At 47.6% G+C, this 576,716-nt stretch overlaps 2 protein-coding genes across 4 annotated transcripts; one reads left to right on the top strand and one right to left on the bottom strand.

Moving 5' to 3' along the window:
• The first annotated feature begins 5,551 nt into the window (after nt 1–5,551).
• LOC147668285 (E3 ubiquitin-protein ligase TRIM39-like) lies at nt 5,552–204,201 on the top strand. Its single transcript, XM_086948634.1, has 6 exons — nt 5,552–5,965; nt 40,955–41,050; nt 87,017–87,247; nt 111,641–111,663; nt 143,687–143,739; nt 203,214–204,201. Exons 1-6 carry the CDS (start codon nt 5,552–5,554, stop codon nt 203,726–203,728), a joined length of 1,332 nt encoding a protein of 443 aa, XP_086804760.1. The 3' UTR covers nt 203,729–204,201.
• An 89,028-nt stretch (nt 204,202–293,229) lies between these two features.
• On the bottom strand, nt 293,230–570,041 carry LOC147668284 (verrucotoxin subunit beta-like). Of its 3 annotated transcripts, none has more exons than XM_086948639.1 (5): nt 569,905–570,041; nt 450,916–451,038; nt 443,701–444,919; nt 442,895–443,652; nt 293,230–293,924 (listed from the first exon to the last, which is right to left on the bottom strand). In XM_086948639.1, exons 2-5 carry the CDS (start codon nt 451,016–451,018, stop codon nt 293,452–293,454), a joined length of 2,553 nt encoding a protein of 850 aa, XP_086804765.1. In that variant the 5' UTR covers nt 451,019–451,038; nt 569,905–570,041; the 3' UTR covers nt 293,230–293,451. The 3 variants fall into 3 exon arrangements, with proteins under 3 accessions (XP_086804765.1, XP_086804764.1, XP_086804763.1); XM_086948638.1 differs by adding an exon at nt 453,424–453,566 and having other exon boundaries at nt 442,895–444,919; nt 569,905–569,956; XM_086948637.1 differs by having other exon boundaries at nt 442,895–444,919.
• Between the last annotated feature and the right edge of the window lie 6,675 nt (nt 570,042–576,716).

Here is a 576,716-nt window from a genome sequence, read left to right as displayed (position 1 = left end):
TTGGCTATCTGCCAAGCAGCCACAAAAGCTGTGGGAGAAGGGGAATTCTACAATACTTCTGCCTAGGTGCAAAGGCCTGCTGGTCTCCATGCTAGGTGAGGGGACATCACCCAGGACACCAAATTCACCTCCCCTGGAGCACCATTGTCTGCCTGTTTGCCAAGACCAGTGTGTTGTGTGAAGGTGAGGAGAGCGGTGGAAGGAGCGAGATCCAGTGGGGAGCCTTGCACGTGCACTCCCTGTGTAAGGTGTGAGGCTGTGCAATATCTGTGTGCAATATCGCCTGTGTGCAATATCGCCTGTGTGCAATGTGTGCAATATCCTGTGCAATATCGCCTGTGTGCAATATCGCCTGTGCAACTACAGAATGCCAAGAGAGGGGTGCCTTGTTCTGAGCCGTATCGGAAGGATCACTGACAGAATATCGAGGAGCAAAATATCGACTTGCCAAAATATCGAGGAAAAAATATAGAATGCCAGAATATCGAATTCCTATCTACAAACAGGTAAATACAAAAATATTGAATCCAAAATATCGTTGTAAATAATATAGTTAGTGAAAATATCGAATTTTTTAAATGTCTTAAAAGTAATGTAAAATTAATGAAATAATAAATATAATTAACTCAAACATACTTAAAAATACTTAAATAACCTTAAAATTATTAAATAATTCATGTAAGTGAAAAAAGAAACAGGCATTTGTATTTTTATATATATATATATATATATATATATATATATATATATATATATATATATATATATATATATATATATATATATATATATAAACTTAATATTAATAAAAAGTATTCAATATTTCTAGCGTAGGATAGCGGGAGGGTAACCTTTACTATTACCACTCCAGTGAGTGCAACAGTAGGGAAAGAGTTGGATAGCGTAGGGATAAACATTACTATTCCCACTCCAGTGAGTGCAATAGTAGGGAAAGCGTTGGATAGCGTAGGGGTCAAAATTACTATTCCCACTCCAGTGATTGCAACAGTAGGAAAAGTGTTGGATAGTGTAGGGGTAAAAATTAGTATTCCCACTCCAGTGAGTGCAACAGTAGGGAAAGTAATGATTTAATATTTAAATAAAAATAAATCAATTATCAATACCAATAAAAACGTAATTCAAACTAATTACCAATTACAAAATATTTAATAATTATTTAATTATAAATACCAATAAATATTATTTATTTAAAAGTAATTACCTAATAATAATTAACAACCAATTAATTTTCAATGCCAAAAATGAATACATAATTATAAAATACCAATTAATAATTAATTAACAGTAAATTAATTATCCATACACAAAAATAATTTCAATAATTACTTAATTACAATTAAATTACTTCCCATCCTATTCCCCTATAAATCCACAACCCGCTACGAATGATAAACTAATACAATATATATTATATTGTATATACATTATATTAATATTATTAATATAATTATCAACTAATCAATTATTAACACATAATTACCAATTAATACAAAATAATTACCAATTAATAACATTAATTACTAATTAATAATACATTAACAATAAATTAATTATCAATACCAATAAATAAAAATAAATAATTACAAAATAACAATTAAATTACTTCCCACCCTATTCCCCTATAAACCCACAATCCGCTACAGAACTAAAACACAAAATTAAATAAAAAATAATTCATAATTCCAATAACATAAAATTCATTACTTAAAAAAAATTTAAACATACATTACTAAAATAATACTTTTAACACATATACTAACACTCAAAACACTATAAAAAAAATCGATATTTTTAACAACTATATTATGACTGTCGATATTATAAACTTCGATATTATGGAAATCGATATTTCTTACGTGAATTTCAATATTCTGCACCACTATATTTTGGCAATTCGATATTCTGTCCATTCTATATAAAAAACTTGATATTCTGTCAGTTGTGACTGTTCACCATATCGGAAGCACTGAGCACCAAGCCACTCGGCTGCGGAGACATCGTATTCCAGTAGGTGTCACAGGTGGACTGATTGAACTGATTTTGGGCCAGGAGTGGCGGACTTGTGACTACCGAAATCAGCGACTCCTCCAGGAGGGGCCGACGTAGTGAAGGTGATCGCATAAGAAGAGTCTGCGCCTGGATCATGAGTAACGTGGGGCTGCCAGTGTCACTTTGGCCATGGGTTCAGGCCTAAGCAATACTGCTGTGATCAGTGGGTCTAGCCCACATGCTTAGATCTAACCTGATGAATTCCCCGAGGATCATCAAGACACCGCAGAGGACATCATACACTCATTGGAGCTACGGCTGAGAGCCAGAGGACCACAACAGCTGCCCCTCCCCCCTCCGCTAGGGGTATATACAGCTTAGCTTTGTGTGTGCAGAGCAGGAGCATCTCCGTTCACCGGAAAGAACTGGCAGCGCTGCTTGATAGTGAGAGGCTGGGCCGCTGGGTGCTGCTGCTACACCGCGAGCAGCACGTTTTCACCCTACACGATCCGGACTCATGAGAGCCAGAGGAGAGGGCACTCGCTGCACCAATGAACACTGCCATACTGTCAGAACAGGTAAGACTGGAAACTGGGCCTTTGTGGCCCCGGAGTACTTGCTGCTAACGGTGTAACGGCACCATGGAGGCTTTTGAATAATTCCTCAAGAGTCAAAAAGGAAAACTGTTGAGTACAGCCTAATAGTTTGCATTACCTGGATACAGCCACAAGTAAATGGGGAATAACCCCAAACACATTACAAGAAGGTGGTGGAATAGGGATCTGCCTGATAACTACTATGCCCCAATTAGAAGGAAGATTGCGTTATTGCTTCTGAATGTCATATACCTTTGTATGTGTAGTGTTAGACATAAAATGCTTCTTTTTTCTATAAAAGCGAGTATTGGACTGGAGATCGATTTATTGCTCGTACTGTTTGCACTTTGAGTTATGAGTCATGTTCACTGACCTGTAGATACAGGAGAGCCTTGACTGCTCAACCACATCTACCATTGGGAGTTAAGTGCAGAAGGGGTACTTGGCCCAGTTGCTCAGGACTCATAGTAGGTCGGACACCAGGACATCAGAAGTAGAAGGCATCAACCACCACGGTTGAGCCCAGTAGCCCCTACATGCCCCTTGGCCCTCTGAAAGGGGTGTGACAAATGGTAAGAAAAAAGGAAAGACAGAATGAGAGAAGGAAAGAAGAAAAGAAACAGAGATAGAAAGAAAGAAAGAAACAGAGATAGAAAGAAAGAAAGAAAGAAAGAAAGAAAGAAAGAAAGAAAGAAAGAAAGAAAAAGAAAGAAAGAAAGAAAGAAAGAAGGACATAAAGATGGAAAGAAAGAGAATGAAAGAAAGAAAGAGAGAATGAAAAGAGAGAAGGAAAGAAGGAAATATTAAAAAAACAGAAGGAAGCATTGAAAGAAGAGATGAAAGAAAGCAAGGGTGAAAAGGCAAGCGTAAGAAAGAAACATGGATAGTGAAAGAAAGAACGAAAGAGAAAGAAAGAACGAGAGACAAATGAAAAAAGGACAGAAAAAAGGAAAGGTAGGTGAAAGAAATGAAAAAGTTAAAGAAAGAGCAAGAGAAAGAAATAAACAGGGAGAAGGAAAGATAGAAGGAAAGAAGATGAAAGAAAGGAGAACGAAAGTAAGAAAGAAAAACAGAAAGAAAGGACAAAAGAGAAAAATAAATAAAGCAACAAGAGAATACATTTTAATACAGAACAGTTTCAAACTGCCTCAATCTTGTGAAATTGCAGCCGCCAGAAAAGCAAAACATTCCAAAAGGAATTGACAACAGCATTGGCAAGAGATGGGATCTGATAAAGATGGAATGTGCCCTGTGTTCACATCAGAACCCTTTAAACACAAAGGCAAGACTAAAATAATTGTAAAGTACAAACAAAAACACTGCCACCGAAGGAAATTAGCTTATGTGTGGATGTGCTCCTTGTGAGTGAGTGAAATGCAGTCACTCAAAGTGAAGTTAAACAGTGGTTTTAGTGGGCTGACCCTCTGCCCCACGCTATAGGCTGTAGTGGGTGGAGGCAAAATATGAGTGACACAACAACAGACCAATGGATGGTAAGTGGTGGCTGAAAACCCCTATATGTAAGTATATTATACATATTTTAGTACAATCAAAATGTCTTGGCTGACGCCAGACCTAAAATAACAATACAATAGAAACCTCACATCAGGATATTTTTAATGAATGACTGAAATGTATGGATAAAAACCCTGCATGCATATTTTTACATAATTAAATCATGCATATATGTGTCAGTAATGTACACACAGGGATTGGCCCATCTTAGTGCAGCCTGTTTGGGCAAAGTTTAGAATGGCATAAGGACAGCGGGATATGTATGTACTCTCTAGGATATCGCACACACACCTGTGGTTACTGCATATTATGGTAAATAATGACAGATTCTCTCGGGAACCCTGTTACAGAGAGTGAATTGTTCTAATCACACACAGGAGTGGTGCAAGCTGCAGACATGTTGTGGAGACATTTCATTCTCATGCCTTACACTGACCCTGAAGGACTTTCCATCCTTACACTATTCACAGAACCCTGGGGAAGGCCCTCTCTCTTCTTTCAGCATCAGCCCGAAACGTCCTAAGCGATAATAAACCACAATCACAGGAGAGACCAGGAAGAAGGAAATGAGTAAACAATACACTTACAGCACCAAGACGTCTGCTAAATAAACACATACAAACAATTAAAGGTGCACACCTAAAATTCGCAGATGTGTATATCTTTCATATCATTATCTTTACATTGGATTTGGAAATAGTTAATAGTCATTACTAACTATGCAAGACGAGGAGATTCAAAGTGTATAACTGTTTTATTCACTTTTCCAGTAGGTCTACCTCGTGAAAGCAAACTCAGCTTTTTATTGTAATCACTGGTAGGTTCTGACCTCTGACGTTCAATGAACAGCTCCTGTTTGAGCACAAAAGTAACTAATATGAGCAGTGTAAATACTGAATACACGTGAAATTCTATGGTGTTCACAGTAAAATAATCTGTAGTTATAACCAGTACAATATTTACACGAAATAGAAAGCTTGTTTTTGCACAAATGCCAGTGACCCCGATTATGACTTATTACATGTCACTACAGTTCTAAAACAATTACTATAACAAACAGACGCAGAATTGCCACGTTAAAATTAACTCAGAGGATTTTAAACAAATCCATGTTTAGGTGACCGCTCCTGGCACTTACAGAATCTGAGAACAAAACCAAAATGCTGGTATTTTAGCAGAGAAAGGAGGGAAACCTCGAGGCAGAGCAGAGGCAGCAGAGGAGTCAGTTCTCGGCTGTGACTGTAACCCGAACCCGGAAGTCCCAGGGCAGCCAGAGAGGGGCAGACGCACAGACACACCCACTGCACCCAGAGAGGGGCAGACGCACAGACACTCCCGCTGCACATAGAGCGGGGCAGACGCACAGACACGCCCACTTCACAAAGAGAGGGAAACTGAAACCTAACCCTTACTTCCTGTATTTCTGCATCATGGCAGCAGCAGCTCAGCTCGGGAACCTCCAGGAAGAGGCCACGTGTTCCATCTGTTTGGAATATTATACTGATCCGGTGATGATCGATTGTGGACACAACTTCTGCCGCTCCTGCATCACCCAGAGCTGGGAGGGGAGAGATGGAAACTACCCCTGTCCACAGTGCAGGGAGATATCTACTGGGAAAAACCTCAGACCCAACAGACTAGTGGGAAACGTGGTAGAAATTGCAAAACAGCTTCATCTGCCCCCCGTGAAGCCTCCAGAGGAGAATCTGTGTGAGAAACATGAAGAGAAACTGAGGCTGTTCTGTGCAGAGGATCAGAGGATGATATGCTGGGTCTGCCGGGAGTCCAAGGAGCATAAAACTCACTCAGCAAGTCCTGTAGAGGAGGCTGCAGAGGAGCACAAGGTACTTGCTGTGTGTGTGAGTGTTCGGGTATCACAAGTCACCCTTTTGAGGTACGTCTACGCATGCGCTGCATAGGAAGGGACCTTTCATCACTAACACTAGTTATGATTCCCCTCACCCACTCCCACATTATCCCCTCTCTCTATTTCCACCCCCTCCTCCTCCTCCCCCAATCATGTTGATCTTTCTCAATCACTACCTACCACCCTCGCTCTCAATACTATAACATATGACCCCCCTGTCTCCCAGTCCCCTAATACTCTTGTCCCCCTTCCTTCTGCCTCCACAAATGACTCCCCCACCCCCCTCATGATTCCTCTATATTGTCTAATTCTCCTGCTATCCTCACACCTAATCTCGGTCCCCCTCATACCCTGATTTCTCTACGCTCTGCTGAGCTCTCCTCTCCTTTTGTTCCCTTATTCAGCAATCTCCCCTCATCCTCCTCACTATACAACCCCTTAATGACGCCCACAGCCTCCCCCACCTACCCCTTGTTATCCCCCTTCCTAATAAAACACTCTCTTCTACTCACTGCACTCCCTCTGACCTCTTCTGACTCAACCGATACGCCAACTTTTACTGCCTTTACACAACTTTCATCGAACTGCCCACCCACAAATGATGCTTTTCCTATTTCTACCTCCTATACACCCTCTCTCCAAAAAAGATCCTCCCCACACTATAATTCCCCCCCCAGGATTCCCCCCGTCCTACCCACATTTGCAACCCCCTCGGTAATGCTTACTCAACCAACTTCCTATTAACTACTGATCCACCACACTCATCAATTCACAAGCAATCACTCCTTAATATTGAACTTCTCCTTTCATCTCTCGTCTTAGAACTCTCTTCACTCAGAAACGAGATATCACTCATTTCTAAAGCCCACCCCTTAACTCACGCCCACACACTGATCCCCCCACAATACACCTTTCCATCCCACTTCAACACTCATATCAATCCACCCTCAAACTGCCCAACTAGTCCTATCACCAACTTCAACACTCCTCTTCTCCTTAGTAATCACACGTCCAGTTCCTTACCCGCTCAACCTTCCTTAAGCTTCCCACCCTACACCAACACTACTTTCCCGCACCTACCTGATACTTACCCGATAACCTCAGCAGTTAACTCTCTCACAAAATTACATACCTCTCCCTCTCCATCCTCGTCCTCTATCCCCCTTACTCGTCAATCTACAATCCCAGTTCTCATAGTAACGAGCAGACTCCCCCTTCATCCACCTTCACTTAGGCCACCCCAACAACTTAGACCCATCCCCCCCGTCCGCCCACCCAACTACCAGACCCTACTCCCCTCTGCTGCATGTTGATCAACTGCCGATCCTCCTCCTGCCACGCAACTGAGATTGCGGAAACCATTCTCAGCGAAAACATAGACATCGCATTCCTAACTGAAACCTGGCTCAACGCCCACTCCACCCCTATCCTCGACTTGCTTATTCCCCCAGGTTATTCCATCATCAAGAAAGAAAGAGTCGAGCAAACAGGAGGAGGCCTTGCCCTAATCTTTAAAGCTGAACTTAACATCTCACTTATACAGCTGCAAGACCCCTCATCCTTTGAATACCTCTGCACCGATCTCATTATTCCTAACTCCCCCTCCATTCGGTTGCACACTATCTACCACCCCCCTGGGAATAGTATCTCTTTTACTGAAGAGATGTCTGATCATTATTATTCAATCAACGCTCTCCCACTCCAAGAATCTCTTCCTTGGTGACTTCAACATCCACTGGAACAAAAAGGATGAACCTGCTGTCATCTTATTTAAGGATGCCATGGCCATCACCAACATGACCCAACTCTGCAATTCCCCTACTCATACCAAAGGTGCCACCCTTGATGCTATAATGACTAGCAAGGATCTGGCCTCTCTCTCTAATATACTTCCTGTCGACTGGTCCGACCACCACCTTATCCTCTTCACCTTGAATAGCTCCATTACTAACCCTGCCCCCATCAACACTTTACCTTTGAAACTAACACGCAACCTTCACCGTATCCCACCTGGCGAATTGGAATCCTCTATTAAAACATGCCTACTTCTCCCCCCTCTCTCTGACAGCACCAATGACTTAACCAAGAATTATAATAATTCTATTCTTAAAGCCCTCAATCAAATTGCTCCAATTAAACTCAAGCAACAAAAAAACAACCCTCCCAAGGCTTAGTTCAATTCTGAACTCAATAATGGAAGACAGGCCCTCAGACAATTTGAACGTGTTTGGAGGAATCATCCCTCCCCCGATAATCTGTCTCTCCTTAGAACTGCTAGAGCCCATTACAAAAAACACATCTTCAACGAAAAAGCCTCCTTTCTCCGGTCACAACTTGACCAGGCAAGAAACCGCCCTAGAGAACTCTTTAATATCGTTAAAAAACAAACGTCTTCTGGCCCTCCTAAAATATTAGCCTCTATGGAAAGATGCGAAGAAATTGCCAGCTTCTTCACGAACAAAATCAACAAGATAGAACTATCATTCTCCACCTCCCCTTACTCCAACCTCCCCTCAGCCAACACACACTCACCAACTTTCCTAACTCTCTCTCCCCCTCCTCCTCCCTTCCCACACTTCACGACCCCCCTCAATCCATCCCCGTTCTCCCACACCCTGACTCTTCTCCCAAGGTCCACCCTGCTAAAAACAACGCTTCATGGAGTGAATTCAGTCCAGTTTCTGTATCCTCGATTATCAACATCATTTCTAAACTTAAACCTTCCTCCCATACCAAAGACCCTCTCCCTGCCCATCTGGTTCAAGAACTCTAACACATCATTGCCCCTATTTGGACCAATATTATCAACTCCTCTTTTTCCTCTGGCGTTGTCCCTGCCTCCCTTCAGCTTGGCCAAATCTCCCCCATTCTTAAAAACACCTCGGCTGACCCTAATGACCTTAACAACCTACGCCCTATCTCCAACCTTCCTTTCCTCTCTAAGGCCCTTGAAAAGTGTGTCCTGTCCCAATTAGAAAACCATATCCTCTCCTTTAATCTCCTGGACGTTTTCCAATCAGGTTTTAGAAAGGGATCCAGCACCGAAACTGCTATGTTAAACATCACAGATGATGTCCATCGCTCCCTAGATAGAGGTGAATCGTCTCTACTAACCCTACTTGACCTCTCGGCTGCTTTTGATACTGTCCACCATCCCACCCTTCTCAACACTCTCAAAAATCGATTCGGCTTTGAAGGCACTGTATTCAATTGGTTCTCCTCGTTCCTTCAAAACAGATCACAGCAAATCAAGCTCAACCACTACCTCTCTAATCCACAACCTGTCTCACTAGGTGTCCCTCAAGGATCCATCCTCTCCCCAACCCTATTTATTCTTTTCATGGAACCACTCACTCTCATTCTCAAACAAGCCAAAATCAGTTACCACCTTTATGCTGACGACACCCAACTATAGTACAAGATCAAATCTCACAATGACATTCTTCACCTGAATGACACCTTGACTAGAGTTAAAGCATGGTTCCATCTGAATCATCTAAAACTGAATCCGAAAAAAACTGAAATCATCCTTTTCACTCCCAAAAACAATTCCCTTCCCATTCAACTCTGAATCAACGATATCAAAGCACTTAACTGCTCCCTCTCCACCTCTAATTCTGTTAAATCCCTAGGCATCAGCATCGACCAGAATCTTAAACTCATCCCCCACATTAAAAATGCAGCCAAAAGTGCTCTTTACACCCTTCACCACCTCCAAAAAATCAAACGTTTTATTCCAGCTGATGATTTTAAAACCGTTATCCAATCGCTTGTCCTTTCCAGGATTGACTATGGCAACGCCACACTTGCCGGCACACCTAAAGTCGATCTTGCACCGATTAAATTTGTTCTCAATCTAGCCGCTAGACTTATCTCTGATTGTGAAAGATTTGACCACATCTCCCCCGTCCTCAAAAATCTCAATTGGCTCCCAATAGAAGGAAGATCCACCTACAAGATTGCCTGTATCACTCATAAAGCTCTTCACCAAAACACTCCCTCTTACCAGGTCCCTGAGGATCACTAACTCCCTTGTCCTAATCCCTCCTAGACTCAAATGTAAAAAGACCCAATCCCGGGCATTTTCTGGTAACGCTCCTACGATTTGGAACTCTCTCCCCAAAGATCTTCGCTGCAACCCCTCTTAGCCTCTCTTCAAAAAGGAACTCAAAGTACTTCTTCTCAACAAATTTTGGTGTACCTAATGCCTTTGATCCTGAACTTGCTCACTCTTTACTCTTCCCCTACCCACTCCATCCCCACACCATCTTCCCCTTTCATTCTCCTTCCCCTCCACTGCACCCCCTTCTTTCTCCGATCTTTAAAACTTCATCTTCCCCCTTAATTTTATATTTGTTTCTTTGCTCTCATTCCTCTTCTAAATGTATTGCTACATCTCTTGTAAACTCTCTGCACATTGTTAATTGTTTGTTATTTTCTATTATTATGTTTTACCTTCAATGTAAAGCGATCTGATACTCTTGGGTCCAGCAGCGCTATATAAAACCTTTGAAATAAAATAAAATAAAAATAAATAAATCAGCAATTTGCCTAAAAGCGTGCACGTTTTGCATTGCTTTCTATTGCAACGCGTGCACGTTTGGCGCCATCTGTTTGTAATTATCTTGAAAACAGATGGTGCCCATGCTCGCTCCCGCAAGGGAAACGTTGTCTGTGTCTGGTCCACCCCGTCTTCTCCGTACACACCCTGATCCTCGTTTTTATTATTGTTGTGAAATCTTTTTGAAAGGCACTGATGCGAACTCCTCAGAGCAAAGCCGAAAAGTCTCTGGTGCTCCCCACAATGCAATAGAACTCGCATTAGGAAAGTTTGAGCTATTGTCTTGGGCTCAAAATTCCACGGACTCGTTAATTCTCGCTCCGGTGCCTTCTCGACTCATGGGTTCACACTCTGCGACTCTGGGCAATAGCTTGCTTAATCTCCACAACAGCCCCTCGTGGTGGGATGCCTGGCTTTCACCTTGTGGATACCCTGCCAGGGTTATCTCACAGGGGAATACCAGGACGGGTTCCCTAAGCAAGCGCGGAGATGCCCCAGGGTAAGTCGTGCGCTATATAAGTTTCATTCATTTCATATTGGTATTGTAAATTACACATTTTTTATTTATGTGTTGGTTTTAAAAATAGCGAAATTAATAGCTTTGTCATTTACAATGCCAATACTTTTTTTTAACTTTCGCAAATGTGACACCTATAGCATTTGTAATGCAATATGTGTTGTATTTACGTGACTTAGATGTATTGATATTGCAAATAACAATTGCTTTTAATTATTTTTAAATAATTAATACTTAAATAAAAGTTATTGTAATTTATAATGGCAATAGCTTAAACTTTTGTAAATACATTTTTGGGAAGATTATGTTCAGTGTATTTTATTGTGACGAAAATCCAAGAACAGAAGTGAAATATTAACATCTTTTTGTGACATTTGTAAGAAAGCTTGAAACATTGAGAGAACATATTTGAACCAGTTGTTGTTGAATCGTTGCAGAGATTGATGCTGTGGTGGCGCTGAGTGATGTGGTGGCGACGAGTGATGCTGTGGCGTTCAGTGATGCTGTTGTAGCGCATAGTGATGTTGTGGTGCCTCTGAGTGATGCTGTGGTGCCTCTGAGTGATGCTGTGGTGCCTCTGAGTGATGCTGTGGTGGTGCTAAGTGATGCTGTTTTATGCGATAGATAGATACATAGAGTGAGGGCGATAGATAGAGTGAGGGCGCTAGATAGATAGAGTGAGGGCGATAGATAGAGTGAGGGCGATAGATAGAGTGAGGGCGATAGATAGAGTGAGGGCGATAGATAGAATGAGGGCGATAGATAGATAGAGTGAGGGCGATAGATAGAGTGAGGGCGATAGATAGATAGATAGAGTGAGGGCGATAGAGTGAGGGTGATAGATAGATAGAGTGAGGGCGATAGATAGAGTGAGGGCGATAGATAGATAGAGTGAGGGCGATAGATAGAGTGAGGGCGATAGATAGATAGAGTGAGGGCGATAGATAGAGTGAGGGCGATAGATAGAGTGAGGGCGATAGATAGAGTGAGGGCGATAGATAGAGTGAGGGCGATAGGTAGAGTGAGGGCGATAGATAGATAGAGTGAGGGCGATAGATAGATAGAGTGAGGGCGATAGATAGATAGAGTGAGGGCAATAGATAGAGTGAGGGCGATAGATAGATAGAGTGAGGGCGATAGATAGAGTGAGGGCGATAGATAGAGTGAGGGCGATAGATAGATAATGTGTGGGTGATAGAGTGAGGGCGATAGATAAATAGAGTGAGGGCAATAGATAGAGTGAGGGTGATAGATAGAGTGAGGGTGATAGATAGAGTGAGGGTGATAGAGTGAGGGTGATAGATAGAGTGAGGGCAATAGATAGAGTGAGGGTGATAGGGTGATAGAGTGAGTGAGGGCGATAGATAGATAGAGTGAGGGCGATAGATAGATAGATAGATAGAGTGAGGGCAACAGATAGAGTGAGGGCAATAGATAGAGTGAGGGCAATAGATAGAGTGAGGGTGATAGGGTGATAGAGTGAGTGAGGGCGATAGATAGAGTGAGGGCGATAGATAGAGTGAGGGCGATAGATAGAGTGAGGGCAATAGATAGATAGATAGAGTGAGGGCGATAGAGTGAGTGAGGGCAATAGATAGAGTGAGTGAGGGCAATAGATAGAGTGAGTGAGGGCAATAGATAGAGTGAGGGTGATAGAGTGAGGGTAATAGAGTGAGGGTGATAGAGTGAGGGTGATAGAGTGAGGGTGATAGAGTGAGGGTGATAGAGTGAGGGCGATAGAGTGAGGGCGATAGAGTGAGGGCGATAGAGTGAGGGCGATAGAGTGAGGGCGATAGAGTGAGGGCGATAGAGTGAGGGCGATAGAGTGAGGGCGATAGATAGATAGAGTGAGGGCGATAGATAGAGTGAGGGCGATAGATAGAGTGAGGGCGATAGATAGAGTGAGGGTGATAGAGTGAGGGCGATAGATAGATAGAGTGAGGGCGATAGATAGATAGAGTGAGGGCGATAGATAGATAGAGTGAGGGCGATAGATAGAGTGAGGGCGATAGATAGAGTGAGGGCGATAGATAGAGTGAGGGCGATAGATAGAGTGAGGGCGATAGATAGAGTGAGGGCGATAGATAGAGTGAGGGCGATAGATAGAATGAGGGCGATAGATAGAGTGAGGGCGATAGATAGATAAGAGTGAGGGAGATAGATAGATAAGAGTGAGGGCGATAGATAGATAATGTGTGGGTGATAGATAGATAATGTGTGGGTGATAGATAAATAGAGTGAGGGCACTAGATAGAGTGAGGGCCATAGATAGAGTGAGGGTGATAGAGTGAGTGAGGGCGATAGATAGATAGAGTGAGGGCGATAGATAGATAGATAGAGTGAGGGCAATAGATAGATAGATAGAGTGAGGGCAATAGATAGATAGAGTGAGGGCAATAGATAGAGTGAGGGCAATAGATAGAGTGAGGGCAATAGATAGAGTGAGGGCAATAGATAGAGTGAGGGTGATAGAGTGAGTGAGGGCGATAGATAGAGTGAGGGCGATAGATAGATAATGTGTGGGTGATAGATAGAGTGAGGGCGATAGATAGATAGAGTGAGGGCGATAGATAGATAGATAGAGTGAGGGCAATAGATAGATAGATAGAGTGAGGGCGATAGATAGATAAGAGTGAGGGAGATAGATAGAGTGAGGGCGATAGATAGATAGATAGAGTGAGGGCGATAGAGTGAGGGTGATAGATAGATAGAGTGAGGGAGATAGATAGAGTGAGGGCGATAGATAGATAGAGTGAGGGCGATAGATAGATAAGAGTGAGGGAGATAGATAGAGTGAGGGCGATAGATAGATAGAGTGAGGGCGATAGAGTGAAGGCGATAGAGTGAGTAAGGGCGATAGATAGATAGAGTGAGGGCAATAGATAGGTAGATAGAGTGAGGGCATCAGATAGAGTGAGGGCATCAGATAGAGTGAGGGCGATAGATAGAGTGAGGGCGATAGATAGAGTGAGGGCGATAGATAGAGTGAGGGCGATAGATAGAGTGAGGGCGATAGATAGATAGATACAGAGTGATGGCGATAGATAGATAGATACAGAGTGATGGCGATAGATAGATAGATACAGAGTGAGGGCGATAGATAGATAGATAGATAGAGTGAGGGCGATAGATAGAGTGAGGGCGATAGATAGAGTGAGGGCGATAGATAGAGTGAGGGCGATAGATAGAGTGAGGGCGATAGATAGATAGATACAGAGTGATGGCGATAGATAGATAGATACAGAGTGATGGCGATAGATAGATAGATACAGAGTGAGGGCGATAGATAGATAGATAGATAGAGTGAGGGCGATAGATAGAGTGAGGGCGATAGATAGAGTGAGGGCGATAGATAGAGTGAGGGCGATAGATAGAGTGAGGGCGACAGATAGAGTGAGGGCGATAGAGTGAGTGAGGGCGATAGATAGATAGAGGGAGGGCGATAGATAGATAGAGTGAGGGCGATAGATAGATAGATAGAGTGAGGGCAACAGATAGATAGAGTGAGGGCAATAGATAGAGTGAGGGCTATAGATAGAGTGAGGGTGATAGGGTGATAGATAGAGTGAGGGCGATAGAGTGAGGGCAATAGATAGAGTGAGGGCGATAGATAGAGTGAGGGCGATAGATAGAGTGAGGGCGATAGATAGAGTGAGGGCGATAGATAGAGTGAGGGCGATAGATAGATAGATACAGAGTGATGGCGATAGATAGATAGATACAGAGTGATGGCGATAGATAGATAGATACAGAGTGAGGGCGATAGATAGATAGATAGATAGAGTGAGGGCGATAGATAGAGTGAGGGCGATAGATAGAGTGAGGGCGATAGATAGAGTGAGGGCGATAGATAGAGTGAGGGCGACAGATAGAGTGAGGGCGATAGAGTGAGTGAGGGCGATAGATAGATAGAGGGAAGGCGATAGATAGATAGAGTGAGGGCGATAGATAGATAGATAGAGTGAGGGCAACAGATAGATAGAGTGAGGGCAATAGATAGAGTGAGGGCTATAGATAGAGTGAGGGTGATAGGGTGATAGATAGAGTGAGGGCGATAGAGTGAGGGCGATAGATAGAGTGAGGGCGATAGATAGAGTGAGGGCGATAGATAGAGTGAGGGCGATAGAGTGAGTGAGGGCGATAGATAGATAGATACAGAGTGATGGCGATAGATAGATAGATACAGAGTGAGGGCGATAGATAGATAGATAGATAGAGTGAGGGCGATAGATAGAGTGAGGGCGATAGATAGAGTGAGGGCGATAGATAGAGTGAGGGCGATAGATAGAGTGAGGGCGATAGATAGATAGATACAGAGTGATGGCGATAGATAGATAGATACAGAGTGATGGCGATAGATAGATAGATACCGAGTGAGGGCGATAGATAGATAGATAGAGTGAGGGCGATAGATAGAGTGAGGGCGACAGATAGAGTGAGGGCGATAGATAGAGTGAGGGCGACAGATAGAGTGAGGGCGATAGAGTGAGTGAGGGCGATAGATAGATAGAGGGAGGGCGATAGATAGATAGAGTGAGGGCGATAGATAGATAGAGTGAGGGCAACAGATAGATAGAGTGAGGGCAATAGATAGAGTGAGGGCTATAGATAGAGTGAGGGTGATAGGGTGATAGATAGAGTGAGGGCGATAGAGTGAGGGCGATAGATAGAGTGAGGGCGATAGATAGAGTGAGGGCGATAGATAGAGTGAGGGCGACAGATAGAGTGAGGGCGATAGAGTGAGTGAGGGCGATAGATAGATAGAGGGAGGGCGATAGATAGATAGAGTGAGGGCGATAGATAGATAGATAGAGTGAGGGCAACAGATAGATAGAGTGAGGGCAATAGATAGAGTGAGGGCTATAGATAGAGTGAGGGTGATAGGGTGATAGATAGAGTGAGGGCGATAGAGTGAGGGCGATAGATAGAGTGAGGGCGATAGATAGAGTGAGGGCGATAGATAGAGTGAGGGCGATAGATAGATAGATAGATAGAGTGAGGGCGATAGATAGAGTGAGGGCGATAGATAGAGTGAGGGCGATAGATAGAGTGAGGGCGATAGATAGAGTGAGGGCGATAGATAGAGTGAGGGCGATAGATAAAGTGAGGGCGATAGATAGATAGAGTGAGGGCGATAGATAGATAGAGTGAGGGTGATAGAGTGAGGGTGATAGAGTGAGGGTGATAGAGTGAGGGCGATAGATAGATAAGAGTGAGGGCGATAGATAAGAGTGAGGGCGATAGATAGATAAGAGTGAGGGCGATAGATAGATAATGTGTGGGCGATAGATAGATAATGTGTGGGTGATAGATAGATAATGTGTGGGTGATAGATAGATAATGTGTGGGTGATAGATAGATAATGTGTGGGTGATAGATAGATAGAGTGAGGGCGATAGATAAATAGAGTGAGGGCCATAGATAGAGTGAGGGCCATAGATAGAGTGAGGGTGATAGATGGAGTGAGGGTGATAGAGTGAGTGAGGGCGATAGATAGATAGAGTGAGGGCGATAGATAGATAGATAGAGTGAGGGCAATAGATAGAGTGAGGGCAATAGATAGAGTGAGGGCAATAGATAGAGTGAGGGTGATAGAGTGAGTGAGGGCGATAGATAGAGTGAGGGCGATAGATAGATAGAGTGAGGGCAATAGATAGAGTGAGGGCAATAGATAGAGTGAGGGCAATAGATAGAGTGAGGATAGAGTGAGGGCAATAGATAGAGTGAGGGCAATAGATAGAGTGAGTGAGGGCGATAGATAGATAGAGTGAGGGCAATAGATAAAGTGAGGGCGATAGAGTGAAGGCGATAGAGTGAGTGAGGGCGATAGATAGATAGAGTGAGGGCGATAGATAGATAGAGTGAGGGCATCAGATAGAGTGAGGGCATCAGATAGAGTGAGGGCATCAGATAGAGTGAGGGCATCAGATAGAGTGAGGGCGATAGATAGAGTGAGGGCGATAGATAGATAGAGTGAGGGTGATAGAGTGAGGGTGATAGAGTGAGGGTGATAGAGTGAGGGTGATAGAGTGAGGGTGATAGAGTGAGGGCGATAGATAGATAAGAGTGAGGCCGATAGATAGATAAGAGTGAGGGCGATAGATAGATAAGAGTGAGGGCGATAGATAGATAATGTGTGGGTGATAGATAGATAATTTGTGGGTGATAGATAGATAATGTGTGGGTGATAGATAGATAGAGTGAGGGCGATTGATAAATAGAGTGAGGGCCATAGATAGAGTGAGGGCCATAGATAGAGTGAGGGTGATAGATGGAGTGAGGGTGATAGAGTGAGTGAGGGCGATAGATAGATAGATAGATAGAGTGAGGGCGATAGATAGATAGATAGAGTGAGGGCAATAGATAGAGTGAGGGCAATAGATAGAGTGAGGGCAATAGATAGAGTGAGGGCAATAGATAGAGTGAGGGTGATAGAGTGAGTGAGGGCGATAGAGTGAGGGCGATAGATAGATAGAGTGAGGGCAATAGATAGAGTGAGGGCAATAGATAGATAGAGTGAGGGCAATAGATAGAGTGAGGGTGATAGAGTGAGTGAGGGCGATAGATAGATAGAGTGAGGGCAATAGATAAAGTGAGGGCGATAGAGTGAAGGCGATAGAGTGAGTGAGGGCGATAGATAGATAGAGTGAGGGCGATAGATAGATAGAGTGAGGGCATCAGATAGAGTGAGGGCATCAGATAGAGTGAGGGCGATAGATGGAGTGAGGGCGATAGATGGAGTGAGGGCGATAGATGGAGTGAGGGCGATAGATGGAGTGAGGGCGATAGATAGATAGAGTGAGGGCGATAGAGTGAGTGAGGGCAATAGATAGAGTGAGTGAGGGCAATAGATAGAGTGAGGGTGATAGAGTGAGGGTAATAGAGTGAGGGTGATAGAGTGAGGGTGATAGAGTGAGGGTGATAGAGTGAGGGTGATAGAGTGAGGGTGATAGAGTGAGGGTGATAGAGTGAGGGCGATAGAGTGAGGGCGATAGAGTGAGGGCGATAGAGTGAGGGCGATAGAGTGAGGGCGATAGAGTGAGGGCGATAGAGTGAGGGCGATAGAGTGAGGGCGATAGAGTGAGGGCGATAGAGTGAGGGCGATAGATAGATAGAGTGAGGGCGATAGATAGAGTGAGGGCGATAGATAGAGTGAGGGCGATAGATAGAGTGAGGGCGATAGATAGAGTGAGGGTGATAGAGTGAGGGCGATAGATAGATAGAGTGAGGGCGATAGATAGATAGAGTGAGGGCGATAGATAGATAGAGTGAGGGCGATAGATAGATAGAGTGAGGGCGATAGATAGATAGAGTGAGGGCGATAGATAGAGTGAGGGCGATAGATAGAGTGAGGGCGATAGATAGAGTGAGGGCGATAGATAGAATGAGGGCGATAGATAGAGTGAGGGCGATAGATAGATAAGAGTGAGGGAGATAGATAGATAAGAGTGAGGGCGATAGATAGATAATGTGTGGGTGATAGATAGATAATGTGTGGGTGATAGATAAATAGAGTGAGGGCACTAGATAGAGTGAGGGCCATAGATAGAGTGAGGGTGATAGAGTGAGTGAGGGCGATAGATAGATAGAGTGAGGGCGATAGATAGATAGATAGAGTGAGGGCAATAGATAGATAGATAGAGTGAGGGCAATAGATAGATAGAGTGAGGGCAATAGATAGAGTGAGGGCAATAGATAGAGTGAGGGCAATAGATAGAGTGAGGGTGATAGAGTGAGTGAGGGCGATAGATAGAGTGAGGGCGATAGATAGATAATGTTTGGGTGATAGATAGAGTGAGGGCGATAGATAGATAGATAGATAGAGTGAGGGCAATAGATAGATAGATAGAGTGAGGGCGATAGATAGATAAGAGTGAGGGAGATAGATAGAGTGAGGGCAATAGATAGATAGAGTGAGGGCGATAGATAGAGTGAGGGCGATAGATAAATAGATAGAGTGAGGGCGATAGAGTGAAGGTGATAGATAGATAGAGTGAGGGAGATAGATAGAGTGAGGGCGATAGATAGATAGAGTGAGGGCGATAGATAGATAAGAGTGAGGGAGATAGATAGAGTGAGGGCGATAGATAGATAGAGTGAGGGCGATAGAGTGAAGGCGATAGAGTGAGTAAGGGCGATAGATAGATAGAGTGAGGGCAATAGATAGGTAGATAGAGTGAGGGCATCAGATAGAGTGAGGGCATCAGATAGAGTGAGGGCGATAGATAGAGTGAGGGCGATAGATAGAGTGAGGGCGATAGATAGAGTGAGGGCGATAGATAGAGTGAGGGCGATAGATAGAGTGAGGGCGATAGATAGATAGATACAGAGTGATGGCGATAGATAGATAGATAGAGACAGAGTGATGGCGATAGATAGATAGATACAGAGTGAGGGCGATAGATAGATAGATAGATAGAGTGAGGGCGATAGATAGAGTGAGGGCGATAGATAGAGTGAGGGCGATAGATAGAGTGAGGGCGATAGATAGAGTGAGGGCGACAGATAGAGTGAGGGCGATAGAGTGATTGAGGGCAATAGATAGAGGGAGGGCGATAGATAGATAGAGTGAGGGCGATAGATAGATAGATAGAGTGAGGGCAACAGATAGATAGAGTGAGGGCAATAGATAGAGTGAGGGCTATAGATAGAGTGAGGGTGATAGGGTGATAGATAGAGTGAGGGCGATAGAGTGAGGGCGATAGATAGAGTGAGGGCGATAGATAGAGTGAGGGCGATAGATAGAGTGAGGGCGATAGATAGAGTGAGGGCGATAGATAGAGTGAGGGCGATAGATAAAGTGAGGGCGATAGATAGATAGAGTGAGGGCGATAGATAGATAGAGTGAGGGTGATAGAGTGAGGGTGATAGAGTGAGGGTGATAGAGTGAGGGTGATAGAGTGAGGGTGATAGAGTGAGGGCGATAGATAGATAAGAGTGAGGGCGATAGATAAGAGTGAGGGCGATAGATAGATAAGAGTGAGGGCGATAGATAGATAATGTGTGGGCGATAGATAGATAATGTGTGGGTGATAGATAGATAATGTGTGGGTGATAGATAATGTGTGGGTGATAGATAGATAATGTGTGGGTGATAGATAGATAGAGTGAGGGCGATAGATAAATAGAGTGAGGGCCATAGATAGAGTGAGGGCCATAGATAGAGTGAGGGTGATAGATGGAGTGAGGGTGATAGAGTGAGTGAGGGCGATAGATAGATAGAGTGAGGGCGATAGATAGATAGATAGAGTGAGGGCAATAGATAGAGTGAGGGCAATAGATAGAGTGAGGGCAATAGATAGAGTGAGGGTGATAGAGTGAGTGAGGGCGATAGATAGAGTGAGGGCGATAGATAGATAGAGTGAGGGCAATAGATAGAGTGAGGGCAATAGATAGAGTGAGGGCAATAGATAGAGTGAGGATAGAGTGAGGGCAATAGATAGAGTGAGGGTGATAGAGTGAGTGAGGGCGATAGATAGATAGAGTGAGGGCAATAGATAAAGTGAGGGCGATAGAGTGAAGGCGATAGAGTGAGTGAGGGCGATAGATAGATAGAGTGAGGGCGATAGATAGATAGAGTGAGGGCATCAGATAGAGTGAGGGCATCAGATAGAGTGAGGGCATCAGATAGAGTGAGGGCATCAGATAGAGTGAGGGTGATAGATAGAGTGAGGGCGATAGATAGATAGAGTGAGGGTGATAGAGTGAGGGTGATAGAGTGAGGGTGATAGAGTGAGGGTGATAGAGTGAGGGCGATAGATAGATAAGAGTGAGGCCGATAGATAGATAAGAGTGAGGGCGATAGATAGATAAGAGTGAGGGCGATAGATAGATAATGTGTGGGTGATAGATAGATAATGTGTGGGTGATAGATAGATAATGTGTGGGTGATAGATAGATAGAGTGAGGGCGATTGATAAATAGAGTGAGGGCCATAGATAGAGTGAGGGCCATAGATAGAGTGAGGGTGATAGATGGAGTGAGGGTGATAGAGTGAGTGAGGGCGATAGATAGATAGATAGAGTGAGGGCGATAGATAGATAGATAGAGTGAGGGCAATAGATAGAGTGAGGGCAATAGATAGAGTGAGGGCAATAGATAGAGTGAGGGCAATAGATGGAGTGAGGGTGATAGAGTGAGTGAGGGCGATAGAGTGAGGGCGATAGATAGATAGAGTGAGGGCAATAGATAGAGTGAGGGCAATAGATAGATAGAGTGAGGGCAATAGATAGAGTGAGGGTGATAGAGTGAGTGAGGGCGATAGATAGATAGAGTGAGGGCAATAGATAAAGTGAGGGCGATAGAGTGAAGGCGATAGAGTGAGTGAGGGCGATAGATAGATAGAGTGAGGGCGATAGATAGATAGAGTGAGGGCATCAGATAGAGTGAGGGCATCAGATAGAGTGAGGGCGATAGATGGAGTGAGGGCGATAGATGGAGTGAGGGCGATAGATGGAGTGAGGGCGATAGATGGAGTGAGGGCGATAGATAGATAGAGTGAGGGCGATAGAGTGAGTGAGGGCAATAGATAGAGTGAGTGAGGGCAATAGATAGAGTGAGGGTGATAGAGTGAGGGTAATAGAGTGAGGGTGATAGAGTGAGGGTGATAGAGTGAGGGTAATAGAGTGAGGGTGATAGAGTGAGGGCGATAGAGTGAGGGCGATAGAGTGAGGGCGATAGAGTGAGGGCGATAGAGTGAGGGCGATAGAGTGAGGGCGATAGAGTGAGGGCGATAGAGTGAGGGCGATAGATAGATAGAGTGAGGGCGATAGATAGAGTGAGGGCGATAGATAGAGTGAGGGCGATAGATAGAGTGAGGGCGATAGATAGAGTGAGGGTGATAGAGTGAGGGCGATAGATAGATAGAGTGAGGGCGATAGATAGATAGAGTGAGGGCGATAGATAGATAGAGTGAGGGCGATAGATAGATAGAGTGAGGGCGATAGATAGATAGAGTGAGGGCGATAGATAGATAGAGTGAGGGCGATAGATAGAGTGAGGGCGATAGATAGAGTGAGGGCGATAGATAGAGTGAGGGCGATAGATAGAGTGAGGGCGATAGATAGAATGAGGGCGATAGATAGAGTGAGGGCGATAGATAGATAAGAGTGAGGGAGATAGATAGATAAGAGTGAGGGCGATAGATAGATAATGTGTGGGTGATAGATAGATAATGTGTGGGTGATAGATAAATAGAGTGAGGGCACTAGATAGAGTGAGGGCCATAGATAGAGTGAGGGTGATAGAGTGAGTGAGGGCGATAGATAGATAGAGTGAGGGCGATAGATAGATAGATAGAGTGAGGGCAATAGATAGATAGATAGAGTGAGGGCAATAGATAGATAGAGTGAGGGCAATAGATAGAGTGAGGGCAATAGATAGAGTGAGGGCAATAGATAGAGTGAGGGCAATAGATAGAGTGAGGGTGATAGAGTGAGTGAGGGCGATAGATAGAGTGAGGGCGATAGATAGATAATGTGTGGGTGATAGATAGAGTGAGGGCGATAGATAGATAGATAGATAGAGTGAGGGCAATAGATAGATAGATAGAGTGAGGGCGATAGATAGATAAGAGTGAGGGAGATAGATAGAGTGAGGGCAATAGATAGATAGAGTGAGGGCGATAGATAGAGTGAGGGCGATAGATAGATAGATAGAGTGAGGGCGATAGAGTGAAGGTGATAGATAGATAGAGTGAGGGAGATAGATAGAGTGAGGGCGATAGATAGATAGAGTGAGGGCGATAGATAGATAAGAGTGAGGGAGATAGATAGAGTGAGGGCGATAGATAGATAGAGTGAGGGCGATAGAGTGAAGGCGATAGAGTGAGTAAGGGCGATAGATAGATAGAGTGAGGGCAATAGATAGGTAGATAGAGTGAGGGCATCAGATAGAGTGAGGGCATCAGATAGAGTGAGGGCGATAGATAGAGTGAGGGCGATAGATAGAGTGAGGGCGATAGGTAGAGTGAGGGCGATAGATAGAGTGAGGGCGATAGATAGAGTGAGGGCGATAGATAGATAGATACAGAGTGATGGCGATAGATAGATAGATAGAGACAGAGTGATGGCGATAGATAGATAGATACAGAGTGAGGGCGATAGATAGATAGATAGAGTGAGGGCGATAGATAGAGTGAGGGCGATAGATAGAGTGAGGGCGATAGATAGAGTGAGGGCGATAGATAGAGTGAGGGCGACAGATAGAGTGAGGGCGATAGAGTGAGTGGGGGCGATAGATAGAGGGAGGGCGATAGATAGATAGAGTGAGGGCGATAGATAGATAGATAGAGTGAGGGCAACAGATAGATAGAGTGAGGGCAATAGATAGAGTGAGGGCTATAGATAGAGTGAGGGTGATAGGGTGATAGATAGAGTGAGGGCGATAGAGTGAGGGCGATAGATAGAGTGAGGGCGATAGATAGAGTGAGGGCGATAGATAGAGTGAGGGCGATAGATAGAGTGAGGGCGATAGATAGAGTGAGGGCGATAGATAAAGTGAGGGCGATAGATAGATAGAGTGAGGGCGATAGATAGATAGAGTGAGGGTGATAGAGTGAGGGTGATAGAGTGAGGGTGATAGAGTGAGGGTGATAGAGTGAGGGTGATAGAGTGAGGGCGATAGATAGATAAGAGTGAGGGCGATAGATAAGAGTGAGGGCGATAGATAGATAAGAGTGAGGGCGATAGATAGATAATGTGTGGGCGATAGATAGATAATGTGTGGGTGATAGATAGATAATGTGTGGGTGATAGATAATGTGTGGGTGATAGATAGATAATGTGTGGGTGATAGATAGATAGAGTGAGGGCGATAGATAAATAGAGTGAGGGCCATAGATAGAGTGAGGGCCATAGATAGAGTGAGGGTGATAGATGGAGTGAGGGTGATAGAGTGAGTGAGGGCGATAGATAGATAGAGTGAGGGCGATAGATAGATAGATAGAGTGAGGGCAATAGATAGAGTGAGGGCAATAGATAGAGTGAGGGCAATAGATAGAGTGAGGGTGATAGAGTGAGTGAGGGCGATAGATAGAGTGAGGGCGATAGATAGATAGAGTGAGGGCAATAGATAGAGTGAGGGCAATAGATAGAGTGAGGGCAATAGATAGAGTGAGGATAGAGTGAGGGCAATAGATAGAGTGAGGGTGATAGAGTGAGTGAGGGCGATAGATAGATAGAGTGAGGGCAATAGATAAAGTGAGGGCGATAGAGTGAAGGCGATAGAGTGAGTGAGGGCGATAGATAGATAGAGTGAGGGCGATAGATAGATAGAGTGAGGGCATCAGATAGAGTGAGGGCATCAGATAGAGTGAGGGCATCAGATAGAGTGAGGGCATCAGATAGAGTGAGGGTGATAGATAGAGTGAGGGCGATAGATAGATAGAGTGAGGGTGATAGAGTGAGGGTGATAGAGTGAGGGTGATAGAGTGAGGGTGATAGAGTGAGGGCGATAGATAAGAGTGAGGCCGATAGATAGATAAGAGTGAGGGCGATAGATAGATAAGAGTGAGGGCGATAGATAGATAATGTGTGGGTGATAGATAGATAATGTGTGGGTGATAGATAGATAATGTGTGGGTGATAGATAGATAGAGTGAGGGCGATTGATAAATAGAGTGAGGGCCATAGATAGAGTGAGGGCCATAGATAGAGTGAGGGTGATAGATGGAGTGAGGGTGATAGAGTGAGTGAGGGCGATAGATAGATAGATAGAGTGAGGGCGATAGATAGATAGATAGAGTGAGGGCAATAGATAGAGTGAGGGCAATAGATAGAGTGAGGGCAATAGATAGAGTGAGGGCAATAGATAGAGTGAGGGTGATAGAGTGAGTGAGGGCGATAGAGTGAGGGCGATAGATAGATAGAGTGAGGGCAATAGATAGAGTGAGGGCAATAGATAGATAGAGTGAGGGCAATAGATAGAGTGAGGGTGATAGAGTGAGTGAGGGCGATAGATAGATAGAGTGAGGGCAATAGATAAAGTGAGGGCGATAGAGTGAAGGCGATAGAGTGAGTGAGGGCGATAGATAGATAGAGTGAGGGCGATAGATAGATACAGTGAGGGCATCAGATAGAGTGAGGGCATCAGATAGAGTGAGGGCGATAGATGGAGTGAGGGCGATAGATGGAGTGAGGGCGATAGATGGAGTGAGGGCGATAGATGGAGTGAGGGCGATAGATGGAGTGAGGGCGATAGATAGATAGAGTGAGGGCGATAGATAGATAGAGTTAGGGCGATAGATGGAGTGAGGGCGATAGATGGAGTGAGGGCGATAGATGGAGTGAGGGCGATAGATAGATAGAGTGAGGGCGATAGATAGATAGAGTGAGGGCGATAGATGGAGTGAGGGCGATAGATGAAGTGAGGGCGATAGATGGAGTGAGGGCGATAGATGGAGTGAGGGCGATAGATGGAGTGAGGGCGATAGATGGAGTGAGGGCGATAGATAGATAAGAGTGAGGGCGATAGATAGATAAGAGTGAGGGCGATAGATAGATAATGTGTGGGTGATAGATAGATAATTTGTGGGTGATAGATAGATAATGTGTGGGTGATAGATAGATAGAGTGAGGGCGATTGATAAATAGAGTGAGGGCCATAGATAGAGTGAGGGCCATAGATAGAGTGAGGGTGATAGATGGAGTGAGGGTGATAGAGTGAGTGAGGGCGATAGATAGATAGATAGAGTGAGGGCGATAGATAGATAGATAGAGTGAGGGCAATAGATAGAGTGAGGGCAATAGATAGAGTGAGGGCAATAGATAGAGTGAGGGCAATAGATAGAGTGAGGGTGATAGAGTGAGTGAGGGCGATAGAGTGAGGGCAATAGATAGATAGAGTGAGGGCAATAGATAGAGTGAGGGCAATAGATAGATAGAGTGAGGGCAATAGATAGAGTGAGGGTGATAGAGTGAGTGAGGGCGATAGATAGATAGAGTGAGGGCAATAGATAAAGTGAGGGCGATAGAGTGAAGGCGATAGAGTGAGTGAGGGCGATAGATAGATAGAGTGAGGGCGATAGATAGATAGAGTGAGGGCATCAGATAGAGTGAGGGCATCAGATAGAGTGAGGGCGATAGATGGAGTGAGGGCGATAGATGGAGTGAGGGCGATAGATGGAGTGAGGGCGATAGATGGAGTGAGGGCGATAGATAGATAGAGTGAGGGCGATAGAGTGAGTGAGGGCAATAGATAGAGTGAGTGAGGGCAATAGATAGAGTGAGGGTGATAGAGTGAGGGTAATAGAGTGAGGGTGATAGAGTGAGGGTGATAGAGTGAGGGTGATAGAGTGAGGGTGATAGAGTGAGGGTGATAGAGTGAGGGCGATAGAGTGAGGGCGATAGAGTGAGGGCGATAGAGTGAGGGCGATAGAGTGAGGGCGATAGAGTGAGGGCGATAGAGTGAGGGCGATAGAGTGAGGGCGATAGAGTGAGGGCGATAGATAGATAGAGTGAGGGCGATAGATAGAGTGAGGGCGATAGATAGAGTGAGGGCGATAGATAGAGTGAGGGCGATAGATAGAGTGAGGGTGATAGAGTGAGGGCGATAGATAGATAGAGTGAGGGCGATAGATAGATAGAGTGAGGGCGATAGATAGATAGAGTGAGGGCGATAGATAGATAGAGTGAGGGCGATAGATAGATAGAGTGAGGGCGATAGATAGATAGAGTGAGGGCGATAGATAGAGTGAGGGCGATAGATAGAGTGAGGGCGATAGATAGAGTGAGGGCGATAGATAGAATGAGGGCGATAGATAGAGTGAGGGCGATAGATAGATAAGAGTGAGGGAGATAGATAGATAAGAGTGAGGGCGATAGATAGATAATGTGTGGGTGATAGATAGATAATGTGTGGGTGATAGATAAATAGAGTGAGGGCACTAGATAGAGTGAGGGCCATAGATAGAGTGAGGGTGATAGAGTGAGTGAGGGCGATAGATAGATAGAGTGAGGGCGATAGATAGATAGATAGAGTGAGGGCAATAGATAGATAGATAGAGTGAGGGCAATAGATAGATAGAGTGAGGGCAATAGATAGAGTGAGGGCAATAGATAGAGTGAGGGCAATAGATAGAGTGAGGGCAATAGATAGAGTGAGGGTGATAGAGTGAGTGAGGGCGATAGATAGAGTGAGGGCGATAGATAGATAATGTGTGGGTGATAGATAGAGTGAGGGCGATAGATAGATAGATAGATAGAGTGAGGGCAATAGATAGATAGATAGAGTGAGGGCGATAGATAGATAAGAGTGAGGGAGATAGATAGAGTGAGGGCAATAGATAGATAGAGTGAGGGCGATAGATAGAGTGAGGGCGATAGATAGATAGATAGAGTGAGGGCGATAGAGTGAAGGTGATAGATAGATAGAGTGAGGGAGATAGATAGAGTGAGGGCGATAGATAGATAGAGTGAGGGCGATAGATAGATAAGAGTGAGGGAGATAGATAGAGTGAGGGCGATAGATAGATAGAGTGAGGGCGATAGAGTGAAGGCGATAGAGTGAGTAAGGGCGATAGATAGATAGAGTGAGGGCAATAGATAGGTAGATAGAGTGAGGGCATCAGATAGAGTGAGGGCATCAGATAGAGTGAGGGCGATAGATAGAGTGAGGGCGATAGATAGAGTGAGGGCGATAGATAGAGTGAGGGCGATAGATAGAGTGAGGGCGATAGATAGAGTGAGGGCGATAGATAGATAGATACAGAGTGATGGCGATAGATAGATAGATAGAGACAGAGTGATGGCGATAGATAGATAGATACAGAGTGAGGGCGATAGATAGATAGATAGATAGAGTGAGGGCGATAGATAGAGTGAGGGCGATAGATAGAGTGAGGGCGATAGATAGAGTGAGGGCGATAGATAGAGTGAGGGCGACAGATAGAGTGAGGGCGATAGAGTGAGTGAGGGCAATAGATAGATAGAGTGAGGGCGATAGATAGATAGAGTGAGGGCGATAGATAGATAGATAGATAGAGTGAGGGCAACAGATAGATAGAGTGAGGGCAATAGATAGAGTGAGGGCTATAGATAGAGTGAGGGTGATAGGGTGATAGATAGAGTGAGGGCGATAGAGTGAGGGCGATAGATAGAGTGAGGGCGATAGATAGAGTGAGGGCGATAGATAGAGTGAGGGCGATAGATAGAGTGAGGGCGATAGATAAAGTGAGGGCGATAGATAGATAGAGTGAGGGCGATAGATAGATAGAGTGAGGGTGATAGAGTGAGGGTGATAGAGTGAGGGTGATAGAGTGAGGGTGATAGAGTGAGGGCGATAGATAGATAAGAGTGAGGGCGATAGATAAGAGTGAGGGCGATAGATAGATAAGAGTGAGGGCGATAGATAGATAATGTGTGGGCGATAGATAGATAATGTGTGGGTGATAGATAGATAATGTGTGGGTGATAGATAATGTGTGGGTGATAGATAGATAATGTGTGGGTGATAGATAGATAGAGTGAGGGCGATAGATAAATAGAGTGAGGGCCATAGATAGAGTGAGGGCCATAGATAGAGTGAGGGTGATAGATGGAGTGAGGGTGATAGAGTGAGTGAGGCGATAGATAGATAGAGTGAGGGCGATAGATAGATAGATAGAGTGAGGGCAATAGATAGAGTGAGGGCAATAGATAGAGTGAGGGCAATAGATAGAGTGAGGGTGATAGAGTGAGTGAGGGCGATAGATAGAGTGAGGGCGATAGATAGATAGAGTGAGGGCAATAGATAGAGTGAGGGCAATAGATAGAGTGAGGGCAATAGATAGAGTGAGGATAGAGTGAGGGCAATAGATAGAGTGAGGGTGATAGAGTGAGTGAGGGCGATAGATAGATAGAGTGAGGGCAATAGATAAAGTGAGGGCGATAGAGTGAAGGCGATAGAGTGAGTGAGGGCGATAGATAGATAGAGTGAGGGCGATAGATAGATAGAGTGAGGGCATCAGATAGAGTGAGGGCATCAGATAGAGTGAGGGCATCAGATAGAGTGAGGGCATCAGATAGAGTGAGGGTGATAGATAGAGTGAGGGCGATAGATAGATAGAGTGAGGGTGATAGAGTGAGGGTGATAGAGTGAGGGTGATAGAGTGAGGGCGATAGATAGATAAGAGTGAGGCCGATAGATAGATAAGAGTGAGGGCGATAGATAGATAAGAGTGAGGGCGATAGATAGATAATGTGTGGGTGATAGATAGATAATGTGTGGGTGATAGATAGATAGAGTGAGGGCGATTGATAAATAGAGTGAGGGCCATAGATAGAGTGAGGGCCATAGATAGAGTGAGGGTGATAGATGGAGTGAGGGTGATAGAGTGAGTGAGGGCGATAGATAGATAGATAGAGTGAGGGCGATAGATAGATAGATAGAGTGAGGGCAATAGATAGAGTGAGGGCAATAGATAGAGTGAGGGCAATAGATAGAGTGAGGGCAATAGATAGAGTGAGGGTGATAGAGTGAGTGAGGGCGATAGAGTGAGGGCGATAGATAGATAGAGTGAGGGCAATAGATAGAGTGAGGGCAATAGATAGATAGAGTGAGGGCAATAGATAGAGTGAGGGTGATAGAGTGAGTGAGGGCGATAGATAGATAGAGTGAGGGCAATAGATAAAGTGAGGGCGATAGAGTGAAGGCGATAGAGTGAGTGAGGGCGATAGATAGATAGAGTGAGGGCGATAGATAGATACAGTGAGGGCATCAGATAGAGTGAGGGCATCAGATAGAGTGAGGGCGATAGATGGAGTGAGGGCGATAGATGGAGTGAGGGCGATAGATGGAGTGAGGGCGATAGATGGAGTGAGGGCGATAGATGGAGTGAGGGCGATAGATAGATAGAGTGAGGGCGATAGATAGATAGAGTTAGGGCGATAGATGGAGTGAGGGCGATAGATGGAGTGAGGGCGATAGATGGAGTGAGGGCGATAGATAGATAGAGTGAGGGCGATAGATAGATAGAGTGAGGGCGATAGATGGAGTGAGGGCGATAGATGAAGTGAGGGCGATAGATGGAGTGAGGGCGATAGATGGAGTGAGGGCGATAGATGGAGTGAGGGCGATAGATGGAGTGAGGGCGATAGATAGATAGAGTGAGGGCGATAGATAGATAGAGTGAGGGCGATAGATGGAGTGAGGGCGATAGATGGAGTGAGGGCGATAGATAGATAGAGTGAGGGCGATAGATAGATAGAGTGAGGGCGATAGATAGAGTGAGGGCGATAGATAGATAGAGTGAGGGCAATAGATAGATAGATAGATAGATAGAGTGGGGGTGATAGATAGATAGATAGATAGATAGATAGATAGATAGAGTGAGTGAGGGCGATAGATAGAGTGAGGGCGATAGATAGAGTGAGGACGATAGATTGAGGGCGATAGATAGATAGATTGAGGGTGATAGATAGAGTGAGGGCGATAGATAGATAGATAGATAGATAGATAGAGTGAGGGCGATAGATAGAGTGAGGGCGATAGATAGAGTGAGGGCGATAGATAGATAGAGTGAGGGCGATAGATAGATAGAGTGAGGGCGATAGATAGATAGAGTGAGGGCGATAGATAGATAAAGTGACGGAGATAGATAGATAGAGTGACGGAGATAGATAGATAGATAGATACAGAGTGAGGGCGATAGATAGATAGATAGATAGATAGATAGATAGATAGATAGATAGATAGATAGATAGATAGTGAGGGCGATAGATAGACAGAGTGAGGGCAATAGATAGATAGATAGATAGATAGAGTTTTAGCGATAGAGTGATGGCGATAGAGTGATGGCGATAGAGTGAGGGCGATAGAGTGAGGGCGATAGATAGAGAGATAGAGGGAGATAGATACAGAGTGAGGGCGATAGAGTGAGGGCGATATATAAAGTGAGGGCAATAGATAGATAGAGTGAGGGCGATAGATAGAGTGAGGGTGATAGGTAGATAGAGTGAGGGCGATAGATAGATAGATAGATAGATAGATAGATAGATAGAGTGAGGGCAATGGATAGAGTGAGGGCGATAGAAAGATAGAGTGAGGGCGAAAGAGTGAGGGCGATAGATAGATTGAGGGCGATAGATAGAGTGAGGGCGATAGATAGATAGAGTGAGGGCGATAGATAGATATAGATAGATAGATAGATAGATAGAGTGAGGGCAATAGGGGTAGGGAGTGGAAGAGGGAGAGGGGTTGGGTTATAGAGTTAGTAAGAGAGGGAGAAGGGGCAGGGAACCAGGGCTTGAGGGGGGAGAAGATAAAGAAGCAGAGAGTGTAAAGGGATGGGGTGTGAGATCTTGATAGGGCAAGAGGGTGGGGACAGGGGTGCAGTGGGGCTTTGAAGGGGGCAAGGGTACACATTGGGCTAGAAAGGAAAAGGGCTTTGTAGAGTTAACGAATTGGACTGGACTCGAGAAGAGGCTGGAGAGGAGGGGACCCTCAGGGTGGGGGAGACGGAAGGTCAAGAGAGTGAAAATGCAGGGCTGGGATCCTCCTGAGGACGCAATTAAGAGGCAATGGGGTCAGGAGGGAGGTTCGCAGGAGGTTGGGAATTAAGGAAGCCGTCAGGGTTGATGTGCATAGTTGGGGCGAGGATTTTTGGGGCGGACAGTTGGGAAGATGGGGAGTGGGCTGGGTGGGCCCAGGGAATGTGATGTACTGGTGGCAATTTTACAGGGCAGCTGAGGTCATAAATATCTCACTTGACTTTTTATTGGCGACGTGTAATTTAAAGTAAAGTGAAGTCACGGCTTAGCCAGTGCGGTAATGCTATTCTACACAAGGGAAAGCAGTGTTTGTCAACACGAGGGAAACAAGTATTTGCAATGGGGGCGGGGGTGGACATACGACGGCGAGGAGGCACCGACAACAGAAGGGAGGGCGGGGGGAGATTAGGCACAACGGTTTGAAGGGGATCTGTAGAACACTCAACAAACAGTTGCTGGCCTCTGTAAAGCCTCGAGCACAGGACACAGTCATTAAGCCTTTAGGGCTTTAGTGAAATCGACTGACGGCATGGGGCCTCTAAACGGTTTCTAGGGTGGGGTGGCACATTCCTGCTGCATGATTCACTCTCCCACAACACCACTGGCTTTTTAGCAGCACTTATTCTGTCACAATTCTTTGACAGTCAAAGTGCACTTTATGGTTTATATCAATGACTTTGTGTCTCAGATAATACAGTGCTTAGAAGGTTGGGCGATCCTGTATGAGGAGCTTTAGGGAAAGAAATGTTTTTTCCCCCAGGTTGTAAATAAGTAAATAAATAGCAGTGCTCACTCACACCTGGTATTTATGGTACTTGAAATGATGTATTCCATCAAATATTAAAGACTAAAGAAATGTGCAGCAAGATTATTTGAACACATAACTTTTGACAGGCAGAGAGCTCTGGACAATTTGTGCACCAGAAAAGCAAGCGAAAACCTGAGACATAGGAGTATTTCAGGTGTTTCAGTTCACTATGTAGTACTGCAGTTGTGACACACCGTCACAATTGACAAAGACAAGTAAAATTATTTGGGCTGTACCTTCAGTCTGGGTGTCAGTCGGGTTTGCTTGCTCGCTGAGTAAAACTCACCCCAAGCATTTACGCCCCACATTGTGGAAAAGTCAACAGCACCATGCACTGCCTTTAAACGTTTTAGTAGGTTTTGTCTTCAAGGAGCTGGAGAGGAGAGAAGGATTACTTTTTATTTGGCCTCCAGGAGGCTGTGCATAAAAAGAAGCCTGCTGATGAAGGGGCATTTCTCAAATATATGACCAGTGGAATAAACAGAAGACTCTGCAGTAGGTGCATTAACACCCTTAGTTATTTCCCCAGTATTCTTTCATTCTACACAGATCAATGTAGAGCAGTGCTTTGCAGGGCCCGGTTGGGGGTGGGGGGCTGGGGAGGGGGGGTTGGGCGGGGCTGTGGCGGATGGGCAGGGTGTGGAGCCTGACATAGGAAGGGCTGGAAAGGAGAGAACCCAGATGGGGGTTAGAACTGTTTGGGGAACAGAAGATATGTTGTGGCGGGGAAAGGCAGGAGTAAAGAGGGGCTATGGGGGTTAATAACGGTGAAGGGAATTCAAAGCCGGTAGGGAACGGGGAGAACGTGGGGGAGAAGCAGAGGGTCCAAATAGGAGTAGAGCCAAGGGGATGAAGAGAACAGGGGGGCTACACGGAGTAGGGAATGGGAGAGGGGTTGGATTATAGAGTTAGTAAGAGAGGGAGAAGGGGCAGGGAACCAGGGCTCGTGGCAGCAAAGAGGGGGCGAAGGTAAAGAGGCAGAGAGTGTACAGGGATGGGGTGTGAGATCTTAATAGGGCAAGAGGGTGGGGACAGGGGTGCAGTGGGGCTTGGAAGGGGGCAAGGGTACACATAGGGCTAGAAAGGAAAAGGGCTTTGTAGAGGGACCCTCGGGGTGGGGGAGACGGGAGGTCGAGAGAGTGGAAAGGCAGGGCTGGGATCCCCCAGAGGATGCAATTAAGAGGCAATGGGGTGAGGAGGGAGGTTCGCAGGATGTTGGGAATTAAGGAAGCCGCCAGGGTTAATGTGCATGGTTGGGGAGAGGATGGCAATTTTACAGGGCAGCTGAGGTCATAAATATCTCACTTGCACCAGACATCTTCTTTTTATTGGCGATGTGTAATTTAAAGTAAAGAGAAGCCACGGCTTAGCCAGTATGGTAATGCTATTCTATACAAGGGAAAGCAGTGTTTGTCAGCATGAGGGAAACACGTATTTGCAATGGGGGGGGGGTGGACATGCGAGGGCGAGGAGGCACGGACAACAGGAAGGAGGGCGGGGGAGATAAGGCACGACAACGGAGGGAGGGAATGGGTAAAGAAGGAGCCAAAGCTTGTCGCGCCAAGGGGTGGGGGGACGAGGATGATGGGCACGGGTGGCATTGTTAAATGTGTGCGCCCGTGTTCTGAATGTAAAAGCGGGCTCAGTGTTAAAGATTAAGTGCATCATGCGGTCTGGGGGTATAAATATTTTACGCGTGCTGCTACTACTGAGCATTGGAAGCGGTGAAACATAAGGGGTGGCCCGCTTGTATTAATAAAGAAATAACCCAGAGTCAAATGGCATGTCCGATCTGGGGTCGCTTGGAGGGTACAGAACGGGCTTCGAGGCAGGAGTGTGGGTCCTGAGAATTCAAGGCCAATTAGTTACATCTGCAGGAGAGCTCCATGGAGCTAATTTTACTCTAAGCAGTCAGCCAGCTGGGTTGGCTCATACCCAGGCCTGCACCTCATGTGCACGTTTGTATTAGCATTTGTGTATTTTCTCGGCTTAAGAGGGTTCACCTTGCATTGCCAGTCACGCAGTCTCTAAAGCTGGAGCAATGGCGTTCAAACGCCATAAGGCGCAGTAATCACCCACATGCACTGTATGTAGTAATGCAAAGTCCCCAATGAACATATTTCTAAAACATGCATTCTTCCATCACGACTGTGGAATGGACGGGCTGTGTCGTGGTGTTCGCTCACTCCGTAACTCCAAATTTGCCCGGTCATTCAATAGCCTTATCGGGCAGGCACTTACTGAAAACATGTCAATGGCCTAACAAGGCGCTTTGATGAGGGGAGAGGGGGTTGCATCGGCATGAGGGATGAGTGCCTAAGGCACGACATTGAATATTACAGTCTGGGCTGTGGTTGGGAGGTGTAGGGCGTCTGAAATAATCCTAAAGCCTCATATGGAATGGAGTGATTTGAGATTAAAGAAAAAGCCACGAGTTCCAACGTGCCCCGGTTCCGGAAAAGGATGGCATAACGAGGCGCTTTGATGAGGGGAGAGGGGGTTGCATCAGCATGGGGGAGGAGTGCCTAAGGCATGACATTGAATATTACAGTCTGGGTTGTGGTTGGGAGGTGTAGGGCGTCTGAAATAATCCTAAAACCTCATATGGAATGGAGTGATTTGAGATTAAAGAAAAAGCCACGAGTTCCAACGTGCCCCGGTTCCAGAAAAGGATAAGACCTTGAGGCTAAAAAGAAATTTAAAAGTGAGCAACAGATGTGAATGCGGGAGGGGGGTGGGGGGCGGGCCGCGGCGTCATGGCTCTGAAGAAAAGCAGATGGTCCTGTTTATGACCTGCTGAGCCTGTGAAGTGGCTCGCTCGGCATTGCTGTGGGGGAAGGGGGTGGGGGGTGCGTGAGAGACAAATGTTGGTGTGCGAGGCTTCCTTTCAAGCCGGGTGGGGGGGGGGGGGGCGGGAGAGCAGGGGAGCGAGCGAGTGGGAGGGAACCAGCATGGGGTGTGAGTGAGGCCAAGCGCGCGCCTGGCGGTGCGTCACGGTTCAGTAGACGGTACAAAAGGGGGTGGTGATGGACGGAGCATCTGAATCAATCAAACACTCACACCCAGTCAAAAGATCTCGGTTTAATCCATCACCGTTCTTTAGCCCACTCTGTCACCCCAGTTCAGACATGGCTATATGCAAATCAGTCTGACCCTGTGCCTCATGGGAACAGTCCAGCCCGAACTGCCAAGCCATGTCTTCCCTGGACCGGAAACAAGCTTCCGAGGACCGGTTTCTGGCATTCCAGCCGTCTTCAGCCCGGCTTGCTTGAATCCAGTGGCAAAGTGAGCAAGGGACTCACGTCTGAGCATACCCTGCCACACTTATGGCGGCCAAAAGCGGTACAAAAGGGGGTGGTGATGGACGGAGCATCTGAATCAATCAACCACTCACACCCAGTCATAAGATCTGGGTTTAATCCATCACCGTTCTTTAGCCCACTCTGCCACCCCAGTTCAGACATGGCTATATGCAAATCAGTCTGACCCTGTGCCTCATGGGAACAGTCCAGCCCGAACTGCCAAGCCATGTCTTCCCTGGACCGGAAACAAGCTTCAGAGGACCGGTTTCTGGCATTCCAGCCGTCTTCAGCCCGGCTTGCTTGAATCCAGTGGCAAAGTGAGCAAGGGACTCACGTCTGAGCATACCCTGCCACACTTATGGCGGCCAAAAGCGGTACAAAAGGGGGTGGTGATGGACGGAGCATCTGAATCAATCAAACACTCACACCCAGTCAAAAGATCTGGGTTTAGTAGACAACATGCATTGGGAGGAATCCGGCTTGGAATCCTCTTGGTCAGAGAGTTTGTTTCAACTACATTACTCTCGTCTATTTATCCCTGCGGGATAGAATAGTCGAGACCTAAAAATTGCATATCTGGTGCATGAAAGCCTCTTGTTCCTTTGAATGCTAGTAACAATGTGGTAAAGTACTTTTATTTCCACTCCGTTCCATGTAAAATTGCAGCTAATGCAATGCGGAAGATAAGGGCGCAGAGTGTACGGAACAATGCACTAGAAGAGGACATTGAAGCCGCTTGAAGTACTGTGAAATTATTACTGGGGCTGGTGGGCACAGGCCTCGCCATGGCTGTCTTTATTCTTTAGAAACGGAAATAGAAGCGACTGGATTAGTGCTCAGTACACAACACTATCTATTGATGGTCACGTAAACACGCCCGCCCCTTGTGCCCCCTCCGGGATCCTCCTCTCCTTTCGCATTCTGCCAACACCCTCCTACCACCACCACCAAGTCCGCCACCACCACATCCACCACCACCATGTCCACCACCACCACATCCACCACCACAACCACGTCCACCACCACCGCGTCCAACACCACGTCTACCACCACCACGTCCACCAACACCACGTCCACCACCATCACCACGTCCACCACCACCACATCCACCACGTCCACCACCAACATGTCCACGACCACCAAGTCCACCACCATGTCCAACACCACATCCACCACCAGCACGTCCACCACCACCACGTCCACCACCATGTCCACCACCAAGTCTACCACCACCACGACGTCCACCACCACCACGACGTCCACCACCACCACGACCACCACCACCACGTCCACTACAACCACGTCCACTACCACCACGTCCACTACCACCACGTCCACCACCACGTCCACCACCACGTCCACCACCATGTCCACCACCACAATGTCCACCACCACCACGTCAACCACCACCACGTCCACCACCACCAACACCACGTCCACCACCACATCCTCCACCACCACCACCACGTTCACCACCACCATTTATCTGGTGTGTTGAAGAAATAGGGTCATGTAAAATGAACCAAGACTACAACTCCCAGAATGCACTGATATGTTAAATGAAAAGGCAAGAAATGGAAATGTTGTGTCCCAGCACACGGAAATGTTGTTTCCCCGTGGCATGGAGCCATCTGGTCTCCCTACCTGTGTATGCCATTGAGGAGGCTGCAGAAAAGAACAGGGTATGTCTATGGGTGTTCAGCAAATCACAAGGCACACCGGAGAGTTCATAGAGGAAGCTGCTAAAAAGCTCTAGGTATGTGTGAGGATGTTTATGAATCATAGTGCACCACGTTGGCCCCAACGAGAAGTCTGTGAAGGGAGTGTATGTGGGTGTTTTGATTCACAAGTGACAGTTCCACAGAGGAAGAAGCTGCAGAGGAGCACTTGGTGTGTGTGTGGGTGTTCAAGATTCGCAAGTCAATGCACATGTTAACTCTTTAAGAGGATACAATGTATATTTTTGGCTGTGGCACACAACGATCACGTGTTGATGGGATGCAGCAGATGAGAGGCAGTAAAGCAGGGTGTAGCACACAGGCTCACATGGGCACAGACACAGCAGAGGTGCATTGTGAAGCGCACAGGGTCACAAGGGCTTTGGTGCAGATGACTCCCCAGCAGTGCAGGATTCATCAGTCACCAAGGGAAGTGCAGGATGTAGCACAAAGGCTCACATACTTCTTGACACAGCAGGAGATGTGCAGCACTGCAGGGTGTAGCACAGGAGCTCAGGTGGTCATCGGACGTGGCAGAAGGTGCAGAAGAAGAGCTGCAGCAATGCATTGTGAAGCGCACAAGGCCACAAGGACATTGGTACAGATGACTCCCCAGCAGTGCAGGGTTCACCAGACACACAGAGGAGTGCAGGGTCCAGGCACGGGAGACTTACATCGTCACTGGGCACAGAGTGAAGATCTCCTGTAGCTTTGCATGAACGTCGCTGGCTGTGGGGACCCGTCACAGGATGAATGACCGTCAGGCTGGGCTGCGATCACAGGCTCCTGGTCTTGGGAACCTCAGAGTCTCTGACCTCCTCACTTTAAGATGCTCAACACTGGACTGGGCTCTGGGTGATCTGGACAACCCCCCCCCACCTCCCCCCACAAAAGGCAGCCCACCTCCTGGGTCCTTCCTCAGCAGCAACAGACTTTCTTCCTCAGTCCTGGGGTCTAGCGCCTCCTGTAGAAGGGAGACGGCCATCATTCCCGTCTCTGGTCTTCAGCGTTCTCTTCAGTAGAGGTCCTTCCTCGGTCCTGGGGTCCAGCGCCTTCTGTAGAAGGGAGACGGCCATCATTCCCGTCTCTGGTCTTCAGCGTTCTCTTCAGTAGAGGTCCTTCCTCGGTCCTGGGGTCTAGCGCCTCCTGTAGAAGGGAGGCGGCCATCATTCCCATCTCTGGTCTTCAGTGTTCTCTTCAGTGCTGTGCAGAGCTCCATACAGTTAAAAGGGGACAGTGTAGATCCTGTCCTAGGACAGTTAGCTCCAATCCAACTGTCCAGCCAGATTCATAATAACCCCCAGATCTTTGGAGGGAACCAGTGAACTTGAGAGTGAACCACACACAATCCCTCCTTCCATCAGGATAGATATTCAAGGCAAGACAAATGTTGTACTTGGCCTTAAAAACATTATAACAGAGGGTGGGGCGGGGGTATGTGAGGAGCAGGGAATGGTGGGGAGGGGGACTTTTGGCACAGACTACAGCTAGTACCTGATTCACCCTACAACAGAAAGCCTTTCACACACACCAAGGCCCCCATCACCACACATGGGTACCTCACCTCACATGTCCACAAGCACTGCATCCTATAGACCTGGGCCTGAAGGTACCTGAGCCTGACAGCACTGTGAGGCCCTGCTCATGGTAATACAGCGCTATACAGATCTGTGTCACAATATGCATGCTGCACGTACATACAGACAGCTCCCATTTATGATTTGTGATGCTAGAACAGGGGTACAGGGTAAGACACTTGACTGCACTCAATCTAATAAATCTTGGTCTGGTTATATCTGTGGGTGCCAAGAACCTGAGGCCATATACCCCTAGGCCTCCAGAGTCAATGCCAAAGGCACTGTGTACAATTCGACAAAAATGGTTCAGCACACCATACAATGTATAATGACAGTATTAATGAGGTTAATAATATCAATAAGCCATGGTGTATTCTTTTCTTGTTTTATTCCAAATCTTCACATACAAGTAGCCAACGCGTTTCGTCGTCTCGGAAAGGTAGTCCTCGAACTACCTTTCCGAGACGGCGACCGAGGAGACCGAAGGAAACAGAGACACGTTTTTCAGCGAAGGTGAATATTGACATCACCTTTCATGGATGTGTATTTTGACATCCTTTCTTTTTGCTGGAATATATCTATCACAGAAACTTGACCAGTCCATCACAGAACACAAGGATATTTGCCATCCAAGTTCCTGGAGACTGGTGCCAACACAGTAGCTGGAGATTGTTTCTTACTGTTAAAGTCCAGAACACAAAACAGTATCTTATCATTATTCGCCCTGAAGAAGTCCTTCGGACGAAACGCGTTGGCTACTTGTATGTGAAGATTTGGAATAAAACAAGAAAAGAATACACCATGGCTTATTGATATTATTAACCTCATTAATACTGTCATTATACATTGTATGGTGTGCTGAACCATTTTTGTCGAGCTCCCATTTATGACATACTACACGGAGTCAGAAGGTAGTGTCAGTCACTCTCCTATCTGACTTTGAGGCAACATCTACCCCACTACTCTACTCAGCTGCCACAAACCTTTAGTAGTGTCATGAACTGGTCATGGGAGGGGGATCCATTCGGATTAAAAGCAGGACCACTATGGGTGGACCTCAGCCTCATACTCTGCTGCAGAGGAAGGAACACGCCAAATTTAAAGCACTCGTCAGGGGGCTCGTGGTGCGGGGCTCCTGCACGAGAAGATTTCCTGGGCCAGGATAGAAAAACAGAAGCAGTTTGTCACATGGACACTGCGTCAAAACCTTTGATCCTACAGTTCACGCTCTCAATCTGACTGCTGCCATACTCCATTCTTGGGGTCTGTGCCTGCTCTCCTGGCTGCGTACTCTGCATCAGCGTGCTGCCTGCTCTCTCACTAATCCTGCCTGTCTCCAGCTCTAGCCCTGTATGAGGTTGGTGTCTGATCCCTGCTGCAGACCCTGTAAAGGGCTGGTGTCTTCTGTCTCGTTCTGGTAGGTTTCTTGTCACAGACCCCTTCATGAGTGTGTTGCCTGTTTTTCTGTTGCAGACCCCGTAAGGCTGGTGTCTGATTCCTGCTTCAGTCCTTGTAAAGGGCTGTAACTGCTCTATTGCAGACTCTGCAGACAACTGCCTGACTCCTGTCATTGACCCCAAGCGCGACCATAAAGACAGTACTCGTAAAAGCCCTTTGTGAATTCCCAAGGTCGTAGACGTTTGGTCTAAGTATAGACCAAACGTCTAAGTTTTCCTTTGTGAATCGAGCCCAGTGTCTTCATCTAGTAGCAGTTAGTGCCAGTGTTGAAGCTAGTTTGTGTGGAACAGGATTTCAGGTCCTTCTAGGCAAGAACAGAACTGAAGAAGTGACACTGTTGTCTATATTCTTGTCTGTGGTACTTGGGGCTGCTGCTCACAATCCTGATATGTGCGACTAGTACTTACAATCTGGATATGTTTGGGTGGTGCTCACATTATTAATGTATGACTGCTACATTCATTGTGCGCACATGGGGCAGGTACTGTTGTGACTCTTTTTTGTAAGTAAGATCGCACTCCACAGAGCAACACTTACTTCTTGCACTCTTATCCCTGCAGGTAAAACTTCAAGAGTGGCTGCATTTTCTGAAGAAAGAGGAGGAATATTTTCTGGAGTCTAAAGTCAAGAAAGAGGAACAATATAAAACCATGAGGGTGAGTGGCTCCAGTGAGTGTTGTCTCTGTGCCCATGTCTTTGTGTGGACACACAGAGTCTGATTCGTCACCCTTCAGACTGGATCATGGTCCCCACCAGATAAATATACTGACTTGAGTCACTGTGCTTGGACATCATGGCTGATTAGGCCAAAGGCTCGTCCTAAAATAAATAAAAACAAGAATTTATTTTCTGACCTTAAAATAGTACTTATATAAACTTACATGGTGTGTGAAGTGTATGTGAGCGCAGTTGTGGCATCTGGCTGTGAGTATGTACTAGTGTGTGTATGTGTGTGCGCATTTGCGTATGCATGCATGTTGATGCTTAGGTGTACGTGTCTAAGTATGTGTTCATGTATGATGTTATTCATGGGAGTGCACGCATGTCTGCGCATCTCTATCTTTGTGTGTTTTGTGGGCATGGATGAGTGTTTCTGTGTGTCTTCGTATGAATGTATATATTTTGAGCCATGGAGTATTCAGAGGCAGGGACTCATATGTGTACATGTGTGTTTGAGGGATGTGTATGCTTTTGTTTGGATATACTGGCTGTGGGTTTGTGCTTGCCTGTCTCGAAATGTGTATATTGCAAAGTCTGGTGGTATTTGTGAGTGTGCAAATGCATGTGTGCTTCTGTGAGCTTTTGTTCATAGGTCTGGAGTTATACATCAGTGAAATTACATAGGCATCTCTGTGTATATATGGGTGCGCCTATGTGAGAGCTGAGTGACGCGCTCATTGCTGTAAAACACTGTGCACCATATCATAGCTCTGCGCACAAGGCTCAGGGTTCATGCACTGCTAGACTACGATCAAGGCTAATGAGCATGTTGGTTGAGGTTGTTTGCCTCTAGTGTCCTGGGGTCTGTCTTACTATGGCTCGAAACTGAGCCAAGGACATCCCTTTCTGCACTTCATTCTCAGGTTAGTCATATCGAGCAGTCAAAGGTTTCTCACGGAAGTGGAGGGCGGGCGGGGCAAGCGCTCGGAACTCAACAGTCAACCAACAGACACAATAATGTTATGTCTAGCCCTGCTCTTATTTTTAGTAAGAAATAAAGTCCTTTAAGCTCCCAATAAAACAAAATCTACACAGTTCAATAAAGGTACATTGGCAGGGTTGCAATGTACAATCCCCAGAAATGCGCAGCACCCCCTCTGGTGCCCTTTACCCTCTGTAGGAGTTCAAATGTCTATGGCCCCTGATATGTCAAGAAGTCAAGCCCCTTTTCAAGAAACCTTCTTCCGGCCCCAGCAAACTCAGGCACTACCGTCCGATCTCTCTGCTCCCCTTTCCCACCAAAGTCCTCGAACAGGGCATCAACTGCCAACTCATAGAAAGAGTTCAACAATCTTCTGGACCCCTTCCAATCCAGATTCCGCACCAACCACAGCACAGAAATCACCCTGATCGCTGCCACTAACGACATCAGATCCCTTCTCGACCGGGGAGAAAGGGAAAGAGGTCTAAGGAATTTTTCCGGGGCAGGAAGGAATGAGCCAACCCCTGACCCCAAACAGAACAGATGTATAAAGAGAGGACTTCAAAATGACATCAATGCTGAGGCAGGAACAAGTGAAAGAGGACTAACGAATTTTTCAGGGGAAGGAAGGAGCCAACCCCAAACAGATGATGAAAAGGGAAAGAGGACAAAGGCAAGAGTAGAGAGAAAGAAAGGGTGCAGCTTACAGAAGAACATCTAAATCGGCGGACACCTTGAAATGGAGCTAGTTGTTCAATCTGTATGATGAGAGCACATTCTAATGAATATACATGAAACCACAGGGATGTAAAATCTATAACAGGAATATATCAAGGATTGCTACAATTCACCACCATTTCTAAGCTAATCCTATTTGTCTCAACACATGATATCATTATAAAATACTAATGTCATAATATTGGATATAATTATGATTACCATTAGCCAGTAATTAAGTTTAAGAGAATTACTACACCAACTGAAGAAGGAATTCACGCAGTCAAATAGAGAGGAGTCACCTCAAGACCAACGAAAAGGAGCAAACATGGACGAAAACTACTTGGAGTCAGTTGGACCGAATGCCCAGACCATAAAATATCCAACTAAGTTATCCAAAAATGCAGCAAAAAATTCAAACATAACTTCTTGAGAAATAACCCAGACACACTGATCTCCGACCCTTACGTTAGCATAGATAAAGGCACTATAGTGAATGACCTGATATTCTTCACAAATAAAACGGCTAAATGGCGCAATACCTTCACAAAACTGCTTAACATAAAAGCTATAAAAAATATCCCACATGGGACAAAAATGATGATCTCACCGTCAAGAAGATGCAAAGCGGAACTATGCATTACTATGTACAAAACTGGAATAGTGCTGATACAAGCAGCCAACAGCGAGCTAGATAAGTTCGACAATGTATTTCCGACCTTAAAGGAATCATTAGAGGTCGCAAGATGTCACCTACACCGGACCCCATCAGAAGGCAATCCTGTCAATAACAATACTATTAACAGAGGCGACAATCGAAATGGAGGACATCATGCTCAAGCTACAAGACTAGAAGAACAAATTGAAATTGAAATAGGAATGACAACATCTGAGAATGGGACAGAAAGGACAGAGAGGCCTACAAGTCATGTGAACAAATCCAAAGAGAAGAGTCCACGCCGCTCCCAAATGAAGACACTCCATTAGAGGGATCAAGATATCAACTACACCGGACCCCACCAAAAGACAATCCTGACATTAACAACACTATTACCAGAATCGCTAAACGAAATGGAGGACATCGAGACCAAGCTACAAGAACAGGAGACAAAACTAAAATTGGAGTGACAACTTCTGAGAAGAAGACAAAAAGGTCAAAGCGGTCTTCAAGACATGCGATTAACGAACAGAACCAAATCCAAAGGGAGGAATCGACCGCTCCCAAATGAAGAGACACCGCACTCAGCGCGGTCTTTTCCCGTGAGTGAGCCAATCAATCATAACCGGGAAACAAATAGAGTAGAAGGTATCAACCATTCCTTACCCCTCTCTAGTACAACTCATGAGACACCTAGAATATCACCCACAAATGCATTCTTAACAGCACAAAATATAGACAACTCATCCCTCATCGCAATCAGAATCGGCACTGACATCCATACCGAGGATAAAAAGAAAAGGATTTCGGCTAAAAGAATTGCTCAGAAACAAAGAATAGCAAAATGCAGATCGTGAACAGAAATGCTACTCATCCCTAAGAGATCACTCCAAAATCAGAAAGATATCAAAGAGCTTCAGAAACTAATTGGCAACATAGCACAAGACACACTTAGTACTCGGCAAGCGATGGAAAAAATACTGGAAACGACGGTAAGCACCCACTCCAAGGTCACACATATCCAAAATCTGGTACACTCCTCACAAAGAAAGAGCAACGAGACAGCCATGCCACTATCAAATAGACACAACCGACCAATTAGGACGAATTCCTGGTCGAAGGAGGAGACCCTTGCCCTACTCCGATCATATGAACCTTCGAACCGCAAGAAAGGGGAGATAATCAAAACAGTACCGATCGATCACAATAGAACATCCAGACAGAATGAAAGAAAACCCAACCTCAATAACTCACAACAAGTTCAGCTAACAGCCGAATCGAAAAATCTGAACCCCAGTAACTCAGGGAAACCTATGATATGCCTTCTACTCAACTGTCGCTCTGCAACCAAACACGCATCAGACATAGCTGACCTCATCATCAACAAGGAAATTGATTTGGCAATCCTTACAGAAACGTGGCTATCGGAGTCATCATCTCCAACCATGGATCTCCTAGTACCTCCTCAGTACAACATTGTAAGACTAGATAGAATAAAGAAGATAGGAGGAGGTTTAGCCTGCATTCACCGATCGGATATTGAGATCAAGCAAATGCAATCCGACCCACTAGAATCTTGTGAATACCTAGGTCTTAATATAAGATCAGCAGGCAATCAGAGATGCAACCTGCATGCGCTTTACCACCCACCAGGAGAGAACGCCAAGTTCACTGATCAGTTAATGGAGATCATAATGGCCAACTCTAACACCGACACCAATAACATTTTCCTAGGCGATTTCAACTTACACTGGGATGACTGCAATGACAAATTAGTCAACACGTTCAAAGATTTCCTCTCGGAGCTGAACCTCACTCAAGCATGCACGCAACCGACACACTCTAAAGGAGCAACGTTAGACTGGATAATCTCAAGAAACAAAGCCACATCTATCCTCTCAATTGACCCGTGTGACTGGTCCGATCATCATGCCATATCATTTTCTGATACCCACACTGAAAAGGAGCAAGACCTCGCAACCCGTCAAGCTCAAAAAATGGATTCGAGACACAAAAGAGGAGAATATTGAGCTACTAATAGATTGCTGTGAGAGAGACCTAAAGCTCCCTAGCAACCTGCAGAATGTAAATGATCTGACAGATCACTACACAACATCAGTTTCGAAAATTGTCAACAACACCATGCCATTAAAAATGAAAAGCTTCTCAGAGAAGATAAAAAATCCATGGTTTAATGGGTCACTGAACGAAGAAAGGCGTAAACTGAGAAAAGCTGAAAGAAAATGGTGAGAACGCCCATCATCCCCCGAGCTGAAATCCCTCAGAAAAATTAGAAACCAATGTAACAAAAAGATCATAAATTCCAAAAAGGAATTTATAAGATCTGAACTTGATAATGCTAAAAACAGACCAAGGAAATTATTCGAAATCTTAAAGCACAATCAAATAAACTAGCAAAAACTGCCCAAGAGAACACAAAAACTCTACTAAGCTGCGAAGAATTCTCGACATTTTTCACGGAGAAGGCCATCTCGTTTGAGAAAGAGCTTAAAAGTGCTACGGATAGCCTACCTACCCAACCAGTATCTACGATCGACACCAGCTTGAAAACAAATTGTAATAAGATCAAAAACAAGGCACATTGGGATACCTTCAAATTATATGACCATTACACCGTCGCTTAGACGCTCTCGGATATCAAACCTAATAACCACTATCACGACCCTCTACCCGCGAAATGCGTAAAAGAAATCAGCCATATTGTGGTTCCAATCTAGACTAAAATTATAAATACATCGCTATCACAAGGGATCCTCCCAGACTGCCTAAAAACAGGAAAAGTCGTCCCCATAATCCAAAAACCTACAGCGGATGCAACAGATCCGAATAATTTTCGCCCAGTGACCAACATACCTTTACTTGCCAAACTAATTGAGAAATGCGTGCAAGGTCAACTGAGCCAACACATCACCAACTTCTCCCTACTAGATGATTACCAATCAGGATTCAGAGCAGGACATAGCACGGAAACAGCGATCCTCCATATTATTGACGACGCACTACAGGCCCTAGATCAAAATCGAGCATGCCTACTGATTCTCCTGGACCTATCTTCCGCATTTGACACTGTAAACCACGAAGCATTACTGTCCAGGCTGCAGGACAGGATGGGAATGTCTGGTAATGTGCTGAAATGGTTCGAATCATTCCTGCGAAACAGAACACAGAGATTCCTGGTCAACCATTCACTCTCACCATCATGCCCTAACTCAATCGGAGTCCCTCAAGGATCGACATTATCCCCAGACCTGTTTAACTTGTATGTCGAACCCCTTACAGAAATTCTCCGTAACTCACAGATATCTTATCACATGTACGCGGATGACACGCAAATATACATAAAGATCACGTCCCTGGAAGACATTGAACTAATGAAAGAGACGTTAAAAATGACATTGCAATGGTTAACAACCAATCATCTGAAGCTGAATGCTCACAAAACTGAGTTCCTATTAATTGCACCTACAAGGAGCCAAACGGAAATGAAGGAATGGACCAAGCTGGTGACAGCGTTAAACTGCACCCCAACCCTAGTCAACTCAGCGAAATCGCTAGGAATCACATTAGATGAGAACCTCGACATGCAAGCCCACATTGAATCAATGGCTAAAAGTGCCCATTTCCACTTGAACTACATAAGAAAACTGAAACCATTCATCTCAGAGGCGGATCTTAAACTGGCAGTCCAATCCTTAGTTATCTCAAGGATTGAGTATGGATGCACCACTTTAGCCGGTCTACCAAAAAGGTCTATAGCACCACTAAAAGCATGTCTCAACGCAGCGACAAGACTTATCACTGGATCGAGGAAATTCGACCATATCTCTCCTCACCTGAAAGCATTAAACTCGCTCCCCTTTGAAGCCAGAATTCAACTAAAAATAGCGTGTATCACCCATAAAGCGCTCCATTACAACACACCAAGATACCTAGCCGGGAAAATTGAACTATCAGGAGGAAACAGACCGGCCAGGAGTGCCAAGGAGCTGCTGTTGCGGCCAGCCTTTTTCCGGAAAAAGAAAACTTACGACCGAGCGTTCTCGGGAGCAGCCCCCAGAATCTGGAATTCACTCCCTCCAAACATTAGAAAGATTCAAAATACAGCAACATTTAAGAAGGAAATGAAAAGCATCTTGATGAGTAAATACCTTACTTAGGGCCCGATGTAGGTAAATCCCATTTACCGATTTAGAAATACCGAATCTTACCGATTCGGTATTTCAAAATCGGTAAATGGGATGTAGGTCCCAACATCTGGATTCGTTACCGAATCCTTAACAATTCTTTAATTACCGATTCGGTAAAATTACCGAAAATGTGCCCCTACATCTCGGTAGCCCATTACCGATCGGAAACGGCCGAAAATCGGTATTTTCGGCCGATTCGGATCGGTAAAGGGCTACCTACATCGGGCCCATAGTGAAGACTCTGAGCACAGGTAGGATCTTGTTGCCCTGATACAGAGCATTTACGTCGCTAGAAGGGAAAGATGCCGACTTGAGCAATGATTAATACTGTACGATGACTCGGGACAGGAGTCACTCCCTGGACCTAGTTGTACCCTTACTGCTACCTCATGCTAATATGAATACTTATATTTATATACTCACCGCCCGAATGCCTTATAATTACCTACCTCATATTTGTTTGCTTTTAAATCGTCTTCTATATTTGCTATCCTTTAACCTATCTCATAATGTAAACGATCATGTTATGTATATATATATATATATTCTCCTCCTAAAGCCATATAAGTATCTACCTCATACCTGATACCCACGGGTCATGTTCGTGCTATACAAAACACTATAATAAATAAATAAAATAAATAAACAACAGCCCTGATCCTTCTCAACCTCTCAGCAGCATTCAACACCGTATCCCACCACAACCTTATGAAGAGGCTTTATCACATCAGAACCCAAGGAGATTGTCGAGCCTGCCGTGATCCGTATATCGGATGCGGCAGGGACAGAGCGCTTCAGGAATAAAGCTGGCCTCACGCAGCAGGAAGCTGCTTTGCATTCTAGTGTTCACGCCTGTAGCCTTGCAGCCGTCGGTTGACTTACCTTCCCCTTCCGGGTCACTACATGCAGTGATTGGCGTCTTCAGCTGCGTTTTAGTCCCCTTTCTCCCTTGCTTCATGGTATCCTGAGTGGCTGCTCCTGCTCAGCTCCTGAACTTCCCTTCAGAGACAAGAAAGGAATACCAGGACATTCAAAGGATCGCATTATTCGGGCTCTTTGGTAGTAATGTGCTCTGCGTTTAATTGATGATAATTTCTACATGAAACTACACTTATCTGATCACAGCACTTACCCTCAGAAGTCTGCCGTTCTGTATTGTATTGTGGTATACTTATAGAGCGCAGCCTGTCACCACCAAGGGCATCTTGGCGCTTTGAACCCTGATCCAACAACAGCTTCAGCAGCTAGCCTATCCTCGGGAAAAGGTAGGTTTTCAACGCCTTTCTAAAGGCTGGAAGAGCCTCAAGGCTCCTGAGGGATAGTGGCAGGGAGTTCCAGAGTTTGGCCGCCGCTACTCTGAACGATCGGCCACCCATCCTCACTCTCTGGAAGCGCGGGACTACTAACAGCTTGGATGACGAGGAGCGTAAGGCTCGAGATGAGAGATACCAAGCAAACATTCTCCGCAACGGGATTGGTCCCAAGCCATGAATAGCTCTGAACACTATGCATGCTGCTTTGTATCGGACACGAAGGTGAATCGGCAGCCAATGGAGTTCCTGTAGTGCTGCTGTAGACGAACTGTAGTAGGGGCGGGAAAGAGCGAGTTTGGCAGCCAGATTCTGTACCCTTTGAAGCTTGCCCAGTAGTGTTACAGGGGCATCCAAAAGTAGTGCGTTGCAGTAGTCGAGTCGACTTAGGATGGTACTCCGCACTACTTCGGATCTGGCTTGCTCAGGAAGGAGAGGTAGGACCTTACGCAGCATCCGGATAAGCATCATGCACGTTGACGTGGTCTTATTTACGTGCAGATCCAGCTGTAAATTAGGCCCAAAAGTGACCCCCAGATTACGCGCCGAGTGTGTGGCTGACACCGTCTCAGAAAAAGACGGGGCCAGAAGTCATCTGGGAGGTCCCTGGGGACTCGGTCGCCGGAACAATGCAGCACCTCAGTTTTAGTACCGTTGAACTGTAACGAGTTCAAGCGGAGCCAGTCTGCTGTGGCCTGCATGCACCGGTGGAAAGTCTCCAGTGGGACCGCATCCTGTCCCTCCAGAGAAAAGACCAGCTGGGTATCATCTGCATAGTTAAATGCAGAGATCCCAAATGATTTAATAAGCTGGACTAGAGGGCGGAGGTAAATATTAAAGAGTATAGGGCTGATGGCTGAGCCCTGAGGTACTCCTTGTCCTACTCTCCGCTCCTCTGAGCTGAAGGGAGGGAGCGACACACGTTGTTGACGATTATCCAGGTAGGAAATTAACCAGTCCCTAGCCTTGTCTTTAACTCCACACTCTTCCAGCCTCGCTATCAAGGTTGGATGGCTGACCGTGTCGAACGCAGCCGACATGTCGAGCAGCACCAAAAAGGCTGCCCGACCACTGTCGACTCGCGCCCGCAGATTGTCTAGCACGGTCACTAACGCGGATTCCGTCCCATGAGCTGGGCGGAAGCCAAATTGCGTCTCATCCAGCCAAGTGTTTCCTTCCAAGAAGCCGGATAGAGTGCGGGTAACCCACTTTTCCATGATTTTAACTGGAAAAGGAAGCAGGGAAATTGGCCGGTAATTGGAGAGACAGGCAGGGTCAAGCGTAGGTTTTTTTAGAAGCGGGGATACCACTGCCTTCTTCCAACAACCCGGTACAATCCCTGTTTCAAGTGACTGACAGCAGATGGAGTGTAAAGGCTGGAAAAGTTCCTCCTGAAACAGCCTCCAGAGTTTTGGCGGAAGAGGGTCAAGAGGCGAGCCAGATGAGATCGTAAGGGCTAGGCTGCTAAACTCCTCCAGGGAGGGCAGAGGAAAACTACTCAGTTGGGGTCGACTGGCCTCAGTCGCCGGAGCTCCCAAACTGAGAGCCTGGTCCAAGGAGGGCAGGGGAAAGCTACTCAGCCGGGGTCGACTGGCCTCAGACGCCGGAGCTCCCAGACTGAGGGCCCGGACCAAGGAAGACGGGGAGAGCTACTCAGCTGGGGTCGACTGGCCTCACTTGCCGGAGCTCCCAGGCTGAGGACCTGGTCCGCAGGGGGCACAGAGGAACTACTCAGCTGGGGTCGACTGGCCTCAGTCGCCGGAGCTCCCAGACTGAGGGCCCGGACCAAGGAGGGCGGGGGAGAGCTACTCAGCTGGGGTCTGGCACATGGTGGTGATGATTCTAAGGACAAAAAGTAAGTAACATAATAATACTTGTTTCTAAAACTCTAAAAAGTGAAGTACACGTAAACTTACTAAGGTTCTATATAGTTTTGTATTTTATTTTTGACCTTTTGTGACTAGAAGAGATATACAATTGGAAATTGTACATAGAATTTCGTTTTACCTTTGATTCCTTTTTTCTACTTTTCTAGTCAATAGTTGTAGCCTTCTATTGTCCCCCGAACAGAAAGCTATGAGGTAAACTTAACTCTCACACATGTATATAGAGTTTATGGTGTTCTAGATTCCTGTTGCCACATAAACCTTTACTCTATTCTTATTTCCATAGATTGTATGATCCTTTATTACATGCAGTCATTTGCCTACTTAACAGAAGAGGAAATTCACTCAGGTATTCTTACACTAGTAATAAGCAATATAGGCACAAAACTGTATAGAACCTATCGTTATAGCAGATTCACTGATTCCCAATTTTCTTTTCTATTTTACTCAGAAGGCATTTCGAATATATATGTATCACAAAAACATCTCTGCACTCACTCCGTAGGACCTGTGTTCTTTCTCTTCCCATTCCTTCTTTCCCCATGTGCTTTTCCCTCCGCTCTGGAAGACTGTCTGTTATGCACCCAGCACTCCTTTCCTTGGTCAAGAGGACACTCACAGGAGACAGCAATGATTCTGGCATCAAGCATGAGTGTCCAAAACAGAGGCACAATGAAGTGTGAGATCTTTGCACCTGGCTGCCATCAGTGTTCCTGAATCAGTAATGAGGGACACACAAAAGGGCTGGTCCTGCTTAAATAATTCCTTTCCTAACAACAGAAACTGCTGTCCCACCCGTCACTATTGCCATCTACTAAATGGCAGAGTGCAGAAGAACTAATCAGCAGTGCTTCGCCAACAAGCACTAACACTTCAGTTCCAAGGGTAGCCCTGGGTCCATACTCACTCACTTTAATGTCTGAATCTCCAATCTCAATCTACGGGAAAGCAGCAATGTTGGAAAACGAGACAGTATCTGTAAGGCCTGCACACATAACACAACTGCATTTGTCCTTCACTGGGAACCAAACACCCAATTGTAGCGCCTGACTCTCAGAGGGTAGCGTTGCAGAGCAGTCTGAAGGCTTAGTTAAGGGAGGTGATGTGGGCTAGTAATCGCCATTTACAGGTATGCAGAAATAACATTCAATAATTGATTGTCCACTCTGTACTTTACTTTTTTTAAAGTAAGAGTACATTTATTAAACACACACACTACTCAATACTATGAACCAATTTAAAAATATACATATGCTGTTGGAATTACTTTGTGACATTGCATAACATCTCCACCCCGCCCGCAGAGGGGGTGGGGTCTTGTACCACCACCCCCATATATGCACCTCATCTTGCCCCGAATGCAGTTAGTTAAACATAACCTGGAGCGAGGGCCCTGCGCACTGGCACCATCCCAGTGGCGACCCACCCTATCAATCAATCAATCAATCATTTGTAAAGCCCACTACATACCCGCAAGTGTCTCAAGTCCCTGGGGAGAAGGTGGGGGGGGGGGGCGCTACTGATCGAACAGCCATTACCTCAACAAGCATTTAAACTAGGCACCTTTGCCCTGGTGACACATAACCCTAACTGAGCATCTCCTACTGACCAAGATGTATATACCTCTACATCTTAGGGTCTAACAGTCTGGATTGTTCTTAACCTAAGCGCAGCAGCAAGAATACATGTTTAAGCATCACTTTAGAATGACAGTACTCATCACATTTGTTGGTCATTAGAATGCATTGCAATTACAGCCCCTAAAGGCATCACAGATGAATTCACAGGATTAGGCATATACAGCCAGATACCCTAGCAGGAATGTCGAGCAACATAACTCCATTTGGCTTATGACATTACCTTACACAGGTACTCCACATTACACATGTGAATTCCAGTTCTTCAAAAAGAAATATCATTAGTAAATGCAGTTCTGGTGCAATTACACTTCTTCACTTCCAGGGGATGCCATTCTCCAGACATCCCCAACTCAGCTCTTCATCCCTTGGCGCACTTCTCAATACACCTCTAGCTGTAGACCAAAAGTTCCAGACCAGGAGGTGTTAAAATGCTGGCTGAACCCTTGAAGGGTTATTCTTTTCAAGTCCCCATGAGACTTAGGGGGGGCTTCTGTTTTCGTGCTGGGGGAGACTGAGTTGCTCCTGCAGCTCCCCCTGCACCTTTGCACACACCTTGTGGTGATCCCGTCCTTCTGGGACCACCACACGCAGAGAAACAGTGGTTTTCCCTTGCAGGCCGGTCCGGGCATGGGGCTCGGGGAGCCCACCCCCAGCCGCTCTTGCATATTTTCAGGGGCCCGGTTCCACCCTCTGCTCCCCGCCCGGCCAGCACCCTTGCGTGCTGCCACGGGAGCCGGCACCCCTCTACTGGTCTGCTCGCTCCTGTGGGCAGACACGGAGGTTCCTGCCAGGCGGACCTCAGGGGAGTACAACGGCACCCCCCCCTGCCTCCTTCCAGCTTCAGGGGAGTGCAGTAGCACTCCTCCTCATCTCGTCGAGTCCGGGGATGGGGTTCCGGGCCCCTGGGCTATTTTTCACGGGGAACGCGATGGCACTCCCCTGCTTCGGCGGGGCCTGGAGTTTGGATCCCCTGCCCCACCGTCTTCTTCACGAAGGGGGCGCAACGGTTTTCCCCCCTCCTTCCACTGCACACGAGGCCCGGAGTTGGGATCCCGGGGAGCGCGACGGCACTCCCCAGCTGCCGCGGGCAGCCCCGGGGCCCGGAGTTGGGGTCCCGGGCCCCTGCCACTTTTCTCAGGGGTGGGCTTGACGGCACTCCCCTCCTCCAGTTCTTCTCGGGGGCCAGTGTGGGCTCCTGGCACCCCTCTGTACCAGCTTCATGGGGAGCGCGACGGGCTGTGCTCTGCATGTTTCACTAGTATACAGGTAGACGGCTGTGCTCCTGTTCTGCGTCACTATTCTACAGGTAGAGGGTTGACTTCCTGTATGTGTCACTAGTACAAATATAGGGGGTGGTGCTCTTGTGCTGTGTCACTAGAATAGAGGTGGAGGGTTGATCTCCTGCGTTGTCACTAGTATACCTGTAGAGGGTTGTGCTCTACTAAAGAGTAACTGGTTTGAAGGTAGAGGGTTGTATGCCTTTTGTGTGGCTTAATAATCCTGCTAGTAGAACGCGTGTGCAGAATTCTAGGCTCTACTCTTTGAGCCTAGTTTCCAGTGCTCCGCACCAGCACTTCATTTTCAGCAGCAGCACTTATAAGAGTCTGCACATGGTAGCTCTGTCAGTCCAATTTTGAGATAAAGACAACAGTTGTTTATTAATTCAATGCACAATAATAAATGACTAATACCTACCACCCAGACATTTTACAGCTTTGCTGGCCTGCAATTGTCACACTTTTAAGAGTGTAATGATCAGTAGTGTGTTGGTGCTGTCACTAGCATCACTTGCAGACACAAGGTGTGGTGCAAGCTGCAGTGGCCTCCTGACGAGTGCCCTGACAAACTAAGGACTGCATAGGGGGGCTGTGTCACCAATATACATGTAGAGGGTTACAATCCTGTCCTTTGCCACTCGTATACAGGTGAAAGGTTGTGTTCTTGTGCTGTGCCATTAGTCTACAGGTGGATGACTGTGCTCCTGGTATGTGTCACTAGTATACAGCTAGAGGGTTGTGTTGCTTTGCTGTGTCACTAGTATGCAGGTAGAGAGTTCTGCTCCTGCGCTGTGTCTCTAGTATACACGTAGAGGGTTGTGCTATTGTGCTTCATCACTAGCATACAGGTAGAGGGTTGTGCACTTGTGCTGTGTCACTAGTATACAAGTAGAGGGTAGTGCTATTGTGCTTCATTGCTAGTATACAGGTAGAGGGTTGTGGCAGAACACAGGAGCACAACCCTCTACTTGTATACCAGTGGCACAGCACAGGAGCACATCCCTCTATCTATAACAATGTGGCACAGTGCAGGAACACCGCTTTTTTATATATTTGAAAGGTTTTATAAAGCACAAACATGAACCGAAAGGGTATCCGGCGCTGTACATAAAGTATGTGTTGGACCCGGCCCTTTTGGCAGGTTCACCCCAAGACTTTTTGCTTTTTCCTAGCCTGTTTCTGTGACCTGGTGTTGGTGGTTTTAGGCCTCTGCACACTTTTTCACTGTGGTACAGTGTAAAGTGCGTGAGCTCTCTGTGTATGTGTGGTGAGTGACCTGCCCTCCCATAGGAATGAATGGGGAATATGTATGCCCATGGTAGTTCCTGATGTGTGGGGAGTGCAGGGTCGAGTGCAAACTCGTGAGATTGAATGCTGCGCAATGGTATATGCGGCATGATTGTGTCTAGTGTAGAAGTGCGACTTCTAGAAGTTGGCATATTTGTGTAATTTGTGTCTGGCGTGTGATTGGCTGAGGCTGGCTGGTGAGCCTGGCTCCAAGAGTCTGGGAGGGTCTGCCCCGGTGGTGAATGGAGTGTTTAGCATGCTGATGTGAGGGGAAGAGTGAGCCTGGGCCTGCTTGTGGATTGACCGTCTGGTTTGAGGGTCCTGAATGAGGCTGGGTTTTCCCCACACAATGCTGGCTCCACCCACTGGGGTGCGTCTGATGTCCCTAGCCTGGTCAGTGAAAGGAATTCCCTATAACCAGTTCTAGCTGGTTCTCACACTGCCTGCACCCTTTTAGACAAAGGATTTTTGGGTATAAAAAGGGTGCTGTGACACTCTAAAAATGTTCTTTTTTCTGACTTGAATCCTGCCAGGGGCATGCTGCTGCTTGGGCTCAGGGGAAGGCTTGCCTCCCTGAGCCCTGCCCAGCCCCTGGATATCTGATTGACTTAGAGGCTGATGGATCTTCCTTACTGGGAGTTGTGTTGCTCCATCTTTATCCTGCCAGGCCTGCTGGGACCCCTTTGCTATGGGAGTCCTTGCCTTGGGGGCTTGATGGACGCTGCCCCCCCCTTAGCGCCTGGGAGCGCTTTAATGTCCATAGCGCTTAGGAGCGCTGTTTCCTTGCTCATAGCGCTTAGGGGCGCTTCATTCTGCCATAGCGCTGGAGAGAGCTGTATTTTATTGCTAGCGCCTGAGAAGCGTTTTATTTATCTTTACCGCCGGTGCCCACCCGGCATTTCCCGGTGAAATTGTCCCCGTTGCCGCCCGGCCGCAACCAGGAAGTCAGGCAGGCCGGGGGCGGGACTGAGGGGCACCCCGTGTAATCATTCCCCGGGCCGGGCTCTGATTGGCTGCCGGCCCGGGACAGGAAAGAGGAAGCGTGGCCTGCTGCGGGGCTCCCGTGTGCTGAGGGAGCCCGGGAGAAGAAGAGGAGACCGCGCTAGGATTGCCTGACCGGACCGGGATTCCCCGATGACGTTTCCCTGGGCCGCGCCGTGATTGGCTGCCGGCCCGAGGAGAGAAAGAAGAGGCAGTGCGGCGTCGTCCTTGCGAGGCTCCTGGGAGGGGAGAGGAGCCCCGCGCTACTGAAAGGACGTCCTGCCGACAGAGACCGGAGAAGGAGACCACGGATCCGGTGTGTGGGGTCCGGGGCTGTGTAAAGGAGAGGGGGGCGTCGGGGCACATTGCCGGTGCCCGCCCCTCCCCTCCAGTGAAAGGGCCTTTGTGGTTGAGGCCGTAGGGCCTCACTTTGAATTTGGGCTCCATTGGCAGCATTCCTCCAGAGCCGGAGAGGCTCCGACGGACCGCATGCGCTCTCGATTTAGCCAGGAGGACCCCGGGGGCATATCTGTGCTTTCGAGCTCCTACGTTGCAGGGCACCATTACCCTTTCAAAGCCCCGTGGGGGCCGGGCGTATTTCTGGAGCGTCCCCGGAAGGTAGCGGGCTGCTTCCCCTTTAAACCCCGCAGCATCAGGGGCATTTTGTTTACTTCGAGTCCTGAGAGGCTCTAGGTTCCCCAATATTACTTCGAGTCCCCAGGAGGGGGACTCCAACGGTGGGGGCCATTTTGTGTTTGGTGCCATGAGAAGCTCTGGGGGCATTCTTTGTTGTAGAGCCCCGAGAGGCTCCCTGCCCACCTTGTTGCTTTGCGAGCCCAGAGAGGGCTCTTAGGGGGCAAAGTTAGTGTCAGAGCCTGTGTGGCTCCAACGTTCTGCGCAGTGTAGTGTCAGAACCTGTGTGGCTCCAACGATTGGGCGCAGTTCTGTTCTAGGGTCAGTGAGGACCCTGTCACAGTTTTGATTCCCAGCTGCCCAGCAATTAGTGGGCAGCTGCACCGTTTAGGTCTTGTGATATTCCCAGGTGCCCAGCAAGTAGTGGGCACCTGCAACGTTTAGGTTTGCGCCAGTGGCGCACCCCTGACTGGCGCTGCAAGGCAGCACGCCCTGACATTCTGGACACAGGGCTCTTTAGTCCCATTATTAGATGGGGGCTGGTATGTGATTTTATTTAGGCGCAATGTGATTATCTATGTGATGGTAATTGCCTAATGTGAGTTTTGCGCAATGTGCTGATTCTGACAGGCGCCCATGTGGCCCTGTCCTAGTGTAAATAATCTCTTGTGAATATTGCCCGTGCCAGTTGGCACAATGTACATGTGTGATTTCTATCGGAAGTGTTTTGACAATACAGAAGTTATTTTTATATAACCTTGTGTGGAGTTCCTTTTGTGGTGTGCCTAGGATGTTGTTGCTGGTGTGTGCTTGCGCAAATGCTTTACACATTGCCTCCGGGATAGGCCTGTCTGCTCGTGCCAAGCTACCAAGGGGGTGAGCAGGGGTTATCTTGGCGTTTGACTCCCTTGCCCTGACTAGAATGGTGGTTTCTGCCTGGCTTTGGCGTCAGCCTTAGCCAACCAGAAATAGCCAGTTCTAACAGTATGTAAGATGAACAAGTAAAGGTAGTACATTAATACATGTGGGTAGTCAGGGTAGCAGAAAAACGAGACAGAACAAATCTGGCAAAATTAATTAACAGAACTTTACAAAAGCATCATTGAGCGTTAGAAAAAGCAACTGTAACTCAGTGACTTCAGGACTATCTTTACAGTAACTGGTCAGGAGCGACCATTTGACTTATTTTTTTAATGTGGCAATCGAGGAGTCGGTTATAAGTTCTTTTCCTGTTAAATTTTTGAGGTTCAGCGGTAGGTTGTGAGAGCTTCTAAAGTTTCGATTCAAGCGGATAATTCAAGATTTTTTGCCAGGTAAACTGGAGTGTTGTAATGAAGTGATTTGTGTGTTAAGCAGGCTATGTTGAGATGAATCCTTGCTTCGAAGGAAAGCCAGTTGAGTTTAAGTATGTCTGGTGTGCAGAGGCAGCTACCCCATTGGTGTGTGGGAGCGTCGCCCCACTGATTTCTCGCAGTGTGAGAAGGCCCCTAACATAAATGGTAAAAATGACCACTTTATGTTTCTGCTTCTCGCACTGCGAGAAAGCAGAAGTGCCTTGTTGCGGTTGGGTGGTCCTGCTCGAGGACAGGGGGGGAGTGGCTTGCCCACTTTTGTGGGTACTGACTCTTTGGTCGGCCCTGGATGTAAGTGTGCCATGCAGATGCAGTGTTGATAACTGGATAGTTTCCATTACTATTCTGATAGGGAATGTGTTGGCACTAACATAAGCATTTGTCTTCTCGCTGGATGTGGGTAGCAATATTTGCCTGAGAGCACAGCATGTATTAATTCTCATTGCAGTTTGTTGGATTACAGACACCCCCATTTCAAAATGCCAGGAGCACGCGCACTCAAGACTGTGATATCATCGCACAAAACCAGTTAAAACTATTCAACTTGTGCGAGGTGTCATTTTATTGCTACACCTGCGCCTTCAACCTCAGACTTCTTTTTCTTTTTCGTTCTTCAATTTACTGTGCCCTGCTGAATGTTTTGCACGGTAGCTGGAAAGAGAGGGTCAAACCTGGGCAACTTCTCTGTTACCAAATTGTAGATTTTCTCAATATTTTATGTCAGCGCGTCCTGGTGATATTGGCTTCAAGGGAGTATACTGCTTTATTATATTCTGATTAACACAGCATATCGATTAAAGGAAGCTGACATTATTTCCAAGGTCATTTACATGCATGTACTCCAACAACGCCTGCTGATCAATTTCCCATTTAATGGTTCAAAGAAAAGCGTGTTGATGTGTCCAATTAAAATCGTAATAATTAAAGCTTGTGCGCTTTCTTAGAATGTGTGTAATCGATTTTTGAAGACGTTTTCAGTTACAGGGTCTTTTCTTGTGGAACATATGCTTGACTACATTATGTCGACGAGGCAAGCACTTTACTCAGACTATGGCAATCAATGAAGGCATTTATTTTAACAAATGAAATGCAGAATTAATATAGAAAAAAATATTATCATCTGTCATGGAACACCTGTACAACACTTGCTGTAACTCGAATAATTTTGCATTCTTCTGTTGCGTTTTGTAATAAGAAACTGCTCCTGAAGAACAGTTTTTAAAAAGTACCTGAGGCTCAGTGAATGATGGCTCTTGCAGCAGCAGAATGATCTCTCCGTGTGAGCAGTGTCCGGGTCTCCCATTTCTTACACAGTCCGCATTGCTTTGACACCCAGGAATAAGTATTTAGCGTGTTATTGCTTCCTTTGGGGACATGTATTATATTTTAACTCAGTATTCACGCGCTGCCTGATACATGTGTGAAATTAGTTGCAATTAGTAACAATACCAACATGTTCAGTTATGTTAGTCACAAGGTGGAGTTTTTCTGATTAATTTATAAGACACTCATCTGTAGAAGATGGAACATTTCTGGTAGGCCTTTGTCACTGAGCACTTGAAATGTTGTTCTTATGGAGGCAGTAAAACCATGGAATACAGGATGCCTGGTCTGACGGCGTCATTGTTCAGGTCAGGCAGGCACTTTTTTCAGTCACTCATTGGTATTAACATAAGCGAGGTGAAAGTGTACATTTGTAAATTAGTCGAGAGGGGTTTCTGTGACCTCAAATTTGCTTGAAAATGCACCAATGGTCCACTCTTTTTTCAAAATTTTCTGGGGGGAGAACTCCCCGAACCCCCCTGCAGGGTGTTCAGGCTTGCACTCTTGCTACGCTCACTCGCCACGGTGAAGTATGACAATTATTTTACGTCCTCACCACTTTCAAATGTCACCAGCCGCCACTGCTGGTGTGATATGCTCACGTTTTCTTGAGCCTATGATGAAGCTGGCAGCAGAGTTCAAAGTAGCCTTTAACTCGGTGACCGCGGCGCGAATTCCGCAGCGGTGCGGGCGAAATAATGAGTGACCGGGGTTCAGGCGGCCCCCGGCCATCCTTCGCACATGCCCACTGTGATGTCGGTTGGCCGGGGGCCGTCCGACGCATGCAAGGGTTTAAAGGGGCCAGTCTAGATTTGGGAAGTCCAGATAGGGTCGCAAACCTGTAGTCCAATCGGGAGATAACTAGGGTTTGGACTGCAAGCTTCATGTTGTCAGGAAGTATGAAGGGTTTGATTTTCCTTAACGTGTAGAGTTGCTGATTAGCTCCTCTAGTTGTTGCGCTGATGTAGTCTTGTATATTCAGGTGTTTGTCCAGAGTTATGCCTAATGATCTTGTGGAGTCCACAGCATGTGGAGGGTAACTGAGGGCCGTTAGTTGTTTGAGCCAGTCCTGGATGGGTGTAGCATGATTGTGTGGGGAAATCAGGAGGAATTTGGTTTTCATAGTGTTTAACATAAGGTGATTAATCAATCAATCAGGATTTTGTAGAGAGCACTACTCACCCATTAGAGTCTCAAGGTGCTTGAGGGTTAACCAGGGTTGAGTTTTTCACAAGAGCTGAGTTAATAGTTTTCTTGTCATCGGGTATTGAAATTTTCATGTACAGTTGAGTATCATCTGTGTACACGTGGTAGTGTATGTTCGAGAGGTTCAGAATTTAGGTGAGAGTTTCCACAAACAGGTTGAAGAGCATGGGTGATAGTGCCGATCCTTGAGGTACTCCAGTTGAGACCAGGGTACTGTTGGAAAGGGAGTGATGGACTTTGATTCTCTGAGTACTATTATGCAGAAACGATGCAAACCAATGTAAGGCTGGACCTGATAACTCCATCCGTTCTTCAAGAAGATCGATCAAGTTGTCATGTTTGACCATGTCGAACACCGTGGAAAGATCAAGGAGTATAAGAAGGCAACTTTCATTTTGGTCCAGTAGTCTCAATGCGTCATCCACAATGTGTGTCAGAGCAGTTTCCCTACTGTGTCCAGATCTGAAGCCTGATTGATATTGGTCAAGGAGTTGGATTTGTTCGATGTGATTACATAGTTGTGTGTGTACGCATATCTCAAGACGTTTGGCTAAAGTCGTGATGTTGTAGATTGGTCTGAATTTGTTTGTTTCCATCAAATCTGCATTTTGGCTTTTTGGGATAAGGGTGACTTGACCCATTTTGAGGCAATCGGTAATCAAACTTTGCAGGAGAGATTCCTGCGGTGTCACTAGTAAGCAGGTAGATCGGTGTTCTCCTTTGGTGTGCCACTAATATACAGGTAGAGGGTTGTTCTTTTTGTTGTCACTAGTATACAGGTAGAAGAATGTGCTTCTGTGCTATGTCACTAGTATAATGGTACAGGGTTGTGTCCTGCATGTGTCACTAATATACAGGTAGAGGGTTGCGCTCCTGTTCCGTGTCACTAATCTATACTACTATAATAAAGCAGAAACTTTCAGGCTTTGAGGCGGGTAAACTCGGGAACCACTGCGCAATCTACACACCCGATACACCGTTGAAATCGGCAGGGTGTGTAGATGGTTATAGGCTACATAAATGTAAAAAAATAAACGTTATTTAAAATGTTAGATTAAAAAAAAAGTAGTCCCTCAAAAGTAGCGCCGGCTGCGATGTGCGTGGTCACGTTAGGAGCACGGGAAGGAGCGGCGGACATGGCGCGGGGGAGGAGCGGTGACATCAGGAGCAGAGGACCGGCGGCGGAGGAGGAGCGGCGGACATGGCGCAGGGGAGGAGCGGTGGTGCGAGCGGACAGGCGGGAGCAGCGCCGGCGGAGGTAAGGGCACTCATGTAGGGGCAGGCGGGGGACGGGGCGGACAGGCGGGAGCAGCGCCGGCGGAGGTAAGGGCACTCATGTAGGGGCAGGCGGGGGACTGGGCAGGCGGGGGACGGGCCGGGCCAAAAAGTCAAAAGTTTGGCTGATGTCTTTAAATATTGACTTTGCCAGCGTATGTTATAACCAGGTTCTCGACGTTGATCATTCCCGGTTTAGCAGCACATGTGTCTGTTATTATGCCAACAAAGCATCAGTGTACTGTACTGGATGGTTTCTCCTGAGTGAGCCCTGTGTTGGTTGTTAGGATGGGATGGTCATTGCATGCAACTGCAGCGATGAGCCACTAAGACAACAGGAGACCAACCTTGGGGGCTGTCGTGCAACGGATCAACAAGGATGATGTGGTTAATGACTTTCATGCATTCCTGTCTTATCCCTATTGTGGAATAAAGGAGTTCAAAAATTAGGGAATTTCTGGGGCGTGGCTTGGCGGGCGAAGATGGCGGTCGCAGCCTTGTAGAGCTCCCGCCGGCCCGGACTTAATCCGATCATTTATCCTGGCCCCCGAGCCCGCTGTTGATACCCAGAGGTTGGCATCGATCTGGCGAAGTCGCCTGTCTGCTTTGGTGTGTCGATCCTGCATTTCTCCCCTTCCTGTGATCAAAGGGAGGCGACGGCGACGTGCGGCCTGGTGACCGGCCGGAGACCGGGGCCCTCGAGTTTCGAGACGCCTGGTGGCAGTTGCGGTCTGGCGGGTGCGGGTGGCATCCGCTACACCGCCTTTGGCTCAACTCTACAGCTGCGGCCGCCTGCAGATCAGGACAGTGCCACCTGCTCCTGCTCCTTGGGAGGACGGCTCTTCCCCTGTGTGACCGAAAAGAGGCGACGACACCGCGAGGCCTCGTGACCGGCTGGAGACCGGGGTCCTTGAGTTTTGAGGCGACCGGTGGCGGTCTGGCGGACGGTGGTGGCATCCGCTACACCGCTCTTGGCCCGGCTTCCGGGCTACGGCCGCCCACGAATCATGGAGCCGCAGCTTATTTCTGAGCCTTGAACGGCCGCTCGTGACGACGAGTGTGGATGGGGCCTACTCCACTTGGGTGAGGCCGGGACCTCGATTTTCGCGACACCGGATCTGTGCCGACCGGCCCGCTTTTCATTTGGGACTTCATTGCTGCCGTTCCATTCAGGACTTGTGACAGTGCCCAAGGGTCCCTAAGCCTGGTCGGGGGTGGTGTTCGCCCTGCCCAGCGTGTGCCATGACCAGGGATAGGGGAGGTGGCCCGCCTAAACATGGCCCTATCGACAAATTCACTGGACCGAGTGGCGGCTCTGGGGCGGCCGGTGGCGGCGGTGGCCCTGGGCCGGACAATGCAGCTATACTGGCGGCCATCACCCAGTCCCGGGACATGCTTGATGCCAAAATTGGGGCGGTCGGGGCGGATGTCACGCTGCTACCCCAAGACCTCCGCAACGCGGTGGAGCGGATCACCGGGGCTGAGTCCTGCATCACAGTGGCCGAGGCGGACATTGGCGCCCTGAAGAAACAATTGGCGGAGGTGGAGGGAGTCCAAAAGACACTGGCGGCCCGCGTGGAGGATGCCGAAGGGCGCGCGCGGAGGAACAACCTCCGCTTTGTCGGCTTTCCGGAGCGATGCGAGAAGGACGACATGGAGCGGTTCTTGACCCAGTGGCTGGAGAGCTGGCTCCCCGAAGGGGCACTGTCAGCGTGCTTCGTGATTGAGAGGGCTCACAGGGCTCTGACCCAGCGGCCGCCGGAGGGTGAGCGCCCGCGGCCAGTCATCGCTCGGCTGCTAAATTACCATGACCGGGATGTTATCTTGCGGGAGGCGAGGAACAAGGGCTCGCTCGCCTTCGAAAATCATACCATCATGATTTTCCCGGACTACACGAAGATGGTGCAGCAGCAGAGACAATCCTTCGTGGCTGCTAAGGCCAAGCTGAGGGGCCTCAAGCTCCAATACTCTCTCCTGTATCCAGCCCGCCTGCGGGTGGTGTATCAGTCCCGGACCCATTTCTTTGATTCACCTGAGGAGGTGTTCCGCTGGACCGATGAGGCGGTGCGACTCAGGCCGCACCCCCAGCAGGGACTGGACCCGGGCAGGTCCCAGGGGTCGTCGCCGGAGCGGACGGATCGCCCGAACAGGAAGGGTCGTCATCGGAGGTCTCGCTCTAAGAAGAGGTCGGCCTCCGCCAGTGCATCGCAGTCGGGTGGTGCCAGGGACTTGGAGCATTCTGATGCCGGCAGCTGAACATTGCTGGGACTGGACTTTTTTGCTGGACACTGAGTTGCCCTACATTGGCTGGTGAGACTGTTCTTTTGTGTCTTTCGTATACCAGTCGGTTCCCATGTGAGGACTCCTGTTGGTTTTCATGGGGACGCAGTGGGGCTCGGGGGGTACCTTTTGTGGGCCTCAGACCCCCACGGATGTGAGTGTGGTTGGGGGGATGGTGAGTGTGTCATGGTTGGGTTGTTGGGATCCATTGGTATGGCGGGCCCTGGGTTCTCTGTTTTGGACCCGGGTCCCTCCATGCCGCGACAGATACTTCAAAGTTCTCTGAGGTATTGGGGTGGTGGGTGTGGGGCGTGGGGGGAGGTTCTTTTGTTGCTAATGTTGTGGGGGATCTGGATTGGGGGGGGGTTGCTGAGTGTTTGGGTTGGGGGGGTGGGACCACACGTGTCTAAGGTCTTGGTTTTTGTTGCATTGTGGGTTGTGCCAGGGTGGGACGGTGGGCCGGATTTTGGACTTTGTGACGATAATGGCTGATACTGTGACTATGCCTCCTCAAAAGACCCTGCGGGTTGTGACATGGAATGTGCGGGGTATCCTGGATAAAATCAAGCGTGGGGCTGTGGTGCGATGGGGAAGAGGGAGATGGTGGACGTGCTCCTGCTCCAGGAGACTCACATGCTGGGCTCTAAGGCCCTTAGCCTCCAGAGGTTTGGATATCAACAGGTTTATCATGCGGGCTTCACAAGGGGGTCGCGGGGGGGTGGCCATCTTGGTACACCGTAGGGTGGCTTATGTACATGAGAAACAATGGATTGATCCTCAGGGCCGGTATGTCTTTATCAAGGGCCTGCTGGGTTCCGAGCCAGTGGTTTTTGGTAGTGTGTACGCCCCTCCCCCCCTGCAGTGGGCTTTGTCTGAGCGGCTGTTCGCGCTGTGGGACGAGATTCCGGAGGTACTGACCATGGTGGGGGGCGACTGGAACGAGGTTATGGATGTGGGCCTGGATCGCCTGAGACGAGTACCCGTTGTGTTTGACCCCCCCCCCGCGGCTGCTCCCACCAGGTTGCGTGCGACTGTGAGTGGTCTGGGCTGGGCTGATGTATGGCGGCACTTTCACCCTGCAGTGCGTGCATTCACGTATGTGTCGGCGGTGCATGGGTCCTTCTCGAGAATAGATTATCTGTTTGTGCCGGGTGCCTGGCTGAGTCGTGTCCGGGATGCCGCGATACTCCCCAGAGGCCTCTCGGATCACTCCCCTGTCCTGGCTACTGTGACCCTCCCTTCGAAACGACAACCTTTTCGCTGGCGTATGTCCTCCTGGCAGCAGCAACGGCCTGAGTATGTGAGCCATTTACGCGAGGCGATTGACCACTTCTGGCGCGAGAATTTGGTGGGGGAGGTGGACGCGCTGGTTGTATGGGAAGCGATGAAGTCTACACTCCGGGGCGTTGATATAGCTTGGTGTGTGGCAGCTCGGCGAAAGCATCGGGAGGCCATTGTGGCCGCCGCGGCTCGTGTTGAGGAACTGGAGCAGCGTGGTCGGCTCCGTGGTGATGAGGGGGTCGTGAGACAGCTCCTGCAGGCCCAACAGACGTATGCCTCAGTCCTGTACGAGGAGGCCCGACAGGCGTGGCTCGCCACGCGCAGCAGGGTATACCAGTGGGGCGACAAGTCCTGCACCATGCTCCATAGGCTATGCCAGGCGACTTTCCAGCCCCTATTGTTGCCGGGCCTTACTGCGGATGACGGCTCGGTCATGACCGATCCAGATTTGCTGGCGGCTAGCTTCGCCCGTTATTACGAGGCGCAATACGCTCCTCGTGATCCTTTGATGGCGGACGAGATCGCGTCATACCTGGATGACCTGCTCCCGCAGGCAGTCCCTGACGAGACCAGAACCGCCTTGGAAGCCCCGCTTACGTCCGAAGAACTCGGGGAGGCCCTTGGGCAATTAAATACTGGCAAGGCGCCCGGCCCGAGCGGCTATCCTAGTGAATTTTATAAAAAGTTTCACGTCCAGCTGGGACCCCACTTTCGCAGCGCCCTGGAGGCGGCACGGGCTCAGGGTGAGTTGCCACCGGACTGGCGTCATGCCGAAATAGTGGTATTCTTGAAGCCGGGCAGGGCGCCGGACCGGCACGACTCTTACAGGCCGATTTCCCTTCTCAACATCGAGGCCAAGATCTTGGCGAAAGCCTTGGCGAACCGCCTTTTGCCTCACATTGCTGACCTGGTCCACCCCGACCAGGCCGAATTCATGCCGCACAGGGCCACCCGGCATAATATCCGACGGGCGCAGGCGGCGGTAGACGCCATGGGGGCTAGAGATGAACAGGCGGCACTCCTTCTGGCTGACATGGACCGGGCCTTTGATTCGGTGAGTTGGACATATCTGTGCACCTTGCTAACCCGCCTTAACCTGGGGCCTATCTTCCTATCATATATTCGTCTCCTCTACACTAATGTTACGGCCTCGGTCCGCGTGGCCGGCGCTGTCTCTGGGCGCTTCCGCATCGGTCGCGGTACTCCGCAGGGTTGCCCGCTGTCCCCCTACCTATTTGCCCTAGCCATGGAACCCCTGGCGTCGCGGATACGGACAGATGCCCAGCTGCGTGGCTTTGTCTGGGACGATGACCTGACGGATAGGATTGCACTGTATGCAGATGATGTCCTTCTATTCCTTACTGATCTGCGGCGCTCGGGTCCCCGGGTTCTAGAGATCATGCGGGTGTTTGGCGAGGCCTCAGGTCTCCATCTCAATCTAAACAAATCGACCCTGTGGATTTTGGGTGGCGGAGAGGTCGCCGACCCATGGGCCGCCGAGTTGCGTGTGGCGGCAGATGGCCTGAAATATCTGGGCGTTTTTCTTTCGGACTCGCGGGCCGTGGCCTGGACACGTGGTGTCTTGCCGGTGTGGGAACGGGTCCAGACTGATGTTAAAACCTGGTCCAGAATGCCGCTCACCATTTTTGGGAGGTCGGCCATCTTCAAGATGGTGGCGCTGCCGAGGCTTTTATACCAGCTCCAAAACTTCCCACACCCCATTGGAGTGGAGTGGTTCCGTCAGGTCAATTCTGTGCTGGGCCGCTTCCTGTGGGATGGTGGTGCAGCCAGGGTGGCCTTGAAGACGTGCTTTTTATCCACGTACTGTGGTGGCTTGGCCACCTCGGACCTCCTCTCCTATTACCAAGCGTCCCACCTACTTGTCCTTAATGAATGGTGGTATGGGGACAGGGGTGATCCGGCCTATGCCCTGGAGCGACTGCTCATGGGTGATCGCACGCTTCACACCATTCTTTATTCGGCTCGAATACGCCGTGGTTTGCCATCGGTCACTAAAGTAGTATTTGCGGTATGGCGACAATCCCTGCGCCGCATGGGTTGGTGGGGCAAATTAACAGCTGAAACGCCGCTATGGCACAATAGCCTGCTTCCGGAACTGGCGGCCCTGGCCGGGTTTGAGGGCTGGGAGGCCATTGGAGTTACACAACTGGGCCAGGTCATGTCCGGCACCACTCTCAAGTCCTTCGAGGAACTCCGCGCGGAGTTCCAGATGCCTCAGTCCCAATTCTTCCGCTACCTCCAGCTGCGGCATGCCCTCGCCTCGAGCATTACCGGCCTCGACTCCCTGCCGGAGTTCAGCCCGATTGAGGCAAAAGTGTTTATGGGAGACTTGGGAGACAGGAAGGTCTCTAAGATTTATCAGACGCTTGTTATCCACTGCTCCTCCACTCTCCGCTCCCTTCGGGAGGCGTGGGAGGTGGACGTGGGCGCCTTGGACGAGGACGATTGGAGGGAGGCGCTGGAGTCCCCGCGCGGCACCGCCATTGCGGTCCGGCTCCGCCTGATTCAATTCAAGTATTTGCACCGTGCTTATTATACGCGTGAACGTCTGTGGAAGGCTGGCTTGATTGCGTCCCCGGAATGCCTGCGTTGTGGGGCGGTGCCTGGCTCCCTAATGCATACGGTGTGGTCGTGTGGTCGCCTGACTGGATTCTGGAGGGGCGTGTGGAGTTGCCTGGCTGAGGTCCTGGGTTGGGATCTTCCTCGTACCCCCCGGCTGGGCCTGTTGCATATTATGGAAGGGGTTGGGGGCAACATATATAAGCGTCACCTGTTGCTCCTGGGGCTGGTGGTGGCCAAACAAGACCTGGCTCGGGCATGGAAGTCTGTGAGGGCCCCCCCCCTGTCTGCATGGAAGGCTGGGTTAGATTATTTCATGAGCCTGGAGAAGCCGATCTTTGAGGCGCGGGGCTGTCCGCGCAAACATTTCAAGATCTGGAAGCGGTGGGCCGACTACCGCGGCCTGTCCTTGGACCCCCCGGCGGAGCAGGAGGAGGACATTTGAACACAGTGACACTTCTGGCCTGTAGCGGCAAAGCCCTGGCGGCACTATACCTGCTTATTCTTTGTATATTTCCTTTTCTGTTGCCTTTTTGTACACGTGTGGTGGGGGGGTTGGGGGGGAGTGTTGGTACGGGGGGGAGGAGTAGTTGGGGGTTAGAGTAGGCTGCTGGGGCATTTCTAAACTGAGCTTATTTTGTATTTACTTCAACTCTTCTTGCATATGTCATGGATGCATTGATATTGTTGTGGTGATCTTGGTGTGTGGAGATACCACATTCTTGATACTCCTATGCTCAATAAACTTGGTTTTGAAAAAAAAAAAATTAGGGAATTTCAATAAAACGAAAAACTCTAAACAGTGGTTCCCTGTGGATGTATAATAAATCCGTCTATAAATCAGCTACAACAACACTACATCAAGAGGGCATATAGCAGCGCACTCTCCTTTTGCCCGTATAGACATTTTATTTTGCTACATGTGAGCAGTCTAAATTACCACAGTAGAGTTAGAGCCGAGGTCCAGATAGAAAGCAACCGAAAATATAAAAAAAACAAGGCTATTTATTTTAAAAGCCGAAATAAACAAAAGTAAGAGACTACGGAGCAGCTGTTTCCAATGAGCCCCGTCAGGACTTGTGCCCTTAGTTATAAAGTGTGCGCAACTTCTGCTCCTTTCTCCAGAGAAAGGCATAACTCGGCTCACAGAAATACACTTCTTTCCATATTTACACAATACATAATCACGCCTATGGCCTGTGCCCTCCTTGTGCGTCATTTCCCTCCACTCAGTTATAGTAAAAAATAAGCAGTCTTTACACCACCTGATGATGAGGCACAGAACATGAATGCATTCACATGTTATGCCGGGTGCATGGTTCAAAATTTGGAAAGGGTATTTTTTTTTAATGTTTCACATAAGAGGCTAACTTATCGAGCGCATGGTTATCCCTATGGCGGGTCTCACTCGGCCTTATTGGCTGATAAGGGATATTTATTGTTAACAAACTCAATGGTACTTATTTTATTGACCGTGGAAGGATGAAAGACCAAGTGCATCCCCCAGAATTCCAAAATGCGTCCATCCGATTAAACAAAGATTACTGCAGATGATGCATTCGTTTGTTGAGAGATCAGACCGCGCTTATTCCTTACGCCCCAGAGTCCTCCAACAGAGCCCCACAACATGACGCATCAATCATTTCTCAGGTGGCCGCATCATCTATACTACTATAATAAAGCAGAAACTTTCAGGCTTTGAGGCGGGTAAACTCGGGAACCACTGCGCCAATCTACACACCCGATATACCGCTGAAATCGGCAGGGTGTGTAGATGGTTATAGGCTACATAAATTTAAAAAAATAAACGTTATTTAAAATGTTAGATTAAAAAAAAAAGTAGTCCCTCAAAAGTAGCGCCGGCCGCGACATGCGTGGTCATGTTAGGAGCACGTGGAATAGCGGCGTCCGAGGAGTGGCGGACATGGCGCGGGGGAGGAGCGGTGACGTCAGGAGCAGAGGACCGGTGGCGGAGGAGGAGCGGCGGACATGGCGCAGGGGAGGAGTGCTGGTGCGAGCGGACAGGCGGGAGCAGCGCTGGCGGAGTTAAGGGCACTCATGTAGGGGCAGGCGGGGGACGGGACGGGCCGGGCGGGAGACGGGACGGGGCGGGCGGGCTCGCGGCGGTCGGGGAAGCCTGAGAACAAGTAAGAGGAGGCAAGCGGTGCACTACAAATGTCAGACAAACGGTGCATTACAGGAGGAAAAAGTGACGTGTAGCCAGACGGGTTTTAGATGCTGTAAACGTTTGAGCCACCTCTGCTTCCGTAGGATTATCCCATGCTCTTCTCAATGGGACTCTGTGCTCCGCCGTTAACAAAGTGCCCAACGAAGGCCTACACACGGTCAGGAGAAAAAATGTACCCCCTCGAAAGAGGCCACCTTCTGTCAGCAGTGAATATGTTATTGTTTTGATGCGTTTGCTTCACTATAGGAGATTATATTTATATAGGAATATTTCCTTCACGAATACCTGCGTTCCTTGGATGGAGTGGAGGGAAGGGGGTGGATGACGTGTGCACGAGGAAAAAGTGGCGTGTGCAGGTTACAAAAGTGGGGCGGGCGGGGGCCCTGAAGCAAAGTAAATTACAGGAGGAAAAAGTGACGTCTGCAGGTTACAAAAGCGGGGCGGGAGGGGGCCCTGAAGCCTAATTGCTCCCGGGCAACGTCGGGACTGGCTGCTAGTATACTAATAAGGAGTTGTACTCTTGGGCTGTGTCACTAGTATCAAGTAGAAGGTTCATCTCCAGCGCTATCACTAGTATACAACTAGATAGTTCTTCTCCTGCACTTTCACTAGTATAAAAGTAAAGGGTTCTTCTCCTGTGCTGTCACTAGTATACAAGTAGAGGAGTCTTCTGTGCTGTAATTAGTATACAAGTAGAGGGTTTTTCTCCTCCGCTGTCACTAGTACACAAGTAGAGGGTCTTCCCCTGCGCTGTCACTAGTAAACAAGTAGAGGGTTCTTCTCCTGTGCTGTCACTAGTATACAAGTAGAGGGTTCTTCTCCTGCACTGTCACTAGTATACAAGTAGAGGGTTCTTCTCCTGCACTGTCACTAGTATACAAGTAGAGGGTTCTTCTCCTGCACTGTCACTAGTATACAAGTAGAGGGTTCTTCTCCTGCACTGTCACTAGTATACAAGTAGAGCGTACTTCTCCTGTGCTGTCACTAGTAAACAAGTAGAGGAGTCTTCTGTGCTGTAATTAGTATACAAGTAGAGGGTTTTTCTCCTCCGCTGTCACTAGTACACAAGTAGAGGGTCTTCCCCTGCGCTGTCACTAGTAAACAAGTAGAGGGTTCTTCTCCTGCGCTGTCACGAGTAAACAAGTAGAGGGTTCTTCTCCTGCACTGTCACTAGTATACAAGTAGAGGGTTCTTCTCCTGCACTGTCACTAGTATACAAGTAGAGCGTACTTCTCCTGTGCTGTCACTAGTAAACAAGTAGAGGAGTCTTCTGTGCTGTAATTAGTATACAAGTAGAGGGTTTTTCTCCTCCGCTGTCACTAGTACACAAGTAGAGGGTCTTCCCCTGCGCTGTCACTAGTAAACAAGTAGAGGGTTCTTCTCCTGTGCTGTCACGAGTAAACAAGTAGAGGGTTCTTCTCCTGCACTGTCACTAGTATACAAGTAGAGGGTTCTTCTCCTGTGCTGTCACTAGTGAACAAATAGGGGTTCTTCTGTGCTGTAACTAGTATACAAGTGGAGGGTTCATATCCTGCGCTGTCACTAGTACACAAGTAGAGAGTTCTTCTGTGCTGTAATTAGTATACAAGTAGAGGGTTCTTCTCCTGCGCTGTCACTAGTACACAAGTAGAGAGTTCTTCTGTGCTGTAATTAGTATACAAGTAGAGGGTTCTTCTCCTGCGCTGTCACTAGTACACAAGTAGAGGGTTCTTCTCCTGTGCTGTCACTAGTAAACAAGTAGAGAGTTCTTCTCCTGTGCTGTCACTAGTAAACAAGTAGAGAGTTCTTCTCCTGTGCTGTCACTAGTATACAAGTAGAGGGTTCTTCTCCTGCGCTGTCACTAGTACACAAGTAGAGGGTTCTTCTCCTGTGCTGTCACTAGTAAACAAGTAGAGAGTTCTTCTCTTGTGCTGTCACTAGTATACAAGTAGAGAGTTCTTCTCTTGTGCTGTCACTAGTATACAAGTAGAGAGTTCTTCTCTTGTGCTGTCACTAGTATACAAGTAGAGAGTTCTTCTCTTGTGCTATCACTAGTATACAAGTAGAGGGTTCTTGTCCTGTGCTGTCACTAGTATACAAGTAGAGAGTTCTTCTCTTGTGCTGTCACTAGTATACAAGTAGAGAGTTCTTCTCTTGTGCTGTGTCACTAGTATGCAAGTGGAGGGTTGTGCTCCTTTGCTGTGTCACTATCACATAGGTAGCGCGTTGTATTCCTGTGCTGTGTCAATAGTGCACAAGTTGGTTGTTGTGCTGCTGTGCTGTGTCAATACTGTGCAGGTAGAGGGTTGTACTCCTGCGGTGTGCCACTAGCATACAGACAATGACAGCACAGTAGTGCAACAATCTAACTGTATACTAGTGACACCGCTCAGGAGCACAACTGTCTACCTTAATACAAGTGAAAGATCACTGGAGCACAATCCTCCTGGTATACTAGTGGCACAACACAGGAGCAGCACAAGAGCACAACCCTATACCTGTATACTAGTGACACGGAACAGGAGCACAAACCTCCACGAGCACAAACATCTACCTGCATACTAGTCAATCATACAGGAGCTCAATCCTCAACCTATATATTTGTGACACAGCATAGGAGCACACTCCTCTACCTATATAGTAGTGATACAGTAGAGGAGCACAACCCCTACCCATATACTAGTGACATAACACAAGAGTACAACCCTCTAACTGTATACTGGTGGCAACACAGAAGAACAACCATCTGCTCACTGCTAGTGACAGCACAGAAGCATAATCTGCTACCTGTATACTAGTGACACACACAGGAGCACAACCTGCTACCTGTACACTAGTGACACAGCATAGGAGCACAACCCTCTACCTGTATACTAGTGACACACACAGGAGCACAACCTGCTACCTGTACACTAGTGACACAGCATAGGAGCACAACCCTCTACCTGTTTAGTATTGACACATCTCAGGATCACAACCCTCTACCTCTATACGAGTGACCCAGCACAGGAGCAGAACTCTCTTCCAGGAGTGAGGACTCTACAGAATTTCTGAGTCCAGACCTTCTTGGTGATGGCAGAGAGATACACCTCTATCCACTGCTGAAACCCTCCGATTCCTGCTGGGGTGAGACATACCTCACCTCATAACACACACACACTTCTGCTCTAGGCCACAATGTGGCATACCTCACCTGATAACGCACAGGTTCCAAAGCTACTGTGTGACATACCTCACATGATAACACACATGATCCTACGATAAACTGCAGTGTGACATACCTCACCTGATAACACACTGGCTCTTGCTCTAAGCCACAGTGCGACATACCTCACCTGATAACACACAGGCTCCTGCTCTAAGCCACAGTGTCACATACCTCACCCGATAACACACAGGCTCCTGCTCTAAGCCACAGTGCGACATACCTCATCTGATAACAGACAGGCTCCTGCTCTAAGCCACAGTGCGACATACCTCACTTGATAACACACAGGCTCCTGCTCTAAGCCACAGTGCGACATACCTCACTTGATAACACACAGGCTCCTGCTCTAAGCCACATTGTGAGACAAACAAACCAAATTGCCGGGCAGTATGAATTGGTAGAAACAAATACGCACCTAGTACAATGAATTGCTAGGCTGACAAACCATTTGTGTTTAGTCACTTGTATTTTTATGAAAAAAGATTTTGACCAAATGCCTTGGCATCAAAGGATTCACACCGCATTTACAGAGGTTCACAAGTACATTGAAAAAACCATATACATTACATTGAATCAAAACATACACATATAACAATTGTGATGACAATGAATATAGACAACTGTGTAATGCCTCAAAAAATTTCGTTTGTTGAGGCACCAATCCTGGATGAAAATAAACAAGTGGACAGACAAGATGACAAACTAGCCTACTTGTTTTCACCACCGCTAGATACACATTGATTGATTTATCAAATGGTGCAAAAAATAGGAAGACACAAAACTATGCAACAATGTAGAATTTTGTGTGAGTTATATTCCTATTATGCCCTGATAGTTCAGTATCTGGGTGGAGCAGGACGCCGACGCGTTTCGAACCCGTTCAGTAGATTAAGGGTTCTCCTCAGGACAAGGATTGGGGAGGTCGTTGTCGCTGTGAATTAAGTTAAAAACATGGTGTCAATGAAAAGCTGACTAATACCTCACTTCAACTCAAACACTGTGAGGGAGTAAGCAAATACCTTATGCTGGAAATATCAGGATACTACCTGTGAATAAGACGATATAAACCCTAGTTAGTCTCTGTTGTTTGTCAGACACTCTGAGCCACCGTATACAAAAAGGAACTTAGCTTTAGGCACGTACCTTGATGTTTAAAGCACTAGAAGGTGTAAGGGGTGCTGATGCGCCTAAAATCAATTGCTGTGCCTGGGGAAAGTAAACAACACGTTGTATTACAATCCCAACTAGAATGCCCTGGTTTGCGTCTTCACACATAACTGTTAGTAACAAAAATTGCAGCAGAGTCCTACCTTCGTTTGCAGGATTTTGATTCTATGCACGAACACGAGCGGCAGCCGCCGCGGTAGTTCGGCAACTGAAAAACCAAAGGGAATGCGGTAATTAGCGAGGAGCTGGAATCGCGCTCACTCGATCTGTCCAAGTTTGTTTAGAAAGGACTTACGTTTTGGACGAGTAAATCGGAGCTATGCATCAGGCACCCAGGCGGCAAGAAACTGGCAACGCGAGTGCAGGGGGGGCGTGTCCGAGTGTATTTAACGCGCGATGCGTGTAACACGGCCTGATGGGACATGTAGTTCACTCCATGGGTGCTATTATTATTGCACGAGTGCCCGCTAAATAGATTGGTAGAACGCACTCCACAAGGGAAATATTATGAAACCGATGTTAGATCAAGGCAGGCGTGGGGGTTCGTGTTGGGATGTGTGATCTCCTTGTGACAGTCTAACGCATGTTTAATCAAGTGGACAGAGGGGGGCTCAGAGACAGAGGGGACACACTTGGAGACCCTTGCGAAAGGTATGCGGGTGGCATATGTACTACGTGGTTGTACAGACACATGAGCAGCAAGCAGCAAAGACAAGCAATCGCTGCAGGCAGGCTATCTACAGATTACTGAGTTCATTAAGGTCATTGAGTCCCACCATGGCAGTGTTGAACCTCAAGATGAGGTAGGCCTCTTTTTGAGCAAGGCGTGCATCTGGGTCCCCGCCTGCTCCTGGAGTGTTCTTAATGTTCGCCAGAATCGTCCATTTCAGATCATTAGATGAATGTTCTTTTCGTAAAAAGTGGGATACCAAGGGTGCTGTCAAAACTTTGTTATTTATCCTTGATCGATGCTGGATAATGCGTTGACGCGCTTCTTGGGTTGTTTTGCCAATGTAGACCTTTCCACAGGGGCATGTGATGGCGTATACTGCATACTTGGTCTTGCAGTTTGTAAAGTTGTTATGACGCCAGTATTTTTGGCCATCCGTGAACAGGGTTCCTTCTGTTGTCAAGTTACACACTGAGCATGTCCCACATTTGCGATGGCCCATTACCGGGCCCATGTTGAAGAGGGTTCCTTGTGTTTCTTTTTTCGTGGCACCCCTTGTAGATGAGATCTGTTGTCCGATGCTTCTGTTTTTTTTAAGTGCGAATAGAGGTTTGCCAATATCCGGTAGGATTTCTTCAATCAGATGCCAATTATTTCGGATTATTTTCTGTACTGGGTTAGTGTGGTGCCCAAAGGTGGAAACACAGACCATTCTCTCGACATTGGATTTCTCTCGTTTTTGCAAAAGATGTTCCCGAGGTGTCCATCTTGCCCTCTTCATAGATTGTTTCAAAAGTTTGGCCGGATAGCCTCGTGCTTTCAGCTTATTGGTCAGAGTTTCTCCGTGAATGGTGAAATCTTCCGTTCTCGAGCAGTTCCTTCTCACTGAATTTTATGTCTGGACTGCGATTATTCAGCCACTGATGGAACTCTTCAAGGGATTCTGATGTGCCATTCCAGATGCACCACACATCATCTATGTACCTGAGCCACTGCCCAATGTGAGCTCCGTACGGGTTGTTATTATAAACAAATCTCTCCTCATATTGGGCCATATAGAGTATAGCCATTTCCGGGGCGAAGGGACACCCCATTGCCGATCCCTTTATCTGTAGAAACATTTCATCCTCGAATACGAAGAAGTTCTTTTTAAGGGCAAGAGATGCCAGAATAATCGCAGTCCAGACATAAAATTCAGTCTGGCATACGACTGCAGATCCATGCCGTTCCTTGATGTGGAGATCAAATCTACACCAGAAGGCCTGAAGTCCACACTCTTCCAGAAAAAAACGGATAGGAATAATGCGCTACACTACGCAAGTTTCCACCCTAAAAGCTTGAAGAACAATCTTCCATATGGCCAGTATCTACGGGTGAGAAGGAACTGCTCGAGAACGGAAGATTTCACCATTCACTGAGAAACTCTGACCAATAAGCTGAAAGCACGAGGCTATCCGGCCAAACTTTTGAAACAATCTATGAAGAGGGCAAGATGGACACCTCGGGAACATCTTTTGCAAAAACGAGAGAAATCCAATGTCGAGAGAATGGTCTCTGTGTTTCCACCTTTGGGCCCCACACTAACCCAGTACAGAAAATAATCCGAAATAATTGGCATCTGATTGAAGAAATCCTACCGGATATTGGCAAACCTCTATTCGCACTTAAAAAAAACAGAAGCATCGGACAACAGATCTCATCTACAAGGGGTGCCACGAAAAAAGAAACACAAGGAACCCTCTTCAACATGGGCCCGGTAATGGGCCATCGCAAATGTGGGACATGCTCAGTGTGTAACTTGACAACAGAAGGAACCCTGTTCACGGATGGCCAAAAATACTAGCGTCATAACAACTTTACAAACTGCAAGACCAAGTATGCAGTATACGCCATCACATGCCCCTGTGGAAAGGTCTACATTGGCAAAACAACCCAAGAAGCGCGTCAACGCATTATCCAGCATCGATCAAGGATAAATAACAAAGTTTTGACAGCACCCTTGGTATCCCACTTTTTACGAAAAGAACATTCATCTAATGATCTGAAATGGACGATTCTGGCGAACATTAAGAACACTCCAGGAGCAGGCGGGGACCCAGATGCACGCCTTGCTCAAAAAGAGGCCTACCTCATCTTGAGGTTCAACACTGCCATGGTGGGACTCAATGACCTTAATGAACTCAGTAATCTGTAGATAGCCTGCCTGCAGCGATTGCTTGTCTTTGCTGCTTGCTGCTCATGTGTCTGTACAACCACGTAGTACATATGCCACCCGCATACCTTTCGCAAGGGTCTCCAAGTGTGTCCCCTCTGTCTCTGAGCCCCCCTCTGTCCACTTGATTAAACATGCGTTAGACTGTCACAAGGAGATCACACATCCCAACACGAACCCCCACGCCTGCCTTGATCTAACATCGGTTTCATAATATTTCCCTTGTGGAGTGCGTTCTACCAATCTATTTAGCGGGCACTCGTGCAATAATAATAGCACCCATGGAGTGAACTACATGTCCCATCAGGCCGTGTTACACGCATCGCTCGTTAAATACACTCGGACACGCCCCCCCTGCACTCGCGTTGCCAGTTTCTTGCCGCCTGGGTGCCTGATGCATAGCTCCGATTTACTCGTCCAAAACGTAAGTCCTTTCTAAACAAACTTGGACAGATCGAGTGAGCGCGATTCCAGCTCCTCGCTAATTACCGCATTCCCTTTGGTTTTTCAGTTGCCGAACTACCGCGGCGGCTGCCGCTCGTGTTCGTGCATAGAATCAAAATCCTGCAAACGAAGGTAGGACTCTGCTGCAATTTTTGTTACTAACAGTTATGTGTGAAGACGCAAACCAGGGCATTCTAGTTGGGATTGTAATACAACGTGTTGTTTACTTTCCCCAGGCACAGCAATTGATTTTAGGCGCATCAGCACCCCTTACACCTTCTAGTGCTTTAAACATCAAGGTACGTGCCTAAAGCTAAGTTCCTTTTTGTATACGGTGGCTCAGAGTGTCTGACAAACAACAGAGACTAACTAGGGTTTATATCGTCTTATTCACAGGTAGTATCCTGATATTTCCAGCATAAGGTATTTGCTTACTCCCTCACAGTGTTTGAGTTGAAGTGAGGTATTAGTCAGCTTTTCATTGACACCATGTTTTTAACTTAATTCACAGTGACAACGACCTCCCCAATCCTTGTCCTGAGGAGAACCCTTAATCTACTGAACGGGTTCGAAACGCGTCGGCGTCCTGCTCCACCCAGATACTGAACTATCAGGGCATAATAGGAATATAACTCACACAAAATTCTACATTGTTGCATAGTTTTGTGTCTTCCTATTTTTTGCACCATTTGATAAATCAATCAATGTGTATCTAGCGGTGGTGAAAACAAGTAGGCTAGTTTGTCATCTTGTCTGTCCACTTGTTTATTTTCATCCAGGATTGGTGCTTCAACAAACGAAATTTTTTGAGGCATTACACAGTTGTCTATATTCATTGTCATCACAATTGTTATATGTGTATGTTTTGATTCAATGTATTGTATATGGTTTTTTCAATGTACTTGTGAACCTCTGTAAATGCGGTGTGAATCCTTTGATGCCAAGGCATTTGGTCAAAATCTTTTTTCATAAAAATACAAGTGACTAAACACAAATGGTTTGTCAGCCTAGCAATTCATTGTACTAGGTGCGTATTTGTTTCTACCAATTCATACCAATTTGGTTTGTTTGTCTCATAAGAGTGGTCCAGCCGGTCAGAGACAGGACCCAGCCTTTCCCCTTTTTTTCTAAGCCACATTGTGACATACCTCACCTGATAACACACAGGCTCCCGCTCTAGCTCACAGTGTGACATATCTCACCTGATAACACACAGGCTCCTGTTCTAAGCCACAGTATGACATACCTCACCTGATAACACACAGGCTCCTGCTCTAAGCCAGTGTTACATACCTCACCTGATAACACACAGGCTCCCGCTCTAGCTCACAGTGTGACATACCTCACGGAGTATGCTCATCTTGAGCTTTCACAGGGAGTACCCCCTGAAGAAGGGCTAGACCCAAAATGCATCGGGGATCTTGTTGAAATTCCTGTGAATTGAACAATGGATGATTTCATACGTTAAGACACTTATTTGCAATGAAGAATGTAACTATGCAAGTGAATGGATATTTCACAATCGGAATATGCTGTTAAATAAACTTAAGTGAAATACGAACAATAGAGAGTTGACTGTATAAAGCGATTTTTTTCCGCATAGGAGAGCTTACATGAGTTTGCCCTTCCAGTGGTGAAGGACTTCCTACATCGTATCAAATCTGCACACCTCAAGATCAGGAGGTGATACTCTATAGCACCCACACACTGTGGAAATGTGGTTTCAATTATTAACTTTTGTTGAAAAAGGAGTGCGACCGTTCTCTCATTTGTACCTCACCTGATAACACACAGGCTCCTGCTGTAAGCCACAGTGTGGCATACCCCACCTGATAACACACAGACTCCTGCTCTAAGCCACAGTGTGACATACCTCACCTGATAACACACAGGCTCCTGCTCTAAGCCACAGTGTAACATACCTCACCTGATAACACACAGGCTCATGCTCTAAGCCACAGTGTGACATACCCCACCTGATAACACACAGACTCCTGCTCTAAGCCACAGTGTGACATACCTCACCTGATAACACACAGGCTCCTGCTCTAAGCCACAGTGTGACATACCTCACCTGATAACACACAGGCATCTGCTCTGAGCCACAGTGTGACATACCTCACCTGATAACACACAGGCATCTGCTCTGAGCCACAGTGTGACACACCTCACCTGATAACACACAGGCTCCTGCTCTAAGCCACAGTGGGACATACCTCACCTGATAACACACAGGCGACTGATCTAAGCCACAGTGGGACATACCTCACCAGATAACACACAGGCGACTGATCTAAGCCACAGTGTGACATACCTCACCTGATAACACACAGGCGACTGATCTAAGCCACAGTGGGACATACCTCACCTGATAACACACAGGCTCCTGCTCCAATCCACAGTGTGACATACCTCACCTGATAACACACAGGCTCCTGCTCTAAGCCACAGTGTGACATACCTCACCTGATAACACACAGGCGACTGATCTAAGCCACAGTGTGACATACCTCACCTGATAACACACAGGCGACTGATCTAAGCCACAGTGGGACTAAGCATGGGCGGAAAATCCGTTTCGCTCGCGGATTTTGTGGATTTTCGGTAAATTCACAATCCGCGAGATTCCCGAATCTCCCGCAAATTCCGCAAATCCGCGAGCAGCGGATTTTGCTTGCACTGTTCGCGTGAGTTCGCGGCTTCCCAGTACAACTTCGCGCCCCGCGAATAAGTGCAAAATTGCAGAAATACGATCTTAGCAAAACTGAAACTACTTACCAGGTTCAAAAGTTCAGGCTCATCATTAGTAGCCATTTCCTGTAGTGCTTCCTGAGGGGCCCCTCCAGAGTTCAGTTGCCCGTTGCAACTATTATGTGACCCTGCTCTGAACCTCAGAATAGTTACACATATGCCACAAAGGTCCTGAATTACAGCTAAGGGAGACAAGCAGGAGCCAGGCTGGAAGTTCAAATCCATTAATCAGCCCCTAATTCATTATTGTCAGTTGGGGCAGGGCAGGTGTTGTAACTAATTTTGCAACAATGAAAGCACTTAGCAAGTGCAAAAGATCACTAATCAGGAAGCACTAAGGAAGCAGTTGCCAGCTAAAAAAATATTCTGTGACACATTAATCAGCCCCAAATTAATTCAGGTCACTTGAGGCAGGGAAGGTGTGCTTGCGTTGCCACAATAATGTACACTGACTGGACAACCAGAGGGTGCTGTGATGAAACAGAGGGTGGCATGGGTGGGCCAGAGGGTGGCATGAGTAGTCAGAGAGTGGCAGTGGTGACAGAGAGTGGCAGTGATGAAGAAGAGTGTCCCAAACAGGCTGGACACGTAGAAACAACAAGTTCGCGAAACTTGCGACCCGACAGGTACGTTCGCAATTTGCGAAATTGTACAAAACCCTCGCGAATTGGCAGAAACCCGCGCAAACACAAAAAAAAAAAAATTCGCGAGAATTCGCGGATTTTGCGGATTGCGAGTTCGCAAATCCGCAAAATTCGCGAACGCGAGATTCGCAAAATTCGCCCATGCTTAAGTGGGACATACCTCACCTGATAACACACAGGCTCCTGCTCCAATCCACAGTGTGACATACCTCACCTGATAACACACAGGCGGCTGATCTAAGCCACAGTGTGACATACCTCACCTGATAACACACTGGCTCTTGCTCTAAGCCACAGTGCGACATACCTCACCTGATAACACACAGGCTCCTGCTCTAAGTCACAGTGTCACATACCTCACCCGATAACACACAAGCTCCTGCTCTAAGCCACAGTGCGACATACCTCACCTGATAACACACAGGCTCCCGCTCTAGCTCACAGTGTGACATATCTCACCTGATAACACACAGGCTCCTGTTCTAAGCCACAGTATGACATACCTCACCTGATAACACACAGGCTCCTGCTCTAAGCCAGTGTTACATACCTCACCTGATAACACACAGGCTCCCGCTCTAGCTCACAGTGTGACATACCTCACGGAGTATGCTCATCTTGAGCTTTCACAGGGAGTACCCCCTGAAGAAGGGCTAGACCCAAAATGCATCGGGGATCTTGTTGAAATTCCTGTGAATTGAACAATGGATGATTTCATACGTTAAGACACCTATTTGCAATGAAGAATGTAACTATGCAAGTGAATGGATATTTCACAATCGGAATATGCTGTTGAATAAACTTAAGTAAAATACGAACAATAGAGAATTGACTGTATAAAGCGATTTTTTTCCGCATAGGAGTGCTTACATGAGTTTGCCCTTCCAGTGGTGAAGGACTTCCTACATCGTATCAAATCTGCACACCTCAAGATCAGGAGGTGATACTCTATAGCACCCACACACTGTGGAAATGTGGTTTCAATTATTAACTTTTGTTGAAAAAGGAGTGCGACCGTTCTCTCATTTGTACCTCACCTGATAACACACAGGCTCCTGCTCTAAGCCACAGTGCGACATACCCCACCTGATAACACACAGACTCCTGCTCTAAGCCACAGTGTGACATACCTCACCTGATAACACACAGGCTCCTGCTCTAAGCCACAGTGTAACATACCTCACCTGATAACACACAGGCTCATGCTCTAAGCCACAGTGTGACATACCCCACCTGATAACACACAGACTCCTGCTCTAAGCCACAGTGTGACATACCTCACCTGATAACACACAGGCTCCTGCTCTAAGCCACAGTGTAACATACCTCACCTGATAACACACAGGCTCATGCTCTAAGCCACAGTGTGACATACCCCACCTGATAACACACAGACTCCTGCTCTAAGCCACAGTGTGACATACCTCACCTGATAACACACAGGCTCCTGCTCTAAGCCACAGTGTGACATACCTCACCTGATAACACACAGGCATCTGCTCTGAGCCACAGTGTGACATACCTCACCTGATAACACACAGGCATCTGCTCTGAGCCACAGTGTGACACACCTCACCTGATAACACACAGGCTCCTGCTCTAAGCCACAGTGGGACATACCTCACCTGATAACACACAGGCGACTGATCTAAGCCACAGTGGGACATACCTCACCAGATAACACACAGGCGACTGATCTAAGCCACAGTGTGACATACCTCACCTGATAACACACAGGCGACTGATCTAAGCCACAGTGGGACATACCTCACCTGATAACACACAGGCTCCTGCTCCAATCCACAGTGTGACATACCTCACCTGATAACACACAGGCTCCTGCTCTAAGCCACAGTGTGACATACCTCACCTGATAACACACAGGCGACTGATCTAAGCCACAGTGTGACATACCTCACCTGATAACACACAGGCGACTGATCTAAGCCACAGTGGGACATACCTCACCTGATAACACACAGGCTCCTGCTCCAATCCACAGTGTGACATACCTCACCTGATAACACACAGGCTCCTGCTCTAAGCCACAGTGTGACATACCTCACCTGATAACACACAGGCGACTGATCTAAACCACAGTGTGACATACTTCACCTGATAACACACAGGCGACTGATCTAAGCCACAGGGGGACATAACTCACCTGATAACACACAGGCGACTGATCTAAGCCACAGTGTGACATACCTCACCTGATAACACACAGGCGGCTGATCTAAGCCACAGTGTGACATACCTCACCTGATAACACACTGGCTCTTGCTCTAAGCCACAGTGCGACATACCTCACCTGATAACACACAGGCTCCTGCTCTAAGTCACAGTGTCACATACCTCACCCGATAACACACAAGCTCCTGCTCTAAGCCACAGTGCGACATACCTCACCTGATAACACACAGGCTCCCGCTCTAGCTCACAGTGTGACATATCTCACCTGATAACACACAGGCTCCTGTTCTAAGCCACAGTATGACATACCTCACCTGATAACACACAGGCTCCTGCTCTAAGCCAGTGTTACATACCTCACCTGATAACACACAGGCTCCCGCTCTAGCTCACAGTGTGACATACCTCACGGAGTATGCTCATCTTGAGCTTTCACAGGGAGTACCCCCTGAAGAAGGGCTAGACCCAAAATGCATCGGGGATCTTGTTGAAATTCCTGTGAATTGAACAATGGATGATTTCATACGTTAAGACACCTATTTGCAATGAAGAATGTAACTATGCAAGTGAATGGATATTTCACAATCGGAATATGCTGTTGAATAAACTTAAGTAAAATACGAACAATAGAGAATTGACTGTATAAAGCAATTTTTTTCCGCATAGGAGTGCTTACATGAGTTTGCCCTTCCAGTGGTGAAGGGCTTCCTACATCGTATCAAATCTGCACACCTCAAGATCAGGAGGTGATACTCTATAGCACCCACACACTGTGGAAATGTGGTTTCAATTATTAACTTTTGTTGAAAAAGGAGTGCGACCGTTCTCTCATTTGTACCTCACCTGATAACACACAGGCTCCTGCTCTAAGCCACAGTGTGACATACCCCACCTGATAACACACAGACTCCTGCTCTAAGCCACAGTGTGACATACCTCACCTGATAACACACAGGCTCCTGCTCTAAGCCACAGTGTAACATACCTCACCTGATAACACACAGGCTCATGCTCTAAGCCACAGTGTGACATACCCCACCTGATAACACACAGACTCCTGCTCTAAGCCACAGTGTGACATACCTCACCTGATAACACACAGGCTCCTGCTCTAAGCCACAGTGTAACATACCTCACCTGATAACACACAGGCTCATGCTCTAAGCCACAGTGTGACATACCCCACCTGATAACACACAGACTCCTGCTCTAAGCCACAGTGTGACATACCTCACCTGATAACACACAGGCTCCTGCTCTAAGCCACAGTGTGACATACCTCACCTGATAACACACAGGCATCTGCTCTGAGCCACAGTGTGACATACCTCACCTGATAACACACAGGCATCTGCTCTGAGCCACAGTGTGACACACCTCACCTGATAACACACAGGCTCCTGCTCTAAGCCACAGTGGGACATACCTCACCTGATAACACACAGGCGACTGATCTAAGCCACAGTGGGACATACCTCACCAGATAACACACAGGCGACTGATCTAAGCCACAGTGTGACATACCTCACCTGATAACACACAGGCGACTGATCTAAGCCACAGTGGGACATACCTCACCTGATAACACACAGGCTCCTGCTCCAATCCACAGTGTGACATACCTCACCTGATAACACACAGGCTCCTGCTCTAAGCCACAGTGTGACATACCTCACCTGATAACACACAGGCGACTGATCTAAGCCACAGTGTGACATACCTCACCTGATAACACACAGGCGACTGATCTAAGCCACAGTGGGACATACCTCACCTGATAACACACAGGCTCCTGCTCCAATCCACAGTGTGACATACCTCACCTGATAACACACAGGCTCCTGCTCTAAGCCACAGTGTGACATACCTCACCTGATAACACACAGGCGACTGATCTAAACCACAGTGTGACATACTTCACCTGATAACACACAGGCGACTGATCTAAGCCACAGGGGGACATAACTCACCTGATAACACACAGGCGACTGATCTAAGCCACAGTGTGACATACCTCACCTGATAACACACAGACGACTGATCTAAGCCACAGTGGGACATACCTCACCTGATAACACACAGGCTCCTGCTCTCAGCCACAGTGTGAAATAACTCACCTGATAACACACAGGCTCCTGCTCCAATCCACAGTGTGACATACCTCACCTGATAACACACAGGCTCCTGCTCTAAGCCACAGTGTGACATACCTCACCTGATAACACACAGGCGACTGATCTAAACCACAGTGTGACATACTTCACCTGATAACACACAGGCGACTGATCTAAGCCACAGGGGGACATACCTCACCTGATAACACACAGGCGACTGATCTAAGCCACAGTGTGACATACCTCACCTGATAACACACAGACGACTGATCTAAGCCACAGTGGGACATACCTCACCTGATAACACACAGGCTCCTGCTCTCAGCCACAGTGTGAAATAACTCACCTGATAACACACAGCTTCATATCTTAGGATAGGACAAGATATATAATGAACCTCTTCACCCAACTTTTATTGGAATTTGAATTTGTGAATTACCTGCAGAAACCAGTACAATTACAACAATTTATCTGGTAATTCTCCATTCAATAATAGAATACACATAATTTCTTAAACATGAAATTAACACATCATTGATTCCCCCTCACTCTGAATGAGGGCCGTAGTATGATATGCGTTCTGCGGCTCTTTCTGAGGGAACATATTCAGTGTTCTGGCAGGACGGGCAGCCGGCACTTCTCATATATCCTCTCTTCCACCCCAAGTGCTTCAACCTCCTGCACCCCCCCCATTTATATTCTCCTATGTCCGTGATATTAACTCACAATTGATTTCAGCCTGTCTCTTAGGGCCCGATTCACAGAACGAACTTAAGACTCAATCCTAAGCTTACTACTGTTTTGGTATTCACAGATTGCACTTACTACTTTTGGTATTCACAGAATGAACTTACTACTTTTGGCATTCACAGAATGCACTTACTACTTTTGGTATTCACAGAATGAACTTACTCATTTCGGTATTCACAGAAGTTAGGACTACTAACTTTACTACTACTAAATTGAGAAAAATCCTAATTTTAAGACTTTCGGTATTCACAGAAGGCATTTAGGAGTCCTAAAGTTAGGAGTCCTAACTTCTGTGAATACCGAAATGAGTAAGGTCATTCTGTGAATACCAAAAGTAGTAAGTTTAGGATTGAGTCTTAAGTTCATTCTGTAAATACCAAATCAGTAGTAAGTTTAGGATTGAGTCTTAAGTTCATTCTGTGAATCGGGCCCTTAGTCTTTGACTGTCTCTGCCTGCGGTGGGGTCTCTTCCTTGAACTCTCTCCATGGATCGAGCTTCTCTGTAGCTTCAAAAATTCTGACCTCTCTACAGTCTGTGAGGTGTCAGAGGAAAGGGAGACGGCATGAGTGTGAGTAGGACAGAAGACTGTAAAAGGGAAGGTAGTAAGAGATTGCAGTTCAGAAATTGGGAAAAGCACACTAGTGTTATGATTTTTTTTAAAGAAGCTATCAATCCATCCACCCTCCCCCTGAACTCCCTTTCTAGGGATAGCTTGTAGGAAGCTTTTTAATATCTAAACAGCTTTTATTTTTTTGTTTATGACAGGACAAGTTAAAAACTGAGAAGAAGAAAATGGAATCTGAGTTTCAAAAACTGCAGCAGCTCCTGAAAGAAAATGAGCAAACACTGAACAGAAGACTGGAGGAGATGGAGAAGAAAATCACCATGGTGGAAAATGCAAATATCACCAGACTGTCCAATCAAATCACCTCTCTCAATGCGCTGATAACAGAGATAGAAAAGAAGTGTGAGCAGCCAGCGTGGGAACTCCTGAAGGTGAGATATCAATCAACTTGGATTTGTAGAGCACAGCTAATCACCTTGAGGGTATCCAGGTGCTGGGTTCTTGCTACGATCAATCTTGAGTCCTTTTCTGAATTCAGGGAGAGAGGATGATGCTTGAAGGTGCAGGGAGAGGTTGTTCCAGGACTTTGCAGTGAGGTAGGAGAAGGAGCATCCTCCACTGTTGCTTCGGTGGATGCAGAGAGTGAGCGAGGGCGAGGGAGGTGAAGGGCAGGTGTCTGAAGGGTTGGTGGAAGTTCAGGTGGTGGTTGATGTATGCTAAACCTTGGTCATGGATTGCCTTGTAGGCGTAGGCCAACATCTTGAATTGGCATCTTTTCTGGATGGAGTACCAGTGGAGGTTCCTGAGGTGGGGGTGATGTGATCTGGCAGCTGAGTTTTGTATTGTCTGGAGTCTCTTCAGGAGGTGGGAGGTGAGTCCTGCCTAGAGCGTTTTGCCGTAGTGCAGCTAGCTGGTGACTAGGGCTTGAGTGATGGCTTTCCTGGTGTTGACTTGGAACCATCTGAAGATCTTTCAGAGCATGTGAAGGGTGCGGAATCAGACAGAGTAGATTGCTTTGATCTGGCGTTTCATGGTGAGTTAGCTGTCTAGTATGATCCTGAGGTTGCAGATATGGTCTGTCGTTGTGTTTCTGAGTTCAGAGGGCCATCAGGTGTGGTTCCATGCGAAGGAGTTGTTGCCAAAAATTTGTACTTCTGTCTTGTCCGTATTGAGGTTCATGCAGCTGCTCTTCATCCAGTCGGCGATGCTCGCCATGCATTGTTGGAAGTTGGTCCTGTGAGTGAGAGGATGAGCTGGGTGTTGTTTGCAAAGGATATGATGTTGAGGCCATGGGTTCTGACGATGTCGGCCAATATATGTGTTGAACAGTGTGGGACTGATTGATCTGCCTTGAGGGACGCTGCAGATGATGCTCTTGGGTACCGAAGTGAAGGGTGGTTTGTGGATCCTTTGGGTTCGTACGGTGCAGAAGTTTGTGATCCATCTGAGTGTTTCAATGTGGGTATGGCATGATACTGTGTTAAACGCTGCTTAGAGGTCGAGTAGAATCAGGGCTCCTGTCTCCCCTAAGTCGAGGATGGACCTGACATTATCAGTGGCGGCGATCAGTGCAGTCTCGGTGCTGTGGTTGGGGTGGAATCTGGTTTGAGAGGTGGCCAGTGGATTGTTGCTCTCCTGGTGTTCGGTGAGTTGGGTATTGATCCTCTTCGTGAGGATTTTGGCTATGTTGGGGAGCAGAGCGATGGGGCAGTAGATTTTGAGTTCTCTGGTGTCGGCGGAGGGTTTCTTGAGGATGGGTCTGACCCCTGCATGTTTCCATTGATGAGGAGAGGTAGCTGTGGTGATGAATGCCTTGAGAATGGAGGTGAGTTTGCAGCAGATTTCCTTGCTCTCGAGGTTGAAGAGGTAGTGGGGACAAGGGTCCCTGGGTGCTCCAGAGTAGATGAAATTCATGATGGCTGTGGTGCTCTGTGTGGTGAGCAGTTTCCATACGGTGAGCGGATGGTTGTGTGTGGTGTCAGTTGTCCTGAGGAGGCTGTATAGGTCGGTGAGTTAGGGTTCGAAGTTGCTGTAGATGGTGGATATCTTGTGTGGAATTAGTCAGCCAGGGTGTTGTGGAGTTCCTTGGAAGGGGTGATGGTGTTCTTGGTGGCTGAAGGGCAAGAGTGCTCTCTGGCGATGTTAAAGAATTCCTTGCTGTGGTTGAAACTGGCTTCGATGCAGTCCATGAGAGCGCATCTTTTCTGGTCTTTCAGGCGTTGATGGTATTTGTTTAGTGCTGACGTGAAGTCGACTCGGTCTGTAGGATCTTTGCTGATGCGTCAATGTCTTTCTAGGTATTTGCTGACTCGTTTCATGGTCCTGAGTTCTGGTGTATACCAATTGGCTTGTTTGGTGGAACTCCTGGTCTTGTCAGACTTGATAGGGGCAACTCTGTCCGAGCAGGTGGAGATACTGTTTGATAAATAAAACAGAAGAAGAAAGTGAAATATTCATATTTTGTGTTCAGCATTAAATGTATGAGTGGGACACACATTATCTCCTGCCTGGGTCAATGCACATCGACCACATGAACTCTGAGAGCCGCATACAATATACAGAGATGGTACATTGTCCTACTTGATGGTGGAAGCTCAATTAAAAATGCAAATAGTAAAATGTACAGTGACCTCTTACAGTGTTATATACAGGTTAATGCAACACACCAAGCAATTCCAATGATAGTGATTAACATAAGGACACCAAGGAGTAAAATGTGAAAAAAGCTGAGCCAACATCTCAGAGAATTTGGAAAAAAACAAATTCCTCCCTTTCTATTAAGTTTGAAAATATTTCTGTTCTAAAGCAGTTACTTTTCTCCTGATGGAGGTGCCCACTTACGTTTGCATGCACCGATCTCTTATTAGAGGGAACAGCTATATAAGTAGACATTTGGAATAGGTAATGGCAAGTTCACTGTGGGTTTTTTTCCACCCGAAATAAAGATAGATTGTCAAAGAAAACTCTTTAATTTGAAGAAGAGTGACAATTTTATATTAGAGGTAACCCTTGGTTATATTACAGAGTATGCAATATGCATGTCTGCAAATTGCTGCCCGGTAGCAAATCGAATTCCTCACCAGTATGGCTAAAGGTGGGATTAGAGGGATAAACCTCCTTATTGTGATCATACGCTGTCACTTTAACAGTGATGCTCTGCTCAAATGGGTTGATTAGTTTACAACAAAGAAGATTCCTGAGAAACAGCTCCACGTAAAGGGTACTAGATGACAGTGACAGGCAGTATCCCTCCAAGGGTGACTGAGAGCATCCAGAATATCCCTTCCAGGGTGCCTGGGAGAATCACCTCTCTGGGTCACAAACAGTTCTAAAACAGTCTAAGTTCAAGTAGTTTATAATGACTATGACCTGTCTTATGTTGGTACAAACATGTAATTTACCAGTCAGTCTAAACAAATGTTCAAATGCCATGTCTGCTTTCAGGAAAATGATAGATGGTAAACCTATGTTTCCCCGGAGCACCAATTTGTGAATCAAGCCTGTTAGAATTGGGGGTTTCTAGTTGGCACAGGTAGGTACTTGTGACAAATAGGGACCCTCTCCTCTAGTCAGGGTAACTGGGTACACTCCTAAAATAACCCCTGCTCACCCCCTTGGTAGCTTGGCACGGTCAGACAGGCTTATCTCAGAGACAGTGTGTAAAGCATTTGTGAACACATACAGTAATCAAGTGACAACACTAAAAATGGACACCACACAGGTTGTATAGTTATAAAAGTAAGTATCTTTTATATAGATTTATCACAAGACCAAAAACGATAAGAATAATCCACAGTACTATTAAAAATCAAAAGTTCTTGTTAAAAAGGCTTCAATCACAGTTCAAAAGTTCTTGTTAAAAAGGCTTAAATCACAGTTCTGTGTGAGTCAGTTTCCTTGTCCGGCTACAGCGTTGCTGAAATAACACAGAGTCTAACAAATCCAACGGACCACGTCGGTCCGCACCCACTCAAATGTCGACAGACTCAGCCACAGTACCTTTACTTGATGCGGCAGGCACGGGTGTGCGAGCCGGTTCAGGCATTCGTCGCGGTGCAGAAAAGAAAGCGTTGCAGGACGCGTTGTCCCTCGATGAGGTGCAGGCAGCGGCCTGTTGACGGAGTCGGTGGGTCCAAGGCGTACGTTGCAGGGTGAGATGGTGCTTTGTTGCGGTGCTTGCAGCTTGCGGTGCGGCGACAGAGCCAGAATTCGGGAGCTGGCGTCGATCAGTCTGGACCGCGGTGCGTCGCGAAGCGTGCGAGGCGGAGCCCAACTCCGATGCGTTCACAGGACTAGAAGTCAGCAACAGTGACCGCATCGGTCAGACCAGTACGAGCCAGTGTAGCAAGGCGCTGCACGTCGCGGTGTCCACAAGTCGCGGTGCAGGCAAGGGCTCGGTGACGGCGTCAGGACAGAGTCGGTGAGCTCAGAGCTTGCTTTGTTTGATGCAGACGTTGTTCGATGCGGTGCCTACAGGACACACCGGGCCGGTCGTGAGAGGCGGTCACAGCTTCTTGCCTCTGTAGCCCCGGAAACTGTGTTTCCAGCAGCAATCCACAAAGGCCGGTAAAGTCTACTGGTCCCGAGACTTCGGTCAGGGGGCAAGCTCTCTTCCAAGCCCTTAGAGATCCTTCACAAGTTAAAAATAAAGTACACCGATTTCTTTCTCCTTTTTTTGGCAGTCAGGCAGCCACTGCAGGCCAATCCCCCAAGCAGCACTTCAGGTTAGGGATAGTCTCTCCTCAGTTTCTTCAGGTTCCTCTCCTCAGCAAAGGTTTCTTCTTGTAGTCCAAAAGTGATGTAATTTGTTGGGTTCAGGGCCCCAATATTTATACCCCCAAATCCTTTGTCCTCTGAGGGTAGAGGGGCCTTTGCCCAGTCCAAACCAGTTCTGGAGCACTCTGTTTACATGACTCCTTCTTTCCTTTCATAGGGCAGAAACAAAAGATGCCCCACAGGAGGTGGAGCCAGCATTGTGGAGGGAAAGCACAGACCTGGAGCACTTTGTTGACATGGTTCCATTTCTTCTTTCACAGTGCAGGGCAGAGACATTAGACGCACCACAAGGGGTTGTAGTATCGGGTTCCCAAGGCCTACATGCTCCGAAGATAACCCACTTACATTCAAGAACTGTTGGCACGGAAACTGAAAAATTCAAAGAACAAGTTTATTAAGACCCCATGGGGTGGTGGTACATTCCTACAGCACCCTTCGGTAATGCAAGAAGTATCACACCGAACATCGGTGTGACCCGTTCTTTTATACAGTTTGTAGGTAATAAAAAGATAGGCGGCACAAAGTTACAGAGCGTTATGTACATATAAGGTCATCTTTTGGAACACAGCCAGCTTATTGGAGGGTTACAACCCCGCTGGTCAGTTTGGCGGCACATTCCTGAGGGACGACTGGTCAGTGGGGACTGCGCATGTGCGGGTTGACCAGTACTAAAAATAGCCTGTTGCTGGGCAGACTTGAATGGTCAGTGGCACGGACAACGGACAAAAGGGCACGCTGGCCACGAGGCGGCTTATGATCTAAGATGGCCGCCGTAACATACAAAATGGCGTTTTCAAGTATAGCCAATTTAAGCGGGAAAAACGTGTAGCACAGCTAAGCGCTAACTCGGCCATTGTCAAATTACGACAGACGACCCTTTTAGCGTTTAGCTGAAGCTACCTCATAGTGGACATAATCAGGGTGCTCATCTTCTATATCTATTAGCATTATTTGGGCTACTTCTTTATGAAGCATCATTTTGTCATGGGCAAGAGCTTGTCTTGATGGTATACAAGCTGATAAACACATAGAACACAAAGCTGGGCCACATTGAATACATAAGCATACAGAGAACAGTATCCCTACAATGATACATAGAATCGTTAACAGTTTCCAACCCCAGGCAGTAAGCATCGACCAAAACCACCCTGAAAGAGTCCACGTTCCATTGTCCGGGTGTATTTCAGCAGCTATCTTATGTAGTTTAGAGATAGCATCATAAACGGATGGTGAATTGTCAGGCACGTAAACACAGCAGCTACTTCCGATAATTCTACATGCCCCCCCACGGTCAGCTAGAACTACATCTAACACCATTCTATTTTGGAGTGTAACAATTCTAGAAATCTGGAGTTCTTCCGTAATGTTCCCAAGTGCAATGGCAGTGTCATTGGCTACAGCTTCAACAACACGGGTCAATCGTCGTATTTTCCGACTATTCAGTGCGGCCCCCACAAAGGAGAACAGTCCCAAATTAAAGTCCACATATTGTTGTAAGGCAGTGTCAGTTTGGTCGATCTCGTCCAGAACAACAGTCCGTTTGACACGATTCAAAACAAAGTCGTGGTACAAAACATAATCATTATGATACATTGGTGGGGCGATGAACACAGGGGGTAGCACAAAAGATACATAACAAGTGCCTAACCATCCCAACGGAAGCTGATGATAACCTTTTGTTCCACAAATGAAATAAGTATTGCGAGATGCTACAAATGATATACCATTCGGACTATCAAAGGTGAGTGTGGTGTTGCATTCACTTTTCCCCACTGCAATTGACCCTTGATTTCGTATGCACAAATCAGCTTTGGTAGCAATAACATTAATAACATGTGAGCTGGATGCATTGATATTCCGTTGATTGCTGTACACACGCGGGGCAGACACATTATCGGGGCGGTACTCCTCCCATTCAAATCGAGTACCCTCAGCCCGTGGAAACCCATCCCTGTCGTGATAACAAATTTTATTCAAACGGAAAAGCACCCCCCCTTTTGTTGGCCATCTCAGAGTGAAGAGGAGAGTGTACCAGGCATTACAGGATCCATTATGTGAAAACGGGAGAGGAATGAGTGGAGTGCCCCCTTTCTTCTGGTGCCCAGGCAACATCCCACACACCCAGCAATTAGACGTATTTGTCATGTTATGCGTATGATGCAGTATCTGAATAAAACTATTGTTCAAATAAGTCTGTCGGTGCCGTTCTTCATGATAGGGCAATGTAAAGTGAAAATGTTCAGATGGAGCCGGGGTAGTCGGCAGTAAATGTTCACGTGCAGGTACCACAAGTTCAACTACCCAGGCTATTACAGCTATTACCACAATGGTCAAGACAAAAAGGATGGCACCTAATATTCGTTTGTCTCGTGATGCGGAAGACGCCATAGTTCAGAAAGTTCTCAATGTCTCAAATAGTTCAAATTGTTCACAAAGTCTCAAATACACATGTTTGTATACCTAAAAAAGAAAAATACGGTGCTGAGCTCCGAGGTAGCCGTTGTTTTCTTCTCCGGGCCAAGACGGGTGTCGCTACACTTGGCCGAACTGATCCCCCCCCCCCCCCTTGGAATTCCCGGTTTCCGTTTCACAAACCCCAGAGCGGTAACCAACCAGTCTCGAAAAACCAAAAAAAATCTTCTTATCGTGGCCGCAGATTGTAACGCTCTCGTCCAGCAACAGCGTGGTCCGGGAAGGCTCCCTCAACTTCGGCCGACGTCACAGCTGGGCTCTTTTCTTTCTCCAAAATCTCTTTGTAGTCGGTCAACACAGCAGGATTCACCAGATCAGGAGAGACACGACGGCAGTGTGTCGAGTGCACCCACCGCTTCCTGTTGGTCACTCGTACAGCTGTCCGGGTTGCCAGGAGGACCTGCTCAGGGCCCTTCCACCTTGGCTCCAAACTGCTCGCCCTCTCAAACGACCGGATCATGACATGGTCGCCAGGGCGAAGATCATGGCCCTCTCCAGTAGAGTTGTCGGGGAGCGCTTCTCGAACCTGTTGATGAATAGAAAGCAAATCATTTGTTAATCGTGCCAAATAATCGTTCATCATTATGCAAGGCACATCATGTATTAACCGCGGCTTGGGCACCCCCCAGATATTCATAGGGCGACCAAACACCACCTCATATGGTGTGAGGCCAGTTCGCGAGTGGGGTACTGACCTGAGAGAGAGTAATGCTAGCGGCAAAGCATCCGGCCACTTCAACGACGTGGATGCCACAATCTTAGCCAGTTTGAGTTTCAACGTAGCATGGTACCGCTCAACCAGACCTGCCGACTGAGGGTGGAACACAGCATGAAACTTCTGCTGAATCCCTAACCCCTTCAGCACATACTCCACAATCTTCCCAACAAAATGAGGCAAATTATCGCTCCACAAAAATTTGCAAACTCCAAAGCGAGGAAAGAATTCCTTAAGCAACACCTTAGCCGTTGTTAGAGCTGTATTGTCTTTCGTGGGGAAGGCCTCAACCCATTTGCTAAAGGCACACACCACCACTAGGACGTACTTCAGATTGTTGCAACGCTCAAGCTGGATATAATCCATTTGGAGTACCTCGAATGGTGCAGAAGGTGGAACGAACCCTCCTTTCGGAGTATGGGTCCCCTTTCCAGGATTGTGTTGCAAACATACCAGGCAGGTCTGCACTACTCTCTTGGCAGTATTAGCAATTTCGGGATGTTCCCAGACTCGTGTTAACAGTCGAGTGATTGCAAGAGCTCCCACATGCGCCAACCCATGTGTCATCTGGACCATCGCCTGCAAGTAAGCTGCAGGCAATTTCCATTTTTCCATATCCTTGCTTCTCCAACAACCTTCATCATCTAGCACCCCATCTGCTGCCCATGCCGCAAGTTCTGATTCAGTAGCTGATTTCTGAATATCTAAGATTTCTGCTCTAGCATCGCTCCATCGCTCAGCCTGTGATTGTGTCACATACATGGGGGAGTCAGTCCGAGACATAGCCGTTTGTCTCGCTATGCTATCTGCGAAGGCATTTCCCTGACCCACTTTATCAGTGATCTTTTTGTGGGCGCTACATTTTATTATCGCCACTTTCTTTGGACAAAGCAACGTGTTTAAGAGATCACGCACTAGTTCTCCGTGCATAATATGTACTCCGTGAGAAGTCAAAAACCCACGCTCTCTCCAGAGTAGCCCGAAGTCATGTGCTATTCCGAAGGCGTACCGGCTGTCCGTGTATATGTTCACACATAGGCCAACACTCAATTCGCAGGCTCTTGTTAAAGCTATCAGCTCTGCTGCCTGAGCTGATTTCTGGGGTATCCGTGCTGTTTCTACCACCGTCTTAAGTGTCGTGATCGCATAGGCTGCGGAAGTCGTACCATCTGGCAGCCTCAAACACGATCCATCAACCCACAGTTCCCCATCCACATCTGGAAGTGGCATATCCTGTAAGTCGACACGACCCTTTGTCTGTTCCTCGGTCAGGAAAACACAGTCATGATGCTTTTCTTCCTGACCCTCCTCGACCGGATAGGGCAATAAAGTGGCAGGGTTCAGGGTAGCGCATCTTTTCAGTGTGATATGTGGCGCCAAAAGTGTAAGCTCATATCCTGTTAACCGTGCACTGGTAAGATATTGAGTCTTTGTTTGATTTAACAGGGCATCTACTGCGTGGGGAACTAGCACCAACAATTTGTGCGATAACACTATTCCCTCACTCTGCCTTATGGCTACTGCTGTTGCTGCCACTGCTCGAAAACACCCTGGCAACCCTCGTGCTACAGGATCAAGAAGGGCAGAGAAATACGCACATGGCCTCTGCTTATCCCCGTGTGCTTGCACTAACACTGACAACGCGCACCCATCTTTCTCGTGCACGTACAATGTGAAAATCTTCGTGTAATCTGGTGTGCCTAATACAGGTGCAGAACAAAGGGCTTGTCTCAATTGTTCAAAAGCATTTTGACATTCATCTGTCCATCAAGAGGCATTGGCGTAGCTTTGGACAATAACGCTAGCAAAGGTTTTATAATATACGAAAACCCCATGATCCACTGCCTACAAAAGGACGTTAACCCTATGAAGGCGCGCACATCTCTCTGTGTGCGGGGGACTGGTGTGTCTAAGATCGCCTGAATTCGGTCTGATGTTAATGCACGCCCCTCCTTAGACAAAAGATGACCGAGGTAGGTCACCTTGGGTCTACAGTATTGAAGCTTTTTCTTAGAAACCTTGTGATTGTTCTGTGCCAGAAAAGAAAGCAACGCAATCGTACTTTCCTCACATTGTGCATAAGAGTCTGCAGCAAGTAAAAGGTCATCCACATACTGGATAAGGACAACCCCGGACTGTAACTCAAAGGAATCAAGCTGTCTTTTCAAAGCCTGGCTGTAGATACTCGGGCTCTCAGTGTAACCTTGAGGAACACGACAAAATCTATACGATTTATTATTTAACGTGAAGCCAAACAAATATCTGCTATCAGGATGGACAGGGATGGAAAAGAATGCGTTTTTCAAGTCAATTACACTAAAGGTCATGGCCGTTGGTGGCACCAATGTAAGCAAGGTCGTAATGTCGGACACCACCGGGTATTGGGGAATGACAATTTTGTTAATCTCTCTCAAGTCAATAATAAACCGATAGACTTTGTCGTCAGTATCTCTCTTAAGGATCGGAAGAATAGGGCTGTTACAAACATTATAAGGAACCTCCTCCACCACTCCTGCAGTTATCAAATCTTGGACAATATGTGTCAGGGCAATTTCACCTTCCCTCGAAATCTTATACTGTGGTACCCGTGGCAGAGAGGCCCCCTCCTTAACAGTAATATGAATAGGTGGAATACGCATCTCTCCGACATCCGTGTCTGAGGTCGCCCATAACGTGTGTGGGGGCCAAAGCTGGAATGTCTAGTATAGTGCAGAATCTGTCTGAGTCAGGATAATTGTCATTCAGGATGACCCGCACTCCCTCAGGAGCACACCGTATCGTTGCTCGAAAATATTTAAGCAAATCAATGCCCAGGATATTATCTGGTGTATGGGGCGATAGCAAAAATTGATCAAAACTAAAAAATTGGTCAATACAAAGTGCAAGGGGTTTTGACAATGGGCTAGGGGAGGGTGTGCCATCGAACCCTACACATGTTATCATTTCGCCAGACAGGGGAGCCCTCGGAACCAAGTTTTTTGACTACGAGTAGCTCCTGTGTCGACTAGAAATTGATCAGTAGAACCCAAAATGCCCGCTGTTACATATGGACCCTTCTGATCTACCGGCACTTCAATTGATTCCGCACCCCATCCTACGCAGTCCTATGCATGCACATAATCCTGGTGCTCCACATTCTCACCCTCCGATATCTGGTATTGATTTCGTCTATCAAAAGTATTTCGTTCATCCTGGCCACGGCCCCTCTCCTCAGCCCTTCCACGATCACCTCCGCCACCTCTTGCTCCCGTATAACTTCCTCTCGACCTACCACCTCCGCGACCACGCTGACTACGTTGTTCACGAAGTACCGGACAATCATCAGCCCAATGCCCAAACTCTTTACAGTACGCACATTGATCCTCCGCTATATCCGTACGACCATACGATGTAGTGCCTCCACCTCGTCTACCTCTATCATACCCCCTACCCTGTGTTCCACGAACCTGTGCCAACATCACCTTCGTTTTCAATTCTTTCGCTTTTTTATCAATACTTTCTTTAGCCTCCAACTCCTGCCGCTCATAATACTGAGCCATAGTTAACAAAGACGCAGGGGTAGCTGTGGCCCAGGAACTTTCACTCGATTTCAATCGCTTCGCAATCTCCGGTAGGAGATTAGCTACATACTTATCGACAAACAAATGCCTACCCGTATCCTCTGTTAAAGATTGACCACTGTAATCATGAAACGCCTCTTCGAAGCGTGTAAAGAAATCTGAAACCGTTTCATCTGGCTTTTGTTTGCACGAAGCTAACATAGTCCAATCGATCTTTTTAGAAGGCACGAGCGTTTTTAATTTATTCAAAATAGCCGCCGGGAGGTCCAAAATCAACTGGCAAGGCTTACATGCCGGTTCCCTGTCTAAATCGGCTGCCGTTATTTCTTTCCAAGTTCCCCCAAGTATCGTTTCATCATTATTTTTACGAATCTGTCTCCACATATCAGGCGGAAGGATTAACCCAAAAAACAGATCTATGTCAACAAGAGTCATCACACAAGACGAAATAGCCCCTTCCACCCCTTCATAGAATGCCGCTGGATTTTTACGAAGATCAGGTAAAGAATTTTTCAACGCCATAACATCTGCTCTGTTCCAAGGCGTATACACCCAGTTATATACAAAATATCCCTTGGCATCCTTTGACAATTTATCATCATCTGTACCTTCCCCTTTAGGTGGAACATACAAGGGTGCGGCTTCACGCATAGGCATAACATGCAATGCAGAACTCTTATCTGAACCCCGGAGAGAACACTCCTTAGACTGCCCATTAGACTCCGGCACGGACTCCTTATTCTTTTTCCGCTCGTCCCGCAATCTGGTAGTCTCATCTCGCAGCTGGATCAGTTGCTTGTAAAGGGCATCAACATCTGCAAGATCAAATAAACCTTTATCCAGATTCTCACGATGAACTGACACAGCTTTAGATTCTAACGTATCTGAAAATTGACGATATGCGGTAACAACTTCATCTGCCAAATTAGCCAGAAAATACAGTAATTCATGATCCGTCCATCTACCCCTTTCCGTAACAACCTCAGACTGAGAAACATAGTTCGTATTCACTTTACGAGCCCAACTACGTAAATGTGCAGATCTCTCCGCAGAAAACCTGAGAGCAGATACACCCTTCTTTTCCGGCTTATCCTGTCCATCATCCTCCAAATCTGCAGCTGGAGCCGTAGGCGAAACGTACGGAGGCGGCGACCGATCTAGCAATGAAAAATCATCAATTTCATTATTAAGGACAGGATAAAGCGGTCGACGAATAGGGAATTGACCAGTCGTTTGCAATTTACGTTCCCGTTCCTCCCTCTCTTTCTTCTCCTGAGCCTCCTTTTCCTCAAGCTGTAAAGCCTTATCTCGAGCAGCCTTGCACTGCTCTTTGTCCGCCAAGGCAACTTCACGTTTCATTCGCTCACGCACCGCTTTCTCCCACATTCGTACACAATCAAACATATTTTGTCTAGACCTTCGTTGAAACAAACATTGCTCCACAAACTGTACTTTACGCAAATCGAACGACCCATGTAGAGGCCATTGCAATTCAGGATCCGATTTAGTGTACTTATTCCATAATTTACTGTACATTATAGGGGGAAGGCCAAATTTGATATACATTTCCCGATTTGGTGTACCTTCTGGGGGAGCCGGCTGTGGTTCCGCTAACCTAATTGTGGTACCATTTCCAAGACAGCACATCCCTCGGAGTGTGCTTAAAACAGGCATGTTCAAAAAGTATCACGAAAGCGCGATACCGTATAAAATGGCACTTACAGTACTTCACACAAACGTGCCGCTCAAAGGAAAAAAACAAAATTAGAGAAACATCTCTACATGCCTGCCTATGTGAAGTGCACTACACATATAAATTCAAAGTTCACAGATTTACAAATGTTAGCTAACTCAAATCAAAGTCATAGGTCATAGAACTTCGGCAAGCGTCTGAGGACTACCTTACCGATCACAAATCACAGAACTTCAGTAAGCGTCCGCAGACTACCTTACCGATCACAAATCTTACCCAAAATCTCAAAGGTCCAGATTCCAACTGCCAAGGTCTTTTAACCGAATCAGCCAAACGGCACTTTATCCAGCAACGCAAACGATCAAGATCTCAGTCGGAGACCGGCGCCACCTGGAAGGTCAGATCAGAAGGAAAGGAAGAAACACCGCGGGTGCCAAGACTCGGGTCACTCGGTGGCAGCGTACGCGTCCATGGCGAGTTTCCAAACCTTCGTCACGACCTCTCCTTCGGGCATCCGAGTCACCGATGAGTCCCTTCGTGGTCGCCAATTTGTAGTATCGGGTTCCCAAGGCCTACATGCTCCGAAGATAACCCACTTACATTCAAGAACTGTTGGCACGGAAACTGAAAAATTCAAAGAACAAGTTTATTAAGACCCCATGGGGTGGTGGTACATTCCTACAGCACCCTTGGGTAATGCAAGAAGTATCACACCGAACATCGGTGTGACCCGTTCTTTTATACAGTTTGTAGGTAATAAAAAGATAGGCGGCACAAAGTTACAGAGCGTTATGTACATATAAGGTCATCTTTTGGAACACAGCCAGCTTATTGGAGGGTTACAACCCCGCTGGTCAGTTTGGCGGCACATTCCTGAGGGACGACTGGTCAGTGGGGACTGCGCATGTGCGGGTTGACCAGTACTAAAAATAGCCTGTTGCTGGGCAGACTTGAATGGTCAGTGGCACGGACAACGGACAAAAGGGCACGCTGGCCACGAGGCCGCTTATCATCTAAGATGGCCGCCGTAACATACAAAATGGCGTTTTCAAGTATAGCCAATTTAAGCGGGAAAAACGTGTAGCACAGCTAAGCGCTAACTCGGCCATTGTCAAATTACGACAGGGTGGTGCAGGCATTGTGGAAGGCAGGCACAGCCCTATTCAGGTCACAGGTGCAACTCCTCCCACCTATCTAGATGCAGATCTCTCTATTCACCACTGGGCTGACTCATTCTGTCTCCTGGAATCCCCCAGCCCTGTCACTAAAACTCCAGACAAGCAATACACAACCTAGCCGAGGCAGGCCTGGATAGTTAGGCAAGAAAATACCTACTTTCTAAAAGTGGTATTTTCAAACACAGAATGTTAAAACCAACTTTACTAAAAGATGTTTTTTATCATTCTGAGTTCAGGCATACTAAACTCGAATTTCCACCATGTTCCCTGAGTCAGTTAGGATTATAAGATGTAATAATCTAACTGCCCATTCTGGCCGATGGAGAACAGGTAGCCTTGCAATAGTGAAAAACGAAAATGGTTGTAATTCACTATTAGGGTATGCCACACACATCAGGGTTTGTCCTACCGTATCCTTACAATGCATCCTGCCCTTGGGCCTACCATAGGGGTGTCTGATATGAAGAAAAGGGAAGGTTTAGGGACTGGCAAGTGGGTGCACATGCTCAGTCAACATGGCAGTACCAGACTGCACACTGACTCTGCAATGACAGGCCTTAGATACATTTTACAAGGCTGCTTCTGTGGGTGACACAACCAGTGCTGCAAGCCCACCAGCAGCATTTGGGTTACAAGCCCTGGGCACTCCTGGTGCACGCCACTAGGGTCTGACAAGTAAACCAAATCAGACAATCATGGAATCAAGAATTCATACATTAATTTACAATAGGGAAAGCATATGCACTTTAGCACTGATCAGCAGTGGTAAAGTGCCCAGAGTCATAAAACAGCCAACAACAGGTCAGAAAAAATAGAGGAGGATGGCAAAAAGTTCAGGGATGACCCTGCAACAAGGGCCAAGTCCAATAAAGCTAAACATCACCAGCAGCTAAAATGAAATGAAATACCAGTATTTGTAAAGCGCACAGCTTCCTCCGAAGTGGTGTCCCGGCGCTGGGGGCTGTCGGGAAGATTAAGCGAGCTACTGCTCAGAGTCACATGGTGCTGGGCTAACCTGCCTCCAGCGCCGGGGATCGAACCGTGAACCCCGTAGACAGGAGTCAGGCATCCTGGCCACTGCGCCACACCTCTTCCACCAAGCTTCCAAAAGCTTGTCATATAGTTTTGTGTCCGTGTTGAGATATGAAATGGGACCAGAAAGACCCTCAGTCCAGGGGAGGCTCATCCTTCTTACGAGAGTGGACCACTCTTATCTCATGCTAGAATGGTGGACCCTGCCCCATTGATATGATCTTGTGACTCATTTTTGGATGCTCTTCCGTGATCTTTGATGAAGCCTCTCCTGTAATTACAGGAAGATTAATCCTGACCTGCTGATGAACCTCTTGTGTCAGTTGAGGACGATGGCCCCTGATCTGTTGATGAACCTCCAACTGCCCTCATTGTTTGGGTTCTCTGATGATACTGGTCCTGTGCGTGCCACTACCCAATAAGTCAGTAACTCTACTGTCTATCAATAGACAATATTCAGATGTGGAGAGAAGTATCGTCAATATTCCAAATCCTTTGCTCATGTCTGGTTCTTCTTCAAGCTTTCATAGACCGTCTCCCATATCAGCTTCTTCACTCCAACAGCTCACCCCATTCTGGGATGAAATAATTCCATAATTGGCGGGAGCTTCACACAAAATGATCCTTTAAAGGTCCATATTTGCACAAGAGGTGGTCACTGTTATTTGTTCTTCCTGGGCAGCTGTGATCTCATTTCCTAGATGACTTGCACTTGCATGCACTCCTCTAGCACTTTTTCTGATCGTACCTCCTACTGCAGAGCACTCTTCCAGTGCCTCTTCTGCTTGTACCTCCTCTTCCTGGGCCCACTTCCAGTACCTCTTCTTCTCAGTGAGTTTGCCTCTTCCACCAAGGTAGATACAGCTCCTTCAGCAGGGTTAGGACCCAAGCCCCTTGCACCGCTCCTTACTCACCGATCAGGCGGTCTCCCACCGAAAATAGTTTTTTTAAGAATGGAAGCTACTAGGTTATTAAAAAGCACAGTTTTCACATAAATGTATTTAAAAGCCAGCAGTTCTGAAAGGGCACTCATGCTAAGAATGCTCCCTTAGGTCAAAAAGCACCTCCATTGTGCCAGGGCCTGCCTGCATTGTGTCAGGGGTGCCCCTCATATGCAATGCAGTGTCAGAAATGTGCAATTTATGCCATCAGATACCTTGGGCTGGTGGATTTTCAAAGTGGTCCGGCGAAACGCTTCAACTTGATTATAACCCAAGCTAACGCAGCAAGAAAGCCTGAGTAGAAAGAGTGCGTGCGGGAGGTGTTCTCTGACTCTGGCGCAAACTGTATATTACCGAATACATTTTGAGAAAACGTATAAAAAACATTTTAAAGGGTGCAAATGGTACCCTCCTGAACTCAACATGATGCACACAGGCCCAAAATTCACCCTACTCTAAACAGGCACTCTCTCTGCCCTCACTCGGGTACTAAGCTTTCACTGCTCTCAGGCAGCAACACTGCTTTCCCTGCACTCACACAGCTCACCTTGCATTTACAAAGACACATCACTCGCCCAGGTACCACTAGTAACAAGGGCCTGTTTGTGGTGTTATCATACCTTATGGCTCAGCCAATTATAATCGGGCACTAGTGTCACTTGTGCCTTCGGACCCTATGGAATCTTTGCATAACCTCCCCCATTCCTAGACTACACTATGACAAGTGACCCAATGTATACTGTCTTCATGCACCAATCACATTAAGACGCAGAAAAGATTTGCGAATCGAGACATGAAATGTTTCTGGATTTTTCTCCCACATAATTCTAGAAAGAAATGTAATAAAACATTAGCCAACATACGACCACAGGATGCTTGCTTAATACTTTTAAATAATTACCAACCCGAAGCCCTACTGTAATTACCCAACATAAGACCATGGGACACGTGGTTATTATTCTAACATTTTACCATCCTGAAGTCGTACTGTATTTCCGTTTTAGCGCCGCTTGGCCTTCTTCAAACGTCTTCAAGATTGCATAGTTACACTTAAATGATGAAGTCTACATTTTATCACTTGATCGCGGTCCTCAAACAGAAAACGTATATTTTTGTGGCTCACTCATCTGGCTATCCCTTGTGATTTTATTTTTCACTACTCCTTAGTTTACCTTTCTAGACCCTTTAATTTTATGGCCTGTTTTCATAATGTTTTTTACCATATTCTAAAGAGCGAATGAAGGAAAGTCAGCAAGGGATAGAAAATGACCAAACACTACATGACTTCATAATAAAGACATAATCTGATTGGCAATGTTTTTCCGTAAAGCCAATCTCCCACCCCAATGCTGCCTCCATGACTAGGCCTGTTCCTCGCCTCTTGAGCCAATCCAGACGCTGGTCCACAGCATAAAAGCAGCATCAGACTTGGCTGAAGTAGGCTAAGTCAGCACTCCTTAAGAGATCAGGGAGGCTGCGGCTGTGATCCCCGGCTCACTAACGTTGTGTTGGTAGGAGAAGCCTTATGTGCACCTGTCAGGTTGGTTGTGGAAAGACACCCTTCCAACCCGACATGCACACTTACACTTCTTCAGACTCATATGCTCTTCCGGTGCGGTCTATAATGATGCCCCACCCCCTGTAATATCCACTTTCCCCCCTCAAATGACACTCTCTGACCCAGGTTGCAGGTAGGTATAATTATATTTATTTATGTCGCAGGGAGAGTGCCAGGAATACGTCCGTGATGTTTACGGGCTCCTCGCTCTCTATCCAAAATGGCGGCTACGCTCTACGTCGTCACGTCGCTGCGTAACGACTAGAGCGCAACACTACATATCTCCCTCCTTTATGGATTAAACAAATTTTAAAAAAAAAAGAAATGTCTCTCAGTCTACCTGCTGGCTGGCTCATTCACATCACCCATCTCAAAGTCTCTGTACTTCGTCGGTCTTACTACTGCTCTGCCAGCGCGGGTGCGTCTCACTGGAGTACTGGAAGGGTTCACTGTAACTTCTCGGAGATTTCTTATTCCAGTTTGTTCAGCACTTATGGGAATTCCCCTTTGAGGTGTTCCGCCTGTGCTTCCCGATAGTTCCAGGGTGTCTGGATCGTTCCCCATCTCCACTTCCTTTTCTCTCTCTCTCTCACCTCAGAGTTTCCCACTTCTTCCTCCACCGGGATGACTTCCGTATGTTGAGCATGGGGGTTTTCTGCCTGCCCATCTTCTCCTTTAGTCCACTGCAGTATCTTTTTGCATTTGGACATCCAAGGCTACTCTGTTATAAACCTCTTTTACTTGCAAAGGCGCACTGAACTTACTGTCATCTTTACTTCTCAACTGGGCTAGTTTGACCCGGACCCACTCTCCTCTCTCTAACTCTGTCTCCTTCATATTGCGTCTCCTGTTAAAGTATTCTGTATGTATTCTTTGAGCCTTTTTAAAGTTGTGGTGAACTACTGCTGGGGACCATTCGCTCGTGATGGTGCGCTCTTTCCACGCGTGAAGGGGTCCCGACCTCTTAGGATCTGGAAGGGACTGTATCCCGTTCTGGTCAGGGTGATCCTGTAGGCCCACAACGTGCACTTCAATTCTTTCTCCCAGTCCTTTCCTGCTCCTATTGCAGACTGTATCGAGCCCATAATGACTCATTTAAACCTTTCGGCTAAACCGTTACCTGCCGGATTATAAATTGATGTGTGCTTGACCTTTATGCCGTTCCTACTCATGTAAGCGTTCCATTTTTCCGACGTAAACTGAGGCCCATTGTCGCTTAGGATGGAGCGTGGAATACCTTCTCTAAGGAAGATGGCTGTGAGAAACTTTAATACATCATCTGTGTCCATGTCTTCCTGTATGTCTATCTCAGGCCACTTGGAATACCTGTCCATGAGCACCACTACATATTTCGGGACTCCTTGTGCGTCCAGCACCGGACCTAGAATGTCTATCGATAATTCCTCCCACGAGTTAGAGGGGTTGTCAAATTTTCCCAAGGGTGGGCGCATCAAGCTTTGTGACTTGTCTGCTTTTTGGCATTGCTCGCACCCACGCACGTGCCTTTCTATCTGGCCATCCATTGCTGGCCACCAGTACATCTGTTTCGTCCTAAGCTTCGTCTTCACGATGCCCAGATGTTCTTCATGTAGAATGGCGAGTAAGTGTGGCACCAAGGAATTAGGAGGAACCACCTTATCTCCTCTTAGCAGGAAGATCCCTGGGTCTTTAACGGATAATTCATTTCTCACTTCAAAGAATTTCCTGTGCTCGGCCTTCAAGTGCCTCTTTTCTGGCCATCCTTGTAGTGTGAATTGTTTGACCATCCCAATGTTTGAGTCGTTCTCATAGGCTTCCTTCCACTCCTGCACACTTATTACTTTTTCGTGATCTTGCATGAATGCCACTCTGATGTCTTCGTCTTCGGAGCCGTGAGGAGCCTCCTCCATGGCCGAGGCCCAGCTGAGATAATCGGCTACTTTGTTTCTTGCTCCAGGGATGTGTTCTACATCGTACCTGTAGTCCAACATTTTCAAAGTCATCTTAGCAATGCGTGGAGTCGCATTCGCATGTCCAGAAGACGTGGGGACTTTGACCAGCGGCTTGTGGTCCATCCTGAGCCTGAATCTCGTGCCCCGGATGAATTGGCGCAACTTTTCCATGGCCCAGACTGCTGCTAACATCTCTTTTTCTATTACGCTGAATTTTTGCTCCGTGGGTGACAAAGACCTGGATGCGAAGCTGATGGTGGTCATTTCCCCATTCTTCGTCTCCTGCATGAGGACTGCTCCTAGGCCCCTTTCGCTCGTGTCTGTCGTTAGTATTGATCTTGCTTGCTGATTGAACCCTTGTAGAGGGACTGCCATGCTGATGTCCTCTTTGATCCTCTGAAATTCTTCTTGTGTCTCCTCCGTCCACCTGAAGGTTGTCTTGTCGCGGAGGAGTTGGTGCAAGTGGTGTGTCTTGGTGGCGAAGTGCTGCACAAATTTACAGTAAAACTCAGGCATTCCAAAGAAGGACCTGACTTCTTCCTTGTTTCTCGGCGGTGGTGCATCACATATTGCTTTGACGTTGGTTTGTTTAGGTGTGATGCCTTGATCACTGATCTCATGGCCCAAGTACGTGACAGACGTCATACCAAACCGGCACTTGTCCCATTCTGCTGTGAGCCCATTGCGTTCTAAGACATGCAAGACATTGGACAGCTTTGCATCATGGTCTGCCTTGTTCTTACCCATTACCAAGATGTCATCCTGAAAGTACTGAACTCCATTCACGCCCTTGAACAGCTTGTGCATAAGTTTCTGAAATACTGCTGCAGCCGATGCTAGCCCAAACGGCATTCTGCAAAACTGGTAGCAACCAGACGGCGTTATGAACAACGTCAGTTTTTGGCATGTGTGGTGTAAGGCTATTTGATGGTAGGCTGAGATGAGGTCGATGGTGGAAAACCATTTCTCCCCTTTCGTTTTTGCCAACATTTCGTCTATTCTCAGTAGCGGGAACTTTTCTACTATTATATTTGTGTTCAATTCCCTCAGGTCCACGCACAGGCGGACCTTGCCGTTTGGCTTCATTGCCACCACCAACGGTGCCAACCACTCCGCACTATTTATCGGCTCTATGATGCCATTGTCTTCCAGCCTCTGTAATTCCAGTTGCACCTTCTCTCTGATTGCCATCGGGATGTTTCTCACTTTGTGGCACACGGGTTTTGCGTCTGCCTTGAGGTCAATCTTGTGCGTGAATGTAGTCAATTTGCCAAATTTGTCTCCGAACACTGTGGGAAAGTCTTCCTTCATTTTTGTGACGTCTGGCTGTTGCTCAGGGCTGGTCATCAGAACTTCTGTGGTGCCACCCGGGGTCAACTGGATGCCTAAATCTCCTTAGTCAACCCAACCTAGAACTGAAGGACCTTTCTCTGCCACGTATAACTTGCACTTTGCACTCCGCTCCTTAAATTTGAATTTCAGGTTTCGATACCCTACCATAGGGATGGGCTCCCCTGTAAACATGACTGGTCGAATATCTGGGGGTTCTAGGTGATGTCCTAGGTGGCATTTGAAGTGTTCATCACACACCATCCGTTGTATTATGGTATACCGGGACCCTGAATCTGCTACCATCTTTATCGGTACTCCTCCTATAACTAGATCGCACTGAGGTTTCTTGGAGCGGTTGCAGTTGATTCCTAGTACATGTTCTTCTGTGCACAACACACTATCTTCTTCTTCTTCACCTTCTCCCTCTACATATGACTCTTGTGTGACGTACTTGACTACCGGTCTTTTCTGCTTGCGGCGACGCACCTTCTCATAGTGCCCCACGATTCCGCAGAACATGCATTTTGCACGGAAAGCTGGGCAACGCTTGTCATAGGCTGCATGAGACCGACTGCCACACCTGTAACACGTGTTCCTGCCGTCACTGGCGGGTTTCTTCATCGGCGCTGGTCTGGATGTCCAGTTGGCCTGCGTCCTCGTGTCCCCTGCTACTACCTTGCCTCTTTCAGGTGCTTCTGCTTCATTGACCTTGTTAACCATGGGCCTGGTGGCGTTCTCCCTTTTTGCTGCCTCCGTGCACCTTTTTGATAGCTCTGCTTTCTTCATCATGGCTATGACTTCCTTCAGGGTCGCATCTCCATTGACCCTTAGCTTGTCTTGGTTTGCCGAGTTCGTGGTGTGCATGACTATTTGATCTTTAATGAATTTGTCGTGTAAGGTGCCGCACTTACATGTGACTGCCAATTTCTTCAACCCTGCTATGTACTCGTCTATAGACTCCCCCACCGCTTGTTTTCTCTGTTGGAAGTTGTACCTGTCAATGGACGTGCACACCGCCGGTCTATAGTGGTTGTTCAGGTCATCAATCGCATGTTGAAACACGTCGTCGTCAGCTGCTTGTCGTGGTGTCGGGACTAGATTCTGGAAAACTCTGATGCCTTCTGGGCCTAGGTTATAAAGCAATATCCTCTTCCTTCTTTTGCTGGGAAATGCCTCTCCATTCTCATCCTCTAGGGCCTCTAGATAGTTCATGAAGTATTCCCTCCAGTCTTCCCACTTCATGGAGGGATCCCCTGGTTTGGGTAGGAAGGGGATCAGCGTTGTGAGCGAGGATGTTTGGGCACACATTTCTACTCTTCTCTCGGGTAGATCTTCCTCCCCTCTGGGACTGCCTGGCGCACTCTGTCTGTGCAGACGTGTCGGGCTCTGTTGTGACACAGATTCGCTCCCTATGCTGTGTCCTGTTTGCTCCGCCAGGACCCCGGGCAGTCACGCTGTGCTTTTTGAACGTGGTACCAGGTGCTTCTATGCACCGATGAGTGTCTCTCTCTGCCCTGCCCCTCTTTCCTGCGGGTTATAGTACTCACTGTGGGTGTTATTCCCTTCCACGTCTGGGCTTGCACACGAGGGCAGTGAGTGGTGCCTTGGCCTTCTCCCTTGCACTCGCTGTTGGACAGATCACTCTGCCTGTCTTTCGCTCTGGGTTCAGCTGCTATGCTTGGGGCAGACTCTTCATGTGGTGGAGCTGCTTGGTGACTGCGGGCACATTCCTCTGCCGCGCTCTCCTCACTGCTCAGTAACTGCCTGCAGCTTGCTTCTACTACGTGGTTGTGGCTCGTGGTGGGTCTATAATCGGCTAATTGACTCGGGGTTCCACGTGATCCTCGTTTTGTTTTTATTTTCATCCCGTCCTCGTCGCCATTTGTAATGTTCCACTTTCACCCCTTAAATGACACTCTCTGACCCAGGTTGCAGGTAGGTATAATTATATTTATTTATGTCGCAAGGAGAGTGCCGGAAACACCTCCGTGATGTTAGCGGGCTCCTCGCTCTCTATCGAAAATGGCGGCTACGCTCTACGTCGTCACGTCGCTGCGTAACGACTAGAGCACAACACTACACCCCGCCCACTCATAAATTAAAAGTCTGCTGCCTACAATGTGCACCTGGTCCGCGGCTGAAATAAAAGCTCCCCGACTGGGAATATAAACCTTCTGAATGCATTTTAAGGGCCAAAGGGCAACAAATACAGGGGAGCGATGCCCTGACACCCCATAGAGAAACCACCGCTTGGTGAAATTTCACCTAGTACATTGGGACTAGAATTGTGTAATTGTTGCCCTCCCCCTCCTGTCTCATGGTTTTCCTCCCTTATACCAAGAAGCATCTCCAATGAGCTACTGCCAACATTTTACTATGGCTGCCCCTATGCCGATGAATTGCCTCAAATGTGCCAGTATTACTTATTTGGTGTCCATTATGCCAAGAATTACCTCCAGCATGCCAAAAGCAGTAGTTTCACAGGTGCCTGTCATGTTAACAATTGCCTCCAGTATGCCAGGGGTAGAATTGTTCCATGGGCCCCTGTCTAAGCCACGAATTACCTTCAGTATGTAAAGGCCAATGGCAGACTAGCAAGCATAACATCACATTCTCACTAGGACTCATTCTCACTCACATTCCATCATTAAATCTCACTTGCACTCATTTATTCTCACTCACTCTAACTCACTCTCACCCATTCTTACTCTGACTCCAACACACTTACTCATACTTACTTGCTCTAACTCCATTATTCTCACACTCACTCACTCATCCTCTCCCCTTTATTTACACACACTCACACTCAGATTCCCTCTCTTACTCACTCATGCTTTTTCAGTCATGTGCACTCTTATTGTCGCTCATTCTGACACACTCATACTCACTGGCACTCGATCTCACTTATTCTCACTCACTACCTTTTAGTGGCTCTCACTCACTACCTCTCACTGGCGCTCACTTTTACTCACACACTCTCATGCTCCCACATACAGACATACACTCACAAACACACTCTCTTTCACACAGACATACATTCATTCACCAGCACGTACAGTACCAACATTTCAAACACGTTTTTACTTAAGACATCTGCCACTGAAGTTTTCGTTCTAGATCCTGGTGCCTCATTTTTGTAATAAAGAATTGGCAGGAAACATCGACTAAGGGCGGGCAGCCTCTGTCTTCTTGGTACTCTTTTTGGTACCTCTGAGGCCATGGGTCACACAAGCAGTGCCAGGGGTCTAAAGAGGCAACCCAGGAGTCACAGCCAAGACCCCTGGAAATCCCTAAATGATGCCCATGCATGTGACCCTGTTGAGAACATCATACAATGTGTCAAGTGACTCCATTCAGAATATCAGAATGTGTTGTGTTTTGTGGCTCCATTCACAATGGCACTGCGCTATTTCATTACCGTTCCGAATATCATTGTCTGCTATGTCATGTGACCTCAGTCAGAATATCACATTCTGTGCTTAGTCATGCAATACCACAGAATGTGCTGTGTAATGTGACCCCAGTCACTGTGTTATAACCATAGATAGAAAGAAGTGTTTTATATCTAGAAAATACTGCCATAACTTTAACATCTGTGGAAACTGATTTCTCTTTGTTTGTTTCTCTGTTTTGTAGGATGTCAGGAGCACCCTAAGCAGGTAAGGCTGATTTATTATTTTCCTCTGTGTGTACGGAGAAGGTCTCAATGCTGCTGTGTGTAAATGCCACTACTGAGCTCACACAAATGGCTAGGAAACTTTCAGATCCTCATAAAATCAATTTGCATCCTCAAAATAAACCTTAAGTCCTCAGAAAATACCTTTGATTCCCCCTAAAAACGTATGTCCTTGGAAAACTCCCTTGTGTCATCAGGAAACTCTCTTACATTTTCATAAATCCCTGGGACCTGCCAGAAAACTCCTTTGAGTCTTGAAATAATTGCTACAGAAATTAGCTGCTGTCCTCACTAAACATATTCGTATCTTTAAAACTAAAGTCCTAAGAAAAGTACTCTGAACACACACAAAATGCAAGCACATTCTCAAAAAGTAACCTCAGGGTTTCCTCAATTCAGAGTTGTGCAATATCTCATTTGAAATGTCCTATCTAGAATGCGAGTCTTCAAAACGCCCCTTCAGTGCTTCCCAACATCACTGAAATTTCATTAAAGCCATATGGAGGTCTCAGTCAATAGTAAATTCCCTCCAATAAGAAGAGGTCTCGTCCAGTTCTCATAAACCTCATTGTAATCCTCAGATCTGCTCCTTGTCCTAAGAAATCTCTCTCCAGTCAGCAGTGGCTTCCCTCTAGTAATTAGCATCCTCTTGAGACTTTAGAAGCCTCATTTCAACCCTCAAACCTCTGCCCAGGTCCCTGACCACTCCTTCCAGGCACCAAATAATTCTTCAAGACCTCAGAGACTTCCTTGTGTGTCTTCTAAAGCCTCATTTCAGTCCTTTTTAGGTCAAGCCTATAGCAGCACGCTTGCGCTGCTCTGTCGAGACTTTCAGTAAGGGGCTTTCAAAAGCTGACCACACGCTCGTGTGTGTGTGGCCTATTGCTTGCGGTTACCTGCAAATTATGGTGCCCAGACACAGGCACGATAATTCAAAACATATGGCCTGGTGCTCGCTCTCGCGCGCGCGCGCCACTTGCGGGATGCTCCGTCGTCATGGCTCATTAAGCGCATTGCTCCTGGGCACCCTTACAGTGCGCGCACATGGTCTGCGCGCCGCTGCTCCCGCTAGTTTATTTTTCATGTCTCCCATCTTTCCTCTTCTTAAATGTTGGCACTTGACTTGTGCTAGGAGACTTCCTGTCGCTTTGGGCAGTGGCTATATCCTCGGCGCACACAATGCAGCTCCTCCTATGTCTCGCCCCCACAGCTTCCTCCCTGACAGAGACCCGAGCCCAGTCCCATAGCAAAGAGACACACTGAGTCCCGCACAGGGAAAACCCGCTAAACTGGCTTCTGAACGGATCACTCTTTATTCATATAGGGCTTGAAGCTTTTAGGAGTTTGGGACTCACAGCACCAGGGGTGACATTTATTTATGCATATGGAACTCACTGCTTGACTTGGATGGCTAGCATTACCCTTTGCCAGGGGGGCCGCTCCACCCCCCAATCCCTTTCCCCCCTCACTGGTGGTCTAGAGGGCTTTCTGCTGCCCTCTGAGGGAAGATTGGAGGAAAACACCTCCTATCGGCAACTTACCAGTGGGTAGGGACCAGGCCCAATGCCTCGAGGGGCCGCCCCCACCCATTTTACCAAGAGATGAGAACCTTGTAATCTAGGACAAGCGAGTAGATCACTTTTGTTTTTTCTCCTCATCAGCACACTAGAACTAGGCAAAGGTAGCTATAATGTTTTGGTATTTTACAAGGGGTACAGGGTACAACTCGTCCCTGGGTGTCAGTAAGGCATCGCTTGTACTCCTGGGCATAGTTTGGACTGCTGGCCATGGTGGCAAGTTATTTCGCATAGGCTCTCTGGGTATGGTATAAAGCCAAAATCTCAAACTTGATTTTTTAGACTTTAAAAACATTTAAACCTATTGATTTCAACACAAATTGCACCTGAAAGAAGTGATCCCTTTTTTCTCTCTGCTTGGATCACTGGGCGTCAAGAGGATACTAGCCAGAGCAACCCAAGACCGTCGAGCGATCCTCAGAAAAGCAGTCTGGGGATGTATGGAAGCACTCTTAAAATTGTATGGCCTAGCATGACAGTGGACCGGCCGGGCACACCATTGCTTCATAGAAACAGCCAAAGCAGTAGCATGTAGGGAATGCAGGGAATCTGGGATCACAACACTCACAGGACCATCACACTCTGGTTTAGGGCTACCCAATTCGGCTTGTGCCACCACCATGGTACCTCTTCAAAGGAGGAAGCAGCCCAGGGAAAGTGGCACCCAACCAAAGGGAGTGTGTTCTGCACTTAGAGCTACCTCCTTGTTACTCGATACTGGGCTGCAACAAATAACCACAGCAGGAAAGGCGGCATGTCCAACCTGCAAGACCCCGCCTCAACTATTCATCCCTGCTGGTCCCATGGGAGTAATCCCTGACCCAGGAGTGGACAGGCTATCTCCCACACTTCTCTCCCCATGGCTCTGCTGAGCGACCAAGAAACTGGCAAAAGCACCCGAAAGGGGTCAGGTGACCTCAAACGTACCGGTGGTGCCTGATGGGGAAAGAACTCAGCCATGGGACCCCGGGGCAATCTAACTGAGTGCTCGCACCAGAAAGCCAAAAGACCGGCAGCCTCAAAACATCATAGAGTGCCCCTACTGTCTCAGAAGAAACCACAAGGCTGCCCATTGCTGCCTCAAGGTATATAACGAACGGAATAGACAGTCATCAGGGTTTTCAGGGTTACCCCCCAGAACCCCTACACACAGCGCAAACCCCAGAACCCCCCCCTACAAGCAGTGAGTCTAGAGTCTCAGCACCAGCACCCACTACACACTCACTTCTGAAAACTCACCACAAGTGAATAAAGCAACATCACAACAGTAGGTACACACTCAAAATCGTTCATTTAACCACAACAGTAAGGATAACTCAAAACATGTATTTAGCAGTGACAGTAGGGATAACTTCAAAACTTCAACACCAAACAGTAGGGCTAATGTAAAACCTTTAAGTGCACACAGGATAACCTCAGGACGGCCATGCTGTATCAACAGTGAATCCACCCTAGAGCTCTTCATCAGGGTAACCACAGGAGGCCCAGGCCTCCCTCTGCTGTTGATCCCGCGAAGTAGCAGGTTGTCTTTTGTCTTAGTCCTTTCTTTGTGTTTTCTTGTTCTCTGTCTACCACAATGCCTATGTATGTTCTGACTTCTACCTGGAGGATTCCACTAGTGTCAGTTGGTGGTCTGGTCAGCTGGCGAGGTTGTGTGCTCAGCTGTGTCCTACAATAAATCTACATGTAATCAACTAGAAGTATCCTGTCATCACTTACTATACTATATACAACACAGGGCCGTTTCTAGGGGTTTTGCCGCCCTAGGCGAGAATAGAAAAATGCCTCCCCACTCTCAGCTGATGTACAGTTCTCAGTGCAGAACAGGTCACAGTGGTACTGCTATGCATGTATGCAAGAGATGTGCGTGCCTTAAACATCACCAGCTCAGCCTCTAGTGCCGGACTCTGAGCAGGCGTTCATGAGGAGTTTTATTGTTGTCAGGAGACTGAGACAGCAACAATAACTGGGGGCCTGGGCTGGGGCACGGATTGAGGGTGGCTGATACACTGTGCTACACATAAGCTATAATGCACTTTCATGAAGGTCCAGAATGCCTTTCAAGTTCTACAGCATCGTACTATGTCTGTTTATCTAGAAGTGTGTACAACAAAAGTCTGCAATATTTTCATTCAAACGTGCATAGTTTAAAGCTGTTACCAGTTATTTAATCTTAGTTTGCACAACACTGCGTTTGGCTGGATGATCAGAATGGCTTAAAAACATGAAGCTTTATTTTTTAAGCACATGCTCGCAAAAAACAGCAACATTGCATGTAAGGAAGAGAGAGAAAATTAAATAGTGAATACGCTATCATGCGGGGAAGCGAAAGGCTGCTTCACAATAGTTTAAAAGGGCATCACAATTAACACCGACCTCTGCAAACACGGCTCCACCTCACCAATTCAGCTGTTGTGATTTACAAGCCAGGGACGAGAACCTTCCGTTTTTGGACAATGGAAGCACTGAGCACACATTAATTTCTATTGCTGCAGAGTGATAAGCATCACTCTAAGGGACTTTAAAATACAAAAGTTTTCAAAATGCACGCCTCAAGCTAGGAAACCCTGGGGTCAAGTGTGCTGCTGCCTGCTATCATTAATGACTTGCCCGGATCTGTACACACCTGGAACCTGCTGCGCAGTCAAAAATCGGGTACTCCAGAGAACTCACTGGCAACTTTCATTTCCAGCGACTCCAGCAGATGAGCAGGGCAAAACCACAGGGAAAAAAGAGAGGGCCAGGGAACAGCAGCACAGCAGGATGGAGGAGCAGAGCATAACCATAAGCACTCCTGCTGCTCCTTGCTACTGCCGAATTGCAAGGCAAACTTTGTAAAAACTACCACTGCAATTACTTTCGGATAAATACAGTCTGCCGCTCACTCTGGCACTTACTGATGATCATGCAGGTGCCGCGGCCCTGTGGGCTGGGGTTAAGTCGTGCGGCCAGGGCAGGATCCCATCCACATGACCGTTCCAACTGAGAGGAACCTCGGGGCCCTGGGGCACCATCAGTTTGCATCCTTCTCACAGGAGATGATTCCCCCAGGGTCTGTCCGTGTGCTGCCTTCTGCTTATATATTCCTTCCCCTGCTCTGCCCACGATGCATGTTCACTCACACGGTGTCACTTTCAAGCGGTCTGGCGGGGCCCCCTCACCCCCTCACCCCCCTCATAGCCTGATACCCCCATGCCTTCACTCAGCCGCTAACCACACCTTGTTTCCTCGTCTGATTTCTGCTCTGAGGACCACTTTTAACCTCTATCTACCCATTGAGTAATAAATGTGCCCGAGTTTCGAGACGTTGTGCGGTGGGCTTAAAAATGAATCATATCTTGTCTTTTATTCACAGGTAAGTTGAGTCAGTGGGGAGAGCTGGGCCTGTTTCTCAAACTTCTACGTAATTCTACATGAGAACGGCGAGTGACAAGACGTTTTTTTATTTTCCGACGGCTCTTCCTTCATATGCATATTTTCCATGTGTAACAAATACAGAAATACAACTCATATCAAGCAGATTGAAATGGCATTAGCTCCTAAAAAAGCTGCTCTGATCCCAGGCAGGGAGTTCGTTGATTGAGTCCCAGGATACCAGGCCTTATAATATATGACTAATGCATTCAGTGCTGTGAAGCATCACCACAGTGAAATGCGCTAGACTAACATCCTGGGGCCCTGATGCGTGGTACTTGTCAGGACTGTTTGTCGCCCTCCCCCTTTTGCCGCCCTAGGCGACCGCCTAGTCTTGCCTAATGGCAGAAGCGGCCCTGCGAAGTAGGCCAGCTGACTGCACCCATGGGGGAAGATAGTTAATGTTAATGTTAAAGTATTTGTAGAGCGCATGGCTGGCCCAGCAACGTGGCTTCCTAGCGCTAAGATGAGAACCAAGAGAGACAACAGAAAGTAAAAAAAAAAGATTTGGTTGAATAGCCATGTCTTCACCAGCCTTCTAAAGGTGAGATGGTCAGGGGTGCTGTGAATGTGAATAGGGAGGGTGTTCGACGCGGGTAGCGTGGTGCAGAGCGGGCGGGCCAAACTCCAGAGGAAATGTGTAAAGCATCCGCGCAGCACACACAGGCGACACACAAGACACACTACAAAAAGAGACTACACCAGTTTAGGTGAAAAAAACAGCATATGTATTATGTGAGACAGCAATACACCAGGGGACTATTTACAGAGCAGAGCCAATCGGGCCACTGCCAGAATTATCACGCAGTACAACTAGGATAAAGGTAGGTGCAAGGAATAAATGTAGAGTCCATCAGCTGTAGCCTTAGGGGAAACACATTATCAGCACGACTGTAACAACATTAGCACCACAGTATTATCATAAGGCCTAACCTGTGGCATAAATCACATTAGCATGATGGATTAGGCAGGAACATATCATTAGCATCAATAATGAACGTAGAGCATCCCGTACCTACTGGTGAATAACGGAGCTCAGCTCAGCACAGAAGCATGAATTCTGTTAGCATAAACCCGGCATAACAGAAGGCATGAACATAAAGTATCATCATATGCATCAACCTGTGGCCATAAGAGCATTAGGCATAGAACGAAAACATGACCTTAGCATGAGACATTATCATGAGGCATCAAACAGGCCAAACCACACCTCATGTGCAACAATCAGCATAAACCCCCATTAGCAGCATAAGGCATAACTTTAGGTAGAACTGCATGAGGCATAGAAACAAACAGTATACAGACAGGAACATATGCATCAGTCATGAACCGGGGGCGCAAAAGCATATTATGCACAATAAACCCATCAGTGTAAGGGCATTACATTCGGCAGGAAGGCAACCTCATTCCTGTGAGGCATGCACTCACTAGGCATAAATCATTAGCCATGCAAGCATAGATGGAAGCCTCAACATACGTACCTGGGGCATTTCATTAGGCAATAATGCCTTAGGCATGAACTCGCCAATGCACACATTAGGGAAAGCAACAACACATTTGCAGTAAATAACAATAGCAGAGGGCGCACCCTCATTTCGAATAAACATGCCCAATCGTGGCCCCTGCCCCTGCCACTGTCCAGCGGGACGGTTATGTACCAGTAAAGTTAGTTCTGGGCCCAGTGGAGCCCCCTTTGGGCTCAGGGATTAAAAAAAGCCCTCACGTCACACTAACGAAGGGACCCTGGGGCCCGCTCCGGGACTCGATGCAAATTTGCCCCACGTTGCGGTGTTGCCACAACCCTTGCAGCTGCCCCCTGTCCAGTGGGGGCAGCTGGAGGAACAAGGTGGCTCAATGGTTAGAGCGGCAGACCCTGATGCAGAGGTCTAGCCCGGGACCAGGGTTCAATTCCCCGCCTCGGCGGGTCTTGGGCTCAAAAATTCCACGGACCTGATAATTCTCGCCTCGGTGCCTATTCCAATCATGGAGTCCCACTCTGCAACTCTGGGCAATAGCTTGCTTAATCACCACAACGGCCCCCACAACGCTAAGGATGCCTGGCCCCCACCTTGGGGGTGCCCAGGAGGGACGCCTCACAGGGAAAGCCTGGATGGGTTCCACAGCGGTATTCGTACAAGCGCCTTGAGACCCTTGCGGGTGAGTAGTGCTCTATACAAGTATCAATTTACATTACATTACATTACACCCACTGTGTCTCCTGGGAAGGACCAACAGGGGCAGGCACCGACACTGTGCCCCGTTACCCCCTCCACCAACAGTTCCCCAATGCCCCACTCACCGGGCTCTTGGGGCAGGATTCGGCCGTCTCCTCGGGTCAGGACTCCTGGTCAGCTGATGGGCTGTCCGCCGGCTCCCTTGACCAACTCCTGGGCACAGGCACTCCGAGAATGGCCACGCGGGGCTACGCTCAGCCCATGGGAGCCCCGCTCTCCCTCAGGCGCACCGGGCCCTCTAAGGGCAGCGGGGATAGCACGACCATGTGCCTCAGGCCCCCATGGACTGCAGACACGCACTCTGCTGCGGCCGCGGGGCTCTCCCTTCCACCTGGGAGCCCCGCGAGTCACTCACCAGGATCTTCCTCACCCGCAGAGGTGGGGTAGGCTCCCGTCCTCAGGTCTGCTGGCACTTGCCCCGGTCCTGCTCTCAACTTGCGGGCAATCTTCTGGTTCTGCTCCGGGGCCCCTCCAGTCACCGGCAATCTTCTCACTGCTCTGTCTGGCGCGGAGTGGGCTCCTGCCTGGATACTCTTTCCGGCTTCCTCCTTCTGGTCGGCGGGCCACGCCCCCAACCAGACGCACTTCAGCCTGGCTCCGGATCGCTGCGAGCAGAGCAGCAGCCCGGGGTTTCCTCGGCACCCGAGTGGCGGCGGGGATGTCTGCGATTCTGAAGTGCGGGGTGGGCTCCCGCCTTCAGCTTAAAATATGCAAGTCTTCTTGTGGCGGCTCAGCCGCAGCGGTGATCTTTTCGGCATACTTGGCATGCGGGGTAGGCTCCCGCTAATTTCATAAGCACCAATGCGGGGTGGGCACCCGCCTCCTTTATAATCCCACAATTGCGGAGAACGCTACAATCACGTGGGGTGGCACCTGCTTAGTTTTAACTGGAGACCAAAGCAGCGGGCTCCCATGCTCAAAAACAGCACAAATGCAGCAATGTAGCGCTTGTGGGACAGCGCTTTACCTTGTGGTTCCTCACCAGCAACAGCACTCACAGGGCCACAGTGCATCACAGTCCCAGCACTGGGGAGAGATTTCAAGTGTTAGGCACTCAGGGCTCCTCTCTCCTCACTGGTCATTTGCATCTAGCACTTGGACAGTACAGCGCTAGAGTGTAGGCAGGGAGGTACAGGCAATCCACATGCAGCGCTCACGAGGCGCTAGGTCCCACCAGCAGCCTCAGGGACAAATGATAGCGCTCCTCAACTTGTGGTAGTCCAGGCCAGTCCACTGTATAGCGCTTTTCTTCTGGTCATCAAGCGAATAGTCCCACTAGGTGCTAGGGTGCAGGCAGGGCACCGAAGTAGCACTCACCAGGCACTAGGTAGGAGAGCAGTGGGGCACTACTCGGCAAGATCAGCGATCAGTGGGCACTCATCAGTATAGGGCCGCAGTTCCTGGGAACAATCATCCCCCTTAACGTGGCACTCCTCCTGGTACAGCAGTCTATACTCCAGCAGCGGGCTCTCGCTGGCCCTGTGGACAGCAGAGGGGTTACAGTTGGGCACAGGGGCCAGCACACAGGCCCATGTGGCGGTACCCCCTGGCAGTAGGCCCCCTCTCATTCAAGTCCAAGCTCTGACTGAGCACATGGTGGCACAGCCCCCCTATTTATACGCCCCTCACCCCACCTACCAGACAGTGCCAGAAGCTTCGAGAAGCATCTGGGGAAACCGGTCCTGACTGGCTCAGGGGGAGAGGTAGAGCACCCTGGGTGCCAGGCTTCCCTCCAAAAGCTGGGAAGACTGGGAAACGAACAACTAGACTGGTAACCCACCTCAGTCACGCGGCACCACACGCAGCCGTGGCATCCATTTTAAAAGTGACATTTTACCAAGGTGCATCCTTACAATGGGGGAAGTGCAGGTGCGTACACCATTGCGTCACATTTAACATTTGTATTTCACATTCATCAACATGACATGTTTAAATAGGGTAAATCAGTCTGCACGTGCGTGGCATCTTACACCACACATGGCCTCTACATTCCTCTACCATTTATTTATTTATTCAAAGTTTTATATAGCGCGAACAAGATCTTTGCAGATATCAGAGCGCTTTACAATAACAGAGGGTAGGGGCAACAAGGGGGTGATTAAACAAACTCTTGAAAACAATATAATAGTCGGTAGTAAGTGAGTTGCAAAGTAGGAAAGCAATCAAGTAAGAGTATAACACCAATAAACAATCAGGAAACCAATAATACAGAAGCCGTGCAATGTCTTTGACCCAGTAACAATACAGTTCAGGTGAACTTAGCCATAAGGATGGCCTTTAAGCATGAGCGAATTTTGCGAATTCGCAATTCGCAAATTTTGCGAATTCGCAATCCGCAAAATCCGCGAATTCGCGGATTTTGCGGATTTAGTGGGTAATGGCCGGGCGGGAAAACGGTGCACATCGCTAGTGTGAGGGGCAGGGCCAAACGGGCGAGGCTTATATGCGAGTTCACATGCCTCTTGTGTGTATAAAAGGACAGGCAGGGATCAGAGAAGCTCGTGGTCACAGGAACTGCACAGGGATTGAGCTTGTGAAAGTCAATATGCAAAGGCCTCCATCAAGCATCAGCTATTTTCCGACAATAGATATGGGGAGAGCGCACACCTACCCAGCCTCGACAAAACACACATTTTTGGGGTGCTGATTAACTTTGCCATCACACCAAAGAGCGCCGGGGTCCCTCGAGTGACCTGTCCATCAAGTGGGTAAAGGGCGCGAAGACGGTGCACACACCACTAGTGTGCGGGGAGGGGCCAAACGGATGGGGCTTAAATGCAAGTCCACATGCCTCTTGTGTGTATAAAAGGACAGGCACGTATCAGAGAAGCTCGTGGTCACAGGAACTGCACAGGGATTGAGCTCGTGAAAGTCAATATGCAAGGGCCTCCATCAAGCATCATAGCTATTTTCCGACGATAGATATGGGGAGAGCGCACACCTAACCAGCCTCGACAAAACACACATTTTTGGGGGTGCTGATTAACTTTGCCATCACACCAAAGAGCGCACGGATCAGAGAAGCTCGTGGTTTCAGGAACTGCACCGGGATTGAGCTCGTGAAAGTCAATTATGCAAAGGCCTCCCTCCATCAAGCATCAAAGCTAATTTTCGACGATAGATATGGGGAGTCACACATCATCCTGTAACTATTTTACGATGGCGCCGGCAAGCTGCCAGCGCCATCCTAAAATAGTTACTAAGTTAGCTTCAACAGGAAGCCCTAATAGATAAAATAAAGCAGGTGCTCGAGCACCTGCTTTATTTTATCTATTAGAGCTTCCTGTTGAAGCTAACTTAGTAACTATTTTAGGATGGCGCTGGCAGCTTGCCGGCGCCATCGTAAAATAGTTACAACAGGCCAGGCAGGCTTAAACTTTTGCCCCCGGATCCGCCGCTCGTGGATTTGCGAATTCTCGGTAAATTCGCGGGAGTTCGCGGATCGCGAATTTACCAAAAATTTTCAAAATCTGCGAGCAGAACGGATTTACCGCTCATGCTTAATGGCTTTTACCTCTTTCTTAAAAAATGCAGTGGATGAGATAAGCCTGGTTTCAGGCGGGAGTGCATTCCAGATCCTGGGTGCCATTCCTGAGAAGGAGCGTTTGTATGTTTTTTCCTTCCGGAATCGTCGAGGTTTCAGGAGGAGGTTTTTTGTGCTTCTATTGGATCTCGAGCCTCCTGATATAGTCAGCTTTTGAGTGAGGTAGTTGGGTGACTTGTGGTGTACGGCCGAGAGTGTCATACAGGCAATTTTCAGCTGTACTCTGGCTTCAAAAGGCAGCCAGTTCAGGGTTTTTAAGTAAGGGGATATATGCGAGTGTTTTCTTGAGCCAGTGATGAGTCTCGCTGCAGCGTTCAGGGAGGCTCTTAGGGGTGCCGTTGTTGATTGGGGGAGCCCGCTGAGAGCCACAATTCCGTAGTCTATGCGAGGGATGACTAGGGCTTGTACAGCAGTTTGGAAGTCCTTGGGTGGGAGAAAGGGTTTGAGTTTCCTCAAAGTGTTGATTTGGAAATTAGCTCCTTTAGTTGCTTTGTTAATGTGCTGCTGCATGTTGAGATTGGAGTCAAGTGTGATGCCTAGGGATTTCGCGGAGTCCACGATGGTGGGGTGGACATTGAGTGTGGTTAGATGATTGAGCCAGGTTTGGGTGATGGCGTTTTTCGCAGGAGGTGAGATCAGAAGGAATTCAGTTTTCAGAGCATGATCGATGTGTTTTGTCAGTTGAAGTTGTACGCATTTTTCTAGCAGTTTGGCCAAGGTGGGGATATTGGTGATAGGGCGGTAATTGTTTAGGTCGGCCGGGTCAGCTGTAGGTTTCTTGAGTATAGGCGTGACTTGCCCTACCTTGAGGGAGTCTGGGATGAGTCCTTGTTGAAGGGAACCGTTAATGATTTTAGTCCAGAGTGGGAGGAGCAGGGGGTGAAGTCTTTTACAGCATTAGCAGGTAGGGGGGTCTGTCTGTGAGGTGATTAGAGGGCTTCAAGGTGCCGAGCAGTTTGTGAATTGTTTCTTCAGAGTAAGTGTCGAAGGACGTCCATGACGCGTTGTTTTTAGGTTGAGTGTTCGTTATGCTGATGGGGCTGGAGTATCGGCTTACATCATTGAGGAGATCACTTCTTATATTGGCGGTCTTTAGCTTAAAGAAAGCAGAAAAGTCTTCACAGCTTGGAATATCACTTGTTGTGCTGTTTGATTGTAGAGGTTGCATCTTGGTTTGGGTTTTGACTAGCTCAAACAGTTTTCTTGGTCGGTTTTTTGCTTGGTCCAGCTGTTGGCTAAAGAAGTCTGATTTTGAGCGCTTGATTTTCCTAAAGTAGGCATTTCTCTTATTCTTAAGCATTTTAAGGTGCAGTGCTGAAGGGTCAGATCTCCAGTTGCACTCTGCCATTCGCATAGCACGCCTGTCTTCATTGAGTCTACCATCATACCACGGGTTCGAGTTCTTGGTGGAGACTCTCTTCAGTTGCAGGGGGCGGCTTCATTGATTATTGAGGTCATAGAGTCGAGGTAGAGGTCGGTCAGAGAATGAACATCAGAGACGCCCGTAGGGGGAAGGAGGAGACTGCGGGTGTGGGAAGGCAAGGAGTTGGGGTTAAGATTCTTCATGTCCCTTTTCTAGATCTTGGTTTTGGTGGGTTGAGCCGGGTTGAGTTTGACCTTTTCGGTGATGAAGAATGTGATAATGTGGTGGTCTGACCAGTCACAGGGTTGGATTACCTCCAGATGGGTAGAGTCCTCTTTGGCGATGATAAGGTCGAGGATAGAGCCTTTGTCGTGTGTAGGACTGTTGCAGATTTGGGTGAGGTCAAGCGCGTTAAGGAAAGCTTTGAGACTATTCACCACAGCGTCTTTCTGGTCGTTCCAGTGGAGGTTGAAGTCACCCAGGTAGATTTGAGTGATCTGTCGCCCGGCGTTGGATGTTATCGTGTCCATGAGTTGTTGGGAGAAGGTGAGGTTGTCCCCGGGTGGGTGGTAGAGGACATGCAGGGAGCATACGGGTTTGCCCTCGCTGGTAATATCAAGGCAGATGAGTTCACAGGAGGTAAGGGAGGGGGAGGTGGCTTTAGTAACAGCGAGGTTGCTCCTAAAAATCCATGCGATACCCCCGCCCGTCTTGCCAGTTCTGTCGAGTCTAATGATGTGATAGTTGGGGGGGACAAGTATGTCCATTATAGGTGTAGAGGCTTCAGTTAGCCACGTTTCAGTCAGAATGGCTAGGTCAAGGTCCATTGTTAAGATGAGATCCGCGATGCCGGAGGAATGTCTCGGGGCCGATCTGCAGTTGAGAAGGAGACATTTGAGTCTGGGGGTGAGAAGGGTGGTCGCGTGTTCTAGAGAGAGGGGGACTTTTCTGAGATTATTGGGGACGGAGCTTCTGTTGCTCAGTGTGGGGGGCCTAAGGGGTTTTGTGAGAATCGTGGGTATGGGAAGGTGTGTGGTGGTTGAGTGTTTTGTGGGACCTGGGCCATATGAGCGGAGGAGAGTGTGAGTCTGGGGGTGAGAAGGGTGGTCGAGTGTTCTAGAGAGAGGGGGACTTTTCTGAGATTATTGGGGACGGAGCTTCTGTTGCTCAGTGTGGGGGGCCTAAGGGGATTTGTGAGAATCGTGGGTATGGGAAGGTGTGTGGTGGTTGAGTGTTTTGTGGGACCTGGGCCATATGAGCGGAGGAGAGTGTAAAGCACACTCTCTGTTCAAGGGGGAGCAAGTGAAGTCGGCAAAGGAGATAAGAGATATGACAGTGTTTAGGGAGGGCAAAGATTGCGCGAGCAGCTGCGTTCTGAACAAGCTGCAACCTTTTTAAAAGGGATTTGTTGGCTCCCAAGAGAAGCATATTACAATAATCTAGTCCAGCAAGGACAGAAGATTGACTGATCAGTTGATGAGTCTTGTAGTCAAAGAGACCCAGTATAGGTTTGAGGCCTTGCAGAAGTCCAGAGCATTTCAGTGCCATTGATTTGGCATGGGACTCGAAAGTGAGATCGCTGTCCATCATCATGCCGTGGTTTTTTACCACCGGTTATGGGGTGGGCGGCTCAGAGAGCAGGAGGCCACCATTCATTGCCCCAGTAATGGTGATTTCTGCCTACCAGAAGGATCTCGGATTTGGACGAGTTGAGCTGCAGATCAAATCCTGTCTAAATTTCAAAGAATCTTGGCTGGAGTTATTGGAGAAGGCAAACACCAGCTGGGTGTCATCTGCGTATGACACCAGGGAGATGCACCGGATTTTGGTCAGCAGCGCCAACGGCCTCACACAAACATTGAATGGAGTAGGACTTAATGCTGAACCCTGGGGCACCCCACAGTGCAATGAATGAGTGCAAGAGTGGAAAGGGGGGGGGGGGCGAAACTTGGAAGGTCCGATCCTCCAGGAAAGAAGCGAACTAAGAGAGGGCCGAGCCCTTGACACCGATCTCCTTCAGCCGTAGGAGCAGGATCTCATGGGAAACCGTGTCAAAGGCCTCACTCAGATCCAGCAAGGTTGTTCCGTGACTGCCAGCAGAGCAGACTCAGTACTGTGCCGAGGCCGGAATCCATTTTGAGGAATGTCAAGTATAGAATTATGTTCCAGATAGCACGCTAGGAGAGAATTGACATAAGATTCCAAGATTTTGGGCAGAAATGGAAGCAGCGAGATGAGACTGTAGTTTTCTGGCATTGAAATATCTAATGACTTTTTTTAAATACGGGTACCACCTTGGCATGCTTCCATGGCTTAGAGCCCACCGCCGAGGAAAGTGACAGATTTATTAACTCCAGGCACTCAGGCAAGAGACATTGCTGATATTTCCGGACGGTATCCGGGGGAAGCACTGCAAGCGTATGGGACTCGTATCTAGCCAACATGCGCTGATCTGTGTCTCGAGGGATAACCCCCATGTGGAAGCTACTGTAGGTGCGTTCTACCTTCTTCTTAGAAAATTCGACCAGTGACTCACATAGCAGATTCGAAGATATGGTTTTGCCAGTAGTGACAGAGGGCTTTACAAGGTATTTTAAAACAGAGAAAATAGTTTTAGTCAGGTTGTTACTAAAGGTTATCTGGGTGGTATAGTGTGCGCCCTGATCTTGCAGACCAATTAATGGTAGGTCTTAATCGCATCCCTGTACACTATCTTGGCAAGCGGGTCATAGGATCTCCTCCAGGTGCGCTCTATAAGACCTTGCAATTTTTCCTAGCTAGGGTGAAAGGCTCATTGAACCAGCCGTAGACCTGTGCGCTTTCAGAGTAAGTGTGTTTACGTGGAATATGAGTCCAGGGCTTGGATAATCCACCTCTGGAAGTAGCGCATTGCCTTGTCCATATTAGCAGACCTCTCTGGATGCTGGGTGCTTAAGGCGACCAAAAAGGCAACCTGATCCAGTTTGTGCCATGGGCGCTTGAGTGAAGGAACGCGGTGAGGCTGTAGTCTAGGGCCCGCTAGTGACAGCCGCATCTGGATAAGAAAGTGATCTGTCCAGGTCATAGGGAGGGGTGGCAACACCTCCAAAGACTGAAGATTGGAAACTATTGTGTCCAGAAGGTGGCTGGCTATGTAGGTGGCGCCAGGGACCAATTGGACAAACTGGCATGCTGCTTTATCACCCATGAAGTTTTACAGCAAACAGATGATGGACGGAATGCCGACAAATCAAACATTCTCTCCCAGTGAAAAGATCTGGGTTAAATACATTGTTCTTTTGCCCACTACGCCACCCCAGTTTGGACCCTTCCATATGCAAATCAGTCTGACCCTGTGCCCCATGGGAACAGTCCAGACCGAACTGTCAGGCTATGTCCTCCCTGGACCGGAAACAAGCATCCTGGGACTGGTTCCAGGGTATGTCACCCTTCTTCAGCCAGGCTAGCTTGAATCTAGTGGCACAGTGAGCAAGGGACCCACGTCGGGGCATACCCATCCCTCTTAGGGCGAAAAGTGTTACAGCAAACAGATGATGGACGGAAGGCCGACAAATCAAACCTTCTCCCCCAGTCAAAAGATTTGGGTTAAATCCATCGTTCTTTTGCCCACTACGCCACCCCAGTTTGGACCCAGCCATATGCAAATCAATCTTCCTCCTGTGCCCCATGGGAACAGTCCAGACCGAACTTTTGCATGGCAGACAAGAGTGAGTGTGTTTTGTCCGACCCTGTGCATATATGCACCACCAGTGTCTCAAATTTAATAGTGAAATACATGTCAACAAACATAAGTTCTTCATGTCTTTTGAGTTGACATCCACAGCCATTTTAAGATCATCCAGCAATGCAAGGAGAACACTTCTGGTGTTTCTCTTTGTGTAAAATGTGTCATCTAAGGCGGTGTTAGATTCTAGAAAAGTGCACAATTGCTTTGCCACATCGGACTCACTAATTTTGGCAGCTGCCACTAAATGAGACGCAGAACGTAACTTAAAAGTATTAAGAGAATTAGCCCGGGTTTTTCAAAAAAGAGGGAGAGAGGTTTCTATTTTTTATTCCAGCTTTGCTTCAGACTCAGTTGCACTTCCATAAGCACCACAGACTCTGCTGCTGCGCTTAAGATTGTTTGACTCGTCAGTGAATAAAAGAGAGGGTGGGATTGAACTAGGGAGAGGGGACAGATCTGGAGCTTGATCTTTTATCAAAAACAGGGATTCATCAATTGAGAAATGATGTGATCTGAGAACAATAGGTCATAGAACATGTGTCAGGATCATTGAATTGAGGTTTTACATGGAAAGAGACTTGGAGGGTAAAGGGCAGTCCAGAGAAGAATAGATTACTGTAAACTCTGCTTGATGTTTATAGACATTCTGCGATCTCATGAGTCCTGGCTCTGTTTTACCTAACGTGTACTCTCATGCCCTTTTCTTTGTTGCACCCTCCTCTAGCCCTTGAAGCCTGGCTATGCTCTCCCCTCCTGTGGTGTTGTAAGGCCTGGCTGTTGTCTTACAGTTCTCGCACCATCGTACTCCTCCTGTTGTTTCTTGAGACCTGCTCTGCTGTTCTTTCCTGTGATCACACGTCCTGTCTTGGTTATACTCCCCTGTAGCTCTCACTCTATTGTAGTTGCAATAAATTGGGTTATTAGTTGATGGGTTGAGAGCCCCACTCAAGCAACAAACACAATCCTTGTCAGGGTGAACCACAAAAATCACTGAATTAATCAGTGCTTAACCCTCTGGTAGCTCGGCAAGAAAGCATTCAGGCTCCACTTATAGGCAGCGTTTAAAGTATTTATGTAGCACAGAAACAGTAATAAAATGATAACACAACACTAATAAAATCCCAAAGCAATTAAAAAAATAGAGTACATTTTAATAAATAAAATGATACTAAACCAACATAAATCCAATAAATAGAACTGAAGTTAGGAATCATTAAAGTTGTTAGTAGAAATAGTGCCACGAAAAACAAAACGCTAATTTCAGTTATCTGTTCACAAGGGACTGGGGTAAAGTTACAAGTTCAAGACAACAGCAATGGAGTGAGGATTGGACACAGGTACCAAGGAAGTCCCACTAGAAAGTTACTTTCTCAAGTCCTCGCAACGAGCACTGTTCTTGTTGGCAGGGGCCTCTCATTTGTGGTCCTCGTGAATGTTCGTTGTCGTAACGAAGATCAAGCCCCACTGGACCTTTGCGTTGGCGGTCCATTCGCAGCTCAAAGAAATGACTTTGCAGCCAAGAGGAGCCCAAAACATCTGTTTCTTCACCTTTTCTGCAGGAGGCGCTTCCACTGATGCAGCCAGTGGTCCAGGACCTGAGGTCACCTGTTGTGAATCAGGACTCACTTCAGACATAGGCCAACAGGATGCTCGAGCAGACTCAGGCAGGTCAAGTTGGTTCTGGTCAGCAGGGCAATTGCAGGGAGGTCTCTAGAAGCTTGTGGTGTCGCTGAAGCTCACACAAGAGGTCAGCCGACTAACCCTTGGAGTCACTCTGGGTAGCCTGTGATCCAGACAAGCAGGTCCAGTTCTTCTTCCTCGGACTTCAGGGCAGTCCTTCCAGCAGCAAGGCAGTCCTTCTGAATCTTCCACACAACCAAGAGTGTTCTGATGGTATGTTCTGAAGATGCCCGCTTTCTATGGTTACATTCCCCAAAACTGGTTCTGGTCAGTTCTTCACCATCCCCTGGTCTTGTCTCCAAACTGACCAGGGTTACAAAGGCAAGGCCAGGCCTGATTTCAGGTTCCTTTTAATATAAGGCATAGAAACAATGACACTCCTCCCAAACCATAATATAGTTCCTTCTGAAATCCATCCGGAGAGTAGGGAGGGCCACACTAATGGCAGTGGCATGCTATAGAAATGCCAGATAATAGATAACATAACATGTCAATCTCGAAGGCTCCGTTTTTGTTTACCTTTCTCTTCCTGCTTAAATTCCAATTGTCTTCAAGGCAAGTGTAACATCACCCAGTTATGATTTTTATCAAGCAGCCCTTTGCATTCGTCCACTTTTTATTTATTTTTTCCTGTAATGATTTAGTAGTGAGTTTAGGCTCATACTGTGGAATAAAGTCGCCCTGTAAAATGATGTTGGTTAATATTATTCAATGCGTGACTTAAGGTGCATCACTCAAGCTAGGCTACTTGCTAGCTGTCACTATACAACGCACGTTTTATAATTGCAATTACTTCTATACCTTACATATATTCTTCCTATCTGCTCTCATCATAAAATTACAAGTTCTATGATCACAAATGTGAAAACTAACTAAAAGTGATAATTTATTTGTTTTGTGGGTATTAACATTGGCGTAGCAAAAGTGCTTTGGGTCCTAATGTATGCAATCAAAGTTCCCCCCTTTCCCCCGGCTTTTAGTTTAAAAAAATAAAACACAACTAATACGGATGCAGCGGGCTCCTTGTGCCACTGTGCCTCACCCACCTTCAACAGCTACGCCCCTGGTTATTTGTATGTTAACTCACTGCGTGCAGTTTTCTAGCAGAACAAATTGGATCCATTCTTGCATAATAATGCATGTTGCTTACAGCAGCGGTATGATGCTTTTCGACCGTAACTAGGTTCTTGTTCCATAAACATTATTTTACAAAGAAGTTACCAGAATAATTGCATTAGGAAAGAGGGCTAGAGCGGCCGACTTTGAAGCTGGGGAACCAGGATCTAGTCTGGCGGGAGACTCAAACAACCTGTGATTCTGGGAAAATCACTTAATATCCCCGTGCCTAAGAAAACAAAATACAACCAACCCGCCTGCACAGCGATGAAGCCTTTCTGAGCTCAATCTGTGGATTATTTTTCCAGGTCGAAATGTCAGTTTAAAACACAGTGGAAGGCCTGAGCCATGTTTTAAAAGGCTCCTTTAGTTAGTGGCATGCGAGTGCTGCTTCCCACTAGGAGCATTTCATGTACAGGCCCTGGGTAGTGATAGTACCATTTACTAGGGACTTACAAATTATTTAAATGTACCAATCAGGTGTAAACCAATGTTACCATATTTTCGAGTGTGAATCAGTGGGAGCTGGGGGTCTCTGATTGCACAATCCGTGTAGATGAAAGTCCAATGAATTGCATTCTATTTTTTACCTATTAACGATAATCAGATGGATGCAGTTTAGGTGTAGCATAACCCCAGCCTGGGATTGAATAAAGGGTTTTGGATGCACATCCTCCTCACGTTGTGACTTCCAGTGCACAGTGGTGGGTCTTATTTAACACATCTCTTTCTACATAACTATATACACAAAGAAGGAGTCCAGACAGTAATCTTATCTATCATTAATAAAAATGAATGCCTATGTTGATCCTATGGATCCCCCATAGGATAAATGTACAGATAGATCCTATGGATGCGACAAACATGTTCAGCCAAAGACGAAAGGAAGAATCCTAAGAATTAACAGTGCCTCAAGGTTACAACCTATAGTGACATGACATCTCCTCTACAGAGACAGTGTAGTGCGCTAATCCCATTAAAAGTTCTAGATCAGGAAAGGCAGGGTTTACAGTGACAGTGATGGTGTGTTTATTGGTCCAAGGTTCTAGAGCACCAATGAAAGGGTTTAAAGTTATAGGTATTGCTTGCTAATTTCACCAAAGTTCTAGAACGGTGATGATGTTTACAGTGTTAGCGGCTCGGTCCAAATCCCACCGAGACTTTAGAGCAGCGATTATGGTGATTACACTGAAAGCAGTTGTGTGCTAATCCCACCAAGGTTCTAGAGCAGTGATGATGGCGATTACAGTGTTAGAGGCTTTGTGTTTATCCCACTAAGGTTCTAGAGCAGTAATGATGGTGATTTCAGTGGCAGGGATTGTGTGCCTGTCTGCCTCTGTAGTGAGGGTGTGTGTGCATAGATATCCCAAAGATCTGAAACTTTTGGGCATTCATCATTGCTGTTAATAAAATAGATATTTTCCACTTTGATGGTGAGCAGTGCAACAGCCCGAGAAGGATGAGTTTGCATTGTTAGAATTCACAGCTGTGTCTTACAGGTCAGACAGATTCCAGCAGTGAGCACTTACCTCACTGAGCCCTCTAGTAAAATTGAGGATATATTTTTAGAGGGTTTTGTGTTCTAAATTTCTAGAGCAGCGATGATGGAGTTTGCTGTAACCGAGGTTGTGTGCTAATCCTGCCAAGGTTGTAAGGATTGGTGTACATTGTTTTGTCCTCATATCACCATCCATCTGAGTAAGCTGTGAGCCAAAATAGCCTCCACCCGGAGTACCCAACATATGTGTCTATTGAATATTAGAGTTTTGCCCTTTTGTAGGAAGGAGAAACGCCCATTTCTCAGCAAGATAGAGGTGTAATCATAGGATGTTACGATTTACTTTGCCAGATCACAAAGGGAGGCCATCTTTTATCTACTGAGGCCGACTTGCAGACCAAGTCCAGTCTACTGACATCTCTTGCAGATCTGACTCATTCTGATACATTTGGCAGATCAGGAGTAATCCAGTTCTTACAGATTTCCTTTCTTGCTAGCGATATCAGAAAAAATATCAGCGAGGCCTGATCACAGTTTAACTCATCCCAGTAAGAGCACAAGTCAATCCCAAATAGGATCAGGCAGGGGCTTACCTTAATTTCGCAGCAAATAATTTCTCAAAACACCTGAATGAATGAATGAATGATTAGAGCCTTGTATAGAGCAACTTTGCCCGAAGGCGTCAAGGCGCTGAAGATGGAATGAAAAGCTGAGTGTGAAAAGGAGGAGGAATGCTGGCTAAAGGTAGGCTTCCCTGAAGAGCCAGGTCTTCAAGGCCTTCCGGAACTGAGAATGAGAGGATTGATCCCTAAGTTCCACAGGAAGGACGTTCCACATCCTAGGGACAAGGGAGGAAAAAGCCCTCCCGCCCCATCTTGCCTTCAGAATTCTGGGAACAGCAAGAAGGTTTTTGTTCGCTGAGCAAAGGACCCTACCGGGGACATAGAGGGACACAAGAGAGCTGATGTCTTCTGCCCCAATCCCATGAAGGGCGCGATGAGTAAGGCACAAGGCCTTGAAGTCAATCCTGGCTTGTATGGGGAGCCAGTGCAGATCTTTCCTAATGGCTGAGCCTGATGAGCGCCTAGGAGCGTCAACAACGAACCTTGCGGCCGCGTTTTGCACAACTTGGAGACGCTGGACAAGTTGTTTGGTAATTCCCAAATAAAGTACATTACAACAGTCCAGGCGGGAGGCTATGAGGGCTACCGTGAACTGTTTACGTGCTTCGAATGACAGGTAATGTACGATTTTCCTTAGGATTCGCAAAACCCCGCAGCAGGTTGAAGCCGTCCTGCTGACCTGCTTGTCGAAGGAAAATAAGGAGTCAAAGATAACGCCAAGATTCCGAGCTGACTGAGTGGGTGTGGGGTAGGTACCGAGAACAGAGGGCCACCAGTCCGCAGACCAAATCTCCTGCTTTCCTCAGTTTTCTCCCCGTTAAGTTTGAGGTAGTTTCTTACCATCCTCTCGGCGACTGCCTTCATACAAGCTTTAAAATTAAGGGCAGTGATGTCAGTGGTATGTGAGAAGGAGACCATGATCTGGGTGTCGTCCGCGTAGGATACGACTTCCAGACCAAAGGATCTGACAAGCCTGGCCAAAGGTGTTACATATATGTTGAAGAGCGTGGGGCTCAGGGACGAGCCCTGAGGAACCCCACACTGCACAGGCTTTTTTTTTTTTAAATATTTTTATTTGCATTTTTGTATTCAAAACTCAACAATACAGTTGTGAAAAGCGCAGCACATACACTTCTCCTCCCCCCCACCCCCCACCTCAAAGCCCAAAGGTTGTGTCACAGTACACCGCATCAGGAACACAACTCCCTCCCGCATCCGTGTGATGTTCATAACATTTCTCCCTATCGATATTACAATCAACTCTCCAGTAGTGGGTCAATCCAGCCCCCAGGTTTCCACCCCTCACAACCCCCCATCCAACCCATGGTAATGTCTCCATTTGGACCATACTTTTCGGAATTTTTTCGGGCACCCCCTTGCTTTATAAGTCACTCTTTTGGCCGCCATGTATAAGTCCAATCCCCTCCTCCATTCCTCTATTCCAGGCGGTTCCGCAGACCCCCAGTACTTTGCTATGTCCCTTTTAGCCACTACTAATGCAAGGACCAGAAATGTGAGGAGAGGGCGTGTCAGATCCACCTCATTTGTCATGCCCAACAATGCCAGCTTGGGTTTTTGTGACAGGGTTACCCCCAGGACCTCCCCCAGTTCCGTGAATATGTGTGTCCAGTAAGTCTGAATTTTGTCGCATGCCCAAATAGTGTGGTAGAAATCCCCTTCAAGTTGGCGGCATCTAAGACAATATGGATCATCTCCTTTCCCCATTTTAAGGAGTCGTACCCTATCATCACAGGTTCTATGTAGTACATTTAGTTGAATGAGGCGCAGTCTCGACTTAATCGCCACCTCCCGGGGGGGCATCAGTACAATCTCCCAGTCTAGGTCTTCCATTTCTCCCACCTCTTCCTCCCAGACACTCCTGAGCTTCGCCAGGTCGCCTAGCATATTATTGGTTAATGTTTTGTAGGTGAGGGAGACCGCCTGTCCCATTATCTGCTCCTGAAGGAGCCTGCCTTCTAGTGGCGCATACTCCGGTATGTCCGTTAGCAGGATATTTTGGGCTCGCCACGCATGCCGCAGCTGTGTGTATTTGAAGAGTTGTGAGTGGTGCAGTCCAAATTCCGTGCTAAGTATCTGGAAGGACTTTAGCTCCCCTTTGGCGATCACATCCCCAATATTCGAGATGCCTATATCGTCCCACCTTCGGAAGCCGCGCAGTTTATTAAGTTCCTTTACCCACTGACAGTGCCATAACGGCGTCTGCCGGGTAGTCCTTTTCTCCCATCCCATGCGCCTCGTAGCCTTAGTCCACGCATTCAGAGTGAGTGCGGTTGCCGGGAGGAGAGGTGCTCGTCTAGCGCCCCCTTAGAGGTAGTACAATAGGTTTTTTGATGACATTTTAAGCCGTTCTAGTGCATAGGTCGTGTGGTCCACCGGGGCGTGCAGCCAGTCATTTATCGGCGTCAAGTGTTCCGCCCAGTAGTAGGCCTCTAGGTTGGGGAGTGAGATACCCCGCTATACTGGTGCCATTGGAGCGTTGAGAGGGCCACTCGTGGTTGCTTAGCTATCCACAGGAACGTTCGAAGGTCAGCGTGGATTTTGGCAATTGTCGGGGCCGGAAGAGGGTAATATTCATTTTGTAGAGCGTATAGAAACTTAGGGAGAATGATCATCTTATACATAGCAGCACGGCCCAGGAGAGTGAGAGGCAGCTGTCTCCAACGGTCCATATCTGCCACTGCGTTGCATATTATCCGCTCTAGATTCTTACGGAAAGATAAGGCCCTATCCAGGGTAATGTATATCTGAAGAGATACTGGAAACCTTCGGTGGTAGTCACAAGTTGCTCTGGCAGACTCCCCCACCGATCCTGACCCCACGGATCATAAATAATAGATTTGTGCCAATTTATGGTGTGGCCCGCCTGCGAACCATAGCGGTCTAATTCTCGAAATAACTCCAGGACAGTAGTCTCAGGTTTCGTAATAAATAGCAGGACATCATCCACGTAGAGTGATATCTTTTCTTGCGCGGGGTCAGTGTCTATCCTTGAGAAGCCGGCGATGCTCTCATTTTGCCTGATCCTAGCCGCCAGGATCTCAATAGTAAGTGTGAATAGGAGGGGGGACAGGGGGCACCCCTGGCGAGTACCTCTCTCGATTCGAAATTCACGCGACAGCCTACCATTCACTCTTACCCGCGCTCTTGGCGCTGTGTAGAGGAGCTGAACCCACCTCTGGAAGTTAGGGCCAAACCCAAATCTCTGAAGCACTGCCGTAAGAAACGGTCAGTGTATCGCGTCGAACGCCTTTTCGGCGTCGAGGGAGAGGAACCAATGTGGGTCCTTCCTACCCCTAACCTCTTGTAGCCAATTATGGGTGCGCCGAAGATTCAGCTTCGTTGCCCTGTCAGGCAGGAAACCTGATTGGTCCATATGTATAAGGTCCGGAACAACCGATCTTAGGCGGGCCGCCAGGATAGTCGCGATAAGTTTCACCTCCATGTTGAGGAGGGAAATGGGGCGGTAGGGGGCACAATCCTCTTTCGGCTTGCCCTCTTTGTATATCGGGACGATAGTAGCCAAGTCAAGATCCGGCTGTAGACTCCCCTCTCGGTACGCTTCCGTGAAAAGACTCTTGAGATGGCGTGTCAGCAGTTGTACGTTTAAAAAACTTGGCCGGGAAACCATTCGGCCCCGGGGTCTTACCCGGTTTCAATTTGGCTATGGCTTCCGAAATAAAATATTGTCCACTGTAATGTCCGCCTCTAAGACCGTACTGGCCTCTGGGGTGAGCGTGGGTAAATCAATCTGTGCCATGTACTGTAGAGCAGCTTCGCTTGTCCCCAAGTCCCTGGCCGCATAGAAAAGTTCGTAATGTGTGGCACACGCGTCCGCTATCATCTCATCGTTGTTAACAAGCCCCCCTTCCACTGTCCTAATCTTCTCTACCCATCTGGCTGCTCGTTCCTTTTTGCTAAGCCATGCTGGAAGTCTGCCCGACTTATCCCCCATGTCATACAGACGGCGGAGGGTTGCCAGGGATTGGGTCTTCGCCTCATTTGAAACCACCTCCCTATATTGCCTTTGGGCATCTAGTAGTTTTCTGAGGGTCCCAGTATCCTTTAGGGTCTGGTAGTCCTTTTCTAAGCTTAGGATAGTGGCTTCCAGGGTCGTAACCTCGGCTTGTAGTTTTCGTCGTTCCTCCCCCAGCCTACTCTGTATTCTATCCCGTAAGACCGGTTTCATGGCTTCCCAAAAGGTGACCCCGAGTCAACTGTTCCCTCGTTTTCCGCCACGTAGACCTTAATGTCTGCTCTGAGGCCACGCAGAATCGCTGCGTTTTGAAGGTCCCAGGCCGCGAGACGCCATGAAGCTCCTACATTGCCCCGGGAGTGTCCTACCTTTACGAACAACGGCGAGTGGTCCGAAATTCCTCTAGCCTTGTATTCTGCCAGGTCGTCGACCTTCAGGTACTGTCTAGACATGAATATATAATCCAATCTCGAGAACACCCTATGAGCCCCTGAATAGTAGGAGTAGGCGATCTGAGTAGGGTGTAGCCACCTCCAAATATCCGTAAGTCCTATGTCGGCCATCTGATGGGACAGGGCAGTCTGGCTCCCCCCTCTATCTGCAGCCCCAGATCGGTCCTGCACGGTATTCATCACATCATTAAAGTCGCCTCCCAAGACTTGAATAGTGTCCGCTGTGTCTAGGAGAATGGATGCTATAGCTTTGAATGTACGTGACTGCAGTTTAGGCGGGGCATAGACCGAGATTATAGTATATGTACCTCTATTCCAGGTCCCTTTAACCCCCGCATAAGTTCCCTGAGGGTCTATCCAGGTGCGTGTGGTGCAAAACGGGGATTTTTTTTGATAATGACCGCAACCCCTCTGGAGTCTGAGGTATACCCCGCGTGAGCCAGAACTCTATGGCGGCCTCTCGCTATGAAGGCACATTGTGTTCCCTTAAGATGAGTCTCCTGTAGTAAAGTGATATCTGGGTCTACTCTCTTAAGGTATGAGTTCACTAGACCTCTTTTAACTTTAGAGCCCAGTCCATTGACATTCCATGTCAGGATGCTAACTCCCCTGTCTCCCACTTGGGGTGTCGCTAGTGTACTTGCCATTGTAAAATTGTAAAATGGGATACCTACTTGAGGTTAATCTCTGCAGTGGATGTGCGGTGCGAGGCATCAAAGTGTATGACTGCTTTTCCCCAACCACTCCCCCCCCCCAACTCTTCCCCCACGTTCCCCAACCTGAGTTAACTTGGAGTCCCCCAACCCCAAAATCTGGATCCTGCTACTGAGGCATGTCCCCGGTATGGCGTTGCCGCCGTTTGTGTCTTTATCCTTCGCGAATTTCTTCTCTGTGGCTTTGGCAATTCCCACTGCGATCTTTGCCTTAGTGACCTGTCCCGTTCTTCTCGTCCAGCGGTCTCTCTGCTATGAAGTATTGGGCGTTCCTTTAGCCACTGCCAGGCATCGTCCGGATGCGTGAAGAAGATTGACTTGTCCTTGTAAAGTACCTTGAGCTCTGCAGGGAAAAGAAGCATATAGGAGATATGTAATGTCCTTAGTTTCGCCTTCACGGCATCGAAAGAGCGCCGTTGGTTCTGAACCTCTTGGCTGTAGTCCGGGAATATCATGATGTTCGTATTCTCCAGTCCGATCTCTCCCATTTTCCTAGCCTCCCGTAAGATCAGATCCCTGTCCGCGAAGTTGAGAAATCGTGCAATGACCGGTCTGGGTCTCGCACCTTCCGGGGGTTTCGCCACTAGGGCTCTGTGCGCCCTCTCGATGACGAAGCACGACGAGAACTGCGCTGACGGGAAGGTTTCAGTCAACCAGGAGTGGAGGAATTATGCCATATTAGTTCCTTCAATTCCCTCTCTAAAGCCCACAAAGCGTAGGTTGTTGCATCTTGCTCTGTTTTCGGCATCATCCACCTTCCACAGTAATTGTCGATGGGATGCTTGGAGTTCCGCCATGTCCTTTCTCAGGGTGGAGACCGGGTCCTCTGCCTCTCCTATCCGGGTTTCAGTCACAGTCACCCTGTCGTATAACTTTCGGAAGTCTAGCCGTAACAGTGTTACCTCTGAGCCCACTTCTACAATTTTGACCTCTAAGGCCGCTCGGGACTCCTGGATATCAGTTCTAAACGCCTGAATGGCCTCCATCAGCCGGTCAGTGTCCGTCCTCCCTCCTGAGGCTGTGTGGATGGTCTCGCTTGGGTGCTGCGGTGCCGCGAAGTTATCCATGGGCCCCTGTTTAGGAGGTTTGGGTAGCGTGTCCTTCTTCCCCATGGTTAATGGTGCCAGTGCTGTTCCCTCTCGCGGAGGCTATGGGTCTTATTCAGTCCGGCGGACTTGGTGGTCCTGGGGATGCGGGGGGAGCCCCCTCGATCTGCGCCTTGCACTCCGAGAGTCAGGGTACTGCTGCCTCCCCGCTCCGATGTCCCAGATTGCCACAAGTTTTATTCCTGCAAGGTCCGTACCTTCCCCCTGTCACAGACCCCAGGGTGCCCCCTGCTTACTTTCTTCTGTCTTCGCGGAGTGTAATCGGTGGGTCCTTGCTGGCAAGTATCTGCTCTCTACGACCCCCCGGCGCCGGGCGCCCTTCCTTCAGGTGTAGATCTGGACTCCGCTGTCCCTATAGGGCTTTAGTCTGGTGTTCGATTAAGACTTTTGTTGGGGGGGAAATGTTCACTGAATCCTCTGTGGCGTAATTTCTTTGCTCCTCATGAGCAGGGGACAGTGTTTATTGTGGGAGCACTCACTATGGCTCACCCCCTCTGGACCTCTTCCATGTCCAGCATTCAGTCTAAGGGGGGGGGGGGGGGGTAGGTCACCAGGACCCCCACCTTCTGGGCCTCCAATGTTGTGGGGACCACCCCCAGTGAAGCAGGAGCAGCCTGTCCAGTTGTAGGGCAGAGGGGCTACCACCGAGTAATATTCCGCCCGCTCCGGATCCCCCGCGGGCCGGTACAGTTCAGTCTCGGCTCCCGGCGAGTAGCTACGTGTTTCACTGTGTTCTTGGACCGGCCCGAGGCCCTTGCAGGCACCGTTTCGCGGTCTCGGCCGCCATTTTGGTAAAGGTCCCGGAGAGTGAGGGCGGCGCCTCGATGCTCAGAAGGCGGCCGGAGTCCCAGAACTCAACTCCCGATCAGGGGCCCTCGATCCAAACTCCCGGCCACACTGTCCCGGTCCCGGAGCAGTGAGGGATGTACCACCGGTGCTCCCGATCACTGCCGCTTCACGTCAGTCGCCATCTTGGTGAAGGGCAGCCGGGAGCCGGGGCTTCTCTTCTCACGAATCCAGTCGTACCGGACCTACCGGATGCCCCACGGTACCTCCTCAGACGTCCTTCACCGCGGCACACCAACACAGGTCCTGCCAGCTGTATCCTAACGCCGCAGCCGACGCTCGGCTACCGCTGCCGCCATCTCGCCACCAAGAGAGGTTCCCGGGCGGCAGCTCAAAGTCAGTTTTACTGGTATGCGGACCGCTGCGCGGCAGGAGGGTCGACGCCACAGTATCCCGGGGTGTTGCCGCTGCCTTGGTAGGATTTTGGGTGGTGTAGATCGTTCATGTATGGCGGATATTGATTCAGCTCACCGGGAGCTCCCGAGCCTCACGTCCTAGCTCGCCATGGTGCTGGCCACGCCCTCACACTGCACAGGCTTGACAGGGGAGAGGTGGTCGCCCAACTTGACCCTTTGTTCGCGCTGAGTCAGAAAAGTTGTTAAGAGACTAAGCGCCGGTCCGTCCACTCCTATTTCCCGCAGACGCCCAGCCAAAATGGCAGGGGACAGAGTGTCAAATGCGGCGGTGAGGTCGAGCAGGACCAGCAGGGTAGTCTGGCCACTGTCGACCTTCGCACGTATGTTGTTAGCGACAATTGTCAGGGCGGACTCGGTGCTATGGGCTTTTCGATAACCGTGTTGGGACGGGTCAAGAAGGCTAGCGTGGTCTAAAAAGGTGCTCAGCTGAATATTTAAGTGAGTTTCCAGTATTTTCGCAGGGGCAGGGAGCAGGGAGATGGGGCGAAAATTCTTAAGAATGCCAGGGTCTAACGTGGGTTTCTTAAGGAGGGGCTTGACGATGGCCAATTTCCAGGGCTTCGGGTAAACTCCCTCAAGGATTGCCTGATGGATCACCTCTAGAAAGGGAGGAAGTAAGACATCCCTGCATTCCTTAAGAATTTTAAGAGGGCAGGGGTCAAGAGGAGATCCAGACTTCAGGTTGTCCAAAAGCAGATTAATTTGTTCTGAGGTAAGCAGAGGGAAGTTAGAGAAATAACCCCCCTGCGGTGTGACGGAGGTTGCAGCTGGTGAAAAAGTCTCCTGGTCAGAGGGGGGCCCTAGATCATGATTAAGGGCTTCTAGGCCTGAGTATATGTTCGAGATTTTCTCATGGAAATAGGTGGAGATTTGATCACAAAGGTCCTGTGAGGCCTCGATAGGGTCAGGAGATTGAAGGGCACACAGAGAGTCCACAATTTTAAATAGCTCCCGAGGGGAGCTAAGGGAGGCGGTGATCTTGGTGAAATAGGATTTCTTTTCTACCAGCACCGCAGCTTTGTACTCCTTGAGCAGTCTCTTATGGATGTCTTTTTCAAGGGGGTCAAGGTGGAGTCTCCAGAGCCTCTCCTGCTTTCTGCAGCCCTGCCCGAGCTCTCTAAGAGCGTCTGAGAACCAGGGTGCTGTGGGGCGTTTCCTTGCAGTATAGTGCTGCTTCAGCGGGGCCAGAGTATCAACGCTTTAGAAATAGCATTGTGGAGGGCAAGGGAGGTGTAAGTCCCCCTGGTAAGAAGGGGCATAGAACTGGACAGCAAAGGGGCCAGAGTTTCATTATTTATCCCCGAAAGTTTCTTTTTAATTCCCATCTGCTGGGGTCTCCCTGCGCAGTATTGGTAAGGCGGAAAGAGAAAGCAAAAGGGACAGCTAAATGATTTGACCAAGATAGAGGAAGGGGGGTCTCTATCCTTATTCTGGGGTCATTGGAAAAAACCCCATCCAGCGTGTGTCCAGCGGAATGTATGGGCCCTATCACAGGTTGTGTTAGTCCACAGGAAGTCATGGAGTCCAACAAGCGGATAGTATCTCTGGAGGTGTCATCCTCCAGATGGAAATTAAAATCCCCTAGGATAGTTAAATTGGGCCTATCCATGTAGGGTTCCAGAACTTGCGAAAGGTCAAGGTGAAGCTAGACCTGGGGCCCGGTGGCCTGTAGATCAAAATGCCCGCAAAAGAGATAGTAGGAATGGGGCTGAGGACAAAATACATGGCCTGGAAAGGCACTGCAGGGAGATGTTCAATATGGCATTTTATCGAAGTTCTGTGAAGTATGCCTAGTCCCCCCCTCTCCGGACCTGCCTATCCATTCTGGCCAGGGAGTATCCCTCGGGAATGGCATTTAAAAGTTCAGGCCCAGAGCACTCGGAGGCCCAGGTCTCAGTAACAAATGCCCATGCGGGGTTTCTTTCCGAGATAAAGTCCCTAAAAGCAAAGTTGTTTTTAACTAGGGACCTAGCGTTAATGAGGAACCCAGCCTCAATGGTCGGCAGAGAGGGCTCAATTTTCTCAGCCCTAAAGCGTTTATGGAGCGGCGTAGGGCGGGGGAAGGTAGAATTTCTCTCAGAGCAGTGGCACGAAGGAGTATTAAGAAGCAACTCCGGGGTGAGCGTATGGTGACAGCTCTTAGCGGGGGGCTTGAGTGCAGTTAGCGTTTGTGAGGCGTAATAGAAACTAGCCTGGCCGTGGCTAGCTGGTCGAACAGCCGTCCTGGCCCCCGGCGACTCCTTAGCGCTGACGGGCGCAGACGGGCCGGACTCTGGCACGACTCCGGCATAGGTCCGGCACGTCCGCTGGTCGCATCCGCTGCGCGGAGACATGTCCGTCCTCTTTTATGCGCAGCTAGAGCGCGTCGGAGCGCTTACACACACCCGATATGGCCGCTATGATTCTTCGTCTACCCGGGACTGGACTGCTCAGCGTCAACACTCGGCTGAGAGTGGCCCAGGTGGCGAGGAGATGGGGAGAGGTGGTAGCAAGTTAAAAGCTTTTTAAATCAAGCCGAAATAATAAGTATTAAAACAAGCAAGAGAATCGCGGCACAGCAACCTCCCGGCTTCCGCCTCAGGAGGGAAATAATCACACAGCCCAATCGAGCGCAGGGCTCAGGAATGCCCCTTTTATGCGCAGCTAGAGCACGTCAGAGCGCTTGCACACACCCAATATGGCCGCTATAATTCTTCGTCTACCCGGGACCGGACTGTTCAGCGTCAACACTCGGCTGAGAGTGGCCCAGGTAGCGAGGAGATGGGGAGAGGTGGTAGCAAGTTAAAAGCTTTTTAAATCAAGCCGAAATAATAAGTATTAAAACAAGCAAGAGAATCGCGGCACAGCAACCTCCCGGCTTCCGCCTCAGGAGGGAAATAATCACACAGCCCAATCGAGCGCAGGGCTCAGGAATGCCCCATTTATGCACTGCTAGAGGTCGTCAGAGCGCTTGCACACACCCAATATGGCCGCTATGATTCTTCGTCTACCCGGGACCGGACTGCTCAGCGTCAACAATCAGCTGAGAGTGGCCCAGGTAGCGAGGAGATGGGGAGAGGTGGTAGCAAGTTAAAAGCTTTTTAAACCAAGCCGAAATAATAAGTATTAAAACAAGCAAGAGAATCGCGGCACAGCAACCTCCCGGCTTCCGCCTCAGGAGGGAAATAATCACACAGCCCAACCTGACTTACCTACCCCCAGAAAAAGCTACCGAAACTTCTTGGTTGTGCAGGAATGCTGACAAGGTTTGCACCGCCAGGGATTGGATGTGGCAGTGTTGTGTTGTGGGTGCTGGCAGGAATGCACGTGGGCCTCAGTTAAGAAAGCATTTATTAAGTATATACATGAGACTCCACCAGAAGCAGATGTAACCTGTTAGTCAGCCCCCGACTCACTGAGCTAACCACAGCTCCTAGAAGACTCACACTGAGGCACTCCATGGCATCACATGAAGCACGCTGGTCTCACTGAGCTATCTGCTTTAGAACATCCAGATCCTGGCAAGAGATATTGAAGGTACTTTTGGATATCGTTAGAGCTTTGACAGTTGTGTATGAACAGTAACTCGCTCTGAGCTCTAGTCTGCAGGCGCTGCTCTTAATACTGAATCTTATTTCAAATACAAGTCTTATGTGATGTTCATCCTTTGTTCCTGCAGCTGTCATTGTTCTTTAATACAAAGATGATATGTGTGTTATTACAGGTGTAATAATGTGAAGATTCAGTGGCCAGAGGCCGTGGTGAAGAATTATAAAGGTAAATATCATTGTGACGATTAGTTCTGTATGTTACTATTCATTAAAATGGTGTGGTATGCTATGGTATGGTGTGGTATGGTGTGGTGTGGTGTACTATGGAATGGTATGTATGGTATGGTGTGGTGTGGAATACTATGGAATGTTATGGTATGTATGGTATGGTATGGAAGGTTATGGTGGTTTGGGATAGAAAGGAATGGGATGCGATTGGGTATTGTGGAATGGACTTTTATGGTATGGGATGTTGTGGTGGTATGGTATGAAATGTTAAGAAGGGATTGGATGGCGTGGTGTGCTATAGGGTTGGATCATGGTATAATATGGTGTGGTATGATTTTGTATGGTATGGTATTTAATGGTAATGTGCACTCGGGTCAGGTACAGTTACTTGATTTGTGTCTGTAAACTTTGTCTTTTCCAGATTTTCTAGACTCCTACTTCTCTTCATTCTGTATATTGGCCGCAGTATTTCGAGGGATCAACTTCTATTTGTCTTTTTCCTGCTACAATTTTTGTCATTTCTCCCAAAGTGGAATGTGTCCCCGGTAATATCTGATTGAGTGTAACTGCATGTGGTAATGCTGCATGCGGTAATGCTGCATGCGGTAATGCTGCATGTGGTAATGCTGCATGTGGTAATGCTGCATGTGGTTATGCTGCATGTGGCTATACTGCACGTGGCTATACTGCACGTGGCTATACTGCACATGGTTATGCTGCACATGGCTATACTGCATTGGGTAATACTGCATGTGGTAATACTGTATGTGGTTATGTTGTATGCGGTAATATTGCATGTGGTTATCCTGTATGTGGTAATATTGTGTTACTTGGAATACCAGTCGGGCAGAAACTTAAATTGTTAGTCCAATTGGTGTTTACACAAAACTGTAATTCGGAAATTCTGAATCTTTGAACTGTGGCTTCCGACAGGGCGGTGGAGTTCAGTGAGATATTCTGGCTCAGCCCCTGTAGTGTTTCTACAGGGCGGTGGAGTTCAGGGAGATATTCTGGCTCAGCCCCTGTAGTGTTTCTACAGGGCGGTGGAGTTCAGTGAGATATTCTTGCTCAGCCCCTGTAGTGCTTCTGACAGGGCGGTGCAGTGCAGTGAGATATTCTGACTCAGCCCCTGTAGTGTTTCTACAGGGTGGTGGAGTTCAGTAAGATATTCTGGCTCAGCCCCTTTAGTGTTTCTACAGGGCGGTGGAGCTCAGTAAGATATTCTGGCTCAGCCCCGTAGTGTTTCTATAGGATATCAATCAATCAATCAGGGGTTGGTGAAGTGCGCTACTCACCCGCGAGGGTCTCAAGGCGCTGGGGAGAGGGAGGGGTGGACAGCTCCAGATTAGTCAAAGAGCCAGGTTTTGAGGTCTTCCCTGAACATTTGCAGGGTCGGGGCGGGCCTGATGTACACAGGGAGCTTGTTCCTGGTCTTGGCTGCGATGTAGGAGAAGGCTCTCCCGCCTGTTCTGTTTCTGCAGAGGCAGGGGGCCACTGCCAGGGCGAGGTCGGCAGAGCGGAGGTTCCTTTTGGGTACGGGGAAGGATACTTTCTTGTTGAGGTATTTGGGTCCGATGTTGTTGAGGGATTTGTAGGCGTGGGTGGGGAGTTTGAAGGTGACTGTCTTTTCGACGGGGAGCCACCCACCCCGCGTTCCCCAAAGTCTTCCAAGAAAAATGGTACCTCTCTTGTGTGGGTAGGCCATGTGCCGGCGACAGGAAATGGTGCAAAACGCAACGTGGGCACAACACAATTTCACAGTGAAAAATTACTGTTTTTTGGCAAAGTGCCTAGCTGTAGATTTTTAACCCTAGCTCTGCCGGCACCTAGGAAAACCTAGCAAACCTATAGACTTTTGAAAACTAGACACCCAGGGGAATCGAGGATGGGGTGACTCAACTGCCTCTCACCAGGTTCTGTTACCCAGAATCCCTTGCAAACCAGAAAAATTGTCAAAAAACCCACATTTTCCTCACATTTCTGTGGTGGAAAGTTCTGGAATCTGCGTGGATCCACAAAATGCCCCCCCCCCCCCAGCGTTCCCCAAAGTCTTTGTGATAGGCATTTTTGATGTCGCCTCACCATGTTTTGGGCCCTTGCCTGTCGCGGGTACTTGGGCCTCCCACACAAGTGAGGCACCATTTTTATCGGGAGACCAGGTGAACGCTGAGTGGTAGGAAATTGATTTGTGTCTGTAAACTTTGTCTTTTCCAGATTTTCTAGACTCCTACTTCTCTTCATTCTGTATATTGGCCGCAGTATTTCGAGGGATCAACTTCTATTTGTCTTTTTCCTGCTACAATTTTTGTCATTTCTCCCAAAGTGGAATGTGTCCCCGGTAATATCTGATTGAGTGTAACTGCATGTGGTAATGCTGCATGTGGTAATGCTGCATGCGGTAATGCTGCATGCGGTAATGCTGCATGCGGTAATGCTGCATGTGGTAATGCTGCATGTGGTAATGCTGCATGTGGCTATACCAAACAAAACAGGTGATGGACAGAATGTGGATCAATGTCACACATTCACCCCAGTCCAAAGATCTGGGCCCAAATCCATCGTTTTTTTGCACTCCACACCACCCTGGGTTAGACAATGGCAATATGCAAATCAGTTCTGACCCTGTGCCCCATGGGAACAGTCCAGTCCGAACTACAAAAGCCATGTCCTTCCCAGAACGGAATCAAGCATCCGAGGACCGGACCGGTTTCAAGGTAACACCTCTCATCAGCCCGGCTAGCTTGACTCCAGTGGTGTGGAGTGCCTGGGACCCACGTCTGAGCATCCCCAGCGCACTTATGGCGGCAATTGCAAACAAAACAGGTGATGGACAGAATGTGGATCAATGTCACACATTCACCCCAGTCCAAAGATCTGGGCCCAAATCCATTGTTTTTTTGCACTCCACACCACCCTGGGTTAGACAATGGCGATATGCAAATCAGTTCTGACCCTGTGCCCCATGGGAACAGTCCAGTCCGAACTACAAAAGCCATGTCCTTCCCAGAACGGAATCAAGCATCCGAGGACCGGACCGGTTTCGAGGTAACACCTCTCATCATCCCGGCTAGCTTGACTCCAGTGGTGTGGAGTGCCTGGGACCCACGTCTGAGCATCCCCAGCGCACTTATGGCGGCAATTGCAAACAAAACAGGTGATGGACAGAATGTGGATCAATGTCACACATTCACCACAGTCCAAAGATCTGGGCCCAAATCCATCGTTTTTTTGCACTCCACACCACCCTGGGTTAGACAATGGCGATATGCAAATCAGTTCTGACCCTGTGCCCCATGGGAACAGTCCAGTCCGAACTACAAAAGCCATGTCCTTCCCAGAACGGAATCAAGCATCCGAGGACCGGACCGGTTTCGAGGTAACACCTCTCATCAGCCTGGCTAGCTTGACTCCAGTGGTGTGGAGTGCCTGGGACCCACGTCTGAGCATCCCCAGCACACTTATGGCGGCAATTGCAAACAAAACTGGTGTGGAGTGCAAAAAAACGATGGATTTGGGCCCAGATCTTCGGACTGGGGTGAATGTGTGACATTGATCCACATTCGGTCCATCACCTGTTTTGTTTGCAATTGCCGCCATAAGTGCGCTGGGGATGCTCAGACGTGGATCCCAGGCACTCCACACCACTGGAGTCAAGCTAGCCGGGCTGATGAGAGGTGTTACCTCGAAACCGGTCCGGTCCTCGGATGCTTGATTCCGTTCTGGGAAGGACATGGCTTTTGTAGTTCGGACTGGACTGTTCCCATGGGGCACAGGGTCAGAGCTGATTTGCATATCGCCATTGTCTAACCCAGGGTGGTGTGGAGTGCAAAAAAATGATGGATTTGGGCCCAGATCTTCGGACTGGGGTGAATGTGTGACATTGATCCACATTCGGTCCATCACCTGTTTTGTTTGCAATTGCCGCCATAAGTGCGCTGGGGATGCTCAGACGTGGGTCCCAGGCACTCCACACCACTGGAGTCAAGCTAGCCGGGCTGATGAGAGGTGTTACCTCGAAACCGGTCCGGTCCTCGGATGCTTGATTCCGTTCTGGGAAGGACATGGCTTTTGTAGTTCGGACTGGACTGTTCCCATGGGGCACAGGGTCAGAGCTGATTTGCATATCGCCATTGTCTAACCCAGGGTGGTGTGGAGTGCAAAAAAACGATGGATATGGGCCCAGATCTTCGGACTGGGGTGAATGTGTGACATTGATCCACATTCGGTCCATCACCTGTTTTGTTTGCAATTGCCGCCATAAGTGCGCTGGGGATGCTCAGACGTGGGTCCCAGGCACTCCACACCACTGGAGTCAAGCTAGCCGGGCTGATGAGAGGTGTTACCTCGAAACCGGTCCGGTCCTCGGATGCTTGATTCCGTTCTGGGAAGGACATGGCTTTTATAGTTCGGACTGGACTGTTCCCATGGGGCACAGGGTCAGAGCTGATTTGCATATCGCCATTGTCTAACCCAGGGTGGTGTGGAGTGCAAAAAAACGATGGATTTGGGCCCAGATCTTCGGACTGGGGTGAATGTGTGACATTGATCCACATTCGGTCCATCACCTGTTTTGTTTGCAATTGCCGCCATAAGTGCGCTGGGGATGCTCAGACGTGGGTCCCAGGCACTCCACACCACTGGAGTCAAGCTAGCCAGGCTGATGAGAGGTGTTACCTCGAAACCGGTCCGGTCCTCGGATGCTTGATTCCGTTCTGGGAAGGACATGGCTTTTGTAGTTCGGACTGGACTGTTCCCATGGGGCACAGGGTCAGAGCTGATTTGCATATCGCCATTGTCTAACCCAGGGTGGTGTGGAGTGCAAAAAAATGATGGATTTGGGCCCAGATCTTCGGACTGGGGTGAATGTGTGACATTGATCCACATTCGGTCCATCACCTGTTTTGTTTGCAATTGCCGCCATAAGTGCGCTGGGGATGCTCAGACGTGGGTCCCAGGCACTCCACACCACTGGAGTCAAGCTAGCCGGGCTGATGAGAGGTGTTACCTCGAAACCGGTCCGGTCCTCGGATGCTTGATTCCGTTCTGGGAAGGACATGGCTTTTGTAGTTCGGACTGGACTGTTCCCATGGGGCACAGGGTCAGAGCTGATTTGCATATCGCCATTGTCTAACCCAGGGTGGTGTGGAGTGCAAAAAAACGATGGATTTGGGCCCAGATCTTCGGACTGGGGTGAATGTGTGACATTGATCCACATTCGGTCCATCACCTGTTTTGTTTGCAATTGCCGCCATAAGTGCGCTGGGGATGCTCAGACGTGGGTCCCAGGCACTCCACACCACTGTAGTCAAGCTAGCCGGGCTGATGAGAGGTGTTACCTCGAAACCGGTCCGGTCCTCGGATGCTTGATTCCGTTCTGGGAAGGACATGGCTTTTATAGTTCGGACTGGACTGTTCCCATGGGGCACAGGGTCAGAGCTGATTTGCATATCGCCATTGTCTAACCCAGGGTGGTGTGGAGTGCAAAAAAACGATGGATTTGGGCCCAGATCTTCGGACTGGGGTGAATGTGTGACATTGATCCACATTCGGTCCATCACCTGTTTTGTTTGCAATTGCCGCCATAAGTGCGCTGGGGATGCTCAGACGTGGGTCCCAGGCACTCCACACCACTGGAGTCAAGCTAGCCGGGCTGATGAGAGGTGTTACCTCAAAACCGGTCCGGTCCTCGGATGCTTGATTCCGTTCTGGGAAGGACATGGCTTTTGTAGTTCGGACTGGGCTGTTCCCATGGGGCACAGGGTCAGAGCTGATTTGCATATCGCCATTGTCTAACCCAGGGTGGTGTGGTGTGCAAAAAAACGATGGATTTGGGCCCAGATCTTCGGACTGGGGTGAATGTGTGACATTGATCCACATTCGGTCCATCACCTGTTTTGTTTGCAATTGCCGCCATAAGTGCGCTGGGGATGCTCAGACGTGGGTCCCAGGCACTCCACACCACTGGAGTCAATCTAGCCGGGCTGATGAGAGGTGTTCCCTCGAAACCGGTCCGGTCCTCGGATGCTTGATTCCGTTCTGGGAAGGACATGGCTTTTGTAGTTCGGACTGGACTGTTCCCATGGGGCACAGGGTCAGAGCTGATTTGCATATCGCCATTGTCTAACCCAGGGTGGTGTGGAGTGCAAAAAAACGATGGATTTGGGCCCAGATCTTCGGACTGGGGTGAATGTGTGACATTGATCCACATTCGGTCCATCACCTGTTTTGTTTGCATGTGGCTATACTGCACGTGGCTATACTGCACGTGGCTATACTCCACATGGTTATGCTGCACATGGCTATACTGCATTGGGTAATACTGTATGTGGTAATACTGTATGTGGTTATGTTGTATGCGGTAATATTGCATGTGGTTATCCTGTATGTGGTAATATTGTGTTACTTCGAATACCAGTCAGGCAGAAACTTAAATTGTTAGTCCAATTGGTGTTTACACAAAACTGTAATTCGAAATTCTGAATCTTTGAACTGTGGCTTCCGACAGGGCGGTGGAGTTCAGTGAGATATTCTGGCTCAGCCCCTGTAGTGTTTCTACAGGGCGGTGGAGTTCAGGGAGATATTCTGGCTCAGCCCTTGTAGTGTTTCTACAGGGCGGTGGAGTTCAGTGAGATATTCTTGCTCAGCCCCTGTAGTGCTTCTGACAGGGCGGTGCAGTGCAGTGAGATATTCTGACTCAGCCCCTGTAGTGTTTCTACAGGGTGGTGGAGTTCAGTAAGATATTCTGGCTCAGCCCCTGTAGTGTTTCTACAGGGCGGTGGAGCTCAGTAAGATATTCTGGCTCAGCCCCGTAGTGTTTCTATAGGATATCAATCAATCAGGGGTTGGTGAAGTGCGCTACTCACCCGCGAGGGTCTCAAGGCGATGGGGAGAGGGAGGGGTGGACAGCTCCAGATTAGTCGAAGAGCCAGGTCTTGAGGTCTTCCCTGAACATTTGCAGGGTCGGGGCGGGCCTGATGTCCACAGGGAGCTTGTTCCTGGTCTTGGCTGCGATGTAGGAGAAGGCTCTCCCGCCTGTTCTGTTTCTGCAGAGGCAGAGGGCCACTGCCAGGGCGAGGTCGGCAGAGAGGAGGTTCCTTTTGGGTACGGGGAAGGATACTTTCTTGTTGAGGTCTTTGGGTCCGATGTTGTTGAGGGATTTGTAGGCGTGGGTGGGGAGTTTGAAGGTGACTGTCTTTTCGACGGGGAGCCACCCACCCCGCGTTCCCCAAAGTCTTCCAAGAAAAATGGTACCTCTCTTGTGTGGGTAGGCCATGTGCCGGCGACAGGAAATGGCGCAAAACGCAACGTGGGCACAACACAATTTCACAGTGAAAAATTACTGTTTTTTGGCAAAGTGCCTAGCTGTAGATTTTTAACCCTAGCTCTGCCGGCACCTAGGAAAACCTAGCAAACCTATAGACTTTTGAAAACTAGACACCCAGGGGAATCCAGGATGGGGTGACTCAACTGCCTCTCACCAGGTTCTGTTACCCAGAATCCCTTGCAAACCAGAAAAATTGTCAAAAAACCCAAATTTTCCTCACATTTCTGTGGTGGAAAGTTCTGGAATCTGCGTGGATCCACAAATTGACCCCCCCCCCCCCCAGCGTTCCCCAAAGTCTTTGTGATAGGCATTTTTGATGTCGCCTCACTATGTTTTGGGCCCTTGCCTGTCCCGGGTACTTGGGCCTCCCACACAAGTGAGGCACCATTTTTATCGGGAGACCAGGTGAACGCTGAGTGGTAGGAAATTTGTGTCAGCCCAGTGATGCCACAACTTTCCCACACAAAAATGTGTGAAAAAGTGCTTTTTTCAGCTAAAATTGAGGTTTGCAGAGGATTCCGGGTAAGGAAACGTTGGGGGATCCACGCAAGCCATACTTCCCTGGAATCCCCCGGGTGTCTAGTTTTCAGAAATGTGTGGGTTTGGTAGGCTTTCTAGATGGCCGCCGAGCACGGGGCCAAAAACAAAGCTGACCCCCGTGCAAAACCAGGTTGTTTTGAGATAGGCAATTTTGATGTTGCCTTACTACATTTTGAGCCCTTGCCTGTTGCGTTACTTGGGCCTCCACACGAGTGAGGCATCATTTTTATTGGGAGACCCGGGGGAACGCTGGGTGGTAGGAAGTTTGTGTCAGCCCGGTGATGTCACAACTTTCCCACACAAAAATGTGCTAAAAAAGTGGGGGGTTTTCAGCTAAATTGGAGATTTGCAGGGGATTCTGGGTAAGGAAACATGGGGGATCCACGCACGCCATACCTCCCTGGAATCCCTCAGGTGTTTAGGTTTCAGAAATGTGTGGGTTTGGTAGGTTTCCCTAGATGGCAGCCGAGCACAGAGCCATAAACAAAGCTGACCCCCCTTGCAAAACCAGGTTGTTTTGTGATAGGCAATTTTGATGTCACCTCTCTACGTTTTGGGCCCTTGCCTGTCGCGGGAACTTGGGCCTCCCACGCGAGTGAAGTACCATTTCTATTGGATTACTTGGTGAAAGGCGGGGGATAGGAAAGTTGTTATTTCTGTTTGCAGCGTGAACATTTTTGGCACAATAATGCAAGGAAAATGTGACAGGCATTTTGAGGTTTGGAGGACATTGTGGGTAAGATAACGTGTTGGTATCCACAAGAGAGACATCACCATGTACTCCCATGGGTGTTTAGTTTACGACAATATCTAGAGTTGGTAGGTTATTCTTAGATGGAATGTACACCTTGGCAGAGATACTAAAAAGACAAAGATACCTGCACAGCCATCTATTCCTTAAGCACACACACATACAGGTTGGATTTGGCACGAGGGCGAGTGATGGTTCAGTATATAAAATTTTATTAACAAGAGATTTCACAAAAATGAAATGCACTGTCAGTAATTAAACGGACAAAAAACTGAACCATTGACTCGCAGCTCGTGAGCTGTAAAGCCACGGCAAGGTACCAACCGCTTTACAGGCCATTCACACACCTTTCATACGTGATACACACAAGTCCATTCACACTACCAGGCACGAAACCAACACATTACAACACTCACAAAAAGGGACAAGGTACACCCTGCTTGAGAAAGACAGAAAAGAAAAATATTTCTGCACAACCACCTATTCTTCAAGCACAAAGACATACTGGTTGGATTTGGCTCGAGGGTGAGTGATGGTTCAGTATATACAGTTGTATTAACCAGAGATTTCACAAAAATGAAATGCACAGTTAATAATTGAAAGGACGAGAAACTGAACCATTGACTCAGCTCGTGAGCTGTAAAGCCACGACAAGGCACCAACCGCTTTACAGGCCATTCATACACCTTACATACGTGTGACGCATACAAAACCATTCACACTGCCAGCCGCGGGCCCAGCACTTTACAACACTCACACCAGCAGACCGCGCCATTTAAAGGCCAGCTCACGGATTGCGTGGAGTGGCGATTAGCTAGCAGTGTGTGTAGTGACCAGCAGCAAGTCACTACTCACACAACGCCAGCCAAGCACCCGTCCATGCACATCTACAGCCATGCACCCGTCCATGCACCCCGCCAGCCAAGCGCCAGACCGCTCACCACCAGCCGAGCACCAGTCCGCTCACCGCTAGCCAAGCACCAGTCCACGCACACCGCCAGCCAACCTCCAGTCCACGCACACCGCCAGCCAAGTGCCAATTCACGCACACTGCCAGCCAAGAGCCAATCCACACACACCGCCAGCCAAGAGCCAGTCCACTTACCGCCAGCCAAGCACCAGTCCATGTGGGCACACACAGGCCAGGGTTAGAAGGACAATCGGCACAGTGCATATGACTCTCCTTCTGCACACCTCTTCACAAGCAGACTCTACATCTCTTACAGGGATTGTTTTTTTTGGGCGTGGGAGGAATTAAATCAGGAAAGTCACATCCTCCACCACTCCAACTCTAGGAACACTTGCCCAGGAGGCTGCCAATCACAGACTCCTGAAACGGAACAAAAGTCAACTTTGATGCAGGAGAACACTCCTTGAACACAACAAAATCATTGAAAGTTGCTAAATTGAAGAGATGGATGCCCAACTTCTTGAACCAAATGTAAGCCTGCGAATAGCAGTGTAAGGTTCCAACCTCTGATCTACTCTATCAACACGACCCATGTGCTTATTGTAGTCCGCAAACAGTTACAGGTGAAGTGCTTTCATCATGGATAGTAGTCAGCATGTACACATCCCTCCTGTCCACAAATTGCACAGCTAGTAGTTCATCACTACGCAAGGAACTGCACTGTCCCCTCTGAAGTTATTTGCAAACAAGCTCTTTTGGATAACCTTTACGATTAGAGCGGATTGTGCCTCAAGCAAAAGTGTCCACTTTGAACAATTCCTTAAACAATTGCACAGCAGTGAAGAAGTTATCAAGGTACAAATGGTGGCCTCTGTTAAACAGTCCTCTAGCAAGATCCCACACAATTTTCTCTGAAACTCCAAAAGTGGATGGAAAACCAGGGGGGTCAATAGTGGAATCCCTACCAGTGTACACACGGAAAATTAAAAACCTATCCTGTCCTACTCTCAGACAACATGTACAGCTTAATTCTATGCCCTCTTGCTAGGAATGTACTGCCTAAAAACCAAACGGCCCTTGAACAGGACCAAAGACTCATCAATAGATATTGCTTTCCCTGGAGTATAGATCTCTGAAGATCGATCTACAAAGTGATCAAGAACAGGCGGAATCTTAAAAAGGCGGTCACAGTCAGGGTGATATTGTGGCGACGCCAAAGCATTATCAACAAAATGCAGCATCCGAAGCAAAAGTAAATACCGATCACGAGGGGGAGTGGCCAAGCAGCATGGCCGACAGGACGTGAGCTCCACCAGCTCCCGGCCAACGGACCCCGTAATCCTGTCTAATTATCCTGTCCGGGCTCCTAGGGTACGGATTTAGGGGTCGCCTGCTCCCCTTGTACATGGGGCTCACTATTTGGGCGGAAAGAAGGCGGGCCCCCGCGAGTGCGGCCGAGTAAGCTGCCTGGACTGTGGTGCCCCGGTCCTCTGACTACGCGAGGCCGGGGTCTGCGGCCTGCTCTGGGGGGGTGGCGGAGCTGGGAGCCGGAGACTGCCTTTGGAAACTGCGCCTGGAGTGCTGCTCACTGGACGACGGAGCCCGCTGCCAACTGGGGCTCTGTCCTGAGGAGATTTGAGAGGTACCTGCCGGGACCGACGAAGGCCTGTGCTGCTGTGGCCGTCCTGTGGCTGGTGTGGTGGGCGCGGCGGCCGGTCGTGCCTCCCTGAGCCTCCCCTGTGTGGGGAACTTCATTGCTCCAGGAGTCGCTGCCCGGCTGGAAGGGCGCGGCTCGACTGCGGTGTCCCGGTGGAGCAAGACAAAACCCGCGGCAGGACGAATGGAGGCAGCCCGCAGTTGGGAAAGGCCCCGGTCTGAGGCCTACACGAACCTGGAGGCGGCGCCTCAAACCCAGGTGGGTGCGGCCCTCGGGACCAGCGGGGCGCCTTGGGGTGGCTCCTGCCGGGGCCCGCTGTCCCCGGATAGCCTGACGCAGCTCAGCCTCGCCGCCCATAGCCCCCCAGCTGAAGGAGGGGCTGGGAAACCGGGAAACCACGAGCGCAAGCTGGCGCAGATGGGAGGAGGCGGGCCGGGCTCCCCAACTGTGTAAACAGGCCCAGGGGCCCCAGAAATTTGGAACGCCGGGAGCCCATCTCCTGGAGGGACTCTGCCACAAGACTCTGAGGATCACGTCCCTCGTGGGTGTGCCTTCGGCCGGGCTTGGCCTAATCTCCGCTCCCTAGCGGATAGACTCACTGGGGAGTTCCCGGGGGCCGCTGAGTGCAAAGTACCCCTAAAAGAATCGGGTGGCATTGCTGGACCGGAATCCGCTCCTAAGATCTCCCTGCAGCACTTGCCCCGAGTACTGGACATTGGGGGCCGGATCCACCCCCGCTGGGACACCGAGTACGACCTAAACATTGGGTGGCCCTACTTCGTCCCTACGCCGCATTTCCCCCCGCCCCCATTTAGTAGTGTTGGAAGCTTGCTGGGGCGAGGACAGTGGGTCTTGATCCCCTTCTGGGGTCGCATGAGCCGGGGAAAGACGCTTCGCTGACACTGGCGGCCTCCTACCGGCGACGAATATCTGGCGAAGGAGTGGAGCTTGGTTACTGCGTGGAGTTGCGGTCTGCCGCTGGGGCCTGAGGGTGCGAACTGTACCACAGGAGAGCGGGCGTTGCGGGACACAACCCTTGTTGCCCCTCCGGAGAACTGGTCGAGACACTTGGGGCACTGGCAATGCGCAAGGACAGGATGTCTCGCTCTACGCAGCCCAACACGATAACACAGTACACCACCCAGCGGCTACCATCTCAGCGGATTACGCAGCAGTCGGGACAAGACGAGGGGGCGGAGGCCCCCGGCAAACCCTCCCGGGCGGAATTGCTGAAAGCGATCCAGGGATCCCACACTGCACTGGAGCGCCAAATAGAAACAGTGTCCATCGATGTCAACCTGTTGAGGACGGACCTCCGAAAGGTGGCGGATAAGGTCTCTGATGCTGAGGGCAATATAGAACAGTTGCAAGGTGAGGTGGCCTCCCTCAGGAAGACGGTCTCACAGCTTACAGACACGACGGGAGCCCTGGAGAGGAGAGCGGAGGACGCGGAAGGGAGGGCACGTCGCAGCAACATCAGGGTCCTTGGAGTGCCGGAAGGGGCAGAAGCAGGCAATGAGGAGCGTTTCCTTGAGAACTGGATTCGTACAAAGTTGTGCCCAAGGGGACTGTCGGAGGTCTTTGTGATTGAGAGAGCGCACCGGGCTCTGGTCCCCCCGCCGCGGCCGGGTGCACTCATAGCCAAAATTCTAAATTATCGGGATAGAGACTGTATTCTTCGTGCGGCTAGGGAGGCAGCGAACCTTACCTTTGAAAACAGCAGGATCTCCATCTACCCGGATTACACCCAACAAGTCCAAGAGCAGCGAAAGTCCTTTTTGTGAGTTAAGCAGAAGCTCCGGGAGATGCATCTGCAATACATGCTGCTATACCCGACCAAACTCAAGGTGCGGTCCCAGGGAAAGGCGCACTTTTTCGATTCCCCGGATGAGGTCTGGGAATGGCTGGAGATCAGGGGAGACGACCTTCCGCCGGGTGAACACGGGGGACCCCTTGAGAACTGGGGAACTCGACCACCATGGCGTAGACGCCGCTCCGAGGCCGCAGAGAGCGAGGAGAGCCGCAGAGTCACAGTGGGGGTCGATGGGGCTTTACATCTGGCCCAGTCGGATGCCGAAGACGAGACTGGGGCACTGAAGCCTCATGAGCCCGAAGAAATACTGGTCCCGGAAACACTGCGGGTCACGGCAGAGAGCACGTCGCTCACCGCTCCGGTGGTCCCAGAGACTGGGGGGACCGGGACTCCCGAGGCGGCGGATTCATCTTGAAGGGATCTATGGACTGAGTGAAATACATGTTCGGCCTAGGCCAGGTCTTGGGACTGTGTTGAGCCCACTTTAGAAGGTGGTACCCATGCAGGAGGGTCTCCCCTCTATGTATAATGTATGAACGTGGGGGGGGGGAGGTGAGTGTGGATAGTGAGATGAGTGAGATTGGAATTGGGCAGCCTAGTAGAGCCCGGTATATGGTCTTGTATTGACATTGGGTCTGGCAGGGAGTTGGGGGTGGGGGGACTGTTTTTTTTTCTTTATTGTTTATTGAGCGTATCTGTCTTGTTGGGAGAAAGGGGAGGCAGTGCACGTCCTGGCACCAGCAGGGTAAGGGCATATTGGCGTATATGGTTGTTGCTGATATCTTGCTCGCGGGAGGCGGGGGGTTTGTTTGACAGGAAAGTTGAGGGGAAATGTTTTTGGCATTATTTGTTTTGCAGGTCGGGCACTGGTGGGGACATACTCTGTGAACAGCTGGATGCGGCAGGGTAAATTCTACTGGAAATCATGGGGTATAAATTTATGAGCTGGAACGTGAGGGGGCTAGGCACATGCGCTAAGCGTTATAGAGTCCTCTCCTTCCTTCAAAGACACAAAATATCCATTGCTTGCTTGCAGGAGACCCACCTTGGTCAGCGGTTTCACGCGTCCTTCTCTACATATGCTAGGGGGGTTCTGGTTTGGGTGGCGCCTGGGGTGCCGCTCGCGATCCAGTATATGGAAGCGGACATCCAGGGTCGGTACCTGTTCCTTAGGGCCAAGCTTGATGGCAGGGATCTAGCAATCTCAAACTCTTACGCACCCAATACTGATGACCCGACGTTCCACGGGTCCCTTCAAAACTCCCTGATTCACAACCTGGGTACCCCGTTGCTTTGGTTTGGAGACTTTAACTGCATACTTGACCCTGTGTTGGATAGATTCCCACCCCGGGCCGGTACAAAACCCCGTATGACTACACAGCTTAAAGAGGTCATGGAAAACGTGGGCGCAGTGGACGTCTAGCGCCTCAGACACCCGGCACAGAAGGTGTACACATGCTTCTCCCTCACACATGGTACATATAGTCGCCTAGATAGAGTCTTAGTAGCGAATGCCGAGTCCACCATGACAGTGGATATAACGCATCAAGCCCGTTTCCTGTCAGACCACTCCCCAGTGGCTTGTATGGTTCAATGGGAGTCTCGAGTTGTCCACCCTCGGACTTGGAGGCTCCCAGTGGATATCCTCCGGGACCAGGTGGGAAAGCCATCGAAGACGTATGTCGACATTAATTGGGGTGAGGGCAGCGTGTCCTTGGCCACCAAGTGGGAGGCCCTGAAGGCAGTGGTGAGGGGCGCTTGCATGGGACTCACTTATGATGTCCGGAAACAGCTCCTCCAGGATCTCCAAAAGGCGGAAGATGCCCTCCTGACCGCCCAACATGTGGTGGACCCTAACGAACTCCAGAGGCTGGAGGAACAGAATGCCAGGACGCAGCTTCATGATACCCTAGATAGGCTCGACAAATACACCCTGGCCCAATATCGGCTACGCCTCCACAGGGAGGGTGATAAGTCTGGGAGGCTACTGGCCTGGATTCTGAGAAAGGAGCAGACCCCGAGCGCATTGTTGCCCTTCGGGACCGTGGCGGAGAGTTGGTCTATTCTGAGCAGGCCCTCCTGAGGGTTCTCCACTCCCACTCCCATTTACGGCAAGTATACTCTGCGGACTTGGATATTTCTGAGGCCTCTTATCTCCCCTATTTACAGGGGTTGCCTGTGTCGACCCTTTCAGATTCGGATCGGAGGAGCTGGACACAGGCCTGACATTGCCTGAGGTTCATGAGGCGCTGGCCCACTTGCCGCGTGCCAAATTGCCGGGAAGCGACGAATTTTATCACGAATTTCGGGATAATTTAGCTCCGCTCCTTCTGCAGGTCTACCTGGAGGCGTTCGAAAGAGGAGACCTCCCACAGAGCATGGCTCAAGAAATCTGTATGATCCTTAAACCTGGGGGGGGGGGGCAAGCACGACCCCTCCTCCTATCGGCCGATCACCATGATAAACACGGATATCAAAATTCTCACAAAACTATTGGCCATTCGGCTGGCACCCCACATGGAGCACTTAGTAGACCAAGACCAATGCGGATTTATCCCCAGCCATGAACCTGAGACGGTTGGCCCACATTCAAAACGAGGTACATAACAGGGAAGAACAGGCGGTCTTGGTCTCCATAGACCTCGCCAAGGCGTTTGATACCGTCGACTGGGGCTACCTGCAGGAGGTCCTCCGGACATTGGGCGTAGGGCCCAACTTCGCCCGCTGGATTAGGATCCTCTATAGCTCCCCTAGGGCCCGGGTGCGTCTGGGTGGTGCGAGGTCGGAGGAGTGGCGGCTGGGTCGGGGCACAAGACAGGGGTGCCCCCTCTCGCTGCTACTCTTCGCTCTGGCTATAGAGCCGTTGGCTGTCAAGATCCGTACTCAGTTGCAGCAATGGGGTATTCAGGTGGGGGACACCTGCAATGTCCTGTCGTTATACGTGGATGACGCTTTGTTTTATTTAACGACCCCCAGGAAGGCGCATCCGAGGTTGCTCCACCTCCTGGATTGTTTCGGTGAGGTGTCGGGCTTGCGCCTTAATCGTAATAAGTCAATAATTTTCCCGATATCCGGCTTTGACATGGTGCCTCAGGAGGACTTACCGGAGCTTGGACTAAGATGGGAGCAGACCAGTTTCCGTTACCTGGGAATACATGTGGCCTCGACGGAGGAACAGTCCCTCGCCCGTAACGCAGATAGGGTGCTCACGTCCCTCCGGCAATCCATTCTTTTTTGGAACACCCTACCACTGTCCCTAATGGGGCGGCTGGCAATCGCTAAAATGGTGATGCTGCCGAGGATACTGTATGTCCTTCAAAACTCTTTGTGTCCTCTTCCTCCTAGGTTTTTCCGGACCCTCAACACGTTGCTCACATCCCTGCTTTGGGCAGGGCGATGTAGCAAAGTGGCCCTAAGTACCGTTGTGCGCTCCTTTGAGGAGGGAGGGTTGGAGGCCCCGCGCTTCGATCTATATTATCACGCGGCGCAGCTCCTTCCGGCGGCCAGGTGGTTTGCAGACACGGACGTGTGCGAGACACGATTGTTAGCGGGACGGGCCACAGTGCAGGAGCTTCGTGTGGCCTTAATACGTGGGTCCGGGGCTAATGCTGAACTCCCTAATGTGGTGAGGCATATGTGAGAAGTTGGCCCGATATGCAACGTTCGCTATTCTAGCGACCGCTATGTATCGTTCCAACGACCCTTATGGTGTTTGGTTGTAAGTCAACCTATAGACCAGCTATCCTAGTAGCGTGGATACGAGCAGTCTAAGGCTAAAGACTCGAGAGGGCGCGTTAAGCCAGCTGTTTACCACACGTGTACCCCTTGAACACCAAGTGAAAGGACACCACACAAGTGTTATGAAAATAAACAGGATATTTATTAAGATTCACAACAGCCCTGGACTCTTTATGAGGACAGGGTACTAAGCACAAACCAAATCTCTTAGGAAAATACTTCAAGTGCACAATTAAAACAAGTGTCCGAGGACACGGAAAGTTTAAGGTCTCGGGCGGACCCGATAAGGCAAGTCGGAAGCGAGGGACTCGGGACCCTAGAGTAAAGAGGCTATGCAGGCACCGAAATGCCGAGTTACCTAGCCACGAGGGCTGCGGCTGCACAAGTCTTACAGGCGTCGGGGTCTTCGCTGACGAGCCAGGAGCCGGAAGAAAAGGAGTTGCTGGCCGGCGACCAGTGATGAATAGTTCGTAGAGATCCAAGCCTGGATCAGAGATTGATGATACCTGAAAGCAGAGGGGACCAAGTTCGTACTACTAGCCAGTAGTCAGAGGGTACCAGGAAGGCACCGGTTGGCCGTCACCTCGACCAGGTGAGTGGGCGACGCTAGGCTCTGCAGTCTCACGGACCAGGAGGCGTTGTCGGCGACCACGGTGGAGGTGCGAGCTGTCCCACGAAGGATGATGCTGTCGGCGTCGCTGGGCCCAGGATGGGGCAGCAAGCCTTGGCAGATCTCAGGGCCACGTGGTGGGCCTAGGATGGCGTCTTGAGTGGACCAGGAGGGCCCGGGGTGCTTCTCGCAAAGATGGAAGCAATGGCCAGTCTGGAGCAACCAGACCAGCAGAGTGGATTGTTGGATGTCGTCACGGAAGGGCACAAGCCAGCGGCTAGTGACCAGACAACGTGCTGAGCAGCGAGCAGAAGGGCCCCACGCAGATCGTGGAGATGCTGGGAGACTGCACTTCGGTGCTGGAGCGGCTCAGGGTCGGGGCTTCTCGGACCCCAGAGCACTCACCAGAGAATTACTTCGATGGTCGTGCTGGTTAAGAAAGCGTGCAGTTTTGATGATGGCCGGTCCCTCGAGGTCTCGTCGCACCCACAGATCACAGCTGAGCTGATGACGTGGGTAGAGGTCAGAGGTGCCAGGGAAGCCGGTTCTCGTCGAGCTGGGCCGTCGGATTCCTTGAGGAAGGACTTACAGCAAACCGCAGAGTTCTTAGATGGTGCCCGCTGATGCAGGGTGACTACTCCTTAGTCACAAGGGAGAAATCTTGAGAAGAGTCTTGAATGTCCTTTCGTAGAAAGTAGTTCTTGATTCAAAGATGATCTAATTTGGAAGGGTCCCCGCTCCGGTCTTTATTCTAAAGAAAGGGGTGGGTACATGACTAGGTCCTGCCCTAAGGGTGGGACCAGGAAGGGGGGTAGTTACACCCCTCTCCCCTGCCGGACTTTCCCCAGGCCAGGGCTGGTGCCCCTGGAACTGGTTCTAACCGGCAGATGCGTAGTGAGCACCGGGGTGCCACTCCGCAGTCACCTTCTCGCAAAAGCCCTACCTACCCAGAATACACAAACCCTGTCTGGGACGGTGCGAACACCGTCCTCGACAGGAAACCCTTTGTCCAAGCTCTCCTCGCTGGAAGGACTCCCAGCAGCAGGAGGTCAGACTTGTGTCTGTGGTGGCAGCATCCATTTTGTGGAGCTGAGGCTTTAGTTAACTTTAACCGGGGTTCACAGTTACGTACATGTCGTGTCCCTCTAGAAGGGCGGAATGCTAACCTCGTCGCCAGAATTGGTGAGGGGGCAGCATCCCGATTCGTATGACACCTTACTCGACATGCCTTGATAACGCGACACCGAAGTTACCGATGTGGTACGCGTTATCATGGAACAGCCATTGGGTCTTGATTCCGCAAGCTGCAACCGGGCTCGGCTCGGGCCAGAACCTAGTTCACACGAGCCCACGCACTCTGCCTTCAGGATTGTCAAGGCCTGCCATAGGAGTGACTGATAGGAACTCGGGTGTCCACTGTATGGTTAGATATAGAGCTACTATACCTAAAGCAAAGGGTGATTACACGACTTTGCCCCAGCTGTCATGCAGCCAGTTGTGTCAAATTTAGGAGGCCAGCCAGGGGTGGCATAATACATGCTGCAGCCCCTGGCGGCCCTGGGTACACCTATGCCCTGCGTTACGGGGTCTGATAAGGTGGCCCAGTACCAATTGGTAAATGCACCTAGGGTACATATCGTAATTTAGAAAGAGAACAGCCAGGCTGTGGGTCTGATTGGCAGGCCCACAGCCAGAGAAAGTCGTAAACCAGTGAAACAAAAGCAAAAAATCTGGGTGATCATAGGATTGCAGACCCTACTCTCCTACATGACCCCCCCCCAAACGTCGGAACAATAAGCTAACCTTGACCAGGTGAGTCTTCTTGTTCTAAGTGGAAATATCTGGAGAGCCCATCGGCATTGCCATGATCAGTACCAGGTCTATGTTCCACTGTAAAGTCCATCCGCTGTAGGGAAATGGACCACCTAAGCAGTTTGGGGTTTTCACCCTTCATCTGATTTAGCCATAAGAGGGGCTTATGGTCGGTCTGAATCTTGAAGTGAGTGCCAAACAAGTATGGCCTCAGCTTCTTCAGGGCCCAAACCACAGCAAAGGCCTCCCTCTCAATAGCTGACCAATTCTTCTCTCTAGGGGTCAGCCTTCTGCTTATAAAAGCAATGGGCTGGTCTTGACCATCAAAATTCAGTTGAGAAAGAACAGCTCCCACACCCAACTCAGAAGCATCTGTTTGGACAATGAATGGTTTGGAGTAGTCCGGACTCTTGAGGATAGGCGCCGTGCACATGGCCTGCTTTAGGTCATCGAATGCTTTTTGACAGCTCGCTGTCCACTGAACCTTTTTTGGCATTTTCTTACTTGTCAGTTCATTTAATGGTGTCACAATTGAACCATAGTTCCTGACAAACTTCCTATAGTAACCAGTCAGGCCCAAGAAAGCTCGAACCTGAGTCTGGGTGGTTGGAGGAGCCCAGTCCCTGATTGACTGTATCTTGCTCTCCAGTGGCTGAACCTGGCCTCCACCTACAAGGTGGCCCAGGTATACAACCTGTGTCTGCCCTATCTGGCACTTGGTGGCCTTGATAGTGAGGCCGGCTGCTTGCAGAGCCTCTAACGCTTTCCGCAGGTGGACCAGGTGATCCTCCCAGGTGGAGCTAAAGACAGCAATATCGTCAAGATACGCCGCACAGAAGTCATCCAGCCCAGTAAGGACTTGATTCACCAACCTTTGGAAGGTGGCAGGTGCATTTTTCAGACCAAAGGGCATCACCACGAACTGATAATGCCCACCAGGGGTTGAAAATGCGGTTTTAGGCTTGGCGTCCTCAGCTAACCTGATTTGCCAATACCCAGCTGTCAGGTCAAACGTACTTAGGTAGTTGGCTGAAGCCAATCTATCGATAAGCTCGTCTGCCCTTGGTATTGGGTGGGTGTCAGTCTTAGTGACTGCATTGAGACCCCTGTAGTCTACGCAGAACCTCATCTCTTTCTTACCGCCCGGGGTGTGAGGTTTCGGCACTAGAACTACGGGACTAGCCCAAGGGCTATCCGAGGGTTCAATGACTCCCAGCTCCAACATTTTCTGCACTTCACTCTTGATGCAGTCTCTAACGTGATCAGGCTGCCGGTAGATTTTACTCTTGACGGGCAAGCTGTCACCAGTGTCGACCTCATGGGTGCACCAATTGGTCTGACTGGGTGTTAGAGAAAACATATGTCTGAACGACTGAAGAACCTGTTTACAGTCGCTCTGTTGATGTTCGGAGAGGCTGCCACAAAAGACAACACCATCTACCGATCCATCGTCAGGATTCTGAGTGAGCAGGTCGGGGAGAGGGTCACTCTCCTCTTCCTGTCCCTCATCTAGGGCCATGAGCAAACTCATGTCCTTCCTGTCGACATATGCCTTGAGCCTGTTGACATGAAGCACCCTGTGGGGGCTCCGGGGAGTTCCCAGGTCGGCCAGGTAGGTGACCTCTCCCTTTTTCTCCAGGATGGTGTAGGGCCCGGACCATTTGTCCTTGAGTGCTGCTGGGGCCACTGGCTCCAACACCCACACCTTCTGTCCGGGCTGGTAAACAGTCAAGACAGCCTTTTGGTCATGCCAAGCTTTTTGGAGTTCTTGGCTGGCCTTAAGGTTTTCAGATGCCTTTTCCATGTATTCAGCCATCCGCGAGCGGAGGCCAAGCACATAGTCCACTATGTTGGCTGCAGGCTTTTTGAGAGGTCTCTCCCATCCTTCCTTCACCAAACACAGGGGTCCTCTTACAGGATGTCCGTACAAAAGTTCAAAAAGGCTGTAGCCAACCCCCTTCTGTGGGACTTCTCTGTAGGCGAACAAGAGGCAGGGGATCAGGACGTCCCATCTACGCCGAAGCTTTTCTGGTAGTCCATGAATCATCCCTTTCAGGGTCCTGTTGAATCTCTCAACAAGCCCATTGCATTGTGGATGATAGGGTGTAGTGAACTTGTAGTTGACACCACATTCCTTCCACATAGCAGTTAAGTAGCTCGACATAAAGTTTGCACCTCTGTCGGAGACGACCTCCTTAGGGAAGCCCACTCTGGAGAATACTCCAACTAGGGCTCTTGCCACAACAGGTGCTGTAGTGGTCCTAAGGGGAATAGCTTCAGGATACCTGGTGGCATGATCCACCACCACCAGTATAAACTTGTGCCCTGATGCTGTGGGTGGTTCCATGGGACCGACGATGTCGATCCCCACCCGTTCAAAGGGCACCCCCACCACAGGCATTGGTATAAGGGGGGCCTTTGTCGTGCCACCTGACTTACCACTGGCTTGGCAAGTGACACAGGAGCGGCAAAACTCCTTGGTATCTTCGTTCATATGAGGCCAGTGAAAGTGTGAGACAAGCCTGTCCCACGTCTTCGTCCGGCCTAAGTGACCTGCTAAGGGAATCTCGTGGGCCAAGGTAAGTAGGAAACCACGCTGAGACAAGGGTACAACCAGCCTCCTGGTCATGCCAGGCTTGGGGTCTCTTGACTCAGTGTACAGGAGTCCGTCTTCCCAGTATACCTTGTGGGTACCTGTGACGTTCCCAGCAGCCTCAGCAGCAGCCTGCTGTCTGAGGGGTTCAAGAGAAGGGCAGTCTAACTGGTCCTTCCCCAGGTCTTCCCTTGAGGGTCCCCCTGAACCCAAGAATTCAACTTGATCAAGTTCGAACTCCCTAGGCTCAGTTTCCCTCAATTCCTGTAGGTCAGCCTCCTCTGAGACTTGATCCACGACCTGGGGCAAGGGGGAAGGCGCAGCCTTAACCCTACCGCTCTTTTTCTTGGGAGGTGTCTGGTCCGTTGTTCCAGGATCCAGCACCTGTTCAGTGGGGCATTTCCTGACCTGTGACCTGGTCACAGCGAACACATGTGCTGGCAAACCTAACATTTCCATGTGAGTCCGGTGCTCCACTTCTGACCATTGTGATGACTCCAAATCATTGCCCAACAAACAATCCACTGGGAGGTCTGAACTAACTACAACCTTCTTTTGGCCAGTTACCCCTCCCCAGGAGAAAGCTACAATTGCCATACTGTGATTGGTAGTGACATTGCTTGCATTGGTCACCAGGAATTCTGTACCTGGCATGATCTGTCCAGGGTCCACAAAGTTAGGCGTCACCATGGTGACGCTGGCACAAGTGTCCCTATAGGCCTGAGCCATCTTTCCATTTATGAAAGGCGTCTGTCTGTATTTGCCCAAAGTATTGGGACTTATGTCAGGGGACACGTCCACGTCCCCTGTACTGACAAGGACAGCCTGAGTGAGTGTGCCAACTAAGTCATCACGCCCCTCAGAACTCAGGGTTAACCCTACTAAACCCTTGGGAGGCGCACTACCACTGCTGGCTGTACTAGGGGGCACAGGTGCCTTAGGGGCTGCAGTGGCAGGAGTCTGCCCTCCTCCTTTCTTGGTGCACTCACTAAACCAGTGAGATTTACTTTTGCAGTACTGGCACCATCTTTTGGATTGGCCTTCTTTCTTCTTTTGGGGAGCCTGACCCCCACCCTCTTTGGGTTGTTGGGGACCTGTCGAAGACTTCTGGTCATTTTGTTCCCCCTTAGAATCTTTACCCTTCTGGTCTGCTTTCTTCTGACCACCTTGATTCTGGCCCTGGTTCTGTTTAACTCTTGTACGAACCCATCTGTCTGCCTTCTTTCCCAATTCTTGGGGAGAGGTCAGATCCGAGTCGACAAGATGCTGATGCAACAACTGGTTCTGACAATTGTTTAAAATTTGTTCTCTCATCATCAAATTATACAATCCTTTGTAATCAGTAACTTACTGCCCAGCAACCAGCCCTCAAAAGCCTTAGTGGCACAATCGACAAAGTCAGACCAATCTTGAGACTGCGTTTTCTGGGTATCCCTGAACAGCACCCGGTACTGCTCAGTGGTTAGGCCGAACCCTTCAACGAGTGTATTTTTCAAGACTTGGTAATCGTTAGCGTCCTCCACCCTTGTGGTGAGGAGCTTGTCTCTTCCTTTTCCTTCAAAGGAGAGCCACAAGATAGCTGCCCACTGACTCTGGGGAACACCCTGCACAGTGCAGGCCCTCTCCAAAGCAGTTATCCATTTGTGGATGTCGTCCCCTTGTTTAAAGGGGGGCACTATCTTACCAAGGTGTTTCGTATCAAAACTCCTTTCCCTATTGCTAGGTACATTGCTGCCACCAGTGGGGACTACCCCACTTAACTGTTGCTCTCTAGCAAAGGCAAGCCTTTCTTTGGCCAGGGCAAGTTCTTCCCTTTCAATCCTCAGATTAGCTGCCCTTTCCTTAGCTTCGTACACTCTCCTCTGAGGGGACGTCATCCCTCTTTGAGAAGAGTTGTGAGAGCCATTGGTTTGAAGGGATCTGCCAGAGTCTCTCGACAGAGATCGGGCTCGTCCATTCCCAATGTTAAGCGGACCTGACAGTAGCGCTGGGGGTCCCCCAGTACCACTATCATGTTTGCTTAAGTTGGACCTGCTTAGTCTAACGACTTCTACCTGTCCCTTATCTGCCTCATCCCCAGAGGGATCCTCATCCTCATCATCCTCCACATCTTCGTTCTCAGTTGCGAGGTGGATGAGGTCAGGATCGTCTCTGGTTCCCTCGAGGGGAGGCATGTCACTTTCTGGATTAGAAGAGCTGGGAAGGGTCTCAGCTTTTCTGGCATCATAAGTCTCCAAGAGACCAATCAGAAAGGACGTGGTGGGGTTAGACCCCTGCTTGATCTTCCTGGAGTGACACACTTGTCTTAACTCCTTGAAGCTCAGCACAGTATATCTCGAAGGGATGACCTGTGGAGGGTCAACTGACACGAGGGGAGACTCAGAGTTTCCTCCTTTGTCCGACATACTGTTTCTAGTGTGGTGTAAGTGATGCACCTACCTACACTATGTGTTTACCTACTATTCCCTTGCTAAGAGTTGCAGCCAAGGTGTGCTAAGCCTTGAGGAGCTACAACAGCTGGTTCAGTAGAACTCAGAGTATTCTAAGCTTTAGTTATATGTACTAACAGTACTTATGTGATCTTTCAACAAGATATTCTTAGGATACGTGTGGTAAAACAACAGCAAGCTCAAATCCCAACCGCTGCTCACCAATGTGAGAAGTTGGCCCGATATGCAACGTTCGCTATTCTAGCGACCGCTATGCATCGTTCCAACGACCCTTATGGTGTTTGGTTGTAAGTCAACCTATAGACCAGCTATCCTAGTAGCGTGGATACGAGCAGTCTAAGGCTAAAGACTCGAGAGGGCGCGTTAAGCCAGCTGTTTACCACACATGTACCCCTTGAACACCAAGTGAAAGGACACCACACAAGTGTTATGAAAATAAACAGGATATTTATTAAGATTCACAACAGCCCTGGACTCTTTATGAGGACAGGGTACTAAGCACAAACCAAATCTCTTAGGAAAATACTTCAAGTGCACAATTAAAACAAGTGTCCGAGGACACGGAAAGTTTAAGGTCTCGGGCGGACCCGATAAGGCAAGTCGGAAGCGAGGGACTCGGGACCCTAGAGTAAAGAGGCTATGCAGGCACCGAAATGCCGAGTTACCTAGCCACGAGGGCTGCGGCTGCACAAGTCTTACAGGCGTCGGGGTCTTCGCTGACGAGCCAGGAGCCGGAAGAAAGGGAGTTGCTGGCCGGCGACCAGTGATGAATAGTTCGTAGAGATCCAAGCCTGGATCAGAGATTGATGATACCTGAAAGCAGAGGGGACCAAGTTCGTACTACTAGCCAGTAGTCAGAGGGTACCAGGAAGGCACCGGTTGGCCGTCACCTCGACCAGGTGAGTGGGCGACGCTAGGCTCTGCAGTCTCACGGACCAGGAGGCGTTGTCGGCGACCACGGTGGAGGTGCGAGCTGTCCCACGAAGGATGATGCTGTCGGCGTCGCTGGGCCCAGGATGGGGCAACAAGCCTTGGCAGATCTCAGGGCCACGTGGTGGGCCTAAGATGGCGTCTTGAGTGGACCAGGAGGGCCCGGGGTGCTTCTCGCAAAGATGGAAGCAATGGCCAGTCTGGAGCAACCAGACCAGCAGAGTGGATTGTTGGATGTCGTCACGGAAGGGCACAAGCCAGCGGCTAGTGACCAGACAACGTGCTGAGCAGCGAGCAGAAGGGCCCCACGCAGATCGTGGAGATGCTGGGAGACTGCACTTCGGTGCTGGAGCGGCTCAGGGTCGGGGCTTCTCGGACCCCAGAGCACTCACCAGAGAATTACTTCGATGGTCGTGCTGGTTAAGAAAGCGTGCAGGTTTTGATGATGGCCGGTCCCTCGAGGTCTCGTCGCACCCACAGATCACAGCTGAGCTGATGACGTGGGTAGAGGTCAGAGGTGCCAGGGAAGCCGGTTCTCGTCGAGCTGGGCCGTCGGATTCCTTGAGGAAGGACTTACAGCAAACCGCAGAGTTCTTAGATGGTGCCCGCTGATGCAGGGTGACTACTCCTTAGTCACAAGGGAGAAATCTTGAGAAGAGTCTTGAATGTCCTTTCGTAGAAAGTAGTTCTTGATTCAAAGATGATCTAATTTGGAAGGGTCCCCGCTCCGGTCTTTATTCTAAAGAAAGGGGTGGGTACATGACTAGGTCCTGCCCTAAGGGTGGGACCAGGAAGGGGGGTAGTTACACCCCTCTCCCCTGCCGGACTTTCCCCAGGCCAGGGCTGGTGCCCCTGGAACTGGTTCTAACCGGCAGATGCGTAGTGAGCACCGGGGTGCCACTCCGCAGTCACCTTCTCGCAAAAGCCCTACCTACCCAGAATACACAAACCCTGTATGGGACGGTGCGAACACCGCCCTCGACAGGAAACCCTTTGTCCAAGCTCTCCTCGCTGGAAGGACTCCCAGCAGCAGGAGGTCAGACTCGTGTCTGTGGTGGCAGCATCCATTTTGTGGAGCTGAGGCTTTAGTTAACTTTAACCGGGGTTCACAGTTACGTACATGTCGTGTCCCTCTAGAAGGGCGGAATGCTAACCTCGTCGCCACAATTGGTGAGGGGGCAGCATCCCGATTCGTATGACACCTTACTCGACATGCCTTGATAACGCGACACCGAAGTTACCGATGTGGTACGCGTTATCATGGAACAGCCATTGGGTCTTGATTCCGCAAGCTGCAACCGGGCTCGGCTCGGGCCAGAACCTAGTTCACACGAGCCCACGCACTCTGCCTTCAGGATTGTCAAGGCCTGCCATAGGAGTGACTGATAGGAACTCGGGTGTCCACTGTATGGTTAGATATAGAGCTACTATACCTAAAGCAAAGGGTGATTACACGACTTTGCCCCAGCTGTCATGCAGCCAGTTGTGTCAAATTTAGGAGGCCAGCCAGGGGTGGCATAATACATGCTGCAGCCCCTGGTGGCCCTGGGTACACCTATGCCCTGCGTTACGGGGTCTGATAAGGTGGCCCAGTACCAATTGGTAAATGCACCTAGGGTACATATCGTAATTTAGAAAGAGAACAGCCAGGCTGTGGGTCTGATTGGCAGGCCCACAGCCAGAGAAAGTCGTAAACCAGTGAAACAAAAGCAAAAAATCTGGGTGATCATAGGATTGCAGACCCTACTCTCCTACAGCATACAGCTGCAATATGGCAACGCTTTATTGAAAGGATCCTGCGCTCGCCGCCATTCCACAGGGAACTGCCGATTTGGATATTGGCACCCATGGTGGAGATAGAGCAGCATATGTCATTTCGCGAATGGAGGGAGGGAGGGTATGAGGTCCTCGCTGATCTGTACCCCACAGAGAGCTTCTTGTCATACGAGCAGGCGGAGGAGTCATTCGGCCTTGGCGGCGGTCAATATCTGCACTATCAAGGATTGCGCTGAATAGTGCGCTCGGTTTGGCCGCGGTGCCCGGAAATACCCCCGATGACCCATACTTTACATATCTTGCTGTCATGTGGCAGGGGGCGGAGGTTGATAGCCTTACTTTACGCGGCCATGAAACGCGATTCTGCCCCCCCCCCCCGGTGCCACCAGCGTGGGCGGCCTGGGAGACAGACTTAGATGCACCCCTAGACCAGGGGCAGCGCAAGCGCATAGGGATCTTGACACGACGGGTGTCATGTAATGCACGATTTAAGCTTATCCGCTTTAACTTTATGCACCGCACCTATTTCACCCCGAAATCGGTGAGTCGTTATTCAGAAGAAAGGAGGGACAATTGCCCCAGATGTGGTGTGGGAGGTGCAGGGTTTCTACACCTGGCCTGGGAATGTCTGTTAGTGGGGAGTTTCTGGACAGGCGTAGTCAGTCGTATAACGGCTACGACGGGCCTCCGAATTGAACTATCCCCCTTGCACTGCCTGTTGGGATTAGTACCCAAACCTAGAAAAAGGAAACTTCCATTTAAACTGTTGCAACTTATGTAGGGTAGCCATCACTTGGATGGGACAGAGGGCCCCTGAGGTGGAAATTTGCCTTAAAGACGTGAGGGAATGGACCCTCGCAGAGGAAATGCACATGCAAGCTACTAGGAAGGATGAAAAATTACAGTTTGATTTGTTAGCGTGGCGTACCATGTGTATAGCGGGTCTCACTACAGACAGACAGTCCTCGCATAGTGACTCAGAGGGGACCAGTGGCAAACTATTTTCAGCTCCCCCTCAAAATCTGAGGGGGAGAGGGGCGAGGATCATTGAGGGGTTAATTGCAAGGTGTGCGGTGTGGGGCCTGGCCGATCTTCCTTCACGATGTCCATAATACACTGTTTTACGATATAGTACCACATGAACTTCCGTATTTGTCAGATGTTGTCCTAACCCGCGATGTGCCATAATGAGTCTGTCGATCTGCAACCATTTTAACAATGCCTAAGGGTGTGCGGTTCACTGTTTGTAATTGCAAAATTGAAAAATAAAGTTTAAAAAAAATACAGATCACGAGTCATAATTGCTGGAAATATGGCCGTTGCATTCAAGGGACTGATAGACCAATATGAAGCCACGACAGCTTCCTTATCAAACCTATCAATAAAGTCAAACCCCAAAACTTCTTCATCTCTTCCAGATTTGTGGGAGTCCACCGGGTAGCTCTAGAGTGAGGCCTAAGTCTGGCACTGTTGTCCCTCAAAAACTGTTCAGCATACAAATTAGTCTGCTCAACAATCTCACCCAAAAATACATAAATCATAAACAACTGAAACAACTGTATAGGCAAAAAATGTTCACAATCCACTCTACACCCTGAATCACCACTAAAGGCAGGCAACACCGGCTGCACCATGTTTGGATCAACCCAGAGTCCAGCACTTCCAGTAGGAAGCCTTGCAGCCTCAGGCTGCAGTCCAGACGCCTCTTGCACCATCGGCACAGCAGTATCCTCCTCTAAAACAGGGACTTCATCCGCACTGAGAGTAGCTTCATCCACACTGAGAGTAGCTTCATCCACACTGAGAGTAGCTTCATCCACACCGAGAGTAGCTTCATCTGCACTGAGAGTACCTTCATCATCCGATGAGTCCATGTGAAGAGAAAACTCACTGCCTGAATCTTCCTCTGTCTCAATCCTGCTCAGAGGAAGATTCAAGAAGCATACCAACCACCTGCTGAACAGTCAGTCAACGGCTAGCCATAATGCATACTAATAAAGGTAACTTGTCAAACAAGTCAACAACAACAAACCCTTTGTAAAGAAAAAAGAAATAAACAAAATGTAGCTGTATCACGAAGACCTAAATACTCCAGCACTATATCACTCACTTGCCAGAAGAAGCTAGACTCACCGCCACCTACTCTGCACAGACACAGTAAGGATCAAGAATATCCCACTAAAAAAAGAAAAAGAAAATTCCTCATAACACAATCCAAAATACATCACAAAGAATATCATACTCAGAACACTAACAAATATGCTGCAATTATGACACCACTTGCAAAAAAATTCATTCATGCATAACAATAATACACATTTGGAGTAAACACAACAAAAATTATTTTCTTACCAAATAAATGCAATTACACAAAACTGCAGAACAACCGCTGCCGAAACCGCAAACAAGAATCAAAAGCGTAACACTAGAATAAAAAGGAAAAAAAACATTATAATCACATATGCAAATAATGCACCAGTCTACACACAATCCACCAACCAAGCTAAGGGGTAGGTGGGCCTAACAGTACAAATAAAATATTCACCCCCATAAAAGGGGAGCAACCCTTGCCTAGTGAAGTATTTCGGGGTTCCCAAGGCCTACACGCTCCGGAGATAACCCACTCACACTCAAGAACTGTTGGCACGGAAACTGTAAAAGGCAAAGAACAAGTTTATTAAGACCCCATGGGGTGGTGGTACACTCAAACAGCACCCTTCGGTAATGCAAGAGGTATCACACCGAACATCGGTGCGACCTCATATTATATACAGTTTTGGGGCAATAAAAGATAGGCGGCACAAGTTAAGACACATTTTCGAGACATATATGGTCATGTTTTGGAATACTGCCAGCTCATTGGAGGGGGCACAACTCCGCTGGTCAGTTTGGTGCACATTCCTGAAGGTTTACGGGTCAGTGGAAGCTGCGCATGTGCGGCTTGACCAGTACTAAAAATAGCCTGTTGCTGGGCAGATAAGAGTGGTCAGTGGAACGGACAACGGACTAAAGGGCACGTCGGCCACGAGGCCGCTCATGATCTAAGATGGCCGCCGCAACATTCAAAAATGGCGCTTATCATATATAGCCAAGTTAAGGAGGACAACGTGTAGGTTCAGCTAATCGCTAATGCGAACGGGCCAATTACGACAGACGACCCTTTTAGCGTTTAGCTGAATCTACCTCATAATGAACATAGTCAGGATGTTCGTCCTCGATGTCTATTAACATAATTTGTGTCACCTCTTTGTGTAGCATCATTTTGTCATGGGCAAGAGCTCGCCTCGATGGTAAGCAAGCTGATAGACACAGTGAACATAAGGCGGGGCCACATTGAATACACAAGCATATAAAGAACATTGCTCCCACAAGTATGCAAAGAATTGTCAACAGTTTCCAGCCCCACGTCGCAATCATGGACCAAAACCATCCTGAAAGTGTCCAAGTCCCATTGTCTGGGTGTATTTCAGCAGCTATTTTATGCAGCTTGGAAATAGCATCATACACAGATGGAGAATTGTCCGGGACGTATACGCAACAGCTGCTTCCGATAATTCTACATGCCCCCCCACGATCAGCCAAAACAACATCCAAAACCATTCGATTTTGGAGGGTGACAATTCTGGAAATCTGTAGTTCCTCGGTAATATTCCCCAGGGCAACGGCAGTGTCATTCGCAACAGCCTCGACAACGCGTGTCAGTCGTCTAATTTTCCGGCTGTTCAATGCAGCCCCCACAAAGGAGAATAGTCCCAGATTAAAATCCACATACTGTTGTAATGCAGTGTCCGTTTGATCAATGTCCTCTAGGGCAACAGTTCGTTTAACCCTGTTCAAAACGAAATCGTGGTACAATGTGTAATCGTTGTGGTACATTGGAGGGGCAATGAATACAGGAGGTAACACAAACGATACGTAGCACGTGCCCAACCACCCCACTGGAAGCTGATGGTACCCCTTCGTTCCACAGATAAAGTATGTGTTTCGAGATGCAACAAATGAAATGCCATTCGGGCTATCAAACGTGAGAGTAATGTTACATTCACTTTTCCCCACTGCAATCGTGCCCTTGTTTCTAATACATAAATCGGCTTTTGTAGCAATGACATTTATGACATGAGCACTAGATACATTCACATTTCGCTGATTGCTATATACACGTGGAGCAGATACATTGTCAGGCCTGTACTCTTCCCATTCGAAACGTGTACCCTCAGCCCGGGGAAACCCATCCTTGTCATGGGAACATACTTTATTCAAACGGAAAAGCACCCCCCCTTTGGTTGGCCATCTCAGAGTAAAGAGGAGGGTGTACCAGGCGTTGCATGACCCATTGTGCGAAAACGGGAGTGGGATAAGTGGGGTGCCCCCTCTCTTCTGGTGCCCAGGCAACATTCCACACACCCAGCAATTAGAGGTATTGGTCATATTATGCGTGTGGTGAAGAATCTGAATGAAGCTGTTATTTAAATACGTTTGGCGATGGCGCTCTTCATGGAAAGGCAATGTAAAATGAAAGTGTTCAGACGGTGCCGGGGTAGTCGGCAGCAAATGTTCACGTACAGGCACCACAAGTTCGACTACCCAGGCTATAACAGCTATCACCACAATGGTCAAGACAAAGAGAAAGGCACCCAATATTCTCTTATCACGAGATGCCGTTGGTGCCATAGTTCAAGAAAGTTTGGGCAAAGTCTCAAGTGGCACAAATTGTTCACAAATTGTTCACAAATTGTCTCAGATACACGTGCGTGTATACCTAAAAAAAAAGGAAAAATGCGGTGCTGAACTCCGAGGTAGCCGTTGTTTTCTTCTCCGGGCCAAGACGGGTGTCGCTACTCTGGCAGAACTGATCCCCCCCCTTGGAATTCCCGGTTTCCGTTTCACAAACCTGGAGCGGTAACCAACCAGTCAAAAAAAAGGAACAAAAATCTTCTTATCGTGGACGTAGATCGTAACGCTCTCTTCCGGTAGCAGATTGGTCCGGGAAGGCTCCCTCCACTTCGGCCGACGTCACAGCTGGGCTCTTTTCTTTGTCCAAGATCTCCTTATAATCAGTCAACACAGCAGGAGTCACCAGATCCGGAGAGACACGGCGACAATGTGTCGAATGCACCCACCGCTTCCTGTTCGTCACTCGTACTGCGGTGCGGGTCGCCAGGAGGACCTGCTCGGGGCCCTTCCACCTGGGCTCCAAACTGCTTGCTCTTTCAAACGACCGGACCATTACATGGTCCCCAGGACGAAGATCGTGGCCCTCTCCAGTGGAGTTATCAGGGAGCGCTTCTCGAACCTGTTGATGAATAGAGAGCAAATCATTTGTTAATCGTGCCAAATAATCATTCATCATAACACAAGGCACATCATGTATTAATCGCGGCTTGGGCACCCCCCAGATATTCATAGGGCGGCCAAACACCACCTCATAGGGCGTAAGGCCAGTTCGCGAGTGGGGTACTGATCTAAGAGATAGTAGTGCTAGCGGCAACGCATCTGGCCACTTCAACGATGTAGACGCCACAATTTTGGCCAGCTTAAGCTTCAACGTGGCATTGTACCGCTCGACCAAACCTGCTGACTGAGGATGGAATACAGCGTGGAATTTTTGCTGAATCCCTAACCCCTTCAGTACATATTCCACAATCTTTCCAACAAAATGGGGCCCATTATCGCTCCACAAAAATTTGCAAATTCCAAAGCGAGGAAAGAATTCCTTTAGCAACACCTTAGCTGTTGTCAAAGCCGTATTGTCTTTCGTGGGGTAGGCCTCAACCCATTTGCTAAAAGCACACACCACCACTAGGACGTACTTCAGGTTATTGCAGCGCTCGAGTTGGATGTAATCCATTTGAAGCACTTCAAACGGTGCAGAAGGTGGAACGAACCCTCCTTTCGGAGTATGGGTCCCCTTTCCAGGATTGTGTTGCAAGCATACCAGGCAGGTCTGCACTACTCTCTTTGCAGTATTCGCAATCTCAGAATGTTCCCAAACTCGTGTTAAAAGACGAGTGATTGCAAGAGCTCCGACATGGGCCAGTCCATGAGTCATCTGGACCATCGCCTGTAAGTAAGCCGCAGGCAATTTCCACTTCTCCATGTCTTTGCTTCTCCAACAAGCTTCGTCATCTAGTACCCCATCTGCTGCCCAAGCCGCAAGTTCAGATTCTGTAGCTGATTTTTGAATATCCCGTATCTCTGCTCTAGCATCACTCCATCTCTCAGCCTGTGATTGTACCACGTACATAGGGGAGCTAGTTCGGGACATAGCCGTTTGCCTTGCTATGCTGTCTGCAAAGGCATTTCCTTGACCCACTTTATCCGTAATCTTCTTATGGGCACTGCACTTCACTATCGCTACTTTTTTTGGTCTGAGCAACGCATTCAGGAGATCACGCACTAACTCTCCGTGCATAATGTGCTCCCCGTGTGATGTCAGGAACCCGCGTTCCCTCCAGAGAAGCCCGAAGTCATGGGCCACTCCAAAGGCATACCGGCTGTCCGTGTATATGTTCACACATAGGCCAGCACTCAATTCGCAGGCTCTTGTTAAAGCTATCAGCTCTGCTGCCTGAGCCGATTTTTGTGGTATTCTAGCTGTTTCGACCACCGTTTTAAGAGTCGTGATCGCATATGCTGCGGAAGTCGTACCATCTGGCAGCCTCAAACACGATCCATCAACCCACAGTTCCCCATCCACGTCTGAAAGTGGCACATCCTGTAAATCGACACGACCCTTTGTCTGTTCCTCAGTCAGGAAAACACAATCATGATGTTTTTCTTCCTGACCCTCCTCGGCCGGATAGGGCAATAAGGTGGCAGGGTTCAAAGTAGCGCATCTTTTTAATGTTATGTGTGGCGCTAAGAGTGTCAACTCGTATCCTGTAAGACGTGCACTCGTGAGGTATTGGGTCTTTGTTTGGTTTAACAGGGCATCTACTGCATGAGGAACTAACACCAACAATTTGTGTGATAACACTATGCCCTCACTTTGTCGTATGGCTACTGCTGTTGCCGCCACCGCTCGAAAACACCCAGGCAGCCCTCGTGCTACAGGATCCAAAATGGCAGAGAAGTATGCACATGGTCTCTGCTTATCCCTGTGTAACTGCACTAACACTGACAACGCACACCCGTCATTCTCGTGCACGTACAATGTGAAAAGTTTCGTGTAATCTGGTGTCCCTAACACGGGTGCGGAACAAAGGGCCTGCCTCAACTGTTCAAAAGCTCTCTGACATTCATCTGTCCACTCAAGAGGCATCGGTGTGGCTTTGGACAGTAATGCTAGCAAAGGTTTTATAATATGTGAAAAACCCATGATCCATTGCCTACAAAAGGACGTCAACCCTATGAAGGCACGCACATCTCTCTGCGTGCGGGGGACTGGTGTGTCTAAAATTGCTTGAATTCGATCAGATGTTAATGCACGCCCCTCCTTAGACAACAGATGACCAAGGTAGGTCACCTGGGGTCTACAGTATTGAAGCTTTTTCTTGGAAACCTTGTGATTGTTTTGTGCCAAAAAGGAAAGCAACGCAAGCGTACTCTGTTCACATTGTGCATAGGAGTCGGCGGCAAGCAAAAGGTCATCCACATACTGGATGAGCGCAACGCCAGACTGCAATTTAAAGGAATCTAGTTGTCGTTTCAAAGCCTGGCTGTAGATGCTAGGGCTTTCAGTATATCCTTGGGGAACACGACAAAATCTATACGATTTATTATTGAGCGTAAAACCAAACAGATATCTGCTATCTGGGTGCACAGGGATGGAAAAGAACGCATTCTTTAGGTCAATAACGCTAAAGGTTGTGGCCGTCGGTGGAACCAAAGTGAGCAAAGTCGTGATATCAGACACCACCGGGTATTGGGGAATGACAATTTTATTTATCTCACGCAAATCAATAATAAATCGGTAGATTTTGCCATCTGAGTCTCTCTTAAGAATCGGTAGAATAGGGCTGTTACAAACATTATAAGGGACCTCCTCCACCACCCCCGCAGAAATCAAGTCCTGAACAATATGTGTCAGTGCAATTTCACCTTCTTTCGAAATTTTATACTGTGGCACTCGTGGTAGAGGGGCCCCCTCCTTAACAGTAATGCGTATTGGTGGAATGCGCATCTCTCCCACATCCGTATCTGATGTTGCCCACAACGTGGGCGGCAGGGAAGCCAAAGCAGGGATGTCTAAAATGGCATAAAATCTGTCAGGGTCAGGGCAATCATCAGGGTCAGGGTAATTGTCGTTCAGAATAACCCGCACTCCCTCTGGAGCGCAGCGTATTGTTGCTCGAAAATATTTAAGCAAATCAATGCCCAGAATATTGTCTGGGGTATGGGGTGATAACAAAAATTGGCCAAAACTAAAGTATTTGTCAATGCATAGTGCAAGGGGCTTGGACAATGGGCTGGGGGAGGGTGTGCCATCAAACCCTACACACGTAATCATTTCGCCAGACAGGGGAGCCCTCGGAACCAAGTTTTTCGACAGAGCGCTACGAGTAGCTCCTGTGTCGACTAGAAATTGATCAGTAGAACCCAAAATACCCGCTGTTACATATGGACCTTGCTGATCTACCGGCACTTCAACTGATTCCTTACCCCATCCTACGCAATCCTATGCATGCACATAATCCTGATGTTCCGCATTCTCTCCTTCCGAAATCTGATATTGATTCCGTCTATCAAACGTATTTCGTTCGTCCTGGCCACGGCCCCTCTCCTCAACCTGTCTACGATCACCTCCGCCACCTCTCGTTCCAGTATAACCTCCTCTTGACCTTCCACTGCCTCGACCACGCTGACCACGCTGTTCACGAAGTACCGGACAATCTTCGGCCCAATGCCCAAACTCCTTACAATAGGCACACTGATCCTCCGCAATATCCGTACGACCATACGATGCGTTTCCTCCACCTCGTCTACCTCTATCATTCCCTCTACCCTGTGTTCCCCGAACCTGCGCCAACATCACCTTCGTTTTCAATTCCTTCGCCTTTTTCTCTACACTTTCTTTAGCCTCCACTTCCTGCCGCTCATAATACTGAGCCATAGTTAACAAGGACGCAGGGGTCGCCGTGGCCCAGGAACTTTCACTCGACTTCAATCGCTTCGCAATCTCTGGTAGGAGATTAGCCACATACTTATCTACAAACAAATGCCGACCCGTATCGTCTGTTAAAGATTGACCACTGTAATCATGAAAGGCCTCCTCGAAGCGCGTAAAGAAATCTGAAACCGTTTCATCGGGTTTCTGTTTACACGACGTTAACATGGTCCAATCAATCTTTTTGGAGGGAACAAGCGTTTTCAATTTATGCAAGATAGCTGCCGGGAGATCTAGGATTAGCTGACAAGGCTTACATGCTGGTTCCCTATCTAAATCTGCAGCATTTATTTCTTTCCATGTCCCCCCCAATATCGTTTCATCATTATTTTTACGAATCTGCCGCCACATATCAGGTGGTAAGATCAACCCAAAAAACAAATCTATGTCCACGAGAGTCATCACACAAGACGATATAGCCCCCTCCACCCCTTCATAAAATGCCGCTGGATTCTTCCGAAGATCAGGTAAAGAATTTTTCAATGCCATGACATCTGCTCTATTCCATGGTGTGTAAACCCAGTTATACACAAAATACCCTTTTGCATCCTTTGACAATTTATCCTCATCCGTACCTTCCCCCCTCGGCGGAACATACAAAGGTGCAGCTTCACGCATAGGCATAACATGCAACGCAGAACTCTTATCTGAACCACGGAGAGAACACTCTCTGGCCTGCCCATCATGCTCCAATTCAGACTCCTTTTGTTTCCTTTTCCGCTCCTCCCGCAATCGAGTTGTCTCATCCCGCAGCTTGATCAATTGCGCAAACAGGTCATCGACATCTGAAAGATCAAAATCACCTTTAGTCAAATTTTCACGATACACTGACAACACTTTGGGCTCTAACGTATCAGAAAGGTCACGATATGCGCCTACAACCTCATCAGCCAAGGAAGACAGAAAATACATCAATTCAAGATCCGTCCACCCTGTTTTTTCTGATACCAATTGATCCTGAGTAACACTACGCTTATTCACTTTGCGAGCCCAACTACGTAGATGAGAGGACCTCTCCGCAGTAAACCTGAGAGCAGATACCCCCTTCTTGCCCGACTTATCCTGTCCGCCATCATCGGAATCCACAGCTGGAGCCGTCGGCGTAACGTACGGAGGTGGTGACCGATCTAACAAAGAAAAATCATCAATTTCATTATTAAGGACAGGATAAAGCGGTCGGCGAATAGGAAATTGACCAGTCGTTTGCAAATTACGTTCCCGTTCCTCCCTTTCTTTCCTCTCCTGAGCCTCCTTTTCCTCAAGCTGTAAAGCCTTATCCCGAGCAGCCTTGCGCTGCTCTTTGTCCGCCAAGGCAACCTACGCTTCATTCGCTCACGCGCCGCTTTCTCCCACATTCGCACGCAATCAAACATATTTTGTCTAGACCTGCGTTGAAACATACATTGCTCTACAAATTGTATTTTGCTCAAATCGTACGACCCGTGTAGGGGCCATTGCAATTCAGGATCGGCCTTGGTGTATTTATGCCATAATTTACTGTACATAATAGGGGGAAGGCCAAGCTTTATGTACATGTCCCTATTTGGAGTTCCCTCTGGGGGAGCCGGCTGTGATTCTGCTAACCTAATTGAGGTACCTTCACCTAAACAACACATTCCTCGGAGTGTGCTGAAAACAGGCATGTTCAAAAAGTATCACGAAAGCGTGACACCGGACAAAATGGCACTTACAGTTCTCCACACGATTGTGCCGCTCAAAGGAAAAAAACAAAGTTAGAGAAACATCTCTACATGCCTGCCTATGTGAAGTGCACTACACATATAAGTTCAAAGATCACAAATTCACAATGTTAGCTAACTCAAATCAAAATTCATAGAACTCGGCAAGCGTCCGAAGACTACCTTACCGAACACAAATCACAGAACTTCAGTAAGCGTCCGAAGACTACCTTACCAAACACAAAGCTTACCAAATTCCCAACTGTCCAGATTCCAACTGCCAAGGTCTTGTAAGCCAAATCAGCCAAACGGCACTTTCTCAATGATGCAGACACTTCAAAGACTCAGTCGGAGACCGGCGCCACCTGGAAGGTCAGATCGGAAGGAAAGGAAAAAACACCGTGGCAGCCAAGACTCGGGTCACTCGTGGCAGCGCGCGCCCATGGCGGGTTTCCAAGCCTTCGTCACGACCTCTCCTTCGGGCATCCGAGTCGCCGATGAGTCCCTTCGTGGTCGCCAATTGAAGTATTTCGGGGTTCCCAAGGCCTACACGCTCCGGAGATAACCCACTCACACTCAAGAACTGTTGGCACGGAAACTGTAAAAGGCAAAGAACAAGTTTATTAAGACCCCATGGGGTGGTGGTACACTCAAACAGCACCCTTCGGTAATGCAAGAGGTATCACACCGAACATCGGTGCGACCTCATATTATATACAGTTTTGGGGCAATAAAAGATAGGCGGCACAAGTTAAGACACATTTTCGAGACATATATGGTCATGTTTTGGAATACTGCCAGCTCATTGGAGGGGGCACAACTCCGCTGGTCAGTTTGGTGCACATTCCTGAAGGTTTACGGGTCAGTGGAAGCTGCGCATGTGCGGCTTGACCAGTACTAAAAATAGCCTGTTGCTGGGCAGATAAGAGTGGTCAGTGGAACGGACAACGGACTAAAGGGCACGTCGGCCACGAGGCCGCTCATGATCTAAGATGGCCGCCGCAACATTCAAAAATGGCGCTTATCATATATAGCCAAGTTAAGGAGGACAACGTGTAGGTTCAGCTAATCGCTAATGCGAACGGGCCAATTACGACACTAGGAGGCCACTCCCCAACACCAAAATTAAAAAAACACTGGGGGCTAGTGGCTTCTGCCCCCCTTGGGGGCAGATGAGCATAAGAACATACTGCTGATGAGGAAATAGAAATTTTTAGGTAGTCAGTGTGACCCCCACTCGCACCCTATCAATGCACCCATGCCTCATGTATGTCCATGTTATCATGTAATTCCTTTTCCGTGCCTGTTTTAATCATGCCTCTGCATTTCCGTCTAATGTTAGCATGTCGGTTAGTGAGCCCTCCATGTGAATGAATGAATGAATGAATGAATGAATGAATGAATGATTACCCATTTCTATAGCGCATGGTTACCCTGAGGCATCCCAGCGCTTACGTGGTCCAGTCATCACCATTGATATTAGCAGAATAGGAAGGTTTTCAGCATTTTTCTAAACCTGAGATGGTTCTCCTCCATGCGAATAGCATCTGGAAGATTATTCCAAAGCTTTGCGGCCTGTAGAGAGAAACGTCTGCCCCCGGTGCGCGATCTCCTAATCCTGGGGATTGCCAGTAGATTCTTATTACTGGATCTCAGGGTTCTACATGTTTGATAAGGAGTAAACAAGGGTGCCAGAATGTCTGCTCCGGAGTTATGCAGGGCTTTATGAGCAATAGTCATTGCTTTAAATTCAATTCTTTGTTGCACAGGCAACCAGTGTAGTTGCCTCAATGCTGGTTTGGCAGAGGTTCTGCGTGGGATATTTAGTAGCATTCGGGCAGCACAGTTTTGGATGGTCTGAAGGATCTTAATTGTCCCTTTAGGGGCACCTAGATAGACTGCGTTGGAGTAGTCTAATCGTGATAGTATCAGGGATTGTATAAAGTACCAATACCGCATTAGGGCCCACGTTTCCAATGCATTTACATGGTGCACTTTTAAATAACGCGAATCACACGTTTTCCACGTTTTTCTGGCTCAGTCGAGCCAGGCCCTTAATTGAGGCTCCGAGCCTCTTCTGTCTCTGAAAGCTGCAGTTTAGGTATGCATCCCTGACCTCTACCTTACTTCCTGCCCAGCGAGCGGTGCCCGGCTCGGCCTGGCCTGCCTGCCAAGACGGTATTTTGCCTACAGTTATCTGCTCAGCCTCCGCAAAAACACATTCCAGTCTAGTGAAATAGGTAAACATATTCCCGGCTGCAGAGCAAAGGGCCCTGCTTTCCTGTCTCCTTGCAAGTGATTTACCGAACCCGTTACCATGGTAGGCCCATGGCCCCCGCGCATTGCACCAAGAAACGTATGCACCCACTAGCATTCAGTATTGAACGGCCTCTGCCCGAGAGACCTTTTACTTCAGACAACACATCCTCCAAACGCAAGATACCAGATATGCTATAGGTGCAGGTCGTTCTGACATCCCAGACACCAAGACTCCTCTACTAGTGCTAAAGTCAAGCCCCCCAGCTCTCCCCAGTTACACGTCAATACCACGTCATGCTCAGTTACGCACGCAACCATGGTAAAGGTTTCTGCTGACCCTGCAGAATCTCTCTATGCATCCACCCACTTATGACACTTCTGTGACGTTTCCAGCACACACCTCCGTGTACGCCCCTGTACACGCCCTCTTTTACGCCCATGTGTTCTTATCTCTTCTCTTTTCACTTGTTACGCCTACTGTATTCATTTCAATTATACTGTTTTACTATATATAATGTGTGATGTTAATAAAATGTTGAATATCCCTTCCTGAACCTTAGTGGTGATGGAACCCGATGTCCAGTGTCTCGAGCCACTTAATTAAAGCCCGTATGACTCAGATACCAACTTAATTAAAGCCCGTATGACTCAGATACCACGGACTCTGCCTCTCATTTTATTGAGCTATTGACCTTATTGTCATTTAATGTATAGAAAAATAGTCCCGGTAATTTTATTTACCACATAATCTGGCGCCCGAACAGGGACCCCTCCCCTTCCCCACGCGCCGGCGATGTAACGCAGGCCCCTGACCCCTTCTACAGCCGTGACCGACCCCTTTCTGTGCACACTCGCGGGTTTTCCTGCTAACTCCCTCAGGCCCACGGAGGAGACGGAGACTGCGGTCCGGCATCCAGACGAGGTGGTGAGGAATGCGGAGAGTCCCGACCAGAGCCCAAGCCGAGAGAGCAAGGTCCGAGGTATCCGGAGGCCCACCTGTTCCGAAGCACATGCGTAGTAGCAGCCAGACGCCGTAGCAGTCCAGTCCAGTCCAGTGTCGAGTTTCCGAGGCCTTCAGTTTTGCTTCCCGGTGAGTACCATTGTTGGGAACGCATCTAGACGGGTTCATTAATTTGTGCCCGGTCAAGACGGGTCTGGGTACACAGACCCGGTCCAGACGTGTTCACTTAGGTGGATACGGTATGACGTGTCTCTTTATGGGACCGGTATGTCTGTACTGTTTTAGCAGTGCATCCAGTGATTCAGTATTCTAGTATCGTCATTCGAGATTTTCAGAATTATGTTTTTCTATGTACCAGGTAGTATCTGTCTGAAATGTTTTAATGTGTTTAATGTCGTGGTATGAATGATTGTTTGCAATTCATTACTGTGTTTATTGTGTTCACGTTCAAGTAAGTACAAATATGCCGCTGTTTTCGAAATTACGTCAGATAGGAACCAGGAAAGGGATACTCGAAGAAGCAGTTCCCGTCCCGCCTAGGGACACTCCCGGACATTTCATGTACCATAAACATGGCTTAGATGCCATACTGTACTTAGACTTATGGGTTGACTATACCAAAGATCTGGAAGAGAAATATAGATGGCCTGTCTCAGGAACATGGGATGCTGAGTGCATCATGAGAGTAGAAGAAGCATTGTGGAAAAAGAAAGCCAGACAATCCCAGAAAGATGCCATAGAATTTTGGCGTAAAGAAGCGCATAGAAGAACAGAGAAAGAAATTAGGAAAGCAGAGAAAAGTAGAGAATCGTCAGAAAAAGCCCAAGAAAAAGAACTACTAGAAGAAGGTGAACGAGTAAGAGCAGAACAATTAGACCGACAAAGAAATGCCCTTATGAAAGGCATGTACCCCCTTCTCGCCGAGGGCCTACCTAAGGCCACCCCGGAAGTACCCAGTAATTTACCGCCACCACTGGTTCCAACTAAACTCCGCCATTAACAGACCTCAGCGGAAATTTTCCTTTCTTCTTACTTAGATGACACTGTCCCAGAATATGCAAATACAAATCCTCCTCCAAATATTCATCCTCACAACCCTGTTAATGACACGATTCCCCCCACTGTCTCTCCTGCCACTGGTCCTGGCAATCCTTTTAATCCACCTGTAACCCAGGACCAACCTACATTACCTATACCTACTTTACCAGCTACACTACCACCAGCGACAGCACAGCCAGTAATAGTTGACGATCACACTTCTTGAGGAGCAGTAGGAGGTACCCCTATCACCCCGCCTCAAGTAAAACGAACAACACTAAGAGAAGCAGCATTACAGCGCACGCCAAAAGTAGCTACATACGCAGCCCTTAAACAGTACCTTACTGATTGCAGATATGATCCAGTACCAGGCGAAGACCAGATGATTCTATATTCAATACGTGTACGACGTGTTACAAACTATTTGACTATTTTACCAGATATGAGGGAACATTTAGACAACATATCACTTTATTAGAACGGGGGAGAGACCAGAAAGTATTCACGAGGCCATGGCACACAGGAAGGTGGAGACTCAAAATATGATCTTACAGTTTTTGATAAATTGTTTGATAAGGGAACAAGATCAGCCAGGTAAAAGCAAAGAAGAGATGAAAGTCCTGACAAAATGGAGTGACAACATAGCTGATGGTAAACATAGTAAACAAGGTTGTATAGAATCCATGTATAGAAAGATTTGTAAAGAAATTCTAGACATACACGAAAATGAAAGTACTAGTTGCTCAGTCTGTCCCAGCTGATGGTCAGAAGAGGGGTACGACACCGACTGGTCATCCTGCAGCTCCTGTTAAAGGGAACTGCAATTATTGTAAACAGCCAGGTCACTATATAAATGAATGTGCTGTCCTGAAACACAATATAGCTACAGGCAAAACGAAAGAAAGACCGCGTCCACCTAGACAAGAACATGTTCCACAAAATATTCCGCAGAACACGCAACCTCCTCAGAACACGCAACAGACAGTAGCTGTACCCCAACCCATCGCTGCCACACAACATGTCACGCAACAAATGTACCAGTATGCTCAGTCAGATTACCCAGATTATCAGCAGTACTCATGAAATAGCCTGGAGAGGGAGGTTGGCTTGCCCCTTATCGAGGTTCCTGTAGATCAAGAGGGTCCCTATGTACATAGTCAGGTATTAGGGAAAGACACAAAATTTTTGATTGACACAGGGGCGAGCAGAACTACCATCAGTCATGACGAGGTTCCAGGGGCACCCCTCTCAGGCTCACAGAATGTTTCCCTGGGATTTTCAGGAAAGCCTATTGTTAACGAAGTGTCAAAGCCAGTTTCCCTAGAAGTTGGTCCATTGTTCCGTACTACTGACTTGTTACTTACGAAATCATGTCCAGAAAACTTGCTTGGTATAAAAACATTGAAAGAACTAGGAGCAGTGATTTGTTGTTCTCCGGAAGGAGTGAGATTGTTTTTACATGATTTTAAATGACATTATGTGTTGAGAGATTTTGATCCAAGATTGCAGAATGTACCACAGCATTTATGGGCGCAAGGTCCAACTGATGTAGGTTGTATGCATATTACACCTTATCGTGTTACTCTCAAACAAGGAGTTGTACTGCCCCGAATCCGACAATACAAGTTACAACCTGAGGCTGTAGTGGCCTTACTGAAAATTATTGACGAACTCATTGCTCAAGGAGTGGTTGTAGAGACTGACTCCAATGTGTGTGTGTAATTCTCCAATCATCCCGATTCTTAAACGAACTGACCCTAATGCACCACCGGTCTACAGACTGGTGATTGACCTTCGAGAATTAAACAAATGCATAATACCCCAGTACCCAGTGGTCCCAGACATTTCTTCTCTATTGACTGCCATTGATTCCGAAGCTGCGTTCTTCACTGTAATCGATCTCAAGAACGCCTTCTTTAGTGTCCCCATTCACCCGGAAAGCCAGTATCTTTTCGGATTCTGTTTAAATGGCAGAAGCTTTAAATTTGCACGTGCTCCTCAAGGGTTCACAGAAAGCCCTAGTATTTACAGCCAAGCACTGAAACGACAACTATACTGTATTCACATGCCTACTGACACTGCCCTGCTCCAGTATGTTGATGATCTATTGATCACAGCACGAACTGAACGAGATTGCGAACGTGCATCACTGACAGTCTTGTATTTTCTGGCCGAAAAGGGGCATAAAGTGTCCCCTTCGAAGCTGCAATTCTGTGCCCAGCAAGTGGTTTACCTTGGACACTTGCTGTCCAAGAGGGGTAGACAGTTGACACCCGACCGCATTCAGTTAATTGCACATCTTCCACAACCCAAGACACAAAAGGAGGTACGGGCCTTCATTGGCCTCACTTCTTACTGCAGACAATGGATTCCCCAGTATGCATATCTAGCCAAACCACTCATACAGTTGACAACACAGGAGGCAGCGACTTCGACTGTCCTCCCTTGGACTCAGGAACATACTTGCTTTTGATGAATTGAAGAAAGCTTTATGTCAAGCACCTGTTTTAGCGACTCCCTGTTACAGCAAACCTTTTACACTTTTTGTCACTGAACGCGATGGCACAGCATTATCTGTTCTCACTCAAGATCAAGCAGGAAAACACAAGCCTTGTACTTATTTTTCTAGTACATTGGATCCAGTAGCCCAGGCTCTGCCTGCGTGCCGGAAATCAGTTGCAGCAACAGCTCTAGCTATCAGACAAATCGACTCCATAGTGTTAGGACATCCCCTGACAGTACAGGTTCCACACTCCGTGGAAGTTCTCCTAAACAGGACACAGACTCAGCACTTGACCATAGCACGACTGACAGGATATGAACTGACACTGTTCCAACCACACATAGAGATCAGACGTTGCAACATACTAAACCCTGCTACACTGTTACCCTCAATCACAGCAGACCCTGCGCCACATGACTGTGTGGACGTCATTAATACCGTAACAAAGCCAAGACAAGACTTGACAGACATTGCATTACCCGACCCAGACCTGACACTTTGGGGTCGATTAGGATCGCGGACGGACTTGAGTCCGTCCGCGACCCCAGAGTATGAGGGAACGTCCGCATGGGCTGCGGCGTTCCCTCATGTGCAATTAGGATGTGACCGCCACCCTGGCGGTCACATCCTGGATATTTAACATTGGGGCGGGTGCTGCTTCAGCACCCGCCGCAATGTTAAAAGTGCATGTGTAACATTTACATGCACAAAGCGGCAGGCACCGCGCGGTGCCTGCCGCATTGTGCATGTAAATGCTGGGGGGTACCATAGGTACCCCCCATGTGCACCCCCCACCCACCAACACCCTGGGGGCCCGCAACGGGCCCCCAAAATCAAAAGTACACATGCTTTTCCACGGCGGAAAAACCGCCGCGGAAAAGCATGTTTTCAAATGCTTCCTAATTTGGCCGGCGGTGTCTGATAGACACTGCCAGCCAAATGAGAGCTTTTCCGCCGCGGTTGTAATCCGACCGCGGCGGAAAAGCAGCGGACAGAAACCAAGACCCACCAGCCATCGTAATGTGGCGGTGGGTCTTTGGTGAGCCCGCAATGGATTTTCCGCCTCCTCCGGGCCGGAGGTGGCTTCCGCCGGCCCAGAGGAGGCGGAAAATCCTCCATCCTAATCGGCCCCTATATGTGGATGGTTCATGTATGAGAACAAGTACAGGAGAGTTAGTGGCCGCATATGCAGTGACTACTGAAACTGAAGTCATAGAAACACATCGTATTGACACACTGTCTGCTCAAGCAGCAGAGCTCATCGCTCTGACCCAAGCCTGCATACGAGCCAAGAACATGAAAGTAAACATATACACAGATTCACAGTACGCATTCGGAGTCGTTCACGACTTCGGCGTTCTCTGGCAAGAGAGAGGTTTTTTGACTTCTCACGGAGCCAAGATACAGCATGGTCCCCTCATTCAAGCTCTGTTAGAAGCAATACACTTGCCTACAGCCATTGCCATCATGAAGTGCAAAGCACATACGAAAGTCACTGACACTATTTCCCAGGGTAACGACCTGGCAGATCGAACAGCCAAGCTTACAGCTCAGACTCAAACAGACATACCGACTGGCACGACAAAGACTGAAGTAACTCCACTGACGCATTGCATGACAGTCAGGGATCCCACACAAGATGTACTCGACATACAGACACATGCCACTCCAGACGAAATCAAGAAATGGACAGAACAAGGAGGGGTCCAGACAGATCAGGGATGGATGACGAAGGGAAAAGCCACATGGTTTCTCCCCGACTCTATGGTTCAAGTTATCATTAATACAGCACATAGTCCAGCACACTTAGGAGAGAAAGCCATGCTAGATAGCATCCAGAATAGTTGGTTCAACAAACATTTACGTGCAGCAGCAAAACAGAAAGTACGTACCTGTATGATCTGTTGTCAGTTCAATCCAGGCAAAGGCATTCCCGTGGAACAAGGTGGATTTCATCCTCCTGACCATCCTTTTGAAGTCCTCCAGATGGATTATATCCAGATGGACAGATGCCGAGGATTCAAGTATGTCCTCGTAGTTGTATGTGCCCTTTCCAGATGGACAGAAGCGTACCCAGTCCCAGATTACACTGCTGTAACCACTGCCAAACAGTTGGTCCGTGAATTTTTCCCGCGATACGGCTTGCCCCGTGTCGTGTATTCAGATAATGGACAGCCATTCTCGTCCGAACTGATGAAACAGGTATCACTCCTGTTAGGATACCAGTGGAAATTTCACTGTGTACGACACCCTGAAGCAGCTGGTCTCGTTGAGAGACATAATCAGACTCTGAAAACACGGTTAGCGAAGGTCTGTGCAGAAAAAGGTGTAGATTGGATGGTAGCCCTGCCGGTTGCCCTCTTTTACATGCGTATGGTAGCTCATTCCAGAACCGGACTATCTCCTTATGAGGTAGTCTTCGGCAGACCACCAAATATGTGGGGTACGCCTATGCCGCGTAAGATCACCGATGTTGATAGTAATATGCTGACAGATTACCTGGCTTCCTTGATGTCTGCACTACTCTCTTGTCGTTCACAGGTCGGGGCTGCTTTCCCGGAAAACACCCAAGTGAACCCGCATGAAATCGTTCCGGGCGACCATGTGTGTATAAGGAACTTCGACCGCTCAAGCCCTCTGGAGCCCAGGTGGCGGGAGCCGAAGCTGGTGTTGATGACCACGAGGACCGCAGTGAAGGTTGAGGGAAGAAAAGGGTGGCTACATTCCAGCCACGTTAGATTTCATGGACTGTGTCCAGAGACATTTCCCAAGGACTGCCCCGATTCTGATACTGACATTAAACTACCCTTGTTAGAGAAAACTCCGCAGCAGGAGTATAAAGCAAAGTTAAGGTCTAGTAAGTCAGACAGCGTTTAATTGTTTAAGTCCCCCTCGGGTGAAGCGGTTAGACAGGTTTCTGACATGTATGAGATAGACCCAAATAGTGAGAGAGATAGACAGAAAGTCAAGAAAATGAAATACTGTAAAAATCTACACAGTAGATGTATAGTTACATTGCTTTTTATGTTTTTTCTGAGTATTACGATCATATGTATAAGCTGGACGTTACACGTTTTATTTCCTCCTCTTGGTTCACATGTACATTCCTCTTTCAATGATACCATAGAGCATATATTCAGTGACCTGCCACCTCATAAACTATCCTATCGACTAGCACTGCGCAACAACACTTTTATCCGTATGTTACACCATTCTCACCAGACCAGCAATGTCACGAATTGCTGGGTATGTGGCCGACTCCCACCTTACCAGAAATACAAGGGAGCTCTGCCCCTCTTTCCTTATCCGTTTACACATAATGGTTCGTGCGGAGCATGGTTTACTTTAATGTCCTCCTTAGACAGTAAGTCCAAAGTTTCCCAAGGCAATTGGATATGGGGGAACCTGAATACAGTTATGAATCAAGCATGTTTCCCAGACAAGGACGGTCTTCCCCAAAGGACAGGGACCGATATAGAAAATGAAGTGTATGGATTAGGAAATTTTACCCTTAGCCTCATGATTCTGAACGTTCAGTCCGAGACTAATTCGGACTTGCCGTTTATAACAGTTTTACCAGTGAAAGGGGAATTATGCGTTAGAAAAAATGGTTCAGTACACCTAGGACACAGTGATTGTAATACTGTGGTCGAATTCAGTGATAAAGGAAAGTCTACTTTCAAAGCTTCCCGCCATTCCTATTTTATATGTGGTCAGACAGCTTATGTACGTCTGCCATTAGATTGGGATGGAACATGTTATATTGCATTCCTACTGCCACCAGTTTTTCTAGCCCCATCCGATTATCATCGAAATTCACACCTTGTACATATAAGACATAGAAGGGAGATCGAGTCCCCAATTGTTGATCAGACTGAGACAGCGTGGGAGCAATATACAGATTTCAATAAAGGATTCTTTTTCTTTGTAGGTCCTGTCCAAAACAGTAAACTGATACGCAAATTAACTAGAACTCTTGAAGCAGTAGTGAATGAGACTACTTCTGCCTTAGGTAACTTGACCGAAGAGCAGTCTGCTATGAGACTTGTTGTTCTTCAAAACCGCCTTGTACTTGACGTCATCCTGGCCGATAGGGGCGGAGCTTGTAGAGTGATCGGATCCAGTTGTTGTGTGTTTATTCCTAATAACGCACCACCAGTATATAAAGCAATAACAAGGCTTCATAAAATAGCTCACCAGATACACCAGAATCCTGGCACCTGGACTTGGTCCGGTTGGCTCTGGAGTGTGATATCCGCCTGGGGATGGAAAGTACTGTCATTTCTAGGAATAATACTGCTTATAGTATTCAGTTGTTGTCTCTGTCTGCAATGTGGGCCAGCGATTTGCGGCTTGTGCGCCACGTCTTGTATTCCCCATCCACGTTCACGTTCCCGTTCCCGAATGAAAAAAGATGAGCAAATGATGTTATATGAACAAATAGATGGTCTCATGAAAATAGATATATCCTAAAGGGCGCAGTAGGGGCCAAGGAGGGAATGAGGAAATAGAAATTTTTAGGTAGTCAGTGTGACCTTCACTCGCACCCTATCAATGCACCCATGCCTCATGTATGTCCATGTTATCATGTAATTCCTTTTCCGTGCCTGTTTTAATCATGCCTCTGCATTTCCGTCTAATGTTAGCATGTCGGTTAGTGAGCCCTCCATGTATAAAGTACCAATACCGCATTAGGGCCCACGTTCCCAATGCATTTACATGGTGCACTTTTAAAAAACGCGAAGCACACGTTTTCCATGTTTTTCTGGCTCAGTCGAGCCAGGCCCTTAATTGAGGCTCCGAGCCTCTTCTGTCTCTGAAAGCTGCAGTTTAGGTATGCATCCCTGACCTCTACCTTACTTCCTGCCCAGCGAGCGGTGCCCGGCTCGGCCTGGCCTGCCTGCCAAGACGGTATTTTGCCTACAGTTATCTGCTCAGCCTCCGCAAAAACACATTCCAGTCTAGTGAAATAGGTAAACATATTCCCGGCTGCAGAGCAAAGGGCCCTGCTTTCCTGTCTCCTTGCAAGTGATTTACCGAACCCGTTACCATGGTAGGCCCATGGCCCCCGCGCATTGCACCAAGACACGTATGCACCCACTAGCATTCAGTATTGAACGGCCTCTGCCCGAGAGACCTTTTACTTCAGACAACACATCCTCCAAATGCAAGATACCAGATATGCTATAGGTGCAGGTCGTTCTGACATCCCAGACACCAAGACTCCTCTACTAGTGCTAAAGTCAAGCCCCCCAGCTCTCCCCAGTTACACGTCAATACCACGTCATGCTCAGTTACGCACGCAACCATGGTAAAGGTTTCTGCTGACCCTGCAGAATCTCTCTATGCATCCACCCACTTATGACACTTCTGTGACGTTTCCAGCACACACCTCCGTGTACGCCCCTGTACACGCCCTCTTTTACGCCCATGTGTTCTTATCTCTTCTCTTTTCACTTGTTACGCCTACTGTATTCATTTCAATTATACTGTTTTACTATTTATAATGTGTGATGTTAATAAAATGTTGAATATCCCTTCCTGAACCTTAGTGGTGATGGAACCCGATGTCCAGTGTCTCGAGCCACTTAATTAAAGCCCGTATGACTCAGATACCACGGACTCTGCCTCTCATTTTATTGAGCTATTGACCTTATTGTCATTTAATGTATAGAAAAATAGTCCCGGTAATTTTATTTACCACACTGATCTGCCACCCAAAGAGGGCAGAAGTGGCCCCAATCATTCTCAAATAAAGCAGAGCGACCCTGGCCCAAGGGGCCGCTCCCCAACATAACAAAAAAATTAATGCTCCTCAAAGGGGAGCGATCCTTGCCCAAGGGGCCACTCCCCACAATTTAGTCCTTGGTAAATCTAGTGGGCCACTAAATAAACAATGGCGAGATCTGCCCCCCTAGGGGGGAAAGAGACAGCCAAAAACAATGCCCCCAAGGGGAGCGACCCTTGCCCGACGGGCCACTCCCCATAAATGTATCCCTGGTGGTCTAGTGGGCCACTTTAATTTGAAAATAATGGCGCAACCTGTGCCCTAGAGGGGCAGACACACCAAAACATATGGCCCCCAAATAGGGGAGCGACCCTTGCCTAAGGGGCTGCTCCCCAAAATGCAAAAAGGACATTAAAAATAAAAAAATCCCTGGTGGCCCAGTGGGCATCTAAACATAAATATAGCTTTTTTTTTATAAAGGCAATTTGCACCCCCCCTCGTCCCCCCCTCCCCTACCCAAAGGGGGCAGACCAAAGAAAATACATTTTCCCCCAGGGGAGCGACCCTTACCCAAGGGGCCGCTCTCCAAAACTAAATTTGCCTATTACAAAAAATCCCTAGTGGCCCAGTGGGCACCTATACATACAAAAATGAAAATCTGCCACCAATCTGCTCCCCTCGCAAGGGGGGCAGAACAAAGTCCAAACATTGCTCCCTCAAAGGGCGCAACGCTTGCCCAAGGGGCTGCTCCCCAAAACAAAATGGCCCTTTAAAAAATAAATAACGGGCATTCCTGCTGCATGATCGCGCCCCAGGCGCGATCCTGCAGCAGGAATGCTTTTTTAATAGACATCGGAGGAAAGAAAAACCCTTCCTTTCCTCTGATGCCTTTTAAAAAGTACCCCCCACCTGCCCGGAGGACAAACTCACCTCCTGATTCACCAACGCACTGGAAGCAAATGGCTTCCAGCGCATTGGGAATCCCTCAATTGATGATGCGGAAGGGCAGTGGGGGAAGGCAGGGGAAGGGCCAATCCCTGGTGTGGGCACACAGATCGGCAGCCCACGGGCAGAGCGCCAGCGCTTCCCTTGTGGGTGGGTGCTAGGACGGCCGGGAGCCTTCCTGAGCACACGCCTACAGTGGCGTTCTGAGCATGGAAGGGGTTAAAGGTCTTGCGGAGGATGCGCTGGCAGTTGAAACTGGTGGACGCGACAGTGTTGATCTGGCGGTTCATGGAGAGGGAGGAGTCAAGGATGATGGCAAGGTTTCGTGTGTGGTCAGTTGGAGTGGGTGGATTCCCGAGGGTGGAGGGTCACCAGGTGTCGTCCCAGGCATAGGTGCAGTGTCCAAAGATGAGGACCTCGGTCTTTTCTGATTTGAGCTTCAGACAGATGTCTTTTATTCCGGCTGCCACGTTCTTCATTCCGTCCGTGAAGCGGAGTCTGGTCTCTTCGGGGTTTTTGGTGAGTGAGAGGATGAGCTGGGTGTTGTCGGCGTTGGATACAATGCGAGCCCATGCTGTTTGACGATGGCGGCTAGGTGGGCCATGTAGCTGTTGAAGAGCGTGGGGCTGAGCGAGGATCCTTTGGGTACTCCTCAGTCGATCTCTTTGGGTTCGTAGAGGAAGGGAGGGAGCCTGATCCTCTGGGTTCTGCCTGAGAGAAAGGATTGGAACCAGTCGAGAACGGTTCCCTGTATCCCTGCATCGTGAAGTCTGGCTGCGAGTCTACTGTGAGAGACTGTGTCGAAGGCTGCGGAGAGGTCTAGAAGGATGAGAGCCGCGGTGTGTCCCTGGTCGAGTAGCATACGGATGTCGTCGGTGGCGGCGAACAAAGTGGTCTTGGTGGTGTGGTTGCTGCGGAATCCCGACTGGGAAGCGTCTAGGATGGAGTTCTCGATGAAAGTGGTCAGCTGGGTGTTCACGAGTCTCTCTGTGACTTTGGCCGTGAAAGGGAGGAGGGAGATGGGCCGGTAGTTTTTCAGGTCTGTGGGGTCGGCCATGGGCTTCTTGAGGAGGGGTTTAACCTCCGCATGCTTACAGTCATCTGGGAAGATGCGGAACCTAAAGGAGGCGTTGATGGTCAGTCCTAGTTCGGGAGCTATGGCGGCGGCCTAGGATGGAGTTCTCCTCGATGAAAGTGGTCAGCTGGGTGTTCACGAGTCTCTCTTTGACTTTGGCTGCGAAAGGGAGGAGGGAGATCGGCCGGTAGTTTTTCAGGTCTGTGGGGTCGGCCGTGGGCTTCTTGAGAAGGGGTTTAACCTCTGCATGCTTACAGTCGTCTGGGAAGATGCCGGACCTAAAGGAGGTGTTGATGGTCAGTTCTAGTTCGGGAGCGATGGCGGCGGCGGCCCTGCCTGTGGAAAATTGCGGTGGGCAGGGGTCTGTTGGGGCTCCTGAGTGGGTTTTCTTCATGGTAGCGGTGATGTGTTCAATGGTGGCGGGATTCCAGGTCCTGATGGTTGGTTAACCTGTGGCGTTGGGGTGGGGGATAGTGTCCGGCTTGTGTTCGCTTAAATTGTCGTACAGGGTCTTGATCTTCAGATGGAAGTATGTACTGAGCTTGTCGCAGAGTTCCTGGGAAGGTGTAACGTCTGTGGCTTCGCTGAGGGGTTTCGTGAACTGCCGTATGACGTTGAACAGTTCCTTGTCGTTGGTCTGGACCTTGTCTCTAATGAAGGTTCGTTTGGTGTCTCTTATGCGCTGGTGGTATTCCTTAAGGGCGCTCCTGTGGTTGTTCCATGCTTCTGTGTTTTTCTGGTTCCGCCACGTTTTCTCCAGGCGCCTGCAGGAGCGTCTCGCTTCTTGTAGTTCTGTGGTGAACCAGTCGGCCTTCAGAGGGCGTTGTTTGGTGGGGTGGCGGAGGGGTGCGAGCTTGTTGGCGCAGCAGGTGATCCAGCTGTCAAATTCTGTGTCTGCGGTGTTGGTGTCGGTCGTGGCACTAGGGGGGTCCTGGAGGAGGGTGGTGATGAAGTGTTCTTCTGTGACCTTCCTCCAACTCCTGCGAGGCAGTCACGGAGCGGGCCTGGGTGTGATGGTGGTGGTGAAGGTGAAGTGGACAGAGTGGTGGTCCGTCCCGAGGGGCTGGGTGGTGTGGCTAAAGCGGATGTTTGTTCCTCCTGTGAAGATAGGGTCGAGGGTGTGTCCAGTTCTGTGAGTGGGCGTGTTGACCAGCTGCTTCAGTCGGAGGTTGGCGAGGAGAGTGCTGGAGTCGGGGTCGTCGCTGTTGTCGAGGTGGAAGTTCAGGTCCCCAAGTAAAATGTAGTCCGTGGAGGTTACAGCTTGGGGTGCGGCGAGCTCGGCGATGGTGGTGCGGCCTGGGTGCGAGGTCCTGGTGGTCTGTAGATGAGGGTGCCATCTGGGTCCTGGGGCTGGTCTGGATCTGGAACTGGAGGTGTTCTGCGTTGGATTGGGGGTCACTCGTGCTGGATGTGGAGAGTCAGAGGGGGTTCTCGTGTGCGATGGCGAGTCCTCCTCCTGGGCGTTGGGGGCGGTCCTTTCTCTGGATCGTGTAGCCGTCGGGGATGGCCGTGGCGATGTCGGGTCAGTGGTGGTATTGGTCCAGGTTTCCGTGAAGAAGGTGACGTCGGGTGAGATGGTGTCGATCAGGTCCCATATCGCGACGGCGTGTCGTTGCAGGGAGCGCACTTTGAGGTGGATGTATGTCTGGGTTTTGGTGGTGCGTGCGTCAGGCGGTTCTTCGGTGGTAGTGGGGGTATTGTCGATGGTGAAGGATCTGCAGCAGGGTCTGCACGAGAACTGCCCGTGGATGGTGATCGGCGAGGCTCTTGCGCAGTCGGTGTGTCTCCCAGGATTGAGTGCGTGGAGGTTGGTGGAGTCTTATCGGTGGGGCCTGGGAGAACGAGGGGTCCTGGTGCGAGTCGCGGACAGGCGCAGACGGGCTTGCCTTAGAAGGCACGCCAGCGGCATGCATCCGCCATTAAAGGGGGGGGGTTGGGCATGTAGGTAGGGAGGCGGGAGTGGGGGCTGTGACGGGGAGGGGCAGCAGCGGTGAAACCAGTGGGAGTAGGGAAATAAATAATGAAATAATCAGGGCAAGATTAAATAAGAACAGAATCTAAGTTACAGGCTGGGGATGAAAAATATCTGAGGGCAGCAGGAGGAGCAGCAACAAGGCGGCGAAATGCATATTGAGTATACCCAGCCTCAACATGTTTGTAAATAATCAGACACCCCATTTTTAATCTAGCTTTGTTCGCACTGTAATCCACAGAGGATGTGTGTGCTTTATTTCTCTAAATACTGGGATTTTTTAATAAATGTATAGGGAAAAGTGAAAACCCTCCCACACAAAACTGTAGTCTTGACTTCACTAGAGCTTAGCTCAGGTATGGAACCAGAACCTGCTGGAAGTTAATCGGATTAAAATGAACCTCTCTCTAGCGCCACTGACCTGAGGTGGAAATATTGATTCCCTCCCAGACATTCCTAAGACTAGACAGCAGCCCTGCAATCAGTGTACTGACTGTACGTTATAGCTTGGAGTCGCTCTGTTACTCCGTACCATCTAATGCAGGGTACTGACTAGTACAGTATACCTTCCAGTAGCTCTGTCATTCTGTGCCATCTAATGCAGCCTACTAACTAGTACTCTATACCTTCTAGTAGTTCTGGTACTCTGTACCATCTAATGTAGAATACTGACTTGTATAGTATGCCTTGAACTAACTCTGTTACTATGTATTGCGGTGTACTGAGTAGTACAGAATACCTTGGAGTAGCTCTGTTACTCTGTTCCATCTGTTGCGATTTACTGACTAGTACAGTGTGCCTTGGAGTGGCTCTGTTTCTATGTAACATTCAATTCAGTGTGCTGACTAGTACATTACAATTCCTGGTTGCTCTGTCGCACTGTGCCATCTAATATACTGTATGGAATGCTACAGTATGGCTTCTATTATCTCTCACTATGTATTATCCAATGCAGTATACTGGCTAGTACTGTATAGCTTCCAGTAGCTCTCTTACTCTGCATCAACTAACACAGTGTACTTACTAGTACAGTATACCTTCTACTAGCTCTGTCACTCTGTACCATCTAATGCAGTGTACTGGCCAGTACAGCAAACTTCTCAGTAGCTCTGTTACTCTGTACGGTCTAATGCTTTGTACTGACTAGTACAGTACACCTTCTAGTAGCTCTGTTACTCTGGTCAATCTAATGTTGTGTACTGACTAGTACAGTACATCTTTGTTAGACCTGGCACCATTGGTGTGGGTCTCTCCTTCCATTTTTGCTGTTGGCTCATGTGTTTTTGCTGGTGTTAGATGCTTTGGGCACTGTGCCACTGCTGTCCAGTGCCACAGTGCAAGTGCTCCCTACTGTAAATGAATGTATTGATTAGTGGTTCCTTGATTGGATGTTTGGTTTACTTGTCAGACCCTAGTACATTGCACTGAGTGTGCCCAGGGCGTGTAAATCCAATTGCTGCTGGTGAGCCTGCAGCACTGGTTGTGCCGCCCACAGAAGCAGCCTGTAAAATGTGTCTAAGTTCTCCAATTGCAGAGCCTGCATGCAGTCTAGTACTGTCATGGTGACTGGGCAAGTGCACCCACTTGCCAGTCCCTAAACCTTCCCTTTTCTTTTTATTAGTCACCCCTACGGTAGGCCCAAGGGTAGGGTGCATTGTAAGTATAAGGTAGGACAAGCCCTGATATGTGTGTGGCATGTCCTAATAGTGAATTACAGCCATTTTCGTTTTTCACTATTGCAAGGCTACCTGTTCTCCATAGGCCAGAATGGGCTGTTAGAATTATTAAATTTTATAATCCTAACTGACTCAGAGAACATGGTAGAAATTTGAGTTTAGTATGCCTGGACTCAGAATAATAAAATACATATTTTAGTGAAGTTTATATTAATATTCTGTGTTTGCAAATACCACTTTTAGAAAGTAGGTAAGTGCTTGTCTAACTATCCAAAGACTGCCTCTGCTAGGTTGTGTATTCCTTTGTCTGGTTTTGAGAGTGACTGGGCTGGGGGATTCCAAGAGACAGGATGAATCAGCCCAGTGGTGAATAGAGAGATCTGCATCTAGATGGAAGGGAAGTTGCACCTGGACCTTGAATAGGGCTGTGCCTGCCTTCCACAATGCTGGCTCCACCTCCTGGGGTGCGGCTGATGTCTCTGCCCTGCACACTGAAAGAAGAGAAGGAAGACTGTCAACAAAGTGCTCCAGGACTGTACTTGCCTTCCACAATGCTGGCTCCACCTCCTGAGGGGATTCTGATGTTCCTGCCCTGCACTGTGAAAGGAAAGGAGAAGTCAGGTAAACAGAGTGCTTCAGAACTGGTTTGGACTGGACACAGGCCCCTCTCCCCTCAGAGAACAAAGGATTTTGGGGTATAAATATTGGGACCCTGATCCCAAGAAATTAGATCACTTTTGGACTACAAGAAGAAACCTTTGCTGAGGAGAGGAACCTGAAGAAACTGAGGAGAGACTATTCCCAAGCTGAAGTGCTGCTTGGGGGATTGGCCTGCAGTGGTTGCCTGACTGCCAAAGAGAGGAGAAAGAACTTTGTGTACTTTACTTTCAACTTGTGAAGGATCTCCAAGGGTTAGGAAGAGAGCTTGCACCCTGACCGAAGTCTCAGGACCAGTAGACTTCACCAGCCTTTGTGGATAGCTGCTGGAAACGCTGTTTCAGTGGCTACAGAGGCAGGGAGCTGTGACCTTCTCTCACGACCGACCCGGTGTCCTGTAGGCACCGCATCGAAAAAACGTCCGTCTCGAACAACGCAAGCTCTGAGCTCACCGACTCCATCCTGACGCCATCACCGAGCCATTGCTTGCACCGCGACTGGTGGACACCGCGACGTGCAACGCCTCGCTACACCGACTCGTACTGGTCTGACCAACGCGGTCACTGCTGCCGACTTCAAGTCCTGTGAATGCACCAGAGTTGGGCACTGCCTCGCACGCCCGACTCGCACCGCTGTCTGGATTAATCGACGCCAGCTCCCGAACTCTGGCTCTGTCGCTGCACCGCAAGCTGGGAGCACCGCAACGAAGCACCGTCTCGCCCTGCAACGCACGCCTTGAATCCACCCACTCTGTCAATGGGCCGCTGCCTGCACCGCATCGAGGGGCAACGCGTCCTGCAACGTTTTCTTTTCTGCACGGCGACGAACACCGGAACCGGCTAGCACGTCCATGCCGGCCGCCTCAAGTAAAAGGTACTTTGACTGAGTCTGTCGGCATTTGAGTGGGCCCGGACCGACGCGGTCCGCTGGATTTGTTAGACTTGTTATTTCAAACTGCTGTAGCCGGACAGGGCTACCGACTCGCACAGAACTTTGATTTAAGCCTTTTTAACCAGATCTCTTGAATTATAATAGTTTTGTGGATTATTTTTGTCGTTTATTGGTCTTGTGGTAACTCTATATAAAATATATCTATTTTTATATTTATACAACCTGTGTGGTGTCCATTTGTAGTGTTGTCACTTGATTACTGTATGTGTTCACAAATGCTTTACCCACTGCCTCTGAGATAAGCCTGTCTGCTCGTCCCAAGCTACCAAGGGGGTGAGCAGGGGTTATTCTAGGAGTGTACCCCCCTTACTCTGACTAGAGGAGAGGGTCCCTATTTGTCACAAATACCTACCTGTGCCAACTAGAGCCTCCCAATTCTAACAATCTTCTACTAGCTCTGTCACTCTGTACATCTAATGCAGTGTACTGTCTAGTACCGACAGTCCAATTGTCATGCCAGGCGATAACGTTTCTGAGCCTAGCGGCAAAGGAATTAGAAAAGAGTGATAGATGAATCAAACTTGTCTTTTCAGAACAACCTTGTTTATTCCAATTGAAAATCTTCAGCTCATATGACTACAGCACCAGCACTTTATTTACAAATTATGAAACTATGCTTGTTTGTGTACAGTTTATTCCAAATTCCTTAAAAAAAGCTTTTTCCAGTAGGGCTGGGCATCACATGCCCACATGAAATCAATGAAAACTGTTTTGATATTATTTTAACATATATTTAGATGAGTTTAATGTAATTTCAAACCAGAACAATTGCCTGATATTTTTATGTATTCTGGTGGATGGTGCCGCCCTTTTATGATTTTAAATGAAATCGAATAAAAGTACTTACTTGCTTACTGACTAGTATTCTATACCTTTTAGTAGCTCGCCTGCTCTGTACCATCTAATATAGAGTTCTGACTAGTATAGACTGCCTTGGTCGAACTTGTTACTCTGAACTATCTAATGCAGTGTACTGAGTAGGACAGTATACTTTGGAGTAGCTCTGTCACTGTGCCATCTAATGAGGTGTACTGACTAGTACTGTATACTTTGTAGTGGCGCTGTCACTCTGTACCATCAATTGCATTCTACTGACTTGTACAGTACACTTCTAGCACCTCTGTCTCTCTGTAACATCCAATACAGTGCACTGACAAATACGGCAAGCTTTCTGTTTCCTCTGTGACTCTGTACCATCTAATGCAGTGTACTGAGTAGGACAGTATACTTTGGAGTAGCTCTGTCACTGTGCCATCTAATGAAGTGTACTGACTAGTACTGTATACTTTGTAGTGGCTCTGTGCCTCTGTACCATCTAATGTGCTGAGTACTGAGTAGTATTGTATACCTTGTAGCTCTGTTACTCTGTACCATGTAATGCAGTGTACTGACTAGTGCTGTATACCTACTTGTAGCTCTCATACTGTGTACCATCTAATATAGAGTACTGACTAGTACAGTATACCTTGGTGTAGCTCTGTCACTCTGGGGCACCTAACACAGTGTACTGACTATAACTGTATATTTTGTATGACCCCTTCTACTCTGTACTGCATACATTCTTGTAGCCCTGTCCCTTGTTACCTACTAATGCAGTGTACTGACTTGTACAATATACAGTTGAGTAGCCCAATCACTCTGTACTATGTAATACAGTGTACTGAGTAGTACTGTATACCTTGTAGTAGCTCTGTTAGTCTGTACCTTCTAATCTAATTACTGTTACACTCTGCTATTGTAGTGTGCATCATGCGTGGTAGTGTGATGTAGTATGCCGAGTAGTGCAGTGTAGTGTGTAGTAGAATGTCCTCTCTATGTAGTGCAGTGTGCTGTTCGGTGTAGTGTGTGCTCTAGATGAATGCACGCTTTAGTGTAGTGAGCAGTCTAGTGTTGTGCGCTCTCTAGCACAGTGTGCTCCTACCAGATGTGGTGCAAATTAATCATATGTAAAACAGAAGCAGTAATTACAGCCTTTATTTGTGTTATTAAATCTCTAACTCTGAATCTCTTCCCTGCAGTAATGGTGACTCTGGATCCTGACACAGCTCATCCTCGGCTCCTCCTGTCTGAGGGGCGGAGACGTGTGAGAGAGACGGACACAGCACAGACCCTGCTGGACACCCCCAAAAGATTCACCTCCCTCTACTCCTGTGTGCTGGGGAGCGAGGGGTTCACCTCCGGAAGAAATTACTGGGAGGTGCAGCTGCTGCAGGAGGGGACAGGGTGGAATTTGGGGATCGCAGCAGAGTCTGTGAACACGAAGGGAGGCTTCACACGGTCACCTGAGGGGGGAGTCTGGGCAGTGTATGGGTGTAAGGGTATGTACAAGGCGTTCACCTCCCCTGAGATCCCTCTGTCCCCTCGTGAGCAGCCCCTGAAGCTGGGGGTGTATCTGGACTACGAGGGGGGGCAGCTGTCCCTGTACAATGCTGACTCCATGGAGCTTCTCTGCTCCTTCCCGCGGGCCCCCTTCACAGAGCGCCTCTTCCCGTACTTCGGTCTCTGGGGAGGTGCGGAGCTGAGGCTAGTGTGAAAGCTGCAGGGAGCTCCAGCCCCTCATCCTTCCCTCCCACCCCCTTCTGCAGTGATAACAATGTGACCAGAAGCACATACAGAGAGGCTTTTAAATAATAATAGGCCGCTCCCTTTGGGGATAAGTCTTTGGGAGTGGGCAGTCAGGTTTTCATTTAGAATTTATTCATGTTTAGTTGTCAGCCAACCCATGTGCAGAGCTCCCGTCCCCCTCAACTATCATCTACAGTTTAATCCCCAACATTCCAAAGAATCTTCAAACTCCAAAAATCTGAAGAATCTTCAAAACCCAACATTCCGAAGAATCTTCATCATTGACCCTTGTAGTATTCCCTTTTCCTGTCCCTTTAAGAATTGTTATTATTCTGTCTTGGTTCTACATTCTGTATGTGGGAGTTGGGCAGTGTAAGCCTGTCTCCTGAAGACTGTGGATGTACAAGCTGTTCTTCTCCATTAAACCTCCTACTTACAACTACTTCTGTCTCCTGGATTACATCAATCCTCCCACCTGTTGCCATGACAACCGTAAGCCTCACGTGAAATTATGTATCTCTTTTCCTTGTTCAATTTCAAAGCAAGGGCAGACAATGTTTGCCATGTGAATCATGCACCAAACATCATGGAAATATATGATAAAGTCTCTGCAGTATTAAACAAGCATTGTCATAGCCAATAGGTCTCGTCTTTGGGACCTTATAAGTGTTTAGCCAGAGCTATTGGCTTAGCCAATGTTTTTAAGGTATGTTGTAGAGCATTTCTGTTGTTCCCTGAAATCCTCTGGACACACAAGGACATGTTCTTTGCAGCAGGCATCTTAATCATCTGAGCTACTTTAGCATCAGTGGAAACAGCCACTAGATAAAACCTCGATCTCTCTCTCGCTGAAACATTATTTGCCAAGGTTACCTTTACATTTTTATTGTCGAGTGAAAACCTCTGAACCATCATGGAAATGTTCTTTGCAGCCCGTATCTACTTTAGTATCAGTGGAAACAGCCACTAGATAAAACTCTGATCTCTCTCCCCCGGGAACATTAATCGCCAAAGTTTCCTTTATATTTCATTGTTGCCTGAAAACCTCTGAACACACAAGGAAATGTTCTTTGCAGCAGGCATATTAAACCTCTGCGCTACTTTAGCATCAGTGGAAACAGCCACTAGATAAAAATCTCATCTCTCTCCACCAGGAACATTAATCGCCAAAGTTACCATTACATTTTAATTGTTGCCTGAAAACCACTGAACACTGAAAGACATGTTCTTTGCAGAAGGCATCTTAATCCTCTGCGCTACTTTAGCATGAGTTGAAACAGCCATTAGATAAAACTCTGATCTCTCTCCAGCAGGAACATTAATTGCCAAAGTTACAATCACATTTTTATTGTTGCCTAAAAACCTATAGACACAGGACATGTTCTTTGCAGCAGTCATCTTAATCTTCTGTGCTACTTTAGCATGAGTGGAAACAGGCACCAGATACAATTTCGATCTCTCTCCTGTAGGAACATTAATCTCCAAAGTTACCTTTACATTGTTATTTGTGCCTGAAAACCTCTGGACACACAAACAAAAATCATTTGTTCTCTGAAGGCAGAGTGTGTCTGTACCCAGCCAAAACCAGTTCTGTGGGGCACTTTGCAAGTGCACAACAACCTCCATTGTCAGTGTGTGCCCTGGCTCCAGACACACCACAGGGAGGCGGAGACATCATTGTGTAAGGCAGGCACAACCCTATTCAGGTGCAGGTGCTACTCCTCCTACCACTCCAAATGCAGACCATGCCTATTCTGCTTAGCCCTGACTCATCAGGCTCTCTGGTGCCACTGCTCCTCCCCAGCCCCTGTCATCCAAAGGCAGACATGCAATGCACAAACCTAGCAGAGGCATACTGGATGGCTAAGCAAGAAAATACCTACTTTCTAAAAGTGGTATTTTCAAACACAGAATGTAAAAATCACCCTCACTAATAGATGCATTGTAATATTCTGAGTTCAGGCATATCAAACTTTATTTTCTTACCTTGTTACTAGGCGTGCACTTTAGCACTGATCAGAAATGGTTAAGTGACCAGAGTCATAAAACCAACAAAAACAGGTCAGAAACAGAAGGCCAAAAAGCAAAAAGTCTAGGGATCAACCTGCTGAAAAGCCAGGTCTAACAATGGATTATAAAACACACTATGCCAGTTGCATCCAAAATAATTTCAAAAGATTTTTAAACTCTCTTCCTCCCTGAGGTGCTTTTGCAAAATAGGGAAATGGTGTAGTTCACAGACATTTCTTTGGTTATTGTTCTATTGAATGAATGGAAATAATGTGGGAAGTACACTTCTACCCTAACAAAGTGTCCCGGTACTAACTGATAGCCAGGGAGAGTTCATGACTGCACTCATGTGGGAAAATCATGTTTTTTTGTTTATAAAGGACAGAAGACTGAATTCCCACTACAGCACAAGATGGATACAGTTCTGGTGCTTCTCAGACAAAAAGAATCGTGTGTGCATAATTTTAGATTGGCAGAGGAGGTTGGCTTTCATACAGTATAGGATACTGGAGGTGTGATATAATGCTGAAGAAAGACAGTACCTATTTAATGCAGTGCATAATAACAGATTATTAGAATTCAGGACCTGTTTGCAGCCCCGCCCTCCACTATCTGACCTATTTGAGACTCCTAGATGCTGGTTTTCTGACGACTCTGAGAGTGCCTTGGGCTCTGCTAGGCAGGCCTAGGTCCAGTGATATGCTGAAAGAGATGCTTAGAATACAGTGAAAACGCCCACATACACTAGGGTACACTATCGGTTAGCAGGACTTCCCCTATAAGGCCCTAGTTCATAATAGGGCAGGGGGATTGAAACTCCCTTTAAGTGCCTAGTATAGAACAGGTCAGGGCAGTCTAGAGGCCCACAGCCTTCTCTGCACTTGCATGTGTGCACTGCTGGTGCCTGAGGTCACTTTGATAGCAGCCCTGTGTTGCATAACTGCCCAGACTCGACTTTGATGTTTTGGGCACTTACAAATGGATAAACTACAATGTTTGGGTATGGTAGGTACCCCTAGGGTCTCCACTGCATGTACATGTGGTGGGGGGTCAGGTACTTATAAGGAGAATCCTTTAGGCTAGTCCTGTCATGTATGCTCCCTTTTTACATACATTGTCCCATCCACACAACAATAATGGTTATGAATAGGTGACCTTTTACCTAGTAGTTTACGCCTGTCTCTTCGACACAAAGCTCTTAGTATTTTATCATAATCCCTGTACCTGACATACATAAACATGTCCTCAGGCACAGCATAATTATTCTGTATGTGGGTCACCACTTTTTTAATCCTTGGCTGTTGGACAGGCCACATGACGGGCCGCTCTCCCCCGGCTCGACCAGGCCCGAGCCCAGTCACGCAAGCACCACACACCACCATTGCACGCCCTGCGTCCCCTCAGGGACCCCTGCCCTCGAACATGATAACCTCGTGGGTCCGATCCACTGCCGGCCCATGCACCCAGCCCGGGCCGCCATCTTGGACACCTCGCCACGAGGCCGCCTGGCCCCCGATCGACCTCAACCCTGGGCCTAGCCCAGCCTCAGACAATCCGGCACCACCCTCCACCCAGGAGGTGAGCGGGCTACTTGGCAAGTCAATGGGAGAAAGAGGTGCCGATGGCTCTCCCCCCGCCCAGTGCCGCTCGCCCATCGCCTCCCCGGGCGCTGGCTCCACCCCCCTGCTGGGTGTCTGGACTCCCTCATCCCGGACCTCCCGACCTCCAAGTGCGAGGGTCCGGACATCAAAGCACGCCAGCCCTATAACTGGGGCAGCTCCAGAGCAGGAAGTCAGTTGTATCTTGGAGTCGAGAGACGTAAGAGGAACTCATCCTGGACGGACTACTGGCGCTGCCGTAGCTCTGTCCTGTGCACCATCGTCCTGCCTGTTGGCGCTGCCACAGCCGTCGTAACCTTCATTCTTCATCGTCGTCCGGATCTGCTGGCGAGGCCGCGGACCGTTGTAACCGTCATCTTCATCGGGACCTGCTTGGCTTCTCCACGGCCCGTCGACCATCCTTCATCCATCTCGGGACCTGCTTGGCTCCTCCACGGCCCGATCAGCAACCACGCCGAGCTCGAGGATTGAGAGCTATTTAACTCATTGGTAACTAAGACTGTCCCGCTACCCTTTCTCCTCAACCAGAGATCAGAACCGAGGGGACCCCTGAGTCCAGACCTCCTTGTATCATAACGACGTAACCCAAGAATTGCATATAAAGTCTCGTTAACCTTCAATCTTGTGTGGTGTCCGTCTGTGGGGGGGAAGTTACTTACCTGTACAGTCGTTGGAGACGGCTCTCCCTGGAGACCTCTCCCCGTAATCTCGGCCGACCCTCCCGGTCCGTCTAACATTGGTGGCAGCGGTGGGATCCGAATCACCGCATAACGTACAGAGAGTAGCTCACCCCACAACGAACAACAAATGTCGACTAAAGAGAGCGGATCAACTGAGAAGTTCCAAATGGAAAAACTAGAGGAATACAGCCATCGTGAACTAAAGCAGTTCTGCATCGAACTAGGTATCGCTACCACCGGACTAAGTACCAAGGACGATTTTAAGCATGCCCTAGAATCTTGGGCAGAGACCGGGGATGTCGAAGCCCCTGAGCAAAGCACCGCGAAAAATACCAACACGGCCCCTGAGGGGCAAAGAACCAGTCTCTCGCAAGACGAGATCCAAGAAAGAGAAAAAGCCCGACTACACGAACTCGAAATGGCCCGACTCAAGATGGACATAGAACTCAAATTGGCCGAGCAAAAAATAAACTTAGAGCACCTTCGCCTCCGAGAAGAAAGAGAGGAGAAACAGAGGCAAAGGGAGCTCGAGGAAAAAAGACTAACGTACGAGCACGAACGGAACCTAGCCGAGATCAACCTGCGCAAACAAAATAAAGAGTTAGGGGTGCCCGACAGACCGTCCACCCCAGGGACCGCGGAGAAAAAAGTGCACATCCCCAAGGATGTGGTCCGAGAATATTTTCGAGAAGACGACATCCAGCAATGGTTTAAGGCCTATGAAATCGCGATGACTGCGCACCGGATCGATAGAGCCGACTGGGGAGCCGGCCTATGGGGCAAATTCCTCAATGAGGGCCGCGATACTCTGTTACAGCTCCCAGACCACCAGATGACCTCCTACGACCATATGAAAGCGGCCCTCCTCACCCGCTATGGCCTCACGCCCGAGATGTACCGTCAGAGGTTCCGAGACTGCACACGCATTCCAGGTACAACTTGGGTGGACTATGTAACGTACTTTAGCCGAGCCTTCGAAGGCTGGATCAGAGGGAACAACGTCACGACCTACGAGCAGCTGTTCAATCTGATGGTATGGGAGCATCTGTCCAACAATTGCTTCATTGAACTACGCCAACACCTCCTCGACAGCAAGTTAACCGATCCCCGGCAGCTCGCAGCCGAAGCTGACCGGTGGGAGATCACCAGAGTGGGCCGGAATGGGTCCTACGAGCAGAACAGGAACAACAATGGTCACTACCGACCCAGAGGAGGAGGAGGGGGCCAAGGACGAGGAAGAGACAATACTCCGGCCGCCCCCGCTACCAGCACCACCCCCCCGGCCAACCGGGGCAGCACCCCGGCGCGACCGGGATACAGAGCCAATGTTACATGTCACCGATGCCAACGAGTCGGCCACTATGCAAACGACCCAAGCTGCCCGCAGTATCAGAGTCCAAGACCCCGCCAGGTGGCCGCCGCGGCACTAGGGGAAGAACAGATCTCCGAGGAACAAGAAACAGGCGAGCAAGAGTATCAAGAGTGGGAGCCAGCCGCCATGACTCTCGCGTGCTTAGGGGGAAGAGACATGGTCCCGCGGGTCCCCCTACCCGCTAACACCCAGAAGTACAGCCAATGGGTGAGCATCAATGGACAACGGGCCGAAGCCCTTCGAGACACCGGGGCCAGTGTGACAGCCGTCCGCTGTCATCTGGTGACCCCAGAACAATATCTACCGAACGTTCTCTGCCCTGTGCGATCAGCCGACAACTCGGAAAGTCTGTGTCGGATGGCCTGCGTCCCCTTTGAGTGGGGAGGGGTCTCCGGCATGTTGAAGGTAACGGTCCGAGACGACGCCCCCGTGGAATGCCTCCTCGGAAATGACCTGGAAAGCTCCCCGTGGGCAGCCGTGGAGCGAAAAGAACACTTGGGGATGTTGGGCGTCCCAGACTGGGCGTGCGTCACCACCCGGTCCATGGCCGCCCGTGCCAACCATCACCCGGAAGAACCCGAATGGCCGGCGCCACCGCCTCCGGTCGCCCCCGCCGAGACCCCCGACCATGGCATCCCCCTCGAACTTGCTCAACCTTCCGACCTCGCTAATCTTGATCAGTGGGCTCAAGAAGGGGGACCCACACAAGAACAATTTCGTCAGGAACAGAAGACCTGTCCCTCCCTTGAGGGACTCCGACAACAAGCGCTCGCCCAAAGCGCCGGGGATACCTCCGGAACTCATTGGGTCTACTGGGACAATGATCTATTGTACAGCGAGCAACGAATCGCCGAGCTGGGGGCCAACCGAGTACTAGTGGTGCCCCTCCGCTTTAGAGACTTCCTGCTAAACCTGGCCCACGATGCCCCCCTGGCAGGGCACCTGGGACAGGATAAAACCTACAGCCGCCTAGTGACCCACTTCTTCTGGCCCAAAATGAGAAACGATGTGCACCAGCATTGCCGATCTTGCCCCACGTGCCAAGCCAGTGGGAAGAGCGGCCGCAAATTAAAGGCTCCCCTGCAACCCTTTCCAGTAGTCACAACCCCATTTGAGAGGGTCGGGATAGACATTGTGGGACCCCTGGACCCGCGTACAAGACAAGGCCATCGCTTCATCCTGGTACTAGTGGACCACGCCACCCGCTACCCTGAGGCTATTCCTCTCCGGACCGTGACAGCCCCAGTGGTCGGCCGGGCCCTGATGGGGATCTTCTCCCGTGTGGGGTTCCCCCGGGAAGTCGTCAGTGACAGAGGCACGAACTTTATTTCTAAATATATGAAGTCCCTCTGGCAACAGTGTGGGGTCACCTACCGCTTCACGACCCCCTATCACCCCCAAGGAAACGGACTTGTTGAGCGGTTCAATCGCACGCTAAAAGGGATGATCGGGGGATTGGAAGAGCCCCTCCGTCGCCAGTGGGACGTGCTGCTGCCGTGCCTCCTCTTCGCCTACCGGGAGGTCCCACAGAAGTCCCTAGGCTTCAGCCCCTTCGAGCTGCTCTATGGGCACCCAGTACGGGGGCCACTCAGCCTGATCAAAGAAGGCTGGGAGATGCCTCCGGCCAAGAGTCCTCCAGATGTCTTCCGGTACCTCCTCACCCTCCGCAACCAGTCCCGGCGGTTCAGAGACCTAGCAAAAGCCAACCTAGAGGCCAGTCAAGAGGACATGAAGAAATGGTATGACCAGAACGCCTCATCCATTGAATTCGAGCCGGGGCAACAGGTCTGGGTAATGTCCCCCACAGAACCGTGCGCTCTCCAAGACAAATGGACGGGACCCTTCAAGGTAATCGAGCGCAAGGGTCCTGCCACCTATCTGATCGATATGGAGTCCGCCCGGAATCCGCTCCGAGTCCTCCACACCAACAGACTGAAACCCCACTTTGCACGAACAGAACTCAGCCTCTTGATGGCCACAGACAATGGGGTTGAAGACGACTCCGAGCCTCTCCCTGACCTCTTGCGGACCCAGGAGCAAGACGGCTCCGTGGATGGGGTCCGACTCTCGGAGACCCTCACCAGAGAACAACGGCAAGAGTGCCAAGCCCTCCTATCACGGTTCGCCAGTCTGTTCTCCCTCACCCCGGGTGTCACTTCCTGGTGTGTGCACGATGTGGACACCGGAGACAGCCCTCCTATCCGCCACCGGGCCTACCGCGTACCTGATCGGGTACGGGCCTGCATCCAGGCGGAAGTAGCTAAGATGCTCACGCTCGGGGTCATCGAGCCCTCAGACAGTCCATGGGCCAGCCCGGTCGTACTGGTCCCCAAAGCAGCCGCCCCCGGGACCACACCAGAACTCCGGTTCTGTGTCGACTACCGGGGCCTGAATGAAGTCACCAGAACGGACGCACACCCCATCCCCCGGGCAGATGAACTGGTCGACCGAATGGGCGCTGCCCGCTACCTCAGCATCTTCGACCTGACGGCAGGTTATTGGCAGATCGGCCTCACACCCCGAGCACAAGAACGCTCTGCCTTCTCCACCCCCGATGGCCACTATCACTTTACGGTCATGCCCTTCGGCATGAAGAATGCCCCAGCGACGTTCCAACGGCTCGTCAATCAGGTCCTGGCGGGGCTCGAAGAGTTCAGCGCCGCCTACCTGGACGACATCGCTGTGTACAGCCACCATTGGACCGAGCACCTCCACCACCTCCAAGCAGTGCTGCAAGCCCTTCAGCGAGCTGGCCTCACGATCAAGGCCAGCAAATGCCAAATTGGACAAGGGTCGGTGACCTACCTCGGACACCAGGTGGGAAGCGGCCTAGTGGCCCCCCTACAGCTGAAAATTGCCGCCATCCAGAACTGGCAACCCCCTGTCACTCAAACTGAGGTGCGAGCCTTCCTGGGCCTCACGGGCTACTACCGAAGGTTCGTGAAAGACTATGGTACCATCGTGGGGCCTCTCACCGAACTCACGTCAAAAAATCAGCCCAAGAAGGTGAACTGGACCCCAGAGTGTCAAGCGGCGTTCGACCAGTTAAAGGCCGCCATGTGTTCCGCTCCTGTGCTCCAGGCCCCAGACTACAGCCGGGAGTTCGTCGTCCAGACGGACGCCTCCGACCAGGGCATTGGGGCGGTCCTGTCCCAAGTGAACACCGAAGGCCTCGATCAACCGGTGGCCTTCATCAGCCGGAGACTCCTACCCCGGGAACAACGCTGGAGCACCATAGAGAGGGAAGCCTTCGCTGTGGTATGGGCCCTCAAGAAGCTCCGGCCCTACCTTTTTGGCACCCACTTTCGGGTGCAGACTGACCACCGACCCCTGCAGTGGTTGATGCATATGCGGGGGGAAAACCCAAAATTGCTACGCTGGTCCATCTCCTTACAAGGTATGGACTTCACAGTCGAACACCGGCCTGGGTCCGACCACGCCAACGCCGATGGCCTGTCCCGGTTTTTCCGCCTCGACGAAGAGAGTCCCCAAGAGGATGGGTAACTCTCCCCGCCTTCAGCTGGGGGGGACGCATGTTGGACAGGCCACATGACGGGCCGCTCTCCCCCGGCTCGACCAGGCCCGAGCCCAGTCACGCAAGCACCACACACCACCATTGCACGCCCTGCGTCCCCTCAGGGACCCCTGCCCTCGAACATGATAACCTCGTGGGTCCGATCCACTGCCGGCCCATGCACCCAGCCCGGGCCGCCATCTTGGACACCTCGCCACGAGGCCGCCTGGCCCCCGATCGACCTCAACCCTGGGCCTAGCCCAGCCTCAGACAATCCGGCACCACCCTCCACCCAGGAGGTGAGCGGGCTACTTGGCAAGTCAATGGGAGAAAGAGGTGCCGATGGCTCTCCCCCCGCCCAGTGCCGCTCGCCCATCGCCTCCCCGGGCGCTGGCTCCACCCCCCTGCTGGGTGTCTGGACTCCCTCATCCCGGACCTCCCGACCTCCAAGTGCGAGGGTCCGGACATCAAAGCACGCCAGCCCTATAACTGGGGCAGCTCCAGAGCAGGAAGTCAGTTGTATCTTGGAGTCGAGAGACGTAAGAGGAACTCATCCTGGACGGACTACTGGCGCTGCCGTAGCTCTGTCCTGTGCACCATCGTCCTGCCTGTTGGCGCTGCCACAGCCGTCGTAACCTTCATTCTTCATCGTCGTCCGGATCTGCTGGCGAGGCCGCGGACCGTTGTAACCGTCATCTTCATCGGGACCTGCTTGGCTTCTCCACGGCCCGTCGACCATCCTTCATCCATCTCGGGACCTGCTTGGCTCCTCCACGGCCCGATCAGCAACCACGCCGAGCTCGAGGATTGAGAGCTATTTAACTCATTGGTAACTAAGACTGTCCCGCTACCCTTTCTCCTCAACCAGAGATCAGAACCGAGGGGACCCCTGAGTCCAGACCTCCTTGTATCATAACGACGTAACCCAAGAATTGCATATAAAGTCTCGTTAACCTTCAATCTTGTGTGGTGTCCGTCTGTGGGGGGGAAGTTACTTACCTGTACAGTCGTTGGAGACGGCTCTCCCTGGAGACCTCTCCCCGTAATCTCGGCCGACCCTCCCGGTCCGTCTAACATTGGCCAACAGGGCCGCTGTGCATTTTCGCATTATTTAGAAAAACATTTGTGATTGTTTTCAAAACATTTATGATTGTTTTCAAAACATATCAAGTCTAGAAGAAACCCTGGAGTGACCACTTTAGTATACAAGACCTTTATTCCCCCATGCAAATTGGAGGAGAATTCCTTCCAAGCTGAAACAGGGACCTGCATAGTGAATCTTCGACACGCGAGGTGTCATCCTCGAAGCAGAGACGGGGTACTTCATTCTCTACAATCAGGTGAGGGGGTTGGTTCTTCCCTAGGGGATTCTTGGCTAGATACATGTATAGCTATACACATATACATGCTACACCTACATATCTAGGCTAGGTACATTTAGGCAAATTACTCAGGGCACACATTATAGGAGTATGCAAGTGCTACTGTCTTATCAGAACTGTATATGTTCATCTTCTTAGCACTATGGTAGAAATGTATCTACTGTTTACTATATTAGTACTTGCAATTTCTTTTGTATGCTTCTGTCTCCTGTTTGTTGCAGCAAGTATGTTTTACACAAGACTGACACTGGTCCAATAAATACTTATTGAAACATCCAAACCGCCATCCTGTGTATTTTCTGAGAATAAGTAAGCACAAGCAACTGAGCGAAAAGTACTGTACTGTTTTCCATGATCCCTGAGGAATCGGGGTTGTCACGTTCAGTGGTTGCCAGACACTACCCACATCACTGTAAAATACAGGGGGGTGGTAGTGGCACTGGGGAGCTAGCTGGTCTAATGGCTTACGTATCCTGTGGGGGTGTCCGGATGCGGTTTGGACACCAAGTCCTCAGTTTAGGTCATCCAAAACACACAGGACCTGGGGATTTCTAGGAACTACACAACATGGTGCGCCAACATTGGTTTTGTTCACACTTTTCAGAGACGTCTGAAGTGGGAAGGGAGATCCACCTCAGCTGAGCAGATATACCCTGTATATCAGCTGAAGGGTTAAACAAACTTGTAAGTATAAAGGGTTCCTTCCCACATTGTGCAAACCCCTACTTACTAACACTTGAGAATACCTGACAACGCAAGTGGTGATTCGGGTTCGGAGGAAGACAAATCTGAAAATGCTCTCAACATTACAGAAAACTGCAGACATGCAGTAACTATAAAATTGTTAGAACACGGTGTGCCTGTCCTATAGATATACTTGCCTACATGCTGTGTTAAGTTAGCATGAGCTTATTTGGAGTTTAAATGCCATTTTGCCTTTCTGCTGCGTCTGCACACGACACATATCTGTTGCTTTAGCTTTGAGCCTAGTAGAATGTTTTTGGTTCACGCGAGAATAATATGTTGTTCCTCTGATATCATCCTTGCTTGGTGAGCTGTGTCTGTACAGTGAGTGCTGAAACCTTCAAGGATATCTCAACACAGTTGCTGTTGTGAGGTCTGATCTTTGCACGTTCCTAGACATAACATACATGCAGCTGCGGCCAAATTCTGGCTTTAGGCGCGTTTTATATTGCATTACACAGAGCATACACACACACTTGATGGTGCTTCGCATGCAGAGAGCTGGTGGAAGATGATGTGATCCCTTACCACTAGATTTGAGGTATGGGCCCGCCCTGCTAAAAACCCAAAGAGACCTTCTTAGATATAATATAATATACTAGCTAGGGAGGGTGAGAATTAGGCGTTATTGAACGCTATTCGCTTTAGCATTTTACCATGCTTTCACCTTTTATATTCTACTAGCAGCCCGTCCCGACGTTGTCCGGGTATGAATTGCTGCCGGCCAGTAGTATATTGTTTTGTAGGATTTCGTTTTGATAGCATTTCTTATCTGTGACAGACCTGTGAAAGGCTCCGATTCACAGTGCACTGCGGATGCACTTAAGAGTGCGCGTTCAGTAGTGTATGAACTCAAGTTTCCCTACTTTATTTTTCCTTGCAATATTATATAGCACGAACTCGACAACATGGCATGAGCACAATTTACATTACAGAAGAACACATTCATTTGTGGTAGGCAAGGGGAGACAAAGCGATTTGCCTGGAATCACAGGATGTTGAGCTGATGCCGAGATTCGAACGTAGCTCCCCAGCTCTAAAGTTCGCAATTCTAGAACTTGTGGCGGGAGGTTTGTCTAAAATTGTATGTCGGTGCTGGCTATCAATTCGAGAGACCTGTGCATTTTTCAAATCAGTGGTGAAAAAATATGAGTATATTGCTGGAGATGTGGGCCGCCGTGCCACCAATGTACTTACCGGGGGGGGGGGGGGTAAACACCCATTATTCCGCAACTTTCTTTCCGCATACTATCACTCCGCATACTTTCATTACGAAAGTACCATGACTCCGCAATGCCATTATAACGCATGGCATTACATTTTATATGCTTTTACCACGCGTGCATTTACAGAATGTTTTTTTTAAATGTTTGGATAAGGTAAGTATGGGTATAGGGGTATATGTTTTGGGGTACTGAGGTATATGTTTTGGGGTGTTTGGGTATTTTAAGGGTTCAGATATAGTTTTGGGTTATGGGGTACAGGGGTAGTTTTAGGGTTTAGGGATAGGTATGGGTTTTGGGATACAGGGGTGTTTTTAGAGTTCAGGGCTAGGTTTGGGGTTTGGGGTACAGGAGTATTGTTAGGGTGCAGGGCTAGGTTTGGGTTTTGGGGTACAGGGGTATTTTAGGGTTCAGGGGTAGGTTTGGGTTTTGGGGTACAGGGTACAGGGTTATTATTAGCGTTCAGGGCTAGGTTTGGGTTTTGGGGTACAGGGGTATTTTAAGGGTTCAGGGCTAGGTTTGGGTTCAGGGTACAGGGGTATTTTAGGGTTCCGGGGTAGGTTTGGGTTTTGGGGTACAGGCGTATTTTTAGGGTTCAGGGCTAGGTTTGGGTTTTGGGGTACAGGGGTATTTTTAGGGTTCAGGGGTAGGTTTGGGTTTTGAGGTACAGGGGTATTTATAGGGTTCAGGGCTAGGTTTGGGTTTTGGGGTACAGGGATATTTTTAGGGTTTAGGGATAGGTTTTGGTTTTGGGGTACGGGGTATATTTATAGGGTTAAGATGGTTAGTGTTTAAGGGTGTTAAGGTATTTTAAGGAGTAAGGGTGGGTTATGATTATGGGGTGCAGGGGTATTTAAAGGGAGAAGGGTGGACACCCGGAGCTGGAATGTACAGAACCTGGGAAGAAAAAACAATGAAATATTGGGCACAATGCTCGCTTTTTTTTCTGTAATCCCGCCCCCGCACACGCCTACGCCCCCAGCACACGCCCACAGCATACAATATGAGACATGGCATGAAGGGCGGAATGTACAACACGCCCCCAGCCTTTGTCACGCCCCCAGCACATGCCTACAGCACAACGCAGACACGCCCACATGGGACTACTTTGCTGGCACGGTTCTTTTAACTTTTAAATGTATATGGTGGGCGTCTGCATAGCATATATCCTTCTGCTGCAACTGCCCTTTCCAACGCTGTATTGGGTGTTGTGATTGGTGCTGTGGTTCCTGAGATTACCTGCCTCAAAGGTTTGGGCTCTCTCTTTATAATAATAGTATGGATATGGATGGATGGACTAGTGACTATGCTGATTACTTTGTTTCTGATAATATGTTTGCTTGTATTAGCTAAGATACTGCGCTTGAGAACACTGCATTAGTAAATAAACATTTCAAATGTGCACGCGTCCTCATTTACTCCTTGTTCTGGATTGAAATGATTGCATAACGAAAGAGTGCTCATGTGTTCCACGTTTCCTGAGGTGTACTAAGTCCATGTTCTGGTTTGTCTAAGCATTGGGAGTCTGTGATAACCAATGAGACACTGTAGCTAGTCTGGTAGGGGATTTTGGGTACTAAGGTGAGTTTTGGTACACCCTAATTCACTGAGGTTCCAAGTCTCTATGCACAGTTCTGTATGAGAACGGAATCCCTGCGACATGGCGCCCAACGTTTGGTGACACTCGAGTAGTGCAATGTTCAGTCCTTAACACCTTCACTATTGTTTCCGGATAACGGTGGTGTAGGACAAACCTACCTATGTTTTCATAGGTCTATTTAAGCTTGAATCTTTCTAAAGGGTTTCCTTGTATTACTACCCAGTTGTGCTACATAGTTTACTTTGTACCTCTTTCTTTCTGTGTCGCTATGGCCGCGGTGAACATTCCGCAGCATAGTCTCATTGCGGTGCGCGATCATTTGTAGCATTATAATGTTCCTGTGGATGGCATGGCCGTGATAATGGTAGTGAGTGCAGAGGTGGCTTACCCATATGAGATCTTTTATTCGTGGGTGACCTTCCAGGCAGTGAACGCAAATACTAATGTGTTCGACACGTACACTCCCACTGCTGTGCCGCAGGAATATGCACCATATAGGGCACAGGAAATTCCTATTGATACTTGACAGCACCGCGTTTGGTTTGATGGCACCTTACCCCATTCTTTGACAGCTTCGAGGTTAGGTTCTTTGTCCATTCCGGGCGCAAATTGGCCTGTTTTGGCTGGATTTACTCCTCATCCTCAACACGGAGCATGTTCTGTGGCTGAGTTAAGACGACTACATGTAGTCGCAATTAGCGTAATTAGGTCGTTGGTGCAATACATAACCCGTTATCTCCCGGGCGGGGCCCCGGGCGGGGCCCCGGGTGGGGCGGCGCTTCCTGCCGGACAGGGCGTGTTGAAGCTCAGTCCAGTTATGGTCAACGCTGTGTTTGGCAAGCGCTCCCAGGATAAGGATGACTTTCCTTTCTGGCTTGCCGAAAAGTTTGACCAGCTGGAAGCAGTATTTCCAAACACGACTCCTGGTGAAAAACACAGGATTCTGACAATTAGCTTACTGAAAGACTTGACCCCTGAAATTAGTGACTGTGAGACCTGGGGTAAAACATTTGCGGCGGTTTACACGAGGTGTTACGGCACTCCGTCTATGACTGTCCTGCCAACGGTCCTTAAGCGTTTTCAGGATGAACACAGACCTGAGGCTGCGGTTGAACTGGGTATGCGCCTCTGTGGCACCTTTGATGTGGTTTCCGATCTCATACTTGCAAATGTCAAGGGGGATGCAGTGAACTTTCAGGTAAACCAATGCTTTGCAGGCAATTCCCGAAGCCGAGAAACCCCGACAGTTGGCAAGGATTATTGTGGCGGCTTATAAAACCGTGGGCCGCAATAGTAGGGGTCTCAACTGTTTTTCTCTTCTAAAGAGAATAAAACAACCCCAAGGGCAGAAGTCGGAAACCGACGACCAGCCTAAGGCCAAAAAACAAAATTGGCCGAAAAAACAAAAACAGGGAAAGCAACAACAACAACAGAAACAGGAGTCTCGTCCTGCGTCTCCTTTGCCTGCGCCCACAGAATGTGTTTATGACTTGCACGATGATAAAATCACCTGATCGTTTTCAGGTTTCTGATCAACGCTCTCCTCGTTCTTTTCAGGAGTCATCGGCCTCATCGACCGGTGGTGGAGGAGGAGGCAGGGGTCGGGGTGACCAGCAAGGTCGTGGCCAGCCCCGCATGCAAGACGGTAAAGGCAAGCAGGACGATTCTACACCGAAGAGACCCCATTTTCAGAAAAAGAAAGTCGCTGCTTTAACAGCACACAGATAGTGAGAACGCAGCTTCAATCAGACATGGGCTCTGACCTTGCTGGACAGCGCGGCGGAGATTACCATAGTGCGAGAGGCCCTGCGTCCACTACTGAAGGTGACAGTGACTGACCATTATGTTGTTGTGGAGACGGCTGATACTAGAGTAGCTCCCCCTGACAGACTTTATGACATAGTCTTGTTCATTGTAGGAGACATACAACGTACCATAAAAGGGGTGTTTTGGGAAAACCTTACAACTACCTATGACATTTTGTTAGCGGAGGCTGACTGGCCCCCACCTTTTGTTCTCGCAGCTCCAAGAGGGGAGGAGGTGATCCTCCCTAGTTTCGTGCACACGGTCTCGAAGGAGCATGTGCTGAACTTTGCTGAAGAGTGGGCTAGAGCCCTTGCGCCGGCTTTGTACCGTACACATTGTGGATGGGATACATTTTCCCCACACCACGAGATACCCTTGCGGTCGCAGCCTTAACCTCAGTACCCCATAAGACGTGAAGCGTTGCGGAAATCCTTGGACAATTGGAATATCAACGAGTGATCGAAACTTGTGTGTCACCAATGAATAACCCTCTTTTTACTGTGACCAAGCCTGATGGTTCATATCGTTTAGTATTGGATTACCGGCATTTAAACCTGCATTGCCATACCTGTGCAGTACAGTATACTCACGGCTCTGCCTTAGTGGATAGTCTTGTGCGTAAGCGGTTTAAAACCACGCTTGACATTTCCAACGGTTTTTATGCCCACCATTTGGATGGTCTGAGTTCCCAATGGACCTCCTTTACTTGCGGCGGTATCAAAAAACAATTTCGGCGTTTACCAATGGGCTATAAAAACAGTCCAGGGGTATTTGCTGCCCGCATAGTCTCTCTCTTGGAGAGAATCGACCCTGATGCTTGCTCGTATGTGGATGACATTTATCTCACAGACGACGAACTTTGGGAGCATCTGTGTTGAGTTAACCACATAATTTGTAGCTTTGCAGACTTCGGTTACAAGTTCAACTTTGCAAAGTCGCACATTGCAGAGTACACAGTGTTGTTTCTGGGCTACGAGCTCAACAATGAAGGTCGAGGATTAGCTCCTCACTTCTTGGAGAAATGCGCACAACTGCGTGCTCCGACAACTCTGAAAAAATTACAATCTTTGCTGGGCTTTTTGAATTTCGGGAGAACATACATTCCGGAATATGCCCAGCGTATCAGTCCTTTGTATGCTTTGATACAACCTTCCTTTACCAAATCATGCTGGCTGCCTGAGCACTCAGCAGTTCTGCAATCTTTGCAGGCTGATCTGCTCGCTTCTAAATACTTACTGACTCGTGATAACCACACCAACCTGGTGATAAGAATCATCCCTGGGACGGTGGGTTTCACGTACCTTACTTTTAATGAAGGAAATACAGTACCTATTGCCTACAAGTCACACTTGTACACTTCGGCTGAAATGCGTTTTTCCACTGTGGAGAAAGTTTTAACGGCTGTGCAGATTGCGATTCTTAAGGAACGTACACTGTCACAGGGAAAACGCATGTTGGTTGTTACCCCGTGTCCTGCTTTGGAGGAAGTTACGAAAGCCAGTGTACCAAATTCTAAAGCTTTGCATTCTTGGTGGATACAATGGGCTGCTTCTTTGACATCTCCGGATGTCACGTTTGTTTTTGACGCCTCCTTACAGTCACAGGAGTTTTTGAAGTATGAATTTGTTCATCCTGCGCCTTTAGCTATGCGGCCTTTGGAGGATTTCCATTGCATCATATACACTGATGGTTCGGCGCAGGTTGCGCATTGTTCTAAACACGCCGACGTTTCCGCATGCGCCATTGTGGTAGGTGCCATGGTGAACGATGAGTTCAAGTCCAGGGTTGTGCACACGCAGACTCTAGGGGACTGCTCCGCACAATTGCCAGAGCTTCGTGCTCTGATACTTGCATTGGAGTACGCTGATCCTAGTGTGACGACTCTTATTGTAAGTGATTCTTACTATTGTGTCCAGTCTTACAATGAAAACATGTTCTTTTGGGTTCGAAATAATTTTCGTGATTCCAAGGGTAGCACGATAAAACATAAGATGATCTGGGTCCGAGTGGCTGAGCTTAAAGAGCAGTTGCCGCTTGTGTTTGTAATTCATACTCTCGGCCATCAGCGCGTTGGAGTGCACGCTGTTGGTAACTCGCTTGCTGCTGAGGCAGCGAAATCTGCAGTATCGACATATTTAGTTGCAGCAGTTAAGAGGTCCAAAAGTAAGATTGATGATGATATCTTGGCGGCTGTAGCTGCCACTGAGAAGGGAGGTAACTATCCTAAGGGGTTCCCTTCGAAGTACACATTCCACTTAAGTCCTGATAAGGTTCCTTATGTGAAAATTCCTGAAGTTGGGGAGAGATTGATTCCCAACTCGGATCGCAGAAATACATTGATCACAGCGGCCCATGAAGGAGTTACGTCTGCGCATGCGGGCGTTTCAGCCACTGTGTCTCAATTACAACAGCGTTTTTGGTGGCGGGGACTGTACAAACAGACGCGTGATTATGTCCTTCAATGTGACATTTGCCAGCAGATTAAGCCTTCAACTGCTGCGCGTCCACCCCAAACACAGTTGTACATTTCTAATAAACCACTAGGTTGTGTTTATTTAGATCACTGTAGTCCTTTTTCTTCTGATACTGCATACAAGTACATCTTGGTCGCAGTTGATTCATGCACACGCTTTGTATGGGTCTGGCCTCATCTCCACCCCCTTTTGTACCGCTTTTGGCCGCCATAAGTGTGGCAGGGTATGCTCAGACGTGAGTCCCTTGCTCACTTTGCCACTGGATTCAAGCAAGCCGGCCTGAAGACGGCTGGAATGCCAGAAACCGGTCCTCGGAAGCTTGTTTCCGGTCCAGGGAAGACATGGCTTGGCAGTTCGGGCTGGACTGTTCCCATGAGGCACAGGGTCAGACTGATTTGCATATAGCCATGTCTGAACTGTGGTGGCAGAGTGGGCTAAAGAACGGTGATGGATTAAACCCAGATCTTTTGACTGGGTGTGAGTGTTTGATTGATTCAGATGCTCCGTCCATCACCACCCCCTTTTGTACCGCTTTTGGCCGCCATAAGTGTGGCAGGGTATGCTCAGACGTGAGTCCCTTGCTCACTTTGCCACTGGATTCAAGCAAGCCGGGCTGAAGACGGCTGGAATGCCAGAAACCGGTCCTCGGAAGCTTGTTTCCGGTCCAGGGAAGACATGGCTTGGCAGTTCGGGCTGGACTGTTCCCATGAGGCACAGGGTCAGACTGATTTGCATATAGCCATGTCTGAACTGGGGTGGCAGAGTGGGCTAAAGAACGGTGACGGATTAAACCCAGATCTTTTGACTGGGTGTGAGTGTTTGATTGATTCAATTAAATGGAACATTGGCACCCCATTCTTCATCACATACTGCACACAGGTTGAAGAGAGACTTGGCTTTTGTTAATATCACTGCTTGGCCTGTCCTGGATGGGATAGTATGGTATGCTGTTAAATTTCAAATCCATGGCCCTACTGAGGTTATTAATGTCCCTAATGTGCTTAGAGTAAACATGGGGGATGTGGTGAAACAAAATATACCTTCTGATGATTGGGATGTTCAGGCCGTAGAAGCTTTGTTTTCTGATTTGAAATATTATGCTGCCTTTGATGCTGAAGATTTGTATTTAGAATCTGCTAATTATGGTGATTTATTTTGTTTCGAACATTTTGGCACAGGAGGAGTACTGTAAATTATACACAATGGGAGCATTGCCCAGCTCTTTTGAAAAAGTACACTTACTTTACTGATTTTAATCAGTCCAATCCCGCTTCATTTTATTTTAGAGTGACAGAAAAATCCATGCCCAAAGTTAGACTTAGATACTAAGTTATTGTACTTGAAGTCCTTTCTAGACCAGTTAGCTGTTGGAGGCTACGAGTTGTGGAAGGAAACGGTTGACCTTAGATCAGTTTGGGGTTCTAAAAGTTGGCAGGTACAAGGCACTGAGGCTTTGCACCGTGCATGTCTCATCCCGAATCATATGTTGTTTTTGAATTCTACCATCTCACAGACCACATGCTTTGGATTGGCTACTTCTAAAAAATTAAATACTCCTTCCTTCCCTGATTTGGAAGAATGTTCAGGTTGGGATAATGCTACAAAATTTTCGGTTAGAGAGTTGCAAACTGTATTGCAAAATTCGTCCTTTAACATATCAAGTTTGCATCCCAAAGGTTGGTTGCTGTGGCACAGAAGTGCTGATTCGTGCCAACATCGTTTTCTGGGTATAGCTGATGGCTTTACACAGGTCAGGGTTGATCCCCATTTTGAAAGTGACCATTCAGTAACCACTTATTCAGTGGGCAAGTTGTGTCAGAATTGGCTGAAGCATTCAACCTTGGCGTCAGTTAAACTGCATTTGTCCAAACTGACTGATGATGTTGATTTGAATGATTTCATAAAAGACCCAGCTAGAGGTAGATCTAGAAGATGGATATATGCAGTTTATAATGAACTCTGGAAAACATCACAGATTGAGGCGGCTACCCGCCTTAGGGCTATTGATCAAGCTAATTTAGAAAAGGTGCTTGCAGTTGTGGATAATAGCATTAACATGCTTTCTTACCGTATTTACACGCTGGATAATATTGTGTCATCTGTTGTTGATATTGTGCAAGATGAAATGTCTGTGTTGTGCCATGGTCAAAATCAATTGCGTTCTATTATGCAGTTTGCATGGACCCTGCAGACGCTTAAGAGCGGAAAAGTGCCTTGGACTTACATGAATGTCTCTTCTCTCTTTCCACCTTTTAATTTGACTGACAAGCAACGGTTGCTTTCAATGAGAGATGCATCTTTTTCCATGTTACACGTTGAACGGTTAGTCTTTACCATTCTCTGTGGCTGAGAACACTGCTGCAACGTGGCTTATCCACAGTTTAATAACTTTACCGTTTGCTTTGTTCAAATTTACAAATTGTATGAAATATTTTGCCATTGGTAGATATGAGCCTTTGGGTAGTTCCTATCTCCATGAAGCCTGGTCGCTTTCCTTTACATACAGATGCCTTCGAGAAGGAAAAGAGGTTTATCTCAAAAGTGAAGAGTGCACAGAAACACCAGATCACTCATTAATGTGTAGACATATCCAATTACACGGCTCTTGCAATCAAGAACAGCCTAATCTAGCCTGTGTTTTGAAAGGTACCCCCGTTCCCGCAATCGTCCCCACATTCACATTACTGGCAAACGCCAGCTATTTACTTTTAATGAAGATTTTTGCTGGTTACTAAAAGGCATCGCTTATGTAGTTACAGTCAGTGAACCTGTGGTTTGCTGTAAAAATGTTTTGTATCCACCCCCGCATGGGAACTTGGATGTTTCCATCTGGCCGAGAATTCCAACCTTGAAGGCAGAGTTCAATGGAATGAGCAGACTAAGAGCCTTATTGTCACAAAAAGAAGTTGCCCTGACATCTGCTCGTGAAACATTTGACCTTCACGTAGCTAACACCCGCACAGAAGGCATTCTTTATTAAATACTGACCTACCATTACATTTCGGTGAACTGATTCATACAATCTTTAACGCATCATCCACATAGGGGCTGGCGCACTTTTTTAAAGTAGTAAGCAGTGGTCTTGTGTCTTCTTTCCAAAGGATATTTGGAGTCATTCCTGCTTTCTTCCATTCAATCTTTTCCAGCCTATTTGGTGGATTTCCCGTTTTATTGGCGCTGGCCGCTGGCTTTCTAGTGCTGTTTTGTTTTATTAACAATGGATGCACGTCCTGTGTTCCAAGACGACCTGCCGCGGTTGGCACTGTTTCGTAACGGGATGCTTGAGTACTATGGAATGCTGCCGCTCACCACCTTAAGTGCAGCATATGGATTATCGTTTCGATTTTCCTATTTCACATGTTTCCAGCCTGTCTTTCATTGCCTGAACTGCGATTTCGACTGGGCCCTGGATTTGTGTCTCTGCAATATGGTGTCTCCTGATGTGGATTTTAATCAGCTCATGAGCCCCTTAGTTGCTCATGAATTGCTTTGTTCTGACGGAGGGATTATGGCCTTTGCAGCGATACATGGAATACTGGGTCGTTGGGATATATTCGCAGCGGCGCAAGATTTCTTGGCGCACAGCTTCATTAAGAACCCGCCGAGTTGTCCTCTGATGGTACTAGAGGCTCCGGTAATTGAAGAGCATGTATGTTCCTTCCCATTATTGAATTGGATGGCTGAGTTATTTTCAGATGATAATAGTGACTTCCTTTTGGAAGCTGTTGCTGCTTATTTTGCATATTCCGTATTAGGCTGAGACGTATCGAAGCCCTTCATATCATGGATTTTTTTCCGTTAATTTTTGAAATTTTGATGAACCTTTTCCATCACTGACCTATTGACTTTATTTACAGTGGACACTAAATTGTTAATCTGTTAAGCTGGTGAGATTTGGTTTTTTGACTGACATTTTTTTCCACACCTACTGGAAATTCGAACTGAATATTTCATTGAACTCTGCATTTCAAAATTGAGTCCCTTATCTTACCTTATATTATCTTATCTTATCCGTGCTCTGATCATGGGAGGGTGTCATATAGATATACTTGCCTATATGCTGTGTTAAGTTAGCATGAGCTTATTTGGAGTTTAAACGCCATTTTACCTTTCTGCTGCTTCTGCACACGACACATATCTGTTGCTTTAGCTTTGAGCCTAGTAGAATGTTTTTGGTTCACGCAAGAATAATATGTTGTTCCTCTGATATCACCCTTGGTTGGTGAGCTGTGTCTGTACAGTGAGTGCTGAAACCTTCAAGGATATCTCAACACAGTTGCTGTTGTGAGGTCTGATCTTCGCACGTTCCTAGACATAGCATACATGCAGCTGCGGCCAAATTCTGGCTTTAGGTGCGTTTTATATTGCATTACACAGAGCATACACACACACTTGATGGTGCTTCGCATGCAGAGAGCTGGTGGAAGATGTGATCCCTTACCACTAGGATTTGAGGTTGGGCCCGACCTGCTAAAAACCCAAAGAGACCTTCTTAGATATAATATAATATACAAGCTAGGGAGGGTGAGAATTAGGCGTTATTGAACCCTATTCGCTTTAGCATTTTACGATGCTTTCACCTTTTATATTCTATGGACTAGTGACTATGCTGATTACTTTGTTTCTTATAATATGTTTGCTTGTATTAGCTAAGATACTGCGCTTGAGAACACTGCATTAGTAAATAAACATTTCAAAGTGCACGCGTCCTCATTTACTCCTTGTTCTGGATTGAAATGATTGCATGACGAAAGAGTGCTCATGTGTTCCACGTTTCCTGAGGTGTACTAAGTCCATGTTCTGGTTTGTCTAAGTATTGGGAGTCTGTGATAACCAATGAGACACTGTGGCTAGTCTGGTAGGGGATTTTGGGTACTAAGGTGAGTTTTGGTACACCCTATTTCACTGAGGTTCCAAGTCTCTATGCACAGTTCTGTATGAGAACGGAATCCCTGTGACATACCCACAACAGGTGACCCATGTTACCTTTTGTAATTGAGGCACACAAGGTGTTCAGATCAGAGGTACTCTAGCCTTGGTTTCAGTTCCCGTCTGCAGATCCACAGACTAAATAGTTTCACACATGCATTATAGCTGAACCACCGGAAGAATACATTCCATATGAAGACATTGAAGTCCTGTCAACTTACCAGCAACACAGATACTGGTTTAAAGGTGCCCTCCTACACACAACGTCTGTTGTAAGACTCGGTCCACTCAGCATAGAAGGAGTGACCTGGCCGGTCTTAGCGACATACATTCCACATCCTGAGATAGATACAGTACCAGTGGATGAGGTCCGTACAACATACAAAGACATTGTCCGGCTATACAGACACATTATTCAATTTGTCATGCGAACATTAACAGTCCAACCTGCGAGAAATGTTCCAGTCGGTCCACATCAGACCACACCTACAATTAAACCACAGACACTAAAATCAGTAATGAAAACAATCCCCTCCAAATGAGAGCAAATTCCGTTCTAGATGGCACAAAAAATTACACAGCTGGAAGCAGTGTTTCCCCATGCGGGTCCGCAGGAAAAACATAGAATGTTAACCATTTTCTTGCCAGTGGGGATGGTTACCTTGATTGATTGTTTACATCACAATACATGGTACCCCTTCCATACCAGTCATTCCAGATGTAGTGAAACTGATAGAGAATGAGTACGGGGCAGGACCTGCTCTGGACTTGGGGATGAAATAGATGGGTATTTTTGCCCAAGTCTCTGCTATCATGCTGAGCAACATAAAAGGGATGGCAGCAGCAGTGGCTATACACCACCGCCTACGGGAAATAGCTCTTATAAATAAGGAGCAAGAGTTATCAAACATATCGAAGAAACCTATGCTGCATTAGGTAGAGATAGTTTGGGAGCTAAACCAGGGAAACCACAAATGGTGGGTAGTCCCGACAAGGAGAACTGGAAGCAAGCACCCTCTTCTTCTAAAAAGAAATGGTATAACAAGCAGTCCCAAAATAACAATGCAGAGTAGAATTCACAATCAAGGGGTGGGTCTCCACAACGGGAGTTCTCTTAAAAGAGGTATAACCTTAGGAGCCAGACAGGAATCAGTACACTGATACACGTTCTTTTTGTTCCTTTCAGGGATCATCACAAAAACTCAGAGAGGGATGGGAAATCAGAGCAAACGACAGAAGGTCAACTAAAGACAAAAAGGGAAACACATAGTAATTAAGATTACATTATCAAGCAGGGTGAACAATCTAAAGTAAAGCCTCAATTCAAAAAGAAGAAAGTAGCTGTCTTCAAAATTCGACATGCCCAGGTTACTGAGGACTCAGATTCTGAACAAGGAATGAGCTCTGACGATGCTAAACAGAGTGGCAGAAGTAACAATAGCGCGCCAGAACCTGAAGGATTTTCTGGAGACGGAAGTATTGAATGAACATATCATGGAGGAAACACCTGATACAAGAGTTAGTGTCCCAAATCGACTATATGAAATTACACTCCAACTAGAGGGGAACATCTCAAGAAAAGTTAAATGTCTCTTTTGGGAGAACTTTACATTTGGATATCACATCTTTTTAGCAGAAAAATATTGGCTGCCAGAATTTGTAATGGATTGCCCAAAAGGGGAAAGTGACATTCTGCCTGCTTTCTCTGACCTCGTTCTAGAATCTCTAAAATATTCATACGCGTAGGAGTGGGAACTAGCACTAGCTCCGGCATTATACCGCAACCATGTAGGCTGCGACATGGAGTGTACTCACCACGAAATCCCATTAAAATCTTCTCCAAATCCACAGAGACAGTATCCTATTAAAAATAATGCAAAAAGATAGGTCAAAGAAATTTTAGACCAACGTGAATACCAGGGTGTGATTGAGTATTGCACCTCCCCAATGAACAATCCTTTCTTCCCATAATGAAACCTGACAACTCATATTGTCTAGTTTTAGATTACTGACATTTAAACACAAACACACAAACATTTGCAGTTCAAAGCGCACATAGTGCAGCATTATTGAATAACATTGTGCGGAAGAAATACAAAACAGCATTAGATATCTCGAATGACCTCTCTGCCAAAACATAGCTCCAGAAAGCAGATATGTGACAGCATTTTCTGCCCTTGGCACACAGATTCACTTTTGTCGTTTGCCTCAGGGGTATAAGAACAACCCGGGGCTATTCTCGGCAAGAGTGTCAGAATTATTACAAACATGCAACGAGGAGACAGTGTCCTATGTAGATGATATCTATCTGACAGACGATGAATTACTTGAACACTTGTACAGGGTGAACAACATAATTGTGGGTTTTGCAAACTTGGGCTACAAATTTCATTTCAAGAAATCAAGAATTGCCCAACTCAGTGTCCAATTTTTGGGATATGAACTATCAAGTGAAGGCAAGAGCCTGGCAGCCAACTTTTTAGAAAAGTGCGCGCTGCTCCAACCTCCAAAGACTATTAACAGTTTGCAATCCATTTTAGGATTTCTAAATTTTGGCAGAACATGCATTCTAGATTATGCAGAAAGAGTAAAACATTTTTATAACTTAATTAGACCTGATTTCACAGCACATCAGTGGACACAGGAACATACAGATATTCTCTGTTCCGTTCAGGCTGACATGATAGCATTAAAGCATTTGCACACGTGTGAATTCTACCAACTTGGTGATCTGGGTGGTCCCGGGTTTATCGGGATATACATACATCACTTTCACAGAAGGTGAGACTGTCCCAATTGCATACAAATCATAATTATACACAAATGCTGAGATACGAGTTGCAGGCATAGAAAAAATACTGACAGCAGTACAGACTGCGGTAGTGAGAGAAAGAGCACTAGCACAGGGAAACGCATAATCGTTGTAACTCCGGTACCATCTTTAGAAGCTTTTACCAAAGCGAGCATTCCAAATGCAAAAGCACTGCATCTGCGATGGATACAATGGGCTAATTCTCTCACTGCAGCAGACGTAGATTACAAATGTGATCCTACACTGACAACAGAAGCAGTCCTGCAGTATGCACAAGAATACCCTCTCCCGAATGAAATCTTGCCTTTAGAAAGAGCTGAGTACATCATTTACACTGATGGTTCTTCTCAGCCTCACATTAGAAGTAAACAACAGTAAAGTGCAACATGTGCTATAGTGAAGGACGTATGAAGGACGGTAAGTTCTATCCCAGCAATACAACTACACAATCTGTAGGAGATTGTACAGTGCAGCTGGCAGAACTGAAAGCCATGTTACTAGCAAAACAATATGCGGATCAGGAATTCCCCACGCTGATAGTGTTCTATTCATTTAATTGTGTAGAGTATTATAATGAATATCTTCATTACTTGGGCCAGATTGAGTTCCGAGATTCCAAGGGTTGCACAAGTAAGCATAAATTGTTATGGGAACAAGTGACAAAACTGAAGGAATGCCTGACACAGGCTCAAGTTAATCACACTTTGAGTCATCAGCATGTTGGCATACACATTAAAGGGAATTCACTGGCTAATTAAGCTGCCAAGGCAACAGTGCAAACTGCTGCCGTTGCTGCAGCACGAGGATAGACGGAGACATACTGATAGCTGTCAACGCCTCAAAAAAAGTCTCTGCTGTGCCAAAGTGCTTTCCACTTAAGTACTCCTATAAATTAGATGCGCAAAATACACCGTATACTCAAATTACAGAAGGGGGGGGATAGAGTTATACCAAACATGGGCTGCAGATTATGTTTCATTCCAGCTACACACAAGAGTTTGAGCTCAGCACACGCAGGAGTCACTGCTACAATTTATTTACTGAAGCGATACTGGTGGCCAGGTTTGTCTAAACCAGGGGTCTCCAACCTTTACTGTAGTGAGAGCCACTTCTGATCAGTGAAAATCGTCGTGAGCTACTAAAGGCCAAGCAACTCGCGCATTTTTCGGAGACTCCTCCCACACCCTCATTCATTTTCTTAAAGCCTAATTTCTTTGTGCCCATACTGTGGTTTGAACAAGATACATAGACCTATGGAGCTGTTTAAAGCTGTCAGCAGACTGAAAATCATAACTTAATAAACTGTATATCTGTCTCACACCTCATTCACCACACTGCTATGCACTGTGTCCTATAACATGATAACGATAACTGCATCTTGGTGTTAATCAGGCAAGACAAGGAAATACTTCCCACATAGGATCACAAACCAAAGACAACACTTAAAACCACCCACCCTACACTTGCCATAGCTTGCTAACAATGTAGGTAAGTGCTTCAGTGCCACACATTAGTAAGCGCTATAATAATGCTGCAAAAATAAGGCTTCCCCTTTCTTAATTATCAAAAAAAAGTAAAACAAAGGGAGAAGATTTATGTTAGTAATTAATACATATGATTTTCTTTCATGTCCGGGCTTTTTCAGACTACTGGAACAACAAATGGAAGATATTTGGAAAGGTGACAACCTTACTTTCCTTATAGAGCACTTCACTCAGTTCTATAACGCATGCTTTAAGGCTACAAAGTCAGTTTTCAGAAAATACATAGTTCTGCAACGTTCAGCAACAGACTGTCTGCTAAGCTTTGCACTCGCTGCACAGTCCTCTTCAACCTCCAGTAATAATATAATAGCATTAAACATATGGCAATGTCCCTGAGCACATACATCAATAAACAGAAAGTTCCACGATTAACTACTCTAATATCAGATCAAATTTATTCGAACTTACACATCATGAAATTTTGAAAACGCTCTAAACAAGTGAGCATGAATTTTTTCCTTAAAGCAAATGTTACATCTGATTACACCTCATGCATGCACACACATTCCAGATATCTATTGAACTCACCAGCCTGCTTTCCTCCTACATAGGCCATGAGTTTCTTAATCAGGGCAATCGAGTCCTTCATTGAACTTTCTTCTAAGTAACACCTCAAAAACCAAGCCATATAAAAACAAAACATCAATGGGATCAAACTGCATGGGTAAAATCAGGTAAGGGCTAATGAGCCTTGCTCAGTAAAATCACACGCAAGAAAACATTGATTAATCTCAGACTCAGCCATTAAAATAATAACCAGAAGCGGCCTGTATTAAACGCACACTAGTACAGAAGTACTCAACAAATCACATTATTTTGCATAGCTGCGGTGCACCAAAACACAGCTCTGTGTCACACAAGCAGAGCTGCCTTGGCTCAAAGGGAGACGAGAGGCTGGCCATGACAGGACTGGACAGAGAGGTGAATAGCCTGTTTTGGGAGGATCGGATCAGTGCATGTAAAGCACTTTGATTTCAACATCGGCTCACATTGAGCTTTAAAATTGAAAGAAGAAATAATAAAGCACGGTGGCAGCCGATGTTAAAATCAAAGAGCCTTGCATACACTGAGCTTCTCTTATTGACTATAACACAAAGGCAAATTTAAAGCGTTCTGTAGTCAGTGAAAGCAGTTCACGGCAGGCAAGCACTTTTGATTTTAACATTGGCCTCCACTGTGGTAGCAGCTCAGTGCCTGCAGGGACCTTCAGATTTTAAGGTCAGCTGCCACTGCGCTTTGTTACAGAAGGCAGATGTAAAGCGTAGTGGCAGCCGATGTTAAAATCAAAGGCCTAAAGGCAGCCTAAACAACAAAACCACCTAGTAATGAGGGGGTGGGACAGCATTTCCTTGCGGGACCTTGATACCCCTTGGTTGGGGGAGGGATCATTTATGTTTCAGGCAGAGAGGTGGTGTTAGTGTACCCCTGCAGTGAACAGCAGGTCAGATTCAACTGTCAATCCAATACAACCCCCTCCCCAACTGGCAGAGACGCAGTGCCAGCCCTTTCCAAGGCAACAGGGATGAGTGCCCGAACTCCCTGTCAGCAGAGGCCACACCCCAGCGTTCCTAGAACAGTTATAATGTGCACTCCGCAGTGCACATGCACCCCCACCCAACAATCAGTAGCGGAGAAGCTGCGCACCCCGATCTACGAGCAGCAGAAATGGTCTCAATCGCTCCTCGCCCTGGAACCTACCGGGCAGACACACTACACCCCCAGCCAAGGGGAGGGCAGGAGGCTACATTCCAGCCCCCATCACTCACAGCAGAGACAACACGCCACAATGGATGCAGGGGGTGCTTGAAACGCATTTTAAACATCAGACTGTTTACCACACAGACCAGTAGGGATGATTCTGGCTTCCATCATACAAGTGGTGCGCATCGTGCCCCGGGCTTTACCACTAGAAAGACGAGGAAAACGACACCCACTGATGTAAGCAGTGCTCCCCCAGTCTGTGACATGGTAGCAGAGGCCAAAGCAAAGAACCCACCACTGTTAACCCGAGCACATCCTTCCAGGCTCCTACACCAGACCGTGCTGAATGCTTGAGTCCATCCGAATGCAGGCCAATGGCCTCTTTCCAAAGTTTACTCTGATGGCAGACATTGTTACGTGTTGGCCCCTATCATCTCTGGATGCTTCGTGGCACTTTTTCAAATGTTCAGGACAGAGCTACACACTAAAAAATTTCAAAGTTAAACTAGATATGTGGCAAAGCTAAGCGCTATAAGCCTGATGCGAGTCTTTGGGCGCTCTTAAAACTCTGATACAGCAAGGGCCTCGAGGCTTTGTTTCTGGTACTTCAGGCAACAAAGTATAGGACCCCATGACTACTAACTGACCCTGTAGGCTTACATGCACTTAGCCCAGGGGTTTTACCAACTTTGTTGCTATAAATCCAGGCCAAGGACACACTTGCCAGTCCTGCGCAGCTTGTCCGGAGGATGAGACGGCAATTACGAAGTGCGGTGCCTGCCTGGAAAAGGCAGGTGGCGCGTGACTTCAGGAAGAACGTCACGTTCTTTGGCCCACCCTGCCCCAGCTAAGCTCAGTTCAGCCAATCTGAGCAGCTGGTTTTGGTGAGCGCGGGAAAGGGCTGATAGTCTTAAATTAGAGAGCAGTCACGAGCTACTCCCAGAGGGTCAGAGAGCTACCGGTAGCTCGCGACCAACCGGCTGGAGATCCCTGGTCTAAACAAACAAAGGGTTATGTCCTGAAGAATTTGACATTTCAGAAGGCAGATAAAGGGGGAGCCCTTGTCGTTTTCAATACAAATTACTATGAACGGAAGGTCACAGAACACATTATGGATAAGAATCTCTACATGAGGCTAGATAACAACCCAACAAGAGAATACTCCATCATACTTAAGACTATTGTGGACAAGGCGGTGGAGCTTGGAATGATAACAGATAAAACTAGACAATACCTATTGAGCCCGGTGATCTACATGATGCCCAAGATCCATAAAAATTTACAGGATCCACCATTCAGACCAATTGTGGCGACATGTGGTAGCATACATGAAAATACAGGCCAATTTATTGACCAATATCTACAGCCTTGCGTCAAGAAAATGAAATCTTACACAAAAGATACCACAGACTTTCTATTGAAGATTAAAAACATCCACTGGTCAGATGAAGACATTATAACATTGTGCACAGCCGATGTATCATCATTGTACATTGTACACATCAATCCCCCATCAACTAGGTTTAGAGGCAATTGAACATACATTGCTTAATAGTGACATTGATCATAAAATGAAAATATTTATAATGGAACTTGTTGCATTTCTCACTGTATTACAGCTATTTCAGGTGGAAGGAGGAATGGTTCCTCCAACTAAGCGCTACTTCGATGGGGAATTGTATGGCTCCATCATATGCGAATTTAGTTATGGAAAAATTTGAGGAAGAAAACATTCTCTCTAATGTGAGTTGGAAACCCCATATCTTGCTCTACCAACGATATATCGATGATATCTTCGTACTATGGAAAGGAGATAAAAGGAGTGCTAAAGAGGCTTTGGAATCATGGAATGACTTCAATGAACATCTACAGTTCACTTGTGAAATATCAGATACTGAAATAACTTTTTGGGATATAAGACTAAAAAAAGCAGGTACACACTTGGACACAGACATATATAGGAAACCTTCAGACAAAAACAATGTCCTTCACTACACTAGTCACCATCAACCAAGTCTTAAAAATAACCTTCCTATTTCCCAAATGTTGCGAATACGGAGAATAGTATCAGATGAAACTAAAGTACCACTCAGAGTTGAAGAAGTGGTGTAACGATTTCGACAGAGGGGTTACCCACACACTATTGTCGATAAAGCAAGTCAAAGATGTCAATCAACCACAAAGGAAACTTCTTTAATCCCCAGCAACAAAAAGGAAACTACCAGGATGGTGGTGGTAACTAAATACACTACAACAAGTCTACTACAACCTCCAGAGAGCTTTGAACATTTTCGACTCATTTTGCAAGGAACGGGGCCTAGAGGTTAATGTAAATAAGACTAAGTTGATGGCCTTTGGGCAAAAGTGCCATTCTCGACCCAATGTTTCTTTGAATAATATCAAGCTTGAGTCGGTAGATGTTTTCACGTATCTCGGGGTAGAGATATCAAGTAAACCGGGTTGGTCACGACACATAGAGAAGGCGGTGTTGAAACATCAGCAGATTTCTGGTGTACTCAGGGTTGAGCAAATAAAATCTAAAACCAGGCCCATAAAACCTGTCCTCATGGTTTATGACGCAAAGGCCCTGGGCGCAGCCCTTTATGGGGCTGAAGTCTGGGGCTTTGAGAGTCTCACCACCCTTCAGAGATCTGAGAACAGGTTCCTGAGAGGGATAACTAGTCTCCCTCAAAGCACCCCACTTATACCGCTTGGTTTAGACTTAGGTAGAAGATCGCTTACTGACCGTACCCGATTGAGGCCTATCCTTTATTGGAGACGCTTATGGACAACCATGGAAATAAGACACTACGCCGAGGGGTTCTTAGCATTAGCCAAACTTGATGTTTTCCATAAAATCGCATGGCTAAAAACGTTAAGAGATGCACTTTTTGAGCTTGGGCTCTCCAAACTGTGGGAAAACCCCTTAGGGGAAGTATTCCCCAGTAAATCCAGTATTAAAGAACTATATTGGAATCACATTGATCAAAAACTTTGGAGAAGCGTAACCTCGGAATCCTTGGGGGGTAGATTCATGGAAATTAAACATCAGCCATCCTTAGAAAAATATTGGGATACTATAACTCTCCCAACAGACAGGAAATTATTTTTCCAGTTAAGGGCAGGCTCTCTCCCCTTGAGGTGTATGACGTCCAGTTGGAAGACTGGAGGTAGTGCGTGTTGCCCGTCATGCGGGGCCCCCAATGAAAGCATCGCACATTTTCTATTCTCATGTGTGGCTTATGTAAATCCAAGGAAATCTTGGCTGGCCCCAGTTTGTAGGAATCTCGGTGTCCTAAGTGGTGTTGAGGGGCTAAGAATTATTTGTTCTTCCACTGAAATGTTCATTGTAGTCGGAACTGCCAAATATTTGGGGTGGGCGTGGTCCTTAAGGAGGAGGGCTCTAGCTACCAGTACCTTCTGAATTCTACATCCTCCCAATTTCCTGTGTACGATTTTGATTTGTAGATAGCAACTGGGAGATATATATGAATTTTAAATTTAAAATGCGGATAACATGTATGCTATGAGTTTTATTGTATAAATCCGGGAATGGTCCGTAACGCGGAGGTTTCTATACTGTAACATGCATGTAGTTTCTGCTTTGTATGAAAAAGCTTATTTTAATCCCAATTGACAAATAATTTTTTATGTCTGTGTATTATGTATTTTTAACTATAGACTAACTGGTATAGATTGTTTGATATTTTTAAGAAATGTATGTAATTTATATGTGTGTGCTTTTATAAGTGTACAACTCGAATAAAGCTTTTTCAATTCAATTCAACTACAACAAGTCATTCATTCAAAAGGATAATTAACAAACATTGGCAGCTTCTCACTATGGAACCTGACTTTAAGAATCTATTCAAGGAACCTCCTTTGTTTGCATACACCAGAAACAGAAATTTGGGAGAAATCTTAAAAAGCAAGAAACCGAAGATAAATAAACACACTGGCACTCTTCCTGGCTTAAACTGTCAGAACTGTAATAACATCATGCGAGGAACTATCATACGACACCCCATGAAGGGACATGAAATTAAGTTACATGTTTCAGCTACTTGTGAAACCTCCAATGTGATTTACCTCTTAAAATGTCCTTGTGGGAAAATATACGTTGGAAAAACAGAGCGCAAAATACGTATACGTATCAACGAACATAAATCGAATATAAGAACGAAAAACCCAAGGTCCACAGTGGCTATGCATTTTTTTGAACACAAGCATAATATAGCCCAACTCAGATTTCAAGTACTGGAAGTGATTGAAAAAGTTGAGGGTAGAGACAATAATATACATCTACTCAAGCGTGAAAATTACTGGATTTATCTATTGGAAGCTATGAAACCATTGGGTCTGAACGATCGGAATGAATTTTTATGTTACCTGTAAATACGCCCCTTGTGGGTTTATTTTGCTCATAGACTGTGATTAGATGCCGATTATATAACATGAGTCTTTGATAATGTCATATTACTCCACCATTTCATTTGTTTACATTTCATTAGGACATTCATTATTCGTTATTTATTCTTGATTACGATTTACTATTAACTCTAATTCACTCTTTAGGTTTGATGCCTGGTATTATTAACTAGCGTTGACATTTAGAAGATGGCCGCCACTATCTACACTCCAGTCTTATTTTAGTTTTTAACTATAGTAGTTTGTGTTATTTGTCACGCCCTTAATAATGATGTCACACACCAGGAACTTCACAACATGAACTAGCGTAGAACGGGACGAGTTATATCCTGCTATAAGAAGATATAACGGTAAGATTTGAGAAAACAACAATCTTGTAAAGCGCATTACGCGCCGTTATGTAACATGTTGGTTTGTAACTATCGGATACGCTATTAGTTTAAACGTGTACTGTCAAGAACTAGTTAAGAATGGTAGGGGGGAGGAGCTACGATAGCAAGCAAGATGGCCGCATAGTCTTCCGGCTCCGCGGACCTCCGTCTTTCGCTCGATGATCCTGTCATCTATCCTGATTTCCCGCCCCATATCCGTGTGTGTGAACTAATCTGCATTCTGATGGAGCAATCCCGAGATTTTTCCGACATTGTGGAGTGGAGTAATGTCGAGGTTTGATTTGAAGCCTAACCTAGTCTGGAAGCCGGGGTCTCGAGTGTTGGTCCAGCCGGGTCCGAGTTGAACAACAGCGGACCGGTGAGGGCAGCTGGGTCCGGTCCGTGGAACTTCCGACATCTTATGGATTGCTTTGCTGCCGTTCTGCTGCCTGACACTGTACCGGAGGTGAGGAGACGAGTGACGCCTGAGGCGGTGTGGTGGGGGTCCCTGACCCAGAGGCCTGGCGTTCAGATCGCCGGCGCTGTGAGGTTGGAGACTTGGCGCACACTAACGCTTGTTGACGATCCGTCCCTCACGGTTCATTCCTGCTCCGACTAATCTTACCCCGGGGAAGGCGCATCTCCGTGGGGATAACGATGCCAGATGTTATGCAGAACCTGGCGGAGCGGGCTGAGTGCGGCCCGTCATTGCGGTCAGTGCTGGCAGCGCTTGAGACGCTTCGGGCGACTGTGGAGGCCCAGGCCTGGACTCTGATGTCGGCAGTGGATGGAATTAGTGGATCGGGACCGGACCCTGCCTTGTTGCCCGAGGCCCGGTGGCCAGTTCACTTTTCGACAGCTACCTCAACGGTGCATTTAGACCCGGTGCTTGGAGCTGTGCCTGCCCCTACAGAAATGGAACGATTCGAACATGCGGAGATCGACGTTTCAACTATATGGTCGGAATCTTTGGTTCTGCAACTGGCGGAACATTTAACTGCTGTTCCCGATTTGGAGACTTTTGATCGACATTGTGAACTGCGTTGGACGGTATTGCATCCCCTTCCCAGCTGGTCCATCAAGATGGCGGACGGGACAGTGCCTGGCCTTGGAGTCGGGGAGGGGCATCGTTGGAACCGATCGTCAGCTTTGGGTTTTGCCATCCTTTATCCATCTAACAGACCATGTTTCGGCGACTTCTGTGTAACTTTGGACAACCTGGCGATGGGGCTCTACTTATCGGAGGGAATCAGCAAATTTGATCGACGGGGCCAAGGCTGAGACTGTTGTTTGGGGCTTCACATTATGGTTTCATTGGTAATGGGACTGCTTCACTTGATTAACGGAGACCGGGGCGGGGTTCATAGTTTCCTCCAGTGTACTTTTATTGTGGTCTGCTTGATTGTGTCAGCTTAGTGGGGGATTCTTCGTTAAGGCGGTGGGGAGAGACCGGGAATGCGTATGATATAGCCCTCCTCCACTTTTCCTTTTAGGGTAGGGGTTTAGTCCCTTCTTTCTTTCCCTTGTTCTTCCTAGATTTCGGGTTTCCGTTTTGGGGCGACAGGCACGCTGCTAGGGGGTAGGCCGTAGTCATCTACAGGGGTGCAGGGTGGGGGGTTGGGGGAGGGGAGTTTTGTTTTTCCGTTTGTTTCTATGCCCTTTTTCTCTTTCTTATCTTTTCTCGCTTTCTCTTTCGTTTCTCCCTTTTTCGGGTCAGCGTAGTGGGTCTATTCTTCTGTTAACTGTCGACTTTTTATCTGTGCCTATACTCTTCACGGTATTTTAGTATCACTGGGTGGGCGCTTAATTGGTGCAAACGGTGATTATATGCTTGTTTATCCTGAATTGTATGCATTTGCGCCACTGTCTCAAATGAGATCGAGTTAATCGTGGAACTCCTACTATTTTGGCCCGCCCTCTATGCGATTTTGTGATATTGTATGGCACCTGATCCTTCTATTTTATATTATAAAATGGAACCTTTAGTATCCTGTGATTCGCATTGTATGTTCAACAGCCAGTGTTGATTGAAGTTGTGATACATTCGCCTCCCGAGAGACTGAGTCTTGTCCTACTTAACTTGCTATGATGACACTGATTAGCGGCCGGCCCCGGTGGTTGTAGGCCCATATTTGTAACTGGTTGAAGTATCAATAAAGGTTTTCCAAAAAAAAAAGAATGGTAGCATGACTGATACTTTCATTTATATGGTACACTTACCTGTATTATAGTTTCATCCACATTAGGGCACAATATCAAATTTCGACCATGAGTTTCTTTTATTTTTTCAACAGTTTTTCGGTCAAAAATCATTGGAACATTGGTATTAACTATGCTGTTATAAGTGAGTACTGACATTTCTGGATACATTTGAATCACATGTGCTTACTAACCACACTGACCATCTTGATTTGAATTCTGTCATTTATGTGTTATTAATATGTGACGTTTCAACATTATGGGATTAAGCATTATATTATCTTTTTACCTTTCTAGTTTGACTCCCTGATGAAGAGCACAGGGTTGCTCGAAATGCATTGGAGACTGAAAGATTTCAATTGATGATTTTGCAAGTTTCATTCAAAAAATCGCATATGCTACATAATATGCAGGAATTTAAATGAAGCATTGAATGAATAAATCACTTACTGAAGTATGTAAAGTGTTTATGAACTTTTTTGGAACCTAATGACCCATAGGAGTGCCCCACAAAGGGATTTGCGACTAAGCACGCTTGGAAGCACACATTGTTGGATTAAACCTTGGCGTTATTGACGGTAAACGCCACCCTGGGAGCAACCTAAAATTCCTTTAATTCTTAAAAAAATCACATTTATACTTGATGAACATTCAGTTAAGAATAAGGTTGTGCGGTTATACACCATTTTGATGTCCTGAAGTACGCCATCTGCCAGCAGATGAAAGGTTCCACATTAACATGGCCACCGCAGACACCACTACTCCTTTCAGACAGACCTCTTGCATGTGCCTATTTGGACCACTGTGGCCCCCTAAATTCAGATGGGGCCTATAAGTACATCTTAGTGGCAGTGGATTCATGCTCTAGATTCCTATGAATTTGGCCTCAGCGCTCGGCTGACGCCTGAACTGTTATAAAGGATTTGCGAGTCTTCATCAGTACATGCACAATTGGCACGTTACACTCCGACAGTGGCCCTGCGTTTATCTCTTGGGCTTATAAGGAAGCCATCAGAAGTATGGGAGTGGCCTTACGGTACTCTTCCCTCTACCATCCTGAGGGAAATTTGGTGGTGGACAGGAAAAAGCGTGACCTAAAGCAATCCTTCACAGCAAGGGTATTAGGTGCTGGCAGCAGTTGGGTCAATCACCTCCTTGGGAGGACATACCCCCTATGAGATCCTGTTTGGGACAAGAATGTGAGTACCTGACCTCGATTATGCCAGCAAGGTGGCGGATGTAAAACCATTTGAACTGAATGATAGTTTGGCTCTTTTACAGAAACTCAATGAATTCCGGGCATTACAAAGCAATGTCCAAGTAAAACGCACCGCCACTGAAGAAGTGAAACTGGTTCCTGCAATACCTGCCTGGGTCCAGAAGATTGGGGAACTGGTCAGAGAAAAGATCGTGGACAAGAAAGAGGTTGGGCAATCTTACATAGCACCTGTACCTGTCCTGGCAGTGGAAGGAACAAGAACAGTACTTCTGCCTCTTGCCAGCAAAAAAGAAAGTAGATTTGTCTCAATTGATCTGGTCAAACCACACTATGTGGCCGATTCTCAACAGTAGGCTGGGTGGAATCCTGAGTAGCCACAGATCTCCTCTTGCTACTATACAGGAAGTTCAGATGGAAAGACTAATAAAGTTTCAAGACTCCCTTGTGCAAAATGCAGGAGTATCAAATAACGGAGTACGAATTACACCAGTTGAAATTGAACAACATCCAAATACAACTGAAACGCAAAATTGCAGTTTGGCCCAATAATGACATTTACATCAGTGTGCCTTCACCGATTCTTACTGACAAAGTTTAGATTGAACAAATTCTACCTACTCCTCACAGGAGGAGGTAGAATTTCACATATCTTACAGATGTTTTTAGAGAAGTAGTGGAGAGCGGCCAAATCCCTAAATCATGGAAAGGATCATTAATAACACCAATCCTAAAGAAAGGAAATTGGCAACTATTGGAAAACTATCGCCTAATTACATTGCAGGACACCGATGCAAAGTTGTTTGCCGGACTCCTACTGAAGATCTTAACGGAATGGGCAAAAGAGAAACAGGTACTGCCTGCGAATCAAACAGGCTTTATTAAGGGACTTGGTACATCCACAAATATTTTAATACTATCACTACTAATAGATAAAGCAATCACATCTAAAGAACTGCTATATCTGTGTTTCGTAGACTTTAAGTCTGCTTTTGACTGTGTTGACAGAGAACTCCTTTGGGAAAAGCTTAACAAACAAGGAATTCCGCATAATCTCTTACAATTGATCCGGCTCCTGCACACAGAAACTTGGGTAAAGGTAAGGTTAGGTGAGGGAAATACACTAACCAGAAAAATCTCTACATCGAGTGGCCTAAAACAAGGGTGCATTCTGGCCCCTTTACTTTTCAACTTATTCTTAGCAGATCTTTCTACAGACCTAAATGAAATCAATGCACATTCCCCAAGGCTAGCAAACAAACTGATATCTAACCTACTATATGCCGACGATGTTGTGCTTTTAAGCCAAACCAAAGTCGTCATGCAACGATTAATCAATGGGATTTTTAGGTATTCACAGGAAAATGGCATGCAAATAAATGAAGCTAAGACCAAAGTAATGGTCATTTCAAAAAATGCTCATCTTAAATCCAAACATAAGTGGTAACGGAAAAAAATTGGAGCAAGTAGCAGAGTATAAATACTTGGGAGTTACTTTTAATGACAAAGGCAACTTTCAGACACAAAAATCGGACATTATAAGAAAGGCAAACTCCCTAGTAGGGGCCTTTAAAATCATTCAGAAATCAACGGGAGATTTGTCTTATCACCCTTTATTAAAAATAATTGCCGCAAAATTATTACCTGCTCTAACCTATGGTAGTGAGGCACTCAATGGTCAAGATGCTGAAATTATTAATATAGCTGTAGCTAAAACGTACAGATCCTTATTCTCTCTCCTGAAGAATGCCTCACAAGCTCAGGTGAGACTTGAGTTTGGGCTAAACAATCAATGCTACGCAAGGAAAGGGCACATACTAAAAGTATGGAACAGAATAAAAAACGACAAGGATAATGAAATGTCCCGCTTATTGTGGCAGGAAGTGAACAACAAAACAAACACAAACGTCAGCTCCTGCTTAAACAGCGCTATTGCAGAATTTGGTATAACACCAATCTGGGAAACCACAATTACGTCGGAGAGCTTCAAAAAAACAATAAACAAACTCACTAACTACCTCTCCATGATTATGGATAAAGATATTCTGGTCAAGCGTAGCCACGCATGGTCAATTGTCTCTGGATATAAGAAAAAAAAGGTTCAAACCTATCTAGAAACTGCATGGTCTAAGAAAAATAAACACATTTTTATTAATGCCAGATTTGGCTTCTATCCAGGCACATGCCACTTACCACCATGGAAGAGACCACAAGGAAATAACATATGCAGGCTTTGTAACCTAGGAGAAGAAAACATCTTACACCTATAGTGTCTTTGCCCGGATCTGGAAATTGAAAGAAAAACTACAATTAAAAAAATGTTTAACATGCGTAGTGTAAGGACATGTAGACAGGCACTAATCGCAAGTCTTAACCCAGAAGATTTGCCGATGAGTTCTGCGCTTGTTAAATTCCTTCGTGCGGTACAGAAGAAATTGGATGTTTTTGATTGACCAAACAATAATCTACGTGAATATGGACTTTATACAATGCAGCTTTTTTTCTTTTTTATGTGTATAATATATATCTAACTTTGAAAACTGATTGAAAATCCAATTGTTTTATAATTTTAAATTTGGTAAAGTTTTATCTGCTTTTTTGTAAGATTTTAATTAATCAAACAAATAAATAAAATATGAAATATATATATATATATATATATCTACTCCTCACAGAACGACCAGGTTGGACTAAGGAGATAGATTTGGGGATCTGCTCTGGTGACGGATTCTCCATCATGGACACTGTGCACTTTATTTTCTTTTGTGAACACCTTCGCCACAATCGTAAAAGGTTCATCAGGCCTCTTATCAAAGACAAGGGCTTCAGACAAGTTAAACCCGCCCTTTTATATCTACAGCTGTTGTCTAACGTATGGGAGATTTTTAACGTAGCAAATTTCCTTACAATAGCCATGAGACTTAAGAGGAAAATTAATGTGGACCCAATGTACATAGCGGCAAACTTATGAATTGCGATTCAGCACTTTATCTCTTTTTTAAATAAATAGTTTTTATTCTTTTTAATTAGTCTTTTTACATGATATCTGCATATATAATGAAATCCCTTGCCTATCCCGTTAGTGTATGCTTTTAAATATGATAATGTATTTTATGGATTGTATATTTGTATAACTTTTTTATCGTGTTACTGTGGTCTTGACCTTGATGTTTAGTATACTTTTATGGTTTTTGTCATGAACCGAATAAAGTACTTTTGACTGACAGTGTGCCTTCACAAGAGACACCTGCCAGTTCGACAACCCCTTCAGAACTACCAAAGATAGATCAAACTGCATCTGGTTACTTCCTCAACTTTGATGACTTTTCTTCATATCCAAGCGAACCTGAGCAAACGCCACCCATTTCCAAAAAAGAAGATTTCGACAATTTTATCTCTGGCTGAAAAAGACTTACTTTGTAACCCCTTGGTTTCATCTTTGGTTTGCATTAGGGATCCTGTTCCTGATAATTTTCATTGGTATAGTTAGTAACTCTTTCTCCTACTACTGAATGGACAATATCTCACACACCGCTCTGCAGTACAATCTGTGAACCTGATCCTGAAACCACATACGTCATCACACCGTGAACAGAGACATGTCCCTAGTGAACATTCCAGCACTTCCAGTATCTGATGGTATAGTTTTGGATAGGGTTTCATATGATGTTTTTGGTCCTACTGAACATTTGAAAATTCTACATATATTTAAAATGTCATTGAATGATTGTATTACCCCAAGTACACTCTCTGATGATTGGGACATTGAAACTGTAAATACTATTCTCTCCGACTTAGAACAATCTGCTGCATTTTCTTACAGGGAATTGTATGAAGATACACCTGATTTTAATACAATGTATTAATACCAACATTATAGTCATCACTTTTTGTACAAAGTGTCCCACACACCGTTAACACTTACCATCAATGGGAACATTGCCCAACACCACCAAAGGGTAGTTCTGCCACAGTCGCACAGAAATGTGCATACTTTAGAGGGTTAAATACATCATACCCAGCGTCATACTTCTATAAGCTTGCGCAAACTAATGCAACTGCGAAGAAAAGGATGCTGACAAACACCACGCTTACATATTCAGCACCATTTATCTACCCACTGTTTATACAAGGTATCGACTAATGGAGGGACACAATAAACACAAAATCCAGCTAGGGCAAAAGAATGACAGGTTCAGGGACCTGAGGCTTTATTTAAAGCTTGCCTCATACCGTTAAAGATGATTTTTCTGAACAGAACAGTGCAACAGACTACCTGCTACGGGTTTGCAAAAATAAAATGTCTAAAAACATCACGCATTCCCTCACCCACACCTATTGAGTATATCGAATGATACACTTATAAGTGAGGAGGTACTGGGTACAATGGTGCAAAATGGTACATACAATTCATCAGCTCCCAATTGGAAGGGAGGGTTGGTTTGTCATACCAACACAAATAGGTGTAGAAACTGCGTAAAACTTTTTTCTTGTATGCCATCTACAATGAACTGTGAAAAGTCTTCCGACCGGAAGCTGATTAGAGATTACGTGAGATTGATAGAATTAACCTAGAAAAGGCCTTGGCTGTGGTGGACAATTGAATGACCACACTATAGGAGAGTAGGGTGTGATTCCTTGGTCACCCCCACTTTCTGCTGTGATTTTCTGGTTTTTTGACTTTAGACTGGCTATGGCCCTGCTAATCAGGACCACAGCCTAGCTGTTCTCTCTCTAAATTGTAACCATGTACTTTAGGCACATACCAGATTGGGTATTGGGTCACCTCTGTGAGTCCCTGTATAGTGTACCATTGGTACCCAGGGCATAGGTGCATCCAAGGCATACCAGAGGCTGCAGCATGTATTATGCCACCCCTGGCTGGCCCTCCAAACTGACACCACAGGCTGATCACTCAGCTTGGTTAAGGTGGTGTAATCACCCCTTACTTAGATATAGTAGCCCTATATCTACCTATATATATAGAAACATAGACACCTATAAGGCACTCCTATGGTAGGCCTTGACAATCCTGGAGGCAGAGTGCTTAGTTTTATGTGATAGGGTGCCCTAGCATGAGCTGAGCCCCTCTACAGCTTTCGGAACCATCTCCTTATAGCTATTCTATGATATAGCCATACCATATACTCTTAAGTGCATATAAATCCTCGCCGTTAATACTAACTTTGGTTTAGCTTTATCAAAACGTGTCGTGTAAGGTGTCAAACAATTTGGAATACTACCCCTCTTCTAATTCTGGAGGCGGGGGTAGCATTCCACCCTTCTAGAGGGAGAAGACATGTTACTAACTGTAAACCCAGTTAAAGTTAAACAGAGCCCCAGCATCACTAACTGGAAACTGTGAAATCCAAATTGACCTCGATGTTTGTGACTAGCTCTGCTAGATGGGTGGGTGAAACAGAGATGTTTGATAACATCATGGAGAGTGTCCGAGAAATACAAAATGAAGCTACCCCTATTGAGCTGGCTCACTGGAAAGAAAAAGTGGGGAAATTGGATGCCTACGATTGTTGGATTGATTTGACAGACCAGCAGTGGTTGTTGCCTAATGCATTAGTGAATGTAATGTAAATTGATACTTGTATAGCGCACTACTCACCCGCAAGGGTCTCAAGGCGCTTGTACAAATACCGCTGTGGAACCCGTCCTGGCTTTCCCTGTGAGGCGTCCACTCCTGGGCACCCCCAGGGTGAAGGCCAGGCATTCTTAGCGTTGTGGGGGCCTTTGTGGAGATTAAGCAAGCTATTTCCCAGAGTTGCAGAGTGGGACTCTATGACTGGAATAGGCACTGAGGCGAGAATTATCAGGTCCGTGGAATTTTTGAGCCCAAGACCCGCCGAGGCAGGGAATTGAACCCTGGTCCCGGGCTAGACCTCTGCATCAGGGTCTGCCGCTCTAATCATTGAGCCACACTTCTCCACATGCGGTGGTGACAATGGAACATGGTTCAGCTCATATTGGGGCAAAAGGTATTTGTGCCTTATTATATCCTGTATGGTACAATCTCAATATTCCCAGGACCGCTGCTCATTTGGTACAATATTGCATGGTTTGCTTACGACATAATCCTGGGGCAGGGACCCTGTTTTGAGTGGAAACTTTGCACCACCATCTTTGCCTTTTGAGCTGCTCCAAATGGATTATATCCAGCTGGAGCGCGTAAATAATTTGAAGTATGTCTTGGTCGTGGTGTGCGCTTTCAGTAAATGGGTGGAAGCCTACCCGACCAAAGAAAATACTGCTTTGGTCACGGCAAAAGCGTTGGTTAAGGAGTACTTCCCACGCTATGGATTGCCTCGGTGATCTGGAGTGATAACGGGGGACACTTTAATGCAGAATTCATCAGTTATATTTGTAATGGGCTACCGATTAAACAGAAATTCCATGCGGCCCGACACCCCCAGTCCGCTGGGTTGGTCAAGAAGTATAATGGAATACTGAAGCTCAAATTAGCTAAAATTCAAGAAAGTACCGGATTGAAGAAGCCAGATGCTCTGCCGCTGGCATTAATGGCAATAGGGGTTACCCCCACATTCTCGTTCTGGCTTATCTCCTTATGAGGTCATTTTTTGGGCGCCCTGCAAATGTTTGGGGCGTCCCGAGACCCAGAGCATTTCGTGATATAGAGTATCTGTGGTAATGTGCACTTACTAAGCCTGCAGCTTAGAATGTGGTGAGCTCATGGAGCAGGAGAAGAGTGTCTCTACAAAACTGGTGACGATCGGGAAACTTTAAATGGACATTGTCATAATATTTGAAGGGGCCGGAGAGCTAACGAGTGAATCGCTGATGACGACTTTTCCTTGTGTGACAATATTTATTCACTAGTAAGTGAATAATTAAGGTGAGAAATTCTTGGAATTCTAGTTATAAACATTGTGGATACATTTTAAATGATGATTACTATCATTTAACAAAGCATATTTTAAACAGTCGAAGTTAAGCTTGTTGCCTAGCAACTGCCGTCGTTGAACTCCCTGCTCTTCAATGCTTTAAAACAAACTTAGAAAGAAAGTTTGCTTCCTATCCAGTCTGCGAGATAATTTCCTCAGTGGCAATTTATTCGAAACACTGTTAATTTCCTCTACATTTAAGTGATTCATACAAGGGATTCTTGGTAGATATTGCCTTTTTGGAGAGGCACAGAATCATTTGTCCTATTTTTATGCAGAGCGTGTTTCTCAGAACCAATGGCCAAACTTCTACAAGCTATTCATGGTGGAAACCTAAACTGTCATCGTGTAAGCACGAGCAGTGTGCAAGTGAAGATTCTGATCTTCACTGAATAATTGCACGAGCTGAAGCGAACTAAAGCATTAACACTCTGAATATACGCGCAGTGTAATAACAAGTGGAATTACTTGTGTACAGTGAAGCGCGATGAAAGGAATATCCTCCAAACCATTTAAAAACGCAATGCGAACGAACGAAGATACTTTTGTCTTGAAATTCCATCGGAAACAACTTCTCACTGGTTAGAGGCGGCAGACCCGAGAGCAGAGGACGGCCCGGGACCAGGGTTCGATTCCCGGCGCGGCAGGTTTCTGGACCAGGGTCAGCGGACTCGAGAATTCTCTCGCCTCGGTGCCCACTCTGATCAGCGATCACACTCGGCAACTCTGGGCATTAGCTTGCCTCATCTTCACTAACGGCCCCACCAGACCGCCGGGGATGCCTGGTCTCACCCTGGAGATACCCATTAAGGGACCATCTCTCAGGGAAGCCAGGAAGGGTTTCGCAGCGGTCGAAGCGCCTTGGGACCCTCCGGGTAAGTAGTGTGCTATATAAATGCCCATACATTTACATTTACATTTACCCTAGAGTGCTCATAATACTATCTAATACTGCCATCGTGTGGTTTTCTGTGGTACTGCATGCTAAATATCAACAAATGGAACAGTTATTTCTGTGATTTGCACACAATATTTAAACTTTCAGTGCAAGTCAAGTGTTCAATAATTTGCACATCTCTTTCAAGAGTTGTTTCTTCTGAGATATGCACACATTTTAAAAAAAAAGAGGTTAATTCTTCAGCTCGTTCAAGCTTGGTGCATGTCTTTCAAGTTCTAATAATTTTTGAATTGACACATGTGGAAGCTTATTAACACGATGTGCACGCTTATTACCAAGTGCAAGTCAGAACATCAAGATTTTCATTTTGTTGTTTTTGTGTTCTCCACAGCGATTTGCACGCTTTCTTTTTTCCTTAAGCCTACAGGTTTAAAACATTATGCAGAGCATTTCTCCACCTGCACCCTTTATGCAAAACCCTGGTGATCCTCCTTTAGAGTGGAAACTATGGATTCGCTCTTTTAAAGCTTATCTGGTGGCAATTGATGCGAACAAATTCAAACCTGACAGAAAGAAAGGCTTAATGTAATATCATCTCGGTGTTGAAGGTCAGAACATTTTTGATCACTTACTAGAGTATGATGGTTCAGATGAATCGGAAATTGATGAGTTTGATACTGCCACTGCTCAACTTGATAAGTATTTTGCAAAAACAAAACATTTAGTGGTCCCTAGGTTCAATTTTTTCTAGGGTACAAAAACCTACAGAAAGCATTGCCACTTATGTTACTGCACTTAAAGGTCTAGCCTCAACGTGTGAATTTGAAAAATTCACCTCACAATTAATTAGAGACCAACTTGTTATAAGATGCAGTTCCAAAAAAATCAAGAACGCTTACTCACCTGCAAAAACCCATCTCTAGATAAAGCTATCGACATAGCTAAAAGTATTGAACGCTCTTGAAGAATCACTCAATAAAACTAGCATTTCAGCTGATGTTGTTAACAAATCCAGTCCTCCTGTTGACCTAAAAAAAATTAAAATTCCAACCAGACCAAATGCTCAGGTTGCAAAGGTAGTCTGTTTCAGATGTGGTTCACCTAACCATGTTTCTTCATTTAGATATTGTCCTGCACTTGGCCAACAATGTGAAAAATGTAACAAAATGGGTCATTTCACAAAAGCCTGTAGAAGCACTAAATTTAACAATCCTATACGTTCTTTAGCTGTAGAAGATTGTGAAGTTGAAACAAATAATCATGATTCCACCAATTAGTTACTTTTAGGTGTCAGATGTGTGAAAGAACTTCATTCTTCTTCTATTGCAGATCCCGAAATTGATGTCTGGATTGATGGAATCTCTATCAAACTTTTGGTAGACACTGGTGCTCGCATTACAATCATAGATCATCAAAATATACTTCTTTATGGAGTAAACACTCTTTGCTACCCCTGATATTACAACTGTGGCATTCAAGGGTAGCAAAGTGGATCTGCTTGGTTATTTTTCATCTAACATCAAAGTTCTTGATAATTACATTACTGGTAAGGTTTATGTTGCCCGCAAAGGCATTAATGTTCTGGGTTTGATTCATCAAGCTGAGCTCAGTTTAGTCCTAAGACCTGGTTCTGACAATCCTGTTACCATTGAAAATAAAAAAAATTCTAACACAAATGTTTTTATTAATAAGTTACAATATGTTAATGTGGTTAATGTTAAAAGTTGTGATTGGGAGAAGAAATTAAACAAAGTCTTTCAAGACAAACTAGGCAAAATGTCAGACTTTGTTTTTTCCATAAAGGTCAAACAACAGGTTACTCCTGTTAAACATAAACTATGCAGCATACCTTTAAGTATTAGAAAAGAGCTATCTAACATGCTTTCTGATTTATGTGAACAAGGCATCATTGAGAAGGTGGAAGGAACACTTTGGTTATCTCCGATAGTTCTTGCGAAGAAAAAGACCGGCGAGCTCAGAATGTGTGTGGACTTGAGGAGTGTTAACGAAGCAATTTGGGTTGATAATTTTCCTCTTCCAAGGATAGAGGACCTTGTCACCAAGATTCGTCATTCCTGTTGGTTTACAAAATTAGATCTCAGGTCAGCATATCATCAGGTTGTCCTTGATCAATCTTCTCGTTATCTAACAGCCTTTGTCACTCCAGATGGAACTTTTCAATCTTGCAGGATGCCCTTCGGCATCGCTTCTGCCGCAGTAGTCTTTCAAAGGTTAATGTCTGAAATGTTCCGTGATATACCTCAAGTAGCAGTATTTCAAGATGACATTTTAGTATTTACAGAAAATGAACATGAGAATAATGTTGTTGTGAACAATGTGTTAAGTGTATTTGAATCCAGAGGCGCTACATTGAGAAAAGACAAATGTATTTTTAAATCTAAAGAAATAGAATACTTGGCTCATGTTTTTTCAGCTAAAGGTGTAAAACCCAAACCTTGTCTTGTGAAAAGCAAATATAACGGAATGTTTCAGACCTCTCCTAAATAAAAATGCTGAGTTCAATTGGTCGGAATCTTGTGATCATTTTTTCAAAGTCATCAAAGAGAGAATTGTTAATGCTCCGGCCTTGCAATCTTTTTGTGAGGACAGAACCACAATCATCACAGTTGATTCATGTGAATATGGCTTAGGAGCGGTTCTCACCCAAACTGAAAATGGGCGTGAGCATACCATTGGCTTTGCTTCTCGTACCCTAAGATCTGCTGAACGTAAATATTCAGTGATTAAGAAGGAATTATTAGTCTGTGCATGGAGTGTAGAGAAGTTTAAAGTATATGTTTGGGGGTGACATTTCATTTTGAAAACTGATCATTGTCCTCTAGTAAATATCCTGTCTGGAAGGAAAATTAAACGAACCACAGCTAGAATCTCTAGACTTGCTGCAAAACTTTTGGAGTTTTCATTTACTGTGGAATACATACAGGAGGAAAAAACTCAGTGCAGATTGTCTCTCTAGACTTCCCATTGAAGAATCAGATAACCAAGAATGGGAAACAGAAATAGAAGAATGTGTTATTGCTTATATAGGCGATGCCAGTTTTTCAGAAAATTACTGGATTGCAGCTCTTCAATCTGATTGTATTCTTAATGAAGTAGTTACATTTGTTAAATCTGGTTGGCCAAAAGAATCACAATTGAAAAGTGATTTACAACCATTTTGGAAAGTTTCTGATGAGTTATCCCTAGAAAGCAACCTATTAGTTTGTGGTGTCAAACTAATTGTACCTTTTTCTCTTAGACAGCAGGTAATAAATCTAGCACACAGTGGTCATTTAGGTACTTCTTTGACAAAGAAAAAAATAGAGAAAAATTCTGGTGGCCACGTATGGATTCTGAAATTTATGACTGTTTCGAACTGTATTAAATGTAAATCAAGTGATAAAGTTTTAATAACTGAGCATGAAGTAGAATCTGTAAATCCGTGCCCTAAGAAAGCTTGGCAAAGCATTGGTGTTGATTTTTTAGGTCCATATCAAATTTTACCCTACAATTTAAGATACTTTATTGTTATGGTGGATCATCTTTCAAGGTGGGTTGAAGTGGAAGCTGTTTCAGAACCCACTACCAAGAAAGTACTAGAATGTTTTGAAAACGTTTTTTCTAGAGAAGGTTTTCCTAAAGAGTTATTCACTGATAATGGAGTTCAATTTGTTTCTTCAGAAACGTCTTCCTTTTTAAAGAATTGTAACATCAAACATTTAAGAACACCACTCTATCATCCTCAGAGTAATGGAAAAGTTGAACGGTTCAACAAGGTATTAGTTGAGTGCATTCAAGCTTCCATTAAAAGTAATATGACAGTCGCGAAATGCATTCAAGTACTAGTCTGGTCACACGTACCACCCTGCATTCAGTTACAGGCAAATCTCCATTTGAACTAATGAGAGGTAGAGAAGCGAGCACTGAATTGCGTCCCTTTTGGGTTTTAAAAATGTTACCAAAGTCTGAGGATGTCAATAGCTGGTGCAATTCTGTTGAATCTAACTCCAATTTATTTAACGTTAAAAGAGTTGCAAAGAATATCTCTCATCCAACGAAACCCTGTAGATTGAAAGTAGGGGACTGGGTTCGGGTCAGAAACCCTGTCATAGTTGGGAAAGGTTTATCAAAGTTTAAGGAACCTGCTCAAATTTGTGAGAAAAGAAAAAAATCTGTGAAACTCTGTGATGGGAACTGGTGGGGAATTACTTGTGTAGCTTTAGTACCTCGCAATTGTCCAGTCCCTAAGGAAGTTGAAAATTATTCTAAAAACAAACAACTTCTACTTAGAAGGAGTAACAGTGTTCCCATGAGAACATTGCGTTGAAAAAAAAAAGAGAGAGAGAGAGAGAGAGTTATTTATTGAATTGTGTTTCTTTTGGGTTTTTTTCGGGAGAAGGTCATACTCTGTGTTTCTACTTTGAATTTTGATTCACTGTGCTGTAATTCAAATGTTCTATTTATTGCATTATCGTTTAACTTGTTACAACAGTTGTAATATGTTTGCTCTAATTATTTTATACAAAGTTCCATGCTATAGTTTCTTTAGTTTCATCTTTTATTTTTATAAAAAGGGAGATGTGTGGTAATGTCCACTTACTAAGCCTGCAGCTTAGAATGTGGTGAGCTCATGGAGCAGGAGAAGAGTGTTCTCTCCCTGACATTCTGTAATGAGTCATTTGCTCCAGGGGCCCCTTATTGTACAGTTGCACTTTCTTTAATAAACACACTTCCACAAATACTTATCTTGAAGAGTCATCTCTACAGTGTCCTATGTTGACAGACTATTTGTATGCTTTGACTAAAGATCTTCGTTCCATTCATCAACACGTCTCAGCAGTTTTGCAGCCCCTGCCGGAGGGTCCCGGACATCGCTTGGACCTGGGACAGTGGGTTCTGGTCTGTAACTATCAGCGAAAATCCAGCTTGGATTCCCGTTGTTCATAACCGTTTCAAATCCTGTTGGCCACGCGGACGGCGGTAAACGTGAACGGCAAGTGACACTGGATCCATGTGTCACATCGGAAAAAACAACCCCTCCTGCTTCCATTTGATCAGCGAATCCAGGAAGGGGTTCTAACCCAGGAAAGTGAGCGAGTTCCTCGTTTTGTCCCTTTGTCTAACACCCAGGTAATTGGAGAACCGCAAGGAGAAGGTGCTCGAGGCTCGGAAGGGGCTCTGTCATCAGCACAAGTGATTGCCCCGGATTCTGTTGCCCCTACAGTTGAACGAGAGGCTCGCAGTACCCCAGTTGCAACGGATTTATCATCCTCTGTTTTGTTCTCTGATCAGGAAGCACCTGGCCATGTTCGATACAACCTGCGGCCCAGAAAACAATGCGGTACCCCAGGGGAATATGGTAGGAGATAGGGAGAGACTTGAGTGATAGGGTACAGACCTGATCCACGAATGTCTGTTAGATGCACTTCTGGGGTACTGAGCGAGACACTGGACTGAACGCGCTGAGAGCCTTGAACATTTGGTTGCTCTGTTTAGAAAGAAAGACTGAATTTCTTGTTTAAAGAGACCCAGGTTGTGTTTTCTTCAAGGGTTGTGTGAGAACATAACTCCAACATGAGAAGCTTGCTTTGGTCTTATTTGTGATGAACGATAGGAGCCTGCCTGTGAGGCTCTAAACGGACACAGGAAAGAAGCACCCTCTGCCAGGTTGGACTGCATTGCCCGAGTTTATTTTTGGACTTTTAGTTAGTATGTAACCCTTTGCTCGTTTCGTTCCTGAAGAGGAGCGCCCTTTTGTTCTGTGTTATTTTCCTGCACATATGCCTGTCTTTTCTAGTTGGACCCAACGTGTGAAAATTGCATTTGTAGTTATTTTAGCAATATTGCTAATTACCTTAGTGGGAATATTCATCTATTTAGAATTTCGCCACCCTATGCATACTGTTTAAGAACAACTGCCCCACCTCTGCAACATGTGTTTTACACTTTAGCCCCACATAAGGAAAGGCACCGTCAGACTTATGTGAAAAATGTATTTGTTGAAATGCTTCATCAAACACATAGTGCCACCAATACTAAAAATTGTTGGATTGTGGACTTTTGTCATCTGTTATGCACAAGCACGACTTATTCATATCCCTACCCTTGTCTCATTTGGAAAGTTGTGAGGCTTGGTTCAAATTACTCTCAATGATGTATATGCATTATACTGTGGACACTCAAAGTTTTTCGGAAAAAGATTATGAAATGATGTTAGCATATATTGATGTTCATCAAGGATTCGACCCCGATGGAAATAATGGAGAGGGAACTTTAGCTCCGAATGCTTATATGAATATGTAAACAATGCATGAAAATACCACTTGGTTGAAAAATGAGATTTTGGATTTTGTTGAGTTTAATTTCACTCAGTATTTTCGACATTTTCAAGACCGTAACGTTACAGAAGATAGGGCAATTCCAGTGCCTATACTAAATAGTACCTTTGCGTTCTGTGTTCAGGGAGTAGGGTACATTTCAGTAGGAGAAAGCCGATGTAATTACACTTACCAGTTGTGTACTTTTAGCAGTCCTCCGTTGATAACCCCTCCTAATGTATATTTTGTCTGTGGAGAAAATGCCTATACTTCGATTCTATGAGGTTGGGCTGGACGTTGCTACTTGTCCTTTCTGTACCCTCCAGTCAATATAGCCCCTTCTAATTATCACAACGATCACCGCTCAGATAAACGGAGTCTGCCCGTTGAGAGAAATAGAAGAGAGATAGATACTACTGATATAGATCAGACCGATACTCCAAAACAGCATTTTACTGACATTGTAAAGGGAGTATTTCCTATCTGGGGGCCTATAATGACCAGCAAAGAAGTACGTCGTTTGTCCAGAGTAGTTGAAAGGGTAATTAACACTACTGCAGGGATATTGACTAATTTAACCGTAGAGCTACAAGCGACTAGACTCGTTTCGCTTCAAAATCGTATGGTTTTAGACGTTATCTTGGCAGATCAAGGAGGAGCATGCCGAGTGATTGGCAGCTCTTGTTGTGTTTATATTCCTGAATCCGCCCCCTCCGTTCATTTGGCTATTCAGAAGCTACATCGTTTGGCTTCCGAAATACATGAAGAGACTGGTACATGGTCCCTCTCTGGTTGGTTCTGGGGTTGGAAAATCCTGATAGCACTCTCAGGCATAGCCGGTATCATATTCATGTGTTGCCTTTGTGTACAGTGTGGACCTGCATGTTGCTCTTATTGCGCGACTAAACTCACCTCCTCCGTGGCCGGTCCATCCCCAGCAGCAGTAAAGGCTCAGTTAGTTCAGCAGGAGCTCAAAGACTTAAGGCAGATTGATGAGGGAATATTTGGAGATTGAGCTGTTTTAGTTAGCTACATCATGCTAAAAGGGCCAATCTGAGGGATAAAAAATTAGACTTCTCATACATAAGGAGTATCGGACTTATATTATGTTAGCATGATGTATCTATATGTACCTTTTAGCTTGACATATATTTATATATGCTTTGCGGGGAGGACAGTATTTATTTACCCCTTGCGTATCCACTGCTAACAGAGTAGGCCGAAAACAATACAGACGCCATTTTGAAATTCTGCTCGAACAGGGGCTGTGATCACGTGTTACTCTCTGGTAGTTGTCATGCCCCAGTTCATCTGAGTTACAGGGAGCAGCTGAATGTAAGCCGTTCACTCGACTGTCTTGAGACTCAAGGTCACATCTGGCTTTGGGTGCGATAAGCGCATTCCTTGAGGCGCGTGCCTACACTCCCGGGCACCAAGACGAAAGGGTGTCACCCCTCCTGACCTTCCCAGTAATAAATAGTTAATCTTTGAACTAACCATGTGTGCCATATATGGTCCTTCCTTGGAGCTCGAGGGCCAACTGGTGTTTTTCCTTTTACTGTGATTATATGTGTTGAACCGAAAAGTATATAACCTCATGTTTGAATGCGAGCCAACAGTCTTCTCCGCGCACCTGATGGGTGAGGGTTGGAGAGGCCCCTCTATAGAGTATTTTGCTTAATAAACGATTGGAACTTTCTTCACTGCCAACTGACTTATTATTTGGTAATGGGATTGGGGCTATTGGTAGGTATAGCCCTTTATGTTATTTTTTAGTACTTCAACGCCCGGGGGGGGGGGGGGGGGGGGTCCGTTGGAGGAAGCGACCGAGGTATCCCCAGGGGCTCCTGGGGACACGAGGATCTTACAAATTCGGCCCCTCCCAAGGAGAACTGCTGGAGGCTGGGGCCTAGATTGAGAAAAGGACTGCCACAGCCCGCCTGAGTACAGTAAATAATCATCTGCCAAGAGAGTTAAGTGTTGATATTACCATAATGACTCAGATGTATTAACTACTTGTTTAGTAAATGCCCCTGAGGTTATACACATGCAGCCTAGGTATTACTCCTGAACAATGTTGGCGTAGGAAATGTCAATGATGCTGTGTTAATGCTGCTGATGCCGTACCCATGACCACTAAGAGTTGCATTCTCATGATCAATCCCTTTGGATGTTTATGCATTAGGAAATGTTGTTGCCTAGAATGCCCCTAAACACCATCGAGTTATTTGTATTGAGGTTGTACGTGAGAGATGTTGACCCCAATTGCCTAGTACTTGAAAAGTGATATTTGCTTGATGTTTGAGAAATGTTCAATACCTGAATTGATGCCTAGTATATAAGGGAAGTTACTCACCTGCACTGAAGAGAGTCTAGATAAAGAATTGTGTTTTAAACAACAATCTGGTGTGATGTTCCTTTTATTGAATGTGCCCTCTTGAGTCAGTGCGAGTCTGTGCTGCACTTCTGCTTTACACATTGCCTTCAGCTGCCTTCCTGCCTTGCGCCAAGCTACTGTGGTGGAATTGGTGACCCCAGTTCTAACATTGGTGTTCAGCGGCGGGAGAAGGACCTGTGGTTGTGCAGCACCCTCCAGTGATTCAGTGTGCTCCGCAATTGGACACCTATTGTATGCAAGCCTAACAATTTGCCCTTCACTGTCTGATTGATTGCGCAGACTCCTGTGTTTAACCTGTTACCTACTTCCTAGTGTTTTTTTCCCTTAAGTTGTCTGGGTCCCCACCTGTCAGGATGGGTTTCGAGCTGGCCAACCTAGAGATGTATAAGGTGGCCCAGCTGAGGGAGTTCTGTCAGGGGGTGGGGGTACCCGTCAAGCGAGGCGCCAAGAGAGAGGAGCTTCAGAAAGCCTTGAGGGCATGGATAATGGCCCAACCGGAGGGGGGAGTGGATGAGGGACAGGAGAAGCTGGGCGCACAAAGGGAGGCAGGCGTTCCAGGAGAACTAGACCTACTGCAAGTAGACATTAGTGAGAATGTGTCTCCAGGAAGACGTTCCAGGGCAGGCAGTAGTGTGTCAGTGAGGAGTGCGACTCCGGAAGAGTACGAGGACAGGAGGGAGGAGAGGCAATTGAGGCTAGAGCTTGCTAGAATGAAGAAGGAGAGAGAAGAATAGAGGCTGGCTATGGAGGAGAGGAAGCTTGCGCATGAGCTTAGCCTAAAGGAATTGTAGCTACAAGCATTGCAAATAGGGGCACAAGTCAATACGAATGTTGGCAGCGTACCCACTGAGGTTCCACAAGAGCCTACGTTTTATCTACCTATGGAGGTATTAACCAGTTTCGGTGTAGGGGATGACATTGATAAGTGGTTTGCGGCGTATCAGGTGTCCTTGGTAGCCCATGGGGTGCCCGAGAGTTATTGGGGGGGGGGGGGATGACCTGTATCGGTACATACCTCCAGTGGTAAGGGACACACTCTTGACTTTAGAGAAAGAGGAGCAAACCAATTAGCCTGTCATGAAGGAGGCGCTGCTTAGAAAGTTTGGCTTCACCCCAGAGAAGTATCGCCAGAGGTTTCGCAACAGCCATAAGCTTCACACACAGAACTGGGTGGATTATTTTGATTATGCAAGTAAGGCCTTAGATGGTTGGGTGCGTGGCAGCCAAGTGAGTGACTATGAAGGGCTGTACAATTTGTTTTTAAGGGAGCACCTTCTCAATAAATGCTTTCCGGAGCTGCGCCAACACCTGGTGGACCGCAAGCTGACTGACCCTTGGGAACTTGTGGAGGAGGCAGATACCTGGGTTAGCACTCGGGTGTCCCACAAGGGACCCGGGGAGACACGCCGAAAGGTGGACAGGGTTTTCCCCAGAAGAGAGAGGGGGGAGATAAAAAGAAGGAGTTCTTTTGAGGCCCACAAAATAGACAGCCTGGGAAAGGGGTAGGTTCCCCACCCCAATCTGGATTCCAGAAACCCTCTTACCCTAACAAGAGTCAGCAGCCCAGAAATGTCCGGTGCTACGAGTGCGGGGAGGTTGGACACTACAAGGGGGACCCCAGTGTCGCAAAAGGACCACAGCCTCTACAGGAGGAAAGAGTCACGGGGTGGCTAGTGTAGCGCTGGGGAAGGAGTTGTCCCTAGATGAGGGAGGGGAGTGGACAGGCTTGACCCTGGTTTCACTGGAGGATAGAGAGATGGTCCCAGAGACAGAGTTACCCTCAAATACTGCCAAGTACCGGCAGAGGGTACGGGTTAACGGGCAGGAGGTGGAGGCTCTGAGGGACACGGGTACCAGCATGACGATGGTACTGAGACAGCTGTTGTCCCGAAACAAGTGATCCCGGATGTACTACACCCGGCGGTGTTGGCTTACGGCAGTGTGGGTCACTACCCTGTGGCGAGTGGAGAGGGGTCTCGGGCCAGATGAGTGTCGCTGTAAGCCCTGCCTTGCCAGTTGAGTGTCTGTTCGGAAACGATCTGGAGTATACCACCTGGAAGGAGGTGGAGTTCCAAGCCCACACTGAAATGCTGGGGTTATCAGGATGGACTTGCGTGGTCGCGAGGTCCATGGCTGCCTGGCAAGGAACTCAAACAGGGTTGGAGCCTGGAACAATGGCCCAGCCCAATGCTGGACAAGAGGATGTTGTGGAGGACACGCCCCGCGAGGTGTATGGGGAGCCCGCGGAGGTGACCCCGGAGTCTGCGGAGGTGGATGTTGTTCCCGTGGGGGACTTGCCGACCCCTGCAGAGTGGCAGTTGGAAGGAGGGCCTACCCGGGAGGAATTCTGTCGGGCGCAGACAGAGTCCCCCATGCTTGAAGGCATGCAGCAGCAGGCCGAAGCCCAAGCAACTAACCAAGAGACCGGCAATTTGTACATTAACTGGGAGGATGGCCTCCTCTACAGTGAGCCTAAGGCTCCGGTGCATGGATCATCAAGGTCCTTAGTGGTCCCCTATTGCTACTGAGCCTTCCTGCTAGAATTGGCACACAAATCCTACTGGCCGGACACCTGGGTCAGGACAAAACCTTTGCACGGTTGGTCCCACATTTTTACTGGTCCAGAATGCGAGTTGCGTCTGACACCTTTTGCAAGACCTGAAGTATTAAAGACAAGGACGGTGCACCTAGAAACGATATTCAAAGAACTTCCAACGTCTCCAACAATCGAATTCTTTATTATTTCAATCTTTAAAAAGCCTCAGCCAACCCATTTCGTTCCAATGGAACTTCATCAGGGCTGAAATGAGCATAGATAAAAACACACTAAGTATACAAACAAATACAACACATATATAACACATACTACATAAATATATATACAATTATTTACACAATGTTAATGTAGACACAACTAGACTTCAGGAAAGTTAATGGAAAAATAGTGTCAAGCAAATTTGCGATAGGGCTAAGGGAAAAAATGGCACAGAAACAAATGGTGGAAGATTAATCTGATCTATCACACTAACCAAATTGGATACTCTAAAAGGGTAAGAATAGCGGGTACATAGCACATAAACAAAGGAATAACGCCACACTAATGTACAATGTCAAAGACTAATAACAAGAGATTAATTCAATCTACCACACTAATCAAATTTGATACCCTGCAACTAAAAAATGAAAAAATTAAAAATAGAAAATAAAAGATAAGAATAATAATCAAAATCATAACATAATCAAAGGAATAACATCAGACTAACGTACAAAGTCACACAAACAGAATTTAACATCTTTATTATATTCAGACATCAACAAACTAGTGCAAACATTTTCTCTCAGAAGGGCCCCAGAGAATAAGTTATAGAGAAAATACAAAGAGTATTACATAATAGAAAAAAGATGGTAAAGGAAAGGCGGGGGGCGAGAAGTAAAAGGCGAAGGAGCTAAGAAAGCGAGGTAGGGAGTAATAGAATACAAAGAACAGACAGAAAAGGGGGTACAGTGTAAATTGTCCATCCTTTAGCAGGTGTTACCTGTATAATTACACTATACCAAAAAAAGACGCTCATAATAATAACCAAAATTGGAAGTAGCGGAAACACAAAAGGAAGAGAGAGGATAGGGATATGCATGAAAACAACCTACAGTTACACACCAACGATGGCCCAAGATGACCAAACCCGAGCCGGAATCTCACCTCGGTGATCACTTGAGGTTCAGTACATGAGGTCCCAGATCAAATATTACAAACGTATTTCTGGTCTCCTTCTAAACAGAATAAATATATCATTTTTCTCCACACTCAAACAATGGGGAGTCATACAATGAAAAGAGTTGCCATGTAAACCTATCAGTTTAGTAATATACAGAATTGAGACTACCCAAAGCACACCTTATAAGTTTCTTTTTTAGTCCTAGCTAGGTAATCACTTATTCAAGGATCGGTATACCCTCTATTGGACAATGAAACAAAGTAAAACAAACATCAGTTCCAAGAACGAAGATCCAGGCAGTTCAGAGTCAATTCAATGTCAATCTTCTTGTGATTTCATCAATTCTTTATTAATATTCAAAAAAATCGTATAAGATCTCCCAGCACGCAGTTTGTCAACACGTGTTTTGTCTTGCACTAAGACTTTCTCAAGGCATAAGTACTGGTGGTAAATATATAAATGTCAGCTTGAAGAAAGAAGGATCACGAATCTATCCAAGCGCGGCGAACCAAATTCAGAAGTCGCCGTGGAATCCCAACATGATTTCTAAGTACAAGCAATCATAGATGTAAATGTTGTCCCCACATGGTCCTAATGACGGATAATCAGAATGTCAACATGTTACACATGATACCAGCCCCAAGGAGTTCTATCTGCTGGCCAAAGGTTAATTGTAATAGCTTCAGTTGGGTGAGGAATCTCGGGCGTAGTCCTATGCATACGGAAATAATGAGTATCTCTGACCTGAGAAATCTATGTAAAATTCCCAGGTGCCGACAGTGAAACACAAAGTAAGAGGCAAGGTCGCTAAGTATTCAGCAAGTAGTGGAAACGTCTAGGATGTCACAACCATAGTACGTTGCAATCCGGACAGTCGAGGATCGTAATAGCAAAGCGCTCCATCACCTCCATGTGCGAGGCATATATATATTCATATGCAAAAACAAGATGAATAGTAAACGGCTATATTATTTAAATGCGAGAAGCCCACAAAATATACAACCATTATTGTCTCAAATAGCACAAAGAGAATCAGTTCTGCCACCTACGTAAGTATGGTTTGAGCACGGGGGCGTGGCTTAGCCAGCGACCAAGATGGCTGCGCTAGGCTGAAGCTCTCCAGCACCCAGTAAATCATCCGACAATCCCCATGCACAGAAGCGGCTAAAAATGAACAGAGAGGCGTCGGAACAGCTTGGCACAGACTGACGGAATCCTGGGCTGAAATCGGACTCGACTGGCGGAGATATCCGAGAAAACGTTCGAAACAATGCGCGAGCGCGGCAGGCAAAATGGCGGCCTGATGAGCGCTCTTAGCGATTCTTCCCAGCAGCTGGCTCACGGATCAGAGCCGTGAGGAAAGACGATATACATCCTGCGGCCCCGGCGCTAACATCCCACATAGCGGTAAGACTCCTGTGACCTGTAGGGACGCCGAACCCCCGACGGGCGGCCTGCTCTGCCCTGAGGGAACCGATCATTACTGCATCGGAGGGGGGGAATCTCCGGTGGAACGCCTTCCTCTGCTAATTGAGCACAGGCCTGCAGCAAGACTCGGCGGGTTGTGCAAGCCCTCCCCTGGCCAGTGTGCGAGCAGCGATACTTGTCAGTTTGGATTGCATAGGCGTCCCAGCCCCCCCTCCCCATAACGCCGCCTCCAGCTTCGCCGACCACGCTGTTATCGGCGCAATGTCTGCCGCCGTCACTCGGAAAGGAGACTCTTCCTATACTAGGCAATTCAATAAACACTGATTTCGACACTGTATGCAATATACTGCCACGTAGGCAGGCAGTCCTGCAAAGCTCTAGCCCACAACATGGACGTATGCGACTATACTGATCGCGCGTAAGGTGCTGCTGCTCATGGCTTAGTTACTCAATGTGCCATTAAGATCCACCATCGCAGCGAGGGTCGCCACCGCTTGCCTTATCGTTGGTCCCCTATTCTAAGGGCTACAGTTTTAATTGGAGTCATTAGTACGCTGCTCCAAGTACTCACCTCCCACATAGTCTGCTTGCAGCTGGTGTGGCATGGGCCGTAGGAATTTGAAACAACGTCAACTTCCTTTCGAGAAACTGGTGGACACTAACAGGGAGTTACCCCACAACATGGCGGCGGGTGGCCAGGTACCACCCACACCGACCGAGGATGCTGGTCAATTGGGCCCTTGGCTACTTGAGATGCGAGCAGGATTCAAGGCGCTGGACGTCAGTTTCGATGCCTTAGACAAACACAATGCGGACCTTGGTGCCAAAATCCAAGTACACGACAGGTGCCTGGATCTGGTAGAATCCCGCACATCCGACCTGGAAGACAGCATGGCTCAGTCCCTGAAGAGGGTTGACAGGATGGAAAGAATACTTAAAGACGTGGCAATCAAAAATGAGGATTTGGAAGCCAGTAGCCGATGCAACAACATCCACCTCGTGGGCGTGCCGGAGTCCACAACCACTGGACGGATGGACAACCTGGTAGAAACCATCCTGATGGATCTTTTTGGGAAAGAGGCGTTTACTCCGGGCTTTGTGGTGGAGCACGCCCACAGATCGATCGGACCGAGACCTAATCCTGCCCTTCCACCACGGCCCATTATTGCCAGGATAATGAACTTTAGAGACCGTGACACTGCATTGCGACTGGCCCAAGAAAGGGGGGAACTTTCCTGGCAAGGCTCCAAGTTATCATTGTACCCTGATTTCACCACTATGGTGCAAGACGCTAGGAGGAAGTTTCAAGGGGCTAAAGCTACTCTCAGGAATCTGGGGTTAAAATACGGCATGTTATATCCGCATAGATTGAGGGTGGAAGTTAACGGCCGTTCCCGTATATTTGAATCCCCAACTGAAGTACAGGAATTCTGCCACACCTATAAACTTAACAACAAAGGACCATCCGGGTCCATCACCTCCCCCCCCCCCCCCAGAGTGGGTCTGATGCCAGTGTGGACCTGTTTTCTAACTCAGGCCATGGCTGACCGTTCGTTTGATGTTCATTCCACTCAAATGTTCCTCCATAATGATTACTAAGATTGTTATGATAATTAGCATTATTTGTTCTTTATTACTGGAACGCTGGGTAGCGTACGTCCCCATCTTTGGTGTACACCTCTAGATTGTGTTTCTGACGCTATTACTTTGCATAGATGTCAAATGTTTTGGGTATTTTGGGTTACTATTGGACACTGGGTATTGCCTTTCCGATTGGGCGGGACAGCTGGGTGGGGGATGGTGGGTGATGAATTGAAGTGTCTGCATTGCACTTATATCCAATTGCTGATAACCTTGCTGGATACAGGCCTTGGCTACTTTTCCGGATTGCAAACATGATGCCGATATGACGTAGCTAGGACATAACACTGACCCCTCCAACATGACACTGGTTACATGGAATGTCAGGGGCTTAAATGATACCCGTAACAGACAACAGGTACTACATTATTTGATTCGACACAGAGTGGATATTGTCCTGATACAAGAGACCCATCTCCCTCTAACAGACAGAGGTACGGCCATCCTTATTCATAAACGACTCTCCTTCCAATGCCATTCCGTTACGTATGGCGACTCTGGCAGGTTTGTAATTGTATAAGGTACACTTTTCCACCACAAGATTGCACTAGGGTGCATTTATGGGCCTAACACTGACTCTCCTGATTTCTTCCATACTCTCTATGCAAAGTTATTACGACTGGGCTCCACACCCCTGTTGCTCGGCGGAGATTTTAATGTTACATTCGATCCTGTCTCTGACAGCACATCACTGGGTCCTGACCCGAAACCCAGGGCGCGCAAAGCCCTTCATTCACTGTGCGATCACCTCTCATTGTTGCACATGGGACGGATCCGCGACCCAGACCACACCACTTATACACATTACACTGGCGCAAGCAACACTTGGACACGACTAGACTAATGGCTGGCCTCCTCTGGGCTATCCAGCTGGTTCCACAAATTACAAACATTACCCAGGTCTTATTCTGACCACTCCCCAGTGTTGTTGGGACTGCTGATACCCCACCCGGAAGGATATGAACGACAGTGGAGGTTCCCAAATCGCGCTCTGGATGATGAACTGTTCAGGAAGGAACTACATGTAGCCATTGAAGAGTACTTTGACATAAATTCAGGTTCCGTAGACTCCGAAGCAGTGTTGTGGGAGGGTTTCAAAGCTTATATGAGGGGAGTATGTATTTCAAAAAGTGCCGGGGTACTCCGGGACTTGCGTAATTCCCTCTCCAGGTTAGAAAATGAATTGACAACAATGGACGCCTCACAGAGGGTGGCCACCGACTCAGGGTACAACATGAAGAGGGCAGCTCTGCTGCTGGAATACAGGGAAGTGGCTGATAAGACATTTTATATATGGGGAAATACCAGAGTGCCATAGTTTATGGAGAGGGAGACCGCCCAGACCGGATTCTAGCCCAAATGCTCAAACCTCCATATGCGAAGTCATATATCACAAAACTACACTCCACTTCTGGAAACACACTCACTGACCCCCTATTGATACAGGCAGAATTCCTCTCCTACTTAAAAACATTGTACACTACCAAGTTGGGGCCAGATCACTCTGGGCAGGAGGAATACCTCTCAGAAATAGCATTAGTTTATTTAGAGAAATGTATGCTGAATTTCTTAGCGTAACCCATAACAGCAGATAGTATCAATGAGGCCATTACCACCCTGAATACATCTACCGCCCCCGGGATGGATGGGTTCACAAGTGAGTTTTATAAAGCCTACAAAGACCTATTGACCCCACACTTATTGGACGTTCATGCCAAGGCCCTGGAGAAACAGCAGCTCCCCCCTACCCTGAGAGAAGCGGTTATTATACTGCTCCCGAAACCCGGCAAAGATCCCCTACAATGCAGCTCATAACGTCCCCTGTCTTTGTTAAATTTAGACCATAAAATTCTCGCGAAAGCTTTGGCATGCCGCCTCTCATTACTAATGGAATCTATTATATCCCCAGCACAGTCAGGATTCGTCCCGCACCGATCCACTGCCCACAACCTCCGTACCTTGTTTAATACCCTGCACAGGTTAGACCCGGAAATGCCTGTGGCGGCGATCCTACTGGATACCGAAAAAGCTTTCGATTCCCTTGAATGGCCCTTCTTTCTCTCCATAATGCAACGCATGGGAATGCCACAGGGCTATATTGCAACTACGGCCCTACTATGCACACGACCCACAGCTAGACTCCGACTGAGCGGTACCCTCTCTGCCCCCTTTGTTTTATCACGCGGCAAGCGTCAGGGATGCCCTCTTTCTCCCTTATTGTTTATTTTGGCAATGGACCTCTTGATTAGACACTTCCAAGAAAAATACCTCCATAGAGGATTGGTATTTAACACTGGTCCATTATTAATCTCCCTCTATGCAGACGACACAATTCTATACGTCCATGACCCCCAAACAAATCTTGAACCACTGCTTAGGAGATCCTCCGCTTTGGTACCTTTTCTGGCCTAGGAATTAACTGGCGTAAGTTGGTCATTTTCCCTCTTACGACAGAGACACCCCGTTGGCCCCCGGAATTCCCACTAGACTGGTGCACTGACTCGGTGAAATATTTAGGGATACACATCCATCATGACACCGAGCAGATTGTACACCGCAATTACGGAGTGGCAGTCTCTCAGTTGGAAACGCGCATTGACACCTGGCTTAAACTCCCCCTGTACTTGGCAGGACTTGTATCCTTGATAAAAATGATAGTCCTCCCTAAGTTTCTATATTTATTCCATAACATTCCAATCCCACTCACTTTTTCAGCACTCAACGGTCGTTATGTATCTGGTTGGTTTGGGGTGACAGGACACCCAGGGTGAAATGGCAAGTGATGACTCTTCCCTACGACCGGGGTGGACATGGAGTCCCCGACCTACACTTATACTATTTGGCTGCGCAGTGCAGTTTTGCACACACATGGTACCACCCAGATGCAAAGATTACCTATCTCCGTCCTGAATCAGACTTCGTCCGACCTGCCACACTTGCCTCCGTTTTGCCCAATAGTATTCCTCGAGAACCTAAAGTTATACAACCAGTTTCCGCTACCAGTTGGGCATGGATCAGATTGAACAGTTACACCCGCACACAGACATTATACTCCTCCTCCCTTCCCCTACCAAACGCTCGCTTGTTGCCTATTACTGGTGAGACGTTGGTGCAAAGAACCTGTGCCAAATTCAACATTCATAAGCTGGGAGATCTCTTTCCCGCGGGTCATGTATTTGACCTGGAGGATGTGTCCATGTTTTCAGAGGCTTCATTCATGGACAGGTTCATTCTGGCTGGGTTACGCTCAGCGTTGCGAGGCAGATTTCCAGACTATCCACTGGAACCCCCTTCATTTCCCCCCCCTCACACTGGTGATAGACAGCAGCAAAGGACATCATCTTATATCCCAGTTATATATTTTGTGGGCTTCTCTCATTTAAATAATATAGCCGTGTACTATTCATCTTGTTTTTGCATATGAATATATATATGCCTTGCTCTGCTCTCTTTCCTAGGACGAACGGCCACTCGACTGCTGGGCCATCCGGGCGAATACGATTAGGGGTTATACATGCTGAACTGGTGCCAGTAGACGACACAAGGATACGCTCTGCATGGGAATCGGATTTGGGCAACCCAAACACGGTCGAACAATGGCTAGCTTGCTGCAGGGTTACCGGAACAGTATTGTTAAACAGCAAACATAAACTGATACATTTTAAATTCCTACATAGATTTTACGTTACACTCGCCCGACAGCACAGGATAGATCCCTCTAGACCCCACTCTTGCAAGCGTTGCCAGGCCCTACAAGCGGACTGTACACACCTTGCCTGGACCTGCCCATGAATCCATGCTTTCTGGGTGAAAGTTCATACACTTATAAGTAAAATGCTACAAATCCCCATGGAACCGCTGCCCGAGATAGTATTATTGGGGTATGTGGTGCAGATTCCCCTGAAAGTTCACAGATTTGTTGCCATTTCCCTACTCCTAGCTAAAAGGGAAGTCGCAATTTATTGGGGTAGTACAAAAGCGGCAACGACAAATGGTTGGATCCGAAGCTTGGCGAACTGTTCAGTGAAGAGTGATTTTTATGCCAGTACTGTCTCGATGTCTTCTAGACCCAAGGATATTTGGGGGCCGTTCCGAACTTTCCTTGCCTCGCAGCAACAAGCCCAGCCTGCGCAACAAGAACAGGGTAAGGAACTGTTGGACCCGGCCCTTTAGGCAGTTTCACCCCGAGACTGTTTTGCTTTTTCCTAGCCTGTTTCTGTGACATGGTGTTGGAACCAACGGGGGTGTGTTAAAGGAGAAATTATACACATAATGTGATTGTGTATGGCCCAAACAATGTGATGTTGGACGGTGGGTACATCTGGGTCTATGTGGACTAGTGGAGGATCGAGAAGAGTCACCTTGCCAGGCAGGAATGACATTTCAATTTCTAGGTTTCCCCCTTTTTTTTCTTTCTTTCTTCTTCAGAACGTACTGGCTGTGCTGTGATTGCTGTTGTACTATCCTGTCGTACCTTAATGTCAATTCCGGATGGGTGTGTTGAACTATACCCTATTTACAAGGCAATTGGACACTGTGCTCTGCTTTATCTCTTGTTTTTTCACAAAACTGCTAAATAAAGTTATTTTAAAAAAGTATGGTTTGAGCACCTTGACATACACTACAGTGTAACCAGTAAAGATAAACAGTGGGGCCATTCATCACACGCGAGCAAGACCTTCAAAGAATGATCGCAGTAGGATAATAGCAAGAAAAAATAAAACAAAAAAGCCCCGTTCACTATCATAAGCTATTTTAAAAACGAAAATGATCATCCCCACATACCTTATCGTGAAGACGCAAACCGCCAACCGTACAACCGGACCCGGCGGTGGGTAACCGCCCATGGCCATCCATGCCACGGTAACATCAATACACATAGCGGCACCCACCGCCCGGATCCGGCTGTGGGTGCCGCTATGTGACTGAATGGGGGAATACCAACTGCCATTTCCACTTGCACATTCAAATGTATCTGTTAGCCTGCCCGGCCCCCGCGGAATGCGTGCTCCGCCATTGCGAGGCCAGCGAGTGATGATTTTCAAATGATGCACCATCGCGGTAGTGCGCACATGCGGTTGGCGGTGTGTGACCATGATGGACCTTGCCCATGCAGCCAATGGTAGGCACAATTGCAGTAGCAAGGATCATTTTCTGTGATGGCGGACGGCGTGCCCTGACGCGGTGTGTAGACACACTGCATGTCTCCGCACCCATCTAATGATAACAGGTGTACATGTGTGTCAGGGCATGTCCGGAATGCCTCAAAACTCATCATGTTCTGTCAATGGCCCGTGTCCACGTGTCAACAATGTCCATTTGTTGCATGTGTGAGCATACTATTCACATTGCCAGTGGTTGTCAAAGGACAGTGGTGTGAGCTCAAGTTGCGTGAGATGTGCATGGCAATATGTTGACATCTTGGTTTTGAGGCCACACGTTCCAAAGTGTACACATCTACACAGTCCATTAAGGCTGTGTACCCACAGTTTTATCCAGTCGTGAGTGTGTGTTTTGTGTGTGCAAGAAGCAATGATGGTGGGATACATGCATTCTGTGTATGCGTCTGTGTGTCGTCTGTTGTATGTCAATGCCTGTCATGTGAGCATGCACAGCATTGTTGGTGGTGTCGTGGGTGCATGAAGACAAGGAGGGTGTGTTCCAGGTTTGTATTGTGAGTGCACATCCATGTGTGTCTGTGGGGATGCTTGTCCACACATGGGCCCTCCGTCATGTGATGTTGGCTGTTCTTGCAACATGTGTGCATGTACCATTGTACATGTTTGCACACAGGATGTTGTTTTTGGGTGAACATTGTGTGTGTAGTTGGTTGTAGTGCCTTTTATTTCTGTCACATCACACATACAATCAGTGTCTGCAACATGGATTATTTGTGTTGTGTTGGTCAAGATGTGATAGTGTGGTTCAGCTGTGCCGTGTTGTCCAATTGACATCTGCTCCCATCTACTCCCACACAGGAGGGCTCCAAACATGCATCTACCATACACTGTGCTGGAAAACATGGTTGGAGAGGAGGTGATCCGCAAATTCCGGCTTGACCGACCGACATTGCAGGACCTTGTAGCACAATTGGCGCCGCACCTGCAGCCACGCAGGCCATATCCTGGAGCAATTACACCTACAGCAAAGGTGATGGCGGCACTACACTTCTTAGCTATGGGCACATTCCAGTACACAGTTGGTCATGCCGGGGGGATGTCCCAATCCATGTTTAGCATGGTACTGCGGAATTTGCTGGAAGCCATCATGCGTTACAAGGATGATTACATCCATTTCCCACGTCCGGCAGAGTTGGCAGCAGTGAAAGGGGACTTCTATGCCCTGGCCCAGATTCCACATGTAGTGGGTGCCATTGATGGCACACATATTGGTCTAGTTTCATCCCAGGCATGTGAACCCGCGGTCCTCTCACACAAAACAGAACCCTGTCAAGAACTCTGTGACGGATTGTCGAATTTCTTTCACGAGAAAGTTAATCTCATTCATGCTTCTTTTAACATAGCACAGAGGTCGGTCTCAAAGGTCGTGTCGCCTGATCTTCCTACTACTAAGAACGTAAGGCTTAGCGCGTTTCAACCTGTCACCTTAGAAATAGCATTAAATAAACTTCAGCTATGTAAGTCAGGCTCTCCCCTAGATCCCATGCCAGCTGAAGTCTTTGCTACCATTGCCCCTGCGATTGTACATCCTCTCGTAACAATATGGAACTCCTCTCTCCTATCAGGTCAGTTCCCGGAGATATGGAAACAAGCCACTCTCATTCCCCTATTGAAAAAACCAGATGCTGACCCTGCTGTACTCAGTAACTACCGCCCGATATCCCTGCTCCCAAAACCAGCCAAAATTCTAGAAAAAATTGTCCAGGAACAATTCGCTGACTACTTAGAAAAAAACGATCTCCTACATGACTCTCAGTCTGGATTTAGGACAGGGTTTAGCACTGAGACAGCACTTTTGGAAGTCTCAGAGACCGTGCGGGAGTGTGTGGACAGGGGTGAGGTAGCCATGCTTGTGCTCCTCGACCCCGTCCGCAGCCTTCGACACGGTCTCCCATCACATCCTTTTAAATAGACTCCGGGAAATAGGGATCTGCGACACTTCTCTAGCCTGGGACACCTCTTTCTTAAAAGACCGAACTCAACAAGTATGGTGTCGACCATTCTGGTCTAAAGATAAGAAGCCGCTGAGCTGCGGGGTACCCCAGGGATCCGCTCTCAGTCCCCTTTTCTTCAACGTGTATGTCGCACCCTTGGCCAAGGTGATTGAGACATCCGGGGTTAGAGTGATCTCATATGCTGATGATACTCAGCTGATCTTTTCCATCAGAGATCACTCACCCCTGGGTCTTAAAAACTTCAGAACTTGTCTATCCAATATTGTAGCCTGGATGACTTCGAACACACTAAAATTGAATACAGACAAAACGGAGGTGCTGTTTTTTAACCAAGCCAACCCCCTGACACCCACCACCTGGTGGCCAGCAGAGCTTAACTCACCGCCCACCCCGGTAAAAACGGCACGCAATATCGGAGTCCAATTCGATAACGATCTATCTTTTAAGACCCAGATTCAGAAAGTCACCTCCTCGTGTTTCGGCAAACTCCGCATGTTAAAAAAAAATATCTCCCTTTCTTCCCACTGAGTCTCTAAAAACATTGACGCACGCCTTAATCACTTCGCACCTAGACTATGCGAACAGTCTGTATGTGGGATTACCTGCCTACCTACTGCACAGGCTACAGATCGTGCAGAACGCCGCTGCCAGGCTGATTTGTAAAGTCCCCTACCGTCACTCCACCTCACCCCACTTGAGAAAGCTGCATTGGCTTCCTATCACGGCTCGTATTAAATTCAAGGCTCTCGTTTTAGTCTTTAGGGCGCTGAATGGAAATGGCCCCAGATATCTTAGACATAGACTAAAACCAGTAAAATCAGCTCTCAACCTCAGATCTAACCACCTCCGGCTCCTACTCACACCCAGATTCCGTCTTGCAAGGAAGGGAGGCAGAGCTTTTGCAGTGGTGGTTTCCAAACTCTGGAACTCTCTGCCCATCAGCCTCCGTCTGATGGACACTGAATCTCAATTCAGGATCAAATTAAAGACCTTTTTATTCGCTGGACACTAATTCCTTCCCCCTACTGTCTGCAATCCTTAGCGCCGGGACACCCCCGTTGGGGGTAGCTGTGCGTTTAACAAATGTCAAAAAATAATAATATAATAATAATATATAATAATAATAATAATATAATAATCGCAATCGGAAGTACAACCATTCAATCAATGTGCAGTGGTGTGCCTGGCTGACAACATCATCTCCCATGTGTGTGCCAGATTTCCGGGATCCGCGCATGACTCCCACATCCTGCGGAGCAGCATTGACCCCCAACTGATGGCTAATCTGCGTCAAGATTGTGCGTGGCTTGTAGGTGAGTGTGCTGTGATGACTACTGTGTTGTATGTGTGCCATGCTGTTCCCACCAGTACTGGTACTGATGTATGTGTCTGTCATCCCCCCACCTAGGTGACTCTGTGTACCCAAACCGCCAGTGGCTGCTGAGCTCCCTACGGAATCCAACTACCCCAGGTGAAATGCTCTATAATGAGGCCCATGGGAAGACACGTCGGGTGGTGGAACGTATATTTGGACTGCTGAAGTCTGGGTTTCGCTGCCTGGATAAGACCGGAGGGGCCCTGCCATACTCACCCTGCAAAGTATGCAAAATCGTGGTTACCTGCTGCATGCTCCACAACCTGGCCTTGCTCAAGAATATTGAACTGATCCTGGACCCTGCAGACCAACAGGTTGCTCCGTCTCCCATCCCACCCATGCCCAGTGATGAGGATAGTGGGGAGAAAGAAGGTGTGGACCACAGGCGTCAGCTCATTGACCGCTACTTTCCTTGAATGTGAGTAACTACGTCTTGTGCTGCTGTTCAATGCGTGATGTATGTTTGCTGGGGATGGGTGAATGTGGAGTGTGAATGCTGCCTGTTCTGGTATGTTCTGTTCGCACATGTGTGTGGGACATGGTTTACATGCAATGCTCCCTGATGTGTGTCCTGTGATCAGCTTAATTTGTGATGAGTGTGGTTTGTGGGACGTTGCAGTATGGTGTGATGTGATGGGTGTGATTCAGTTTCCTGACCTGTGATTGTTGTTCTCTCAATATCCCTAGGTCACTCCCACAGAGCCATGATTCCGAACAACATTGATCCCTGCACATTGTAATGACAACAACTAAGACAAACCTGTGTTTAAAACATGGAGGTCACACAGCCTTGAGTGTTTCCGTGGTGTTTATTTACAGGGGGTGGATTTGTGTTAGAACATATTTACAAAATGGTGGTGGAGGGGAAGAGTGAGTTGAAGGTCATGTCAGATGATCCCACCGTGTACACACCACATTGTGTGGTGTAAACCTAGTCCAACAGATGTGTGCCAATGCTTGGCAATGTAGGGCAAGATAGTTCACAGAGTGAATGCCAGGCTCAATGAAGGGTGAAGTCAGTGCCAGCTCCTCTTCTGGCGGTTGGCTGGTGCATTGCCACTGCTCTGTCCTGGATCCAGCCTCGGATGGCCCCTCCGTCTTCGAGCCGGAGTGGACCCAGCTGTTGGGGCAGCTTGTTCGGGGGACACCTCCCTGTCAGTGGCCTCAGGTGATGGTAGTGGTGGTGTCCTGTCCCGCGTGCCACTTGGGGGAGGGGGAGGTGGTGTGTTGCGGGATAACCACTCCCTCCAAACATATGTTTGCTGCCCCATGAGGTCCACCATTTGTCCCATACGGTTGTCCATGGACCTCAACAGCTGGCGGGTCTCAAGTGAGCCTTGGCGCGGCAGATCCGCCTGTGCCTGCAACCGCTCGTACGACGCATGCACTCTTGAAATGAGATCCAGGGTCTCGGTCCCAGGATTGTGTGGGTCGTGTCCCCTACCTGGCCTTGCACCTGCCCTCCTGTCTAGAATCTGTGGCCTCACCTGTGTCCTCACCCGTCCACTGTCCCTGCTAGCCTGTGATGATGATGGTCCGCCATCGTCCAATGGGTCAGTGAGGGTGGCACAGTCAAGACTGGTGGCGGTGGTGGTGGTAGCTGCACAGGTCACAATGGCAGTGGTTGCTGTGGTTCCACTGGCCAAGGTGGTGGGGGCAGGGATGTCCTGGGAGCCTGATGGCCATGGGTGTATAGGCGGACCGGCATCGCCCTCTGCACCCGAGGTGTCCAGGGAATCATCACCGGAGAGTCCATGCTGTGAGGGGGTGACTGGTGCTGACGGTTGCTGGGTTCTCCTGCCAGTTCTCAGTCACCTGAGGGACAAGAATTTAAGAATCAATGCTGTGGACATGACAGATTTGTTGTTGTTACATTTCAATTTTCTAGGGATTCAGGACATGGTTGTTGATGTCATCACATTGGTGTGGTACACAGTACTGGGCATTATGGTGGTGTGGAGGTGGGGGAGAGAATACTTGGATATGTGTGGTGCTGTTCTGCTATTTGATGGTACCCCTGGACTCTGTGTAGTTTTGTAGTCATTTTAACATTGTTGCTGTGGCTCAGCAATGTGGACTAGGGCATGTTCACCAGGGCTGTGGACAACCTACCTTGCTACTGTACCTGGTCTCGTCATTGTTAAAAGAGGCATATGTTGGTCTTTCATGTGGATGGTCTACCTTGTGTTAGGGACAGGGTTTGGACATTGCATCCATGTGCCTTGTGTCAGGAAACACATTGTACTTGCTGTTGTGGATATGTCAAGTCTCACATCATGCCCAGACTGCCTACTACATGGATTGTGTGGACTGCCACCATGTCAAAGTTTCCCCTTGCAAGTTCTTTGATGTGACACTTCCCTTGCATGTGTCCAAGGGTCTGTTATTTGTGGGTCCTTCTGTGGACATATGGTACTTGTTTGTTGTTTCGACGAATGCAGTATGCAGGCACTGCGAACTCACCTGTCCCATGTTTCATTTCACATTTTAACCTTGGAGTTACTACGAAGCCATGTGTTGTGTTGCTCCTCGCTGCAATCATGAGGGTGGAGGGTGCACATTGGAATTTGGAGTACAGACTTCCCCCTCACACCCACCCCTCCCGGTGAAGATGGCTACCAACCTGTAAGTTTGAAGAGGGAGATGCACTGGTCAGCACATGGTGGGGGGACTCCATCTTGCTCTGGGTGGGACAAGGGGGCCTGTTGGGAGTTGTAGTGCTGGCCTCTCACCCACCCCCACCCTCCCTGTAGACATGGGGGCCTGTTGGGAGTTGTAGTGCTGACCTCTTACCCGCCCCCACCCTCCCTGTAGACCCTAGTGACAAGGATTTGAGTAATTATCTATTCAAAAAATGTATACGGATTTTCCTTGCTTATATTTTTTTATTTATTTAATGAACACTGTTTTTATTGAGCAGAGCATCAGGCGCATAACAATAATAATGAATAACAGGGAATTAAAAACAGCATTTGATCAGAATATACAACTCATGGGTAAAACCAATACAATGAAATTGAAAAATAAGTACAAAAAAGCATATTGCAATCAAATTCTTGCGGCATATCCATTTAAATTGCGATCCCAATTTTTTGCGGCTATACAGTTCAAAATTGCTAAGGTGCTAAAGTACTAAACTGCTAAGTCTGCCGAAAAAAACAGAACACATTACCCCGGCCTTAAAATTTAAATGATTCTGCTTAAAGTATCAATAAGACTACTATTCCATCGAGGTTTTGAGATTCACTAAATATTTCCAAATTGCAGTGATCTTTTTTGTAGCGCCCACCCGCCTTGCATATGCTTCTTCAAAAATCCTGGTCCTTTTTATCTTATTAAGCAACCTCACATATGTATGTGCTTCCCTCGACATCCAATTCTGAAGAATTAGGGAGCGAGCAACAAGGGAGGAAATGGATGGAAAAGTCTCCTCCACTTTTGTCAGATTTGCCCTAGGTCTAGTAATACTGAAGAGGGCGACCTCAGCCTCTGGATCTACTCTCTTCTGGATCGCCGGGCTTATGGCCGAAATAATCTTAACCCAGAAAGACTCTAGCCATGGACACGTTAAGAATATATGTAGCCAAGCCCCCTCTCCTTCTGCCTGGCAGTGGAAACATCTATTCTCTACTTCTGGATATTTTTTATTGAGAACTTTGGGAGTATAATATGCCAACCACCGAGACAAAAAGGCCCTTTTTAAAACTGGCTGCTCTTAAAGCCTTGCTTCCTAACTGAGATATGGCCTGCCTCTCCTGACTTGAGAAGGTACATTGAGTTTCCCCGGTTATCCTTTCTAAGAGTTATCTCGACCAGTGATGATTCACTTTGAGTGCACAAAAGGCGGTACCAATTCCCTACCCCTCTTAAATTCTGGCAGCCCTGAATTCAAGCGCCGGAGCAAAAGCCTACAGAAGTTTATTAAGTATTCGCAAAGGAGTTGACCCCCTTCTTGACAAAGCTTTTCAATTATATAAAGGCTGGTGGTGTTGTCCCCCCAGTTTTTAAAGAAGCTATTATTGTCAGCTTTGTGAAAAAGGGCAGGAATCCTAAGGATGTTAATTCCTATAGACCAATCAGCCTTCTTAATGCTGATTACAAAATTTGAATGAAAATCTGGGCTCTGCTTTTTACTCCCTTAGCAGAGGAAGTGATCCACAGACACCAGTCTGGGTTTGTTGCCGGGAGGTCAATGTCCTCGAATACTGGGTTTTTAATACAGGCTCTTGACTTTTGTAATAATAATTGTACCCCGGCATGTATCATGAAGGGAGACGCCGAAAAGGTATTTGACCTGGTTAATTGGAACGTCCTTTTCTATGGATTTGGTAGGTTTGGGGGCCCCCTCAAAGTTAACAAAATGCTCTGGAATATTTAACAGGGGGCTCAGGCACAGGTGGTGATAAATGCAAACTGAGTAGGGACAGCAAATATAAACCGTGGGACGATACAAGGATGCCCGCTTTCCCCTTTCTTATTTTCTTTTTTATCGAACCCCTGGCTATTAAAATCCAAGATAATGTTGCAATTAGAGCCCCGATTCTAGGTATGTCAAAACTAAAGCTGTTATTGGATGACATTATTTTATATCTCAGTCCAGAGAGCCAGAATTAAGACCTGGTCTTAACCGAATTTAGCCAATTTGAATTGATTGTCGGCTATAAAATAAACCAAAATAAAACTAAACTTCTAATTTTAAATTCTGATAGTGATTTTTTTCCTGCAAATCTCAAACAACGAGCTCTTAAGCCGGACCAAATACGCTATTTGGGGATTTATGTCTCTAATCAATATTAGCAGCCATATAAATTGAACAATGTAGTCATGCGGGGTAAAATTAAAAAATTGTTGGACAACTGGTCGCTTCTACCACTAACTTTTGATAGGCATTGTAGCCCTTATCAAAATGTCCATTCTCCCTCTTCCTGTTTTCCTTTTCATAAATATACCCATTAAAATCAATATTAGTTATTTCAAAGAGCTGGAAACAATGTTTAGGCAGTTTGTCTGGAGTAAGAAGACACCTAAGGTTAAACTCTCGGCGCTACAACTAGATATTAATTAGGGTGGGTTAACATTACCGCATATTCGCACATATTACGAAGCGGCTATTTAAGATTTAACAGCTCGTTTGCTGGCATCAAACGGTTTAATAGACAACTTTTCTTTGGATAAAATGGTGCAGGAATTTGTCTTGCAGATCCCGATATTTCTAAAGACCTCTAAACTCCCCAAGAGGACTAGATATAAGACGCTGCAGGAATATTCCTTTAGATTACAGTTCTTTTTTAGGCAAGCTGGTGCTTCTGGATTTTATTACCTAAAATTAGGTGAATGTAAACATTTGGGTCTCCAAATTCAATCCAGTCACCTCAGAAATTGGAGGGAATATGGACTAGAAAAGATGGGCTGCTTTTCAATCCAGAATAGAGTAATTACCTAGCCGGAGGTTCGGAATAGAAGTGGTGATCGGAGCAAGCCCGGCTTTTTTGAAAATGTACAGATTTGACATTTTTTTAATTGATATAATTCTTCATTTAGTGGCACCCCGTCTAAGCTGGTGACTACTCTATTTATTTACTGAACACTCACTTTATGAAATTCAATTATTATGATTTATTATGAAAATATCCCCAATGTAACAAAGAGATTCTACGAATGTAAATAAAAGTGCATTATTGCAATATGTTTAAGGTGATAAAATAAAAGAAAAACAATCCAAAATGGAACTTGTATTCTAGATTTTAAAGAGCGCCTCTTTAATTTCTTTCTGTCAGAGTAATTTTTTGCCTTCTGAGTTTCAATTACGTGAAACACATTAGGCTTCACAAGGAAAACAGGGACCAGTTATGTTTTGAATCATAAAGCTTTATTAAAGGATTAGCAAAGTTACAAATTCAAGCCATCTAATTGGTTATAAATCAATAATCACTGTACGAATGCCTTAGTCGATACATTAAAAGAAAACCAAAGTCATTAAAGCAAAGATGTACTGTGATAAAGTTATCTCAAAATCAGTTCTTCAGTAAACAGAGCACCCTGCTCTGCTCAGTTGGGAAAGAAGTGCTTGCTAGGAGTTAGGCAAAAAAGCTGGCAGTACATATTCTGAGTTTTGTCTATATTGCTTTTGCTTAAGTCACACATTTCTAACATTTGATTTACAGTGAACCACATGAGGTACATTCGACCACAGCTGTACTCTGCAGGTACATTGCAACAACGCGTTAGCACATTCCATAAGTATCACAAAAAGAAAACAAATTGACATGAGAACAGGACACCAAGGGCACATCAAAATAGTACCTGCGGATCCAGCTACTGATGTAGGTCCAATACTTGAGCCCCTGGAATGTTTCAGATGGTTATCGAGCAGAATGTTAATAAAAGCAAATCATGCATCTTTCCGTAGCATGAAGAAAGGTAGGATAATTGCCCTTCGGATCTGCTGCTGCAATTTGCAAATAGTGCCTTCAGCTATCTAGGGATACAGGTGTTTCATCATGATGCAGACTCTACGGAAGGTACATTGGGATGTTTGATAGAAAATAAAGGTCCATCCATCTAATTCTGGAACAATCTTCAGTTAGCAGGATTTGGGACTATATCTGTTTGTGAATGTCACCATATCAACCACCATCACACTGCTTAGAGCGACATTTAAAAACTATGAGGCACAACCACATGAAGACAAATGGGTGATCCAGAGGGGACGAAGCAAGTCAACTAATTTGTTGAATAAAATGGTGCCCAATCCCCCAGGAAAAATTAAAATCATGGAAAGCTTTGAGTGCTCCAACTCTCAAGACGCTAAATGGACAATACCGAGATATCATCATCAATGACATTCACAGTGCAATAGGCCCCCCCAAAAAACTCTTGGCGGATCCAAAGCAAGATCTTTCCAATACAAGACCTCAATAACAGCTAGCAAGCAAAGGATTACCAGGCTGCGAAAACTAATGAAAAAGACACATAACCGACCTTTCTAAATCAACTTGAACAATCAACTGAAGGAACAACTAAAATTACACAAACGGCTGACCTGGACAATTGAACAAGAACAAACGTATAAAGAATGGCTACAAGTATATTCCCTTCAAGGAACACATTGCCATGCCGAGCTGTGGAGCTACATTAAAAGTAAAACAACTTATTACAGCCCTGCTAAAACGTAATCAACGAGGCACAGTGGCTACATCATATTAAAAAACTGCGCGTAGTCAATACTTCTAGCCCCCTGCCAAATCTTGACTCCAGCACAGACCCTGCGGCATCCAATAATAGACGGAATTTTTCTGCAAAATGTAGCTCAAATACTTTGTTGAGAATTCGCTCTACAGGAGTGCCAGGACCAAATGGCATCCCAGTCCAACCTTTTAAAAATGACATTGAATTATGGACTACTGTCTCCACTATATCATTGCTGCTCACTGTCCGGGCACATACCAGAAAGCTGGAAAGGTTTGATACTTCACCCAATTTTCAAGAAGGGAGACAAACTGGTCCCAGGCAACTACCGCTTAATCGTGCTGTTGGCCATCAAAGCCAAGGGCTGCGCTACACTTCTGCTGACAGACCTAGAGGAGTGGGTGGAAGCCGATGAGCTGATCCTGATATGTCAAATTGGCTTCAGGGCAAATGCTTCAATGACTGACAATATTGTGGCCATATCTTTTTTAATTCAATAAACACTTCACTGTAAATCTCAGTCTTTATATGAATGTTTTATCGACTACTCAGCCGCCTTTGATTCAGTGGACCGGAAGATTCTTTGACAGAAATTACAGGACTGGGGCATTCCAAATCATCTGCTACGTGCAATAATGTTTCTACATACGTCTACTTGGGACCCAATTAAGCTGACTGTTACACAGACAACAAAGAAGATAATGACAAACATCCGATTAAAGTAGGGGTGTGTCCTGGCCCCCCTTTTATTCAAGTTGTACACAGCGGATTTGTTTTTAGCCTTATAACAAGCGAACCTGATTCCTCCCAAAAATGGGTCTTCAAAAATAACATTATTAGACTATGCAGACGATATTGTGCTAATGGACTACTCGCGATTGGGATCTAAAAAGCCTTGCATGCTCTCCACAAATATAACAAAGTAAATAAATGGATAGTTAATCCGTCAACAACAACAATGGTTGTATTTGTATGAAGCAATATGAAAGGAAGTGGCACCTGGATGCTGGGTCTCTTGACCATTCAAAGGTCAAATGTCTATAATTATCTGGGTGTGTGGCTGTCAGCAAACGGTGGACCCAAAATCCACCTGAGGCGCCTGAAAATGAAGGCAGCAATGATCATTACAAGATGAAGCCAGCTGAACATAAACTTAGAAAGTCCTGCCACTATACCCATTCAACGGGTCCTCCAGGCCTGTCTTATACCAGCACTCGCTTAAGACCAGGAGGCCTATCCAGAAACCTTCACAAAACTAAACTCCAAGTCTACAAGAGGACATTTAGACTCCCGACTTATAAAGGAGGCTATTTGATAAGATCAGAATTTGGCCTCGAGGCACAAATGTGGTTGAACATGGAAGGATTCTTAAAATAATATTACAGGATCATCAAGGCTCCGCCGTACACCCTGGAATGTATTCTTCAACAGATTTTTACAATAAAATCAAACCTATGGTCGAACTATTTAACCAAAGCAGCAGAAACACTTCAAATAGACTTGTCTGTGCTAAACAACAAACTTTTGTCAGTCTTAACTCTTAAAAAAATCCTCAAACGACAAACAAAAGTACAGATAATACTCTCTGATTTGGCAAAATTAAAATCCAAGAGCTCACCGACATTTGCTGCAGTTGCCGCCTCATATGATACTGTCCACGCTCCACAATTTAGACCACAGCCATATCTTCGGCACGCAATCAGAAGGACATGCCTACAACAAATCATGGCTGCAAGTTTGATGCGCCTACAAACAAAAGAGCTGAATCCTAAATGGCATTCCCTTTCCTTGATCACTAAGTGCAGACTATGTGGATATCAAGTGGAACCTTTTAACCACTTGCTGTGCTGCTGTCCGGTCCTTCTGAATGCTCATCGTGCCTTGCTAAAACCTTTGGGGCATATTAGCAAGGGCATTATCTCCGCTTTTTTGGCTTTAAAAGCCAAAAAAGCGGAGATAATCTTTTTGCCCTATTTACAAGTGGGTGCTAACATGCATTAGCGCATGTTAGCACCTTTTTACCCGACGCCTCCCTTTGCATCTCTAATCAGAGGTAAAGTGGGCGTCACTAGGCAGTACAACCTTGCAAATATCGCTGATGTGTACATTGCGATATTTACAAGGCTGCCCCAGCATTTAAGCAGACGTTAGTTTTTGGAGAAAATCGCTGTTTTCGCCAAAAACTATTGTCTGCTAAAATGCAGACTTACCTACCCCTAACATTGGGGGTGGATTATGCTGATATGACCACAGGGAGTATCAGCAAGGTTATGGCCGGTTTGCAGGGAACATCACTGGGAAACCAGCGATGTTCCCTGCAAAACAGCGAATTCCCCGCTGTCGCTGGAATACATTTCAGAGATAGACGGCGATAAATAAAAAAACGCTAAGCACGCTTGGCGTTATTTATCGCCGTTTCTCGTTAATATGCCCCTAAGTTCCTTAAAAATGGGATACAAACTTGGTTTTCAATATAGTGGAGCCATGCAATCTTGCAAGATTTGGCAAATATATTTCCCTTTTGCAAGCAGCTTTTAAATTGGACCAACATTCTGAGCATCAAAGTGAAGCACCCCATATTTTAACTGCGTCCTGTAAAAACGAGATATAACACCTTACATCTACACGCCTGCAAGCACAGTTATGTACTTTTAGTCCATTCGGCTCGGAGTAAATACTCTCTTCTAGATATAATCTGCCAATTTTTAGCCCATTAAATTTTAATCCTAACTATTCTGCACTTAAGATATCCCGCACCTTTACCATCCTAGCATTTTCTGAACATTAATGACATGGTTTTAGTTTAGATCTTGCTAACGAATTGGCAATTTTATGGAGCCTCAAATGAAACTGATCAGAATTTTTTAAGCTTTCGTACATAATTTATTTGATCTTTTCTGTATATTAATTGCAAATGATTTTATTTAATTAAGGAATGAAGGATCATTTGACTGATGGATGTCACCATTATCGTTACTAAACACAATTTCGAAAAGTTGATCCCACTTGTGAAAGAACTAATATGGGGCAGAGGCAGGCACAAAATTGTGCTTCTAAGCTTCACATGCCACTGTGAAGAGAGGCCTGCAGGTGTCTGACTTTAAAAACTACTGTACTGAGGCCTAGCTTGAATGGATATTGCAATGGTCTGGAGACGCGGGGAGGTGCACAGCTGATTTGGTGCTCTCCATCAGACCTCTGCTGCCTTGGTACTCGGTGAGAGAGTACCAGCAAGAATGCACTCCGGCTTGATGACAGCACTGCACTGCTGGAACCTGTGCCTGCGTCACACTAACAGGACCTGGGCATGTGCACCAGCCCTCCCGTTGTGATGCTACTATGACTTCCAGCCAATAGCAATCAAGTCTAGTTTGCTGACTTTAAGGAACTGGGACTTATCACTTGTCCTGCTGGGCACCATATTGAGGCTCAACAACTGCGATCATTCAAGGAGATACGTGAATCAGAGGAGCTACCAGCGGGGTAGGTATTACCACACAAGTTATTCATTTGGGTGATCAAGACATTATGGAAGGGATGAATGGAGGAGCCACCAGTGCACACAGCCTTATAGGATATAGTAACACACAGGAGGGGTAGAAAGGCCATCACCCTGTTGTACAACTCTATCACGCGTCAAAGCTTAGTCTGACACAGGTGAGAGACAAATGGGAGGCACGCACATAAACACAATGTACAGACAGGGAATGGGCAGGTGCGCTGCAGTTTCTGGGGACTGTCTCCAGATTGACAAAGTTGAGTCAATACTATACAAAGTCCTACAAAGGACATATATGATACCCAACATACTACATATGATGTCTCTGGTGGTGTGGGATATTTGCCTGACGTGAAAAGCCATAGACTGGGGTCTGATACACAGGTGTTGGCGCTGTGCCAGTTCAAGTGCTCTGTGGCGGGAGGTAGCGGATACAATAACAGATATCATTCATTGTGGAAGGAGTAAAAGTTTTGTATGGTTTAGTCAAAACGTCCAAATAAATAAGGGCGGTCCCAAAACATGCTTAATTGCAATGTGTTTCACTGACAGTCACATTCTGTTACAATGTGGCCGGATTACATATTATAGTGCGCACATGATTATTATGTGTAGTTTAGCGTAACACATTTTTAAAGTATTTAAACCTAATGATATCTGTTGCTGCTTCATTTTAGAGAACTATGGGGGTATTTCGCAATAGCACTACAGTACATAGTGTTGATAAGTCATTAGCTGATTGTCTAATAATTGGTTTAAGTAAAGTTAAACGCAGCTATATAGTTTTTAGGTACACTTTTCCCATGTTCCGCGTTACATCTTCCGATGTAAGTAAATATTAAATGGCTCATTATGATGGTGTTCCGACCGCCATCTCTGAAGACCGGCCAACAGGTAGTTGGCAGCTCCACCCAACCACCGTGAAGGCAGTCAGAAACATGCCGTTCACTATTCGGCTTGTCCTGTGGCCCGGACAAGGGCCGCAGCACAAGCCGCAGCAGAAAAATGCATGTCCTCAAATATCCATGCACTGGAGTGCCAGGATTCATGTGGTGCCTGGCACACGGTGCATGGATGCTTGGGGGGCACCACATGTGCCCCCCGCCCACAGGGGAAGGTGGGCCCTACTAGGGGCATCCAAAGTCCCTCTCCGTCTGCCTTTACATGTCTGTGGGACTGCCATGTCAAGATGAGGGAAAGAGACATCCTAATCCCTACTGCGGTGTCTCGACAGGCACCGCCTCCATTGTGGGGTTTAGGCTATGACTGCAGCCCCAACCGGCTCATTGAGCCTATCAGAGGAGGTGGTCTATCCCCTCACAAATCACTCCTACCTCCGGTATTGTAATCTGGCGGTCATACCGATACACTGGATGTTGGGCCGACCGCCACTAACAGCCTGTTGGTGCTGGTCCGGCCAACATCGTAATCGGACCCTAAGTGGGGTATTTTTACCCTGACTATTACCACTTTAGTAAAATGGTAATAGGCAGATCAAAATATTTGTAAGTTTATATATATTTAAAAAACAAAAAATACAGAGAGTGAGGTAGTAGCGCGGTACCCCCAACAAATGTAGAGATGTTGGACATTACCTTACTGTTGTGTTAAAGTTGTGTAACTGTTTTTGCAACCCTATGCTAATAAATAGCCTTTTACCCTATATGGTGGTATGATGTGTGATTATTTTGTAATGAAGGGACCTGGTGGGAGCAGTCGCAGACTAGTCTTCCCTGGGGATATTCGCGAGTCATACAGTACAGGCCAGGGTAAAAGTAGTTTTAAGAGGAAGTGGTGTTTTTTTGGGGGGATGTATAAAGGAGTCAGGAGAGGTGGGTTCAATCTCTTCCTGACTCCTGAGCACCACCGGAGGGTGGGGGCAAAAATTGTGTTGAAACCACCCACCCATATTACTTAAGAATGCGATTCGGTGGAGAGTTGCTCTACACAAAGTTTGCCATATTACCAGTTGCAGGGGTGTAGGCGGTATTTTGGGGGTGTGGAGAGTCACATGTGGGCCTATCCACCCCTCGGGGGTGAAAAGAGCACAGGCGAAGGAAGATGGTGTGCAGGGTATTCTTGGGACAGGATAAAGAGGTTTTGTTAGACGGACCGGGAGGGTCGGCCGAGGATAAGGGGAGAGGTCTCCGGGGAGAGCCGTCTCCGACGATCGTACAGACAAGTAACTTCCCCCCCACAGACGGACACCACACAAGGGTAAAGTTCAACGATACTTTATAGGCAATTCTTTAGGTACGATGATGATACAAGGAGGTCTGGACTCAGGGGTCCCCTCGGTTCTGGTCTCTGGTTTGGGAAAAGGGTAGCGGGACAGTCTTGTTACCAAAAGGTGGAAATAGCTCTCAATCCTCGAGCTCGGCGTTCTAGATGATCGGGCCGCGGCGGAGCCAGCAGGTCCCGAGATGGACGAAGGAAGCGACGGTCCGCGGCGGAGCCAGCAGGTCCCGATGAAGATGGTAGTTACAAACGGTCCGCGGCCACGCCAGCAGGTCCCGACGACGATGAAGGATTACGAAGGTTTACGAAGGTTGCGGCAGCGCCAGCAGGCAGGACGATGATGCGCAAGGCAGAGCTACGGCAGCGCCAGTAGTCCGTCAAGGATGAGTTCTTCTCTGCGTCTCTCGACTCCAGGATACAACTGCCTTCCTGCTCTGGAGCTGCCCCAGTTATAGGGCTGGTGCCCTTTGATGTCCGGGCCCTCGCACTTGGAGGTCGGGAGGTCCGGGATGAGGGAGTCCAGACACCCAGCAGGGGGGTGGAGCCAGCGCCCGGGGAGGCGATGGGCGAGCGGCACTTGGCGGGGGAGAGCCATCGACGCCTCTTTCTCCCATTGACTTGCCAAGTAGCCCGCTCACCTCCTGGGTGGATGGTGGTGCCGGGATGTCTGAGGCCTGGCTAGGCCCAGGGTTGAGGTCGATCGGGGGCCAGGCGGCCTCGTGGTGGAGTGTCCAAGATGGCGCCCAGGCTGGGCGCGTGGGCCAGTAGTGGGTCGGGCCCACGAGGTCGATATGTTCAGGGGCCGGTGTCCCGGAGGGGACGGAGGACGAGCAGTGGTGGTGTGTGGCACTTGTGTGACCGGGCTCGGGCCTGGTCGGGCCGAGGGGGGAGCGGCCCTTCAGGTGGCCTGTCCAACATGCGTCCCCCCCAGCTGAAGGCGGGGAGAGTCACCCATCCTCTTGGGGACTCTCCTCGTCGAGGCGGAAAAACCGGGACAGGCCATCCGCGTTGGCGTGATCTGGCCCAGGCCGGTGCTCAACAGTGAAGTCCATCCCTTGTAGGGAGATGGACCAACGTAGTAGTTTCGGGTTTTCCCCCCGCATCTGCATCAGCCACTGCAGGGGTCGATGGTCGGTCTGCACCCGAAAGTGTGTGCCAAAGAGGTAGGGCCGGAGCTTTTTGAGGGCCCATACCACAGCGAAGGCCTCCCTCTCTATGGTGCTCCAGCGTTGCTCTCGGGGTAGGAGTCGCCTGCTGATGAAGGCCACGGGCTGATCAAGGCCTTCGGTGTTCATTTGAGACAGGACTGCCCCAATGCCATGGTCGGAGGCATCCGTCTGGACGACGAACTCCCGGCTGTAGTCGGGGGCCTGGAGCACAGGGGCGGAACACATGGCGGCCTTCAATTGTTCGAAGGCTGTTTGACAATCCGGGGTCCAGTTGACTTTCTTGGGTTGATTTTTGGACGTGAGTTCTGTGAGGGGCCCCACTATGGTACCATAGTCTTTCACGAACCTTCGGTAATAGCCTGTGAGGCCCAGGAAGGCGCGCACCTCGGTCTGGGTGATGGGGGGCTGCCAGGACTGGATGGCGGCAATCTTGAGCTGCAGAGGGGCCACCAGGCCGCTTCCCACCTGGTGTCCGAGGTAGGTTACGGACCCCTGACCAATTTGGCATTTGCTGGCCTTGATCGTGAGGCCAGCCCGCTGGAGGGCCTGTAGCACCGCTCGGAGGTGGTGGAGGTGCTCGGGCCAATGGTGGCTGTATACAGCGATGTCGTCTAGGTAGGCGGCGCTGAATCCTTCGAGCCCGGCCAGGACCTGGTTGACGAGTCGCTGAAATGTTGCTGGAGCATTCTTCATGCCAAAGGGCATGACCTTGAAATGGTAATGGCCATCAGGGGTGGAAAAGGCAGAACGTTCTTGGGCCCGGGTTGTGAGGCCGATCTGCCAGTAGCCTGCCGTCAGGTCGAAAATACTGAGGTAGCGGGCAGCTCCCATGCGGTCGATTAGTTCGTCTGCCCGAGGGATGGGATGTGCGTCTGTTCGAGTGACCGCATTCAAGCCCCGGTAGTCGACGCAGAACCGGAGTTCTGGTGTGGTGCCGGGAGCGGCTGCTTTGGGGACCAGTACTACTGGGCTGGCCCAGGGGCTATCTGAGGGCTCGATGACCCCGAGCGTGAGCATTTTGGTCACTTCCTCCTGGATGCAGGCCCGTACCCGATCTGGCACGCGGTAGGCCCGGTGGCGGATAGGGGGGTTGTCCCCCGTGTCCACGTCGTGCACACACCAGGAAGTGACACCTGGGGTGAGGGAAAACAGGCTGGCGAACTGCAACAGAAGGTCTCGGCACTCCTGGCGTTGTTCCCGGGTGAGGGCCTCCGAGAGTCGGACCCCATCCACAGAGCCGTCTTTCTCCCGAGTCCGTAGGAGGTCAGGGAGGGGTTCGGAGTCTTCTTCGGTCCCATTGTCTGTGGCCATCAGGAGGCTGAGTTCTGAACGCACAAAGTGGGGTTTCAGTCTATTGGTGTGGAGGACCCGGAGGGGGTTCCGGGCAGATTCCATGTCGATGAGATAGGTGGCAGGGCCCTTGCGCTCGACTACTTTGAAGGGCCCCGTCCATTTGTCTTGCAGAGCGCAGGGTTCGGTGGGGGACATCACCCATACCTGTTGCCCAGGTTCAAACTCGATGGAGGAGGCATTCCGGTCATACCACTTTTTCATGTCCTCTTGACTGGCCTCTAGGTTGGCTTTGGCCAGCTCTCGGAACCGCCGGGTCTGGTTGCGGAGGGTTAGGAGGTATCGGAAGACATCTGGGGGGTTCTTTAGAGGGGGCATCTCCCAGCCTTCCTTGACTAGGCTGAGCGGCCCCCGTACTGGATGTCCATACAACAGTTCAAACGGGCTGAAGCCGAGGGACTTCTGGGGGACCTCCCGATATGCGAAGAGGAGGCACGGCAGCAGTACATCCCACTGGCGACGGAGGGGCTCTTCCAACCCCCCAATCATCCCTTTGAGCGTGCGGTTGAACCGCTCAACGAGTCCGTTTCCTTGAGGGTGATAGGGGGTCGTGAATCGGTAGGTAACCCCACACTGTTGCCAGAGGGACTTCATATATTTGGAAATAAAGTTCGTGCCTCTGTCGCTGACGACTTCTCGGGGGAAGCCCACACGGGAGAAGATTCCCATCAGAGCCCGGCCGACTACCGGGGCTGTCACAGTCCGCAGGGGAACAGCCTCGGGGTAGCGGGTGGCGTGGTCCACTAGCACCAGGATGAACCTATGGCCTTGTTTTGTACGCGGGTCCAGGGGTCCCACAATGTCTATCCCGACCCTCTCGAACGGGGTGGTGACCACGGGAAAAGGTTGCAGGGGGGCTTTCAGTTTGCGGCCGCTCTTTCCACTGGCTTGGCACGTGGGGCAAGATCGGCAATGCTGGTGGACATCGTCCCTCATTTTAGGCCAGAAGAAGTGGGTCACCAGGCGGCTGTAGGTTTTATCTTGACCCAGGTGTCCAGCCAGGGGGACATCGTGGGCCAGGTTTAGCAGAAAGTCTCTAAAACGGAGGGGCACCACTAGCACTCGGCTGGCCCCCAACTCCGCGATTCTTTGTTCACTGTATAGCAGATCATTGTCCCAGTAGATCCAATGTGTTCCGGAGGTATCCCCTGCGTTTTGGGCGAGGGCTTGTTGGCGGAGTCCCTCGAGGGAGGGACAGGTCTTCTGTTCTTGGCGAAACTGTTCTTGCGTGGGCCCCCCCTCTTGAGGCCACTGGTCGAGGTTAGCGAGGTCTGGAGGTTGAGCTGCTTCTGGGGGGACGTCACGGTCGGTGGTTTCGGCTGGAGCGACCGGAGGCGGAGGCGCCGGCCATTCGGGTTCCTCGGGTCGGGGGTTGGTACGGGCGGCCATGGACCGGGTGGTGACGCATGCCCAGTCCGGGATGCCTAACATCCCCAGGTGTTCTCGTCGTTCTACGGCTGCCCACGGAGAGCTTTCAAGGTCATTCCCCAAGAGGCAGTCTACGGGGGCATCGTCTCGGACCGTTACTTTCAACATGCCGGAGACCCCTCCCCATTCGAAAGGGACGCAGGCCATCCGACACAGACTCTCTGAATTATCGGCTGAACGGACAGGGCAGAGGATGTTTGGTAGGAACTGTTCTGGGGCCACCAGGTGACAGCGGACGGCTGTCACACTGGCCCCGGTGTCACGGAGGGCTTCGGCCCGGCGTCCATTGATGCTCACCCATTGGCTGTACTTCTGGGTGTTAGCGGGTAGGGGGACCCGCGGGACCATGTCTTTCCCCCCTAAGCAGGCTAGAGCCATGGCAGCTGGCTCCCATTCTTGATGTTCTTGCTCATACTCTTCCTGTTCCTCTGAGATCTGTTCCTCCCCCAGAGCAGCAGCGGCTACTTGGCGGGGTCTTGGGCTCTGGTACTGGGGGCAGTTTGGGTCGTTTGCATAGTGTCCGACTCGTTGGCATCGATGGCACGTAACAATGGCTCGATATCCCGGTCGCGCCGGGGTGCTGCCCCGGTTGGCCGGGGGGGTGGTGCTGGTAGCGGGGGCGACCGGAGCGTTGTCTCTTCCGCGTCCTTGGCCCCCTCCTCCTCCTCTGGGACGGTGCTGACCGTTGTTGTTCCGGCTCTGTTCGTAGGACCCATTCCGGCCCACTCGGGTGATTTCCCACCGGTCAGCTTCGGCTGCGAGCTGCCGGGGATCGGTCAATTTGCTGTCGAGGAGGTGCTGGCGGAGCTCAATGAAGCAATTGTTCGATAGATGCTCCCATACCATGAGATTAAAAAGTTGTTCGTAAGTTGTGACCTTGCTTCCTTCGATCCAGCCCTCGAAGGCTCGGCTAAAATAGTTTACATAGTCCACCCAAGTTGTACCCGGGATGCGGGTGCAGTCTCGGAACCTCTGACGGTACATCTCAGGTGTGAGGCCATAGCGGGTGAGGAGTGCAGCTTTCATGTGGTCATAGGAGGTCATCTGATGGTCCGGGAGCTGTAGCAGGGCATCGCGGCCCTCATTGAGGAATCTCCCCCATAGACCGGCTCCCCAGTCGCTTCGATCGATCCGGTGGGCGGTCATAGCGATTTCGTAGGCCTTAAACCATTGCTGGATGTCGTCCTCTCGGAAGTATTCTCGAACGACATCCTTGGGGATGTGTACCTTTTTCTCTGTTGCCCCTGGGGTGTGGGGTTGCTCGGGCACCCCTCCTTCTTTATTCTGCTTGCGTAGGTCGATCTCCGCTAATTTTCGCTCGTGTTCATATGCCAATTTCTTCTCCTCGAGCTCCCTTTGTCTCTGTTTTTCCTCTCTTTCTTCTCGGAGACGCAGGTGCTCTAAGTTTATTTTTTGTTCGGCCAACTTAAGTTCAACATCCATTTTGAGCCGGGCCATTTCTAGCTTGTGTAGTCGGGTTTTTTCTCTTTCCTGGATCTCGTCTTGCGAGAGACCCGTTCTTCGCTCCTCAGGGGTCGTGGTGTTTTTTTCTATTGCTGCGATGTTTTGATCGGGGGTTCCGGCAGCCCCGGTTTCTGCCCAAGACTCTAGGGCGTGCTTGAAATCGTCTTTGGTACTCAGACCGGTGGTAGCGATACCTAGTTCGATGCAGAATTGTTTTAATTCACGATGGCTGTACTCGTCCAATTTCTCCATCTGAAATTTCTCGGTGGATCCGCTTTCTTTGTTTGACATCGTGATTTGGTCGTGGGGTGAGCTACTCTCTGTACGATTATGCGGTGATTCGGATCGCGCCGCTGGCCACCAATGTTAGACGGACCGGGAGGGTCGGCCGAGGATAAGGGGAGAGGTCTCCGGGGAGAGCCGTCTCCGACGATCGTACAGACAAGTAACTTCCCCCCCACAGACGGACACCACACAAGGGTAAAGTTCAACGATACTTTATAGGCAATTCTTTAGGTACGATGATGATACAAGGAGGTCTGGACTCAGGGGTCCCCTCGGTTCTGGTCTCTGGTTTGGGAAAAGGGTAGCGGGACAGTCTTGTTACCAAAAGGTGGAAATAGCTCTCAATCCTCGAGCTCGGCGTTCTAGATGATCGGGCCGCGGCGGAGCCAGCAGGTCCCGAGATGGACGAAGGAAGCGACGGTCCGCGGCGGAGCCAGCAGGTCCCGATGAAGATGGTAGTTACAAACGGTCCGCGGCCACGCCAGCAGGTCCCGACGACGATGAAGGATTACGAAGGTTTACGAAGGTTGCGGCAGCGCCAGCAGGCAGGACGATGATGCGCAAGGCAGAGCTACGGCAGCGCCAGTAGTCCGTCAAGGATGAGTTCTTCTCTGCGTCTCTCGACTCCAGGATACAACTGCCTTCCTGCTCTGGAGCTGCCCCAGTTATAGGGCTGGTGCCCTTTGATGTCCGGGCCCTCGCACTTGGAGGTCGGGAGGTCCGGGATGAGGGAGTCCAGACACCCAGCAGGGGGGTGGAGCCAGCGCCCGGGGAGGCGATGGGCGAGCGGCACTTGGCGGGGGAGAGCCATCGACGCCTCTTTCTCCCATTGACTTGCCAAGTAGCCCGCTCACCTCCTGGGTGGATGGTGGTGCCGGGATGTCTGAGGCCTGGCTAGGCCCAGGGTTGAGGTCGATCGGGGGCCAGGCGGCCTCGTGGTGGAGTGTCCAAGATGGCGCCCAGGCTGGGCGCGTGGGCCAGTAGTGGGTCGGGCCCACGAGGTCGATATGTTCAGGGGCCGGTGTCCCGGAGGGGACGGAGGACGAGCAGTGGTGGTGTGTGGCACTTGTGTGACCGGGCTCGGGCCTGGTCGGGCCGAGGGGGGAGCGGCCCTTCAGGTGGCCTGTCCAACAGGTTTCATTTGAGGAGGTTTGGTAGGGGAAGTGAGAAAGAGATAGGGGAGTGGAAAGAGGTCAGTGAGTGAAAGGGGAAAGAATGAAGCAATGTACGGGGCACTGGGGTGAAAGTCTGGCAAGCAGTGAGAATTGTCCTATTAGAGATCTTAGATCTTATGTCAATGTTGTGATAAAGTTGTTTTAACTGATTTTGCAACTGTGTCCTAATAAATGGTGAATTATTATTTCACGACTAGTGCTTAGAGATAATTCTGCATGCAAAGGCACTAGTACTGTGCACACTTAGCACAAAACACAATTGTAAAACCAGGTATTTGAACCATTTCTACCTGATTCCCCAATTACCACAACACTCAGAATGGGGATGTGACCGTTTTTTGAAAGGTATATGTTCGAAAGAACAATTTTAGTATTCTTAAAATTAGAATATACAAAACAAAAATTGTCACCACAAAACAGGAATAGGGAAAAGAAGGATACCATGATTTTTATAGAACCACCACTTCAAAAAGACAGTACATATCAGGGTCATCCTTACAAGCTAAGAGGTGATGGTCATTTTCGTCACCAGTACAGTAGCTATACCGCGAAAAATACAAATCATTGGCTGCTTTAAAAATCACTTTCCCTTCTTCATAACTAACTTCGAATTCAGTGAATGGTGGGTTCCTGTGGGAGACGGTTCTTATGTTGTCCTGGATGTCACCTGGTGTCAAACACAGATACTCATCTTTGTAGTCTTTGATTTCCACCTTTCCTGATGTGCTCATGACCACATGGAAGCTGCATGCAGAGCCTCTCTCATAGCCACCCTCGATCAAGGAACCTCTTGATGTCCAGTACATGTCATTGTCCATTAAGAAAGCGATTTCCACTTTGGTGGAAATTACGCACTCCTCGCGTTCAAGCATTTCAACGAAATGTGACAAGTCATTGCACATTTGGTGAGACCTGTAAAAACCTAAAAAAAAGACAATATTGTCATATAAATGTAAAGGTCAATTTGAAATAAATTTGAAAACAAAATCATCTCATCTTCTATTGTAGTCTATCTAACTAATTTCAACCTCAACAAAAAGAGCACACAAAACTACAGTTAAACACTGGGTTATGGTTCAAAAAGTGCGAAATCAGTGACATTTGTTGGCATGAGATGCAACGTAGGCTGGTACTGAGACCGCCCGCCATGTTTAACTCTTGCTTGATCACCTTTTTAGGTTTTGCCTCGCCAAAAAGATGCGCTCTGCCCATCTTTTTTGCGCAGCAAAAACCTAATGAGAACTGTAGTGTGGCTTTGGGTCGGCCCTCGTCATTCATTGGCTGGCTCCATAAATGGAGCCTAGCCATTGGATGAGGGGCCTGTCCGTCAATGCCGGACCAGACACGGGGGCGTTCCCGAGATTCTTTGGCTTTTGCCGACGTCACGCGATGCCGGGAACGCCCCCGATTCTGGTCCGGCATTGCCGGCACCAGCCTTCCGATGCAGCATTTTCATTGTTGGGAGGCATGCCACACTCTGACAGAAGCAGGCGGGTATATAAACTAAAATGCAACACTGTACGTTTCTAACATAATATTAATCTTATTCTAAAAACCCAAACCGTGTGAATATCCGTTTTAGAGTTAGGTCCTTTGCTGGGTGCAACGTTTCTGGAAAAAAAAATCCCATGTTAAAGATGCCCTGTGTATAACATTTCCGTATGCATTCTATCGTTTACCTTTTCAGCAACATGGAAAAAATGTGTTTTATTTCATGGGAGTAAAGTATACCAAATTCACGCTGGTTTCTCTTTATTTTTATGAGGCGAAAACAGACTAATTTGTGCGGTGATAAATGTCCCAGCGGCGAGCATGCTTCTTTTTTTTATTTAATGACAGCCTCATTAGATGAAGTTATTTATTTAGAGCTTCCCATGTGTTACCTATTATAGGGCACCGACCCCCACTGTGAAACCACTAACTTTCCACTTTCCGACCAGAAAGGTGCACCCGGGATCCCAGCATCGCCTAATTGTGCACTTCCCGCGGCAGTGAAAGGCCGAGAGGCAGCAATATTGTGCTACTGAACACTGCCTGACCCGCTGGGCATTGACAAACATTGCATGCGTATTAACACGAGGAATAAAAAGGTCTGCTTACTACAGAACAAAGGGAATATTTCAAGTAGATAAACTTCCAAATAAGGTAGGAATCGTAAGCTGATAGTTAAAAAAAATGTTTATGCTGTCGCACTTTGAAACTTCCTGCTCACCTTTTAATAAAATTTCTTAACGAACATCAGGCAAACAAAGGAACCGAGAGTGGATTTTAAGGCGTGCAGATTCAGAGTCAGAGTGCAGATTCAGAGTCAGAGTGCAGATTTAGAGTCAGAGTGCAGATTTAGAGTCAGAGTGCAGATTTAGAGTCAGAGTGCAGAGTGCGATGGCAGAGTGCAGATTGAGAGTGCAGATTGAGAGTGCAGAATGAGAGTGCAGAATGAGAGTGCAGAATGAGAGTGCAGAATGAGAGTGCAGACTGAGAGTGCAGACTGAGAGTGCAGACTGAGAGTGCAGACTGTGCAGATTGAGAGTGCCGATTGAGAGTGCAGATTGAGAGTGCAGAGTGCAGATTCAGAGTGCAGATTCAGAGTGCAGATTCAGAGTGCAGAGTGCAGATTCAGAGTGCAGATTCAGAGTGCAGATTCAGAGTGCAGATTCAGAGTGCAGAGTGCAGAGTGCAGAGTGCAGAGTGCAGAGTGCAGAGTGCAGAGTGCAGTGCAGATTCAGAGTGCAGATTCAGAGTGCAGATTCAGAGTGCAGATTCAGAGTGCAGATTCAGAGTGCAGAGTGCAGATTCAGAGTGCAGAGTGCAGATTCAGAGTGCAGATTCAGAGTGCAGAGTGCAGATTCAGAGTGCAGAGTGCAGATTCAGAGTGCAGAGTGCAGATTCAGAGTGCAGATTCAGAGTGCAGATTCAGAGTGCAGATTCAGAGTGCAGAGTGCATATTCAGAGTGCAGAGTGCAGATTCAGAGTGCAGAGTGCAGATTCGGAGTGCAGAGTGCAGATTCAGAGTGCAGAGTGCAGAGGGCAGATTCAGAGTGCAGAGTGCAGAGTGCAGATTCAGAGTGCAGATTCAGAGTGCAGATTCAGAGTGCAGATTCAGAGTGCAGATTCAGAGTGCAGATTCAGAGTACAGAGTGCAGATTCAGAGTGCAGATTCAGAGTGCAGAGTGCAGATTCAGAGTGCAGAGTGCAGATTCAGAGTGCAGAGTGCAGATTCAGAGTGCAGATTCAGAGTGCAGATTCAGAGTGCAGATTCAGAGTGCAGATTCAGAGTGCAGATTCAGAGTGCAGAGTGCAGATTCAGAGTGCAGAGTGCAGATTCAGAGTGCAGATTCAGAGTGCAGATTCAGAGTGCAGATTCAGAGTGCAGATTCAGAGTGCAGATTCAGAGTGCAGATTCAGAGTGCAGATTGAGAGTGCAGATTGAGAGTGCAGATTGAGAGTGCAGATTGAGAGTGCAGATTCAGAGTGCAGATTGAGAGTGCAGAGTGCAGATTCAGAGTGCAGATTCAGAGTGCAGAGTGCAGATTCAGAGTGCAGATTCAGAGTGCAGAGTGCAGATTCAGAGTGCAGATTCAGAGTGCAGATTCAGAGTGCAGAGTGCAGATTCAGAGTGCAGATTCAGAGTGCAGAGTGCAGAGTGCAGATTCAGAGTGCAGAGTGCAGATTCAGAGTGCAGAGTGCAGATTCAGAGTGCAGAGTGCAGATTCAGAGTGCAGATTCAGAGTGCAGATTCAGAGTGCAGAGTGCAGATTCAGAGTGCAGATTCAGAGTGCAGATTCAGAGTGCAGATTCAGAGTGCAGATTCAGAGTGCAGATTCAGAGTGCAGAGTGCAGATTCAGAGTGCAGAGTGCAGATTCAGAGTGCAGATTCAGAGTGCAGATTCAGAGTGCAGATTCAGAGTGCAGATTCAGAGTGCAGATTCAGAGTGCAGAGTGCAGATTCAGAGTGCAGATTCAGAGTGCAGAGTGCAGATTCAGAGTGCAGATTCAGAGTGCAGATTCAGAGTGCAGAGTGCAGATTCAGAGTGCAGATTCAGAGTGCAGAGTGCAGATGCAGAGTGCAGATTCAGAGTGCAGAGTGCAGATTCAGAGTGCAGATTCAGAGTGCAGATTCAGAGTGCAGAGTGCAGATTCAGAGTGCAGATTCAGAGTGCAGATTCAGAGTGCAGATTCAGAGTGCAGATTCAGAGTGCAGATTCAGAGTGCAGAGTGCAGATTCAGAGTGCAGAGTGCAGATTCAGAGTGCAGAGTGCAGATTCAGAGTGCAGAGTGCAGAGTGCAGATTCAGAGTGCAGAGTGCAGATTCAGAGTGCAGAGTGCAGATTCAGAGTGCAGAGTGCAGATTCAGAGTGCAGAGTGCAGATTCAGAGTGCAGAGTGCAGAGGGCTCTGCGCATCTTTTTTGCGCAGCAAAAACCTAATGAGAACTGTAGTGTGGCTTTGGGTCGGCCCTCGTCATTCATTGGCTGGCTCCATAAATGGAGCCTAGCCATTGGATGAGGGGCCTGTCCGTCAATGCCGGACCAGACACGGGGGCGTTCCCGAGATTCTTTGGCTTTTGCCGACGTCACGCGATGCCGGGAACGCCCCCGATTCTGGTCCGGCATTGCCGGCACCAGCCTTCCGATGCAGCATTTTCATTGTTGGGAGGCATGCCACACTCTGACAGAAGCAGGCGGGTATATAAACTAAAATGCAACACTGTACGTTTCTAACATAATATTAATCTTATTCTAAAAACCCAAACCGTGTGAATATCCGTTTTAGAGTTAGGTCCTTTGCTGGGTGCAACGTTTCTGGAAAAAAAAATCCCATGTTAAAGATGCCCTGTGTATAACATTTCCGTATGCATTCTATCGTTTACCTTTTCAGCAACATGGAAAAAATGTGTTTTATTTCATGGGAGTAAAGTATACCGAATTCACGCTGGTTTCTCTTTATTTTTATGAGGCGAAAACAGACTAATTTGTGCGGTGATAAATGTCCCAGCGGCGAGCATGCTTCTTTTTTTTATTTAATGACAGCCTCATTAGATGAAGTTATTTATTTAGAGCTTCCCATGTGTTACCTACTATAGGGCACCGACCCCCACTGTGAAACCACTAACTTTCCACTTTCCGACCAGAAAGGTGCACCCGGGATCCCAGCATCGCCTAATTGTGCACTTCCCGCGGCAGTGAAAGGCCACGAGGCAGCAATATTGTGCTACTGAACACTGCCTGACCCGCTGGGCATTGACAAACATTGCATGCGTATTAACACGAGGAATAAAAAGGTCTGCTTACTACAGAACAAAGGGAATATTTCAAGTAGATAAACTTCCAAATAAGGTAGGAATCGTAAGCTGATAGTTAAAAAAAATGTTTATGCTGTCGCACTTTGAAACTTCCTGCTCACCTTTTAATAAAATTTCTTAACGAACATCAGGCAAACAAAGGAACCGAGAGTGGATTTTAAGGCGTGCAGATTCAGAGTCAGAGTGCAGATTCAGAGTCAGAGTGCAGATTTAGAGTCAGAGTGCAGATTTAGAGTCAGAGTGCAGATTTAGAGTCAGAGTGCAGAGTGCGATGGCAGAGTGCAGATTGAGAGTGCAGATTGAGAGTGCAGAATGAGAGTGCAGAATGAGAGTGCAGAATGAGAGTGCAGACTGAGAGTGCAGACTGAGAGTGCAGACTGAGAGTGCAGACTGAGAGTGCAGACTGAGAGTGCAGATTGAGAGTGCAGATTGAGAGTGCAGATTGAGAGTGCCGATTGAGAGTGCAGATTGAGAGTGCAGAGTGCAGATTCAGAGTGCAGATTCAGAGTGCAGATTCAGAGTGCAGAGTGCAGATTCAGAGTGCAGATTCAGAGTGCAGAGTGCAGAGTGCAGAGTGCAGTGCAGATTCAGAGTGCAGATTCAGAGTGCAGATTCAGAGTGCAGATTCAGAGTGCAGATTCAGAGTGCAGATTCAGAGTGCAGATTCAGAGTGCAGATTCAGAGTGCAGAGTGCAGATTCAGAGTGCAGATTCAGAGTGCAGAGTGCAGATTCAGAGTGCAGAGTGCAGATTCAGAGTGCAGAGTGCAGATTCAGAGTGCAGATTCAGAGTGCAGATTCAGAGTGCAGATTCAGAGTGCAGAGTGCATATTCAGAGTGCAGAGTGCAGATTCAGAGTGCAGAGTGCAGATTCGGAGTGCAGAGTGCAGATTCAGAGTGCAGAGTGCAGATTCAGAGTGCAGAGTGCAGATTCAGAGTGCAGATTCAGAGTGCAGATTCAGAGTGCAGAGTGCAGATTCAGAGTGCAGATTCAGAGTGCAGATTCAGAGTGCAGATTCAGAGTGCAGAGTGCAGATTCAGAGTGCAGATTCAGAGTGCAGAGTGCAGATTCAGAGTGCAGATTCAGAGTGCAGAGTGCAGATTCAGAGTGCAGAGTGCAGATTCAGAGTGCAGAGTGCAGATTCAGAGTGCAGATTCAGAGTGCAGAGTGCAGATTCAGAGTGCAGAGTGCAGATTCAGAGTGCAGAGTGCAGATTCAGAGTGCAGAGTGCAGATTCAGAGTGCAGAGTGCAGATTCAGAGTGCAGATTCAGAGTGCAGATTCAGAGTGCAGATTCAGAGTGCAGATTCAGAGTGCAGATTCAGAGTGCAGATTCAGAGTACAGAGTGCAGATTCAGAGTGCAGAGTGCAGATTCAGAGTGCAGATTCAGAGTGCAGAGTGCAGATTCAGAGTGCAGAGTGCAGATTCAGAGTGCAGAGTGCAGATTCAGAGTGCAGATTCAGAGTGCAGATTCAGAGTGCAGATTCAGAGTGCAGATTCAGAGTGCAGATTCAGAGTGCAGAGTGCAGATTCAGAGTGCAGAGTGCAGATTCAGAGTGCAGAGTGCAGATTCAGAGTGCAGAGTGCAGATTCAGAGTGCAGATTCAGAGTGCAGATTCAGAGTGCAGATTCAGAGTGCAGAGTGCAGATTCAGAGTGCAGAGTGCAGATTCAGAGTGCAGATTCAGAGTGCAGAGTGCAGATTCAGAGTGCAGATTCAGAGTGCAGATTCAGAGTGCAGATTCAGAGTGCAGAGTGCAGATTCAGAGTGCAGATTCAGAGTGCAGAGTGCAGATTCAGAGTGCAGAGTGCAGATTCAGAGTGCAGATTCAGAGTGCAGAGTGCAGATTCAGAGTGCAGATTCAGAGTGCAGAGTGCAGATTCAGAGTGCAGAGTGCAGAGTGCAGAGTGCAGATTCAGAGTGCAGAGTGCAGATTCAGAGTGCAGAGTGCAGATTCAGAGTGCAGAGTGCAGATTCAGAGTGCAGATTCAGAGTGCAGATTCAGAGTGCAGATTCAGAGTGCAGATTCAGAGTGCAGAGTGCAGATTCAGAGTGCAGATTCAGAGTGCAGATTCAGAGTGCAGAGTGCAGATTCAGAGTGCAGAGTGCAGATTCAGAGTGCAGAGTGCAGATTCAGAGTGCAGATTCAGAGTGCAGAGTGCAGATTCAGAGTGCAGAGTGCAGATTCAGAGTGCAGAGTGCAGATTCAGAGTGCAGATTCAGAGTGCAGATTCAGAGTGCAGAGTGCAGATTCAGAGTGCAGATTCAGAGTGCAGAGTGCAGATTCAGAGTGCAGATTCAGAGTGCAGATTCAGAGTGCAGATTGAGAGTGCAGATTGAGAGTGCAGATTGAGAGTGCAGATTGAGAGTGCAGATTCAGAGTGCAGATTGAGAGTGCAGAGTGCAGATTCAGAGTGCAGATTCAGAGTGCAGAGTGCAGATTCAGAGTGCAGATTCAGAGTGCAGAGTGCAGATTCAGAGTGCAGAGTGCAGATTCAGAGTGCAGATTCAGAGTGCAGAGTGCAGATTCAGAGTGCAGATTCAGAGTGCAGAGTGCAGAGTGCAGATTCAGAGTGCAGAGTGCAGATTCAGAGTGCAGAGTGCAGATTCAGAGTGCAGATTCAGAGTGCAGATTCAGAGTGCAGAGTGCAGATTCAGAGTGCAGATTCAGAGTGCAGATTCAGAGTTGTTAGACGGACCGGGAGGGTCGGCCGAGGATAAGGGGAGAGGTCTCCGGGGAGAGCCGTCTCCGACGATCGTACAGACAAGTAACTTCCCCCCCACAGACGGACACCACACAAGGGTAAAGTTCAACGATACTTTATAGGCAAATCTTTAAGTACGATGAATGGTACAAGGAGGTCTGGACTCAGGGGTCCCCTCGGTTCTGGTCTCTGGTTTGGGAAAAGGGTAGCGGGACAGTCTTGTTACCAAAAGATGGGAATAGCTCTCAATCCTCGAGCTCGGCGTTCTAGATGATCGGGCCGCGGCGGAGCCAGGCAGGTCCCGAGATGGACGAAGGAAGCGACGGTCCGCGGCGGAGCCAGCAGGTCCCGATGAAGATGGTGGTTGCAAACGGTCCGCGGCCACGCCAGCAGGTCCCGACGACGATGAAGGTTTACGAAGGTTACGAAGGTTGCGGCAGCGCCAGCAGGCAGGATGATGATGCGCAAGGCAGAGCTACGGCAGCGCCAGTAGTCCGTCAAGGATGAGTTCTTCTCTGCGTCTCTCGACTCCAGGATACAACTGCCTTCCTGCTCTGGAGCTGCCCCAGTTATAGGGCTGGTGCCCTTTGATGTCCGGACCCTCGTACTTGGAGGTCGGGAGGTCCGGGATGAGGGAGTCCAGACACCCAGCAGGGGGGTGGAGCCAGCGCCCGGGGAGGCGATGGGCGAGCGGCACCTGGCGGGGGAGAGCCATCGACGCCTCTTTCTCCCATTGACTTGCCAAGTAGCCCGCTCACCTCCTGGGTGGATGGTGGTGCCGGGATGTCTGAGGCCTGGCTAGGCCCAGGGTTGAGGTCGATCGGGGGCCAGGCGGCCTCGTGGTGGAGTGTCCAAGATGGCGCCCAGGCTGGGCGCGCGGGCCAGTAGTGGGTCGGGCCCACGAGGTCGATATGTTCAGGGGCCGGGGTCCCGGAGGGGACGGAAGACGAGCAGTGGTGGTGTGTGGCACTTGTGTGACCGGGCTCGGGCCTGGTCGGGCCGAGGGGGGAGCGGCCCTTGACCTTGAAATGGTAATGGCCATCAGGGGTGGGAAAGGCAGAACGTTCTTGGGCCCGGGGTGTGAGGCCGATCTGCCAGTAGCCCGCCGTCAGGTCGAAGATACTGAGGTAGCGGGCAGCTCCCATGCGGTCGATTAGTTCGTCTGCCCGGGGGATGGGATGGGCGTCTGTTCGGGTGACCGCATTCAAGCCCCGGTAGTCGACGCAGAACCGGAGTTCTGGTGTGGTGCCGGGAGCGGCTGCTTTGGGGACCAGGACTACAGGGCTGGCCCAGGGGCTGTCTGAGGGCTCGATGACCCCGAGCGTGAGCATCTTGGTTACTTCTTCCTGGATGCAGGCCCGTACCCGATCTGGTACGCGGTAGGCCCGGTGGCGGATAGGGGGGCTGTCCCCCGTGTCCACGTCGTGCACACACCAGGAGGTGACACCTGGGGTGAGGGAAAACAGGCTGGCGAACTGCAACAGAAGGTCTCGACATTCTTGGCGTTGTTCCAGGGTGAGGGCCTCCGAGAGTCGGACCCCATCCACGGAGCCGTCTTTCTCCCGAGTCCGTAGGAGGTCAGGGAGGGGCTCGGAGTCTTCTTCGGCCCCATTGTCTGTGGCCATCAGGAGGCTGAGTTCTGAACGCACAAAGTGGGGTTTCAGTCTATTAGTGTGGAGGACCCGGAGGGGGTTCCGGGCAGATTCCATGTCGATGAGATATGTGGCAGGGCCCTTGCGCTCGACTACTTTGAAGGGCCCCGTCCATTTGTCTTGCAGGGCGCAGGGTTCGGTGGGGGACATCACCCATACCTGTTGCCCAGGTTCAAATTCGATGGAGGAGGCATTCCGGTCATACCACTTTTTCATGTCCTCTTGACTGGCCTCTAGGTTGGCTTTTGCCAGCTCTCGGAACCGCCGGGTCTGGTTGCGGAGGGTTAGGAGGTATCGGAAAACATCTGGGGGGTTCTTTAGAGGGGGCATCTCCCAGCCTTCCTTGACTAGGCTGAGTGGCCCCCGTACTGGATGTCCATACAGCAGTTCGAACGGACTGAAGCCGAGGGACTTCTGGGGGACCTCCCGATAGGCGAAGAGGAGGCACGGCAGCAGCACATCCCACTGGCGACGGAGGGGCTCTTCCAACCCCCCAATCATCCCTTTGAGCGTGCGGTTGAACCGCTCAACGAGTCAGTTTCCTTGAGGGTGATAGGGGGTCGTGAATCGGTAGGTAACCCCACATTGTTGCCAGAGGGACTTCATATATTTGGAAATAAAGTTCGTGCCTCTGTCGCTGACGACTTCTCGGGGGAAGCCCATACGGGAGAAGATTCCCATCAGAGCCCGGCCGACTACCGGGGCTGTCACAGTCCGCAGGGGAACAGCCTCGGGGTAGCGGGTGGCGTGGTCCACTAGCACCAGGATGAACCGATGGCCTTGTTTGGTACGCGGGTCCAGGGGCCCCACAATGTCTATTCCGACCCTCTCGAACGGGGTGGTGACCACGGGAAAAGGTTGCAGGGGGGCTTTTAGTTTGCGGCCGCTCTTTCCACTGGCTTGGCACGTGGGGCAAGATCGGCAATGCTGGTGTACATCGTCCCTCATTTTGGGCCAGAAGAAGTGGGTCACCAGGCGGCTGTAGGTTTTATCTTGACCCAGGTGTCCAGCCAGGGGGACATCGTGGGCCAGGTTTAGCAGAAAGCCTCTAAAACGGAGGGGCACCACTAGCACTCGGCTGGCCCCCAACTCCGCGATTCTTTGTTCACTGTATAGCAGATCATTGTCCCAGTAGATCCAATGTTTTCCGGAGGTATCCCCTGCGCTTTGGGCGAGGGCTTGTTGGCGGAGTCCCTCGAGGGAGGGACAGGTCTTCTGTTCTTGGCGAAACTGTTCTTGCGTGGGCCCCCCCTCTTGAGGCCACTGGTCGAGGTTAGCGAGGTCTGGAGGTTGAGCTGGTTCTGGGGGGACGTCACGGTCGGTGGTTTCGGCTGGTGCGACCGGAGGCGGAGGCGCCGGCCATTCGGGTTCCTCGGGTCGGGGTTTGGCACGGGCGGCCATGGACCGGGTGGTGACGCATGCCCAGTCCGGGATGCCTAACATCCCCAGGTGTTCTCGTCGTTCTACGGCTGCCCACGGAGAGCTTTCAAGGTCATTCCCCAGGAGGCAGTCTACGGGGGCATCGTCTCGGACCGTTACTTTCAACATGCCGGAGACCCCTCCCCATTCGAAAGGGACGCAGGCCATCCGACACAGACTCTCTGAGTTATCGGCTGAACGGACAGGGCAGAGAATGTTTGGTAGGAACTGTTCTGGGGCCACCAGGTGACAGCGGACGGCTGTCACACTGGCCCCGGTGTCACGGAGGGCTTCGGCCCGGCGTCCATTGATGCTCACCCATTGGCTGTACTTCTGGGTGTTAGCGGGTAGGGGGACCCGCGGGACCATGTCTTTCCCCCCTAAGCAGGCTAGAGCCATGGCGGCTGGCTCCCATTCTTGATGCTCTTGCTCATATTCTTCTTGTTCCTCTGAGATCTGTTCCTCCCCCAGAGCAGCAGCGGCTACTTGGCGGGGTCTTGGGCTCTGATACTGGGGGCAGTTTGGGTCGTTTGCATAGTGGCCGACTCGTTGGCATCGATGGCACGTAACATTGGCTCGATATCCCGGTCGCGCCGGGGTGCTGCCCCGGTTGGCCGGGGAGGTGGTGCTGCTAGCGGGGGCGACCGGAGCGTTGTCTCTTCCACGTCCTTGGCCTCCTCCTCCTCCTCGGGGACGGTGCTGACCGTTGTTGTTCCGGCTCTGTTCATAGGACCCATTCCGGCCCACTCTGGTGATTTCCCACCGGTCAGCTTCGGCTGCGAGCTGCCGGGGATCGGTCAATTTGCTATCGAGGAGGTGCTGGCGGAGCTCAATGAAGCAATTGTTCGATAGGTGCTCCCATACCATGAGGTTGAAGAGTTGTTCGTAAGTTGTGACCTTGCTTCCTTTGATCCAGCCCTCGAAGGCTCGGCTAAAATAGTTTACATAGTCCACCCAAGTTGTACCCGGGATGCGGGTGCAGTCTCGGAACCTCTGACGGTACATCTCGGGTGTGAGGCCATAGCGGGTGAGGAGTGCAGCTTTCATATGGTCATAGGAGGTCATCTGGTGGTCCGGGAGCTGTAGCAGGGCGTCGCGGCCCTCGTTGAGGAATCTCCCCCATAGACCGGCTCCCCAGTCGCTTCTATCGATCCGGTGGGCGGTCATAGCGATTTCGTAGGCCTTAAACCATTGCTGGATGTCGTCCTCTCGGAAGTACTCTCGAACGACATCCTTGGGGATGTGTACCTTTTTCTCTGTTGCCCCTGGGGTGTGGGGTTGCTCGGGCACCCCTACTTCTTTATTCTGCTTGCGTAAGTCGATCTCCGCTAATTTTCGCTCGTGTTCATATGCCAATTTCTTCTCCTCGAGCTCCCTTTGTCTCTGTTTTTCCTCTCTTTCTTCTCGGAGACGCAGGTGCTCTAAGTTTATTTTTTGTTCGGCCAACTTAAGTTCAACATCCATTTTGAGCCGGGCCATTTCCAGCTCGTGTAGTCGGGTTTTTTCTCGTTCCTGGATCTCGTCTTGCGAGAGACCCGTTCTTCGCTCTTCAGGGGCTGTGGTTTGTTTTTCTATTGCTGCGATGTTTTGATCGGGGGTTCCGGCAGCCCCGGTTTCTGCCCAAGACTCTAGGGCATGCTTGAAATCGTCCTTGGTACTTAGACCGGTGGTAGCGATACCTAGTTCGATGCAGAATTGTTTTAATTCACGATGGCTGTACTCGTCCAATTTCTCCATCTGAAATTTCTCGGTGGATCCGCTTTCTTTGTTTGACATCGTGATTTCGTCGTGGGGTGAGCTACTCTCTGTACGATAATGCGGTGATTCGGATCGCGCCGCTGGCCACCAATGTTAGACGGACCGGGAGGGTCGGCCGAGGATAAGGGGAGAGCCGTCTCCGACGATCGTACAGACAAGTAACTTCCCCCCCACAGACGGACACCACACAAGGGTAAAGTTCAACGATACTTTATAGGCAAATCTTTAAGTACGATGAATGGTACAAGGAGGTCTGGACTCAGGGGTCCCCTCGGTTCTGGTCTCTGGTTTGGGAAAAGGGTAGCGGGACAGTCTTGTTACCAAAAGATGGGAATAGCTCTCAATCCTCGAGCTTGGCGTTCTAGATGATCGGGCCGCGGCGGAGCCAGGCAGGTCCCGAGATGGACGAAGGAAGCGACGGTCCGCGGCGGAGCCAGCAGGTCCCGATGAAGATGGTGGTTGCAAACGGTCCGCGGCCACGCCAGCAGGTCCCGACGACGATGAAGGTTTACGAAGGTTACGAAGGTTGCGGCAGCGCCAGCAGGCAGGATGATGATGCGCAAGGCAGAGCTACGGCAGCGCCAGTAGTCCGTCAAGGATGAGTTCTTCTCTGCGTCTCTCGACTCCAGGATACAACTGCCTTCCTGCTCTGGAGCTGCCCCAGTTATAGGGCTGGTGCCCTTTGATGTCCGGACCCTCGCACTTGGAGGTCGGAAGGTCCGGGATGAGGGAGTCCAGACACCCAGCAGGGGGGTGGAGCCAGCGCCCGGGGAGGCGATGGGCGAGCGGCACCTGGCGGGGGAGAGCCATCGACGCCTCTTTCTCCCATTGACTTGCCAAGTAGCCCGCTCACCTCCTGGGTGGATGGTGGTGCCGGGATGTCTGAGGCCTGGCTAGGCCCAGGGTTGAGGTCGATCGGGGGCCAGGCGGCCTCGTGGTGGAGTGTCCAAGATGGCGCCCAGGCTGGGCGCGCGGGCCAGTAGTGGGTCGGGCCCACGAGGTCGATATGTTCAGGGGCCGGGGTCCCGGAGGGGACGGAAGACGAGCAGTGGTGGTGTGTGGCACTTGTGTGACCGGGCTCGGGCCTGGTCGGGCCGAGGGGGGAGCGGCCCTTCATGTGGCCTGTCCAACAAGAGTGCAGATTCAGAGTGCAGATTCAGAGTGCAGATTCAGAGTGCAGATTCAGAGTGCAGATTGAGAGTGCAGAGTGCAGATTCAGAGTGCAGAGTGCAGATTCAGAGTGCAGATTGAGAGTGCAGAGTGCAGATTCAGAGTGCAGAGTGCAGATTCAGAGTGCAGAGTGCAGAGAGCAGATTCAGAGTGCAGAGTGCAGAGTGCAGATTCAGAGTGCAGATTCAGAGTGCAGATTCAGAGTGCAGATTCAGAGTACAGAGTGCAGATTCAGAGTGCAGATTCAGAGTGCAGAGTGCAGATTCAGAGTGCAGAGTGCAGATTCAGAGTGCAGAGTGCAGATTCAGAGTGCAGATTCAGAGTGCAGATTCAGAGTGCAGAGTGCAGATTCAGAGTGCAGATTCAGAGTGCAGATTCAGAGCGCAGATTCAGAGTGCAGATTCAGAGTGCAGATTCAGAGTGCAGAGTGCAGATTCAGAGTGCAGATTCAGAGTGCAGAGTGCAGATTCAGAGTGCAGATTCAGAGTGCAGATTCAGAGTGCAGATTCAGAGTGCAGATTCAGAGTGCAGATTGAGAGTGCAGATTGAGAGTGCAGATTCAGAGTGCAGATTGAGAGTGCAGAGTGCAGATTCAGAGTGCAGATTCAGAGTGCAGAGTGCAGATTCAGAGTGCAGATTCAGAGTGCAGAGTGCAGATTCAGAGTGCAGAGTGCAGATTCAGAGTGCAGATTCAGAGTGCAGATTCAGAGTGCAGAGTGCAGATTCAGAGTGCAGATTCAGAGTGCAGAGTGCAGAGTGCAGATTCAGAGTGCAGAGGGCAGATTCAGAGTGCAGAGTGCCGATTCAGAGTGCAGAGTGCAGATTCAGAGTGCAGATTCAGAGTGCAGATTCAGAGTGCAGAGTGCAGATTCAGAGTGCAGATTCAGAGTGCAGATTCAGAGTGCAGATTCAGAGTGCAGATTCAGAGTGCAGATTCAGAGTGCAGATTCAGAGTGCAGATTCAGAGTGCAGAGTGCAGATTCAGAGTGCAGAGTGCAGATTCAGAGTGCAGATTGAGAGTGCAGAGTGCAGATTCAGAGTGCAGAGTGCAGATTCAGAGTGCAGAGTGCAGAGGGCAGATTCAGAGTGCAGAGTGCAGAGTGCAGATTCAGAGTGCAGATTCAGAGTGCAGATTCAGAGTGCAGATTCAGAGTGCAGATTCAGAGTACAGAGTGCAGATTCAGAGTGCAGATTCAGAGTGCAGATTCAGAGTGCAGATTCAGAGTACAGAGTGCAGATTCAGAGTGCAGATTCAGAGTGCAGAGTGCAGATTCAGAGTGCAGAGTGCAGATTCAGAGTGCAGAGTGCAGATTCAGAGTGCAGAGTGCAGATTCAGAGTGCAGATTCAGAGTGCAGATTCAGAGTGCAGAGTGCAGATTCAGAGTGCAGATTCAGAGTGCAGAGTGCAGATTCAGAGTGCAGATTCAGAGTGCAGATTCAGAGTGCAGATTCAGAGTGCAGATTCAGAGTGCAGATTCAGAGTGCAGATTGAGAGTGCAGATTCAGAGTGCAGATTGAGAGTGCAGATTCAGAGTGCAGATTGAGAGTGCAGAGTGCAGATTCAGAGTGCAGATTCAGAGTGCAGAGTGCAGATTCAGAGTGCAGATTCAGAGTGCAGAGTGCAGATTCAGAGTGCAGAGTGCAGATTCAGAGTGCAGATTCAGAGTGCAGATTCAGAGTGCAGAGTGCAGATTCAGAGTGCAGATTCAGAGTGCAGAGTGCAGAGTGCAGATTCAGAGTGCAGAGTGCAGATTCAGAGTGCAGAGTGCAGATTCAGAGTGCAGATTCAGAGTGCAGATTCAGAGTGCAGAGTGCAGATTCAGAGTGCAGATTCAGAGTGCAGATTCAGAGTGCAGATTCAGAGTGCAGATTCAGAGTGCAGATTCAGAGTGCAGAGTGCAGATTCAGAGTGCAGAGTGCAGATTCAGAGTGCAGATTGAGAGTGCAGAGTGCAGATTCAGAGTGCAGAGTGCAGATTTAGAGTGCAGAGTGCAGAGGGCAGATTCAGAGTGCAGAGTGCAGAGTGCAGATTCAGAGTGCAGATTCAGAGTGCAGATTCAGAGTGCAGATTCAGAGTGCAGATTCAGAGTGCAGATTCAGAGTACAGAGTGCAGATTCAAAGTGCAGATTCAGAGTGCAGAGTGCAGATTCAGAGTGCAGAGTGCAGATTCAGAGTGCAGAGTGCAGATTCAGAGTGCAGATTCAGAGTGCAGATTCAGAGTGCAGAGTGCAGATTCAGAGTGCAGATTCAGAGTGCAGATTCAGAGTGCAGATTCAGAGTGCAGATTCAGAGTGCAGATTCAGAGTGCAGAGTGCAGATTCAGAGTGCAGAGTGCAGATTCAGAGTGCAGAGTGCAGATTCAGAGTGCAGAGTGCAGATTCAGAGTGCAGATTCAGAGTGCAGATTCAGAGTGCAGATTCAGAGTGCAGAGTGCAGATTCAGAGTGCAGAGTGCAGATTCAGAGTGCAGATTCAGAGTGCAGAGTGCAGATTCAGAGTGCAGATTCAGAGTGCAGATTCAGAGTGCAGATTCAGAGTGCAGAGTGCAGATTCAGAGTGCAGATTCAGAGTGCAGAGTGCAGATTCAGAGTGCAGAGTGCAGATTCAGAGTGCAGATTCAGAGTGCAGAGTGCAGATTCAGAGTGCAGAGTGCAGATTCAGAGTGCAGAGTGCAGATTCAGAGTGCAGAGTGCAGATTCAGAGTGCAGATTCAGAGTGCAGATTCAGAGTGCAGATTCAGAGTGCAGAGTGCAGATTCAGAGTGCAGATTCAGAGTGCAGATTCAGAGTGCAGATTCAGAGTGCAGAGTGCAGATTCAGAGTGCAGAGTGCAGATTCAGAGTGCAGAGTGCAGATTCAGAGTGCAGAGTGCAGATTCAGAGTGCAGATTCAGAGTGCAGAGTGCAGATTCAGAGTGCAGAGTGCAGATTCAGAGTGCAGAGTGCAGATTCAGAGTGCAGATTCAGAGTGCAGATTCAGAGTGCAGAGTGCAGATTCAGAGTGCAGAGTGCAGATTCAGAGTGCAGATTCAGAGTGCAGATTCAGAGTGCAGATTCAGAGTGCAGATTGAGAGTGCAGATTGAGAGTGCAGATTGAGAGTGCAGATTGAGAGTGCAGATTGAGAGTGCAGATTCAGAGTGCAGATTCAGAGTGCAGATTGAGAGTGCAGAGTGCAGATTCAGAGTGCAGATTCAGAGTGCAGAGTGCAAATTCAGAGTGCAGATTCAGAGTGCAGAGTGCAGATTCAGAGTGCAGAGTGCAGATTCCGAGTGCAGATTCAGAGTGCAGATTCAGAGTGCAGAGTGCAGATTCAGAGTGCAGAGTGCAGATTCAGAGTGCAGAGTGCAGATTCAGAGTGCAGATTCAGAGTGCAGAGTGCAGATTCAGAGTGCAGAGTGCAGATTCAGAGTGCAGAGTGCAGATTCAGAGTGCAGATTCAGAGTGCAGATTCAGAGTGCAGAGTGCAGATTCAGAGTGCAGATTCAGAGTGCAGATTCAGAGTGCAGATTCAGAGTGCAGATTCAGAGTGCAGATTCAGAGTGCAGATTCAGAGTGCAGAGTGCAGATTCAGAGTGCAGAGTGCAGATTCAGAGTGCAGATTGAGAGTGCAGAGTGCAGATTCAGAGTGCAGAGTGCAGATTCAGAGTGCAGAGTGCAGAGGGCAGATTCAGAGTGCAGAGTGCAGAGTGCAGATTGAGAGTGCAGAGTGCAGATTGAGAGTGCAGAGTGCAGATTGAGAGTGCAGAGTGCAGATTGAGAGTGCAGAGTGCAGATTCAGAGTGCAGAGTGCAGATTGAGAGTGCAGAGTGCAGATTCAGAGTGCAGAGTGCAGATTCAGAGTGCAGAGTGCAGATTCAGAGTGCAGATTCAGAGTGCAGATTCAGAGTGCAGAGTGCAGATTCAGAGTGCAGAGTGCAGTGCAGATTCAGAGTGCAGAGTGCAGATTCAGAGTGCAGATTCAGAGTGCAGATTCAGAGTGCAGATTCAGAGTGCAGATTCAGAGTGCAGATTCAGAGTGCATATTCAGAGTGCAGAGTGCAGATTCAGAGTGCAGAGTGCAGATTCAGAGTGCAGAGTGCAGATTCAGAGTGCAGAGTGCAGATTCAGAGTGCAGAGTGCAGATTCAGAGTGCAGATTCAGAGTGCAGAGTGCAGATTCAGAGTGCAGATTCAGAGTGCAGATTCAGAGTGCAGATTCAGAGTGCAGATTCAGAGTGCAGATTCAGAGTGCAGATTCAGAGTGCAGAGTGCAGATTCAGAGTGCAGAGTGCAGATTCAGAGTGCAGAGTGCAGATTCAGAGTGCAGAGTGCAGATTCAGCGTGCAGAGTGCAGATTCAGAGTGCAGATTCAGAGTGCAGAGTGCAGATTCAGAGTGCAGAGTGCAGATTCAGAGTGCAGATTCAGAGTGCAGATTCAGAGTGCAGATTCAGAGTGCAGATTCAGAGTGCAGATTCAGAGTGCAGATTCAGAGTGCAGAGTGCAGATTCAGAGTGCAGATTCAGAGTGCAGATTCAGAGTGCAGAGTGCAGATTCAGAGTGCAGAGTGCAGATTCAGAGTGCAGAGTGCAGATTCAGAGTGCAGATTCAGAGTGCAGATTCAGAGTGCAGGGTGCAGATTCAGAGTGCAGAGTGCAGATTCAGAGTGCAGATTCAGAGTGCAGAGTGCAGATTCAGAGTGCAGAGTGCAGATTCAGAGTGCAGATTCAGAGTGCAGATTCAGAGTGCAGATTCAGAGTGCAGATTCAGAGTGCAGAGTGCAGATTCAGAGTGCAGATTCAGAGTGCAGATTCAGAGTGCAGATTCAGAGTGCAGAGTGCAGATTCAGAGTGCAGATTCAGAGTGCAGAGTGCAGATTCAGAGTGCAGAGTGCAGATTCAGAGTGCAGATTCAGAGTGCAGAGTGCAGATTCAGAGTGCAGATTCAGAGTGCAGATTCAGAGTGCAGATTCAGAGTGCAGAGTGCAGATTCAGAGTGCAGAGTGCAGATTCAGAGTGAAGATTCAGAGTGCAGATTCAGAGTGCAGAGTGCAGATTCAGAGTGCAGATTCAGAGTGCAGATTCAGAGTGCAGATTCAGAGTGCAGATTCAGAGTGCAGATTCAGAGTGCAGATTCAGAGTGCAGATTGAGAGTGCAGAGTGCAGATTCAGAGTGCAGAGTGCAGATTCAGAGTGCAGATTGAGAGTGCAGAATGCAGATTCAGAGTGCAGAGTGCAGATTCAGAGTGCAGAGTGCAGAGGGCAGATTCAGAGTGCAGAGTGCAGATTCAGAGTGCAGATTCAGAGTGCAGATTGAGAGTGCAGATTCAGAGTGCAGATTCAGAGTGCAGAGTGCAGATTCAGAGTGCAGATTCAGAGTGCAGAGTGCAGATTCAGAGTGCAGATTCAGAGTGCAGAGTGCAGATTCAGAGTGCAGAGTGCAGATTCAGAGTGCAGATTCAGAGTGCAGAGTGCAGATTCAGAGTGCAGATTCAGAGTGCAGAGTGCAGATTCAGAGTGCAGATTCAGAGTGCAGATTCAGAGTGCAGATTCAGAGTGCAGATTCAGAGTGCAGATTCAGAGTGCAGAGTGCAGATTCAGAGTGCAGATTCAGAGTGCAGAGTGCAGATTCAGAGTGCAGATTCAGAGTGCAGATTCAGAGTGCAGATTCAGAGTGCAGATTCAGAGTGCAGATTGAGAGTGCAGATTGAGAGTGCAGAGTGCAGATTCAGAGTGCAGATTCAGAGTGCAGAGTGCAGATTCAGAGTGCAGATTCAGAGTGCAGAGTGCAGATTCAGAGTGCAGAGTGCAGATTCAGAGTGCAGATTCAGAGTGCAGATTCAGAGTGCAGAGTGCAGATTCAGAGTGCAGATTCAGAGTGCAGAGTGCAGAGTGCAGATTCAGAGTGCAGAGTGCAGATTCAGAGTGCAGAGTGCAGATTCAGAGTGCAGAGTGCAGATTCAGAGTGCAGATTCAGAGTGCAGATTCAGAGTGCAGAGTGCAGATTCAGAGTGCAGATTCAGAGTGCAGATTCAGAGTGCAGATTCAGAGTGCAGATTCAGAGTGAGTGCAGATTCAGAGTGCAGATTCAGAGTGCAGATTGAGAGTGCAGAGTGCAGATTCGGAGTGCAGAGTGCAGATTCAGAGTGCAGATTGAGAGTGCAGAGTGCAGATTCAGAGTGCAGAGTGCAGATTCAGAGTGCAGAGTGCAGAGGGCAGATTCAGAGTGCAGAGTGCAGATTCAGAGTGCAGATTCAGAGTGCAGATTGAGAGTGCAGATTCAGAGTGCAGATTCAGAGTGCAGAGTGCAGATTCAGAGTGCAGATTCAGAGTGCAGAGTGCAGATTCAGAGTGCAGATTCAGAGTGCAGAGTGCAGATTCAGAGTGCAGAGTGCAGATTCAGAGTGCAGATTCAGAGTGCAGAGTGCAGATTCAGAGTGCAGATTCAGAGTGCAGAGTGCAGAGTGCAGATTCAGAGTGCAGAGTGCAGATTCAGAGTGCAGAGTGCAGATTCAGAGTGCAGAGTGCAGATTCAGAGTGCAGATTCAGAGTGCAGATTCAGAGTGCAGAGTGCAGATTCAGAGTGCAGATTCAGAGTGCAGATTCAGAGTGCAGATTCAGAGTGCAGATTCAGAGTGCAGATTCAGAGTGCAGATTCAGAGTGCAGATTCAGAGTGCAGAGTGCAGATTCAGAGTGCAGAGTGCAGATTCAGAGTGCAGATTGAGAGTGCAGAGTGCAGATTCAGAGTGCAGAGTGCAGATTCAGAGTGCAGAGTGCAGAGGGCAGATTCAGAGTGCAGAGTGCAGAGTGCAGATTCAGAGTGCAGATTCAGAGTGCAGATTCAGAGTGCAGATTCAGAGTGCAGATTCAGAGTACAGAGTGCAGATTCAGAGTGCAGATTCAGAGTGCAGAGTGCAGATTCAGAGTGCAGAGTGCAGATTCAGAGTGCAGAGTGCAGATTCAGAGTGCAGATTCAGAGTGCAGATTCAGAGTGCAGAGTGCAGATTCAGAGTGCAGATTCAGAGTGCAGATTCAGAGTGCAGATTCAGAGTGCAGATTCAGAGTGCAGATTCAGAGTGCAGATTCAGAGTGCAGAGTGCAGATTCAGAGTGCAGATTCAGAGTGCAGAGTGCAGATTCAGAGTGCAGATTCAGAGTGCAGATTCAGAGTGCAGATTCAGAGTGCAGATTCAGAGTGCAGATTCAGAGTGCAGATTCGGAGTGCAGATTCGGAGTGCAGATTCAGAGTGCAGATTCAGAGTGCAGATTGAGAGTGCAGAGTGCAGATTCAGAGTGCAGATTCAGAGTGCAGAGTGCAGATTCAGAGTGCAGATTCAGAGTGCAGAGTGCAGATTCAGAGTGCAGAGTGCAGATTCAGAGTGCAGATTCAGAGTGCAGATTCAGAGTGCAGAGTGCAGATTCAGAGTGCAGATTCGGAGTGCAGAGTGCAGAGTGCAGATTCAGAGTGCAGAGTGCAGATTCAGAGTGCAGAGTGCAGATTCAGAGTGCAGAGTGCAGATTCAGAGTGCAGATTCAGAGTGCAGATTCAGAGTGCAGAGTGCAGATTCAGAGTGCAGATTCAGAGTGCAGATTCAGAGTGCAGATTCAGAGTGCAGATTCAGAGTGCAGATTCAGAGTGCAGATTGAGAGTGCAGAGTGCAGATTCAGAGTGCAGAGTGCAGATTCAGAGTGCAGATTGAGAGTGCAGAGTGCAGATTCAGAGTGCAGAGTGCAGATTCAGAGTGCAGAGTGCAGAGGGCAGATTCAGAGTGCAGAGTGCAGAGTGCAGATTCAGAGTGCAGATTCAGAGTGCAGATTCAGAGTGCAGATTCAGAGTGCAGATTCAGAGTACAGAGTGCAGATTCAGAGTGCAGATTCAGAGTGCAGAGTGCAGATTCAGAGTGCAGAGTGCAGATTCAGAGTGCAGAGTGCAGATTCAGAGTGCAGATTCAGAGTGCAGAGTGCAGATTCAGAGTGCAGATTCAGAGTGCAGATTCAGAGTGCAGATTCAGAGTGCAGATTCAGAGTGCAGATTCAGAGTGCAGATTCAGAGTGCAGATTCAGAGTGCAGATTGAGAGTGCAGATTCAGAGTGCAGATTGAGAGTGCAGAGTGCAGATTCAGAGTGCAGATTCAGAGTGCAGAGTGCAGATTCAGAGTGCAGATTCAGAGTGCAGAGTGCAGATTCAGAGTGCAGAGTGCAGATTCAGAGTGCAGATTCAGAGTGCAGATTCAGAGTGCAGAGTGCAGATTCAGAGTGCAGATTCAGAGTGCAGAGTGCAGAGTGCAGATTCAGAGTGCAGAGTGCAGATTCAGAGTGCAGAGTGCAGATTCAGAGTGCAGAGTGCAGATTCAGAGTGCAGATTCAGAGTGCAGATTCAGAGTGCAGAGTGCAGATTCAGAGTGCAGATTCAGAGTGCAGATTCAGAGTGCAGATTCAGAGTGCAGATTCAGAGTGCAGATTCAGAGTGCAGAGTGCAGATTCAGAGTGCAGAGTGCAGATTCAGAGTGCAGATTGAGAGTGCAGAGTGCAGATTCAGAGTGCAGAGTGCAGATTTAGAGTGCAGAGTGCAGAGGGCAGATTCAGAGTGCAGAGTGCAGAGTGCAGATTCAGAGTGCAGATTCAGAGTGCAGATTCAGAGTGCAGATTCAGAGTGCAGATTCAGAGTACAGAGTACAGATTCAGAGTGCAGAGTGCAGATTCAGAGTGCAGAGTGCAGATTCAGAGTGCAGATTCAGAGTGCAGATTCAGAGTGCAGATTCAGAGTGCAGAGTGCAGATTCAGAGTGCAGATTCAGAGTGCAGATTCAGAGTGCAGATTCAGAGTGCAGATTCAGAGTGCAGAGTGCAGATTCAGAGTGCAGAGTGCAGATTCAGAGTGCAGAGTGCAGATTCAGAGTGCAGAGTGCAGATTCAGAGTGCAGATTCAGAGTGCAGATTCAGAGTGCAGAGTGCAGATTCAGAGTGCAGATTCAGAGTGCAGAGTGCAGATTCAGAGTGCAGATTCAGAGTGCAGAGTGCAGATTCAGAGTGCAGATTCAGAGTGCAGAGTGCAGATTCAGAGTGCAGAGTGCAGATTCAGAGTGCAGATTCAGAGTGCAGAGTGCAGATTCAGAGTGCAGAGTGCAGATTCAGAGTGCAGAGTGCAGATTCAGAGTGCAGAGTGCAGATTCAGAGTGCAGATTCAGAGTGCAGATTCAGAGTGCAGATTCAGAGTGCAGAGTGCAGATTCAGAGTGCAGATTCAGAGTGCAGATTCAGAGTGCAGATTCAGAGTGCAGAGTGCAGATTCAGAGTGCAGAGTGCAGATTCAGAGTGCAGAGTGCAGATTCAGAGTGCAGAGTGCAGATTCAGAGTGCAGATTCAGAGTGCAGAGTGCAGATTCAGAGTGCAGAGTGCAGATTCAGAGTGCAGAGTGCAGATTCAGAGTGCAGATTCAGAGTGCAGATTCAGAGTGCAGAGTGCAGATTCAGAGTGCAGATTCAGAGTGCAGAGTGCAGATTCAGAGTGCAGATTCAGAGTGCAGATTCAGAGTGCAGATTCAGAGCTGTTAGACGGACCGGGAGGGTCGGCCGAGGATAAGGGGAGAGGTCTCCGGGGAGAGCCGTCTCCGACGATCGTACAGACAAGTAACTTCCCCCCCACAGACGGACACCACACAAGGGTAAAGTTCAACGATACTTTATAGGCAATTCTTTAGGTACGATGATGATACAAGGAGGTCTGGACTCAGGGGTCCCCTCGGTTCTGGTCTCTGGTTTGGGAAAAGGGTAGCGGGACAGTCTTGTTACCAAAAGGTGGAAATAGCTCTCAATCCTCGAGCTCGGCGTTCTAGATGATCGGGCCGCGGCGGAGCCAGCAGGTCCCGAGATGGACGAAGGAAGCGACGGTCCGCGGCGGAGCCAGCAGGTCCCGATGAAGATGGTAGTTACAAACGGTCCGCGGCCACGCCAGCAGGTCCCGACGACGATGAAGGATTACGAAGGTTTACGAAGGTTGCGGCAGCGCCAGCAGGCAGGACGATGATGCGCAAGGCAGAGCTACGGCAGCGCCAGTAGTCCGTCAAGGATGAGTTCTTCTCTGCGTCTCTCGACTCCAGGATACAACTGCCTTCCTGCTCTGGAGCTGCCCCAGTTATAGGGCTGGTGCCCTTTGATGTCCGGGCCCTCGCACTTGGAGGTCGGGAGGTCCGGGATGAGGGAGTCCAGACACCCAGCAGGGGGGTGGAGCCAGCGCCCGGGGAGGCGATGGGCGAGCGGCACTTGGCGGGGGAGAGCCATCGACGCCTCTTTCTCCCATTGACTTGCCAAGTAGCCCGCTCACCTCCTGGGTGGATGGTGGTGCCGGGATGTCTGAGGCCTGGCTAGGCCCAGGGTTGAGGTCGATCGGGGGCCAGGCGGCCTCGTGGTGGAGTGTCCAAGATGGCGCCCAGGCTGGGCGCGTGGGCCAGTAGTGGGTCGGGCCCACGAGGTCGATATGTTCAGGGGCCGGTGTCCCGGAGGGGACGGAGGACGAGCAGTGGTGGTGTGTGGCACTTGTGTGACCGGGCTCGGGCCTGGTCGGGCCGAGGGGGGAGCGGCCCTTCAGGTGGCCTGTCCAACATGCGTCCCCCCCAGCTGAAGGCGGGGAGAGTCACCCATCCTCTTGGGGACTCTCCTCGTCGAGGCGGAAAAACCGGGACAGGCCATCCGCGTTGGCGTGATCTGGCCCAGGCCGGTGCTCAACAGTGAAGTCCATCCCTTGTAGGGAGATGGACCAACGTAGTAGTTTCGGGTTTTCCCCCCGCATCTGCATCAGCCACTGCAGGAGTCGATGGTCGGTCTGCACCCGAAAGTGTGTGCCAAAGAGGTAGGGCCGGAGCTTTTTGAGGGCCCATACCACAGCGAAGGCCTCCCTCTCTATGGTGCTCCAGCGTTGCTCTCGGGGTAGGAGTCGCCTGCTGATGAAGGCCACGGGCTGATCAAGGCCTTCGGTGTTCATTTGAGACAGGACTGCCCCAATGCCATGGTCGGAGGCATCCGTCTGGACGACGAACTCCCGGCTGTAGTCGGGGGCCTGGAGCACAGGGGCGGAACACATGGCGGCCTTCAATTGTTCGAAGGCTGTTTGACAATCCGGGGTCCAGTTGACTTTCTTGGGTTGATTTTTGGACGTGAGTTCTGTGAGGGGCCCCACTATGGTACCATAGTCTTTCACGAACCTTCGGTAATAGCCTGTGAGGCCCAGGAAGGCGCGCACCTCGGTCTGGGTGATGGGGGGCTGCCAGGACTGGATGGCGGCAATCTTGAGCTGCAGAGGGGCCACCAGGCCGCTTCCCACCTGGTGTCCGAGGTAGGTTACGGACCCCTGACCAATTTGGCATTTGCTGGCCTTGATCGTGAGGCCAGCCCGCTGGAGGGCCTGTAGCACCGCTCGGAGGTGGTGGAGGTGCTCGGGCCAATGGTGGCTGTATACAGCGATGTCGTCTAGGTAGGCGGCGCTGAATCCTTCGAGCCCGGCCAGGACCTGGTTGACGAGTCGCTGAAATGTTGCTGGAGCATTCTTCATGCCAAAGGGCATGACCTTGAAATGGTAATGGCCATCAGGGGTGGAAAAGGCAGAACGTTCTTGGGCCCGGGTTGTGAGGCCGATCTGCCAGTAGCCTGCCGTCAGGTCGAAAATACTGAGGTAGCGGGCAGCTCCCATGCGGTCGATTAGTTCGTCTGCCCGAGGGATGGGATGTGCGTCTGTTCGAGTGACCGCATTCAAGCCCCGGTAGTCGACGCAGAACCGGAGTTCTGGTGTGGTGCCGGGAGCGGCTGCTTTGGGGACCAGTACTACTGGGCTGGCCCAGGGGCTATCTGAGGGCTCGATGACCCCGAGCGTGAGCATTTTGGTCACTTCCTCCTGGATGCAGGCCCGTACCCGATCTGGCACGCGGTAGGCCCGGTGGCGGATAGGGGGGTTGTCCCCCGTGTCCACGTCGTGCACACACCAGGAAGTGACACCTGGGGTGAGGGAAAACAGGCTGGCGAACTGCAACAGAAGGTCTCGGCACTCCTGGCGTTGTTCCCGGGTGAGGGCCTCCGAGAGTCGGACCCCATCCACAGAGCCGTCTTTCTCCCGAGTCCGTAGGAGGTCAGGGAGGGGTTCGGAGTCTTCTTCGGTCCCATTGTCTGTGGCCATCAGGAGGCTGAGTTCTGAACGCACAAAGTGGGGTTTCAGTCTATTGGTGTGGAGGACCCGGAGGGGGTTCCGGGCAGATTCCATGTTGATGAGATAGGTGGCAGGGCCCTTGCGCTCGACTACTTTGAAGGGCCCCGTCCATTTGTCTTGCAGAGCGCAGGGTTCGGTGGGGGACATCACCCATACCTGTTGCCCAGGTTCAAACTCGATGGAGGAGGCATTCCGGTCATACCACTTTTTCATGTCCTCTTGACTGGCCTCTAGGTTGGCTTTGGCCAGCTCTCGGAACCGCCGGGTCTGGTTGCGGAGGGTTAGGAGGTATCGGAAGACATCTGGGGGTTCTTTAGAGGGGGCATCTCCCAGCCTTCCTTGACTAGGCTGAGCGGCCCCCGTACTGGATGTCCATACAACAGTTCAAACGGGCTGAAGCCGAGGGACTTCTGGGGGACCTCTCGATATGCGAAGAGGAGGCACGGCAGCAGTACATCCCACTGGCGACGGAGGGGCTCTTCCAACCCCCCAATCATCCCTTTGAGCGTGCGGTTGAACCGCTCAACGAGTCCGTTTCCTTGAGGGTGATAGGGGGTCGTGAATCGGTAGGTAACCCCACACTGTTGCCAGAGGGACTTCATATATTTGGAAATAAAGTTCGTGCCTCTGTCGCTGACGACTTCTCGGGGGAAGCCCACACGGGAGAAGATTCCCATCAGAGCCCGGCCGACTACCGGGGCTGTCACAGTCCGCAGGGGAACAGCCTCGGGGTAGCGGGTGGCGTGGTCCACTAGCACCAGGATGAACCTATGGCCTTGTTTTGTACGCGGGTCCAGGGGTCCCACAATGTCTATCCCGACCCTCTCGAACGGGGTGGTGACCACGGGAAAAGGTTGCAGGGGGGCTTTCAGTTTGCGGCCGCTCTTTCCACTGGCTTGGCACGTGGGGCAAGATCGGCAATGCTGGTGGACATCGTCCCTCATTTTAGGCCAGAAGAAGTGGGTCACCAGGCGGCTGTAGGTTTTATCTTGACCCAGGTGTCCAGCCAGGGGGACATCGTGGGCCAGGTTTAGCAGAAAGTCTCTAAAACGGAGGGGCACCACTAGCACTCGGCTGGCCCCCAACTCCGCGATTCTTTGTTCACTGTATAGCAGATCATTGTCCCAGTAGATCCAATGTGTTCCGGAGGTATCCCCTGCGTTTTGGGCGAGGGCTTGTTGGCGGAGTCCCTCGAGGGAGGGACAGGTCTTCTGTTCTTGGCGAAACTGTTCTTGCGTGGGCCCCCCCTCTTGAGGCCACTGGTCGAGGTTAGCGAGGTCTGGAGGTTGAGCTGCTTCTGGGGGGACGTCACAGTCGGTGGTTTCGGCTGGAGCGACCGGAGGCGGAGGCGCCGGCCATTCGGGTTCCTCGGGTCGGGGGTTGGTACGGGCGGCCATGGACCGGGTGGTGACGCATGCCCAGTCCGGGATGCCTAACATCCCCAGGTGTTCTCGTCGTTCTACGGCTGCCCACGGAGAGCTTTCAAGGTCATTCCCCAAGAGGCAGTCTACGGGGGCATCGTCTCGGACCGTTACTTTCAACATGCCGGAGACCCCTCCCCATTCGAAAGGGACGCAGGCCATCCGACACAGACTCTCTGAATTATCGGCTGAACGGACAGGGCAGAGAATGTTTGGTAGGAACTGTTCTGGGGCCACCAGGTGACAGCGGACGGCTGTCACACTGGCCCCGGTGTCACGGAGGGCTTCGGCCCGGCGTCCATTGATGCTCACCCATTGGCTGTACTTCTGGGTGTTAGCGGGTAGGGGGACCCGCGGGACCATGTCTTTCCCCCCTAAGCAGGCTAGAGCCATGGCAGCTGGCTCCCATTCTTGATGTTCTTGCTCATACTCTTCATGTTCCTCTGAGATCTGTTCCTCCCCCAGAGCAGCAGCGGCTACTTGGCGGGGTCTTGGGCTCTGGTACTGGGGGCAGTTTGGGTCGTTTGCATAGTGTCCGACTCGTTGGCATCGATGGCACGTAACATTGGCTCGATATCCCGGTCGCGCCGGGGTGCTGCCCCGGTTGGCCGGGGGGGTGGTGCTGGTAGCGGGGGCGACCGGAGCGTTGTCTCTTCCGCGTCCTTGGCCCCCTCCTCCTCCTCTGGGACGGTGCTGACCGTTGTTGTTCCGGCTCTGTTCGTAGGACCCATTCCGGCCCACTCGGGTGATTTCCCACCGGTCAGCTTCGGCTGCGAGCTGCCGGGGATCGGTCAATTTGCTGTCGAGGAGGTGCTGGCGGAGCTCAATGAAGCAATTGTTCGATAGATGCTCCCATACCATGAGATTAAAAAGTTGTTCGTAAGTTGTGACCTTGCTTCCTTCGATCCAGCCCTCGAAGGCTCGGCTAAAATAGTTTACATAGTCCACCCAAGTTGTACCCGGGATGCGGGTGCAGTCTCGGAACCTCTGACGGTACATCTCAGGTGTGAGGCCATAGCGGGTGAGGAGTGCAGCTTTCATGTGGTCATAGGAGGTCATCTGATGGTCCGGGAGCTGTAGCAGGGCATCGCGGCCCTCATTGAGGAATCTCCCCCATAGACCGGCTCCCCAGTCGCTTCGATCGATCCGGTGGGCGGTCATAGCGATTTCGTAGGCCTTAAACCATTGCTGGATGTCGTCCTCTCGGAAGTATTCTCGAACGACATCCTTGGGGATGTGTACCTTTTTCTCTGTTGCCCCTGGGGTGTGGGGTTGCTCGGGCACCCCTCCTTCTTTATTCTGCTTGCGTAGGTCGATCTCCGCTAATTTTCGCTCGTGTTCATATGCCAATTTCTTCTCCTCGAGCTCCCTTTGTCTCTGTTTTTCCTCTCTTTCTTCTCGGAGACGCAGGTGCTCTAAGTTTATTTTTTGTTCGGCCAACTTAAGTTCAACATCCATTTTGAGCCGGGCCATTTCTAGCTCGTGTAGTCGGGTTTTTTCTCTTTCCTGGATCTCGTCTTGCGAGAGACCCGTTCTTCGCTCCTCAGGGGTCGTGGTGTTTTTTTCTATTGCTGCGATGTTTTGATCGGGGGTTCCGGCAGCCCCGGTTTCTGCCCAAGACTCTAGGGCGTGCTTGAAATCGTCTTTGGTACTCAGACCGGTGGTAGCGATACCTAGTTCGATGCAGAATTGTTTTAATTCACGATGGCTGTACTCGTCCAATTTCTCCATCTGAAATTTCTCGGTGGATCCGCTTTCTTTGTTTGACATCGTGATTTGGTCGTGGGGTGAGCTACTCTCTGTACGATTATGCGGTGATTCGGATCGCGCCGCTGGCCACCAATGTTAGACGGACCGGGAGGGTCGGCCGAGGATAAGGGGAGAGGTCTCCGGGGAGAGCCGTCTCCGACGATCGTACAGACAAGTAACTTCCCCCCCACAGACGGACACCACACAAGGGTAAAGTTCAATGATACTTTATAGGCAATTCTTTAGGTACGATGATGATACAAGGAGGTCTGGACTCAGGGGTCCCCTCGGTTCTGGTCTCTGGTTTGGGAAAAGGGTAGCGGGACAGTCTTGTTACCAAAAGGTGGAAATAGCTCTCAATCCTCGAGCTCGGCGTTCTAGATGATCGGGCCGCGGCGGAGCCAGCAGGTCCCGAGATGGATGAAGGAAGCGACGGTCCGCGGCGGAGCCAGCAGGTCCCGATGAAGATGGTAGTTACAAACGGTCCGCGGCCACGCCAGCAGGTCCCGACGACGATGAAGGATTACGAAGGTTTACGAAGGTTGCGGCAGCGCCAGCAGGCAGGACGATGATGCGCAAGGCAGAGCTACGGCAGCGCCAGTAGTCCGTCAAGGATGAGTTCTTCTCTGCGTCTCTCGACTCCAGGATACAACTGCCTTCCTGCTCTGGAGCTGCCCCAGTTATAGGGCTGGTGCCCTTTGATGTCCGGGCCCTCGCACTTGGAGGTCGGGAGGTCCGGGATGAGGGAGTCCAGACACCCAGCAGGGGGGTGGAGCCAGCGCCCGGGGAGGCGATGGGCGAGCGGCACTTGGCGGGGGAGAGCCATCGACGCCTCTTTCTCCCATTGACTTGCCAAGTAGCCCGCTCACCTCCTGGGTGGATGGTGGTGCCGGGATGTCTGAGGCCTGGCTAGGCCCAGGGTTGAGGTCGATCGGGGGCCAGGCGGCCTCGTGGTGGAGTGTCCAAGATGGCGCCCAGGCTGGGCGCGTGGGCCAGTAGTGGGTCGGGCCCACGAGGTCGATGTGTTCAGGGGCCGGTGTCCCGGAGGGGACGGAGGACGAGCAGTGGTGGTGTGTGGCACTTGCGTGACCGGGCTCGGGCCTGGTCGGGCCGAGGGGGGAGCGGCCCTTCAGGTGGCCTGTCCAACAAGAGTGCAGATTCAGAGTGCAGATTCAGAGTGCAGATTCAGAGTGCAGATTCAGAGTGCAGATTCAGAGTGCAGATTGAGAGTGCAGATTGAGAGTGCAGATTCAGAGTGCAGATTGAGAGTGCAGATTCAGAGTGCAGATTGAGAGTGCAGAGTGCAGATTCAGAGTGCAGATTCAGAGTGCAGAGTGCAGATTCAGAGTGCAGATTCAGAGTGCAGAGTGCAGATTCAGAGTGCAGAGTGCAGATTCAGAGTGCAGATTCAGAGTGCAGATTCAGAGTGCAGAGTGCAGATTCAGAGTGCAGAGTGCAGATTCAGAGTGCAGAGTGCAGATTCAGAGTGCAGATTCAGAGTGCAGAGTGCAGATTCAGAGTGCAGAGTGCAGATTCAGAGTGCAGAGTGCAGATTCAGAGTGCAGATTCAGAGTGCAGAGTGCAGATTCAGAGTGCAGATTCAGAGTGCAGATTCAGAGTGCAGATTCAGAGTGCAGATTCAGAGTGCAGATTCAGAGTGCAGAGTGCAGATTCAGAGTGCAGAGTGCAGATTCAGAGTGCAGATTGAGAGTGCAGAGTGCAGATTCAGAGTGCAGAGTGCAGATTCAGAGTGCAGAGTGCAGAGGGCAGATTCAGAGTGCAGAGTGCAGAGTGCAGATTGAGAGTGCAGAGTTGTAGGAAATGGGACCCCCGGCCGGCCAGGGCTTGCGCCCCAGCCAGTCAGAGACCGCCACTCCTATGAAAAGTCGACCCCTGCTCGCCCTCTGGGTAACGCGGCGCGGGCAACCAGGCCTATCTCGGAGGACATGTGAAGCATTTGCGCACGCACCCACCAACAACAACATCCCCGGCCTCCCACAAAAGGAACTCCACACCGGATATATATATATAAAAAAATAGTCTTTGTATTAAGCAGGACACATAGGAACATACATTGTACAAGGTGCCAGGGGCACGGGCAGGGGCTACAGGGAAGAAGGTACTACACAGGGCCAAGGGACCACTGCCAGGAATCACATACAGGGGACATCTTGGCATTCAGAGGGGGGTGAAGGAGGTCAAGGTACACAACATACAGGAGCACCAGTAGGGGTGCGACATAGAATACTTGTAGGGATCACCTTAGTCTTAGTCCATAGCCATCCACAGGCCAGCGGCCTTTCTGGGGCAAGGGGCCCAGAAGTCTCGATGTTCATGGCAGGGAGCCCGGGCAAACCTAAACGTAGCAGTCGCCCACTAAGTGCTGGGCAACTGAGGGACATCGTGTGGGCCTCGCCGACCCTGGGGACAAGGAGTGCCAATTGGTGGAGCCACTCGGGCTCGAGAAATGAAGGGGGCCCAAGGCGGAGCCTCGCCGGGCTCGGAGGTGAAGGGGGCCAAAGGGGGAGCCTCGCCGGGCTCAGAGGTAAAGGGGGCCAAAGGGGGAGCCTCGCCGGGCTCAGAGGTAAGGGGGGCCCAAGGGGGAGCCTCGCCGGGCTCAGAGGTACGGGGGCCCAAGGGGGAGCCTCGCCGGGCTCAGAGGTAAGGGGGGGGCCCAAGGGGGAGCCTCGCCGGGCTCAGGCCATTAGTAGGGCAGGCGGAGTCCCCCATCGGGGGACTCGGCTTCGTGGGAGGCCTCACGGGCCTCAGGGCACAATCAGGGATTCACTCGAGGGGAGGGGCGGACACCGACAACGTGTCCCGACGCCCCTCCTCTCCATTGCTGGCCGCAGCACTCACCGGGTCGGGTGCGCCGGTCTCCTTTGCTGCGCCAGCCTTCTCCTTGTGCTCCGGGGCTCTCTCTCTCTCGGGGGCCCCGGGGAAGGTCAGCAGCTTCACGGGGGTATCGCAGGAGCGCGGAGTGGGCTCCCGCCGCTCCTGCTTCGTCGTCCTTCTTCGGCCGGCCTCTCTCCTTTCCTCCGGCCGGCAGCCAATCACGGCGCGGCCTGGGGGATGACGCTAGTGGGGAATCCCGGGCCGGCAGCCAATACCAGCGCGGCCCGGGGATGACATCACTAGAGTCCCGGGCGGCGGCGGTGAACTCGGGGGAAATCGACGAGGAGTGGGCTCCCTCGTAAGGCACAAGGGCAGGGAATAAAGCGAGGTAGGCACTCGCTGGGGGTGTCGAATCCTGGTAGCACGGTGCAGACGCCGGGTGAGCACCGGCTTGTTGAATATAGCGCTACCAGCGATCGTGCAGGAGGGAAGCACCCCAAAGCGGTAGGGGGCAAGGAACAGCGCTTCCAGGCACTGGGCAGAAGGGACAGCGCTCCCCCAGCGCTAGATGCGGGTTAACAAAGTCCATCGGTAGTCCAGGACCTCAGGGGGGGCCCAGCAGCGCCAAGAAGGGGAAAGGGCCATCCTCAGTCCAGGAGTAGGGCAGGGCCCAGGGAGGCCCGCCACCCCTGAGCCCCAGCAGCAGCAGCTCCGGGTAGATTCAAGTTGAGAACAAGAACAAGTCCAGAGTGTCACAGCACCCTTTTTATACACACATTCTTGGTCTGAAGGGGCAGGCAGGGGGAGAACCAGCTGGAACTGGTTATGGGGGGATTCTTTACACTGGCCAGGCTAGGAACATCAGCCGCACCCCAGGGGGTGGAGCCAGCATTGTCTGGGGAAAACCCAGCCTCATTCATGACACTCAAACCAGACAGTCAATCCACAAGCAGACCCAGGCTCACTCCTCCCCTCACATCAGTATGCTAAATACTCCATTCACCACCGGGGCAGACCCTCCCAGATCCTGGGAGCCAGGCTCACCAGCCAGCCCCGGCCAATCATACGTCAGGCACATATTCCACAAATATGCCAACTTCCAAAAGGGGGACTTCTACACTAGACACACTCATACCTCATATACCGTTGCGCAGCATTCAACCTCACGAGTTCATACATACCAGACTTGACCCTGCACACCCTACGCATCGGGAACTACCGAGGACTCATCCATTCCCCATGCATTCCTATGGAAGGGTAGGTCGCTCTCTCCTCACACTCACTCAGAGGGGAAATCACCCTCCCCAGGTTACATATACCATAAAAACTTCAGGGGCGGACCTGCCAGATGGGCCACGTCCAACACATGCCCCTCCCAGCCCAAACGCAGGGTAGACCAATCACTACCGTGATTGACTTCCCTGCTGCAGGGCGATAGAACATGGACGTGGCTCGCGCTACCGAGACACCCTCCAGTTCGACGCCTACCTGGGCCGATAGACACACACCGGCTAAAAATCAAGAAAAATAAAAAAATAAAAAAAATAATAAAGACATAGGTCCAACCAGGCTACCCCCCTGGCACGCCTTAGTTGTCCGTGACTAGGACCAGGCCCTAGGCCACCCAGATACCACTGGTCCCTGCAAATCCGAAGTGGGGGGTGGTAACCCCGGGCCCACAATAGCCCTTCTCCACTCCCTTTCTCAGGGTAGCCACGACTACCACTGTTCCTTCCACCTAGGGTCCACACCCTCAGGCTTGCCAGAGGTCACGGGCAAGAATGCCCCACCCTACCTCTACTTCTGAGGTTCCGCGTTCTCCCAGGAGAAACACCCTCAGAACACACTTTCCTAACAGTCTTGGAACTTCCTCCCTCCACTGGTCTTCCACCTGGGAACTAAGCGTTCAGCTCTCCCCAAGGCAAGCCGCGGCCGAGCCAGCAGGTCTTCCTTGTCCGGGATACAACTCAACATAAATTCGACAAAACGAGCCGCGGCAGTACTAGCCGGTCTCAAGGTTCAGCTCTCCCCAAGGCAAGCCGCGGCCGAGCCAGCAGGTCTTCCTTGTCTGGGATACAACTAACATGAATTCAACAAAACGAGCCGCGGCAGTGCCAGCAGGTCTCGAGGTTCAGCTCTCCCCAAGGCAAGCCGCGGCCGAGCCAGCAGGTCTTCCTTGTCCGGGATACAACTTAACATAAATTCAGCCAGGGCGACACCTGACGCCTAAACTACATTCAGCGGGGTACGGAACGCATGATGCATCAAACACAATTAGCAGGGCAAAAAAAAAAGAAAAAAAGGGGGGGGGACACCTGACGCATCAACCACATTCAGCGGTGCACGGAACACATGACGCCTCCAACACATTCATCAGGATAAGGAAGGACAGATTAACGTTGATTCAGCAAGCTCCCCATCCCAGAGAACTTATACTCCATTACTCAGCATACCTCAACATTCATGCACATACCGTTCCCTAGACTGGTAGGACAGTTTTCCACCGCCCCTGATTCCTCAACCTGACCCTCGGGGCACAGGTACCATTACTCTAGGGCAGGGACAAGGACCATACATATTTGAACACAATTTTGCAACCACCACTGGATCCCACCCTTCTGGTGAATCCAGAAAACCATATTACACTAGGGAGATGATTTACCCTCCCAAGCTAGGGACACCTAACTCTCAGCATACATGTACATTTTTTTTTTTCTACAGCACAGATATTTAAGTAACCCTTAAAACTTTCCACAGGACGGGTATTTCTAATAATCTTTAACATTTCACAGACATTTTTAGCAACCTGACCTGACCCTATGTGGCACAGGTACCATTATTCTAAGGAATGGACAGGGACCATATACATTGAACCTAATTATGCTGCCACCACTGGATCCCACCCTTCCGGTGAGTTCCAGAAAACACATTGTACTAGGGAGTTGATCTACCCTCCCTAGCTAGGGCCATCTAACCAGAACACATCTTTCATAGGACGGACATTTACGTAAAGTCTTAAAACAATAATCTCTTTTCTTTGCGACCATTTACAATACAGAGTTTTGTAGGGAGGCCAGTTATCATTGTGGTACTGCGCAAACACAAGTCCGGATCCCACCGCTAGCCACCAGTGTAGGAAATGGGACCCCCGGCCGGCCAGGGCTTGCGCCCCAGCCAGTCAGAGACCGCCACTCCTATGAAAAGTCGACCCCTGCTCGCCCTCTGGGTAACGCGGCGCGGGCAGCCAGGCCTATCTCGGAGGACATGTGAAGCATTTGCGCACGCACCCACCAACAACAACATCCCCGGCCTCCCACAAAAGGAACTCCACACCGGATATATATATATAAAAAAATAGTCTTTGTATTAAGCAGGACACATAGGAACATACATTGTACAAGGTGCCAGGGGCACGGGCAGGGGCTACAGGGAAGAAGGTACTACACAGGGCCAAGGGACCACTGCCAGGAATCACATACAGGGGACATCTTGGCATTCAGAGGGGGGTGAAGGAGGTCAAGGTACACAACATACAGGAGCACCAGTAGGGGTGCGACATAGAATACTTGTAGGGATCACCTTAGTCTTAGTCCATAGCCATCCACAGGCCAGCGGCCTTTCTGGGGCAAGGGGCCCAGAAGTCTCGATGTTCATGGCAGGGAGCCCGGGCAAACCTAAACGTAGCAGTCGCCCACTAAGTGCTGGGCAACTGAGGGACATCGTGTGGGCCTCGCCGACCCTGGGGACAAGGAGTGCCAATTGGTGGAGCCACTCGGGCTCGAGAAATGAAGGGGGCCCAAGGCGGAGCCTCGCCGGGCTCGGAGGTGAAGGGGGCCAAAGGGGGAGCCTCGCCGGGCTCAGAGGTAAAGGGGGCCAAAGGGGGAGCCTCGCCGGGCTCAGAGGTAAGGGGGGCCCAAGGGGGAGCCTCGCCGGGCTCAGAGGTACGGGGGGCCCAAGGGGGAGCCTCGCCGGGCTCAGAGGTAAGGGGGGGGCCCAAGGGGGAGCCTCGCCGGGCTCAGGCCATTAGTAGGGCAGGCGGAGTCCCCCATCGGGGGACTCGGCTTCGTGGGAGGCCTCACGGGCCTCAGGGCACAGCCAGGGATTCACTCGAGGGGAGGGGCGGACACCGACAACGTGTCCCGACGCCCCTCCTCTCCATTGCTGGCCGCAGCACTCACCGGGTCGGGTGCGCCGGTCTCCTTTGCTGCGCCAGCCTTCTCCTTGTGCTCCGGGGCTCTCTCTCTCTCGGGGGCCCCGGGGAAGGTCAGCAGCTTCACGGGGGTATCGCAGGAGCGCGGAGTGGGCTCCCGCCGCTCCTGCTTCGTCGTCCTTCTTCGGCCGGCCTCTCTCCTTTCCTCCGGCCGGCAGCCAATCACGGCGCGGCCTGGGGGATGACGCTAGTGGGGAATCCCGGGCCGGCAGCCAATACCAGCGCGGCCCGGGGATGACATCACTAGAGTCCCGGGCGGCGGCGGTGAACTCGGGGGAAATCGACGAGGAGTGGGCTCCCTCGTAAGGCACAAGGGCAGGGAATAAAGCGAGGTAGGCACTCGCTGGGGGTGTCGAATCCTGGTAGCACGGTGCAGACGCCGGGTGAGCACCGGCTTGTTGAATATAGCGCTACCAGCGATCGTGCAGGAGGGAAGCACCCCAAAGCGGTAGGGGGCAAGGAACAGCGCTTCCAGGCACTGGGCAGAAGGGACAGCGCTCCCCCAGCGCTAGATGCGGGTTAACAAAGTCCATCGGTAGTCCAGGACCTCAGGGGGGGCCCAGCAGCGCCAAGAAGGGGAAAGGGCCATCCTCAGTCCAGGAGTAGGGCAGGGCCCAGGGAGGCCCGCCACCCCTGAGCCCCAGCAGCAGCAGCTCCGGGTAGATTCAAGTTGAGAACAAGAACAAGTCCAGAGTGTCACAGCACCCTTTTTATACACACATTCTTGGTCTGAAGGGGCAGGCAGGGGGAGAACCAGCTGGAACTGGTTATGGGGGGATTCTTTACACTGGCCAGGCTAGGAACATCAGCCGCACCCCAGGGGGTGGAGCCAGCATTGTCTGGGGAAAACCCAGCCTCATTCATGACACTCAAACCAGACAGTCAATCCACAAGCAGACCCAGGCTCACTCCTCCCCTCACATCAGTATGCTAAATACTCCATTCACCACCGGGGCAGACCCTCCCAGATCCTGGGAGCCAGGCTCACCAGCCAGCCCCGGCCAATCATACGTCAGGCACATATTCCACAAATATGCCAACTTCCAAAAGGGGGACTTCTACACTAGACACACTCATACCTCATATACCGTTGCGCAGCATTCAACCTCACGAGTTCATACATACCAGACTTGACCCTGCACACCCTACGCATCGGGAACTACCGAGGACTCATCCATTCCCCATGCATTCCTATGGAAGGGTAGGTCGCTCTCTCCTCACACTCACTCAGAGGGGAAATCACCCTCCCCAGGTTACATATACCATAAAAACTTCAGGGGCGGACCTGCCAGATGGGCCACGTCCAACAAGAGTGCAGATTGAGAGTGCAGAGTGCAGATTGAGAGTGCAGAGTGCAGATTGAGAGTGCAGAGTGCAGATTCAGAGTGCAGAGTGCAGATTGAGAGTGCAGAGTGCAGATTCAGAGTGCAGAGTGCAGATTCAGAGTGCAGAGTGCAGATTCAGAGTGCAGATTCAGAGTGCAGAGTGCAGATTCAGAGTGCAGAGTGCAGTGCAGATTCAGAGTGCAGAGTGCAGATTCAGAGTGCAGATTCAGAGTGCAGATTCAGAGTGCAGATTCAGAGTGCAGATTCAGAGTGCAGATTCAGAGTGCAGAGTGCAGATTCAGAGTGCAGAGTGCAGATTCAGAGTGCAGAGTGCAGATTCAGAGTGCAGAGTGCAGATTCAGAGTGCAGATTCAGAGTGCAGAGTGCAGATTCAGAGTGCAGATTCAGAGTGCAGATTCAGAGTGCAGAGTGCAGATTCAGAGTGCAGATTCAGAGTGCAGATTCAGAGTGCAGATTCAGAGTGCAGAGTGCAGATTCAGAGTGCAGAGTGCAGATTCAGAGTGCAGAGTGCAGATTCAGAAGGCAGAGTGCAGATTCAGAGTGCAGATTCAGAGTGCAGAGTGCAGATTCAGAGTGCAGAGTGCAGATTCAGAGTGCAGATTCAGAGTGCAGATTCAGAGTGCAGATTCAGAGTGCAGATTCAGAGTGCAGATTCAGAGTGCAGAGTGCAGATTCAGAGTGCAGATTCAGAGTGCAGATTCAGAGTGCAGAGTGCAGATTCAGAGTGCAGAGTGCAGATTCAGAGTGCAGATTCAGAGTGCAGATTCAGAGTGCAGGGTGCAGATTCAGAGTGCAGAGTGCAGATTCAGAGTGCAGATTCAGAGTGCAGAGTGCAGATTCAGAGTGCAAATTCAGAGTGCAGATTCAGAGTGCAGATTCAGAGTGCAGATTCAGAGTGCAGATTCAGAGTGCAGAGTGCAGATTCAGAGTGCAGATTCAGAGTGCAGATTCAGAGTGCAGAGTGCAGATTCAGAGTGCAGAGTGCAGATTCAGAGTGCAGAGTGCAGATTCTGAGTGCAGATTCAGAGTGCATATTCAGAGTGCAGATTCAGAGTGCAGAGTGCAGATTCAGAGTGCAGAGTGCAGATTCAGAGTGCAGATTCAGAGTGCAGAGTGCAGATTCAGAGTGCAGATTCAGAGTGCAGAGTGCAGATTCAGAGTGCAGAGTGCAGATTCAGAGTGCAGATTCAGAGTGCAGATTCACAGTGCAGATTCAGAGTGCAGATTCAGAGTGCAGATTCAGAGTGCAGAGTGCAGATTCAGAGTGCAGAGTGCAGATTCAGAGTGCAGAGTGCAGATTCAGAGTGCAGAGTGCAGAGTGCAGATTCAGAGTGCAGAGTGCAGATTCAGAGTGCAGAGTGCAGATTCAGAGTGCAGAGTGCAGATTCAGAGTGCAGAGGGCAGATTCAGAGTGCAGATTCAGAGTGCAGATTCAGAGTGCAGATTCAGAGTGCAGATTCAGAGTGCAGATTCAGAGTGCAGATTCAGAGTGCAGAGTGCAGATTCAGAGTGCAGAGTGCAGATTCAGAGTGCAGAGTGCAGATTCAGAGTGCAGAGTGCAGTGCAGATTCAGAGTGCAGAGTGCAGTGCAGATTCAGAGTGCAGAGTGCAGTGCAGATTCAGAGTGCAGATTCAGAGTGCAGATTCAGAGTGCAGAGTGCAGAGTGCAGAGTGCAGAGTGCAGATTCAGAGTGCAGATTCAGAGTGCAGATTCAGCCCTGTGTGTGGTGAGGAGGGCCCCTCAGTGTTTCACATGCTTTTACGGAGGTTTAGGGACCTTGTTGCTTCACTGCTGATTGGGCTCTGAGACAACCATCCTGACTAGTTGCCTGTTGTGAATGGGTATAAACAATAAACGTCCGATTATGGTGCCGGTTGGACCTATCCCCCCTCAAGAACACAAAGAACCTACTGACATTTTCTACCTGAAATAGACCATCTAATTTGGAAAGACCACCCTGTGTCCTTCCTGATTTTATTTTCACCCAGTCACTAATCTCAAACTTATACTCCTTTCTCTCCATGCTCACATTTGTCCCCTTGCCTCCTACACCATTTCAACCTTTCAGCCATACAGGGACCAATTTAGTACCAGGTAAGCATCACACATCTATTGAAATGGGGGTCGCAGTGTGTAGGGCTTGCAGTGTGTGGGGGGCTCTGTGTGGGTGTGTGTGGAGGGCTCCGTGTGGCTGTGTGTGTGGGGGGGCTTTGTGTGGCTGTGTGTGTGGGGGGCTCTGTGTGGGTGTGTGTGTGGGGGGCTCTGTGGGTGTGTGTGGGGGGGGCTCTGTGTGTGTGGGGGGGGCTCTCTGTGTGTGTTTGTGTGTGTCATTTGCGAGAGATAAAGCTAGTTGCATTGTAAATGACAATGCCATTTATTACGTTTTAAAAAACACATAAATAAAAATAATGTCAAGAGCAATGCCAATAGCTCTAACTTTAACAAAAGCAAAACCATTGCATTGTAAATGCTTGTTAGGTTTTGCCTCGCCAAAAAGATGCGCTCTGCGCATCTTTTTTGCGCAGCAAAAACCTAATGAGAACTGTAGTGTGGCTTTGGGTCGGCCCTCGTCATTCATTGGCTGGCTCCATAAATGGAGCCTAGCCATTGGATGAGGGGCCTGTCCGTCAATGCCGGACCAAACACGGGGGCGTTCCCGAGATTCTTTGGCTTTTGCCGACGTCACGCGATGCCGGGAACGCCCCCGATTCTGGTCCGGCATTCCGATGCAGCATTTTCATTGTTGGGAGGCATGCCACACTCGGACAGAAGCAGGCGGGTATATAAACTAAAATGCAACACTGTACGTTTCTAACATAATATTAATCTTATTCTAAAAACCCAAACCGTGTGAATATCCGTTTTAGAGTTAGGTCCTTTGCTGGGTGCAACGTTTCTGGAAAAAAAAATCCCATGTTAAAGATGCCCTGTTGTAATGGCAGAGTTTTTGGCTTTATTTAGCAGTGATATAGATCATTAGTCTTGCTCGCATCTAGTATAGGTATAGCCTGTGTTGGCCTTTTTAAGCCCTTTTTCCAGATCTAGAAGAGGATAGCTGCTTAATATGCCTTTATTCTTGACTTTAACCTGTCTATTGCCTATTGGCTTTGACATATTAGACTATGGATTAGGGTATGCTAGGCCCTACTAATGTTATTAAAAGTTAAAAGTTAAATTTTGAATGTTTTTAATTAATTAGGATATTTTCTTTTCAATAATGAAAGGAAAATTTTATTTTACAAGAATAATGATACTTGTTCTCTTGTTTTTAGGTTGCTGGGATGTGGTGCGTGCGTCTGCCCACCCCCCTCCCACTCCTTTTATTGTTTTAGCTTTTTACTTTCATGTTTTTATTTTAGTTTATTATTTTTGGATGATGGAGCCAGACCAGACCAGACCAGACCGGAAGGGTGACGGATGGCCGCATTGGAGGAAGTGTCCGGATACCGAGGATGCAGGGTGGTGGCCTACTGTTAGACTGACCGGGAGGGTCGGCCGAGGATAAGGGGAGAGGTCTCCGGGGAGAGCCGTCTCCGACGATCGTACAGACAAGTAACTTCCCCCCCACAGACGGACACCACACAAGGGTAAAGTTCAATGATACTTTATAGGCAATTCTTTAAGTACGATGGATGGTACAAGGAGGTCTGGACTCAGGGGTCCCCTCGGTTCTGGTCTCTGGTTTGGGAAAAGGGGTAGCGGGACAGTCTTGTTACCAAAAGATGGAAATAGCTCTCAATCCTCGAGCTCGGCGTTCTAGATGATCGGGCCGCGGCGGAGCCAGGCAGGTCCCGAGATGGACGAAGGAAGCGACGGTCCGCGGCGGAGCCAGCAGGTCCCGATGAAGATGGTGGTTGCAAACGGTCCGCGGCCACGCCAGCAGGTCCCGACGACGATGAAGGTTTACGAAGGTTACGAAGGTTGCGGCAGCGCCAGCAGGCAGGACGATGATGCGCAAGGCAGAGCTACGGCAGCGCCAGTAGTCCGTCAAGGATGAGTTCTTCTCTGCGTCTCTCGACTCCAGGATACAACTGCCTTCCTGCTCTGGAGCTGCCCCAGTTATAGGGCTGGTGCCCTTTGATGTCCGGACCCTCGCACTTGGAGGTCGGGAGGTCCGGGATGAGGGAGTCCAGACACCCAGCAGGGGGGTGGAGCCAGCGCCCGGGGAGGCGATGGGCGAGCGGCACCTGGCGGGGGAGAGCCATCGACGCCTCTTTCTCCAATTGACTTGCCAAGTAGCCCGCTCACCTCCTGGGTGGATGGTGGTGCCGGGATGTCTGAGGCCTGGCTAGGCCCAGGGTTGAGGTCGATCGGGGGCCAGGCGGCCTCGTGGTGGAGTGTCCAAGATGGCGCCCAGGCTCGGCGCGCGGGCCAGTAGTGGGTCGGGCCCACGAGGTCGATATGTTCAGGGGCCGGGGTCCCGGAGGGGACGGAAGACGAGCAGTGGTGGTGTGTGGCACTTGTGTGACCGGGCTCGGGCCTGGTCGGGCCGAGGGGGGAGCGGCCCTTCATGTGGCCTGTCCAACATGCGTCCCCCCCAGCTGAAGGCGGGGAGAGTCACCCATCCTCTTGGGGACTCTCTTCGTCGAGGCGGAAAAACCGGGACAGGCCATCCGCGTTGGCGTGATCTGGCCCAGGCCGGTGCTCCACAGTGAAGTCCATCCCTTGTAGGGAGATGGACCAACGTAGTAGTTTCGGGTTTTCCCCCCGCATCTGCATCAGCCACTGCAGGGGTCGATGGTCGGTCTGTACCCGAAAGTGCGTGCCAAAGAGGTAGGGCCGGAGCTTTTTGAGGGCCCATACCACAGCGAAGGCCTCCCTCTCTATGGTGCTCCAGCGTTGTTCTCGGGGTAGGAGTCGCCTGCTGATGAAGGCCACTGGCTGATCAAGGCCTTCGGTGTTCACTTGAGACAGGACTGCCCCAATGCCATGGTCGGAGGCATCCGTCTGGACGACGAACTCCCGGCTGTAGTCGGGGGCCTGGAGCACAGGGGCGGAGCACATGGCGGCCTTCAATTGTTCGAAGGCTGTTTGACAATCCGGGGTCCAGTTGACTTTCTTGGGTTGATTTTTGGACGTGAGTTCTGTGAGGGGCCCCACTATGGTACCATAGTCTTTCACGAACCTTCGGTAATAGCCCGTGAGGCCCAGGAAGGCGCGTACTTCGGTCTGGGTGATGGGGGGCTGCCAGGACTGGATGGCGGCAATCTTGAGCTCCAGAGGGGCCACCAGACCGCTTCCCACCTGGTGTCCGAGGTAGGTTACGGACCCCTGACCAATTTGGCATTTACTGGCCTTAATCGTGAGGCCAGCCCGCTGGAGGGCCTGTAGCACCGCTTGGAGGTGGTGGAGGTGCTCGGGCCAATGGTGGCTGTATACAGGGATGTCGTCTAGGTAGGCGGCGCTGAATCCTTCGAGCCCTGCCAGGACCTGGTTGACGAGCCGCTGAAATGTTGCTGGAGCATTCTTCATGCCAAAGGGCATGACCTTGAAATGGTAATGGCCATCAGGGGTGGAAAAGGCAGAACGTTCTTGGGCCCGGGGTGTGAGGCCGATCTGCCAGTAGCCTGCTGTCAGGTCGAAGATACTGAGGTAGCGGGCAGCTCCCATGCGGTCGATTAGTTCGTCTGCCCGGGGGATGGGATGTGCGTCTGTTCGGGTGACCGCATTCAAGCCCCGGTAGTCGACGCAGAACCGGAGTTCTGGTGTGGTGCCGGGAGCGGCTGCTTTGGGGACCAGGACTACAGGGCTGGCCCAGGGGCTGTCTGAGGGCTCGATGACCCCGAGCGTGAGCATCTTGGTTACTTCTTCCTGGATGCAGGCCCGTACCCGATCTGGTACGCGGTAGGCCCGGTGGCGGATAGGGGGGCTGTCCCCTGTATCCACGTCGTGCACACACCAGGAGGTGACACCTGGGGTGAGGGAAAACAGGCTGGCGAACTGCAACAGAAGGTCTCGACATTCTTGGCGTTGTTCCAGGGTGAGGGCCTCCGAGAGTCGGACCCCATCCACGGAGCCGTCTTTCTCCTGAGTCCGTAGGAGGTCAGGGAGGGGCTCGGAGTCTTCTTCGGCCCCATTGTCTGTGGCCATCAGGAGGCTGAGTTCTGAACGCACAAAGTGGGGTTTCAGTCTATTAGCGTGGAGGACCCGGAGGGGGTTCCGGGCAGATTCCATGTCGATGAGATAGGTGGCAGGGCCCTTGCGCTCGACTACTTTGAAGGGCCCCGTCCATTTGTCTTGCAGGGCGCAGGGTTCGGTGGGGGACATCACCCATACCTGTTGCCCAGGTTCAAATTCGATGGAGGAGGCATTCCGGTCATACCACTTTTTCATGTCCTCTTGACTGGCCTCTAGGTTGGCTTTTGCCAGCTCTCGGAACCGCCGGGTCTGGTTGCGGAGGGTTAGGAGGTATCGGAAAACATCTGGGGGGTTCTTTAGAGGGGGCATCTCCCAGCCTTCCTTGACTAGGCTGAGTGGCCCCCGTACTGGATGTCCATACAGCAGTTCGAACGGGCTGAAGCCGAGGGACTTCTGGGGGACCTCCCGATAGGCGAAGAGGAGGCACGGCAGCAGCACATCCCACTGGCGACGGAGGGGCTCTTCCAACCCCCCAATCATCCCTTTGAGCGTGCGGTTGAACCGCTCAACGAGTCCGTTTCCTTGAGGGTGATAGGGGGTCGTGAATCGGTAGGTAACCCCACATTGTTGCCAGAGGGACTTCATATATTTGGAAATAAAGTTCGTGCCTCTGTCGCTGACGACTTCTCGGGGGAAGCCCACACGGGAGAAGATTCCCATCAGAGCCCGGCCGACTACCGGGGCTGTCACAGTCCGCAGGGGAACAGCCTCGGGGTAGCGGGTGGCGTGGTCCACTAGCACCAGGATGAACCGATGGCCTTGTTTTGTACGCGGGTCCAGGGGCCCCACAATGTCTATTCCGACCCTCTCGAACGGGGTGGTGACCACGGGAAAAGGTTGCAGGGGGGCTTTTAGTTTGCGGCCGCTCTTTCCACTGGCTTGGCATGTGGGGCAAGATCGGCAATGCTGGTGTACATCGTCCCTCATTTTGGGCCAGAAGAAGTGGGTCACCAGGCGGCTGTAGGTTTTATCTTGACCCAGGTGTCCAGCCAGGGGGACATCGTGGGCCAGGTTTAGCAGAAAGCCTCTAAAACGGAGGGGCACCACTAGCACTCGGCTGGCCCCCAACTCCGCGATTCTTTGTTCACTGTATAGCAGATCATTGTCCCAGTAGATCCAATGTTTTCCGGAGGTATCCCCTGCGCTTTGGGCGAGGGCTTGTTAGCGGAGTCCCTCGAGGGAGGGACAGGTCTTCTGTTCTTGGCGAAACTGTTCTTGCGTGGGCCCCCCCTCTTGAGGCCACTGGTCGAGGTTAGCGAGATCTGGAGGTTGAGCTGGTTCTGGGGGGACGTCACGGTCGGTGGTTTCGGCTGGTGCGACCGGAGGCGGAGGCGCCGGCCATTCGGATTCCTCGGGTCGGGGTTTGGCACGGGCGGCCATGGACCGGGTGGTGACGCAGGCCCAGTCCGGGATGCCTAACATCCCCAGGTGTTCTCGTCGTTCTACGGCTGCCCACGGAGAGCTTTCAAGGTCATTCCCCAGGAGGCAGTCTACGGGGGCATCATCTCGGACCGTTACTTTCAACATGCCGGAGACCCCTCCCCATTCGAAAGGGACGCAGGCCATCCGACACAGACTCTCTGAGTTATCGGCTGAACGGACAGGGCAGAGAATGTTTGGTAGGAACTGTTCTGGGGCCACCAGGTGACAGCGGACGGCTGTCACGCTGGCCCCGGTGTCGCGGAGGGCTTCGGCCCGGCGTCCATTGATGCTCACCCATTGGCTGTACTTCTGGGTGTTAGCGGGTAGGGGGACACGCGGGACCATGTCTTTCCCCCCTAAGCAGGCTAGAGCCATGGCGGCTGGCTCCCATTCTTGATGCTCTTGCTCATATTCTTCTTGTTCCTCTGAGATCTGTTCCTCCCCCAGAGCAGCAGCGGCTACTTGGCGGGGTCTTGGGCTCTGATACTGGGGGCAGTTTGGGTCGTTTGCATAGTGGCCGACTCGTTGGCATCGATGGCACGTGACATTGGCTCGATATCCCGGTCGCGCCGGGGTGCTGCCCCGGTTGGCCGGGGGGGTGGTGCTGCTAGCGGGGGCGACCGGAGCGTTGTCTCTTCCACGTCCTTGGCCTCCTCCTCCTCCTCGGGGACGGTGCTGACCGTTGTTGTTCCGGCTCTGTTCATAGGACCCATTCCGGCCCACTCTGGTGATTTCCCACCGGTCAGCTTCGGCTGCGAGCTGCCGGGGATCGGTCAATTTGCTATCGAGGAGGTGCTGGCGGAGCTCAATGAAGCAATTGTTCGATAGATGCTCCCATACCATGAGGTTGAAGAGTTGTTCGTATGTTGTGACCTTACTTCCTTTGATCCAGCCCTCGAAGGCTCGGCTAAAATAGTTTACATAGTCCACCCAAGTTGTACCCGGGATGCGGGTGCAGTCTCGGAACCTCTGACGGTACATCTCGGGTGTGAGGCCATAGCGGGTGAGGAGTGCAGTGTTGGACAGGCCACATGACGGGCCGCTCTCCCCCGGCTCGACCAAGCCCGAGCCAGTCATACAAGCACCACACACCACCATTGCACGTCCTACGTCCCCTCAGGGACACCTGCCCTCGAGCATGATAACCTCGTGGGTCCGATCCACGGCCGACCCACGCGCCCAGCCCGGGCCGCCATCTTGGACACTCGCCACGAGGCCGCCTGGCCCCCGATCGACCTCAACCCTGGGCCTAGCCCGGCCTCAGACATTCCGGCACCACCCTCCACCCAGGAGGCGAGCGAGCTACTTGGCCAGTCAATGGGAGAAAGAGGTGTCGATGGTTCTCCCCCGGCCAGTGCCGCTCGCCCATCGCCTCCCCGGGCGCTGGCTCCACCCCCCTGCTGGGTGTCTGGACTCCCTCATCCCGGACCTCCCGACCTCCAAGTGCGAGGGTCCGGACATCAAAGCACGCCAGCCCTATAACTGGGGCAGCTCCAGAACAGGAAGGCAGTTGTATCTTGGAGTCGAGAGACGAAAGAAGAACTCATCCTGGACGGACTACTGGCGCTGCCGTAGCTCTGTCCTGTGCACCATCATCCTGCCTGTTGGCGCTGCCACAGCCGTCGTAACCTTCATCCTTCACCGTCGTCCGGATCTGCTGGCGAGGCCGCGGACCGTTGTAACTGTCATCTGCATCGGGACCTGCTTGGCTTCTCCACGGCCCGTCGACCATCCTTCATCCATATCGGGACCTGCTTGGCTTCTCCACGGCCCGCCGACCACCCTTCATCCATCTCGGGACCTGCTTGGCTCCTCCACGGCCCGATCAGCAACCACGCCGAGCTCGAGGATTGAGAGCTATTGAACTCATTGGTAACTAAGACTGTCCCGCTACCCTTTTCCTCAACCAGAGATCAGAACCGAGGGGACCCCTGAGTCCAGACCTCCTTGTATTATATCAACGTAACCTAAGAAGTGCATATAAAGTCTCGTTAACCTTCGATCTTGTGTGGTGTCCGTCTGTGGGGGGGAAGTTACTTATCTGTACAGTCGTTGGAGACGGCTCTCCCTGGAGACCTCTCCCCGTAATCTCGGCCGACCCTCCCGGTCCGTCTAACATTGGTGGCCAGCGGCGCGATCCGAATCACCGCATAACGTACAGAGAGTAGCTCACCCCACAACGAACAACAATGTCGACTAAAGAGAGCGGATCAACTGAGAAGTTCCAAATGGAAAAGCTAGAGGAATACAGCCATCGTGAACTAAAGCAGTTCTGCATCGAACTAGGTATCGCTACCACCGGACTAAGTACCAAGGACGATTTTAAGCATGCCCTAGAATCTTGGGCAGAGACCGGGGATGTCGAAGCCCCGGAGCAAAGCACCGCGAAAAAAACCAACACGGCCCCTGAAGAGCAAAGAACGGGTCTCTCGCAAGACGAGATCCAAGAAAGAGAAAAAGCCCGACTACACGAACTTGAAATGGCCCGACTCAAGATGGACATAGAACTCAAATTGGCCGAGCAAAAAATAAACTTAGAGCACCTTCGCCTCCGAGAAGAAAGAGAGGAGAAACAGAGGCAAAGGGAGCTCGAGGAAAAAAGACTAACGTACGAGCACGAGCGGAACCTAGCCGAGATCAACCTGCGCAAACAGAATAAAGAATTAGGGGTGCCCGACAGACCGTCCACCCCCGGGACCACGGACAAAAAAGTGCACATCCCCAAGGATGTGGTCCGAGAATATTTTCGAGAAGACGACATCCAGCAATGGTTTAAGGCATATGAAATCGCGATGACTGCGCACCGGATCGATAGAGCCGACTGGGGAGCCGGCCTATGGGGCAAATTCCTCAATGAGGGCCGCGATACTCTGTTACAGCTCCCAGACCACCAGATGACCTCCTACGACCATATGAAAGCGGCCCTCCTCACTCGCTATGGCCTCACGCCCGAGATGTACCGTCAGAGGTTCCGAGACTGCACACGCATTCCAGGTACAACTTGGGTGGACTATGTAACGTACTTCAGCCGAGCCTTCGAAGGCTGGATCAGAGGGAACAACGTCACGACCTACGAGCAGTTGTTCAATCTGATGGTATGGGAGCATCTGTCCAACAACTGCTTCATTGAACTACGCCAACACCTCCTCGACAGCAAGTTAACCGATCCCCGGCAGCTCGCAGCCGAAGCTGACCGGTGGGAGATCACCCGAGTGGGCCGGAATGGGTCCTACGAGCAGAACAGGAACAACAATGGTCACCACCGATCCAGAGGAGGAGGAGGGGGCCAAGGACGAGGAAGAGACAACACTCCGGCCGCCCCCACTACCAGCACCACCCCCCCGGCCAACCGGGGCAGCACCCCGGCGCGACCGGGATACAGAGCCAATGTTACATGTCACCGATGCCAACGAGTAGGCCACTATGCAAATGACCCAAGCTGCCCGCAGTATCCGAGCCCAAGACCCCGCCAGGTGGCCGCCGCGGCACTAGGGGAAGAACAGATCTCCGAGGAACCAGAAACAGACGAGCAAGAGTATCAAGGGTGGGAGCCAGCCGCCATGACTCTCGCGTGCTTAGGGGGAAGAGACATGGTCCCGCGGGTCCCCCTACCCGCTAACACCCAGAAGTACAGCCAATGGGTGAGCATCAATGGACAACGGGCCGAAGCCCTTCGAGACACCGGGGCCAGTGTGACAGCCGTCCGCTGTCATCTGGTGACCCCAGAACAATATCTACCGAACATTCTCTGCCCTGTACGATCAGCCGACAACTCGGAGAGTCTGTGTCGGATGGCCTGCGTCCCCTTTGAGTGGGGAGGGGTCTCCGGCATGTTGAAAGTAACGGTCCGAGACGACGCCCCCGTGGACTGCCTCCTCGGAAATGACCTGGAAAGCTCCCCGTGGGCAGCCGTGGAGCGAAAAGAACACTTGGGGATGTTGGGCGTCCCAGACTGGGCGTGCGTCACCACCCGGTCTATGGCCGCCCGTGCCAACCATCACCCGGAAGAACCAGAATGGCCGGCGCCTCCGCCTCCGGTCGCCCCCGCCGAGACCCCCGACCAGGGCATCCCCCTCGAACCTGCTCAACCTTCCGACCTTGCTAATCTCGACCAGTGGGCTCAAGAAGGGGGGCCCACACAAGAACAATTTCGTCAGGAGCAGAAGACCTGTCCCTCCCTTGAGGGACTCCGACAACAAGCGCTCGCCCAAAGCGCAGGGGATACCTCCGGAACTCATTGGGTCTACTGGGACAATGACCTACTGTACAGCGAGCAACGAATCGCCGAGCTGGGGGCCAACCGAGTACTAGTGGTGCCACTCCGCTTTAGAGACTTCCTGCTAAATCTGGCCCACGATGTCCCCCTGGCAGGGCACCTGGGACAAGATAAAACCTACAGCCGCCTAGTGACCCACTTCTTCTGGCCAAAAATGAGAAACGATGTGCACCAGCATTGCCGATCTTGCCCCACGTGCCAAGCCAGTGGGAAGAGCGGCCGCAAATTAAAGGCCCCCCTGCAACCCTTTCCCGTAGTCACGACCCCATTTGAGAGGGTCGGAATAGACATTGTGGGACCCCTAGACCCACGTACAAGACAAGGCCATCGCTTCATCCTAGTACTAGTGGACCACGCCACCCGCTACCCTGAGGCTATTCCTCTCCGGACCGTCACAGCCCCAGTGGTCGGCAGGGCCCTGATGGGGATCTTCTCCCGTGTGGGGTTCCCCCGAGAAGTCGTCAGTGACAGAGGCACGAACTTTATTTCCAAATACATGAAGTCCCTCTGGCAACAGTGTGGGGTCACCTACCGCTTCACGACCCCCTATCACCCCCAAGGAAACGGACTTGTTGAGCGGTTCAATCGCACTCTAAAAGGGATGATCGGGGGATTGGAAGAACCCCTCCGTCGCCAGTGGGACGTGCTGCTGCCGTGCCTCCTCTTCGCCTACCGGGAGGTCCCACAGAAGTCCCTAGGCTTCAGCCCATTCGAGCTGCTCTATGGGCACCCAGTACGGGGGCCACTCAGCCTGATCAAAGAAGGCTGGGAGTTGCCTCCGGCCAAGAGTCCTCCAGATGTCTTCCGGTACCTCCTCACCCTCCGCAACCAGTCCCAGCGGTTCAGAGACCTAGCGAAAGCCAACCTAGAGGCCAGTCAAGAGGACATGAAGAGATGGTATGACCAGAACGCCTCATCTATTGAATTCGAGCCGGGGCAACAGGTCTGGGTAATGTCCCCCACAGAACCGTGCGCTCTCCAAGACAAATGGACGGGACCCTTCAAAGTAATCGAGCGCAAGGGACCCGCCACCTATCTGATCGATATGGAGTCCGCCCGGAATCCGCTCCGAGTCCTCCACACCAACAGACTGAAACCCCACTTTGCACGAACAGAACTCAGCCTCTTGATGGCCACAGACAACGGGGTTGAGGACGACTCCGAGCCTCTCCCTGACCTCTTGCGGACCCAGGAGCAAGACGGCTCCGTGGATGGGGTCCGACTCTCGGAGACCCTCTCCCAGGAACAACGCCAAGAGTGCCAAGCCCTCCTATCACGGTTTGCCAGCCTGTTCTCCCTCACCCCAGGTGTCACTTCCTGGTGTGTGCACGATGTGGACACCGGAGACAGCCCTCCTATCCGCCACCGGGCCTACCGCGTACCTGATCGGGTACGGGCCTGCATCCAGGCGGAAGTAACTAAGATGCTCACGCTCGGGGTCATCGAGCCCTCCGACAGTCCATGGGCCAGCCCGGTCGTACTGGTCCCCAAAGCAGCCGCCCCCGGAACCACACCCGAACTCCGGTTCTGTGTCGACTACCGGGGCCTGAATGAAGTCACCAGAACGGACGCACACCCCATCCCCCGGGCAGATGAACTGGTCGACCGAATGGGCGCTGCCCGCTACCTCAGCATCTTCGATCTAACGGCAGGATATTGGCAGATCGGCCTCACACCCCGAGCACAAGAACGTTCTGCCTTCTCCACCCCCGATGGCCACTATCACTTCACGGTCATGCCCTTCGGCATGAAAAATGCCCCAGCGACGTTCCAACGGCTCGTCAATCAGGTCCTGGCGGGGCTCGAAGAGTTCAGCGCCGCCTACCTGGACGACATCGCTGTGTACAGCCACCACTGGACCGAGCACCTCCACCACCTCCAAGCAGTGTTGCAAGCCCTTCAGCGAGCTGGCCTCACGATCAAGGCCAGCAAATGTCAAATTGGACAAGGGTCAGTGACCTACCTCGGACACCAAGTGGGAAGCGGTCTAGTGGCCCCTCTTCAACTGAAAATTGCCGCCATCCAGAACTGGCAACCCCCTAACACTCAAACTGAGGTGCGAGCCTTCCTGGGCCTCACGGGCTACTACCGAAGGTTCGTGAAAGACTATGGTACCATCGTGGGGCCTCTCACCGAACTCACGTCGAAAAATCAGCCCAAGCAGGTGAACTGGACCCCAGAGTGTCAAGCGGCCTTCGAACAGCTAAAGGCCGCCATGTGTTCCGCTCCTGTACTCCAGGCCCCAGACTACAGCCGGGAGTTCGTCGTCCAGACGGATGCCTCCGACCAGGGCATTGGGGCGGTCCTGTCCCAGGTGAACACCGAAGGCCTTGATCAACCGGTGGCCTTCATCAGCCGGAGGCTCCTACCACGGGAGCAACGCTGGAGCACCATAGAGAGGGAAGCCTTCGCTGTGGTATGGGCCCTCAAGAAGCTCCGACCCTACCTTTTTGGCACCCACTTCCGGGTGCAGACTGACCACCGACCCCTGCAGTGGTTGATGCATATGCGGGGGGAAAACCCAAAACTGCTACGCTGGTCCATCTCCTTGCAAGGTATGGACTTTACCGTTGAACACCGGCCTGGGTCTGACCACGCCAACGCGGATGGCCTGTCCCGGTTTTTCCGCCTCGACGAAGAGAGTCCCCAAGAGGATGGGTAACTCTCCCCGCCTTCAGCTGGGGGGGACGCATGTTGGACAGGCCACATGACGGGCCGCTCTCCCCCGGCTCGACCAAGCCCGAGCCAGTCATACAAGCACCACACACCACCATTGCACGTCCTACGTCCCCTCAGGGACACCTGCCCTCGAGCATGATAACCTCGTGGGTCCGATCCACGGCCGACCCACGCGCCCAGCCCGGGCCGCCATCTTGGACACTCGCCACGAGGCCGCCTGGCCCCCGATCGACCTCAACCCTGGGCCTAGCCCGGCCTCAGACATTCCGGCACCACCCTCCACCCAGGAGGCGAGCGAGCTACTTGGCCAGTCAATGGGAGAAAGAGGTGTCGATGGTTCTCCCCCGGCCAGTGCCGCTCGCCCATCGCCTCCCCGGGCGCTGGCTCCACCCCCCTGCTGGGTGTCTGGACTCCCTCATCCCGGACCTCCCGACCTCCAAGTGCGAGGGTCCGGACATCAAAGCACGCCAGCCCTATAACTGGGGCAGCTCCAGAACAGGAAGGCAGTTGTATCTTGGAGTCGAGAGACGAAAGAAGAACTCATCCTGGACGGACTACTGGCGCTGCCGTAGCTCTGTCCTGTGCACCATCATCCTGCCTGTTGGCGCTGCCACAGCCGTCGTAACCTTCATCCTTCACCGTCGTCCGGATCTGCTGGCGAGGCCGCGGACCGTTGTAACTGTCATCTGCATCGGGACCTGCTTGGCTTCTCCACGGCCCGTCGACCATCCTTCATCCATATCGGGACCTGCTTGGCTTCTCCACGGCCCGCCGACCACCCTTCATCCATCTCGGGACCTGCTTGGCTCCTCCACGGCCCGATCAGCAACCACGCCGAGCTCGAGGATTGAGAGCTATTGAACTCATTGGTAACTAAGACTGTCCCGCTACCCTTTTCCTCAACCAGAGATCAGAACCGAGGGGACCCCTGAGTCCAGACCTCCTTGTATTATATCAACGTAACCTAAGAAGTGCATATAAAGTCTCGTTAACCTTCGATCTTGTGTGGTGTCCGTCTGTGGGGGGGAAGTTACTTATCTGTACAGTCGTTGGAGACGGCTCTCCCTGGAGACCTCTCCCCGTAATCTCGGCCGACCCTCCCGGTCCGTCTAACATGCAGCTTTCATATGGTCATAGGAAGTCATCTGGTGGTCCGGGAGCTGTAGCAGGGCGTCGCGGCCCTCGTTGAGGAATCTCCCCCATAGACCGGCTCCCCAGTCGCTTCTATCGATCCGGTGGGCGGTCATAGCGATTTCGTAGGCCTTAAACCATTGCTGGATGTCGTCCTCTCGGAAGTACTCTCGAACGACATCCTTGGGGATGTGTACTTTTTTCTCTGTTGCCCCTGGGGTGTGGGGTTGCTCGGGCACCCCTACTTCTTTATTCTGCTTGCGTAAGTCGATCTCCGCTAATTTTCGCTCGTGTTCATATGCCAATTTCTTCTCCTCGAGCTCCCTTTGTCTCTGTTTTTCCTCTCTTTCTTCTCGGAGACGCAGGTGCTCTAAGTTTATTTTTTGTTCGGCCAACTTAAGTTCAACATCCATTTTGAGCCGGGCCATTTCCAGCTCGTGTAGTCGGGTTTTTTCTCGTTCCTGGATCTCGTCTTGCGAGAGACCCGTTCTTCGCTCTTCAGGGGCTGTGGTTTGTTTTTCTATTGCTGCGATGTTTTGATCGGGGGTTCCGGCAGCCCCGGTTTCTGCCCAAGACTCTAGGGCATGCTTGAAATCGTCCTTGGTACTTAGACCGGTGGTAGCGATACCTAGTTCGATGCAGAATTGTTTTAATTCACGATGGCTGTACTCGTCCAATTTCTCCATCTGAAATTTCTCGGTGGATCCGCTTTCTTTGTTTGACATCGTGATTTCGTCGTGGGGTGAGCTACTCTCTGTACGATAATGCGGTGATTCGGATCGCGCCGCTGGCCACCAATGTTAGACGGACCGTGAGGGTCGGCCGAGGATAAGGGGAGAGGTCTCCGGGGAGAGCCGTCTCCGACGATCGTACAGACAAGTAACTTCCCCCCCACAGACGGACACCACACAAGGGTAAAGTTCAATGATACTTTATAGGCAATTCTTTAAGTACGATGGATGGTACAAGGAGGTCTGGACTCAGGGGTCCCCTCGATTCTGGTCTCTGGTTTGGGAAAAGGGGTAGCGGGACAGTCTTGTTACCAAAAGATGGAAATAGCTCTCAATCCTCGAGCTCGGCGTTCTAGATGATCGGGCCGCGGCGGAGCCAGGCAGGTCCCGAGATGGACGAAGGAAGCGACGGTCCGCGGCGGAGCCAGCAGGTCCCGATGAAGATGGTGGTTGCAAACGGTCCGCGGCCACGCCAGCAGGTCCCGACGACGATGAAGGTTTACGAAGGTTACGAAGGTTGCGGCAGCGCCAGCAGGCAGGACGATGATGCGCAAGGCAGAGCTACGGCAGCGCCAGTAGTCCGTCAAGGATGAGTTCTTCTCTGCGTCTCTCGACTCCAGGATACAACTGCCTTCCTGCTCTGGAGCTGCCCCAGTTATAGGGCTGGTGCCCTTTGATGTCCGGACCCTCGCACTTGGAGGTCGGGAGGTCCGGGATGAGGGAGTCCAGACACCCAGCAGGGGGGTGGAGCCAGCGCCCGGGGAGGCGATGGGCGAGCGGCACCTGGCGGGGGAGAGCCATCGACGCCTCTTTCTCCCATTGACTTGCCAAGTAGCCCGCTCACCTCCTGGGTGGATGGTGGTGCCGGGATGTCTGAGGCCTGGCTAGGCCCAGGGTTGAGGTCGATCGGGGGCCAGGCGGCCTCGTGGTGGAGTGTCCAAGATGGCGCCCAGGCTGGGCGCGCGGGCCAGTAGTGGGTCGGGCCCACGAGGTCGATATGTTCAGGGGCCGGGGTCCCGGAGGGGACGGAAGACGAGCAGTGGTGGTGTGTGGCACTTGTGTGACCGGGCTCGGGCCTGGTCGGGCCGAGGGGGGAGCGGCCCTTCATGTGGCCTGTCCAACACCTACACTGAAGAATTTGGACATTGAATAATCTCTTGGACAATCAGACCCCACTTTTAAAGCAAAAAAACATGTCACCTATTATAGTTTTTCTGTTTTCTTCAAAACAGTTTTTGCCAATGACTAAGTTATTTAATTCCCTAGCCTGCATTTTTTGTTGTCATCACTACGAGCAGGCCCCACTTTTAAAGAACAAAAAAATTAAAAAAATGTTTTATTTGTAACAGTATTATAAAAGAATTTGGACATTGAATAATCCCTTGGACAATCAGGCCCCACTTTTAAAGCAAAAAATATGTCACCTATTATAGTTTTTCTGTTTTCTTCAAAACAGTTTTTGCGTGATTTCAGTGAAGGACTTTTTTGAATGGCGGTGCCCACATGTGTTCTTAAATGGGGTTGTTGTTGTTGTTTTTTTTTTTTTTTACTGTTCTTACATTTTCACCTTGATTGATCAAAGGGTGGTTACCTTAAAATTTGGATTGTTCTGGGTGGTGTGTCTCTTAGTATGATTATGTATTAATGTTTGCCCAAACCTTGACACAGTTTGTCATGTTTATTTCTTAGATTTCACTTTAAATTGACAAATGTCAGCAGGTAGGCCTCATTTAGGCCTATTGTTATTTTCATCTCACATATTCGCCCCTACACCAATAGTTTCATGAGTCATCATTAGCTTAAGTTGCCTATAGTACGTAGGGCTCATTTAGGCCCTTTCTTATTTTCTCATTAGGAGTTGAAATACATTTAGTTCTTAAGTTGCCTATAGTAGGTAGGCCTCATTTAGCCTTAAGTTGTCCGAAGTAGGCCCCATTTAGGCCCCTTGCTGTTTTCATTCAACACATAAGTCCCTACATCACTAGATTTCACCAGTTATCATTAGAAGTCGAGGCACATTTAGTTTGAGGATGCTTTGGTTAGTTTCTGTTGTTATTAGATCCAATCTCAGATATGTTTCAGCATTCAAGTCAAGGGTGCTTTGATTTGTTTTTAGGTTTCTATTCCCTACAATTGAGTTTCAGGTGGAATTTCCTTGAGTTGTCATTGTTTTTTAGGGAGTTTTTTAGGTTTTGATTTGTTGATAGATTGTGTTGATGTTTGTTTATTTAGATGTTATTGTTTGTCAGATGTTCGCAAGATAAGGATCTAAGGGTGGATGGCAGAGATATTTAGCAGTGATATAGATCTTAATCTTGCTCACATCTAGGATAGGTATTCTTAGCCTATGTTGGATAGATTATGTTGATGTTTGTTTAGATGGTTGTTGTTGTTTATAAGATGCTCGCAAGATAAGGATCTAGGGTGCAATGTAATGGCAGAGTTTTTGGCTTTATTTAGCAGTGATATAGATCATTAGTCTTGCTCGCATCTAGTATAGGTATTCTTAGCCTGTGTTGGCCTTTTTAAGCCCTTTTTCCAGATCTAGAAGAGGATAGCTGCTTAATATGCCTTTATTCTTGACTTTAACCTGTCTATTGCCTATTGGCTTTGACATATTAGACATATTGGTATGGTTTATGTAGGTATTCTGACAGAGCTAAGGAGCATTTCACCCCTTTCAGGCCTACAGGCCTAAAGCTAGAGAGACTCCATCTTGATGGAAGCAGAGAGGCTTTTCAGGGCAAAGGCAATGTTTTCAGTTAAGGCTGTTGTGCTAGAGGGAAAATCCAGTTAGGACTGCTTCTTATCCGAGAAATGTGTTTTTCTCTTGGGCCCAGACGTAACAAGCAGATGGCCACTGCGGTTGCGTGGAAGCCTGGGAGCTGGCACAGGAATTCGGTAGGAGACAGCCCTCCGGTGGAAATTTCCATGAGGGGAGAGGAATCCATAATAGCGAGCTACAGGAGAGGAGGAGTGGTCAGTTCAGTTTTGGAAGTCAGTGCAGCGTGGTGTGCAGTTCAGCGTGGTGCTCAGAACAGCTTGGAGCACAGGACTGCTGGGAGCCCAGAACAGCTTGGAGCTCCGAATAGCTTGCAGAGAGAGAGAGGATGTCTGCTGGGAGCTGCAGAATAGAGTGCAGTTCTTGAATGGAGAAAGAAGGCAGACGATTGCTGAAGATGAGGAGAGAGAAAGCAGTGCAGAGAGCATCAAAGAAGGCTGTCAGCTGGAGCAACTGAACCAGAGGCGTGGTGATGTGGTGAAGGAGGGAGAGACAGAGAGAGCCCTAATCCCACCAGAGGCAGAGAGAGAGCCCTAATCCCACCAGAGGCAGAGAGAGAAATCTTCCTTCTAATAGGTGAGGTAGTCTGAATTAGTTACATTTACACTTTATGTCTAATCTTTTCCCTTTCAGCGGAGTGTTCCTGTTATGTGTAATCCTTCTCTTTCAAGCGGTGTGTTCTACCTATAGTCTTTGTTAGATCTGTATAAATGTTTATATTGCTATAATAAAACAACCCCCAGTTTATAACAAACTGGTGTGTAGCCCCTATTCTTGTTCACTGAAGGTAAATATAGCTTCTAGGTGTTTGCTAGGCACGTGAATGGATGAGTAATCCCAATCAGGTAAGTGGTGATCACATAAATAGGGAGTGAGTGGACCTTTGATGCCAAGAGCAGGGAGTACACTATAATCTGGAACTATATTCAAAGTTATTATTGTAGTTTCATCCCGAGTAGACAGCTGAGATAATATCCCAATATTTATATATATATATGTATAGGTGTTCATAGGAATGTGGTCGTCGTTGATATGCGGCGTTAATGAGAACACTGGGTGGGAGACCAGTGCCGATACCCACAGGATTGTGGCTTGAGTAAATGAGAGCACTAGGTAGTTGAACTAGTGTGTAGTTTCGCAGGATCGCGAACACTTTGGAAAAGGGAGCATTGGGTTCTGCAGGCCCGTGTGTAGACACACCGGATTGTGTGTCATATCTGCCCTAGGGTAGAACGGTCTGGGTCAGGGTGGCCGCGAGACCAACTGATGTGAATAAGTGTGGTGTAGGGTATGGATATCCCTAGTAATCAGTGAGTATTCTTAGTATCCCTATAGATTTAGTGGTGTTCTTAATAATATGAGCTTGTATATTGCGAGTTCCCCATCCTCAGGTAGGTACCAGGTGCCTGGATATAGGTGGTCCTGGGGAGGGAAGGTGAGTACGTTCTGGCTGGGTTGGAGGGGCCCCTGGGGGCTGATCCCACCTACTCAGAAAATCCAGCCATTACACCTGTGTATAACATTTCCGTATGCATTCTATCGTTTACCTTTTCAGCAACATGGAAAAAATGTGTTTTATTTCATGGGAGTAAAGTATACCGAATTCACGCTGGTTTCTCTTTATTTTTATGAGGCGAAAACAGACTAATTTGTGCGGTGATAAATGTCCCAGCGGCGAGCATGCTTCTTTTTTTTATTTAATGACAGCCTCATTAGATGAAGTTATTTATTTAGAGCTTCCCATGTGTTACCTATTATAGGGCACCGACCCCCACTGTGAAACCACTAACTTTCCACTTTCCGACCAGAAAGGTGCACCCGGGATCCTAGCATCGCCTAATTGTGCACTTCCCGCGGCAGTGAAAGGCCACGAGGCAGCAATATTGTGCTACTGAACACTGCCTGACCCGCTGGGCATTGACAAACATTGCATGCGTATTAACACGAGGAATAAAAAGGTCTGCTTACTACAGAACAAAGGGAATATTTCAAGTAGATAAACTTCCAAATAAGGTAGGAATCGTAAGCTGATAGTTAAAAAAAATGTTTATGCTGTCGCACTTTGAAACTTCCTGCTCACCTTTTAATAAAATTTCTTAACGAACATCAGGCAAACAAAGGAACCAAGAGTGGATTTTAAGGCGTGCAGATTCAGAGTCAGAGTGCAGATTCAGAGTCAGAGTGCAGATTTAGAGTCAGAGTGCAGATTTAGAGTCAGAGTGCAGATTCAGAGTGCAGAGTGCGATGGCAGAGTGCAGATTGAGAGTGCAGAATGAGAGTGCAGAATGAGAGTGCAGAATGAGAGTGCAGACTGAGAGTGCAGACTGAGAGTGCAGACTGAGAGTGCAGACTGAGAGTGCAGATTGAGAGTGCAGATTGAGAGTGCGGAGTGCAGATTCAGAGTGCAGATTCAGAGTGCAGATTCAGAGTGCAGATTCAGAGTGCAGATTCAGAGTGCAGATTCAGAGTGCAGATTCAGAGTGCAGATTCAGAGTGCGGAGTGCAGATTCAGAGTGCAGATTCAGAGTGCAGAGTGCAGAGTGCAGAGTGCAGATTCAGAGTGCAGAGTGCAGATTCAGAGTGCAGAGTGCAGAGTGCAGATTCAGAGTGCAGAGTGCAGATTCAGAGTGCAGAGTGCAGATTCAGAGTGCAGATTCAGAGTGCAGATTCAGAGTGCAGATTCAGAGTGCAGATTCAGAGTGCAGAGTGCAGATTCAGAGTGCAGAGTGCAGATTCAGAGTGCAGAGTGCAGATTCAGAGTGCAGATTCAGAGTGCAGATTCAGAGTGCAGATTCAGAGTGCAGAGTGCAGATTCAGAGTGCAGAGTGCAGATTCAGAGTGCAGATTCAGAGTGCAGAGTGCAGATTCAGAGTGCAGATTCAGAGTGCAGATTCAGAGTGCAGATTCAGAGTGCAGAGTGCAGATTCAGAGTGCAGATTCAGAGTGCAGAGTGCAGATTCAGAGTGCAGAGTGCAGATTCAGAGTGCAGATTCAGAGTGCAGAGTGCAGATTCAGAGTGCAGAGTGCAGATTCAGAGTGCAGAGTGCAGATTCAGAGTGCAGATTCAGAGTGCAGATTCAGAGTGCAGATTCAGAGTGCAAATTCAGAGTGCAGATTCAGAGTGCAGAGTGCAGATTCAGAGTGCAGAGTGCAGATTCAGAGTGCAGATTCAGAGTGCAGATTCAGAGTGCAGATTCAGAGTGCAGATTCAGAGTGCAGATTCAGAGTGCAGATTCAGAGTGCAGAGTGCAGATTCAGAGTGCAGAGTGCAGATTCAGAGTGCAGATTCAGAGTGCAGAGTGCAGATTCAGAGTGCAGATTCAGAGTGCAGATTCAGAGTGCAGAGTGCAGATTCAGAGTGCAGAGTGCAGATTCAGAGTGCAGAGTGCAGATTCAGAGTGCAGAGTGCAGATTCAGAGTGCAGAGTGCAGAGTGCAGATTCAGAGTGCAGAGTGCAGATTCAGAGTGCAGATTCAGAGTGCAGAGTGCAGATTCAGAGTGCAGATTCAGAGTGCAGATTCAGAGTGCAGATTCAGAGTGCAGATTCAGAGTGCAGATTCAGAGTGCAGATTCAGAGTGCAGAGTGCAGATTCAGAGTGCAGATTCAGAGTGCAGATTCAGAGTGCAGATTCAGAGTGCAGATTCAGAGTGCAGATTGAGAGTGCAGATTCAGAGTGCAGATTGAGAGTGCAGATTCAGAGTGCAGATTGAGAGTGCAGATTGAGAGTGCAGATTGAGAGTGCAGAGTGCAGATTCAGAGTGCAGATTCAGAGTGCAGAGTGCAGATTCAGAGTGCAGATTCAGAGTGCAGAGTGCAGATTCAGAGTGCAGAGTGCAGATTCAGAGTGCAGATTCAGAGTGCAGAGTGCAGATTCAGAGTGAAGAGTGCAGATTCAGAGTGCAGATTCAGAGTGCAGATTCAGAGTGCAGAGTGCAGATTCAGAGTGCAGATTCAGAGTGCAGATTCAGAGTGCAGAGTGCAGATTAAGAGTGCAGATTCAGAGTGCAGATTCAGAGTGCAGAGTGCAGATTCAGAGTGCAGAGTGCAGATTCAGAGTGCAGATTCAGAGTGCAGATTCAGAGTGCAGATTCAGAGTGCAGAGTGCAGAGTGCAGATTCAGAGTGCAGAGTGCAGATTCAGAGTGCAGAGTGCAGATTCAGAGTGCAGATTCAGAGTGCAGATTCAGAGTGCAGATTCAGAGTGCAGATTGAGAGTGCAGAGTGCAGATTGAGAGTGCAGAGTGCAGATTGAGAGTGCAGAGTGCAGATTGAGAGTGCAGAGTGCAGATTCAGAGTGCAGAGTGCAGATTCAGAGTGCAGAGTGCAGATTGAGAGTGCAGATTCAGAGTGCAGATTGAGAGTGCAGATTGAGAGTGCAGATTGAGAGTGCAGATTCAGAGTGCAGATTGAGAGTGCAGAGTGCAGATTCAGAGTGCAGATTCAGAGTGCAGAGTGCAGATTCAGAGTGCAGAGTGCAGATTCAGAGTGCAGATTCAGAGTGCAGAGTGCAGATTCAGAGTGCAGAGTGCAGAGTGCAGATTCAGAGTGCAGAGTGCAGATTCAGAGTGCAGAGTGCAGATTCAGAGTGCAGATTCAGAGTGCAGATTCAGAGTGCAGATTCAGAGTGCAGATTCAGAGTGCAGAGTGCAGATTGAGAGTGCAGAGTGCAGATTGAGAGTGCAGAGTTCAGATTGAGAGTGCAGAGTGCAGATTCAGAGTGCAGAGTGCAGATTCAGAGTGCAGAGTGCAGATTCAGAGTGCAGAGTGCAGATTCAGAGTGCAGAGTGCAGATTCAGAGTGCAGATTCAGAGTGCAGATTCAGAGTGCAGAGTGCAGATTCAGAGTGCAGATACAGAGTGCAGATTCAGAGTGCAGAGTGCAGATTCAGAGTGCAGATTCAGAGTGCAGATTCAGAGTGCAGAGTGCAGATTCAGAGTGCAGAGTGCAGAGTGCAGATTCAGAGTGCAGAGTGCAGATTCAGAGTGCAGAGTGCAGATTCAGAGTGCAGATTCAGAGTGCAGATTCAGAGTGCAGAGTGCAGATTCAGAGTGCAGAGTGCAGATTCAGAGTGCAGAGTGCAGATTCAGAGTGCAGAGTGCAGATTCAGAGTGCAGATTCAGAGTGCAGAGTGCAGATTCAGAGTGCAGATTCAGAGTGCAGATTCAGAGTGCAGATTCAGAGTGCAGATTCAGAGTGCAGATTCAGAGTGCAAAATCAGAGTGCAGATTGAGAGTGCAGAGTGCAGATTGAGAGTGCAGAGTGCAGATTGAGAGTGCAGAGTGCAGATTCAGAGTGCAGAGTGCAGATTCAGAGTGCAGAGTGCAGATTCAGAGTGCAGAGTGCAGATTCAGAGTGCAGATTCAGAGTGCAGATTCAGAGTGCAGAGTGCAGATTCAGAGTGCAGATTCAGAGTGCAGATTCAGAGTGCAGATTCAGAGTGCAGAGTGCAGATTCAGAGTGCAGAGTGCAGTGCAGATTCAGAGTGCAGAGTGCAGATTCAGAGTGCAGATTCAGAGTGCAGATTCAGAGTGCAGATTCAGAGTGCAGATTCAGAGTGCAGATTCAGAGTGCACATTCAGAGTGCACATTCAGAGTGCACATTCAGAGTGCAGATTCAGAGTGCAGATTCAGAGTGCAGAGTGCAGATTCAGAGTGCAGAGTGCAGATTCAGAGTGCAGAGTGCAGATTCAGAGTGCAGATTCAGAGTGCAGATTCAGAGTGCAGATTCAGAGTGCAGAGTGCAGATTCAGAGTGCAGATTCAGAGTGCAGAGTGCAGATTCAGAGTGCAGATTCAGAGTGCAGATTCAGAGTGCAGATTCAGAGTGCAGATTCAGAGTGCAGAGTGCAGATTCAGAGTGCAGATTCAGAGTGCAGAGTGCAGATTCAGAGTGCAGAGTGCAGATTCAGAGTGCAGATTCAGAGTGCAGAGTGCAGATTCAGAGTGCAGAGTGCAGATTCAGAGTGCAGATTCAGAGTGCAGATTCAGAGTGCAGATTCAGAGTGCAGATTCAGAGGGCAGATTCAGAGTGCAGATTCAGAGTGCAGATTCAGAGTGCAGATTCAGAGTGCAGATTCAGAGTGCAGAGTGCAGATTCAGAGTGCAGATTCAGAGTGCAGAGTGCAGATTCAGAGTGCAGATTCAGAGTGCAGAGTGCAGATTCAGAGTGCAGAGTGCAGATTCAGAGTGCAGATTCAGAGTGCAGAGTGCAGATTCAGAGTGCAGATTCAGAGTGCAGAGTGCAGATTCAGAGTGCAGAGTGCAGATTCAGAGTGCAGATTCAGAGTGCAGATTCAGAGTGCAGATTCAGAGTGCAGAGTGCAGATTCAGAGTGCAGAGTGCAGTGCAGATTCAGAGTGCAGATTCAGAGTGCAGAGTGCAGATTCAGAGTGCAGAGTGCAGATTCAGAGTGCAGAGTGCAGATTCAGAGTGCAGAGTGCAGAGTGCAGATTCAGAGTGCAGAGTGCAGATTCAGAGTGCAGAGTGCAGATTCAGAGTGCAGAGTGCAGATTCAGAGTGCAGATTCAGAGTGCAGATTCAGAGTGCAGAGTGCAGATTCAGAGTGCAGAGTGCAGATTCAGAGTGCAGAGTGCAGATTCAGAGTGCAGATTCAGAGTGCAGAGTGCAGATTCAGAGTGCAGAGTGCACATTCAGAGTGCAGATTCAGAGTGCAGATTCAGAGTGCAGATTCAGAGTGCAGATTCAGAGTGCAGATTCAGAGTGCAGATTCAGAGTGCAGATTCAGAGTGCAGATTCAGAGTGCAGAGTGCAGATTCAGAGTGCAGATTCAGAGTGCAGAGTGCAGATTCAGAGTGCAGATTCAGAGTGCAGATTCAGAGTGCAGAGTGCAGATTCAGAGTGCAGAGTGCAGATTCAGAGTGCAGAGTGCAGATTCAGAGTGCAGAGTGCAGATTCAGAGTGCAGATTCAGAGTGCAGATTCAGAGTGCAGATTCAGAGTGCAGATTCAGAGTGCAGAGTGCAGATTCAGAGTGCAGAGTGCAGATTCAGAGTGCAGAGTGCAGATTCAGAGTGCAGAGTGCAGAGTGCAGATTCAGAGTGCAGAGTGCAGATTCAGAGTGCAGAGTGCAGATTCAGAGTGCAGAGTGCAGAGGGCTCTGCGCATCTTTTTTGCGCAGCAAAAACCTAATGAGAACTGTAGTGTGGCTTTGGGTCGGCCCTCGTCATTCATTGGCTGGCTCCATAAATGGAGCCTAGCCATTGGATGAGGGGCCTGTCCGTCAATGCCGGACCAGACACGGGGGCGTTCCCGAGATTCTTTGGCTTTTGCCGACGTCACGCGATGCCGGGAACGCCCCCGATTCTGGTCCGGCATTGCCGGCACCAGCCTTCCGATGCAGCATTTTCATTGTTGGGAGGCATGCCACACTCTGACAGAAGCAGGCGGGTATATAAACTAAAATGCAACACTGTACGTTTCTAACATAATATTAATCTTATTCTAAAAACCCAAACCGTGTGAATATCCGTTTTAGAGTTAGGTCCTTTGCTGGGTGCAACGTTTCTGGAAAAAGAAATCCCATGTTAAAGATGCCCTGTGTATAACATTTCCGTATGCATTCTATTGTTTACCTTTTCAGCAACATGGAAAAAATGTGTTTTATTTCATGGGAGTAAAGTATACCGAATTCACGCTGGTTTCTCTTTATTTTTATGAGGCGAAAACAGACTAATTTGTGCGGTGATAAATGTCCCAGCGGCGAGCATGCTTCTTTTTTTTATTTAATGACAGCCTCATTAGATGAAGTTATTTATTTAGAGCTTCCCATGTGTTACCTATTATAGGGCACCGACCCCCACTGTGAAACCACTAACTTTCCACTTTCCGACCAGAAAGGTGCACCCGGGATCCCAGCATCGCCTAATTGTGCACTTCCCGCGGCAGTGAAAGGCCACGAGGCAGCAATATTGTGCTACTGAACACTGCCTGACCCGCTGGGCATTGACAAACATTGCATGCGTATTAACACGAGGAATAAAAAGGTCTGCTTACTACAGAACAAAGGGAATATTTCAAGTAGATAAACTTCCAAATAAGGTAGGAATCGTAAGCTGACAGTTAAAAAAAATGTTTATGCTGTCGCACTTTGAAACTTCCTGCTCACCTTTTAATAAAATTTCTTAACGAACATCAGGCAAACAAAGGAACCGAGAGTGGATTTTAAGGCGTGCAGATTCAGAGTCAGAGTGCAGATTCAGAGTCAGAGTGCAGATTTAGAGTCAGAGTGCAGATTTAGAGTCAGAGTGCAGATTTAGAGTCAGAGTGCAGAGTGCGATGGCAGAGTGCAGATTGAGAGTGCAGAATGAGAGTGCAGAATGAGAGTGCAGACTGAGAGTGCAGACTGAGAGTGCAGACTGAGAGTGCAGACTGAGAGTGCAGACTGAGAGTGCAGACTGAGAGTGCAGATTGAGAGTGCAGATTGAGAGTGCAGATTGAGAGTGCCGATTGAGAGTGCAGATTGAGAGTGCAGAGTGCAGATTCAGAGTGCAGATTCAGAGTGCAGATTCAGAGTGCAGAGTGCAGAGTGCAGATTCAGAGTGCAGAGTGCAGATTCAGAGTGCAGAGTGCAGATTCAGAGTGCAGATTCAGAGTGCAGATTCAGAGTGCAGAGTGCAGATTCAGAGTGCAGAGTGCAGATTCAGAGTGCAGAGTGCAGATTCAGAGTGCAGAGTGCAGATTCAGAGTGCAGATTCAGAGTGCAGAGTGCAGATTCAGAGTGCAGATTCAGAGTGCAGATTCAGAGTGCAGATTCAGAGTGCAGATTCAGAGTGCAAAATCAGAGTGCAGATTCAGAGTGCAGAGTGCAGAGTGCAGAGTGCAGATTGAGAGTGCAGAGTGCAGATTGAGAGTGCAGAGTGCAGATTCAGAGTGCAGAGTGCAGATTCAGAGTGCAGAGTGCAGATTCAGAGTGCAGATTCAGAGTGCAGAGTGCAGATTCAGAGTGCAGATTCAGAGTGCAGATTCAGAGTGCAGATTCAGAGTGCAGAGTGCAGATTCAGAGTGCAGAGTGCAGTGCAGATTCAGAGTGCAGAGTGCAGATTCAGAGTGCAGATTCAGAGTGCAGATTCAGAGTGCAGATTCAGAGTGCAGATTCAGAGTGCACATTCAGAGTGCACATTCAGAGTGCACATTCAGAGTGCAGATTCAGAGTGCAGATTCAGAGTGCAGAGTGCAGATTCAGAGTGCAGAGTGCAGATTCAGAGTGCAGAGTGCAGATTCAGAGTGCAGAGTGCAGATTCAGAGTGCAGATTCAGAGTGCAGATTCAGAGTGCAGATTCAGAGTGCAGATTCAGAGTGCAGAGTGCAGATTCAGAGTGCAGATTCAGAGTGCAGAGTGCAGATTCAGAGTGCAGATTCAGAGTGCAGATTCAGAGTGCAGATTCAGAGTGCAGATTCAGAGTGCAGAGTGCAGATTCAGAGTGCAGATTCAGAGTGCAGAGTGCAGATTCAGAGTGCAGAGTGCAGATTCAGAGTGCAGATTCAGAGTGCAGAGTGCAGATTCAGAGTGCAGAGTGCAGATTCAGAGTGCAGATTCAGAGTGCAGATTCAGAGTGCAGATTCAGAGTGCAGATTCAGAGGGCAGATTCAGAGTGCAGATTCAGAGTGCAGATTCAGAGTGCAGATTCAGAGTGCAGATTCAGAGTGCAGAGTGCAGATTCAGAGTGCAGATTCAGAGTGCAGAGTGCAGATTCAGAGTGCAGAGTGCAGATTCAGAGTGCATATTCAGAGTGCAGAGTGCAGATTCAGAGTGCAGATTCAGAGTGCAGAGTGCAGATTCAGAGTGCAGATTCAGAGTGCAGAGTGCAGATTCAGAGTGCAGATTCAGAGTGCAGATTCAGAGTGCAGATTCAGAGTGCAGATTCAGAGTGCAGAGTGCAGATTCAGAGTGCAGAGTGCAGATTCAGAGTGCAGAGTGCAGATTCAGAGTGCAGAGTGCAGAGTGCAGATTCAGAGTGCAGAGTGCAGATTCAGAGTGCAGAGTGCAGATTCAGAGTGCAGAGTGCAGATTCAGAGTGCAGATTCAGAGTGCAGATTCAGAGTGCAGATTCAGAGTGCAGATTCAGAGTGCAGAGTGCAGATTCAGAGTGCAGAGTGCAGATTCAGAGTGCAGAGTGCAGATTCAGAGTGCAGATTCAGAGTGCAGAGTGCAGATTCAGAGTGCAGAGTGCAGATTCAGAGTGCAGATTCAGAGTGCAGATTCAGAGTGCAGATTCAGAGTGCAGATTCAGAGTGCAGATTCAGAGTGCAGATTCAGAGTGCAGATTCAGAGTGCAGAGTGCAGATTCAGAGTGCAGATTCAGAGTGCAGAGTGCAGATTCAGAGTGCAGATTCAGAGTGCAGATTCAGAGTGCAGAGTGCAGATTCAGAGTGCAGATTCAGAGTGCAGAGTGCAGATTCAGAGTGCAGATTCAGAGTGCAGAGTGCAGATTCAGAGTGCAGAGTGCAGATTCAGAGTGCAGAGTGCAGATTCAGAGTGCAGATTCAGAGTGCAGATTCAGAGTGCAGATTCAGAGTGCAGATTCAGAGTGCAGAGTGCAGATTCAGAGTGCAGAGTGCAGATTCAGAGTGCAGAGTGCAGATTCAGAGTGCAGAGTGCAGAGTGCAGATTCAGAGTGCAGAGTGCAGATTCAGAGTGCAGAGTGCAGATTCAGAGTGCAGAGTGCAGAGGGCTCTGCGCATCTTTTTTGCGCAGCAAAAACCTAATGAGAACTGTAGTGTGGCTTTGGGTCGGCCCTCGTCATTCATTGGCTGGCTCCATAAATGGAGCCTAGCCATTGGATGAGGGGCCTGTCCGTCAATGCCGGACCAGACACGGGGGCGTTCCCGAGATTCTTTGGCTTTTGCCGACGTCACGCGATGCCGGGAACGCCCCCGATTCTGGTCCGGCATTGCCGGCACCAGCCTTCCGATGCAGCATTTTCATTGTTGGGAGGCATGCCACACTCTGACAGAAGCAGGCGGGTATATAAACTAAAATGCAACACTGTACGTTTCTAACATAATATTAATCTTATTCTAAAAACCCAAACCGTGTGAATATCCGTTTTAGAGTTAGGTCCTTTGCTGGGTGCAACGTTTCTGGAAAAAGAAATCCCATGTTAAAGATGCCCTGTGTATAACATTTCCGTATGCATTCTATTGTTTACCTTTTCAGCAACATGGAAAAAATGTGTTTTATTTCATGGGAGTAAAGTATACCGAATTCACGCTGGTTTCTCTTTATTTTTATGAGGCGAAAACAGACTAATTTGTGCGGTGATAAATGTCCCAGCGGCGAGCATGCTTCTTTTTTTTATTTAATGACAGCCTCATTAGATGAAGTTATTTATTTAGAGCTTCCCATGTGTTACCTATTATAGGGCACCGACCCCCACTGTGAAACCACTAACTTTCCACTTTCCGACCAGAAAGGTGCACCCGGGATCCCAGCATCGCCTAATTGTGCACTTCCCGCGGCAGTGAAAGGCCACGAGGCAGCAATATTGTGCTACTGAACACTGCCTGACCCGCTGGGCATTGACAAACATTGCATGCGTATTAACACGAGGAATAAAAAGGTCTGCTTACTACAGAACAAAGGGAATATTTCAAGTAGATAAACTTCCAAATAAGGTAGGAATCGTAAGCTGACAGTTAAAAAAAATGTTTATGCTGTCGCACTTTGAAACTTCCTGCTCACCTTTTAATAAAATTTCTTAACGAACATCAGGCAAACAAAGGAACCGAGAGTGGATTTTAAGGCGTGCAGATTCAGAGTCAGAGTGCAGATTCAGAGTCAGAGTGCAGATTTAGAGTCAGAGTGCAGATTTAGAGTCAGAGTGCAGATTTAGAGTCAGAGTGCAGAGTGCGATGGCAGAGTGCAGATTGAGAGTGCAGAATGAGAGTGCAGAATGAGAGTGCAGAATGAGAGTGCAGACTGAGAGTGCAGACTGAGAGTGCAGACTGAGAGTGCAGACTGAGAGTGCAGATTGAGAGTGCAGATTGAGAGTGCAGATTGAGAGTGCCGATTGAGAGTGCAGATTGAGAGTGCAGAGTGCAGATTCAGAGTGCAGATTCAGAGTGCAGATTCAGAGTGCAGAGTGCAGATTCAGAGTGCAGATTCAGAGTGCAGATTCAGAGTGCAGAGCGCAGAGTGCAGAGTGCAGAGTGCAGAGTGCAGAGTGCAGTGCAGATTCAGAGTGCAGATTCAGAGTGCAGATTCAGAGTGCAGATTCAGAGTGCAGATTCAGAGTGCAGATTCAGAGTGCAGATTCAGAGTGCAGAGTGCAGATTCAGAGTGCAGAGTGCAGATTCAGAGTGCAGATTCAGAGTGCAGAGTGCAGATTCAGAGTGCAGAGTGCAGATTCAGAGTGCAGAGTGCAGATTCAGAGTGCAGATTCAGAGTGCAGATTCAGAGTGCAGATTCAGAGTGCAGATTCAGAGTGCAGAGTGCATATTCAGAGTGCAGAGTGCAGATTCAGAGTGCAGAGTGCAGATTCGGAGTGCAGAGTGCAGATTCAGAGTGCAGAGTGCAGATTCAGAGTGCAGAGTGCAGATCCAGAGTGCAGAGTGCAGATTCAGAGTGCAGATTCAGAGTGCAGAGTGCAGATTCAGAGTGCAGATTCAGAGTGCAGATTCAGAGTGCAGATTCAGAGTGCAGATTCAGAGTGCAGAGTGCAGATTCAGAGTGCAGATTCAGAGTGCAGAGTGCAGATTCAGAGTGCAGATTCAGAGTGCAGAGTGCATATTCAGAGTGCAGAGTGCAGATTCAGAGTGCAGAGTGCAGATTCAGAGTGCAGAGTGCAGATTCAGAGTGCAGAGTGCAGATTCAGAGTGCAGATTCAGAGTGCAGATTCAGAGTGCAGATTCAGAGTGCAGATTCAGAGTGCAGATTCAGAGTTCAGAGTGCAGAGTGCAGATTCAGAGTGCAGAGTGCAGATTCAGAGTGCAGATTCAGAGTGAAGATTCAGAGTGCAGATTCAGAGTGCAGATTCAGAGTGCAGAGTGCAGATTCAGAGTGCAGAGTGCAGATTCAGAGTGCAGATTCAGAGTGCAGAGTGCAGATTCAGAGTGCAGATTCAGAGTGCAGATTCAGAGTGCAGATTCAGAGTGCAGAGTGCAGATTCAGAGTGCAGATTCAGAGTGCAGAGTGCAGATTCAGAGTGCAGAGTGCAGATTCAGAGTGCAGATTCAGAGTGCAGAGTGCAGATTCAGAGTGCAGAGTGCAGATTCAGAGTGCAGAGTGCAGATTCAGAGTGCAGATTCAGAGTGCAGATTCAGAGTGCAGATTCAGAGTGCAGATTCAGAGTGCAGATTCAGAGTGCAGAGTGCAGATTCAGAGTGCAGAGTGCAGATTCAGAGTGCAGATTCAGAGTGCAGAGTGCAGAGTGCAGATTCAGAGTGCAGAGTGCAGATTCAGAGTGCAGAGTGCAGATTCAGAGTGCAGATTCAGAGTGCAGATTCAGAGTGCAGAGTGCAGATTCAGAGTGCAGATTCAGAGTGCAGAGTGCAGATTCAGAGTGCAGATTCAGAGTGCAGATTCAGAGTGCAGATTCAGAGTGCAGATTCAGAGTGCAGATTCAGAGTGCAGATTCAGAGTGCAGATTCAGAGTGCAGAGTGCAGATTCAGAGTGCAGATTCAGAGTGCAGAGTGCAGATTCAGAGTGCAGATTCAGAGTGCAGAGTGCAGATTCAGAGTGCAGAGTGCAGATTCAGAGTGCAGATTCAGAGTGCAGATTCAGAGTGCAGAGTGCAGATTCAGAGTGCAGATTCAGAGTGCAGAGTGCAGAGTGCAGATTCAGAGTGCAAAGTGCAGATTCAGAGTGCAGAGTGCAGATTCAGAGTGCAGAGTGCAGATTCAGAGTGAAGATTCAGAGTGCAGATTCAGAGTGCAGAGTGCAGATTCAGAGTGCAGATTCAGAGTGCAGATTCAGAGTGCAGATTCAGAGTGCAGATTCAGAGTGCAGATTCAGAGTGCAGATTCAGAGTGCAGATTCAGAGTGCAGATTCAGAGTGCAGAGTGCAGATTCAGAGTGCAGAGTGCAGATTCAGAGTGCAGATTGAGAGTGCAGAATGCAGATTCAGAGTGCAGAGTGCAGATTCAGAGTGCAGAGTGCAGAGGGCAGATTCAGAGTGCAGAGTGCAGATTCAGAGTGCAGATTCAGAGTGCAGATTCAGAGTGCAGATTCAGAGTGCAGATTCAGAGTACAGAGTGCAGATTCAGAGTGCAGATTCAGAGTGCAGAGTGCAGATTCAGAGTGCAGAGTGCAGATTCAGAGTGCAGATTCAGAGTGCAGATTCAGAGTGCAGACTGCAGATTCAGAGTGCAGATTCAGAGTGCAGATTCAGAGTGCAGATTCAGAGTGCAGATTCAGAGTGCAGATTCAGAGTGCAGAGTGCAGATTCAGAGTGCAGAGTGCAGATTCAGAGTGCAGAGTGCAGATTCAGAGTGCAGAGTGCAGATTCAGAGTGCAGAGTGCAGATTCAGAGTGCAGATTCAGAGTGCAGATTCAGAGTGCAGAGTGCAGATTCAGAGTGCAGAGTGCAGATTCAGAGTGCAGATTCAGAGTGCAGATTCAGAGTGCAGAGTGCAGATTCAGAGTGCAGATTCAGAGTGCAGATTCAGAGTGCAGAGTGCAGATTCAGAGTGCAGAGTGCAGATTCAGAGTGCAGAGTGCAGATTCAGAGTGCAGATTCAGAGTGCAGAGTGCAGATTCAGAGTGCAGAGTGCAGATTCAGAGTGCAGAGTGCAGGTGCAGAGTGCAGATTCAGAGTGCAGATTCAGAGTGCAGATTCAGAGTGCAGATTCAGAGTGCAGATTCAGAGTGCAGAGTGCAGATTCAGAGTGCAGATTCAGAGTGCAGATTCAGAGTGCAGATTCAGAGTGCAGACTCAGAGTGCAGATTCAGAGTGCAGATTCAGAGTGCAGAGTGCAGATTCAGAGTGCAGAGTGCAGATTCAGAGTGCAGATTCAGAGTGCAGAGTGCAGATTCAGAGTGCAGAGTGCAGATTCAGAGTGCAGAGTGCAGATTCAGAGTGCAGATTCAGAGTGCAGATTCAGAGTGCAGAGTGCAGATTCAGAGTGCAGATTCAGAGTGCAGAGTGCAGATTCAGAGTGCAGATTCAGAGTGCAGATTCAGAGTGCAGATTCAGAGTGCAGATTCAGAGTGCAGATTCAGAGTGCAGATTCAGAGTGCAGATTCAGAGTGCAGATTGAGAGTGCAGATTCAGAGTGCAGATTCAGAGTGCAGAGTGCAGATTCAGAGTGCAGAGTGCAGATTCAGAGTGCAGATTCAGAGTGCAGATTCAGAGTGCAGATTCAGAGTGCAGAGTGCATATTCAGAGTGCAGAGTGCAGATTCAGAGTGCAGAGTGCAGATTCGGAGTGCAGAGTGCAGATTCAGAGTGCAGAGTGCAGATTCAGAGTGCAGAGTGCAGATTCAGAGTGCAGAGTGCAGATTCAGAGTGCAGATTCAGAGTGCAGAGTGCAGATTCAGAGTGCAGATTCAGAGTGCAGATTCAGAGTGCAGATTCAGAGTGCAGATTCAGAGTGCAGAGTGCAGATTCAGAGTGCAGATTCAGAGTGCAGAGTGCAGATTCAGAGTGCAGATTCAGAGTGCAGAGTGCAGATTCAGAGTGCAGAGTGCAGATTCAGAGTGCAGAGTGCAGATTCAGAGTGCAGATTCAGAGTGCAGATTCAGAGTGCAGAGTGCAGATTCAGAGTGCAGAGTGCAGATTCAGAGTGCAGAGTGCAGATTCAGAGTGCAGAGTGCAGATTCAGAGTGCAGATTCAGAGTGCAGATTCAGAGTGCAGATTCAGAGTGCAGATTCAGAGTGCAGATTCAGAGTGCAGATTCAGAGTTCAGAGTGCAGAGTGCAGATTCAGAGTGCAGAGTGCAGATTCAGAGTGCAGATTCAGAGTGAAGATTCAGAGTGCAGATTCAGAGTGCAGAGTGCAGATTCAGAGTGCAGAGTGCAGATTCAGAGTGCAGATTCAGAGTGCAGAGTGCAGATTCAGAGTGCAGATTCAGAGTGCAGATTCAGAGTGCAGATTCAGAGTGCAGAGTGCAGATTCAGAGTGCAGATTCAGAGTGCAGAGTGCAGATTCAGAGTGCAGAGTGCAGATTCAGAGTGCAGATTCAGAGTGCAGAGTGCAGATTCAGAGTGCAGAGTGCAGATTCAGGGTGCAGAGTGCAGATTCAGAGTGCAGAGTGCAGATTCAGAGTGCAGATTCAGAGTGCAGATTCAGAGTGCAGATTCAGAGTGCAGATTCAGAGTGCAGAGTGCAGATTCAGAGTGCAGAGTGCAGATTCAGAGTGCAGATTCAGAGTGCAGAGTGCAGAGTGCAGATTCAGAGTGCAGAGTGCAGATTCAGAGTGCAGAGTGCAGATTCAGAGTGCAGATTCAGAGTGCAGATTCAGAGTGCAGAGTGCAGATTCAGAGTGCAGATTCAGAGTGCAGAGTGCAGATTCAGAGTGCAGATTCAGAGTGCAGATTCAGAGTGCAGATTCAGAGTGCAGATTCAGAGTGCAGAGTGCAGATTCAGAGTGCAGATTCAGAGTGCAGAGTGCAGATTCAGAGTGCAGATTCAGAGTGCAGATTCAGAGTGCAGATTCAGAGTGCAGATTCAGAGTGCAGATTCAGAGTGCAGAGTGCAGATTCAGAGTGCAGATTCAGAGTGCAGAGTGCAGATTCAGAGTGCAGATTCAGAGTGCAGATTCAGAGTGCAGATTCAGAGTGCAGATTCAGAGTGCAGATTCAGAGTGCAGATTCAGAGTTCAGAGTGCAGAGTGCAGATTCAGAGTGCAGAGTGCAGATTCAGAGTGCAGATTCAGAGTGAAGATTCAGAGTGCAGATTCAGAGTGCAGATTCAGAGTGCAGAGTGCAGATTCAGAGTGCAGAGTGCAGATTCAGAGTGCAGATTCAGAGTGCAGAGTGCAGATTCAGAGTGCAGATTCAGAGTGCAGATTCAGAGTGCAGATTCAGAGTGCAGAGTGCAGATTCAGAGTGCAGATTCAGAGTGCAGAGTGCAGATTCAGAGTGCAGAGTGCAGATTCAGAGTGCAGATTCAGAGTGCAGAGTGCAGATTCAGAGTGCAGAGTGCAGATTTAGAGTGCAGAGTGCAGATTCAGAGTGCAGATTCAGAGTGCAGATTCAGAGTGCAGATTCAGAGTGCAGATTCAGAGTGCAGATTCAGAGTGCAGAGTGCAGATTCAGAGTGCAGAGTGCAGATTCAGAGTGCAGATTCAGAGTGCAGAGTGCAGAGTGCAGATTCAGAGTGCAGAGTGCAGATTCAGAGTGCAGAGTGCAGATTCAGAGTGCAGATTCAGAGTGCAGATTCAGAGTGCAGAGTGCAGATTCAGAGTGCAGAGTGCAGATTCAGAGTGCAGATTCAGAGTGCAGATTCAGAGTGCAGATTCAGAGTGCAGATTCAGAGTGCAGATTCAGAGTGCAGATTCAGAGTGCAGAGTGCAGATTCAGAGTGCAGATTCAGAGTGCAGAGTGCAGATTCAGAGTGCAGATTCAGAGTGCAGAGTGCAGATTCAGAGTGCAGAGTGCAGATTCAGAGTGCAGATTCAGAGTGCAGATTCAGAGTGCAGAGTGCAGATTCAGAGTGCAGATTCAGAGTGCAGAGTGCAGAGTGCAGATTCAGAGTGCAAAGTGCAGATTCAGAGTGCAGAGTGCAGATTCAGAGTGCAGAGTGCAGATTCAGAGTGAAGATTCAGAGTGCAGATTCAGAGTGCAGAGTGCAGATTCAGAGTGCAGATTCAGAGTGCAGATTCAGAGTGCAGATTCAGAGTGCAGATTCAGAGTGCAGATTCAGAGTGCAGATTCAGAGTGCAGATTGAGAGTGCAGAGTGCAGATTCAGAGTGCAGAGTGCAGATTCAGAGTGCAGATTGAGAGTGCAGAATGCAGATTCAGAGTGCAGAGTGCAGATTCAGAGTGCAGAGTGCAGAGGGCAGATTCAGAGTGCAGAGTGCAGAGTGCAGATTCAGAGTGCAGATTCAGAGTGCAGATTCAGAGTGCAGATTCAGAGTGCAGATTCAGAGTACAGAGTGCAGATTCAGAGTGCAGATTCAGAGTGCAGAGTGCAGATTCAGAGTGCAGAGTGCAGATTCAGAGTGCAGATTCAGAGTGCAGACTGCAGATTCAGAGTGCAGATTCAGAGTGCAGATTCAGAGTGCAGATTCAGAGTGCAGAGTGCAGATTCAGAGTGCAGAGTGCAGATTCAGAGTGCAGAGTGCAGATTCAGAGTGCAGAGTGCAGATTCAGAGTGCAGAGTGCAGATTCAGAGTGCAGATTCAGAGTGCAGATTCAGAGTGCAGATTCAGAGTGCAGAGTGCAGATTCAGAGTGCAGAGTGCAGATTCAGAGTGCAGATTCAGAGTGCAGATTCAAAGTGCAGAGTGCAGATTCAGAGTGCAGATTCAGAGTGCAGATTCAGAGTGCAGAGTGCAGATTCAGAGTGCAGAGTGCAGATTCAGAGTGCAGAGTGCAGATTCAGAGTGCAGAGTGCAGATTCAGAGTGCAGATTCAGAGTGCAGAGTGCAGATTCAGAGTGCAGAGTGCAGATTCAGAGTGCAGAGTGCAGATTCAGAGTGCAGAGTGCAGGTGCAGAGTGCAGATTCAGAGTGCAGATTCAGAGTGCAGATTCAGAGTGCAGATTCAGAGTGCAGATTCAGAGTGCAGAGTGCAGATTCAGAGTGCAGATTCAGAGTGCAGATTCAGAGTGCAGATTCAGAGTGCAGACTCAGAGTGCAGATTCAGAGTGCAGATTCAGAGTGCAGAGTGCAGATTCAGAGTGCAGAGTGCAGATTCAGAGTGCAGATTCAGAGTGCAGAGTGCAGATTCAGAGTGCAGAGTGCAGATTCAGAGTGCAGAGTGCAGATTCAGAGTGCAGATTCAGAGTGCAGATTCAGAGTGCAGAGTGCAGATTCAGAGTGCAGATTCAGAGTGCAGAGTGCAGATTCAGAGTGCAGATTCAGAGTGCAGATTCAGAGTGCAGATTCAGAGTGCAGATTCAGAGTGCAGATTCAGAGTGCAGATTGAGAGTGCAGATTCAGAGTGCAGATTCAGAGTGCAGAGTGCAGATTCAGAGTGCAGAGTGCAGATTCAGAGTGCAGATTCAGAGTGCAGATTCAGAGTGCAGATTCAGAGTGCAGAGTGCATATTCAGAGTGCAGAGTGCAGATTCAGAGTGCAGAGTGCAGATTCGGAGTGCAGAGTGCAGATTCAGAGTGCAGAGTGCAGATTCAGAGTGCAGAGTGCAGATTCAGAGTGCAGAGTGCAGATTCAGAGTGCAGAGTGCAGATTCAGAGTGCAGATTCAGAGTGCAGATTCAGAGTGCAGATTCAGAGTGCAGAGTGCAGATTCAGAGTGCAGATTCAGAGTGCAGAGTGCAGATTCAGAGTGCAGATTCAGAGTGCAGAGTGCAGATTCAGAGTGCAGAGTGCAGATTCAGAGTGCAGAGTGCAGATTCAGAGTGCAGATTCAGAGTGCAGATTCAGAGTGCAGAGTGCAGATTCAGAGTGCAGAGTGCAGATTCAGAGTGCAGAGTGCAGATTCAGAGTGCAGAGTGCAGATTCAGAGTGCAGATTCAGAGTGCAGATTCAGAGTGCAGATTCAGAGTGCAGATTCAGAGTGCAGATTCAGAGTTCAGAGTGCAGAGTGCAGATTCAGAGTGCAGAGTGCAGATTCAGAGTGCAGATTCAGAGTGAAGATTCAGAGTGCAGATTCAGAGTGCAGATTCAGAGTGCAGAGTGCAGATTCAGAGTGCAGAGTGCAGATTCAGAGTGCAGATTCAGAGTGCAGAGTGCAGATTCAGAGTGCAGATTCAGAGTGCAGATTCAGAGTGCAGATTCAGAGTGCAGAGTGCAGATTCAGAGTGCAGATTCAGAGTGCAGAGTGCAGATTCAGAGTGCAGAGTGCAGATTCAGAGTGCAGATTCAGAGTGCAGAGTGCAGATTCAGAGTGCAGAGTGCAGATTCAGAGTGCAGAGTGCAGATTCAGAGTGCAGATTCAGAGTGCAGATTCAGAGTGCAGATTCAGAGTGCAGATTCAGAGTGCAGATTCAGAGTGCAGAGTGCAGATTCAGAGTGCAGAGTGCAGATTCAGAGTGCAGATTCAGAGTGCAGAGTGCAGAGTGCAGATTCAGAGTGCAGAGTGCAGATTCAGAGTGCAGAGTGCAGATTCAGAGTGCAGATTCAGAGTGCAGATTCAGAGTGCAGAGTGCAGATTCAGAGTGCAGATTCAGAGTGCAGAGTGCAGATTCAGAGTGCAGATTCAGAGTGCAGATTCAGAGTGCAGATTCAGAGTGCAGATTCAGAGTGCAGATTCAGAGTGCAGATTCAGAGTGCAGATTCAGAGTGCAGAGTGCAGATTCAGAGTGCAGATTCAGAGTGCAGAGTGCAGATTCAGAGTGCAGATTCAGAGTGCAGAGTGCAGATTCAGAGTGCAGAGTGCAGATTCAGAGTGCAGATTCAGAGTGCAGATTCAGAGTGCAGAGTGCAGATTCAGAGTGCAGATTCAGAGTGCAGAGTGCAGATTCAGAGTGCAGATTCAGAGTGCAGAGTGCAGATTCAGAGTGCAGAGTGCAGATTCAGAGTGCAGATTCAGAGTGCAGATTCAGAGTGCAGAGTGCAGATTCAGAGTGAAGATTCAGAGTGCAGATTCAGAGTGCAGAGTGCAGATTCAGAGTGCAGATTCAGAGTGCAGATTCAGAGTGCAGATTCAGAGTGCAGATTCAGAGTGCAGATTCAGAGTGCAGATTCAGAGTGCAGAGTGCAGATTCAGAGTGCAGAGTGCAGATTCAGAGTGCAGATTGAGAGTGCAGAATGCAGATTCAGAGTGCAGAGTGCAGATTCAGAGTGCAGAGTGCAGAGGGCAGATTCAGAGTGCAGAGTGCAGAGTGCAGATTCAGAGTGCAGATTCAGAGTGCAGATTCAGAGTGCAGATTCAGAGTACAGAGTGCAGATTCAGAGTGCAGATTCAGAGTGCAGAGTGCAGATTCAGAGTGCAGAGTGCAGATTCAGAGTGCAGATTCAGAGTGCAGATTCAGAGTGCAGACTGCAGATTCAGAGTGCAGATTCAGAGTGCAGATTCAGAGTGCAGATTCAGAGTGCAGATTCAGAGTGCAGATTCAGAGTGCAGATTCAGAGTGCAGAGTGCAGATTCAGAGTGCAGAGTGCAGATTCAGAGTGCAGAGTGCAGATTCAGAGTGCAGAGTGCAGATTCAGAGTGCAGAGTGCAGATTCAGAGTGCAGATTCAGAGTGCAGATTCAGAGTGCAGATTCAGAGTGCAGAGTGCAGATTCAGAGTGCAGAGTGCAGATTCAGAGTGCAGATTCAGAGTGCAGAGTGCAGATTCAGAGTGCAGATTCAGAGTGCAGATTCAGAGTGCAGAGTGCAGATTCAGAGTGCAGAGTGCAGATTCAGAGTGCAGAGTGCAGATTCAGAGTGCAGATTCAGAGTGCAGAGTGCAGATTCAGAGTGCAGAGTGCAGATTCAGAGTGCAGAGTGCAGATTCAGAGTGCAGAGTGCAGGTGCAGAGTGCAGATTCAGAGTGCAGATTCAGAGTGCAGATTCAGAGTGCAGATTCAGAGTGCAGATTCAGAGTGCAGAGTGCAGATTCAGAGTGCAGATTCAGAGTGCAGATTCAGAGTGCAGATTCAGAGTGCAGACTCAGAGTGCAGATTCAGAGTGCAGATTCAGAGTGCAGAGTGCAGATTCAGAGTGCAGAGTGCAGATTCAGAGTGCAGATTCAGAGTGCAGAGTGCAGATTCAGAGTGCAGAGTGCAGATTCAGAGTGCAGAGTGCAGATTCAGAGTGCAGATTCAGAGTGCAGATTCAGAGTGCAGATTCAGAGTGCAGATTCAGAGTGCAGAGTGCAGATTCAGAGTGCAGATTCAGAGTGCAGATTCAGAGTGCAGATTCAGAGTGCAGATTCAGAGTGCAGATTCAGAGTGCAGATTCAGAGTGCAGATTGAGAGTGCAGATTGAGAGTGCAGATTCAGAGTGCAGATTGAGAGTGCAGAGTGCAGATTCAGAGTGCAGATTCAGAGTGCAGAGTGCAGATTCAGAGTGCAGATTCAGAGTGCAGAGTGCAGATTCAGAGTGCAGAGTGCAGATTCAGAGTGCAGATTCAGAGTGCAGATTCAGAGTGCAGAGTGCAGATTCAGAGTGCAGAGTGCAGATTCAGAGTGCAGAGTGCAGATTCAGAGTGCAGATTCAGAGTGCAAAGTGCAGATTCAGAGTGCAGAGTGCAGATTCAGAGTGCAGAGTGCAGATTCAGAGTGCAGAGTGCAGATTCAGAGTGCAGAGTGCAGATTCAGAGTGCAGATTCAGAGTGCAGATTCAGAGTGCAGAGTGCAGATTCAGAGTGCAGATTCAGAGTGCAGATTCAGAGTGCAGATTCAGAGTGCAGATTGAGAGTGCAGATTCAGAGTGCAGAGTGCAGATTCAGAGTGCAGAGTGCAGATTCAGAGTGCAGATTGAGAGTGCAGAGTGCAGATTCAGAGTGCAGAGTGCAGATTCAGAGTGCAGAGTGCAGAGGGCAGATTGAGAGTGCAGAGTGCAGAGTGCAGATTGAGAGTGCAGAGTGCAGATTGAGAGTGCAGAGTGCAGATTGAGAGTGCAGAGTGCAGATTGAGAGTGCAGAGTGCAGATTGAGAGTGCAGAGTGCAGATTCAGAGTGCAGAGTGCAGATTGAGAGTGCAGAGTGCAGATTCAGAGTGCAGAGTGCAGATTCAGAGTGCAGAGTGCAGATTCAGAGTTCAGATTCAGAGTGCAGATTCAGAGTGCAGAGTGCAGATTCAGAGTGCAGAGTGCAGTGCAGATTCAGAGTGCAGAGTGCAGATTCAGAGTGCAGATTCAGAGTGCAGATTCAGAGTGCAGATTCAGAGTGCAGACTCAGAGTGCAGATTCAGAGTGCAGATTCAGAGTGCAGATTCAGAGTGCACATTCAGAGTGCAGATTCAGAGTGCAGAGTGCAGATTCAGAGTGCAGATTCAGAGTGCAGAGTGCAGATTCAGAGTGCAGAGTGCAGATTCAGAGTGCAGAGTGCAGATTCAGAGTGCAGAGTGCAGATTCAGAGTGCAGATTCAGAGTGCAGATTCAGAGTGCAGAGTGCAGATTCAGAGTGCAGAGTGCAGATTGAGAGTGCAGAGTGCAGATTCAGAGTGCAGAGTGCAGATTCAGAGTGCAGATTCAGAGTGCAGAGTGCAGATTCAGAGTGCAGATTCAGAGTGCAGAGTGCAGATTCAGAGTGCAGAGTGCAGATTCAGAGTGCAGATTCAGAGTGCAGATTCAGAGTGCAGATTCAGAGTGCAGATTCAGAGTGCAGATTCAGAGTGCAGAGTGCAGATTCAGAGTGCAGATTCAGAGTGCAGATTCAGAGTGCAGAGTGCAGATTCAGAGTGCAGAGTGCAGATTCAGAGTGCAGAGTGCAGATTCAGAGTGCAGATTCAGAGTGCAGATTCAGAGTGCAGGGTGCAGATTCAGAGTGCAGAGTGCAGATTCAGAGTGCAGAGTGCAGATTCAGAGTGCAGATTCAGAGTGCAGATTCAGAGTGCAGATTCAGAGTGCAGAGTGCAGATTCAGAGTGCAGAGTGCAGATTCAGAGTGCAGAGTGCAGATTCAGAGTGCAGATTCAGAGTGCAGATTCAGAGTGCAGATTCAGAGTGCAGAGTGCAGATTCAGAGTGCAGAGTGCAGATTCAGAGTGCAGATTCAGAGTGCAGAGTGCAGATTCAGAGTGCAGATTCAGAGTGCAGAGTGCAGATTCAGAGTGCAGAGTGCAGATTCAGAGTGCAGATTCAGAGTGCAGAGTGCAGATTCAGAGTGCAGATTCAGAGTGCAGATTCAGAGTGCAGATTCAGAGTGCAGATTCAGAGTGCAGATTCAGAGTGCAGAGTGCAGATTCAGAGTGCAGAGTGCAGATTCAGAGTGCAGAGTGCAGATTCAGAGTGCAGAGTGCAGAGTGCAGATTCAGAGTGCAGAGTGCAGATTCAGAGTGCAGAGTGCAGATTCAGAGTGCAGAGTGCAGATTCAGAGTGCAGAGGGCAGATTCAGAGTGCAGATTCAGAGTGCAGATTCAGAGTGCAGATTCAGAGTGCAGATTCAGAGTGCAGATTCAGAGTGCAGATTCAGAGTGCAGAGTGCAGATTCAGAGTGCAGAGTGCAGATTCAGAGTGCAGAGTGCAGATTCAGAGTGCAGAGTGCAGTGCAGATTCAGAGTGCAGAGTGCAGTGCAGATTCAGAGTGCAGAGTGCAGTGCAGATTCAGAGTGCAGAGTGCAGTGCAGATTCAGAGTGCAGATTCAGAGTGCAGAGTGCAGAGTGCAGAGTGCAGATTCAGAGTGCAGATTCAGAGTGCAGATTCAGCCCTGTGTGTGGTGAGGAGGGCCCCTCGGTGTTTCACATGCTTTTACGGAGGTTTAGGGACCTTGTTGCTTCACTGCTGATTGGGCTCTGAGACAACCATCCTGACTAGTTGCCTGTTGTGAATGGGTATAAACAATAAACGTCCGATTATGGTGCCGGTTGGACCTATCCCCCCTCAAGAACACAAAGAACCTACTGACATTTTCTACCTGAAATAGACCATCTAATTTGGAAAGACCACCCTGTGTCCTTCCTGATTTTATTTTCACCCAGTCACTAATCTCAAACTTATACTCCTTTCTCTCCATGCTCACATTTGTCCCCTTGCCTCCTACACCATTTCAACCTTTCAGCCATACAGGGACCAATTTAGTACCAGGTAAGCATCACACATCTATTGAAATGGGGGTCGCAGTGTGTAGGGCTTGCAGTGTGTGGGGGGCTCTGTGTGGGTGTGTGTGGAGGGCTCCGTGTGGCTGTGTGTGTGGGGGGGCTTTGTGTGGCTGTGTGTGTGGGGGGCTCTGTGTGGGTGTGTGTGTGGGGGGCTCTGTGGGTGTGTGTGGGGGGGGCTCTGTGTGTGTGGGGGGGGCTCTCTGTGTGTGTTTGTGTGTGTCATTTGCGAGAGATAAAGCTAGTTGCATTGTAAATGACAATGCCATTTATTACGTTTTAAAAAACACATCAATAAAAATAATGTCAAGAGCAATGCCAATAGCTCTAACTTTAACAAAAGCAAAACCATTGCATTGTAAATGCTTGTTTCAAGTGCCCTTTGAAAATCGCTGTTTTGAGCGAGACAGGCAGCCGCAGTACTGGAGTATGTTGTATGCGTTGCATAGCATAACTGGTACCCTAGCATAACAGCTATTGCGCCCTTGAGCCAGAACCATGACTCATGAACAGATTTGTTTTCATTGAATTTTTTTTTCTTGTTACAATTTAATCCTAATACCTTTGCTCACTGTCCTTGGCTGTGTACTACAGCGGTTGACCGCAAGTTCTAGATAATAGCCTGGTCCTGACCCCACTGTGCAGCGATGATGGGTTGGCTACCTACATTAGGTTGGGACTGGCATCATAGCTTGGTGACTCTAAACCCAACTTTCTGCGGGCACCCAATTCTCGCTGCATCGGGCATTTACTATCCCCTCTGTTACTTTTCCTCTGTGACTCTTTTTTTTCTCACCGCTTCAACCCCGTCTGTTTTTTTTTATCCTTTGAGTTGAAAATCATATTCAAATCGCAATAAATTTCGCAAAATGGAAGATAAATACACTTACTGAAATGGAGGCTCCCACAATCGCATTTTGATTTGCATATCACTTGGGGGCATATTTACAAGCCCCTTGCCACACTTTTGCACGCTGTTGCGTCACTTTTGTGATGCAGGAGCGGCGTACAAAATGTGGCCAATTTACAACGTGACACATCTAGGGAGTTGCCTCACGTTGTAAAGCCCTGCGTCACATTTTACCCGCATCAGGTATAGTGCATGTAGGGTGGGCGTTCCCACGCAGGAAAGCCTCGTAAAAGTGATGCAGTGGAATCAACAAGATTTCACTGCACCACTTCTAGGACGCCACTGTGTCAAAACCTTAGGCCTGCTTCTGCTTGAAGCAGTCGCAAGGAGTGACTCAGTGTAGTGGGAATAGGCCTCAAAATGCATTGCTGGAGTTGCGTCGTGTTTGCAACACGACTCCAGCAATGTGTGACTTTTGCCCCAACAGGTGCACCAGAATTTCTGAAGTATATTTCAATCCTTGCGCCATGGTGCGCCGTATTGTAAATACGGCGCATCCATGGTGGTGCAAAGATTTCTATGGGTGGCGCAGGGAAAGTGTCGCATCTCATCAGATGCGTCACTTTCTTGTAAATCTGCCCCTTGGTTTGTCTCTGTCTTTTCCTGGCCTGTTACTCGAAATTTCCACACCTTCGAGCACTTTTCTGTGGTCTGACATGTTTCAAGGTGCTTCCTTCAACTGTATGTAAGTCACGATTCAGAATGAATTTGCGGTTTTCAAGATGATAAAAAAAAATTCGACCGAGCCCTTCAACTGCAAATAACATTTGTGAAAAAATGTAAATGTGATTGAAAAGGGGCGGAAGTCAATGAATCGCTATTTAGTAGCGGAGATATGTAAAAGTGTTTTCTCTTTCAAGTCCATGCACACATATATCTCCAAAACTATTAAATAGATTTACACCAAACCAAACAAAATCACGCTTTATGACTAAAGTTGTACTCTCCAGGAAAGTTTTGCATACTTCCTTTTAGTGTGTTTTTTGCTGTAGGTGCAAGCAAATTTGGAGCCTAAATGGAAACTGCATATTCTTTATTAATCTCTCCTTTTGTTTCCTGCATGGAAGTACATGACTTTTTTTCCAAGTCCTTGATTAGTTGACTATACTGTGAGACACAGCAAGTCAAAAATGCCTTTTCCAACAAAAGTGAGACTGAACAATAGATGTAGACTGTGAGATATTAGAAAGATATATAGATATATATAGATAGATAGATAGATAGATAGATAGATAGATAGATAGATAGATAGATAGATAGATAGATAGATAGATAGATAGACAGATAGACAGATAGACAGATAGACAGATAGACAGATAGATAGATAGATAGATAGATAGATAGATAGATAGATAGATAGATAGATAGATAGATAGATAGATAGATAGATAGATAGATAGATAGATAGATAGATAGATAGATAGATAGATAGATAGATAGATAGATAGATAGATAGATAGATAGATAGATAGATAGACAGACAGACAGACAGACGGACGGACGGACGGACGGACGGACGGATGGATGGATCATAAACTAACATAAGACATTAGGAGTATTGATTACATAAGATAAATAATAAATATAACAAATACATTATTAATAAAGTAATATTCACAATCCTTGTCAGTGTAAACAAAAGTCATTAGCTAAACCTGCGCCTGTCCCTCTGGCAGCATGGCACACGAACAGTCAGTATTCCTGCAGTACTCAAACAGTAATAAAATAAAAAGTTATATAAAGAAAACACAACAGTAATAAAAAGAAGACAATACAGAAAAAATCCAAAAACAACTTAGAAAAACAGAGTACATGAGCAGGGCAGGGGCTGAGTGGTTTGCCCACTCCAAAGTGTGCAAAGACTGTTTGGTAGGCACTCTCGGGCCACCCAAACTAGTCATGCGCACTTCCCTGCTCTCCATATAGGCTGCATTACAGCCTTCATGGAGAACATGCCCACCTCTCTAGCCTGCTGCAATTGCAGCATTGTGATTGGCTTAGGGTGGGGAGCCTGGCTGCCTGCTTCCTGTTCCTGTAAGAGGCAAGACAGCAGGAGCGGGGAAGAAGCAAAACCCGGCCTCGAGGTAAGTTTACTTTTTTTTAATTCATTCTGATCCCCACTCCCCAACGTGCATCATCCGCGGCCCCCCATGCCCACCAGCCTCCCAGCGTGTCTTACATTGCAACTCCTGCTGCTTGCATTCCTCCCTCTGTGCTGCTCCTCTTATGAAGAGCTCCACTTTGCATCTCCCATTGCTTGCATTTCTCCTTCTGTCCTGCTCCTCTCATGCATGCCCGGGAGAGCTTCAATTTGCATTTCCTGCTGCTTGCATTCGTCCCTCTGTGTTTCTCCTCTTATGCATGCCTGGAAGAGCGCCCCTTTGCATCTCCCATTGCTTGCATTCCTCCATCTGCGCTGCTCCTCTCATGCATGCCCAGGAGAGCTCCGCTTTGCATCTCCCGCTGCTTGCATTCCTCCCTCTGTGCTGCTCCTCTCATGCATGCCCAGGAGAGCTCCACTTTGCATCTCCCGCTGCTTGCAATTCTCCCTCTCTGCTGCTCCTCTCATGAAGAGCTCCACTTTGCATCTCCCGCTGCTTGCAATTCTCCCTCTCTGCTGCTCCTCTCATGAAGAGCTCCACTTCGCATCTCCCACTGCTTGCATTTCTCCTTCTGTCCTGCTCCTCTCATGCATGCCCGGGAGAGCTTCAATTTGCATTTCCTGCTGTATGCATTTGTACCTCTGTGTTGCTCCTCTTATGCATGCCTGGAAGAGTACCCCTCTGCATCTCCCACTGCTTGCATTCCTCCATCTGCGCTGCTCCTCTCATGCATGCCCAGGAGAGCTCCGCTTTGCATCTCCCGCTGCTTGCATTCCTCCCTCTGTGCTGCTCCTCTCATGCATGCCCAGGAGAGCTCTGCTTCGCGTCTCCCGCTGCTTGCATTCCTCCCTCTGTGCTGCTCCTCTCATGCATGCCCAGGAGAGCTCCGCTTCGCATCTTGCGCTGCTTGCATTCCTCCCTCTGTGCTGCTCCTTTCATTCGTGCCCAGGAGAACTCCACTTTGCATCTCCCGCTGCTTGCATTCCTCCCTCTGTGCTGCTCCTTTCATTCATGCCCAGGAGAGCTCTACTTTGCATCTCCCACTGCTTGCATTCCTCCCTCTATGCTGCTCCTCATCTCCATGTATGGGTGAGCTCCACTTTGCATCTCCTCCTGCTTGCATTCCTCCCTCTGTGCTGCTCCTCTCATGCATGCTCTGGAGAGCTCCATTTTGCATCTCCCACTGCTTGCAATTCTCCCTCCGTGCTGCTCCTCTCCTTCATGCCCGGACGGGGCGCACTATGAATCTCCCGCTGCTTGCATTCCTCCCTTTGTGCTACTCCTCTCATGCATGCCTGGGAGAGCTCTGCTTTGCATCTCCCAGTTCTTGCATTCCTAACTCTGTGCTGCTCCTTTCATGCATCTACGCGAGTGCTCCACTTTGCAACTCCCACGTCCTGCATTTGTCCCTATGTGTTGTTCCTCTTATGCATGCCTGGGAGAGCTCCACTGTGAATCTCCAACTGCTTGCATTGCTCATTCTGTGCTGCTCCTCTCATGCATGCCCAGGAGACCTCCAATTTGCATCTCTCACTGCTTGCATTCCTCCCTCTGTGCTGCTCCTCACATGCATGCCCGGGAGAGCAGGAGGTGGAGACAGCATTATCCAAGGCAGACAAGGCCCATTCAGGTGTGAAAGAAATCTCCTCCCCTTACTCTGAATGCATCCCAGGTCTATTCAGCCCAGCCCTGACTCACCCTTGAAGGGCAAAAAAGGAACAAGGAGACCCTAAAAGTCTGAGGGGACCAAGGTTGGACGTATGCTAACAGTGGTCCCATACAAGTTGGATAAGTACAATATTGCAATTTAGTAGTCAAAAGTCGGAATTACTATTGCATCAATGCAAAGTATGGTTTTTATTAACAATTGAGTTCAACGCAAGGATAATATACAAACAGGTGAGTGAGCAGGACGTGACAGGGTAAAGGGAAATCAGCCGATTTTCTTACCACAGGCAAGTGACTTAAAAAGTGACTTTTCAATTTGTGAAGATGCAGGTAAGCAGAAAGCCACAATCAGAGTTCCATCTCACACTTCTCAGTAGGATACAAATACAGTATAGAGTTGAGCTCTATACTCTATTTGTATCCTACTTATCCAACTTGTATGGGACCTTAGCATAAGTTCACCCTTGAAGGGCAGCACACACCTCATCCCCCAAGTGGCTGTCTGAACAGAATGATTATCCCCAGCCTCTGTCACTCCAAACCCAGGCATTCAATACACAACCTAGAAGAGGTACACTGGATGGTTAGGCAAGATAATACCTACTTTCTAAAAGTGGTATTTTCAAACCCAGAATGTAAAAATCACCCTCACTGAAAGATGCATCTTAACATTCTGAGTTCAGGCATATCAAATTTTATTTTCCTATCTTGTTCCCATGGGCAGTAATACTCATAAAATGTTATGAGCAACTTCCCATTGCATCCTATGGGACAGACAGCCTTACAATAGTGAAAAGTGAAATTGGTAGTATTTCACTATCAGGGCATACGACACACATCAGGGCATGTCCCATGTTTCACATACACTGCACCCTGCCCACAGGGATACCATGGGCCTATCTTAGGGGTGACTCACATGTTAGAACAGGAAATGTTAGGGCCTGGCAAATGGGTGCACTTGCCAGGTCAACATGCAGTAGTAGGCTGCACACAGGCACTGCAATGGCAGGCCTGAGACTCTGTTGCAAAGAGGCTTGTGTGGATGGCACAATCAGTGCTGCGATCCCATTAGCAGCATTTGGTTTACAAGCCCTGGGCATGCACAGTGCACTGTACTAGGAACTTAACACTAAACCAAATAAACCAATCATGGAAACCCCAATCCATAATAACGTTTTACAAAGGGAGCACTTGCACTTTGGCACTGAACAGCAGTGGCAAAGTGCCAAAGCATCTAGACCAGCAAAATGAAATCCTTCACACTGTAAAAATACAAGAAACAAAGGCAACATATGCAGGGGAAACCCACACCAAGGCTGCCAGGTATAACAGACTTTGCTTTGGTAGGATATTCATTTTGTTTTGGGCCTTCTTTTAAAGGGGATTGGACTTGTTGAAGTATTGTCTCCCACTCCTCTTTGTGCCTGGTGCTCCTGTCCCATCCCTCACCACTTTCGCCATTTTACAACAGCTGCAGCCTCGTAGCAGCCACCGTTGTATCCTACTTTCAGGCAACTTTGAAGTGAAAGCACAAAGTGGTGCTTTTACTGAAAAAAAACGCTTATTTCCTGTGTCGCTGTTGTTTTTCCACAGATTGTGTTAAGAAAGGGTTAATCGCTGTGCAGATAGATTGTTTGGTTGTATTATACTTTAACCCCTTCACTGCGGCGGCTATTCCGCCGCAGTGCTAAGGGGGGCGGGGGGGCCGCACGGCGCACCCATGCTGGTGACGGAACCGCTCCGTCACCAGCCACGGTTGCACTGTGCTCATGACGGAGCGATTCCGTCACGGCCCCGCCGGCTCAATGGAATGCTCAGCGCAGGCGCAGAATCCGCGCCGCACAGGCGGCCCGAGCGGGCCATGACGGAACCGCTCCGTCATCAGCACAGCGTGAGCGCGGCTGATGACGGAGTGGTTCCGTCACCAGCAGGGGAGGGGTTAAGGTAACTTAAAATTGAAAGCATGAAATTGTGCTTTTATTGAAAAATGCTTGTTTCTCACATCGCTGTTTGCTTTTTAAAATGGAACACGCTTAGCCCTGATCTCGCATCTCACAAACGAAGCTCCGCTCATCTTTCGAGTAGCAACTATTCCTGTCTGCCTGAGAAGCTGCTGGCAGAGGGTGGGGTGGAGCTAAGAAAGAGTCTCGGTGATGAGCCAATCATGCATGAAGAGGGAAGATCCTCGCAGCTGAGATTTAACACCCAGCTCTGGGTGGCCATACACAGTGTCTAATGCATCACAGTATCTAATGCATGCACATGGTAGAGCTAATATAGCGGCCTTTTAATGCATCTAAAGACAGGTTGCTCAGGAGTACCGAAAAATATTTGTTGCTTAAAAACTGACATGTCCAGGCAATTCAGGCACCTTGAAGCTCCTCACCCAAGCACACAAGGCACTCCACAACACCGGACCAGCATGCCTCAACAGACGACTCACCTTCTACACCCCGAACCACCAGTTCCACTCCGCCTACCTCGCCCTCAACACCGTCCCCCGCATCGGAAGATCGACCACTGGCAGTAGATCAGTCTCCAACCTTGCCACCAAAACCTGGAACACCCTCCCCATTCTCCCACGGCACACCCAGGACCTTCTAACCTTCAGGAGACTACTCAAGACCTGGCTATTCGATCAGTAGCAGCCCCCCACCGCCCAGCGCCTTGAGACCCTCACGGGTGAGTAGTGCGCTTTACAAATGTTTTTTATGATTGACCTTCAGTCTGCCTGAAATTTTTACATTAATTCCATAAGGTCTGAAAACATGGAAAAAAGGAATTGAGCTAGTATACCCTTCTAGTTTTTCGAACAATCTTTCTTCCTTCTGAAATCGGAAAGCAAAAACAATTCAGGAAACCCACTTCAGAAATTATTTAGATACTTGAATGTACAAAGATTACGTTTCATGTTTTTAAAAGCATGCACAATGTTTAACTATTGTGGTTATTTCTGTTTTCTGTTTAATTGTTTCCATAAACACTACCCATACTTTATGTTACATGTGAGGCCCGGAGCTGGTCTCAAAGTTAACATTACCAGCACCACATACAGAGTTTGCCTACAGTCAACAAAACCCTGAGGTCTGCAGCTTTATCCGTACACCTGCTTTGTGTGCGATGTGCAAAACCAAAATGCTGTTCTTAGCTATTAATTGGTTTAATCTATATTTGCAACGTTATCAGCCATAGAATGAAAAATAGACCCAGAAAGTGGACAAAGATAGAACTCTTTAACAGGAGTTATCTCAGTGTTCCCACTGCACCACATGCTCATGCCAGGAAGGTCCCAGTGAATTGGGCAGAATCTATTTCCTGTCAAAGCAGAAGTTGTTCAGAAAAAACTGGAAAACAATTATACTAACTTGGGCCACAATAGTGGTGTTGATGTGAAGGCAGACACCAAGGTTGTGCTGTGATATTTGACTTTGTGTTCTGGCAGGCAAGGAACAAGATATACTGGCTTTTTTGCGCCTGAATTTCTAACGTTTCAGCTGCAGTACTCGGCAGCCCTGATACATTACTTAAGAGCACTTCTAAGGTGCTAAAAAATAATCTTCATAAGTAACACTTCGAGGGGTGTGCTGACCTGGACCTCTGGACCCCTGAGGTGGAAGTTGTTTCTGGCCAAAGCGGAGCCTGCAGTGGGTGTTGAGCGTGTGGGCAGGGCTGCGAGCTGCGGGACCGGGACTACCTCTCCCAGGAGTCCCCGCCAGCCCTAATTACAAGCAGCTGGGCCGCTCTCCCTGCCTGCCCCGCCCCCACCATCGATCTTAAAACCCTTGAGACTCCGGTATTCTTTGGGACGCCTGGCTGACCTGATGGTGCGTGAGGAGAACTGCTGACCTTATCGCTGCTTTTCCGTGCAGCGCTTCGCGGGTCCCGCTTCGAGGGGTGTGCTGACCTGGACCTCTGGACCCCTGAGGTGGAAGTTGTTTCTGGCCAAAGCGGAGCCTGCAGTGGGTGTTGAGCGTGTGGGCAGGGCTGCGAGCTGCGGGACCGGGACTACCGCTCCCAGGAGTCCCCGCCAGCCCTAATTACAAGCAGCTGGGCCGCTCTCCCTGCCTGCCCCGCCCCCACCAACGAGAGCCTCTATTTTATCATCTGTTAATCCCGCTGCGCGGGAGCGCACGCGGGAGCGTCCCGGGAGAAGCCCGGGACAAGGGCGGGACCGTCTAAGGCCGTCATAGGCCGAAGTAGGCCGGGCAGGGCTTACCCTCTTGGGTCGTGCACTCGACCCCTGGACCTATTTTACTGTTAGAGCCCCCTGCCGAGTACAACTCATTACTAACACTATGCCGTCCCCGGCAAGGGAGAGTACCCCATTGAAGCCGGGAGGAGTTAAAAATAGGACACTAGAGAACTACTTCTCCCGGGCTGTAAGGGAGGGGGACAAAGAGTGCAATCTGTCCCGGTTAAGGGCAGAACGGAGACGCTCAATAGATAACTTGAAAAATACCCCCCTCGGAGAACAACCCATTACACCCAGGGAGGAGCTGTCCCGAATTGATGACGTCCCACTTTTGCTGAGGGATTGTACCAACATTTCACCAGTTGTAGTCATGAGTATAGCTCCAGTTACCAGTCCCAGCCCCACTAGGGTGACCATTGATTTAGTCTCCCAACCCCCCCCAGCCCCTAAGGCCAGGAAAGCTAAACCCAAGCCAGTCACCACACAAGTCGTTTTTGGACCCCCTCCCAACAAACGCAGGAGGAAATCGAAGGGAGCCCAGGGAAGGAGTAAACCCAAGACTCCGCATTCGGACTTTGGGAAGTCTTCAAAACCCCCTGTATTAGTAGCGAAACTACCGGCTGACTCACATCCCAAACCTATTGCCGAGGAGGTTCCAGCCCCCGCTACGATAAAAGACACAGGAGCTAGCATTGCTAATGTCCCCCTCTCTGTTGTCCCGCTTGGAAACCTGGTATTTCTGCTAAGGTCTCTATTATTACCGATCAGTGAAAGTATAAAAAAGATGGAGATCAGACTAACTATATTGGAGGCCACATTAGGTAGTCTGAAAGCCCCAGCTGGTCGACAGGGAAGGCACCCAGAATCTATTCCCACCACTGTAGCCCCTCAACACCCGGTAAATAGTGCAGTAAACTCAGCCTCTCCACAAACAGCGAATGCAGCGGCCTCGCAACAACCCTTAAGGTCAAAGCCTGCATCAACTAAGCCCCTTAACGCCAACATGCCCAATCCTCCGCCAGGACCTGTACCTCCGGCTCAACCGGTAGATAATTCCACCCCGACCCCTCTAATGAAGTTCCCCCCGAGACCACGCAGACCCAACCTACCCCCAGAGACAAACAATTTCACTGTAGTCATGGCGGGTGTCCCCCCACTCGAGGAAGGTGAAACTGAGGATTTTTGTGCCCTGAAAAATAGGGTAATTAAGTGGTTAAACATAAACAGACCCCTCCCGACACATTTTAATAACGAAATCATAATGGTAAGAAGGGTACCATGGGTGGGGAGAACACACAAATCCATTATAGGGGATTGCATACTGGTGAGCTTTAGGGACACAGGAACGGTGTCCTACATATGCCAAGGGAAGAATAGATCTAGGGAATCCACTATCCAAACCCTTCGTGTGTCTTTCTTTTTTCCCATTACCCCAGTCCCATTTCAGCCACCCCAAATACATGACAGCTGGGAGAGGGTTGGAAGGAGGGGGAGACACCAGGCCTTTAACCCTAGGCCGCTATTTGGTCGACCGGAACCACCCTTTCACACCTATAACCGGTTTAATTGCCTGAACGGCCTAGAGGGGGTGGATTGACAAACAGATAAAGCCCCCCAGGGTTACACAGAAAAGGGCGTTCTGGTAGAGGTGGTGGAGGAGCAAAGTTCTAAGGCTCAGCAAACCCTAACGATTGATGTGGGGGAACACATTTTTGCTGAATCTAAGGCCATAGCCATAGATAGTACAGGAGGGGGATATGGGCTGGCTATGCAAGGGTCATTACAGGAGATAAGACCAAGGCTCCAGGAGGGTGCAGAACGGAGTGGAGAGGGTGTGAGACTCATCTCCTGGAACGTAGCAGGCATAGCGAGCAAATTTAATAACAAGTAATGGGTTGATTTTATTAGGAAATTTCATGTCATATGCGTACAGGAGACATGGGCTGTTGAGAACAATTACCACCTTCAGGGGTACAAGTGCTTTTTTGTTCCCGCCCGAAAATCCAGCTTAGGGAGAGCAATGGGCGGTTTGTCCATCTATGTAGATTTAGATCTCCCAGGCACTTGGTCCACCCCAGACTGGATCTCAAATGGGATCCAGGTAGTTCGGTTTCTCGGAAAGGGGTTAAGATTCTCTGTTTTTAACATCTATAACACTGAGACAGCAAATACCCATATCCCGATGCTAGCTGAACTTGACCACAGGCTAGGACAAGAAATTACATCCCAGAATAAGGGGCCGTCTCACGGGCTGCTTTTGGTGGGAGACTTTAATTGTCATCTCTGTCCAGCACTGGTTAAGGTGAATTCAGACTGGGCACAATGCCCAATTGAGAAGGGGCCACATTTTTCTCACACGCCTACCGGGTTGGCTCTTAGGTTGCTTCGGCTTAAGTACGACCTAGAGCACACCCTTAATATGATAGACCCACAGTCGGATGGCACACTCCCACCAACTTTCAAGGGCAGGGGCTGTTCATCTATTATAGATTATATCCTGGTCTCGAGATTCCTGATTAATAAAATAATCAGTGTAGGGATAGACTGGAGCAGCTTCAGTGACCACAACCCGCTTATTTTAACGCTCTCGTATAGGGCGGGTACTGGAACCAAAGTCCATCGCTCAACTGTGGAGAGGGTCACAGACCAAGGCAGGAGACTGAAATGGTCCAAAGTAGACGGGGTAAAATTTTATAAAACTCTGGGTGACAAGGGACTACTGGCCATTAACGATTGTCTAGATTTGGAAGTCCAGGGACCAAGGTTACTGGAAGCGTTTGACCATATTGCTAACCTGATCGATGGACTACTAAGGTCCAGTGCGCCCACCCGCAACCTGGTAAATCCCCGGTGGTTTGATAAAGACTGTTCTAAGGCACTAAGGGAATTGAAATGCTCCCTTAAGATAAAACCAAGGGACCCACAAAAAATTAGGATGTGTAGAGAAAAATATAAAAAAGAGACCAAAAGGAGGAAACTTGCCCTGCAGGCAGAAGCATGGGCAGATCTAAGAGAGGCAGGGGAAAGAAAGGACCTAGCGGGGTTCTGGAGAATCATTAATAAACCGACCTTTCAAGAAAATGATTCTCCGGAGATAGGGGCTAATATCCTCCCGGAGCAGTGGGTCACTCACTTTAGGGGTTTATATAATCATGAGCCCGGCACTCATGTAGAGCCACCGGCAACCCCAAGTCAGGTTCCCCCGGTAGTATTTACTCTTAAGGAGATTACGGCAGGGATGGAGGGTCTAACTAAAAATAAAGCCCCGGGTCCGGATGGAATTCCCCCTGACTTGTTTCTCAGCAATATAGAATTATGGGCCCCTCTGATGACCAGGGTCATAAATACTGCTATCACTTGCGGTCGCCCACCATCCTGGTCTAAAGCGATCATTGTGCCAATCTTCAAAAAGGGCAATAGGGACGACCCTAAGTGCTATCGACCTATTTCCCTGATTGACGTATCGGCCAAACTTTTGGGTAGGGCAATTTTGAACAGACTGTCTGAGTGGACCGAAGAGAATAACATCTTCTCGGACACTCAATATGGGTTTAGGACAGGGAGGTCCACTAGTGACCAATGCCTGAACCTATATATGCTGACTGCCAAATATACCCTGGCCAGTGACAAACCCATTTATATGGGATTCATGGACCTGGCAGCCGCATTTGATCACGTCAACAGAGGGAAGCTGTGGGATATGATGACAGGCATGGGGATTGAGAGTGGTCTAATCACCATATTGAGGGAACTGCACAGCGACACTACGGCCAAGGTCAGATTTAACAGGGAGGGAGGATTGTCCGACTCTTTTCCATGTAAGAGTGGAGTCAGACAAGGTTGTATTCTTGCCCCTTTTTTGTTCTCCCTTTACATCAACAACCTGGAGCAGTTTCTTTTGGGTTTAAAGGCAGATTCCCCAAGGGTCGGGCCGCGGCATATTCCTGTCCTGCTTTACGCAGATGACGCGGTCTTGCTTGCACGCACACCTCGAAGCCTACAAATCCTGATAGACGGGTTCGTTAAGTTCATGAGTAACCTGGATCTATTTGTCAACCTGGGTAAATCATATGTGCTCCAGGCCGGCAAAAAACCTTCCTCTAAATTTACTTACACAATAGGCACCCATAGTTTAGAGGAGGTTAAAACGTTCTCCTATCTTGGAGTAACCTTTGACGGCGCTCTGCAATTTAACTCCTTGGTGGCGGAACGTTGTAGCAAAATGATTGCCTCTAATGGGGCAATAGCTGGATATGGCAGGAGGCTTGGTAGATGGAGTCCGGAACAGGTAATGAACTTGTACGGCTCCATAACATGCTCCAAAGTAATTTACGGGGCAGAAGTTTGGGGCTTCGTGAACACTACTAGAATCCAACAGGAAGAAAATAGATATCTGAAATCTATCCTGAGGGCACCACCTAGTACCGCTGGATTTATAGCTCATAGGGAGCTAGGGAGGCCTTACTTGGACGATCTGTTAAAACTTAGGCCAATTGCGGCTTGGCTAAAAATATGGGTCAATCCAGATGCGCATCTAAGCAGAGAAATTCTATTGGACTGCTTAGGTAGGACCCATTGCATGCGCATCCCCTGGCTTAAATATGTGAGAAATACTCTTGAGGATCTAGGGTTTGGAAACCTCTTCACGAACCCCACAACTATCTCAGCACAGCACAAGAAACAAGTAGGGGAAATTTTCCTAGAGCGGAAAACCGAATTCCGAGCTGAGGCTGAAGGAGTGAAAAAGACTGTGAGGGCTCATAATCTGGTGAAGAGTGTGGAGGGTATGGAGCCTTATCTGTATCTTGTGCACAATACACAGGATAGATTCCTCATGTGCCGTTTTAGATTGAATTTACTCCCTTTTATGTTGGCCTCACCATCAGGTTTCACTACGTCAATTGAGCAGAAGGGACCCTGCGGCTGCGACAACCGGTCTCCGCAGGATTCCCTTCATTTTGTCTTGCTTTGTCCCTATTTCTCTATGCCCAGGCGCAGATTCCTTGTAAATATTTTTAAAAAAGCCCAACAGGAACACGCCAGGGATGCACTAGTCTTTCTGCAAAAAGCCTCTGACCCACTAACCTTGTGCTGTATTATGAATTTTATCAAGGTCGCGGTCCGATTAAGAACGACGAGGGGAGAGGAATGAAAGACTTGGGATTCTCTATTTTAAATTTATGGCCCTGTATGTTTGTATTTTTATTGTATTAACTCTGTACAAGGATCTTGATCAATATTTAATGTCTCTTTTATCTGTGTATGTAAACATGTGCTTTTATGGTGTTTTCTAATCACCGAATAAAGATTCTTGAATTGAATTGAGTGTGATATATTTGAACAGCATGAGCAGAATCTAGAGGAAAAAAGTCTTCTCAAGTGCCACTGCTAAAATATGGCAAAACTACTGATTTTTCCGTGCTCCAATGTACTTTACTTCAATAAAAACTGTAGAGAAAACATTGTTCATATTTCAAAAAAGTGCATTCGTTTCCTGTGCCCAAATGAACTGTTGTTCATTTCCTGTAATGTGCATGTGTTCTGAATTTTAAAATGGACTTGCCTGTGGCTGTGTTTTTTAGATTGATCGAATTGAGTATCTTCATGGCATTCTAGCAGAGTTTGCAGATTATGTGCAGTAAGTACAGCAGTGTCTCCCAATGCCTTACAATGTGATGATGTTGCTGCCTCTGCAGGAAAAGTGGCGCGAGATCACTACTTTGTAGATTTCTCAGCCAGAATATTTCTCAAACTTGGCAGCTTGATTTACTTTGATTTTTATGCAGGTAATCAGTGGAGACTTAATCACTTTCTAACCAGTGTCATGGGTTCTTGTCGTCTTTAAAAACTCTTGTTCACGGGGGGGGGCGTGGCTTGCGTGCCGCTGCATCATGGCGTGTCGCGCTTGAGCTCCAGGGCGAAAAGGTCCGTTGGAGGTTCTTTTATCCGTTTCCAGCTGCCTCTATGCGGTGAAAAACCTCTCCTGGTCTGGTAAACATGCCGAGAGCTGTTTGGCTGCATTCCCGTCGTTTTCCAGCCCTGCCTGTGTGACTTCTGACAGACGGCGGTGACGCTCGTTATCTCTGTCTGCGACCGCCATTTTAGCTGCTGGTGACGGAGCTCGCAATTTCCTCTCAGGAATTACGACATGGACACATTCTTGCCGGGTCAACGAGGTCTCAGGTGCAATTACCCATATTTGGTTACTTTGTGACTATCCATTATTCTTTTTTTTTTCTCAGCGCTGCTTGGCTGATATTTTGTGGCGATTTATGCTTACTGACGTATTGGATTACCCTGGTGCATTAGTTTAAAACTGCAGCTGCATTTCGTTTATTCTATGTTTCTCTGCTTTCCCCTGCTGGTTTCTGGAAATCTCTGTTCTTATTTCCTGAGAGTGAATGCCTTATAAGTCCGCCTTTTTGGTTTATTCTGCCTGCTTGCTTCCAATGCGCTATATTCCTTACTTTTTGTAGGAAATAATCTACCATTGACCTTCCTTGCATGCCTCTATTATACCTCAAGTGGCTTTTCATTTTTACTGTGGCTGGTGTTCCATGGCTTCAAATATGGGCCACTCATCAACTACTAAAGAAGCTAAGGATCCTGGTACCTCTCTTAAAAGACTCAAATCACTGTCCCCCACGCCTGAGTCTTCTCAATCGGATATCAATACCACTCTTGGTGCAATCTTGACGAGACTAAATGAGGTTCATGATATTGCGCAGTCAACAAAGACTAATACAGATTTACTGCAAGTGGAGGTGTCTGCTATCAGGAATGACTTTAAAGCTCTCTCTATTCGTGTTTCGGCCACAGAAACAGGTATTAGTGGTGCAGAGGATAATATGCAGAAGCAATCTAGGTCTCTGTCCCGCATGGAGCGCTCAATGGCGGCATTGCAAAGGGATCTCACGGAGCAGGAGGATCGTAATCGCAGATCCAATCTGCGCATTTTTGGTCTGCCGGAAGATGCAGAGAAATCGTCCTCTTCTATGATTGACTTTTTATACCAATGGATTCCTTCTACTCTACAAATCTCCTTCCAGAGAGACTTTGAATTAGAAAGGGCTCATTGTGTCCCTACCTTTCGTTCTAAATCTGCCACACAGCCAAGAGCGATAATTTTTAAACCACTGCGTCACCAACACACGGAGCAAATTCTTGCCCACATGAGAAAGGTTAAAGCTGTTATCTGGGAAGGTCATCGGATCTCAATCTCTCAGGACTTCGCCAGAGACACAGTGATAAGGAGAAAAGGCTTTCTTAATCTTCGGAAACGTCTTTCTGAAATGAACATCCCTTTTTCCTTTTCTGGTCCATCGAAATTTCGTATTACCTTCAAAGGTCGCTCCAGAATTTTTGATGAACTCGCAGACCTAACCTCTTTCTTGGACAATCAGATGGAACTGCAGATGGAGCTTCAAATGGCAACTTCACTTGATCCTGGTGCTTCTGGCACTTGAACTGTATACTTATATCTCCTCTGCTTTCTCTTGTGGTTTCAGGTCTGAGATGTCTCTTATGATCTGTTTGGTGGTTCGATGCTCCTCTGTTGTTGATATATTGGTGTTGTTCTGTTTGTGGTTTTGCCACTTGGTTTGGTTTGATATCTGCAATGAGTTGTCTTTTTTTCATGTTTATTAAGTTTATTTCTTTTTGTTCTGTATAGTACTCTTATTGATCACTGTTGTTGGTATTCTTTTAATATCATGTGTGAGGTTTGTCACTCAATGGTGTACGGTCTGTCTTGTTCTCTCCCTTCTCTATGCGTTTTCTATCCATATGATGTATTTTACCACTCTTTTCGATATATCTTGTTTATATCTCTTCTAAACCTTTTTGGTGGTATTCCTTTTTCTTTATGTTGTCCATATTCCTGTTTGTTTGTATTGTACTTATTCGTCTTATTCCTTCCTTCTGCTTGTTCTCTGCTCGGGTTAGCTTTCGGTTCTTCTAGTATTTCATTTTCTAGCTTCTTTTATTTCCCTCTCTTTTATGTGTGAGTCTTGGTCTTATGTCCCTCTTTTGATCTTCTCTTTCCTTTGACTCTAATTATTATCTCTTTTACTGTTAGTTTTTTATATGGGCATTTCGCCTGACATTTTTCTCATGTTGTTTGTTCTTCAATGTTTACATCGTTAATTATTAATGCATTATATTATACATTGGTTATATAAACTGTTTCATAGATGCTTATTAAGTACGCCTATATAGCTAATGCTCAACTCTCATTATTGTATAAGTTGTCTGTATATCTAGCTTATGATAAGTTTCATTACTTGCTTCCTTACCTAATATTATTATTTGCCTCTCTACCCTAGATCTAAGTTTATTATACTTATTCTCCACGTTCTAGTCTCCTGCTCTCCTATTTTTCATTAATATATAGTTGATATGTTCCTGTATTTTTAAAATCAAATTACGTATTACAAGTTATATCTATTTAATGGAACTTAATTAATTGATTATCGTTAACTCTTGCATACTACCTGATATAGCGTTTTTTTCTATTTTTATCCAGTTTGATACATCATTGATTGTGCTACTTATTAGTTGGTTAGTGCCTCTCTCTATTGTGTCTCCTTTATTTTCTTTATATTGTACTCTATAGTCCTCTTCGGTAGCATTCTTTTTCTTCTAATTATTCTGTCATGATCTTTTTCTTGATTGCCTCAACTTTGTTCTATTTAATCTTCGTTTACTTCTATGATGTTTTTGGTGCTTTCTTGATTTATGATATGACATATACAATTCGCTATTCATTTACTCTGCTAGGTGTCTTTCTCTCTTCTTCCTATGCCACTTTTCTATGGTATACTCGCTATGCTACCTATGTATTAATTTGTTATATGCTTACTGATTTTATAGACTCACATGATTAATTGCTTTTGCAAATAATTTAATGTTTTTAGCTCCTATTTCAGATGTTTCTTTCTCCTCGTTAAGCTTAACCAGTTTATGCACTGTATTCAGGCTGTTGATGTTGTTATTGATTGAACGTTATCCTCCTGGCGGTCCCCTTGCTCGCCTTCCCACGTCCCCCCTTAGTATGAAGTTGGTCTTTTTCAGACCTCCCCTGCTGGTTCCTCTCCTTCTTCTTCTTTCTTCTATTTTCTCTCTCTTCTTCTTTCGGATTTCCCCCATGGACTCCTCCTTTTTGACATTTTTGTTTGTTGTCTGCACGCTTGTATTCGTGCTGTTTGTTTTCTTTTATTTTCCATTTAGGGCCTATGTTATCCTTTTCTATGTATGTCAATGGCGGGTTTGAATGTGTTGTCCCTTAATGTTAAGGGTTTAAATCATGATGTGATACAATTTTCGCCACTGTTTTATTATGTATAAATTGGTGTAAATTTGTTGAATATAAGTGATTTGAGTATGACTGTTGATTTTTTAGAATTAATTAGTGCATATGATTTTGCACTGAGTCTTTTTTAATATGAATATGTACATTTAAAAATAAACTCAACCTTGTACTTTTTAATTAGTTGCTGTACTTTTTAATTATTTGTTGTGCTTTACATACTGTTTCTTTTCCCGAGTTGTAATATCAATTGTTTTATTTGTCACACATTGTCTATTTCCCTGTATTACGCATCCAGTATTTGAACAGGGGGTCCTTGTTATTTACATAGAAGGGTTTAAATCATCCAGTGAAAAGATCGAAAATTTTAGATTATTGCAAATCTCTTTCTTCAGATCTAGTCCTTTTTCAGGAAACTAAGGTATCTACCAGAGAAGCACTATTCCTGAAGAAGGAATGGGTTTCAGATGTTGTTTGTTCTGATGCTTGTGGTAAAAGAAATGGGGTCATTACTTTAATTTAAAAAAATTGAGGTTTATCCATAATCTCTTCTGATCATGATACTGAGGGTCGGTGGTTATTAACTAAGTTGTTTGATGGTAATAATGATCTTTATGTGATGAATATTTACGCCCCTAACAAGGATGAACCGGCCTTTTGGAAATCGGTTACCAAAAAATTGAATGATACACCTCATTCTGGAAATCTTATCGTTGGTTGTGATTTTAATTTACCAATGGACCCCATTCTAGATAGGAATTCAGCTTTTCAATTTCGCCCTCCAAAATCTCATAAACAAATGCTTAACATGTGTTCCCTAACTCATCTTCAGGATGTTTGGCGTCTTCACAACCCCACTGGTAGTGATTTTTCCTTCTTTTCTTCACCTCATTCTACCTTTTCTCGTATTGATTATTTATTGGTTCACTCCTCTCTGGTCTAGGCTTCCTCTTCTCCGCTTATTCATCCTATCCTGATTTCTGATCATGCCGCGGTTACTTTTACTTTGTTGTCCTTTGCTCCTAAATCAAGAGCTCGTTCCTGGAGACTAAATACAGAAATTTTGTATGATGATGCCCAAATTGATCAGTTTTCTACGGATATCGAAACCTTTTTCCTTGAGAATGAAGGCTCGGTCTCTTCCCCTGTTGTCCTCTGGGATTCATTTAAATGTACCTTCCGTGGCCAGGTTATTAGATGTATGTCGAAAAGGAATGCTACTATTAAAAAAGAACTTACAGATCTAGCAACTGAAATAAAAAGTCTAGAGTCTTCCTTTAGACACTCTAAGGATAAATCTTGTCTACAAGCAATTGAAGTACAAATATAATACTATAGTTACCAAAAGAGCCCATATTGGGGTTCAAGCTCAAAAATCCAAAAGACTATTGTTAAACAATCGTGCTGGGAAGATTCTCGCGGCCACATTAAAATTTCAGGATTCCTTCTTTAAGTCTTCTCAAATCTCTTCTATTAATGATCATCTTGGTTCTAAAAAATGTCAGACTGAGGAAATTCTTGAAGTCTTTCGTGAGTTCTACGATAAATTAAATACCCCTTCTAATCAAGCTTCTTTTGAGCAGTGTCAGGACTTCTTGAAATCTGTCCCGGTGAAGTCGATATCCGTGGAAGATAGCACTTCTTTAAATGGTCCGATTACTCCTGAAGAAATTATTGCCGCAATTAAAGCTACTCGTTCTGGGAAAGCTCCAGGGCCTGATGGTTACCCTATTCTGTTCTATAAAATCTTTCTTCCTGTGATTGTTCCCAAGCTTCAATCTGTCTTTAACGCTTTTATTAAGGATGGCTCTGTCTCTGGCACGGCGTCAGAGGCTACCATTGTCGTGATTCCAAAAGAGGGAAAAGATCATTCAGAGCCCAAAAACTTCCGTCCTATTTCCCTTCTTAACATGGAGGCTAAAATTTTTGCTAAAATCTTGGCCAAGAGATTAGAGTCCTTCATTCCTAAACTGGTTCACCCCTCTCAAACGGGGTTTGTAAAAGGCCGTCTTGCGTGCGATAATATTCGTACATTTTGCCATATTCTCGGTGCAGCTAAACATTCTCTTCTCCCTGCCGCGGCCTTTGCCCTTGATGCTGAAAAGGCCTTTGACAAGGTCTCTTGGCCTTTTCTTCGAGCTGTCTTGTGTGCACATAATCTTGGTGACTCCTTCATTAATATGGTAATGTTCTTATATTCTCAACCTAGGGCTAATATTAGGGTCAATGGTGCTACGTCGTCCTTTTTTAATCTTCTGCAGGGCACCAGACAGGGATGTCCGTTATCTCCACTTTTGTTTCTACTATCCATTGACCCTCTCCTCAGATTGATTGAGATAAACCCAAACATTAAAGGTTTTGCTTTTGGACCCCATCGTATTAAAACTGCTGCGTACGCGGATGATGTTTTTATTTTCTCAGATGATATTGTTTTGGCTATCCCGGCTATTTCGGATACGATTTCCCTTTTTTCGAAAGTCTCAGGATACACCTTAAATAGGGACAAGACTGAGATGTTCCCCTTGAATGCCTACTGTTTTTCTACGCATATGGCTCTGCTGGTTTCAAATGGCAGTCTAAGCAGTTAAAATATTTGGGTATCTATTTTTGCTCTACCTTATATGCTACCATTGCCTATAATGAAACCCAGACTATTCTTAAAGTACAACGTCTTTTGGATACTTGGTCTCCTAAACACATTTCCTGGTGGGGTCGCCTTCAGACCCTCAAAATGATGATTACACCTATTATTAATTTTGTATCATCTATGCTCCCAGTAAAGTTATCGGACTCCTTCTTTCATGAAATTGATGTTCTGACCTCTAAGTTTCTATGGATTGACAAACGGGCTAGGATTGCATATAAATTCTTGCGAAAGCCTTATGATATGGGAGGTTGCAATCTTCCTGATTGGGAAAAATACCAAACTGCCTTTTTGGCGTCTCAAGGTGCTCTATGGTTCTCTGTTCCCCCTATTCATACTCCTTCCTGGTTGTTAATAGAGCAGGGATTGGCTTCTCCATTACCGACTGCCTCCTTTTGCACTGCTTCTACCTTGTCTATCCTGTTCTCCCGCTCGATTATTCTTGATACTCTTGCTGCGGTACGGAGGGTAGACAAGAAAGTGGCGATTCCACTGCACAAATCCAGGTGGTCGTCTATTTGGTGGAATTCTAAAATTAAAATTAATATTGATCCTTCTCTGATGTCTTACTGGGTTACTGAGGGGATCTCGCTTGTTAGACACCTCTATGGTTCTAATAATGAGCCACTTCCTTTCTCATCCTTAGCTCAACAACATTCTTTAACTAATTTGGACTTTTATACTTTTCTTAAAATCAAAGTAGCTCTTGCTAAGGTGCATCTTCATCCTAATTCCCCTACGATTTCTCTCTTTCAAATATGGACTAAATCTGGTCATGTTGCCTCGAAAATCTACAGATTTTTATCAACCGTTTCATTACCTACTCATACGGTTGCTCAACATAAGTGGTTGCACCATTTTGATCATGGTGTTACTGACCATATTTCGTCTGATACCTGGCAGATGATTGGTAAACTTTCTCTTCGCAATAAGATCGCCCCATCGTTAATGCAATCTACATTTTTTTCCGTCAACCTTCTTCATTGGACTCCTGTTCGTTTACATTCGCTCAATCTCAAAGAGGATAACCTATGTTGGAGCTGTGGCTTGCTCCCTCCTCCAACCCTTTTGGGACCTCATTCACAAACACCTAATGCTCATCTTTAATATTAAGTTCCAACTTTCCTTCCCATTAATTCTTCTGGGTCCACTAGCTGCCCCAGTCCCACTTCCCTTAGATACCATGGATTTACAGCTGCTGGATCTACTATTGACTATTGCAGTCAAAGTAATTCTTATGGAATGGAAATCCTTTTCTGCTGTTTCTTATCACACTTGGTGGGCTTGGGTTTCCTTCTTGCGAAGTGCTCATATCTCGGTCGATCATGCTCACCTTTCTCCATCTATTTCTAGTGGAGTTTGGAATTCTCTGGATAACTATATGGATTTGTCAGCAAAAGGGTTGATTGAACAATTTCCCTTAGATTTGTCTGAATGAATGGCGTCTTGTCTATTGGGGGTGGTTCGGTGGAAATCCTTTTTCTCCTTTTATCTTCTTCTCCTTCTCTGTCCTCTTTCCTTTTCCCATCTTTTCCCCTTTTTTCTCTCTTTCTTTTTTCTTTCTTTTTTCCTTTCCTCTCCTTCCCTGCTCATACCAGCTGATAGTGATACTTTTGATTGTAGACTTTGCCTAGCCACTTACTTTATTTCACTTCCTTCATTTATCAGTTTTTGGCAGGCTACTTTTGTTTATTGATGTTCTGGTTACGACTCATTTTTGAATTCCAGCTTCTAATTGCTTTTTATCTCTTATCAATTGTATCACTTTTTTATGTATTGTGTATATTTATTTGGTTTTTTATAATAATAAAATTCTTTTGAAATGAAAAAAAAAACTCTTGTTCACGTTGAAGCCATTGGTGTGGTATATCTTGATTTTCTGCAAGCGTTATTACGTGAAAAGCATCATGATCGGGTCTTTGTTATGCTTTCCTCCGCCTGGAGGGAGACCAACTGGTATTCACAGTAGTGATTAGTGATGGTGAGAGTGAGAGTGAAGTGTGTCTAAAATTACCTCCATCCATCAGAAGTAATTTTATTTGGTTGATGATGGGGTAAGGCTAAAAAGAGGAGTGGTGCGTAAATAGAAGAGTCCCTGTTCTATTGCACCTATTTTAAAAGACATGAGTGGTCGACATGTTATAGCCATTTGGTGCCTAGTTGCGTCATCAGGCTTTCTTCAGGAACGTGAGATTGCACACACACTGTTTTGTGGTGTGCGTGGGTAAGTAATGCACTTACCCTTCTTCTTGTGTGAGCTAAATAGCACTCTGACCTGTTATAGGTCAATTGTACCTGTAACTGGAGAGGGACCAGGACCATAAAAAACAATAGACAGGAATCAATCTTATTCTTGCAATTTTTATGATGCTTAAACATTTACATTCAAAGTTTCACAATTTTAAGTACCAAGATGCTCCGAATAGCCAAGCTAGAGTGTGTACATATCAATTCATAAGAAACATCACAATCACACTAAAAGGCAGTATATTTTATTATATTTTCCCCTTCTTTATGTGTTTGTACTGAGTTATGATGGGGGAGGGGGCCGCGCTTCTTTTACTGAGCGTGGGGACTATATTAATGACTATGCCTCTGCTGAAAAAATGTGTGGCGCTCTTTTTATGTCTGCATATGCTGTTAGACACCCCAATGTTGTGTTCTCTGGGGATAGTCTGTGCTTGAGGCAGTAAGCACTTGTGGTGTTTAATTGTAGAGAGGTTGCACTTCTATAATTGTTATGATAATTATGCGCCGACACAGCTTTAGATTCAAGCGTATATTTACAAATGCCTTCATTGAGGGTATGGCGTTTGCGTGGTTCGTACTCGCATTGCTTGAAATAATAAGTAACATTGCAGATGTCAGAGGAGCTTGCATGTAGTGATTCTGTTGGGTTCATAATTAGAAAGGTAATTTTAGACACACTTCACTCTCACCATCACTAATCGCTACTGTGAATACCAATTGGTCTCCCTCCAGGTGAAAAAAGCATAACAAAAGACCAGATGATGATGCTTTTCAGGTAATAACGCTTGTGGAAAATCAAGATACACTGCCCCAATGGCTTCAACATGAATGAGGGTTTTTAAAGAAGGCAAGAACCAACGACCCTGGTTATAAACAGGACAAGTGATTCATTCTCCATTGATTAACTGCTTACCAGATGGAAGCTGAAGGAGCCTAAGATTCTCTCCCCCTCATTTGATTATAAGATTACCAAGCAGCGCACAGCTGTGAGAGCTCTCCCATCGCAGAAATTGTGACATCTTCAAACTTGAGAAAAATATCTCTGAAGAAGGACGATCAGAACCTATTTTCTCCAACATAGTCACAGAGAATTTAAGAAACTCACCTAGAACACCATCACACCAAGAATGGCAGAAAACCCTGGACTGAGCTACATGGATGAAGAGATTAATGCCATCCTATCTGGTCCATCCATAGTGCAAGCAAGAGAACTAAATCAATCGCTGGCCCAGACGAACGAATGGAATGAACTAACAGAAAGCAAAAATGAACAAGTTACGACGGCCATCCATGGCCTAATCATGACTTGTTCATACCTTTGCACCAATGCTGCCCCTAAAGGCCTATGGGTCAACAATGCCTGAGAAAGTCTGGTCAGCAATATCCTGGAAATGCACAAGAGACTATTTAGTCATTATCTTAAAAACAGCAACAACACTTTCTGAAGCCCTGACAGTCAAAATAAGGGTCAGTGAAGCCAAATTAAAAACAATGGTGCATATTTCAGTTTATAAGAAAAGACTAGAAGAAATGAACAAAAGAAATAAATGAGACCAGAGAATACATCACACAGAATAAAATACAGAAACTGGGCAAAGACCTCAAACCTTTCTCTCTAGAAAAAACTGACTGCTACTCAAAGGAAGAATACACTGCACCTGAACAACAAAGTGACAATTAATCATCTGGAGGCAACTCCTCGTACAACACAGACTGGAGCAGCAACAAGGTACCATACCAACAACGTAATAGAGGACAGAACAGACACCCTACACGCAGATGGCAACACTCATGGAGAACACCACAGTTTGTAGGGCACCTGCAACCACTGTTTCAACCATATGCACCAACTTTCCCAGGATGGATGAATCCATACATGCAAGGGCCACCGCCTATGGGACCACCACAAACGAATTGGCCTCCTGTTTTAGGGAGAGGCCCCATCAACTGCTAACGAAGAAGAAAAGGACTGACCCGGACAGAACAGGAGCATCAAGTCCTAAGACTCAGCATGTCAATAGAAAGACCAGGCCCGAGCTCAACAACTCGCTAATTGTGAATCAGACAGACCTAACACTAACAGAGGATCAACAGAAAGTATTGAATAAAGGTCTAGGCTTCGTACCTGCACCACCTCTTGACCGGTGCAGACTACAATGTGAAATGGCAAAATTCTGCTGCAAGATAAAGCCTAAAGCATTCTTCAAAGATAAAGAAACCGAGACAACAAGGAGTGGCACTAACCTCCGGAAGAAATCCACCTTCTTCCCACCAACTCATCTAGTACCAGTGGAAATACAAGCCTTTGTGCAGGCAGTATTCAATGAAGTGGAGAAACTGAAAGAAGTAAATGAAGAACCCCTTCATGAACATATCAAAACAAGAAAGTCTTGCTATTGAAGAACTACAAAAACAAGAAGGACTAATCATAAAGCCAACAGATAAAGTTGGAGACATTGTGTTACTTACAAAGAACAACTATGACAAACAATGTACCAATCTACTGTCAGACCAAAAAGTCTACAAAATCCTAAACACAGACCTGACACCCAGACTACAGAGGACCATTAAACTGATGACAGACGAAACAGTGACCAACCAATGGATCGAAAAAAATGTGTATGACTTCCTTAAAACCAAGACAAACCTGAACTCCCTATTTCTATTCACTACCCAAAATACACAAGAACAGAACACCACCACCCAGGCGACCAATAGTCTCGGGTTTTGCTAGTACAATACCCCAAGACACTTTGTACTGGAATGCTACCATCTAGCTCTTACTGGGAGTTTTTTTAATACAACAGAATGTTCTTTTTGCAGACACACAGAACTTTCGTGGGGAGCACATTCGCCCCAAATATAGCAGGGCTATATGTAAGTAACTTTGAAACCAAACACATTCTTAACGATACAAATCCCTACAGAACCAAGATGCTCTTCAGGAAACGCTACATCGATAATGTCATCATGATCTTGAACGACACCCGAGACAGTTTACCAGAAATCCACAGGTGAATTAACACCAGAGATGAATTCATCCAATTTACATATACATCTGATGAACACCAATTGGTTTTCCTGGATATTACATTAAACATTGAAAATGACAATATAAACACAAAAACATTTTACAAACCTACAGCTAAAAACAGTTTCCTCTCTTTCAACAGCTTTCACCCACGTCCCTTAAGAGAAAACCTACCATACAGCCAATTCCTCAGAATAAGACGAAACTGCAGCAAAATCCAGGACTATAAGCGTGAAACTGAAAGCACAAAACTACCCATATAGAGTGACCCACAAATGCCAAAAGAGAGCGAGGAACCAAAACAGAGACAACCTATTAGACCTCAATAAAAAGACAAGATGAAGACATACTCAACTTCGTTACGACGTACAACACGGTATCCAATACAGTCATTAGAATTGTGAACAAAAACTGGCGGATTCTCACATCAGGGACCCTTAAGAGGCCAAAGCCAAGATTTGCGAAAAACATCTGTGGCCTGCAGGTCCACACATGACCACAGAGGACCACTCCGAGAACAGAAACAATAACAGACATGTGGAACCTTGCCCCCATCACTGTCCATTACCCATGTGGATCCTGTTCTGTGTGTAAACTAACAAAAATAACCAAGACTCTACAACTTAAACCTGATTTGAAATGGACATTAAGAAACCATATGAACTGTAATACGACGCTTGTGATCTATATGATCACATGTCCTTGTAGCCTTAAATACGTAGCGATACAAAAGGGGATGATGGACAGAGCGTTTGAGCAAATCAGACACTCACTCCCAGTCAACTGACCTGGGTTTAATCTATTACCATTCTCTAGCTCACTCCGCCATCCCAGTTCAGACATGGCCATATGCGAATCAGTCTGACCCTGTGCCTCATTGGAACATTCCAGCCCGAACTGCCAACCATGCCTTAAATACATAGGCATGACCTGTCGGAAGATAAAACAGCGTATCGTGGAGCACAGGAGTAACATTAAATGTAAAGAAATTACAAGGAAAAAGAGCACCCACTTTATCAATCAAAAACATACAACCGAAGAAATAAACTGGGTGGTAATGGAAACACTAACAACAAAGAATGAGAATGCGGAATGTATCCTTTTCGAAAAGGAGCAAAGATGGGTTCACCGTCTGAAAACCTATGATGTGGAACTTAATGACAATATACTGTGGCACCCAATCCCACACCAAGGGTAATAAACATTAGAAACATCAGCAAAGTACCACACCATTACAGGGCTGTGTGTCTCAACTGTAAATGAACACCAGATTACAAGACACATGAGCCATATTGACATTAGACAGCCCTCCATCCTGTCAACATGAAATCAGGCTCACAGACACAATAGGAATGTCACCTGAATGCAACGTACTCCTCTATAACCATCAAGGAAGTCTTTCTATTATGCAAACTGAATTAATTTCCTGAAGTATCCCTTATTCCACAGATAATCATCACATCACCGTAATGTTATGAAGGCTGCACGTTAAATATTTCATGCCTGTGAGAACCACCGCAACTTCATCCTTTAAAAACGGACACAACATGAACGTCATCCCAACGAATGGAAAATGGAGGTCTCGCCATAATACCAAGTGACACACAAACTTTAGGAATTTTCATTGAAGACGAAGACAGTATTTACCCATCACTAATATAGTAAAATCATGAATGTATTTGCATTAGAGATCTTCAATCTTTCTTTTCTAACAAAAAAGGAAACTGGAGTCTTTTTACTATGCCCACTCCAAGGTCCACAATATAAAAAGACTTTTCAACTGGCCTGCGTCACTGTGCCACGGCAGACAAAGCTAGAACAAGTCGCTAGCAGGACGACTCACTGATATGTCTTCAAGTCAAAAAGAACTAGCTTAACACAACAGGCCCTACACTCTTAATTGCTATCCTTCTTTTAAATCTCACAGTAGAGAAAGTCTCATGCCACCCGTCCCCCTAAGGAGCTTCTTGCATTAAAAGACAAGGTAACGACCTCCGTCTTAACTGTGGAACTGGTAGAATTACTGCATGCACGCTCCTCTTATATCAGCGATGTTACTTTTGACTGAGAGTGAGAACTACGCTGTAACGACCGGATTCTCAGAACAGGCAGCTCACCAACCGTGGCTAACGTAACGACACTCTTCCCAGGCCAATATTTACAAGACATCTAGAATACTCACCTGAGAAAGTGAAAAGAAGCTATTTACATGCCTGTATAGTCAAACATATCACTAACCTAATGGATTCCATATCTTATCCTATATTTACCTCATTTTATATTCTTTAACGTCTCCCGACGATATCTTCTATCTTCATAGTCCCGTAAGACTGTCTCTATCTTTATAGTCCCGTAAGACTGTATCTTTAACGTCACCCGACGATCTCTTTAACGTCACCCGACGATATCTTTAACGTCACCCGACGATCTCTTTAACGTCACCCGACGATCTCTTTAACGTCACCCGACGATATCTTTAACGTCACCCGACGATCTCTTTAACGTCACCCGACGATATCTTTAACGTCACCCGACGATCTACACTAATGGGGATAACTAATAGGGGTTCACCTTTAAGAGTTATTTCCCAAATGAAGTTCACACTCTCCCCCAATCATCAGTTACCTTTGCAGAAGGGCATATCCCATCCTTCTGTATGTCAGCACCTGGTTAAAAGGAAAGGTTAATCTCATTCATGAAAACAACATTCAAAGATATTGGTCATTACATCTTTATTCTACAATCAAACATGACAGAATGAGCAAAAGATAAATGAATTAAGTTATTCTATACCTCTAACCTAAAAAGGGGAATAAAGATGAATAGTTAAATGTATTCTACACTAAACTCAGAACGATTAGCTGATGGTATCAATCTCTATGCACCAGCCTTCAGACCAACTTCTTTGGTCTTCTCCACACGTTGCTCTCTCTCTCTACTCTACTCGCTCCTTGATAATATAGAGCTCACTTTCTCTATGGAAAATTCCGGTATTAGGCTGACTCCCACCAAATTCCTGTACCAGTCCCCGGCCCCCTTCGCCCTCCGCAGTGGCCACCTGCGTATTGCGTCTAGAGCCGGGGAGACAAACACATTCCTTCGATAAGGGCCAGTCTTGACTGGTTAATCTCTAGCGAACAACAGGATGAATTCTAAACATTACCTTTACCCTGCAAGCGCCTCGGACAGCCGAGGCAGAGATACAAAATGGCTTCTCTCGAGCTTTCGGGCCTGTAGGCCTGAGAAAACGGAAAAAGGCACTAAGCCCTGTCAAAGCACATAGTTAAGCCCTACAAATAAACGCAAATGCAACTAGGACTGAAATGGTAATAAATTATAGTCACCACCAGTCTGAAAATAGACTAAAATTACCCTGTCGCTACATACGCAAGGACTGCATCCTTCACAAGGATAAATTAGCGGATGCACAACCCACAGCAGTAGACACTAATAGAAGCACAACCTCCATACTAAGTAAGACCTCACGTGCACTAAAACACAAGGTGACAACCCCCTTCCTAATTATGAAACCCACTGAATCAATAAATGCACGCTCCTCTGACGTCTGGAATGTTATCCCTTATTTCCAGCAATGTGAGTAAGAACCACGCAAACGCCATACCCTCAATGAAGCCATTTGTAAATATATACGTTTGACTCTAAAGCCATGTCAGGGCATAATTATTGTAACATTTATAGAAGCGCCACCTCTCTACAATTAAACATAGCATGTGCTAACTGCCTCATGCACAGACTATCCCGGTAGGACACAACAGCGGTGTGTCTAACGGTATATGAAGGCATAAAAAGAGCACCGCACATTTTTTCGGCAGAGGTATAGTCATAAATATAGTCCCCATGCTCAGTGAAAGAAGCGCGGCCCCCTCCCCCATCATAACTCAGTACAAACACATAAAGGGGAAAATATAATGGAAGACTGCCTTTTAGTGTGATTGTGATGTTTCTTATGAATTGAGATATACACACACACAATTCCAGATTGACTATTTGGAGCACTTTGGTACTTAAAATTGTGAAACTTTGAATGTAAATGTTTAAGCATCACATATTGCAAGAATATGATTGATTCCTGCCTATTATTTTTTATGGTCTTGTTCTCTCCCCAGTTACAGGTACAATTAACCTATAAAAGGTTATAGTGCTATTTAGCACACTCAAAAAGAAGGGTAAGTGCATTACTTACCCACGCACACCACAAAACAGTATGTGTGCAATCTCACATTCCAGAAGAAAGCCTGATGACCCGACTGGGCACCTAAGGGTTGAAACATGTCGACCACTCACTTCTGGGTGCCATAGAACCGTGACTCTTCTATTTACACACCACTCCTCTTTTTAGCCTTACCCCATCATCAACCAAATAAAATTAGTTCAAATAGATAGAGATCATTTTAGACACACTTTAATCTCACTCTCACCATCACTAATTGCTACTGTGAATACCAGTTGGTCTCCCTCCAGGCGGAGGAAAGCATAACAAAAGACCCGCTGATGATGGGAATAGTAATTTTATCCCCACCACTATCCAACACTTTCCCTAGTGTTGCACTCTCTGGAGTGGGACTAGTAAATGATTCACCTTTGTTATCTTACACTTTCCCTACTCTTTTACCTGCTGGAGTGGGAATAGTACATTATTCCCCTCCGCTATCCAACACTTTCCCTACTGTTGCACAACCGTTTTGGGTCCATTTTGGCTTTAGCTTTAGAAGTGCAGTTGTTGAACAAGAATGGCCTTACTCTTTTGAGGGTTGGTGCAGGCCCCTGTCCAAGCCTCTACCTAACAATATTTTAACCCTTCTTTACTTCACCCCTAACCTCACCCCTTTAGTATTACGTATTTTCCATGTTCCAGCCACTCCTCTCTGTTCCTCCATATTTACTACTAAATCGGAGGCTCATGTGTGTGGACATTCTGCAGTCGGGGAGGGGAGGAAGAGGGGGTCTCTGCACAGAAAAAGATAGGAAGGGCAGAGACAGAATCTCCACATGTAGGTTTCTGAATAGCATTTAGTAGTGTCTTACTAGTACTATTGTAACACTACTCAATGTACTGAAAAATGCAGCCTGAAAGAACATATCCCAGTGAGGTGTCATACGTGTGTGTCGGGGGACATGTGATTATGGACAGCCACTCTATAGACTTTGCCCACAATGGTCATGGTGCTCGTGTTGCATCCCCTTCAAGTGTATTATGCTCCATTGTTGATGACTGTGTAATGGATGACTAACTTATATTTTCTGCAAATATTGAAAGTCTTTGGCAAGGGGTACTGCCTAGTTGTTATTGCGAGTGATTGATTTCATGTGAATAGTTTTTTATCTGGTCTTCACATTCCTGTGCTGCCTTTTGGAATTTAGGACCCTTAAATACTTTATTTTTTATTACAATTGCTTTTTCATATTCTTACTGCTGCCACACTGGTGATGTAAGGCCCTAACTACATCTCAGATACAGATTTGTTCAATGCCTGCCTTTGTGTGCAATGCTACATATGTTTTTTGTTGAGATGGTATAGATTGAAGAGCATGCAGCCATTTGCCCTTATCCACCATGCCTCCTCCTTCATTAACAGTTGCTGAACTATCAACCAGTGTGTGTGTGTGTTAGGTAGATATTACTATTTGTTTTCGATGTCCTCTTCTTCTTTGCAAAGCCATGTGATAATTCACCATTTTGTGAGACCAGAGAGATAACAGTTTGATATAACTAAACATCTCCTATTATCACTTTCCATTTGTGTTCAAACTACTGTGTCCTGCCTCCCACTTCTTGTTGGGAAGTAAGGGTACCCATTACTGTTGGGTCCACCTAGTGCGCTGTTGGTATCTCAGAAAGCTGCTCTGTTTCTATGGCCCATGTTTTTACCCTGAACTTCAGCTGGCCTTGCCATTTGCATGGATCATCTTGTGTGGAATTGGAGAGGCCAGGTAGGGTCAGCCTGACAAATGTCCCCCATCTCTACAGTCTCCTTCAAAAACCTTCTGGTCGCAGACTTTACTGCAGGCTTTAAAAAATCCCCCAAATTTTACTAGACCTGCAGGTCAAGTGACTTGAATAATCTACTCGACCAAACTGTAATGCACTTGACCCATTAACTGGTTTTAAATTGTTTTATCCTAGGCAAATACTTTACATTGAGTCACCTTTTCTTTATTATCAAATATGCGAGCACCTTTGCATATGTGAGTTCAGCACATCTGCTGTACAAAAACTATTTTGTTTAATTTAATAGACTAAACTTTTGCTCCATGTGTTATAAAAATCTAGTACACATAAAGGGTACACATGACCCCACACTTGTATCTTGATTCGTCAGTAGCATTGTCAAAAAGCCGGAGACAGGAATGTTCCTAAGTTTATGTTTGAAAACTCTCACTTTTAATCTATATATTACTAAAGCATGATATGGTAATGCACTGTTATTTACAGACATCACATTTCCATTTGGAATGGTTATAAACATTCCCCCTTACATGCAGTTTTAGTGATAAAACTACTTAGCGTACAAACAATAACGTGGCAATTGGGTTTCAGAAAATATTTATCATTTGCACATATCAAAGTAAAGTGTTCTGATTTGTTTCAATCATATTAAAATATATATTTCCATCAAACATTAGAATTTTAAAAGTAGTTTCCCAACTACTGAAATATTTTTTGAAATATTTGTACAGTTCATTTACAAACTATTAAAAAATGACATCCTGTAGCCTTTGATTGCACACAGCATGATTGTCAGACAGTTCATTTTACTTCTCTTTCTCTGACTGCAAAGTTAGTGGATTTTGAAAATACAATCTGCAGGATGAAATAAGGAACAATTTGTAAGAAGCTGACATTTGCCCTCTGTCTTTGGACACACATTAAATGTAAGAAGATTTAAAGGCATCTTTATTGCAAATTCTGACTTAAAAGAACACCTATTCTAAGTCCGCTAAAGTCTCTCACCAGAGGGCTGGTAGTCTCTAAAATAGCTCACCCTGGCAGCATCTGACTCACCGCAGCGAGTGGGCGAGTAGACTTCTCGCGGCCAGTAATGACAAACTTCTTTGCTTTGTCAAGGGAGGAAAAGGTAGTCACTAATTTGGTCAGTTCCATAATGAAGGGATCTTGAAAAAGACTGCCTTCCCCCCACTGATCCGGCTTCCATGGTGGCCAATTCCCCCAATTTGGGCGCGATTTTGATCAATAACAATTGTCTGGGCTTAGTGGATAACTCTCACTTTGTGTTACCTACTAAGAAGCAATGTGCTTGTTCTGCCCGACCAAGTAGGATATAAAGATCAACTGGATTGCCAGTTTCTCTGGCCTCCTCAGCCATGTTGAGGACTTTTCATGAGGGGTCCCTAAACATCAAGCAACTTGTCCTGACACGACTTCCATGAATGGTACAGACCCTTTTGCGGGTCCCTAATAAATTCTATCATAGACGTGGCCATTTTGATGTTGATTTTTGGGGATGCAGGCCCCTTTCCCTGTAAGAGATGGTCATGATCATACTGATGATAGAGACGTTGCAATACCTTGGCTTGACTTTGGCCATGCCTTTGCCCAACTGGGCACCCTGAATGACACTAGGGGTTGAGGGTCCCCATTGCTCCCTAGCAGGGGGTTGTATGCTGTGCTTCACTGTCAGCAGGACAATATGCCTACTCTGGGGCTCCTGAAGAAATACCTAGCACATTGATGCATCAATAGCATCCACAAGCTCCTCATTAATGGGCAAGAACTCTTGTACCTCCTCAATGGTCTCCAATGATTCTTCTGAAAATGCACCTGCCATATTTGTTCAGGTCACCGTCTATATTAGGATGGCTCTGTCTGATGTGCAGGGATTAACAGTTCCTATCTCCAGTAGGCCATTAAGAGCCTGCATGCAATCAAGTGCTGTTGGAGGTACATGTACCAGTGTTGTGCCTGCTCCATTGGAGCAAGGTCAAGACTAGTTTGCAGATGGCTGGGTCCAAATTGAGCTGACATGGTGACCAAAAAAGATAGATTGAGATGCAGCCCAAGTGATTGTGAATGGCTGAAGTTATTCAAGCAAATTATCCATCACCTTGTTGTTGTTCCAGTTGATGCCCTAAGTGTGTCAGGTATGCCAAGACATGGATCCCATGCTCACTGTGTCACTGGAATCAAGATGCACCTTGCTGATGAGCCCTAATGAGGGCATAACTGGTTCTGTGTTGCTTCTGTACCAGTTCAGGTAGGACCTTGCCTGGCATTTCTGGCTGGACTGTTCCCATTTGAGCAGTGTTAAGACGTATTACTATAAAGCTGGGTCCAAACTGAGGTCGCATGGTAGGCAAAAAAGATGGATTGGAACATGGCTTTAGTGGTGCCAGCAACGGAGATGAATTGAAGCTATCCATCTGTCATCTTGTTGTTGCTGCTGATGCCCTAAGTGAACCGGATATGCCCAGTAGTGAGTCATGTCCTCTCTGTGCCATTGGAACCAGGCTATACCCGGTTGTTCAACTCTAATGAGTGTCAGGAATTCGCATCAGACATTTGTCATCTGTCAACATTCTTGTGGGTTACATACCAATCACATCTTTATATGCGCCTAAAAACAATATGAATGGTATTCTGCCCCTTGTTTGTATGCTTATAATGGAAAATCGCCAATACTTCTTGATCCCTATGACTATATCACGATTTGTTTTGGTTTTATATTTATTATTTTTTGCTCCTTTTGCTACTATGAAGATTCTGTGCATAGTAAAACCGCGCGTTTACTAAAAGGCATTGCCCCGGCTTTGTTTTCCTGTTGCCAAGGAAACTCTCCAGAAAGCTTTGTGATATGGTAGGTCATGTGTGGAGAAACAACACATTACTGACGCAATCAACAACGAAGTCGCATTGGGTATAAATAGCCACACCCAATACGACATGTGACCCTGAACATCTGAAAAGTATAGTGTGTCCCTTCCTGTGCATCAGCAGCAACACTATAAAGGTAATTCCTTAGTATACAAATATTCCATAGATATAGAGGGTACATGTCTAGGTTAGAGGGTACATGTCTAGGTTATTTCGATTGTTAATACTACCATTTGCTTCCAGGTTGAAGACTAACACATTGCCTGCTTTTAAGAACATGGATCCTGGCTGGCCCAGGCGGCAGATAGTTGCAGTGTCTTCTCTTCTCTTTTTCTGTCGTCCCAATCCCCTTCCCCTTGGAACATCTGCCAGTACTCCTGTTCTTTTCAGTAGGCATGAGAGTTGCTCGTAGTGGACTGGAGATCTAGCCTCGCCCCTGCAAGCATCCCTAGAGTGGCTGGTCTCTCATCTGACATATAACCAAGGCACAAAAATCATAGTTTGCCTGGGCGATGGATTCCCCGGTGAGGAGGCCACTTCTTTCCAGGTGCTGTCCAAAGCCTTTGAGGCCTTACAACATAAGGTTACAGTTTTAAAGCAGACTAATCATACCTTGCAGTGTGAACTGCGACAATATAAACCAAGAGAGTTACCCTGGGAGGCACAGTTCGGAATAAACATACAACCACCACATTTTTAGTTTTCATCAAGTACCTCGGACACATCAGGAATTCAGCCAGCTAATGTATCAGTCACTACACCTACCCCTGTTCCCTTAGCTCCCCCTGAATGATTTTTGGGAGCTCAGGCAAAATGTAGTATATTTATGAATCAGTGCCAGCGTAATTTTCTGTGTCGTCCCTTGGCATTTCCTCATGATGCTACAAAATTTGCATTTTTTCTCTCGTATCTGGGTGGAACTGCGGCAATGTGGTCCATACCATATGTAGAACGGGATGACCCCATTTGACATGATTTCCTACAGTATGAGGAAACAATGAAGAAACTCTTTGCTAAACACCGATTTGTCCAAGCAAGTGACAACGAACGTTTGAATTTGCAGCAGGGAAAACAGGATTTATTATCATACATTACCATATTTAACAGACTTATCGTGGCGACAGAATGGCCAGAGGAGAAAAGAACTTCACTGTTCTATTGTGGTCTCCGAGATGATTTAAAGGATGTCATTGCCTAAATTGCAGATCTCCCTATGGATTTTTCAGAATTCATTTACTTGTTGATACATCTGGACCACTGCCTTGGTGAGCGTAGAGGTGAAAAAATTAGTGGGGAGTTCACATGAGTGGTTGTGGTAAAACATGAGAAAAAAGAAACACCTTCCTCTGATTCCTCTGAACCAACGCAAATTGGTGGTATCAGAGGACCCCTGTCTAAAGATGAAAACGATTGTAGACGTCATCTCAATTTATGTTTGTATTGTGGTCGTTCAGGACACTTTGTACGAGATTGCTTAGCAAAAAACACTACCCAAAAAGCAATAGGTGTCACGGAAACTCCAATATCTGCCATAGAAAACTCTCAGTCAGAAAACACCTTGGCCCAGGGAGGACAGAGGCCCCCTTGTCAAATATTTAGGGTAACACAGGCTCATACATTGTTTGACAAATGCCATTACATCCGCACCACGCCATCTGACCCTGATAGTAACCTTGCTTTTTTCTAATCAAGTGGGTAAAGTAATACCTATCCTATCAGATGCTGGAGCTACTGTAAAGTTTGTGGATATCGGGTTGGCTGCCACTCTAAGCATTCCAACCATGAAAAAAGCTATTCCTGAACCTGTGAGAGTTATCCTCTAGTTTAATCCTTCATCAGACAGTACCCTTGACTATGATCTGTGCAGACGGCAATTCAGAACAGATCTAGATCGATTTAATAGACACTCCTGCATTCATGGCCATTCATGGCATCCCTTTGCTCCAACTTCATAATCTGGAAATCGATTGGGTCAAAAGCAGTCACCTTGGATTCAGCACATTGTTGGCACACATGTTACACTATCAGATAAAAACCAGTTATTCCATTACACTGTGCTTCCACTCTAGAAACTGAAGAACCTATAGTTAAAAAGACTGATACGATCTTTTTACAAATCCTGAATGATGATTTTCAGGATGTGTTTTCCGAAAAGCAGTCTACTCATTTACCTCCCCATCGGTCAAACGACTGCCAGATTGATTTAATTACATGATTATTGTGCAGTCGAGTTTACGCCCTCTCAGAACCTGAGACACTTTATTTGAAGGAATATCTAGATGACCTAATGTTAAAAGGATTTATAAAGCATTCCACTTCTCCTGTTAGTTCCCCAACTTTCTTTGTGCCCAAGAAGAACCTGGAACTGCGTGCTTGCATTGACTATCGGGCTTAAAGAAGTTTACAGTGAAGAATAGATATATGATTAAATTATCTCAGTACTGATAACAAAACAACCCCCTCTAACTCCATCATTCCTGAAGATAAAATTGTTGCTTTATGTGACCCCCAAGACATTTTAAAACATGTGCAACAAGCACTCCCTCTAAAACCACCAAAAAATTAGAGTTGGTATATTTAGAAAACCGTTTGTACATTCCTACTAAGAACTTAAGTAATACTGTTTTACAGTGGACCCACAATACAATTTTAGCTGGTCATCTTGGCTATGAGAAGATCTTGGAGCTATTTCGGCAAACATTTTGGTGGCCCACATTGCTCAACAATATTAAAAGTTATGTTCAGTCATGTCCCACTTGCATACAATCCAAGTCTTCCCATGTTGCTCCTGCTTGATTATTGCAGCCCATGCTTATACCACCCAGGCCCTGGCAATCTCTGAGTATGGATTTAGTCACTGAGTTGCCAAAGTCAAATGGATATTCCATCATATGGGTGGTAGTGGATTATTTGGCCAAGAAGGCCCATTTTCACCAATTGAAGCATATGCCCTCTGCTAAATAACTAATTACACTAGTTATACAACACATAGTTAAAGCACATGGACTTCCAACCGCCATTGTGTCTGATTGGGAGACACAATTCGTCTTTTGTTCGTCTTTAAACATCGATGTTCGTCTGTCTTCTGCTTACCACCCTCAAACGGATGGATAGACGGAAAGGTTAAACCAAACAATGGAACAAACCTTGTGTTGCTTTGTCTCTTCCTGGACTACTGTTTGGGATAAAGCATTGCCTATGGTAGAATTTGTGTTCCATAACACCATACACTCTGCTATAGGGGTTTCTCCTTTTTTTTGTCTCTTAGGTTATCACCCCACATACTTCCAATACTACACACACCTACAATAGCTCAGGTTCCAGCAGAACAAGACCATCATAAAGAATTATTACGCATTCAGGCACAGGCTAAACAACATCTTAACTCATATCAACAACAAATGAAAACGCAAGCAGACAGATATTGACAACCGGCTCCATCATATCCTGTTGGAGAACAGGTATGGCTTTCTTCAAAGAATTTACGATTGAGTGGTTCTCGCAAATTAGATCCAAGATACCTGGGCCCATTCTCTATTAAAAGACTAATTCATTCTGTCACAATAGAATTAGACCTTCCTTCGGATTCTCAAATCCATCCAGTTTTTCATGTGTCCCTGGTTAAACCTTTTTCTGAAACCACCCAAGTTGGTTCATCACCACCTCCCATAAAGGGTAATGAAGACTTGGAATTTGAGATGGCCAAGGTTATTGACTCCACTCGAATACCGGGGGTGCTATATTATCTCTTAGCTTGCAAAGAGTATGGACCTAAGAAAATTAATGGGAACCAGCATCCTCAGTTCATGCCGCACGACTGGTGAGACAGTTCCATCAACAGTATCCCTCTAAACAGCGACCTGTATTGGAGTCTTTGAGGGGGAGAACTGTCAGGAATTCGCATCAGGCATGTGTCATCTGTCAACAATCTTGTTGTTTACATACCAATCACGTCTTTATATGCACCTAGAAATGATATGAATGGTATTCTGCCCCTTGTTTGTATGCTTGTAGCTTGTATTTTGATTGTAATGAAAAATTGCCAATGCTGGTTGATCCCTATGACTGTATTACGATTTGTTTTGGTTTTATATTTATTATTTTTGCTGCTTTTTCTACTATGATTATTCTGTGCATAGTAAAACCCGGCGCTTACTAAAAGGCAGTGCGCACTGGCTTTGTTTTCCTGTTGCCAAGGAAACTCTCCAGAAAGCTTTGTGACATAGTAGGTCACGTGTGGAGAGACAACACGTTACTGACGCAATCAACTATGTCCTCGCATTCGGTATAAATAGCCACACCCAATACGACATGTTGATTGGTTTTTTGTTTTGCGTCTTTGGAGCAGCAACAATTGAATGGCGTCTCCATTGTCAAGGGGTTATGTCACTCACTGGTTAGAGGCGGCAGACCCGAGAGCAGAGGACGGCCCGGGACCAGGGTTCGATTCCCGGCGCGGCAGGTTTCTGGACCAGGGTCAGCGGACTCGATAATTCTCTCGCCTCGGTGCCCACTCTGATCAGCGATCACACTCTGCAACTCTGGGCATTAGCTTGCCTCATCTTCACTAACGGCCCCACCAGACCGCCGGGGATGCCTGGTCTCACCCTGGAGATACCCATTAAGGGACCATCTCTCAGGGAAGCCAGGAAGGGTTTCGCAGCGGTCGAAGCGCCTTGGGACCCTACGGGTAAGTAGTGCGCTATATAAATGCCTATACATTCACATTTACATACATTATTCCTGGAATTCTTGCCTTCCTGAAAGCCGGCTTCAACAAAGCAACAGCAAGAGGAAATCGGACCTGGCTCACTGAAGTATTAGAGCAAGAAGATACCAGATCTTCAAAAAGCCAACTGCTTCTTTGGTTTTAATACATCGCGTATCTTTGGAAATACCTTGTGTGTATTTAAAAGGGACCCAAATACTTCCCTGAGTTTAATTTGGTTTCCGATTGTTGCTCTCAGTGCTCTTATTATTTGTGACATTGTGTGGACTTTTGAAACATTTGGAATTCCGCGATTGGACCCTTGACTTTGGCAACGGCACTCTTGACTTTGGTGTAATTTGAAAACTTGTCCTTGGTGACATTGGAATAATAATAATCATTACTGGCATTTGCTATGAATGTGCTGGGACATTGTTATTTCAAGGCATCTCATTAGGTATAACAGTTTGTCACACAAAAGGTATGGTGCTTATATTATGCATGTTTAAGAGTTATACAGAAGCAACATGACAGATGAATGTTTTGATTTTGTGTTTTTTTTTAGAACAATTGTTTCTTTACATATATATATATATATATATATATATATATATATATATATATATATATATATATATATATATATATATATATATATATATATATATATATATATATATATATATATATATATATATATATATATATATATATATATATATATATATATATATATATAGCTAATCGATCCCTGAAAATCACAAAAGTATAGTGTGTCACAACCTGTACATCAGCAGCAACACTGTAGAGGAAATTTCTTGGTATACACATTTTCCATATATATAGAGGGTACAGGTCTAGGTTAGAGGGTATCTGTCAAGGTTATTTCAATTGTTCATACTACCTTTTGCTTCCAGGTTGAATTAAAGACTAACACAACACCTGCTTTTAAGAACACTGAACTAGGCTGGCCCAAGTGGTAGATGGTTGCAGTGTCTTCTCTTCTCTTTTTCTGTCATCCCAATCCCCTTCCCCTTTGGAATATCTGCCAGTGCTCCTTTTCTTATCAGTAGCGCTGAGAAATATTCTGAGTGGACTGGAGATCTAGCATTGCCCCTGTAAATATCCCTGGAATGTAGGTGAGTGGCTGGTCTCTCATCTGACAATGAGGGCAAACTGGTTCTGGGTTGCTTGTGCTCCTGTTTAGAAAGGACCTGGCGGGGTCACAACTAATTTTATGATGGCTGGGTGCAAACTGAGGTGACATGGTGACCAAATAAAGAGGGATTGTGGTTTGGACTGAGTGATTGCCAGAGGCTGAGATTAATTCAAGCATTCGATCCATCACCTTGTTGTTGTTCAAGTTGATGCCCTAAGTGCTTCAGATATGCCCATATGTGGTCCCATGCTCACTGTATCACTGGAACAAAGCTATACCTCGCTGATAGCCCTAATGAGGGCAAATCTGGTCCTGGGTCGCTTGGGTTTTAGTTCAAGGAGGACCTGGCCTGGCAGTTCTGGCTGGACTGTACCCATTGAAGCAGGGTTAAGACTGACTTGCATAGGGCTATAACAGAATGCACAAAATAGCTGTGCAGCCTGCTACACTGCCTGTGCAATGGAGAACGATATTGGCTTACATCGCCACATGCTTGAGAACGCTAAGTCTCCCTTCCTTAGCAAAAGGAGAGACCAATGAGATGTATGAAAACTACCATGCCCTATGATGTATGCCCCCTAGAAGCATCAAAGCAACAGCACAGTCCGCGCTGCACAGCCCTTCCAAGAAAAATCTCCTCCACCCTGTGGGCCAACAAATAGTAATACACTCCCTCTTTAAGATCAGGCCCCCTGGAGAGTTGATTAATCACCATGCGCTTCCTGATCGGCTGCCACATGTGAGGAGAAAATCGTCTGCTCTGTGAGGAGTACAAGGTTCCTGTAGACCTCAGAAGCACCAGCTAAAATAGAAAAAGGACAACCCTGCTAGGAGGATTGTCTGAGTAGTCAACACCACTTAATATAAAGCTAACGGCTGACAATTATACCAATGGTAACAGTAGGCATCAACAAAAGATGCTGAGTAGCAAAGAATGAAAGAGTGCTATCAGGGCAAAGGGACATATTGTCCCTCGTGTTGATGATGTGATGAGCACTGAGTGAGTCTCATCGTGCGGCTCGGCTCATGATTACTTATACTTCGTTCATAATCATTAAAGCCGCAGTTAGCTCAAATATATCTGAATATATCAGAACAAGTCTTATCTTACTACATTGATGTAATCATTTACTTTTTCCTTACAATTTTAGTCATTGATCAAAGGAAGAAAAAACAAAGAGAAAAAATACGCAACAATTTATCAAAAAGTCATCAGGAATTCTTTGGCTGCTGCCTCGGTGGTGAAAAAGCTAACTCGTTCTTTGTATATGACTTTGAGTTTGGCAGGGTTTAGAAGAAATGCTTGGGCGCCTTTTGCCTGGAATGCTGTAATCAGTTGCCTTAATTGCCATCTTAGTTGTACCGTAGAATGACAATAGTCCGGCCGAACAAAAAATTCAATATCTCGAACTTTGCGCTTCTTATTAGGTCTTGCTAAGTCATAAAGAGCTTCTCTTGCAAGAAAATTATTCAGTGAGATAAGGATCGCTCTTGGTTTAGAAGCTGAGGCTGTGTCTCGCCTTACTTGGAACGGGAATCTATGCGCCCTTTGAATTTCGATCTCCCATTTCCATTGACTTAACTCAGGGAAAGCAGCAGAAAAAAGCTCTATCATGAATTGTCGTGGATTTGTATTTTCTTTCCCTTCCGGTATGCCCAGGACTCGGAGATTATTACGGCGAGCTCTATTTTCCAAATCCACCAGTTTCCAATTAATCTCCTCTTTCAGGCCCACCATTGATTCTAGCTGTGCCTTCTGCTGCACCATAGAGTCTTCCACCTGTGATATCCTGCTCTCCGTCTCCGTAACTCTTATAACTGTGTCGTTAGAAATTTTCATTACTTTCCTGAGATTATTTTGTAGCTTTTTTACAGCTCCCTGGGTTCGAAGATTTTCAGTTTTAGTCTCCTCTCTGTGATGCAGCATTACTCTATATAAGACTTCCAATGTTATTTCAGGCAAGTCATCAGAAGAATTATGGGGTCCAAAAATTACAGGTGTTTGGGGTGAGTTAGGTCTGGTTACTCTTTGTGGGTCAAAGTTAGCATCAAAGTTCTCAATGTCCTCCTCTCGCCCCCACTCCTGTCTATTCGGGGACTCCTCTGGATCTGAATCTGAGCCTTCAGAGATGCTAAGATCATCTTGACCCACCCCCTCCTGCAGTAACTCGGTATTCGGTAACATCTCATCTGTATTATCAGAGTCCAACGCTTGGGATAAATCAGTCATAGAGTAAAAGTTACCTGCTGAATCCAAGGACTCTGTATCTTCTCCTCGAGTATCAGCTGCCATTGATAATTTTTGACTTAAATCTTTATTTTTTTCGCCACCACTAGACACACCCTTAGCAGGACCTTCTGTGTCTACTTGTTTTTCTAGAGACTTCTGACTTACTTCAGGAATAGCAGATTTTCTCCTAAACATGCCAGGAATTTTCGGTATTGCTCCTGTCCTACAACTACCAGAAGCCATTGCGTTTTCGGCATTTTCAGCTGTGGTACTTATTATTGTTGCGTTAGTTGCATTGACATTATTTAATTGTGGAGTAACTTGGTGTAACCCCTCGGCTGTACTTAAAGCAGCTGAAACATTTTCATTACTTGCACTTGAGCTTGGGATTGTACTCACAGTTGTAGCAAGCTGAGTGTTACCATCTATCACCGCTGCCGTGTGAATTGTATTTTGACTTGCTGTTGCTGTTGCTGTGTCAGCTCTTGTCTTCGGTTTCTGCTGCCGTAGGGTTCCTGCCGGATTTTTTGGCGCCATTGTAGCCGAGGGAAGCCGAGACACTGAAACAATGTTGCTATCAATCCCGTATTGTTCCTTTGATTCTCGCTGTCGACGTGCTGAAAAGGACTTTGGCTCGCTCCCTGCTCCTTCTCTTACGGTATTCTGGTAGGCAGCTGGCACTGATGTAAAGGGAGTCGAGCGCCCACACGCCGAACGAAGGGTTTGAATGTACTTTCTCCACGGGTCCAGGCGCATACCCGAGTTTGATAAGCGTCCTTGCTATTGCTGACACAAAGCACCGTCACCCCTTCAGACGGCTTTTCCTCCCGCAGTCAGGAAGAGAGAAACGAAGCACTCTCTTCTCTTCTCTTCTCCGATGCCGCAATCTTCCGTAAAAGTAAGTAAAAAGCTCCGTAATTATGCTCCCGCTGCTCCCGCTGCTACAGCCTCGACATTGCCTTCCTTCTCAGCCACGTTCAGTAAAGACCACCAGTAGCTCTGAGCGAGCCACACGAGAGCCTGCACTAGCGTCTCCTCACTCGGACTTACAGTCCGCCATCTTGCCCCACCTTTGCCCTGATAGCGCTGAGGGGTGGGGGGGAGGGGGAGGCTCAGGGTGAGCCCAGAGAGGGGTGAGGGGTGGATGAGGGAAAAAAATGAAGTTGCAAGTAAAAGCAGATTGTATATTACTACTTTGATATTTGTAGGTATACTGTTGGATAGGTGGCTTGTTATAGAGAAGGAAATGAAATCTTTTTTTTCACTTAAGATGATGATGGTATCTGTTATAAAAAAATCTTATAAATGGGAAAGTTACGAGTGTGTTCTTGGAACATTTGTGGTTTAAATAATAAGAAGAAGAGGGGAGTAGCGGCACAAATTTTACAATCTATGAAAAACGACATAGTATGCATTCAAGAATCACATATAACATGGAATGACAGACATTTATATAAAGACTTAGGTATGCAGGTAGCGGTTTGTACATCTCAAGGATCAACGACAAAAGGGGTAGCTATTCTATACAAGAGGGGGTTAGGCCTGGTAACTCGGCATAAGGCGGACAAATATGGCAGATGGGCAATAGCAGAGTTTAAAATCAATGATGCATTATGGACCATATGTGCTGTGTATGCTCCAAACGTGGATGATCCAGGTATTCTGGATAGTCTAAATCTTGAACTCTCTAATTGGTCCTCTTCATTAATAATGTGTGGCGACTTTAATATTCATTTAGATGTGAGTAAAGAGATATCTGATATATCTTGTTATCAGGGCGTTAAGAAAAAATTATTCATGTCACTACGGTCAATGGTGTTAGATCATGGCTTGGTTGATGTAGCTTATGAAAAAAAATCTATACTTCCCATGTATACATTCTTCTCCCATCCTCATAAAAAATCGGTCCGCTTGGACTACTTTTTTCTTAAAAAATCATTTATTCATGATACAAGCTTTGAATTATTTCCACGCATAATATCTGACCACAATCCAATAGTGATCGAAATTAAAACCGATGAAATAACCATTCAAACGAGATCCTGGACTTTTGATCGTAAACTTCTACATGATTCTGAGTATATAAATACATTGGCTTTGTGGATGAAAGAATTTTTTGATATTAATAAAGGTACTGCGTCAATGCAGACTGTCTGGGATACGTTCAAATCAGGGATAAGGGGTGAGACTTTGTCATATACAATTAAAAAACAGAAAATTATGCGTGAAAGGAATGAGAAGGTTCTTCAGAGAATATTATTTTGGGAGAAGGAATTAGTTACAGCAATAATACATCAACGACCAATTGTAGACATAGAAACAAGGCTGGCAATTAGTAAATCTACTGCTTACGAATTCTATGCAGAAAAATCAGCAAAACTGATGGCAAGTTATAGAACTCAGATATATGAGATAGGAGAAAACACTGGGAAAATCTTGGCAAAAAGAATCAGGCAAAGAGAAGTATATAATGCCATCAATACAATTCAGGATGAAACAGGGCAAGTGTATAATAAACAAGAGGAAATCCTGGAAGTTTTTCGTAAGTTTTATCGGAAATTATATACACAAGAGGATGATAATTATTCATCTGATATATGTCTGAATTTTGCCATGGGAAATCTTCTTCCGATCCTTACTCACGATCAAAAAGTACTCTTAGATGCCGCTATCACATGGGAGGAAATTGAGAACGCCATAAACTCATTAGCTATGGGTAAAGCTACTGGTCCGGATCTTATTCCGTTAGAATTTTATAGGTCCTTTAGAAAACATATAAAAAATGAGATGTTGGCTATATTCTTAGAGGCACAGAAAGGCTTATCTCCCGTATCTTGGGCTGAATCAATAATCATGACATTTTTAAAAAAAAATAAAGATCCATGTAACCCAGCCTCCTATAGGCCAATATCGTTGATTAATTCCGACAGTAAAGTCTATTCAAAAGTACTTGCCACAAGACTGTCAAGAATTATTCCAACAATTGTATCACGGTGGCAACATGGGTTTATTCCCAATAGAGATACGGCGGACCACGTACGTAGAATCATAGCAATGATGGATTGGGCAGAAGCCTCTAACATTTCAATAGGAATCACTCTGCTTGATGCTGAAAAAGCATTTGATAGAGTAGGGTGGCCCTATCTTTGGGATGTCCTATCCATGAAAGGGTTTGGCCTAGGAATAATAAATGCATTAAAGGCATTATATAAAAACCCAGTCTCAGCAATAAAAATAGGACTTAATAAATCTGCATTATTCTCTATCCAAAGAGGAACACGTCAAGGGTGTCCATCCTCTCCCCTTCTTTTTGCTATTTATATAGATATCTTTCTTAATCAGCTTAATAGGGATGAGAGCATAGTTCCATTACAGTTAGGAGGTACGACATATAGAGCCCTTGCCTATGCTGACGATTTGGTAGTAGTCACTAGAGACATTGAAAGAACGTTCCGGAGGATTGAAGAACTAGCAGGTGTATTCGGATCTTTCTCTGGGTATAAACTAAATTTGTCTAAAACGCAAATTCTGTTTATAGGACCAAATCCACCTCCTATTATAAATATAGTTTCGGAAGCAATCTACTTAGGGATTAGATTAACTACACCTATCTCACAGATCCCTAGTATTAATTATACTCCAATTCTAAAAAAAGCTAATACGACTCTGGAAAGAATAAATCATTTACACTTATCTCTTCATGGTAGAAACAACGTTTTAAAGATGCTGATATTGCCCAAATTTCTATACCTATTTAGAACAATACCCCTGGAATTTCCTTTAAAATTTTTCCAAGAAATCGAAAGAACTGCAATAAGATTTCTATGGGGCTATAAAGGTATTAGAAGAGCATATAAGAAGCTGATTATACCGAAAGATAGGGGGGGATGGGCCGCACCACACTTTTTATTTTACTATTTGGCAGCCGCACTCCAATATATGTTTCCTTTAATTGTAGGTAAAAAAATTCCCATTAATTGGACACACTATCCAAATATTTATGAAATGGTAATAGGTACTGATGCAAATTATCATTTGTTAAAATTTATAGAGCCAAGCTACTATAAAAAAACAAAATTTAAGATAGTGGCTGCAGCATATAAAGCCTGGAGAATAATAAAAAAACTGGTGGGAATTAAGAAAATTACCAGGTATACGCCTCTAAATTCAAGTCAATGTTTTCCCACAATATTTAGAGACCAGGTGATGAAAAATTGGAATGACAAGGGGATTACCTTTCTCTCTGATTTATATATTAATAATTCGGAAATATTACTTACTTTTGATGATTTACAAAATAACTTTAAAATTCCTTCAAATGATTATTTTAAATTTCTACAGATTAACAGCTACCTACATTCATCTTCCAACATAGAAAGACTAGATTTAAGCCCAATTCTACTTCTAGATAATCTAAATAACAAAAGAAGGATTGGGTTCTATTATAACACCTTAATGAATTATCTTGTGGATGACTTTAATAATCTCAGGGATAAATGGGAAGAGAAATTAGGTACAAAGGATGTACTTCTGGAAGAATCAATTAAAATGGCTTCCTCTATTTTATTTTCTGGGCGTAATCGTACTCAACATTATATGATTTTGTGTGATCTGTACTATACACCGGCAAAAGTTCTGAAATGGGGGAGTATTACTGGAATTAAATGTAATCGGTGTAACTTAAGAGGGGCCGATACGTTACATATGTTTTATTCGTGTATAAAATTGGATGGATTAATTCGTGATGTTAAGAAATTCATTGAATACATTCTTTGCAAAGATATAGTTATATCGCCTGAACTTATATTGTTTGGTGTTTCCAAAGATTCAATAGATCTTGATCAAAATAATCTATTATTTATCATGATGGCTGAATTTCGCGCATGTATATCTAAGGATTGGATCAGTTCAGATTCACCATCTTTCTCTACATGGAGGGGTCGTCTTTTAGCTAGATACAAGCTTGAATCAGCAATATATGCCACCAAGGGGAAAAAAAGGAAACAACTTGGGTTAAAAATCTGGTCACCAATTCAGAAATGGACTGATGAAGTAATGATCTAGCGAATTTTGTATATTGCGTACTTATGTGTGATCCAGCTCTTCTTTATTTATTTATTTATTTTTTTTTTTTTTTATTGGATTGTAGTATGTTCCTCTTTCTATATATTGTATAACATCTAGTCGAATTTCTTTTCAAAAGGGTATCATGTCATAATCTGTGTAAAACTTGCAACGCAAATATCAATAAAAATAAATTAAAAAAAAAAAGAATGAAAGAGTGCTTTTATTTGTGGATTACTTTAAAGAACTAGAAGCATTGCTATTAGTGGATGATGTGAAAGTTTTAAAGACTCATAGGAAACGTAATATTTTCATATATAGATGTGTTTTTACTGAGCCACTTATTGAAATAAATACATGAAAAAATGCATAGTTTGAACCTTCTGGCCTGACATAGAATCAGTTTTTCAGCAAAGATGTGTGTCTAATATAGGACCCATGGCCTTTTTGTTGTATTTTATTTGTATGGTGTTCACTAGAATGGCCAAGTCTGACATTTTTCCTTCTCTTATTTTTTGCTTTCTATGGGTAGATGAGACTGAAATTGAGATGTCACTCGATTTGCTGACACTGGATTCCAGAAACCTCTGTGCTAAGTGCTGCCCAACAAGAAGTCTGGAAGATGCCACCCAAAATAGGTTAGTCTATTGTAGACTAATAAACCACTTTAAATGAAACTCAGGTGTGTTTGTTATTCTTGAAAAGCAAATAAAGTAATTTCATTTTAAAAAAGATGGAAAAACTGGCTCCTGTCATGTCACAGAGTAGCATGTCTTAGAGTGTTTTAGAGTGGATGGGAGTGGAGTGACATGTCGTAGAGTGGAGTGCGGTGTCGGACAGTAGTTGGCATGGAGTGTCAGAGTGGACTGGAGCATCATAAAGTTGAGTGCCATGTCTTATTGTGTCTTAGAGTGGACAGACGTAGAATGTAGTGCTATACAGTGTAGTGGTGTGTCATACAGTGGAGTGCAGTGTGGTAGAGTGGAGTGAATAGGCATGTCGTACAGTCTTATAAAGGGGAGTAGAGTAGTGTAGAGATACGGGGCGTGGAGTGGAGTAGAGCGAAGTGGTATGGAGTGGAGTGGAGTAGAGTGGGGTGGCATATCATAGAGTGGCATGTTGTACAGAGTGTGACAGTGGAGTGACGTGCAGCGGAGTAGAGTATAGTCAAGTAGTCACAGAGTACTGTGGAGTAAAGTTGTGTGGAGTGGCATTTGTGAGTTGCGTTGAGTGTTGTACAGTGGAGTATAGTGTTGCAAAGTGGCATAGAGTAGAATGCTGTAGAGTGCAGGGGCATAGAGTGGAGTAAAATAGAGCACATGAGGCATAGAGTGAAGTGGTGTTGCGTAAAGTACAGTAGAGTGGTGTGATGTGTCGCAGAGTGGCATCTCGTACAGCACCTTAGAGTGGATGGGAGTACAGTGGAGCGATGCATTGTGTAGTGGCATGTCATAGAGTGGAACGGTGGGTCCTACAGTGGCATGGTGCAAAGTGGAGTAGTGTGCTGTAGAGTAGAGTGGTGTGTCATAAAGTGGAGTGCAGTGTCATACAATGTCTAGAATGGACGGACAAGGGAGCGGACTTGTGTACAGTGTAGTAGCATGTTGTATGGTGGAGTGTTGTGTTGCACAGTGAAGTCACATGCAGGGTCATATAGTTTAGTGTTGTACAGTGGAGTAGTGTGCCGTAAAGGCGTGTGGCATGCCATAGAGTGGAGTTGAGTTACATACAGTGCCACAGAGTGGAGTAGAGTAGGGTAGAGTGTAGAGGCATAGAGGTTTCTTTTTAACAGAGTTTTATATAGTGCGAACATGACCCGAATCGTGTATCAGAGCACTTTACATAGCACCAGTTACGTTACATGAAGACACACATTCATTTTGTGCAGCGTCATTTCCGAGACTCAAACCCAATTCCCCAGATTCTAGGTCGACCGCCCTAACCATTAGGCCAACTCCTCTCACCAAGAGTGTTGTAGAGTGCAGTGGCATGTTGTAGACTAGAGTGGGATGGTGTGTCGTAGAGTAGATTGGCGTAGAGTGGAGAGGCATAGAGTACAGTGGAGTAAAGTGGTGTGGACTGGCAAAGAGGGTGGTGTGTAGAGTGGAGTAACTTGTTGTGCAGCAGAATGTCGTAGAGTGGAGGGACATGGAGTGGACATGGAGTGAACTACAGTCGAGTGGTAGCGAGTGGAATACCGTAGAGAGGAGTAGAGTGTCATTGTGTGCAGTGTCATGACATAGAGTGTTGTGGCCTACAGTGTGCACTGTAATTGTATACAGTGGAGAGAAGTAAAGTGTCATTGAGTGGAGATGCCTATACTGGAGTAGAGCAGATTGGAGTGTCGTTAAGTTGGGTGGCATGTAGTAGAGTTGATTATAGTGGAGTTGAATGTAGTGATGTGCCGAAGCAGAGTGGCTTGTCGCTGGTTGTCTTAGACTTGAGGGGTGTAAAGTGGAGTGGCATGTAGCATAGTCAAGTGGCATGTCATACAGTGGAGTGGTGAGTCATAGAGTGAAGTGGTGTGGAGTGGAGGTTTTTTTTGTGTGAAGTTTTATATAGCGTGAACTAGACCTGAAGGTATCAAAGCACTTTACATGAGCACCAGTTATGTTACAGATGGACACATTCATTTTTGTTAGGCACAGGGAGATTAAGTGATTTGCCCAGAATCACAGAATGTTAAGAGTCCCTGCCGAGACTCAAACCCAGTTCCCCAGCCCCAAAGTCGACCGCCCGAGCCATTAGGCTACATTCTCTCCCCAATTAGTTGATTGTCATACAATTCAGTAGCATGTCGTAGAGTGGAGTGGTGTGCCGTTCAATGTAGTACTGTATAGTGGCGTGCAGCTGAGTGATGTAGTAGATTGGAGTGTTGTGTCGTGGAGTGCTGTGGTGTACAGTGTCGTTGTGTAGAGTGGAGTGGTGTACACTGGAGTAGTTTAGAGTGTAGTGATGTACAGTTGAGTGGTATGTCGTACACAGTAGTGGTTGGTCATAGACTGGAGTGGGGTGGAGTGGCGTAGAGTAGAGTAGAGTGGAGTGGCGTAGAGTGCAGTTGTATGTTGTAAAGTGAAGCGTCATGTTGTAGAGTCTCCTTTGTCAATTAATTTTTTTTCCTTTGATTTTATTAGATACCGAGGAGTGGAGTGGCATGTCATACAGCAGAGTAGAGTGCAGTGGCATAGAGTGGAGGAGCGTAGAGTGGAGTGGTGTACAGTAGAGTGGCCTGTTGTAGAGTGGAGTTGTGTGTGGTACAGTGGATTGGCATGTGATACATTGTAACGGCGTAATGTATAGTGGTGTGTTGCAGACTGGAGTGGTGTCGCACAGTGCAGTAGCATGCTGTAGAGCGGAATGATGTGTCATACAGTGGAGTGGGGTAGCGTTTTGTGATTAGTAATTTGCATTTTCATTCAACTCTTTAGACAAACATACCGGAAAAATGGCTGAGTTCTTAGTTTCTACATAACATGTACCATGGTACTGTATTTTTAACTTATAGGACTAAATGAGGGACTTGACCAATGTGTAAATAGCTAGAAAAAAGTATTTTTATTGTTGTGTATATTTTTTAAAAAGGTGACAGAGTAGTATCTTTAAAGAACCGCAGTACCTATTGAAGGTAAAACAATATTATTATGCCAAACAATGAAACAATATTTTTTTATTGTTGCTTATTAACGTTTTATTGTTTGTCATTAACTCTTTGTTTTTTTTATATCAAAAGGTAATGCAGTACTTCCTACATAGTTGTACTTCGTTACCTTTGTTAGAAATATATAGAAAAATAAAAATAGTTTTCCCTGACTATTGCACCTTTGTAAAGTGTGTCATGTCTTCCTACAGGTGAAAAAACATAGTACTAACGCATATCTGATGTACAAACCCAGAACAAAGGCAAAGTGTGTTAGACATACGGACCGGCAAAATGGCTGAGTTGTTGGTTTCTATCTAATGAGTACCTTATTACTATGACTTTTAACCCAAGAATTGAGGCCCTTTACCAAAGTCAAAATAGTTAAGGAAAAGTATTTATATTGGTGCATATAGGTTTTTAAAAAGGTAAAGGATATAACGTGGTACTATGTTGGAAGTACAGTGGTATCTACTATTAGTCTTTCGTGCAACATAGGGAAGATGAAGATGGATGGCAATATGGTATGGAGCCTTCTGAACAACCTATCTAGGATCAGAAGGATTAGATGAGGCTAATTCTAATAGGCCTGGTTAAAGATCTATTCCTAAAGGTATCTGATTACTACAAACACTTCCCACAAGCGCAGGCTTCCTGTTTCAAGCAACAAACTTCAATGCCTACAACACCAAAAGGTTCCACATCTCAGATGAGGCCTACTACAACTCCATCACCAGTGCAGTTCTTTCAGCCTGCTTAAGCGTCCTTGTCACAATTGTCTCCAGCACTGCCTCAATCTGTTCCACCACAATCAGATACAGATGCTAATTAGGAGGAAGGACACTCTTCTGTATTTAGACCTTGAATGGGATCAGCAAGTCACCCCCCCCCCCCAGCAGTGGATTCACCACCAGATGACATGGGTGCTTTTCATCATCTCATCAAAAGTTCTTTAAGGAGATTTGACTTACCTATAATTATTGTTTCCTTTATGGTTTGAAGGAACCTGCCAGAAAGACTGTTAAATCAATTCCTATAGTAGATCACATTTGGAAGGAAGATCCCAAGACTGTGAAAATACCAGCTTTAACAGTAGGGGTAACCCCACAATTGGGCAAAAACCTACAGAGCCAGAAAAGCCCAATATGTCTGTTTGGTCATCCTTGAGCAGATTATATTGTGACACAGGCCACTTCAAGAAGGTCCCGTAATCCATTGTCACAGTGTACTCCTGCAGATAGAGAAGGTGGAAAGCTAGACAACATTAGCAAGCATTTTTCTGCGACTGCTGCCATCGCTATAAGAGCCTCGAGTACTCTGGCAATTCCAGGAATATATAATCACCAGATGTGGTCCTATATAGAACATCTACCAGATGTTAAAAAATGGTAGGTGAAAGCAATATTGGGTCGGCCTCCTTGCCGACCCATTGTTTCCACACGTGGAAGTGTCCATGAACCGGTGGGAAAACTGATTGACAAATATTTGCAGCCATTTGTGATCACTATGGAGTCATTTGTCAAAGACACCACAGATTTTTTAGTAAAACTGAAGGAAATCAAGCTAACGCCAGAAAAAGAAATTATCCTATGTACGATCGATGTGCAAGCATTGTACACTTCTATACCACATGTAATGGGAATAGAAGCAGTGGATGAAGCGTTGCTCCATATGGAATATGATGAACCACTAAAGATTTTCTTACTGGAGTTATTGAATTTTGTTTTTATGCATAGCTATTTTGAATGTGACAAACGCTGGTATCTCCAAAAGTCGGGGACATCCATGGGAAATCCGGCTGCCCCAGCCTATGCGAATATCTTCATGCACCAATATGAACAAAGACACATATTGCATAATGATCAGTGGAAACAAGGACTGCGTATGTATGTAAGATATATCGATGATATATTCATACTATGGAAAGGTGAAAAAGAAAACTTGATTAAGAACATCAGTCAGTTAAACACGATAGATTCTCGCATCCAATTCACATCTGAAATCCACGACAGTCAGAATAACTACTTAGAGGTAACCATCATTAAAAAAGATAACCATTTGGAAACAACACTGTATACTAAAAAAACAGATCGCAATAATCTATTGATATATCAGAGTTTTCATCCTAGCCCACTCAAGCAACATTTACCCTACTCCCATCTATTGCGAGTTAAAAGAATTGTCTCAAACCCGCAGGAATCATTGACGCAAACAGAAAACATGTTACAACGTTTTAAAAAGCGCGGATATCAGGAAAGCACATTGAAAGCAGCCCAACAAAGGGCTCACACAAAATCCAGAGAGATGTTGTTGAACCCAAAACCGAGTAAGAAGGATGTAAAAATAACATGTGTGAGCAAATACTCCACTGTGAGTCATTTAGTCAAGAAAGCGATCAAAAAACACTGGCCTATGTTACAAACCGAACCAGATTTTCAAAATATCTTTATGGAGGAACCAGTCTTTGCATATACCCGAGCCAAGAATCTGGGAGAAATAATCAAACATCCAACCATCACAGAGAACAAAAAACCTATAAAGGAACCATTCCATGCAGAAATTGTAGCAATTGCCACAACATCTTGGAAGGCAATACCATCACGCATCCTATGAAAGGTAATCAAATTAAACTAACAGTCACAGGGACCTGTGACACCAAAAACATCATCTACCTAATCAAATGCCCCTGTGGCAAAGTGTACGTTGGTCATACGGAGCGTAAATTAAAAACAAGACTCACAGAACACAAAAGTAACATTAGAACGAAGCAGATGAAATCGGCTCTGGCTACACACTTTCTGGAAGAAAGACATCAAATCAATCAAATAAAGGCCTGCATTCTTGAAATTGTTGAGAAAAAAGAGGCTAAAGACAATAAAAAAACTTTACTCATGCGAGAAAACCATTGGATTTTTTATCTACAGAGTTTAGCCCCACATGGAATTAATGAAAGGGTAGAATACAGTTGTTATCTGTAAACGAAAAATCGAAGTTGAAATACTGACATCCGTTAAAGAAAGACTTGCGTTATGGCATGCATACCTCTTAGTTTCATTTTTACAACGTACATAATCAAGTTTAATGTGTTGCGTTTATACTATAGAACCAAACATTTAGGCATCAACCGCCCACGTATGTTTATGCGTACATGATTTAACACGCTGTTACAATGTATTCAATGTTTAGCACACGCCTGTTTCTTTAACAATACGGGGGCTTTAAATAATGACACACTTCCGGCGAACACGTCACACGCCGCCGGCAGAGGTGGAAGTAACGAGCGCTGCAGACACAGAGGGGAAAACACGTGTAATTCAGAAACGTCCCGGGTAAGAACTGCTGGTTTTGTAATTCAGACTCTAATATGCGCGTAAACGGTGTGTTTTAGTCTTTTAGAAAGTATAACAGTAGGCTAAATAATAGCTAGCAACCCAGGCGGGGATTTTTTACAGAGTTCAGCATTCGAGCACCAGTTTTGATAATAGTAAACTACATCACCAATTCGCATGTAACTGCGTACTTTTGCCCCGATATACATTGTAACAAGATGGGATTCCTTTTAGTTTAACATGTGTTTGTGTATGTAAGCTCGTAGTGTGATGCCAAACTATGATACCATAGGTTTAAATGCTCGCATATAGCAGAATTGCTGCACATTAGACTGGATAGTTAACCTGCACTAGGTTTTGAATACTACATTAATGAAGTGTATTTTTTCAGATTATGTTTATGTTATGGAAGACGATATTAAGTATTGATTGGTGATAGATATAGTCTTCATGTTGTAGATTTCCCTGATGAAGCCCAATGGGCGAAATGCATTGGAAATTCCATGGATTGTTTTTTTTTTTTTTTTTTTTAATTTTTTATTGTTTGCAAGAAGTGACAAAATTCATTACATTTCAATTCCATACTAAACATACATATACAATTGATATAGACAGAAAATAAAATAGAGGAATGGAAACAATACAAAATAAGCTGTAAACCAAACTTCATATTAGCTCTACCGTTAAAGTACTGAACTACTAAAGCAAAAAAGACCAGAATAAGTATAGGTCTAATCACATTTCTTGGCCTTCAAAGAAGTGCTTCCATATCTTTTCTTTTCTCAGAAGAGCTTTTGGACCTCTAAGTTTAGCTAAAGAGAACTCCATAGTTCTAATTTCGTAAACCAATGATAACCAATCCGCAACCTTAGGGGGTTCTTTAGATATCCAAACCCTAGCTACTGTTAATCTAGCACATGCTAGCAAAATCGTTAAAAGATCCTTATTGGGACAGTTCCTATCTTGGATATCTAATAAAACCATTTGTACTGTAAGATCCGGTGAATTTATCTGATTAAATCGAAGATGATAAGATATGCGATTCCAAAAATTGGAGAGTGCTGGACAGGAGAATAGCATATGTTCAATTCCAGCCGCAGCAGTATTGCATTTAACACACATAGATTTATCTGACAACGAGTTACCTTGTGCCCAGCTGGATATTCTTTGTGGCGTATAATACAATTCAGTGATTGTCCTATATAGTTGCATTTTGAGATTAGAAGAATGAACTATATCACTTAGATGGGTTAGGGCACTTCCGATCTGTACTGAATTTATATTTTGATTTAATCTACGGGACCATTTGGCTGCGATTTGAGTTGTATTTTCTCCCTTATCCTTGATGAGCCATTGATATCCCAATTTGATTAATGATTTAGTTTTTTCAGAGTAAATACCCTCAAGAATATCAGATTGTTTGACTTCCGTTATTTTCAATTTATTACAGAAAAAATCTCTCAGTTGTCTATATTTAAAGTGCATATCATCCGTAAGCCCGTTTGTAATTTTTAAATTCTCAAAATCCATCAAACCATTAGTACCGTAAAGGTCTCCTAGTGTTTTTATATCCTGTCTTATCCACCGATTACCCAAACCGTCCGAAAATATACCCGGAAGGCCAGGATTATTCCATAATCTAAGTTCAGCGTTGTAAAATGAGCTATTACTAATGTGCAGAATTTTGTCCCAGATTCTTATAGCATGTTTAGCAGTCTTGAATTTTACTCTTTTAAAGTAGTTTGGATCGTGGACCCGTAATAGAAATTGATTGGCATCAGCCCCCAACATATATTGATGAAAAAATAAAGAGGGAGTATTTTTTAATAAGCTCCTAATGCGTAAAAGAAAAGTAGCTAAAAAGTAAAAATTAAAATCCGGAAAGGTAAGTCCCCCTTTGGAAATTGGTAATGTCAAAAAGTTTACCGCCCTTCGTGCCTTTTTATACCCCCAGATAAAGCTACTACAGATGCCATCCAACTTTCTAAAAAAAAGCTTATTTGGTTGTAACGGTATAGCTCTACACAAATAAAGCAGCTTAGGTAAGATTTTCATCTTAATCAGGTTGAGTCTCCCTAGCAAACTCAGGGGTATCTTATGCCATTTTTTAAAACTCGCAGCAGTTTCTTTAAGGAATGACCCATAGTTTATTTCCACAATTTTCCCCACTTTAGCAGTAAGTTTAATACCTAAGTATACGGCTTCTTTGCAGGTATTGTAAGTACGTGTAGCCGGAGTGTAATTGAGTATAATTTGGGTTTTGTTGACATTTAATTTATACCCAGAGATTTTCCCATAATTTTGTGCTTCTTCTATAATTGCGGGCATAGCTTTACAGACATCCGATGTATATATTGCTATATCATCCGCGAAGGCGGTTAATTTGAGAGTTATATCCCCATGTTGAGCTGGTATTATATTGATTTGGTCGTTTAAAGCATTTAAAAAAGGTTCTAAAGATAGGGCAAATAATAATGGGGAGAGGGGGCATCCCTGTCTTGTACCTCTTGCAATCTTGAAATTATCAGAATCTATGCCTCCATAACTGATCACGGCCCGTGGTTCATCATAAATTGACTTAACCCAATCTAGGTAAGAGCCATTTATACCCATTTTGCTTAATACTGTCCACAGATATTCCCACCCCACTCGGTCAAATGCTTTTTCAGCATCTAACATTATCATACCGAGTGGGGTGTTTGTGGTTTCTGCTACATCCAAAGCTGTTATTGAGGTATTGACATGCAAAGTGGTATCTCTACCAACCACAAAGCCGTGCTGTTGAGGATTGACAATGTCAGGCATATGGGGAGCTAACCGATTAGCTAAGATTTTAGCAAAAATTTTCACGTCAGAGTTAAGTAGAGATATCGGCCGATACGAGCCACACTCTTTTTCCGGTTTTCCCTTTTTCAGAAAAAATATAATTTTGGCAAGTTTCCATGAGGAAGGTGCTTGTTTAGAAACAATAATTGAATTATTGACTTTTTGTAGCAATGGTGCCAACTCTTGATAGCAAAGTTTATAAAATTCACCTGGTATACAATCTTCACCGACCGCCTTACCTACTGGTAAATGGTCGATAGCAAGTTTGATCTCCTCAGTAGTAATATTAGAGTTTAATTGTTGGTTTACTTCAAGGTTTAACGCTCGCGGTGGTCCTAGATATTGATCAAGATATTTTACAATCTCTATTTTATTCGGTGACTCCTCTGGGGTGTATAAATGTTGGTAAAATTTGACAAATTGATTTAGTATTTGATCCTCTTGCCCATATATCACTGAATCTGATCCAATTATTTCCTTAATTTTGGTTTTCGCTTTTCTATCCGCAGTTTTAAAGGCCAATATTTTTCCAATACAATCGCCGCCTTCGTATTGATCTAATTTGTATTTATGTAATTTTACTACATACCTTTCTCTCAACGTTTTTCTAAGTCCGGCTTGTAATTCCGCCAATTGTGCTCTAAGCAACTCAATATTATTTTTTGAGTGCAATGTTGCTTCAGCCAATTGCGCTTCCAGGTCTGATAATTTAGATGTCATATTTTTATTCTTATTACGGTTTTCTGCATTGGGCCTATATACATACTGCTGGACAAACCCTCTAATACTACACTTACAAGTGTCCCATACCGTATTAATACTAGCTGAATTAACATTTAGTAAAATAAATTCCTGTATATGTTTTTTAATTAATGAAATGAATGTTAGATCAACTAATAAGTGTCTGGGAAAAGTGAACTTTCGTGGTTTTTCATTTTGATTTTCAATATTAACTTCCAAAAGGAGAGGGTTATGATCCCATGTAACTTTGGGGCAGATTTCAATCACACAATTTTCTAAAATGTGTTCAGAAGCCCATACCATATCAATCCTAGAACATGATCTATGTGGGGCAGAGTAGTAAGTAAAGCCTGCCAACCTAGGATGCTTAGACCGCCATAGATCTCTAATATTGTTTAATCTTGCAAGTTCTAAAATTGCAGCTCTTACTTTGTACATTCTTTTGAAGTTCATTGGCCCCGTAGAGTCTATTTTATAGTTCATAACACAATTGAAGTCTCCAGCAATGATAGTTTCCCCTTCCCATTCAAGTAGTTCTAAACTTAGATCTTCATAAACTTTGGGCTTATCAATATTTAGACCATATACCACACAGAGTACCAGTTTAACCTTAGCACCTTGCATCTGTGCTATTGCCCATCTACCTCTAGTATCTGAGGCAGTTTTAATTATCTCTAATGGGAGTGTTCTTTGTTTTAAAATAGCAACCCCCCTTATAGTCTCATTTAAAGAGGTACAAGCAACCAATTCGTAGCCTAGTTGGGTTAACAACTTTCTGTCTTGATATTTTATATGAGTTTCTGAGAGCAGCACTATATTAGGGTTATACATTTTAATCTCTTCTTGTACTAAATTTCTTTTACTTTTACTGTTTAGGCCATCTACATTCCAACATAAAATTCTTAACTTAAGCATTTATTTGATATACTATTGATCTTATATATATTGTTCCCCTTTTCCTCCATGTGTTTTACCTTCGTTAAATTTTCATTCCTACTTCTCTTAGAAAAAAAAAAACGTCAAATCTTGCAATCACATTTTTCACTTTTATCACCACCCCCCACCCTCGACACCAGTTGTCACCCTTGCCCCTGTGACAACCCCACCCCCTCCCTTGCTGCGACCCGTTCCTTGGGGGGGAGCTCCCCTCTAGCATTTGCTGCCGCTGAAGTGGCAGCACAGTGAAGAAGCATGCATGAGTGGCTGCTCAAACCATGTTTTAATTCATGCCTTATTATATCTATATTTAGCTCAGACTCAAAAAGACACACAAAGCAAAAGAAAGAAAGAAAAGAAGAAAAGAAAGAATGTAAAAAAAATAAAAGTGTAAAGAAGAAATTATATATAAACCTGCCCCTTTATACTTTAACAAAAGAGTGTAGCACTAATTTTCTTTTTCTTTTTCGTTTCTTTTTTCATTATCGCGGGAAATTTTTTCCAAACATTGTTCCGCAGATAGGGGATCAGTGAAAAAGACCACTTGCCCATCACGAATGACCTTAAGGCGAGCAGGTTCTTGAAGATAGGCCAGGCAGCCTAAATTTTTAAAGGCATCAATCAGCTTCCGAAGTTCCCACCGTTTATCCATTGTAGCCTTAGTTAAGTCTGACTTCACAAAAAAAGTGAAATTATCAACGGTGACAGGATTGTTAGGTTTAGCTTTTAGTGCTACTGCTTGTCGCAAAAGAAAGTTACCAAAATAAATCAAAAAAGGTCTCGGAAATTTACTATTTGTGTTTCTTTGGACTAAAGGAAGTCTATGTACTCTCTGGAGCTGGGAGTCCCAATCCCAATCCGCGAGGTCCAAGAAGGCCCTTTGGAAAAGTTTAACCATAAAGGCTCTCGGGTCTGACCCCTCAATACCTTCAGGTATACCGAATAGTCTAAGGTTTTGTCTTCGGGCCCGATTTTCCAAGTCCTCCACTTTAGCTTCCAGCAGGGACATTCTTGAAGTATTTTGTTTGACAGTTGATGTGGTTTGACTTACATCTTCTTCCACCTCCACTATTCGTGATTTAATATCTTCTATCTCTTTTGTTACTCCTCCTAAGTTTTGGCAGATATCCCTCATAGTTCCTTGTATCTTAGTATTATCCTCTCTTAATTGAAGGTATTGCTGTTGTATCTCCACTCTCTGTTCTATCAGAGTCTGCATAATTGCCTCCATTGATATATTTTTCGAAGATGTAGGATTTGAAGTGTCAGAAGCACTCGGTTGAGAGGATTTACTGGCTTGTGCGGTAAACAAATCGGGTACTGTTTTTTGAGAATTGAGATTTGTATCATCCGACACAACCTCCAAAGAATCGTGTTCCAAAGTGTCTCCTGGGTTAGCATCAGAGTTGTGATCTAGTTGTGTTTGGATTTTCCTCAAGCTGGATACTATGGTTTCATTAGCTTCATTTATCGTATCAATATTAAGAGTTGAAAGTTCAAGATCTTGTTCCTCACTGGATTTCACAACATCATTTTGTGTGGTATGAAACAAAGAGGTATCTGAAATGCCGATAGAAGAAACTCTAGAAGCCCCTGGGTAAATCCCAGTACTTGAGTCACCATTCCCTTCCTCAGAAACTGTGACCGTATTACTAGGTACCTCTTGGTTCAAGGAAAGTGCGCTTGAACTAGAGTCAGTTAGTGGATCCATGGGCCTGTTCAAATTTAAGCTTATAGCATTACTTAGATTGTCCTCCTGAATTTTACTAAACTGACCATTCAGCTTATCGGGACTGGCCCCCGAAAGTCTTAGGGCCATATTCTTAACTCCACCTTTAGCCTCTATCCACCTTCTCAGAGGGCTGTCATCTATTAATCGACTTTTTTTTATTTCCTGCCATTTCTTTACCTGTTGTTTTTAGTAAAAGAATTTTTTGTTTAGTCTTGACCTTCCTCTTGGCTTTCCTTGACACCAGTTTTTTGTTAGTTGTCGCTTTGGGTACCTCATTAAGCCCTTCTTCTAGTTCTGAAAGTTCCTCATAGTCGACATTTGAGTCTTCATCTGATTTAGCCCCAGATTCCTGTGATAAATCAATCACACCTTCTTTCTCCTTCTCTTTCTCCTTTAATTTAAGCATATCAGTCTGTGCAAATGCCTTGGTGTTGGCATTAAGGTGTACAGAGCCTCCCGGTTGATCTTGTACCATATGCAGTAGTCTATTTGTTAAGTCTCTCTCTGTTGGAGCCTCCATACTATTTGCAATCTCACTTGTCTTGGCCAGTTTTATCTCACTGGTTTCTTTAGTTACAGAGCTTGTTGGCCCCTTATCCATGGGTAGTTTATCCGAGCCTTTCTTACCACAGCGTGTCTCAGTAACAAGCCCATTATCTTGTATTACTTCCTGAGTAATCTTCTCTGCCAAAGTCTCCACAGATTTGTTGCATGGCACTATGGGCGCAACAAGCTCTTTATTGACATGTATCTCATCGGTTTTATCCCCAGTTTTATCGCTTTTGTCATTCTCTTTCCTCTTTTGTTTGCCGGTTGGCAGTATCTCTGTTATCCTTGATTCAACACATAATTCACCACTAACACCTCCTTTTGTAACTGTAGCAGAATCAAGTTGCACCCCCTGGCTCTGACTCTTATCAACATCGGCATCAACATTGCAAATACCATGGATATTTGAAGTCTTTAAATAATCAGGGTTATGTTTAAGTTTAGCAGTTATTTACCACATTTGTTTCTTTAAATGTAAATGTTTGTTGGGTCTCGATTTTATCACCTAAGGACCCTACCACCGTTACCCCTACAGCCGCTGCAGTCATAGTACCTGAAGGTGTTTTTTTTAATGTCAGAGCGGTCTTCTTGGATCTAGTCTGACGTGAGGACATTGATTCATACACCGCCGCCGATTCCGCCGTCTCTGTCTCCGTCTCCGTCAGCCTCTGCAGCCTTAGCCGTGTAGCCGGGAAAGTCCTCAGGTGTGCGCCCTGCTGAATCAAGGCTGGGAACGCCCAGCCGGCTGTGAATGTAGAGGGCGGTGATGAGCGAGCGAAGCTCGCTGCGCGGCTCCAAGAGCGAAGCAGGCTCCTGCCGCACCGCTGCAACAACAGCCAGAACATCGATCCCGCCAAGCTCCGGTCCCCAAACGTTCCTCTCCGTAAATGCGGGAAATGCAGTAAGCTTTCTTTCTCTCCTCTCATCCGGTTGCAAAAATGAAAGTTTTTAATCAATAAACATCCTCTTTGTCCTCATCCATTCCTTCGTGTAAGCATTGAGGCATTTGAACATTAAGGCAGCGTAGTAAGATTGAAGGAGCAGACCAACACATGCAGCGTCTTCACTCGGCGGCGTTCAACCCGCCATCTTGACTCCTCCCTCGTAGTCTCCGGAATTCTCCGAGGCCGTCTCCTCAGCAGCCACCGTCCGGAAATTCCATGGATTGTGAAATTTTATTTCATGTTTGAAAAATGAAGAAGATGTAAAATATTACTACAACAGTAATTCATAAAATTCGTGGCTGGAATTCAAAAGTATGAATTAAATACCTTGAAAGAAAGAAAAAACTTGTTTTCATTTTTGAATAAAACTTTATTGACAAAGTTTAGCTGAAGCTTTCAGCAGTCACCGATCAGTGCCCTGGGAGCCACTCTCGTATGGTTTAAGGTAGTGCTATCTATCTATATATGATGTTGCCAACCCGGATGGCCCTCTTCCTGTTACGAATTCTGCTAGGTCTTTTGTGTGTGACAGATGAAGACATTGTTTGTTTATTGCATTTTTAATCGCCAGGTAGTTTGTTGGTGCATCCTTCCAATTTTCAATTGCCAGCCCCAAGGTTTCCACTGCTTTTTCCTTTTAGCTATGCCACGGGTTAGCGGTCTCTCCGTAAATTGGCTTAAGCATTCTTTTTAAGCTTCCAGCTGGGGCTGTTATGACTTGGTAGAAGTATTTAGCATGTGTTCCCAAGCATTCCTTACTTTGTTGCTTTAGGCCAAACTACAAACGAATTAAACTGTTACGGTTGTGTTTGGGAAGTTTAAAACTGCGTTTGTAGGCCTGGCATTGTACTTTATCCAACATTGCCTCCATTTTGCCTGGAAATGCCTGTTGTGCATATCCTGCGGTTGCCCTGACCTTAGTTTGTAGTACTTTTCTAATAGGTGCTGACGTTGGACTCTGCATGAGTTCATTTAATTTGCATATCGAAAAAATTGTTGCCTGTGCTCTGGCCTTCATTTTGTGCGTGTGTGATGTTGCTTTGCCAGTTTCACTTAGCCAGCACCCGAGATAATTATATGAGCGCATGGTTGTGATAATTTCCTTGCCCACGTGCCATTTCAGTGAGGCTTTTTTGGGGAAGTGGCCAAAAATAAATACTTTAGTTTTTTGCGAGTTGATCACAAGCTCGTTGATTTCATGGTACTTATTAAGGGCTTCCAGACCTCTTTGCAGGCCAATTTTGTGTGGTCCATTACCACTAAATCGTCTGCATATTGTAAGATTTGCAGTTTGTTTCTCCCGATTTTTGGGGTTATAAGGCTGGCATTCAGAAGCTTCTTCCCCAGATCCGCAGAGTATAGATTAAACAGCGTGGGGGCGGGTACACAGCCCTGTTTTAGTCCACGATTTGTCCGGCACTTCTTTGTTATAGTGTTGTCCGCTAGTTTTACTTGGATCCAGGTATTACTATATAATGAAATGATGGCATTAAGGAGTCCTGCTGGGATGTGGCAGTTGCTCAATTTTTTCCAGAGCTTGTGTCGGGGTACCCCGTCAAAGCGGCTGAGTAGTCTACAAACCATGCAAAAATTGGTTTATTGTTTTTGCAGTTAGCTTGCTGGCTCAAATATGACATGGCCACGATGTTATCAATTGTAGAGCATCCCTTACGGAAGCCAGTCTGATAGTGGGGGAGGATTTTGTTCTCTTTAATCCATTCATTTATTATTATTATTATTATTATTATTATCAATTTGTTGAGCGCGATTGCTGCCCAGAGGCGTCCAAGCGCTGAGATTAAACAGAGATCTGACAGGGCCGAGGGTGCAGGAACTTAGAGGGATTTGGCAAATAAGGCTGTTTTCAGCTTCTTACGGAATGAGAGCAGGTCGGGTGTAGATCGAAGAGTGAGGGGGAGGGCATTCCAGAGCTTGGCGGCGTTCAGCGAGAACAGCCTGCCCCCCGACCTAGCTCTCTTCACTCTAGGAACAACTGCCAGAAAGGCACCCGTGGACCGCAGATTCCTGTTAGGGTGGTAGGGGGTGACCAGACTGTTGTTAATTGCTGAACCGGTCTTCCAAAAGGCCCGGTGCGTAATGCACAGTGCCTTGAAGGCCACTCTCTGCCTTACTGGCAACCAGTGTAAGCTTTTCAGGCCATGTCTGGCCGACTGGGATCGTGGAATCTGGAGTATGGTACGTGCCGCGCAATTTTGTACCACCTGAAGCTTCCGAAGAGTCATCTCGGGTGCCCCTAGGTAAAGAGCATTATTTGAGTCCAGACGGGACTGAATGAGGCCTTGTACTGCCACCTTCTTGGCATCAAGGGGCAGAAGTGGAAGAACCTTCCTTAGTGATCTAAGTAAGCCAAAACAGGTGGCAGACAGCCTGGTGGCCTGAGTGGAGAAAGAGAGCTTGTTGTCAAGCCATACTCCCAGGCTCTTCACACTATCCTTGGGAATAGGCGGTGTGCCTAGACCATCGGGCCACAAGGAGGTAAAAGGTACTGGTGAAGCTGGACCTAGGAGCATGAGCTCTGTTTTTCCTCCATTCAGTTTGAGGGAGGAGTTGGTCATCCATTCCCTCACGTTCTCCAAACAGTTCAGCAGGCCAGCCGAGGGATGTCTGTTGTTCTCTTGGGCCAATGAAACCACTAGCTGGGTGTCGTCGGCGTACGACACGATCTTAATGCCGTACGGTTCGACTACCCCAGCCAGAGGCTTCATAAGACAGACTTAATTAGGATTTTGCCTTAAGTCTGTCTTAAGTGTGTCATAAGTCAAACTTAAGACAAAATCCTAACTTCTGTGAATACCAAAAGTAGTAAGTTTAGGCTTTTGTCTTAAGTTAGTTCTGTGAATCAGGCCCACAGAATGAGCACCGAAGTGGGAAACGGGTTTGAGACCTAACGGAGTCAGTTCACAACTATGAGGGAAGAGTCCCCACTGTATTTACCAGACTTCCAGCAAAGATAAATTGAAGAGGGGCAGTCCTTCAAATATTTTGAATCAGTGAACCTTTATTTCTTGCTTGGCAGTAGCAAAGGTTAACACGTTTTGGCTTTCACATTGATCATAATCATAACCTTGTTCTAACCAGGCATCATATTTAAATAGATACGTAAAAGTAACAATGCACTTTTCAGTGGCGGATTACCAATAAATACAAACAAAATAAGTTAGTTTCATATTGATCATAAATATAAAAATAGGTTGAAGTGACCTCCAGGGTAGGATTTAGCACACTGGATCCTACAGGGATCCTGTGCATTGTTGTCACTTACCTGAAAGCACCAATTATTGCTTTCTTTCCATGGGAGGGAATAAAGAACAGTTTATTGTGTTACTCAACAGAATGGGTGGGATGGTGGAAGCAAAACCCCAAACCACAATTTTTTAAACACCCAAACTATCAAAACATCCAACATGTACCTTTGGTGAGCCCGCTTTGGTGTTGATATTGTTTTAAAAGGCACCCTCGTCAACATTAGACTCAACATTAATTTAGCTGAGTAGCAATTAAGTAACTAGGGCCACTCAATAACTAGGTTGAAAAAAGCTCAAATCAAGCGGTACAGAACTAAAGATTAAATGACCCAAGGCTCAAATTCAGAGTCCATAATCGGTAATCGGAATTATTCTAAGTCCCAAATGAACATCAAAATCATTAATATTACTGTGACATCATTTAGTCCTTGCACTGAAGAGGCGTGGAAGAAAGAACACAGAGTGCAACGGGTAGGGAGGGGGAAGAGGCAGGAGTGGACAACAAATGACAGAGATTTCCGCAAATTGTGACCTAACTAAAATAAGCTGATAAACACACGTCTGCACATCATTTTAAACTAGTTTCATCTGCATTCATGCTACTTCTGTATTATCGCATTGGATCCATTGTTAAAATTATTATTCAGCAACATTTATTTTCCATGAAAATGTACATTTTAAAAAAACTTGAACACATTTTCAGATGCTCCATTAAGTGTATAATTGTTGTCACGTGCATTCTGGGCCCCAACAGGAGACTCATCTCAGATGCATCAGGTGGGTTTGGTGGCTTAGTGGACTAATGCGCCCGCTGTAGGGCCTTGTGTTTAGCCTCATGGTCACAGGTTCAAATCCTGGTGGGTCCACTCAGACTTTCATCCATCTGAGGTCACTAAGAGTACCATTGGGTAACAATAACATCTGTTATTCAGTGCCAAGATGAACGTGCGCTTTACAAATTTATGTTATGTTATTCAACATGACAGCAATGGAGCCTGTATACACAGACAAGGAGGAGCTTATACTCACCTCCTCTCAGTCAGTCCTGCCTCTGACTCAGGTCAACCCCTACCTTTATGGGTCCACGCCCACTGAAGACTACAAGCGCAGACTCTTGTTCACCTACATACCTTCCACGGACTCCACTGATAGATACCAGGCCACAGATGATTAACTTGTGCTGGGGTGGGGGCTACAGAAGGAAGGGATCAGAAGTCTTCTGGATGGGGATACATCTGCATACGTATTGCAAGTATGAGGCTAAGAGAAAGCAAAGGATAATGGAATAGTAGCCTGTAGTGGTCTGTGGCTGGTTGGTCTGCACTCTCACACTATGCCTGTGTTGCCATTTACTGTAAATGGAGAGGAACACAGATTGCTTTTGAAACACCATACTTACAAGTAATCTGGTGTTGGGGTGGCTATTCTGTCCCCAGATGTTAACAATACTCTTGGGGTGCAGAATTACTGAGGATTACAAGTGAAATTCTGAAGTTTACTGAGAACTAAGGAATTACTGGTGAGACTGCTGTTCTCCACCCTGTCAGTCACCCTTTCTCCTCCATGGTTTTGCCTCTCATTTTGGCTGTTTTAAACAGCTGGATTCCCTATGGAATACCCCTAGGGCTATTGGACGGGTTAGGGGCCACACGGACAATCTGGTAATAGGGAAAATATTGTCTGCAGAGAGGACTGCACAGAGGTGATTGAAGCCCCTAGCATGTCTGCATGGTAAGGTGAGTTTAAACTGCTCCATCAGCTGGTGTGTCTATGCAGCATAGCTACATCTGGGCCAAGCATGTCTGGCTGCTAAGACTTTAGCAGAAGATCACTACAGATGGAAGAAGCAAGGGGAAATGAGGCAAGAAAAGGATAATGTTACAGCCCAAGGAACCACTGATCCATTTACTACAATAAACAAGAAAATCCTCTGCTCCTCTGGCTTTTACTTTAAGGACTCTTGCAATGTACTCACTGGTGTTTGGAGTTATCCTAGACTGCTAGTATCTACTGTTCTTTGTATCAGTCCCAGCCATAGCAGACTATGCTGTCTAGATTAGTCGATTACACTAACAATGATCTTACAGGTTGATATGCAAAGTGTCTTTACATTTTTTGTACAAGGCTTTTCAAGTTAGTGACTGAATTTTGATTGCTTACCTTTAGTCAGGAAAAAGTCATACTCTGCACATGAACTCGTGCTCTTACGCACACTGAACTTGCACAAGTTTGGACTTTCTTGGTCAAAAGTGACGATCGCAGATTGGAACTCAGTGTTATCCTCCGGATCTTGCAAACATTCAATATAATATTCACTCATATTGCTGGGTACCTTGAGAAGATTGGAATGCATCTGTTCAATCAGGCTTAGGAGACTCCATGGTGCATTTGATGTTAATATGGGGGTGGGGTCACTTGGCAAGGTTACCCATCGAGTCGTTACTGCTGACTGCCTGAACCTGTATGAGGTGTTCGGTTGCAGAGCAGTTATATTGATGGTGTTCTCGCCATCCTTGGTTTCCAACTCCATCCAGCTCTCTTCGCCCATCTTCGTGTACTCCACCCTATATTTTAATATTGCACCAATTCCTGAAGAGAATGCACCACAAGTAACCAGTACATGGTCTTCAGATACTGTGTCTATCTGAGGGGCAGCCAGTCGAGGTGGGTGGAAGTCGGTACTTTTCAGGACCCCCCCTTCATACAGGTAAATGGAGGTCCCTGCATCTGCATCCCCTTGATTGGTTGAAGCTGAAACTGAAGATACAATGAAGCATATCTTATTATTACCTTTATTATTGTGTGCAAAGTCGGTGAACTCTTTCACATTTGTTCTTGTTTTATGCACATCAGGACCGGTTAACCAACGTCTGGATTTTTTCTCAATAGGATCGGCAATGATGGAGGTTGGACTGGAGGTTGGACTGGAGGTTGGACTGGAGGTTGGACTGGAGGTTGGACTGGAGGTTTGCTGCGTAGAATGTGAGTCCAGCCATTGTTTTAGATCTTTTAAGTATAACTCTTCTTCTTGCAATAGAGGCAAATTGAATGAGACCACAGATTCGAGTTTAGGATCCAGCAAGAATTGATTGAGTTGGTTTTGAGACCACACAACTTGAACTTGTTTGGACTCTAGCAGTAAATTAAGGCAGTAGCTGAGATTATATATCTCTTCCTGTATCTCATCCATAAATTCACTGAGTTGCTGAGTATTAAATGGGGACTGCTCTTTGGTAGTCAAAATGTTGACCAGCGCACTCTGCTCATCTTCTCCTGCACGAATGGCGGGCAGAGCTCTAGCAAGGTCATTCTGGAAGAGGAGCCTGTACTGCCTGCAGAGATTTTTGAATCGCTGGATTTTATGCTTGAACTTGGGGAAGTGCACTGCAGCTGGCTGGGCCAGCAGGTCATTACAATGCATGTTGATATCGTTGAGGTCTTCCATCACAGACTGGAGATCTTCTATCAGCATGCTCGAAACACTGCGCACCAGCTGAGCGGCGTTAGAATTCAGGTTCTTCAGCGGATAGAGCCAGACCTTCACAGGAACCGCCTTCTCATTATTTGTGCCAAGGAGCGCTGGGAGGCTTTTATAGATAAGGATGGACTCGAGATATGTCGTGGGATTGTTTGTTAAGGAAAAGTCCCCGTGAAACGTGCAACTGATATTCTCAAATTTAGCATTGTCAGTGTCATTAATGTTGACCGCTCCATTCCCATCAATGCTAAACGATGGGATACTTTTGACAGCTACTGTTAAATCCCCGTGTATCTCCTGCTTGTTGTCATTAGAGGAGAACTCACGTTCAAAAATGAAGAAAGAATGTGCCCCATACAGCACCCCCGTCACCACATGGGTTGCCAGATTGTGGTCAAATACTTCTGGATAAGTGATATTGTGGGGACCTAATTTTTCCATAGTAAGTTGTTCAAACTTGGTTGTTGTTGAATATTGTAACGTGACTCTGGCCTTCTGCTTGGAGGTCTTCGTATCCTTCAAATATTTTGCAGATCCTCCCACTTCCACCAACCCCCCCAAGAAACTCGCTTTTACTGAGGCCGAGACATCTAGCACCGAAGTTTTGTCTTCAATGGTGTCAGAGAGGATGATTTTGAAATCTGTGTTGGGCTGTGGTGTTACAAGCACATCTTCCTCAATGTTCTTCGAGCCCCATAGACTAACACCTGAAAATACAAGGAAACAGACCCTGATTATATGAGGCCATGCCTTTGAAATGTCAGATACAGAAACGTTCACACTTCTGAGGCCTAGTTTAGTTCAGTATTATTCCCACTGATGACATCAGCACTCAGCATAAAGCAGCAGGTGGTGTAGGCCCATCAGAACAGTGTGGTACCAATCCACAAAGGCATTAAAGAGTGCATACTATGGGAGTAGTACTTCCCGTTCTCATGAAAGCCCCCGTGAATTGGCCCGACATGTCCTACTCTCAATAGGTAAAAGTGCAAAGAGGGCACAAACCTTTTTATATGTTCTGAGGATCTAAATATTCCAAAAGATTCACAATATAGATGTTTTGGGGCAATTCACAAAGACATTTAAGAGTGTTAAGTAGTACTGCAAGAGTAGTATGTTCCCAGCTCATGAATTGCTTTGTGAATTGGACCCTCTGTTTGCAAAGTGCTGAAATATCACAAGTATTTTTACCAGTGTTTCTTCAATATTGATTTTTTCAATTTTGTTAAATAGAGCATCTGCCTTGCATTCTTGCCAACTTTCCTAATGCAGGTGGTGGGCTACTGCTTCTAGCAAATATGATGGGACCCCCTCAAGAATTAATCAGGCCTGGGAAAGGAGGGGAATGAAACAACACAATGCGAAGAACAGATTTCCCTTCAAGGCCACACAAATGCAAATATGTCTCTAATTAATAATGAGATAATGGTGACAAAGGTACAATGATCTATATAATTCTTTCAAAAATACGGATTTTATTTCATTTTTCCTTTTTTAATAACTTATCATTACTTTTTATGTATAGAAATCTCTTTACTAATCCTTCACATATAGAAAATTACAATTTTTTAAAAAGAAGCTTTTTTTTGATACATGAACTTTTCTTTAAATAGAATACACAAAAAAGTGAAAAGAGAAAACATAATGAAATACATACAATTCATTGCTATATACAAAACCAATTGTCACCATTATCTCATTATTAATTAGAGACATATTTGCATTTGTGTGGCCTTGAAGGGAAATCTGTTCTTCGCATGGTGGGCTACTGCTTCTGCAGTAGTCCTACCGCCTACTGATTTATACCCGACTTATTGTTGCTTTCTTAGAAAAGGCATTGTTGGGCACCTGAAGTGTATGAAAAAATTAACACATGCCCTTGCACGGCCTGAAGGGAGCTGCCTGAGCCTGACGTGTTTGCTGCGATAATCATTTTGCTGCAGCAAATGTAAAAGATTTCAAGCACCAACAGAGTAAATAGAAGGTAGAATTCTACCATGTTGCTAAAACAGTGAAAATTTGCAGGCATATAAACATGACAGTAATCAAGCGTACTCTTACGGTGTGGACCCTACCAAATGCACCTAGCATGTATATGGATGTAAAGCCAAGAATCCCTTAAGAAAGAGCCATCCCCATTACCTGAGTGGAGAGAATGAATGACCCCGTCTTGGTCTCGAGTTGGACAACCACAAGGGTTGTCAGACCACTGTGTGTTGAAGCTTCAGCATCCATACCCCAGAATCTTTTATCATGGTGAAAGTGTATCCTCTGCTTATCTAGTGTAGGTATTGTTCTTTAATACCATAAAGATAGTCTCTCGATTCCTACCACAGTCAATATGCTGTGAGTATGATTATGTAAATGAGTCTAAATCAATACTTGCAACTATGCAAAGTAATGATGTCACTCTAGGATGAAGCTGACCATGACTTTTAAGCAGAGTATGTTCATGCTGTGATGTATGTCATGTGTAATAAATGAAGCTAATTTCAAGGAAACCAATCAACATTTATTCAGTACATAACTGGGTAAAAGGTCAGTGTTAGACCCATTATGCAGTGCAAGGAAGGAAAAATGTTAGAAAAAGGTCATTTTGCTACTAAGGCCTAGTTTGCGGTACATAACACCCTATTAGGAAAGGATCCCTTTTAAGACCATGTTACTGGTACATAGGCCCATCCATCAGACTGGTGCTGGGTACCTCAGATCAAGGATCTGATTCTATGCTTCATCTAGGCGCATTCGTTCAGCTAACTTTCTTCTGGCCAAAATCCCAAGGAGATAGCAGTCCAGAACTGGTGGCAGGTCCTTCTCATTTTTAGGACCATCAGTATTGAACAAACTTCCCCTGGAGTTGCGGATCATTTCAGCCACCTCCCAGTTTCAGAAGCAACTGAAAACAAGTTTTGTTTAATCAGGTGCAATGCTTAGGTCGCCGAGCCAGTCAACAGTTGAAGTGCAGAGTGCCAGAACACTCCCTGGAGTAACAGTTCGCTATACAAATGCACTTTACATTACATTACATTACATGTGGCACAAGAACTCTGCTGTCATTTGTTGGAGACTGATTACCTCGATCCCTTTCAACCTGGATCCCAGCCAAAACAAATTCTGGAAAAAAATTATTTGGAGGACATAGTACCTCAGTTCAAGCTCCTTCTCTTTGGAATGCCCATATATCTGTGCATGGAAGCAGATTTTACAAGCTGAAAAAATTAAAGACCTGGCTCTTCAAAAAATCCTCACCTTGTGCCAAGAAACCACCTGTGAATGTGTTGTGTATAAAAATCTTAAACATAACATTAATGAGGATGCAATTTGGGTGCCCACCATGCCAGCAGATCTTTGTGATCTACTGGTGGAATATCAGGAAACATAGAACACCTCCAATGGATTTAAAGATTGTAAAGTCTACTGGGAAAAATCACAAACTCAGGCCAGAGGAAAATCAAACAGGGGTAGGGGGCACAGCTTTCCTTGTGATGCAACACAGACCACTGGATACCTCCCTTATTAGAGATCCTTCAGACATTTCTTTTAACTATATGGTCTTGATTGTTCAGACCCCACTGTCACCTAAAATTCTAACCTGGTCCTGATAATGGCCTAACGCTGTCAAATTCTACAGCGTAATTTATGGTGCCTACCTCGTGATTGCCCAGAAAAATTATTCTGTTCTTAATGTATCAAATGCATGGACATCATTAAGAGTACAATGTATAGCATACAGAGGGGTTGGAACGTGTGTCTTTGCTTCTGATTCTACTGGGTCTATCTCGAAGGGCCCAAGGATAGACCGTGAACGAAACACGCGAAATGGCGCTCAATATCGGCCCTCATGTGAATCGTACACGATCCTCCAAGAGGTCTGGGAAAATTAAAACGGATGACCTGGGACGACATATCCTATCTAAGGGATCTCCGAGACCGGACCAGAATTTCCCTATCGAGGGGTACCAACTAGTGCTGACCAGGGTTGAAACTACACTTGGGGCTATAATGGCGGCAATAGAGGGTCTTCATCTCTCCCTGAATTGGAAAGCCCAAGCCTTGGAGCACAAATTGGATGCCGTGGCTTTTGGACTGGGAAATAGTGGTATAGCTTTTGTTCAATTCAAAGACACTGCGGAAGTAACAACATTCACACCACCCGTACTGATGGCGGCCAGCAACCCCATAAAGCGAGTGATGCGAGAGACCCTGGATTGCAAATTAGCTAATGCCCGTGTATTGGAGGTCCCGGTAGTGTCAGTGCTCACAATATTATCGACTGAGGATAAATCGCACCAGGCAATGTATCTAATGACTCATGTGATGACTCAGGAGTGGCTCGACAGGGTGGCCCTTTCTCCCTTTCCGGACTCAGTGCACCAGGACTTTAAACAACATCTGTGGTTCTTATCGACATAGATGGGATCCAGTGACAAAGAGACTGAGAAAGCCCAGCTATTTCCGGCTCGCTACTGTTCTTTCGAATTTTTCAAGATGGTGGCTGTTCGGTTGAAGAACATTTGTGTACCTGATCGAGAGGGTCAAGGCTGAGAACGGCCTGTCGTTTCAAGACTTGTATTCAAATGGTGGCAGTGTGGGATTCACGGTATGATGTTGGTACCGGGAGGCAGTGTAGGCGAGTAATGTATCTCCCAATTTTTGCTTGATAGTGAAATGATAATATATGCGTAATGGGGGAGGCTTAGAACTAGCGGGGGAGAGGCCGGGAGCCTGTACGAATGGCCCTCCTCCACTTACTTCTTTTAGTATTTGTAGATTAGATGGGGCAACAGGCACACTGCTAGCTGGGGTCAGGTGTAAGCTACATGCAGGGGTGCAGGGTGGGGGGTGGCGTGTTGCGCGCGTTGCGTTCTTTTTTATTTTATTTACTTTCTTTACTTACAGGATATCCTGACTGTTTTCAGTATTAAGGTGCCAGAATCAGATTTTTTTCTTTTTCCATACAAGTGTCTGTACTTTCTCCTGTTTACGATTTTAGTATCGAGGAGCGCAATGATCATTGATATCCTGATTTTGTGGGTGGAGGGGCCTGTGGGCAGCACGCATTGATATAGGCTAACTCAGCTAGTTTTATAATCCTGATTCGTCAAATGTGTGTTAGAGTCTCAGTGTCCTGCTGCAACGGCTGCCGATATTGGGACCTTTCAATTGTTTGATTCCTTGTATGTTTTGGACCGCATTGCACTTGACACGCTCTTATTGTTTTTCGTTTTTTTATAACACTAAAAAGAATTATAAAAAAAAGAAAAAAAAAAGAGTACAATGCATATATCACTTGTTGTTTGCACCCTTCTTTCCGCTGTATATACCCCTTCTTGTGTCACCTTCTCACGAGCATTTGTTCACAGCATTTTACAGGTTAATTGACATTTAATGTAACACAGTGTGTTTATCATTGTTAATTTGACCGTATAACCAAATATATGTAAAAAAGCATTTCCTCAATCAAATGTCTCCTGGTCTCTTGTCTCCCGGCTCCCCTTCCCCTGTTCATTGCTATTTATAGTTTTTTGTGTAAATTTTCTATTATACAAAATCCTTTGAGGCACTGTTGTATGCTATACATTATTTACCCTGGTCCCTACCGGGTTTACGGGTAACCTCCTGTAGTTTGTTACTGCACTGAACATATACGGCTTCCCCATTGTTTGTTGGTTTGGAGTTATTTTAGTAAATGCTACCCTCCCATCTAATTACATTTTTTTTTTATATTTGCAGAATTGTAATAAATAAAAAAATAGATATTTATGTTATGTATTAAAGAATGTAAACTTTTTTTGCATTAATATTTGAATTATAAAGGGGTAAAGAATATCGCATATATGTTCTGAGATTGTAATATTTCGTTTTTATTGTAAAATTCGGTATTTAATATATTAATGTATAGAATAAATGTTTATATTTATACATTTATATTAGGGATGTATTCATCTTTTAATTAAGTTTAATGTTGGTATGTTATGTTTGCACATACCTAAAATTGTTTATACTATAAGGTCAGATAACTTTCTTTAAAAAATAAATTTAATATAAATGTAGATTTTGTTCATTGTTTATTTTTTAAAATATGAAACAAGTGTTCTTCTACTATCTTGAAACATCTTATGCCATTTATAACTGTAAGAAGCTAAACTCCATTGCAGAATTATGAGGTTTAAAATATTCTCTTTGCTATATGCAAAAAAAAGTTTGGCATGCATTAGCAAAACCAACAGATCTGCCTTATAACTGAAAAAGTCAGACCTGTTGATTTGACAGTCCTTATTGATGACAATTTTTAGAAAACTTGATTTGCATATTATCCCAAGGGATTGTGTTTGTGGTACTTGGGCAAAATATGGATGAAAAAATATTGTGTAGACAAAATATTGTGTTGAGATTATCGAGGACAAAAACATTGTGAAGGTAAGTTTACATGTGAAAGCAAGTTTTTACTTAACTCCACTTATACATACATTGATGGTGTATATATTGTCAAGATACATAGATCTGGAGTTAAGAATAGTAAATGTACACTAATCTACGTGCACCTACCTTCTTGATATTTTGGTGTTCTGCATTTTTGACACAATATTCTGTCCACATGATATTTTTGCCATCAATATTCTATTAGACATCCATGTTTGTTAAGATGTGGTCTTAGTCACAATCATAAATACTTAACCAGCATATTGTACTTATTGTTTACCTGGAATCATGGAATCGTTGCGACAGTCATACAACATCCCAAGCCGTAGCGGCCGACCAAGTGTTGATAATGCCAGGGTGGAACACATATTGGCCGAATCCATTTTTTGTCAGATACCAAGAGCTGAAAATCAGAATCAAAATCTGAATGTACATTATTATCATTGCCTTTTGTTGCAGATATTTGTATACATAATCACTGAAAATCGAAGGGTTCACTCCTGACCTTACCCTCTCTAGACCACCTAAAAATGAATAATCAGAGATGCTGATGCTGCTGAAAAAGTTGACGCAGGACTAGAGTAGACGGAAAATATCTGGTAGAATACATTGACAACTGTCAGTGTAGGAACCATAATAAACACTGAGTGTCCCAGATCTTCATGAGCTTGCTGTCAGTTTGGGAGGAAGGACAAACGCCCAAGTGTCCTGAAGTTCTATGGAGCAGGTGTGACTGTGAGGTCAGTGTAAGGATTGGTATATTAGGACGGCCTATGGAACAGTTGTCACTATGGGAGTTGGTACAAGGACCTGTATGGAACAGCGGTCAGAACAAGAGTTCATTATCAAATCTGTACATCCAGAGCTGCTATGGTATAGTGGAGGCGATAACCTTTATCCTTTTAGGCAGAATAGGGCTAAAGCGATAAGGAAGCTCTGCCTAGCCTGGCATGAGCTCTCTATGTCACAGAACAGTTTGGTAAATTATAATTAGGGCTCCCGGTTTTATGGTATTTATTTTTTGCCATTTCCGTGTGTATTTATCCATATTTATTTTTTGGCCATTTTATCTGAATTTATCCACACTTATTTTTGCCACAAGCAAAAGTTGATGCTGCTGCTAGTATTTTTCCACATTTATTTAAATTGACAATGCACACATGCACTTGGTTGTTATTGGCCAACACATTACATTAATCTGAAACATTTGCCATTTGCAGAATGTCCCAAATACGCTTAAAAGTGCTATCACAAGCCATTTGTGTCAGAGCCTTGCAGTTTCTGTCATCGGCACAGAGTGTCAGATCCTCTCCCTCACTGAACTCCATACTGCCCCACTGAGAGAAACGCACTGCCTTCAGCTACAGCCCAATTGTGCCCCGCTATAAACACCTGGAAGCAACTCAATTCAAATTATGCACTAGACTAGAGTACCGTATTTTCCGGCGTATAAGACGACTTTTTAACCCCTTCAAATGTTTTCAAAAGTCGGGGGTCGTCTTATACGCCGGACACTAAATTTTTATGAGTGGAAGCAACGGTCCACCGACGTGGAACCCTCCAATATGACCTGGGCTCTACTCGCGCGCTCACACTCCCACGTTTACCGGTTACATTAATCTAAAATTGCACATGATTTAGTGCACAGTTACTCACCGGTACAGTCCCGTAGTGCTGTAGTGCCGATGGGAGAGGGTCCACGGGGCATTTCAGTATTTTCTTACTGCGTCTTCATCCTAGAGACACAGCGGTGTATGCGCTGATCTGGCGCCATAATCCTCACGTTCATCGGAAGTAGAGGAGCGTCACTAGCGCACGTCTTCTACTCAGTTCATGGACATGGAAAGGGGACTTCAGAAGGTTCCAGCCGGCGGAAGTGGGGGTCGTCTTATACGGCGAGTATAGGACGAAACCTACATTTCATCATGAAAAGTAGGGGGTCGTCTTATACGCCGGGTCGTCCTATACGCCGGAAAATACGGTAATATGCTGCCTGAAAAAAAAGTAACAGTGTACTGGAAAAAAGCAAACGCTCACAGGGAATATTACATAATGCTTTTACACTCATTATTCAGAAATCAACGAGTGAATTTGCTTGAAAAGCTAAGGACATGAAAATAAAAGTAGCGCTACAATGGCAAACTCTGAAAGGTGGCGCTAATGTGTTTTGGGTGTAAATAAAATCAAACTGGCCACTTTGCAACTACTCTGTCTTGTTTTATTTAGTTATGTATTTATTGCTTGCATCTTAAAAGCTTTTTTGTCTCCTCCTGAGGCTGCATTTTGGTGTAAATGTCAGACAAAGGCATTTGCAGCAAATTTGTTCCTCCTTTTTTGGATCCATTACACAGAGGAACGAATGACGGAAAGGAGAGGAAAGAACAATCAGGGTTTTCTACAAGTGAGGAGGAGCGCAACAGAAAGAGAGGGAAGAAGAGGAAGAAAGAGGGGGGGCAGCAGAAGTGGACACTTTCCTTGTCTTGTCCAATAAAAAAAGGAAGAGACCGCAACGATTATGGGCTATGCAGTCCAGCAACAAACTCTGCAAACACTCCAGTCTGTGGAGTGGAAAGGCTTTGAGTTTGTGGCCAGATTGTTCTTGCAGCCACACACACACAGTGTACTGCTCTGCAGTCCCGCCACAAACTCGGCAACACTCCACTGATGTAGCTAGGCTTTGGCACACCAGGGGGTGCTGGCATTCGATTCCTGCTTTTGCCGCCCCCAAAACTGCATACGCCACTGACTCCAGCCCAACCCCCATGCCCCCTTCCCCGAGGGAACTTACTTTTGTTTACGAAAGGCTGGTGCAGAGCTCACTCCAGGGGATGAGCGGAGCCCCGGAAATGGATGGGGCATCTACAAAAACGTTTCATGTTACTGTAGGCAGGCACAGCCCTGGAATCAGGAAGAGGGCTTGGCGAGGCAACTCTGCGGGAAGTATGGCAGTAGTATTTTGCCGTTTTTACATATAAATACAGACAAAGCAAAACTTGTTTTCCATCTGTATTTGTATGTAAAAATCCATTTAAATGGAAAGCCGGGAGCCCTAATTATAATCCCAATTAGTGAACTCTATCAGGATTATAATGTTGTGAGAAGAGAACACAGGAAAAGAAACAGTATATGTAGAAAACACTCTCACAATGTATTGTAACAGAAGATTTTATTTAATGTGTCGATGTGATTTAATAATGCTGGTTTCCAACTAGCCCAAGAAAGCAAAAGACAAAAAAATGATGGGTGGAATGCAGAACAAATCAAAACATCCACCTCCAGTCAAGAGATCTGGGTTAAATCCATCATTCTTTTGCTCACCATGCCACCTCAGTTTAGATCTTGCCATATGCAAATCAGTCTTGACCCTGTGCCTCATGGGAACACTCCAGACCGAACTGCCGGGCCTGGTCCTCCCTGGACTGGAAACAAGCATCCTAGGACCGGCTTCGGGGTTTCACCTCTCTTCAGCCAGGATAGCTTGATCCAGTGGCATAGTGAGCCCAGGACACACGTCTGGGCATACCTGGTGCACTTAGGGCAAGAAATCAAAAGACATGCAAATTATGGACAGAATGCAGAACAAATCAAAACATTCACCCCCAGTCACGAGATCTGGGTTAAATCCATCATTCTTTTGCTCACCATGCTACCCCAGTTTAGACCTGGCCATATGCAAATCAGTCTTGACCCTCTGCCTCATGGGAACAGTCCAGCCTGAACTGCCAAGCCAGGTCCTCCCTGGACCGGAAACAAGCATCTGAGGACTGGTTTGGGGGTTTCAACCCTCTTCAGCCAGGATAGCTTGATTCCAGTGGCACAGTGAGCCCAGGACCCTTGTCTGAGCATACCTGGCGCACTTAGGGCAAGAAAGCAAAAGACACACAATTGAAGGACAGTCCTTGGATGCTTGTTTCCAGTCCAGGGAGGACCTGGTTTGGCAGTTCGGGCTGGACTGTTCCTATTGGGCGCAGGGTCAAGACTGATTTACATATGGCTGGGTCCAAACTGGAATGGCAGGGTGAGCAAAATACTGATGGATTTAGGCCCCGATCTCTGTAAGGGGGTGAATGTTTGACATTGTTCTGCATTCTGTCCATCAATTGTTCTTTTTGCATTTGTCACCCCGAGTGGGACAGGTACGCCCAGACGTGGGTCACGTGCTCTCCTTGCCACGGGAGTCAAGCCATCCTTGCTGACGAGGGCTGAAAGCCCGAAACCGGTCCCAGGATGCTTGCTTCCAGTCCAGGGAGGACCTGGCCTGGCAGTTCGGGCTGGACTGTTCCCATTGGGTGCAGGGTGAAGACTGATTTGCAAATGGCTGGGTCCAAACTGGAATGGCATGGTGAGCACAAAAATGATAGATTTAGCCCCAGATCTCTGTACTGGGATGAATGTATGACATTGTTCTGCATTCTGTCCATCAATTGTTGTTTTTGCATTTGTCACCATGAGTGGGATGAGTATGCCCAGATGTGGGTCCTGTGCTCCCCATGCCACTGGAATCAAGCTATCCTGGCTGACCAAGGCTGAAAGCCCGAAACCGGTCCTAGGATGCTTGTTTCCAGTCCAGGGAGGACCAGGCCCGGCAGTTCGGTCTGGACTGTTCCCATTGGGCGCAGGGTCAAGACTGATTTGCATATAGCCAGGTTCTGAAGCTGGGATGGTGCAGTGAGCTAAAAAACAATGATGGATCAAGCCCTGATCTCTTGACTGGGTAGGAGTATTCTGCATCATTCAGAAACTCTGTCCATCACCTTTTCCAAAATTGATTTTATCCACACTAAGTGTGGGAGGGTATACTCAGACGTGAGTCCCTAGCTCATTGCACCATCAGGATTCAAGCAAGCCGGGCCGACGACGGCTGAAATGCCAGAAACCGGTCCCCGGTAGCTTGTCTCCTTCCCAGTATAAGAATTGGCTTGGTAGTTTGGTTTGCCCTGTTCCCATCATGCACTGGGACAGGAACAGACTAATTTGCATATAGCCAGGTTCTGAAGCTGGGATGGTGCAGTGAGCTAAAAAACGGTGATGGATCAAGCCCTGATCTCTTGACTGGGTAGGAGTATTCTGCATCATTCAGAAACTCTGTCCATCACCTTTTCCAAAATTGATTTTATCCACACTAAGTGTGGGAGGGTATACTCAGACGTGAGTCCCTAGCTCATTGCACCATCAGGATTCAAGCAAGCCGGGCCGACGACGGCTGAAATGCCAGAAACCGGTCCCCGGTAGCTTGTCTCCTTCCCAGTATAAGAATTGGCTTGGTAGTTTGGTTTGCCCTGTTCCCATCATGCACTGGGACAGGAACAGACTAATTTGCATATAGCCAGGTTCTGAAGCTGGGATGGTGCAGTGAGCTAAAAAACGGTGATGGATCAAGCCCTGATCTCTTGACTGGGTAGGAGTATTCTGCATCATTCAGAAACTCTGTCCATCACCTTTTCCAAAATTGATTTTATCCACACTAAGTGTGGGAGGGTATACTCAGACGTGAGTCCCTAGCTCATTGCACCATCAGGATTCAAGCAAGCCGGGCCGACGACGGCTGAAATGCCAGAAACCGGTCCCCGGTAGCTTGTCTACTTCCCAGTATAAGAATTGGCTTGGTAGTTTGGTTTGCCCTGTTCCCATCATGCACTGGGACAGGAACAGACTAATTTGCATATAGCCAGGTTCTGAAGCTGGGATGGTGCAGTGAGCTAAAAAACGGTGATGGATCAAGCCCTGATCTCTTGACTGGGTAGGAGTATTCTGCATCATTCAGAAACTCTGTCCATCACCTTTTCCAAAATTGATTTTATCCACACTAAGTGTGGGAGGGTATACTCAGACGTGAGTCCCTAGCTCATTGCACCATCAGGATTCAAGCAAGCCGGGCCGACGACGGCTGACATGCCAGAAACCGGTCCCCGGTAGCTTGTCTCCTTCCCAGTATAAGAATTGGCTTGGTAGTTTGGTTTGCCCTGTTCCCATCATGCACTGGGACAGGAACAGACTAATTTGCATATAGCCAGGTTCTGAAGCTGGGATGGTGCAGTGAGCTAAAAAACGGTGATGGATCAAGCCCTGATCTCTTGACTGGGTAGGAGTATTCTGCATCATTCAGAAACTCTGTCCATCACCTTTTCCAAAACTGGAATCAAGCTATCCTGGCTGACCAAGGCTGAAAGCCCGAAACCGGTCCTAGGATGCTTGTTTCCAGTCCAGGGAGGACCAGGCCCGGCAGTTCGGTCTGGACTGTTCCCATTGGGCGCAGGGTCAAGACTGATTTGCATATGGCTAGGTCCAAACTGCAATATCATGGTGAGCAAATAAATTATGGATTTAGGCCCAGATTTCTGTACTGGGGTGAATGTCTGACATTGTTCTGCATTCTGTCCATCAATTGTTCTTTTTGCATCTGTTTTCAACTAGCCAGCTGTTTAGTCAAGTTTTTGAAAGCTGTTACTTACAAGTGCTTCAGTCTGTTCAAAAATGTACCATGAGTCTTCAGTCTGCTTTTGGGCCAAGTCCTTTTGTATTCCTAACTAAGACATTTTTAAAATTGTTAAAGGGAGACGGGGTGCTTAAATAATCCTGGCCGATGGGGTATGCATAGGAAAGGCCAGTGTTAGATATTCATGACATTTATATCTATGTATAAATGTTGCACTTATCTAGACTGTGCCAGATGCTTGCTTCTTTAATTCATTGTTGTAGATTCTATATTGAGGGCTACCATGCATCATAATTTGCCAGCTGAATGGTTGTGAAAACCTCTACCTTCTATGTAGATTATGTTGCATACTTTGTTCTAAAAGATGCAATGTTTTTGAATAACTAAGCAATACACTATATCATTCATTGTATTACTAAACATGCATTTACTAATATCTACTGTGACATATTAACATTATGATACTATGTTTTGTAAACATATGAAAAGTGTTAAGTCATTTGGTGTTGCACTTAAACTTTTCATAGCACATTGGATGGAGTCTTATAGCAACTGTGCTCACAATCTAAACAAAACTGCAGCAATTCGAAAGCCTGCTGTACCCAATAACACACTTTCAGCCACATGCATCAAACGTTAGCGAAATCGCTAAAATAGCGAATCGCTAAAATAAGGCCATTGCGATCGCAATTGGAAGAGTAGAAATGCATGATCCTTAATTTTGCGAAAATCGCAAAATTTTCGCAAAATTAAGGAATCGCAAATAAATTCTGCGAAAACCATTGCGATTCCCCGTTTGCGATTCGCAATGAAAGAATCGCAAATAAGGAATCGCAATTCAAATGCATGAAAAATCGCAAATTGCGATTTTGATGAAAATCGCAATTTTGCTATCGCAATTTAAGAAGGGACACAACCAGGTGGTAAAAATGAGTGCAAATCAGAAACAGCTGAACACCAACAGAAACATATATAAACCCACCCACAATGAGGCCCCAGTATCCAAAATGGCTGCCCTGTACCTGATGGCGAGGAGGATGAGGCTGCAAGCGGCTCAACAGAGAGGGAGGCAAATCAATGAGCGCATCTTCAGAATACGCGTCACTCTGCTTGGTCAGGAGGATGATGAAATATATGACACGTATAGGCTGAATGGACAAATGATACATGATCTGATCCATGAACTGGACCCTATCCTGCAACGACAGACCCATAGGACCAATGCAATCCCAACGCATGTGCAGGTAGTATGTTGCCTACATCTACTGGCGTCAGGCACTTTTCAGGGAGTCATAGCAGTAGCAGGAGGTGTGTCTCAAAGTGCAATGTCACGAATATTGGCTGATTTTCTTGATGCTATGATGGTACGGATACACAACCACATAACTTTTCCTACCATAGCCCATGAAATAGCTACGACCAAGCAGGAGTTTTATCAAATTGCTGGATTCCCCCAAGTCCTGGGTTGTATTGATTGCACCCATGTGGCGATATGTCCCCCAGCAGCTCAATAATATATGTATCGCAATAGAAAAAGTTACCATTCCCTGAATATTCAGGTGGTGTGCAATGCAAAGAACATTATAACGGATATCGTGTCTCAATTCCCTGGCAGTGCACATGATTCTTATATCTTCAGGCAAAGTGTCATTCAGACCCGTCTAGAAAGGGGAGAGTTCGGAGAGGGACATTTGCTAGGTAATTATGTGCAACACATCTTTCCATACCTTGTACACATGTAAAACTCAAACAACCACTGACAGCCTTTCTATTCTCTCATGTAGGTGACAGCGCATACGCCTTGCGAAACTACCTGCTGACGCCATACCTAAATCCAGCCACAGCCGCACAAAGGAGATACAATGCAGCACATATATCAACCAGGAACGTGATTGAGCGCACTTTTGGCCTACTCAAGAGCCGATTCAGACGCCTCCATAAGACCGGAGGTGCAATGAAATACAGTCCCGTCAAATGCTGCAAGATAGTGGCAGCATGTGCCATGCTGCACAACATTGCAACAAAGGGAGGTTTGGAAGTGGAGCTGTCTGACAGTGACTCGGAGGACGGAAACCAACAAGTACCACGCCACCCTGCCCAACAGGGCACAGGCGCAGCAGAAGGCCGCAGGCGCAGATTGGAGATTACATAGAATTACTTCTGAGGTCAGTAATGAAGACACAAACACAATCCTTGAAATGCAAAGTATACTTTATGTAAATGTATTGTGACCGGTGAACATTGGCAAACAGCCATAAGTGACTTATGTCACTATACTCATTTGAATAGGAAAAGCAAGAGAAAATTTAAATGAAATGTACTTGAAAGTCAGTGATATGGTCACATCGTGTCAATGGTTACCTCTCCATTTCGCTATAAATGTCAGGATGGGAGATTAGCGTTTTTTACCACGTACACCCAGACGTCTGTCTTGCGCAGCATCTTCTTGCCTTTCGTTGGCAGTGGATGGGGTAGCGCTGCGAGTAGTGCGTCTCACAGCAATTGCTACAGGCACTGTGGTACTGTTCATGCTTGAGGCACACTCACTGCTGTCATCCTGTGCAGTCATGTGCACCTGCCTACCAGATGCATTCATCAGGTCTACTGCATTGGTCACTTGATGCAGTGCTTGGGCAACATCTCTACTACAGTGACACATTTCCCTCTGCAAAATCACTGTTCTACGCGCCAGCTGTGTGGTGGCTGCGGCCAGACTATTGCTGGTCCTCCCTTGCTGTTTGAGTTGCTGCATCAGTTGGCAGTGCTGTCTGTTGCGCGCTGCATCCCCCTCCTGCATGACCTTTGTGAGTTCCTGGACACTACTGGCCAGTAGAGCAATGTTACCTGACATCTGTGCAATTTCCTCCTTCACTAACCTAGTGTTCTTGCTCTGCAGGTGATGTGAGCGGAGCATCTGTCCCTCCAAGCCACCCCAGACAGGATTTCTCGCCTCCACCTGCTGTGGTCTGCGTGCCCTGCGTCTTCTCCTTTGCGATCTACACGTGCCTCTCCGGATCTGTGTTGGTGTGGGTGTTGCGATGTCTGGTTGCCGTACACGGACTGCAGGTGCAGCATTGCCCTCTTCATCGGAAGCCATGGGACGCAGTGTTGGGACAGGTGCCCTACGGGAATGAGGCACACGTGAAAGCGTAGTTGGCAGTGCTTGTGTGTCCTCATGTTCTGAAGCGCTGCTGTGTTGCATTTCCTGTGCATCAATGTCCTGGCCCTCATTGACTTCTGCATCTGTGAGGTAACACAGTGCAAAACGGCATCAATGTATGCTGGTGAGGTCATGTCACAGTTCTAATTTAATTAAATTGTACATATTCTGAACATCTGCTGCTGCTTTTCTTGTACTTTTGGGCATTACTGTGTGTGTCTCATTGTCAGTACTTAGCCAGACTACAACTCCCATGATGCACTTCCCTCAGTAACCTAATAGCAAACAGGCTTTACAGTGTGTGCTCATGCTGTGCTCAGCAGACATCCTGACTTATGTACTTGGGGCTATTGTCACATGCATTTCTCTTACCTGCTGAGGTGTGTGCAGCACCGGAGGTGTCCAGCCGCGTGAGTCCAACAACTGCTTCAGGCTGGATGGTAGACTCCACCAAATCCTCCATGGGAGTGTTTCCTGTGTGTGGCGGTGTGCCCCCTCCTGTCTTCTCTGCCGCCTTCAAACGGTCTTCAATGCTCGCCTTGGCACGGCTGCGTAAATCATACCATCTCTTTTTAAGTTCTTCTGTAGAACGGTGAGTGACCCCAATGGCATTGACTTGGTTCTGAATCCGGATCCATATTTTGCGTTTTTCCTGCTCTGGAACCTTCAGTGAGGCTTTACCAAACAGCTTGTCATTGCTGTCCACTACTCCCTCTATTAAAGTCTCCAGTTCTTTTTCAGAGAATTTCATTTTTCTCTTCCTTGTACTTTGGCTGTCCTGTGCTTCTTTGTCAGCTTCCATTTTGCAGTTCTTACAAGGTGTAACACAGTCTTTCTCACTCTCACTTTCAATCTCCTCTGCTCCCAGAGCCAGCTCCCTCCTCCTCCCTGTGCCTCAGCAATGAAAATGAAGCTTGGACAGCACATATCCTGGTTGTGATGTCATCAACATGCTTCAATGCGCGACCTCACAATTTGCGAAATCGCTAATTGCGATATCGCTATTTTTTCGCAGATTTTTACCGATTCCTTAAAAAATTGTAATTTTTTTGATGCATTCCGTTCTGCGATTCCTTATTAGCGATTCCTTAAAATTCGCTAATAAGGAATCGCTATTTCATTCAATGATGCATGTACCTGTCTATCTCATACACAAATGTTTTCCTAATTTCTGTGTCATGACCTCATGGACGTCGAGTGGGATTGAGAGGCGCAGCACAGACCACTAACCATTTGTATTGTGTAAAAAAGGCTGCTTTATTCAAACAGGTGCGTTACAAACTTTACCTGTGCAAAATGCCTTACAAAACTAAATCATTCATAAATTAACTATCTAATATCCTACGCCTACCCACTAAGCATGGGCGAATTTTGCGAATCTCGCGTTCGCGAATTTTGCGGATTTGCGAACTCGCAATCCGCAAAATCCGCGAATTCTCGCGAATTTGCGGATTTTTTTTGTGTTTGCGCGGGTTTCTGGCAGCTCGCGAGGGTTTTGTACAATGTCGCAAATTGCGAACTTACCTGTCGGGTCGCAAGTTTCGCGAACTTGTTGTTTCTACGTGTCCAGCCTGTTTGGGACACTCTTCTTCATCACTGCCACTCTCTGTCACCACTGCCACTCTCTGACTACTCATGCCACCCTCTGGCCCACCCATGCCACCCTCTGTTTCATCACAGCACCCTCTGGTTGTCCAGTCAGTGTACATTATTGTGGCAACGCAAGCACACCTTCCCTGCCTCAAGTGACCTGAATTAATTTGGGGCTGATTAATGTGTCACAGAATATTTTTTTAGCTGGCACCTGCTTCCTTAGTGCTTCCTGATTAGTGATCTTTTGCACTTGCTAAGTGCTTCATTGTTGCAAAATTAGTTACAACACCTGCCCTGCCCCAACTGACAATAATGAATTAGGGGCTGATTAATGGATTTGAACCTCCAGCCTGGCTCCTGCATGTCTCCCTTAGCTGTAATTCAGGACCTTTGTGGCATATGTGTAACTATTCTGAGGTTCAGAGCAGGGTCACATAATAGTTGCAACTGGCAACTGAACTCTGGAGGGGCCCCTCAGGAAGCACTACAGGAAATGGCTACTAATGATGAGCCTGAACTTTTGAACCTGGTAAGTAGTTTCAGTTTTGCTAAGATCGTATTTCTGCAATTTTGCACTTATTCGCGGGGCGCGAAGTTGTACTGGGAAGCCGCGAACTCACGCGAACAGTGCGAGCAGTGCGAGCAAAATCCGCTGCTCGCGGAGTTGCGGATTTTGCGGGAGATTCGCGAATCTCGCGGATTGCGAATTTACCGAAAATCCGCAAAATCCGCGAGCGAAACGGATTTTCTGCCCATGCTTACCACCCACAAAGTACCACCCACATACTCTTCCCCGCAAATATCTCATTTGTATTGTATTGCATTTCAACAGTTCTGAACTTTAACTTTCTGCTACAGCCTATGACTGCATGTATCAAAATCTAACCAAACAAACTTCCCATACAGCTTCTTGCCTACCCTTACTTTCCTCGTAGTTCACCAACTGTCAAAGCCAACCAAACTTCTGTAAACTCATGCAAGACTCTGAGACCGCTGCCAAGCACCTGTCTCAAACAACAACTGTATACAAAAGATTCCCCTTGCGCACCTGTCTCAACAATGAGTCCTCAATCTGAGAAAATAGAAAGAGCAAATGAGAACCGAAAGCTAGCTAATGGGGAAAGGAGGGCGGGGAATCCGTCACCAGGTCGCCTGTACCTAAAATGGTGGCAGGGAGCCTAATTAAAGACCCTTTATATCCTTCGGCTATGGTGGGCTCTACACGTAGCCCAACATACAAAATGGCAGTCCTAAACTGCACCACCCTCCCAATCTGCCCCGGGAGCCAGACCTCCTTGTGGTCGGCTGTCACCAAACACCCCATGGGAGGGAGGTGGCACAGCACAGACCACTAACCATTTGTATTTTGTGAAAAAGGTAGCTTTATAGAAACAGGTGCACATCACAAACTATGCCTGGCCAAACCGCCTTACAAATCGAAATCCTCGGTGCACATAAATAAACTATCCAATCTCCTATCCCACCCCTACCATCCCACGAACATATCCCTCCCTGTTCACTTTTCTAAGCACCCTATTCATAGCTGAGGGCTTCCTGGACCCCCTCCAATTCCTCTTCGGCATAAACTCTGTCCATAGTTCAAAACACGTGACCCACTGGTCCTTAATTCGCAGAGATCCTGCTTCATGGCCCTCAACAGCACCACACCCTTGTCCCTTACAAGATTGTTCTCCCCTATATGAAGAACCAACACGTCCCTACACCTACCTCCCTCTAGAAAACCGTTCGAACACTGAGACAGCTCTCACCAGACCAGGCCCCCTTTCCTCCTCTAAGTTTTAGGAAACAAGTGCTTGTGAAAGTCCAAATTCACCCCATAACCCCTCCGTGCTGCTTGTTGCTCCACCCCCTGGACGAATGAATGGCTCACCAGCCCAATTGGCACGTCCTCTGTTGCTAGGCCAGCAAGTGAACCTGCAACCAAACAGCAGTAAAGATTCACACAAAATATCCTGCAGCACATCCCTAGACCCCCGCACATGCACATATCGCCTATAGCAGTCTGATGACCAGCACCCCAGTTGCATAATGTCCTCGCACGCCCAACCTCTATATCCTGCCGATGCGGAATGAATGGGTGCTTTAAGCAGCTGGGTGAACCACCAATGCTGCTAGCACTTTGCGCAGAACGGTGAACAGTTGATATGCCGCGACCTTCGCCCCCGACTTATGTCTAAAAAACATGCCATTCAAAACCCTGGTGCACGCCGCCCGCTGATCACCTCACATCACTGGACAGTGACCATGTGCCATTAAAGAGTGCAACACCAAGCTCCACCCTTGCACTCTATGATCAGCTTTAAAGCTACACAGCCATACCTCCAATCTACCCTCCCTTTTCGTTGCGTACTCCCACAGTATACTGCCACACGCTGCTGCAGGACCTTGTAAAACAACTGCCACATGAATGCCTTCTTAAGCCACCCCAAGCATTTCTGCTCTCTCACCCAACCATCAAGCATCCTCTGGCCCAATTCACCAGCAGATGGGGCATAGCCCCAGAACAATTCCCCCAAGAAGGAGCTATTCACAAGATTACCAGCATTGAAATGCACCACAGGCCCCTCTCTGTTAAATCCGAGATAAACTGAACCATATCCTCTGCCCTAAGCCACCCCTCCACCTGCACCCCGACACCAAGAATTCTGCCAGTGCCCGACTGTAAGCTTTCCCTGTCAACACGGCGAGGCCCCCTACCAGCAGGTGGACCAGTCTGTGTTTCCTATTGACCACAACTCCTCCATCATGGGCATCTTACATCTGTCTGCATCATTGATCAACCCACGAATCTCCCCCACTGTGAAAGAGAGAAAGCTTACGCAATGTCATTGTCCACTCGTGGAACAATGCAAAAACAACAGTTGATGGACAGAATGCACAACAATGTCATACAGTCACCCCAGTACAGCGATCTGGGCCTAAATCCATCGTTTTTTTGCACTCCACACCACCCCAGTTCATCCCCTTTTGGATCACTTTGTTCGCCCTAAGTTGGTAGGGTATGCTCAGACGTGAGTCCCTTGCTCACTTTGCCACTGGATTCGAGCTAGCCTGGCTGATGACGGCTGAAATGCCAGAAACCCGTCCCAGGATGCTTGTTTCTGGTCCAGGGAAGACATGGCTTGGCAGTTCGGGCTGGACTGTTCCCATGAGGCACAGGGTCAGACTGATTTGCATATGGCCATGTCTGAACTGGGGTGGGAGAGTGAGCTAAAGAATGGTGATGGATTAAACCCAGATCAGTTGACTGGGGGTGAGTGTTTGATTTGCTCAGGCGCTCCGTCAATCATTCCCTTTTGTATCACTCCTGGAACAAGCCACGTTCTGATAGAGATATCATGCTGCAGAAATCCAACACAAAAACCTGCATCACTTGCTCATCTCTGGCAGACTGTTTATTCACAACCTGTAGCACCAACATGTTGTCAACCCGAAACAGCACCCTCCAATGTGCCAACTCTTCTCCCAACAATGTGACCACCCCCAATAGTGGAAACAATTCCAAGAACACAATGCTTCTAACCACCGCCTTCCACTGCACCAGCCATTCTTCTGCACAACACCATCCTTGCCAATATAATCGAAAACCCAGCCCACCAGCTGCACCTGAGAATATCTGCACATCCTAATCTATGCACGCCTGCGTTGCCAAAGAAATCCCATTGCAGGAAAGAGCACCACGGCCGAAGATCTTCCTTGATCTCTGCAGATAGCCACACATGATGATGAGGCAGAAAGAAACCAGAGAGTGCAAGCCCCAGCTGTCTACCAAATGTTCTGCCAGCTCTGACCAACCTGCAAGCAAACTTTAAGTGCCCCAGCAACACCTGAATCTGCGTCACTTTTACCTACTGTCTCGCTAACATGCAACCCAACAATGCCTGCATTGCTACCTTTTTGTTCTGTGGCAATCGCACCTCCATTCGCTGATAACTATTTCAATCCCCAGGAAAGACAACACCATACTTGTGCCCACTGTTTTTGCTGGTGCCAAAGGAAATCCCGGGCCACCCATGAGCTCTTGCAAGCTTACCAGCACCTGCTTGCAGTCCGCTTTGCTAGGTTTCCCCATGAAAAAGAAATCATCCAAATAATGTGTCGCCAGATCATGGCTTATATGCCAAGTGAATAGCCACTGCAGAAATAAACTGAAACATTCAAATAATGCACACAATATTGAGCAGCCCATAGGCAGCACCTTGTCCACATACCACTGCCCTTTCATCTGGATGTTACGGAAGCAGCTGACAGGCTAATTTCACATCACACTTTGCTATCAGTGCTCCCGGGTCCACCGCCACAACCAGTGACATGACTATGTACTCTGAGGAATATGACACTGATGCCATGTCCTCTAAGATTAAATCTTTGACCGACACACCCTGGCCAAGGCAGATGCTGTATCAACCAAAACATGCCATGTACCTTCTTTGGCACCACACAAATTGGAAACACAATCAAATCCTCCATAGGCCAATCATCAAAGGGGCCCGCCATCCTGCCGTCCGAGACCTTCTTGTCCAATTTGTCCTGCATTGCCTGTCTTGACCGCAAAATGGGATGCCCATCTCCTAACCCGTCATACCACAATCAAAAACCCCATTTAAAGCCCTCCCGCAAAATCTTTGGCTCCTCTAGCCAAGTATAAAAACCCAACAGGTACTCCAATAAGTCAGTTTTAACCAGAGTACAAGCCTTTTGCACCAGATCCCTGTGCCCCGGCACCTTCGCAATTGCCATATGCCTGTTGATGCTAGAGTGACCCTTCACCACTAGTGTGGGGCTGCCACTGTCCTGAATTCTGTCCCTGGTACCCGCCTGCAGCCCTGAGAAACTGGATGAGAGCATGTCTATTGGACCATGTTAGACGGACCGGGAGGGTCGGCCGAGATTACGGGGAGAGGTCTCCAGGGAGAGCCGTCTCCAACGACTGTACAGATAAGTAACTTCCCCCCCCCACAGACGGACACCACACAAGATTGAAGGTTAACGAGACTTTATAGGCAATTCTTAGGTTACGTTGATATGATACAAGGAGGTCTGGACTCAGGGGTCCCCTCGGTTCTGATCTCTGGTTGAGGAAAAAGGGGTAGCGGGACAGTCTTAGTTGCCAATGAGTTAAATAGCTCTCAATCCTCGAGCTCGGTGTGTTTGCTGATCGGGCCGTGGAGGAGCCAAGCCGGTCCCGAGATGGACGAAGGATGATCGACGGGCCGTGGAGAAGCCAAGCAGGTCCCGGGATGGATGACGGATGGTCGACGGGCCGTGGAGAAGCCAAGCAGGTCCCGATGCAGATGACGGTTACAACGGTCCGCGGCCTCGCCAGCAGATCCGGACGACGATGAAGGATGAAGGTTACGACGGCTGTGGCAGCGCCAACAGGCAGGACGATGGTGCACAGGACAGAGCTACGGCAGCGCCAGTAGTCCGTCCAGGGTGAGTTCCTCTTTACGTCTCTCGACTCCAAGATACAACTGCCTTCCTGCTCTGGAGCTGCCCCAGTTATAGGGCTGGCGGGCTTTGATGTCCGGACCCTCGCACTTGGAGGTCGGGAGGTCCGGGATGAGGGAGTCCAGACACCCAGCGGGGGGGTGGAGCCAGCGCCCGGGGAGGCGATGGGCGAGCGGCACTGGCCGGGGGAGAGCCATCGACACCTCTTTCTCCCATTGACCTGCCAAGTAGCTCGCTCACCTCCTGGGTGGAGGGTGGTGCCGGAATGTCTGAGGCCGGGCTAGGCCCAGGGTTGAGGTCGATCGGGGGCCAGGCGGCCTCGTGATGAAGTGTCCAAGATGGCGGCCCAGGCTGAGCGCATGGGTCGGCAGTGGATCGGGCCCATGAGGTGATCATGTTCGAGGGCAGGTGTCCCTGAGGGGACGTAGGACGTACAATGGTGGTGTGTGGTGCTTGTATGACTGGGCTCGGGCCTGGTCGAGCCGGGGGAGAGCGGCCCGTCATGTGGCCTGTCCAACATGCGTCCCCCCCAGCTGAAGGCGGGGAGAGTTACCCATCCTCTTGGGGACTCTCTTCGTCGAGGCGGAAAAACCGGGACAGGCCATCCGCGTTGGCGTGGTCGGACCCAGGCCGGTGTTCAACCGTGAAGTCCATACCTTGCAAGGAGATGGACCAGCGTAGCAGTTTTGGGTTTTCCCCCCGCATATGCATCAACCACTGCAGGGGTCGGTGGTCAGTCTGTACCCGAAAGTGGGTGCCAAAAAGGTAGGGCCGGAGCTTCTTGAGGGCCCATACCACAGCGAAGGCTTCCCTTTCTATGGTGCTCCAGCGTTGTTCCCGGGGTAGGAGTCTCCGGCTGATGAAGGCCACCGGTTGATCAAGGCCTTCGGTGTTCACTTGGGACAGGACTGCCCCAATGCCCTGGTCGGAGGCGTCCGTCTGGACGATGAACTCCCGGCTGTAGTCTGGGGCCTGGAGCACAGGAGCGGAACACATGGCGGCCTTTAACTGTTCGAATGCCGCTTGACACTCTGGGGTCCAGTTCACTTTCTTGGGCTGATTTTTTGATGTGAGTTCGGTGAGAGGCCCCACGATGGTACCATAGTCTTTCACGAACCTTCGGTAGTAGCCCGTGAGGCCCAGGAAGGCTCGCACCTCAGTTTGAGTGATAGGGGGTTGCCAGTTCTGGATGGCGGCAATCTTCAGCTGTAGAGGGGCCACTAGGCCGCTTCCCACCTGGTGTCCGAGGTAGGTCACCGACCCTTGTCCAATTTGACATTTGCTGGCCTTGATCGTGAGGCCAGCTCGCTGAAGGGCTTGTAGTACTGCTTGGAGGTGGTGGAGGTGCTCGGTCCAATGGTGGCTGTACACAGCGATGTCGTCCAGGTAGGCGGCGCTGAACTCTTCGAGCCCCGCCAGGACCTGGTTGACGAGCCGTTGGAAAGTCGCTGGGGCATTTTTCATGCCGAAGGGCATGACCTTAAAATGATAGTGGCCATCGGGGGTGGAGAAGGCAGAACGTTCTTGTGCTCGGGATGTGAGGCCGATCTGCCAATAACCTGCCGTCAGGTCGAAGATGCTGAGGTAGCGGGCAGCGCCCATTCGGTCGACCAGTTCATCTGCCCGGGGGATGGGGTGTGCGTCCGTTCTGGTGACGTCATTCAGGCCCCGGTAGTCGACACAGAACCGGAGTTCTGGTGTGGTTCCGGGGGCGGCCGCTTTGGGGACCAGTACGACCGGGCTGGCCCATGGACTGTCTGAGGGCTCGATGACCCCGAGCGTGAGCATCTTAGCTACTTCCGCCTGGATGCAGGCCCGTACCCGATCAGGTACGCGGTAGGCCCGGTGGCGGATAGGAGGGTTGTCTCCGGTGTCCACATCGTGCACACACCAGGAAGTGACACTTGGGGTGAGGGAGAACAGACTGGCAAATCGTGATAGGAGGGCTTGGCACTCGTGGCGTTGTTCTCTGGTGAGGGACTCCGAGAGTCGGACCCCATCCACGGAGCCGTCTTGCTCCTGGGTCCGCAAGAGGTCAGGGAGAGGTTCGGAGTCGTCTTCAACCCCATTGTCTGTGGCCATCAAGAGACTGAGTTCTGTTCGCGCAAAGTGGGGTTTCAGTCTGTTGGTGTGGAGGACTCGGAGCGGATTCCGGGCGGACTCCATATCGATCAGATAGGTGGCAGGACCCTTGCGCTCGATTACCTTGAAGGGTCCCGTCCATTTGTCTTGGAGAGCGCACGGTTCTGTGGGGGACATTACCCAGACCTGTTGCCCCGGCTCGAATTCAATAGATGAGGCGTTCTGGTCATACCATTTCTTCATGTCCTCTTGACTTGTCTCTAGGTTGGCTTTTGCTAGGTCTCTGAACCTTCGGGACTGGTTGCGGAGGGTGAGGAGGTACCGGAAGACATCGGGCGGACTCTTGGCCGGAGGCATCTCCCAGCCTTCTTTGATCAGGCTGAGTGGCCCCCGTACTGGGTGCCCATAGAGCAGCTCGAATGGGCTGAAGCCTAGGGACTTCTGTGGGACCTCCCGGTAGGCGAAGAGGAGGCACGGCAGCAGCACATCCCACTGGCGACGGAGGGGCTCTTCCAATCCCCCGATCATCCCTTTTAGCGTGCGATTGAACCGCTCAACAAGTCCGTTTCCTTGGGGGTGATAGGGGGTCGTGAAGCGGTAGGTGACCCCACACTGTTGCCAGAGGGACTTCATATATTTGGAAATAAAGTTTGTGCCTCTGTCACTGACGACTTCTCGGGGGAACCCCACACGGGAGAAGATCCCCATCAGGGCCCGGCCGACCACTGGGGCTGTCACGGTCCGGAGAGGAATAGCCTCAGGGTAGCGGGTGGCGTGGTCCACTAGTACCAGGATGAAGCGATGGCCTTGTCTTGTACGCGGGTCTAGGGGTCCCACAATGTCTATTCCGACCCTCTCAAATGGGGTCGTGACTACTGGAAAGGGTTGCAGGGGGGCCTTTAATTTGCGGCCGCTCTTCCCACTGGCTTGGCACGTGGGGCAAGATCGGCAATGCTGGTGCACATCGTTTCTCATCTTTGGCCAGAAGAAGTGGGTCACTAGGCGGCTGTAGGTTTTATCTTGTCCCAGGTGCCCTGCCAGGGGGACATCGTGGGCCAGATTTAGCAGGAAGTCTCTAAAGCGGAGGGGCACCACTAGTACTCGGTTGGCCCCTAGCTCGGCGATTCGTTGCTCGCTGTACAATAGGTCATTGTCCCAGTAGACCCAATGAGTTCCGGAGGTATCCCCTGCGCTTTGGGCGAGCGCTTGTTGTCGGAGTCCCTCAAGGGAGGGACAAGTCTCCTGCTCCTGACGAAATTGTTCTTGTGTGGGTCCCCCTTCTTGAGCCCACTGGTCAAGATTAGCAAGGTCGGAAGGTTGGGCAAGTTCGAGGGGGATACCATGGTCGGGGGTCTCGGCGGGGGCGACCGGGGGCGGTGGCGCCGGCCATTCTGGTTCTTCGGGGTGAGGGTTGGCACGGGCGGCCATGGACCGGGTGGTGACGCACGCCCAGTCTGGGACGCCCAACATCCCCAAGTGTTCTTTTCGCTCCACGGCTGCCCACGGGGAGCTTTCCAGGTCATTTCCGAGGAGGCAGTCCACGGGGGCGTCGTCTCGGACCGTTACCTTCAGCATGCCGGAGACCCCTCCCCACTCAAAGGGGACGCAGGCCATCCGACACAGACTCTCTGAGTTGTCGGCGGATCGTACAGGGCAGAGAATGTTCGGTAGATATTGTTCTGGGGTCACCAGATGACAGCGGACGGCTGTCACACTGGCCCCGGTGTCTCGAAGGGCTTCGGCCCGTTGTCCATTGATGCTCACCCATTGGCTGTACTTCTGGGTGTTAGCGGGTAGGGGGACCCGCGGGACCATGTCTCTTCCCCCTAAGCACGCGAGAGTCATGGCTGCTGGCTCCCACTCTTGATACTCTTGCTCGTCTGTTTCTTGTTCCTCGGAGATCTGTTCTTCCCCTAGTGCCGCGGCGGCCACCTGGCGGGGTCTTGGACTCTGATACTGCGGGCAGCTTGGGTCGTTTGCATAGTGGCCGACTCGTTGGCATCGGTGACATGTAACATTGGCTCTGTATCCCGGTCGCGCCGGGGTGCTGCCCCGGTTGGCCGGGGGGGTGGTGCTGGTAGTGGGGGCGGCCGGAGTGTTGTCTCTTCCTCGTCCTTGGCCCCCTCCTCCTCCTCTGGGTCGGGGGTGACCATTGTTGTTCCTGTTCTGCTCGTAGGACCCATTCCGGCCCACTCTGGTGATCTCCCACCGGTCAGCTTCGGCTGCGAGCTGCCGGGGATCGGTTAACTTGCTGTCGAGGAGGTGTTGGCGTAGTTCAATGAAGCAATTGTTGGACAGATGCTCCCATACCATCAGATTGAACAGCTGCTCGTAGGTCGTGACGTTGTTCCCTCTGATCCAGCCTTCGAAGGCTCTGCTAAAGTACGTTACATAGTCCACCCAAGTTGTACCTGGAATGCGTGTGCAGTCTCGGAACCGCTGACGGTACATCTCGGGCGTGAGGCCATAGCGGGTGAGGAGGGCCGCTTTCATATGGTCGTAGGAGGTCATCTGGTGGTCTGGGAGCTGTAACAGAGTATCGCGGCCCTCATTAAGGAATTTGCCCCATAGGCCGGCTCCCCAGTCGGCTCTATCGATCCGGTGCGCAGTCATCGCGATTTCATAGGCCTTAAACCATTGCTGGATGTCGTCTTCTCGAAAATATTCTCGGACCACATCCTTGGGGATGTGCACTTTTTTCTCCGTGGTCCCTGGGGTGGACGGTCGGTCAGGCACCCCTAACTCTTTATTCTGTTTGCGCAGGTTGATCTCGGCTAGGTTCCGCTCGTGCTCGTACGTTAGTCTTTTTTCCTCGAGCTCCCTTTGCCTCTGTTTCTCCTCTCTTTCTTCTCGGAGGCGAAGGTGCTCTAAGTTTATTTTTTGCTCGGCCAATTTGAGTTCTATGTCCATCTTGAGTCGGGCCATTTCGAGTTCGTGTAGTCGGGCTTTTTCTCTTTCTTGGATCTCGTCTTGCGAGAGACTGGTTCTTTGCCCCTCAGGGCCCGTGCTGGTATTTTTCGCGGTGCTTTGCTCAGGGGCTTCGACATCCCCGGTCTCTGCCCAAGATTCTAGGGCATGCTTGAAATCGTCCTTGGTACTTAGTCCGGTGGTAGCGATACCTAGTTCGATGCAGAACTGCTTTAGTTCACGATGGCTGTATTCCTCGAGTTTTTCCATTTGGAACTTCTCAGTTGATCCGCTCTCTTTAGTTGACATTGTTGTTCGTTGTGGGGTGAGCTACTCTCTGTACGTTATGCGGTGATTCGGATCGCGCCGCTGGCCACCAATGTTAGACGGACCGGGAGGGTCGGCCGAGATTACGGGGAGAGGTCTCCAGGGAGAGCCGTCTCCAACGACTGTACAGATAAGTAACTTCCCCCCCCCACAGACGGACACCACACAAGATTGAAGGTTAACGAGACTTTATAGGCAATTCTTAGGTTACGTTGATATGATACAAGGAGGTCTGGACTCAGGGGTCCCCTCGGTTCTGATCTCTGGTTGAGGAAAAAGGGGTAGCGGGACAGTCTTAGTTGCCAATGAGTTAAATAGCTCTCAATCCTCGAGCTCGGTGTGTTTGCTGATCGGGCCGTGGAGGAGCCAAGCCGGTCCCGAGATGGACGAAGGATGATCGACGGGCCGTGGAGAAGCCAAGCAGGTCCCGGGATGGATGACGGATGGTCGACGGGCCGTGGAGAAGCCAAGCAGGTCCCGATGCAGATGACGGTTACAACGGTCCGCGGCCTCGCCAGCAGATCCGGACGACGATGAAGGATGAAGGTTACGACGGCTGTGGCAGCGCCAACAGGCAGGACGATGGTGCACAGGACAGAGCTACGGCAGCGCCAGTAGTCCGTCCAGGGTGAGTTCCTCTTTACGTCTCTCGACTCCAAGATACAACTGCCTTCCTGCTCTGGAGCTGCCCCAGTTATAGGGCTGGCGGGCTTTGATGTCCGGACCCTCGCACTTGGAGGTCGGGAGGTCCGGGATGAGGGAGTCCAGACACCCAGCGGGGGGGTGGAGCCAGCGCCCGGGGAGGCGATGGGCGAGCGGCACTGGCCGGGGGAGAGCCATCGACACCTCTTTCTCCCATTGACCTGCCAAGTAGCTCGCTCACCTCCTGGGTGGAGGGTGGTGCCGGAATGTCTGAGGCCGGGCTAGGCCCAGGGTTGAGGTCGATCGGGGGCCAGGCGGCCTCGTGATGAAGTGTCCAAGATGGCGGCCCAGGCTGAGCGCATGGGTCGGCAGTGGATCGGGCCCATGAGGTGATCATGTTCGAGGGCAGGTGTCCCTGAGGGGACGTAGGACGTACAATGGTGGTGTGTGGTGCTTGTATGACTGGGCTCGGGCCTGGTCGAGCCGGGGGAGAGCGGCCCGTCATGTGGCCTGTCCAACAGACCACTCATGGCAAAACTTGCAGTACTCTTGAGAGCACAGGCCCTTGTTATAATCCAAAAGGTACCCCTAGTCCCGCTCTGATCTTTGGCAGAAGTACCCACCCCTCCCTGGTGGGGCATCCCTCAAAGGGCTGATAAACTATTGGTCAAACTTCTGGTCGTAGAAAATGGTTTTCCTGAGTTTTGCTGCACCCATTGTGTGTTGCTAGTGATCAGTGCCCATATCCCCCTCCTTCACCTCAAGGTCCCATGCCAACTGAGCGCCTAAATTCCTGATCATGCTGAGCCCAGGCATACCCACCTCCCCATAATCTGAGCCTTCCAGATTATGTTCATAACCTTGAACATGGCCACACATCGCTCCGGAAACTTCGCATTAGTATACGGTGCCATAAATTAAGAATGCTATGGTCCAATTCTGCATGGTCTGGGGCAACCTGGGAAATTTTGCCAGCTCATATTTCTCCTCCGGAGACCCCTCATTGGCACACATCTCCCTATTTAAGAGTTTTAGCATCTCCAAGTACTTCCCTTTCCAGATTTTTTCCTTTGTAGCCAACATTAAAAGCGCCCCAATTGATTTGTCATATCCCATATATGGCAAGTACTTGATCTTGAGCTCCTTGCTCTCCAGACCCTTTCTTGTCCCCTTTTTCTGTTGGGTTCTGCTGTCCACCTGGCTATTGTTACTTCCACTGGCTTCCTTCGCCTTGTCGGGTGCACCATTCGCGCCACCTGAGACTGAATCTGTCCCTAGTTCTTCCTTCGCTACAACAGCAGAGCGGCCCCTCACCCTTACCTGGTTCACCGCCTGAGACACCGCCCGCAGTTTAGGTGACGGTTAAAATGCCACCATGGCCTCAGCCACAGAGTCAAGCGCCCGGCAAGCCAAGCAGGCCTCGCTTAGCTCTTCATCACAGCCGACCACCAATTCGAAATGCAGGAGCCGCATAGCCATCAGCACTTTTTCTGCAACATCAGACATCATCGCAACTCAAAAAACACCAACCAATACCAAATGTAAAACTAATCCTGAAAAAATGGAGAAAATTACCACTATTTCTCTCTGCCACCAGTCAACAGGTCACCTATACCTAAAATGGTGGCACTGAGCACAATTGAAATCCCCTATGTATCCTTGGGCTAGAGTGGGCTCTAAACGTAGCCCAACATACAAAATGGCGGTCCTGGACTGAACCACCCTCCCAATCTGTCTGGGGTGCAGACCTTCCTGTGGTCGGCTGCCACCCAAAACCCCTTCATCAAAATGTTAAGGGTAGTGGAAGTGAGATTTTATACTCCTTAATCTCCACATGACACTACAACAGGAGACATCATACGGTCTTCGACCTAAATGACATTGCAGGAAGTGATGTCACATGATCTTTGAGGTGACTGTCATTACTGAAGTTGCCTTCACTGAATTTAAAATTCTACATAATTCTACATAATGCAATCATGAAATAAAAGAGCATTATAGTTACTGACCAAATATTGAGTCTGCTGCTGTCATGGTATGCTAAAGGCACAACCATGAAAAGCCAGGAGCTCAGTTATCATGGACCAGGGAAAAGTCGTCAAAGGCCAGCTACGGGTATATTTCTAAACTTCCAATGCCAAGTAAAAGCCTCAGATCCAAGGTCCAGCCTTCACTTCCTAACTCTAACCATCTTTTGATTAGGAACAACTATCTGCCTAGACATAGCTTCAAATGCACATGTACAACCTGAAAAGCCCATGCATAAATATCACATTTGAAGGCAAAACCAATACATGGCAAAGCATGATCCTTTATGATAAGTGCTTTTGCATGAGAACATAATCATTAAACACAGGCTGATCCTGGGTGGTATACATGTTAGGTCCTTCTTATAAGATCCAGGCTGCACACAGTCCCAACCCTGGGTACAAATGTTACCCCTAGAAATGCAGGTATTCTTCTCACAATAAATCTTCAATCCTTCTGACTCATAGACTTCAGATTATTCAAAATGCTGTGGCTAGACTTATTCTCTGAGTCCCTTACCGGCAGCACATCTCCCCCAATCTGAAGCAGCTACACTAGGCCTCAGAGGTGAAATGAATTCAACTGAAAGCCTTTTTTTTTTTTTTTTTAAATATATTTTTATTGCAGAGTTATAAACCACAGGATACAATTAATCCGCCAGTACACTTGTGAGATCCCCCCGTCCAATAAGAATTCCCAGTCGTACACAGCCATTCAGCCCGCATCCCGGGGGCCGGGCGGCATATTATATCGCTCAAGAGGAGCACATCACAGTGCACGTCCCATAGGGACCCTGGTTGAAAGATCGTTTTGCGTATCTGCTTTTACCCCCCCACCCACAACAACATTCCCGTCAGCCATCCCAGTGCTAGTCAGTGATGTCGCCCTTGTCGGGACCTGCCCTAGGCGCTATGGGTCGTCACACCTGGCCGCTCTACCCAGCCATTCTACCCTCCACATAGTATCCACCGTCCCAGTAGATCCAAGGCCCTAACAAGCGACCATCTAATGGCTTCCGGCCCTCCCCAAACACCCTACAACCAACCCCCCCAAAGCCCCCCCTCCCCTGGCAACTGCTAAGGTGTGTGCCTCGTCCTGTCGAATTGGATGGGTCCACTACAGTGCGTGGTACTATACTTCTGTGTTCGCCCGCGGTGTCCAGCGGCTTAGTTCTCGCCATCCTCATCCTCTACCAAAGAATCACGCAAAGCCTGTACCACTAACTCCCATGCACGCGCCGCATCCAATGCCTTCTCATTCCCCAACTTTACAGCTTGCTTCATCCGGAGCACACTCTCGCAGTCAGACCACCGCAGCAGCTCATTCTTCCATCTACGCAGTTAGGGTCCCCCCCTGGACTTCCAATGCCACGATATTTCTCTCTGTGCCAATATCAGGCCCAGATCTATGAATTTGCTTGTCACCCTGGTGTGCTTAGTATGCGGGAACCAGAGCAATAGGCACGCCGCCATGTCGAATTCCACCTCCCTGTCAGTCACTTCATTCAGAAGTTCCCCTACCTCCGCCCAATAGGTCCCCAGTTGTGGGCACCCCCAAAACAAGTGGTCCATGTCCGCTCCCTGGGACGAACACCGCGGGCAACAGGCATCCGGCACCTGAAAGTACCGCTGTAATTTCTCAGGAGTTAAATAGGCCCTATGGAGCACATAGAAATGCACCTGCTGAAAACGCGCGTTTCTAGTGCCCTTCCACGTGCGTCGCAGGATGTGACCCCATGCCGTATCCGGTATGGGCCGGCCGACGCTCACCTCCCATTTAGCCTTGAGCCCTTGGAGTGGTTCCAGCCCCTCGTTCAGCATCCTATTATGGAGGCACGTCACAGCTTTGAACGTACCAGCCGCCATCACCACATATTGGCACGCCATAGTCGTCGTGGGTTCCAGGAGCCCCTCTTTCCAGTGCTTTTGTATGGCAGCCACTACTGCCGCGTGTAGGAGGAAGCCCCCAGCAGGCAGCCCGAACTGGTCCCGGAGCACTTCGAACGGCGCCAAAGCCCCATCTATGTACAAGTCGCCCACCACCTGCAGTCCCGCCTCCTCCCAATCCAGCAACGGGGACCAATCTCCTCCGTGCGGCAATGCCGTCAACATCCCGATCGGGATCTCCGGGGCATAAGGCCGCGATGCCCTCGCTCTCCGAAGGCTCCTTTGCCAGCACAACCGGAGCGTCCGCTCTTCCATGGTGAGGGCCCGTAACTCGAGCCGCTGCTGCATGATGATGTAGGACAGCACGTGGCGTTGTATTCCCCGATCCCGGTCCTCCTCCGGGCCCCGGAACACCCTGGCTACGTTCTGTGTAAGGACCTGCAACTGCGCTGCAAGATAATACAGCTCGAGGTCGGGCACAGCCATGCCCCCTTCCAGCTTGGGGCGAAGTAGCGTGCTCAGGGCTACTCTACGGCGGCCATGCCCCCATAGAAAGCCAATTATCATTGACCGCAGTTCTCTGAACACCCCCTGGGGAATCCAGACAGGCAGCGTTCGGAAATAATAGAGGAAGCGGGGGAGCGCCACCATTTTCAACAGTGCTATCCTGCCCAGGACTGTCAGCGGGAGGGTTGACCAGAAAGACAAGCTGCCCCGCAGCGCCCGGACACAGCGACCAATGTTGCCCTCCAATAGGTCCGCAGCCGCGTGGTAAATGCGGACACCCAAATAGGTGATGCAAGAGGGTTCCCATACCACACCCAAATCGCTGCTAGGGGCTGGCGATCCCGCTCGCAGCGGGAACACACAAGTCTTCGCCCAATTGACCTTAAGGCCCGAGAGCCGGCCGAACTCAGACAACAGATCCATCGCTCCAACCAATGCCCCCGAGGTGTCAGCTAGGTACAGGAGCAAGTCATCCGCGTATAGCGATATATAATGCCACTGCCCGCCACTAACTATCCCCGCGTATCGGTCACCTGACCTCGCATGGACCGCCAAGGGTTCCATCGCCAGGGCAAACAATAGGGGGGAGAGAGAACATCCCTGTCGTGTTCCCCTGCCCACCGGGTACGCCGCAGACACCAGGCCGCCCAATCGTACTCTCGCCGTCGCCGAGGTATATAAGACCCTCGTCCACCTCCAAAACCCCTCGCCCATGCCAAACCTCTCTAGCACTCCATCCAGGAAAGGCCATTCCAAGCTATCAAAGGCCTTCTCGATGTCCACAGACAGAACCACCGGTGCTCCCTCCCTGTCCAAGATGGCGTCCATTATTCCCACCAGGCGGCGGATATTCAGCGCCGTGCTCCTCGTGGGTATAAACCCGGCCTGGTCCCTGTGTACCAGGCCCGTCATATGCGGGGCCAGCCTGGTGGCCAGGATTCGGCTCAGGATCTTATAATCCACCGTCAGGATGGACAGCGGGCGATAAGACCTCACATCCGCGGCATCCCGGCCAGGCTTGAGGAGCGGTACAACCAAGGCCTCCCGCATGGACCCAGGCAATGCCCCCGTCTCGAAGGCTTCCGTATACACCACCAGCAGCCTGGGCGCCAAGCTGTCCACATATTGTTGATAGAATTCAATTGGCAGTCCGTCCACCCCGGGCGTCTTGTTGCGGGCCATATGTTTGATGGCCACCCGTATTTCCGTGAGCGTGATCGGGCTACCCAGCTCCCTCACGTCTTCCTCGTCCAGGACCGGGAGCTGCCTCTCCCCCAGGTATTCCGCGATGTCCTGAACCCCCACTCCCAGCTGACTCCGGTATAGTTCCTCATAATACCCCCTAAATCGTTCCAATACCGCTGCCTGGGAGTACACCATCTCTCCCTGCGCATTATTAATGCTGAGAATCGGGCAGCCCCTAAGTTCCGGGTTAGCTAGTCTGGCCAAGAGGGTACCCACCTTGTCCCTTTCTGCGTGTGCCCCGATGATGTACTGCCTATAGTCATAGCACCTCAAACGTTCCGTCTCGGTGGCAACCACTTCCTTCGCCTCCAACAACTGGGCCTGTAGACCTGGCCTAGCCGGCCTGCGGCGCTCCAAGTCCCTCAAAGTTTCTTCCGCTTTCATTAGGTCATTCAGCACAGTCGTACGAGCATTTGAGAACCTACACAAACACACCCCTCTCACCACCACTTTCATTGCATCCCATTCAGTAGACCTACTCGCAGCCGTGCCCTCATTCACTCCGAAATAACTATCAATGCCTTGCCGAACCGCATCGCTGAACACAGAATCCTCTAGCGTCTCCGGCCGAAGCCGCCATGTTGGTATCACTGAGCGCTCTCTCTGCCACTGAATGTGCACCAATAGGGGGTTGTGATCGGATATAGTCCTAGCCAGGTACTCCGCATGGGTAATCAATGGGGCTAGGGATCCCCCGCAAAGCACCGAATCGATCCTGACATGTAGATCATGGAGAGCGGAATAAAAGGAATAATCCCTGGCTCCCCCGTGCCGCTCCCTCCAGACATCCAGCAACCCCCATCGTTCCTGCCAGTCGTTCCTGTGCGCGGCCAGCCTGCGCACCGGAGAGTCTACTAGGGGGGGATGGGACCTATCCAGAGCAACATCCGTAATCGAGTTGAAGTCCCCCCCCCTAACACTATCGGACCCGCCAGGAAAGAGGCCAAGGACCCCGAGAGACTATCAAAGTATCGGCCTTGGTCAGTGTTCGGTGCATAGACACAGCAGAAAACCACATCCCGTCCATATAACCTCCCCTCCACCGCCACAAACCTGCCATCCGGATCTACTACTTGGTTCAGCACTTGAAAGGGTATCCCCGCCCGCACCCAGATCAACACCCCCCTGGCATACGCTGAGTAAGTGGTGCCAAACACCTGGCCCCGCCATCTTTTCTGCAAGGCAGCGCACTCTTTTTTGGTGAGATGAGTCTCCTGGAGCATAGCAATCTGAACCCCCCTGCGTACCAGATAAGCATGTACTTTGTGACGTTTCACCATGGTCCGCAGCCCCCGGACATTCCACGTTAGGCATTTCAAGTTAGGTAATGTCCCCATTCCAACTTCGTACAGTCCGAATCAAAATAACAAAGGTCCATGGCCCCCCCATTGCAGTTGCCCCCGCCCGAACATCCCCAAAACTGAAACATTTCCCAAACCCCACTCCCCAGGACAGAGCACACGAACCCAATGGCCGCCCCCATCCAAACCGTGAACCAACTTCTCACACACTTACCCTGTGGTCTCCACCACAGTCGACCTTAAGGGCCCAAGGGGGGTGAGTCACCGCCGACCCCAGCTAGCGGAGCCCGCACCCCGCACCTTCATCCCCTCCAAAGCACACAGCCCCCCCTCCCGGCAACCCGCCCTCCATCAACAGGATATCACCCTACCATGAAGTCCCGATCTAGTCCCAGTTCTATCTCAGCCGCAGAAAATACCAATCGATGTCTGTGGGGTTACTATCGGCCCCTTCGAGCTTTCCGCCTCTGAAAGTTCCTCTCCTGTTCTGCTGCCTTCCCCTCCCGAGTCCGTTTCTGCCTGTTCACTGTTCTGTTGCAACCCTGTAATGGCCGCCGTCGCTGCGAGCGCATCCCTCTTCTCCGCCGCCATTTGAGCCTCCCGTTTCTCCCGCTGGCGCCTGTTGCGGGATCTGATGCGTTGTGACTGCCTCACCCGGGGCTGCTTGGGTTGGTCTCGCCTACTTTGGTGTGATCTGTCCGTCCCCGCTCTATATGACTCGAGCCATTGCCAAACTTCGTCCGGAGTCTGGAAAAAGTGCGTAGTGCCGTCCATAATGATCCGCAGCTTGGCTGGGTAGAGTAAGGAGTACTGGATGCCTTCCTCCCTGAGCTCCTTCTTCACAGCGAGGAATGATGCCCTGTTCTTCTGGACCGCTTGAGTGTAATCCGGGAAGATCGTTACCTTACTGTTCTCCACCTCATACGGGCCCGACATCCTGGCCCGCTGGATGAGAAGATCCCGGTCCTTGTAGTGGAGGAGCCGCACCACCATCGGTCGGGGGGGCGGCCAAGCCCCGGCGGGCGAGCAGGCACCCGGTGAGCTCGCTCCAGAGTGAAAAAAGGAGTAAGCCCCTCCGGTGCCACCACAGTGCGGAACCAGTTCTCCATGTAGGCCACCGCATCCTCCCCCTCAATCCGTTCCGGCAGGCCTACGACCCGCACGTTGTTCCGTCTATTGCGGCCTTCGGCATCCTCCGCCCTCCGCTCCAGTGAGTCCAGTCGGGCCAAAATGTCCGTGATCCTGTGCTCCGCGGTCACCACCGATGGCTTCAGATCCAGCAACAGCTGGTCATGGTCCTTGACCCTGTCTGCCAGCTTCGCGTGATCCGCGCGCAGCAGCCCGAGGCCCGTAGCCACTTGGGCAATGTCATTGTGCAATGCTTCCTTAGTGGAGGTGATCGCATCAAGGATGGCATCCAAACGCCGGTTCAGCCGCTGTTCCCGATCAAGCTCCGGGGAGGGACTCTCACTCAGCCGAGTTGATGTCGCCGAGTCCCCCTCGCGACTCCCGGGTATCGGCCCTCCGATCGCCGCCATGTCAGAGTGCTGCGTCACAAGTCCAGTCGCCCGTTTTGCGATTACGCCCGTGGTTCCGTGCCGGTCTCCGGGCACCGGGCAGCGCAATGTCCCCGCCGACGCTCTCAGGAACAATGGCCAGGTGGACGGGCTCCGTCCCGTCACCCCCCTCCGGCCTGAGGGGGGAAGGATGAGTCTCAGGGCGGTGGCCAACGAGGGTCCCCGAGCTCCTGGGTGAATCAGGTCAGCGTCCCCTGGTCTCAGGACACAGCACCGCCAATCCTAGTGCCTCGGGCAGCCGAGTGCAGGATCTCTTGCCACTCGGCGACAACTTGGCTCAGGGCTGAAGTTCGGGACCGTCCGACCTCCTCGCCGCCATTTTCTTCTCACCCTCGGCAACACCTCGGCCGCCTCTTTTCTCGATCTTCTCGGGGCCAGCAGTCCCCCAGCGACTCTCCGATTGCACCCAGCTGTCCCCTTACACTTCAGAGGGCAGGAACGTCATCTGCGGGTCGCCTAGGGTCCCGAAAACAGGAGAATTAGCGGGATTCCGCGCGGAGCTGCGAGCTCACGCCGCCATCCCGATCGGCGTCCAAGCTACGCCCCCCTTCAACTGAAAGCCTTAAGGATGGCTCTGCGTTGCATCAGTTTTTTTGCACTTGAGTGCCGGGATGCTTCGGTTGAAGCAGCTTTGTGCTTTACAAATGCCTTTTGATTGATTGATTGATTGATTGATTGAATCCTTCAACTTTCTTCTGCATCAACTGCCTGTGTGCGCAGAAAACATGAGTGTCTGTTTTGTGACGTGCAAGTTTAGTTGACTAAGTGATATGTGGGATAGGTACCTAACCTATGAACCGTCATAATTATACTGAATTTCTTTCTAATTCACCAGAAGCATTCAACATGGATCCAGAAGAATTTGAGCCAGGACAGATTTTTCATGTAATCATTGACAATATAAATAAATGGCAATTAGATTAACTAAATGTACATTTATATTATATTAATAAAATTCTAGCAAGGATGTAGCCTGCTTCTATATGTATTGGACACCCCGGATTTACACAATTTGTTTTAACCATGCCATAAACTGAATTGAACTTGGTATTTTAATAAATAATGTCACCAAACAAAATAAGTCTTTTTAAATTTTAAACCTGTGTGCACCTAGCCAAATCTCACTTGTATGAACCACCTGCACCCCTAACAAATACCCACAAGTGTGCACCAATACACCTCATGATTGTCAGCACCTAGCTCTCTCTCAGCTGCATTCACGAAGCCATATGTGATGTGGTAATATTATGTCCCATAATCATACGTTTGCCCACATGTCATTCCCTCGCCAGTGCAAACATAGCCTCATGTGTGCCTAACTGTTGCTCCCTTGTGTGCACAATGGGTAAATACTTGTATCACATGCATCCACCTTACATTTCTCATCTGTGCGCACAATGAATTCCAACATATATGTATGCCTCGCTCTCACATGTATACTTGGTTTCTCTCACCTGCATACACATATCTTATTCCACCTGTTAGCACTGAACCACCACCGCTTACACAGCATTACATCTCCCATATTACATTTTCAGATTACACCAAGACCCTTCCATGTTAATTGTATTTCTTTAGCCTACTCTCATCTGGGTGAACTTAGTTTCCACTCAACTAACCACTGTTCCTATGCAGAGATTAAGCTCTTCTTACCTATGTGCGTGTGGCCCCTGCAAATATGTAAGTACCAGTCTTCATTGTCCCATTTGCACCTAGCCTCTGTCATTGAAGTGCACCTCATCTTTATTTGCACAGCTAGCCCCATCTTATCTCATCTTTTGTGTCTAGCCCCGTCTTTTCTCATCTTCTGTGTTTAGTCCCCTACTCTCTTGTATGCACGTAGTGCCCTTTGAAATGCGAGAAATAAGTCTCCTCTTAACTCTTTGTGTCACTCGCTCTGTCACTGGTATGTACTGATTGCTCTCACACACACATTCCCAGCCCTTTCACATCTTTAACTCTAGGCTCCTCTCACCATAAATGACCTGCCACCTCTCATTACTACACACACATCAGGAAACATTTCCATACATGGTCACAGTAAATTAACATCCCAACCAGGCCCATATTCCTGAAACACACACACATAACACACCAAAGCAGAAATATATTCCTGACACAGGCCCACCCAGACATCACTTGTTAAGCACAGCCAGAAGAACATACCTTAAACGCACAATTAGAAACACTGTGGTCTAGAAACAAATTTTAAAGATTCACAGCAAGGCACAAATTCCAAACAAACACACATTTGTTACACATTCAGTGTTGGACTTGGCCCTTTTTGCAGGGTCATCCCAGAACTTTTTGCCTTCCTCCTGTATTTTCTCTGACATGTTATTGGTGGTTTTATGACTCTGGGCACTTTACCACTGCTGATCAGTGCTAACGTGCATATGCTCTCTTTGTAATTTGATGTTATGGATTAGTGATGTCATGATTGGCATATTTGATTTACTTGTCAGATCCTAGTACAGTGCACTATGTGTGTCCAGGGCCTGTAAATCAAATACTGTTGGTGGGCTTGCAGCACTGATTGTGCCACCCACAGAAGCTGCTTGTAAAATTTGACTCAGGCCTGCCATTGCAGAGCCTGTGTACAGTCTGGGACTGCCATGTCGACTTGGCAAGTGGACACACTTGCCAATCCCTAAACCTTCCCTTTTCTACATGTTCGTCACCCCTAAGGTAGGCCCAAGTTACCCCCGTGGGCAGGGTGCATTGTATGTGAAAGGTAGGACATGCCCTGATGTGTGTGGCATGTCCTGATAGTGAAATACTGCCAGTTTAATTGTTCACTATTGCAAGGCTATCTGTCAAAGCAAACCACGTCGTCCCTTACCTTGTCTTGACTGAAGCCCTCTTGGATGACGTGGATGATTTCGCAGAGACGCAAGGGACCAACTTCCCTAATCTCTAATCTAAACTTACTGATTTCAGAAGTACACAGCAAGTATTAAACTAGGAACCAGGGAGGAGGGCCGGTACTGGACGTTGAAGAGAAGACTTTTGGTTCTTGCTGTCGACCTGCGAAGCAACAAGCACCAAAGACTTTAGTATTCAGGTCAGAAGGTTTTCTCCCCTAACTATGCTAAGGCCTCTTACAAACTCTATCTGTCTAGTGAGAATACCTAAAATCAGTGTGGCGACTTTTGCGATTCCCCTACCTGCGATCAGGAAGTTGTTGACTTCGTCCAGTATTTCTTTGATTGGTTGGGGTGACGAAGTTGTCAGACGTCCTCTAGGATTGGTGGTCGGCTGGTGAGATGTCGACTGGTTGGTCTAGAAATTGACGCAAAAATAGGAAGGATTACTTTACATTCTTTAAAAGACCCTTGCAAGTCGTCCTATCTACACCTAAAACTTACTTGATATTAACTTCTTGCTTCTTAGTCTGGGGGGTTCGTGTTGTTGTCTCTAGAAAGAACTATAAAGACAAACATAGACCAAGAGAACACCTGATCCTAAACGTCTTTCTTCTAACACCTTTTTTTTGCATCAGAAATTCAAACCATCATAATTATTAAAACAGTTCTCAGTTTAACAAATCAAGAAATGAATAAACAAATGTTCTTCAAAATACTACGATGAATAAAATGTCCCAAGTCTTCTTCTTGCATAATCTTCTGCAAAAGAATGTTCCAAAAGTTCTGTCGACCTTTCTTGCGAAGGGCGCCTTAAATTAAGTAAAGTACTTAGCTTTCAAATTTGAGTTCCAGATGCTTTCTCCGGGAAATGAAAAGAGCCGCCGTGAAGACTTGCCAGGATCGGATGTACCTTCCGGTGAGTCACTCCAGCTGACGCGACCTTCTCCTTGAGAAATCTGAAGGCAAAGCGCCTTCCAGAAGGCTGAATGCGGTTTAAATACTGGACCGCACCCAGCCGCTCCCAGCTACGCACTAGAATGTGCGCGAAGACGATGCCTGCAATCCCACTTGGACGCGCACCAAAAAGGAGCGTGCAGGGATGCGGGGACAGGAGGCATGAGACCTTCACAGGGGCCTCGTCTCACTGAGTAATACGCGAAGGTTAGAACTCGAATACAAAGAGTTCACAAGCCCCTAAACCAATGCCATACTGCGCAAAAGTGAACAACAAGTACAAGACTAGGCAAGTAAAATACAAAAGAAACCAATGAGGTGAAAGGCATGACAAGACAAGATAAAAGTACACCAAATCACACTGACTTTTGATGCGTGCGGGGAGCACGGGACAGGGGTGGGTTTTAATAAGGGAAAAAACTCTGCACATGACTTCGGAATGTGTGGAGCACATCATGAGACTGGGGACGCAGAATCATGACAGTACTCCCTCCTCAAGATCCCCCCAAGGACAGTGGAAATGGGCCTAGGTTTCTCAGGGTGTCTTAGATGGAAGGATCGGACCAATCTAGGAGAGTTTTTCAGATGTTCCAAAGGTTCCCAAGATCTTTCCTCCGGGCCATACCCTTTCCAATCAACGAGGTAAAAAAGTTTTCCTCTAATTCTTTTGGAATCTAAGATGGTCTTGACCTCAAATTCAGGGTGATCCTCAATCAAGATGGAAGGCGGAGATTTAGAAACACGAGTCTGGGGATGGAATGGTTTGACCAGAGAGACATGAAAAACCGGGTGTATCAAGTATTTGCGGGGAAGCGTTAGCCTCACACAAACTGGGTTAAGTATCTTCTCAATAGGAAAGGGGCCAATAAATTTTGGATTGAATTTCCTGTTTCCCTTTAACTTTAAATTTTTTGTACTCAACCACACTTTATCACCAACAGTATATTGAGGTTGCTCAGATCGATGTTTATCCTTGGCTTCCTTTTGACATTCTTTTGCTTTAGCCAAGTTGAATTTAGCTTCTTCCTGAATGGTGAATACCTTGGATACATAATCAGAAATTGTAGGTACTGAATCACAGGTTTTAGAAATTTCGGGAATGCTTTTGGGATGAAATCCAAAATTACAAAAGAACAGAGACATTTTGATAGAAGAATGTTCTGAATTGTTATAGGCGAACTCTAAGGGGCTTAAAAGATCTGACCATTCTTCAGGAACACTAGGCAACATACAACGGAGATATTGTTCGATAGTTTGATTAGTTCGTTCGGTTAAACCATCAGTTTGGGGATGATAACTAGAAGATAAACGAACATCCATATGTAACAATGAACCCAGTTTTTGCCAAACCTTTGAAATAAATTGTGAGCCCCTGTCTGAAATAACGACAGAAGGAATTCCGTGTAATCTTATCACCTGAGTCATAATTACATGAGCTAGTTCTAAGGCAGTGGGAAGCTTTTTTAAAGGAATAAAATGGGCCATACGCGTGAACTGATCTACAACAGTTAGAATGGTATTAAATCCCTTCTTGGTTTCAGGTAGTTCAACAATAAAGTCTAACGATATGGTATGCCAGGGTTGAGGTGGAATTTGCAGAGGCATTAACAATCCACTAGGAGGTTGATGAGAAGTCTTGTGTTGAATGCAAATACTGCAAGTTTCAACAAATTGCTGAACGTCTTTGACCATAAGAGGCCACCAAAAGGTTTGTTTAATGAGTTCCGTAGTTTTCAAGATACTGGGGTGAGCGGACAACAATGTGTCATGGTGAAGATGGATTATGGATTTTTGGATCCTTTCAGTGGGAACGAAAATCAAGTCATGTACCATCAACAAGTTATCTTTCACATATAGAAAAGGATGATCTCTTTTCCACATTTCAAAATCCTTTTCTTTCAAAGCCTCTTTGATGTCATTGACAATATCACTCATGGATATACTTCCCTGAAAACAAGAAGTTGGGATTACAGGGTGGACAATTTCAGGTAGTTCTGGGCCTTTGTCTCCAATTCTAGATAAAGCGTCCGCTTTTAAGTTCTCTTTCCCAGGACGATAAGTTATTACAAAATTATAGTCATTGAAGAACATTGACCAACGTAGCTGTCTAGCAGTCAGAGCTTTCACAGATCTTAGAGCTTGAAGGTTTCTGTGGTCCGTATAGATAGTTACTGGATGACGAGCCCCTAACAGGTAGTGGCGCCATTCTTCAAACACAGCCTTTATTGCCAATAACTCCTTATCGGCGATTGCATAATTCTGTTCAGCTTCAGACAATTTTCTTGAGAAGAATGCAATCGGGTGCATTTGGCCGGTATCAGAATTTCGTTGTGAAAGAATGCCTCCTAACGCATATTGAGATGCGTCTGCTTCTACGATAAACGGTTGGTTAGGATCTGGATGACATAAGATTGGGGCCATGGTAAACCTTTTTTTTAGGATTTGAAAGGCTTCATCAGCATCAGGGGTCCATAAAAATGTTACTCCTTTTCTCAACAACTTGGTTACAGGTGTAATGATTTGAGAAAAGTTTTGAATAAATCTTCGGTAAAAGTTTGCAAAGCCTAGGAAACTTTGAATTTGTTTCACAGTAGTGGGGCTTGGCCAAGTTGTTACTGCTTCTACCTTTTTTGGGTCCATCTCTATTCCTTCGGGGCTAATAATGTAACCCAGTAAGTCCACCTTGGAAACATGAAATAGACTTTTTTCTAATTTCACATAAAGTGAGTTCGAAAGCAGTTTTTGAAGAATGGCGCGAACCTGTTGTACATGTTCTTCCTCTGAGTCAGAGTAGATGAGAATATCATCTATATAGACTACGCAACAGATGTCTATGAATTCATGCAAAACTTCGTTTATAAAAAACTGAAAGGCGGCAGGAGCGTTACATAGACCAAAAGGCATGACTTGGTATTCAAAGAGGCCGAACTTAGTGCGGAAGGCAGTCTTCCATTCGTCTGCTTTTCTTACTCTGACTAAATGGTAAGCTCCTCGCAAGTCCAGTTTAGTATAAATCTTAGCTTTCTTAATTTGGTCCAAAAGAGTAGGAATCAAAGGTAAGGGGTACCTGTTCTTAATCGTGACATTGTTTATTGCCTTATAATCTATGCACGTACGCAATTCCCCCCCCTTTCTTGGAATAAAAAAAAGAGCTGAAGAGACTGGAGATTTAGAATGCCGAATGAAGCCGTTTGCGAGGTACTCATCAAGGTATTCCCTCAAATGAGAGTTTTCAGCTTCGGTAAGGGCGTAAATGCGACTGCAGGGCAGGGTTGCTCCAGGCATTAGATCAATTCTACAGTCGAAATCTCTATGTGGGGGAAGAGTATTGGCTTTTTTCTTGTCAAATACATCAGCTAAGTCATTATATTCTGATGGAACCCCATCCAAAAGCAGTACATTGGGTGATTCGATTCCAAAATCAAAACCTTGAACCACATCCGTAGATCTGTCTAAGAGGAAACAATGTTCAGTACAAGTCGACGACTTAAAGGTGATTACCTTGGTTACCCAATCTATACTTGGGTTATGTTTTACTAACCAGGGTATGCCTAGAATCATCTTAAATTGGGGAGCGTCAATAATGTCGAATTGTATCCTTTCTCGATGTATAGGAGAACAATCCATTTCTAACGGTTCAGTTTGTCTATTTACAAGCCCTGAGGTCAACTCTTTACCATCAACTGCTCTGACAGTTTCAGGGTGATCCTTAAACACTGATGCAAAACCTATCTGTAGGAAGAATTGGGAATCTATAAAATTTCCTGTAGCCCCGGAATCTATAATGGCTTCAACCTTTCTTGTGTGAGAATCAGGAAGCAGACCTCGGAGTTCTACAAGGATAGAAAAGTGTCTAAAACCAATGGGAGGAAGAGTTGAGGCCAAACTAGAAAAACTACCCGATAAACTGACCTCTCCCTTTACCGAGTTTTCTAGTTTTCCGACTTTTCCTGAGCAATGGCTACCTTAGAGGATTTGATCTTAAACTTATTTGGTCGAGTGGGGCATTCCTTTACAAAGTGTCCTGTCTTCCCACAATATAGGCACTGATTTAAACGTCGCCTCTTTTCCTTTTCCTCCTTTGATAAAGGACCTCGGATAGAACCTATTTGCATGGGTTCAACCGAATCAGGTTTAGCACCAGATTCTCGACTTGGAGCAGATCTTTCCTTAAAGAAAACTACCTTATGCTCTGACTTCCCTCTTTCTCCCTTTCTCTCAGAAATGCGATGATTAAGCTTAACCACTAAATCAATGAAGGCACTTATGTCCTCTGGGGGCTCTAGGATCTGGGTTATCATGTCCTTTAATTCCTCCCTTAAACCTCTGTAAAAGATAGAGACTCTTTTATCATAAGGCCAATCAGCCTCTAAAACCAATCGGTTGAAGGTAGATATATAATGTAAAAGATCAGAAGACCCTTGCTTTAAACCTAAAAGCTCATTGTCTGCCGATTGAACAAAAAGATGTTTTGCAAACATCTTTTTTAAGGCCCTCTCGAAATCCTTAAAATTATACAAAATTCGATCATCATTCTCCACTAAAGGTACCGACCATAGAGCTGCATCTCCACCCATGTAGGATAACATGAATGCAACTCTGGAGGAATCGTCTGGAAAAGCTGTAGTCTTAGCTATAAAATGTAAGTGGCATTGTTGTAAAAACACCGAGACTTTGTTACAATCCCCATAAAACCTCTCAGGAGGCGCTAAGGGGGTGGGGAACGGAGTCACCACTTGGATTCGTGTCGTGGAATCAGAACTAGAAGATGGACTCTGGAAAGTGGTTGGGTTCAAGACTGACTTCTGCTGAATTGAGTCTTGGAGAGAGGACACATCCCTACGTAAGGCTGCGTTATCCTGTCTAATTGCCTCTAATACTGCGGCCAAATCCTGCATATTCACGTGGTCCATTGCGTCCGGGCGAAATTATCTACGTGGGCTTTGCCTTCTGTCAAAGCAAACCACGTCGTCCCTTACCTTGTCTTGACTGAAGCCCTCTTGGATGACGTGGATGATTTCGCAGAGACGCAAGGGACCAACTTCCCTAATCTCTAATCTAAACTTACTGATTTCAGAAGTACACAGCAAGTATTAAACTAGGAACCAGGGAGGAGGGCCGGTATTGGACATTGAAGAGAAGACTTTTGGTTCTTGCTGTCGACCTGCGAAGCAACAAGCACCAAAGACTTTAGTATTCAGGTCAGAAGGTTTTCTCCCCTAACTATGCTAAGGCCTCTTACAAACTCTATCTGTCTAGTGAGAATACCTAAAATCAGTGTGGCGACTTTTGCGATTCCCCTACCTGCGATCAGGAAGTTGTTGGCCTTCGTCCAGTATTTCTTTGATTGGTTGGGGTGACGAAGTTGTCAGACGTCCTCTAGGATTGGTGGTCGGCTGGTGAGATGTCGACTGGTTGGTCTAGAAATTGACGCAAAAATAGGAAGGATTACTTTACATTCTTTAAAAGACCCTTGCAAGTCGTCCTATCTACACCTAAAACTTACTTGATATTAACTTCTTGCTTCTTAGTCTGGGGGGTTCGTGTTGTTGTCTCTAGAAAGAACTATAAAGACAAACATAGACCAAGAGAACACCTGATCCTAAACGTCTTTCTTCTAACACCTTTTTTTTTTTGCAGCAGAAATTCAAACCATCATAATTATTAAAACAGTTCTCAGTTTAACAAATCAAGAAATGAATAAACAAATGTTCCTCAAAATACTACGATGAATAAAATGTCCCAAGTCTTCTTCTTGCATAATCTTCTGCAAAAGAATGTTCCAAAAGTTCTGTCGACCTTTCTTGCGAAGGGCGCCTTAAATTAAGTAAAGTACTTAGCTTTCAAATTTGAGTTCCAGATGCTTTCTCCGGGAAATGAAAAGAGCCGCCGTGAAGACTTGCCAGGATCGGATGTACCTTCCGGTGAGTCACTCCAGCTGACGCGACCTTCTCCTTGAGAAATCTGAAGGCAAAGCGCCTTCCAGAAGGCTGGGTGCGGTTTAAATACTGGACCGCACCCAGCCGCTCCCAGCTACGCACTAGAACGTGCGTGAAGACGTTGCCTGCAATCCCACTTGGACGCGCACCAAAAAGGAGCGTGCAGGGATGCGGGGACAGGAGGCATGAGACCTTCACAGGGGCCTCGTCTCACTGAGTAATACGCGAAGGTTAGAACTCGAATACAAAGAGTTCACAAGCCCCTAAACCAATGCCATACTGCACAAAAGTGAACAACAAGTACAAGACTAGGCAAGTAAAATACAAAAGAAACCAATGAGGTGAAAGGCATGACAAGACAAGATAAAAGTACACCAAATCACATTGACTTTTGATGCGTGCGGGGAGCACGGGACAGGGGTGGGTTTTAATAAGGGAAAAAACTCTGCACATGACTTCGGAATGTGTGGAGCACATCATGAGACTGGGGACGCAGAATCATGACACTATCTGTTCCCATAGGACAGAACCGGGAGTTTGTGTATAACATCTTATAAACATAACTGACCCTAGGAACAAGATAGAAAAGTAAAGTTTAGTATGCCTGAACTCGAATGTTAAAGTGCATATTTTACTGAGGGTGATTTTTATATTCTGTGTTTGAAAATACCACTTTTAAAAAGTAGGTATTTTCTTGCCTAACCATTCAGTGTGCCTCTGGTAGGTTTGTGTATTGCATTTCTGACTTTTGGATAACAGGGGCTGGAGAGGGGCAGCTTCTCCAGAAGTCTGATGAGTCAGGGCTGGGCTGAATAGGCCTGGTCTGCAATTGGAGTGGTGGGAGGACAAGCACTTTCACCTGAATAGGGTTGTGCCTGCCTTCCACAATGACGGCTCTGCCCACCCTGTGGTGTGTCTGGAGCCGGGGCTCACACTGATAATGGAGGTTGTTGTGCACTTGCAAAGTCCCCCACATAACTGTTTTGGCTGGGTACAAACACTCTCTGCCTTCGGAGAACAAAGGATTTTGGTGTATAGAAAGAGGAACCCAGGCCCCAGACTTTTGGATCACTTCTGGGAAATCAAGAGGAACCTTTGCCAAGGAGAAAAGCCGGGTCAGCTGAGGAGGAATACTGCCCCTGTGCTATTTGCTGCCTGGGGTTGGCCTGCAGCGGCTGCTTGCTGCCAAGGAAAGGAGAAAAAATACTTTGCTGTTTGCTTTGTCACCTGCTCCGTGAAAAGATCTCCAGGGGCTTGAAACTGAGCTTGCCTCCTGTTCTGAAGTCTCAGGGACACAAAGATTTCACCACCAGCTCCCCTGAATTTCCTTGCTGGGAATTCCAACCTGCAGAGAGGTGCCTGCTGCTGTTTAGGACCTTTAGAGACTGTTTGTCGCTGGGAGCTGGAAAATCGATGCAACAATGAAGAATCGTGTCGTATCCGCACCTGTTTTCCAACGCATCGCCGAAGAAACCGTTGCAGCGCCTGGCGCGGCTCGAGAAATCGATTCACGGCTCATCGGGTGCAACATTCACCAAAGTCTGAGATCAACTCACTGATCCCTACGCAAGCCTGAAACCACGCATCGTACCGGATCGACACATTGCATCGAGGCACCTAGACTGTCGCATCATTGGGGGCCGCAGTAAGAAACAGACGCATCAACTCCCCACGCAGTAACAAAATGACGCATCACCTCCTTTCTGATAAGGAAACGACGCATCAACGCCCCTGCGCTGCAGTAAGGAACCAACACATCACCTCCCCTGAAGCAAGGAATAGACGCATCACCTTTCCTGAGTGTAAGGAACCAACGCATCACCTTCCCTGCAGCCATTTTATTTGTTTGCATTATGCATCTAAGGTACTTTTGAGAAAAGAGTTGCATTTACAACTTTCATTGATCTGAACTATTTCTACCATTTGAAAGCCTTATTTTTAGTACTGTATTGTTGATTTTTGTGGTTTGGTCTTGTTTTGTTTTAGATAAAGATTACTTATTTTTCTAAACTGGTGTGGTATCCATGTGTAGTGTTTTCACAGTATTACTGTATTTGTTCACAAATGCTTTACTCACTGCCTCTGAGATAAGCATGTCTGCTCATGCTAAGCTACCAAGGGGGTGAGCAGGCGTTTTTTTAGAAGTGTATCCCCCTTAGGCTGACTCGAACCAAGGGTCCCTATTTGTACAAAGGTACCTACCTTTGCCAACTAGAGATCCCCATTGCTAAAATTCAGAAATCTATTTCTAGCACAGGCACAGACAAACACAGAGAACACATAAGACAGATATATTTTTAAGATGCACCCCTTCTTAACATATACATTCTGATACATTTTCCTAACACCCACACATTTTACCTACGTTTGAAATACAAGACATGTTACTTTCATAAGGACGCATACATGCACACATGGAAAGTAAGAAACAGTCTTTCTCTTGTTGTCTCTCATTCACACGCACACAAAGGCTTTCTTTGAGCCTTCAGTTTCTTCATTCCATGTGTGAATAATACATTCAATTAATTTCTTTTCTTTCCATTATGGCAATTGCTGTCACAAAGCAGGGGATTGGATTTGTGATACATGCGGCGGGCTAGACCGAGCTCCACCCCCACAGCACACCAAACCCCATATCACAGGGACATTACATGAAATGATAGATGAATTGCACCTCAGTGACATTTAGAGGGTCAGAAACCCACAAGTCAAACAATTGTCCTGTTACACGCCCGCCTCGAGAGGGACATTCAACAGCCTGAGTCTCAATAGGATGGCGGACTGGTGGGATACCCGTAAGACCCTACTAGATGACTGGAGTATATTAGAAAAACACACTTGCACAGCATATCACCAACAGCTACAAGGAAGGAGACAAGACTGGAGGGATGCTGGGTCGCCTGGCTAAAAGGGAAGTGTCCTGAATCCCAATCCTGATATTGAAAAATCATGATGGACACACAGGCCATTAATGAGGTCTTCTTCTCCCATCTTAGGGGCAATTATGATCTCGTTCGGAAAGCATTCCTACCAAATCAGTTCTGGAATGCTTTCCGAACGACTCAGATCGGAGGAGTCCGACCGTGCAATTTGGATGCATCCAGATACGATTCTCTTGGACTCCCATTGACTTCAAATGGAGCCTGTGTTCAGAACGCAAACATAGGCTCCCATTGACGAAAGAATTGGCTGGGGTAAATTGTGCACGCTTTGGTGAGCACCCCATGGTGCCAGCCACACTGTGCATGGGTAGGAAGAGGGGACCCATGGGCCCAAATCAGAGGGCCCTGGTTGAACTAGGGCCTGCTATGGCCCCCAAATACCGATGGATTTACACTACTGCAACTATAAAAAGTGAAAAAGGGAATAATAAATGACCTACCAGAGATAAATTATTTATATGGTGGTCTCAACATCATGAACTAAGAACTCTCCTATAACAAAAACAAATGTAATTACATAATTGTAGTAAACAGAAGCCATGAAATGAGTATATAATAGTCCACATTTCAGGTTCAAAGTTGAATAAACTCACCCATAAATTTATATGGAGATAGCCTCACCTCGCCTGGCACTCGCTCAGGTCAAAAAAAGAGGCCCCGCTCTAAAGAGATAAGAGGGAGAAAAGCATGTAATTTATTATATTTTTTGGAGTAAATAGGCTTCAGAGAGATGACTCTGAGTAGAAAAAGTGAACGCAAAGAGAAACCTCTAAGGCCCAGCGGGAAATGACGAGGAATAAATAAAAAAATGAAGTGAGAAAGTCCCCATATTGTATTTGTAAAAAGTGGACTTATTTTTCACTTTTTAGTCAATCATTTATAAATGCTATTCTCCATACTATGGAGAGACGCTGTCTGGATCTTAAATAGTACCCCAAAACAAATTGTCAAAGGCCCGCCTCTTGCGGGACCGTCGGTACCTCACACAAGACGTGTTGAATACCAGAGACCCACCTGTCCGTCGGTACCTCCTGCTGCCTTCTGAGCCGAGGGGAAGGTAGCAGGCATACTAATGTGCTAGGTGTTAAAGACACACTGCGGACCAGAGTGGAAGCATGTGCTTCTGTCTTGTGATTGGGAATTAAGTAAACCAATCAACGGAGGGAAGCAGACAAAGCTTACCGTTTCCTCATTGGTCTCAAACAAGGAGACACCTCGGAACTCCTCCTCCAATGTGCTAGGTGTTAAAGACACACTGCGGACCAGAGTGGAAGCATGTGCTTCTGTCTTGTGATTGGGAATTAAGTAAAACAATCAACGGAGGGAAGTGGACAAAGCTTACCGTTTCCTCATTGGTCGAAAACGAGGAGACACCTCGGGACTCCTCCTCCAATGTGCTAGGTGTTAAAAGCACACTGCGGACCAGAATGGAAGCATGCACGTCTATCTTGTGATTGGGAACTAAGTGCACCAATCAGCAAATGGAAACGGAAAAAGCTTGCCGCTTTGTCATTGGTCATAGACGAGGAGACACCTCCAGACTACTCCTCCCGCCCCGTAGTTATTATATCCTTAAACTCAAATGATAATTGAAGCGAAAACAAGGGGGAGGAAAATAATTATTATTATTCGCAGTTTAACCATAGCCCAAGACTTGTCCTGCATTATAGAATGCATATCAAACGATTGAAGTGATATTTATTTAGCGGACTTTGGTGAACAGATTTCGGGCTCCATCCTCCTGTTCCATAATTGGTTAAGTCCTAAAGACCGGAAGCAGAAGAAAAACATTTTGGAGACAGAATACAAAGGAATTTAGTGCACCATGTCTTGTCCGTCTATGTAAGGTTTGTGTAAAAACATCAGGTTGTGAGCACAGGCCCAAAAGAAGGGGGGGCCAAATTGGGCCACATTCATTTGCCATGGCTCTCTGCCGCCTTGCATTGCCTATGTCAACCAAGCGTTTAAGAGTTTGATCACATTAATTTCTAGGCTCTCTGCCACCGTGCCTTGCATACATGAACCAGGCACTAAAGAATTTTGGTTATACAATCACCGTAGTTGGTAAAGAGATGTATATGAGACCACTCAACGTGCTAAAGGCCATGTGTGATGGCACGTTGATAATGTGTGTTGGAGCAATAAGGATCGATGTAGATTGTTTTTTCAGACCCTCGAATAAACAGATGTCCAACAAGAAATATATACAATAAAATATATGCGCATGCCTGTTTATGGGGTGGTGGGAGGAACTGGTCCTCAGGCGCAAATTTGAAAAATACTGCACCACTAACATCACCTGTTGGCTCCGTTTTATTGATGACTTATTTATTGTATGGCGTGGTTCCGAGGAAAGTGTTTTAAAGTTCATACATGAAATCAATGAAAATGATCTTAATCTGCATTTTACCTCTGATGTAAGCAGGGAATCGGTGCCATTTTTAGATGTACAGGTTTTTATATCTAATAGTATTCTTACCAGTACCCTTTTTAGGAAACCGACGGCAGGTAACACTCTTTTACATGCCACGAGTGCTCATCCCCAACATCTAATCAAATCCATACCTTACGGTGAGATGCTACGCATCCGCCGTATTTGTAGTAACCATGATGACATGATTGTTAAACAACATGAAAGTTTTCTAAGATTTGTAGATAGAGGATACACTGCCAAGATACTGAACACTGCTATAAGGAAATCCAGGCTTAAAGAAAGAGGTGACTTGTTGATTGAGAAAGTGAAACAATGCGACAAAACCAATGAAGTTAGACTTATACTGACATACTCCAAGCAGGAGAAAGAAATCAGGAGTATAGTCAGAAGAAACTGGCACTTTGTAAAAGATGATCCCATGATTGGTGATGTGATGCCCCCAAATCCTTCCATAACTTTCCGTAAAAGTCTAAGCATGGGCTCCATCCTCTCTAAAAACAGTGAGGAATACATAGGTAAGGAGCCGTGGCGGCCCACCAGCAGGGGCTTCTACAAATGCCTGGCATGTAAGGCTTTCCAACATGGTGTTAACACCAAAAAATACACAACAGTCATTCCAAGAACTACGAGGGAGATAAAACAGCATTTAACCTGTAGAACTGAATACTGTGTGTATATATTGGAATGTGACTGCAAACTCAAATATATTGGTAGCAGCAAACTGTAAATCCACAAGCGTATCTTACAGCATCTCCGTGCCATTGTTAACAAGGATCAGAGTTATCCAGTGGCCAGACACTTTGAGGCGTGTCACAACAGTAAGCCTCAGTGTCTCAAATATTTCGCCATAGAATCGATCCCGCTTACTAAAAGAGGAGGCGACAGAGAGGTGTGTATGCGCAGGCTTGAAACCAAATATATTTTGGAGTTTAATTCAAAGTGGCCGGGAGGTCTTAACACCACGGAGGACCTCCACACATACCTTTGATCACTTCATGACAATGCCACATTTTAGCCATATAGTTAACACCAATATACTACAGCATACCATACTACAAGAGGAGTTGGTTCGTACCTTGCACTTTTTTGCACATGTGTATTCATATTGTAATGTATTGAGCATTATTTATATATTGAGTGTGAAGTATGTGTGTGTATATATATGAATTGATTGATTTTAGCCGTCCTTTTAAATATTGGGGTAGTCTTTTTATCCTAATGTTTGTTATGACAGCTGATTTTAGTCATGTCACCGATTCCCTTTTTTATAGATTGGTTTTATGGTGTGATCTTTTCTACATGTGCTACATTGGTAATGTATGATCATATCTTGTCTTGAATACTATGACTATAACTCTGGTTGAATAGAGTTAAGATTTTCCCTCCTTAAACTACCTCACTCCAGTATAACCCCCAGCACCAGCCACTTTATCTGTATCTGCACTTTGTTTGCACGATGTCACTTTATGAAAAAAGTATATATTTTTTTTAGTTGACACGAAGCCACTTTAAATACAGGTGCAATAATATGGTTGAAGGTGAGAATGAATTAACAGAACTAAATAATATCTAGCGGTATTATATCCCCTTCTTCCGAGTTTCTAATGGCTGGAAATATGTTCATCATGAATTCATCTTTTTTTGTAGGGTCCTTATAGATAAAGTTATCTTCTTTTTTTGGATCTTCTTTTCTCTACTATCATGAAATAGTAGTGATTATTATTATTTTTTTGTATTATGAGTTAATACACGTTGGTGAGCACTGATTATGCACAGTAGTTATTAATGGACTTGATGGACAAGGTTGATATAAACTTCTCAGTACCAACTTGAAGAGTTAAAGGCATTCATGCTGATATGTATAGAATTGCAGAGCTAAAAATACTCTGCCACATGAGATTTGAAACTGCAAATGTATATATATATTTTTTCGTACAATAATACTACAGGACTAATTTATGTATTTATACAGTTATCAACTGTCCTCTGTACTGGCACCTATGAGAAACCATTAGCAAATGTATTTATACATGTAGTATTTTGTTTATGTCCATCATTGGAACATGTGACTGCACGATATCACTTTAAAAAGGGCAAAAGCAATCTGTAACGCCATGTGACCAAGGCCGCTGGGACGGCCGAAACGCGTTATGACTACCTGGTTAATGGCTGAATAAACAAGATGCTGAAAAAAGTTGGTCCTTGCCTCGTGTTTCACTGAGGGAGCGCTGCTGCGAGGTATTTGCAAATAAAATATATATATATATATATTTTTTTTACATTGACGAAGGCGGCAACGCCGAAACGCGTTTGTAGACTGATTTTGCTGAGAAGGTTCTGGTGAAAAAACTTGGCGAACCTACGCTATATTGACTTGGAGTGCTCTCATTTGGAAAAACCCAAGGATTGGGGGATTTCGGCGTTGTGAAATATATATATATATATATATATATATAAATATATATATATATATATACATATATATATGTTCCCAAAGTTTGCCCCTGCAATGAGGACGCCACTCCACAATGGTAAGTTCATCTGAACTCTTTATTTTCAAACCAGCTTTCTTTTCTGAAATTTTCTGTTTCCCTAATGCATTTCGGAGCTTGCTGCTCCTTCCTCTGAGGGAAGCCTGGAAGAGTCACAGTGAAACTCTGCACACCTTGCATTAATTAGTTTTCAGTTAGCCTGCCTTTGGGCTTTCACCCGGAGTTCTTGCCTGCTGGGATTTGTAGTTCAAATTTCGTGCAGTATTACCTTCTCTGTGCACTTGCAGGTCACTTTTAAATCATTTTACAAGCCCTCCAGTGGGCCTCAGAAATTCGTGCTTTACGGCGGTGCATCCGTGGGGCAGGGCGTGCCGCATAGAAATGTTCCCAAAGTTTGCCCCTGCAATGAGGACGCCACTCCACAATGGTAAGTTCATCTGAACTGTTTATTTTCAAACCAGCTTTCTTTTCTGAAATTTTCTGTTTCCCTAATGCATTTCGGAGCTTGCTGCTCCTTCCTCTGAGGGAAGCCTGGAAGAGTCACAGTGAAACCCTGCACACCTTGCATTAATTAGTTTTCAGTTAGCCTGCCTTTGGGCTTTCACCCGGAGTTCTTGCCTGCTGGGATTTGTAGTTCAAATTTCGTGCAGTATTACCTTTTCTGTGCACTTGCAGGTCACTTTTAAATCATTTTACAAGCCCTCCAGTGGGCCTCAGAAATTCGTGCCAGTTTGCCTTTGTAAATACCTTTGTGCTGACAACAGGAAAGAAAAGTTCCTCCTTGCAGACCTCTGTGCTTTACGGCGGTGCATCCTCGGCGGCAGGGCGTGCCGCATATAAATGTTCCCAAAGTTTGCCCCTGGTTCTGTGAACTTATTTTTCGTGGAGTGGCGTCCTTAAGCAGCGGGCACTTTTGTTGGAATTTTCATACACGGTAGCCTCACCGTGGAGGATGCACCGCCATTAAATGATGGGTCTGCAAGGTTTGGAACTGTGCTTAACCTGTCCGCAGCACGAGGAATAAAATAAAGAAAAGGAACTGGCATGTCTTTCTGAGGCCCAATGGAGGGCTTAAAATAACCGGAAAATGAACACTGTTTTAAAATATTTCATCTGCAAGCAAATTACACAGACCCCACTGGAGGGGAAGAATTGGGCACAGCACAAAAACTTCAAACCCCAGAATGCACACGAATTTCCACACCTGTTTAAGTGAGGCCTCTGGAGAGGTTCATTGAAAAAGAAAAAAACGAACTGAAGGCTGGAGGGTGTGCTGTGCTGATCTGTGGCTGACAGACTGTGTTTTCCCTTTGAAAAAGAAGCATGTTGCTTTGAAACGCGTCAGGGAAGGTAATGAACAATTGGAAAGCTGAGCTGGTTTCAGAAAATAAATGGTTCTGTGAACTTATTTTTCGTGGAGTGGCGTCCTTAAGCACCGGGCACTTTTGTTGGAATATATATATATATATATATATATATATATATATATATATATATATATATATATATATATATATATATATATATATATATATATATATATATATATATATATATATATATATATATATATATATATATATATATATATATATATATATACTAGCAGCCCGTCCCGACGTTGTCCGGGTATGAATTGCTGCCGACCAGTAGTATATTGTTTTGTAGGATTTCGTTTTGATAGCATTTCTTATCTGTGACAGGCCTGTGAAACGCTCCGATTCACAGTGCACTGCTGATGCACTTAAGAGTGCGCGTTCAGTAGTGTGTGAACTCGAGTTTCCCTACTTTATTTTTCCTTGCAATATTATATAGCGCGAACTCAACAACATGGCATGAGCACAATTTACCTTACAGAAGAACACATTCATTTGTGATAGGCACGGGGAGACAAAGCGATTTGTCTGGAATCACAGGATGTTGAGCTGATGCCGAGATTCGAACGTAGCTCCCCAGCTCTAAAGTTCGCAATTCTAGAACTTGTGGCGGGAGGTGTGTCTAAAGGTGTATGTCGGTGCTAGCCATCAATGAGAGAGACCTGTGCATTCTTCAAATCGGTGGTGAAAAAATATGAGTATGTTGCTGGAGATGTGGGCTGCCGTGCCACCAATGTACTTACCGGGGAGGGTAAACACCTATTATTCCGCAACTTTCTTTCCACATACCATCACTCCGCATACTTTCATTACGAAAGTACCATGACTCTGCAATGCCATTATAACGCATGGCATTACATTTTATATGCTTTTACCAAGCATACATTTACAAGGAATGAATGGTAAAAGCATGGGTTTTTTTATGTTTGGATAAGGTAAGTATGGGTATATGGGTATATATTTTGGGGCACTGAGGTATATGTTTTGGGTTGTTTGGGTATTTTAAGGGTTCAGATAAAGTTATGGGTTATGGGGTACAGGGGTAGTTTTAGGGTTTAGGGATAGGTATGCGTTTTGGCGTACAGGGTTATTTTTAGGGTTCAGAGCTAGGTTTGGGTTTTGGGGTATAGGGGTATTTTTAGGGTTCGGGGTAGGTTTGGGTTTTGGGGTACAGGGGTATTTTAAGGGTTCAGGGCTAGGTTTGGGTTTTGGAGTACAGGGGTAGATTTAGGGTTCAGGGCTAGGTTTGGGTTTTGGGGTACAGGGGTATTTGTCGGTTAAGGGGTAGGTTTGGGTTTTGGGGTACAGGGGTATTTATAGTGTTCAGGGCTAAGTTTGGGTTTTGGGGTACAGGGGTATTTTTAGGGTTTAGGGATAGGTTTGGGTTTTGGGGTACAGGGTATATTTATAGGGTTAAGATGGGTTAGTCTTTAAGAGTGTTGGGGTATTTTAAGGAGTACGGGTGGGTTATGATTATGGGGTGCAGGGGTATTTAAAGGTAGCAGGGTGGACACCCTGAGCTGGAATGTACAGAACCTGGGAAGAAAAAACAATGAAATATTGGGCACAACGCTCGCTTTTTTTTCCCGTAATCCCGCCCACGCCCACAGCACACGATATGAGACATGGCATGAAGGGCGGAACGTACCACATGCCCCCAGCGTTTGTCACGCCCACAGCACAACGCAGATACGCCCACAAGGGACTACTTTGCTGGCACGGTTCTTTTACCTTTTAAATGTATATGGTGGGCGTCTGCATAGCCTATGTCCTTCTGCTGCAACTGCCCTTTCCAACGCTGTATTGGGTGTTGTGATTGGTGCTATGGTTCCTGAGATTACCCGCCTCAAAGGTTTGGGCTCTTTCTTTATTATATTAGTATGGATATGGATGGACCAGGCGGTCTATAGATTAGTAGCCCTGAGAATGTGTGTGTTACCGAAAGGGTGATGGAAAATTGGCAGCTTTTGCAATCGAGGATGGGGAGGGGGTTGATGACACACTTATATTCTTTTTTTACCAGACCGGCAAGTCCGCCCCCACCTTTCCTATGCGATCCTCTTTAAAAATGTGACACCATGGGGGAAAGGCCATTAAAATATCTGGAATAGAGCTATTTTTTCAGTAATGAATAAGACATCCAGATCTGCCTCCTCCAGCAACAGACAGATTTCAATTTTATGTTTTGGGAAGGAACGGCTATTAATTAGGCCCTATTCCCAGGTCATGTTCCAAGCCTGCGAGCAGCGCACGACAGCTGTGGGCATATTTAACGAGTTTACCTCAAATGTGCAGCGCTTGCATACCTGGGCCAATCAAATTACTCAAAAATGTTAAACCACCAATAAGAAGCCCCGTGCCATCATTCAAGTTTAAATCAAGTATTGCTCTGGACCAGAGAGAGCTCGGTGTAGGCGCCCTCGTTGGACATAAAATGCCTTGAAATAGCTCGCCATTCTAAGGTGTTCGAGTGTGTCAAAACTCGTTATTTTCAGCTTGAAAAAAAGCTAGCCTACTCATTGGCCAAGAGCCGCTAACCAAAAGCGTTTATTTGTCATCAAAGTTGTGAGCATTAAAAAAAATCATTAATGCGGACCAGTGGGAAACCGGACCATTCTCCTTTGGCAAGAGACACAGACCAGAGAGGAAACTGCCCAATGTGTGCGTTCATTGGGCTAAAAAATCCTCCAGTAGCAAGCCTTGGTGTCATCCGTACTTTCTGAAACGCCCATGGTGGTGACCACAGAGGCGCCCTCATTGGATAAAAAAATCAAGCTATAGCTCCTTTCTCTAAAGTGTCTAAGTATATCAACTCTGTAAATAGAACGCGAAAATGCAGACGGAAGCGAATCTACTGATTGGCCAAGAGCCGCCTCCAATCACAGACCTTTATGTTCATTGAAAGTTGCAATCGAGGGGGGCAGTCTTAGTTGAGTATGTAAACATTATTATAAAGCAACGGCAGAACCGTGCAGCTCGGCTTTTACGACCAGAAAGGAAACTGCCAAACTCGCCCGCTCATTGGACCAGGGGGACTTCTAATAACTAACCTTTGTGTCTTCCACTGTACATTCAATAACATGTGGAGGACCAGAGAGGAGACTGCTACACACAGTCTCTCATTGGTTGGTCACTTTCCAAACACTAATCACGTATTCCAACGAAAGGCTACGTGCATGTTAAAACCACAGTAAAAACCTAATAATCAGGCATTTTTTTGGTTTTTCAGTTTAATAAGCGCAAACACCATCCGGAGGTATCAGAGCGCTTTAAATGAGCATCAGTATTGTTACAGACGGACACATTAATTGTGTTGCGCACTGGAAGATTTAGTGATTTCATTTTTTTTACCAGAAGTCGTGTGTGTGTGTTTTTCTTTGTGCATTCTGATTGGTGTACTCTGCGATTAACCCCGCCCCTTGTGTGACGTCATTTGAGAGTCCTCGTCGATGGAAGGCACGGCCGCTTTTTTAATGTGAGGAACGTCAAAGTTGTGTAACTGCAACAAATCTATATATGTATATTTGTTATAGCGCGCACCTCTGTTGTTTTACTATATTTTTCATACCGCGCTCAATGTGTGTATATAAATTCATTGAAAGGGCATTTCCGCTGTATGTGTTGTGATTTGCCAACTAAATTCCGTGTAAGTGCATTTCCGCTCTATGTGTGCATATTGTGCGTTCTAAATTCCGTGCGTTTTAAATTCCGTGAAAGCGCATTTCAGCTGTCTCTGTGCTTATGTAAGTGTGTTGTGAATTAGCTTTGCCGATGTTTGTTCTTTTCAGTTGGCATGGCCCTGTAAACACCCACATTTGTTGTTTGAGACGCCCACGGCCACGTTCTTACAGTCGACCACGCCCCCAAGGGACTACTTTAACACTTTTCGCGTTTTTGCTTTTTTAATGTATATGGTGCAGACATGTATGGCCTATGTCCTTCTGCAACATCTCCCCTTTCAAATGGTGTATTGGGTGTAGTGATTGGTACATTACTTTTGTAGTTTACCTGGCTCAAAGGTTTGTGTTCTCTCTTTATAAAAGTAGTATATATATATATATATATATATGTATATATATATATATATTATTCCGAAGCCTCCAAGCTTTGAAAAACGCACTCCGTGAAGAAAAGTTGAACAAACTTTTATTAACGTTGCAGTGGCAATACGAGCCCGCCATTTGTAGTCCCTGACGCGTTTCGGTGCACACCTGCACCTTATTCTTAGGGAAAGGCAAGGTGTAAAGTCTGGGCTGGACTGTCCTTTATTTTGCCCTTTCAATGCGTGCACTCTCCAATGAGTAGCATGCTGGGATCGGCAGTCCACAATATCTTCCCTTCAGTGGGTCCCATTTACAACTTTGTTTTTTTTCGCCGTAATTTTCTCAGTATTTTTCTTTTAGGCCCTCCAGTGAGCCCCAGGGTCGTGAAGCCAGTGCCAAATGTCAGATTTCCTCACGCCGGAAACAGGCTGCCTTGATTTGCAGCCTCACGGAAAGCATCCCGGTGTCAGCAGCGGTGCGTCTTTCCACGGCCGGAGAAGCCGTGTCAAACATTATTCCAAAGCCTCCAAGCTTTGAAAAACGCACTCCGTGAAGAAAAGTTGAACAAACTTTTATTAACGTTGCAGTGGCAATACGAGCCCGCCATTTGTAGTCCCTGACCCGTTTCGGTGTACACCTGCACCTTATTCTTAGGGAAAGGCAAGGTGTAAAGTCTGGGCTGGACTGTCCTTTATTTTGCCCTTTCAATGCGTGCACTCTCCAATGAGTAGCATGCTGGGATCGGCAGTCCACAATATCTTCCCTTCAGTGGGTCCCATTTACAACTTTGTTTTTTTTCGCCGTAATTTTCTCAGTATTTTTCTTTTAGGCCCTCCAGTGAGCCCCAGGGTCGTGAAGCCAGTGCCAAATGTCAGATTTCATCACGCCGGAAACAGGCTGCCTTGATTTGCAGCCTCACGGAAAGCATCCCGGTGTCAGCAGCGGTGCGTCTTTCCACGGCCGGAGAAGCCGTGTCAAACATTATTCCGAAGCCTCCAAGCTTTGAAAAACGCACTCCGTGAAGAAAAGTTGAACAACCTTTTATTAACGTTGCAGTGGCAATACGAGCCCGCCATTTGTAGTCCCTGACGCGTTTCGGTGCACACCTGCACCTTATTCTTAGGGAAAGGCAAGGTGTAAAGTCTGGGCTGGACTGTCCTTTATTTTGCCCTTTCAATGCGTGCACTCTCCAATGAGTAGCATGCTGGGATCGGCAGTCCACAATATCTTCCCTTCAGTGGGTCCCATTTACAACTTTGTTTTTTTTCGCCGTAATTTTCTCAGTATTTTTCTTTTAGGCCCTCCAGTGAGCCCCAGGGTCGTGAAGCCAGTGCCAAATGTCAGATTTCCTCACGCCGGAAACAGGCTGCCTTGATTTGCAGCCTCACGGAAAGCATCCCGGTGTCAGCAGCGGTGCGTCTTTCCACGGCCGGAGAAGCCGTGTCAAACATTATTCCGAAGCCTCCAAGCTTTGAAAAACGCACTCCGTGAAGAAAAGTTGAACAAACTTTTATTAACGTTGCAGTGGCAATACGAGCCCGCCATTTGTAGTCCCTGACGCGTTTTGGTGCACACCTGCACCTTATTCTTATATATATATATATATATATATATATATATATATATATATATATATATATATATATATATATATATATATATATATATATATATATATATATATATATATATATCTTTATAAATAGGTGGTCAGAAGCTGGATTGTATAAGGAATTTACAGACACCAAATTACAGAAGGCATGTGAGTAATGCCAGATGATAAAGGCACTTACACTCTGTTGGTGAGGGGTCAGAGTTGGATCCAGGGGATATCATCGTTCAACCCTGTGATGTCACACTTAAGTTTAAAAATCCGTTTCTGTTCCTTGATAAACAGGTATCGAGAGATGTCACTGACATGGTGAGGAATGAACGGCTGTTCCAGAACTAGCCATTCCATGTCTTCGGCAGAATGTTTCATTGTCATGAAATGGTTAGTAAGACGTGTTGCCTGTTTGTTACGCCTGATCATACTCTTATGTTCTTGGATTCTCAGTTTTATCTTCCTTGATGTCATACCGACATAGCACAGTGAACAGGGACATCTGATCAAATATATCACCCTTTCACTATTGCAATTAGTGTGTTTGTGCGAACGCGCAGCGGTCACGCGCAGCGGGCGCGCCGATTGTGCGCCGAAGGCGCGCCAAAGGTAAGCCCGTCTACGCCCGTCCGCGCCTGGACCGCGCCCAGTGCCAGGACCCCTGGCCCACGAGGACCCCGACCGACCCGCCTGACGTACACCGCCGCCACCCTCATCGCACTCAACACCGGCCGAGTCCCGGGATGCTACAGAGCCACCCCACGACGCACCCACGGACCCTTCAGCTGCAACACCTGCAAGTTCACCTGCATCCGGACATGCCCGACACCAGCACCTGCCACGCCGAACACCAGCAGCAACCACCTCAAGTGCATCCTGCTCAACACCCGCTCCATCCACAGACACGCCATCGAACTCTGGAACCTCCTCGACACCACAGCCCCTGACGTTGCCTTCATCACGGAGACCTGGATGAACGCCTCCTCAGCGCCCGACATCGCCATCGCCATCCCAGAAGGATACAAGATCACCCAAAGGGACCGCAACGCCAACCAGGTGGGAGGAGGCATCGCCATCATCCACAAGAACACCATCCGCATCACGACCAGCACCGACAACACCCCACCCTCCGCCGAACACCTGCACTTCCAGATCCACACCGACCCGAAGACCACCCTCAGAGGCACCCTGATCTACCGACCTCCGGGACCACGCACACAATTCGGCGAGGACATCGCGACTTCGTCAGCCCGCACGCCCTCCCCTCCGCTGACTACATCCTCCTGGGGGACTTCAACTTCCACCTGGAGAACAACAACGACCGCAACACCAGCACCCTGCTCGACAACCTCGCCAACCTTGGACTCAAGCAGCTGGTGTCCACCCCCACCCACCTCGCCGGACACACACTCGACGCCATCTTCTCATCCAGCAAAGACATCGCCTTCAGCCACGCCACAGAACTCCACTGGACGGATCACAGATGCATCCACTTCACCTTCAGAAGAACGACGATCCACCACCGCCAGCAACAGGTTGCCCGTAGAAGCTGGAACAAGATCACAGCCGACCAGCTCGCCGCCTCCCTGAGCCAGCACCCTCCGGCCAGCTCAGCGAACCCCAGCCAGGCCGCCGACAACCTCACGAAGTGGATCAGTAACTGCGCGGACGAACTCGCCCCACTGAGGACCCCGCCCAGCAGACCCGGCAGTAAGAGAGCCCCATGGTTCACCGACGAACTCAAGAGCTCCAAGAAGAACTGCCGAGCCCTCGAGAAAGCCTGGAGAAGGGAACCCACGCCGGACAACAGGACCACCCTCAAGCTCGCCACCCGAAAACACCACCAACTGATCCGCATCGCCAAGAAAACGGCCTTCAAGAACCGACTGGACAACAACGCACACAACTGCAAGGAACTCTTCAACATCGTGAAAGAGCTCTCCAACCCCAACGCCGGAAACAACGACATCACCCCTTCGCAAGACCTCTGCAACTCCCTCGCCTCCTACTTCCACAACAAGATCGCGGACATACACAACAGCTTCAGCACTCAACCGACGCACGCCACGACCACAACAACGCCACCCACCACCACCCTCCGCGCCTGGACCCCGCTCAACACCGAAGACACCGTCCACACGATGAACTCCGTCCACTCCGGATCTCCGACCGACCCCTGCCCTCACCACGTCTTCAACAAAGCCGACGCTGTCATCGCACCCTACCTGCGGGACATCATCAACACCTCATTCGACACCGCCACCTTCCCCGAGAGCTGGAAGCACGCCGAACTCAGCGCTCTACTGAAGAAACCTACAGCTGACCCCACCGAACTCAAGAATTACCGCCCCATCTCTCTACTCCCGTTCCCAGCCAAAGTCATCGAGAAGACCGTCAACAAACAGCTGGCCGCCTTCCTCGAGACGAATGGATCCCTCGACCCATCGCAGTCCGGATTCCGCGCCAACTACAGCACCGAGACCGCCCTCATCGCCGCCACTGACGACATCCGAGCCCTGATGGACAACGGGGAAACAGCGGCCCTCATCCTGCTAGACCTCTCCGCGGCTTTCGACACGGTCTGCCACCGCACCCTAGTACAGCGCCTCAGCAACGTCGGAATCCAGGAGAAGGCGCTGAAATGGATCGTCTCCTTTCTCGACGGAAGAACACAAAGAGTCCGCCTACCACCGTACAAGTCAAAGGCCACCGAAGTCATCTGCGGCGTCCCTCAAGGATCCTCGCTGAGCCCGACTCTCTTCAACGTCTACATGAGCCCCCTCGCGGCCATCGCACGCCAGCACAACCTCAACATCCTCTCCTACGCCGACGACACCCAGCTGATCCTCTCCCTGACCAACGATCCCGCCGCCGCCAGAGCCAACCTGCACGAAGGGATGAGAGAGGTAGCCGAGTGGATGACGACGAGCCGCCTGAAGCTGAACTCAGATAAGACGGAGGTCCTCATCCTGGGCTCCTCGCCCTCCGCCTGGGACGACTCCTGGTGGCCCCCCGCCCTGGGCACCGCACCCAAACCGACGGACCACGCACGCAACCTGGGTTTCATACTGGACTCCTCCCTCTCCATGACCAGGCAAGTCAACGCCGTCTCCTCGTCGTGCTTCAACATCCTGCGCATGCTTCGGAAGATCTTCTGGTGGATCCCCACAGAGACCAGGAAGACCGTCACCCAGGCCCTCGTCACCAGCCGACTGGACTACGGCAACGCACTCTACGCCTGAACCACCGCCAAGATCCAGAAGAGACTCCACCGCATCCAGAACGCCTCAGCCAGACTCATCCTCGACATCCCACGACACAGCCACATCTCCGGACACCTAAGAGACCTGCACTGGCTCCCGGTCAGCAAGAGAATCACCTTCCTCCTCCTTACCCACGCACACAAAGCTGTCCACGACCAAGGCCCGAGCTACCTCAACAACCGAATCAACTTCTACGCTCCCAAACGCCACCTCCGATCCGCCAGCAACGCCCTCGCCGCCGTCCCACGCATCCGCAGAGCCACTACAGGAGGAAGGTCCTTCTCCTACCTGGCCGCCAAGACCTGGAACTCCCTCCCGGCCGACCTGCGCCTGACCCAAGACCACCTCTCCTTCAGGAAGAAGCTCAAGACCTGGCTGTTCGAGCAGTAGCGGCACCCCCCCCCCCCCAAGCGCCTCGAGACCCTACGGGCAGGTAGTGCGCTCTATAAATGTCTTTGATTGATTGATTGATTGATTGATTTTTTAAGGACCCATGGGCGTGAGGTGCCAATGTCAACTGTAAGAGTTTTCTTGGTCTGGGGACACACTGAGCAATTGCCACACGGATGGTGGCCTTGAACTGGCGAAAGGTTCCCGAGTGTTGTAATGGAATCTTGGCGTACGGACCGGGGTCTGGTGTGCACCAAATCATCTTTTAAGTTAGAACTTCTCTTAAAAGAGAACAGCGTAGGTGGAATGTCCTTGCCAGCAGTATTGAGAATACGCCAGTTTCTCCGTATGATCTTTTGAACCTGAGTAGACACAGTGCTGAAAGTGGTAACAAAAGTTAATTTCTCCAGTGGAGGTTTTTCCACCGGCGGGGCCAGCAGGACTTCTCGTGGGTTATTGGAAGCCCTTTTACATGATATTTTGACTAAAGTACTCGGGTATAGTCGTTGTTTCAGTTTGGAGCATAGATCTTCAGACTGATCTTTAAAGTCTGATTTCTCAGAACAGTTCCTTTGAACTCTCAGAAATTGTCTGAATGGCAAATTCTCTCTTAAAGAGCGTGGATGATAGCTATCAAACCTTAGGAGAGAGTTTCTAGACATAGGTTTGCGATACAGTTTGCTTGCTAGGTGACCCTCTTTGGGGAAAATGAGTAGATCTAAAAAAGGAAGTTCCTTCTCACTATATTCCACTGTGAACCTAAGGAATTGGTTATGAGAGTTCAGCCAACGTTGGAATGCAAGTATAGAAGCCGTGTCTCCACGCCATACTACTAGCACATCGTCGATATATCTCTTCCACAACACCGTTTGTTGGTAATACAGGTTGTTGTGGTTGAGGACGTACTGTGTTTTAAAAAGATGGACGTACAAATTTGCCAGGCTGGGGGCAAAAATGCTCCCCATAGAAGTGCCTGGCGTCTGGAGGTACAGAGAATCTTCAAATTGGAAAAAGTTTTCCCTCATAGCAAGTTTTGCTAGCTCCCTAATGAAATTGATCGGTGTAATACTTTCATGAGTATTAGCTTCTAAAAGGCCCCTCACAGCCTGTAAAGTTTCCTCCTGCGGAATGCAGGTATAGAGAGATTCAACGTCGAAACTAACAAGAATGTCAGTCTCGACGTTGAACTCCACATCAGGCAAAAGACGTAAGACGTCTTTAGTATCCTGGAGGTAGGTGGGCATAGTCCGCACGAGCGGTCTCAGGAAAAAATCAACAAAAGATGAGGGGTTCAAGAAGCGACCCGATCCCTGAAATGATCGGTCGTCCGGGGGTGGCCTTGCTGGTTTATGTATTTTATTTACAACAAGGGGTGGTGAGGGACAGAGTCTCTGAATTAAGCAGAAAGCTCTCACCCAGTCAAGAGATCAGGGCTAGATCCAACACCGTTTTTTAGCTCACTGCACCATCCCAGTTTCAGAACCTGGCTGTATGCAAATTAGTCTGTTCCTGTCCCAGTGCATGATGGGAACAGGGCAAACCAAACTACAAAAGCCAATTCTTACACTGGGAAGGAAACAAGCTCCCGGGGACCGGTTTCTGGCATTACAGCCGTCTTCGGCCCGGTTTGCTTGAATCCTGATGGTGCAATGAGCAAGGGTCTCACATCTGAGAATACCCTTCCACGCTTAGGGTGGACAAAAATATTTACAACAAGGGGTGGTGAGGGACAGAGTCTCTGAATTAAGCAGAAAGCTCTCACCCAGTCAAGAGATCAGGGCTAGATCCAACACCGTTTTTTAGCTCACTGCACCATCCCAGTTTCAGAACCTGGCTGTATGCAAATTAGTCTGTTCCTGTCCCAGTGCATGATGGGAACAGGGCAAACCAAACTACAAAAGCCAATTCTTACACTGGGAAGGAAACAAGCTCCCGGGGACCGGTTTCTGGCATTACAGCCGTCTTCGGCCCGGTTTGCTTGAATCCTGATGGTGCAATGAGCAAGGGTCTCACATCTGAGAATACCCTTCCACGCTTAGGGTGGACAAAAATATTTACAACAAGGGGTGGTGAGGGACAGAGTCTCTGAATTAAGCAGAAAGCTCTCACCCAGTCAAGAGATCAGGGCTAGATCCAACACCGTTTTTTAGCTCACTGCACCATCCCAGTTTCAGAACCTGGCTGTATGCAAATTAGTCTGTTCCTGTCCCAGTGCATGATGGGAACAGGGCAAACCAAACTACAAAAGCCAATTCTTACACTGGGAAGAAAACAAGCTCCCGGGGACCGGTTTCTGGCATTACAGCCGTCTTCGGCCCGGTTTGCTTGAATCCTGATGGTGCAATGAGCAAGGGTCTCACATCTGAGAATACCCTTCCACGCTTAGGGTGGACAAAAATATTTACAACAAGGGGTGGTGAGGGACAGAGTCTCTGAATTAAGCAGAAAGCTCTCACCCAGTCAAGAGATCAGGGCTAGATCCAACACCGTTTTTTAGCTCACTGCACCATCCCAGTTTCAGAACCTGGCTGTATGCAAATTAGTCTGTTCCTGTCCCAGTGCATGATGGGAACAGGGCAAACCAAACTACAAAAGCCAATTCTTACACTGGGAAGGAAACAAGCTCCCGGGGACCGGTTTCTGGCATTACAGCCGTCTTCGGCCCGGTTTGCTTGAATCCTGATGGTGCAATGAGCAAGGGTCTCACATCTGAGAATACCCTTCCACGCTTAGGGTGGACAAAAATATTTACAACAAGGGGTGGTGAGGGACAGAGTCTCTGAATTAAGCAGAAAGCTCTCACCCAGTCAAGAGATCAGGGCTAGATCCAACACCGTTTTTTAGCTCACTGCACCATCCCAGTTTCAGAACCTGGCTGTATGCAAATTAGTCTGTTCCTGTCCCAGTGCATGATGGGAACAGGGCAAACCAAACTACAAAAGCCAATTCTTACACTGGGAAGGAAACAAGCTCCCGGGGACCGGTTTCTGGCATTACAGCCGTCTTCGGCCCGGTTTGCTTGAATCCTGATGGTGCAATGAGCAAGGGTCTCACATCTGAGAATACCCTTCCACGCTTAGGGTGGACAAAAATATTTACAACAAGGGGTGGTGAGGGACAGAGTCTCTGAATTAAGCAGAAAGCTCTCACCCAGTCAAGAGATCAGGGCTAGATCCAACACCGTTTTTTAGCTCACTGCACCATCCCAGTTTCAGAACCTGGCTGTATGCAAATTAGTCTGTTCCTGTCCCAGTGCATGATGGGAACAGGGCAAACCAAACTACAAAAGCCAATTCTTACACTGGGAATGTATTTTAGGCAGGGCGTAAAAATATGGAGTCACTGGATGTGAAGTGACCAAGAATTGGGCTTCCTGTGGGGTGATCCAGCCCTCCGCACTTGCCTCTTCCACAAGACTCTTGATCTCAGTGGTCAATCTACTCATGGGATCAATGCTGAGCTGGGTGTAAGCATTGGTATCACCCAGTTGTCTCAGACATTCCGCTCGATAAGTGGTGGTGTCAAGAATGACTATCGCACCACCCTTATCAGCGGGTTTAATTGTGATATCCTTGTCCTTTGAGAGGGTGTCTATTGCCACTTTTTCGGCTCTTGACAGATTTTGGAACGAGTTTTTGTCTGACAGATTCAGGGAACTGATCTCATGGATTATCGCTTTCTCAAAGGCACCTACCTTGGGTGGTACCTGTTGGAGAAGGGGCATAAAAGTAGATTTCCTTTTAAGACCAGTATTAGTTGTAGTTTCAATCTGATCTTGATCTTTATCAGAAAAGAAGAAATGGAGCCGAACCTTGCGAAAGAATTTGTCAACCTCTCCACGTAGCTGGAAAGCATCACCACTGTAGGTGGGTACAAATCCTAATCCTTTATTAAGGACTTGATGTTCAATGGAGGTAAGTGTACGTGTGCTCAGGTTAACTACCAGGTCTTCATTACTACCTGGAATGATTCTTACTGGCCTCGTTTGTTGCTGCGAGTGTTTGGGGGGCCCTGTTCGTCTTGCCATTGTACTGAACTGGGGGTTGGCCTCTCTGTCTGCCCCTGCTGCGGCCACGGCCCTGTCCTAAAAAAGCCTGGCTGTCATAGAATTGGGGCCGCCGATGAAATTAAGACATAGGGTGTGGGAATTGTGGGTATCCCCAAGGCGGTGGTGTCCACCAAGGGCCTGGTTGGTAAAAGTTCCCTTGTGCAGCACACCTACAATTTGGTCGATTATATTGGCCTCTCCATTGTGGCTTCCCCCTGATGCTCGTGTCCGAGTCACTTGAGTCTGGGTCGGAAGAGGATGTGGAGTAACTGGACCCATAGTTCTTCCCTTTCTTTGTAAATTCTGGAGAAGTGTAGTTGTCACTTGTGTAGGGATAAATTCTTTCATGGGAGAATTTTTCCAAATCTTTCTTAAACTTCTCAATTTTTGCGAAGAAGATAGGGTCTCTGTATTCTTTGTTGGTTTTATTTGCCTCATCCAGTTGTTTCTGAAACTGTTTAGTAGTAAGTGTTGTTTTAATTTGACCTTCTAACAGTTGTATTTCAATGAGGCCCACTACGCGCGAGGTGATTTTTGCCATAATCTTCACTTTACAAACAGCAAAAACACTGGGAAGCGATGGTCTCTCTGCTGAGTTCTATCGCAGATATGCAGATACCCTGGCTGATAAACTCTTGGAGATCCCTCCTGAAGGGTAGCCTCTCACCCACACCACACAAAGCCCTAATAGTAAAGATTCATAAACCTAGCAAGAATCCAAAAATGCCCTCAGCATTCAGACCTATCTCGCTTTAACATTTTGATGGCAATCTACTTAGCAGTATATTGGTTGTCAGGGCTTCTTCAGTGTCGCCGATCCCTCATGCACACATGCCAATCTTGGTTTATCTATGGGAGAGCCACATTACATAACTTGAGATGGCTCTGTCATGTTTACCATACCTTGGGGCGCCTGAACAACACATATGCGCTGGCACTTTTAGATATCAAAAAAGCATTTAATTCTTTCAGCTGGGCATACCTTTGGCATATCTTGAGAAAGATTGGGATGGGCCCTAAATTCATCCAATATGTTCAGTTATTATATACTGACCCTTGTGCCCTGGTGTGCTCGGGTAGGTAGGCCCCGAACCTGTTTAGCCTATACTGGGGTACCAGAAAGGGATGCCCCATTTCGCCTTCCCGATTTGTGGTTGAGATGGGACCACTGGCTGAGAGACTCTGTATGTTGGTGAGGGATAACAATAGGGGAGTCCACCCATGTGACTCCCTTTATGCAGATGATATACCTTTGTCACCCGACTCACTCAGTACCCCTACTCGTGCATGTGATGCAGGAGTTCGGCAAGGTCTCCGGGCTGCAGGTGAGCCCCTTCAAATCCAAACTTTACTCTCTTGGATCCCTGACCTGGAAACCTCTTGAAACTCTGCCACCAGTGGAACTTCCTAGAGAACTAGGTGATGTTCGATATTTAGGGATTTGACTAGCACCTACAGATGAGACATTCTTAGAACTTAATTTTCGTAGAGTAGTGCAGGGGTTTTGGAGGGACTTTCCTCTCTCCCTCATAGGAAAAATTACAATTGTAAAAATTAAATTGCTCCCTTATTGCATCAATGTACTTCAGGGCATACTCTATATGATCGCGAGATGATACTTTCAAACAATCGACAACCTTATAAATTTATTATGAGCTTACAAATGTAGACAGATTGGACTCTCTGGTTTGAAGAGATCATGGGCTTGGGCGCCCTGGAGGTCCCCCACATGGAGCTCTACTATATGGCAGTACACTTAGAACATGCAGTTTCCTGGCTCGACCTAGGAGACTCCTGGGAGAGGACCCTTTTCAAGGGCTCTCATGTGAGCGGTGCGCTGCCTGCATTATTCATGAGCGGAACTCAGGTCCCCCAATACACCTTATCAGATACATCAGGCGGGGGAGGTGTGGGAAGGGGCAGTGATGTGGATTATCTGTCGTGCTCCTTATTGCCCCTCTGGATTCTACAACTTTTTCGCAGGATAGCGAAGTCCATGTTGATCCATAGATGGAAAGATGGGGGATCTACCACTCTGGGGACTTATCCCCTGAAGGGCCCTTTAACCCAAATGTCACTGTTTTGTAGTCCTTTGCACTGAGCACAGGTCAATTCTTACAATACATGAACATCTCTACTACCTCACAGGAGTTTGCCCTAACTTTCTGAATACCCCACCTTACCCTAGCACTTTATCTATATTGTTGGGGATGGCGGGGTGCCGACATCTAATTACACATCTTTGCAGGGAACTGCGCGAGGACCTCCCTGAGGTGTCTTTCCCAATTCAGGCCAAATGGGAGGGATGGATAGCTGAACCAAAAATGGGGAGGAACTAGATGCATATTCATGAGGGGCTTTGCACTGCCAGTTCTGATACTTGATTTAAACTAATTTAATATAATTTTACTCACCAAGCTTACCTCTCTCCAAAGAACTTTCATAGTATCTACCCTACATGTGTCAAAAAAATGTCCCTGGTGCAGAGGCTTGAAGGCAGATTTTATACATGTGATCTGGGAATACACAGCCCTCTCGCCCTGTTGGCGGTCAGTCCTTCAACACATAAATACCGCTTTGGGTGCCAGACACGGTTGGGAATATGACAAGTGATACTGGGTCTGATCTCCTCCCCCTCTGGTAGGAACGCAGAAGGAAGCTTAGTCTATTGGACTATTTGCAAAAAGCCAAACAGCAATAAAATGGTTGTGTGTAGAACCTCCTCGATAAACAGATTGGCTCAGAGAGGTCTCTGAATGGGCTGTAGTGGAAGAAATCGGATTAAGCAAATTTGCAATGATGATATACTGGAAGACGATCTCAGAGCCTGGACGGCCATGCTAGGTCACCTAAAAGGTCCTTCTGTGGACATATTCACTGGTTGAACAGCTGGGGGTTGGCTCAACTGAAGGGTGGTTCGCAATACCAGGCACCCAATTCACAGAATTAACTTAAGACAAAATCCTAAACTTACTACTTTTGGTATTAACAGAATGCACTTACTACTTTTGGTATTCACAGAATGGATTTACGACTACTAACTTTACGTCCGCACTCGGGCTGGAGATTCCGGCCCGGAGGCGGAGATTCCTGCCCGTAGGTGGGACTTCCAGCCCGAAGGTGGGACTTTCGGCGAGGAGGTGGACTTCCGGCCTGGAGGTGGAGATTTCGGCCATGGCTAAATCTCTGCCACCGGCCGGTATGGGACCTCCGGACCGGAAGTCCCACATACGGGCTAGAAGTCCCACCTACGGGCCGGAATCTCTGCCTCCGGGCTGGAATCTCCGGCCCGAGTGCGGACGTAAAGTTAGTAGTCGTAAATCCATTCTGTGAATACCAAAAGTAGTAAGTACATTCTGTGAATACCAAAAGTTGTAAGTACATTCTGTGAATACCAAAAGTTGTAAGTGCATTCTGTGAATACCAAAAGTAGTAAGTTCAGGATTTTGTCTTAAGCTAGTTCTGTGAATCGGGCCCCATATTCTCATTGCATGTATAGACTTGTCGTTCCGCACTGCATTATGTCAAGTGGGATCATTTGCACAAGTCTCGGTGGGGTGGAGGGAATGGTAATCATATTTATATGATCTTATTGATAAGATATTTGACCTGTCTGTGTTTGGAATTGTATGGGCAGCACTGTTATTGCTTATTTCATCTCAAAACTCCATTAGATCTTTTTTTGTTAAATTGCTGTCATAAACATTTAATAAGAGAAGTGGGACGTGTACCAGAATCCCAAGAATAAACCATGGCCGGATCTGCCTCACACACAGGGGACTCTCTCACCTGATGTACCAGCAGGCGATGTTGAAAATTGGGCAGTTTTAGGTTCAATTCCATTTGTCAAAATTGACTAGGTTTTAGTACAACTTCACTGGGACACTGGTGGGTCTCTCTTGATGATTTGATTATTAATTTAGTATCAAGTTGTAACATTTTATGGACAGTGTGCCAGTGGAATTACAGAATTACATATAAGACTTAAAAACAACTTTGTGGAGGGGTTCATATCTCTACCATAAAGAATGTGGAGAAACACGTTTGCCAAATAGTGCATTTTAAAGAGCATTTATCCAGAACCACCAAGAAAAACCTGCTAGGATTTAAAGAGGGCTTGAGCTATATACACAAATATTGGTTGTAATTTGTCCAGTTTGGTTCTGGATTCCCAAAGTGAACTCAAAGCCCAGTGGCAGCATGCATTGTATGTGGCAACTGGCACAACATGCAAAACAGAAATCTGATATGCACAGCATGGGATACATAAATCTGATATGCACAGCATGCAATACAGAAATCTGATATGCACAGCATACAATACAGAAATCTGATATGCACGGCATGCATAACAGAAATCTGATATAAATCTGATATGCACAGAATGCAATACAGAAATCCGATATGCACAGCATGCAATACAGAAATCCGATATGCACAGCATGTGATACAGAAATCTGATATGTACAGCATGCGATACAGAAATCTGATATTTACAGCATGCAATACAGAAATCTGATATGCACAGCATGCAATACAGAAATATGATACGCACCGCATGCAAAACAGAAATATGATACGCACAGCATGCAATACAGAAATCTGATATGCACAGCATGCAATACAGAAATCCGATATGCACAGCATGCAATACAGAAATCTGATATGCACAGCATACATTACGGCATGCAATACAGGAAGCTGAGCTAGGCGGACTTCAGAAGCTTCTGATATATACTTGTTATGCAGCAGCAAGTAATTCTGAGACCTGGATCACAGATAATCCGAGGTCTGCATAACATGTGTATATCACAGGCTAAATAATGGTTATATATTAGTAGTTTCCATGCATTGTGCATTGAAAAGGGACGTTATTTTGAAAATTGACAAGTTTTAGAATGCTACTAAATATAGGTCCACATATTAAAACTGTCTCCACCAGGCAGGTACCTATAGAACATCCTCTCTCCTTCCAATACCAGTCCCTCCCTCACCCCTCTGTGCTTGCTTTGTCTCTCCAGCCTTGGAGTCCAGTAATCTCTTCACCCACCTGTTTCTTCTGTTTCTCACTTCTTCTCTAAGTGTTACTAATCAAGTCTTTCTCTTCCTTCAGGGTCTCCATTCTCTCCAATACCTTTTTGCAGTCCCCATTAAACCTGCATCTCTCCTTCTCCTGCTATTGTATTGTCAGAAAAAGATAATGTAAATAAGAGAGAGCGCCTCAGCTGCCATGATTTTAATGATGTTTTCTCTTTTACCCAGCAGATTCACCCAGCTTAGATTCCTGTAAATCATCTCTTTCTTGCTTTCTCCCTCTCTGGTGCCTTCATCCAACTCCCCCACTGGCATTATACTCTACTGTCAGTCTGACTTTCTTCTTTGATCTTTGTGTCCACATTAGCTGAAGAACAGCGGAGTCGCCCCCTCAGCAACACGGACCGGGCTGTCCCATATTTGCAGAAATCACCAAGACAACAGGCCGCCTTACACATTTCAAGTCCAGGGGTGTGGAATTGCTGTAGCCCATATGTTCAGGACATATTGTTTGGGCTAAAGGACAAGCCATTGTGTATTTTGTACGTTTGGGCAGTGAACCCCGCTCCGCTTGCGGAGTTTGCAGAGTTTTTTGCACTCTGCATTACGCGTTCCAAAAATAGTTTTTTTCCTCGCTCGCCATTATCAACATCAAGTTGTTGAGCGCGAGCGAGGAAAATCAACCTCCCGGTGTTAGAGTAAAAATGTCTCAACTGTGATTCCTTGTATATTGTTTCGCAGAAGTTTGCATTTGCGGCATCATTTTATCTTTGGCCGCTATTTTGAGCCTTGATAAAAAAAAACTGATCTCTCTCTTTTTAAGCGAGAAGCAGTGTAGTAATATTGTACTATTGAATACACTGTTTTAGTGCATACCTTTCCCTCCAGATTGAGGCCTGCTCCCACTAGTCCAGCGCTGGGCACAGGCAGAATGACCTTGACAAGGTGATAATGTGTGTGCCCAGTCTCAGAATCAAAACTTATCCTTCTGAACTCTATTGTTCAGTTGGATCTGTCTGGAAAATTCCATTGTGGGCGTGCCTTTATTGGTACTGAATTGTACATAATGTATTGCCATACTTGCTGATGTCAGTCCCTCGGCAGCACTCCTAGGCGACTGGGCATATCGAGCTCCCCTCGAGTGTATCTGAATAAACATATATTGGTTTGTATTCTCCATTTGGTATGGAAGGCTGAGAGGTGGTCTTGAGTGACCCGGGTGACCCTAATCGGGCAGCTTCCTTCAGTTGGCCCCCCCAAAAAAGGGATCCCATCAGGTGAGTGACCCCTCCCCTTCCATTGACAGGGGGGTGGTTGGGCTGTCGTCAGGTTGGACGGGCGGATCCCTGCACGAAGAGTTTCAAATATCTGCAGCTGCCCTGTCTGCCCTACCGGATGGTGACTTGCCCAGTGGTCATCCCGACTGGGGTCCTAGACTGCGAAACACTTGGATCTGACCATTTGATACCAAGGATCGGCAGTGGAGAATAAATTCTTTTGGCCTGCATATATCAGGTGAGTTTGTTTGGTTCTTTGCGGATATAGTGCCAATTTTTGGTTTGTATTTGATACGGTCTGAGGACCATTTTTGGAAAAGCTCTTGAATTTGTTTTGGTTCTTTGTGAACATGGTACCACTTTAGTTTGTATTTGATATGGTTTAAGACCGTCATTTGGAATTTCGTTGCGTGCACTGCATCCCCAAATGCGATGCAGTGCACGCAATGAAATTTGTTTTATTTATTTATATGTTTACTTATCTGTAATCCATAGATTACTACCCCCACCCTGCTCCTCCCCACGTCACCGCCTGGCATCTACTCCCACTACCGACCGCTACTGGTCCCGGCGCAAAGGCCAACTACAGGAGACAAGGAAAAAGGTGGTAGGAGGAGCTGTCAGTTAGTTAAAAAGCAAGGCCTTTAAATGTTTTTTAAACAGCCTGAGATCCTGAGTGTTTCGCAGTTCATATGGAAGGGCGATCCAGGCTTTGACCATCCTGAAAGAGATAGACCTACTCCCTGTTCAAACCATGCGAAAATGGGGGATGACTGCAAGGCATTGTGCGGCTGATCGCAGTTGTTTTCGAGGAGCATAGAAGTCAAAGCGTCTCCTGAGATATGGCGGCCCGGATTTATATAGGGTGCCATGGGCAGGGGAAAGGGCCTTGAACAGAACGCGTTGCACCACGGGGAGCCAATGCAGATCCCGGAGATGTTGCTTTGTAATTTATCTGCCAGGGATACCAAGCAGCACTCTTGCTGCCGCGTTTTGAATAGTTTGCAGCTTTTTCAGCTGGTATCCAGGAAGACCATTATATAATGCATTAGTGTAATCAATACGTGACAAAATGAGGGCACGAGTCACCATTTCCTTAGCCAGTCTGGGCAACAATTACAGGAATTTTCTAAGTGATTTCAGTGTGCCAAAGCACACCCCGGGCAGTTTTTTTTTATCTGCAGTGAGAATCCGAGGTCCTCACTAAACCAGACCCCAGATTCTTAACCGGACTGCCCGCTGAGTTGGACCTGGGATAGTCTGCAGGCCAAAGATCTTCCCTGAAATGAGGGGGACGGGACCCGTATAGAAGAACCTCAGACTTGTCATCATTGCATTTGAGCTGAGTCCTTGCAAGCCAGTTAAAAATGGCTGTAAGACATTTTTTGGCTAACTCCGTGGAAAAATCTTTTTTCCTTCCACTTCAAGAGAAGCTGAGTATCACCAGCGTAAGCTATGATCTTAGCTCCCAGCTCCACTGCTAGATGGATTAGAGGAGTGATTTATACATTGAAGAGAAGGGGGCTCAAAGTGGAGCCGTGCGGAACTCCAGTGGTCATCTTTCTTCGGGCCGAGGAAAATGGGGGCAGCTATACCTGCTGTATTCTGTCCTCTATAAATGATTTATGCCAATCCCAAGCTAAACCAGAGATTCCAATGTTAGATAGATGGGCCAACAGTTGACGATGGGGCACCGTATCGAAGGCAGCAGAGAGATCCAGTAAAATCAAGGCCGCTCTGTCGCCTGCATCCAAACATTCTCTAATAGCCTTCGACATCTTCACAAGGGCAGTCTCTGTGCTGTACGTGGCCCTAAATCCCGACTGGGCTGGATGGAGGGCCCCAGTTGGCTTAATAAAGTTGAAGAGTATAAACCGCCTTCTCACACACTTTCACCACCGCTGGGAGGAGTGAGATGAGTCGGTAGCTTGCTGATGTAGCAGGATTTAAAAGGGGCTTTTTAACAGCGGGAGCAATTTAACCTGTTTCCACTCAAGCTGAACTGTGGTGGTCTGAAGCGACATATTAATAATAGTGTTGACTTCGGAATTGCTAACTGCCTAGCTAGACATGGATTGGCTGGTGAACCAGATTTCAGGGGTTTGAGAATGGACAGTGAATCCAGCAGGGGAATGGGTGAAAACCCCGTCAGAGAGGTTAGAACTGAATCAGAGACCTGGACATTCTGAGTAACAAGCCCCGCCTGTCCGTGAGTACCGGACCCAAAACTGTCCTGGATCATTTGGGTCTTATCTATAAAGAAACCTGACAGCTTCTCACACCAAGAGTTAGAGGCTGGGAAGGCAATACACTCCGCACAAGGATTCAGAAAACTCTGGATAATAGAAAACATTTATTTTGAGTTGTTTTTGGACTGAACAATGCGCTCCATGTAGAAGTTGCTTTTAGCCTTCTTGATAGCAGCATAGTACTCTTTCTGGGATTTCCTTAGCACTATTTTGGCCAATGGGCAGTAGGCCTGTCCCCCGCTGTGCTCCAGTTTTTTACAGGATTGCTTTAGCTCCTTGAGCTCGCTAGAGTACCAAGGTTTGGAAGAGGTGTTCCTCACTCGCTTATTGGCGAGAGGTGGGGAAAGATGTTCCACAGCCTGTAAGATCCAATTGTTAAAGCTCCCGATAGCACCAACCTAATCCTTGGAAGCAGTGGGGTGAGTGTCAGACAGGACTCTGCATAGCGCAGTGGGCTCTATTCTTTGAGATGCTCTGCCTTGGGAGATCTCGTGGCTGGGAAAGGCACCTGGATAGTCCATGAAAAATGGATTAGGGAAACATCGTTAACAACCCGGTCACTTCACCTCAATGCTGTTACAGCGCGGTCATTACAACGACCGCAATGTAACCAAGCTATGCCTTTACAACGCGAGTCTTTACATCGACTTGCGCTAGATGGCGTGCTAACATTACAAATAGTGTAGTTTACTATCCCAACACCTTCCCTACTGTTAAGTGGACTGGAGTTGGATTAGTAAAGTACACTTTTTTAATGTTAGCACGCCATCTAGCGCAAGTCGATGTAAAGACTCGCGTTGTAATAGCATAGCGTGGTTACATTGCAGTCGTTGTAACGACTGCGATGTAATGGAAGGCGTTGTAATAGCTAGCGTTGTTCCGTCATACATCCATGGATTAGAAAGTGACCCGACCGAGAAACTGGAAGAGGTTCCTGAACACATAGAGAGAAATTGTAGCAGACTGGGTCTAAGGTGGGGCGAGTGTCAGACAGGACTGGACTCTGCATAGCGCAGTGGGCTCTATTCTTTGAGATGGTCTGCCTTGGGGAGATCTCGTGGCCGGGAATGGCACCTGAATAGTCCATGAAAAATGGATTAGAATGTGACCCGACCGAGAACCTGGAAGAGGTTCCTGAACACATAGAGGGAAATTGGAGCAGACTGGGTCTAAGGTGTGCCCCCACCCCCGTGAGACGGGGAACTAATCCATTGGGACAGTGGGGCTAGATTCAACAACTCACAAAATTCCCTTGTATCGCTGGCCTCAACACAGTCCAAATCAATATTGAAGTCCCCTAGCAGTAAAATATTTGAGTAGTGCAGAGCCCTTCGCACAATAACTTCATCTAAAACCTTCAAAAAGGCGCCAGAGGGTCCAGGGGGACGATATACCAGGGAACCTCCCCAACGTGAAGTGAGGGGATATGGTCACCCTAGCTGGTAGAAGCTTTAGATTCTGTGGTGCTCCTCAAGGATATATTGAAAGTCCAAGTATCTATAGTCAAGCTTTAACCCGTTCAATGCTGATGATGGCCCCCAGCAGTCATGCATCATGGTGGGCATGTGCTGATGACGGCTGGGGGCCGTCATGAACCCGCCCACTACGGAAAACCCCGCACAAGTGCAGAATCGCGGCCGCACCCAAGGGGTTAAAGAGTCATTTGGATTCTGTATCGCTCTTGTCAGTTAATGTATTGCTTCAGTACTTTGATGATCTCCTTATCACTTCTGACACAGAGCAAGGTTGTAGAGATAGTACGGTTAAATTGTTGTTGCATTTGGCTCAGCATGGGCATGAAGTTTCTCTTTCCATATTTTAGTATTGTCAAAAGAAGGTCACCTATTTAGGTCACCTACTGTGCAAAAGCTGAAGTTGCACTGGTTGCACGTGCTGTGAATGATGTCCAAAACCATCCCGTTTTCCCACACTTACCCATGTGTGAGGCAATAGTCAGAAGTTCAGCACGGCTAAAGGTCAATCGATCGTCTGGCTGTTCTGACAGGAAACGGGCAGCGTGACTGGTGCCGGTTGCTTTGCTAGGCAAAATAACGAATTAGGCCACTTTTGAAAATGCCTGGATTTAGTCGATTATTGGGGCCTGTGTGTCACTTTTACGCCACCGGTGCGTCACTTTTTGTGACGCACCAGTGGCGTAAAAAATGCTGATCCATATTTACAAAGTGACGCATTTAGGTAGATGCGTCACTTTTAAACCCCTGCACCACATTATACCTGCACCAGGCATAATGTATGCAAGAGGGGGGGCGTATTGACGCAAGAAAGGGTCGTAGAAGTGACGCAGTGAAATCTATAAGATTTCACTGCACCACTTCTAGGACACAAATGCGTCAATTTCTTATGCCTGCCTCACAGCAGGCATATGACTGACGCAGGCCCTTTCACATGGGGTTTGCCCCATGTGAAAGGACACATTGCTGGAGTTGCGTCACTTTTGTGACACACTCCAGTAATGCATCACTTTTGCGCCATACAGATACGTCAGAAATACTGACGTATCTGTAACTCCTTGCGCCATGATGCGTCATACTGTAAATATGACGCATTATTTGTGTCGCAAAGAGGGTGCAGTGAAAAGTGATGCATCGCTGTTTTCACGCAGCGATGCGTCACTTTTCATAAATGAGCCTCTTGATTTCTTGTCGTTGTTGCTTTACTGATGCTCGATTGGAAAAAAGTCAGCCTGCGCCTCTAGAAGGCACTCTGAACTATGATATGTATGTGAAGCTTGACCTTGGCCCTATTATGTTTCGTACATTATGGCACAGATATACGAGGGACAATGCAGAGTTACAGTGGCCGTTGATGGGCACTTTTGGCAAACAGAAGATGGGGTTTTTGCAGAAAAAGTTATTTAAGAGACGGAGTGGGCAATCTATATTTGATTACCTCAGAACATGAAATGAAATGAAATGAAATGAATGAAATGAAATGAAATTGGATTTTATAAAGCGCATGGCTGCCCGTAAGCGTCCCAGCGCTACCATGCGCAAATAAGAGGCTCTGAGGAGGGGTAGGGGAATTTTAAGAGGCTTTGGGAGAAAGAAAGAATTTAAGACATTTGCGGAATTTGCTAAGGGATGGTTTAGTGCGAATGTGTCTCGGGAGGGCGTTCCAGGTCTTTGCTGCATTTACCGAGAAGCGACGGCCTCCCGAGCGAGCTTTTCTGACTCTGGGGACTATGACCAGGTTTTCAAGGTCCGATCTCAAGGCTCGTGAGGGTCTGTACGGGCGTATCAGGCTGCTTAGGGCCTGGGGACCTTTACCTTGAAGAGCTTTGTGGACGATGCATGATGATTTAAAGGAGATATGTTCATGCACTGGGAGCCAGTGCAAGGTTTTCAGCAATGGTTTTGCTGATGTTCTTCTTGGGGCACCCAGGAGCATCCTGGCAGCAGCGTTTTGTACTCGTTGTAGGGTGTTGATAGTGGCTTCCGGGGCTGCCAGGAGCAAAGCATTAGCATAATCCAGTCTGGACAAGATCAGTCCCTAAATTAATAGTTTTCTAGATTGGAAGGGTAGCAGTGGCAGGACTTTCCGCACAGTTCGGAGCAGGCCGAAACATGTACCTGCCACTTTCTGGGCATGTGCCCTGAAGGTTAGTTCAGGCTCGAACCATACCCCCAAGCTCTTGATTTTGTCTTTTGGTGAGGGCACCTCTCCCATGCATGGGGGCCAAGATGTAGTGGGTAGAGAGGAGAGTTGGTGACCCAGCATTAAAATCTCGGTTTTTGCTCCGTTTAATTTGAGCTTGGAGTTAGTCATCCAGGAGAAAATTTCCGAGAGGCAGGCTGAGAGGTTGTCTGAGCATCCCGAATTTTGCGTCAGCGAAACGACTAGTTGGGTGTCATCAGCGTAGGTGACGCATTTAATCCCGAACGGGGCTACTACCTCCTCCAGTGGGGCCATATAAACATTGAATAGGGTAGGGCTCAAGGATGAGCCCTGGGGGACTCCGCACTGGAGGGGAGTAGATTTGGACATAATGCCATTTTCCCAGATCTTAAATGCTCGTTCATTCAAAAAGGATTCCAACCATTTCAGGGCCATTCCCGTGATCCCGAGTCTTGCAAGACGGTGGACTAGTGTTTTATGGTCCACCGTATCAAATGCAGCGCTTAGATCCAGGAGGATCAGAACTCCGGACCCCCCTGAATCCAAGATGCATCTTGCCTCCTCAGTTACCACTATGAGGGCTGTGTCAGTGCCCTGGCCTGGGCGGAAGCCCGTTTGCGAGCCACTCAACAGGTCATTGTTTTCTAAAAACCCAGAGAGCTGTTTATTTACAATTCTTTCAGCAATTTTTCCCAGACCAGGCAGCAGCGAGATAGGGCGATAGTTGGCCAAGTCGGCCATGTCTAGGCCTGGTTTTTTCAAAAGAGTCTTGATTCTTGCTTGCTTCCAGCTGGGTGGGACCACCCCTTTAGTGAACGAAGCATTTAGTAAGTCTGTTGCAAGGGGGGTGATGGTGTCAGCTACTTGTTTGAGGATATACATGGGAGTAGGGTCAGAAGGAGACACGCTCTTCACTGCGGTGAGCGTATTGCGGAAGTCATCCATGGTGATGGTTCCAAGACTGTCCAGCCGGGGTGAATGGATCGGGGCAGGGGGGACTTCATCGCCAGCAGCGGGGACAACCTGTGGGAGGGAGTCAAGTATTCTTTGGACTTTGGTGTCGAAATACTCTGCAAGCAGGTCACATCTAGCTATTGTACACTCCTGGTTGGTAGTTGGAGTGGGGGATTTAAGCAGTTGCTTTACAATTTTGAAGGTCTCCCTAGAGGAATTGGCGGATGTGTTAATTTTTTCCTCGAAAAAGGCTGCCTGGGTTTTCTGCCGTGCAGCTTTATACAGTCTTAAAGCCGCCTGGTAGGAGAGCTTACTGTTGGCTGCCCAGTCCTTCCTGCAGGTGCGTTCCAGCTTTTTGCAGTTTTTCTTGAGATCCCTCAGTTCAGTGGTGTACCATGGTGATTTGAAGGTGCCACTTTTCTTTGTGATCTTTTTCAGGGGCAGTACTGCGTTAAGGGAATTGGTAAGCCAATTCTGAAAGTTTAGGTCTGCTAACAGAGGGTCCGTTTCTGCCAACATGGCAGAAGGAAGCAAAATAGAGGCGAATGAAAATGGAGAAAGATGCACGAAAGGGGAGAATGCAGATGCTGACCCAGAAAGCTGTAGCATATGATAGAGAGAAACACGAGAAGGGCATAGAATGTGCAGATAGAAGGTTTCAGTTGCATGTTGACAAATCGTATTTGGCCCTAGAGGGGAATGATATGTTTGTGGAAGAATTGTTAGACATTTGGCCCCCACCCCACATGCCCCGTAAAGGATATATCCCACTGTTTCTGTCTCATTACAGGCACCTGTTACATTAGTTCCTTCTATTAATGTATCTACTTTTGTCATCTCCACGGCTGGGGCTTCGGCCCTTCCTCCTCCTACTTCGCCTCCGCTGTTTGTGGCGACTGTGACTGTTAGTCCTTCAAATGCCCCTATAGTTTCTACGTCTTTGTCTCCATCTCTTTCTTCACTGGCTCACCCGCCAGCTACCCTTTTTCCTAGTGCTTAAGTAGCTTCTCCATCTTTGATGGTTCATTTTCCAACATTGTTTAGTACTGAGACACCAGTGCGTGGTTCTGAGAATACTGATTTGTTACGATTAAAGGAGCGCATGGGCCCTTTTGTAAGATTTGTAATAGGAGATGAAGAGAAGAAGGTTGTGGCTAATAAATCTGCATAGTGGGGCAGTAATTCTGTTTACAGTGCAGAGGATATTTGGAGTGCAATGAAAGATTATGAACCCTTTGTACAGCAGCATGCTCTTAAACATATGTTCTCCACCTTGATTAGTCTTTGGCAGCAACACTTTGGGACTGAGGCTCTGCAGATTTTGCTTTATATTCGGGATTGTGTGTATACTAATGGAATGGAGCCAGGCCAGGTTTTTGAGAATATAACTATGTTGGTAGCTTATAGAAGTAGGTTGTTCGATGGGAGCCCGGGCCATGGTGTCCCAGTTTATGATGAGAGCGGTTCATCCTATATATCATCCAGAAATACCGGAAATAATGGATGGGCAAGGGACTGTCACTTGTGCGGGTGTAGCAGCCCGTTTTCAAGAACAGTGGGTTCACACCCCATGGAAGAGGAGCGAAGTGTTGACTCTTAAGCCCCATTTGCCTGATCCTAGGAAGAATCCTACTGCATATTATAAGGAATTGACTGAAGCTGCCTCTTCCACGGTTATTACTCTTCCTGATATTGAGATGTTTTTTGGTCTTCTTGTTCCAGTTGATATTTGGAGACAGGTTCATACTCAGGATCATGCTGCGTAATTGAGGGGTACATGGGACCAAATTAAAGTATGGAATCTGGAACGGAAGCCAGGTGATAAGCCCAGGGCAGAGATACTTGCTTTGCCTGGCCACATTATTACGTATATGCATTCCCTTTTTACACCAAGGAAAGTCGATTGGGACAAGTTAACGGCTTACCACCAAAAGAAAGATGAGGGTGTATCTGATTTTTTCACTTGGTTTGAAGAGGTGATTTTAGACTATAGTGGACAGGATTTGCTGATCGAAAATGGTGTTCGATTGTTTGTCAATAGATTTGTTTCCAATTTACTGCCCGAGATTGCGACTCGTTTCCAGGTTTCAGAGAGTACCAGGTCCACTTCCTCCCCTTCTGTTATTTTGAATATGGCCCAATATTATGAATATAGGGATAATGAAGGGAAACAAAGACAGAGAAAAAGCATAAAGATTTAAAGACAAAAGTATTGTTACAGCAGGCTTTTAGAGGAAATGGTAGGGGGCTTGGAGGTCCAGCTCGACAGCTTACGCACACTGGTAGACAGCCGAACACTGCATCGTTCAGTCTGAATCAGTGTGCGTACTGTAAAGAGGAGGGACAATGGCGGTGTGAGTGTCCCATGCTTCTGCAGAAGGTATCATCCCCTATTGGACGGGGTTCTCATAGAATGGGTCGTGGTGTTGGTGGGGCTGATAGAGCTGAAAATGCTGCAGCTTTACAGGGTCGTTCGGAAGATAAATATTTTGATGACCCTCGGGTTAGACAGTAATTTCATGATGATTATGATGTGGAGGAAGTGACAGGAATGTCGTACAGCTAGGACAGCCAGGAACAGAGTGGAGGACGAGTTTCAATACCTGTTGAACAGCGGGGTCCTTATGTGACAGCAGAATTACAAGCTTCAACTAAGGACATTTTGGTGGGCACAGGTGCTACAAAGAGTTCTGTTTCTCAAAATGTGGTCCCTGGGGCGGCTCTGTCTGGACATAATAATGTATCGGTAGGTTTTTCTGGTGTACCGGTTTTGAGCCCCATTTCAAGACCCCTTGAATTGACTATTGGCCCTTTCACTGTGGATTCACCATTCCTGCTGACTTCGAATTGGGGTGAAAATCTGATGGGTTTGGATTTGTTGAAGAAGTTGCATTCCACTATTTATTGTTCTCCAGATGTTGTTTGTCTGACTATGGGTCCAGATGTGGTACGTGGTAAACACTGTCTGTTCAAAGATGCATCCCTTCCTGTTAAATTTAAAGATGTGCCACACACTCTTTGGGCCACGGTCGACACAGATGTGGGACTGTTACAGATATTGCCCGTTTCCCTCCAGGTTAAATGCACTGGCATTTTGCCTTGTATTCCTCAGTATAAAATACTGCACGCTGGTGAGCGAGCATTATTGCAAATTGTGCAGGATTTGATTGAGAAGGGAGTGGTTGAGGAGACAAATTCTAATGTTTGTAATAGCCCCATTCTTCCCATTCTCAAATGGACACTTTCGGGCTCCTCTGATGATCATGCATATGTTTATCGCTGTGTGATTGACTTGCCGGAAGTTAATAAAATAGCGATTCCCCAGTTTCCGGTGGTCCGTGACATTTCAGCTCTTTTGACAATGATTCCTTCTTCTGCTACATTCTTTTCTGTCATTGACCTAAAAAATGTGCTCTTCAGTATTTCAATTCATCCTGACAGCAGGTATCTATTCGGGTTCACCTTAGCTGGTAAAAGCTTTAGATTCTGTTGTGCTCCTCAAGGCTATATTGAGAGTCCAAGTATCTATAGTCAAGCTTTAAAGAGTCATTTGGATTCTCTATCGCTCCCATCAGTTAATGTATTGCTTCAGTACTTTGATGATCTCCTTATCGCTTCTGACACAAAGCAAGGTTGTAGAGATAGTACGGTTAAATTGTTGTTGCATTTGGCTCAGCATGGCCATAAAGTTTCTCTTTCCATATTTCAGTATTGTCAAGAGGAGGTCACCTACTGTCGAAGGAGGGTTGGAGATTGATTCCTGAATGCTTTAGTACCATTTTCAAGATGCCCATCTCGCAGACTCAGAAAGATGTGCGTGCTTTTATTGGTATCACTTCCTACTGTCTGCAGTGGATACCTAATTATTCTCTACTAATCAACTCCTTATTTGCTCTAACCACGAAACAAGTGCATGAGCCTTTGCCGCCTGAATGTCAGCAGTCGTTTGAGCAATTGAAAACTGTGCTTTGTTCAGCTCCAGTACTTGGCACCACTGACTATAACAAAAGGTTTGTGTTGTATGTCCATGAGATGGTAAGTTGTGCGCTTTCTGTTTTAACATAAAAATTGGGAGATAAGCAACGACTGTGCGCTTATTTCTCTACTGTTCTTGACCTCGTCGGAAAAGCCCTCCAGAGCTTCCTAAGAGTGATCTCGGCTGTGGCCTTCTTGATACGACAATTGGTTGGACTTGTGCTAGTTTGTGATGGTTTGCACACACAGCAGATGTTCCATGCTGCAAACCACCCGCAATCAGTAGGTTTGGTTGAGAAGTAGAATGGTACTCTCAAACTCAAATTGGCTAAGATTCCGGAGACAACAGGGTTGCAGTTGCCAGATACATTATCATTAGCTCTTTTGTCAACAAGAACCACAGCACATTCTAGGACAGGATTGTTACCATATGAGGTCATATTCGGATACCCGGCAAATGTCTGGGGCGTCCGGCGTCCTCAGCAGTTGTCTGATATAGAGTACCTGTTGTTGATTTATTACCTTTGCCAGCTAACTGAAAGTTTGCGTTCTATTCACCAACAGGTCCGGAAATCCCAACCAGCCACACCAGAGGGGCCCGGACACAATATTCAGCCAGGCGGTTACAATATAGTCAGGAATTTTCAGCGGAAAAAGTTTTTGGAGGTGTAATGGAAAGGACCTGAGTAGGTCCTTCTCTCTACAGGCACAGCTGTCAAAGTTGCCAGCAGAAAGAACTGGGTGCACGGCACCCATTGCCGGAGAATACCCCTGCCCTTGCCCTTTGATCAGTGGGTGAGGGATGGAGTAGGGGACTCTGAGTGCAAGAAGTGACTCAGTTTATCCCCTTCAGTGATGCCAGACTGACTTGGACCCTAACGGATGAGGAAAATAAGGAGGTGCTGAACGAAGCGGTCCCTCCAGAAATACGAGCTATTCAGGAGCCACTTTTTGCTGATCCCTCTGTGCCTGGAGTCACTAGGAACAACTGCGCCCTCGGCTGAGGGACATGGAGTCCAACGAGAAAAAAGATTAGAGAAGGACTGTACAAGGTAGGGAAGTACTGAGTCGCAGTACCAACGATGGAGTTGGAACACCTGGAATACTTAATGGAATTTGTTTGATCGAAGGAACATTATTAAGGAAGGTATACTCCGAGAGTATACCACCTTTATCAGTGAGGGATAGATTAGGAAAGAGCTTAGGACAGAGCAAGCTCCACTGCTGGTGCTCAAGAGCGCCAACTTTTTGATGAACAATAGGAGCCTGTACAAGCGAGGCTCTGACAGACACTGGGAATACTGCTGTTTGCTATCAGTTTTATTGCATTCCTTTTCATGCTTCATAATGCATCCATTTGGTTGACCTTTTGAGGAGGAGGAACAGCCATTTGAACCAGCACGTTTAGTATTGGGTGGGTTCACGAAAAGTAAAATTGCCTGCATTTTAATTGTTTTGATTATGCTAATAACAATACTTGGAATATCATAGTTTCTAGAGGAGAAATATCCTGTGCATTCACTGTACAGCGCCCACTCCCCCGAGCACATTTTTGTTACTTTGGTTCCACACAAAACAGCGCATAGGTTAGCCTACACCGATAATGTTTTTAAAGAAATGATGCATCAAGCTCATAATGGGTCAAATACAACTAACTGTTGGGTTTGTGGATTACGCCCCTCAGTTACTCCTAAGAGCAAAAATATGTTGCCCATGCCGCTGTCATATATTGGTAGCAGTGAAGGTTGGTTTGAACTATTCATTATGGTGCACTACCATTTTCAACTTTCTACTTTGGTAATGACACCTGCTGATTCTCGCACTGTGGTAGAGTATATAAGTTTTCATCATGAGTTTACCCCTATAGGACAGGCAGGACACAGGATATTCGGTAAATTGTCCCCAAACTCTTGCATGAGCATATATGAACAGGTGAAGAACGCAACATGGCTTCAGATGGAAATGGCTGATTTCCAAAGGTTCAACACTTCTGAGTATTTTCAAACTTTCCAAGCTCGCAATATTACTAAGGACAAAATGATGCCGGTGTCTGTGGTCAGCACAATAGCTAGTTCCTGTGTCCAGGGAACTGGGGAGGTGGAAGTGGGAGAGAGTACATGCAATTTCACCTACAGACTGAGATCAATTAATAGTCAACCCTTGGTCCTACCCCGTAATATCTATTTTGTTTGTAGGTCCCAAGCTCATGTTTGGCTCCTGGGAGGATGGTCAGGCCAATGTTATCTCTCTTTCATCTTCCCCCTGTGTATGTCGCTCCATCCAATTATCACAGAGATCATCAGCTAAAACGTAGGAGTGCATACTTGCCCGAGTCAGAAAGGCTGTTGACACAAAGGATGTAGATCAGACAGATACCCCTGCACAGCAGTTTGGTGTGCCATAAAGGGTCTCCTACCTTTTTGGGGCCCCATGGCTAGTAGTCTTCAAATTCGCCAGTTAATAAGAGTTGTTGAGGGGGTTATCAATACGACAGCGGGAATAATGATAAATGTCAGCTGAGCTCCAGGCCAAGAGATAAGTCACTTTGCAGAACAGGATGGTGCTAGACAATATCCTGGCAGATGGGGGAGGGACCTGTTGCATCATTGGCAGTAGATGTTGTGTTTATATATCTGATAACGCTCCCAATGTTTATTCGGCCATACAGAAATTACATAGGCTATCAGCTGAGATACACCAAGAAACAGTTATGTGGAGTCTGTCGGGTGGTTTTGGAAGAGGCTGACAGCATGGGGTTGGAAGATTCTCATCTTCTTCGTTGTAGTTGGTAGTACCATCTTTACATGTCGCCTCTGTATACACTGCTTCCCGCTTGTTGCACCTATTATGTGAATGTTCTCACCCCCAAACAGAAAATATCAGTTCATGATACTAATGCTGCGATTATGTTACAAAAGGACATTGACGACATGATGCAGATGGATGAGGGTATCTTGGACTACTGATTATGTATCCACCAGCACATAATGATGTTTCTTATCTCTGTAATGTGTTATATGGTAACATAAAATAGTTAGCTCATGCTAAAAGGAGGGTCTGTTAGAATAAAAATGTCTCAACTGTGATTGCTTGTGGATTGTTTTGCGAATCGTTTTTAAATCATCTTGTATCATTCATAAGACACTGCAAGGCAAAGGCCCTCCGGCCATGAGAAACCTGATTCGTCCCTATAGACCGGCTCGGGCCCTCCGATCGGATGGGGACAATCTTGCTATAGTCTCGAGAGTGAGGAAGGCCCGTACAGGAGGCCGCCGCTTTTCTATGAATGTGGCAAAAAACTGGAACGCTCTCCCCAGGGATATCCGGAATGAATCTTCTTATCTTAAATTTAGAAAATCACTTAAAACTTTTCTTTTCCCTAAAACCTCTTAAAACTACAGATCCTCAGAGTTTTTCTGTTATCAGTCAGGTAGCGCTGGGACGCTCTAGGGCAGCCATGCGCTTTACAAATCAAATTTCATTTCATTTCATAAGTTAGCATTGGCAGCACCATTTTATCTTTGGCCGCCATTTTGACCCATGATCAAAACTGATCTCTCTCTGTTTCTGCGAGAAGCATCTTTAGACATTTTTCTATTCTCTTAGGTTAGGCCCAGCTGTACTAATGAATGCACTGTTCTTATTAGTGCATACCTTTCCCACCAGATAGAGGACTGCTCCCACTAGTCCAGCGCTGGGCACAGGCGGAACAACCTTGGCATAGAGATAGTGTGTGCCCAGTCTCAGAATCAAAACTTATCCTTCTGTACTGTATTGTTCAGTTGCATCTGCCTGGAAAAGTCCTTTGTGGACATGCTTTTATTGGTTCTGAATTGTACATAATGTATCACCATACTTGCTGATGTCAGTCCTTCTGCAGCACTCCTAGGCGACTGGGCCGATTGGGCTCCGGTATCTGAATAAACCTATATTGGTTTGTATTCTCCATTGTCTGACTGACTTTTCATTTGGTATGAAAGTCTGACTGGTGGTCCTGAGTGACCTGGGTGACCCTAATCGGGCCACTTCTTTCACCAGCGAGATTTCTTGATGCGGGCGGTCAGATCTCGCATTGAGAATCGGTCCGTTCGCGTTGAGGAAGCCGCCGCTTGAGTAAAAATCTACTTGAGCAGCAGAAAGGAAGCAGCTCCTACTTGCGCTGTGCATGATGCCGTTCGGGATGATTGGACAGTGCGGACAAGCTGTCAGACCAACAATGCACTCTTACCTTTGGTGCGCAGAGTTGAGTTTTGCAGAGACATTATGGAGCAACTCCCCAGTACCCTACCTTATAACCTGTGATTTTAAAGTTCACTATGGCTACGTTACAGGGTCCAGGGAAGAGGGCTGGATACTGGATGTTGATGGGCTCTTGTTGTCGACCTGCGAGGCAACAAGATCATAATTAACTTAAAATGTTTGTCGTATTGTAGATCTTAACTAGTTCTATCTTTGCTTCTATGTTGTAGGGTTAATTATCCTACCAGCGAACTTCAGCTGGTATGGATTGCGTCCTAGTAGTTTTGTGATGGCTGGATTTTCGATGTTTTGGCAGGGCGTTGTTATAAAGATTTTCTTAATCTTCTCCTTCTGAAGAAAATAATTACATAGGGTTCAATTAACTCAATGATACTATAATATTTTATAACATTCCTCAATCTCACTTAAACTATTATGCCTTTGTTTTGTTTTTACTTATACGCTTACTTTCCAAAGTTGCCCCGATGTATTCCATCAATAGAAGAAATTATAAATAAAAAAAAGAAAATGAACAAGCAAGTTCTACAATCTCACACATTATTATAATGATAGAGAAGTCCCAATTTCCTTTGATTTTGTGATGATTATTGTTGTTTTTTCTTGAAAATCCTTGAAACTGCAAGAAATGTCCATAAAGCTTTTCTTTGATGAAAAAGGCTGTCCAAAAATAGTTTTTACTTATTTACGCAGGTCTGGTAGCCTGCATGTGCTGTCTTGCAATGGGCGCCGTAAATAATTTAAAAAGCGCTTAGCTTTCTGTCTGTTTTTCTCTCCACAGGATTTGCAGCTGACCTGCAATCAAGTTTTCCCAGAAGCTGAGATGCCACCAGAAAGGAAGTCTGAAGACCGGAGAAGAGCTGCGTCGATTTCAGGTAAGGAGTCCTTGGGCACAGGTCCTTTCTTGGAGACGGGGGGAAGGCTAAGCAGGTTCTAGAAGTCGGGTGTAGCAATAAATAATATTGCCACATCCAAGATGGCCACCACGCTGCCTTACGCTCTATGTGACGTGGTGTGTGGCGGACAGCAGTGCTCAGTCTCTGCTCAGTCTCTTCGCATTTCACACAGATGTGAGGCTGCTTTCTGGTTCAAGACTACTTTTCAGAGTGTTACAATTTTATGGCAAGACCGGAGGCTCCTATTATGCTTTCTTATCTTGCATTTTATTCTATAGCAGCCAAGATAAGTGCAAGAAACTACAGTTCCCAGAGGGCCAGGTAACAACTGGGCCATGGGAATGAGAAAAAACGAGAGTACAGTAACCAATCAGCAGTCACATCATAGATAAGAGAACACACTGACTGCGCAGCTTCCTCTTTTCTTGCTGCTCGCAGTCAGATAAGTGTTCCCTTATCTATGCTCGCAATTTAATTGTTGATATTTGATTATTGTTATTAGTTTTAAGCATGGGCGGATTTTGCGGATCCACGATCCGCGGATTTTGCGGATTTGCGGATCGTGGATCCGCAAAATCCGCGGATTTTGCGGATTTGCGGATCCGCGGATTTGGGGCGGGGCTTCCATGCGAGTGCACATGCCTCTTGTGTGCATAAAAGGTCGGAGAAAGATCAGTTAAGCAGATGAAGAGAAAGACGCCCCTGGTCACAAGAACAGCACGGGTATTGTGCTCGTGAAAGTCAAGGATGCAAAGGCCTCTATACAGCATCACAGCTGATTTTCCACGGTAGAGTTGGGAAAAAAGGCACACCTGTCCAGCGTCGACGACGCTCACGATTGTTTTTGGGCTAATGAATGAGTCACTGAATTTGAGCATCAACTAGTTCGAGCGACCATGTGTGTGTTACTGTGCAATCGCACCGAAGGGCGCAGGGGTCCCTTGAGTGAGCTGTCCATCATAGTGGGTGAATGGCGGGAAGACGGTGCAAACCGCGAGTGTGTGCGCGGGGCCAAACGTGCGGGGCTTCCATGCGAGTTCACATGCTTCTTGTGTGCATAAAAGGTCAGAGAAAGATCAGTTCAGCAGATGAAGAGAAAAAGCTCCTGGTCACAGGAACAGCACGGGTATTGCGCTCGTGAAAGTCAAGGATGCAAAAGCCTCTATTCAGCATAACAGCTGATTTTCCACGGTACATTTGGGAAAAAAAGCACACCAGCCTGGCCTGTTGTAACTATTTTACGATGGCGCCGGCAAGCTGCCAGCGCCATCCTAAAATAGTTACTAAATTAGCTTCAACAGGAAGCTCTAATAGATAAAATCGAGCACCTGCTTTATTTTATCTATTAGAGCTTCCTGTTGAAGCTAACTTAGTAACTATTTTAGGATGGCGCTGGCAGCTTGCCGGCGCCATCGTAAAATAGTTACAACAGGCCAGGCTTCAACTTTTGCCCCCGGATCCGCCGCTCGCGGATTTGCGAATTCTCGGTAAATTTGCGGGAGTTCGCGGATCGCGAATTTACCGAAAATTCGCAAAATCCGCGAGCGGAACGGATTTTAAGCTCATACTTAATTAGTTTTAACGTTTATTATTGTTCTTGCACTATTCTGCTGCCTCGTTTTGCGCTATTGCGCCTCTGGGTTCACGCTACTCGCGCGTTTCATTGCTGTCCGGTTTCTGCTTACCGGCTCCTCTCCCCCCCCTCCCGCCCTTTTCTGTTGGTTTCTCCCTGCTCCGCGGTCCTCGCACTCCTCGCGCAGGCTCTTACCGCTTCTGGAGCTTCTTCCGGTGCTTCGTTCTGCCGCCTCTGCTCACCGCTTTCCACAGCGGTTGCTTCTGTGCACGCCGGAGCTCATTTCTAGAGCTGCCTTTCTCCCGGTCTCTTCGCTCCGTGTCCTGGAGTCGACCCGCCCTGGTGCACGCCCCCTTTTACACGCCTCCCTCTCTTCCTCACAGTATTAACCCTTTCCTACCACATTTCAAATGAGAGTTCTTCAGAGGAAAATCTCTCTAACATGGACAATGGGTCTCTCAAACAGGACCTTCACAGATTTATTAATAATTCTGTCGAACAGGCAGTTGATGTCTCCATGAAAAGAATGTCAAAGAACATGGAGAATTCTATAGTCAGCATGTTGTCCAAGGTTTTGGCCCAATCTGCGGTGGATCACTCTGCTTCTGTGCAAAAGCCTAAAAAGGCGTCAGCATTGGTTAGCGAGTCTTACTCGCCTATGGACGAGGACGAAGTGCCTCCCAGGCCTCCTGCTAAGGAGGGGTTTGCGGTTCAGAGGGCAAAAGAAAGCAAAAATCCAAGCACACAGAGTCTCCTACTAAGAAATTAGTAATTTCCACCATCTTGGACACGGATGACGATATGCCTGATGCTGACGACTTGTGCGATATCTTTGATGTCACAGACCCCCCTCCCCCCAAAATACCCAAAAGCGATTCCTTTAACTTTGATCCAGTATATGACTCGGAGGGTCTCCCTATGTTTGACCCGTCCTCCATCCGTCATCCCAACTCAACTGAGTGGTTTCCCTCACATCACGTTGGTGAATACATTTCTGCCCGCCTTCGTCTCCCTTTAGAGGCAGCTGTGCGTTCCAGATTAAAGTCTGAATGTCCCAAACCTGCCCTCCCTGATAAAATCACCCTTGTCCCTTCCATCGACCAACCTCTCCTTACCTTCTTTTCTAAATTTGGTAAAGACCCTCGACATGGGGTTGACAAGGCATGGTCCACATGCCAGGACAAAATGCTGGACATTGCCGGTCCCTTGGCCCGTATCTTCGACATGGCAGAGTCTGCCCGTCTTGATGGTACTGATCTTTCAGTCGATGACATCTCCATGTGGGTACAGCGTGCCTTTTGCCTTTTGGGCAATGCCAATGCAGCAATTACCCACGAAAGACGTAAGGGTCTTTTGATCAAGTTGGACCCCAAGCTAGCTAACCTTGCTCCTATGGACCCCAGCTCTAAGGCAAATGGCCTCCTCTTTGGGGAGAATTTGGTTCGCGACATCAGCCGCTTTGTCTCTACCTTTGCCTCTCTTGACAAGGCTCAACAATCTATAAAAAAGACCTTCGCCCCTCGGGTTTTTGGACGGGCCGGACGAGGCAGGAGTCGCTCTTCCGGCCGTCCCTACAATCAAGGCTCCAAAGGTTCTTACGACAACTCCCAAGAATACAAGCCGCAGTTCTATCCACAACGAGGACGTGGTTTCCGCGGCAGAGGGCGCAAAGGTTATCGCAACACCAACTCCAATCAACAAGGTAAGCCTTTCTTCTTTCCCTCCTGTAGGGGGTCGATTAAAACTGTTTCTTCCAAAATGGCATTCCATAAGTGTAGACCCGTGGGTCCTCAACACAGTTCAAGGCTATCTTATAGAGTTTTACACTCCTCCTGTCCAGACCTCTTTCCCTCCTCCTCTAGTGTTTTCTTCACACATGGCAAACCTCATCTCAACCGAGATAAAATCCTTGCTACAAAAAAATGCCATCAAAATTTTTCCTTACGACTCTACAGGCTTTTTAAGCTCCATTTTTTCTAGTCCAAAAGAAAAACAAGAAATTACGCACTGTCATAAACCTAAAATGGTTCAACCACTTTGTGGTGTATCGTCATTTCAAAATGGAGACGATCCTTCATCTGAGGGATACCCTTCGGCCAAACGATTGGATGGTTCGCTTGGATCTCCAAGATGCCTATCTTACAGTTCCTATCCACCAGTCTCACTGGAAGTTCCTTCAGTTCCAGTGGTCAGGAGTGACCTACTGTTTCACCTCTCTTCCCTTTGGTCTTTCTTCTGCACCATGGTGCTTCACAAAACTTCTGAAGCTGGTGGTCGCTTTTCTGCGCTCTCTTGGGATCAGACTCATAATATACTTAGACGATATTCTACTCCTGAATTTGGACAAACAGGGTCTCTTTGCAGATCTCCAAACCACTCAGTGTCTTCTTCTGGACTTGGGTTTCCTTGTTAATCTCGAGAAGTCTTCTCTGGTCCCCTCTCAGAACATGGAATTTCTGGGCTTCCTTGTGGACTCGGTAGCGGCGTCTTTACGCCTTCCCCTTTCCAAAATTTCCAAAATCAAGGCGGAGATTGCCTCTGTGCTCCATCTTTCGGTCATCTCCCTCAGATCTCTGGCCAGGATTGTCGGTCTTCTTTCCTCTTCTATTCAGGCGATATTTCCGGGCCCCCTGCACTATCGAGCCCTCCAACGCCTAAAGATCAGGCACCTTCGTCAAGGTTTAGCTTATTCAGACGTCATCGCTCTAGACTAAGAGTCCCGCACAGAACTGCAATGGTGGATAGACCATTTAGATGTGTGTAACGGGCGCACTATCTTCGCCACGTCCCCAGATCTTGTTTTAGAATCCGATGCCACTCTATCGGGTTGGGGCGCCCGCTGTGGTCCAATCTCAACTGGAGGAGCATGGTCAAGAGAGGAGTCCAGACTGCACATAAATTGTTTAGAGATGCTTGCTGGTTCGTTTGCGATCAAAAGTCTTTCCAAAGACAGGATCCGTTGTTCCATACTCTTAAGCATGGACAATGTTTCTGCGGTTCGCTACATAAATCATCTCGGCGGCACCAAGTCCAAGCCTCTAGCAGATTTAGCAAAAAGTCTATGGGAATATTGTCTAGCCCATCATCTCTCCTTGACAGCGGAATACCTTCCAGGCGACCTCAATTCTGTGGCGGATTGGCACTCGAGGTTCCTGCGCGACTCCAGCGACTGGAGGCTTTGTCCCTCCGTCTTCCATTCTCTTTCTCTTTTGTGGGGTCCCTTTTCCATCGATCTCTTTGCTTCTCGTCTCAATTCCCATTTGCCCCAGTTTTTCAGCTGGCGTCCAGACCCCCTAGCTCTAGCCACGGATGCTTTCCTCCAGGATTGTTCTCGTCAACTCAATTATGCCTTTCCTCCTTTCATTATGATCAACAGGGTGCTGGCGCAAGTCCGCCGTCAGGAAACTTCTCTAGTACTGATAGTCCCCTTCTGGCAAGCTCAAATCTGGTTTCCAGTTCTTCTGGAAATGGCGATGGATTTTCCGGTACTTCTGCCGTCCTTCGACGATCTTCTTCTCAACCCTCGAGGCGAGCGTCACAGTCTGATCTTGGACAACTCCCTCACTCTGTCGGCTTGGAAAGTTTCCGGCCTCCCCCTTCTAACGTCCTCATTTCACAAGAGGCTGCTCACTTTATCAGCCAGGCCTGGGCTCCAGGCACTTCCAAAGCCTACAAATCCGCCTGGTCTCTTTGGGCAAGCTGGTGTCTGGAAAGGTCTCTCGATCCCTTTTCAGCCCCTCTAGGTTTTGTTATCAATTTCTTAGCTTCTCAGGCCAGCGCTGGGAAGGCCTATCGCACTGTCAACCTCTACCGCTCTGCCATTTCCCTCAACCACGCCCAAATTGACGGGAAACCTGTAGGCGCTCATCCTCTGATTTGTCGCCTCCTCAAAGGTGTTCGATGCTCTAAACCACCGTTGGCTAAGTATACCTCTTTGTGGGATGTTTCTGTTGTACTTAAACTGTTTTTGAATTTGCCCTCTAATTCTGCTTTGTCTCTCAAAATGTTATCGGCCAAACTTACTATGTTGCTTTTTTTAGTGTCTATCGAAAGGGTTTCTGATGTTAGAGCTTTGGATGTTTCTTCTCGCCAATTTTCCCCTACAGGTGTGCTGTTCCAAATTCACAGACGCACAAAGACTAATTTAGACTCTGTTTTTTATCCCTATTTTCCAGATCAACCCCAACTTTGTGTGGGACAGTGTTTGAAAATGTATGAACAAAAGACCGCTGATCTCAGAACGCCCTCTTGTTCTCAACTCCTCATTTCCTTTCGTAAACCCCACCTTCCTGTTTCCTCCCCTACCCTCGCCAGGTGGGTTCGCTGGGTTATGTCTCTTGCCGGTATTGATGTCTCTGTTTTCGGAGCACATTCGGCTAGAGGAGCCATGGCTTCTAAGGCCTTTTGGGCTGGCTCTCGTTTAGAGGACATACTGAGATCAGCAGATTGGTCCAATGACAGTATTTTCCGCATGTTTTACTGTAAGCCTATTCATTCTGTTGCTTCTGATGTTATTGATTTGCTTTAAACAAGCATAATAGGAGCCTCCGGTCTTGCCATAAAATGTAGATTTTCCTAGTTATTATGACGGAAAGTCTTAATTTTTATTAAAGACACGGAGGCAAGTATTATCCCGCCGCTACACTATTAAAATGTGTTCTAGCTCCCAACAGCGAATCCGGCCTTACCGCCTGCCTCTTCATAGAAGATCTACTCTCCAGCGGCTCCGTTCATCTCCGGCTTGGATTTCCCCTCCGGACCTTCCATCTCCTTCTACGGATCCTTTCGTTGGACTTTGGCTCTGGATTCCAGTGATTAAGGATTTCTGCTCCTGAACTTTGGCGTTCTTTCTGGTTATGGCTATTTTTCCTTTATTTTCAATTGTTATCTGACTGGCTCTCAGCGAAAAGAGGAAGCTGCGCAGTCAGTGTGTTCTCTTATCTATGATGTGACTGCTGATTGGTTACTGTACTCTCATTTTTTCTCATCCCATGGCCCAGTTGTTGCCTGGCCCTCTGGGAACTGTAGTTTCTTGCACTTATCTTGGCTGCTATAGAATAAAATGCAAGATAAGAAAGCATAATACTCGCCTCCGTGTCTTTAATAAAATTAAGACTTTCCGTCATAATAACTAGGAAAATCTACATTTTACAAATAAATATGGTACAAACTGCAACTTTAACTCTAAGAGAAAGTCCCTGTTAAAACACTTACATTTAATATAAAACAACTAAGCACCCAATATGTAAGCACATGCAGCAAATGTGAATGACTAACATACCACAGTACATACAAGTAACATAATAAACAGTTACACTACACAACCGGTCGTGCTGATTGCACGGGAAAGGGGTGGGTTTTTATATATATGAATAACTCTGCACTTTGCAGAGGGATTATGACACAGGCATCTGGCACTGAAAATCACTGCGAACTGCATTTATTCTAATGCACTCTGCCGCTTCATAAACTCCACTCAAGCTTAGTATTTTGTCCTTGGGACAAGGAGGCCCAACCCGCGCAGCACAAGTCCTTTGGCTGCCAATTTTGCAGTACCACATTGTGGATCAGGGAATGGCATTCTCTACAGTTAAGGTAATATTTATGTCAATACGTCAATGCTGTTCAAACTTGTATTTATGGTTCATTATTACAAAGCCTTTATTATTAGAGTGAGGGCTTCAAGGAAATGTTGTAAGTTCAGACTGTAGTGGTTCCAGTATAAAAATGTGTAAACACGTTTTGAAACTTTAACAATATAATGCCTGCATGATGTTCTCAGATTAGATGCATACATATGCAAAAGCTTGAAAACAAGTTTGATGATTCTTTGCTTTCAAAATAAAATGTGCATAAAAAGGAATGCAACTAGGAAAGAAAACTTTTTGCTAAATACTGTGAAATTTTAGGCACCATTTCTTTGAAGCATTGTTTAGCAGAATGTGTTGATGCATGCTAGTATTTCCCAAAAATAATCATAATGGAAAATCAGTATTACCAATTGCAAAAGAATGACAGGAAACATGAAAATAAACAAGCACTGGCAAAGCCAATAGGTGGTCAGCCTTTTGGTTATGTAAATGCGGCTTTTGTTTTGACATGTGTTTTGTAAAACTTTATTGTTGTAAGAGCTGCCATGCCCTCATCATTATAACAAACATTGGCAAAAGCAGACATATTTTTGGTTTCAAAAACCATGCATTACCACAGTAGTACCTGGCACTAAACAAAACTATGTTGCGTGCCACTATGCTCCTTGTGAAAGAGCAGAATGCTGTCACTCACAGTGAAGGCAGCCGGTAGATAGAGATAGAATTTTAATAAAAACAAAACACCAGACCTAAATAAGGGCCCAGTTCTTAAAGCCAGTCACAAAAGTGCACCCATGGTATATCTCCTTGCAATAGTGCAAATTTATAGCTTTCATAAATTCACACGATTTTACAGAAGTGGGTCAGGAAACCATACTACAAAATATTTGTGAACTGCATTTTAGCACGGACAAATAATCATGTCTAGATTTCCTCATGCGAAATCTGTTTTGCGATAACAAGTTCACTTTCCCGCCAACCACGTTTTTCCCCAACCCTTGAAGAAGTTTTACTTCTGCCCTTGTTATGAGTACATTTCTAACCTTACTTTATATGGGAACGTATTAGAGACAAGCTGATGAAAACTCATATAACATGCAAGTTAGTAGGTTTGCGGAGACTCAAAAGGGGATACCAACTGTGGGGAATGATTGCTTACCGCTACCTCTAGCTTCAGTATGTTGATTTGGGGAAAGGTGACAAATTCAGAGCATTGCTAGTATTCAAACCCTACTATGGTATGAGCTATGGCATAATCAGAGAGACTATTATCAGAGCTTTTATGTAATGAGATTGCTGCTATATTTTGTTGCTGCATTACATGGCACAAAAGGGACAAGTGGATTTTGTTACAAAATAAGTATTTTTATGAAGCATCCTGTCCCATGGACAAGTAAATATTTTATTAAATTCCACACCCCTGAAGTCCTAGGAGGAGTTTGGTGCAGACCTTACCGATGGGGTCTTGGCTGGAGATTCAGAGTGGGGCATTCACTTTGCTGCTGGTGGTCCCCACCCACTGCACAATGATGCTACATAGTTGCTACTGACTGGAGAGGAAGGCCACGGACCAAGGCACATGAGTGGAGGCTGTCAAACTAGAGGCGCAAGGAAGGCCATTCACCATATATTCCTGTGTACTGCGGTCGCGAAAAACAGTGTGTGTGTTGGAAGAATGACTGAGTTGTGGCAGGGGTCACAAGCAGGACACCAGGAGTCCAAACTGAAGCACAGTGGTTACAGCTGCAACCCCTGGTGGCTCCTAAATGACATCCTAGCCCCTACCAAGAGTCCTTTTTAGGTTGATCATTTGAGACCTGTTGTAACTTCTTTTGTGGGCTTAAGGCCATCCCCCTGCTTTCCATTTGTTTGTTTTAGTGTTCTTTAAAAATCCTTGCTTGCTAGTGGTTAGTCCTGCCTTTTTGTCCCTCCTTATTCTCTTTCATTCCTCCCACGAAGCAGCAGGGACTAAGTACTGTATCATTATGCTTCTTTGTTGTATATATGTTCTTTGGGGGACTATTTTTTTCTTGCTTTCCTGCTCAGCACCATAGGTGCTTGCAATTTATGATCTTTTCAGTGCTCTGGCTTTCTGTAAACAGGCATAGGAAGGCACTCTGGTCGCACAGCTGCTCCCCCTGGCTTTCGATTTTGAGCACGATTGAAAACAGGCCTTTTATTTAATCCGCACAGGTATGTGAGGCTTTTTAAAAGCACAATTTGACATATCAACAACAGGAAATTCGAGCATTGCTTCCTTTACAAGAACATGCTCACTCACAGCCAATCGCCATTTGGAACTGCAGTGAAATGTGTTGCTGTATCTAGACTGTAACAAACCTGTATGTGGGGAAAGATAATAAGCGTATTTGTATCTGTGTTTAGCAGCATAACGCGTCTCTCTCTGTGAATGTTAACCATATAACAATTAACAAATTAAGAACTTGTGCCCTTGGCAGCATTTTTAGTGGAACATTGGAGCATCAGCATTTCCCCTTCCTCCTCCCTGCATTGGTAGATCCCACGGCCCAGCCTCTTCTCTGGCTCAGAATGAGGCAGGCAGGTGGACAGGGTGGGGCGACTGTGGGTTTCTTGTCTGTGCTATTGCTGCCAGATGATTACTAAAGGTTCATACATTTTCTTCTTGTGTCATGTGTAAACAGCCGATCAGAAATGTTTCGGTCCTCATCCACCTTGTGTGCTCGGAGTGTACACAATTACATGCCCTGGCTGCAGCAGGGAACAGCTCACTTCTGAAAACAAGCATTTGCAATGCAATAAGTCTCACATTTCTGACAATTTTTGCTATTGGTGTTGCAAATAATAATGCAACGCCAATAGCTCAAACTTCAAGTTATGGGAGACCTATTGAATTGCAAATGCTTTTTAACGTATGCATTTTGGAGAGAAGTGGATGTAAGTAATGGTAATTGTGTGGAAAATGATAGACAGAAATTAAATTTGATATGCTAAGTATCCTCAACTGCATCCAGTGCACACATTTAGGACAGTAGAAGTATGCACAAAGGCTGCAGACTGGACCAAAACATTGGTGAAATCATTTAGCAAGAAATTTTATTTTAAGCCTAAGCTCTGTTGCAACAAAAATAGGAATGACATATTGTATATCCGCAATAGGCTCGCAAGGATGCCATCTTGGAACAAAGCAGACTACAGCTCAACAAACAGAACCAGTGTGCTAATAACATCACCATGCGTTTGTCTGCTACTTTGAAAATAGAAACACAACAGTCTGCCAGCAGCTGCCCTGCGTGAAAGAGGGAGAGAAGGAAGTTGGGGAGCTGTGCGCTTTTCTTTTCTTCTGCGGGGCTCGCCCAACTCAGTTTTTTCAATATTGTAATTTTTTTTAGCAGTGTGGCATGCTGCCCAGAAGAAAACAAAGGCACTGCCGCACCTATTGAAGATAAAGTGTGGCGTATTGCGCTTTATACAAGAGCATACAGTGTTGAGGAAGTGGAGTTGGGCGAGACGTAACACATGTAACAGGGGCAGTCCTCGTGGGAGAAAGGGAGGTACTAAGGACGGACTTATGAGCCTATTGATGAATCAAAACCCACCATTTACAAAGGACAACAACAGAAGCCAATTGAAAAGGTGGCCGAAAAATGGGCAGAGCTTAAAGTTCATACCTGAATACTCCATGTCTTTAAGAGGGTAGTGGATTCAGCATTGCTGCTAATGGAAACCCAGCAATTGCCTTGTATCTTTCAAAACGTGGTGTTACATTAAAGCAGTTGGGCATCCCTTATTAAATTTAAAGCTTGGAATGAGTCTTTACTAAGCGACAAGAAACTGGGTTTAGTGAGAAATCTGCAGCAGTGAATCACGGATACCAGTGCTTCCTTCTAGAACACTGTATGTATGACTTCCACACCCCCCCTCCCCTCCCAGCTAACATGTACAGACCATCTCCTTCTTTCAGAAAGAGACTAGCAAGACTAATTGTCAAAGACATTGGGCCATATGTATCATTGAAATTCGCATTCGCAAAGGCCGAAATTCACAGAATTTCGGCCTTTGCGAATGCGAATTCGCAAAATGAGATGTATGAAGGACAAGCATTGGAAATGCAATAGGTCTCGCATTAGGAAAGTTTGAGCGATTGTTATTGTAAATGACACTTTTTTATTTATGTGTTGGTTTTTAAAATAGCAAAATTAATAGCTTTGTCAGTTACAATGTCAATAGTTTTAACTTTCGCAAATGTGACACCTATAGCATTTGTAATGCAATGTGTGTTGTATTTACGTGACTTAGATGTATTGATATTACAAATCACAATGGCTTTTATTTTTGTAAATGATTAATACTTAATTAAAAGTTATTTTAATTTATAATGGCAATACCTTAAACGTTTGTAAATAAGTTTTGTGAAGATTATGTTCAGTGTATTTTATTGTGACGAAAATCCAAGCACATTGCATTTCACCTACACACACACAGAGCCACACACACACACACACACACACACACACACATATAGATGTGGTGGATCTGGGGGATATGGTGGTGGTGGATGTGTTTGTGGATGTGGTGGTGGATGCGGTGGTGGTCATGGATGTGGTGTTGGTGGATGCAGTGGTGGTGGATGTGGTGGTGTTGGAAGTGTTGGTGGATGTGTTGGTGGATGTGTGGTGGTGGTGGGTGTGGTGGATGTGGTGGTGGTGGGTGTGGTGAAAGTGGTGGTGGATGTGGTGGTGTATGTGGTGGTGTATGTGGTGGTGTTGGATGTGGTGGTGTTGGATGTGGTGGTGGATGTGGTGGTGGTGGATGCGGTGGTGGTGGGTGTGGTGGTGGTGGGTGTGGTGGTGGATGTGGATGTGGTGGTGGTGGATGCGGTGGATGTGGTGGTGGTGCATGCGGTGGATGTGGTGGTGGATGTGGTGGTGGTGGATGCGGTGGTGGTGGTGGTGGATGGGGTGGTGGTGGGTGTGGTGGATCTGGTGGCGGTGGATGTGGCTGTGGATGTGGCAGTGTATGTGGCAGTGGTTGTGGTGGTGCATGTGGAGGTGAATTTGGAGTTGATGGTGGATGTGGTGGTGGTGGACGTGGTGGTGGTGGATGCGGTGGTGGTGGTGGATGCGGTGGTGGTGGTGGATGGGGTGGTGGTGGATGGGGTGGTGGATGTAGTGGTGGTGGGTGTGGTGGATGTGGTTAACTAAAATGAGGATGTAAGGGGTTAAATGTATGCCGAAGGTAAATTCAGACTGAAGGGGCCTCATGATTAAGTGGTACAGCTGTTTCTGTGATAAATAGTTGTAAGAGGCATACACAATCATTGTCTTATCTTATGTTTATGCTGCTGTGGTAATAAACTGGAATTTGAACTTTCCACTGTAGTAATAAACGTGGAGTGTGCGGTAACTTTCACTACGGAGAAGAGTTAGCGGCATGGGTGTGGGCAGTGCATTTGTATTGTAATGGGAGCATCTCAGCCATAACATATGGAATTGGGGGAGAGGAGAGATACACAGCGCACTAAGTGCTGGAGGGAATGACGGGTAGTGTGAGGGAGCGGAGAGTGAGCACCCCGCCGGCCTGGAAGTGGGAACTCAGCCCAGCGCGTGGCTGTGTGCAGCGAGGTGTGCCCTGCGGCTGCAGCAGGCATCAGTCAATGCAGCTCCCAGCGGCCCCTGCGGAAGGCACTGCGTTGTACACTATTCACTCATGTGATGGGGAGCACCGCAGGGAAGACGGGGACCCCCCTGGAAGGTAGGAAGGCCCAAGCGGGAGGTGGTGAGGGGCAACGGCCGTGCGGGGGTGACACAGGAGGAGATATAGTGAGGAGAGAGGCCGGTAAATAGACCTATGAGGGAGAGAGAGGGTGGGATAAAGATGGGGGCTGAGGAAGAGAGAGGGAGGGGAGGTTTTGAGGACGAGGGTTGGGGGCGAAGGCGTGGAAAAGAGAGGGTAAGTAGCAAGCATGGAGAGCGAGGCTAGTAATAAACGTGGAGTGTGCGGTAACTTTCACTACGGAGAAGAGTTAGCGGCATGGGTATGGGCGCTGCATTTGTATTGTAATTGGAGCATCTCAGCCATAACATATGGAATTGGGGGAGAGGAGAGATACACACAGCGCACTAAGTGCTGGAGGGAATGACGGGTAGTGTGAGGGAGCGGAGAGTGAGCACCCCGCCGGCCTGGAAGTGGGAACTCAGCCCAGCGCGTGGCTGTGTGCAGCGAGGTGTGCCCTGCGGCTGCAGCAGGCATCAGTCAATGCAGCTCCCAGCGGCCCCTGCGGAAGGCACTGCGTTGTACACTATTCACTCATGTGATGGGGAGCACCGCAGGGAAGACGGGGACCCCCCTGGAAGGTAGGAAGGCCCAAGCAGGAGGGGGTGAGGGGCAACGGCCGTGCGGGGGCGACACAGGAGGAGATATAGTGAGGAGAGAGGCCGGTAAATAGACCTATGAGGGAGAGAGAGGGTGGGATAAAGATGGGGGCTGAGGAAGAGAGAGGGAGGGGAGGTTTTGAGGACGAGGGTTGGGGGCGAAGGCGTGGAAAAGAGAGGGTAAGTAGCAAGCATGGAGAGCGAGGCTAGTAATAAACGTGGAGTGTGCGGTAACTTTCACTACGGAGAAGAGTTAGCGGCATGGGTGTGGGCAGTGCATTTGTATTGTAATTGGAGCATCTCAGCCATAACATATGGAATTGGGGGAGAGGAGAGATACACACAGCGCACTAAGTGCTGGAGGAAATAACGGGTAGTGTGAGGGAGCGGAGAGTAAGCACCCCACCGGCCTGGAAGTGGGAACTCAGCCCAGCGCGTGGCTGTGTGCAGCGAGGTGTGCCCTGCGGCTGCCTCAGGCATCAGTCAATGCAGCTCCCAGCGGCCCCTGCGGAAGGCACTGCGTTGTACACTATTCACTCATGTGATGGGGGAGCACCGCAGGGAAGACGGGGACCCCCCTGGAAGGTAGGAAGGCCCAAGCGGGAGGGGATGAGGGGCAACGGCCGTGTGGGGGCGACACAGGAGGAGATATAGTGAGGAGAGAGGCCGGTAAATAGACCTATGAGGGCGAGAGAGGGTGGGATAAAGATGGGGGCTGAGGAAGAGAGAGGGAGGGGAGGTTTTGAGGACTAGGGTTGGGGGCGAAGGCGTGGAAAAGAGAGGGTAAGTAGCAAGCATGGTGAGCGAGGCGAAGAGTTGAGGTGGCTGCAAGGCTCGAGTGTGAAGAGGAGGCGGATGAAGCAGCATTGAGAATACTTACAGGAAAAACAAGCTTCTGTGTCTGCGACACGGCGGGGAGGGAGCGGAGCGGGGAGAGGTGCGACAAGGCAGGCAGGGGAGGAGAGTAGGAGGAGGAGGGGGGAGGAGAGTATGAGGAGGAGGGGGGAGGAGAAATGCGACACAAACAAGACGGAGGGAAGGCAGATAAGGGGAGGGGGGAGGAGAAATGCGACACGGCGGGCAGGGGAGGGGGCGGAGCGGGGAGAGGGTGTGAAAGCAGCAGGGGCCTGGAGAGCGGCTGAGGGAACTGATGTGCACGCGCTTTTAAGCTCAATGCGCATGCGCATTGAGCTTAAAAGTCACGGGCACTGCAAGGAATCGCCACGATTCCTTGCAAGTTAGTTAAAGAGTGGTTAAGCCCCCATAGTCTCGCAAGCTCGATGCGCATGCGCATCGACAGGCGAGACCTTAAAAACCAATGCAAAATAAGGAATTGCAAAATTATGATTCCTTATTTTGCGATTGCATTTAAGGAATAGCAAATTTTGCGATTCCTTAAATGCAATGTAAGAAGGCAAAAAAAATTGCTAAATGCCCTTAAGGAATCGCAAATTACCACCAACTTCTAGTTGGTGGTAAGTTGCGAATTCCTTGAAAAATGCACATTTTTGCATTCCTCAAAATGCCATGTGACGCACATACATGCCCTTACGGCATGTATGTGCACCACATGTGCACCTATGCTTATTTCAGGGGTGCAACAGAGTGTCCTTTGGACACCCCTGCACCCTTGAAATTATTCTCAATTTGCAATTAGCAAATTGCGAATCGCAAATTGAGAAAAAATTCCCATTCCTTCCTATGGGCCTCCTGTCTCATAGAAATGAATGGGAAAGTATTCCTTAATTGCGAATTCGCAATTTGCAAATTGGCAATTAAGGAATATCAAGAAATCGCAAAAAATGCGTTTTTCTTGATACATACCATTTTGCGATTCTGAAATAGCGATTTCTTAAACATCGCTATTACAGAATCGCAAATTGGTTCCTTGATACATATGGCCCATTATCTAGTGGTGTTCTTTGCAACTTCCATGCTACTTAGGCATCCGTTTATACACACAACAGTAGGTCTCTTGCTCTAAAGGATTCAGCGCTGCTGCTCCAGATTGTGTTGGCTCTGCATCCTAAGCTTCCACCCTCGATTTTTGGCCAGAATAAACATGCATTGAACCAGAGCGTCCTTTCAGGAAATCTCTTGAGACCTGGACCGTAGCAAATGGCGGAGTGGCATGTGGGGCATCCGTGTGTCAGCTGTGATTGTCTCCAGTCCGGTTTACTTCCCCTTTGAAGGTCTTCCGAATGCAGTTTATTGATCCAACAATGCTGATATGTCCCATTCAGGAGCCAGAAGTAAAGGCATTGCCATTTACAACGCCAATATCTCTAACTCTTGTAAATGTGAGACTATTGCATTGCAAATGCCTGTTAATTGTCTATGTATTGAAAATTTGGAGTAGAAGGGAGGTAAGAAGGGGTGCCATGAAATTAAGGAGCATTGCAAAAACCACAGTTAATGGACAGAATGCAGAACAATGTCATACATTCACCCCAGTACAGAGATCTGGGCCTAAATCCATAGTTTTTTTGCACTCCACACCACCCCAGTTCAGACATGGCCATATGCAAATCAGACTGACCCTGTGCCTCATGGGAACAGTCCAGCCCAAACTGCCAAGCCATACCTTCCCTGGACCAGAAACAAGCTTCTGAGGACCGGTTTCTGGCATTCCAGCCGTCTTCAGCCCGCTTGCTTGAATCCAGTGGTGTGGAGTGCATGGGACTCACGTCTGAGCATACCCATCCCACTCGGGGTGACAATTGCAAAAACCACAGTTGATGGACAGAATGAAGAACAATGTCATACATTCACCCCAGTACAGAGATTTGGGCCTAAATCCATCGTTTTTTTGCACTCCACACCACCCCAGTTCAGACATAGCCATATGCAAATCAGTCTGACCCTGTGCCTCATGGGAACAGTCCAGCCCGAACTGCCAAGCCATGCCTTCCCTGGACCAGAAACAAGCTTCCGGGGACCAGTTTCTGGCATTCCAGTTGTCTTCAGCCCGGCTTGCTTGAATCCAGTGGTGTGGAGTGCATGGGACTCACGTCTGAGCATACCCATCCCACTCGGGGTGACAATTGCAAAAACCACAGTTGATGGACAGAATGCAGAACAATGTCATACATTCACCCCAGTACAGAGATCTGGGCCTAAATCCATCGTTTTTTTGCACTCCACACCACCCCAGTTCAGATATGGCCATATGCAAATCAGTCTGACCCTGTGCCTCATGGGAACAGTCCAGCCCGAACTGCCAAGCAATGCCTTCCCTGGGCCATAAACAAGCTTCCGAGGACCGGTTTCTGGCATTCCAGCCGTCTTCAGCCCGGCTTGCTTGAATCCAAAAAACGATGGATTTAGGCCCAGATCTCTGTACTGGGGTGAATGTATGACATTGTTCTACATTCTGTCCATCAACTGTGGTTTTTGCATGAAATTAAGGAGCGTCATAAAAATAAACAAAAAGTAGTCAAGGTGCCATTAGGCATCAGAAAAAGGTTTTAAATATAACTTTCTTTGGACGTAAGTCGTAGGGAGACCAGCAGCGGTTTCTATTTGGGGGTGTGGGGGTGTCGGCCCCCTGTATTTGTTGCCCCTCTGGTCTCTGTAACAGAAATAAGGATGATGTTAAATTTAAATGGTTTCTTTCCCAACCGCGGTGCTTATACTTAAGACTGGCAGGGCCCATAGTACATTTCAGGTGGATCGAATGAAGTGTCAGTGTGCCTGTCGGGTTCGACTGAGGTCTTCCTACAACCAACCTCTCATTCACATTTGAGGCCTCTTCGATCAGTACAACGTTAGTGAGCAGGGGATCATATCTGCGGATTTCCTGGACTCCTAAGAAGCGCCAATTTGGTCTGCTCTTACCAATTCTGACGCTGCTGTTATGCTGTTTGCAGTGCCAGCAGCCGTGGCCGGCCCAGGTAAGAGCGGTGGGGTGGGGTGGGGGGATCGACAGATGACGGGATAGCGACCTATGACCCTGCTCGCAGGCAGGTCGCTCCCCACGCTGCTGCATGGCTCTGCCTGCATTGTTTTTGCCTAATCTTGTATTTTTTCCCTGTGCCTAACTTGCTTTCTTGCCCAGACTTGTTTTTATTCCCCTGTGCCTGTACTTGCTTTCTTGCCCAGACATGGTTTTATTCCCCTGTGCCTGTACTTGCTTTCTTGCCCAGACTTGTTTTTATTCCCCTGTGCCTAACTTGCTCTCTTGCCCAGACTTGTTTTTATTCCTCTGTGCCTGTACTTTTTTTCTTGCCTAAACTTGTTTTTCCTTCCTGTGCCCAGTTCTCCCACGGCCCCCGCTCGTTTTTCCCCACCGCTGCGTCCCTGCGGCCCGTCCACCTGCAATCTCATTCGCCGCCCCGCTCCCGCCTCTCAGCTGCTTCTCCCTCCCACATCCTCTCATATGGAAGCCGCATAGCGGCCTCGCTCAGCGGGGGCGCTGCTGGCGCACCTAAGGCAAGCCCGTCTGTGTCCGTCCGCGCCCAGCGCCATAACCCCTGGCCCCCGCGCCCCCCACCGCACCCGACCCAGACTCAGCTACGATGCCGACTCCCTTCACGCTCTCAACACCGACAAAGAGCAACGCTGCAACCAGGCCGCTCGAAACACACCCACAGACCCTTCTCCTGCTGCAGCTGCAGATTCACCTGCGACAGAACCATCAAACCACCAAGAACCAGACCCAACCGCCTCCTCTGCATACTCCTCAACACCCGCTCCGCACGCAAACACGCCATTGAGCTCTGGGACCTGCTCGACACCACAAGCCCGGGCGTAGCCTTCCTGACCGAGACGTGATGGAACGACTCCTCTGCACCAGACATTGCCGTAGCCATGCCAGACGGATACAAGATCACCCACTGGGACCACGCCAACGGCATCGGAGGAGGAATAGCCATCGTCCACAAGTCCACCTTCAAGGTCACCACCCACACAGACGACTCCCTCAACACCGCCGAACACCTGCACTTCCGGATCCACACCTCCCCCAACACCACCCTCAGAGGAACTCTCATCTACAGACCCGCCGGACCCCGGTCCCGCTTCAGCGACTCCATCGCCGACCTCGCCAGCACCCACGCACTCGCTTCCACGTACTACATACTCCTCGGGGACCTGAACTTCCACCTCGAGAACAACAACAACGCCAACTCCTCCACGCTGATCGACAACCTTGCCAACCTCGGTCTCAGACAACTTGTCACCGCGCCCAACCACGCCGCCGGCCACACGCTGGACGCCATCTTCTCCACAAGCACCCACGTCACCTTCGACCACACAACCAAACCCCACTGGACCTACCACCGCTGCATTCACTTCACCTTCAAAAAACCAACCACGCACCATCGCACCCAACACCTGTCTCGTCGCTGCTGGAGCAAAGTCACCGAAGATCAGCTGAACACCACCCTCCTCAAGAACCCACCCACCGACCCCACCAACCCAGATGCCACAGCCCGCAACCTCAGACAGCGGATCAACGACTGTGCCAACACCCCCGCCCCACTGAAGAAACCCTCCAACAACCACGCCAGCAAGAGAGCCACCTGGTTCACCGACGAGCTCCTGGCCTCCAAGCGGGCACGCCGGAAACTGGAGAAGAAATGGCACCACGAACGCACACCGGACAACCACGCAGCCCTCAAGGACGCCACCCGCAGACACCACCACCACATCAGATCAGCCAAGAGATCCTCCTTCAAAGACCGCCTGGATAACAACGCACACGACAGCAAAGAGCTCTTCCGCATTGTAAAAGAACTCTCCAAACCCAGCGCCAACACCAACGACATCCCACCCTCTCAGGAACTGTGCGACTCACTGGCCATCTTCTTCCACCGCAAGATCGCCGACATCCACGAAAGCTTTAACACCACGACCGACCCGACAACGCCAGACTCCACCCCTCTCCCGAACACCAACAGCACCAACCGCCTGACCTCCTGGTCCAACGTCAGCGACGTCGAGACACGCAAGGTCATGAACTCCATCCACTCAGGATCACCGACAAACCCGCGCCCACACCACATATTTAACAAGGCAGACGCAGCCATCTCACCCCAACTACGGAAGATCATCAACATCTCCTTCGAAACAGCGACATTCCCGGAAAGCTGGAAGCACGCCGAAATCAACGCCCTCCTCAAAAAGCCCAAGGCGGACCCCAAGGACCTCAAGAACTTCCGGCCCATCTCCCTGCTCCCGTTCCCGGCGAGAAAATCGTCAACATGCAACTGACCCGCCACCACGAAGACAACAGCATCCTGGACCCGTCTCAATCCGCTTTCAGACGAAACCACAGCACCGAGATAGCCCTCATCGCCGCCACAGACGACATCAGGCGCCATTTAGACAACGGCGAAACATCTGCCCTCATCCTCCTGCACCTCTCGGCCGCCTTCGACACGGTTTGCCATCTCACTCTAAAACACGCCTCCAAGAAGCCGGTATCCAAGAGAAGGCTCTCGACTGGACCACATCCTTCCTCTCTGACAGATCCCAGAGTGTCCGCCTCCCACCTTTCTGATCCGAAGCCCCCGACATCATCTGCGGTGTCCCCCAAGGCTCCTCCCTCAGCCCGACGCTGTTCAACATCTACATGGCCCCCCTCGCACAAGTGCCCCGCCACCACAACCTCAACATCTTCTCCTACGCTGACGACACTCAGCTCATCCTCTCCCTCACCAAGGACCCACGCACCACCAAAACCAACATCCATGACAGAATGAAGGCCATCGCCGAATGGATGAGGAGCAGCCGTCTGAAATTGAACTCGGACAAGAGGGAGGTCCTCATCCTCGGACCCAACCCCTAGCCTGGGACGATTCCTGCTGATCAACCACTCTGGAGACAGCACCGACACCCACCGACCACGCACGCAATCTTGGATTCATCCTCGACTCCTTCCTCTCCATGTCCAAACAGGTCAACGCCGTCTCCTCCTCCTGCTACAACACCCTCCGCATGCTCCGCAGGATCTACAAGTGGATTCCGACCGAAACAAGAAGAACGGTGACACAGGCCCTCGTCAGCAGCAGGCTGGACTATGGCAACACACTCTACGCCGGAATCCCAGCCAAACACCTACGACGACTACAGCGCATCCAAAATGCCTCCGCCCGACTGATCATCAACGTCCCCCACCGCAGCCACATCACCCCCCACCTGAGAAACCTACACTGGCTCCCCGTTGACAAGAGGATCACCTTCAAACTCCTCACCCACGCACACAAAGCACTCCACAACGCCAGACCAGCCTACCTGAACAGCAGACTCACCTTCCACACCCCACGCCGCCAGCTCCGCTCCGCCAGCCTCACCCTCGCCGCCATCCCCAGCATCCATCGAACAACCTCAGATCCTTCTCCTACCTTGCCGCCAAGGCCTGGAACACCCTTCCTACCCACCTACGGCAGACCGAAGACCTACTCACGTTCAGAAGACTCCTCAAGACCTGGCTCTTCGAACAGTAGCAAAGCTTCCACCCCTCCTCCCCTCAGCGCCTTGAGACCCTCACGGGTAAATAGCGCGCTCTACAAATAGATAGATTGATTGATTGATTAAAATTAAATACAAAAATAAATAAAACTGCTTACCTTTTCTTCTCTGCTAGCGCCTGAATCAGTGAGAGGCAGAGCTGGTCCTAACCAGATATATTAGCTGTGAAATGCCCACTAAGGGTTTCTTCCAGTCCAGGCACAGACAGGCTAAATGAATGTCTTGCGTGAAGAAGGATTTTGCACATCCTGTGTCTCACAGAAGCGGTCGCTCCTGACGCTGCTCCCCGGTCTGCCTGGCTCCTTTGGTATCGTAGCGCCAGTCTGCTGCTTGCTGCCTCGCTCACACAGCTGCCACTGTCTCCACATCTCCTTCAGAAAAGAACTTAAAACCTGGCTATTCGATAAATAATACTCCCCCCTCCCCAAGCGCCTTGAGACCCTCTGGGTGAGTAGTGCGCTATATAAATTCCTGAACTTGATAGTTGTGAACTGTGGTTTTTTTGCATACATTAGAGGCAAAATAGAGTGGAAGAGCTCTGAAAACTGAATCCTGTTTTTTCCCACTACACTAATTTTTGAACATATTTAATGTATAAGATTTGGGACCGTTTATAATGTGTTTAAACACTTCAAGGCTATATGTTCACAATTGCTTTATAAACAACCTCCTTTCTCAAATTTCCATTAAAATGCACCAGTTGCTACTCCTTTTTTCAAACTTTTCTTGGAGAAGAAGCCTCTCAAAGCCCCCTTTTATCCATTGGGCTTTGCTCGATTGCAACATAATTCTCATCCACAGCTTTTACGGCTCACCATTGTTGAAGGACACCAGCCGCCTCTGAGGGAGACTGTTGAAGGGAGCTCCGGAGCCCCTCGGAAGGTCGGGAGTTTGCACATGCTGAAGGTCTGCCATGCCCGCACTCTGAGCCTTGGGGTCTTGCAGGGACCCCTGCCAGTTTCCTATGGGGACAGCAGTGGTCTGCTGAGCCGGTTTATACCATTAATTTCCGTAACATTAAAGCAAGCATTGCCTGCAGCAAGATCACGTTCCAAGCATTCTTCCATACTTTACAGATTTCAAATATGGGTCACTTTTTTAGCTTACTAATTCACTTTTATAATGGTGCCCAGGGTCATTGTGTCTCCCGGTCCTTACCCCATTGCGCTGCAGGTACCCACCCTGGGCTGGTCATAGGATAGGAACATGTGTGGCCCCAAATGAGATTTAACCTCACATGAAGTGACATCATAGGAAGTAATATCAATTGCCATTATTTATATGGCATTGATAAAGCTGCTTTGCAAGAAGCTACTTACCTAGTTTGGATATCAGTGAACTAGTTAAAATAGCATTAATAACCCTAATAACATACGTACATAGATATTAAATCTCTAATAAGTAGAAATACATTCAATAAATTAAACTTGAGTATTGTTCATTTGAATGAGATGATTGAAAATGATGTGCTAACCGGGCATCCTGGCACTAAGAGAGCTCCAAAGGAGAGGTGCAGATGTTCCTAATGTGGAGAAAGGACAGTTTTGAGTGTTTTTCCAAAAGACTGGAGTTACACCATAGTTCAAGAGGGAGAGAGTTCCAGTCCTGCACAACGGGAAGGGAGAAGGATCTGCCTCCGTTCAGGGCCCTCTCAATTTTAGGATGGCACACATGTTTGGTTGGCCCAGAGTATGGGGTTATGGAATGAACATAAGGAGTGCTTTGGAAAGAGAGAATCTTTTTAATGCAGTGCACAACGACAAAATGGATAGTGTCTTGCAGATAGAGGTTTTCAGACCAAAAATCCAGCAGACAGCAGAAAGGTGGGAAGAAATGGCCTAGCGATGCGGCCCTCTCAGGTGAGGAGCCTAGCACAGCTCTGAATGAATTGAAGGGTACTGAATGCAAACAGGCAGGGAGCCCAAGAAAGTGTGCACTTGCATATTCTATTGAGAAGATAATTGACTGTACAACATCCCAGCCTATACAAAACCCAGATTGAAATGGCTTAAACCTGTGTGCCTGCAGCTTGAAACTAGGGACCACTCTGTTGCACTTAGAATACTTAAGGCTGATCCTAGTACAACTCTAGCCTGTGGGGTGGCTAAATTCATAAGCTGGGCATGGTTGATCAGACGAAAGGCTTTATAAAGAATTTGTATAAGTAACTGTTTTTAAACATTCGCAAAGCTGTTAAAGTTTAATACATTTTTTATTGACCCATTGTAAAAAGTCTTTTAGATGAAATTCTTTTTTAATGTATTTATCATGAATTGTGTTTTTAATTTGGAAATGTGCTTTTATGATACCAAATATCGAAATAAAGCTTTGTTGACTTGACTTGACTTGAAAGGGAATTACTTTTTGCTGCTTATGGATGTAGTAAAGGCAAGCAGATAAAACATGGTTAGTATGTTCTGGAAAGAAGAGAAGATGCTGGAAAATGAATCCAAGATTTTTTTTCCTGGCTCCGCCAATGTGGGAGATTGACCCACTTCCACCAGCTACCAAAGGGAACACCATATGGTGTGAGATCCATGAAAAATGAGAGCCCTTGATCTGTCACTATGAGGTTTCAATGAATTTGTCTTCATTAAGAAATCAACAGCCAGCATGCACGTACAAACATATTCTACAGCAGAGACCGGATTGCCACTGATGGAAATCATGTTTGGTATCAGTATGTGCGAGATATCAGCAAGAAACCAAAGGACTGTCTGAGTAAGGCTAACTGTGGATGATAAAGATTAAACAGTGGAGACCCAATAAAATCCACAAGTCAGAGGTTTAGCACTTAACAGAAATAGGTGGCGACTGGATTGTTTCAGATTTCCCAGACAGGATAGATGTAAGCCTCACCAGGAGAATACCTTACATTCCAGGTTGTATTAGTTGATTTATAAGCACGGGCTGGGAACCAGTATCAAATGTGGCACTCAGATGCAGTCATTTTAAGGCTGCTCTAACTCCATGATCAAGAGTCAGCCACAAATCATCTGACTCAGCACAAAATGCTATTTTAAACTCCGAGAGTTGTCAGAAGCCAACCGGCACGATGTCAATTAGTAAACTAATTTTTATGAAAGAAATTTTAAAGTTGATTTCTTTTTTCTAGGATTTTCGAGAAAGGTGCAACAACGTATGCCCGAAGATGCTGATATGGTTTGAACCAGCTGAAGATTTTTAGTGCATTTTTACCTCCACTTCATACTCATACTTTTTTGCTTCAAGTTTCTCTTGCTAGTTCTGCCTATCTAACTTCCACCTCTCCCCTCCTGCGTCCGTCCAACCTCTTACCATCTTTGGGTACTTCTGCTTTCTTCTATCCTCCTCTCACCATTACTTCTCTCTCCACTCTGCAAATGTTCCCTTGCTGGTTCAGTCTCTGGTATAGCCACACATCTTACCAATTCGCCCCCCCCTTCAACTCTCATCTCTCCCCCAGCCTCATACCTTCTTTCCATTTACATCCATCTCTCTCCTCCCATCCTCCCAGAGCATCTCATCTTTCCTTGTTGATTCTGGCCCTCTGTTGGACTTGCCCCTTTTTGCAGGGTCATCCCAGAACTTTTTGCCTTCCTCCTGTATTTTTTCTGACCTGTTGGTGGATTCTGGGCACTTTATCACTGCTGTTCAGTGCTAAAGTGCATATGCTCTCTATTGTAAACTTGGTAAGATTGGTCTAAACCTGTTTGGCGTATTTAATTTACCTAACAGTCCCTTGTAAAGTGGTATCTCATATACCCACGGCCAGTAAATTAAATGCTACTGGTGGGCTTGCAGCGCTGCTTGCGCCACCCACCAAAGTAGCCTTTCAAACCAGTCTCAGGCCTCTGCCATTGCAGGGCCTGCGCGCGCAGTTTACTGCCTCTGTAACGTGGCACATAAAGTATTTGCCACGTCTATGACTCCCCTTTTACTACATATCAGGCACCCCTAAGGTAGGCCCTATCTAGCGGGACAGGTGGGACATGTGCCTTAACTGTGTGGCTTGTCCTGGTAGAGGCAAACAGCCTATTTGGTTTCTCACTGCTGTGAGGCTGCCTTTTCATAGGAATGCATTGGGGATTCCCTTATATGTGCGTCAGTGGTAATTCCTGACATGAGAGGAGTAGCGTGATCGAGTTTGGTATGTTTGGAATAGTGGTAATAAATGCTGTGTACTGGTGTTCGCAGATTTACTATCACTATTTTAGAAATGCCTCTTTTAGAAGTAGGCATTTCTGTGCGCCATATGTCTTTCTGCCTGCCTGTTGTGTATTGACTGCCTGGCCTTGGAGTGACAGGGGCCGGGGAGGTGCAGTGGCTCCAGAGAGTCTGGGTGAGTCAGCGCTAGGCTCAATAGGCCTGATCCGCATTTGAAGTAGTGGGAGGAGTAGCACCTGAACCTGAATAGGGCTGTGCCTGCCTTCCACAATGATGGCTCCACACCCCTGTGCTGTGTCTGGAACCAGGGCCTACACTAACAATGGAGGTGGTTGTGCACTTGAAAAGATGTGTGTAAGTGGCCCCCAGAACAAGTTTGGACTGGGCAGAGAGCCCTGGGTCAGGGGGAAGAACAAAGACACTTGGTAGTATAAATATTGGGGCTGTGACCCCATGTCTGTGGACTCACTGAACTTTGTGAACTACTGAGACCGAAGGGAGTTGTGACCAGCAGGCAGCTGTAAGCCTGGAGGAACCTGCCTAGGGACTTTGCCCCTCAGGACTGCTGTCCTGCTGCTCTTTGGGCTTGGGAGAGTTCTGCAGCCTTGCCCTGAGCGACCCTTGTTCAGGCCTACCAACTGATGCCTTGCTGGTGTCGCTGGCCTTGAGGACACTAAGCGCCGGTGAAGCGCTTTCTGCAAAGGGAGCTGGGAGTGCTGGAGCAGTGCAGCCCCTTTCTCCTGCAAGCAACAAGCGAACGTGTGGAGTGCTGCTTGTCTTTCCTCCTTGCGGTCCCTGAGGTGTCGTGACCGCTCTATGTGTCCAGCTCTGCAGTGCTTAGGAGACTGGGCGCCGGGCGACAGCACTTTGTCTTTGCTTTTCCACCAAGCGTGTGGTGAAAGCTTCCCTGCCGAAACCTGGGGCACTTTCACTTCTCCATGGGGAATAGTGTTTGTGTGGCTCTACTCCCTGCTAGACATGTGGTGAGCACTGTGCCTGGAAGCCAATGTTCATCAGAGGTGCAGGAGACGCGCTGTGTGTTCAGACCCGAGGGCCCCATGTGACGCAGGAGCCTTGGGCAAAACTGGAAGCCAGGCAGGAACGAGGCCTGGATGTGTGCGGGCTGCCTTCCAGGGGAGAAGCAGATGAAGACCTTGCTCCGTGTCTCTCCACAGTAGCAGCCCAGAGGAGATCCTTTTGCAGCCAGGGGTTGCCGGGTGAGAGATCCGCTTTCCTTGGTATCCCTGCCAGGGGAGGCCAGTGCAGAATCCTCACCATCTCTGCATTTTTGCAGGCAACGATGCTGCGTGATCACTGACAGCCGACTTGGGGGCGATTCCCCTTTCCTTTTGGTCCTCAGCACGGACGCCAGGTCAGCCAGAGGAGGGCTGATCCGCCGTGCTGGCAGCTGGCCTCTGCTGGAATACTTGTGAGGGGCTAGGGCTAGGGCTGCCTTATCAAGTGAAGTTCTGTAGGCCTCCCCCCTTGTCTCGATCCCAAGGGGCCGCTATTAACGGGCACTCGAGTGCCTGTGGGGAGTATCGTATTTTCTTGTTTTCCACATGGACTCTGCTTGTTGCAAAATGTGTCCCTCTGCTGCTGGTGGTCATCTTTGATAAGATTCTGCTAAGTCCTTTTGCCAGTCTACAGGTCAGCTTGGGTTGGCGGGTTTTGTAGAGCATTTTTCGATAATTTTGGCTAGACTGGTGGTTTCTGCCTGGCTTAGGTGCACGCCCTAGACAACAAGAAATCCCATTTCTAACACCCTCTTAAATCCACCTCCCCCTCAATGCTCTACTCTTTGTCTCATCTTTCCCTCAAACTCTTACTTTACCTTGTGTATACTGTCCCTCTTTCACCCATCGCTCCTATTACCCCAGGATTGTCCTGTTTCCTACTGGTTCTGTCTCTTATATCCACAGAAGAGTTACTGGAAGAATGTAAGCTCCCCTCGATAGAGACACTGGCATCCATGCATGGATCAGCACACAAATTAGTAATAAAAAAGGGAGAGAAAAGCCTTCCCTTGAGTAGGGACATTGTTGCAACCTCTAGATTAACCATAGCAGATATATTTTAGACACCTTTTCTTGCTCAAGGCAACCTTACTTTGATTTTAATTTGTGGCCTCAGAATAAGACTTTGTTTCTGAGATTCAGGTTTTGTATCTCTCTTTTAAGGCTGCACTGACAGGTCATGTAACATATTATGAAGAGTCATGTAACCTATAATGTTGAATGGACTCTTCGGCTAACTTGCATTTCCTATATGTGCAGAGACACAGCCCAACTAGACATGCTGAAAAAATATTTAAAGCCAATGTTTAATGCTGTGGGCATAAGAACAATACCAGAGGTTGTATTATTGTGCTTCAAATGTGATTCTGTACAAGTGGTGGGTAACCTTGTAAAGGTCATGAGACAGGCAGTTATGCTCTGGAAGAAAAACACTTAACTTTGCATTTTTTTATTTTTAAAAATGCATCGATTTTTAAGGGTGCTTTTTAATCCGTATTTAGGGATGTCTTTTATGTGACATAATGATTGCATATAATTTTATGTTAACTTTAAACAATTAAGTATTCTGTCCACAATGCTTTAAACTCATTTCATCTCTCTGCCTGACTCTTAGCGTACCCATTGATTCTGCCCCTCTTACAGGCACCTCTCACCAGTCCCTCTCTCTACGCCCTTCACTTACCTTCTCTGCTGGTTCAGCCTCTCTGACCAGCTCCCATCCATGTGCTACCCTTCCTCTCCCATCTCTCACTTCAGCCTTGTACCTTTTTTGCTCATCTCTCCCCTTATATCCCCCCCTTTCACCTCCAGCCTCTTACCTTGTCTCACTGTTACTGAATCTCTTACATCCATTCCCCTCTTCCATGCTCTGCACTTCACCTCATCCTTCCCGACTCTGATTTTTCTCACTGAATCTGCTCCTCTTGTATCCATCCCCCTCTCTCCTCCCTGTTGCACACTGTAGTAAATGTCCTCTCTACTGTTCTTCACTGGATAGACTATACCATGATGTCTATGACATAATAGAATGCCTGGGTGTCTCTCTGGCCCACAGTGCCTCTCGCTATCTTACTGTGGCAGTTGGTCAACTCAGGCTGAGCTGCTAACAGCTGGCTCCTGGTGGGGTCTTCTTTACCTGTACTTCCTAACTTGACCTATCTACCTGACTTGGAAGAAACTTACAATAAAGAATCTTACTTACACAGTGGACTTTGCATCATTCATTTACCACAGTTTGGCGACGTACACACCTCATCTCTCATCTTTCCCCAGCCTCTAATCTTTTCTCACTGGTTCTGCCCCTGTAACAGCCACTTCTCCTGTGCGTCCCTACACATACCTGCTATTGGCGATTCTGCCCTCTTACATCCACCTCTCACCCTTCCCTCTACCTGCCACTTAGGTCCTCCTGATGATGCTGCTTCTTTTATATCTGCTGCACCCATTCATGCACCATCTCTCACCTTTTACCTTTCCCTCCAGCCTCAACTTTTTTGCTGGTTCTGCACTCTTTAGGTCCACCTCTTCCCTCCATGTTCTACTCATCATGTTTAATCTCTCTCCCGCCTCTACCCTCCTCTTGCTGGTTCTAACCCTATAACATTTACCTCTCCTCTCCATGTGCTCATCTTCTCCACTTTTCCCCCCAGTCTCTTATCTTCTTATGCTTGTTCTACTCCTTTACATCTACCTCTACCCTTCCACCATCTCACTCTTCCCAATTCTTTTACCAGTGGCGGCTGGTGACTGAGGGCGCTTGAGTACTGCTGCAAAGTATCAACGTGCACAAAAAGAAGCTACTTTGAACAGCTTTGAAAGGCAAAAAGTATAAACACCCAAACTAGCAGTCAGTTTGCATGTTTACTTTCAATAGTGGTGAACTCCTTCCGTACCCTTCACAAATTCATGAGCCAAAGGGAAACAGTGCGTGCTCCCTGATAGCACACCCGGGAAATATAGGAGCCTGCTTGGGCGGTGATGCATTTCTAGTCATGTCGCCCCAAGCCCTATCAGAAGCCACGATAGAGTGGGGCTGTAGAAGGGCCAGCCCCTGATCCAATCCAGTCTTCTGATCGGGCTCTGAGCAAACTCATGTGTAGAGACACAGACAAGACAGACAGACAGACAGAGAGCACCAGAAGAGAAGAGCTGGTACGTAGAACCCTGTCTCAGTGCCAGTTAGTAAGTTGGACTGCCCACTGCTCATGGTTCCTCCTTTCCGTTTTGATTTCCGCTGGCCAGGTTTTTATTCCACACTAAAGCCTTGCCTTGGCATGTTATACAGGTGTTCACACATTGAGTCAGCTTTCTTAGCCTACGATCACACTGTGTGAAACATCTTTGATCCGGGAATCACCTATGATCATACGGTGTCACATTGCTGAGAAGCCTTTCACAGCATGTTGGCTTTTTGAGTGTCCAATAACATAGCCTTATTGCACGGGTAAATAAAGATGTATTCTCTAAGTATCAACCATGACTGTACATTGAGTTTAGTTTAAAAGCTAGGGCAATGGATCAGTGTGGTGTGTTGGCACTATTCTCCCATGTACCTCCTGCGCTGCAGTATTTCCTATTTCCGAGTTTGAACGCAAACTTATATTTTGCGCAAAACAGTGAGAGCCATCAGTGTAAATCAGACGTACATTAATTTGATTGAACTATTTTAGAATGGCAATGCCTACCCTTGAGTAGGAACAACATTCAAGGAGTATGAATACTTCAAGTGCAAAGAAAAGTAAATGGAACAATAACTTTTTTATATAGCGCTTAATATACACATTTACCAGTAGTAAGCTCTGTAAATATGTCTTGTTGATAGCCAACTAAAACGTGTAACCTGCTGACCATTGCAATTTAAATTTAAATATGGTTCATCCCCTACACAAACCTGCATTCTGAAGTAAAAAAAAATGAAATGTAAATCCGTATTTGTAAAGCGCGAACTACTCACCGTTATGGGTCTCAAGGCGCTGGGGGCCATAGTGGAAATTAGGTGAGCTATTGCGCAGAGTCACATGGTGCTGAGCTGAGCTTCCGCCAGAGCCAGGGATCAAACTGTGAACCCTGTACTCTGAAGTCAACTGCCCTGGCCGCTGCGCCACACCTCTCCACAAGTTGAAATATCGAATTCCTGGATGGTTCACTTGTCTAACGTAGACAATATACTTTGAGTCCAGATGGAGATAATGTTTAGCATCCTCTTTGGTCAGGGTAATTTTGACCCAGATACGGCAGAAAAAGTTGCAAAAAGAATTTTTGCGCGATTTAGCAGTAATGTTTACATTAGGACCCACATGCTAATGGTGCTTAATCCTGTTTTGTCCTCTAGGAAGAGAGGAGACAACACAGATAGAGTACACATGGAGTTATAATGGTGTACCAAAGAGAAATAATAATAACCTTGAATTTGTAAAGCGCACAGCTACATCCGAAGTGGTTTCCCAGCACTGGGGGCCCTCGGGAAGATTAAGCGAGCTATTACCCAGAGTCACATGGTGCTGGGCTGACCTGCTGCCAGCACCGGGGATTGAACCGTAAACCCCATGGTCTGGAATCAGGCACCCTGGCTGCAGCGCCACACCTCTTCCAGGAGCTTACAGCCTGATTTATCAAAGACCCGTTTTGCGAGTTTATAATAGCGATTCATAAGGAATCGCTATTACAGACTCGCAAAACGGGATTCATGTAGGAATCGCAAAAAGAATTGTGATTCCTACACATTCCTTATTTGCGATTAGCAAATTGCTAATCGCAAATAAGGAATAACTCCCCATTCATTCCTATGGGCAAAAAGGCCCATAGGAATGAATGGGGAGTATTCCTTATTTGCGATTAGCAATTAGCTAATCGCAAATAAGATAGCGATTTTAAGGGTGCCAGGGGTGTCCAAAGGACACCCTGTAGCACCCCTGAAATGCAAATTCAAACAGGTGTTGAGCACACACATGTCCAAAGGACATGTGTGTGTGCAACATGCAACTTAGAAAAATGCTTTTAAAAGCATTTTTCTACGTTTTCGCTATTTACCACGAGGTTTGACCTCGCGGTAAATAGCGGGCCGAAATTGCGAATTTGCAATTTTTAAATGGATGATGAATTGCATTTAAGGAATCTCAAATAGAGATTCCTTAAATGTAATTCCTCGCAAAATTGCGATATCGCTATTACCGATTTTTGCATTTGGGATGATGAATCCCAAATGCAAAAATAGCGCTCGCAAAGGGCCAGATTCTCAGAATCTGGCCCTTTGCGAGCCGATTTCGGCTTGATGAATCAGGCTGTTAGAGAACAGAATGTTGCACACTAGAGAACAGAACACAATATGGATAGGTGATTACTGGGGGAATGTTGAAGACAGGAAAGTGCATTGATTGAAAGGGTAAAATGGAGCACATGGGAAAGTGGGGATTACAGAAGGAAGGGAAAAGACAGGAGTGCAGTTCTTATATGAGAATGAGGCACAGGAAAGTGGTGCAAACTAGTTATAATGGATGACAGATGTAACTTTATGACCACTTTTTTTGGAAACTGAGCCACAACCACGGTGTTCTGCCACTTTTCAAAGTATTTTGGGGAATGTGAACCCCAAAACCTCTGGGCCACCATAAATTATTGTATGTTTTATTAGGGACATCTGTATTTCAAAGTTCACCAGTCTCCCTGGCTCTTACCATTTTTGTGCATTCTGTTCCTCTTACATTGTTATTGTTTGCATGCAAGGCCCTTTACCTCATCTCCTCATCTCTCTACCAGCTTGTTTGCATAAATTCTGCCCATTACATCTATCTCTCCTGTTCCCCATCTCCATATGTAATTCCCATGGTGTTCCATCGGACTGGTACTTTGTTCCTCTCTGTGCTTTGTGTGATTGAATCCAGAAATATAACACAAAAACTGACATATACCTAAAAACATCCAGAAATATTGGCTTTGTCAATGGTTGTTCGCTGTTTAAGCTAAATGAGTGACCACAATGAATTATTTTATTTTCACCTTGTCACTGTTTTGACCAATGAGTAGCTCCTTCACGCACATTTGCACAGAATCACAACTGGAATACGGGGCCATTGCTCTTTGTGCCCTGCAGAGAGGCCATGTATTGAATGATCATGTATTCTGAACACCTTTTTGACCCACAGAAAGGCACAGTGTGAAGGTTGTACTGCCTGCAGCCTCAACACTAGAAGGTGCTCAACTGAAGCCTGTTATAAACACCTGGAGACGACTCAGTACAAAGTGTGCATCACCAAGAGTAAAGTGCTGTGAAATGAAATACAGCAGAACATATCCTGGAAATAGCTAGCACGCTTGGGGAACGCAGGATTAAGAACAGCATGTGAATTATAAACAAAATCACTGCCATGGATTACCCTAACATCAGGGTTACTGGAATTATGCAGCAGGAAAGGGCTAAATTATGTAGCAGGGTGAGTAAATTATTTGGCAAGAAATGGCAAATTATGCGGCATAATGCGGCACATTTTGAAATAGCATTACTTCATTTTCTCGTTATTTTTAAACTTGGTAATGCCTTGGAATTGTTTGTACCCCATTTGTACCAATTTAACACCCACATTTAGAAATGGGAAACAGCAAGTTGACTATTCCTGCTTTCATGCCTGTCGCATGTTGGAAGTCCCTTTGGCTTCCAACATGCGGCAATGTGTTGCGGCATTTTTAGTAACTTTTGAAACATTTGATCTAGAAATCTAAAAATAAAAATGTTTTTGTTGAAATCTGTAGATTATGTGGTTGATTATGGATTATGTGGCAAATGCGGCAATTGTAGTTATAATGCAAAAATTATCGCTGCCGCACAGTTGCATGATTTCAGTGGCCCTGCCTAACATTCAGTGCCAGACTGGGACAAAAAATAGGCCCCACTACCAAAATAAAAGGGGCCCCAATTAGAGAATTAGGTCACCAGAAAAGTGCCCCATGTTTGGAAACTGGGGCAGTTTTCAACTTGTAAAGACATGCTGTATACGTTTTGTGTAAGGTATGGATGACTGCATTGATATGAATTTACTGCAGGCAGTGCTTGCTTTAATATCATGAAAATCAACAGCAAAAACAGGCTCAGATAACCCTAAAGCAGGTCAATAAGTAGCCGAAAAAACTGCCCACAAACTGCCCAGACAGCAAGCATTGCCTGCAGCAGGTCGCGTTCCACGCATTCTTCCATACTTTAGAAAACATCTCGTGTCTTCACAGATTTCAAATATGGGCCACTTTTTCCTCTCACTGATTCCCTTTTGTAATGGTGCACGGGCGGGGGCATTGCCTCTCCCGCCCTTACCCCATTGGCTGCAGTTACCCACCTCTGTAGTTAGCTGCTCCAGTCTGTCCCGGCGGTGCGGCTGCAGGCCCAGGTCTGCTCTCTCAGCCCCTCATCCAGGTGTCACGGTTATACTGAGCCACCGGCCAATCAAAAACATTTAAGGGGTTATGGCCGGACAAGTCATTTCTGGGAAATCATGCCGATGTAAAGCAGCGCTGACCCTGCACTCCAGGCCCCTCACCCACCCCACCCCTCGCTTTCAGTTCTTGTTCCTGTGAAGCACGTGCCACACACACTGGCACGCACTGGGCACGTGTTTTGTGAGAGAAAAGCTATTTTGCAGAAGTTTTCTAAAACACCTTTTTTTTATACAAAGCAACTGTAGCGCCGACGCGAGCAGAGCGCAGCGCTTTACATTAAACCGTGGTAGTTAACTCCCCCATTAGATTACATGTATTAGGCACTTTCAGCGCACAGGACGCACAAAGGGAAACACAATCACACAAACACAGCGAGAGATTACACAATTCCAAGGACTGGTAAAGCCAATGGGCCCGGATACTTCAAAAGTAAGGGCTTTTCCAGGTGTGATTATATCTCTGTAGGGATATGGGTGTAATCTGTGGGTGAAGGTGAGCATGCCTCCAGGATTTGATGGATGGGCGAATGCATGCATGCAACAATAGTCAATGGGTGAATGCGTGCATGCATGAGTGGATGGATGCAGACAGGTTCGATCAAATTTAGCAGCAAAAGAGTACGAAAGTGAGAATAACCAGGAATTGAACACCAGTGCACGCTTTTCACCAGGTCTGGGCACTCTTACGGTAAGAAGTCAGATGGAAGGTGACCCAGGGGAGGTGGAAGGATGTATCCCAGAGTTCCCCAGCCAGGGATATTTGATTCCGGGGGCCTGTCCCCTTTAATGTCAACTTCAAGAAAACATTGTCAGATAGGTTTAGGCCTCTCTGCCTATAAACAAATCTCAGGCTGTGAGGAAGTGGCGTGGCTTTTGGGGGGCGGGGAGGGGAGGGAGATCCTCCTAAGAGATACTACCCTTCCCCAGTGCACCCGCCCCCCTAACACATACATAAAATGAGTCTCCGAGCCTGTGGCCGATATCCGGGGTGTATTCACACTCCTTAAGGCACAGCGACTGCTTACAGCCTCCAAAGACAAGGTGGAGAGCCACTCTGTGCAGTGCTTTGCAGCTTCTCTTCACTGCCCCCCTGTGAGTTCGACCCCCACCAGTGCACCGTGCAGAGGGAGCCGACATTGCGTGGCACATGGTGGCACCGCATGAGTTGGCGGGGCTGATAACTTGTGGTACCTCAATTCAGCTGTATTAATGTGATTTCAGAGCAGAATGTATATTTTTGATCGTAGCACACACTTCCCTGGGGATATTTGGCGAAAATGTGCGACAAATGATGTCTTTTAAAGCATATTAATTAAAAAATGAATATTATTGTAAATTACGATTTGACGGAGTAAGGCAGGAGAGGCGGTTTTCCATAAACAGTATTGGGAACATTCTTGTGCACTGATTCACATATAGCATGCTAGGTCTGTAACCCTGGTCAAAGCGGTTTGAAGCCACTGTGGGGATCCGGATTCCACTATAGGAATGTTGCCTAAGGCTGTGGGCAGATTATACATCACCAGCAGGGGATATAATTAAAATACAATTATAGCAAAGATGTTAGAATTCGCCTCAAAAGCAAAAATAACAAGAATTTGCAATGCAATTGGTCTCATATTTGCAAAAGCTAGAGCTATTGGCGTTGTAAATGACATTGTCTTTTACCCATGTGTTTGGGTTTGGAGTTGAGTGGATGTATGTGGTGTGGAATGGATTGTTGTGGCTGAATTGGAATTGTTAGATGTGGTATTGTGTAGGGTGGAATTGTGTGGTGTGTAGTGTATTTATGTAGTGGAATTATGTGGCATGATGGATAGAAATGGGTGAGAGATGCACAGAATAAAAACAAGAATTTACAATGCAATGGTCTCAACATTGTTATAGTTAGAGCCATTGGCATTGCGCATGACATTATTATTATTTATGTTTTTGTTTTGAAAACATAAATAAATGACATTGTCATTGACAATGCCAATAGCTTAATCGCTCGCAAATTTGAGACCTATTGCATTTGCACCCACACAGAGTCATTAACATAGAGCCACCCACACAGACCCACCCACGCACACACAGACAGAGCCACCCACGCGCGCACACAGACAGAGCCACCCATGCACACACAGACAGAGCCACCCACGCGCACACAGAGCCACCCACGCGCACACAGACAGAGCCACCCACGTGCACACAGACAGAGCCACCCACGCGCACACAGACAGACAGAGCCACCCACTCGCACACAGACAGACCAACCCACGCGCACACAGACAGAGCCACCCACCCGCACACAGACAGAGCCACCCAAGCGCACACAGAGCCACCCACGTGCACAGAGCCACCCACGCGCACACAGACAGAGCCACCCACGCGCACACTGACAGAGCCACCCACGCGCACACAGACAGACAGAGCCACCCACGCGCACAGACAGAGCCACCCACGTGCACACAGACAGAGCCACCCACGCGCACACAGAGCCACCCACGTGCACACAGACAGACAGAGCCACCCACGCGCACACAGACAGAGCCACCCACGCGCACACAGACAGAGCCACCCACGCGCACACAGACAAAGCCACCCACGCGCACACTGACAGAGCCACCCACGCGCACACATACAGACAGAGCCACCCACGCGCACACAGACAGAGCCACCCATGCGCGCACACACACAAAGCCTTCTGTGCATATCGCAGCAGGGGGAGCTGCGGCGGCCTGACGATATCTCGCCTGCGCCCGTCAATTCTACGGTACAACAAAGGAAAGGCAATGAAAGCCCGCAGAAAGCTGTGCAACACTGTCAACAACTGCGGCTCTGCAGATTACCCCAAATGTTCCAACACAGATGCGTGCGCAAGTACTGTCCCTTTAATAGGAAAGTTCCTCGCTGTACAGTGTTGGGGGTCAAACTTTAAATATCATTAGTGCATTGTGCGGTGTCTGTACTGAGCGGGATTATGTAACCTGTGCAGGGAGCAACAGATGGTCGCTTTGTCCAATGATGGGAGGGCCATCACTTAATTTTCACAGCCATTGGCACTACCCAGCTGACATGCCATGCAGTGTCTGCAGGAAGCGGCAGGGCGAGAGCTGGGGAGGCGGGGCCATGCTGCCAGGCCTGGACCCAGGGGCACAGGAGCTCCCCCCCTCTCCCCTCCCCTCTCTGCCAGCCTCGGCTTCCCCGTCAGACACGCACCCGCCTCCTCTGCAAGAAGGAGAAGAAAAAAAAAATACAGGACTGACAAAAGGAGACACGGACAGCGGGAGGCGGGGCGGAAACGGAGACACGGACAGCGGGAGGGGGAGGGAAAAGGCACAATCGGAAGGCAAGACAAGCATGCTCCTCTGAGAACAGTTGGGAGAGAGAGGCTAGGGGGAATGGAGAGGATCGGCTGAAAGCACAAGTTGCAAGTGCTGGTGTTTTCAGCTGATCCTTGTTAGTTTGCAACCACGCTGAAACCACACAAACACAATTTAAATAAATAAACACACACCTTTTCCCCTGCCAGAGTCAAAGTGGTGAAGGCGGGTCTGTGGTAGTTGCTGGAGCAATGAGTGCAACAGGAGGAGACGCAGCGCCATGTGTGCTGCAGAGGCGGGGACGGATTTCCCAACAGTGTCGTCACATTTCTTCATGAGGAAGTATCCAATGGGGGCTGTGCTCAAGAGGGGGAGGAAGACTCAAAGGGAGGGGGCCACTCAGGGAAGCTGTTATCAGCGCCGCGCGCCTCTCTGCAGACTCCCCTGCATTCCACAGAGGCGTGCGACGCGATCCGGCCTGCCATGCATGCCGTGAAGACAAGATCTGGCAGCGCGCACAACGTTATCCTATGGGAAAACGCTGCGCGCGGCCAGGTCTTGTCTCCCTTCGGCGTTCTCAGACTGCTGAGACGCCGACTACAGTTCTCTGGCGAGAACGTGCTTTTCAAGCTCGTTATAGCCGAGACCTAAAAAAGCAAGATAGCAAGGGATAGGTAGCTTGAGAACGAAGTGGTGAATGAACTCCAGGCAGAGGAGCAGAAAGAGAGTGAGAGAACGAGAGAAATAAGGGGAGAGCAGGCCACGGACGCATAAAGAGGGAGTGCCTGTGTACTAGTCAGAAGACACGCTAAGAAGAAGAGGAGAGAGGGAATTTAGTGATCGAAAATCTTGAAAAGGCACAGGAAATAAACTGTCTTTGACGCCCTGAAGTGAACCAATGTGAGAGAGGCGGAAAGAGCGCATGATAGAGCCAGAGAGAGGTGTGTGTGAGAGTGAAAGGGGCGAGTGGGTGAGGCACCCAGAGTGAGAGGGGATGGGACGAAGGCAAGTGGTGGACCAGTGCACAGTGCAAGGCGGTACAGGTAGGTAGCATGTACAGGTAGGTGACATGTGTAAGCAGGCAGTACAGAGAGGAGATAGGGAGTGTGAGGGAGGGATGAGAGGGCGCAGTGGGATCGTGAGAATGGGTAGTGGGGTGTGAGGGAGAGATGAGCGGTGCAGTGGGAGTGTGGGGGAGAGATGACAGAGTTTGGGGAAGTGCGATGTAGAGATGAGTTGTATTGGAATTGTTTGTTTGTTGTGAATTTGTGTGATGTGGGACTCTGGTGTGGAGTTATATAGTGGAAATTTGTGGTGTGGTGTACTGTAGAATCATGTTGAAATGAAGACCCTAGAAAGATCACATTTGCTGTATACACTGAGGAAATTGGTTTTTGAAGTGAGGAAGGAACTTTAAAACGTATCTTCAATGTATCTTCAGTGTCCAAATAATAGTGGTCTTCTTAATTTTATAATTGAGAGCCCCCTTCTCTACACCCTCCTTAATTGGCTCCTAGTGCCCTGATGCAGCCTGTGTGGTATGCAGCCCCTATGACATCACCACACCAATTAAAACTAGGGCTCTTTTCGGGTATTTATTTTGTGATGTTTCTACATGCATTTAGCCTTATTTATGTTTGTGCTTCACTCCTCTGTATCCTCTTTTAGTTTTTGATTTTTAAAGGACGCTGTGGCTGGAGTTTCCTGTTGGTCTTTGGAGACCTCAGCTAAGCTTATGGCTGGGGTCTCCTGATGGCGCAGCTCTTACATGTCCACATGTATTCTTTCAGGGTGGGGTTTGCCTCGTTCACCATCCCAGCTACATAAGGGGGCAGGGTCAGTGGAGAAGTGTGGCTCAGGGGGTTAGAGGTGGCAGACCCGGAAGCTGAGATTGGCCCTGGACCAGGGTTCAATTCCCCGCCTCGGCGGGTCTAGGGCTAAAAAATTCCACGGACTCGATAATTCTCGCTCCAGTGCCTTCTTGACTCACGGGTTCACACTCTGCGACTCTGGGCAATAGCTTGCTTAATCTCCACAACGGCCCCTTGCGGCGGGATGCCTGGCCTTCACCTTGCGGATACCCTGCTGGGGTTATCTCACATGGAAATACCAGGACGGGTTCCCTAAGCAAGCACTTAGATACCGACCTCGGTCAATGATTTGCGCTATATAAATACATGTACATTTACATTTACATGACGTGGACTCTGTGAATTTGCATTCATTGAACAAGCTATTCCTTCTGTTGCTCCCTTAATAGGCCTTCATCTTTGTCTCTTCTCACTTATTTGTTGGCAGAGACACTCTCCCAAGTGCATTTTAGATTGCATCCCTCCAGCTCTGAAACTCTCAAAAGATTCATTTAATTTATTAGAGGGATTGCAATCTCCCAATATTTGTTCAGGTACTCTATAAAAGTCTCAACAACTTTGCAGAGATCTGGCACTTTCTTTTTAAGATTAAACAAATACGTGAAAACATTCAGACTGAAATAATGCCTACACCCAACAACCTTTCTTTAAGATCTTACCACCTGTACCTCCTTTGCACCTGTTGATGCAACCAACCTTGATGCCGCCCTTGCAGGCTGCGCCCACAGGACACCCATCAGATTCTGCCCTGTTTCTGCTGCTCAAGACCCCCTTGTTGGAATTGTTGAGTCTTCCATTAGGACAAGGCACCTTCCTCACTGCCTGGAAAAATGTCGTTGTGAAACCCCTCCTGAAAAAGGCTTGCTGCACCCTCGGGATATTAATAACTTCTGTCCAATCTCTCTCACCATTCTAGGTCAGTTAATTGAAACACTACTTTTCCAAGATCTTCAAACATTCGCGGGAGAAAACAATATTTATAACTTTCTCAACTGGATTTGCAGTTTTGCTAGACATACTTGAGAGTTCCTGGAAAGCTCCACATCCCCCTGCACTGCATGGCCCAGAAGTTAGGTCTATCACTGGAGGCAGACGGCGGCACCCAGATCTCTGCCCAGTAGCCTGTGTAAAGCCCTTGGCAGGCTAACTGTCTCCTGTGTGGAACAAGCTGCACCTGCCTGCCCTTGCCTGCTCCTGTCAGATCCTGGCTGCTCCTGTCTGCCCCTGCCTGCTCCACCTGCTCCTGTCAGACCCTGCCTGTCCAGCCTGCTCCTGTCTGCCCCCTGACTGCTCTTGCTAGGCCCTCCCGGCTACTGTCTGCCCCTGCCTGCTTCTGTCAGAACCTCCTTGCCCCCACCTGTTCTGGAAGGCCCTGCTTGCTTCTGTCTGCCCCTGCCTGCTTCTGTCAGACCCTGCTTGCCCCTGCCTGCTATTGTCAGATCCAGTCTGCTTCTATCAGGTCCTGTCTTCTCCTGTCCACCCCTGCCTGCTCCTGTCTGTACCTGCCTGCTCCTGTCTGCTCCTGTCAGACCCTGCC

Source organism: Lissotriton vulgaris, unplaced genomic scaffold (assembly GCF_964263255.1).
Source record: "Lissotriton vulgaris unplaced genomic scaffold, aLisVul1.2 SCAFFOLD_328, whole genome shotgun sequence".
In the NCBI taxonomy this organism is placed as follows: Eukaryota; Metazoa; Chordata; class Amphibia; order Caudata; family Salamandridae; genus Lissotriton; species Lissotriton vulgaris.
This window is presented reverse-complemented; position numbering and strand designations above follow the sequence as displayed.

What these genes read in the sequence shown, in the direction of transcription:
- LOC147668285 (XM_086948634.1), top strand. Translation starts at nt 5,552, where the DNA reads ATGGCAGCAGCAGCTCAGCTCGGGAACCTCCAGGAAGAGGCCACGTGT. An exon ending in AACAATATAAAACCATGAGG is followed by an intron (nt 41,051 to 87,016) that starts GTGAGTGGCTCC and finishes TGTTTATGACAG; the next exon opens with GACAAGTTAAAAACTGAGAA. An exon ending in CGTGGTGAAGAATTATAAAG is followed by an intron (nt 143,740 to 203,213) that starts GTAAATATCATT and finishes TCTTCCCTGCAG; the next exon opens with TAATGGTGACTCTGGATCCT.
- LOC147668284 (XM_086948637.1), bottom strand. Translation starts at nt 451,018, where the DNA reads ATGGATTCGGCCAATATGTGTTCCACCCTGGCATTATCAACACTTGGT. An exon ending in CAACGATTCCATGATTCCAG is followed by an intron (nt 444,920 to 450,915) that starts GTAAACAATAAG and finishes TTGTATTTTCAG; the next exon opens with GTGTTAGTCTATGGGGCTCG. An exon ending in TGACTTTTTCCTGACTAAAG is followed by an intron (nt 293,925 to 442,894) that starts GTAAGCAATCAA and finishes TCTTTTTTTTAG; the next exon opens with GTTTTTACAGGTCTCACCAA.